The sequence below is a fragment of the Rhinoderma darwinii genome, chromosome 13, assembly GCF_050947455.1.
Source record: "Rhinoderma darwinii isolate aRhiDar2 chromosome 13, aRhiDar2.hap1, whole genome shotgun sequence".
NCBI classification, from domain to species: Eukaryota; Metazoa; Chordata; class Amphibia; order Anura; family Rhinodermatidae; genus Rhinoderma; species Rhinoderma darwinii.
This window is the reverse complement of record NC_134699.1, coordinates 21849344-22407196: the sequence shown is the minus strand read 5'-3', so window position 1 is coordinate 22407196 and position 557853 is coordinate 21849344. Positions and strand designations below refer to the sequence as shown.

Below are 557853 nucleotides of genomic sequence, written 5' to 3'. Positions count from 1 at the left end.
GTATGTGTATATATATATATATATATGGAAATTTTTATTATTATTATTTTGCAGTCAGATTGCACTATGAATAAAAGCATGTACGAATAGATATTTTCCGCCATATGTGTAAGTATCACGCCTTTGCATTGCCACACATGCACTTTCCTCAAACAGTAAATACATCGAATGTAGCATTTAATGGCCGATAAAATTGTTGTTCCGACCAACGGTGCAGATTTTCATTCGTATGAAACTATTGTTTTTAATACCATTGACAAAACACTGATGGTAAACATGAATGGCAGGGTTACCCACCTTCCATAAAGGGCCTTCCAGACAGGGCAATTGTCTAAAACATTGTGATATTGAGTAAAAGTTCGCAATCAGCGAGAGATTGTTCGTTTGTCGTGGATTGAATGTTATTGATGACCCATTATGGCTTTTTGGCGCTACATTCCCTTATATAAAACAGGCATCTGCTAATTGTTAGCAGATGAGACAGGAGGTATGGAATGTTTGGCCGGAAAGATGATTAATCGCAAAAGCCATCGAGTTAACTTAAAAATATAAGATTATTAGAGTAAGGCCACACGGAGCGGCCCTGACACAGTCGCGACACGGCCAACAACTGCACTGGCACCATGTTTGGCGTGGCTGTCAAATACAATTTTAAGGCTGCGCGTTATTGCGGGTAAAACGTCCCTTTATCTGCAAAATTGTGCGGCCATTAATACATCCTTTATGGCCGCACGATTTTGCAGGTAAAGTGCCGTTTTACCCGCAATTAACATGGTATTTGACAGCCGCACCGAACATGGTACTGGTGCGGTTGTTGGCCACGTCGCGACCGTTAAAGGGCTGCTCTGTGTGGGCTTACCCTACATATAAATGCATGTTTTTTCAATGGTAAACAGGTATTCCTATCTTATAAAGTGATGGCATACCCCTAGGATATGCCCTTTATGATTAGTGGGGGTCCAAGCTCTGGGACCCCCACTGATCCTGAGAGCGAGGAGTCCCTTTCTAACTTTTCCCTACACAGCGGCGCACCCGGCCACCTGGCTGTGCAGGGAACTGCAGCACATCTCCATTCAATTAAATGCGGCACTTTCCTGCACAGAGAGCTGCTGTGCAGGGAAAAACAGTGATGGGGACACAGCACTAAATCAGCACTATGGTCCCTTCATTCTCAGGAGCAGTGGGGGTCCCAGAGGTTGGCCCCCCACTGATTTATAGATGATGGAAAAATCCTTTAACGACTCGCCATATTGTCGATCAGCACTCATTTTTTATAAATGTATATTCACGTGCAAAAGGACCCTAAATTCGCAAACAGTTTTACATAAATACCAGCCAGCGACATGAGGCGACTGACAAATGTACCAACCAATCAATGATTGAGGGGTTTCACTGGGGATACTTGGATTATTGCTTTGGTTATTCGTTATCAGTGAGATAAATAGAATAGATCAAAGTCTAGATGCACATCCTGACCGTAACTGACTAATCATATCACTTCTGCCCACCGCTAGTGTCACCTTAAAGACCAGGATCACAGGGATTTATAGGGAGTCTGCATCTTCAAGTGCTATCATCTTGGGGCACAGGTAAGAGATTACAAAATAGTTTCTCTACTAAAGCCCTAAAAGGTCTTTTGTGATAACATTTTAGAGGTCTTCTATCAGGACAGAACACCACTCCAGTACACAGCACACAACACAACTCCAGTACACAGCACAAAACACAACTCCAGTACGCAGCACACTACTCTAGTACGCAGCACAGAACAGTATTCTAGTATGCAGCACACTACTCTAGTACGCAGCACAGAACAGTATTCTAGTATGCAGCACACTACTCTAGTACGCAGCACAGAACACTACTCTAGTACACAGCACAGAACACTACTCTAGTACGCAGCACAGAACACTACTCTAGTACGCAGCACAGAACACTACTCTAGTACGCAGCACAGAACACTACTCTAGTACACAGCACAGAACACTACTCTAGTACACAGCACAGAACACTACTCTAGTACACAGCACAGAACACTACTCTAGTACGCAGCACAGAACACTACTCTAGTACGCAGCACAGAACACTACTCTAGTACGCAGCACAGAACACTACTCTAGTACACAGCACAGAACACTACTCTAGTACACAGCACAGAACAGTACTCTGGTGCACATGATAGAACAGTACTGTAGTACACAGCACAGGATAGAACAGTACTCTAGTACACAGCACAATACTCAAGTACACAGGACAGAACATTACCCTAATACACAGGACAGAATACTCTAGTATACAGGACAGAACCATACTCTAGTACACAGGAAGAATAGCAGCACAGAACACTACTCTAGTACACAGGACAGATCAATACCCTAGTACATAGGAAATTCTAGTACAAAGAACAAAATTGTACTCTAGTACACAGTACAGAACCATACTCCAGTACACAAGTGGGAAAAAAAAAGGTTATGTTGTTCTATGATTTAAGGACGAAAGTGATAAAGCTGGTCAGGAGGGGTGAGTTCGGGAGCAGGTGCATCATTACAGACAACCCTTTCGGAATAAGGACCCTCCCGCTTCTGGCACCAACTGCACACAGCTGATAGTTACGGAGGTACAAATTAATAAAAGCAGTAGTGGCAACCCCAACATATAATGGGGGCCTCAGATACAGCATTTGACTACATTAGATGCCACACATCATATTTGGGATAAGGTGCCACACATCACATTTGGGATACAGTGGAGTAATGCATACACCCACAGATGTTTATTTAGCTGTTTTTCTGGTCTGTCTTCTCTATATTTTTTTGTTTTATGTGTGTGCTGTTTTGTTTTTTTTTTGCCAAAAACAAGTTTGGACCCAACAGAGGGAAAAAGTACAAATTTCCCTACTTCCATCTGCTGAGTTCTGTTCATGTGTTTGGCAAAATACCAATAAAAACAATGTAGACAAACCCAGCTGTATATCCTCTGTAAACCCTTCTTGCAGCATTGCCTACATATGGCCATGTGATCTTGTTACGTGAACGCATCATCCAGTAGAGCTATTAGTCATTATGATCATGTGACAATCACTATAGATGACACATGACCAGAATTGTTTAGAAGTGGCTGCATGAATTTAACAAAGGGTACAGCTTTATTAACCCCTTGGCGCCGCAAACATTTTTCGTTTTTTCATTGTCGCTTTTTCCTCCCTGCCTTCCAAAAGCTATAACTTTTTAATTTTTCCGTGGACTAAAGGCCCTTTTACACCGGCCGATAATCGGCCGATGCAGCGAGCGCCGATCAACGTTTGCTCCTGTCACACGGAGCTATGAATGGGGACGAGCAGTCATTACTCCGATCGATCGTCCACTCCCCATACATTATTATCATGTTGGCAGCGCGTCGCCCTGTTTACACAGGAGATGTGCTGCCGACAACGATAATATTTTACTTTTTTAAAACGATACGACCAGCAGATGATCGAGCGTTTGCTCGTTCATCTGCTGATCGTTCCCCTGTTTACACGGGGCAACTATCGGCAACGAGCGTTCTATGAACATTTGTCTGCCCGATAATCACCCAGTGTAAAACACCCTTTAGCCATATGAGGGCTTGTTATTTGCGGGACAAGTCAAAGTTTTTTTTAAAGTCACCATTTAGATTACCATATAATGTACTGGGAGCTGAAAAATAAATTCTTTGTGGGTTGGAATTGGAAAAAAAGCGTCAATTTCTCCATTGTTTTTTGATGTTCTGGCATTCACTATGCAGCAAAAACGACATGTTAACCGGTTAAGGACTAGGCTGTTTTACAGCTAAATGACCAGAGAAAATGTCACAATTTTGCACTGCGCTTCTTTAGATGACTATAACTCAGCAGGTGAATAAAGTTCATGTTTGAATATTACACTCTTTTTAAAGGACAGATAGGGCTTTGTTTTAATGTCAGTATACATCATTTTTATTTTTTTCTCTAAAGTCGGCAAAATTGGAAAAAAATGCAAGAATTTAGCAAATGCGTCAGTTTATGCTAGTATTTTTCACACACAGTATAGAACACAGACAAAATTAATCTCCTTTCACATTCTTCCACTTCTCCCGTGCATGGGGATACCAAATATGTGTGCTATATTCACTGTGCGGGCATGTGCCAGGGCTTGGCATAAAAGGAGAATTTTTGGCTTTTTTGGTCCAGGAATTCTGCACTTGATTTTATAGCCGCATACTGTTTTCTGGGGGGTGTAATGCTGCTGAAACATTAAAATCACCCCATAAATTACTTCATTCACACAAGTAGACCCCACAAGGTTTTCTTCAAGGAGTTTATCATATTTTTAGAAAGTCCAGTCTTCTTCTGAAAGTTTCTTGAAGTACAGTAAGAAAACAGTGTAGTACCAGAGATAATATGAAATGTTAAATACTTTTGTGTCAAAAAAGACAAAAGTCTAATAGGTATGATACCTTTATTGGCTAACTATAAAAGTTCTATATGTGGCTTTCAGAGCACAGAGGCCCCTTCTTCAGGCGAGTTAAAGGAACAGTGTCACCACAATTTTTTTTTAATATGTTAAAGATGTTAGTGCTTTATTAAAAACGTTTGGATTAATTTGTGTGTTTGTGTGTTACTTTTTTTTATTTTTACACTTTTTCTTCCCTATGGGGGCTGCCATTCTTTTTTTCCATTTCTGTATGTGTCGATTAACGACACATACAGACATGGAATACGGCAGCTCCAGTCCCATAGGGACCCGTTCCATCCACTATCATGTACGCCGCTGTGTGGGAACGGCGCATGCGCCGCTCCCACACAGTTCAATTTGAAATGCGCGCCGTCCGGCGCCATTTTCCTGTGGACCGGAAGTCGCGGCCGGACAGTAAGATTACTACTTCCGGTTGCGGCTTCCGGACTTGTGCATATGGAGCAGCGGCAGCAGACGGAGCGGATGGACCGGAGGGAGCGGCGGCGACTGGAGCAGGTAAGTGATTTCTGTGTATGTAAGTGTTATACTGTGTGTTTACTACTGTATGTAAACCTACTACACTGTGTGTTAGCTCAAAAAATGGCGACACACAGTGTAGGAGGTTAGACCGTTCAAACCCCTCGTTTCTCCCGGCACTAGCCAGGATAAAGGAGGGGGGGATGCTGAGAGCTCACTAGAGCGAGGGATTTTTACCCAATTTTGCAGCATAAAGCAATGTGGTTGCTTTACCACATGCAATGCTGCAATTTTGGGAATGGCTCCATCTAGTGACCAGCAATGGAAAATATTATAAATTAGAATCCAATTGAATCCAATTTATAATATTTTCTGACTCGTGAAAAAAAAATTACAAATTAGAACAATGTTTAATCACCTACACACTAATTGTTTAACTAAAAAAAACAAAACATGTTTTGCTTGCAACACATTCCCTTTAATGACTTAGAAAAAAGCACAACATTTAGATGTTACACAAAGACAATTAGGACATGAAGTGATACATCATAAAGATAAGCCGGGGCAATAAAGCTGAGGTTATAGGGGTGATGACTTAGGAGTTAAGGCATCTGGAGTCAGTCTGATGGGGGATGTGACGTGTGTCCATGTAGTGGCTCATAAATCCAGGGGTTAGATTGAGGCCTTGTGTCAATGACTGGAATTTTATCATCATCTTGAATTCCCAAATTTTTCTCTCTCTGTTGTTTTTAAACTGACCCTTCAGAATTAGTACCTTTAAATCTGCCAAACTGTGATCAGGTCCAGAGAAATGGATTCCCACGGGTGTATCCACCTCCTGTTTTATTGTATGTCTGTGAAGATTCATCCTGGTTTGGAGTTTTTGTACAAAAACTAGTTGTTGACCAGTGAGACCTAATGGAGGGCTTTTTTACAATACCCATATTTAGGATGAGCCCCAATTTTTTTTTTAATTCCTGCAAATTGGTGGGCGTCCAATCTCTGGCATGGGTGGATGAAGGTTTCTGCCTTATATACTGAGAGGCATATAAATTTGTTTCGTCACCATGACACATAAGTCCTCCATGGCCAGTAGATTCCAAGAGGCAGGGTTTAAGATATTGTCCCGTTGGTACAGGGTGCCTTCCAGATTGCATGCTATGATCCCGGCGGTCTCGCCATTATGCTGGAGATGCGGGGACCATGTGGGTATGATCCTGCATATTTTCTGGGACTGCCCACTCCTGACTGGGTTCTGGTCTGAGGTGTGGCGCATTTCCTCAAAGTTTACGGATTACCTTCTGCCGAGATCCCCGGGCCTCTTCCTGCTTCATCTGTGTGAGGTCCCACTGCCATTGTATAGATGTTCGGTAGTCAGACACCTGGTAAACACGGCTAGGGCATGTGTTCCTGCACTGTGGAGACAGTCCTGTCCTCCGACGGTGGGCATGTGGTTCGGCAAGATCCAGGAAATCATGAGAATGGAGGACCTCACGCCATCAATGAAGGGGACTCATGCCTCCTTCCTAAAAACATGGCGTGAATGGATTCGTTTCCAAACGACCAAGGAATATAAAATCATCATGGCCTCGTGAATTCCCGTCTAGACACGGTATGTCAGGTCAGCTCCCCCCCCCCTCCCTTCTTGTTTTCTCACTCCCCATTTTCTATTCTTTCTTTCCTTACTTATTGGCCTCTCCTTTCTCTCTCTGTTGCTCTCTTTAATGCTCTTATGCACATTTAGGACATACCATGCACGGCTGCGGGTTCAGGGTGCATACCGGAGTTTTCTTACATCAGTGTTTTCAGCGACATGGTACTCTCAGGTGAACTCATGTGTTGATGTGAGGCTGATAACTGACCTGTGATCTGTTGCATGATTTTCAATGCCATTTTTGCACTATGTTGTGTATATTAATGACAAATAAAAGAATTTAAAAAATACATTTGTTTCGTGGACAATGATATTTAGGAGGTCGTCTGTAATAAATAAATGGAAGTAATCCATTTGGACAAAATTTGTATTATCAGTAAATGCGTGGATTCTAGGCCCAAAAGATGGTGCAGGTGCCCATACAAGAGCCTGAACTGGAGGGACCAGGCTGTCCCGTGCTACTAGGCCCTGCGCTTCCATGTTCTGCTGCGTTAGGGTTATTGTCCCCTGAAGATGAACCTGAAGTGACGCTATCATCGTCACTGCCTAAAACAGGTTCCATCTCTGACGCCATCTCTGATACGGTCTCAGACTCAGACCACAGCATGGCGTATGTCTCTTCAGCGCTAAATAACTTCCTCGCCATAAAGTCACTAACACTAACTAAACAAACAATTGTAATTTTTTTATATATTTTTTCTAACAGATTATATATATATATATATATATACATATATATAGGTATCTAAATATATATATGTACACACATACTAACTGGTATGTGTATATATATATATATATATATATATATATATATATATATATATATCTACACTACTGCTAACAAAAAAATAAACCACTATTGATATATATATTATATATATGTGGGTATATATATATAATTATATATTCCCTACCTGCCTATTCTAATATTCTAGTAAAGATAGAAAGGTGGATAGATAGAACAAAAGATAGATTGTATAGATAGATAGAAATCTATCTATACAAAGAGTGTATTGATGTGTAACACTGTATCCCCCCCCAGTAATCTTCTGGCAGCAATTCCCTCTAAGTCTCTTCTTCTCCTCACACTGAAACAATGTGTGAGGAGTTTAAAAGAGTCATAGATAGGTTTTCACAGCGATCACATGTTCAGGGACCATCAGATTGGTCCCTGATACTCTGCCCAGTGCCCAGAGCTGTTGGTAACAGCGTGCACACTATATTTATTTTACATTGAAATGCATGTGATCGCTGTGATTGGTTGTCATAGCGATCACATGTTTAGGGACCAAAAGATTGGCCCCTGACACTCTACAACAGCCAGGGCACAGGGCTGTGTGCACGTGATCGCGCGTACACACTCTCTGAAGTACTGCTGTAATTAGTCTATACGGAGGACTTCAGAGACACTGACCGCTGGCCGTAAAAATACAATTTGTTAAAAAAAAGAATCTTATGCGACGCCATATTCTGAGAGCAATAACTTTTTTTCTTTTCTGGTCAATAGAGCGGTCAGGGCTTTTTATTACGGGGCGACCCATAGTTTTTATTAGTACCTTTTAAGGGTATATGTGACTTTTTGATACATTTTTCTAAATATTTTTTTGGAAGAATGGTGACAAAAAAATTTGCATTTCTGGCATTGTTCATTTTTCTTTCCTACGGTGGATAAATAATGTAATATTTTAACAGTTTGGACTTTTACGGACGTGGCGATACCAGTTATGTTTAGGCTTTTTTTTTTTTTTTACGATACTTTAGTGGGAAAATGGGAAAAAGGTGTTTTTTTTTTTACTTTTAATATTTTTTTTATACATTATTAAACATTTTATTTAATTTTTGTTTTACTTTTTACTGATTGTTTGATGGCTGATACAACACACGGCAATTCCAGTGTATTGTGCTAATAACGTCTACTATTAAGCGCTGCCAGAAAGCAGACAGATGGCAGCCGTCAGCAGAATTGCGGGGTGCCGAAGGGCTGACAGAGGGGGCCGCCCCTTCTTTCTAACGGTGAGGTTGCCGCGGCTGCTATTGACCACGACATTGAAGTGGTTAATAGGTCGGGATCATAGTTATCTACGCTCTCGGCCATTGTGGTGAGGTGTTTCATACAACCGACACTCGCTGGGTATGGACCGCGCTCAGCCCATGAGCCTGCTCCAAATTTCCTTTTGGTGGCTGTGACGTACCGTTATGTAACATTTTGCTAAGAGGTTAAAGACACTTCACATATGCGTTGGAGTTTCTGTCAAAATTGACCAGAAAAATAGTGTTGCATACAATGGACGGCTTGGCGGAGCCCTGACAGACCCCAATGTAAGTCAATGGGGTCCGACGGGCACCAATGGTGTGTTTTGCGACGGATCCAGCTATGCATCATAGTTTCCGTTATATACGGAAACCACTATGGAAGTGTAAACAGAGCCTTAGGCTCCATTCACATCACGTTTTTGCCAAGTCTAGCGTGTACGTCGTGAAAGCTATTCCATATAATGGAATCCCATTAAAAAAACAAAGTATACCACGCGGCGGTATACTTTTTTTTTTTTTTCAAATAAGAGACTATGGGGGACGTATGCCATTGTATTGCATGAGTCACAGACGTCCGTTTAACAAATATATCCTGGACTTTTTAATAGCTTTTCATAACGATTCCGTTAAACACATCCGTCACTCATAGGCTATAATGGTTCCTGTTCAACGGATACGTTATGAACTCTGATAACCCCTTTACATGACGTATCCATTAAAGCCTATAGGTGACTAATGCCACTATTTGGCCAGTCACAGTTTACATTTAATGTATATGTCAAACATGGGCAAATAACGTGATGTGAATGGGGTCTTAAACAGACAACCCCATTAAATGAGTTGTCTCATGAAGACAACCCCTGGCTATATTGACGTCACAGAGGGGGGTCCCACGCTCGTGACCCTTCTCTATTAGCCAGCAGACCTGCCTCATCCATACATTATATGGGAGGTGAATGGCCCGGCATGTAATGCTATATTTCCCTGGCAGCTTTTTGGAGAATATGTGAGAATTGCTGATTCTGCATTTATTTTGTGGTAAATTAAATTCCATGTGTTGCATTTTTCTTCTCCACCAAATCATTATACTGGGTGTACATTGGTCTTGCTGGTCCTTGAAGCTCAAAATACCCTATTCATTACAGGGTTAATCTTCTAGACGGCGCACTGGTTTATCACGTCCACTCATTTGTGATATGACCTGCTCAGCCCATAGTGATTAATACTCTGAAACCAACTGACAGTACAGCCGCCATGCAGGAAGAGCACAGGCCCAGTACAACATACTGCAGGTAATAATCACTGGAAACAGATCCCAGCACTCAGCACAAAGCGAAGCCCGAGCTTCACCTCACAACAAACGACTGTCAGTAACCTGCAGGTCGGCGGGAAACACGCTGATAGGCTGCGCGGCTGTAAGCACGCTGATAGGCTGCGCGGCAGTATGCACGCTGATAGGCTGCGCGGCGGTGTCACGTGATGGGGGCTGCAGACTGCTCTTGAGAGTGACGGTTTGGTAGTTGCCGTCTCCCGGCGATGTCCGGGCCCGGGCAGGTTCAGTGATGGGGCGTCGATGTCCTCTCCTGTCTGCACTATGTCACCTTTTTGCTCTAGTGTTCGTAGGTGAGAAGTCAGACGTCAATTTTCTTACGTGCTGACTACTATAGTGTACTCCAACCTGTGTGGAACTCCTGTCTGTCTATCACTAGATCAAACTGACTCTCAAGACTATCAATATTCATGTTTTGTATGAGGCCCCATACGCACAACCGTAAAAATCGTCAGTAATTGTGGACCGCATTCACTTCTATTGACCACGGACACTTTCACGTTTATTTTATGTCCGGCGGCTTTCTACGGCGTCCGGGCAGTAGAAAGCCTCCGCAAAAGATCAGATATGTCCTCTATCTTCTGCTTTTTACGGCCCGTGCTCCCATACTTTATATGGAAGCATGGGCTGAAAATGCGGGCGGCCAACTGTGCCCGCAGTCGCGGCCTGTGATTATGGGCACGGCCGTGTGCGCGAGGCCTTGATATCAATTATAATTATTTACTTTCAACATACCTGACTGTATGACAACACTACTGTGTGTATATATATAATCAAAAGGATAATAAGACAACATGGAACAATACACAACAAAAACAAGTACACAAAATAACAGTGGTTTGAAGTTATTAGTAAATAAATATAATTGCTATTGATACAAAACCTGAACTAACCTTGATTTAGGGTCAGTTCACACAGTTTTTTGATGCGGAAACTATCGGAATCAGCGTCAAAAAACGACTGAAATCTCCCCCCATTGATTTCAATGGGAGGCAGAAGCAGAAGAAAACAGCGGTGTGGTTACTGTGGTTTCTGCTCTGCTCTCCCATTGAAATTAATAGGAGGCTCATTTCCAAACGTTTTTTGTCCACGGTCCTTGCATTACTTCACTGGCCACGGACGAAAATAAACGCAGAATAAATACACGGAGGCAGTTCAAAATCTGCCTCAAAATTCCTGAAGGAATTCTGAGGCAGACTTTCCGCCTGCAGAACACTCTGAACAGGGCCTTTGTCTTGAGTACTTCAACATTATCATGGACCTGTTTTTTCTATATTTATTTAGTGCCGTGCACCATTTTCCTAAATTTGTTGCAACTACCGAAACTAGACAATGACATCTGCCAGACTTCTATCCATTGTGCGCGGCTCTGTATATGTGACACTTCCGCTGGTAAAACTTGCACTTATAATTGTGACATTCACACTCCATAGATGTGAAAGGAAGTTAATTCCGTCATACAAAAGTAGTGTTACATTTCCATCACATTTTTATGAGGATGAAAGAAAACAAAAACGCTGATCACATCAGATTGTCCCACGGCTGTATATTTCCAAAAAGACGATTGAAATTGGACAGGGGTGGTCCGAAGACAGACTCGGAGATCCACAGCCCCTTAATACCCAACCAGTATGTGCAAATGGACTCCCTTCACATTTTGTCACATTGCCAAATACATGATAATGATTGTAAAGCATCCAATACATTTTTTTAAATTAAGTTTTAATCCAATCCAATTATTATTTTTTGGGGTACCAACTAATTCAATTAGATTTGTTTAAAAAAGCCTATCATTCCTTCCTTCTATGACCACGTTCACACGCTGAGGAATTTGTAAGGATCTGCAATACTTGTATTATCTACATCACTCCATTTAAGAGCAAGAACGATTCTGGTCATACATGAGAGCGGCTTATATTCTGTCACTGAATACAGCAGAGGGGCTGTGGCAATGTGCTAACAGCGCCAGGAAAGGGGGAATCTGCTTTCTTTATTGAGGGAGGGATTCAGGTAATACAAGTATATTGAGTATATGTGGAGAGATATAATAGAATTTTTTTTAGCTCTTCCGCGTTTTGCACCCACACCGTGTGAAAGTGGCCTTACAATGTTGTTTTCTGCAGTCTGTACTACTGGTTGTTCTTTATCTATAAGGCTGGGTTCACACGACCTATTTTCAGGCGTAAACGAGGCGTATTATGCCTCGATTTACGCCTGAAAATAGGGCTACAATACGTCGGCAAACATCTGCCCATTCATTTGAATGGATTTGCCGACGTACTGTGCAGACGACCTGTCATTTACGCGTCGTCGTTTGACAGCTGTCAAACGACGACGCGTAAATTGACTGCCTCGGCAAAGAAGTGCAGGACACTTCTTTGCAACGTAATTTGAGCCGTTCTTCATTGAAGTCAATGAAGCACAGCTCAAGATTTACGAGCGTCACAGACGCCTCGCATAATACGAGGAGGAGCTTTTACGTCTGAAACGACGCAGCTGTTTTCTCCTGAAAACAGTCTGTCTTTTCAGACGTAAAAGCCACTCATCGTGTGCACATACCCTTATACTATTGCAGTAATTGTTTTGGGGTTTCATTTTTATTCTTTTACAGTTCAAGTAAAAAGCACTGAAATTCATATACCACCCTTGGTTACAAAGCATTTTATTTATGGCGATTTAAACCACAAAGGTAAGTTCCTTGACTTCGTATTTTTTTATGTAGTAGAAAAGAAGATCACAATAATATGCTGCGTCCCCAGAGAATGATGGAATTTAAAGAAAAAATAAATATTAATGTAGTGTGCTGCAATTTTGGAACAAAATACTGGTCTGAAGTAAGTCGACCAAGAAGTGGCGTATGCTAGACGAAAGCGTCTTAGGCTCTGTTCACATCTGCACTATGAATTCAATTTTTCTGTTGCGTCATAGGCACAGAAAACAGAATTCAATGCTGTGATTGATCCATCACATGACGGATAAGCGACCAACCCCATTGACTTTAAAGCGTCTCTGTCACAAGTTTAATACTTCTCTATCTCCTACCTAATCTAATAAACGCTTTGCTGATAACTACTGTGTTGTTTTTTTTTTCAAAACGTTTTTTATTGACAAAGTTCTGATCATTTTTAGATTTATGCAAATTTTTTCAAAATGCTCAACTGGGCATTTTTTTTTTTGTTTAACCAAGTGGGCGTCGTAAAGAAAAGTGTACGACAATGACCAATCAGCGTCATACACTTCTCTTCATTCATGCCCATCTTTACTCACAGCAAATCAGCGAGATCACGCTGTGACGTGACTTGCTCCTGCAGGTCCTTCACCAGAGCGACGGGAGAATAACTAGACATCGCCTCCAGCCGTGCCAGGACGATTAACCTCTGCAGCAGTCCTGGCACGCCTGGAGGCGATGTCTAGTTATTCTCCCATCGCCCCGGAGAAGGAGCTGCAGGAGTAAGTGACGTCACAGCGAGATCACGCTGTGCTGTGAGTAAAGCTGGGCATGAATGAAGAGAAGTGTATGACGCTGATTGGTCAGCGTCATACACTTTTCTTTACAACGCCCACTTGCTTAAACGAAAAAAAAAACGCCCAGTTGGGCATTTAGAAAAAATTTGCATAAATCTAAAAATGATCAGAACTTTGTCAAGAATAAACATTTTTTAATAAACAACAACACAGTAGTTATCAGAATCAAAGCGTTTATTAGATTAGGTAGGAGATAGAGAAGTATTAAACTGGTGACAGAGACGCTTTAATGGGTCTGTCGGTTTTCGGTCAAGGTATCTGTCATTTTACTGCAAAAACTGAGTTTTTTTTCTCAGGCATTTTTGGCTGCGTCTGTGACGGAGACTCGTAAAGTGTGAATCCAGCTTTTGAGCGCTGATGTCCTTTTGTGGCATAGCCCTAATGTGTCCAAAACATGAAGACACTCCAAGGATGCAGTGTCTGTCTGTCATAAGAATGACATTTCCTTATTATACCTGTCACTGGCAGCTTCATTATTGTTTTCTATGCAGAACTGATGATTCATGTGTTACAGAGTATCAAGCTTACCACCGCAATTAGACTTTATCGGCAGTTTTACTTTGTGATATTCTCACACTCTATCTCCCTCATTTTTTAGTTGTGTTCCCGTTCACAGTCACACAAGGGCTGCTTATGCACTCTACATCATTGATGTACTTTACCATAAGATTAAGGGCATGACCACACGTGGCGGATTTCCTCCGCAACTGTCCGCATCAATGCCGCACAGAATCTGCGTTGCAGATTCTGCTGCGGATCTGCACAAAATGTGCAGTAAATTGATGCGGACTAGCTGCTGCGGACTGCGGTAAAAGTGCTTCCCTTCTCTCTATCAGTGCAGGATAGAGAGAAGGGACAGCACTTTCCCTTGTGAAAGTCAAAGAAATTCATACTTACCGGCCGTTGTCTTGGTGACGCGTCCCTCCTTCGGCATCCAGCCCGACCTCCCTGGATGACGCGGCAGTCCATGTGACCGCTGCAGCCTGTTATTGGCCTGTGATTGGCTGCAGCCGTCACTTAGACTGAAACGTCATCCTGGGAGGCCGGACTGGAGACAGAAGCAGGGAGTTCTCGGTAAGTATGAACTTCATTTTTTTTTACAGGTTGCTGTATATTGAGATCGTAGTCACTGTCCAGGGTGCAGAAACAGTTACTGCCGATCGCTTAACTCTTTCAGCACCCTGGACAGTGACTATTTACTGACGTCTCCTAGCAACGCTCCCGTAATTACGAGAGCCCCATTGACTTCCTCAGTCTGGCTGTAGACCTAGAAATACATAGGTCCAGCCAGAATGAAGAAATGTCATGGCAAAAAAGCAAGACGCATCCGCAGCACACATAACATGTGCATGACAGCTGCGGACTTCATTGCGGAATTTAGAATCTCCATTGAAGTCAATGGAGAAATTCCGCCATGAGTCCGCCACTGCTCCGCAACAGACAGAGCATGCTGCGGACACCAAATTCCGCTCCGCAGCCTATGTTCCGCAGCGGAATTTTACGCCTCGTCTAAACGAACACTTCTAAATAGAAGTGGAAGGCAATGGAGAAACGGCTCCGCTGCGGATTAACGCTGCGGAGTGTCCGCAGCGGAATTTAAGTGAAATTCCGCCACGTGTGAACCCAGCCTAAAGGGTTTTTCTGGGAATACACATTGACGACACAAGAAGAAACGTCCACAAACAGCGCCTGTTATTGCAGCTCACCCCTATTCACTTGAATTGGGCAGGGCTACAGTACCAAGCACAGCTGCTCGTATGGACGTGCTGCAGCGCGCTAGTTAGGGCTTGTCCACACGTAACGGTTTTGCTTCAGAAACTATTTGCAGCATTTCCGCTTAAACTAGCAGACAATCCGTTGCGGAAAAAAATGCACCATTTCCTGCGTTTTTTACTGCAGAAAATATTGCGGATTTTTCTGTTTTTTTTTCAAGCCTGAGATAATTGACATGCTGCGGAACAAAATATACGCTGCAGGTGATTTTCTGGACTAAAAGTTTCTGCAGCGTGTGGGTGACATTTGTTCATTCACTTTGCTGCTACTGTATTCCAATGCATATTTTCCGTACGCAAGTGCGGACGGAAAATGCTCAGCAATTCCGTTACATGTGGACAAGCCCTTTTACCATTACCGATTTTCACATTGATAATGCATTTTTTCATGGACGTGAAATGTATATAATCTTCAGACAAATTCGAACTTTAAGAAGGATGCAAAACTTAAGGCCCTTTTACACTGGCCGACATTTGGCCGGTGCAGCGAGCGCCGATCAACGAGACATCGTTGATCGGCGCTCGCTTACTCCCGTCACACAGAGCTTTGGATGGGGACGAGCGGTCGTTACTCCGATCGCTCGTCCCCATACATTATTATCATGTCGGCAGCGCGTCTCCCTGTTTATACAGGAGATGTGATGCCTACAACGATAATATTTCACCTTTTTTTTTTAAAACGATACGACCAGCAGATGATTGAGCGTTTTCTCGTTCATCTACTGATCGCTGCCCTTTTTACACAGGGAAATTATCGGCAACGAGCATTATATGGACGCTCGTCTGCCCGATAATCGTCGTGTGTAAAACCCCTTTTATTCACTAAAACTACACCGCGTTCCAAATTATTATGCAAATGTTATTTTTCGCTGATTTTCCTAAATAGTCGATGCAAATGACAGTCAGTATAATCTTCAAGCCATCAACCGTTGGAGTATAATGCTAATTTTATTGAACAAATCTCCTAATGATAACAGATTTTTTTTTAGAAGTAAAAAACTCAAAATGCACTGTTTCACATTATTATGCACAACAGAGATCAAAACATTTTAAAGGTCGTAAAGAGAACTAAAATGGTAATTTGTTGAATTTGCAGCATCAGGAGGTCATATTTACAGAAATCAAAAGCTCTTTCAATCAAAAAAAAACTTAACAGGCCAAGTTACATGTTAACATAGGACCCCTTCTTTGATATCACCTTCACAATTATTGCATCCATTGAATTTGTGAGTATTTGGACAGTTTCTGCTTGAATATCTTTGTAGGATGTCAGAATAGCCTCCCAGAGCTTCTCTTTTGATGTGAACTGCCTCTCACCCACATAGATATTTTTCTTGAGGATTCTCCAAAGGTTCTCAATAGGGTTGAGATCAGGGGAACATAGGGGCACACCATGAGTTTTTCTCTCCTTTTATGCCCATAGCAGCCAATGACACAGAGGTATTCTTTGCAGCATGAGATGGTGCATTGTCATGCATGAAGATAATTTTGCTACGGAAGGCACGGTTCTTCTTTTTGTACCACGGAAGAAAGTGGTCAGTCATAAACTCTACGTACTTTGCAGAGGTCATTTTCACACCGTCAGGGACCCTAAAGGGGCCTACCTGCTCTCTCCCCATGATTCCAGCCCAAAACATGACTCCGCCACCTCCTTGCTGACGTCGCAGCCTTGTTGGGACATGGTGGCCATTCACCAACCATCCACTACTCCATCCATCTGGACCATCCAGGGTTGCACGGCACTCATCAGTAAACAACACGGTTTGAAAATTAGTCTTCATGTATTTCTGAGCCCACTGCAACCGTTTCTGCTTGTGAGCATTGTTTAGGGGTGGCCGAATAATAGCTTTATGCACACTTGCAAACCTCTGGAGGATCCTACACCTTGAGGTTCGCGGGACTCCAGAGGCACCAGCGGCTTCAAATACCTGTTTGCTGCTTTGCAATGGCATTTTAGCAGCTGCTCTCCTAATCCTATTAATTTGTCTGGCTGAAACCTTCCTCATTATGCCTTTATCTGAACGAACCCGTCTGTGCTCTGAATCAGCCACAAGTCTTTTCACAGTACGATGATCACGGTTAAGTTTTCTTGAAATATCAAATGTTTTCATACCTTGTCCAAGGTATTGCACTATTTCACGCTTTTCGGCAGCAGAGAGATCCTTTTTCTTTCCCATATTGCTTGAGACCTGTGGCCTGCTTAATAATGTGGAACGTCCTTCTTAAGTAGTTTTCCTTTGATTGGGCACACCTGGCAAACTAATTATCACAGGTGTCTGAGATTGATCCAAAGAGCCCTAAGACACAATACCATCCATGAGTTTAATTGAAAAACTAATAATTAAATGTTTGACACTTAAATCCAATGTGCATAATAATTTGGAACACGGTGTAAGGTGCTGGTTGTGATTACACTCACTAATCAGATATTCTAATTATAGTCCTAAAAAAGAAGTCTTTCTCTGACAGACGCTCATATCCTTTTCCCCCTAAATCTTAAAGGGATTGTTTAGTTTACAAAACCCAATTTCATATATCCTATTACGGAATTAATAAAAAGGAGTTTTGTTTTTTGTAGGTTTTGTTTTTACGGCATCTATCAGGCGGTAAAAACTACATATTCACCTTATTCTACAGGTTGATACGATTACAGCAATACCATATTTATATGTTTTGTTTTATGTTTTACCACTTTTTAAAAAAAAATACGTTTTGTGTCGGCATATTCTGAGAGCCATAACTTTTTTTATTTTTCCATCAATTTAGAGGTTTGAGGGCCTAAATTTTGCCGGGCGAGCTGTATTTTTTACTGATATGTTGGGGTACATGCGACTTTTTGAGCACTTTTTATTCCTTTTTTTTGGAGAGCTAAGGTGACCAAAAACAGCAATTTGCATGTTTTATATATATTTTTTTTCATTGTTCACCGTGTGGGTTAAACAACGCTATATTGTGAAAGTTCGAACTTTTATGGACGCGGCGATACCAGTTATGTTAACTTCAATACGACGGCGTGCTTGAGGGGGCGCCCCCCCCCCCCCCCCGATTCTAACAATTTTTATGCCGCGGACGTGATTGACCGTGGCATTTAAGGTGTTAAACAGACTGAATCAAAGTAATCTTTGATTCCGCCCATTGCAGTGAGGTGTTGGCTGTGTAACACAGCCGTCACCCGCTGTGTATGGAGCGAGCTGCTCCATACTTCCCCTTAACGGTTGCCGCGTACCAATACGTGACATTTCGTTAAGGGGTTAATGGAGGTTTTAAATAACTGGAAAAGAGAGCAGCTACAAAGAGGACCTCTCTTTCTCTGAAGTACCCAGAATGTCTGTGCAATGCATTGGCAGCCGATTGATTCTAAAATGTGTAATTCTTCATTTTTCCTGTAGCGGTGCTGCCGGGGTAACAAAGACTTGTTACCCTGCAGATTACAACTGATCGCTGTAAACCCTGTGATCATCTTATTTTATTTTATTTTTTTTACTGTTTTCTAACAAAAAGGGATTGTGCAAAGTGGATTGTCCTTGTTCAAGAATATCCTTTATACTCTACATAGACTGCACAATAGTTCACTTTTACAGCAGTCTAATGGGAAGAGTCCCCCTATAGAGTACTCCATGGAAAGTTGGATTCACCACATATAGTTGTACACCATCAAAAAGTATTATCAAAGATGTGGAGAAAGGGGAAAAGGAGTGTTGGGGTAGCTATGTGGTGAAAATAAGATTTAACTTTTAGTAATACAATTAATGTTATAGCCTAAATAAAGCATTGAAACTTCTCCCATCAGCATCCTATTGGGACATGGCAGTCAGGATTACTCATAGGGCCTACTTCTCACCAATGGGGAATTACATTATGGATAGATTTCCTTCCTCCACAAGCCCCAAATGTATAGAATTATATGCCGATTGTTACTACTGCTTTTGGGGACGTTCCCGTATACAACAATTTTGTAAAATAGTTCAATCTTTCGTCCTTGCACACCTTGTCAATTATGTACCATTGCCGCCTACCTAGGCACCGATACACATCAGTGCGCCCCCAAATGCAAACAATTTATTAATAATTTCCAGCGCGGCCCATAAAACTTTCTTACATGGGTGTCTCTCACTGTAACCACAAATCCAAAGCTTTCTTATGAATTTAGGATAGATTGGATAAGGGCTACCCTACATAAGGAAACCAAAAATTATTTTCAGTATTGGAATCCTTTAATGACACATTACCACCAAAGATTAAGCACAAACTATTCACATGATTTCATTATACAACCTAGTACCTAAAAACAAACCGTAGCGGGTAACCCACCTATTACATAAATAGTTTTTGGTTGCGTTGACAACGCAGACACCCAACTGCCTAAGCTTTCTCGTTCACCAAATGTGACTCGCATATCCTTCTCCCCAATCCACCCGACTTTACCAACCTTACTTCCCTCAATCCACCCCCCCCCCCTTTTTCTTTTCTTTTGCTCAGTTGATACTGAATACATCTTAATGCGCCTTCCCTGATGGTTCCTAAAACTGCTTAAATTTCGCAACTGACGGACACCATCACAACAAGCTGAGACAATTTGCACCAACCTTTTGTATGTTGTCTTGCAGGATACCCTAGCCAACACTTGATTATCACAATTGCCCTCTTTCCTACATTTCTACTTTGTCTTAGAAAATATAATAGACCTGATTAATCTGCCGGAAATCAGGATTACATGCTACCTATTCACCCTCTACCTCTCACACCCCTCATCCCCTTTTTTTCTCCTGAACCGTGTTCAAAATTTCAGCAAAAATTGAGAGAATACAATTAATATGTCTATTGCTCCTGATAATTAGTGTTATTGTGGTGCAAAAGGTAGTTAAAAAAAAAACCATAAGTGACCTCAGTACCTGTAAACTTCTTGAGGTCCCCTATTGTCAGCCTCCATATAAGGTAGCAATGTCTTCCGTAGTGACTCCACTCTCTGTACTGGTATGGGGTGGGGGAGATAGCTGGTCCTATATCTGGGGTCCCATGAATCGTAGAAGGGATCTCCAAAGTTGTGTAATGAACCACACTGGACACAATTGTTGGTCTTGCATATATTTCTGTGCCGACTTATGAACCCCCACATGACACCTGAGAGCTAAAAAAAAAAACACTCTCCTGCTCTTAGATTTTCCTTTAGAGGTTACATCCTATGAAAAAAAAAATCTATAATAGCCACCAAACTAAGTTTGCATTGTGTTTCTGCCAGTGGCATTCAGACTCTTTATGCCAAAATAATTTTTAAAAATGTTTACGAATTGTGAAGAAAAATAAAAAAAGAATCAACGATAACTCCTAAATTTCCCTTGTGGCTTTGATCAAAGACATGAGGTATGATAATTTGTGCCAAATTTGCAGCATGCCTACGTTAGGGACAGCACCTGCTGATGGTGTTATTCAGGTTTTCCCACAGAGAAAAACCATTTCAATAACACTTGCAGATCCATGTAGTGGATGAAATCTCTACTCACACGGAAAATCATCATTCTCAGATAAGCGTGATCTCATAATGGCTAAATGTAAGATGCTGTTGCTGTACGAACTTTAAAGACATATTCCTTACACTAATATTTTAAGTAATATTACGTTTTATATGCAATTATTTTATATGCATCATTATTTCATTTTATTTTTCTTTTAATGGACATCGTGTTTTTTGTTTTGTTTTTAAGAATCTTAAAAAAAAAGGCAAAACCCTAGATACTTACGCAGAAAATGTAATCAATAGTCTTCTACTTTGTATATTCGTCACCATTCACCTGCTGCCGATGTTTGGGTTTGTTCACTGCTGCAGTGACTGTTTGACCGTAGTGATGTCACTACTGCAGCTCATCACTGGCTCGCCCATTCCCATGACATGTCTTCCCCATGGACGACATGTCATCACGCAGGAGTTTAACCCAAGAGGCAGGGGAGCCAAACATCGGCAGCAAGGGAACGGTGAAGAATTTTAATGGTAAGTATTTAAAGAATCTTATTATATAAACCACTTAGGTGATTTTTTATTCATTTTTTTATCCTTGAAAAACTCCTTCAAAAATCACAAGGAGCTACAGTATAGGTCCATAACTGTAACCTATAACATGTCCCCATATTATGGGACTTACTGCATTTTTATAAAACTTTTGACATGTCATAGTGACATGTTAGAAGTTTTGATCAGTGGGGGTCCGGGGGGGGGGGGCTGACTGCTGAGTCCGTCTTCAGATAATCCCTTGTCTCTGTGGAGAGCCAATCCCAGCTGGAGGAGCACAGCACTCAATTGAGCGCTTCTGCGCCTTCGTTTTAGCGATTGGTGGGGGTCTCTGCACCAATCTTCTGACATGTCACTATGACATGATGAAAGTTTCATGAAATGGCAGTCTCTTTGAATAGGAATGTGTTTGGTATTACAGCACAGTCATACTCCGAGACACATCCCATGGTTAGAGTGTCATTATTTCTGGAAGATGGCAACCAGGTTTTCTAATGTAATTTTACCCCAAAAAAGTGTAAAAGAAATTATAATGAAACTAAGCTGTAAAATAATTTGAATTGCCTTGCAGTGAATGTTTATGTGAAGATGTTAAAAGAGAGCCCATTCCTTGCATGTATGGATTTAGGTATTGCAAACGAAGTGACTGTAGATCCTTTCTTCCTCTGGGTAGGACCTGATGGAAGGAACCTTAAAGGTGAGTACAGTTTATAGACCAGCATGTTAAATAAATAATTTAAACATTGGTTAATGAAAACTGACACTAATATGCTGGAAAGTATTCAATTTTGACTAGACTGTACACGACAACCTGTTTAGGCATGCAATATTCTTAGGTATGAGTCTGCTGTATTCATGAGAATACAATTGTGTACTTTTTAGGATGAATTTGTCATATGTATCTTTCAACAAAACATATTGCTGGTACACTAATAATATACAGTTGGTATTAATGGATCAATTTATTTATTTTTCTTCTGCCTTATGTTTGGAACTCTGCTGTCGTCCTACAGTATAAAAATAACCAAAAACAAAATAAATATATATTTTATTACAGACAAGATTAGAGCGGACAGATGATTTTGCCAGGGAAGCCACAGCTAGCCAGACATGTCCTCTGCAGTGGTCTTTGTAGGTGAAATGCAGTATTACATGGCGGGCATTCAGATGAATGGCTGTCCAGGTAATACATGAATGGCTGGTGTGTACAGGGCTTGTCTTCATGAGACCACCCTTTCATGTGTTTGAACATTATGTGGGGACTTTTGGATAACAGGCAGAAATGGAAGGATTTGCCTGATCTGTTTAACTCTGGTTATAAAACCAAAGTAAATTCATGTTTTTAGTGGTACATTTATTGGGGATATGACCTGGAGAACTCGAACGGGTGGTTTCCAGAGATTTGCTTTACATATGCAAATTTTGTTCCCATCCTTCAATAAGACCAGTCAACCAAAAACTGCTGATGTTCAGGTATTGTAGTTTTGATCGGGTTAATACCTCCTCTTATGACCCAATACACACACATTTGGTGTCTTTGAAATGTATGTGTATAATATTGTAGGTTTCTGAAATAAATAGATACATATTGCCGTGTAGGATAAGCTGTTATAGTAGGTTGCAAACTCTGCGCCCTATTACCAGCCTGAACCTGGTTAGATGTTATGGCCCCATGGCAATGATTTTAATTGTTGATTTGCTGTGGTTATTGAAAGTGTGACAGCCCTGGGCACCAAGCAAGCAAAGGGCATCCTTCTCCAAATACTTATTTCCTGCTTGATCACGCAGCAAGCCTAATCCTTCGTATACCCTAGGGGAGTTTCATTAAAGCAAAGCTATTTGCTTCAGCACATAAATTAATACAAACAGCAAGCTTTATATGCCAAAGCATTTGGCAATAAACTGAGTGAACATGCCTAGTGTTCCTCAGAGTGTATAGAAAAGAGTAAAAACAATATAAATATTGCTCATATAACTAGTATTCTAATGAGATCATATGTGGGATGCTTCATTACTAGTCCTGTATTGACAATGACAACTAGAAGTAACCACCCAGCGATCAAAATATGCTGCTCTGAACCCTTCGTCCACTCTACAATACACTCATTGGAATGTGTTGTAGACATTGATCAATATCATGCAATATGTCAGAACAGCACTTTCATGCCTTGGATTGAGATTTCTTAATACAAGTTCCTGAGAGTCTGGAACACTGTTTTTTAGAAGGAGAGGCTATTTTTTATTCATGTGGATCTAAAAAAAACAATTTGCCCGATCTGCAGTGGGTGCACAGCAGAATATTCATTCTTGGGCACCATTTACAGTAGTGCCGACGAGCTCTAACAACGTTACCTAGCACGCGGTCACTGTAGCCTATGAACACAGGGAAGTCGTAGTGACTTTTTCCATAGTCATTGCCTAGGTTTTGCTTAAAGGGGTTTGTTTTCCAGCCCCTAAAAATTCTCAGGCTATCCTCAGGATAGGCCATCAATAGCTGATGGGTCGGGGTCCAACTGTTAGGAGACCTGCCCCTCTGTTTTGAAGAGGCCGCAGTGCTTGTACGAGCGCTGCTTCCCCTTCATTTCCCTTACTTGCTCACACTGAATCACCGACACAGCAGCAGCGGCGGTTCACAGTATTGCATTCTCCCATTGAAGTCAATGGAAGAAAAAGCTGCAATACCTGTGAATATCCGCCACTTCCATATCAACGATTCACAGTGAGCAACTAGAAATGAAGCGTGCGAGCGCTGCGGCCCCTTCAAAACAGCTGATCGGCAGGGTCCCGACAGTCGGACCCCCGACCCATCAGCTATTGATGGCCTATCCTGAGAATAGGCCATCAATTTTTAGGGGCTGGAAAACTCCTTTAATGACAACTCTGGGTGGCCTCGTCTTTAGGATGTTGCTGTCCATTAAATGGAGACCGGTATGTAATCTTTTAGCTATATTGAACTTTAGCAGAAATAAGCCTGTAGACCAACAGGACCGAACCTGCTAGTAAGTCATGGTTAACACCTACAGATATCAAAGGACCTTCATAAGTAGGTTACTCAACTTGTTGGTGTCTGGGACTCATCTGACATGCCACTTCACCTCTATCAGCTATTATAACTTGCAGCTTTTAACTCCACAAGCATAAAGTGACCTTTCATGGTTGACTAGTCAAGACATATTGCAAATTGTGTGACTTTACTGGAAGTGTTTGCATAGCCTCCTCTACATATCATGCATCAGTATATTCCAGCTGTCAGCGACAACTCATTTCCTGTTTTTGTTTCAGGGCACAGTAACGTGAATCTAACCGAAACAGGAAAGCTCATGCTTAAGGCTTTTGAAAAATCCATGTCTGGGTCGTACAGCTGCACTTTGTCTTATAAACGCATCAAGAATGATGTTACACAGGAAAGGGAGAAATATAAAAGTTACGAATTTGCTGTCTTCGGTAAGAATGCAAATAAGATTATTCGTTCCAAAAAAAGCCATCTCTTTTCTGGTCAACTTTGGGATGAAGACTTATCAAAGACTGTAGCTGGTAAAAAGCACACAGCAATTTCAGTTTAGTCCCTCTGGGAATTATTTTTCTCAGTGGGTGATTGGCTCTTATGTATAAAAGCAGACGTTCAAAAATGAAGTTCACTTAAGATCAATTACAGTATATTCTATGCCCGAGAACTTTCAAGGGATCCAGTAGCTCCGCCATCCAGTAGATCACTGGTTAGTTTCCTATAACTTTAACCAGTACAACCTTGCAGAACCAGAAGTTCTACTGACCGTATCCTCCAATATTACCTGTCCTCAAATAAAGTTGAGACGTCATTCATGGGGTGTTATGTTATACGATTTTACGTTATACTTGTTTACACCCATTGAGCCGTCCTTTCTCCTGTTCGTAGATGTTACCAGTATTATTGGGTACTAATGTTTTGAATGGTAAGTTGGGCTCACATGCTAAGTTGGTGTGGGAGTTGCGATATTTTGCAAGACTTTGCACTTGACATCCTAAAAGCTTATTCCCTACTTCATAGATGCATCACAATTCGGAACTCATATAATACAGTCTCAGTTACTTAGGCTGGCCAAGACTGGAAATAATTAAAGTCATCTTCACAGTCTAGATGAAGCTTCATCCATCTTGCTTTGACCATAATCATGACATCACTATATAATTGCTTGGTATTCTTCATTGTTTTTGTATCTTCATACATATTAAAGGGTCTGTTAGCTGGGGCTACTTTGTATTCCACATTATTTTGTGCCCAAATGTTTTAACTCTAAATTGGATATTGCAAGTAATAGAAACCTTCAATCAGCACTAAAGAGGTTAGAGGCCTCCCCTTCAACAGTGGATAAAATGAATCCCAGAAAAAGAGGTCCCCGCTGTATAGACAAATGGTTCATACTGTTATCACTTGAATAAAATATCTGTTCTCTTTGTAGCTTACCTTCATCCAGACTACATGTACCAGATAAATGTGCGCTACATGGCCAAGCCCTGCAGTGAACTAGCCAATGGCAGGTTTGTTCTGACTCTTCTCAGGATCATCAGGGAAGTCATCTCAGACCTGAACTGTCATCTGAAGAACACGTATCATAAATGCCATGTCATCAAAGCCCCGAAGCACTCCTTGCAGAACGAGCTCTTTATAGCTTTTAAAGGTAAATGTCAAGTGAGAGATGGAAAATGAAATGCTGCTTGTTTACTTGAAACATGGCAATCATAAACAAGTGTCCTATATATAACCCGCTCTGCAATGATCATTGGGATCGGCGGTGAATTATAGCAGTGTGAGTCGTGCCATAATAAATTTAGTTTTAAAATAAGATGCTACGTGGAGCCAATGTTTTCTTTAAGAGAATATAATTCACCACAAGGCCGGAGTTGACTTAAATGGCAGTAAAGATTTATGGATGTGCGTTACGGAGCTGACAACAGTCCGACACACTCGCCTCATTGCTGTAAGCAAATCCATTTCCTGAATATCTATACATGAGTGTATTTTCTCAAGATTCGCCATCTTTTCATACATTGTGCCATGCCATCACTGCTTGATTGGCATAATATCAATGGACTTTATTCTTAAAAAATTATTTCAAATGCAGGTTTAACTTGCGTAGCAATTTATGTGTAATATCTGCATATTTGGTCAATGTATTCCTGCGTATGGCCTCGTGGACGCGACTGTAAGGGTTTTTACTGCCCAAAAATACGGATCTGATGGCTACGGATACACATCTGTAGCCGTCCACAATTGCGGAAGCATCCATAGATTTCTATGGGCAAGTCCGTGCCGCAATTGCGGACAAGAATAGGACATGTTCTATCTTTTGCGGATCATTTAAAGCGTCAGGGACACACATCCGTAAATATACGGAAAGGTGTCTGTCCGTGGCCAATAGAAATGAACTGGTCCGCAATTTCATCTGTAATTACTGATGAAAACTATGGTCGTGTGCATGGGGCCTTTTTTTTTTTTAGGTTTTTAGGGGAAAATGTGTAGAAGAACAAAAATTGCTTTAGAGTTTTTCGGATTCTGTATGAAAAAATTGTTGCATTGCTGATTTACAGAACTTTTCTATTCAAGAAGTAAAATGGCACCATACAGAGCACCATATGGCGGTACACAGACTTTCTATGGTTTCATAGTACCCCCTTTAAAAAAAACATATATCCCTAGAATCAATCAACCACAAGTGAACTAAAGTTCTTGAGATGTCTTCTTCTGTCATTTCAGCTATTTCTTATTTGTTTTTGGAAAGGGTGGGTGTGACCCTTCCCACAGGAATTGTTATTCAACTTTCCCAGGCGCCTGAATAGCAGATCAGCCCATTTATGGGATGTATTCCTCACTGACAACACCTGACGGAGCTGTAACAGCGACCATATGGATTGGCATCCAGCTTAACCAGTAATAGAAATAACTAGGAATTGGCTGGATAGAAGTTTTAATGACTTGACAGAGGACAACTCAGGGAGTGACATTTTCTAGCGGTTTTATGATTGTAGGCGAAATAATACACATTGACACACCAAGTAAAACAGATGTGGAGTGCTTTGTTTAGGGGAATGTACCATTTAGCTTAGTTTATAAAAGTAAAAATGTGTGTGTGTATACATATATATGTATATAGTTAGATATATAGTAAATCCTTGCCCTTTTTATCTGTTGCAATTTTCACCCACAGATGGCGCTCATTCACTAAATATTGGTCATTTGTACTTCACACAGCGCCTATCCCTCTTATGTAATTTACTAACACAGTTTTTTTGCTTTATTTATTTCTTTTTTTTGTGTAAAAGGAACACGGTGCCATACACCAGGGTTATTCTTCCCTAGAATCAATGCTCAATATATCGAAAATGCAGCATCTGATTTTTTCTGTTTGGATTTCATTAGGAACCCGACATAAGAAACCTCCGTATGAAAGTGGTGGCGTGAGGAAGTACAGTGGGGTCCCTTAGAAGTCTATGTGTGCCTTATAACAGCTGGTGGTTATATGGAGCCATATTATGGTCATTTGCATGAGCTCTTACATGACTTTCGGACATTGGGGGGGTTATTAAGACTTGTTTCATACGACAATCTTATAAAGAAAGCTGGAGTAAAATGCGCCTAATTGATTAAGAGGCACACGCCTCTTAATTAATTGGACGCATCTCTGGCCGTATGTGCTGGTGTAGATTTGCGCCATAATTTACTCCAGCTTCTGGCATAAATTTCAGGCACTACCCCTTCTCCTTTTACAAAAGTGCCTTGAGTGGGTAAATTGACACAAAAGTGGACATTTGTACCACATATTGCATCTTCTGTGTCGCTAGAAAACTGGCATAGAAAAGTTAATGAATTGCCCCCAATGTCTTCAGCTTGGGGCATCTCCATAATATACAGTCGGCCAACCTCATTGCTATGTATGTTTGAGGAAACTGGGAATTTCCTGCCTCTTTAATTGGGTACCCTTCAATATACAGTGTAATGGATTAGATATGCGAGCATGCCTCTGACTAAAATAAAAGTGAAATATATTTTCCTGTTTCCTTTATCAGCATACATTACTGTCCGTGGCAGACTCTGGCATATGAGTTCTGTTTTTAGTTACTATAGTCTGGGGTTCATTTACTGTGATGTAACGTGTAAGCGCGTTTAATAGCTAAAACTTCTGATGTGAGATCCCAATTAAATGTCATAATAATTAGCTTCTCTGGAGATGCATTAGGCCAATATAGATTAACACGTGTAATATTTGCAAATGAGACCACACAAATCCCTGAATCACACATGCAGCATACTACACAACGTTGCTGAACCTTTAGGCTTGTTTGCCCTCACTTCCATTTCATTACTGTTCATTCAAACAGTGGCATTATGTTTTCTAACTGGGATGTTACATTTGCAAAGGAAAACTTACCACTTTAGTAAGTTTAGAGTTAACAGCGCACAAGGGGTTTTATCAGAAAAATACTAACTAGAGAGTTTGTATGTAACAGTGGTCTCACTTTTTCAAAAATAAAGTGGCCCTGGTGACCAAAAGGAAAGCCTTAGACCTAGGGTACTTATACATGGCCCGATGTGGGCCGTGTAAACTAGCGCCGATGAATAAGACAGCTCGTTGATCGGCTCTCGTTTGCTACATTCACAAGGAGCTAGTATGGGGACGAGCACTCGTTCCCACGATCGCTCGCCCCCATACATTTCTATCATGTCGGCAGCACGTTTCCCTGTTTACAAATGGACATGTGCTGTCGACAACGATAATATTTGAGGCATTTAAAACTATACAATCAGCCGATGAACGAGCGTTTGCTTGTTCATTGGCTGATCGTTGCCTTGTTTACACAGGGCAATTATCAAGAACGAGCATTCTGTGAACGCTTGATTGGCCGGTGTAAAAGGGCCTTTAGTCCGTACCTCCTCACGCCCAATGACACCAGAACACACACAAAGCATGTACGGTAAACAAGTTTCGTTTTCCTACTTCAAAACTACTTTATATTAGGAAGTTGTATAACTAGTAATTAGTCCCACAACAGCACATCACTTGAATAGGGATGAGCTGCAATGACAAATCCAGCCTATGGACCAGAGTGGCTGTTACGATTAGCAGCAGGACCGCTGCTAATCAATGATTTTTATTATCTCTGTGTTTTGGCGTTGCTAGGCAATGCCTTTGGTATGAGCCTGGATTTGGTCATCAGTTAGCTTTGCCTGGTTAATTAGGGAGGATTACTTTTCTCGGACCTATATATACTTCAGGCCTGGATTACTCAGGTGCTGGTTATACTGTTTGTGGCATGTGCTAAACTGTTTTCCATATTCTAGTTGGTGTCTTTGTTCTTATCTATGTGTTTGTTTGTACTGTGGGACCTGTTGGTCCTCTGAGAGATCTCGTTTATGTACAGTGGTTTTATGTCTATCCAGGAGTCAGAAGTTCTACTGGTTTGTTTGCCTTTCCTGTGCGTTTGGTCTGCTGCCAAGCTGTTGTCTTACCCTTCTGTGGGATAGTATTCCGATAGGGTCAGTGAGTGCTGTTAATTCTTGTCCACTGTCTATTTATCTGTTAACCTCTTGCATGCTATTCATGAGCTATCCACTCCATTTATGCATCGTCTCTATCCCTTCTACTACCGTCAGTATTCGGTTACGCTCATCCACTGGTGAGTGCTTGTGCCTTTTTGTTTTCTGTCGGTGTTGATGCGTGCGTCACCCATGTGATAGCAATTGTCTGGTGTTGCGGTCTTAAGCATCACCAGCGGTGTAACCGTGTCGCTGTTTCAGGAAGAAAGCTAAAATAATCTCATTCAAACTCTATAAACGTAGAGTAAATGTTATTCACATTTACTGTGCAGTCAAATTCGATCTGTTGTTTCATGTAAGCCGCCATATGAGAGGAGAGGCAGACTTTAAGGTTCAATAAGATTACTGCCAAGAAGTCCAGAAATGTTTTGCCTTCTTAAACACTGCTTTCTCCATATTTCCAGTGAACCTTGGGAAACATTTACAAATGCATTTGTGTGAATAAGTTAGTAGCTCTCCATATATATTCTGCTTATCCCCGGCACTAATCATATCTTTACGGTATCGTCAACCACTCAAATGCATCCCAGGATGCCTAGTATGAATCTCTTATAGCGCCTTGGCCCCAGGGTGCTCACAAATAATGGTTGTTAATTCTACTGCTATTATAAAAATAGAAGTGTCGTATATCAATGCTACCAGTGACTTTAAACTTTTAGTTTCTTCATTCTCTGTGCTATAGGTAGAAGGACCTCTGACCTATTCCCCAACTCTAAGAGCCACTACTATTCTAGAAAAACAGAAGAAGTGAGTGCTACATTTCCCCTGGAAAAATATGTCTACCATACACACATAATGGCAAATGTGTAATAAAACGTTATCCGGGTCGTATTGCGCCTTATATTTTCTCTCCTTAAAAAATGTAATAGCAAAGCAATGGTGAAGATTTGACGTTCATACACTGTGAATGTGTATATCATATCAACAAATCCTTCACTACACTTACAGAAGAATGCCAGACCCTTTTCATATTAACAACATCAACAGAGCAGTAAACATTACTATGCTTAATGGGAAATACATTTTAAATTAGACACTGTCAGATATATTTTATATTTTTATTCAGGGAGGTCCTTTCTCCTGTGCCCAGTGTAACCCCCTGCTGTGTTATGCACTTTGTATGATTGCATACCTACCATAGAGGTAGATCATGACCACTGGTATGGTGCCCATAGTGAGAGGGGGCCCAGCGATGAACAGCTCCAGCTGCTTCCTTTTACACTGTGAAATGATACAATTCTGTTTAACTGCAGCTGCCACTAGGGGGAGCTCATTGCATGCAGATTTATACAGATCCTAATGCGTTCAAAGGGAGTTGTATAAACCTATAATCAATGAGACGCACTTGGCAGTGACTGCAGGATGCCAGAAATGTACTATTTAACTGTGTCAGGAAGAGGGAGGTGCAATTTTTTTTAATAAGTACACATAATCATATATAAGTATATCCAGTTTTAGTTGCTATAGCATGTTTTTCTATTTACCGTTTCTTTTCCTTTTTGGGTGTGTGGCCCATTCTGTGTTTTGCTACTTGGCCTTATGATTTTGGCGGATGCCTCATGTTGCTCCTTGTGAAGCATATGGACCTGAACATGTAGAGGTAAAATATGGGGTCCTCTTGTGAGAATTGCTTTGTTGATTTCTGAAAATGTTCTCGAAAAAACACTTCCCAGACTTAGATATATCTATTGAACCCCAAAGTTTGTAAGCAGATATTTGTATTTGTTCATTCAGACTGGGCGTTTTTCACACCGCTGTTGTAAAAAATGGTGCGTAAAAAGGAGCATGTCACTTTTTGAGCCGTTTTTGGAGCTGTTTTTCATTGTGTCAATAGAAAAACGTCTAGAAAAAAAGCCTAAAAAAAAGTTTTCAGCTTCAAAAACAGCTGAAAATCAGAGGCTATTTTCTCTGAAAACCGCTCTAATTTTCTGCTGTTTTTGATTCAGCCTGAGAACATACCCTTACTAAGGATACCCTATGATTTCTGTGTACACACCTTATGGATTATATGGACCTGAACATGTAGAGGAAATTGTCATATCCAACCAGAATTCATCTGCAGTTGCGAAGAGAAACATAAAATTAAATTCTGTGTCCATATTTCAGGCTGTAACCAAGAAGCCGCAGTATTGTAGAGGTTTTCGGATGAGTGTTGTGGTTGTTTTTTTGTGCTTGCTATATACATGTGATGGTTGCTGCGGAAGCAGTGTTCGGGTATGTGCACACACACTAATTACGTCCGTATTATACGGACGTATTTCGGCCGCAAGTACTGGACCGAACACAGTGCAGGGAGCCGGGCTCCTAGCATCATACTTATGTACGACGCTAGGAGTCCCTGCCTCGCTGCCGGACAACTGTCCCATACTGTAATCATGTTTTCAGTACGTGACAGTTGTCCTGCAGCGAGGCAGGGACTCCTAGCATCGTACATAAGTATGATGCTAGGAGCCCGGCTCCCTGCACTGTGTTCGGTCCGGTACTTGCGGCCGAAATACGTCCGTATAATACGGACGTAATTAGTGTGTGTGCACATACCCTTCTTGTTAGGCACACATCATGCCCCACACAAGTCATTTTTTATTCCGTGTCGGTTGGTTTATTATTTATTCCTGGATGTCGATAGAGCATCCTAATCACATTTTGAATGATTACAGCTGAATCCTGCGTCTTGGAGATGAAGGTGGAGACCGCTTCATGGTAACATCTAAGGAGAATTAGCTGTCTCTACATATCCTTATATATCGGGTCTTGTGTCCTCGAGCTCTTTTTATTCCTTCTCGTATACATGAAACATTTCCAATTCAAAATTCCGCTAATAGAATTTTACTCTTGATCAGTCTCTGTAGTTCTCTCTTGCTGGGAGCTCCTGCTGTTTATAAAGTAAAGGAAAATTAGAGGCAAAATATGGGGTTCTCTGGTGAGAAGAATTGCTTTGTTGATTTCTCCAACTGACCTCGAAAAAAAACTTCCCAGACTTATAGATATTTGGCCTTAAGGTTTTTTTAAAGGGCTTGTCCAGGATTAGAAAAACATGGCTGCTATCTTTGAAAAACAGTGCCATTTCTGTCCACAGGTTGCATGTGGTATTGCAGCTAGGCCACATTAATTTTAATGGGGCGGAGCTTCAAATCTATACACCACCTATGGACCCTTGTTACCGGAAAAAAGCTGCCATGTTTTTCTAATCCTAGACTTAGCCTTTAAAAAGCTGGCCATACACATATGATAACAGTCAGCCAACCCCCCGACTATCTACAGCTGGGTTCACATCTGTGTACGTTTTTCTATCCCGTCATAGAATCCTAAAAGCAACAAAATAATGGGTGTCGGATCTGACGCATTATGGACACCAACGATGCTTGATGGAATCCATTGACTCTAATGGGTTCCATCAGGTTTCTGTCATGGTGTCTGTCGTTTTACAAGAAAAAATTGTGTACAATGTTGTGCTATTTCTTCTGGCACCTGCGATTGGAGGCTCCTAACGAAAACCCAAACGCTTATGTAAACAAAGCTTAATGTGTATGGAGGCCTACCGACTCCTCCAACAGGAGCTATGCTGTGCTTAACATTAGAAATGTATACATTTCGTTTTGGGAAATAGTCACCAAATATGATGCACATAACTATTGTCCCTACAACCGCAGTACAACCAAAGAAACATCTTCATTAAAACTCAAACTTGGTAAACAAGTGACACCAGAGTCATCAGTCAGACCTCACCAGTTCCTAGTGAATTGAATAGCGGTTTACTTGCTGAGTTTTTTTATGTTGATAGTCCACATGCCCTTCCCAGCAACCTCTAGACATCTGTGCTTGGAGCTGCATTCAGAGGGCTCGAAGATGTAACTTTAGAAATATTGCAAGGTACAATATGACCGTGTCACGATAAAGATCTCCCGAGTGTTCAGGATGGTAGACATGAAAAATAGAAGGAAGAATATTTTGACTTTTTCTCCTTCTCCAGTACGAGGAGTAGGAGTCTAGGTGAATTTTAAGTCAAGTAAACATTTTATACCGGATGATTGGCGTTAAAACTGTTCTGGCATGAGGTTTCGATAAACTTGTCTCCCTACAATCACATGTATCAACTGCTTAGTGGAGCATTCAGGTTTTCTTGGACGTCTGTCTAATCTATACAATCACTGAACACCCCAGGATTCTTTTCCACAGCTTTTACACCTGTATGCAGCTTACACATACTGTATAGACTCCACTTTTTTGGTGAATGCACATCGGTAATATTCCCAGGTCACAAGGCAGAGTGTTAATTCCTGCTTGTGTGAAAACCGTCCATGTGCTAATTGTATGAACGCAGTATCATGATTTACATACTCGGTAAGTAACACCATCTTGAGCATAAGAGCGTTGACAAGTCTTGCTACTTATAGTGGAGCGTTACATTAATGCTACATTCTGAAAGGATATGCTTGGAATATTTCCAAATGTTTCCATATATCAATCACGGAGTAGAAGAAAATGTTATGATTTGGATCTGTGACCGTCTTTTAGACTGTGTGTAGTTTGTTCTCCAGTGTCAGGTGACTGACACTACTTGGGTTTATTTACCTGGCTTGCCAATTTCCGGTTCTCTCTCTACTGGTTATTTGACCTATAAACTTTATTGTAACTGCAGTGTCCTTATCTCTAGTTCTCTGGTCTTCAATGGCTATTAATGTGTATACACCAAAGTGTTTCTCCATGACTTCTGTGCTCAAATTGAAATTTGAAGTGGTCTCTTCTAGTTATGGAGAGACGATGATTCTTGTATTAATGCATTTTAACGTTAAAGGGGTATTACAGTTTTAGCAAATAATGGTTCTTTATTGTGTAATGAAGAGTTAGATCATTTTCCAATATATTTTCTGTATAAGTTAATCACGGTTTTCCGACTGTCATTCAATAGGAAACTTCATTGTTTAATTCCAGGGAATAAAACTCTGTCCGGGTCATGTGATAGACACACAGGTGCAGGACTCATTACAGAAACAGTAGAATTAACAGAGACGTGTCTTGTAACGAGCTGTGCACCTGTGTGTCATCACATGACCGTGGACAGAATTTTATCCGCTAAGTAAGCAAGTGAAGGTTCCTACTGAATGACAGCAAGCGGGGATCTTGAAAACTGTGAGGAATTAGTACAGGAAAATTGTAAGTTATTATTATGCAATGAATGTCCTTTATTTACCGAAATGTATTGCATCCCATAACATGAAGCAACTTTGCAAATAGTATTGAAAAATGTCCTACTCTTCTGAAACTACAGCACCGATGTGTGTCTATGGTAACAGGCTAAAGAAAAAACCTGTGTACTCTGATCCTCCAGTCGCACTCCCTTCCATCTGTCCCCTACTGTATTTTATCTTACATTAGGTAGGTAGTGTGACTTCTGAGTCAGACTACACAGAGCTTATTTGTAGTCTGTTACCATGGAAACTCTGCCTGGAGGTCTGCATAGAAGCTGTAGACACAAAATGGTAGGCAAATTGTAATAAAGTCTATTTTTAAAGATGCTTTTTTATTTTAGATGAATTGATTCAATACAAAATGGTTGCACGCTCCAAGGTGGTATATAATAATGCAGCTCTGTAATCACACCCCGGATGTGGATAAAATAGATACCACCAGATGTCCACTTTAATGTCTTAACCTTTCATAATGTTCCTATACTGTTACTGGCTTTCAAGGCAATCCATTGACATGGTTCCAGTAAAGCAAATGTGTGTCCAGTTTTAATCTTCACATATGTTGTTGATACGGAATTATTATTATACAACCCTAATGTTTTGTCTACAGTCAACCCCTTTTCCCGTGTGTGGGATAAAGAATGTTCCAGCAAGGCTTATGGCTGTCAAAAGGAGACCACTATACACATGGAAAAGGTATGACTGATTTCTTATTCCACCTTTCCCATAGCAAAAAGTCATGAACATGATTACTTGGACATTGAGAGGATTTAGATATACATTTTAAAATTTTTCATTCCATATGTGCTGTATATTTGGATAATATAATGAATTTTGAATTATAAAGAATTTAAAAAAGTGACTCCGTTGAAAAAAAGCCCCTTTGACGGGTATGGGTCAGTGTGCTTAGAACGGACAGCACACCGACGAGAAATACATTCGTGTGAATAAGGCTTTAGGTCACATTTATTAATGTACCATCATTTTTAACAGCTTTATAAACACAATCACTATGGAAATATTTTTATAACTTTAAGGCCTCATTCACACGACCGTGCCTTTGCGGCCACAATTTATACGCATTTTTGCGGATAAATTGCGGCCCTGTTCTTTTCTATGACCCCATGCACATGACCATGGTTTACACGGATCGGTGCGGGGGCCGCAAATCCAGACTGCAAAATTTCAGAACGTGTGATTCTTACGGTCAGGATTTGCAGATTCACCAATACTGGTGAATTATTGTGGATCCGTGAGTCCTGATGACACACTGATGCACAACAAGGTTGTTTTTGCGTCTGATGGACTGCAAAGGACCCGTGGTTTTGCGGTCCTCAAAACCAATGCGGTTGTGTGCATGAGACCTATCAGCAAAGTAAAATCTGCAGCCTGGGAAAAGTATTGAAACAGGAGTGTACAGGATGTTAATATGTAAATAGTAGTTGCTGATACACTATTTCCGTGAGTTAAATTATTCTGTAGTAAAACACTTAAAACTGACAACTCTAAAGACTGTATGGCATAAAGTTTCTTGGAATGGTTTGCGCGCTGGGCAGAAGTTCGGTGACGTTTCCACGGTATTGACATTTATGACGTGTCCCTGTCAATCATATTAATGTGGTATGCCCATCTCACACATTTATGGCATAGCCTTAGGATGTAAAAAACCTATATTCAACCTCCAGAAATAAAGGGCGTGGAATTCGCAGAACCTATACAATACCCACCAAAAATGGAGCAGGAATAACAACAAAAACAGTATGTATACGAAAATACAAAAATTTACTTTATTAATATATAATAAATGAATTAAATATAATATAACATTTGGGAGGAAAAGACTACTGATGGGGCCAAAGGGATGGACAAAGGGCCCAAAGCTACAGAGAACAGACAGAACCAATCAGAATAATGCATAAATGTGAATAAGAACCCAGACAATACCAGTTATAACATGTCTGTGGCTCATACCTAATAAAATATAATCAGTAGGTAACCCGAATTTGAATATAAATAGTAAAGATGTACAAAAAAGGCCACTTGAATCAAGATCAGCCACAGTATCTGGCAATCCGACATGAAACGCAACAAATAGATGATCTATATAACACACTAAAGCGGTGAACCTATAAGGTGCATAGGTGTGTAAACAAGCAGCAAGTTTGAAGGACCTTACGCTAGGTATATCTAGTCATAGAAAAATACAAAAAGCATAATAGCTACATAAGAGGAAACCTATACAAAATAAGGAGAACAGTAAATAGGTCTGAGAAACAGTGGCTAGAAGCTGAAGTTAGAACAATAGATTACCTCTAGACCTACTGAGAGGTCCTGTACAAGAAATACCTTGACGCCTGTTTCGTTGACCTGCAACTTTGTCCATCCTTGTGGCCCCATCAGTAGTCTTTCTCTCCCAAATTTTATATAATATTTGATTCATATGTATTAATAAAGATAATTTTTTTATTTTCGTAAACCTACTGTTTTTATGGTTTTAGTCTTAAATTACACCATAAATGTGTGATAGGTGTGGGTCTCACCTGTGGGATCGATACAGTAACTCTGGAGAACGGTGGTCTCCTGATGGCTACCGCATCCAGATGGAAAATGAATGGACATGTTCGCGGCTCTCTCCACTCCGTTCTGTGGGAGTTTTAGAAACAGCCGAGCACGCTTTCATGGTCATGTGCAGCCGGAACCCAGTTCACTCAACATGTGTGCGTCCTATGCATTTATGGCATATTCTGTGCATATGCAATAAATGTAAGTTAGAAATACCCCTATTATAGGGATCAGAGATTCACTTTAACCAGCCAATGTGTCATGTGGCACCAGTGAAGCTTAAAGGGGTTGTCTGCTTTGGACAATCACTTTTAGTTGAGTCCTCCCAAGAATAAACTGTTTACAGGGTGTCCCTCTGCTGAGAACCACAACGATCAGCTGTAAACTGTGGAGGTGAATTCCAGCAAGTGTTCAATTTCTCTACAGCGCCACCACAGGAAATATAAAGTTTTCCTGAACCAGGCAACTATTTAAGAAACTTTGTATTGTGATTAGTTTCGAATTAATTTAATTGTTTTATACCAGAAAATGAATTTACAGCACAGAGACTTTACATCTGTTACAATAAGAAGAGAGCCTGTCATATTTTACCCCTAATCCTTTTGATCATTTCCCCATTCTGCAGGCCAAAAACTTGATTGTGGAATTCTTCAGGATGCAGTCTCGCGTGCTGGAAGAGGAGTTTGTGAATATCCCGGAGATAAATTACATAGAGCACAGTTTGGATATCATACGTGTTGACAGCTGCCGCCCGGGCTTTGGGAAAAATGAGGTCACACACAGTGACTGTCCCGGCTGCTGTGGTAAGAACAGCTTTTTCCCCCTCACAAAAGCATAGAAATATACTGTAACTAAGTGGGCTATTTGATTGTATGTAATACAAAGTGTAATATTACAGTACATGTATAAGTAGTGTATAGGTCATATGCTATAAACTATACATAAACAATTATACACATGCACTGAGTAAAAAACAAAGACAACCAAAAAAAACTAATGTCTGATTGGTGGACAAATCAAATTGTACTTATACCTGTCTTTAGATTAGGGAGCACCATCCGCAAGTTAAGGTGACAACGTTGCCTCAGGCCACATCTTTTCCAGACTACAGGGGGCAGCATTTTGTCAAATGTGCCGTCCATTCTTGCACTACTCCATCACCAATTTAAGGAGGGGGACGGTCAGTTAGCCATATCACTTTTCGCCTTAGGCAGCAAAAACGTTAAGCACCCCTGCCAAAGGTGCCCCTGATACTCTGAGCCGGCAGACCACTCACGACCATGTAGATCATTTTAAAGCGCTCATATGATAATATGGACAAAAGTAACATTTGTTTCCAACTGATGGAGCATATCCGCCACATGATTGCATTAATCAAATGTCATTCTCTTCTGACAGATATCACCCCGCCCCTGTATTAATATCTGATCCTGATAATTTGTAATAAGAAGGCACATTTTATCCATCCCTCATGTGATTAGATTCTAGATCATCCTTATATATTTGCCAGTTGTATTTGAAGCTGCCACGTCTAGTCATACACTTTATATTGTATAAGGTTTCAGTATAATCGATGAAGTCTTAAAGGATCCAGCAGTCCACACCCCGAAAAATAAAGACTTTAATTTTCCCTAACACAGCTTTATGTAAACCATATTCAGAAGGTGTTTACATTACTGATGATCATTCATGAAGTCGTCTGGGAATGGTGGAAGGCGACTTCTCTCTTGCTATGAAGGCACAATATTATGTTGCTGCATCTCTTCTTCATAATCCAGTTGAGAATTTCTTTCTGTCCTTCCATTAAGCGTTTTCTATTCTACATAAAACCCTCCAGCTTTCTCCCGCAACTCTCCTTACTTCTGAAGACCAGATATCAAGAGCCGCTGGAAAGATCAGAAATAACTTTCATATCTTATTGTCGCCTCTGCCACGCGCGCAGTGTGAATTGATTATACAGCCATGAAGGAATAATGTAATCTCCTCGTTGTCAGGCATATTGACTTTGCCCAGCAATTAAAATAATTTGTTGCCTAGACTAAGGCAGAAAAGCAGTGACTAGCACTGTCTAATTTCACCGTCGCAATTACTCTTGCTGGGGGTGGAAATCGGCCCCCCTCCATACAGGCAAATATTAAAATTTGGAAAAGTAATCATTTTGTTCTTGGCTGCTTTGCAGAGTACAGTCGCATTTCTTCATGGAAATCATTTTGAATGGATTTTACACCTTCGGATTTCTTTAACATATAGACTGCCCAGTGGCGTACCTTCCATAGAGGCAGACCATGTGACGTCTATGGGGTCTGTGGGGAGATGGGGGCCCAGCACTGAACTACTTCTGCTTTCCGACTAATAGTCATAGCATGTTCCTGCAGCCACCACTAAGGGGAGTTAACTGCATATTTTTACAGCTCACATTGAGTTTACTAGTGGCAGTATAGATTTGTGCTCCCCCTAGTGGTGGCTGCAGCCAGTCCGAGTTCTATCGTTTACTGAGTGAAAGATCTATAGCCAAGTTTTTTAGTGCATTTACATCAGTTTTCTGGTGTAAATACATTGAAAAATATGGTTAATTGCCATATTTCTAAATCTTCTGCACCACTTTTTCTGACAATAAGAATGCTGAGTTCTTCTCATTTGTGAAAAATTTTCACCAGAAAAAGTGACGGAAAACAACATCAGATCAGAGCTGGCATTGTTTTAAGGCTAAGTTCACACTACCGTTAATATACGATTACCTCTCATCCGTCAGAGGAAAAGAGGATCAAAATATTAAATGGAAAGCAACGGTTCCGCTAGAATTGCCATTGCTTTCAATGGTAATTCTTTTGGTTTAGTTGCTTTCCGTTTGTCTACGTTCACTAGGTTTCCGTTTTTTTGACGGAAGCAAAAGTGCAGTCTGCAGAACTTTGGTTTCTGTGGAAAAAAAAACGGATACCTAGCAAACGGAAAGCAACTGAAACAAAAATAATTACCATGGAAATCAATGGTAATTGTAACGGAACCGTTGCTTTCCGTTTAATCTTTCGATACTCTTTTCCTCTGACGGAAGAGAGGTAAACGTATACTAACGCTAGTGTGAAAGAAGTCTTGGCCTGTGCCTGGTTCATCAACAGGGTGTACACCCGCTGCACAGGGGAGAGATGCTGGCACACCACACTTACGGTGCACCAGTATTAACAAAAACATACCAATAGTGAATTTAGATTGTGAGCCCCAATGGGGACAGTAAAAAAGAGGACCTCTGTACAGCGCTGCGAAATATGTTGGCGCTATATAAGTAACTGAAATAAATAAATAAATCTCCCCTATGTCTGAGAACTGAGGTCAAACCCCAACAAAAATAGGTTATGAAATTACTGTAGACGCTAACTCAACAAAAAAACAAAAACTTGTAAATGTTTTCATATGTTCTTATATCACTAGGGAGAATTTGTAGCCTTGAGATTAGATATTAGCTCCTTGATGAATGAAGCACAATAAGATACTTGTAAAAATGATCCATTAATGTTCTAAGATGGTTTTGGGGAATTAAAATTTGCCTCCTCTGCACTGTGAATTTTTTAGCAAAATATAGACTGTTGTTCATAGCAGCTGCACAGGTTGTCATAAAACAGCTTATGTCTGCTGACAGGTAGTCACAGGGATTTTGATTTCCCTGTCTCTCTCTTTTTCTTAGTGGATCAATTCTAAAAATAGCTGAATAGTAGAATATTGCTGATTATGCAATTCCCAAATATATAGTTATACATTAGGATCACTCAACGTGTGCCCTACATGTAGCAACATAATAACAAGCCAAAAACACACAGAGGTTAATTGACTTTGTATAAAATTGGACCTAGTGTGTGCGAGGAAGGGAAATTAGATCGCAAGCCACACTGGGAACAGGGACCGTTGTAAGTGATTACAGTCATAAAGTGCTGCAGTATATGTTGGAGCTATATAGATAATGAGAAATAAATGACATCCATAGCACAGATCTATGAACGCTCATTGATTCTGAGTCTTGGAGCTGCAATTGCCAGCTTAGCCTTACAACCCAAAATGCATTCATTGGAGAGTTCTTCAGGAAAGACAACAAAGTGTTATCTTCAAGGAGACAATTAACTTCCTGAGCTTGATATGCCTTTAAGTGGTTTATGGCCGAACATAACTAACCAAACCATTACACCACTGTACAATCTACTCCAAAGTGTAATGATGCTGAATCGATTATAGATGTGTTCTGCTCTGAGTTGTCCGCAAGACCTGGCATTTTTAATCTCTAGTTCCAGATTTCACACTAGTAAAACGGGATTATGTTTTTAGAAACAATTTGACATATCTAAAGTTTACCCTAGAACACTGAAATGGAAGAAGCCATCGCCGAGATAGCCGACAGTACTTACTGAATCGCTTGTCTCGTTTATAAAATGTTGTCATTCAGTTGCTGCAATGAAACGGTTGAGGCAATGTGAAGTTCATCCAAATAATTAAACCACCAGACAGTGTCTAGCCACATTTGGATTGAAAAGTATTGACAAGGATTTGGAGCAAAGTGTAGGAATAAGGCACATTTGGGAATGAGCACATTTTCTGGACAGTAACATATGCATCCTTAAACTGAATCTTGTCCGAATGGTAATCAGGTCCCTGGATGGTTCTTGGAAAGAACAGCCAGGGGCGAGGCTCAGCTGTGATACTCATCAACATCAAGCTGTGTTATCCTTGAAATATATCTCTCCGACAGCTAAGTATCACTGGACAACATCAGCCATGGCAGGGAAAATGGGGGCATGTGCCTGGTGACTGAGAACCAGTCGTATGATTTCACCACTCCACGGGATCTCAAGTCAAATAAGGCTTTGAGATGCTTAGTCCTATTTCCCATGTGTAAGTGTCAAGTGCCAGAATGGACATTATATCATGCAGGCTTCATTAATTTCATGATAGGCTTTAGCCAAAGAGCCTGTCAACCCCATAATGCTAGTAACGGTTTTGCGTATTGCACTGCTGAATTGCTACAGGATTCAATTATTTTTCAAGATGTTATACAGAAGCAGTTATATATAGTGAAATGTCTTTGAGAAGACCACCCAAAATTTCATTGAAAATGGGTCTTCTGGAAGGGTTCTCGAAAAGAAGACTAATATACATAGGAGATGATAGAACTATAAATCTGTCATAGGGAATATGGACTAGATGGTCTAGTCTAAAGGTGGCCATACATATAAATGAACTGTTAGACATCTATGGCAGTGGTTTTATATTCCTTAAAAACAAACGATCGAACATCATAAAATCTATCAGCCATTGGTGGGTATTCGGGTGATACCCATAAACATAAGATTTTTGGCTTATCTCGCCAAAATGGGCAGGTCCACCGAGCTTTGTATAATGTGCATGGGGGCTTTTAGTGTCAGTAAAGGCCCTATTACACCCGCCAATTTTCTCGGTGCAATGAGCATCGATCAACGAGACAGCTCGTTGATCGGCGCTCACTTTGCTCCTGTCACAAGGAGTTATGGATGGGGATGAGCGGTCGTTGCTCCGATCGTTCGTCCCCATACATTATCATGTCGGCAGCGCGTCTCCCTGTTTACACACCAAGATGTGCTGCCGACAACGATAATATTTCAGTTTTTTAAAACAATACGATCAGCAGATGATCGAGTGTTTGCTTGTTCACCTGCTGATCGCTGCCCTGTTTACACGGGGCAATTATCGGCAACGGGTGTTATATGAAGTCTATGTCCAAGTATAAAGCATGGTCTGGTATCCGTGACAAAATATTTATGTATGCATGAGGGGTATGTCAGACTGAACAGAGGCTTCACTAGTCCATAGCCTAAAAGGTTATAAATTGTTTGCTTTCAGTGAGAGCGGAAATATCTCCCCCTCCTATCTGACAACTAGGGCCCCCTTCACATGTTTAGCTTGTACGTCGAGAAAGCTCCCAGTGTACATGCTAAAGGTGTATATAGTGTTTAATTAGCCAGACAGAGGCCAAAAGCGTGACCATTTGGCCTTCGTCGGGCTAGTATATGTCATATGTTGTTTGTTTTTTTAAGGTATGGAATAGCGTAGTAGACTACACTATTACATACAATAAAATAACAGGAACAAGACAACCTATAGAAATAGGCATACTGGTGTCAATAGATAAACACATCCTATGGAACCAATAGAAAATAGAAACCCGATAAATCCCCAGGACCAACTTGTTTATGAAAATAAGTATATAACTTTATTATGCATACATATGCTTAAAAATTTGTACACATTAAAGAGAGAAGGAAAACCAACAAGAACAAGTGGTGAGGCTGAGGTGGTAATGTATATGCAAGATACAGATGTAATAGGAAAGTTACTTTTTTCCCATGTGTCCAAATGCTATAACCTCCCTATATATAACCAGAGTAATGGCTGTAACAATATATAGCCAAGATACAAGATGATGAGAGGTAAATTGCTATAACAGGAGGACCAATAGCTAATACATACTAAACTAGCCCTTTTTTTATTTATTTTTTTAATAACACCGGAGCCTATGGGTGATGTATTCCACTTTATGGCATCGGTCACGGGTATACGTTTAACATAAAAGGTCATGGGATTTTTAATATCTTTTCATGATGTATACGTTAATCGGATGCCTAATAGTGGCATCCATCACCTATAGACTATAATGGTATCCGTTTAACAGATATGTCATGTACTCTCATGACCCTAGTTCATGACATATCCTTTTATTGGATACTATTACAGTCTATGGTGACTAATGTCACTGGTATCCATCACATCCTATGTTTAGCGTTTACATAGGGAGCTTTTCCAAGGCGTATATGTCAAACTTAGGCCATTTATGGGATATTGTCGCCTCAGCAAGGTCACTTGTCATACTCTGTCAGGGGTTCCAAACCGTCCATTTCTGGCACGCATGTCATGGGTTAACCTTCCATGCGCTTTGCATTGTCCCGGCATGTTAAGCTATGATTCCCCAGGTACTGACCCAATGGCAAATGTGATACACTAGTTGTTAATGCCGCATATTCATCTTTGGTTTTCCAGCTCTTTTATATATATATATATATATATATATATATATATATATATATGTATGTATGCAATTCTGTCAGGAAATGTATTAGTTCTAATGTCTTATTTTATGTATTTCTTGGCAGTGGTTTGTAGTCCAGGAACGTATAGCACAGGCAACAGCATTCAGTGTGAGATCTGCAAAGACATCAAGATTACCTACTATGGAGCCACAGAATGCTGATGGGTAACATTATACATCATGACACTTCTAATCTTTTATGCCGTTACAACAGAACAAGCCCTCACCGTTCATTTACTCACTGTCTTTTGTCATAGTAGAGCTGCCCTCGGATACACTTTACCAGCCATAAAGAAAGATATATCTCGTGCACTTATTTTGTTATATCCTTCAGATTTCTACATCAGCTTCCCACACAATAATATCGATTAAAGCTTTTTTAAACAGAAGTTCATATACCCCAATTTACTTAGTGATGACGCAGTGATTTAGATTACTTTGTATTGGTTGATCATTTACATATAAAACAATTATTTGCATTGATAACATAACAATATATTTTTGATACCGGTTCTCCAAGCCATTTATGGGCTCATGTACTATTGCATTATATACGTTCTCTACTTCACTGTCATTTGCTCCATTATTTTTAAAGAACAGGATTATAGAGAAGGATAAAATATTGACCTTCTAGACTTTTTCCTTTAGCACTAAATATTAATGCAGCAAGAGGGTTAAAATGGCGCCCACAACATATGCTACAGGCAACCCTGCTCCCATTTGCGAGAGATCTTGGTGTATACATAGAAAAGGGTTATAGACACACAAAGGTCTGAGCGGTGGAGGCTGACCCTGTTACCCCAACCGATCCCGAGAATACGAGTTCCCGTTCTTCAGTAAAGTCTATGGGAGATACGTAAATAAGTTGCCTGGCTATTTCTATACTACCCCCTAGTCTTTTATGAAGATTAACAATTCATGTGCTGCCACGTCTCCACTGTGAACTGGATCTGGGCATCCTTATACAGTGGATATGCCATAAAAGTACTTAGCTGGAAAACTTATGTTGTTTAATTGTACCACCTCGGTCTGTTCGTTGGTGTCTACTAAGTACAATAGGGCCTACATATACTGAAACCACAGTGGTTTTTGAGCATCGCAACTACCAATGTGGCTCCTTTTTTTCTATATTCCACTTCTTTTTAAAACTACCTATAGCTTATTAGTCATTTTCTAAAGAAACATATCGTTTGAGATATTTATCTAATTTCGTGCCTCTGTTTCACTTCCTCTATGATAAATACTTTCGGTCACAAAGACCGTGCTACATCCCTTGACAATTCCTAATATGTTCATGTTATAAAACACATGCGCCTTCTTCTAACCATGTAGCTGCAGACATGCTGATTCTGATTGTAATCAGCAAGAAGTAGGGGACAGATGGAACAGAGTATGACTGCAGGATCAGGCTACGTAGGGTTTGTATGTTGTGTGTTACCATGGAGACGCATAAATCTGCATAGCAGCTATAGCCACAAAACGACAGGACATTTATCATGAAGACCATTTGCAAAGTTGCTGCATCTTTAATTTTAGAGGCATCGGAGCAAAAGTCAAAATAATTGAAGCTGGACAAAGCCTTGAAAGCGTAGCGCTACCTTGGAGCTAGACCTTTCACTAAATATTTAGGAAATGCCATTTTTAGCAGTACATTAGTAGATATGCTTAATTGTCCACCGTGTCCCATGTTCGGTCAAAGCAGCCTAATTCATTTATATTGCCCTAAAATAAGAAGTCTCTGTAGTCAGAGGGGGATAGTCACATAGAGCTTACTATATAAGTCCTACAAAACTGCCATATGAAAAATTATTATTTAGCCCACTAGAAATTTGCAGTTCTATTTTACCAATTTGGTAACACGAAAAGAAAGAATTAAATAAAATAATTTGTCATATTCTAAATAAAATAGCTGAAAAGCTGAGGGACTATACACCAAATAGTCATTTGTTTTACCTGTATATGGAGCATGTGTTGATTGTGTCAAATATTAGGCTGAGTTCACACGTAACAGATTTGTTGTGGATTTGACACAGAACTCACCCTTTTGCATTGCAAAGGGTAAAATCTGCTATGAAAATCTGCGACGTGTGAACTCAGTGTTCACTTTTCACAATCCCATTTAATCAGGGGGATCCCCCTACGATAAGCTAATCACATGTCCCGCTTCTGGGACCCACAGTGGCCAGCTGTAATCTGTAGAGGAACCCCGCAGCAAGTGTTCAATTCTATGTGTAAATTTGCCCTTATATTAACCCCTTCACGACCACCCAACGTAGATTAACGGGTTGCAAAGCTGGTCGTTGTGCCTGCAGCCCGTTAATCCACGTGTGCTCCTAACAGAGCACACAGGCGCTCCCCGCAGCCCGGCATCTCCCAGTACAGGCTGCTACTAGCAGCCTTAGTACTGGGGGAAAACATCGGGTCGGATCACAGCGGTGATCCGAACCGATTAACCCCTTAATTGCGGCAGTCAATAGTGACCGCCGCATTTAAGTTCTTATAGCAACATCGGCACCCCGCTACGCGATTGCGGGGGCCGATTGTTGCGGGGGGGCGATTGCTATGGCAAATGGAAGCCTAACAAAGGCTTCCTATCTGCCATTACGTTAGCCGATTAGGCCCCGCCCGGAGGCGGAGCCTGATCGGCTTGCTGTCAGTGAACAACTGACAGTTCTAATACATTGCACTACATGGGTAGTGCAATGTATTAGAACATCAAACAAACAGTTGGACCTTCAAGTCCCCTAGTGGGACTAAAGAAAAGTGTAAAAAAAAGTGTAAAAAAAGTAAAAATAAAAGTTCTAAAAATACAATAAAAGTTTCAAATAATAACACAAAACACAATCGCCCTTTTTCCTTTATCAAGTCATTTATTATTGAAAAAAATAATAAAGCCATACATATTTGGTATCGCTGCGACCGTAACGACCGTAACTATAAAAATATTATGTTATTTATTCCGCAAAGTGAACGCCGTAAAAAAAAACTAAAAAATACTGACATAATTGCTATTTTTTGGTCACTTTGTCTTCCAAAAATTGAAATAAAAAGTGATCAAAAAGTCGCATGTACCCAAAAATGGTACCTATAAAAACTATAACTCGTCTCGCTAAAAATAAGCCCTCATACAGCTCCGTCCACGAAAAAATTAAAACCGTTATGGCTCTCACAACTTGGCGACAGAAAAAATCCATTCTCTTTCCAAAGGTTATTTTATTGTGCAAAAAGTTGTAAAACATAAAAAAGTTCTATAAATTAGGTATCACCGGAATCGGACTGACCTGCAGAATAAAGGTAACGTGTAATTTATAACGCGTGGTGAACGCTGTATAAAAAGAATTAAAAAAATAATGTCAGAATTGCTGTTTTTTGGTCACCTTGCCTCCCAAAAAAAAAAGGATAACATGTGATCAAAAAGTCACATGTACCCCAAAATGGTACCAATAATAACTACAGCTCGTCCCGCAAAAAAAAACAGCCGTCATACCACTACGTCTATGAAAAAATAAAATTAGTTAAGGCTCCAATAAGCCAGGAAATAAAAATATGCAGTTGTGCCGGCCCGAGGGAAACATTTCTTCTGTTTCAAGTGGCGAATTATCAAGGCCCCTAAAATTAGGGAACCAGGAAGGGGAGGGCCCAAACATATCTGCTGAAAGCGAGGGTGCCCGTATTATACCAGGACAACACTTCTCAGCAAAATTCCTCAAACTGCAAAGGTGCGGAGTGTGGACCAAAAGGGGGATAAGAAAGGACACAGTTTATCAGTGCGACACCGGCCTGTGCAGAAAGGATTGTGTCACAGCGTAACACACATCTATGGATCATTTTATTGTTTTCGTTTACCCCATTATTATACCACCTGACTATGCCCCTTATATACTCCGCCCGGCTTACATGTACCCCCACATTATAAACGGAAACACCAGTAAGACTCAATACAAGACTACTACAAGCAAAATCCACACTCCAAAAGCCAAATGGCGCTACCTCCCTTCTGAACCCTACAGTGTGCCAAAACAGCAATTTACTTCCACATATATGGCATCGCCATACCCGGGAGAACCCTTTTAACAATTTTTGGGGTGTGTGTCTCCAGTGGCACAAGCTGGGCGCCACATATTGGCATATCTATAGAAAAAAATCCCATTTTCACTCTGCAACATCGAGTGCACACCAATTTCTGCCAATCACCTGTGGTGTTAATATGCTCACTACACCCCTAAGTGAATACCTTGAGGGGTGTAGTTTCCAAAATGGGGTCACTTCTGGGGGGGATCCACTGTTTTGGTCCCACAGGGACTTTGCAAATGCGACATAGCGCCCAGAAACCAATCCAGCAAAATCTGTACTCCAAAAGCCAAATGGCGCTCTTCCCTTCTGAGCCCTACTGTGTGCCCAAACAGCAGTTTATGACCACATATGTGGTATTGCCGTACACAGGAGAAGTTGCTTTACAAGTGTTGTGGTGCTTTTTTTCATTTATTTGTTGAGAAAATGAAACATTTTCAACTAAAACTACGTCTTATTGAAGAAAAAGGATTTTTTTTAATTTTCACTGCCCAATTCTAATAAAATCTATGAAACACCTGTGGGGTCAAAATGCTCACTACACCCCTAGATGAATTCCTCAAGGGGTGTAGTTTTGTGAATGGAATCACTTTTGTGGAGTTTCCACTGTACTGACACCTTAGGAGCTTTGCAATAGTGACATGGTGTCAAGAAACCAATCCAGCAAAAGCTGTGCTCCAAAAGCCAAATGGCGCTCCTTCTCTTCAGATCCTTGCCGTGTGCCCAAACAGCAGTTTATGACCACAAATGGGGTATTGCCGTACTCCAGAGAAGTAGCTTCACAAATGTTGTTTTTTTTTTATTCCTTTATTTGTTGAGAAAATGAAAAATTTTGATCTAAAGCTACGTCTTATTGGAAAAAAAGTATTTTTTTTATCTTCACTGCCCAATACTAATAAAATCTATGAAACCCCTGTGGGTTCAAAATGCTCACTACACCCCTAGATGGATTCTTCAAGGGGTGTAGTTTCCTAAATGGAGTCACTTTTTTGGTGTTTTCACTGTTTTGGTCCCTTAGGGGCTTTGCAAATGCGACGTGGTCTCCGCAAACCATTCCTGCTAAATTTGAGCTGCAAAAACCAAATGTCGCTCTTTCCCTTCTAAGCCCTGCCGTGTGTCCAAACAACCGTTTATCACCACATGTGGGGTACTGTTTTGCTCGGGAGAAATTGCTTTACAAATGTAGTGGTGCATTTTCTCCTTTTAGCCCCTGTGGAAATTAGAAAAAATTAGCTAAACCTACATTTTCTTTGAAAGAATGTAGATTTTCATTTTCACGGCCTACTTCCAATAATTTCTCCAAAAAACCTGCGGGGTCAAAATGCTCACTATACCCCTAGATAATTTCCTCAAGGGGTATAGTTTCCGAAATGGGGTCACTTTTGGGGGATTTCCACTGTTTTGGCGCCGCAAGAGCCTTTCAGACCCGACATGGTGCCTAAAATATTTTCTAATAAAAAAGGAGGCCCCAAAATCCTCTAGGTGCTCCTTTGCTTCTGAGGCTGGTGCTGCAGTCAATAAGTGCACTAGGGCCACATGTGGGGTATTTTTAAAAACTGCAGAATCTGGGAAATAGATATTGAGTTGTGTTTCTCTGGTAAAACTTTCTGTGTTACAAAAAAAATAGATGAAAAATTAATTTCTGCAAAAAAAAAAAGAAATTTGAAAATTTCACATCTACTTTGCCTTAATTCCTGTGAAGCATCTAAAGGGTTAAGAAACTTTCTAAATGCTGTTTTGAATACTTTGAGGGGTGAAGTTTTTAAAATGGGGTGACTTATCGAGGGTTTCTAATATATAAGGCCCTAAAATCCACTTCACAACTGAACTGGCCCCTGTAAAAATAGCCTTTTGAAATTTTCTTGAAAATGTGAGAAATTGCTGCTAAAGTTCTAAGCCTTGTGATGTCATAGAAAAATAAAAGGATGTTCAAAAAACAATGCCAATCTAAAGTAGACATATGGGGGATGTTAATTAGCAACAATTTTGTGTGGTATTACCATCTGTCTTACAAGCAGATACATATAAATTTAGAAAAATGCTAATTTTTGCAATTTTTCGCTAAATTTTGGTGTTTTTCACAATTAAATACTTAATGTATCGGGCAAATTTTGCCAGTAACATAAAGTCCAATGTCTCACGAGAAAACAATCTCAGAATTGCTTGGATAGGTAAAAGTATTCCGAAGTTATTACCACATAAAGTGAAACATATCAGATTTGAAAAAATTGGCTGCGTCCTGAAGGCCAAAACAGGCTGTGTCCTGAAGGGGTTAATAAGCCTGTAGATGCTTCTAGCAATTGTTAACTCTTTACTTGTTTTGGATGTATTCAATTTGAATAACGTCCTGTATTGACCAGTACACTTGTGGGGACAGCAATGGATTTTTCTGTCACTAAGATGAACTGAGGAAGTCACTTGGTTGAGAGGTGAAGTGCCTACGATTTCCAAACACGTTCAAGAATTCCAAACACGTCGAGTTGATATTGACTCGCCACTGCTGGATAAACCATGAGCTGGATGAATAAAAACTCTCCTATAAATATTTGTTTCTTGACAGTGAAAACATCCTTAGGCTCTGCTCACACTTGCGTCATGATTTCCGTTTTTACGGGAGCCATGATGTATCTGTTATGATTTGTCATGATCAATTATGATTGATTTTTTTCTCCATTGACTTTTATAATGGATCAGTCCTGTTTCTGACAGGTATCAGGTTTCTTTTTTCTGAATACACTACTGCAGCATGCTGCACTATTTTGACTGTTAAAAATAGTTAACTGTTAAAAAGTCCATGTAGCTACTTACCTGCAAATGCTGATGCTGCTGCAGAATCAACTGTAGCCTCTGGTGCCGACACGATGCAGGACCTGTGAGTGACGTCACAGATCTGCACTGCCAGAAGCTGGGCGTTCTGAAGAGAAGTGGATGATACTTCTCATCAGAAAGCCCAGCTAGTAAAAGTAGTAAACACGCCCCGATGTACGCACATAATACACGCCCAGTTGTACTTTTACTTTTCAACACGCCCAGTTGTACTTTTGCAAGCCTCATTTGCATAAATACGAAAATGGTCATAACTTGGCCAAAAATGCTCGTTTTTTTTAAAATAAAAACGTTACTGTAATCTACATTGCAGCGCCTATCTGCTGCAATAGCAGATAGGGGTTGCAAAATCTGGTGACAGAGCCTCTTTAAGTATTGTTCTAGAGATTGATTAGTCCTCTCCGTTTGGCCATTGGTTTCAGGATGGAAGGCAGAGGAGAAGGACTGATCAATCCCCAACTTCATACAGAAGGCTCTCCAAAACAATGAAACAAATTGTACCCCTCTGTCCGAAACAATATTGACAGGGACCCCATGGAGACGCAGGATGTGTTTGACAAACAAGGTAGCCAACGTTTTGGCATTTTTTGTAGTTTCTTGAGGGGCACAAAGTGGCACATCTTACTGAAGCGGTCCACCACCACCCACACCACCGACTTACCTTGGGATGGAGGCAAATCGGTGATAAAATCCATGGAGATATGTGTCCAAGGTCTCTGGGGAATGGGCAACGAACGCAGTAAGCCCGCTGGTCGGGACCTGGGAGTCTTGGACCTAGCACAAACCTCACAAGCGGCGACGTAGGCCTTAACGTCTTTAGGCAACCCAGGCCACCAATAATTTCTGGTAATGAGGTGTTTGGTACCCAGGATGCCTGGATGGCCAGATAGTGCGGAGTCATGATTTTCCCTAAGTACCCTTAGCCGGAATTGCAGGGGAACAAACAGCTTGTTCTCAGGAAGGTTCCCGGGAGCTGCACCTTGATCAGCAGCAATATCAGAGACTAAATCAGAATCGATCGAGGAAATGATTATACCTGGAGGCAAAATACAAGCAGGATCTTCCTCCGAAGGAGGGCTGGCCATGAAGCTACGCGACAGTGCATCAGCCTTAATATTTTTAGACCCAGCCCTATAGGTAACCAAAAAATGGAATCTGGTAAAAAAATAACGCCCATCGAGCTTGTCTCGGGTTTAGCCTCCGGGCAGATTCTAGGAAAACCAGATTCTTGTGGTCGGTAAGGACCGTTACCTGGTGCCTAGCCCCCTCCAGGAAGTGGCGCCACTCTTCAAATGCCCATTTAATGGCTAAGAGTTCGCGGTTGCCAATATCATAGTTACTTTCAGTTGGCGAAAACTTCCTGGAGAAGTAGGCACAGGGGCGGAGATGGGTGAGGGACCTGGTACCCTGGTACAAGACAGCCCCCACTCCCACCTCAGATGCGTCAACTTCCACGATAAATTGCTCCATTTGGTTGGGCTGAACCAGCACCGGGGCCGAGACAAAGCACTTCTTAAGGACCTCAAAAGCCTGGACAGCCTCAGGAGGCCAGTGGAGGAGATCAGCACCTTTGCGAGTGAGGTCCGTAAGGGGCTTAGCGATGACCGAGAAGTTAGCAATAAATCTCCTGTAATAATTAGCGAACCCCAAAAAACACTGTAACGCCTTCAGGGAGGCAGGTTGGACCCATTCCGCCACAGCCTGAACCTTGGCGGGGTCCATGCGGAATTCATGAGGAGTGAGGATTTGACCCAAAAATGGAATCTCCTGTACCCCAAACACACATTTTTCGGTTTTGGCAAACAGTTTATTTTCCCGAAGGACCTGGAGCACCTTCCTGACATGCTCAATGTGGGAGGACCAGTCCTTGGAAAACACCAGTATGTCATCAAGGTACACTACCAGAAAAATCCCCAGGTAATTTCTCAAAATCTCATTTATGAAATTCTGGAAGACCGCAGGGGCATTACACAACCCAAAGGGCATGACGAGGTATTCGAAATGGCCTTCGGGCGTGTTAAACGCAGTCTTCCACTCATCCCCCTCTTTGATGCGAATAAGGTTATATGCCCCCCGTAGATCCAATTTAGAAAACCATTGGGCCCCCTGAACCTGATTAAAGAGATCAGGAATCAAAGGAAGGGGATACTGGTTCCTTACCGTGACCTTATTCAGGCTACGGTAGTCAATGCATGGCCTAAGACCACCATCCTTCTTCCCCACGAAGAAGAAGCCAGCACCTACCGGAGAAGAAGAGGGACGAATGTAACCCTTGGCCAGGGATTCCTGGATATACACTCTCATAGCTTCACGTTCGGGACAAGAAAGATTAAATATCCTACCGTTAGGAAGCTTAGCTCCTGGTACCAATTCGATAGCGCAATCGTATTCTCTATGAGGAGGTAACACTTCGGAGGCCTCCCTAGAGAAAACATCAGCGAAGTCCTGAACAAACTCGAGTAGCGTATTCGCCTCCTTAGGGGGAGAAATAGAATTAACAGAAAAACATGACGTACAACATTCATTACCCCATTTGGTTAGCTCCCCAGTATTCCAGTCAAACGTAGGATTATGCAACTGCAACCAGGGAAGACCTAGAACCAAATCGTACGATAATCCCTGCATCAACAGTACAGAGCATTGCTCCAAATGCATGGAGCCAACAAGGAGTTCAAAAACAGGGGTATGCTGTGTAAAATAACCATTAGCAAGAGGAGTGGAGTCGATACCCACTACCGGGACAGGTTTAGGCAAATCAATCAGAGGCATAGCAAGGGACATAGCAAATTCCACAGACATGATATTAGTAGAGGACCCTGAATCCACGAAGGCACTGCCGGTAGCAGACCTACCACCAAAAGAGACCTGAAAGGGAAGCAAGATCTTAGTACGTTTCATATTTACGGGAAATACCTGTGCGCCCAAGTGACCTCCCCGATGATCACTTAGACGCGGAAGTTCTCTGGCTGCAATCTTACGCTTAGGACAGTTGTTCACTTGATGCTTGTCGTCCCCACAGTAGAAGCAGAGACCATTCTTCCTGCGGAAATCTCTACGTTGTTGGGGGGACACGGAGGCCCCGAGTTGCATAGATATCTCTGAATCTTTCGGGGAGGAACGAAGCAACGGAGCTTCGGGAGGCATCATGGGGGAGTCAGAGGAGAAAACACATAAACGTTCACGTTGTCGTTCCCTGAGACGTCGGTCAAGTCGTACCGCTAAAGCCATAACCTGGTCTAGGCAGTCAGAAGAGGGATAGCTAACTAGCAGGTCTTTCAGGGCATTCGACAGACCCAACCTAAACTGGCACCTTAAGGCAGGGTCATTCCACCGAGAAGCTACGCACCACTTCCGAAAGTCAGAGCAATACTCCTCAACAGGTCTCTTACCCTGACTTAAGGTCACCAGCTGACTCTCGGCAAAGGCAGTCCTGTCAGTCTCGTCATAAATAAGTCCGAGAGCAGAAAAGAAACAATCAACGGAGGAAAGTTCAGGGGCGTCAGGAGCCAAGGAGAAGGCCCACTCTTGGGGCCCTTCCTGGAGCCGGGACATAATTATACCCACCCGCTGGCTCTCAGAACCTGAGGAATGAGGCTTTAAACGAAAGTAAAGCCTACAACTCTCCCGAAAGGAGAGAAAAGCCCTCCGGTCCCCTGAGAACCGGTCGGGCAACTTGAGGTGGGGTTCAAGAGGTGCGGTGAGGGGAACTACCAGGGTAGCATCAGGCTGGTTGACCCTCTGAGCCAGGGCCTGGACCTGTAGGGAGAGACCCTGCATTTGCTGAGCCAGGGTCTCACGGGGATCCATAGTGGTGTCAGGGACCAGGGGTAGACTAGGTATAGGCTTGTGATTATGTAATGGCAGGGGGTAGGGAGACGGACAAGTGAGCCCTAATCTACCCGCCACTCTGTCCCTGCCTACTTGCAACGACCCGCCCTAGGCGACGGGGTACAACTGGGCGGCGGTCCCTGCGCTCAGTAAGTGCACGACAAACATACAAAGGAACACAAGCAAGGAAAAGGGGCCGTTGCCCATGGCAACACCGTGAGCAACCAGAGTGGTGAACGAGCCGAGTCAAGCCAGGAGTGTGCGAGGTACAAAACGAAAAGCAGAAGAGTAGTCGGTAAGCCAGGGTCTGTATGGAGCAGGATCAAAAATAGCAGGAGCTGTAGCTGGGCCAGGAAACCACACGAAAAGAATCACAAGCACCGAGGGACAGGAAGTGCAGGCTTAAATAGACCGAGGGCGGGAGCTAGCGGAGTCTGGCCAGGTTAAGATAGGCTCTCGAACTCCTAAGCCTGCCAGCCTGAATGGTGGAAGCAGGAGTCAGTCTCAGGGATGTATTCTCAGGTGCTGACTGATTAGTTCTGGGAGTTAACCCCGAAGCTGTGCCTGGCAGATCCTTTACAATCTGGTTTAGAAACCAATTTTCTAATACTTTTTTGGAGTATTCTAAGGTAATCGAGGCAATTCTCTCATTCTTGACGACCCTATATTCATATTCACTATTAGATTAGAGATCGACTACAAAAGAGCTTTTCTGTCTCTGGAGGACCAAGTCTGCATTACATGGACAACCTATTTATTTCAATGTGCAGGGCCGTCATCAGGAATTTCTGGGACCTATCTAACAAAAGATTCAGGACCCTCCCTTGCATTACTCAGATACACATAGATTACTCGATCATGTACCCCGGCACTCCTTATAACGACAACCTTTCCATTTTTTTTTGTGCGTCTATTGGGCCCTTTGCCTCAGGGAGCCCAATCTAACGGGTTAGCACTCCGAGCATCAACTGTGTTGGGAAAGGGTGAGGATGAGAAAAAGAACTTGTGAAAAAAAAGTAGGAAAATGGAATAAGGGAAGGTATTAAAAGATGCAGACTTCAAAATTAATCCAGAATCCAAGACCAGACCCCTAAATAAATTCAGACCCCAGACCGGAATCTTAAATAAATTTAGGCCCCCAGTCTCCTACATTTTCTTACTGCCCCTCATGGGTCTTCTTAATTTCCAGGAGCCACTGCACAGAAGGAAGATGCAAAGTCTCGGAGGTGAAGAGGACCCAAGAAGGGTAAGAAAATAGAGGACAACACAGCACCAGAGTTACTGTAGTAACTGGGGCCCGTGTAGTCTCACCAAATACACAAGTCCAACTTACTATGGTAAATCTGCTGCTCACTAAAAACCTGCACTACCCTGCTGGTGTCTCCGTCAATGGGCAACATGTAAAGCTTAATTTCCCCTGTGGTGGTGCTGTAGGGGAATTGAACACTTGCTGCCAGATTCTACTGCAGATTAAAGCTGATCGTTGGGGGACACCCTGTGAGCATCTTTTTTTGGGGGGGTCTCTTCACAAAACGAGATTGTCAAAAGCAGAGAACCCCTTTAAACATAACAATTGCTTAAGATACAGTAATATATTTTAGAAATTCCCTAATGCCATAAAATTGTCCTGTATGGTGATTAAATCTGGAAGCATTTCAAGAGATGGAAGTCTGGTCATATCATTAAATTGGTTATTTTGGGATTGGAGTGATACCACGGGCAGTAGCTCTGGGTATAGAATCTGGTTTACAATGCATCTTATCAGCTAAAGGGCATCTTCACTCAAAAACCATATATTTGAGGGGTAATGAAGCCAGAAGATTTAACATGGGCTGCTGTCTATTGCTGATAATGCAGTGCAGTGACCTCTGATACGCTGGTCTGTATATGTTGCCTTTTCAGTAGATTACAGTTCCAGTCTTAAATGCATATTTCAAATTTCGTTTTTGGATTCCAGTTTATGGGCATTTTACTCTGTTTTTCATTCTGACAAATACAGGTCTGTACAACAAACTCATTTAGTAATACTCAAAGCTGTTCTTGTAATTATAAAAATAGACTCTATCATGAGACAATTACTGTTATTTCTGCAGTTAGCGTGGACAAGTAATTACGACCTTATAATGAGCATTGTTTTATGAAATAACTTTTATATTCAGTGGTAGTGCTCTGAGGATTGCTGGGGGATAATCTACTGATATAAAGAGTTTATTAACATCGTTACATTACGGACTGTGGAGTAGCCTAATCCATCCATTTGGGGGGCATACTTTGGTTAGCCTTTTCATCATTGTTGGTCCCAGCTCAGAGCTCTTCAACAGTGTTATATTCTGACATTTATTTACAATGTCCTCTGATATGTCTTTATCTGGATACAAGAAAGAACATGTGGTATCTTGTTGTGTCAATCCTTCTATAGGAAGCACAGATCCTCTGGGATCATGGCTGCATCCTTGTCAAGTCAATGATCTCCTCTATTTTTTCAGTAAGTGGAAGTGATCATTGATTTCCAGTAAACAGTTGACATGAATAGGATGCCTGCTGCAAACTTAAAGGGAATGTGTCGCGAATTAAACCTTTTTTTTTTTTTCATTTTTAAGTAAGTTACTTATTTCTATTATATTTTTTTACGGTTTTTGCTGTATTGTTTTTTTCTTCCACATGGTGGAAAGTATTAAAAATTAAATAATAATTTGACATGTTTTCCTATGTTGGCCACCAGAGCAAGCACTTCCCAGAATTACAGCAAGGTGAATAAGGCAAAGCAACCTGACTCACAGCTGCCGTAAATGTGGGAGGGAATCTCACCCCCCCCCCCCTCCTACAAGCCAGGAAAAGGTGTCTTCAAATTGCTAAGCAGTGTCCGGCTGCCATTTTGGGTGTGATTGTTGAAATGGCAGCTGGCAGAAGCTATAGGACACACCAAAAAGTTAAGGGTATTTTCACATGCTTACTAAACAAAGGAAAAACAGCTCCTGATTTTCAGCCATTTTTTAATCAAACTCGCGTTTTTGGAGCTGTTTTTCTATAGAGTCAATTGAAAACAGCTCCAAAAACGTCCCAAGAAGTGACATACACTTCTTTTTGGCGGGCGTCTTTTTACGTGCCGTTTTTGGAAAATTGCTGCGTAAAAAAATGGCCCGTCGGAAGAGAACGCTGTATTTCCCATTGAAACCAATGGGCAGATGTTTGGAAGCATTCTGCTTCCGATTTTTCAGCCGTTTTTCGGGACGTTTACGGCCCGAAAAACGGCTGAAAAGACTGCGTGTGAACATACCCTTAGAATGATGAAAGTGTAGTGAATGACTTTTCAGTTGACCGGTTCACACGGCGTGTATTTGACACATTTTTTTTGTTGCACATTTTAAATGCCTCTCCTGTTAAATGTCTTTATCCCTCCATCCTGCTGTCCTCCATCGTCACCATACAGTCCTGCTGACAGTCTCCTCCAGCATCACTGTCAGCAAGATTGTATGGTGACGCTGGAGGAGACTGTCAGCAGTATTGTATGATAACACTGGAGGAGACGGTCAGCAAGATTGGGTGGTGATCTTGGAGGAGACTGTCAGCAAGATTGGGTGGGGACGCATCACCATACAATCTTGCTGACAGTCTCCTCCAAAGTATGAATACATTAAAAAGTAGAAAGTGACAACACAAATAAATAAAAAAATTTGTTTACATTATATTAAAAGCAGTATAATAGAACCAGCACAGTGATGCGGAAGTGAGTTCCGGCGTCTCTCAGGAGGGAGATGCCGCCCAGCACTCACTCGTCCATGGCTGCGGTAGTCGATGGGTAAGTTAGAACGACGGTCCGCAGCTGTGGACGTTACACATTGTTCTAGATAAGTTCTGCTTGATTTTACAATTTGTGACGTTCATCGACTCCGTTTCTTAAACACATTAAAACCTATGATGTGGGATTTGAGCCACCTTAAACGGAATGCGCCATCAGAAAATGACCTATTGTTGAGATCATTTTTATGTTAAAGATTTTTTTAAATTAATTTTTTATTTTCTATGGCCTTATCTATATTTAAAAAAAAAATAATATTTATCGTTTTCACTCTAACCACTGAACCACACAATAGACTGACACTTCCTGTTCTTTAGAGATCACTTCTGAGTAGTCATCTAATCATCACAGGCAGGATTACAAGGAAAGGTAACACATATATATATATATATATATATATATATAACACAGGATCCACCATGGGCAATAGGTGATGGTCATAGCTCCCCTCCTCGCCCTCCCTGCACAATGACCTTTACACAGTTGACAAAGGAAGCCTAGACAACTCTCCCAAATAATCCAGACTATTGTTTTCTGTTGTCCATGTGGCTGCTGTAAAGCATCTCTCTAAGCAGCTCAGGTATTTACAGAACATAGAATTAAACACATCTACAATCAAAAATTAAAACAGATTAGAAAAAATGATTGTTTCACTTTCTGGTTTTAATGAGTAAAAATAATAAAAGGTAATATAGTCCCTTTATGCTGTCCATACACTTTAGTTAGCTGCGGGCCAAATTCTCAATTGTCCGACAGCTATTTCTCCCGAACCCCATATACACATCTATGCTCGGCACATGCATGTTTTCTCTAATAGGGAGAAGGGGGAAAAACGCTACCAGAGATCTTACGAATGAAAAGACATCTGCCGTTGGGGGGAGAGTCGAAACACCACCTCATACATTAGATGGAAGGCCGGTACCGATGAAATCAGCCACCTTTAGCTTATGTAATACTGGAGTAGTGTCTGAATACAATTTTTTTTGTATCTTTATTGTGGTCAGAGCTCTGTTTTTCTAAATCCAAATCCCTTGCACAGACAAAATGTTGAATAATACAATTCTAGCTGCCTGCAATGACAACTAGAGGGAGTTTTGGAGTTTAGTGCATACTTCACAATAATAAAACCGTATACAGTAACCTCCTTATCTCCCCCTAGTGGTGGCTATCTGCAGCCATAATTTTATTATTTACTATATGTCTATGCAGGGGATTTAGAGCTCGGTTGAGTGCTATAAAGATATATTGAGAAGTTAATCAACTCAAAATGTTGGACCTTAAAAGGACATGATGTTAAAAGGTGGACTTAAGAACATGGTCTGCATGACTCCGCTGCTTTATACTTGTATAAGTTACCTTCATTTCCCCAATACACATATAGATGCTATTGATAAATCATTCAGTTTATGCGTGGGTAGAATATTCTAAAAAGGTACTTTAGGAACAAAAAAAGCTTGTGTTGTTTCACACGACATAAATAAGTCCCTTTGATGATCATTCAGTGTAGCAATTTACTAAAGGGTTAAGGGACCTGCACTAGAATATTACCCCGTTTATTGCTTCTTTACACTGTGGAAATGTGTATAATGAAAGCTCAGATGTGTCAACACAAATCACACATGATTTACCAAAGTAGACGCAATGAATTGCTAAATCCCGAGGGCTCCAGTCTGGGCTGTGCTGTGCAGAAAGGCTTCAACTAATGCCAAATTGACCTTTTCCCAGAATATTTGAGTGAAAGCTGTGGAGCTTCTACAGGGAAAACCTTTTCTCTACAGAGTACTCAGCAGGAGTTTCCTTCAGGTTCTGCTTTTTATAGGAGAAATCACAAGCCACAAAGGCTTGAGGTGTCACTGTGTTGACCTTGGTAGTATATCTCTAAGCAAGTTGCCACAGCAGGAGTTCTGCTACAAAGACATTGTAAAAGAAATTGGTTTACGTCTCATTTTTAATGTATTCAAGTTCATATCATGTTGGTTTTATTGTGCCTTTAATATTACGTAAACGTCTTGAGAGCATAATGGCTGCATGAGACCATAAACCCAGCAGCTTCAGAATTTGACTAATGCCCCAACTGTATTGAAGCACAAAGTGAAATTCTTAGAAGGTTTAAAGGGTAACTGAACTTTCAGAAAACTTCTGACATATCATAGTGACATGTCAGAGTTTTGATCAGTGAAGGTCCGAGCACTGAGATCCCCACCGATCTCTAAAACAAAGCAGTAGAAGCCGAGCAATTGGTGCACGGGCTCAATAGAAAGTCTATGACATGTCAGAAGTTTTTCAAAAGTTTAGTTACCCTTTAAGGGTATGTTCACACGGCGGGGGTCCGTAACGGCTGAAATTACGGGGATGTTTCAGCCTGAAAACATCCCCGTAATTTCAGCCGTACCGGCATGTGCAGGCGCTTGAACGCCGCGTCAATTACGGCCGTAATTAGCGCTGCTATTCATTGGAGTCAATGAATAGCGGCTCCAATTACGGCCAAAGAAGTGACAGGTCACTTCTTCTACGCGGGCGTCTATTTACGCGCCGTCATTTGACAGCGGCGCGTAAATATACGCCTCGTGTGAACAGACAAACGTCTGCCCATTGCTTTCAATGGGCAGATGTTTGTCAGCGCTATTGAGGCGCTATTTTCGGGCGTAATTCGGGGCAAAAACGCCCGATTTACGTCCGTAAATAGGCCGTGTGAACATACCCTAAGAGCTTCCACACTAGCCTTATACAATATGTAGTGCAGGTGGGCAGTGAATTTCCATTAAGGCTGAGTTCCCACACTGCAGATTTGCTGCAGATTTTGCATATATTTTGTAAGCCAAACCAGAATTGGATCCAGGAGAGGAGACCTATAAGGCCTTTCTTTATATATTTCTGCTGCTTAAGTTCCTGGTTTTGGCTTAAAAAATACATGCAAAATCTGCCCTCTGGGAACCCAGCCTACAGGGCATGTCTTTAGCTAATTCTCACATTATACCAAAAAGTATCTCGCACTACAAAAGTGGTGACATAATGGGGAGAATTTTTGTTATAGAAAACGGCACAAAATGTGCAACTTGCAGGAAAATTTTTAACTTTTATGCCGTTTCCGCACTTAATTTTTTTTAAAAAATAGCGATAATCTACCAACTCCTACCTGAGATGCCAGCGCAGGAAGGAAAACAAGGACTTCTGTCTAGCAGCGGCGGCAACACTAGAGAAGTTTGCACAGAATTCTACGGACACCCCAGCTATGCCACATAAACAGCTCCCAGACACTCAAGATTCTCCACGGACCACCACACAGCTTTTAGGCTTTGAGCAGAGATATGGAGGAAGATGGTGATGAATCGGAGGTGAACTGCTCCTGATCCCCGAAAGCTAAAGGGGACTACTCTGCATGTAAGGTGAGAAAACCAGAACCAACTCTGGCAGATGTATTTATGGCAGTAAACCAGTGTAATGTTTCTCTTGATAAATTCATCTGCCAATTTGGAGGGTTTGAAGAGGACAATTCCATTATAAGGCATGACCTACAGAAGGTGGCAGAAAGAACAACTGCGGTTGAATGCCGCATCAATGAGGTGGAGGCAGCTATGCCACCTATGCAGAGAGCTATACAGGCTGACACCCAGGCTGTGACTGCCTTATTAGCAAAGACAGATGATCTGGAAAATCGTCTATGCCAAACTAATCTTTGCCATGGAAAGGGCCCACAGCGTTTCTACTCATCTTGGCCACCAAGGCAGACCACAGTTGCCAGTGCTTATTAAATTACTTCACTATAAAGACCAAGGCTTGATCTTCCACAAGGCAAGAGACTGTCAGGACATCACCATTAATGGGGAACTAATTGCTTTCTTACCAGATTACTCCAGGGAGCTTTAACATAAACTATCTCAATTACTGGTCATTAAAAAGAAGCTTTGTGCAATACTCCATGATCTACCTGGCTAAACTCCGGCTAGCAGCATTGAGAACAACTTTCTTCTTTGATCACCTGAGAGACGCGCTGCAATGGCTGTATTGCCATTGGAATCCGCTACACCAACCGAATGACGCAGAAGAAAAGATCGACAGAGGGGCCTCGGTGAGAAAAATACAGTCCTGCTTTTAAAGAATGGGTACAAATTGCTCTATTCTGTATCATCGAATTGTGTATTTGCAACATAAAGGCTGGCCTGGAGTAATGGGCTGTGACTTTGATCATTTCTTATAGTTATAAAGGACCAAAATCTGTGACAGCGGGTGTAGCGGGGGCTCCTGTTACTTGCTCAGGTGCAGGAAAGGATGACACATGCGAGTAATGGCGGAGTATCAAAAAAATATGAACATTATCAAGGTGAGGATCACAGTTTGTTACATTTATTTGGGAAGCACTGGTTGAGGAGGGAGCAGAGAAGTGAAAAGGAAACGAGTGATAGAGGTTTGTCCTTGCATTCCCTACTTTTAAAGTAAATAAACTTTGAGCAACCTATAAAAAAAACAACTTACCACCAATGTTTATAGCAGAACGTGCACATGTATTGGACAGGGTTAATCTATCTCCTATAGTGCAGACAGTAATGAAATGTAAATTAGCAATTGATACCAATAATAATAAAATATAAAATCTCATCCACTTTGTTGCTACTTTAACACGCTGAAGATTTTCTGCCCGCAAATCTGGACAGAAAATAAGAAGCATATGCGCTAAGTGTGAACATACCCTTATAGGACAGACCTCCAGATTCCCTGCTTCCATTTATACAGTTGTGTTTAAAGGGATTATCACACTAATCACTTTCATACCAAAAGTCCAAAAATGCTGTAAATTGGTGGTTTCAAATAATTTTCAATGTATCTAGCATATAAAAAAAATCATTTTTCATCTTTGTTTCCTTCCTTGTATCACCCTTGGTGCTGCTGCTAATCTGTGGAGCTTGTGGAGGGGTTTTTGAGCAGAATCATTCCCCCCCCCCCCGGCAGCTTGCCATATAGTCCCTTACTTCCCCTCCATATAGGTAACATGGAATCCAAAGTAGTGAAGGTGTATACTGTGTGACATCCTCAGTATGCACTCATTTAACAAAGGCTAAGTGGACATATGCAGGGTTCACATCTGCTGTCAGGATGTAGAGCTTTACTATCCTAACAAGTTTAGAAGAAGTCGTCTCCTCAGCTATAGTGCCATGCTACTCCAGAGTCTCTGATCCTTCCCTGACAAGCAGGACAGAAAGCTATTTCTATTGGCTGCTCTGCAGTGCACATAGGATCACTATGTGAATGTGATATTTAATGGTGGGACAACCCCTTTAAATGATAACATTCTGGCTGCCTGCATCTACCACTAGCGGAAGCTTACAGCGTATTGATTTATACAGCTCTCCTTGAACTTTTTGGGATGTGTATGCAGTGAGCTTCTCCTAGTGGCGGCTGCAGGTAAACAATGTTATCATTTAACTCTGACTGTTTGATGGAGCTGGAGTAATTCAGTGCTGAGCCCTATCTCACCACAGCCCCATAGCAATGGCATGGCCTACCTTTGCATAACTCATTCAAGTAAACTATGCTGTTTTAATTGGACTTAATTTTAGCAAAATAAAAATATATCTATATCTTATAGATTCTCTCAGCTTTTTTTTTTTTTTTTTCAAGTGTACTTCTGTGAATCTCAAGAAAACCCATGCCGTGCATCAAACCAGTAATTGCTTTAGGAGATTTAAAAACTTGACAATTACGAGTTTGTCTCCCAGCCAAGCTGGAGCCAGCGGGACAGCAAACACTCTACAACATGTGGGGAGATGTGACCGTGCCTGGCAGCTCACAAACAAATGGATATAAGCAGGGCCTGAAGAGCGAGATAGCGTTTGGTCTTGCAGTGCCTCTCAATTATAGGAAGACTTCATAGCCGGTCTGATAGTGCAGGCTCCCTTCACTATGATCCAGACCACTGACTGGTAAATCTGCACTATCCTTTCCTGTCGGTAAATGATTTTTTTTTCTCTCCAGAACCTTATTAATCGACAACTTGAAGAACTGTATGAAGTCATCTATCTGCAGCATTTTTTTTTTACCTAATCCTATGAAAGCTCTTAAGGGGCAGCGAATGGAGGATTAGTATGTAGTCAGATTTTATGCAGATCATTAAATCCCTAATGCAAGCAGTGACATAACTAATGGTTAAACTGGTAATACGAGGCCAGAGCCTATGCTGGATTTTAGGCTTGTACAGCTGCATAATTAATAATTTGGCCATATATTAGGATAGTCAAATGGGACAAGCCAGTGACATTGCAAGACAGGTTGCATAGCTTAAAATTACCCCCATTCCTCTACACAGAACAGAGAGGCTATAATTGAGAATTGTACGGGTGTAATGGCTTATCATGCTTATTACACAGTGATGTTTCCATTTCAGCTGGAACCAAATATATACGTCATTATTGTAGTGCACATAGATCTTTGATTGTATGACATCGTTATCAGGGTCAGCCTTAAGATAGATGGCCCTCCGTGCGAAATTATCTTTCAGTGCCCCACCCTCAAAAAAAAATGCCCCATAAAAAAAGTATAATGCCCCCCCCCCACAGTATCATGCCCTATATAGTGCCCCCACACAGTATAATGCCCCTTTAGTGCCCCCACACAGTATAATGCTTCTTTGGTGCCCCCATACAGTATAATAATAATATTTAATAATATAATATATTATAACCCCCAGCACCAACAATCTGCTTCTTTTAATCCCCCTAGTGTCCTCGTCAAATACTGCATTTGTGTGTTAGATTTTTATTTTTCCCACGGGTTGGGATATATTAGCAAGTTAACAGTCAGTTCTAGAAGTTTATGTGTTGGAAGCAGGAAAAATGGGCAAGTGTAAGAGTCTGAGCGACTAGAACAAGAGTCAAATTGTGATGTCTAGACGACTGGGTCAGAGGATCCCCAAAACGGACGGTCTTGTGTGGTGTTCCTGGTATGCCGTGATTAGTACCTACCAAACGTAGTCCAAGGAACAACAACCAGTGAACCAGCGCCTAAGGCTCATTGATGCACATGGCGAGGGAAGGCTACCTCGTCTGTTCCGATCCCATAGAAGAGCTACTTTATCACAAATTGCTGAAAAAGTTACTGCTGGCCATGATAGAAAGGGTCAGAACACGCATTGCAGCGTGCAGCATTTGGGGCTGTGTAGCCACAGATCGGTCAGAGTGCACCACACTCGACAAGTTGAGCTTAGCGGGGACAGGCGTGGTCTAGTAAAAGGGGCTTGGCATGACATTTTGGCGCAATAAACAAACTGGCATAGACTAAGCTAACCAACCGGTTGTTTAAGGAAGAAGAAAGTGTCTAACAAGATGCGCCAAGTACACCATGCACCACTTTGATCAATTTGGCACATTATGCTTAGACAGTATTACTAAGTCTGCCCCATTATTCCTACAAACAGGTTCCTCAACCTCAAGTGGTTTGGGGTTAAAAGTTTGAGAACCGCTGAGTTAGGATCCTCTTACACTTGTTGATCGGCGCTCATTTGCTTCTTTTACAAGGAGCTATGTATGGGGATGAGCGATCAATACTACGATCGTCCGTCTCCATACATTTCTTTCATGTCGGCAGCGCATCTCCCAGTTTACACAGGGAGATGTGCTGCCGGCAACGATAATATTTTTAGCTGCATAAACGATACAGGGCAATGATCGGGAACGAGCCTTCTCTGAACGCTCATTTGCCGTTATTTGGCCCGTGTAATCTGACCTTAAATCTATAGATTTAGGAAGGAATTTTTTTCTCTAAGAAGGAGAATTGGCTACTGCCTCATGGGGATTTTTGCCTGTCTCTGGATAAACATTGTAGGGGAATAGGCAGAACTACAGCATTATATACTATGTTACTAGTCCCCGAGAACACCTTTAATGAATCTGCAATATGCATCATCCGGTCACTCGATTGTTAAGTGCTGGCTTAGCCAAAATGTAATTCTGCGGATTAGTGTAATTCCTTGTCGATTTACTGGATGCTGCGTATGAAATTTGGTGATCTTACAAATCTCCATACTGGGGAGACGTGTGCTTCATAATAATGAGATCAATTCCCATTTCAACTACTCTGCAATATGTCAGCAGCACTCATAACTTAGAGAAGCACATATTGTGTTGTTTGTCAGGACATAGAACAATTTTTATGGCCTTTTATTGTTTTTTCAAATGTCTAATGACTTCTTACAAGCAAAAAGTCACAATGCAAGAAATTAATATTAACTGTAATTAACTAATAAATTGTCAAAGAGGCTGTCTGCTTTGGAAAATTCCTTTTTGTTGTAAAGGTCTCCTGAAAATAAACTGATCACAGGTTAACCTACTGCTGGGACCCTCAGCGATCAGCTGTAACCTGTGGGAGAACCTGCCAATAAGTGTTCACTAGCCCTGCAGTGCCACCACAGTGGAAATTAAGTATTACACCGTTTTCATTGGAATCAATGGGCTGTTTATGTAATACACAGACTTTCTAAGTCCTCCAGAGTCTTTGTAGTCACTCTCCGCTCTGGCTGATAGATGAAGGTACTGAACAGGTGTTCTCTTACATGTTATCACATAAAATATGTCAGAAATGACAGTAATGGGGGTTCTAATGTTGAGTCCTTGCCAAAGTCCCTGATACCTCCACAACTACATTATTAAAAGTCCATAATCCATTGCAGGGTCCCAGCCGCTATCTTTCTTTTCCTGACCACGGTCCCAGTCGCCGTCTTTCTCTCCCTGACCACAGTGCTGTTGGTAGTATTAATATGCTCTACCATAATTGCTATTCTGTTCTCCACAAGAGCATGGAATTCCAGTGTTGTCACCTGCGGGTCATGTTAGGACACATATTCACTTGCAGTTCTTAGTTCATGTACAAAATGTCAAAATCACTCTCAGATTATAAAAGAATAGCACATTAAAATGTTATTTTCTGCCAGGACTGTGGTTGATATTGCACTAGAGCTGTTTTTGTCATAATCATCACTTTCTGCTGTTGTAAAACATGAGAGAGCCTTTCATTAACCATCAGAGATCCTATAACTGCCCATATATCCGCAAGTCCATTAATCTTTTATCTGGCGCCCATAATAATGGGCGCCAGATGCTGAGGAGGGAGGTCAATGTAGAAAAAAAAGGGGTAGCCAGGTTAGAGAGGGGTCAGACTATATTGGTGGGGGGAGAAACAGAATGTGGGGAGAGGACTAGACAACAGGATAAGGAGATCCTTTCGTTACAAAACATCAGTGTAAATAAAAAGGACCGATTAATGTCAAATCACATTTCTGATAATAAAAGTGAAAAACTGACAGGCAAGTTAAAGTGTATGTTCACAAATGCCAGAAGTCTAGCAAGTAAAATGGGGGAGCTGGAGGCCTTGATACTGGAAGAAAATATAGATATAGTTGGTGTTGCTGAAACATGGCTGGACTCTTCACATGACTGGGCTGTAAATCTACAGGGTTTTACACTTTTTCGTAAAGACAGGACAAATAGGAAAGGTGGTGGTGTATGTCTGTATGTGAGAAGTGATATGAAGGCGAGTGTGAAAGAGACAATAGTGGGTGAAGACTGTGAGGAGGTTGAAACCTTGTGGGTGGAACTAGAAAGGGAGGTAAACACTGAAAAAATTACTTTTGGTGTAATCTATAGACCCCCCAATATAACTGAGGAGATGGAAGTTCAGCTATATAAACAGATGGAGCGGGCTGCACAGGTGGGTACTGTAGTGATAATGGGAGATTTTAATTTCCGGGATATTAATTGGTGTCATGGTTCGGCTTCAACTGCAAAGGGGAGACATTTCCTCAACCTGTTGCAGGAAAATTTTATGGGCCAGTTTGTGGAAGACCCGACTAGAGGTGAAGCTCTGTTGGATCTGGTCATTTCTAATAATGCAGATCTTGTTGGGAATGTCAATGTTCGTGAAAACCTCGGTAACAGTGATCACAATATAGTTACATTTTACCTATACTGTAAAAAACAAACGCAGGCTGGGAGGGCAAAAACATTTAATTTTAAGAAAGCCAATTTCCCCAGGATGAGGGCTGCAATTCAGGATATGGACTGGGAAGAACTAATGTCAAATAATGGAACAAATGATAAATGGGAGATTTTCAAATCTACTTTGAGTTATTATAGTGCAAAATTTATTCCTACAGGTAATAAGTATAAACGACTCAAATTAAACCCCACATGGCTTACACCTTCTGTGAAAGGGGCAATACATGACAAAAAAAGGGCATTTAAAAAATACAAATCTGAGGGTACAGCTGTAGCCTTTGTAAAATATAAAGAGCTTAATAAAATCTGTAAAAATGTAATAAAATTAGCAAAAATACAAAATGAAAGGCAGGTGGCCAAGGATAGTAAAACAAATCCTAAAAAATTCTTCAAGCATATAAATGCAAAAAAGCCAAGGTCTGAACATGTAGGACCCCTAGATAATGGTAATGGGGAGTTGATCACAGGGGATCAAGAGAAGGCAGAGTTACTAAATGGGTTCTTTAGCTCTGTATATACAACTGAAGAAGGAGCAGCTGATGTAGCCGGTGCCAGTGCTGTTAATATATCAGTTGATATACTGAATTGGATGAATGTAGATATGGTGCAAGCTAAATTAAATAAAATAAATGTGCACAAGGCTCCGGGACCAGATGGGTTACACCCTAGAATTCTTAAAGAGCTTAGTTCAGTTATTTCTGTCCCCCTTTTCATAATATTCAGAGAATCTCTAGTGACTGGTATAGTGCCAAGGGACTGGCGCAGGGCAAATGTGGTGCCTATTTTCAAAAAGGGCTCTAGGTCTTCCCCGGGTAATTATAGACCAGTAAGCTTAACATCCATCGTGGGGAAAATGTTTGAGGGGCTATTGAGGGACTATATACAGGATTATGTGACAATAAATAGCATTATAAGTGACAGCCAGCATGGTTTTACTAAGGACAGAAGTTGTCAAACTAACCTAATCTGTTTTTATGAAGAGGTAAGCAGAAGTCTAGACAGAGGGGCCGCTGTGGATTTAGTGTTTTTGGACTTTGCAAAGGCATTTGACACTGTCCCCCATAGACGCCTAATGGGTAAATTACGGACTATAGGTTTAGAAAATATAGTTTGTAATTGGATTGAGAATTGGCTCAAGGACCGTATCCAGAGAGTTGTGGTCAATGATTCCTTCTCTGAATGGTCACCGGTTATAAGTGGTGTACCCCAGGGTTCAGTGCTGGGACCACTATTATTCAACTTATTTATTAATGATATAGAGGATGGGATTAATAGCACTATTTCTATTTTTGCAGATGACACCAAGCTATGTAATATAGTTCAGACTAAGGAAAATGTTCATGAATTACAGGCAGATTTAAACAAACTAAGTGTTTGGGCGTCCACTTGGCAGATGAAGTTTAATGTAGATAAATGTAAAGTTATGCATCTGGGTACCAACAACCTGCATGCATCATATGTCCTAGGGGGAGCTACACTGGCGGATTCACTTGTTGAGAAGGATCTGGGTGTTCTTGTAAATCATAAACTCAATAACAGCATGCAGTGTCAATCAGCTGCTTCAAAGGCCAGCAAGATATTGTCGTGTATTAAAAGAGGCATGGACTCGCGGGACAGAGATGTAATATTGCCACTTTACAAAGCATTAGTGAGGCCCCATCTAGAATATGCAGTTCAGTTCTGGGCTCCAGTTCATAGAAAGGATGCCCTGGAGTTGGAAAAAATACAAAGAAGAGCAACGAAGCTAATAAGGGGCATGGAGAATTTAAGTTATGAGGAAAGATTGAAAGAATTAAACCTATTTAGCCTTGAAAAAAGACGACTAAGGGGGGACATGATTAACTTATATAAATATATTAATGGCACATACAAAAAATATGGTGATATCCTGTTCCTTGTAAAACCCCCTCAAAAAACAAGGGGGCACTCCCTCCGTCTGGAGAAAAAAAGGTTCAAGCTGCAGAGGCGACAAGGCTTCTTTACAGTAAGAACGGTGAATTTATGGAATAGCCTACCGCAGGAGCTGGTCACAGCAGGGACAGTAGATGGCTTTAAAAAAGGGTTAGATAATTTCCTAGAACAAAAAAATATTAGCTCCTATGTGTAGAAATTTTTCCTTCCCTTTTCCCTCCCCTTGGTTGGACTTGATGGACATGTGTCTTTTTTCAGCCGTATTAACTATGTAACTATGTAACTATGTAACTATGTAACAATAAAATATGTGTGTATTCCATTAACACACACAATGACAGCGTGATTCATGTGTGAACCTCTGGCCCCAGGTCAAGTTAACGATTTTATTTGTGTAATACAATGTAGCACAAGCCACCTATCCTCCAAATATCTATTTCTATCAATCTTTATCTAATCTATCTATTTATCTATTAACCGATTATATCTATCCACCTCCCAATATCTATCCATCCCTCAAATCTATCTCCATAGTTATCTATATATCAACTTTTTTTTATAGATCATATTTTCCCCTAGAAAGGTCCACATGGAAGTATAATACCCTACAAAGACATTTGCTATAATCTATATATTTCACTCCGGCCAGCGAGTACAGCTGCTGTATTGTGAATGGCTATTGGGATAAATGGCTGATAATCTTTCATCTTTGTGGCTACACAAAGCAGACCCGGCCATCTCTAATTTATGTTTCGAGGTGCAGGTCCAAACACAAGGAAAATAATAGTCCTCTGCTTGTTTACTAGCAATAAAAGGGTCCATCAGGTCAGAACAGTATGATATACAGAGAGTGAATTCTTCAGCATTTCATCCATTAATTTCTCTCCCTCTAATAGTCATTTATCTGTCAGCGGCACTCGGCTAATGCAGTATATAGATAACCCTCCCTCACATCAGTGAAGAGGTTAATGGACAGGAGAAAGTGCCAAATGATGCGCTGCAGACAATTAAAACCACGGCTAAATGAGATTTCTCTGTCACTCTCAGCTGCATTTTTTTTACAAAATAACACTTCTGTAGAATCTATGGAAAAACTCACTTATCATCCCTGATGAGACAAATACACGTCCTTTTCCTATAAAGACACATAAAAGTCTTATTCCCTATAGAGACACATAAAAGTCCTATTACCTGTAGAAACAAATACAAGTCATAATTCCTATAGCGACAAATACACATTCTCATCCCTGTAGAGACACATAAAAGTCCTATTCCCTATAAAAACACATAGGTCATATTCCCTATAGAGACAAATACACCTACTAATTCTTATAGGGACACACTAAAGTCCTATTCCCCCATAGAGACAAATGCAAGTCCTTATCCCCACAGAGACAAATACACGTCCTAATTCCTATAGAGACTTATAAGTCTTATTCCCTATAGAGAAAAATACAAGTTCTCATCCCTAGAGAAAAATACACGTACTCATCCCTGTAGACAGATAAAAGTCCTCATCCCTATAGAAACACATGTCATAGTCCCTATAAAGACAAATACACGTCCTCATCCCTATAGAGACAAACACAAGTCCTTATCCCCACAGAGACAGTTGCACGTCCTAATTCCTAGAGAGACACATAAGTCTTATTCCCTATAGAGACAAATACAAGTTCTCATCCCTATAGAGACAAATAAAAGCCCTGTTCCCTAAAGAGACGATTACGAGTCCTTATCCCTATAGAGAAACATAAAAAGTCCTCAGATTTAATGAGACAAATACAAGTTACTATCCCTATAAACACAAATACAAGTCATCATTCCCATAAAAACAAAGGAAATGTTTGCGAAATGCACACCTATCTCCAGAACAGGGGTCACCCGACCTGGCAAGGCAACCACTGCCCGTCATATCCAGGCGGAGAATGAATATAGAGCTGGCAGCACATGCCACCTGCCATTCACTCATCACCTGGATGCGACCGGCGTCAATGCAGATATGGCAAACTAAAGTTGCTTGGCACTGTCCATGGTACTGTAGTTCCAGCAGCATACTGGTAATGACAGAAAATAAATGGAGGCACTCATAAAACACCATTATACCATTGCACTGCCCCCATTATCATATTTCCATTCTTTTACATGGCGCGGAGGACCAGAGAGTACCTACACTCCATATACTTACACCTCCGGGTGGGGGGGGGGCTGTGACACCTCATTCATTTTTATGAGGAAAGGAGAGGTAATAACAAGGATAAACATAGTTATAATGGTGGTTGACTGGAAGATAGAGAAGTCTGATCATTTGTAGACATGGTGTGATGTTCCAATATGACACATTCAGTATAGGGTAACACTTTTGCATTGATTTGTGAAAAAAATGTGACAAGTACAATTTTTGAAATGTCCCATGGGGACTGTAAACGTCAAAGAAACAGGTCCAAACAACAACAACAACAGGATAGAAAGAGCATCCCTCACCATCCCGGACTGTTACAGTAAAGATATCCTATTGAGAACTGGGATTCCCAAATGTGTGTCATAGATATATCTGGCTGCACAGCAACCGTGACCTCACAGAGCAGGGACGGCTGGAGCGCAACAATACATCTGAGATTTAGTTACCTGGAGGTTTTGTGTGCTTGGAGATATGCCACCTTATCTCTCAGCCCGACGTTGTCCACATTTATTATTTATACCCGCAGGAATCTCGTCAGCTTCCTGCTGTGGACCAACTGTGCCAAGGTTATTAACTCCCTGCAGCCCATGCGAAAGATGGTTTTACATGAGCATATGATCACTGATAGATACATAGATACAAGGGCGGACATTCCACTGGTGCAACCTGTGCAGCCCCCCACTGTCACCATAAAGCAGCCTTCTTCTATCTGTTACATTGCATGTAAATGCCTAAGATAATGAATTTTATGGCTGCCAATGCCAATTACTGACGGATTGTTAGAGAGACACAAGGGGGTGATTTATGATGAAATATTGGAGATCAAGGGGCCCATATGCTGTTCTTGCACAAGGGCTCTCAGCTGTTTGTATCTGCCACAGGATAGATAGATAGATAGATAGATAGATAGATAGATAGATAGATAGATAGATAGATAGATAGATAGATAGATAGATAGATAGATAGATAGATAGATAGATAGATATTCAGGTTGACTGTAGTAATACATAGTGGCCATTCAATAGATGGATGGGCCAGGTCTGCAAGAGCTACTCTTTGTTAACAACTCTCCACTCTGGCTCATAGAGAGGGCTCCTTAGCGGGGAACCCCTTTTAAAGGGGTTTTCCACTTTCTGACAACGGATGATCTATCCACCGGATAGGTAATTAGTATAGGATCGGTGTGTGTCTGACACCCAGACCCTGCACCGATTCGCCACTACGGCTGCCTCCGTGCAACGGGTGTTTGGAGCGGTATGCAGTAGTTGGAGCCAGAAGCAGATGGTTCCGACCACTACATAGCAGCCTTTCAGCAGAACTGCTGCTCCTCTCCTATTCACTTGAATAGGAGCAGCACTGCAGCTCGACCACTATTATTTGACCGGAGCCATCTGCTTCCGGCAATATTGTCGGGTGCACGGAGGCAACCGGAATGACGGATTGGTGCAGGGTCTGGGTGTCGGACACGCACCGATCATATACTGATGATATCCGGTGGATAGGTCATCAGTTGTCAGAACGTGAAAAACCCCTTTAAGCAATGTAAAAGTAATGTGATCACAGTAGATGCAGCAGGAGACCGCTGATGGGGGATCGTAGAGGAATCAGTAAGGCAAGTATAATAAAACAAAATATTTTTGGCCCCAATATAATATTTTTTAATTTCTGAAAAGCCTCTTTAAAGGAATACTAAACATAAAAATGAAGAAGAAAAAATAAAAACATAAAGCAAACACTTGACTATTTCTTAGCCTGCAGGGACTTCCTTAAACAAGCTTGTAAAAATCTGGTGGAAAAACCGGGCCTTTCGCAATTTAGCTTCCTCAATGTTTTGCTGAATTTCTAAAAGGGGTGGGGCTTAGTTAAAGAGGCAGTGCTTAGTTTTGCTTGGTGTCTATAGCAGTCAGAGCAGTAGAAGAAGTTTCGACTACCTCCCAGCATAAGCCCTGCCCCTTTCCCCCCTCAAACCTATTGTTTTACAATCTATGATCAGGAGGTGGGGGGAGAAGGAAGGGGAGATAAAATAAATGGAAAATATAAAAAGGATAATATAGAAAATGTTAATTCTATTTTTATATTTTTACCTTTTGGATTGCCATTTGAAAGAATAGGATCAAGAAAGAGCAGGATAATCATTGCTAGAAGTTTTTTGTCTTTTTGTTACATTAAAGACTAGGTAGTAATACTGCTCGGAGCACCGCTTGCAAGCTTAACAGCAGTCCCGATAATTAAATTGATTACAATTGAATTAGAGGAAGCCAATACAAGGCGTAGCATCCTGTCAGACAATCCCCTCTATAATGTAACAGGGACTGGGTTCATTTAATTAAAGCTGATGATACATGAAGCAACCTTTATAAAATGTTTCAAGAGAGCTGTCACCTAGTTTTTATATTGATCACTTACCTAGAGCAGCCTTTTACCTTTAAATAATATACACCACAAAATTTTCAATGCCTGCCTGTATGGAATACCACTACCCACTTAGAATATATTAAAGCTTGGCAGCCATAACAGGAGCACCAGTTACCCTGCCCAGCTTCTTCTCTAGGATACTCTTAGGCCCAGTTCACACTGAGGTTTTTTTGGCGCTAATTTTTACGCAGAAACCATTTTCGAAACTTCATCCCCTTAATTTTAATGGGTGACGGAGGCGTTTTTTATTTCCAGGGCAACTTTTAGCCACTGGCTGGGAAAAAAAAATATCGGCATGTCCTTTCTTGCCACAGTTCCTCCTCTGACCTCCCATTGAAATCAATGGGAGGCAGAAAAAACGTATTTTTCATTGCGTTTTTTGCCCGCGGTGCTCACGGAACAAAAACGCTGCAAAGAGCTTGGTAAGAAAGTGCTGGCAGGTCAAAATTTGCCTCCAAATTCCTGAAGGAATTTGGAGCCAGATTTTTTTCTGCCTGCAAAATAGTCCGTGTAAACATGGCCTAAAGGCCCTTTTACACCAGCCAATTATTGGTTAAACGAGTGTTCACAAAATGCTTGTTCCCGATAATTGCCCTGTATAAACAGGGCAACGATTAGCCGTTCATCAGCTAATTGTATAATTTTAAATACTGAAACTATTATCTTTGTTGGCAACACATGTGCTGCTGACATGATACAAATGTATGGGGATGTGCGATCGGAGTAACAAGCGTTCGTCCCCATATTAGCTTCTTGTGAAATGAGCGCAGATCAACGAGCTGTCCCGTTGATCAGCGCTCGTTTACATGGCCTACATCGGCCGTGTAATACCAGTTTTAAGGGCCTTTTACGCAAGCCGACAATCGGTGGGTGCAGCAAACGCTGATCAACGAGACATCGTTGATCGGCGCTTGTTTGCTCCTGTCACACGGAGCTATGGATGGGGACGAGCGGTCATTACTCAGATCACTCGTCCCCATATGTGATCATCATGTCGGCAGCGCTTCCCCCTGTGTACACAGGGAGATGTGCTGCTGACAACGATAATATTTAACTTTTTTAAAACTATACGATCAGAAGATGAGCAAGCATTTGCTCGTTCACCTGCTGATGGCTGCCCTGTTAAACAGAGCAATTATAGGAAACGACTATTCAATGAATGCTCGTCTGCCCGATAATCGCCCAGTGTAAAAGGGCCTTTAGTCACTACAGACAGTAAAATAACATCAGATAGCAGTCTCACACAATTTGACAGGTCTACCCTATCATGCGTGTACACGAGTTTTGCGCGGTAAATAAATTATGTAAACTCATTTACAGCTGTTGGAAGGGGGGAGGGGGAAGTACAATGATAAATAAAAAATATACCAAGGACCATATACTGCATACATCATAAAAAGATTTATACAATATGTCTATACGATTCTGCTTCTTTTTCTAACTTCTCTTCTTTCCAAACTTAGGGACCTGGTCAATAGATAAATAACATGTAAACAAAACCCATGGATATTTTTTTTTGTTAACTATACACTTTAATATGTAAAAAATATAAAATTGAGAGCGGTTAGAAGAATTGTTTCACAAAATTAAACTATCAGATGAACTCTCAAACATAGGCCTATTATTGGTAAGAGAATGCTATTGGAGAGTGGTTATAGAGCACAATGCAGTGTTTGTTTAAACTAAATGTCCATACCATTTAGGTTTTTATCTAAGTATGTTCAAAATTCTGCGTTGATCCATTTCTTAATATCAATTTATAGCGATGGAAACTCCATTTTTCTTATACAGAGCTCCATATTCCCTGCATAAACAGATTAAAAAGACAAACTGACTTCCTGCAACTGCCACTAGAGGGAGCTTAGGAGCTAACTGTATACTTTTATACATTGAATTCAATAATAACACAGTATGCAATAAGCTTCTAAGCTCCCCCTAGTGGTGGCTAAAGGTAAACAGCATCTTTTATTTTAAATTTATGTCTGTTTATACAGGGAAAATGGAGTTCCGTAGAAAACCGAAAATTAAATTAACCAGTACTGAATTTTGAACCTAGTAGCAACATAATGTTAAAAGGAGATTCACTTTAAGGTAGCAGCATCGAAAGCATAATGGAGGATCAGACAACTGTTTGCATGCAGGTGGGAAGCTGACATATTGGACATATTAGAAGAAAAGCTTTTTATTGCAGCCTCAATTTGTCCCTGCGTGACTTTCATAATTTTGTGTTAAAAAATAGAGTGTTTAACCATATGCAATGAATATGCAGATACCTAATAATATGGGTTGGTGCATCACAGTTTTCCCACCTACAAGTTAACACTTCCATCTGTAAAGTACGTGTTACCTTGGTGACTGGTTTAGGCGACGGAATTACCTACCAGAGTATAAATGCTGGAGAAATCTTTCCACCTCTCAATTGAAGTGAAGAAGGTCTTCAGCTGAGTGGTGAACATCTTCAAGATTATTAAACAAGTCACCGTCATCAAAATCGGTGATCTCCAACCTGTGGCTCTCCAGAAGTTCTGACACTATTACTCTTATCATGAGCTTACACTCTGTGACTGTCATAACATGCTGGGAGTTTTAGTTTTTTTAGTAGTTGAAAGCCACAGTTGGTGACCACTGATCCAGATGAATGCCCAGATACATTAGTTTACATCCACCAACAATGTCATGTGTATAGGGGCTTACAGACTGTCTCCCAACTGCAGAGGAAAACAAAGAACGGGCATGTTGGATTTCAATATGCCCAATTCCTTGTTCTACCTAGAAATAACAACTGCTGTAAGTGTCCCATTAAAAAAAAACAAAAAAACAACATTCACACTTGGCCAAGCTGTGTGTGGATGTATATGGGAAGATTGGGGGAGGGGGTAACTATTGGCTGATTGCCCTCATGTGTATGGTTAGCTTTACACTATTACACGGCCTGATATGGGCTGTGTAAATGAGTGCCGATCAACGAGGCAGCTCGTTGATCGGCGCTCCTTTACTCCTATCACACGGAGCAATGATTGGATATGTATCGGGATGAGCGCTTGTTACTACGATCGCTCGTTCCTATACATCTTCATCATGTCGGCAGCGCATCTCCCTGAGTATACAACGATTACGACAATGATTTTTTTAAATTCTGCATAAAAGAGCACATCAGCCGATGAACGAGCGTTTATATGAGCGATCGTTTTCCCGATCATTGGCCCGTGTAATAGGGCCTTAAGATTACACTGTTTAACAAAACATGTTCCATTAGTATTTAGATTAGATACGGTCTAATGTATGGGACATCAGACCACTGGGAAATCATATAAAAGTGAACGTTTCGTCTTTTATATTAAAATTAATACACAAAGCTTTACAATATTTTTAAGTAAAAACCTATATTTATTGATACAGTATCTAATAATTAAGGCAAGAATCTTTCAGAATCATCTCTTTTCATACAACTACACAGGAAGTACGGCCGCACCTCATCACACGAAGAGGTCTGGTAACTAGTACCACAATAAATGTACATTATATTTCACCATGGCCAGACATTGCTTCTTCTCTATAGAATGTACAGTGATCGGATTACTTATCTCATCGGGATCACTCAGCGCTGGGTTTCTACAGAATGTCCAATGATTCTGATTTGACATAATCTATCAGGATCAGTGCAGTTTCTATAGAACGTCCATTATTCTGATTTTAGATTTCCTGATCAAGATAAGTTCTGGGTAAGTATAGAATGTACAGATATCTCCTTATTCTATATTATCAGGCCAAGATAAGTGCTGGGTAACTAGAATGTCCAGATATCTCCTTATTCTATATTATCAGGCCAAGATAAGTTCTGGGTAACTAGAATGTCCAGATATCTCCTTATTCTATATTATCAGGCCAAGATAAGTTCTGGGTAAGTATAGAATGTCCAGATATCTCCTTATTCTATATTATCAGGCCAAGATAAGTGCTGGGCATCTATTGAATATCCATTGGTTAGATCTGGATCTCTAAAGAATGCCCAATGACTTTCTGGGTATAGCTAATCTGGTAAGGATCATTCTGGGCTTCTACACAAGGTTTATTGTTCTCTTGATTCCCAAATATTAGGTCACGGTCGGGGGCCTTCTATACAATGTTCACTGGTTTCCCAATTCTAAATTATCTGGACATGAACGTTTCTGGGCTTCTATAGAAGGTCTATCAATCTACTTTTAGATTATCTGGTCAGGATCAGTGATGGACCTTTATAGAATTCTATAGGGACTTCTACAACCAGCCACTGCCATTCTTGTATCCCTAATACAACGGTCTTCTTAATTTTCAGTCTCACAGTTTTTGGTCAACATCAGTTTTCCCTTGATCAGTAAAAAAACAAAATAGCAGTTTTTGTTCAAAATACTTTAAACAAAGGGCTAAGAAAGTTCCGTGACTATAGTAAATTTCCATTCCATTTAGTGTTATAGGCTTAGGTTTTGTATCTCCATCCACAATGTGCAGTTCATCTCCTCTGATGTAAATATTATGGAAATGGAATGTAAATCTATTGGTTTCGCTTAGGGTATCAAATCTGATCGGTTTGAAAAAGGAATTATTTACAAAAAAGTAAATGTCAGCGGCAATGTTGACCCCTGGTGTCTGAGTGTATTACCTAGCTAAATATATCAATAATGTCAATGTTTTGAGTTACTGAGGATTTTTTGTGTTTGTGGCATTATTAGGCATTCTCTTATGTAAGAATAGAAGGCACACATATAGCTTGTCTGTATAATAAGAGGATGGCAAAGACATCATTGCTCTATATGGTGTCAAGCCTTTAGGTGTAAAGTGGAAGTTGTCTGGTTTAGACCTCTATTTAGGAGGAAGTACAGGATTTTTCATACATCACACAGGCCTGATGACGATTTAACTCTGGGAGGTCATTGGTATCTGGGGATAACAAAGCTTTAAAATATCAGAACAGATACAAGAAGGACATATAGGGCAGCATCAATAAAAAGTTAGGGCAGCATTAAACCAAAGTTACACTCACTAGTCTACATAATGGTATGAAATATAGCATCTTAGATATATTTAGGTTCTTGACTTTTGACTCATTATGTAGTTTATAACAAACGTTTAAGCGTACCTATTGCTATAATCTTTGCCTAAATCAGAAGTATATGATAATATATAAAGCTTTGTAATATTTTAAGAGGAATGTGGCATCAGCCTCACCTTTCTGTAGCCTGTCCCCTTTCCCTGTCTTAATGTTCACAAACCTCATCAGTCCCCCTAAACATCCATCTAGTGACAAATAGGCAGGGAGGAGGGAGATGCAGCTGCAGCTTCTCACTTAGTGTTTCAGTGAAATAGTATATGAGGGGGGAGACATCTGATTGGCTCAGAGCACGCAGCAGAGTACTTATATCAAGCACTTTGAGGACAGGTACACATTAGGGAACCTGTGACATGATACCTTCAGTCTGATATGAAGGCAGAATGTTATAGAGCAGGAGGAACCGAGTAGATTGATATATAGCTTTTTGGGGAAAGATTTAGGATAACCTGTATTTTATTGACATAAATCCCAGCTCACTCTGGGATTAAGAGTTCAGTGGGCGGTCCTACTCAGTGATTGACAACTATTTCTGTATGCACACTCATACAGGGAAGGATGTCACTCAATGATTGAGACCGCCCACTGGACTATTAAACGCAGAAGGAGCCGGGATTTATATCAATTAGAATACGGTTTGTCCGAAATCTTTCCCCACAAAGCTATATATCAATCTGTTCAGCTCCTCCTGCTTTATAACATGCTGCCTGTAGATCGGACAGCGCGTACCACGTGACAGGATCCCTTTAAAAGGGTTTTCTCACCAATATTAGTTATAGAATATCACTGTGTTTAAGGGAAACTACTGTAAATACAAGAGTTTCCAATTGCAATTATTCATTATGGGAATACTTCAGGCTCGCTAATATAATTCTCATTGTTGGAGTCTGAATTATTGAGAGTCATTGGGTTAGGAACTGACAGAAGACATTGTCTCCCAGGCAGAGGTTTACTTACAAAGCATAATCTAGTATATAACGCATTTGAAATCTGGAGGATGTCATGTTGGACAAAAGGTGTGACCTATTTCCTTTCATTTAAAAAAAGACTAAATGTTTTACATATACAAATGAACAGCCAGAAGTATCTTCAGAGCAGAGGGGTTATTTTTGTGCCTTTAAAAAATATACCTCCAATCAACCCATTCCAGATACAGAAGGCTCCATTTTACGGGACTAACTTGGTTCTGCAGACTATACCAGGCTTATAGATATTTTTTTTATTTTTTACTTACAGCTTTAATAGCTCAATTATATAATTATTGACCCAAACTCTTATTTTCATACACCAGATAGCACCTTATTCCACTGTCGATGGGGTGGCCAAAATTAGAACTGACTTGTCTTATATGGGAAGATCTCTCCAGATCTGCTCAATATGCAGGATAGCTGTCCTACATGGCCTTCAGTTATATGGCCTTGGTTTAGATCCATTTATTCAATGACCTTATGATTGCATGTTTGATTTTGCATTCAAAAGATGACCACTTATATTGGCGAGAGTTAATTCTGGTGATCGCTGTTATGATCCTCTTGAGAAGACTTTTTAATGGACATGGATGCCATATTAAGGCTGCTTAAATATTGGGCAATTGGATATGTAGAAATGTTTTTTCTATCTATTGATGTCTTGGAGTTGGGGGTCCATGAACCAAGGTAAAAGTCCACCTAAATATTAGGTGGTGTCACAAATAAGTAGTTTGTTTTCTTTAACTGTGTATATTCTGTCTATACTGAATTTGGTCATTTGTCTATGTGTATATCTATCAACAGAATATTTTTTTTGTACAAGTATTAGAAAATGTGAGAACAGTACATCTTGTTTCTTAATATTATGAAATGGCAGCATTAAGATTACTTTCCAGCTTAAATGTTAAGTCATAGGGTGAGCAAATAGTAAAAATAAAATTTCCACCCATAACTGAGTTGTCCAAGGTCTCTTAAAAAGTCAAACCACAGTGCTTAATGTAGAGGGCTCCTCGTTGAGTCTCTGCTTGCTTGGCAGGGACTTGAGGTACTCAAGGTGGCGTCGGGCATCCTCCTGGTTCTGGCGTACATAATACACCAAGTATGAGATGACCATGGCAAACCATCCAAACATTGTAACCAGCATGGCCACATCTGTGGTCCTCTTATAGGCATTGCAAAGGTCCACATCTTTAACTACCTGCAGGAAGGGTTTTCCAGCATGTTCCTCTAACACAGAACTAGCACAGACAATCCCGTTGGAGGAACTGGCGTCCAATTCAACCATTCGGATCAATTCCTGAAGATCACAGTCACACATCCAAGGGTTTCCAGAAAGGTTTGTTCTGGCCTTTAAGTTAGCAAAGACCTCCTTGTTGACTGACACTAGCTTGTTGGAAGACAGGTCTAGTGAGAGTAAGTGATCGCTCAAACTCCTGAGAGTAGTTACATCCAAGTGACCCAAGGAATTGTGTGAAAGATCTAGATCCATAAGAACTGGGAGGTTGCGGAAAGCATCTGAAGGGAGGTAGGTTATCTGGTTGAAGTCTAAATACAGGCGATTAGTGTCATTGGGAATGTCTTTGGGCACTTCTGTGAGCTGGGCATTGCTGCACCTCAGAGTCTTGTACCCATCCTCCTGGGAGGAATGGCAACCTTTGGGAAATGTTGTGGCTGGTTGAAAGCAGAGAGACATGAGGACCAGACTGTGTAGAAGCAGCCATGTTGCCAGTGAGCGTCGAAGGTACCAGTCCAAGAAAGGCATGGCCGGCCAGCAGCATACTCAGGAGGGTAGGATTATAAGGATGAGGCTCTGGACTGCGGGAACAGTGAGTATTTACATTTTGTCTAGAAGAAAAGAAACCAAGAGTAAGTATGATAGTTCATAATTGTATTTACAAGTTTAAATGCCGAGAAATATATCAGTATGGACTTCTCTCCTGGTATCTCATCATCTCCTAGCACGTTGCCAACAGGACATGTACCTTTCACTTCCTATACAAAACTCATCTCCTGCTAACACATAGACATAAGAACATGTATATCCAGCCAGACTCCAATAACACTATCCATCTCTCCATTTCTCCTAATACACCAACATCAGCTATCAGGACATGCACTCTCACCTCCACCTAATACACTGAGACGAGAGCACAAGCCACTACACCCCATTTACACAAAACACCTCCTGAGGTAGACCTGTACCTCTCACCTTCACAAAGTACAATGCTATCAGCACAGATACTACTTGACTCCCCTGAAAACATGGACAACTGGAGTCCCATTCTTCTTCAGATATACAAACATGAGGGAACTTAAAGAGGCTCTGTCACCAGATTTTGCAACCCCTATCTGCTATTGCAGCAGATAGGCGCTGCAATGTAGATTACATTAACGTTTTTATTTTTAAAAAACGAGCATTTTTGGCCAAGTTATGACCATTTTCGTATTTATGCAAATGAGGCTTGCAAAAGTACAACTGGGCGTGTTGAAAAGTAAAGGTACAACTGGGCGTGTATTATGTGCGTACATCGGGGCGTGTTTACTACTTTTACTAGCTGGGCATTCTGATGAGAAGTATCATCCACTTCTCTTCACAACGCCCAGCTTCTGGCAGTGCAGATCTGTGACGTCACCCACAGGTCCTGCATCGTGTCGGCACCAGAGGCTACAGTTGATTCTGCAGCAGCATCAGCATTTCCAGGTAAGTAGCTACATCGACTTACCTGCAAACGCCGATGCTGCTGCAGAATCATCTGTAGCCTCTGGTGCCGATGTGTCCTCGCTCGTCTGACACGATGCAGGACCTGTGAGTGACGACACAGCGTGATCTCTCGAGAACACGGCTGTGTCTGCACTGCCAGAAGCTGGGCGTTCTGAAGAGAAGTGGATGATACTTCTCGTCAGAACGCCCAGCTAGTAAAAGTAGTAAACACGCCCCGATGTACGCACATAATACACGCCCAGTTGTACTTTTACTTTTCAATACGCCCAGTTGTACTTTTGCAAGCCTCATTTGCATAAATACGAAAATGGTCATAACTTGGCCAAAAATGCTCGTTTTTTAAAAATAAAAACGTTACTGTAATCTACATTGCAGCGCCTATCTGCTGCAATAGCAGATAGGGGTTGCAAAATCTGGTGACAGAGCCTCTTTAATCTCTCCTATACAGATAAGAGGATATTGTCTTCTCACTCTCTCCGATTACATAATACAATCTCTCTCCTTCTACGTGCCATAAATCCAGACGAGACATATGCAGAAGAAGGTTTCTCTATCTTGATTTGACTAGACACGTTTTTGGCTAGGGACAGCAGAAGCTACGTAGTTTTGACACCAGCAGCAAAATGCAAACATGATTATACAGAGGTTGGATTTGTATTACACCTTTCCAACAAAATCAGTTTTATGACAAATTAGGATATAGCCGAGGCTTATGCAATATGGTGTATGTTTTTGGAAGACCTTGAGGTATGTTCTGAATCAGCAGCACATCACAAGTCATTATGTGTCACGATCCGTGGGTATGTGGACCCAGTGGACCGCACCGCCATAGCGGAGTAGCAGCTGGCCAAACAACAGTCCTAGTACAAGAGTACCTTTAATAGTCCAGACAGTAATGGAGGCTCGGCACAGATGAACTTGTAGACACCAGACGTGTATATCAGCAGGCGTGACCAGTGGCACAACATGACTCCAACAGGTTAAGGTACAGGAACAGATATAGCACGGGATATAGGGTACAGGTAGCAGGGCACGGGAACATCGGGACCAGGATAACACTAAGGGACCATTTGCTAAGACTAACATGGGTAAACACAACAACGCTCAAGCAATGAATTAAAGGGCAGAGGCCCTATAGTCCAGGGTGATCATGGGCTAATTACAGATTTTCCTCGTATGTGTGCACTGGCCCTTTAAGGCCGGGTGCGAGCGCGCACCCTATGGGAACTAGTGCAGTGATGCGGAAGTGAGTGCCGGCGTCTCTCAGGAGGGAGATGTCGTCCGGCACCCACTTGTCCGCGGCCGTCAGGTAGGATACACGACGGTCCGCGGCTGTGGATCTTACATTATGTATACTAATATCTCAATGTCAGCACTAGACACCAGTCACAATTCAGACGTAAAACCAAAAAATGTATCCGCTCCAAAAATCCATATACCATACAGACCAAATAACCCAAACATTACAATCCTTAATCCATGCATTTGGACGAACTACCCCGTACAAATATATGCAAAAAGTTAAAAAACATAATTAAAAACAACCTTAGGTGAAGACCACCACAGTCCCAATCACATAAATAGTTGTCACAATATGCGTAATAGTAGTTGATCAAACTAGGTTCATAGTTTAGAATAAGATCCTTGGTGTAAAGAGACCAAAGGGTATATATGATCAATACAAGGATAAATCAATTACCTGTTGCTGGCATGATGGCAGATGGAAAAGTCCACCCAAGGAGACACTTCGACGCGCGTTTCGCAACATTCGTCAGGAGGGTGAGTATGCTAGTCCCACACGGGGTTTAAACACTGAACCGAACAAGCAGTGTCCAATGATGCATCAGGACCCCCCACGTAAGTGCCGTCAATCCGCGCGAGCAGGGTTTGCCCATACACATATTTCCGACAGTACATTGACAACTTCTGGTACGACGCCGGAAAAGTCCATATAAGTAAGTTAATGAAGGATATATACTCCTTCTAAAGGTATATCTAATGGGAAAATATATAAAACTAATATAAAAGTAAGGGAACTTTCCACCTGCCATCATGTACATAAGAAAAAGTTATATAGAGAGACTACCAATCAGCGTCCGTGGCACAACAATCAAGAGGTGGTCTTACTTGTGAAAATAGTTTTATGCCTTGCTTTTCAAGTGATGCTCAGGATATATATAGGTGTACCAGTCACAATTCGGTTTAAAGGGGTTTTCCAGAACTTAAACATTGACTTAAGGGTTATTCACACGAGCGGAATACTCGTCCGTGTGCTGTGCGTTGAAATAACTCGGCACACGGACTCATTCATTTCAATGGGGCTATTCGCACGTGAGTGAGTTTTCATGCAGCGAGTGTCCGTTGCGTGAAATTCACTGCATGTCCTATATTGGTGCGTTTTTGCGTCCATTGAAGTATATATGGATCCGTGAATACCACGGACAGCACACGGACGACATCCGTGTGCTGTCCGTGTTTCACGCATCAGTTACATATAAAAGCAGAGAATTAAATAAAACTTAAAATGAAATACTTGCACGAATGTGAAAAACGCAAGCCACACGCAAAGCACACTGTTGCCAACTCACACGGACATTAAATGTAGGAAAAATGCTGCGTTTTTTACGTTCGCAAATCGGACACGCTCGTCTGAATGTAGCCTAATTCATAGGATAGGCCATCAATGTTAGACTGTGGGGACCCAACCCTGGCTAGCAGAATGGTGACTAGGACTGAGCTGCAGTACCAGGCACAGTCGGACAAGCTGCTACACCTGTGTGTATAATGAAGCAGATGCCAGTGCTCTCTGGAGCCATCGACCAGGAGACGGGCCCCTGCAATCAAACTTTGATGGCCTATCCTAAGGACAGGTCATCAATGTTTAAGGGGGTTGTACAAGTTTAGAAAAACATGGCTGTTTTTCTCTAAAAACAGCACTACACCTGTCCAAAGGTTGTCTCTATTATTGAATCTAAGCACCATTGAAGTGAACAAGGCTGTACTGCAATACCATATACAACCTGTAGACTGGTGTGGCAATGTTCTTGGAAGAAAGAGGTCATGTTTTTCTAATCCTAGAAAACCCCTTTTATGCGACTCAGCCCTTATATTGGACAGGACACATCACTGCCACCAATAAATTATAATCTCCCCATGTAATGCAAAGATCAGAACAGTTGATTCCCTAGCAAGCTTATGCCATGAGAGAAATCTTTAATAAACAGATACTTCATTTTGTTTCTTACCTACAAGACCAAAATAAAAATTCCCAATTCCCAATTTTGTATCTTAATCAATATTTGCAAAATTAAGGAACATAACATGAACTTATATATCATATGTATTAATATTAAATCCCAATATGTAGGTCAAGAAGTCTGTAGCCCTATCCTCTCATAATAAAACAAGTCGCTTCACACTTATTAGAACTGCTGATTTGCCAATTACTCTACACAGCATGTCCTCATCATTATCAACTGCAGGTTTTTTGACAGTTTTATAGCCCGTAGGGGGCACTATTAGTGTCCACTATTTTTATACTACAGTTTAAACGTACATAAAATTTAATATCTGTAAAAAAACAACCTTGCTTTACTTCTATTGCACTGCTGATGTTTTATCTGCTAAAACAGAAAGCTGAATAAAAATTCTTGATTCCTGTTTCCAGCGAAAAAATGCATTGTGGCAGCTCAGATGACAGTCACAATGACTGTATGATGTAAATTCACATGACTGCCTGCAGAGGGCAGATAAACTGCATAAAGATTCTAAGAAGGAAGCAGTAGAATGTTTTTTTTATATCACTTTGGATGTGAATGGAGAAGAAAACATCATAAGGCTCAAAATCCGTACAAGACAATTACAGAAAAGTATTTACATAGCTACTCAACTTTTTATGTAGATTATAACTGTAGACTGTTGTTGAATATGCGAGTTTCCCTTTAAGACTATCTGAGCAATCTTCTCAAAAAGACCAAATTATTAGGACAGATTACATGGATGTCTATTAAAAGTGAAATTATAGGGGATTTTCAGAATAAGAAAAAAATGGCTACTTTCTTCCAGAAACAGAGCCACAATTTTCCATTGGTTGTGTCTGGTATTGCAGCTTAGCTCCATTGAAATGGGGCTGAGTTGCAATACCAGACACAACCTGTGGACAGGTGTGGTGCTGTTTCTGGGTAAAGCAGCCATGTGTTTCTAATCCCGCACATCCCCTTTGAAGCACCAGCATTAGAAACCTACTAAAAAGGTGTGGCTAATGGAAAGACCGGGCTTAAGGCATTAAAAGTTGCATTATGGCAAAGTTTACAACATTGGTTAAAAGGCAATGAAAAAAATAGACCGGGCTACATGTCGCTAGATGTTCTGTGTAGCAAATACAAAGGGCATGAGGGTCATCACAGAAGGGAAATTGTTAGGCAGGCGGTTCCCTGACAACTGGCCCATCTCAAATGACGTCATCTCTCTAAAAGAATTGGCAATGAGTGAGAAGAGGGAGCAGGTTGACAGTTCTATAATGGTATGTTCACACACTTACTAAAAAACGTATGAAAATACGGAGCTGATTTTCAGATGTTTTTTAAGCAAACTCGCATTTTTCGCAGCGTTTTTTTTACGGCCGTTTTTGGAGCTGTTTTTCTATCGAGTCAATAAAAAACGGCTCCAAAAACTGCTCAAGTGAAATGCACTTCTCTTTCGCGGCCGTTTTTCAAAACAGCTGCGAAGAAAAACTCCCCGTCGGAACAGAACGCCATTTTTCCAATTGAAATCAATGGGCAGATGTTTGGAGGCATTCTGCTTCCGATTTTTCGCCTGTTTACGGCCTGAAAAACGTCAGTTTACGGCTCTTCCCCATGTCAGCTGATGACGCATTATTACATTATTATAAGGTTTGAGCATTACATGTACTGTATGTGCTGTATTTACATACATACGTGCATAGTTCTGTGAGTTCACAACATTTGCAGTAAAGAAATCCCATTATAAACTCTCATAATTTAACAACTCCTAGAAAAAAAGGAAAATGGTTTCCTAAGGTAGAGCTCCACTTGTCTGAGATGAGATAAAACTGTGTTTTTTTTCTAGAAACAGCGTCACTTTTGTGCATAGGATGTGTCTGGTATTGCAACTCATCAGTTTTTACTTAAATGGGGCTGTAATTTACCAGACACAACTCTTGGACAAGTGTGGCATCGTTTCTAAATAACGAAAAATGGACTGTCAGACAATTCCTTTAAGGAAGAGTAATAAGGTGAGAGGAACTGATACTATATTCATATTAACCCCTTCCCACCCTATGATGTACATTTGTGTCATGAGAACTGGTAACATCCTGCAAAATGACGTAAATTGACATCAGTGATGGCCGGACACATCCGACACCGCACTCTAAGGCGAGATTCATACGAACGTGTCCGTTTTGGGTTCACATAAAAAGTACCGTTTTCTCTGCAATATAGTTCCACGTGCCATCAGTGTTTGGCATTCGTTTTTTATGTCAGTGTTGGTACACATTTTTTTTTTTTTTTTCTCTGCATTTCTTTAGCAACTGAAGACGTCCATGTGCTGTCCGTGATTTTCACGCACATATTGACTTCAAAGGGTGCGTGATCCGCAAAAACGCACCAAAATAAGACATGCAGTGAGTTTCACGCAACGGAAAGAAATACGCTGTGTGAAAAATTCTGCATGTCTGAATATCCCCATTGAGTTGCATAGGTCCGTGTGCTGTCCGTTGTTTCCACGCACAGCACACGGACGTATACAACGTTCGTCTGAATGAAGCCTAACAAACGGGATCGAAGATAAACCACCTGGATCTGAGTTAACTCCTTAGATGCCGCGTTCAATACTGACTGTGGCATCTTACTGGTTTACAGAGGGGGGGACGACTCCCTCTGTCAGCCCATCGCCCCCTTCTCGCGACACAATCACTGGGTGCCAATGGGTTGTTATGGCTTCCTATTCCAGAACTCTAAATTAAATTATTTACGTTCTGTTGGAAATGACCTTTTCTCATCAATTAATCAATCTGTCACAGTTACTGTAATTACAAAAGAAAAATTCATTGGCAGTTCTAGAAACAAACATTAATAGTGTGGTATGTCTGTCATGTTGGAGGGTATAGCATTTTAAGGAAAGACCCCATTCCTAAATTTGGCAAAAAAAAAACAAACAAAAAGGCACATGCACCCAGTGAACGAGGCCTAAAGTTGGGCAAACGTAAGATAGCTGTAGGCCAAATGCAAGTCCATTCATCCGCTATCTCCCCTGACTTCCCCATAGACATGCCATAAAGAAGGATATGCCGCTGGCAAAGACCCCTCCTGGGGCCTGGAAAGGATCGGACACAATGAAATCCAACATGCTCGATCCTTGATTGCCCAATACAAATTAAATTGTTGGCAGATCCTCACATTTTGTTAATGGCCAACTTTAGGCTTCAACTCCTGTTTGTATAAATGTGTCTTACTACGAAGCAGGAGTGGTTTGAATATGGTGTAGCTTGATCAGGATTAGAATGTGTACAACAACGGTAGAGGAGTGTGTTGATTTTGTGGGAAGAAGTGACCGATTCATATATGGTTTAAATATCATATTAATATGGAGATCATCTTGGTGATTGCAGCTTGACTGCAAGATCGTAGCTGGGACAACCCAAATCAACAGGTTGGATACTGTGCCGCATGACAACACTACCTGCTGTTATATGGGTAGCATTGTGCGGCTGTATGTGCAACAGCCAATGAAGCATAATTCTAATTCAATTTGCTAAAGGGTATGAAAATTAGGCAGAATTTACCAGCAGTTGCAGGGAACCTTTACAATTTAGATATTCTATAATAATAAATTCAACACGTGGAATAAATCAGATGGCATGTGATGCTCTAAGATAACATATCGTATCAATGTCAGATGGGGGCCGTACAATTTGGTAGATGCAGTAAAAAGATGAGTGCTGGGGGCCTGTGCGTCTGTCTTTCTAAACTTAGTATCCGGGAAGAAATATGTCAAGCAGTGGCATCTCATACAACATGACCACCAGTTAGGGTTTAGCATTGTTACCTTATAACACTAGAATCATGGGCTCGATTCTAACCGGGGCCACATCAGCATGAAGATTGTATATCCTACAGACACTTGAGAGGGCTCTCAAACTTCAGTCCCAAAACATATACATAGGTGAAATGGACCCTAGCGTGGTGTCTGAGGAAGTATATTTCAGTGACTACGTTATGTGTATGGCGCTGCAGAATACGCCAGAGCTATATAAACTGGTAAAATACACATGCTCGCACAATGATTTTTCTATTGACAGTCACAAGAAGATAGTATTGGAATTATTTCATTTTTGGGTGGAATTTTATAAACCTGCTAGGGGGGTGTTTATATTCAGGTCTCTGAGGACAAATTGTGCAAATCATTGGTTTTAGCAAACAGTTTTTGGAGGAATAACTGTTCCAAAGTATTAACTTGATGGTACTGAATTTTTTTTTCCTATTACACAAGGGAATATCCTCATGCCGTGGTTCATCACTGTGATTTGTAATAGTCAGGAACCAATGACAGGTTGATGGATTCATTAATGCATAATTGGATATTTAGTGGTGCAATGGATGCTTTAATGTTTTTCTGACTAGCTGGCGGAATTAACCCTTTTATCCCTTTAAAAGACTAAGCCAGTACTACATACTATTAAATTATACATCAGCAGGAGGAAGCCTCCTTAATGTTCTTGTATCTCTTCTAGAAAGGCTAGGCGATCTGACTAAGGTTGCAGGCTTGAAGGGCACACCCTGACTTGTTGGGAAAATAGTTTGTGTTACGACAAAGGCGAAGAATTATTATCTCATGCAATTACGGTACTGGGACTCCTTTTAACCTCTTAAAGACAAGTCACATCTTAGAAGCACTGGAGCAATCCCGAAGGGAGTTTCCTCTTGCAGGAGCACTTCTAGGGAGAGCCCATCAAGTGTTCAGCAGAGCAAGTAGATGTATTATATGAACGATGAGAATTGCCCATGACAATAATTCATATCTTTTTAATTCCAATATACCAAGAGTAACCCCGGCTATGCAATTAATTTCTTAGTATATTAATATTTAGGAAAACAAGCATTACCTGCATCTCCTCTGGTGGATCTGACCCCTCTTTGATATGTTAGGACAGGGTCTGGTGGTTGTATTCAGCGGAGGGTCCACAGAACAGGTCACCTAGACACTAGATTCATTCATTCATAAGCAACAGGCTTCTTGTAATCTACAAGCCTTCAACAGACAGAAAGTTGCTGTGATGATACAGGAACCTCCGTCAGGCATAGTCATGGAGATGGTACGAGGAGAGAAGCGCGCCTGTTATTCCCTGGTCCTGCTGGGATTATTAGAGCGGTGAAGGGAAGTCACACATATCTCAGCTGTGGCCCATCCTCACCTCTTCCTAACAAGCTCTCTGTGTGTTTTCCTGCACGAGAATGAGGTCTCTCAGCTGGGGATTGGAAACTCCGCCTGATGTGAAAGAAGGAAGGAGGGAGGGAGAGAGAGAGGTGGATAAAGAGAGAAGACAGTAGATGCTGGATGGGAGTATGGAGGGGAAGGAGAATAGAAAGGTGGAAAGGAAAAAAAAATGTTCCAGAAGAGGGAATGGAACTATCTATAAAGGAGATGGAGACATCCAAGGACGTGCAAGGCAACTGTCCATCTCAAGCAACAACCCTTGACTTATTTGCCAGTATAATGCTCGTGTCCTGTGATTCAGGGTGTGGGGAGTTTTGCGCGAGCAACAGAAGTCACGAGTCAAGTATTAGGGCTCATTCAGACGAGCGTAATACTCGTCCATGTGCTGTGCGTTGAAATCACTCACAGCACGCGGACCCATGAAATTCAATGGGGCCATTCTCTCATGCGATGTTTTTCACGCAGCGAGTGTGCGATGCGTGAAACTCGCTGCATGTCCTATATTGGTGCGTTGTCACGCACCTAGTCGCCTATTGAAATTTGTGTGCTGTCTGTGTTTCATGCATCAAATACATTGAAAAGCAGGGAAATCAAAAATTGTAGAAAATGAAGTGCTCGCACTGGCGTGAAAAACGCAGGCCACACGCAAAGCACTGTAATGTGCGAAAAACACAGCGTTTTTTACGTGCGCAAATCTTACACGCTAATCTGAATGTAGCCTAACACAGTATAAATGCCGGGACCACCACTGCAGACACTGCAAAACTACATCTCCCATTATGTTTACAAAGTCAAGGATTGATCTTATTTGCATAGGCTGACCATGATGGGAGATGTAGTTCAGAAAATTGAGGTATGTTTTTAGACTGGCATTTTGGAACATTATTTACTTCCCCAGGCATCAGAATCCACCGGCCACATTTCCGCTTAGATGAGAAATTTTAGAGAAAGTGCCCGGTACATGTGTCACACTTTAGGCCTCATTCGCACATTAACATTTTTCTGAAAATTTTAAACTTCATAAAAAAAGGCTAGCGTTATTAAAATAAAGGCGTTTTTCATTTGGTATCATTTTGCACATGCTTTTTTTTCCTGGTGTTTTTGAAGTCCTATAGAGAAGCCTGTGGGAAAAACACCTGAAAAACAAAGCACCATACTTAAAATGCCGCTGACCACAAAATTGCCTCAAAAATGCCACAAACCAAAACGCAATTGTGTGCAGTGCATTTGATATTTTACTATAGACTTTAATGTAACATCTGGCTGCATTAAAATACATCATTAAAGCGCCACGAAAAACTCACAAAATGCATCAAAACACTGTGTGTGAACTCCGTCTTATTGCTGGTGCAGATATACTACTCTAGAGAAAGGAGCTATCATTATTAGTGAGGCTGTATGTGGAATATTGCATCATTCGGTGTCAAATTAGCGTAGCGTTAGGGAAGGTAAAAAGGACTGCATGGGGTCCTTATGGAAGCAGTAATATGTATTGATCCTATAAGGAAAGGGGGGTGGGCTGAGACTGCCCTTGGTCCCTGTGTTGGGACTAGTAACTTCATCTGACCCAACCAATTGAGGACACGGCTTATGCACACAGATCTATTGTAGGGATGCGTAATATGGAACCATCGGGGAGAACACAGTGCCGTATAGAAGAATCATGCAGCGGCACATGGAGTGCAATTCCTACAGGTCCATAATACAGGCTCAATGTGCCACCAAACAGGCGACACGCACACGCTTTGCCCTTCTCAATATCATCTCAGTTTCCTAAAGAAAATGGCTCCATAGGGTTCCACCTTGTTTAATCTTTGCAGACAGATGATTGGCTTATTAAAATGACCTCATAATTACTGATGAGCAACAGCGTATGTGATTGGTCAAAACCAGGTCCACAAGCTCCACCCTATAGAATTTTTCACAGATACAAACCTCAGACTTGTTTGCCATTTAAATTCTACTGGAAAATTGAGCAATGGGACACTAAAAACTTGAAAGACCTAATATTCCACTCCCTTTGTTGCAACCCCAGGAAGCTGAGGTATGGGGAGCTGTATGGCTGGGCCCTAACACTGTATAGAGCCAGCTCACTCGATGGTCACCAATGATTTTTTTCCTCCTGACTAACAAAAAAGTAGTATTTTCTTAGTCAGATAAAAAAAAACATTGGTGACCACACTGCTCCTTTTACATTTAAAGCATCTCTATAGAGTGAGGACCCCAACAAACACCTCCCCATAGCTCAGCTTCCTATACCCCTGTGAGTGTGATATTAGTGGAGGGGAATATGGGGATAACTGTAGTCACTGGCATCTGGAGCCTTTGCGTGGAGTTAGCTTTTTATGAAATACTCCCAAGAGACATTGATTAAAACTCCTAAATGGTGACAGATGCACTTTAATGTCATTTCTTTATGCCATCTTGGTACTGAATTTGTGCAATCAAGTGGCAATAAATATAACATTATACTACATATTCTGTTCCCAGTTGTATTAATGCCACCGACGTCTGGGTAATTGTGCACAGAAGTGACATTCTGTATAGGAAAAAAAATGTAGGTCACTTCCACATAAATGCATCTGGTAAAATGGTACTTATGTGAGTGTTTATGTGTGTGTGCAGGATAATCAAGGTCGATATAGATCACTAGCTGCAGTCTCAGGTACGTATGATCACAGAAGCCTCCAGATTGAGAGTGAGGTCATAGACAGGCACTTCATTTAAAGTACATCTTGTGTGACCTATGCTCTCCATTGGAATAATTCAGCCCTCATCTACAGCTACAGGGCTACATGGTCAAGTCATTAGTATTCATCGTAAATATCGTGATATGTCATGTGAATACTATAATATAAAGCCTGTTACACATATCACCGCAGGACACACTGGTTCTAGCTGTCTATGGGTAGGAAGCATTCATCAGCTGAGTCATAAAGGAACATTGCATTTGAATTACTTCAAATATGTTTTTTAAAAGTTTTACAGAATGTACAGTGATACAGAATAAATGATGAAAATAAAATCCATTACCCGATAAAGCTGTGTCCGAACTGGGCAGCCCCTGTCTATTTTTCTTATTAAGGTGTATAGATGTATTAGGGGGGTCTCCTGCTTAGGACCTCCCTATATTAGCCAGATCAGAGAGCTGCTGGAAAGAGCAGCTGCAGATCTAGAAGACTTGGCACAACTCATTGGTATTGGCGCCATGTAGTAATACATTTCCCATGATCGTCAAGGAGCCTTCCTTTTTGAGTTGTGGACAACCCCTTTAAAGTGAATCTCCACCTTTTAACAACAGTCCAAAATTCTGTGCTGATTATTTATGTAATATATCTAGAAAATGTCCAGAGCTACATCTTTCTGATACAGAGCTCCAAATCCCCTTCTTATAAATAGATTTAAAAACCTGCCTACAGCCACCACTAGGGGGAGCTTAAGAGCTTATTGAATACTGTGTTAGTATTGAGCTTAATGTATAACAGTATGCATTAAGCTCCCTCTAGTAGTGGCTTTGAAATCGACATCTCTACGTGGGATTTGGAGCTCTGTAGCAGAAAAATGGAGATCGCACCGCTATAAAGATATATTAAGAAATTAATCCGTGCAGGATTTTCAACCAATAGATTTAAAAAAGTGATATATAAAGATGGACATTCTTACTTATATAAGACTGAACATCCTCTTTAAGATATTTGTCAATCCTGAGTAAGAGGATCGGATGCAAATGATTCCAGCTCTAAAACCATATCTTGACTAATTGTATTGATTATTGGAGAAGAATCTATCACATATTGTAATGCAGATAGAGTTCACTGCCATTATTAACTTGTATTGAGCAGGTTAGATGGATAGAGAGGGCTGATGACCTGCACATATCTTATGCACTAGATGTTCTAGTAACAAAACAGATGTTTAATCTCACTGGGGCTTCGTTCACATCTAAGTTGGGACTCCGTTCATGGGTTCCGTCAGAGCTTTCCATCAGGGGAACCCATGAACGGAATCCAAACTAAAACAGAAACTATAGGTTGTTTTGACGGAATCAATACCGTAGTCGACTACGCTATAGATTCCGTCAAAACAATGGAAACCTTACGCAACGGTGACAAACGGAAACCATTTGCAATGGATCCGTCACCATTGAAATTAATGGTGATGCAAACGGAAACCTATGGTGTTTGGTTTCCGTTCATGGGTTCCCCTGACGGAAAGCTCCGATTGAACCCATGAATGGAGCCCCGATTTGTCCAATGTAGTATATTCTCCAGTGCTGGCTAAGAGTGAATGTTCATCCTTGTGCTGATTCATTTCTTAATGATTTTAATAGCGGTTGGAGCTCTGTTTTTCTGATATAGAGGGCCCCTCTTAATAGATGTTTTGCTAAATAGTAAAATTCTGGCTGCCTGCAACCACCACTAGGGGGAGCTTAGGAGCTTACTGCATACTGTATGTACATTGATTTCAATAATAACATTCTATGCAGTAAGCTACGGCTGAGTGACGCCAAAATGCGGTAATTTTAATCTGTCAATGTAGGGAATTTGTAGCACTGTATCAGAAATATGAATCTGACCACTATAAAGATATATTAAAAAATTAAATCGTAGATTTCTGGACGTAAAACGACATAAAGATTAAAGTGGGAAATTTGCTTAAAGCTTTCTTCACTGAACATATAGAGAGAAATCTATTAACCCCTTATTTTCTGCAACCAGCACTCTAAATTAAAATAAGCATTTGTCTGTAAGTAGACTGTACAAAATAAATTATTGATGGGATTAAAATTGTGCCTGTTCTAGGTAGATTTGCGAGCGTGGAATACACTTTGTTCAGATTGTGGGTTTAATTAATTTAGCAGGTTGTTGGTTGGCTGGGCTGGATCAGGAACTTGCTGCATCTGCTGGCTGGGTCAGCTCGGAGCTGCCATTAGCAGGACTACCCCTGATTGCCATAACAAGAGCATCCGGACTGCAATTAGTATGTTAATTACCAAGCGCCGTTGTTATTTTAATTAAGGGTTACTGGAGAGAGGAGCAAAACTAAATAAATGAGTATTGAAGGGGGAAAATTGCAAGGCATGAATCTTGGCAGTTGCCCTCTTTTCAGAAAATTCTTGTCTGGTCGGCTGTAACAAACCTTTCTGCTAATGGAGCTTTTTATTTATTGAACACAAGTAACTTTGCTTTCGCTTATTTCAGTTCATAACATGGTTGTGTCAATGACTGCATTTGCTGAGATATTACAGCAGAGCTGAGTGCAGGAGGCCGTACTATGGAGCAGCAGGGACTCTGTGTCACTGTATGGTTTTTTATTCAGCGCAGTATGTCGGTAGTATTTTCTCCTGGATGCAATGCTTCTAGGGAAGAATAGCTCTGTAATATATCATCTGATGGAGCACGCTACCATTTTTTTATGCCAAAATCAGAGACATATGGAGGTTCAGTAAGGCACTATTCACTTTTATGGGTGCTTTATTACACCTCTGTGCAACCCAGAGGTGGTGCGGAGCCATAATAAGCCTGTGTGCATGATTACAACCTGCAATGTATTTTCCACAGATATATTTATCTTAAAGGGGTTAGCCACTACTGAACAACTGATGACCTATCTACCGGATAGGTCATCAGTATATCATCGGTGCAGGTCCGACACCCGGACCCCGCAACGTTAAGCTGCTCCAGGCTGTCGCCGGGCACCGGATGTTACAGCCCATTATGTGATGTACGGAGCCGGAAGCAGTTGGCTCCGTACATGGCATAGTGGCTGTGCTGCAGAACTGCAGCTTTGCTCTTATAAATTGAATAGTACTGCAGCTTGGACGCTATTCAGTGGCCGGAGTCAACTGTTTCCGGCATGTACGTCGGGCCCCACAGATCATGTACTGATGACCTATCCGATGGATAGGTCATCAGTTGTCCAGTAGTGGACAACCCCTTTAAATGTACAGCAAGGGGGACAAATACGCCAAAGTGCTGCTCCAGACCTAATGACCTCCCCACATCCAGTGTGACACACTCGGATAAGTATCAAAACTATATAGTCTTAGACCAGTAAGATAAATAAAAGATCTGCCCTATCTCGTTATGATAGTTCATGTCACAATACTCCCCATTACTCGCACTCCTACAACATGACCGTTGTAATGGTTCCTCTCTCCTTGTTTGCTAACACTATAGTGTCTGAGAAGAGGGGGAGGCCCGTACAGGGATACAAAACCCAAGAAAAAGGGGAATGGGAAAATAGTTAGGGTTCCAAAATTAATATGCCACAGAGGAGAGGAAGGGGTTGTTTTTATAGCATGCATTTCCAGATCGATATATGCCACACAACATAATGCACCACGTACTCATAAACCTATTCACAGCCGCCATCAGGGGACCTCAAATAATGTTCCTGGACTCATCTGATATATATTACTTATCTGATATATATTACTTATAGCCATATAATTTGAATTGGATAAATGGATGGATAGATATGATAGATAGATAGATAGATAGATAGATAGATAGATAGATAGATAGATAGATAGATAGATAGATAGATAGATAGATAGATAGATAGATAGATAGATAGATAGATAGATAGGATAAATAAGATAGATTAGATTAAGTTTAATGTGGACAAATGTAAGATTATGCACTTACTATTATGCATTACATGGTAAAACACTGGGTAAAACTGGTACTGAAAAAGTTTTGGGTATATTGGTGGATAGTTCGTTTACCTTTAGTAACCAGTGCCAGGCAGCTGCTGCCAAGCCAAATGAAATCATGAGATGCATCAAAAGTGGCATATATGCTCATGACAGTTTTGCCTCTATACAAATCACTACTCGCATATGGAATATTATGTACAATTTTGGGCACCTGAGTATAAGTAGGACATGGCTGAACTAGAACAGGTGGAAAGAAGGGCAGCCAAGGTAATTAAGGGAATGGGCAGATTGCAGTACCAAGAATGGTTATCAAACTTAGGTTTAGAAAAAAGACGACTTATTGGCGATCTAATTATAATGTACAAACATATAACTGGACAGTACAGAGATCTTTATAATGATCTTTTTACAACTAGGCCTGTAACAATGACAAGGGGGCATCCTCTAAGTCTAGAGGAGAATAGGTTTCACCATCATCACAGACGGGGATTCTTTACTGTAAGAGCAGTGAGACTCTGGAACTCTCTGCTGCAGGATGTTGTGATGATTGATTCTTTGAACATGTTCAAGAAGGGCCTTCATGCCTTTCTTGAAAAATATAATACTACAAGTTATGAGTTCTAGATGCTGGAGATGGGACGTTTATCCAGGGATTCATTCTGACTGACATATTTGGAGTCGGGGAGGAATTTTTTCCCTAATGAGCCAATTGGCATCAACCTGATGGGGGTTTTGCCTTCCTCTGGATTAACACGGTAGTATTATAGGTTGGACTTGATGGACCTGTGTCTTTTTTCAACCTTATCAACTATGTAACTATGTAAGGCCCCATGCACACAACCGTAGATTTTATCCGTAATTACTGTTCGCAAATACGGACCGTAATAATGGACCCATTTATTTCTATGGCCGACGGGCACCTTCCAGTATATTTACGGGAAGGTGTCCGGCCCGTAGAAAGCTTCTGTAAAAAATAGGACATGTCCTATTTTTTTTTTTCCACGGCCCGTGCTCCCATTCTTTATAATGGGAGCACAGCCCGCAAATGCGGATGACTGTCCGCGACCGTACGTGGTCGGCCGTGCCCTTAATCACGGACCCTGATTACGGGCATGGTTATGGTCATATGCATGGGGCCTTGCTATGTATGTATGAGATTGAGATGGATATGTATGAGTGATAGATATGTATGAGATAGATAAGTATGAGTGATATATAGATATAGAGAGAGAGAGCGATAGATTAGATGGATATGTATGAGATAGATGAGTTTGAATAAATTTATGACTTGGGGATGTCACTATCTTTCATCTCACCAAAATCTACATGGCTACAGATTGTGTGTATGACAGCATGATGAGCCATATACTGAAGCGCTGTATAGACACCCCCCCCCCCCCAGTCATACTTCAGAATACCTGCCCTTAACTGTCCTCCTGAAGGATACAGCTGCCAAATAATGAACAATAGACCTGGTTACTGTGCTGCTGTTTACCTATATGGTGTATATTCTATATTCTCAGTTTTTCATGGTGCTCTACTACAGATTGTTAAATGCTTTATCCATTATTTTTTCTTGTAATAATTACAATTATTTAGGAAATACAAGAAGTGACGTTGTAATATAAACCCTTTTTCTACTGCACTTTCAGTTATCTCAATGCAGCCGGCGCTGTAAACAATGGAGGCTTCCATTCTGGTTGTCATGGTTACGTCCCAGCACTTGTGTACATATCGCTACTATAAGTGTTTATATACATTCTGTAGATATCAAGAAAAAGTAACACTGGACAGAGCCAAGACCATTATTCTCCTTATCAGCTCTGACAAGTCAAATATCCAATGCCCTTTGTTTTTGGACAAAAGTTATAGAGTTACTGGACAAAAGTTAATATACATATATTTTCATAGATATATACATGTCCCTTGATGTAGTCATGGAAACCAGAATGAAAATCTCTATTGTCGTATTGCTGCCTGCAGTCAGAGAACTGGAAGACACTGCAGAATAGTTTTGTTTTTTTATTATTATTATTATTATTATTATTATTATTATTATTACTATTATTATGCACGAACTTTGTGTTTACTTTCTAAATATACTTTTATCTTGTGTTTTCAATTTGGGACCATGATGCTTTGTGGCAAAGGGCCACATTCAAACCTCTAGCCAACAATGGCTTACTAACAGTCTCTACTACAGAATGTCTGGGACTTGTATGACACATATTGGATATCTATGGATCATCAATGTTTTTAGTGGGCCTCACTATGAAAAGTCTACTGCTCCGAATTTCTACTTCAGGCACAGTTGTATGACAACACTGCAGGAGAAGGGGACAATTTGTCATCAGGATCTCTCAGTAGTGCAGACTCAGGCTTTGGGCCTGTAACGTCAAGTGATCATATCTCTGCCTAGAAGTTAGATATTAAAAAAATTATTTCACATTTTTTTATGTGCACTAAAGAGCTGTTTTATTTAATCTTCTGATAGGAATCTTTAAACCTTTGTAATGCAATTCATTGCTGTATACTGCTGTATACTGCTGGCATCTGATGGATGGTGACTGTTAAAGTTATACCAACAAATTAAACCAGAGACATTATATTGTAATACAAGATTATTTACAGGACTTATTACATGGGTCATGTAATAAGACTGATCCACAGAAATGGCACATGACACTATTTTGGGGTTTCAGTTTTCCACCTTGTAGATTCTGGGGTTGACTCAAGTATCCAAAAATGACAACAGAAAAAAAGAACCATTGCAGCTCCCATAAGGGTTGTCATCCATCTTTTCCAGACACCCTGAATGACAAATCGATCGTGTTATGCAACAGAATATAGTTGTATAACTAGGCAGATTTGCCATTCAGGTGACTGAGAAAGCTAGGTGACAACCCCTTTGGGAACATCTATAGTGGGAATACACTTAGATTTCCCATATAGTTAAGAAACAGATGGATTACTGTTAATATTGTATCCTCTCTAGGTCTATATACATTACCTTGTTTTCCTACAGCCAATATGCTCTTAGATTGTCCGTATCATTTATCATCGTATCGTATAATAGTCATCAATTCTGCATAATTCTACTAATTGGCCTGTCCTGACATCATTATAGTTAACGTTGTAACATAATAACGCTATTATTATAGGGCGATCTTTATATATGATAGAAATTACCATCTAACATTACCTTAGTTATTCTCTATAGTGCCCTGATATAAATCACAGTAACTGAGGCTATTTAGCAGTGTCACGGGATATGCTATTTATATCTGGATCCTGCATGTCTTGTCGTTTTTGTCCACAGACGGTGACAGGAGAGGTGTCGAGAGTGACATTCCCCTCTCCTAGTCACTATTGGTAGGAAATGAGACAGCAGGAGAAGGTGATCTTAATCCAAAGTCACTGCTCTCCCCAAACTTCGCCACTCTTGATCTCAGGAAAGTCAAATTTCCTTGATTAGAGACACATACAGATTACAGCGATCAACCTTGATTGGAATTGCTCTTTAAAGATTCCAAGTTCAAAAGAAAATGTTGCCCCCCAAGAGCACGGACAGCAGAGGGCGACTGTGCAAGAATAGTGTGTGGACTCAATGCATGTGATTTATTAAGGAGTGAGGTGTTCATGATAGAGCGCCTCCCTCTGGGCCCCTAGCAGAACTTTGCACAAATTGATATTCTGCTCTATGTCATAAGCGGATGTGGGTGCTGTGATATAATAAAATAGGGCAGGGTTTTGAGGCTGAAGGCACAACTATGTGATATTATGTAACAGGGTTATGTTATATTACAGTTATGTAATAAGATAATATTGCAGGGATGTGAGGGCTGCTGAGCTGAGAGTCTGTATCCTTCCATGTGGCACCAGTATGAATATGCCCCCTTCCTAGTGTTGGTATATGTCACCATATCCCAGCATAAGTGGGTGCTTACAGCTCCCCATAACTATCCCTTGTTGACCAAAAGACTAGACTGGAGGCTGGTGAAGGACTATAAGAGTCGTTTTCGGGTAGCAGGGGAGAGGGTGAGGTTGACTGCTACTTGTAAGAAACCTCAGTCAAAAGCAAAGTTTCGGATTGTTTACCTCTATGGAAAATTGCATTCAAGTAAAAGAATGTTAAAGTCTTTACTCCTTTGGTCCTATTCCAACATAAAGTACGACTTTGATGATGCCCCAGTCTGAGGTCACGTGTATTTGAAGGAGCTGCCACTCTCTCTACTCTAGTGTTGTGCCGCTTACAACCATAAAGCCTTGTTCACACAGTGCAGATTTGATGCAGATTTTGCCTGTATTTTTAAGCTAAAAACAGAATGTGAACAGAAGTAATTTATAAATGAATGCCTTAAAGTGTCTTTGTTGTAGGATCCAATACTGGTTTTGGCTTGAAAAATGCATTCAAACTCTGCAGCAAATCTGCACTGTGTGAACAGGGTGTAAAAGCGGTTTTTTCTGCCTCCAACTTTTTCTTGTAAGACAGATGGCTAGTGTCACCTCTGAGTCTAATTCCTCTTTTCTTGATTGATAAAATGATGCCTGTGGTAAGGAGGATCCATGAGCAGGTTAACATTGCCTGTGAGGAGGGGGGATGGCGCAGAGTTGGGGTCCCTTCTCCACCAGGTGCATAGCAGTTGCCTGGGCTGCCTATATAACATGTATGCCCTCGCCTGTAATTCCTTTGACTTTGTTTAAAGGGTTAAGGCTTCGTTCACATCTGCGTCAGGGCTCCGTTCCGTCTGAGCTTTCCGTCGGAACGGAGCCCTGACTCACACAAACTGAAACCGTAGGTTTCCGTTTCCATCACCATTGATTTCAATGGTGACGGATCAGGTGCCAATGGTTTCAGTTTGTCTCTGTTGAGCAAGGGTTCCGTCGTTTTGACCGGATGAATACCGTAGTCGACTGTACTGTATACCGTATGAATATCGTAGTCGTATTGGCTGCAGCAGTCACATGGGATGAAACTGGAGGAAGAAGCAGAGCGTTCTGGGTAAGTATAATTTTTTGTTCTTTGAGATGCGATTTTTGCTGCGGAATCGTTGCGATTCTGCCACAAAAGACTCAACACTTGGCTATTTGTTACGGGTTTTGAACCCCCATTGAATTCGATGGAGAAAACACGCAGCAGAAAAGCAAAAAAACGCAGCATAAATTAACATGCTGCAGAATTAAATTCTGCACCGCAGGTCATTTTATTAACATTTTCGCTGCGTGTTTTTCTCATCCACTTTGCTGCTACTGTAAATGCTGTGGAATTTCCGCACAGAATTCCATTTCGGAAATTTTGCAGCGTTCACGCTACGTTTTAAATGAAGCCCTTTATACAGTCTCCCGTCTAAGCTTCCCATATTATTTACTGTTTTATATAAATCAATACAAGCCTGTAATATGACAGTGTGCAGAGATATATATCCGATAATTAATGTACATAACGCCATTAATCTCCTCTCATACACGGAGCTATTGGTGGAGACCGGTCTCAGTTCTTCTAGCTATACAGCCAAGCAGCAGAGCTGAGCATAGCAACGTGAGAGCAGGCGGCATCAATCCTATACATTACGCAGCCCCTCCACAGCCAATGACGCTCCACATGTTTCCTGCTTAACTAGCAACTCCCTAATACATTATATTGTTGGAGAAGCTTTGATCAGCTGCAGATCCAATGAAGATCTATCACGGGGGGATTAAAATCCTTTCTACCCGCTAGTAGGACATAAAGTACAATTTTGTAAGTCTGTAAATGGGGAATTAAATTTCTCTGGCAGTAAAGAAACAGCTGATAGTATCGAATTTGAAACAGCGACTTATTACGTAATCGCTATTTAACAAACATGTTATTGATTATTATATCTATTTCTGGAAATACTGGGTGACATCAGCCATTGCAGCTTTATCAAAGTCCTTGTGCCGTGGGCAAATTCTCCACCTTCTTGTTTGCTAACAATGCAGTTCCTATAGAGAGATGGGTCCTGCACAGGTTCTCGCTACCCAATACCAAAGTGGATGGAACCAACCATGGCTGTGCCGCTACTATCCAAGGCACGTATAGCAGCCACACGGTCTGCCTCTATAGTATGGAACATAACTAGCTAGATTTGCCATTTGGTCAGCGGGGGGGGGGGGGGGGGGGTCCCGATCTGATATTGATAGCCTATCCTAAGCATAGGCCATGAATTTTAATATCCCGGATAACCCCTTTATTGGCTGACCTATTGGGTGTTATCCAGTATTCCCAGAGACAGATCTAACTAAGAAACAGCTGAATATAATATTTAATAACTAAAAGAAGAAAGTGAATTTCTACCAAGAAATAAAAATTGGCAACATTTTATTAAAATTAGAAGTTGGATTAGTGACCAAAGTTTGGAAATGGTGTCTTCATTATAAAGATGACAATCCATCACTGTAAAAATAGCTATACCATACCATACCATACCATTTCAACAAGCTTTGTAATATTTGGTTGGCAAGGCTCTTTTTGTTCTCCTCGTACTAGTGTATTTTATTTTGCCGACTTTTGCATTTGCCGTTTACTGTAACTATGAGCCAAAACAATCAAAACAGGATTGGTTAACTGAGAACTTTAGTCAATTCCCCTCCTCCGATATGAAGTCAGGTGTCAAGAACAGCGTGGATTTATGTTTATGACAATAATGAGAAGACTGAAGCACAGTCCAGCACCGCGCAGGTTAATAGTACATAAAACAGGATTACATCTGGATTGTAAAAATTGGATTTCTGTATTAACATACAATCTGTTCAGTGACCCCATTTGGCAGGGTTTACCTAAACTCAAATGCAGTGGTTGTGAAACTACTATTCCCAGCATATCCTGAGAGTTGTAGTGTCTCATTCTTTTTTAGAAGTGTATTATGCATACATTATCCACTGTGTCTGTCATTATACTGTGTATTCCCTAAGGGACTTGTGGAAAATGTTCTCGTTTTTTTAAGATTTCTGTTTGTTGTCAGTAAATAGAAACATTTGTTTACGTTCAAAAACCTAGTCCTGCTTATACAGCTGAGATTTTGCTTCAATATATCAGTGCAGGCATTTTAAGCTACACTGATACTTAAACTTTGTCTTCTATAAGTTACGCAGTGAAGAAGCGCTAATCCCTGTAATGTCCACCTCTTACCTACAATGATACTTTGTAACAAACTGCAGCTACGTGAGCTGGACTAGGTCAAGATAGGCTTTCAGACTCAATGTAACCATTCGAAGATTTCTTTCTTGAAAATGTGGAGGCGTTTAATTATATTACAAAGTGACATAACTTTTCATTATATAATGATTAAAGAGGTTTTCTTATCAAGACTGATCACCACAATCACCACAAAGTTATATGGTGCCCATTTAAATGAATGGGTGACCCTATAATATATGGTTAAGCCAAGTTCTCCAGAGTAGCAGTCTCTTTTACTGACCATGGAACACCCTCTATGACGTTCATATGAACCTTCATAAGACAACCAATGTAAGCTTTATTTAACATTGGACAACCTCTTTAACCAAAACCATGTAAGTTTGGCTATGGAGTCCTCCCCACCTGATATAGTTTGGACTTCTTATCTGACTTATGTGCTGGATCCCCCTAGCGAGGACTATTATATCCCAGTAGGGTTATTGCCCACTCTTTACTAATGTCACTTCCATCCACGTCCCCATCGATAGATAAAAAGAAACATTACTTTGGCCTCATGCACACGGGTCCGTTGCGGTCCATCGCAAAAAACCTTTGTTGTGCATCCGTGTGTCATCAGAATTCACAACAATTTCACCAGTAGTGAATCCGGATCGTAAAATGAAATATCCTAAATTTTTGCAGTTCGGATTTACGGTCATGTGTATGGGGCCATGGAATTGAATGGGGCCGCAATTTATTGCAAGCGCAAATGCACAGTCGTGTGCACGAGGCCTTAAACACTGAGGCCCTATGCACACGACTGTAAAATCACCCATAATTACGGACCCATTCATTTCTGTGGCCGATTGACACCTTCCCGTATATCTATGGGAAGGTGTCCGTGCCGTAGAAACCTGACGAAAAAAATAAGACGTCCTATTTTTTTTATTTTACAGACCATGCTCCTATACTTTATAATGGGAGCATGGCCCGTAAAAACGTCCGGCTGTCCGCAGAAGAAGCCATTGTGTGGCTGACCAATACTCCTATGGAGTCAATGTCTTAATGTTTTCTTCTGCATCAATCTCATCAACTTCCAGTGCCTCATGTCTCAATAGATACTGATAAACTTAAAGGAAGAATATTGGTTAGGCCCCCAACATGGCGGCTTCCACCATATGTTGGTGACACGTATTAGGTTAAATTAGATGTTAGATGGCAGCTAATAAATAGCTGAAGGTTACAAATGGTCCCATAAAACAGCGATGCCTGGAGAGATGCATTATTTACAGGTCATTCTATATCTTATTTGGGTCTTAGTTGCTATTAAATATTTTTACCACCCAGCTGCTGCCCATTAAATAATTCATTAGCGTCTGTTCTTGTATAGTGAGTGCTATTAGTCCAGCAGATGCCACACAAAGTGATTGCTCTCCACACTCCCTACGTTACCAGTAGCGGCTCATGCCAACAAATACTTCAATTCCTCTCAGGAATATATATTTTAACAGACTAGAATATGTGACTTATGTGAATATATGACTTAATGGCTATGTATCGCTTTGAAAATGTTTTTTTTTAAAATAAAAAATGTCTATCATTTTGATGGGGGAACTTTCTAATTACTTTTTATTCAAAATTTCAACTTTTTGAGATACAGCTGCTTTGTATCCTGTATACAGAGCAGCTATATCTAGCACTGAAACCTGTATCTGTCAGGTCAACGGGACTGATGGGTTCAGAGTCAGCGGGTCGGATCGAGCTCTTACCGATCACATCTAAATTCATAGGACCCGCTGTCACTGAACCCGTAAGTCCCGGTAGATACAGCTGCCCTGTATACAGGATACAAAGCAGCTGTATCTCAAAAAGTACAAAATAATTTTTAATAAAAAGTAACAAGAAAGTTGCATCAAACACACTGATAAACATATTGATTTTTTTAAAAAAAAGTTTACAAACATGTACATAGCCTTTAAGGCGCGGCCTAATTGATCAGTGGAGCCTAAGGTGCCTGACAATCTGTGCCTACTGGCTCTGGAGATGTCAATTTGGTGCTGGTGACAACACTCTGGACCAAAAGTCTAACTAGAATTTTTAACAATTTTATAGAAATCAACAAATCAGCTGATTTTTGTAATACTAAAGGGAAATATTCTTTAACTTGTAGTTCTGGTACCCCTGTACATGAATACCAAATTTGTCCAATCCCTTGTGATTGTAGCAATGTTAATGATGATATTAGAAAATGTTATAATGGGCAATAATAATCCAAAGTGTTCTTAATAATAACAGGAATGATTCTATAAGAACCCTGTGGGACCCCCCAAAAAGTAATTGTTCCTACTTTCAGGATCTACATTTAGACAAAGCAAAACATTCTGTAATGTCCTTCTGTTGTAAGAAATAATGATTATCAATTACGATTGCGGCCACAGAAGCCATTTTTGACTATAGTAGAAACAAGGCTGAATTATACAGAGGGCAAAAGAGACAATTGCCAGGGACACTCACCACCCACTTCCGTTCAGACACTGCCATAAGACTTGGGAGTTTGTAAAAACTTGGACTTAAACGTACCTCAAGCAATATAAATCTCCGCTCTCCTTCCATGTGGCTCGCCTCTAAAGCTCCATTTACTTGTACTATTAACTAGAAGAAACTGTGGTTGGGCAAAAAAAAATTATGCCATAGAGAGAGAATGATGAGCAGTTGCCAGATACACATGGTGCCGCTTATTTACCATTTGAACAGAGTATCAGGCATATTAAAATTCAACATGATGAATAAAGGGGGACAGTGGAATTTCCCCCGTACACATTAGATTGTTGTCAGATCCTTTTGAGATCAATGCGATCTGCCAACAATTAACTAATGTTTATGTCCAGCTTAAAGAGGCTCTGTCACCAGATTTTGCAGCCCCTATCTGCTATTGCAGCAGATAGGCGCTGCAATGTAGATTACAGTAACGTTGTTTTTATTTTTAAAAAACGAGCATTTTTGGCCAAGTTATGACCTTTTTTGTAGTTATGCAAATGAGGCTTGCAAAAGTCCAAGTGGGTGTGTTTAAAAGTAAAAGTCCAAGTGGGCGTGTATTATGTGCGTACATCGGGGCGTTTTTAATACTTTTACTAGCTGGCCGTTCTGATGAGAAGTATCATCCACTTCTCTTCAGAACGCCCAGCTTCTGGCAGTGCAGATCTGTGACGTCACTCACAGGTCCTGCATCTTGTCGGCCACATCGGCACCAGAGGTTTCAGTTGATTCTGCAGCAGCATCGGCGTTTGCAGGTAAGTCGATGTAGCTACTTACCTGCGAACGCCGATTCTGCTGCAGAATCATCTGTAGCCTCTGGTGCCGATGTGTCCCCGCTCGTCTGACACGATGCAGGACCTGTGAGTGACGACACAGCGTGATCTCTGGAGAACACGGCTGTGTCTGCACTGCCAGAAGCTGGGCGTTCTGAAGAGAAGTGGATGATACTTCTCATCAGAGCACCCAGCTAGTAAAAGTAGTAAAAACGCCCCGATGTACGCACATAATACACGCCCACTTGGACTTTTACTTTTAAACACACCCACTTGGACTTTTGCAAGCCTCATTTGCATAACTACAAAAAAGGTCATAACTTGGCCAAAAATGCTCGTTTTTTAAAAATAAAAACGTTACTGTAATCTACATTGCAGCGCCTATCTGCTGCAATAGCAGATAGGGGTTGCAAAATCTGGTGACAGAGCCTCTTTAAGTTGGCCACTCATCATAGGATACTGGGGTCCGGGGTCTTCACTAACCTTCATTCAGCTCTATGTAAAAGATTCAAGTGAGATTTATAATTCCTGATAGTAAATAACATTATATCGTGTCTTCAGCACCAAGGACAGCAACAAACCTGTGGACTCAATAGTAATACATTGCCCTGTCAAATAGAAGTCCTCATGCAAGTGTGATATCCCCAGTCTCCATAGATCAGTATAGATTTTACAGGATTTTATACTATATACAGTGTGTGTGTGTGTGTGTGTGTGTGTGTGTGTGTGTGTATATTACATAGTTAGATAGTTAGTACGGCTGAAAAAAGACACATGTCCATCAAGTTCAACCAAGGGACGGGAAAAGGGAAGGAAAAATTTCTACACATAGGAGCTAATATTTTTTTGTTCTAGGAAATTATCTAACCCTTTTTTAAAGCCATCTACTGTCCCTGCTGTGACCAGCTCCTGCGGTGACTATTCCATAGATTCACAGTTCTCACTGTAAAGAAGCCTTGTCGCCTCTGCAGCTTGAAGCTTTTTTTCTCCAGACGGAGGGAGTGCCCCCTTGTTTTTTGAGGGGGTTTTACAAGGAACAGGATTTCACCATATTTTTTGTATGTGCCATTAATATATTTATATAAGTTAATCATGTCCCCCCTTAGTCGTCTTTTTTCAAGGCTAAATAGGTTTAATTCTTTCAATCTTTCCTCATAACTTAAATTCTCCATGCCCCTTATTAGCTTCGTTGCTCTTCTTTGTATTTTTTCCAACTCCAGGGCATCCTTTCTATGAACTGGAGCCCAGATCTGAACTGCATATTCTAGATGAGGCCTCACTAATGCTTTGTAAAGTGGTAATATTACATCCCTGTCCCGTGAGTCCATGCCTCTTTTAATACACGACAATATCCTGCTGGCCTTTGAAGCAGCTGATTGACACTGGATGCTGTTATTGAGTCGATGATTTACAAGTACACCCAGATCCTTCTCAACAAGTGAATCCGCCAGTGTAGCTCCCCCTAGGACATATGATGCATGCAGGTTGTTGGTACCCAGATGCATAACTTTACATTTATCTACATTAAACTTCATCTGCCAAGTGGACGCCCAAACACTTAGTTTGTTTAAATCTGCCTGCAATTCATGAACATTTTCCTTAGTCTGAACTATATTACATATCTTGGTGTCATCTGCAAAAATAGAAATAGTGCTATTAATCCCATTCTCTATATCATTAATAAATAAGTTGAATAATAGTGGTCCCAGCACTGAACCCTGGGGTACACCACTTATAACCGGTGACCATTCAGAGTAGGAATCATTGACCACAACCCTCTGGATACGGTCCTTGAGCCAATTCTCAATCCAATTACAAACTATATTTTCTAAACCTATAGTCCTTAATTTACCCATTAGGCGTCTATGGGGGACAGTGTCAAATGCCTTTGCAAAGTCCAAAAACACTAAATCCACAGCGGCCCCTCTGTCTAGACTTCTGCTCACCTCTTCATAAAAACAGATTAGGTTAGTTTGACAACTTCTGTCCTTAGTAAAACCGTGCTGGCTGTCACTTATAATGCTATTTATTGTCACATAATCCTGTATATAGTCCCTCAATAGCCCCTCAAACATTTTCCCCACGATGGATGTTAAGCTTACTGGTCTATAATTACCCGGGGAAGACCTAGAGCCCTTTTTGAAAATAGGCACCACATTTGCGCTGCGCCAGTCCCTTGGCACTATACCAGTCACTAGAGATTCTCTGAATATTATGAAAAGGGGGACAGAAATAACTGAACTAAGCTCTTTAAGAATTCTAGGGTGTAACCCAGACATGGGCAAACTACGGCCCGCGGGCCACATACGGCCCGTTAGGCTTTTTAATCCGGCCCGCCGAACTTGTCCAAATAATAGTAAAAACCTCCTTTTTTTTCCCCTTTCCCTGCAATGCCCACGTTTTCCCAATAGATGGCGCACTCAAAACACATTGACCGTTGTTAACCCCTTAACGCCGAAGGACGGATATATCCGTCCTCAGCAGCTGCTAGTTCGCGCAGGAGGACGGATATATCCGTCCTGTGATCGCGCGGGTACTGACAGTTTACCCACGCGATCAGCGGCAGGAGCACGGCTGTTATACACAGCCTGGCTCCTGCTGCAACTGCCGGAATCGAAGCACGCGCCGATTCCGGCAGTTTAACCCATTAAATGCCGCTGTCAACAGTGACAGCGGCATTTAATGTGTTTGACAGAGGGGGGAACTCCCTCTGTCTCCCGATCGGCGCCCCCGCAAACAAATCGCGGGTCGCCGTCGGGTTTCCATGACAGCCGGGGGTCTAACAAAGACCCCCAGGTCTGTCTTCAGCATCTGCCTGTTAGGCGATGCCAGAGGCATGACCTAACAGGATGCCTGTCAGTTTTTACAGGCAATAATGCTTTGGTATACGAAGTATACCAAAGCATTATATATGCGATCGGCATATCGCATAGTGAAGTCCCCTGGTGGGACTAAAAAAAAAAAAGTAAAACCGTTAAATAAAGTTTGTGAAAAAAAAAATAAAAAAAATTACAGTCAAAGTCAAATAAAACTACTTTTTTGCCCCAAAAAGTGGTTTTATTTAATAAAACGGTCAAAACAAATCACACATACACATATATGGTATCCCCGCGATCGTAACAACTTGACCAATAAATTGAACACATTAATTAAACCGCCGGATGAACGGCGTCCAAAGAAAACGCAAAAAACAACGGCAAAATTCTCTCTTTTCTCCCATTCCCCCCATAAAAAATAAAATAAAAGTTCATCTATAAGTCCTATGTACCCCAAAATAGTACTAATGAAAACTACACATTGTCCCGCAAAAATCAATCCCACGTACGGCCACATCGACGGAAAAATAAAAAAATTACGCCTCTTGGAACGCGGCGATGCAAAAACAAGTAATTTTTTTCTAAAAGGGTTTTTATTGTGCAAACGTAGAAAAAACATATAAAACCTTTACACATTTGGTATCCCTGTAATCGTGCCGACCCATAGAATAAAGTTAACATGTTATTTACGCTGCATAGTAAATGGCGTAAATTTATAACGTGAAAATTAATGCTGGAATAGCTGCTTATTTTCAATTCTCTCCTAAAATAAAGTTAATAAAAGTTAATCAATATGTTATAAGCATCTAAAAATGGTACAATTACAAAATACAACTCGTCCCGGAAAAAACAAGCCCTTATACGGCTATGTCGACGGAATAAAAAAAGAGTTACGACTCTTGGAATGCGACCGTGGAAAAACAAAAAATAATCCTTGGTCATTAACGTGCAAAATGGCCCGGTCATTAAGGGGTTAATGTGGCGCGTATTTCTCTTTATTTCACTTTAATTTTCACTTCGTTTCACGTCACCATTAAGCCCTTCGGTTTTCAAAGAGTACAATATCAGCCGTCACTTTGCCACGAAGCATGCAAACTATGCTAGCAAGCAGTCAACACAAGAACGGGCGGCTACTGCTCAGAGGTTGGCAGCTAATTTACAGAGTCAACAGAACTTTTTTCTTGATAAATCACAGTGCGTATGTTATTTTAATCTATTTACATTTCCTCCTCCCAGTATCTGCGAAATAGTATGTAAATGCCATATCTTGCATATTCCTTGAGACAAATTTATTAACTGATATTTTTCACATTTGAAAGACCGTTAATAAATTGGGTTGTAGTGTTCTTACTGTGCTATGAGGTTTGCACACACTACATTTAATGCTTTAGTATATCCGGCCCAAACACTCCCTCCAAATGCTCCTGGCCCGGCCCCTCTGTCAAATTTTAGAACCCATTGTGGCCCGCGAGTCAAAAAGTTTGCCCACCCCTGGTGTAACCCATCTGGTCCCGGGGCCTTGTGCACATTTATTTTATTTAATTTAGCTTGGACCATATCTACATTCATCCAATTCAGTATATCAACTGATATATTAACAGCACTGCCACCGGCTACATCAGCTGCTCTTTCTTCTGTTGTATATACAGAGCTAAAGAACCCATTTAGTAACTCTGCCTTCTCTTGATCCCCTGTGATCAACTCCCCATTACCATTATCTAGGGGTCCTACATGTTCAGACCTTGGCTTTTTAGCATTTATATACTTGAAGAATTTTTTGGGATTTGTTTTACTATCCTTGGCCACCTGCCTTTCATTTTGTATTTTTGCTAATTTTATTACCTTTTTACAGATTTTATTAAGATCTTTATATTTTACAAAGGCTACAGCTGTACCCTCAGATTTGTATTTTTTAAATGCCCTTTTTTTGTCGTGTATTGCCCCTGTCACAGAAGGTGTAAGCCATGTGGGGTTTAATTTGAGTCGTTTATACTTGTTACCTATAGGAATAAATTTTGCACTATAATAACTCAAAGTAGATTTGAAAATCTCCCATTTATCATTTGTTCCATTATTTGACATTAGTTCTTGCCAGTCTATATCCTGAATTGCAGCCCTCATCCTGGGGAAATTGGCTTTCTTAAAATTAAATGTTTTTGCCCTCCCAGCCTGCGTTTGTTTTTTACAGTATAGGTAAAATGTAACTATATTATGATCACTGTTACCGAGGTTTTCACGAACATTGACATTCCCAACAAGATCTGCATTATTAGAAATGACCAGATCCAACAGAGCTTCACCTCTAGTCGGGTCTTCCACAAACTGGCCCATAAAATTTTCCTGCAACAGGTTGAGGAAATGTCTCCCCTTTGCAGTTGAAGCCGAACCATGACACCAATTAATATCCCGGAAATTAAAATCTCCCATTATCACTACAGTACCCGCCTGTGCAGCCCGCTCCATCTGTTTATATAGCTGAACTTCCATCTCCTCAGTTATATTGGGGGGTCTATAGATTACACCAAAAGTAATTTTTTCAGTGTTTACCTCCCTTTCTAGTTCCACCCACAAGGTTTCAACCTCCTCACAGTCTTCACCCACTATTGTCTCTTTCACACTCGCCTTCATATCATTTCTCACATACAGACATACACCACCAATGATGATATTATATATATATATATATATATATATTTTATATGACTTGTATAGTATTGAAGATTGTAAATTAGAGAGCACTTTCCCTTACAATAAATAAAAACAGTAAATGTAGAGGATGAAAAATACATAATGAACCAACTTTGCAATAAGTCTTCATTAAAAATATCCAAACATTTTGTATGTACAGCTCTTATGCAGTCCTATTTTATGGTTACATACTATTACTGTGTAGTTCGATCCTGCAGTCATACTCCTTTCTTTTTGTCCTCTACTTCTCTCTTCCTTCTGTCCCCTATTTCTCCTACATACATTTGGTAGGTTAGCAAAAAGTAGGGGACAGATGAAAGGGAGTGTGACTGCAGGATCAGACTACACAGGGTTGGTTTGTAGCCTGTAACCATGGGGACACGTAGGTCTGCATAGGCGCTGCAAACACAAAACGGTAGGCTCTTTTAAATCAAGGATATTTAAAACATTGTGAGCTGCATTAGAGTAATACAAGATAGTTTATAAAAGTGGATATATCCTTTAATATAAATGTAGACTGGTAAACACCACCATAGGGTTTATCTGATGAACAGTGCAAGCAGATTTGTTGCACGCACTGAGCTGTAATTTAATCCAGAACCCAGGCAGCTCTGTGCATTTTTATTCAACGTTAGCTTGGCTTATTAATATGCAAACAGTCCATGCTTCCGTGCTTGTGTTACTCTGCAGGTTTTACACAGATCTCTCTAACCTGCCATGTTCCATCTGTTTTCACACACTGAATCAGTCTTAGGCTATGCCAAGGGCAGAATCGGGCATCACGACCCTGGTCACATTTACCAGAAAGTCCAGAACTTGTGAACTACCTGGATGTAAGTGCTGGTATAAGACTATATGTAGCAACCTCAGAATTATGTTTTTCATAAATGGATCATACCGGTAATAAACATTGCTTCATTTTAATTAAAAACTTTGACAGGGAGACAAGCAGAGGCGTAATGTGAAGCTCCTAGACCCCAATGCACACTCCGTAACAGAGCCCTCACCTACTATGTTCTATTTATAATACTGGTGTGTTCTTATGCGGCAGAGGGGCCTTTGGGCCTTCTCAGGCACCAGGGCCCAGGTGCGTCTTCTACCTCTGTACTCATGATAGCTTCACCCATGGAGACAAGTTTGCTCCTGCCATCCAGTGCGCAAGTGTAAATAATAGAATAAAAAACCCTAACATTACCCTCTACAGTTATCATCTCCCCCAGAAGCAATAGTGACTGATCATTACACCATATACTCCTGCAGTACATCGGGTGACTACACTGGTCTCCACAGGAATGTGTTGATCCAGTGTAGTCACCTACTGGCTAAGTCACCTGTTGCTAGGCGACAACCAACAGTTGTGTAAACTGCAAACAGGTCAAACTAAAATATGTATTCTCCATTATTTTAATGACCTTTCCTCTATATAGTTGTGCTCGAGTCTCAAAGAAATGTGTTATCGCTATGTGGCCTTCATACATCCATGCTAGCGCGTTGGCTGAATGCCCAGACATAAAAATGCAACTATTTGTCATTATCACAACAAATCCTTCATGGGAAAGAACAGTTAACACCACTCCATTGTATGCTTGTTTCCAGGTGTTACATGATTTCACCATTTTAATGCAGAATTATAATTATGTACTTGAAATATTCTTATGGTCTGCTATTGGCTGAATAAGAATTATTGTCACATTGCCTCTGATTGGTTAACCTCAAGCCTACACCCCTTTTGAATGATATTATTGGAATTGAGTTTGGCAATAAACCTCAGAGGAGTATTTTGAGCATACCAGCAGCGTCTGTGTGTTATTTCTCCTCTCTCTATATATATCGGTATGAAATATCTTGATTAGGATGCTGGATAAAGTTCCTGGCGTGAGTGTCTGTTGGAAAACTCGTCTAAATTTCAGTCTAATATATATTTTGAGCCATTGACTTTCACGACACTAGTAAAAATGATCTGTAAGGAAGTAAAAGGGAATCCCTAATTAATATTTACAATAGAAATGTAAAGGATCTGCCAGGCACAGCTTCGGGGTTAACTTCCATAGGTAATCAGTTTTCATCTGAGTCTATCTCTCTGAGACTGACTCCAGCTTCCACCACTCAGGCTGGCAGGCTTAGGAGTGGGAGAGCCTATCGCAGCCTGGCCAGACTCAGCTAGCTCCCGCCCTCTGTCTATTTATACCTGCCTTTCCTGTTCCTCCTTGCTTGTGATTCTTTCCGTGTGGTTTCCTGGCCCAGCTACAGCTCCTAACAATTTGATCCTGCTCCATTCTGACCCTGGCTTTCTGACTACTCTTCTGCTCTGTGTTTGGTACCTCGTGCTCTCCTGGTTTGACTTGGCTCGTTCACCACTCTGTTGCTCACGGTGTTGCCGTGGGCAACTGCCCCTTTCCCTTTGCTTTATATTCCCTTTTATGTTTGTTTCGTGCACTTACTGTGCGTAGGGACCGCCGCCCAGTTGTACCCCGTCGCCTAGGGCGGGTCGTTGCAAGTAGGCAGGGACAGAGTGGCGGGTAGATTAGGGCTCACTTGTCCGTTTCCCTACCCCTATCATTACATAATCACAAGCCCATATACCTAGTCTACCCTGGTCCCTGACACTACTATGGACCCCCTTGAGACCCTGGCTCAGCAAATGCAGGGTCTCTCCCTACAGGTCCAGGCCCTGGCTCAGAAGGTCAACCAGCCTGATGCTACCTTGGTAGTTCCCCTCACCTCAACTCCTGAACCCCACCTCAAGTTGCCCGACCGGTTCTCAGGGGACCGGAGGGCTTTTCTCTCCTTTCGGGAGAGTTGCAGGCTTTACTTTCGCTTAAAGCCCCACTCCTCAGGTTCTGAGAGCCAGCGAGTGGGTATAATTATGTCCCGGCTCCAGGACGAGCCCCAAGAATTGGCCTTCTCCTTGGCTCCTGACGCCCCTGAACTTTCCTCCGTTGATCTTTTCTTTTCTGCTCTCGGACTCATTTATGACGAGACTGACAAGACTGCCTTTGCCGAGAGTCAGCTGGTGACCTTACGTCAGGGTAAGAGACCTGTTGAGGAGTATTGTTCTGACTTTAGGAAGTGGTGCGTAGCTTCTCGGTGGAATGACCCTGCCTTAAGGTGCCAGTTTAGGTTGGGTCTGTCGAATGCCCTGAAAGACCTGCTAGTTAGCTATCCCTCTTCTGACTCCCTAGACCAGGTTATGGCTTTAGCGGTACGACTTGACCGACGTCTCAGGGAACGACAACGCAAACGTTTATGTGTTTTCTCCTCCGACTCCCCCATGATGCCTCCCGAGGTTCCGTTGCTTCATTCTTCCCCGGAAGACTCAGAGGTACCTATGCAACTCGGGGCCTTCGTGTCCCCCCAACAACGTAGAGATTTCCGCAGCAAGAATGGTCTCTGCTCCTACTGTGGGGATGACAAGCATCAAGTGAACAACTGTCCTAAGCGTAAGAATGCAGCCGGAGAACTTCCGCGCCTAAGTGATCATCGGGGAGGTCACTTGGGCGCACAGGTATTTCCCGTAAATATGAAACGTAATAAGATCTTGCTTCCCTTTCAGGTCTCTTTTGGTGGTAGGTCTGCTACCGGCAGCGCCTTCGTGGATTCAGGGTCCTCTGCTAATATCATGTCTGTGGAATTTGCTATGTCTCTTGCTATGCCTTTGATTGATTTGCCTAAACCTAGGTGAGGTAGAAAAAAGAAACACGGCGCCGCAAATCAGATTCTGATAAATGGTAATAAAATTAGGTCAATGAGACAATTACGCTCACCTCGGGTGATGGACACCAAAGGGGTGTCGACAAAACTTAGGAAGCTGCAGCCAGGTCCGCAACACAGCTAAACGAGGTTTGCTGTCGGTATGCAGTAGTTTAGAGGTAGGAAAAACGGGACCACTGGCGCTGCTTCGATCTTTGGTCAATATAGATACACAACCAGCGTGATGGGTTAAGTGTATAGAGTATTTATTGTTGATAGGCTACGCGTTTCGACGTCGAACTGACGTCTTCCTCAGGCCAATACAGACTGTGCGGTTCCTGCCTTATTTAAGCATCTGGGCCAGGAAAAAGACCGCCAGTTGTTAAAGGTCAAAGGTCACATGGGGTACAGAAAAAAACAACACAGAAAAAAGAAGCAGCATTAAAAGCAATTTACAAGTATCATAATATAATACGAATAAACGGGATTAATAACATGTTTGGAAACTGTTTTAAAAAACTCTCAGTTATGCTGACAGATCGGTACCGTATTTTCAAAGTGAAATTTCTATAACAGCAAAAACCTTTATTTATGTATAGGACTGTGGGTGAATAAACAATAATATATTAAATATTTACTTGTGTCTGAGTTTTTATGTGTTTTAACTAATGTTTAACGGAAGGACCAAATGAGGCCCAAAAGATGCTGAGTCATAGCGTCCTTGGTTACTAGGAGTAAGAGAAGACTACGGGGAGCTGAAGGGGAACAAAAAGGTTTCAATGGACCGCATATTTGGACCGCACGGGTATACAATAATGGTTGGGAGCGTCCTTGGTTACCGGTTGTCATGAATACAAGGATGTCAAGGGGGAAAGAAAGGGATTACGCTGGATCGCACAGTAAGCTACATAGGGTTGCGGGACTCCGCGCTGGAGAACCTTGAAAGAGGCACCCGCAACGGAGCTGGTGAGTGACAGGACGTCATGTTAATGGGATATTGGTTATTAGTAATTCCTATGGATCTCTTCCATTAATATCCGATTAGGTAGATGGTTATTATTTAAGAACCATCTACAAGGTTAAGACGGTGGCAATTATGTCTGAATTGGTAACGATTAAATTGATTTTGTATGTCGATAACATATATTTTCTTTAAAAGAAGTTTGCAGATAAGCCGACAATTTCTTTTATAAAATAAAATAAAATAGAACAAAATAACCTTTTAAGAGAGTTTGTACATACAATGAGGAACGGGGATCAATCTCATTAATATTATGGACTAAAGTTACTCTAATCATAGATGTCAAAGGTAGATAGTTAAAAAACCTCTTAAAATTGCGGTAATGTTTGCTGATTGGTTTTTTATTTATTTTTATTATAATTTTATTTTTATTCTAAAGATGACTCAGTAAGGTCATTCAGACCATTTGGATGTAGGGTTTCCAATTTAAAAATCCAATAATTCTCCCTTTGCTTAAGCTTAACAAATCTATTTGGTAGGTCCACTGATATCTGTTCGATTGGGGTGACCTTAATCTCGGAGAAATTGCACTTATGTTTATACAGACAGTGACGGGACACACTTTGTTTTAAAAAGCCCCTCGTGACATTAAACCTGTGGTTATTTATTCGTTTCCTTAGGGTTTGCGTGGTTCGGCCCACATATTGCAGATTGCAAGTGCACTGCAGTAGATAGATGACATAGGAGCTACCGCAATTTAAAAACTCTTTGATCATAAATTTTTCCCCTGTTTTTATGGAGTGATAATCCCTGCAATTGTTTGAGATGTTATTACAACATAGGCATCTATTTTGGCCGCATCTAAAGGAACCTTTAGGATTTGGGAGTAAACCGTGATTTATTATTTTGACATTCCGTAGTTTGCTCGGGGCTATTAGATTTTTTATTGTTTTAGCCCGTCTATATGTAATAATAGGTTTCTCTGGTATTAGGGGTTTTAGAAGAGGGTCGTTTGTTAAAATATGCCAATGTTTTTTAAAAAAGGTGGCTATTGTCTTACTCTCTTTATTGAATGTGGTTATAAAATTGGTTTTAGCCCTCTCACTACTCGATTTTGGCTTAGTATTTGTGAGTTTCGATTCGATACAATCTTTCTGTGTTAGGCTTTGGGCTTTTATTTCAGCACCTTTGATGAGGCTTTTTGGAAAACCTTTTTCATGGAATCTCTGCTTTAAAATCCTACATTCCTGGTTAAAGGTTGAATTGTCTGAGCAGTTCTTTCTGATTCTTCTATATTGTCCGAACGGGATATTTTTGAGCCACGGGGGGTAGTGGGCACTTTTAAAATCTAGATAACTGTTCACGTCCACCATTTTAAAATGTGTTTTGGTTGTAAAAAGGCCATTTTTCTTACCAATTGTCAGATCTAAAAAGTCAATATTTGTGTCTGAGAATTTATGAGTGAATGAGAGGTCAAAAACGTTATTATTTAAAACCTCCATAAAATCATTGGCTGTACTGACGTCGCCGTTCCATATAAAAAACAGGTCATCAATGAATCGCTTATAAAATAAAATTCTGTCTCTAAAAGCATGCTTACTTAAAATGAGGGCTTCCTCGAAAGCCCCCATATACAAGTTTGCATAAGAGGGTGCGAATCTTGTCCCCATTGCACATCCCTTTATTTGTTTGTAAAATTTCCCATCAGAAATAAACGTATTATGGGTTAATATAAAATCTACGCATTCTATGATAAAATTAATTTGTGTATTTGGATACCGTAAATCGGTTGCAAGGTAGTCAAGGGTAACTTGTGTACCCTGTGTGTGTGGGATATTGGTGTATAAAGACGATACGTCCGCCGTAAGAAAGTTGATATTAGAAATATCGCAGGTTGACTGTAATTGGAAGAGATCTCTTATGAGGTGTGTTGAATCTTTTAGAAAGGATGGCAATTTGGAAACTAGGGGTTGGAGGTGGATGTCTACGAAATGTGATAGGTTACTTGTCAAAGAACCTATTCCTGAAATTATTGGTCGGCCGGGCGGATTGTGAAGAGATTTATGGATTTTGGGGAGATGATACATGAATGGGATGGATGGAAACGGAACGGTCAGAAACATTTTTTCTTTTTTACATATCAAGTTTTCGGTGAATGCAGTTTCGATCAAGGCTTTGTATTCTATTTCAAATTCAGGGATTGGGTTATGTTTAAGTTCCTCGTAATATAAAGTATCTGATATTAATCTCTGTGCTTCCTTCAAATAATCGGATCGGTCTTGTATGACAATGCCTCCCCCTTTGTCTGCGGACCTAATTACTATGTCTTGGTTGGCCTAAACCTGTCCCGGTAGTGGGTATCGACTCCACTCCTCTTGCTAATGGTTATTTTACACAGCATACCCCTGTTTTTGAACTCCTTGTTGGCTCCATGCATTTGGAGCAGTGCTCTGTACTGTTGATGCAGGGATTATCGTCCGATTTGGTTTTAGGCCTTCCCTGGTTGCAGTTGCATAATCCCACGTTTGACTGGAATACTGGGGAGCTTACCAAATGGGGTAATGAATGTTTGACGTCATGTTTTTTCTGTTAATTCTATTTCTCCCCCTGAGGAGGTGAACACGCTACCTGAGTTTGTTTGGGACTTCGCTGATGTTTTCTCTAAGGAGGCCTCCGAAGTGTTACCTCCTCATAGAGAATACGATTGCGCTATCGAATTGGTACCAGGAGCTAAGCTTCCTAAGGGTAGGATATTTAATCTTTCTTGTCCCGAACGTGAAGCCATGAGAGAGTATATCCAGGAATGCCTGGCCAAGGGTTACATTCGCCCCTCTACTTCTCCGGTAGGTGCTGGCTTCTTCTTCGTAGGGAAGAAGGATGGTGGTCTTAGGCCATGCATTGACTACCGTAACCTGAATAAGGTCACTGTAAGGAACCAGTATCCCCTTCCTTTGATTCCTGATCTCTTTAATCAGGTTCAGGGGGCCCAATGGTTCTCTAAGTTTGATCTACGGGGGGCGTATAACCTTATCCGCATCAAAGAGGGGGATGAGTGGAAGACTGCGTTTAACACGCCCGAAGGTCATTTCGAATACCTCGTCATGCCCTTTGGGTTGTGTAATGCGCCGGCGGTCTTCCAGAATTTCATAAATGAGATTTTGAGAGATTACCTGGGGATATTTCTTGTAGTGTACCTTGATGACATACTGGTGTTTTCCAAGGACTGGCCCTCCCACATTGAGCATGTCAGGAAGGTGCTCCAGGTCCTTCGGGAAAACAAACTGTTTGCAAAAACCGAAAAATGTGTGTTTGGGGTACAGGAGATACCATTTTTGGGTCAAATCCTCACTCCTCATGAATTCCGCATGGGCCCCGCCAAGGTTCAGGCTGTGGCGGAATGGGTCCAACCTTCCTCCCTGAAGGCGTTACAGTGTTTTTTGGGGTTCGCTAATTATTACATGAGATTCATCGCTAACCCTCTTACGGACCTCACTCGCAAAGGTGCTGATCTCCTCCACTGGTCTCCAGAGGCTGTCCAGGCTTTTGAGGTCCTTAAGAAGTGCTTTATCTCGGCCCCGGTGCTGGTTCAGCCCAACCAAATGGAGCCATTTATCGTGGAAGTTGACGCATTCCGAGGTGGGAGTGGGGGCTGTCTTGTCCCAGGGTACCAGGTCCCTCACCCATCTCCGCCCCTGTGCCTACTTCTCCAGGAAGTTTTCGCCCACTGAGAGTAACTATGATATTGGCAACCGCGAACTCTTAGCCATTAAATGGGCATTTGAAGAGTGGCGCCACTTCCTGGAGGGGGCTAGGCACCAGGTAACGGTCCTTACCGACCACAAGAATCTGGTTTTCCTAGAATCTGCCCGGAGGCTAAACCCGAGACAAGCTCGATGGGCGCTATTTTTGACCAGATTCAACTTTTCGGTTACCTATAGGGCTGGGTCTAAAAATATTAAGGCCAATGCACTGTCGCGTAGCTTCATGGCCAGCCCTCCTTCGGAGGAAGATCCTGCTTGTATTTTGCCTCCCGGTATAATCATTTCTTCTATTGATTCTGATTTAGTCTCTGAAATTGCAGCTGATCAAGTTTCAGCTCCCGGGAACCTTCCTGAGGACAAGCTGTTTGTTCCCCTGCAATACCGGCTAAGGGTACTTAGGGAAAATCATGACTCCGCACTATCTGGTCATCCAGGCATCCTGGGTACCAAACACCTCATTGCCAGAAACTATTGGTGGCCTGGGTTGCCTAAAGACGTTAAGGCCTACGTTGCCGCTTGTGAGGTTTGTGCTAGGTCCAAGACTCCCAGGTCCCGACCAGCGGGCTTACTACGTTCGTTGCCCATTCCCCAGAGACCTTGGACACATATCTCCATGGATTTTATCACCGATTTGCCTCCATCCCAAGGCAAGTCGGTAGTAGACCGCTTCAGTAAGATGTGCCACTTTGTGCCCCTCAAGAAACTACCCAACGCCAAGACGTTAGCTACCTTGTTTGTCAAACACATCCTGCGTCTCCATGGGGTCCCTGTCAATATTGTTTCGGACAGAGGGGTACAATTTGTTTCTTTGTTTTGGAGAGCCTTCTGTAAGAAGTTGGAGATTGATCTGTCCTTCTCCTCTGCTTTCCATCCTGAAACCAATGGCCAAACTGAGAGGACTAATCAATCTCTAGAACAATATTTAAGGTGTTTTATCTCTGACTGTCAATATGATTGGGTCTCATTCATTCCCCTCGCTGAATTTTCCCTTAATAACCGGGTCAGTAACTCGTCAGGGGTCTCCCCCTTTTTCTGTAATTTTGGGTTTAATCCACGGTTCTCCTCCGTTTCACCTGGTAGTTCCAACAATCCCGAGGTAGAGGTCGTTCATCGGGAACTGTGCACAGTCTGGGCCCAGGTTCGGAAGAACCTAGAGGCGTCTCAGAGCGTACAAAAAACTCAGGCTGATAGAAAACGTTCTGCTAACCCCTTGTTTATGGTCGGGGATCTGGTGTGGTTATCATCTAGGAACTTGCGTCTTAAGGTCCCGTCCAAGAAGTTTGCTCCCCGGTTTATTGGGCCGTATAAGGTCATTGAAGTCCTCAATCCTGTCTCCTTCCGGCTGGAGTTACCCCCATCTTTTCGTATACACGACGTGTTTCATGCCTCCCTCCTTAAACGCTGCTCCCTGTCCTTGGCTCCCTCGAGGAAACCTCCTGTTCCCATTCTCACCCCTGAGGGGGTGGAATTCGAGGTGGCCAAGATTGTGGACAGCAAGATGGTCCAAGGCTCCCTCCAGTACCTGGTCCATTGGAGAGGTTACGGGCCTGAGGAGAGGACTTGGGTACCCGCCCGGGATGTTCACACTGGGGTATTGGTCAGGAAGTTCCACCTTCGTTTCCCCAGTAAACCAGGTCCACTTAGAAAGGGTCCGGTGGCCCCTCATAAAAGGGGGGTACTGTAAAGGATCTGCCAGGCACAGCTTCGGGGTTAACTTCCATAGGTAATCAGTCTTCACCTGAGTCTATCTCTCTGAGACTGACTCCAGCTTCCACCACTCAGGCTGGCAGGCTTAGGAGTGGGAGAGCCTATCGCAGCCTGGCCAGACTCAGCTAGCTCCCGCCCTCTGTCTATTTATACCTGCCTTTCCTGTTCCTCCTTGCTTGTGATTCTTTCCGTGTGGTTTCCTGGCCCAGCTACAGCTCCTAACAATTTGATCCTGCTCCATTCTGACCTTGGCTTTCTGACTACTCTTCTGCTCTGCGTTTGGTACCTCGTGCTCTCCTGGTTTGACTTGGCTCGTTCACCACTCTGTTGCTCACGGTGTTGCCGTGGGCAACTGCCCCTTTCCCTTTGCTTTATATTCCCTTTTATGTTTGTTTCGTGCACTTACTGAGCGTAGGGACCGCCGCCCAGTTGTACCCCGTCGCCTAGGGCGGGTCGTTGCAAGTAGGCAGGGACAGAGTGGCGGGTAGATTAGGGCTCACTTGTCCGTTTCCCTACCCCTATCATTACAAGAAAATCTCTTGTTGTTATCCAGAGTTCCCTTTTAAACGTGATTTCCCACCAAATACATTTATCACCTATCCAGAAGTCTTCCATCAATCTCACTGCAGTTGTGTGGGTAAGGAGAAATGGGGGACTTAGGACCCCTGTTCTAGTGATCGGTGAGACCCCCAGGGATCAAATATTTCCTACCTATCTTGTGGATAGGTAATAACTTTATTTGGTTGGAAAACCCCTTTTAGCCGATCTCACTTCAATGCTGAAGCTCCCTTCAAATTTTGAGAATAATTTCCTCAGAGAACCTAATATAGGTCATAAAATCTAAAAGTGATCATTTCCTACAGTATGTGTATGGATGCCAAAAATATTTCTCCAAAGTAATTCACTCAAACTATTCTTGCTTTAGCAGGAAGGCAGCAATTCTTCACAGTGTAGCCTGTCCAGTGACAGATGCCATGAAGGACATCAGGCAGCGGGTGGACATGATCCTTAGGCAGTTAGTGAAAGAGTTCCCCACCCCGGACCACCTCTCAGACCTGCGTACTTCTCCTTCAGATGCAGCTCTTCTTTGGTAACTATTTGGTGCCTCTCTGTTGCTGGGACTCTATGTAGAATGAATTCCAGACCTTCAGATGCCAGATTAAAGGAATTTTACTGTATTTGGTATAATTGTACTATTCTGCACACTCATATACACCCTGTTCATGCGAAATAGTGTCTGCATTTGATCTTTGAATCTCCACCAGCATTTCACATGACATCTCCACACCCTGATGTTATTTCGGGCCTCCCTTCCTCCCATTGGTGGTGTCCCCTGCTAAATATAAAGTGAGAAATGACTCACTGGTTTTCCCTTAAAAATAAGCATCAGGAGCTTGAGGTTGCTAAGGGACCACGTCGTTGCTAGGAAACCCTCGCTAACAAAGATTATCCTGGACCAGATGCCACCAGCCGTGTCACGTGATAGGGATACGGAATCCTTGCCCGTTATTTACATCCACAGGCACACAAATATATACAAAATAGTATGCAGCTCTATGATAACTGCTGCCAATCCAACAAGATGTCACTACGCAGCCTCTGCTATGTCTTATTCTACATTAAGATGTCACTACGCAGCCTCTGCTATGTCTTATTCTACATGGATTTATATTAAATAATGACAATTAAAGATATAGCCCAAAGGAAACACAGTGGAACTGGAAAACAAATGCCCCCCCCCCCCCCCAATTCAGCACCATTAAATTCATGACCTGCTTTGCAACATGTTGCAGATACCACATATTTTGGCACCATCCATCTCATTTAGGCAGCGCCCTGTACTGACTGCAGGGGGCAGCATTTTGTCAAATGTGCAATCTAACCCTCGGTTGTGATGCCATATTCAATAGTATCTGCGTAATTCGGACGCAGATACTATTGAACACTATAACAGAGCAGGGAGGTATCTTCCTGCTCTGCCATAGGCTACACAGACCTCCCAACCGTCTGGCCACTGTCCCGGGTGGCTGGGGGTATGACCCACTGTCTAACTCAATTCTGAAGCAGGGAACCTTCAGCTCCCTGCTTCAGAATTAGTTCAGAGCAGAGGAGCATATGGAGCTCCTCCGCTCGCCGAGGACTCCCCATGCACAGCGCTACCTTAAGCGCTGTGCTCGGGGAAGCCCTGATGTCACTGTTCATGTATGGACAGTGACGTCTGTGGCTACTCCTGGAGTGGAATCCCTGTTGCCGATGATCTGGCCGGGGATTCTACTCCTAGAGGAAACAGCTGAGGTCACTGTCCGTATATGGACATTGACATCAGGGGCTCCTCCTGGAGTGTAATCCTCGGCCAGAGTTGGCAATGGGGATTCCGTACAAGGAGTAGCCACTGATGTCACTGTCCATATATGAACAGTGAAATCAGGGTTTCCCTCTAGGAGCGGAATCCCCGGCCTATGCTCTGGCTGGGGATTCCCGCTCCTAGAGGAAGTCCCAATGGTGCTATCTACAGGGGGGATGGCGCTATCCTGAAGTGGGGTGGCACTATCTACATAGACACTGTGGCACTATATAGGGGCACTATCTATATGGGTACTGTGTCACTATCTACAAGGGCACTGGCACTAGGGGCCGGTAAGGGGTATTATGCTGTATGGGAGCTTCTTTGGGGGCATTAAGCTGTATAGGGAAACTGTGAGGCATTATACTGTATGGGGCAGCTATGGGGGCATTATGCTGCATGGGACAACTATGGGGCATTATGCTGTGTTGGCATTATACTGTATGGGTCATCTATGGGTCTGTATACTGTATAGTGGCAGTTATGGGGGCATTATACTGTACGGTGGCCACTAGAGGGCATTATACTGTGTCGGGGCAGCTATTTGGTATTATATGGTGTGGAAGGCACTATGGGACCATGATACTGTGTGGTCTGAACCAGGTGTGTATGGGCGGGGATTGGGTGGGATTAGAGGCATGGCTTAAAAGAAAAATTTGCCGCAACGCGCTGTGCGTCGCATCGGTTGTTCCTTTTTGTGATACTTTAAAGCATAGCACTATCTACAGGGTGGGCTGTATAACACTGTATAGGGAGACTGTATAGCCCTGTCTACGGGGGCGCTGTATAGCACTGTCTACAGTGGGGGCTGTATAGCACTGTCTACAGGTGGGGGCTGTATAGCACTGTCTACAGGGGGGCTGTATGGCACAATCTACAGGAGTGGGCTGGATGGCACTATCTACAGGGGGGAACTTTCTGCAAGGGCAGGCTGTGTGTGGCACCCAGGGGGGGCCCAATCAAAAGTTTGCTATGGGGCCCAGTGTTTCCTAGTTACAGGAAGAGGTTAAGGTTAAGTTCACATCACGTTTCTGCCTACATTTGACATATACGTTGGGAAAAGCTCCCAATGTATACGTTAAACATAAAATGTGACAGACCTACCATTGGCATCCGTCACCCTATAATGGTATCCATCTAACGGATACGTCATGAACTCGTATGACTCTTTTCTTGACATATTCGCTAAATGGATACCGTTTTAACTTATAGGTGATCAGTGCCAATGTTAGGCATCCGTTTAACACCTCCATCACCCATAGTCGATAATGGCATCTGTTTAACGTAAACGTCATGAAAAGCTATTTAAAAAGCTAATGACGCATTTGTTTAACGGATTCCTGTGACAAACGCCATATAGTGGCATTCGTCACCCATAGGTTACCATGTTAAAAAAGTATACGTTTTTGAATTGGACTTTGTGGGAATGAATAAGGTACCCTTTGTATGTGGTATACTGACGTATACTGGGCAAAGGACACTCTTTTGGCCTTCGTCTGACAATGGATCCCTATGGACACATTAAGTAAACACGTCGGGAGCCTTCCCAACGTAAACAAAAAAGGTTATGTGAACAGGGCCTTACCTGCAAGAGCTGCTGATAAGCTGGTCACGTGTTATTGCCGACTGTCAAGGAGATAGCCATGTGATAATGTGGTGCAGGTAAATGTGTTGGGCATTACTATGAGACTGGCATTATGGTTATTACTATGATACTTGCACTATGGGTGCTACTATCAGTACGGTCTTGAGGATATGACCATAAGTAGTTCAGGCGATGTGACTAGAGTATTCAAGTATAACATGCTGTGAGTGCCACATATACCCATCCTATCCCAGTTTTGAGCAGGCACCATTAGCAGAATGCAGGTGTCGCTTACATTAGCCTGTATTCTGTTAATGGACTGCAATCCCAGTCAGTAGAGTAATTCCAGTAATAGCGTAACATTAGGTAATTGCACATAATGCAGTTCCCTAATATAATATTTAAAGTGGCCCCAAGCCAAAAGTTAACGTTAAGCTGCCTCTGATTTATTACAATGTCCCACTGTCTAATTCTACACTAGATGGACTGTAAGCTCTTTGGGCAGCCATATGTCTCCACTGTCTATCTACAGCACACGGAAGATTTACTAGTAGATAGTGATGGTAGCGGATAAGAATACACTGCAAATAAGCCGGAGTCGGAAGTAATGTTTATAAATGCAATGATCACTCTCCACTCAACAAAGAATGAAAAAGTATTGATTTTTTTGGTTTCAAAATAACTGCAAGACTCAACTCCCCTCCCCCACCCCTGGGAAATTAGAGGCTAAAAATAAACTTATATTGGTAGTAATAGACATAAAGGGGGTCCCAGGGGTGAGAGATGGGGAGATGGGAAATGAAAGGAGACAGGAGGAATCAGATATAAGACCAGAAATGTATGTTTTATACTGATAACCGTTTTATTCCACATGTAGAGAACAAGGCGAAGGACATGGTACAAAACAAGAAATATGATGCCTATCTGCACACTGCCTATGTGTGGTGTGGCATAGGGGTGAATGAATAACCAGGGTATGCAGACAAAAAAAGTCAAATCATTTAGGATGGAATTTATACATGTAGCAGAGTTAGATTCTCTGTTAAATCTTTGCCACTATATCCTGATCACAATCAAAGTGACAGACTCACCTCTGCTACATATGACAACCCCAGCTCTGCTACTTTGTAAGTAAGGTATTCACGCCAACTTAAAATGATATACAGATAGTTCCACAAAAGGATATTACTGCATGCCTCTGACATTTCCATTCCAGAACCTACCTGAGTTCAGAGATTCAGGCTGAGGGCATCCCAAAATCTTGTATGTGCCTGCTGCTGCTTTCTCACTCCCACACATTCTCACTGGCATTGTAGCTGCTGGACAACAGCCTGACTGCTTGGCGGGAGTGAGGAGAGTCCTATAAATATTTGCTTGGCAGATGCCAAGTCTTTTTTTTTTTTTTTTTATATGCCAAGCTGTACTCCGCTGGCATTTTCAGTAAATGTATGAGGTTGAGAAGCTGGCAGCAGTGAACTTATTTGACTTATAACTAAATTTAGAGGAATAGCACACAGTTTTCAGTATGTCTGTTAAAACATTAGAGGGGAAGATGTACGAAGTCAAACTATTTATTCAGAATTCTCACTCTGGTTGCATTGAAAAAGGCTAATACGCGGCATGTGCCATGTGGCTAAGAGAATTTGTAAAATGTGCCAGATTTACTAAAGACGTGCACCATTTTCTGGTGGAAATGTCCGCCAGCCACGAGGTTGCATAAGGATTAGAAATGTATCTAACAAGCTATTCACTGGGTTATACACTTATTTATCTCAAGATCAAGGATCATTGATCCCTATATATATATAGTCGGTTGGTGTCCGCCGGCTATAACGACTCTTTTTCTTCTAAGGGTGTCCGGACTTATTTCCATCCTTTGCTCCAATTTAAAGTAACAGGTCACAAATCCCATTGTACCTTGTACTGCTAATTCTTAGTTATATCCATATCTAAGAGAGCTGGATGACATCCAGTATGATGTCCTAGTTATAAAGCAATACAGGGGTAGGAAACTGCATGAAAAAGCAGATTTTCAATTTAAAGCGGTTATCCGGAATGTACAAATATTTTATATGGGGCTGGAAATTTAATAAATAAACCAAAAAAGAGATACGTACCTATCCTTATCACCAGCGATCCATCGCTGATGCCCCGGCGGCACTCCAAGTGGTTGTTTACATGCCAATCAGAGGACTCAGCTGAATAATGTTGTATTTCTGGCATTATGCCAGAAATACGATTCGTCACCAGTGAACCCCGCTGAGCTCTCCGATTGGCTGCAGCGGTTACATGCTACATCCATGTAAACAACCGCCGGGAGTGCCGCCAAAGCGACAGCGCTGGATCACCAAGGGCAAGTATGGGTAAGTGTTTCTTTTTTGGTTTATTTATTTAATTTCCCACCCTTAATACAAAAAAATCACATCCCGGATAACCCCTTTAAGAGTCAGGAGCTGGAATTGCAACCATATTGGTTGCAGCAAGCATAACAGTAGATAGATAGATAGATAGATAGATAGATAGATAGATAGATAGATAGATAGATAGATAGATAGATAGATAGATAGATAGATAGATAGATAGATAGATAGATAGATAGATAGATAGATAGACAATGGTGGTGTAGCTATAGGAGGTGCAGAAGTAGCAGTCACACCCGGGCCCCGGAGCCTGAAGAAGCCCAAAAGCCCCTCAGCCGCATAAGGAGACACCAGTATTATAAATGATATATGGTATGGGGGGGGGGCACTGTTATAGATTTTGCATTGGGGCCCAGGAGCTCCAAGTTACGCGATAGATAGATAGATAGATAGATAGATAGATAGATAGATAGATAGATAGATAGATAGATAGATAGATAGATAGATAGATAGATAGATAGATAGATAGATAGATAGATAGATAGATAGATAGATGTTATGATATTTTATGCGTTTTGACAGAAAAATAATGGGAGAGAGCTGAATAAAGCTGTAAGTGGGGGAGGTACATGGAGGGAGACCGGCTGAAGTAGTCACGGTGAAGATCTCTGAGCAGAGAGAGAAATAATGAGTGTCAGACATTGTGATGGCAGCACTCAGACACAACACAATTTAATCCATTATAGCATCGCATTTTTCTATAGGACCAAGTAGAAGGGAATCAATAAGAGGACCGTGTAAAGGTCAAGAAAAACAATGGGGGTCGTCGCTGGCAAGCACCACAAAGATGGAATAATTCACAAGAATAAATGATGTTATGTTTTCACACATAGCCCTGGGGAGCTGCCTGCCCCTAGTCACGCTGCAGCCGCGATGACTTCGTATTCGCACATGTATCGGCTGGCTGTCTCTCTCACCCCCGCAAAACGCTCGCCTGCCTATTTTTAGCTTAGCAAGCGACTGCGTTGAATTATTCAGCAAGTTTTACATTGGTGGAGGATTATAAATAGAACAAAGCTGATTATTCCTTCTTCATTTCCCCAGGAATGGGTGACCCTTTGTTCCATTATATTTATCACAAATAAATTAGATTTCCGTAGGGACAGTTTAATAATTTCTAGCCAGGAATGTAATCAGTTAAAAGCCTGACAGTCGAGTAGGTAATAAACAGCAATGAATCATGGGAGGGGGATTCCGGCTTGGAGCTGTTTTGTTTTTTTTAGAAAATATGAGATAATTTATTAAATAGCAATTCCTTAATATAATATTACCAGAATCGCTCCCATTAGCAGCAGAAGCAATCCCTAAATGCTATATGGCTGCAGGGTGGGTTGTTTGGTAATGTTGAGTAATCCATCATAACATCCATATTATCCTAGATTATAATAATAGGTTATAAGGGAAAACACAGCTCACACACAATGTGTTCATTCAGCTAATGGTAATGGTTCTCATAATAACAATATATTAGGGAATTCCTATTTAAAAGTGTTGGCTCAGTAGGAAAAACCTTAGTCCATATTCCGTTTGGGGGTAGCTCCCACTCTGGAGGACTCAACATATCCATGTTGTTTACTCATTTGAATGAGTGCCATGTAATACCACACTTCTCCTGCAGTGGCCACTGCAGGAGAAATCTGCAGCCTCCTGCAGCTTCATACTGCTTACATGGATTTAGCTGTCAGATCCACGCCAATCAACTGATCGCCAGTGGGTCTTCATTAAAAGAAGAGTTGTCCAGATGGGAAAAATCCCTTTAATCAACTTGCCAAATATTATCCAAAGGATGTGGTACATCTAATAGCATTATATTCTCGTATATTAGGGTATAATGGGCATACGTACCGATGGGGCAGACCAGAGGGGGCATCCCTTATTCTAAAAAGGGTGACAATCTGTGCAGCGATTCCCTCTCCACAGGTCCTATGACATCAGCAACCCAAGGATCATGGAAAGAAGATGGCACCAGGTGGTTAGGTGGTCGGTAGTGTTAACCAGCACCAGTATGGGGCTCTTCACCTGTATAATTAGGGAATTGCCTACCCAGAAATTAACCAACATCACTCTTTATGAGCAGGAGCGATCTAATCTAAGAGCCGGGCAATGGTGAGTCCTCCTCGCTGCTATGCAAGTCCATCAGCAGAACAAGCCTGTGCACATCACAAAGGCAGTCATAAAATAGTCTGTCACAGCAATCTTTCTAGGTTAACAGGGATCTATTCTAATAATAGAGGTATATAAGGGAATTGCTGTGTAAACTGCGCCCTTATAGACACATGAGTTCACCTTTGGTTCAATATACCTCATTTCCATAATTGCCAATATAGCCATATCATTTCCAGGGAGACTTATCTTCTGAGGATGTGCTTTTGGGCACGTCACATACAATACTGTTTAGCTGCAAATGTATGCGCTGGAAGCCCATGTTTATTGAATCCATCATAATTGCATCTTATATATTCTCGAATAATACACTCAGTATGTCCATAGACTTGGAGGAGAGGGTTAGAATCTCATCCAATACTCAGGATCAGGAGACGTGCGCTGTACAGATGGTCAATACTGAAAAATTGGGTCATTACCAGGTCATATATTTCTAAGCAGGCGCCTGGGGGCTCCGAGGAGATCAGGATAGCTGGCAATGCTAATATAATATATAATATACAGTGAAGGAAATAAGTATTTGATCCCTTGCTGATTTTGTAAGTTTGCCCACTGTCAAAGACATGAACAGTCTAGAATTTTTAGGCTAGGTTAATTTTACCAGTGAGAGAGAGATTATATTAAAAAAAACAACTGAAAATCACATTGTCAAAATTATATATATTTATTTGCATTGTGCACAGCGAAATAGGTATTTGATCCCTTTGGCAAACAAGACTTAATACTTGGTGGCAAAACCCTTGTTGGCAAGCACAGCAGTCAGACTTTTTTTGTGGTTGATGATGAGGTTTGCACACATTTTGAGATGGAATTTTGGCCCACTCCTCTTTGCAGATCATCTGTAAATCATTAAGATTTCGAGGCTGTCGCTTGGCAACTCGGATCTTCAGCTCCCTCCATAAGTTTTCGATGGGATTAAGGTCTGGAGACTGGCTAGGCCACTCCATGACCTTAATGTGCTTCTTTTTGAGCCACTCCTTTGTTGCCTTGGCTGTATGTTTCGGGTCATTGTCGTGCTGGAAGACCCAGCCACGAGACATTTTTAATGTCCTGGTGGAGGGAAGGAGGTTGTCACTCAGGATTTGACGGTACATGGCTCCATCCATTCTCCCATTGATGCGGTGAAGTAGTCCTGTGCTCTTAGCAGAGAAACACCCCCAAAACATAATGTTTCCACCTCCATGCTTGACAGTGGGGACGGTGTTCTTTGGGTCATAAGCAGCATTTCTCTTCCTCCAAACACGGCGAGTTGAGTTAATGCCAAAGAGCTCAATTTTAGTCTCATCTGACCACAGCACCTTCTCCCAATCACTCTCAGAATCATCCAGATGTTCATTTGCAAACTTCAGACGGGCCTGTACATGTGCCTTCTTGAGCAGGGGGACCTTGCGGGCACTGCAGGATTTTAATCAATTACGGCGTAATGTGTTACCAATGGTTTTCTTGGTGACTGTGGTCCCAGCTGCCTTGAGATCATTAACAAGTTCCCCCCGTGTAGTTTTCGGCTGAGCTCTCACCTTCCTCAGGATCAAGGATACCCCACGATGTGAGATTTTGCATGGAGCCCCAGATCGATGTCTATTGACAGTCATTTTGTATGTCTTCCATTTTCTTACTATTGCACCAACAGTTGTCTCCTTCTCACCCAGCGTCTTACTTATGGTTTTGTAGCCCATTCCAGCCTTGTGCAGGTCTATGATCTTGTCCCTGACATCCTTAGAAAGCTCTTTGGTCTTGCCCATGTTGTAGAGGTTAGAGTCAGACTGATTAATTGAATCTGTGGACAGGAGTCTTTTATACAGGTGACCATGTAAGACAGCTGTCTTTAATGCAGGCACCAAGTTGATTTGGAGCGTGTAACTGGTCTGGGGGAGGCTGAACTCTTAATGGTTGGTAGGGGATCAAATACTTATTTCTCTGTGCACAATGCAAATAAATATATATCATTTTGACAATGTGATTTTCTGTTTTTTTTTTTATATATAATCTATCTCTCACTGGTAAAATTAACCTAGCCTAAAAATTCTAGACTGTTCATGACTTTGACAGTGGGCAAACTTACAAAATCAGCAAGGGATCAAATACTTATTTCCTTCACTGTACATGCTATAGCATCATAAAGACATTGAAGTAACACTTTCATCTCCACCGTGTTAGTGTTTTTAAATAATCACATACGGTTTAACTTTGTTGAATGAACATTTGTGTAACACCCATTATTCCAACACAGTGTAACACCCATTACTCCATGTAGTGGCATCTAATAATGTATACATCTGCTATGATGCTGCAGTGCCCTTTGCCAAGGAACAATTTGTTTTCTCAAGATGATGATGAGTGAGTAGAGACTTCATTTATAACTGTGTATCCAGCTTAAACACTCTGTGTTCCTCCCAAGCCTTCTCTCATATAACAGAGTAAATGACTTTGCCGTCCAGCTTTGGGGACTGGTGACCATCTTCTTCCCTGGGCTACAGGGGCCCTGAAGTGCCATGTGCACATGTCAATGTATGCCAAGACGTGTGGGGGAAGCTGTATGGTGGCACACAGAGTTTGTGTGCCGCAGTATGGTGCTCCGTGCGGTGCCATATGCCTTCTAAGAGACAATACTTTTATAATACAGCAGATTTGTATGGAACCCAGCAAATAAAAACTCACGTAGGAAAAAAGCGGTACAATTGTAGTCTATGGGTACCCTAATTATGGCTCTACAACTCAGAGGTTGTACAGAACTGTAATATGGTCGTGTGCATAAGCCCTAATAAAGATTTAACAGGAAACATTTGTGCCAGGGGTTCCCTGGGCCCCTGCCACACCTTTGAATTCTCCCTTTCCCTGAGCATTGGCTCCCCGCACCACTCCTCGCTCCATTTGTCTTCAGAGCCTGGCACACAAGGCCCCCCGCCACATCATGCCCCGGCATCCAAAGTGTGTGCTACGGAACATAAAACGTTCTGCCACCAGACAGCTTTAGGATGTTGTATGCAATGCAGCAGGCCTTGTGTGCCGTGACTTGATGTGGGCACAGCAATAGACGCACAGAGGGACAGTAGAGAGTTTTTCACACGATTCACGCCCTGAGGACGCAGACCTGAAAGTGGTACTTGCCGGGTATCTGGGCATGTCCCCTTTCCTTCCGGGCCAAGTTGCTTTTGCACCCCCGCCTGCGCGATCGTTACACTACTGCATTTTACATTTGTAAAGGTGTTTTTATACTTTTAGCAAGAGTAAGAGAATGGCTAAACAATTACAATTTACTAGCTGTACCAATCTAATCCCTATTCTGAGCTCTTACATTGTTATTGTATGGATAGGGTGTGTTTCTTTACATAGGGGCACAATTTATGGAAGTGCTGCATTCATTGACTTCAATGTAGTCAGCGGTCAATACTGCAGTACTCCCTGGATCTCATCACAAGGACCCAATGTGGGTGCAGGCCCCTCTCCAGTCACTCGATAAACATTCATATGCTCCCACCGCGTCCTCATCTCGGCATTTCCATAGGTCAGCATTGCTCAGCATGGAAACCCATTCATTTAACATAGGCCTCACATGCAAATTCGAGCTATTGGCTGCCAATGGATGTCATTTTCTGCCATATGTGAATGACACATCAATTAAACCGTGAGAGCCCTTTAAATGATTTTCAGAGATCTTTCTTTTATTTAATCAGTTATTTTGAAAAGGTCAAACATATAAAACGCCTGAATGAATCTAATAAACACAAGCATGTCATATTAAAATAGATGTATGCCATACAAGATAAAGACAATACTGTGCCAACACTGTCTTACATTCACACGCTGTCATCTGCACCCGGTACATGTTATATTCATATGTATGAAGCTTGTCAATTCATAATGAATCACTGCCTCATGAATATAAGAAAGCCATGAATATTAAGTATGCTTCAGAGACGTTATTGGTCCCTTAATAATATCTGAGTGACCACTGTGGTGGTGAAATGGGTCACTTTCAATTTCCGAGACCACCTGAAAAGAGCTAATTTTGATGGGCGGCCGCTCAGATATCAGGGATCCCCTTATGACGTCCATATGTTATAATAAGGCATATGGGTAGGGGTTGTCCTGATGGGAAAATCCTTTAACAGAACATAGAGGCAGTTGTATCGGCAAGAGTGTGTAGGCATAATAGTACCGTACCCCGAGCCCACATCTCAGGGACTGGTGCTGTTGGGCAACGTGTATTTTGCCTTACACAAAGTTGCCCATACAGCTTCCTCTAAAGATGATGCACATACATTATTGTCTATGTTCACAGCCATGGATTGGAATTATTAAATCAAATACACTAAACATTAAAGAGGATTTCCAGTCTCACGTAAATATTAATTGTATAATGTTGCATTTTGCAACTTTTTGATATGCTGTGTTTCGCGTATTACCATATTCAAGATCTCTGTATGCTGTCAGTGAATGGGGAAATTGTTTACATCCAGATGTAGATACAGATCTAATACTTTTCAAAGCTGAGAATTTGCTAAAATTGTATCCACTCTAGGCAAAACAGACATTTTTACCTACCAGGAGAGAGATTTGAGCTACTGATGTATTTAGCTCACAGAGGATTGTCTAGACTGAATACCATTGTAGCAAACTCTGAGCTTTGAGAAGTACTTTATTGGGTATGTACAGGTTTTCAGACCATTATTTTGTGTGCCCCACTGGGGACAGGGACTGATGTGAATGTCATTCTCAGTGCAGTGCTGCAAATATATTGGCACTAATTTACTGCCTGAAGTAGAACGATTAAAATATTGTTTAATTGATAAATCTTTAAAAATGAGCTATCCTAGCCCTCATTACAATAGAACAGGCTTCAGATACGGTGGTCAGTCATGAAGAGAGGAATACTCGTGTGATGATGTTATTCCAACCACCAAGCAAAAACTCTCCTCTTATAGTATATTGCACTGACACACCTCACTGAAATAGGGGATAATCCAACGCGTTTCCGTGCCACTAGTACAGGTGACACATCATCAGGGATTATCAATTCGGATTATTTATTGTTTCATCTATTACTGCCGTTAAGCACAGTTGTGTGCTAAATTGAACCTCACGGCGCGTGTACGACTCTAATGCATTGGCCGCACACGCGCCGGCGAAGTTCCGGTCTATTTGACAGGCCAAAGCCCACCCACTCAGCTGACGTAGCTGAGGCCAGGCACCAACCCGCAGTAGCCACGTCAGAATATGACGTTGCAGGAAGAATGCCGAGCCTCCTATCCAGCAGCCAATCAGCTATTCATTTCAACGCTACAGCGTCCCACGTTGCCTAGGAGATCTCCAGGCGGATCATATTCACTGCCGTATGAATTCAAAACCTATACACAGATGCAGCTCAGACGAGAGACACAGAAAGAACACACAACGCAACAAAATCGCCACACATAGACATAGGGAAGAAACTTAAAGACCTCTGATAGGAAGATGGGCACGTTCCCACAATGGGAGACATGCCCACATATCGCTGAAAAACCGCATATCACGCCGCATGTTGAACACTTGTCACAAGATTACCTGTATTCAATATACTTGGCAAAAAACGCCACCAACATAATAGCTGGTTGGAATGTGTGATCTTATGCTAGATGAGATTAGTTGTTTAATGTGATCCATGTTTTACCGTATAGTTACATACAAAAAACAACAAACAAAAAACCAATGAGCACCCAAAAGGTTATGGACACATATTAGAGTGACATTGGTGGCCTTAATGACAGAATATTGTGTCAGATATCAAAGGAGTATTCTGCAAGATTTATATTAATCCTTATGATAATATATAGCTCTAAAGACCGTGAAAAAAGCTTAGGGATATACAACAAGTGGTAGGATTTTACATATGAATTTGAACGAGTATTATAAACATACTAGAGAAATACTATAGGAAGCAGGCAAAGGAGATCTGTTCATTTAAACCTTGGGGACAAATGGTTTGAAGACGATGGATCCATTGCGCTTCTTTTTGCATAATCCTTTTATCCACGTCACCACCTCTTATTGTCTGTCTGATGCATTCCACCCCTTGAAATTTAAGGTTTGAGGAGAAACCCCCATGACACTCCCAGACATGATGGGACACTGAAGTATCCTCTTGTCGCCTAACATCCCCAATATGCTCTCTAATCCTCCTTCTGAATTCCCTTTTAGTCTTCCCTACATATTGCTTTTTACAGTCGCAGGTAATTAGATACACCAACCCCTTGGTTTTGCAATTTATGTAGGACCTGTTCTCAAAACTTTTCCCCGTAATGGTACTTCTAAACTTGCTGCTGCATAGTATTGACTCACAGGCTTTGCAGGACCCACATCTAAAGCTTCCTTTTAAGCCACGATTCAACCAGGTGCCAACAGGGTCCTGGATATTTAAATGGCTATGAACTAACCGATCCTTGACATTACATCCACGTCTATAAGTAATCATGGGAGATTTCCCTACCAAACCCCCAATGTCTGGGTCGGCTTGCAGAATGCCCCAAAAGCGTTGTAGGATGGACCGAACCTCCACACTAGAGGAGTCAAAGGTACCGATGACCCTAACCATTTCCTCCTCCACTTCCTTCGGTTTAGGGTTCAATAGATCATCCCGATTTCTACCTAGTGCATTCTGATATGCATCTTTAAGTACTTGTCTCGGATACCCTCTCCGCCAAAATCTGTTTTCTAATTCATGAGCCGAAATCTTGTAGTCGGATATGGTCGAGCAGTTCCGGCGTGCCCTCAGGTATTGGCCCTTTGGGCCTATCAGAGGTCTTTAAGTTTCTCCCCTATGTCTATGTGTGGCGATTTTGTTGCGTTGTGTGTTCTTTCTGTGTCTCTCGTCTGAGCTGCATCTGTGTATAGGTTTTGAATTCATACGGCAGTGAATATGATCCGCCTGGAGATCTCCTAGGCAACGTGGGACGCTGTAGCGTTGAAATGAATAGCTGATTGGCTGCTGGATAGGAGGCTCGGCATTCTTCCTGCAACGTCATATTCTGACGTGGCTACTGCGGGTTAGTGCCTGGCCTCAGCTACGTCAGCTGAGTGGGTGGGCTTTGGCCTGTCAAATAGACCGGAACTTCGCCGGCGCGTGTGCGGCCAATGCATTAGAGTCGTACACGCGCCGTGAGGTTCAATTTAGCACACAACTGTGCTTAACGGCAGTAATAGATGAAACAATAAATAATCCGAATTGATAATCCCTGATGATGTGTCACCTGTACTAGTGGCACGGAAACGCGTTGGATTATCCCCTATTTCAGTGAGGTGTGTCAGTGCAATATACTATAAGAGGAGAGTTTTTGCTTGGTGGTTGGAATAACATCATCACACGAGTATTCCTCTCTTCATGACTGACCACCGTATCTGAAGCCTGTTCTATTGTAATGAGGGCTAGGATAGCTCATTTTTAAAGATTTATCAATTAAACAATATTTTAATCGTTCTACTTCAGGCAGTAAATTTGAATCATTAACGGAACGTAACAACCTTATCATTGTGCATATTTTGCAAATATATTGGCACTATATAAGCGAAAAGGAAATAGAATAACTAATCTTAGAGAACCACTTGAATGGTAACCTAGGTAAAGGTACCATGGGTTAAGTGCCAACTAATGTGGACACCCTGTTGAGGACCCAATAGGGCTGGCCTCCTCCCTTCCCCCATACAAAAATTATGTGCTTACATTTTGCGCTTTGCCAACCTACATCATAGTCTCAGGTCGGAACATAATGGGAGTGCTTTATTTTTATTTTTTTAGGGAACTGCTATTTATGCTATTCTCCAAAGCCTTACTATAGGTTCACCAATGGTGAACCCACATTCTACATGTCGCTGTGGTTGATGTCTGGGCTACAAATATGAGATGCAGTGAACTGCTGTAATTCATACAATCTCAGGATCTCCGAGAGATCAGCAATAGATGAAGCATTAGACAAGACTAAAGATTACATAATGGGGATTTATGCTCACGTCTATTGCGTGACGAGAACCATAAAGAACCTTATACATCACTGGAGTAGTTTCACAGTGTCTATAGTCTCTGTAATTTCATGTTATATTATGGCAATAAATCTTTACGGGTCGTTGTTTCGTGATCTGCGGAACTCTCTGCATAACAAGATATATATATATCTATGTTTATGTGACAGGAATGAAATGAGGACTGGTGTTCGGGATTACAGGTGTAAATCCCCACTGCTCTCGTACAGGGGTGTTTGTCTTCTTGTACACACAATCTTTATGATGGGAATCTTGTTGAGGTTTATCTAAACATACTAGAAGAACCCCTTTATATTGAACAAGAAAGCCACACGTGCAGAATGTAAGAGCCCCGGGGACAGGGAGAGATCTGGCAAGCATCACAGCCCAAGATATTATGAAGACATTAGTTCCCTGAGATTGTCTCTGTGATTAAATTACAAGAGATGCCATGGTAATGTTTATGTCAGAGATATTATATAAACCCATATTTGCACATCTTGTAGAACTGAATTCATAGACAAGAGATCTCAGATCCTTTTTGCAAAACAAAAACAGTTATTTGGAAAACCATTTTGTCTTTGATGAACTTGTCTTGGTTGAACTTGATGGACATGTGTCTTTTTTCAGCCGTACTAACTATGTAACTATGTAACTATGTAACTATGTAACTATGTAACCTATGATTGTAAATAAGGGAATTCCCTAATATAGATCTTTAGTCGGAATTGCTACCTTCAGGGGTGTAGCTATAGGGGGTGCAGAGAAAGTAGTCACACTATGGCCCTGGTGCCTGAGAGGGGGCAAAAGGCCCTTCTACCACATAAGTAGACACCAGTATTATAAATGGCACATGGCAGTTTGGGGGCCCTGTTCATCAACAGAACCAGACTTCTGTTCATGGGTAATCAATTGGAAATGCTTGATATTGGGTTACCTTGGACCCATCGGAGAAATGATGTAGAGGATCCATTCTCCAGCTATGTAGAGATAAATGGATGCCTACTTTGAATCGCTTAACAAACTCTTCTAGGGAATAGTAGGATGCTTGTGGAATAATCCACTCAAAACCCCAGCAGTAAATAATCTACACGCCTGTCTGTTTCAGATGGGGTTGACTGCTGCTATTGTGGCTAAACTTCATTATCATGTTGCAATCTGGGTCAACCATAGGATCCTGTGTGCAGCTACTATATAGTAAGAGGGGAAGGGTTGCCAACTGTCCATGTGCTATCTTATCTGGGCACTGTATGTACTGTCTTAGGCTTCGTTCACATCTGCGCCATCTGGTCCTGTTCCGACCTTCCGTCAGAGCTTTCAGTCAGAACGGAACCCTGACCGACCACAGGTTTCCGTTTCTGGTGACGGATGCGGTGCCTATGGTTTCCGTTTGTGTCTATCAGGGCTTCGTGCTAACAGAAAGCTCAGACAGAACGCCAGAACGGAGCCCAAGCACAGGTGTGAACTAAGCCTTATTTGGGCACTGTATGTGCAGTCTTATCTGGGCACTGCATGTACTATCTTATTTGGGCACTGTATCTGCTGTCTTATATGGGCAGTGTGTTCTATTTTATCTGGGCACTGTATGTGCTATCTTATCTGGGCACTGTATGTGCTATCTTATCTGGGCACTGTATGTGCTATCTTATCTGGGCACTGTATGTGCTATATTATCTGGGCACTGTATGTGCTATATTATCTGGGCACTGCATGTGCTATCTTATCTGGGCACTACATGTGCTATCTTATCTGGGCACTGTATGTGCTATATTATCTGGGCACTGTATGTTCTATATTATCTGGGCACTGCATGTGCTCTCTTATCTGGGCACTGCATGTGCTGTCTTATCTGGGCACTACATGTGCTGTCTTATCTGGGCACAGTATATACTGTTTTATCTGGGCATGGTATATACTGTTTTATTTGGGCACTGTATGTGCTGTTTTATTTGCATAGAATATCTGTATATGTGCATACCTCGTCAGATCTTGAGAAAGAAGGATAGAGGGAAGAAGAACAGACTGCCCCATCACACAGCCTCACCCAGATAAAGTCATACAGACTGAAGCTTCTCATAAACCACCACTAAAACCATACACCAGATTGCAATTTATACATTTTTGTTCCAGTATTATTATGTGAGATCAAAAAAGATCTAATATAATGTATGGTATTTTTTTTTTCTGGTTTAGCAACGTGTCCAAAAAAAATGCTGTCTCTAAATTTTGACCCTGATGAGGTGTCATGCCATTGGGTCAGAATATCTCAGGTTTCCCCAGTTCTTTGCTTTAGTTTGTGGCAGCTGTTGTTCGCGGAGTCAGCAATACTGATGGATCTATAGTAAACAAACCATAAAGCTTTTTATGCGAGAGCAATCAATATAAATACATAATAAATAATATATAAGAAATCCTCAAACCAGTGCATAAGCAAATAAATCTGGCATGGTACATAAATATAAAATGTAACTTGTGTACTGCTGAAATATACAAATTACCTAACTTTTCTGTACATAACTTGCTATATTTTTTGATAAACTGAAATTACTCTTTGGCCTTATTCCCACAGTGCAGTTTTGCTGCAGATTTTGCATGTATTTTTTTAAGCCTAAACCAGGAACGGAACCTAAACAGAAGAATCATATAAAGAAGGGCGTTATAGGTCTACTCTCCTGGAATGCAAAATCTGCGTAAAAAATGCATGCAAAATCTGCACTGTGTGAACAAGGCCTAAGAAAGCCACAGCAAAAACCTACATTTAACAATGGTTGAGGGGGTTTATAGGCAATTGTGGTGATGTTTTTATTGCTTTGCATATTCTCTATAGATTGGACATATAGAGAGTTGTCTGACATAAATTAATTTAAAAATATGGCATTCGGGCCAAATGTCATATTTATGAAGCCCCCGCGCCACTGGAAAAGTAGGGCAGGGCTTTAGTGTCTGCACCGTTCATGAGCCTAGTGCACGCCGCTCTCATGAGAGAACGGTGCGGTGCGCCAATAGTAGTAAATCTCCCCCATTGTACAGTAAAGTGTTTAGTGACATTAAATTACAAGTAACGGGGGAGGGAGGAAGCATAGCTATTATTCAGAACTTAAGAGGTTAATATTCAAATAAGGCTAATTCTTCAAGACTAGTATCCAGGACAATATATACTTAGGGTATGTGCAAACGCAAAATACGTCTGAAATGACGGAGCTGTTTTCGGGCGAAAACAGCTTACTGATTTTCAGACCTTTTTGTAAGTACTCGCGTTTTTCGTGGCGTCTTTTACGGACGTATTTGGACCAGTTTTGCATTGGAGTCAATGAAAAACGGCTCCAAAAACGTCCCAAGAAGTGTCTTGCACTTCTTTGACGCAGGCGTATTTTTACGCGCCGTCTTTTGACAGCGACGCGTAAAATTACACCTCGTCTGCACAGAACATCGTAAAACCCATTGCAAGCAATGGGCAGATGTTTGCAGACGTTATGGAGCCGTCTTTTTAGGCGTAATTCGAGGTGTAAAACGCCTGAATTACGTCTGAAAATAGGTCGTGTGCACATACCCTTATAGTTACTGACCCTTGAAGTTACTGACTGCATACTTCAATTATTCATATGCTGTGATTCAACTCTGAATTTGACATCATGTGGTTTTTGCAGAAGAACATTCTAGCCAATCCGACAACAAATATTTTAATAATGCTCTACACACGATTGCTGGGTCACCTGACTACATCGTGGTTTTTTTCAGTGTCATTGAGCTATTTGCTACCTGCTGCAGCTGTGGACCAATGGCAGATTTTATATTTATGCCTCTAGCGCACTCTACTGGGCTCTGCTCTGTAACTACAATTGTAAGGAGTCATCCACTTAGGGTATCTGCTGTTTGTTTTTTCTTATTAGTCAAGTTTTGTATGGAGGTGATTTTCAGTCTGCAACAAATCTGCCGTGTGTGAAATTACTCCAAGTCCTTGTTCACACAGTGTAGATTTGCTGCAGATTTTGGATGTATTTTTTAAGCCAAAACTAGGAACAGAACCTAAACAGAAGAAATATATAAAGGAAGGCCTTATAGGTCTGCTCTCCTGGATTAAAATCCCGTTTTGGCTTAAAAAATGCATGCAAAATCTGCAGAAAATCTGCACGGTGCGAACAAGGCCTAAGAAAGCCGCAGCAAAAACCTATGTTTACCAATGGTGGAGGGGATTTATTATTAAAAGAAACAGTTCTAAATGCTCCTATAACTGTCAGGGTATGTTCACACGCACTGTTTCCAGACGTAATTCAAGCATTTTACGCCTCGAATTACACCTGAAAAAACGGCTCCGTTACGCCTACAAACATCTGCCCATTGCTTTCAATGGGTTTTACGGTGTTCTGTTCCTACGAGGTGTAATTTTACATGTCGCTGTCAAAATATGGCACGTAAAAAGATGCCCGCGAAAAAGAAGTGCAGGACACTTCTTGGGACGTTTTTGAATCCGTTTTTCATTGACTCTATTGAAAAACAGCTCCAATAACGTCCGTAAAATACGCCGCGAAAAACGTGAGTGGCTACAAAAACGTCTGAAAATCAAGAGCTGTTTTCGCCTGAAAACAGCTCCGAATTTTCAGACGTATTTTGCTAAGCCGTGTGAACATACCCTTACTATAGAAATCTGCTTCTGTGGAATTTTTTTTTTTACATTGTACGTTTTCCCCTTTGTTAGAATCACCACAAACATGTCGCACACTTAAAATTGCAACCTTGAGTGATTTTAAAGGGATTTTCTCACCACTGGGACCTCTACCTACTGGAGGAACTGCTGTCCCATGACTACTGTTCTGCCGGGTGACGTGGCCGGGTTGAGGTGCCAGTCCATGGCTCTCTCTATTCAAGTCCATGGGAGTGGATGGTGGCCACTTCACGTGGAGGTGCATGGGTCACAGGACCCCTGTTCTGCCAATAGGTGGTGTTCCCAGAGGCGGATATGGCGTAAATGTCTATGGTGGGAATCTCTGCACCGTGCTAGATCAGGAGCGGCACTATTCCCGAGAAAAGCTGTAAGTGCTGCAGCCTCTGTTCTAGACATCAGTGGGGCTCCCAGCAGTAGGACCCCCTCATATCAGACATGATGGCATAAGTAATCGATATACCTCCCATCAAAACAATCACACACTTTTTCTTCTAATCACAAATAATCCCTTTATTGCTTCTTGACTTTTCCTTTTCTGTCAAGTTGTTTAAAATGTGTTCCAGGGATTTCTGGGTAAAAGGGAAATTGTAATGACGGACAACCAATATTGCCACCATTATAGCTCTGACAAGCAGTTGGCTAGAGCTTCACGACGACATGGACTACAACACCGGTTGCTCAGCCAAAGATCGCCGTGTTGCGCCAGCTGTGTGCATTGCAAGTAAGGAAAGTAAAAGTTGCCATAGCATAGTTGCCAACAGTCCCGAATTTGCCAAGACTGTCCCGATTTTACAGAGACAGTCCAGCAAATTACTGTCCCAGGACGTATCCTGGCAACTGCTACATTCAATTGTATCTGCGTCCTCAGAATGCAGATACAATTGAATACTATGCAGAGCAGGAAACTATCCGCTTCCTGCACTGCCATTCACTCCACCTGGAGCGGAATCCCCAGCCAGAACGTTAACGACACCCTGGCCGGGGATTCCACTCATATAGGGAGCCACTGACGCCGTCACTGTCCATATATGGGCAGGGGAGTCAGGGACACCTCCTGGAGCACCGTAATCCCCGGCCAGAGCTATGCCGATGCTCTGGCCGGGGATTCTGCTACTGGAGGAGCCCTTGGCGTCCCTGTACCTATATGGACAGTGACATCAAAGGCTCCTCCAGGAGAGGAATCCCCGACCAGAGCGTCGGCAACGCTCTGGCTGGAGATTCCCCTCCTAGAGGGGGCCACAATGGCTCTATCTACAGGAAAGGGGGGTGGCGCTATCTACAGGGGTGTGTGTGGGGCACTATTTACAGGGGATGTCGCATCATCTACAAGGGGGTGAATGTCGCATCATCTACAGGGGGACTGTGTGGCATTATCTACAGGGAGGCGTGTGCAACACTATATACAGGGAGGTGTGTGCAACACTATCTACAGGAAGGCGTGTGCAACACTATCTACAGGGAGGCGTGTGCAACACTATATACAGGGAGGCGTGTGCAACACTATCTACAGGGAGGCGTGTGCAACACTATCTACAGGAAGGCGTGTGCAACACTATCTACAGGGAGGCGTGTGCAACACTATCTCCAGAGAGGTGTGTGTGGCATCATCTACAGGGTGGCTGTATGGCATCATCTACAGGGGTCTTTGTGGCTCTAACTACAGAGGGCACTGGCATTATCTACAGGTAGCAGTGCGTGGCAATGTCTACAGGGAACAGCGTGTGGCACTATCTACTGGGGCAGTGTGGAGCACCATCTACAGGGGGCTGTGTGGCAATATCTTCAGGCAGCAGTGTGTGGTAATATCTACAGGGAGCAGTGTGTGACATTATCTAAAGGGAGCAGTGTGTGGCAATATCTACAGGGAGCAGTGTGTGGTAATATCTACAGGGAGCAATGTGTGGCATCATCTACAGGGGGGCTGTGTGGTAATATCTACAGGGAGCAGTGTGTGACAATATCTACAGGGAGCAGTGTGTGGTAATATCTACAGGGAGCAATGTGGCAATATCTTCTGGGAGCAGTGTGTGGCAATATCTACAGGGAGCAGTGAGTGGCATCATCTACAGGGAGCAGTGTGTGGCAATGTCTACAGGGAGCAGTGTGTGGCAATATCTACAGGGAGCAGTGTGTGGCAATATCTACAGGGAGCAGTGTGTGGCAATATCTACAGGGAGCAGTGTGTGGCAATATCTACAGGGAGCAGTGTGTGGCAATATCTACAGGGAGCAGTGTGTGGTAATTTCTACAGGGAGCAGTGTGTGGCAATATCTACAGGGAGCAGTGTGTGGCAATATCTACAGGGAGCAGTGAGTGGCAATATCTACAGGGAGCAGTGTGTGGCAATATCTACAGGAAACAGTGTGGCAATATCTACAGGGAGCAGTGTGTGGCAATATCTACAGGGAGCAGTGTGTGGCAATATCTACAGGGAGCAGTGTGTGGCAATATCTACAGGGAGCAGTGTGTGGTAATATCTACTGGGGCATTGTGGAGCACCATCTACAAGGGGCACTGGGTGCGGCAATATCTACACTGTTTTTTATGTGCTAGGCAATAATAGCAGGTATCGCCTAGCCCTAGTGATACATCACCTGCCTGTAAACAACTGGATAACCAGAGTACTGGCCACCATAATAGTTGTCAGCCAAACCAGTGCAGAAATTTTTGTTCCGCCCATTTCCACCAGATAAGCCATGCCCCCATAAGACACTCCTAACAAAGACGCCACACCCGTAATCACGGCCCAACGGCCGCGGTTGTGCTCCCATATAAAGTATGGTAGCACGGTCCGTGAAAAGCAAAAGATAGGACATGTCCTATATTTTGTGGTGGCTTTCTACGAGCCGGACACCTTCCCGTAAATAAACGGAAAGGTGTCCGTGGACAATAGAAGTTTTTGGGTCCGTAATTGCGGTCTGCAATTACGGACGATTTTTTTCGGGTGTGTGCATGGGGCCTAAGTGTCCCTGGAAATTTTTTTCAAATGTTGGCATTAGGCCCTGTTCACATTGAGTTTTTTTGCAGGAACTTTGAGGCAGATTTTGATTTGCCTGCAAATGCTTGCCACGATTTTCGTGGCTTTTTTTGCGTGTGGCCATTGAGCGCCGCAAGCAAAAAACGCAACAAAAAAACGCTTTCTCTGCCTCCCGTTGATTTCAATGAGAGGTCAGAGGTGGAAAACCCCTGTGTGAACAGGGCCTTACATCCCAGCTTTCCTAGACTCCTGAATGGCAAATCTGTTTAGTGATGCGGACACAACCCATTACTGTATCCTTGCATAAGTATGCAGATTGTCATTCCGGGCTTTGGGCAGCTGGGTGTGAGTTGTAATTGCAGCCAGCTTTTTCAGTGACATATAATTTGACAGAAGACGAGAATTTATTACTGATTAATAGTGATTTGTAATCCCAGAATGTATTTGTTTGCATTATCACACTGCATACGGAACTGTCTGTCGCTACACTGTCACGACATTAGTCGCACATTAGCATGGCTCAGTGACTCAGCGGACAGTTCGATGCGCTCGACAATCTACTAACAAGCCTGCGCTTCCCTTCCCAGCATCCTTTGCGCTACGGCTTAGCCTGAGACTTGCTAGTCATTCCCGGACCGGAAGCGGAAACCAACCTTAGCAGGCACCGGGTTCTCACCATGAAGGAGGCCACGGTTAAACGGCGAGAACCGGAGGATGTGGAGATGAAGGAGGAGGAACCAGCGGCAGCAACCGGGGAGGGAGGGAAGAAGGAGCTGGATAGTGTTACCCTGGAAGGTATAAATAATATTGCATTGTCCCCTGTGCATAGTATCCCCCGTGTTATGGGATCTGTGTTAGCATAGCCAGGGGCACTTAGGTATATATATATATATATATATATATATATATATATATATTCCCTCATACACGGGGCCCCTATGTCCTGTGCTGCTCTGGGTTTGTACAATTAACCTCTTAATGACTGGCTATTGTTTAGCTTTATGGCCAGACACTGTGATGTGATTTTACGCATTCGCTGGTTTCGATGTTTTCGTTTTATTGATAATATTAAAGTGTTTTTAGGATTATTTTTATGACATCATTTTTATACACTAGGGCTCTGGTCACATCACATTTGAGCATTCAACATGTACTTCCCGTACATACTCCTAATGAATCCATAAGGCCCATTTAACATATACGTAAAGTGTAGTTTTGGTATATATGTTTTCACTGTATGGAATAGCGAACTACATAATTCAATACAGCGGCATCCAGTAAAAAATCCTGCGCAGTATTCGTTTTTTTTAACAGTGGGAGCTTATGGGCGACGTATATGCCTAAACCGGGGCATACGTCCGAGGTATATGCCATGAGATAACTCCAACAGAAGCTTCTGACGTGATGTGAATAGAAACTAAAGTCCCATTTACATGGATCAATGATCGAACGAGTATGAATGCTTGATCCTGATCATTGCCCTATGTAAACGGTGATCAGCGTTTTTATCTCTTATGCTGCCCTGAAAATCATCGTGCTCTGCAGCCCATCTCGCCATGTAAACAGGATGTGCTGCCGACATTATGGGGCCTGAACGATCATATTAACATTGTCCCCCACAGTTTACATTGGCACTTGTAAAGGGCCTTTAAACTAGTGGCAATCAACCTGTGATTATCGCCAATCGGTGCTCGTTATGGGCACACATCTGCCTGTGTAAACCCACCTTAAAGAGGCTCTGTCACCACATTATAAGTGCCCTGTCTCCTACATAAGGAGATCGGCGCTGTAATGTAGGTGACAGCAGTGTTTTTTTATTTAGAAAAACGATCTATTTTTACCACGTTATTAGCGATTTTTATATTTATGCTAATTAGTTTCTTAATGCCCAACTGGGCGTGTTTTTAATTTAGACCAAGTGGGCGTTGTACAGAGGAGTGTAGGACAGTGACCAATCAGCATCATGCACTCCTCTCCATTCATTTAGTCAGCACATAGTGACACTGCGCTATTCACTATGTGCTGTCCAGCCAGGACGGGATGTCTATTCACAATTTCTGCTCTTCGTTATCGTTTCTATGGTAATTACAGCAGAGCAAAGCGTAATCTCACGAGATCTCGCTGTAAATGACAGGTTACAGGGAGATTACGATTTGCTCTGCTGTAATTACCATACAAACATTAGCGAAGTGCCGTGATTGTGAATAGACATCCCGTCCTGGCTGGAAGGAATGTCTATTCACTATCTAAACACTTCTGTAACGTTAATATGTCAGTATAAGACAGCACATAGTGAACAATCCAGTGTCACTATGTGCTTACTAACTGAATGGAGAGGAGTGCATGACGCTGATTGGTCAGCGTCATACACTCCTCTGTACAACGCCCACTTGGTCTAAAGTAAAAACACGCCCACTTGGGCATTAAGAAACGAATTAGCATAAAGCTAAAATCGCTCCTAACGTGGTAAAAATAGATAGGAGATAGGACACTTATAATGTGGTGATAGTCTCTTTAAAGGGGATATCCGGGTGATCAAAATTGATGGCCTATCCTTAGGATAGGCCATCAATATTAGATCAGTGGGGGTCCGATGTCGGCACCCAGTTTGAAGGGGCCGCAGTGCTTGTATGAGCCCCCCCTGCCTCTTCAATGTTTACATGGTTCTCCTCTCCGTTCATACATGCACAGCCGCTACAAATGTAACGCGGCGGCCCCTTCAAACAGCTGATTGGCCGGGGTGCCGACAGTCAGGCCCCCACCGATCTAATATTGACGGCCTGTCCTAAGGATAGGCCATCAAATTTATCCAACAGGACTGATTGTCTGCGGCAGTTAGGTGACATGATGTCATATCCAATATTTATATTTTTATAGCGACCTAAACTTCCGGGACGGTATACATATGACCTACAGAGGGGTTTACAAACCTAACACATGTACAATAAACTTGAGCATACTGACTGAGAGACTGGAACAGAAGGACGCTGCCCACAAGAAGTTACTATCTATGAGGCAGGTGGGAGAACACAGTAGGTGAGGGTAGAAGCTGCTCATACACTTAGGTAGTGGGGACAGGGTTATTGCGTTTTGTAAGCTTTTCTAGAGCGTTGGGTTTTCAGGTTGCACTTGAAAGTGTATAGTGAGAGGATGGGGGACGCACTAGTGAAATCTTGGAGAAGAGAAAAAGAACTTGGGAGGACCGGAGATTACATGTGAGGGGTTAAAGCAGAGATATATGGAGGGGACAGGTCATGGACATTGTATGCCATTGTCAGTATCTTGAAATGAATTACTTGGGCACTAGGGAGCCAGTGAAGTGACTGACAGACGAGCAGCAGAAGACGAACGGGGAAAAGGTAGAATCATTGGGCAATGGAGTTGAGGATGGGTTGCAGGTATGCAAGAAGTGAATGGAAGGGCACAGAGAAGGATGTTGTAGTAGTCTAGGCGGAAATGATGAAGCATGTATAAACATTTCGAGGTTGAAGAGCAGATTCGAGAAATGGTTTTAGCTTTAGGTGGTAAGGGCTTGAATTTGTGGTCTGAAGGACAAGGTGGAAATAAAGGTAATAAAGATCTGTCATAAATGGACAGGCATTGAAGAATAAATGTAGCGGTCCCTGCGTTTTAACAATTACACCCGTGATGATCAGACATTTACTGCATTTCCTATTGAAACACCTTAAACGGATGTGGTGGGAGATCCCTTCTAAACAGTGTGGGATTATTCTAGATAAAAGGGGATACTCTAATTGTAGTCATTTCTGATAAATGAGCAAAATTACAACTGATGCCCTGAATGTATGCCCCGAGACATTGATTACAATGGGTCAGGGGAGATGTATCTGTATATATGTTTTATATTTCTACTATGATATCCACCTTAATCATTTCTTCTTCTCTAGACATAAAGGAGCATGTAAAGCAGATTGAGAAAGCCGTTTCTGGGAAGGAGCCTCGCTTTGTCCTACGTGCCCTCAGAGCATTGCCCTCCACATCACGACGCCTGAACCCCAATGTTCTGCATAAAGCAATCAACGGCTTCTTCACATCCAACCCTACGACCCGTGACATGCTGCTGAGCTTCCTGGAGGAGGTGAGAGCGCTAGGACACACATTTTGTGTTGGCCTATTAGAAGTTGTTGGTATCACATGGTTGTGATCTGTATACCTTTTAGCTGTTAACCTTATCTTCTTTTACTTTCGTCGTCTCAGCTGATGGACACTGAGGGTGACTTGCAGTTCAGACCGCGAACTGGCAAAGCTGCCTCAGCACCTCTTCTCCCTGAGGTGGAAGCTTACCTACAGCTACTACTGGTGATATATCTGATGAACAGCAAACGCTACACTGAGGTAAGAGCGCCACATCTCGGAGGGCCTGGAATGGCCATGCAGTCCTTGGCTCAGACTCCATAATATGTCCTTTCGACAGGAAAGAGTGCTCATAAGCTTTAGGATAGAATCACACATGTAATGTTTTGAACCAAACCTAGAAGTGGATCCAACAGGAAGGAAATCTATTTTAACCCCTTCCCGTCGTAAACAAATTTCAGATTTTAATTTTAGTTTTTTCCTGCCCACCTTCCAAAAGCCATAACGTCTTTATTTTTCCATCGATATAGTCCTATGAGGGCTTGATTATTTGCGGGACGAGTGGGGTAGAAAATGAAAAAAACAGCGATTCCTCCATGGTTTTCTGCGCACCGTTTTTACGAAATTCACTGTGCAATTAAAACAACATGTTAACTTTATTCTGTGGGTCAATCAGATTACGGTGATACCAAATATATATAGTTTTTTCTATATTTTACTACTTTTACAAGTAAAAACCTAAGTGTAAAAAAGAAAAATGTATTTTGTGTCGCCAAATTCCGAGAGCCGTAACTTTTTTATTTTTCCGTCTAAGTGGTATGAGGGCTCATTGTTTGCGGGATAAGCTGTAGTTTTTAATAATACCATTTTGGTGCACATGCGACGGTTTGATCACTTTTTATTTCATTTTTTGTGGGAGACGAGGTGACCAAAAAATAGAGATTCTGGCGTTTACAATTTTTATTTTTTTGACGGTGTTCACCGTACAGGTTAAATAATGATATATTGTTCACTCCGGGAGCCCGCTCCATACTTCCCCCTACCCGGCTATGACGTAACAGTATGTCATATGTCGGGAAGGGGTTAATCTCAAGAACTGCATGTGTAATTCCGGCCTTCTTCACGCAAACTATTTTAACGCGTTTTTGGTACCTCACATTTTGGACATGCATTTTATTTATTTTTAAACGTTTTTGAAGTCCTATGGGAAAACGGCAGATAAAACACCCTTCCCAGAGCATATGCAAAAAAACACCACTCACTGCAAAAAGGCCATAAACCAAAATTCATTGTATGTAATTCTTCCTATTTTTCACTATAGACTTTAAAGTAACATCTGGCCGAAGTGTTTTTGACAACAAAACACCACGAAAAACGCAGCAAACTGCTGTGTGCGATTCCAGCCTAAAAGAAGCAACGTATTAGATGTTGATTTAGGTCTCCAGATTATGAAGTAAAGCTGTTCAATTCCACAATTATTACAATTTTACAACACTTTTCTACACGTGTCTAGTCTACTGGAGTCCGCAGGAACTTGATTGGATTCTGGCCCCTGCATAAGAGCAGATTCCTTCTGCCGTTCTTACATTACACATGCCTTTAATTCGCTTTTCACTCATTTTCCATTAGGTTTCAAATCTATTTGCATTGTTTGAGATCGTGGCCATTTTAAGAGAATAATAGGCAAATAGTTTCTCCCAATTTATCTTGGCCAGCAAATTGTGAAATGTTTTGCAAAAACAGCAGAAAATGTGAATATTTTATTTCTTTCACACTGATTGTTTTTGTGCGTTAGCAGCACAAGCCGTCACATTTCCCTTCTGTTTCTCTCACTTTCAGGCACAGAAGGTGTCAGATGATTTGATGCAGAAGATCAACCCCCAGAACCGGCGAGCTCTTGACATAATAGTGGCCAAATGCTATTACTATCACTCTCGTATCTATGAATTCCTCAACAAGCTGGATGTTGTCAGGAGGTAAGTTCTTATTGTACCCCTAATAAATCTCTCTCTAATATGTTGTTGTTGTCCGTCAGCTGCTCTCAGCCAAACATTATTGATGAGAACACTCAATGTTACTCGTAGTGTACTGGCAATTCTGTTTGGTTAAAGGGGTTTTCCCACAAAACACCTGTATCCTCTATTCACAGGATAAAGGATACATGTGTGATCGCATTGGGGTCCGACCGCTGGGACCCCTAGCAATGAGGAGAATGGGGGGACCTAAAGTCCCCCAACGAGCTTTATGAGAATGTAACGTTGGTCCGCATGCTCTATCAGCGCTATATTCATTTCTATGGAGGTACCGGAAGTCCCATAAAAATGAATGGAGCGCTGGCCGAGCATGTGCTCCCCCGTTCTCCTTATTGCTGGGGGTCCCAGCAGACAAACCCCCCAGCATTCACACACTGTTGATAGGGGATGTGTGTGTTAAGTGGGAAAACACCTTAAAGGGAATGTGTTGCCAGAAAAACATGTTTTTTTTTAAAAAATTAAACATTTAGTGTGTGGGTGATTAAACATTGTTCAAATTTTTTTTATTTTTTTCACGAGTCAGGAAATAGTCAGGAAATATTATAAATTAATTCTAATTTATAATACTACCCATTTTTGGTCACTAGATGGAGCTATTCCCAAAATTGCAGCATTGCAACATTGGGTTAAAAGCCCTCGCTCTAGTGAGCTCTCAGCATCCCCCCCTCCTTTATCCTGGCTAGTGCCGGGATAAACGAGGGGTTTGAACGGTGTAACCTGCTACACTGTGTGTCGCCATTTTTTGAGCTAACACACAGTGTAGTAGGTTTACATACAGTAGTAAACACACACAAACACGAACATACATTGAAATCTCTTACCTGCTCCTGCCGCCGCGGCTCCCTCCGGCCCGTCCGCTCCGTTTGCTGCCGCTGGTCCAAGTGCACAAATTTGGAAGCCGCGACCGGAAGTAGTAATATTACTGTCCGGCCGCGACTTCCGGTCCACAGGAAAATGGCACCGGACGGCGCCAATTTCGAATTGGACTGTGTGGGAGCGGCGCATGCGCAGTTCCCACACAGACGCCGTACACTGAAGTCAATGGGACGGGAGCCGTTCGCAGTCCCTATGGGACTGTGGCTGCCGTATTCCATGTCTGTATGTGTCGTTAATCGACACAGACAGAAATGGAACAAAAAATGGCAGCCCCCATAGGGAAGAAAAAGTGTAAAAATAAGAAAAAGTAAAACACAAACACACAAATAAATATAAACGTTTTTAATAAAGCACTAACATCTTGAACATATGAAAAATTTTTTGGGTGATGACACTGTTCCTTTAAGGACAGCTGATAGTCCTTACAATGCTCCTCCCAAATATCCTTGTCTTCAGGATTCTAGGCACAGTATGCCGGCTCCCCAAACTCTGGTTGTGGGAGCTTTAGTGTTGAAGTTATTCGCATCCACTGTGTCTAGCCTTTCCCTTTATGGGTATCCTTATTCATAGTACACATGTCTTATGCCAGAGGCACTTTAAAGATGTAGAGAACAATCATCTGCTACTTCTCAGTGCACCAGACCTCTTCATCTGGCATACGACTGGAATATTGAAAGGAATTCTTCAGTTATTTCCCATTTAACTGAGCACAAAATATCGTCTACGTTTTGATTGAATTTAGGACGGTATTAATAAATCTGCCCATTCTGACTGGCAGGAACTGCGCTAAATTTATGACTAAACACGTAGTGTATGATAATTTAGGAGCCAGACATGTTGGATACTTTTCGCTTTCTTACTCTACTTCATGGCTGGCGTACTTTACACCAGTATTATGCAGAAAAAATTGTGGCTGTACTTTCAAAACTGTCAAGGAAGGTGTAAAAATTATCTAAAACACATCATGTATACCACTTTTTTGGCACAATTTGTGCCGGAATTCTGGAACATTTTGCAACGTAGATCTCCCTTAATAAGTGTTAATTTTATTCCCCAAGTCTAGCTTCTAGAGATCACGGCTGCCGGGGTGATCACAGTGCTCAGTATGGATGTGGTGCATGCATAGATATCCGTGTGTACACCTTGTCCATAAAAGCTTCTATATGAATTTATTTAAGTTGATAAACACGGTCTACGTCCTCCGTGCCTAAGATCCGCACTGTTGGGAAGAATTTTAGCTTGTATATTAGAAACATAGAAGTTATTTAATGCTTCGTTAAGTGAGACTTCTTTGTCAGGCAGTCGCTAACCCCGTGCAATCCCACATATACACACTTTCAGCAATTCTGCTCTGTATAATATGATCTGTGTGTCTGCTCCAACGACTTTCAGAGTTGACCTTTTTCAGTTAATGCTGAGGTTCTGAGCATTTATAGTGTTCTAGCCCGGTATAGGGGAATAAGGGGTCTGATAAGTGGAGAAAGAGACATTTTTCTTAAAAAGATATAGCCTAATATCTTTGCATACACAATTTATAGGAGAAAAATAAAAATACGTTTTCAGGATTGTTAGAAAACAAAATATTGTTAACTTGGTTATTATAAATGATACCATATTACAGCTTCCTGCATGCAAGACTGCGCACAGCCACGCTCCGGCATGATGCAGACGGACAGGCCACGCTGCTGAACCTGCTACTAAGAAACTACTTACATTACAATCTGTACGATCAGGCTGAAAAACTGGTGTCTAAGTCTGTGTTCCCTGAGCAAGCGAACAACAACGAATGGGCCAGATACTTGTATTATACGGGTAAGTAAGACCATGAATATTAGGACAAGAAGGTACCAAGGCTTGGTTTATATTGAGTGACACTAGTAGGGCCACCATAAAGATCTCTGGGCCTCTTATAGTCAAGTAGTCTGCCCCCCCATTGTTGCGGGTGACAATGAAAAGTGGCAGTAGTGGGTTAGTGGTATGATTCAAATTGCCAGTGGCTCTATTGTGGGCCAGGGCGGAGACAGGTGGGCATGGGCTTTGTCAGGGGACAAGGGGGAGAAATTAGGTGGCATGGTCTGTTGAGAGTGCTAAGAGAGTGGGAAGTGGCAGGAATGGGGCCAGGGGGGAGATGCAGTGGCTCTGTGGGGGCGGCAGTGCTCTGTGGGGGACCAAGGGGAAGACAGTAGGTGTGCAGGGGGACAACATCAAAAAGAATAATTGCACTGAAGCGGCTGCTTTTACACAGCAGATTCACTCGCCAAGTGGCAGTGCTGGCAGCTGCTTCTGGCTCCTGCAGGCTCGAAGATCTTCCACTGCTGTAGCACGCCCGGATGCTCTTCGCCTCCTCCTCACACATGGCACCCACGTCACCTGCACAGACCCCAGACCACATGGCAAAATTAATTCCGACCCCTGACCAGATGGCAAAATTAATTCACAACCCCGACCAGACCCTTAAATAAATTCAGACTCCCAAACAAACCCCTAAATTAATTCAGACACTCCTGTTCCGCAGTGAGGATAACATTGACAGTCAAGCATGTGCGCTGCCGCTCCATTCAAAGTCTCTGGGGATGACGGAGGCAGCAGAGCACATTGTGCGGCTGTTTCCTATAGTCCCATAAATGTTGAATGGACTGACAAGTTCATGCTCAACGGCTTCTCCATTCTCCTCCCTCCGGGCGGGGGGATTTGCAGTGTGGAGGAATGGCAGGCTCGGACCCCCATACTCATGTTTTTTTGGGGTCCTAGCCATGAGACCATTATCTCCTATCCTGGGGATAGGAAATAAATGTTGTTTCTTGTACTATCCCTTTAAAACACACACACACCAGACTTACCTCTGTGTTGTTACCACTCACGGGCCCTCTTGCCCCTTCACTTATGAGCTGTCCAGTGTCAGGACCTTCTACAGCAGGGCCCCAGCGGTAGTTACTTTGGAGAAAGGAACAGGCCCCATTATATTGCAGGGCCAGTTCTCTTCTCCAAACTAATTACCGCTGGGCCCTGCTTATAAAGTTTACAATTTTATATGGGTGTGCGGCGGGCAGGCCCCTTTCTTTTATTTCTGTGGCTGGGCCCCTGATAGGAGTACCAGCCATACTGCCTTGATGGCGGCCCTGCTTCTAGACTGGAGTCGATTTTGCCCATGGCATTAACTACATAAAGACTATCCAAAATGTTTTCTTTTAGTTGTCTTCCTGTAAAATCGGCTACATCATGTGACCTGAGGAAACCAAATAAATCGTAAGCCCCAATGGAGCAGTCTGAGGTGAATGAATACATTCGCTGTTCAGTGTTGCATAAAATAAATGCATGGAAATAGGAATCGTTCTTTGGATGTTTTATTTGTCTAACGTGCAATATTCTTTAATGAAAGTTAGTCCAATCTACATAGGTCTATATGTAATGTTACATGTATTGTCTCTTACACAATATCTCCTCCCAGGTCGCATTAAAGCCATTCAGTTGGAGTATTCTGAAGCGAGAAGGACCCTGACCAATGCTCTAAGGAAGGCCCCCCAGCATACAGCGGTGGGCTTCAAACAGACGGTGAGTCGTTCTTTTCTATTCACGTCTTATTTGAAGTACTTTTAGATGCTGCAGTGTAAATATGTGCGATCTGATGTATTTTCCTGTTTCTCAGGTTCACAAACTTCTGATTGTGGTGGAGCTGTTGTTGGGGGAAATTCCAGATCGTCTTCAGTTCAGACAGCACTCCCTGAAAAGGTCTTTAATGCCTTATTTTCTACTCACTCAAGGTAAGTGATTCATTTACTGTCATTTCTAGGAATAAGCTGTGAAAGCATTGAATAGATCTTAATTGCAAAAAAGAATATGTGCGCATTGGAAACCTCTGAGGTGCCGCGCTGGTGCTCATTCGTTATCCACCCACACACATCATTATGCAATTCTTTTTCTGCGGTCTGTGATTATTCATTGAAAGAAAAAATGATAATAAAATTGTGAATAAAGAGCCCTTATTACCGTGAAGATCTCTCGCAAGAATAGGGGGGAAAAAAACCTGATTTATTCTCAATGACTGCTTGTAGGTGCCTGACTAACTATCTGTTTATGCAGCACTTTCACATCTGCTACATGTCATCTTTCATAAGACTATGATGAGAATTCCCTAAAATACCTGTTTTCTTTCACAGCTGTGCGCACGGGAAACCTATCAAAATTCAACCAGGAGCTGGAGCAGTTCTGTGAGAAGTTCCAGGCTGATGGTACATACACCCTCATCATCCGGCTGAGACATAATGTCATCAAGACAGGTAGAAGGACTATTTATTTAGGTGTCAATAGGTTTTTTTTGTTTTTTTTTTAAATAAATAAAACGGTTTGATATTAGGAGATATTTCTGAAGATAAGCTGGCCGTACTCATTAGATTAAATTTGGCCGATTCCAGCAGGATCTGCGGACAACCTGACATTTATGGGGACATAGTTGAATTTTGACACATGCAATCATTTTTACTCGGGAGAAGTGTCTGTCAAACACCTTTTACATCCCCTACCCTTAGTCAAGAGACAGAGAAGTCGACCAAACCAGCATCTAGCCATTCCCTACGTGCCGTGTGTGTGGTCGGCATAAATAAATTTTTCTTAGATATCCAGGTCTCTCTTTGTATTAAGGCTATGGTTACACAGGCAACCGTGTGAGCCTATAAAACTTTACAGCGGTCAAGTTAATGGGGTTTTCCAATGACATTTATCACCCATCCACTGAATACGTGATAAATATTAGATTGGTTTGCATCCAACATCTCGGTCCCTCATCAATCACTAGAACGGGGGACCCGCCTGTAAAGACGTTGTATAAATCGGTGGTCAAGCATGCTCAGTGCTTCTGCCATTCTCTCAGGATGCCTGGGCACCATGGTGGGCAGTTCTATTACTGGCTGCATCACCTGCCTCCAGTGCTTCTTGAGTAATACTGCTGCTAGACTTCTCGCCAGAAAGTCTGCAATCTAGAATACTCCTTATAGACGCACTGTCTTCATATCTGCCGGTTGTCTGAGCTTTTTATCTTGTTGTTGTTTTTTCTGTTTTAGGCGTGCGTATGATCAGTTTGTCCTACTCCCGGATTTCATTGCCTGACATTGCTCAGAAATTACAGCTGGATAGTCCAGAGGACGCAGAGTTCATAGTGGCTAAAGTGAGTGTGTGCACAGGGACATGGCTGGATAGCTACGGACATACAAATAGGACACATTCTGTTCCATGTTTATAGATGTAAAGTCAGTCACCTAGTTATGTAGTCTGATGTGAACGTAATAATCTGGGGTATACAGACAAACAACCGCAATGATGAACAGCTCTGAATCCCCTCACCATGCTGTTCACACACTGGCATCACCGTTCACAAGCCTACTTACATTCCTTTTGTCATATATGGAACCTTCTTTACTGCAGGCAATCCGTGATGGAGTCATTGAGGCCAGTATTAATCACGAGAAGGGATGCGTCCAGTCCAAAGAGATGACCGATATCTATTCTACCAGGGAGCCTCAGCTGGCCTTTCACCAACGCATTTCATTCTGTCTAGACATACACAATATGTCTGTCAAGGTAAACATTGAGGAAGGAACATACACATATATATATGTGTGTATGTGTGTTTTATACTCTACCTGATGTACTCTATGCCATATTAAAGTATGTGTGCCGCTGTATTTGCTAGAATTACAGTATTAGAAAAACATGACTGCTTTCTGTCATAAACAGCAGCAAACCTGTCCACGAGTTGTCTGGTATTGCACCTCAGTTTCATTGGCATGAATACCCCACACGACCTGTTGACAGGTGTGGCACAGTTTTAGGAAGAAAGCCGCCGTGTTTATCCTATTTTGTACAACCCCCTTTAATGTTATACTCTTCAATATTCAATAAATACATCTGTAGGTGAAATTTTGTGCCTGAATTATATGTTCTACAAATGCTTCTCTCCATTCTCACCCAATAGGCTATGAGATTCCCTCCCAAATCCTACAACAAAGACTTGGAGTCAGCTGAGGTGAGCGTCACAGGATGGACACATTGATACAGGAGAACTGTCATAGGAAAGGGTGATACTGTGGTTTGTGTAAAGTGAAAACTTCGCTAGAAGACCACCACTTTAAGTAGACCACCCCTAACCTAGACTAGAGTATTCTCTGACAGATTTTATAATTCTCTTATATCTTAGAGGCCATTTCTTTGAGAGGACCACCCCTATATTTCACTGCAAATTTGAGTGGTGCTCTTGAGTTCTCGCTGTATATGGCACTGATGGGAAAGTGATTTATCTCCTATTGCTGAATAGCAAACTATTGTAAGAGTATTGTTCAGAGCAATATGTGCTTCTCTTTATCTAGTAGTGAAATATACCACACTATATATATATATATATATATATATATATATATATATATATATATCCATACCTCATCAGTGTTAAAGGGGTGTTCCCATCTAAAGCATGTATGGCATATCCACAGGATATACCTTTTAAATACTTAAAATGAGAATACACCTTTAAAAGTGTTGTCTCATAAAGCCAACCCCTCTCCATATGCCCTGAGATCAGCTCCCGTTTTAGGGACTTGAGCCATTCATGTATTACATTCATCTAAATGTCCACCATGTTATCGTGTTACTACATCTTCACTGCAGCGGCTATTGCAGAATAAAAATATACTGGCCATAGAAAGTTCCCCCAGGCAAAATCAACTGTTTACCGGGGAGTGACAGAAACCGGACCCACGGCGGCATCAATATAAAAGGGGTGGTCTCTAATGAGACATCCCCCTTAAGGACTATTGCCAGGGATATTTCTTATACATTTGATTTGAGTTTCCCTCTCGTTCCCACCAGGTATGGCCTCATTGGATGTATTATTATAAACAGGTATTCCATCGCTGGTCAGTAAGACTCCAGCATACGTCCTGAGGTTTATATATTCCCTTTAGTATTTCCTCTTTAAAGCCCAGATACCAATTGGAAGCACCAGATGCTTATAGGTAGTTAGGAAGTGTCCGGCTTCTGACTATATACATTCAGGTGTTATTACAGTCCGTGTGTCCAAGCCCTCCACTCCTGATTTTCCTGCGGTTCTTTTGCAACTTTACAATCCTTAGTGATTTAGACTGGAAAAGCAACTGTGATGTCCAGACAGGAGAATGCGCTATGCAATGTACAGCATCTAGAGAGCAACACTCGTATAAGCCCATGCCCAATATACCAGCGATCTATTCTGAGTCACTAGGGTTTTTGCTGAGATCTACTTCTCTTAGGTAATGTTCACATCTGCGTTCAGTATTCTGTTGTGCTGCTCAGAGGAGCAGAACAAGGGAATAACCAGAAGCGCCAGTTCCGTTGCACCATAGACCACGCCAGCGGAACCCATTCTATTTAATGGGTTCTGTCGCTTTTCCGTCGATGTGTCCGTGGTTTTACCAGAAAGAATGGCGCGGCGGAATCTGCTACGGAGGCCCCTAATGAAGCCTCCAACGCAGATCTGAACTAGGCCGTATGTGTCCTATTGCTTTGTATTCCTTTCTACTGCGCTTCCAGCACTGACCTGTTCTCTATATTCCCACAGGAGCGACGTGAAAGAGAACAGCAGGATTTAGAGTTTGCTAAAGAGATGGCAGAAGATGATGATGATGGATTCCCATGACCCCCACTTTTAGCTATGCTTATGTTATGTTTATAATCGGGGGTTTTGGTTTTGGTTTCAAGCCTCTTCGTGTGCGGCCATCACTCCCCTTTCCTCTGTATTGGTCATTGTATAAACTAACATAACTGCATGTCCGTTCTGTGGAGAGTTGTCAGGCTATTCAGGTCCACTGTAACTGGACCGCCGACAGCTTCTCTTATTAGGCTGGCTTGTCACAATGCAGTTATAGTGGAGGGGGGGGTTAACAAATTGCATCTGGTAAAGAGAATTGTATTCCTTTCCTTCACCTCTCCTAAGGATCCACTCATCGTTTCCAACTGCTCCAAACTGCACTGTATGAAGCTGGTCCTATATGGTGTGCTAATAAGATCATCCTGGCTAGCCCTAAACTTTGGGTTTATTTTCATCATTGCCCTTCATGTAGTCGACACCTGATATCATCATTCTCCTTAGTTTTTGCCCATTTACATGACCCGTTACACAAATTGTACTGATTATGTTACTGTACTTCAGTAAAGGGTTAACTTGGCCAGGTGACCGGGAGTCCTTAATTACAAAGCGAATATTACATCCAATATTTTTTTTATTTTAATGATAAGGACAGCGAGTCAAAGAGACGCATCATGTTTTCATTTTCCTTTTTAGTAATTCATTAAAAGCTGTTTGTATCCAAATTTGTTTATCGTTTATTTGCATGGTATGATGAAGTAAGATCACTTGTGTATGGCTGTCGCCTGCCAGCAGGGGGCGATATATACACACCAGTTGGCATTCTGCGCTTCTTTTACGGATGTGTCTAGATATTTAATCTTCAGGGAGTTTCGCAATCTCTGCAGGAAATATGGAAAATATGATGTAGACAATTTAATACTCTTATCAGAAACTTGATATTTTGTGATGGAATACCGTACAAAAATCAGGGTGTTGGGGATATTCTGCCTGCTGTATCTTACTCATGTGATCTATCTCTATATATATATATATATATAGTGTGTGTATATTTACATTTTTCCCCTTGGTGAGTGCTGCTTTTTTCCGCTAGTTTAGATCTGTGTGTTATGGTTTGTTTGTTTTTTTTATACTTAATCACTATTACAGATTTTCTCAACATCTTGCAGGTTAAGTAAAATCAAAACATTTTAGCACACTATTTCTACTATATTAATATACAATAATTACTAGTGCTGGACCTATAGATATGGTATGCTGAAATTGGACACAATTTGTTTATCTATTCCATCTGGTGGAAAAAGCTTTTGTTATTGAAGGGTAACTAAACTTTCAAAACACTTCTGACGTGACCGTGAGATGTCAGAAGTTTTGATCAGGGGGTGTCTGAGCACTGAAACCCCCACCAATCGCTAAAACAAAGCAGCAGACGTGCTCACGTGAGCGCTTCGCTTCTGATTGGCTTTTCTCGGATAGCCGATTGTAACGGTGTATGGGCTCAATAGAAAGTCTATGGCCCTGTACACCAATTGCTCGGCTTTCCGAGAAGAGCCGATCAAAAACTAAGCGGCCCAGCGCTCACCCGAGAGGTTCTTCCGCTTCATTTTATCATTCGGTGCGGGTCTGAGTGCTCGGACCTCCACTGATCAAAATTACAGACATGTCACTGACATGTGAGAAGTTTTTTGAAAGTTTAGTGAGACTGGCAGATTTCTCAGGGTTACAATCTGGCGGTGAGACATTGTCCTGCCCAAAAACTCCTTTTTTGTCTCTGGAGCCAGAAAAGCAGCAGGGTGGCAGTCCTTACCTTTCTGAACAAAAAAATAACAAAGCAGAAGGATTGTTTAGAGATTTATTACATATTGTAAATTGCCTCCACCCCGGGAGATGACATGCACTTGTTTTAAGGTGTAGTGCTGTGACAAACGAGTACTTAGTCGTGTAGTCTTGGAATTTCCATGCTTTGTTCCACTAATGGTCTTACATCGAGTGCCTGAAGGCTTCTTGGCATAAAGGTATATTCCGATTTTCCTCAAAGCTCATTGATGAAAAGTTATGCACTTTGTCTATCAAGTCTTCATCATTGCCAAGATATCTGCATGTAAACCGTGAAGTTTCTTATTCAATCATTACAAGCCGAGGATGAAAACCTGTGCTGGTCATGTGGCGATCTTACAGGTGCATGGTTTGTTACAGTAGCATTATCAGAGCTCTCCCTTGTAATGAGCCATGTGATCATTATATGACCAGCACAGATTTTCATATTCTGAAGTAAACTGATTTTCACAGTATATTACAAAGTTGCAAAACTATTCACAACACATAAGATGTATTTGCTGAAAATGAAAAATCTCTTTAGGATACCCACACAGGAATTGTTGCATCATTTTCTGTAGTAAATCTGCACATGTTGGGGTCCCGTTATGACGTTCCGGCGGAGCTTCCTGTCAGAACGGGACCCCGAACAGACACAAACGGAAGCCAGAGGTTTCTGTTTCCATCACCATTGATTTCAATGGTGACGGATCCGGTGCCCATGGTTTCCGTTTGTCTCTGCTGTGCACCGGACCCGGCGGATCCGATCGAAGCTCCGACAGTACGTCAGAACGGGACCCCAGCGCAGATGTAAACGAAGCCTTACGTTTAGATCTTGCTGCAGATTCACAGTGGATTTTGCCCCTTTTACATTGAAAAGGGTGATAATCTGCACTAGAATAAGAATGCTGCGGATTTGAAAATCTGATGCCGTATGGAAAAGGTCCTGCTGGATGAGATTTGTTTAATGTCATCTAAATGGCTGGAACTGGTTTCCACTGCAGATTTGACGCATAGAAAATCTGCAGCATTTCTGTCCCGTGTGCAGGTTTGATATGTACAGAAAGAGCCCTGAGTAAGGCCTCATGCACACGACCGTGTTTTTGCGTCCGCAAATCCACGGGAGAATTGCGGACCCATTCATTTCTATGGGCCCATACACACTATCCGTGTTTTCACAGGTCTCCGCATGTCCGCAAATCCGTGCCGCAGAAACTCAGGACATGTCTTATTACGGGCCGCAAATTCGATGCGGACATGCCAATAGAAGTCAATGGGCCCGTGGAAATTGCGGATACACCTCCGTGTGTCATCCGCAGTTTTGCGGATTTGCGGAAGTGTTGCTAGGCGACGACCGGGAATGAGTTCTGTCGTCATCCTGTTTTACCTAGGCTTTTTTTTTTTCATCCGCATTTTGCGGATTACATACGGATGAACTGCGGATTACATACGGATGAACTGCGGATGACATTTCACGGAACACGGTCCTGGAATTTGCGGACCAGAAAAACACTACGGTCGTGTGCATGAGGCCTAAGGCTTTATTGAGATGGATAGCAGGAAAGTCTTTCCCTACGAAACCTTTTGGAAAATGTTTTCCTGCCTTTAACAGAATCTGTGTTTTTCTTCTGTTAAATTATACATAATAAGGGGTTGACACATTACGATTCTCTAAAGATCCTACTTGAATTCCAATTCTGCATAAATTGTCAAAATCTTAAACGTGACCAACTCTTTCTAATCACCACAACATTTATTTTCAGCAATCATTAGGGGGGGATTTTCCAGGAATTTACATTAATGCTCTGGCCTTAGGATAGGCCATTAATGTGTGACCGCTGGGGTCACTGCAGTCAAATCAGTACAACAAAGGCGATTGTTGATGCACCACAGCCTTCACTGTTGTACCAAACACCGGTGCTCCTGTACGTGTGGCAGTGCCCGGTAGTGCAGCTCATTCTCAGCTGCAATACCGGGGACAGCCACATGTGCAGAAACACTATTGTGCTTGGTACAACACTGATAAGGCACGGGGGTTGGATTTCACGTGTCACACTAGTTTTAGAATAGGCTATCAATGTAAATATGTGGAAAACCCTATTAAGAATTTTTATCAAACAGTGATTTGGGTTAGATGCAATTGAAATTAGATTATGGTGGAAAAATGTAGTGTGTAAATACAGCCATATTGTTAGAGCTACAAGTGGACAATTGTTAGTTCGTTCAGCATTGAAAGCTGCCACCAGAGATGTGCTTCTTCTATGTTGGACCAGGTATCGACCAACAATATGCAATGTTACCAGTGTGCCAAGGTTGTCATAAGCATGACTGCTGGATAAAGACTGCTGGATACATCAGGACAACAATCTCTTAGGCCTCATGCACACGGCCATGCCCGTAATCCTGGCATGCGATTGCAGGCACGGACGACCGCGGGCCTGCATTTTTGTGCCGTGGTCTCATACTAAGTAAGGGAGCACAGCCTTTAAAAAGCGAAAAGTAGGACATGCTCCATCATTCCTGGTACGGCGGCACCTGCGGCGCGGACACCTATCCATAGTGGTACGGAAAGGTGTCCACGGCCAATAGAACCGAGCGGGTCTGTAATAGCGGACCGAATTACGGTCTGCAATTACGGAGATTTTTTACAGTCGTGTGCATGGGGCCATACAGAAATCTAGTTCAAGATGAGGCAAAGTAAGCAAGGGATCCTGTTATATGTGACCTATCGGGTAATGTTGGGGTGTTTATCTTTTCTAGAGCCCTGAATGCTAAATCGGTACACTATTTATCACTGCATAACTAGACAGATTTCTGGGAAAGCTGAGGGGCAAGCCATCTGGCAGCAACATTGGTGGCCAGATTGGCTTTCACTCAGCTTTTCCAAAAACCGAAATCCAACAGAAAAAAATCCTGAAATTGAGAAATACTGAGGCAATTCTGGGCCCCATTGAAGTCTACGTGTGTCCTATTACATCTGCTATATTACATGTATGTCAGTGATGTCCTACAATGCCATGCCGGCTTCCTGTGTAATGTACCTGTATGACGCTTGTTTCCTATAGGCACACTTTGATGTGCCAGTCTAATGAGTCATTAGTATGTATTGTACATAGAATATCCAGTACTACCAGTCTGGAGTTTGAAGTAACTCTTTCTGACAAAATATGCCCTGCGGCCTTCCTGGGACAACTAGGTTGTATTTATTAAGCAGATTAGTAGTGACAGGCAGGTCTGGGTGTATTTCCTCGGTGTTATTTCCCATTGGAAGCATGCTTGTACACGCAACTAGACAGAATGACGCAGTCGTCACTCCGACATAATCTCACTGACGTGCACTGTATACGAAAGCAGCTCTTCATTTCTTTTCAGGAGGTTCTGCTAAAACCACAACCAATTTCTAGCATTTTGGCCATGTGTCATATCTTGTGTCAAGTTAAAACCGTATTCATACGAGCGAGTCTGATCTGTGTCTGCAAAAACGGAATGTTCTTCATCCATGATTGTCTGTGTTGCATCCGAGTGTCTCCTCTGCAAGCCCTTCCTGGTTTCACTTTGGTTTCTGCATTTCTTAAGCAGCTGATCCGTGGAAAACGGACAGCACATGAATGTAGTCAGTGTGCTGTCCGTTTTTGTTTTTTTTTTGTTTGTTCGGTTTTTTTTTCCCACGCACCCATAGACTTTAATGGGTGAGTCTGGTTCGTGAAAACAATCAATATGCTGTGAGTTTCTCACAGCGGACACATGATCCATGACAAAAACAAAGCGTATTTGTGAGTTGCATGGTTCAGTGTGCTGTTCTTTGTTTAAACGGACTGCACAAGGAGAAGAAATATGTTTGTGTGAATAAGTCCTAAAGCAGGACTCCAGCTCCTGGACTGGGGATCTGTTTTACATTACATCTACTATGTAGATCATAATAATGCATGGAAAATAAAATCATGGGGCGTGGCTTGGACATGGCGCTGACCGGACGTGCTTTCTGAGAGCTCCGCGCCTGCACTCCTTTCAACCCGATCATAAGCTAATTTAAAAGCAACAAAAGCGCATATATTTACTAACCTGATGGTTAGGAAGTCCAGGGCCTCTTCGGGGACTCATTATCATACTCGGCAGATGTCTGCAGCTGGGTCTATTCAGCGTTTTCTGACCGACGCCGGGGCAGGAGCAGTCTCCAAGATGGCGCCGACAGAGGAGAGACGCGATGGCACCGAGTCCTTGCTCCCTGAGGGGATTTCATCTGCGGCCAGCGTTGCTGCTTCAGGTACTGATGGTACCTTTCCTTCATTGTCCGGTGCATCGGGGATGGTTCCCTCCAGGCTAGATGGGGTCACACCGAGTTCTGCTGGGGATGTGATGGCGCTGCCTGCGCGGGATTGCGTGTCACGTGGTGCCTGTCATGGCGGCCGAGTCTCTCCATCTTCCCTCCCGCATGTGCTGGGTCCTGCATTGCTGCCTTCCACATCTCATATAGATATGGATCTTCACCCATCAACGTCAATGGGAGGTGCATCTGCCCTTGGGGATGATTTACAGGGCTTGAGACGTCAGTTATCAGCTTTACCCACTAAGCAGGACATGGAGCGTTATGTTAATCGTCTGGAAACGACATACAAGTCTGAGATACAATCTCTCACCACTAACCTATCCCAATTGTCAGATCAGGTGCAGCGTATGGAGAGCGATGTCTCAGTTATTTCACAGCAACAAGTTTCTCAGGACGCCCGTTTAGATCAGCACTCTCATCAGATTCATGCATTATTTAATTTGGCTGAGGATCATGAGAATCGGAATCGTCGCAACAACATTCGGCTGAGGGGCATTCCTGAGGATATCTCTCCGGGTCAACTTATCCCTACTTTACAATCTCTATTTAATACCTTACTGGGACGCCCTGCTGCAGATCCTATTGAGTTGGATAGAGCCCACAGGACCCTGGGTCCTCGGAACCCGGATCCAGATGTGCTATGTCGTGTCCATTTTTTCTCTCTCAAGGAGCAGATAATGAGAAAAGCCCGTGATAAAGGGGAAGTTTTATTGCAAGGGGTCAAGATTCAACTGCTATCGGATTTGTCCAAAATGACTCTGGATAAGCGCAGAGTGCTTCGTCCTCTGTTGGATGTATTGAGGGAGCATGAGATCTCTTATTCTTGGGGTCACCCCTTTCAGCTACAGGTCCGCAGAGATGGGTCATTATTGAGTGTTCGGGACCCAGGGGATGTTCCGGACTTCTGCGCTGCTCTCCGTGTACCTCGAGTCTCCATCCCTGATTGGCCTTATGTTCCCTTTCCGCCGCCGCGTCCACGGGCGCGTAGGCGAGGTCGTTCTCCTGCTTCTCCTGGTCGTAGGCATGAGGGTCGCCTAGCTGAACTGATCTGATATCCTTTTCTGTGTTCTGTTATCAGAGTTCAATGCAATAATTCTGGGGTTTCTCATTTAAAGCAAATATAGTCTGTGTTCTTATAGCCGCTCACATTGGTGTTACCGCTCGTTGCAACTGATTTTATTTTTGCTGGACACTGCGGGTCCATTGGTATGGTTCGATTAATGTCATTGTGCTTCAGACGTGAATGCTTAAGGTTTTCTAAAATCCCTTGTACCTCTTACAAGTATATGCACTTTTGATAACATAGAATGCATATAGGAATATGCTCCGTTGAGGTATTTCTAGGTGTATATTAATGCGGCATACTTTTGTCTCATTACTATTGGGTGTTATGCAAAGTGCCTTGGTTTTCCTAACTGTAATAATTTATTATTACTTGCTTGAATATAATTGCTGGGTTGGGGGGGTGCGGGGCACTGGCTAGTCTGTGTCCTGACACTTCTCCTCTTAGGGACTCACTGGTTGATTCCGGTGTCTGTTAGAGTGTTTCTCCTTGAGTAGCTCAAGGAGAGGGCGATTAGTTCGCCCGTTCGTTTGTCTTTGTTGTTGTATATCCCCTCCTCGTCTGTCTTGTCCTATTTACTTCTGCCTTAGTGCATTCTTTTGTTGAGCTCCTCGGGGTAAAGACTCTGATGGCGCAATTGAAGGTCTGTACCTTCAATGCTAGGGGGCTCAATGTCCCGGAAAAACGCTCACAAATTTTATATAACATGCATAAAGAACGAGTACACATCTTGTTCCTACAGGAGACTCACTTTCAGGTGGGCCATATGCCACAATTTACAAACAGATACTTCCCGTCTTGGTTTCACAGTGCCAACCCGGAATCCAAGTCCAAAGGGGCTAGCATAGGTATCCACAAGTCACTTTCCCATAAAATCATTGATGTTTTGGTTGACCCGGGAGGTCGATATGTCTTTTTAAAATTGTCTATGCGCAATAAGATTCTTACCCTGGCTAACTTGTACCTTCCCAATCAGGATCAGGCTAGAGTGGGGCGAGTGTTCTTGAAGAAATTGGAAGAGTTTACAGAGGGCGTCTTAATTGTAGGTGGAGATCTTAACTTGACCTTTGATCCTAGGCTTGATACCTCCTCGGGCAGGTCTGCTGTTCCTAAATCACAGTTGGGGGCACTAAAGGCTATGATGCATTCCATGCAATTGATTGACGTGTGGAGGATTCTACACCCTCAGGTGAGAGAGTATACGTACTTTTCCCCCTTGCATAACATGTACAGTCGGATAGATGCTTTTTTGATCAGTCACCATTTGCTTACCTGGCATCCTAGTACTAATGTGGGCCCCATGATCTGGTCAGATCATGCCCCAGTGTTCCTGACCCTTTCGTTTCCTGACTCGGTACCGAATTTTCGGTCTTGGAAACTTAATGATAATTTATTGAAGGATACAGTATGTGTGTCGGCTCTCAAGGACGCTCTTGATGGGTTTATTGCAGTACATGAACATGACCCTACCTCCTTACCACTCCAATGGAAGGCGCTGAAATGTGTCATTAGAGGAGTCCTAATACAGCACGGGACACGTTTGAAGCGAGAGAAAGGGATTTCTATTGCACGTCTCCTGACTCAGATAAGGGAGTTGGAATCATGTCATAAACAAATTCCATCTTCACAGGTTTTTGCGGATCTTACCACAGCAAGGGAGTCCTTGCAATCTCTTATAGACCAATCACACGCCCGGTTTAGAGATCGGATGAGAAAACACTCATATGAATTTGCGGACAAGTGCGGTAGATCTTTAGCGCGTATGTTACATCCCCGAACGCAAGCGTCCTACATCCCTAAAATACTATCTTCTTCGGGGGGCGAAGTTCATGACCCAGTGGGTATTACAGAGTGCTTTAAACAGTATTACTCGACTTTATATAACATCAAGGGGCAATTTCACGACATGCAGGCTGAGGCTTTGCGGGACAAAATAGATCATTATGTAAATAGTACGGCTTTACCGCCTTTAGAGGAGGGGGAGGCTTCGGGACTCGAGGAGGATTTTGTGGAATCAGAAGTGGAACATGTTATTAAGGAATCACCCTTGGGCAAGAGTCCAGGGCCTGATGGATTTAACAACAAATTTTATAAAACATTTAAGGCTCAACTGGTTCCCTTTTTGACGAAAGTCTTTAACTCCGTGTCTTCCTTGTGTCCCTTTGCACCCCAGTCCCTTGAGGCTCACATTACTCTGTTACCAAAGCCTGGCAAGGACCCAACCTCTTGCGCTAACTTCAGACCCATCTCATTAATTAATGTAGATGTAAAATTTTTCGCAAAGTTGCTTGCATCTCGCTTGTCACCGTTGTTACCTGGATTGATACGGGATGATCAGGTGGGGTTTGTATGTGGTCGGGAGGCACGGGATAACACCAACAAAACTCTCCTTTTAACTTCATTTTGCCAATCCCGTAAGATATCGATGTGCTTGCTGTCGGTTGATGCCGAGAAGGCTTTTGACAGAGTGCATTGGGTGTTCCTCCGCAGTGTCCTAAAACAGGTAGGCCTTGGCACTACTATGGTGGATAGGATAATGGCATTATACCATAGGCCTACGGCTCGGGTTCGTGTTAATGGACTCCTATCTGATTCCTTGTCTATTGCTAATGGCACGAGACAGGGGTGCCCACTATCGCCTCTATTATATGTTCTGGTTATGGAACACCTGGCAGTGGCACTGCGGGGCAACCCTGATGTTAATGGTGTACGGGTGGGATCACAGCATCATAAATTAGCGCTTTATGCAGACGATCTCCTGGTATTTATAACAACTCCCATGATCTCTTTGCCATCTCTGACTGAGGAATTTGAGCGTTTTGGTCATCTAAGCAATTTTAAAGTTAATTACTCCAAATCGGAGGCCTTGAATATATCTCTGGATGCTTCTATGGCTGCCCATCTCGCTCGGGTTTTCCCATTCAAATGGCAATCTACATCCTTAAAATACTTGGGGGTGCAGGTGCCCACGCAACAGGCAGATTTGTTCGCGTTGAACTACACACCTATTCTTCAACGTACTTTGAAGGAGTTGGCAGAATATGGAGGGAACCGCATGTCATGGTTTGGGCTAATTAATGCGGTCAAAATGGATATTTTGCCCAAATTCTTATACCTTTTCCAGACTGTCCCTATTGTAATACCAGCGGGTTTTTTCAAGACCTTACATAGGGCTATAACCAAATTTGTGTGGGGTTCCTCTAAGCCTCGCATTCGTTTTGCTGTCCTTAGTCGCCCAAAAATAGACGGGGGCGAGGGTCTTCCAGACTTTAAAAGATACCATCAAGCCGCACTGATTATGAGGGTAGTGGATTGGTTCCGCTGGGAAACAGGTAAGCAATGGGTGCGTATCGAAAGAGATATGTCTCCTCTTGCATTGTCCTCTTTGCCGTGGTTGACTGTCCTACAGCGCCATAGTCTATCTCTGCCTTTCCTCACACGTCAGTTTCTTGTGGTATGGGAGCGGATCATGGGTGCTGCGTGCCTGGTGAATCGGCCGGGTCCTATGACTCCTCTTTTCGACAACCCCTCGTTCCCTCCGGCGTTGGGTATGGATACATTCCTCTGCTGGGAGAGAAGAAAAGGTGGATATCTGTCTGAGACCCTTACTTCTGAAGGTGTCATGTTGTCAATGAATGCAGTCTCTGAGGTTTGCCCGGGGAGAAGATCAACCTGGTGGTCATACTTACAGCTGCGTTCTTATCTCTCTTCTTTGGGGGACTGTCTGGTGTTATTACAGGATAAGACTCCTTTAGAAAAGTATTTATCTTTACCAACGGCCCCTTCGCATGTATTGTCATATTTGCATGGAGTTCTTCTGCCCAGCTGTTCCTTTTCTCAACTGTCTTTCACCAATGCATGGGACGAAGAGTTGGGGGTTCAACATACTGAAGAGGAATGGGGTACTGCCTTCCTGTTAGCCCATAAATTGCCAATGTCTTGTTTTGCCCAGGAAAAAAACTACAAAATACTCACTAGGTGGTATCGTTGCCCTGCTTTGCTGCATAAGATATTTCCGGATGTGTCTGCTGATTGTTGGAGGTGTGGGGAAGCTCCTGGAACCATGTTGCATATTTGGTGGGACTGTCCCAGGATACGTACCTTTTGGGGGAAGATTTTTGATTTGGGCAAGAAGCTCTTGCACATTGAAGTTCCGACTTCGGCATCTATTGGGTTACTCTCCATGGTTCCTGGATCTCTCACACACCTCAAAAGGGGTATCTTTCGACATTTTCTGACTGCAGCGAGAACGGTGATACCTAGGCACTGGAAATCTCATACGGTTCCCTCTTTGACGGAATGGGTGACAGAGGTGAACGGGATAATGAGAATGGAGGAATTACTGTCAGCAGACAGGGGCAAGTCTGTGCTCTTTGTCCAAACTTGGGCAGTATGGTCTGGATTCCGGGGTGGTACTGATCTACCTCTATGGCTTGATGGTAGGTTCTGAGCAAATTATGTGATCTTTTTCTCTATGCGCTATGTGTGTTTGTGTTTCCCTTTGTGGTCTAGTGTCTTGGGTTGTTGTTATAATCTTTCGGTGGCACTTATATGTACCAATGTTTACTTTATTGAGGCCTGGTCCTCTTGGCTATGGTATTATATTACTGTATATGGGGTACAGTTAGTTCTACTGTACTTTAATTCATATGCTCTTTAGATGAGTGGGAGGTTACCACCTATTTGGGTTTATGCATCTTCATAATGTTTATAAACTGTTATCTGTATGTTATACATGATACAAATTTTTCTGCCAAAACTGTGCAATGTATAAATGCTGTAATTTTGTTGCTACAAAATAAAAATCTTGATAATGAAGAAAATAAAATCATGTCTACCTAGTAAAGCACCAGGTCTCTAACCCAGCGCTCCATTGCTCCCCAACACAGCAGCGTGGAGGGAGCGGGTAGATGTCGGTGAATGACGTCACCAGCCTTTACCCACCTTTTTAATAGAGGAGAATGACGTCTAATATTAGGCTTCACCCCAGTCTTTAAAGGCGGTTTCATGCTACCATTTTCATCCATGTCCTATGGGGTAAAAAAGTAGTAGTCGAAAGTTATGTCGCTTGCCATGACTACCGCCATAACCAGAAAGACGACTTCTTGCACTTTTGGTATTTTTTTTAGAATTACAATGTTGGATTGAATACGACTTTTCATGTCCAGAGGTTTTCGAGTCTTGAGATAGCATGCTTAATCCTAAAAAGTTATTTTTATGTAAATAGATGTGAAGGCAAATACAGTAGTGCCATGCTTGATAACCAATATAAAATTATCGGTGCCAGGTGTAATGTTGCTGATAAAACGTAATTGATCTGTATAATACCAAGTGTAATGCTAAAATAAAATAAAACCCCTGTATAAATGACTTATTTCATACAATCTGGAACGTATAACTTCTTAATCCTGGTCGTCCTATGGCAACAATTCTCTGTCCAATTAGGGCTGAAGTCAACTTAACCCATTACTGTGCTAAGTAGCAGTAATTACTAATCAATAACACCTGATCACACAGAAAACCAAGTGTGGTTCTTTTCTTCTGTTCTGTGGACAGGTAGGGTGTGCTGCTTCCTCCCTAGTAGAGGTGGCGCTATTGAGGGAGTCATATTTGGATGTTTCGGCATCACTGGAGCAGCGAGTGGCTTAGGCTTTCAGTCTCATCCTCCTGTTTAAATTTCTGTTTAAAATTCTGTCTTGCGCGGAGGCTAGGGTGGTTTTTGTTCTTTTTAGGTAAGTTGTTTCCCGAACGGACCCACGCCTGTGTCTCTTTAGAACGGGACACCCTAAACCCTGTTCTTCTGATCTGTGATGCGGCTAATGCGTGTGATTTTTCGATCATGAAGAAGAAAACAGCGTAGCTTGCTGAGCTACACGACTTCCATAACTCCCATAGTAGTGAATGGCAGTTATGTAAGCAGTGTATCATGCGAGCTAGGCTGTTTCCGTAACTACCATTCAGTTGTATGGTACTTACAGAAACAGCGTAGCTCAGAGAGGCTGTTTTTGTAACTCAAGACCATATAACCTTTTTTATGGTCAGAATTCACCTCATTCAGCCGCAACACAGAGCAGTAGAACAGAGTTTAGGGGGCCCCGTTCTAGAGATAGGTGCGGGTCCCTCATCTATCTGACATTTATGACATATAATGTGGAGATGTCATAAATGTCCCTGCTAGGAAAACCACTTTAACCATTTATCGGATCATCAATAACTTCAAGAAGAGAGGTTCGATTGCTGTGAAGAAAGCTTCAGGGAGCCCAAGATAGTCCAGCAAGTGCCAGGACCGTCTCCTAAACAGGATTAAGCTACGGGATTGGTTCTACACCAGTGCAGAGCGTGCTCAGGAATGGCAGCAGGCAGGTGTCAGTGTATCTGCACGCACAGTGAGGTGAAAGCTTATGGAGGCCGGCCTGGTGTCACAGAGGGCAGCAAAGAAGCCACTTCTCTCCAAGAAAAACATTGAGGACAGTCCTCTGCAGGAAGTACCGGGACTGGACTGCAGAGGACTGGGGTAAAGTTATTTTCTCTGATGAAGCCCTCTTCAGACTGTTAGGGACATTTGGAAGAATGATTGTCCAGAGAAGAAAGGGTGGGCGCTACCATGAGTTCTGCGTCATGCCAACAGTAAAGCCATTCATGTGGGGACTCGCTTTTCATCCAAGGGAGTGGGCTCAAAACTTTTGCCTAAGAACACTACCATGAATAAAGAATGGTATCTAAGCATCCTCTAAGAGCAACTTCTCCCAACCATCCAGGAGCAACTTCTCCCAACCATCCAGGAGCAACTTCTCCCAACCATCCAGGAGCAACTTCTCCCAACCACCCAGGAGCAACTTCTCCCAACCACCCAGGAGCAACTTCCCCCAACCACCCAGGAGCAACTTCCCCCAACCACCCTGACCCTGCACCGTTAAACCGCTCCAGTGGCCTGCGGGCACCGGATGTTATGGCACATAATGCGATGTACAGAGCCGGAAGCAGTTTGGCTCAATACATAGCATAGTGGCCGTGCTGTAGAAGCTCGGCCGCTATTCCGTGGCCGGAGACAACTGCTTCCGGCATGTAAGTCCAGTGGACCTGCTGATATGTGCGGGGTCGGGGGGTCGGACCCCCACAGATATTGTACTGATGACCTATCCGGTGGATAGGTCATCAGTTGTCAGAAGGTGGAAGACACCTTTAATGAACTACTCGGCTTCTCTAGATGTTACTGACACCGTTCTCTTGTATAATATTTGTGCAATATCTTTAGTAAGAATAAGAAAGTATAAAGTACTGTACAGTGTGGAGAAGAATGGTTAATAAATGAAGGTGATGGGGGGGGGGGGGAACAAGACCATCTGTCTGCACTTTAAATGAGCTTTACTGCTCGGAGTTGTGCCTAAAATGATGGCTTTCTTTCCATGTAAAAATAATAAAAATGTTCTTGCTTTATATTTGCTCTGTCAAGATAGTCTTTATAAAGAAAGAAAAAATATCATGTTTTTGTAATTTGATTGTGTCATTTATTTTTCTACTTGATTTATTTTGAGGTTCCTACGCCCCTTAAAGAAACGCTGTGGAGACATGATGTCCCCTTCTGCCATTCTTTAACAAGAAATATACATTTAAAAAAAAGCCCGTCAGTCCTGCGAATATCTTTCTCAGTGGCCGGCGAAAAAGCGTTTTACTAATAAGGTGTTAGTGGCATTTACTGTTGTGTTTCAACACATAAGCTGCAGGACGACGGCTCCACCAGATCATATTTTTCACCTCATAAAAAAAAAGCACGGTAATCTGACTTTCAACAGAAGTCACTTTTGACCACATCGTCTCGTGAGAGCGCTGTGACTGGGGGCTAAAGTGCGGAGTTCTGGAACACTACGGTGTTAGCCTATGTACCTGGGTTTGCCGCATGCTGCTTGTGTGGTAAATGGCAGTCTCCTTACTTATACGAGTGAGCTGCTTGTGTTTAAAAGTGACAGCCGTTTCCTGACAATTTTTGCAAGCGGCTGGCGCTCAACAGGGCAATGCATTTCTCTTTTAACCCCTTAGTGACCAGCCTATTTTAAACCTCAATGACCAAGCTATTTTTTATGTTTTTCCATCGTCCCATTCCAAGAGCTATAGCTTTTTTATTTTTGCGTCGACATAGCTGTATAAGGACTTCTTCTTTTGTATTTTTTAATAGCACCATTTTGGGGTACATATAATTTATTGATTACTTTTATTTACTGTTTGGGGAAATTAGAAAAAAAACTGACATTTTGCCACTCTTTTTTGCGTCCTAAATCTACGCCGTTTACCATGTGATATAAATAACAATAACTTTATTCAGCGGGTTGTTACGATTGCAACGATACCAAATTTGTATAGATTTTGTATGTTTTACTACGTTTACACAGTAAAAACGCTTTTTTTTCAAAATGATTTGTTTTTTTGTCTCCATATTTGAAGAGCCATAACTTTTTTATTGTTCCGCCGATGCAGTTGTATGAGGGCTTTTTTTTTGCGGGACGACTTGTAGTTTTTATTGGTACCATTTTGGAATAGATGCAACTTTTTGAACACTTAATCACATTTTTTGAAGGCAGGATTCCCAGAAAACAGCATTTTTTTTTCATCTTTTTTACGCCGTTCACCGTGCGGGTTAAATAATGTAATAGCTTTATAGCAAAGGGTAACAGAAAAATGGATCCAGCGCTGATTGGAATAAAACGGAAACTATTTCCAAGTTTTACTAGTCTTCTATTTAAAAAGGTCCAAAGGTATGGAATCCTAGTGTGCAGGAAGGAATATCGATCCAGTGATGGAGCCTACGCGTCTCAGACGTGTCAAACGTCCTTAATCATGGCTGTTGATGTTTGCCGACGTATTGTAGCCCTATTTTCAGACGTAAAACGAGGCATAATACGCCTCGTTTACGTCTGAAAATAGGTCGTGTGAACCCAGCCTTAAACAACTCAGATGCAGCGCTCGCTATTGAGCGCCGCATCTGAGGGGTTAAACGGGTGAGATCGATACTGATATCAATCTCACTCATTGGAGCAGGGATGCCCCCAGCCCTCCGCTACATCTGGCAGCTGAGAGCAGGGAGATTTAACGGCTCCCTGCTCTGTTTATTTATTCTGATGCAGCGCTGTGAAAAGGCGTATGCATCAGAATAAAGCCCATTAGTGGCCGCTGTGAAAAGGCGTATTGGCGGTCACTAATGGGTTAAATGAACGCCTCGCTTGCAAACTTGCACTGTGAGGGGCTTTCTAGGAGGAGACCCTGGGAATAGCACCTACATGTTCCTGACTCATGTAATTCATCAGCAGAGAATTTTACCAGTTTACTACCTCTGCTGTCAAGAGATGGCTGCAGGGAACTCTGCTTGGTGGTGTTTACAGTGGTGCGGAGGCAGCGCAGTACCATTGTTGCTGTATAAGAAAGTTACTTCTACAGCTGTCTCTTTTAAGACAGCTGTGTGTGTGTGTATGTATGTATATATATATATATATATATATATATATTAGTGCAGATTTCAGCAATATACTCATCACTCAAACAGGTATCATAATCCATCACTCAATAGATCATACTTTGGGAAAGGGGGAGCTGCCCAAGATCACCAGGAGGACAACATGGGGGTTAGAACCCACATTATACAGAAGCAATTTCTGCGCTCAAGTCACAGCAGCTCCATAGGAACATATTTTTCACCTCTTTAAAAAAAAAAAACCTTTAGATCTCATTGGGGCATGACCATGCAGTGGCATAGGGCTTAAGTGCTTAGGCCAGGTTTACTTTGGATTTCTCCCTTGTGCCTGGGTTCGAAACTTGTGTGGTAGGTGGCGTTCTAATTTATACGAGTTTGCTGCTTGTGCTTTAGGGTATGTTCACACGGCCAAATTTCAGACGTATACGAGGCGTATTATGCCTCGTTTTACGTCTGAAAATAGGGCTGCAATACGTCGGCAAACATCTGGCCATTCATTTGAATGGGTTTGCCGACGTACTGTGCAGACGACCTGTTATTTACGCGTCGTCGTTTGACAGCTGTCAAACGACGACTCGTAAAAATACAGCCTCGTCAAAAGAAGTGCAGGACACTTCTTTCAGACGTTTTTGGAGCTGTTTTCTCATAGACTCCAATGAAAACAGCTCCAAAAACGAGTTGGTAAAAAAATGAGTTGGTAAAAATGCGAGTTGGTAAAAAACGTCTGAAAAGCAGGGTCTGTTTTCCCTTGAAAACAGCTCTGGATTTTCAGACGTTTTGGTTGACTACGTGTGAACATACCCTAAGGGTATGTTCACACGGCCTATTTACGGACGTAAATCGGGCGTTTTTGCCCCGAATTACGCCCGAAAATAGCGCCTCAATAGCGCTGACAAACATCTGCCCATTGAAAGCAATGGGCAGACGTTTGTCTGTTCACACGAGGCGTATATTTACGCGCCGCTGTCAAATGACGGCGCGCAAATAGACGCCCGCGTCAAAGAAGTGACCTGTCACTTCTTTGGCCGTAATTGGAGCCGCTATTCATTGACTCCAATGAATAGCAGCGCTAATTACGGCCGTAATTGACGCGGCGTTCAAGCGCCTGCACATGCCGGTACGGCTGAAATTACGGGGATGTTTTCAGGCTGAAACATCCCCGTAATTTCAGCCGTTACGGATCCCCGCCGTGTGAACATACCCTAAGGGTGACAACTATTTTGGCAAGCGGCTGACACAGAAATGCATTGCCCTGTTCAATTTTAAAAGGATGCCTCGCATTGTGAACCTGCACTGGTGAAAGGATTTCAAGGAGGAGACCCCAGGGATAGAACCCACACATTTCTCACTCCTAGTTTGTTAGCAGAGAACTTCACCAGTGCACTACTTTTGGTGTCAAGAGCCAGCTGCTAATTCTTCCAAAGATGACATGTTCTTATTCCTGCTGGACATGACGATTACATTTGGTCTTATGGGAACAATAAGAAAGATCATAGATCAACCTGAGCTGGTGGTCTGGTGCTTAAGCTGCACCCTAAACAGTGAGTGTCTTCTGTGCAGACCCTGGTTCAAATCCTGATGGGTGGCCTTGTCTAAAAGGGAACTCTGCTGGGTGGAGTTTATAGTGGTGTGGTGGCAGCACAGTGAGAAAGTTACTTATGCATGTGTCTCTTTTGAGACAGATCTATTTATATTTTAGATTTCAGCACTCAAACAGGCATCATAATCCATCACTCCATGGATGGCACTTTGGGAAAGGGGGAACAGGCCAAGGTCACCACAAGGACAAGAACCCACATTGTACAACTTGAATCACGCGAGCTGTGAGCTAGCAGCACAGCAGCCTTACAAGAACACATTTTTCACCTCTTTTAAAAGGTAATCGGACCTTCAACAAGAAAAACTTTAGATCACATTGGGGAGCACAGCAGCATGACAGTGTGGTGGCTTGGGGCTTAAGTGCTTAAGCCTGGTTTGCTATGGAGTTAGCCCATGTCCCTAGGTTCAAAGCACTCTGCATGTGTGGTGGATGGTGGTCTCCTCACTTATATGTGTTTGTTGCTTGAAGGTGACAACATTTTTCCAACAATTATGGCAAGCGGCTGACGCTCAACAGGGCAATGCGTTTCTCCTTTAAAAGGATTCCTCGCCTTGTGAACCTGCACTGGTGAAAGACTTTCAAAACTGAAACACAAGGAGGAGATCCTGGGGATAGAACCAACATGTCCCTGGCACTTCTAGCTTATCAGCAGAGAAGATTACCAGTGTGCTACCTCTGCTGTCAAAAGCCAGTCCCAAACTCTTCCAAAGATGACATGTTCTTATTCCTGCTGGAAGTAATGATTACATTTGGTCTTATGGGGGACAATAAGAAAATACTGAGGTCAACCTGGTCTGTTGGTCTGGTGCTTAAGTGGCACCCTAAACAGTGAGTGTCTTTTGTGCAGACCCTGGTTCAAGTCCTGATGTGTGGCCTTGCCTAAAAGGGAACTTTGCTGGGTGGTGTTTATAGTGGTGTGGAGGCAGTGCAGTGAAATTGTTGCTGTATAAGAAAGTTACTTATATGAAGAAAGTTACTTTTGCAGCCATCTTTTTTGAGAGAGCTGCATTTATATAGTAGATTATTGCAGATTTCAGCAATATACTCATCACTCGTCACTCAAACAGGTATCATAATCCATAACTCCATAGACGGCACTTTGGGAAAAGGGAAGCAGCCCAATGAGGACAATAGAACCCACATTGTAAAGAAGTGATTCTTGCACTCAACTCGGATCATGCAAGCTGTGAGCTAGCTGCATGGCAGCCTTACAAGGATGCATTTTTCACATCTTTTAAAAATGGGTAATCAGACCTTTAACAAGAAAAACTTTAGATAACATTGGGGAGGGGCCAGGCAGTATGACAGCATGGTGGCTAGGGGCTTAAGTGCCTAGTCCTGGTTTGAAATGAAGTTAGCCCATGTCCCTAGGTTCAAAGCATCCTGCATCCTGCATCCTGCATCCTGCTTGTGTGGTAGGTGGTGGTCTCCTCACTTATACAAGTGAATGAAGTTTTTCCAACAATTTTGGCAAGCAGCTAATGCTCAACAGGGCAATGCATTTCTCCTTTAAAAGGATGCCTCGCCTTGTGAACCTAAACTGGTGAAAGACTTTCAAAATTGAGACACAAGGAGGAAAACCTGGGGATAGAACCAACACATCGCTGACACTTCTAATTTATCAGCAGAAAACATTACCAGTAGGCTACTTCTGCTGTCAAGAGCCAACCACAAACTCTTCCAAAGATGACATGTTCTAATTCCTGCTCTAATTAATGAATTAACTTGGTCTTATAGGAACAATAAGAAAGCCCAGAGGTATCAACCAGAGCTGGTGGCCTAGTGCTTAAGCTGCACCCTAAACAGTGTGTGTCTTCTCTGCAGACCCTGGTTCAAATTCTGATGTGTGGCCTTGTCTAAAAGGGTACCTGACTGTGTTCTGATAGTTGGGGGTCATTACTCCAAAAGTGTGACTTACTGGGTTGTCCTTATAGTGGGGTGGAGGCAGCACAGTAAGTATGTTGTGGCCTAAGAAAGTTACTTATATTAAGAAAGATAATTATGCAGCTTTCTCTTTTGAGACAGCTGCATTTATATAGTAGGTTATTGCATATTACGGCAATATACTCATCACTCAAACAGGTATCATAATCCATCTCTCCATATGTAACACTTTGGGAAAGGGGGAAGCAGCCCAAGGCTACCAGGAGAACAACATGGGTATTAGAACCCACATTGTATAGAAGTGATCCCTGCGCTCAACTCGGATCACGCAAGCTGTGAGCTAGCTGCACAGCAGCTTTACAAGGACACATTTTTTCCACATCTTTTAAAAATGGGTAATCGGACCTTCAACAAGAAAAACTTTAGATCACATTGGGGGAGGGTGGGGCAACATGACAGTTTGATGGCTTGGGGCTTAAGTGCCTCTGCCTGTTTTGCTATGGAGTTAGCCCATGTTCCTAGGTTCAAAGCATCCTGCATGCTGCTTGTGTGGTGGATGGTGGTCTCCTCGCTTATACAAGTTTGTTGCTTGGTGAAGTTTTTCCAACAATTTTGGCAAGCGGCTGACGCTCAACAGGGCAATGCATTTCTCCTTTAAAAGGATGCCTCGACTTGTGAACCTAAACTGGTGAAAGACTTTCAAAATTGAGACGCAAGGAGGAGATAGTGGGGATAGAGCCCACATGTCCCTGACTCCTCTAATTCATCAGCAGAGAACATTACCAGTGCACTACCTCTGCCGTTGAGTGCCACCACAAACTTTTCCAAAGATGACATGTTCTTATTCCTGCTGTTAGTAATGATTATATTTGGTCTTATGGGGGCAATAAGTAAAGCTGAGATGTCAATGTGAGCTGGTGGTGTGGTGATTTAGTGGTGTCTTCTGTACAGTCCTTGGTTCAAATCCTGGTGTGTGCATTGTCCAAAGTGGTACTTTGCTGTGTGGTGTTTATAGTAGTGTGGAGGCAGTGCAGTGAGATTGTTGCTGCATAATTATGTAAAGAAAGTTACTTATGCCGCTGTCTCTTTTGAGACAGCTGTATTTATATACTAGATTATTGGAGATTTCTGCAATATACTCATCACTCAAACAGGTATCATAATCCATTGCTCCATAGGTGGCACTTTGGGAAAGGGGGAAGCAGCCCTCAGTCCCCAGGGGGACAACATCAGGATTAGAACCCACATTGTACAGAAGTGATTCCTGCACTCAACTTGGATCACGCAAGCTGTGAGCTAGCTGCTCGGCAGCTTACTAGGAACTATTTTTCAACTCTTTTCAAAACGGGTAATCGGACCTTCAACAAGAAAAACCTTGAATGACATTGGGACGCGACAGCACAGTGGCTTGGGGGTTAACTGCTTTTAAGGCTGGAGATCCTGGAGATAGAACTCACATGGTCCTCACACCTCAAATTTATTAGCACAGATCTTCACCAGTGCGCTACCTCTGCTTTCAACTGTGGGCAACAAATTCTTTACAAGATGACATGTTCTTATTTCTGCTGGAAGTGACGTTTACATTTGGTCTTATGTGGACAATAAGAAAGCTCATAGATCAGCCTGAGCTGGTGTTCTGGTGCTTAAACAGTGTCGTCTGTGTGGACCCTGGTTCAACTCCTGAAGCGTGGCCTTGTCTGAGAGGATACCTCACTGGGTGGAGGTGGTGTAGTGAGGAGGTTGCTGCATAAGAAAGTTACTTATGCGGTTGAACCAGTTCTCTTTTACAGAACATTATTGCAGATTTCAGCAATATACTTATCACTCAATCAAGTATCACGTTCCGTCACCCCGTAGGTGTTGCTCTATGGGGAAGGGGGAAAGCTGAATGTTGACCACATAAGCTGTACGCTCGCTGCTCCACCGGAACGCATTTTCACCTCATAAAAAAAGTGCTGTAATCTGACAGAAATCACTTTGGACCGAATCGACTGACGTGTGCTGTGTGCTGTGACTGGGGGGCTTAGGGTCGGTTTTAGACAGAGTGTGTTGACTGCTGGGGCTTGTGTACCAGGGCTGCTTTTTTGTCTCAGTCCGGCCCTGGGTGTGTGTGAAATGAATTGAGCACACAGGAGGAAAGGTTATAACCGGGATGTGACCTGCCCCTGGGGAGGATCTGCTTCTGTAATAGTATATGGAATCAGTCCCAGTATGGGTTACTGAAATACAGAAATTGGATTTGTTACGTCAGTCGTTACTCTGCACATTCCATGTGAACAATCAGAAAACCGTAGTGTCAGTTCATAAGTGGAAATTCCAGTGCATGAAACACACTGCTGGAGGAACGGATAGAAGTGGATTGGGTATTGCTTCAGCGGAATGACAGATCCTCTTAAGCAACTCGTTGAGAAGACACGATGCAGGAAGTTGTCATTCAGCTCGGTAAAAACTTCAAAAACAACGTTATTGCAGGATATTTCTCATACCTGCTGAGATCATGCTTACCACAGATAAAAGGGTTAAAATGTTAAAGAAAAGATTAAATCAGGAAAATCAGGTCTCCAGGAACAAAACACTTATACAGGCTTATAAATATTGGAAAAAGAACTCTTAAAAAAAATAGAGCCACATAATAAAAAAAATACTATATTAAAAATAAGATTTTTACAAATATTAATAAATTAAAAATAGTTAAGCAATTGCAAATTGCAAAAATAGAAAAAACAAAGATCAAATTAATTCTTTATTTTTAAACATTGTTTTTTTTAAATTAATTTATCAAAGAAATCCACAGGTTACAAACAGTACAAAATCTTTTTTATCAAATTACTTTTTTCATGCGTTTCGGTCATTAAAAATAAAAAGTTACTACTTAATAATATGTATCCCAAAAATGATGCCTAAAGAAATCTACAAGACGTCAAATAGCTACATAGATGTAAAATTGAAATAATTGTGGCTGACAGAATAGGATTAGGTAAAAATTAAAATATTTATGAGGTCTTAAAGACCCTGTTCACACTGAGTTATTTGCAGGCAGAAAATTCTGCCTGGAAAAATCAGGTGCATTTTTTTTTTAGTGGTTTTGCACCACACGCGTGTTTTGTCGCGTTTTCTAACCGCTTTTTTTTTAGCTTTCTCTTTCTCTTCAACAGAAAGATGGAATTACCAGAAGCGTTTTTTGCCGAAAAACACGTAAAAAAAGCAGTAAAACAAGGCGTCAAAAAACACGTATATTTCCGTCTCCCATTGATTTCAATGGGGTTTTTGAGGCGGAAAACACCTCAAGATAGGGCATTTTGCTTCTTTTTACCGCGAGCATTTTTTTTGCTCATGGTAAAAAAACGCCTCCACCTCAATGGGAATCAATTTTGGCAAAAAACGTGGCAAAAAATTCAGTGTGAAGAGGGTCTAAGGGGTTAATGATAAGAGTTTCAGAAAAAGGGTCTACTACAGCACCACCCTTGTCAATCGGCTGTATCCGGTATTGCAGCTTATTTAGCCTTATTCATTTAAAGGCTATGTAAACCTTTAAAAGTTTAAAAAAAACAAAAGAAAAAACTTTTTATTAAAAATAATTTTTACTTTTATAGATACAGCTGCTCTGTATTCTCTATACAGAGCAGCTGTATCTAGCGCTTTTCACTAAATCCGTCAGTCCCGTGGACCTGACGGGTTTAGTGACAACGGAGACTTTGTTCACATCTGCATCTGGGTTCCGTCAGACCTTTCTGCCAGGGGAACTCATGAACGGAAACCATAATTATCTGTTTGTATTACCATTGATTTTAATGGTAAAGCTTCCGTTTCTAATGGTTTCCGTTTGTCTCCATTCCGTAAAGTTTCATATTTTTTTTATGGCGAATTCAATAGCAGAGTCAACTATGCTATCGATTCCACCAAAACAACAGAAACCTTACGGAACGGAGACAAACTGAAACCACTAGCAAAGCTATGATTTTCGTTTGGTTTCCATTCATGGGTTCCGCTGACGGAAAGGTCTGACGGAACCTCGACGCAGATGTGAATGAAGCCTAAGTTGCTGTCACTGAACCCGTCAGATCCGCGGGACTGACTGATTCAGTGAATAGTGAAGGATACTGCTGCTCTATAGAGAATACAAAGCCGCTGTCACTATAAAAGTAAAGAATTTTTAATAAAGTATTTACAAAGTTACACAAAACACACTCCTACACCTTTTTATTTGAAAAATATTTATGCCTTTCAAAGGTTCACATAGCCTTTAAATGAGGCTGAGCTGCAACACCAGCATTGGCCTATAGACAAAGATGGCGCTGTTTTGCAATAAAATAAAACTGGACAGCTCTAAATTACAGATGGTGTGTTTTTCAGATATGGAGGGGGGAGACATTTACACCTGTTGATATTAATGGGGTTATATACAAATGTCATTATTGTTGGCCCTATTCACTGCATAGTAGAAGCTTTTTAGCAGCTGTTCAACACAATATTGCATCTGTTGAGAGTGATTTTATTAATTATATATGAAAACTGTGTTCCAGGGAAGTTGACATAAAATATGCGGTTGATTTTTTATTTATTTTTTATTGTAGAGACGTAGACCCTATTATAAGGAGGAAGGATTTGTATACTACTATATTATTGCACAATTAATATGAAGTTATTATAAAGTAAGATTATTAGTATTCTGATATAAGACCTCTACATTGCCCATTAGTAATACTATAGTTAGTGTTGTCTTATATAACAAAAGGGCTCTGCACCCAGATGTGACAAACTTGTGCCACTCCACTGTATTCAGCTGGCACAGCTGCATTTTATTTTCTCTTCTACCTCCAAAACGTAATCCGTATAAATTACTCCTACTGGTCCCCATTCTACTTTTCCCCCAATACTTCTTGACCCTCACCATAGGATAGGCCATCAATGTGTGATCTGTTGGGTCTCCAACCTCTAGGACCACCACCATCATTGAGAACAAAGAGGCGTCCCTGACACAATGGCCTCAACTCTCTCAAAGTGCTGCTGATCGCTGGACACCCTCCAGTGTGGAACCGCCACCAATCAGAGTCATTTTATAGACTGAGACCCTCGTCAAATCGCGGTCAACTTCCCCTTCCACCCCTGCCCTTTTCTCTATTGTCAGGCCGGTCTCTATGTAAATGAGCGCTCCGCCCAACTACTTGGACAGTGGAGCGGAATGTTTTAAAAATTATTCACACTTTTTTAGATACAGCTGCTTTGTATCCTGTATACAGCACTGACGAGTTCAGTGTCAGCGGGTTCTGCGGGTTTCTGACCTGCAGGATCGAGCTGTCACCTATCACATCGAAGTTCATAACTTAGATGTGATCGATTACAGGTGGATCCACACGCAAGTCCCGCTGACACTGAACCCGCCAGTGCCGTTGACCTCAGCTCAAGATACAGCTGCTCTGTATACAGAATGCAAAGCAGCTGTATCTCAAAGTAAACATTTATTTTTAATAAAGTATTTGGAAAGTTGCATCAAACACAGACACTTTTATTACAAAAACAAATAAATAATTTTCAAAGGTGTACATAGCCTTTAAGTAATCTTTTATAGAACACTATATAAGCATTATAAATTCCTTAGCCAAAAAACTCCCAATAAATGGAATTTTAAGGGAAATTAAATTCTCTGGTCAATATCTGTGACTATATACAGTATACAGCACTGGGCAGATCATAAATAGAGATACATAGGGAGATGATGCAATCTCTATGCACATAATGCGTTAGCTGTGGCTGTGATCTGGGTCCCTAGGTATTAAAACTCATGGGCTCCTTACAAACCACTAGGGCTATAATACACTTGGGTTAGAGTAACAAATTGGATTTGAGTAGCACTTATCTAATTAATACCCAAATTTTGGAGCTGTGGGCTACCTCTGGCCATGGGCCTCAGGGTACCGCCCTAATGTCCCCAATCCGAATTATCCCCTGTTCTTTAAGTCCTGAATTGATACATGTGAATTGGTGTCCCTGCTATGGTGCCTAGGGGGGAGTAAACGGCTTCACAAGCAAGAAATATAAAGAGGCATCTTATTTCAAATGTACCCCCCATCTAAACACAAGGGGGACTGTCTGCTTGTTGGATTAGCTAGTTCTCAAGCAAAATTCACTACAACTGTCCCTTGTGAGGTGTCAGCCTCAAAAGAGTATTACTATCTCATAATGTTATAGCAGATCACTAGGATATGCCTTTAACATTATGATCAGTGAGGGATCAGCCCTGCCGATCACGAGAATGAAGAGACCGTGGTGCAGGGAAATTTACTCAAGTGACAGTGGGTGGCTATCACAGCAGGAGATGAAGGAGCAGTAGCACTTAAAGGGGTTCTCCACTTTGGACAATCCCTACTAGTTAGAAGGGACCCTTGAGGGTATGTTCACACGCTAGCAGGCTTTTACGGCTGAAATGACAGACTGTTTTCAGGAGAAAACAGCTGCCTCGTTTCAGCCGTAAAAGCTCCTCCTCGTATTATGCGAGGCGTCTGTGACGCTCGTAAATCTTGAGCTGCTCTTCATTGAGTTCAATGAAGAACGGCTCAAATTACGTTGCAAAGAAGTGCCCTGCATATAATGTATATAAGTGTCCTGCACTTCTTTGACGAGGCAGTCAATTTACGCGTCGTCGTTTGACAGCTGTCAAACGACGACGCGTAAATGACAGGTCGTCTGCACAGTACGTCGGCAAACCCATTCAAATGAATGGGCAGATGTTTGCCGACGTATTGTAGCCGTATTTTCAGACGTAAAACGAGGCATAAAACGCCTCGTTTACGTCTAAAAATAGGTTGTGTGAACCCAGCCTGACAATGAGCTGATCACAAGTTGTTCCCTTATTGGAACCTCAGTGATCAGCTATGATCTGAGGGGAAACCGGGTAGTAAGTGTTCTATTTCCCTGTAGCGCCACCACAGGGGTAATTAGTCATTACACAGTGTCCTTTCATGTTAATGTATTTTCTGTGTAACGCGGGACAAGTCCTCTAGAGCGATATACGCTTATTGAAATTACTCTCCACTCTGGACAAGAGTTGAGGATCAGTCGGGGTCACAGCAGTCAGGGCCCCCTTTCCCCACAAGCCGTAAGTGATGCCATATCCTAGCGATATGCCATCACTTACTATAGTGGGAAAATGGTAATTTCCCATGCTTATTGATTCATTTCCTCCGCTGTGATTTCATAGATGACATGTATATGATCGACAAAGAAAATTCATGACCTAAAAGTTTAAAAATACCCCAATACAGCGTGTTCTGCAGCCAGGCAGGAGACTATAATATAATAGGAATCCGGTGCATTGGCAGGAAGAGATGTTATTATTGATATCACGGGAATAGGAGGATGGAAAAGAGGAGGTAGTAGCCAGACGCAGAACGGGAAACTGAGATCCACTGGCCCCTCTTCCATGTGAATTTCTCTCTGACCAGTAAAATCAATGAGTCATTATATGGTAAGAAGAGAAAATAAGTTCCATCTAGACGTGTACGTTGCGTGGAAACTGGTCAACCTTTTTTGCCAAGTTTTTTAAGAGGTTGGCTGTACATGTGTTGAATAGATGCCCATGAAAAAACCTGACATAGACATGATTGTCAGCAAAAAAGATTTTTCAGCGAACAGTTAAAGTGATTGGATGAGATAAGAAATAAGGGTTTGCTTTCTTTTTCCCAGAAACGGCGCCACTCTAGTTCATAGGCTGTATCTGGTATTGCAGCTCAGCCCTATTCATTTGAAGCAGCAATACCGGACACAGGCCATAGATAGGAGTGGCACTGTTTCTGGGGAAAAAATAAGCTTTTTAAAGGGGCACTTAAAGGGGTATTCTGGTTAGAACAAGTTACTCCCTATCCTTAGGATAAAGGTGTAACTTGCTGATTGGTGGGGGTCCCAGCTGTTGGACACCCACCGATCGGCAAGTTACCCCTTATTCTACGGATAGGGGGTAACTTGTTCTAAGCGGAATACCCCTTTAAGGCAAAATGTATACACTATGCGGGGCCTGAGGGGTTCCGATTTGATAACCTATCTGTATTACAGAGCTCTGACTTGATAAATTATAAAATTCTGACTGCATCCAGCCACCACTAGCCGGGGGGTAACTGCATATGGATTTATACAGGTAGTATCGAAATTAATGGCAATGGATATATCTGTATGCAGTGAGCTCCCCCTAGTGGCGACAGCAAGTAGCTGCTATGACTGTCATAGGAATCAGTTCAGTGCTGGGCCCGCTCTTAAATCAGGCCCCATAGCAGTCATACAGTAGACATACCAATGGTTCTATAATAGCATTTACCCGTCTCTGTGCTTTCTACTATTTAAACATTGCCCTCCAGCCTGTGGCTCTAAAGCTGTTGAGAAACAACAAACGCCAGCATGGCAGGCTGTCGGGTCATGTTGGGAGTTGTAGTTTTGCAATCACTGGAGATCTACAGCTTGCAGAGCACTGATCTGTTACAATACGTTTTTCGGGTACTTTTGGCTATAATAGTTATTGCTAAGGACCAAGTAAATTCTGAAGGGGTTAACTTACAAATTGAAATTACAAAAAGTGGATCGCGAAGTCATCTGTATTTCATGTAACAATTTATTGTTTAATTATTCACTTAAAATAAAAGTTGGCCCCTAATAATGGATCTGGTTGGGATATGTGAGAAAGTATGGGGGCAGGGATGATGCGCCCTTATCTTATGCTAATTATTCATATTTTTTTGTCCTATGTATTTTTTTTTTACAGGAAATATTTAAGTTGTGCAATGTTACGTAGGAAATTTACTTTATCACCTTGAATGATCGTGAATTTGTTGCATAACCTTGTGCAAATCATTGTTTCTTATTTAGATTGATAAAAATTAGGTTTTTGAAATCCGTTTTTTTGAGTCCTATTACTCCGTGGCCTCTGGGTGGCAGCACTGTGCATTTACAAACAGTATATTGTTACCGGCAATTACTCACCGCACAGTGTTTAATAATGTACTGATTATGTCATGAGGGCAATTCCAACCAAAAGCATCATGGGGTAGATAAGTATATAAAAGCACCATGGGGTAGATAATGGAGCATTAACTACTAGACAAGACTACAGAAAACAGTCATTTCCCCTGATCTTAATACCATGTTTATCCTTCCAGGATTTCTTTCAATCAGAGGTGGGTATTTTATGGGTAAAACGCAAGACATTGTTTTATTTTGTTTTTTGTTCTTTTGTATTGTATTCCCTTGTATACACTGCAGTCTTTTTGGAAGTGTCACTGGCATAGATTGGTAGTGTATGGCATTGATTTCTAGAAGAGGAAATATATATTTAATTTTATTGAAATCTGCTAAATATTTGGTAAGAGGGAGGTAATTTTTTTTGCAACATATAAAGAAATTTAACTTCCAATAAATTATTTGCTTTCGCTGTTTTAGTACATCAATGAAAGTTACAGATATAGCAGAGCTAAATTGTGACTTTTGGGTGCTGCATGTGTTTAGATGCTTGTGTAAACTTATTGTGATAGCAAGCTAACTTATGCCAAATGACAAAACCAGCTCTGCTACATCTCACAAATGCAGCTCTGTTATATATGCTACAGCACTGGTTACTGTACATTAGAACTTCAGTGCTTTAACGGAGTTTAAAGAATAACTGAGGCCTAGGTCTGGTCTAATATAACCTGTGCATATAAGGGGTTAACAGTTTTAGAGGGAGGAATGTAAGGTATGATCATGTCCTGAGGGAAAAATCAAAAGAACGAGAGGGAGGAGACACAGGAAAGATCCAAGTTTTTGCAGGGCTTGTAGCAGAGTTAGCAGTGCGTAATGTCACTATGTTCTGACTGACACTGTATTCTGTACTTCCAGCGTTGGCCGTCGGTCTCGCCCTCATCGCCACAGTCCTGACCGCTCCTTTACCAAAGGACATTAATCAAGAACTTATTGGAAAAATCAAGCTGGGAGCAACGGAAATGAAGAATAAAATGGTGAGCACCAATAACTGTCGTCTTTATGTCTCTCAAATACCAGAAATCTGCCCATTCAGTGACAACTATAAGTAGTAGTGACCGTCCAATCCTATATACTGCATCAAATGTCGCAGTGCTTCCACTATGTCCTCGCTGTCACAGAGGCGACACTGGGCTACATAAGACTATGGGGAGATTCTAATAGTCGATAGTAAATGTATATTATTGCCATCACCGTATCTCCCTATAATCCTACATTCATGATTATCCTTAATGTGTAATCCTATATACACCAGTGTCCTCTGTTAGAACGTATATAATACCCCACTGTCCTTATATCAATGTTTTCTCCCTTTAAATGTCCTACGTACCCCATTGTCTTCAGTCACAGCCCCTATACATGGCTGTACTACGGATCAGCAACATGACACACATAGCCGGCTATTGACCCATACTGTACCTCTGTGTGCCTCCAAATTTGGCTCCATTGAATGCGGGATTATGGAGGTATTCTCTTCTAGAGGATAATACAGCGCCTCTCGGAGGCATATGAAAACACAACATAATACAGGTACTGCAGTATAGGTTCTGTGTACACGGATTTGCCATGTCCCACAGTGACCTCCTTAATAGTTCTTTATATCCCGATGTCCTCCCTGCTATACAGTTCATAATCTGTCTTTGGCCTCACATTGCCAATATAGAACGCGTCCCCAAATTTGCTTTCCAAAAGGCAATCTATGGTCAACTATGAGATTTATACACGAATGAGATGATAAAATTACTAATGTTAAATATTAACTCCTATAGGGGCTAAATGAGGAGATGTTGAAATATATACGACGACTACTAAATATCTTCCCAATCCCTCTGGAACAGTGCACAAGTGACGGCTTCAACAAGGTGAGTGTCAGCAGCCTCTGAACCTTCTGTACAATGATGCTAAGTGACCCCACAATAGTGTACTAGTTTTGAACTGCAGGCAATGAGGCGCAGATTGTGGGGTTGCGAGCCGTATACATTCTCTAACTTGATCTGCGCTGCTCAGTGTGAGCTTACAACAGTAATAGATGTATGTATATCACATGGCGTCTGCATCCCCTGGTAGCACCCTTACAGTGCATGCTGGAACTTACAGTTCTACAATCACACAAGGTTTTAATTTGCTCTACATAGTGAGGTCAGTGTCTATGAATTAGACGATGCTGATAATAGATTCAGGAAAACTGAAACGTAATGAACGTGCATGATGCATTGTATAGAAAACCCATTTTCAATTAACCTATTGGGGTATTTTGCGTTAATATAGGGGGTCCCATGTTCAGGACTTGCAGCTACAGAGCGTTTCACTCTCTGGAGGACCCTGCTTGTCAGTGCACAACACAATTGGCCCATTGATTTTAATGGACACCATATAATACTCAATCTCCCCTGTGGTGGCGCTGCAAGGGAATTGAGCACAGATTTTATCTGATCGCTGGGAGTCCCAGCAGCAACTCAAAAACAAAGATGTTGAACATGACATTTGTCCATGTATAGCTACTTTATAGAACACCAAGCATCTGATTGCACACTCCGTATAGGGTGGCATATATATATATATATATATATATATATATATATATATATAGCGGTTAGAAATATGGTGTCGAATATACATTATAAACCTCCTCCTGATCTGCTTATCTTTTTTGTCATATAGGATGCTTGCTACTCCCAGTTGTCAATTGGCTTGAAGTCTATGAACTCCTTACTTAGCGCCACTCGTCTATACACCAACACTGATCTGACGGATCTGCTGTATGACCTGCAAGAATTAATTTCCAACATGGAGGAAATGGTAAGCAGCAATCTCTTTTTATTTTTCTATCCATCTGGAGTGATCTGTTGTATGAAGAACAGGCAGCGAGTTAAAATCCATGATTAGTAATACATAAGTATCAATAAGTACTGCTTTATTTGCAGCTTTGTCTCCCTATTTTAGACCAGTAATACAAAAATACATATAAGTGACTGTGACTGCTAGCTCCATCTCATAAAGGTAGTAATTCTTATAATAAAGAATGTTACACTATTTTTGTACATGCCCAAAATACCAGCTTGGATTTACGTTTAGCTAACTTCTACAAAACAATAACGTTATTACAGCTGAGTTTACTATGTAAGCCATTATCCATTGAAGCTTGGTCACTATGTAGCATATAGTCTTATTATGGAGTACAATATATAAAATAGTATGCAAGTAAACTCCTAAGCTCCCCCTAGTGGTGGCAGGACTGTATAATTTTAAATCTATTTCTATGCAGGGGACAGAAAAATAATCCTCCAACCTCTTTAAAAACATATTAGAGTAACTAAACGTTTGACAAACTTCTGACATGTCATAGTGAGGTGTCAGAAGTTTTGATTGGTGGGGGTTAGAGCACTGAGACCCCCACCAATCGCTAGAACGAAGCGGCAGAACTTCCCGTGTGAACCGCTTCGTTTCTGTTCGGCTTTTTCCAGAAATTAATGTATTGGAGTACGGGCTTAATAGAAAGTCTATGATCCCGTACTCCGATAAAAATCCGGAAAAAGCCGAACAGAAACAAAGTGGCTCAGCTCGATTGGTAGGGGTCTCAGTGCTCGAACCCCCACCAATCAAAACTTCTGACATGTCACATGTCAGAAGTTTGTCGAATGTTTAGCTACACTTAACTTCTTAATTAGTTATTAAAAATTAGTTTTACATTTTTAGATACAGCTGTTCTGTATTCTGTATACACAGCAGCTGTATCTAGAACTAAATCCTGTACCCGTCAGGTGGACGGGACTTACGGGTTCAGCGTCAGCACCTCCTGGGTGTCTCCGACACGCAGGATCCACCTGTTGACCTAAGTTCATAACTTAGATGTGATAGATTACAGGTGGATTTTGCGTATCAGACACCCTGGCTCTGAACCCGAAAAAAAAGAAGGCCCTCAAAGTTGTACATAGCCGTTAAAGATGATATTCAATATAAGCAGTTCTGGTCCTGATCATCCCTTGTTCCCTCTCCTAGATGATAAAGGAAGGCATTCCTATTGCTAACCATGTCGTTCAGAAGTTGCCCAATGACATCACCGAATTCCAAGAGAAAGCCGGGATCTTCCTCATCTTGTATGACCTCTGCAATGCCTTAAGTGCATTCCAGGAAGGACTTGCTGCCCTGCGCCAATAATACGAAGTGGTTCAAGGGGATCTTCTGTTTAATATTTAAACATCATCTTCTAAACCAACATCTATGGCCAAAACCTGCGATTGCAATGTCTGCAATAGAAGAAACCGAAGTAGTGGATATTCCACTTTTTTTTAATGCAGCTTTTCTTGTGTCAGACTTTTCTCCTGGATATTTTTAGGATGATGGATTTTCTCAGCAAGTTGGGTCTGTGTGCCTATTCTTCGCCGTTCTTCTGGCCATCTGCATGAGTTGGTAGGACTATAACAAGTGGCATAGCGATCGCAGACCTGGAGACCCAGAGACCCCTGATGCTACTGCAAGCTGTTTGCAATCTGAGTCACAATGACATCATATTATTTGCACATGGGTGCAGCTTGGTTGTTATCCTCTTCCTGTAATCCCAAACTGTGACCGCAATATCAAGTTGTCTACAATAGAAAAAAACCGGAGTTGTTCATTTTTCCTATGACAGTCGGGCAATCATCTTAGGCGCACACGAACTTATTTTTTTCCGCCGCAATTCATTTCAATGGGCCCATGCACAAAGCCGTGGTTTCCACGGTCCGTGCATTGCCCAGGAGCCTGGACCGCATCAAGATAGGACATGTCTTATTACGGCCGCATTTTGCGGTCCAGGCTCATAGAAATGAATGCACACGGCCATGTGCACAGCCCGCGATTTGCGGGCGGCCCTGGGGTGACACTCCCCAGCTGCCCGAGCCGCAAATCACGGCCGTGCACACCACTATGGTCGTGTGCATGAGGCCTAAGTCTTTCTTTCCGAGTGTTGGTCGGCCAACACTACATTTGACTTTTTAATATTCCCAAGCAAACAATGTTCTTCAATTCCTAAACAAAATCTAGTGACCGATTGATATAGAAAAGATTGAATAATATGTGATCGCTGAGAAAAAAAAATATCTTTCCACTAGACAACTGTCATCCTTCTGTTTATTTAAAACGTGGGACTAAAGTCTCCATATATTTAATATTTGGTAATATTTTTATAATATTTATAGTAATTATTTATGTAATAAACGTCCTTGTTATAATTTAATATTTTATTATTTATATATTTAATAATTACATTGGATTTCTTGTGTTATGATAAAATTGGTTGTACTGGCGAATTAGATTGTGAGCCTCATTGGGGACAGGGAACATTAAATTATAAAAAATAATGACAATGTTGAAAAGGATTCATTTTATATAATAAATAAATTGTTTTACAATATTTTGTTGCATTTTTGTAGCACATTTACTTATACCCTGAACATTCTTCATTACATTCCTGCAGTACCAGGGGGTCCCTTCATTCAGCTGATCAGTGGGGAGTCAGGCCGCCATTGGTCAGATAATTACGCCCTATACTAAGGGTCTTACACATGGGCCGTCTAAACAAGCGCCGATCAACGGGACAGCTCATTGATCGGCGCTCGTTTGCTCCTTTCACAAAGAGCTGTGGATGGGGACGAGCGATCAATGCTACGATCTCTCGTCCCCAGACATTTCTAACATGTTGACAGCGCGTCCCCCTGTTTACACAGGGAGATAAACTGCCAACTATATTTTCGGCTGCATAAACGATACAATCAGCCGATGAACGAGCGCTTGTCGTGTAAAAGGGCCTTTAGGTCATCATTGTTACAATATCGGGAACCCCCTCTGAAGTACTTCAATTTGTTTCCTTTCCACTGTTTGATCTGTAACTATATAAACTCTAAAAACTTCCTGGTTTCACATCACTTCTTAAACAAAGGAATACATTATATCAACAGTTTCCGTATTGCTTTAGTATTTGTTTCTAAGTACATGACGTACACACTTTATTAGGATGTGACCAATAAATGTGCATCAGATCTGCACATTATTCACACAGTGCTGGGTTTCTATATAAAGCTCCGATCTCCTGACCGTAGATTATACACTTCTATATAATGTACGCTGATCTCCTGATTGTAGATTATCAGGACAGGATCGCACAGTGCAGGAAAGATCTGATTGTACCATGCAGTCAGGGCCGTGTCTCGGGCGGGTATAGGGGCCACAACCTGGGGTACCATCCCTTTGTATATTGACTCATCGAGCGCTCTGCCCGTCCGTAGAGAGAACTGTTCTACAGTGTAATCGCAGTTCTCTGTTTTGCTGCCTGCATTGACGTTTTTATCAGTTTCCATCATTGCAGGGAGTGAAGAGTAAGGTTCAGCTTCCTATTCCAGATGTGATAAGCAGATGTTGCTGGAGCCTGGGGAAGTGAGTAAACTACTGCTGGTCACTGGTTACAAACCCTTTCGCTACCCTAGACCACCAGGGAAATTGGCAATAAATCCATCATTACCCTAGACCGCCAAAGAAGCAGACTTATCTTCATCACTACTGTAGACCACCTAGTAAGCAGGCATTAATCCCTCCAATACCATATAATATTGACTATAATTGTGATGTATGGAGATTGAATGAGATGTACTGAATTAGAAAAATAAAAGGCTGCCTTTTTCTAAAAACAGCGCCACAATGGTCCATGGGTTGTGCCTGGTATTGCAGCTCCGATCTACTGAGGTGATTAGGAATGAGCTGAAATACCACACACAACCTGTGCACAGGTGTGGCTTTGTTTTTAGGAAAAAGCACCCAGGCAGGCAGCTGCTGCCCCTGGAGAGAGAGACAGGGAATCAAATGCCAGGGATCGGTTATTGTCTCTCGCTAGGTTCCTATTAATGATGAAAGACACTTATTATGCAAAACACATTGGGGCAGATGTGTTAAGATTACGTCCGTCTTAATAAAAAGCGATCTAAAGTAAGATATGACAATAAGTTTGTCGCATCTTCGGCTGTCCGAGCGACACAAAGGCCGGGTTCCTACGGGTTTGAAACGCTGCGTAAAAACTGTGCAGAGTATCCGACCTGGAACTCGCAGCACCTTCCATCCGAAATACCGCACCGTTTTTCAGATGGAATTTCCACTGTGGAAAGTAGTGCTTGGAAAAAAAACAACCAAAAACGTTCCTACTTATCCCCTCTGCGTGTAGTCCGGCCTCCTAAGATGACTTTGCTGGCCATGTGATGCCGCAGCCTGTGATTGGCTGCAGCGGTCACATGGGATGAAACGTCCTCCCAGAAGGCCGGACTGCAGGAAGGAGAGAGTTCTTGATGAGTATGATTGATTTATTTATTTTTCTCCCTGAGATGAGATGCAAGTCGCAACATTTGGCGTTGTTGGGGGTTTTGCATCCACATTGAATAAATGAGGAAAGCCCGCAACAGAAAAATCAACAAAAATGTTCACATGCTGCAATTTAAATTCTGCACCGCAGGTCAATTTATTTAACATTTACGCAGTTGTTTTTTTCCCGTAGCGTGGGCATGAGATTTTCTAAATCTCATCCGCTTTGCTGCTACTGTAAATGCTGCGGAATTTCCACACAGAATTCTGTTGCGGAAATTCTGCAGCGTTTTCCCAACGTGGGAACTTGGACTCATGAAGTCTTGGCTGGCGTAGATTTCAGTTATAATTTACGCAAGATTTTGGCATAAATTATAGTAAATGCATTGGCCACACCCTTCTGCCAAGCCCACCCACTTCTAAGCTCCGCCCATATTTTTGTGGAAACGACCCAAAAGTAAAATTTTTGTGACTTTTGGTCCGTTTGCGTCATTTTTACGCCAGAAAACTGGCATGGGAACAATAACTTTCCCCCTTATTGCTTTCTTTCAAAGTTCCTTGGGAACCATGTTTTTATGTTTTAAATTAGTCCTCTTCGCATTTCTGTGTGGCATAACAATACGGGCAGCAATGTGACCACTATGTTGGTCCCTCTGAGTTGCAGCAGGCAACTCAGACAAACTAAGTGATGTAATTGTTATCTATAGTGACCAATCAGGTCCCAGCTTTCATCATCAGATTTATATTAAAAATTAAAGGGGTGATTTATTTGGTTGCTATTGGCAGCAATGACTTTTTATAATGGCTATGACATGGAGTCCCTACAGGGCTGTATTACGGAGCCATTGGCGCTACGCACGCTGCCATGTTGGTTTTGTAAGGTGCCATGTTCTCCATATGCCATGCTTATGGGTGAAGATCCATAGCTGTGGGCACCGTATTACGGATCGTCGTTACATGGATACGTAATCATGTCAAGGTGACTAATACCTTAGAAGAGGTGCAAGAAGCCCAATGTAATATGTATTACCCCAGCAGCCCCACACTAGTTTATCATTCACTTGACTGGGTATCAGGTGTATACTTCTTATATAGGTTACAAGGCATAAGAGTGCTATATATTACTATTATAAAGCACTGGTTATGGTTACTACCCTCATCAGATCTCGGAAATATGATTTCTGACGGCCAGATTAGGTCCATATTTTGTGTGTTATGGCCCCAATACCCGGACCACCCGCAGCTCTACTTCACTGAACTTAGATACCCATGGCGTTCTGAATCCGACCTTAGAGAATGATAGGAATGATTTTGTATAAACTCACACCTCAATGGACGCATCCTCATTACCATATATAAAATGGCCTGCACTTTATTCATTGGCCTGACTCATTTAAAAAAAAAAATTTTTTTATATATGATCAAAAACACACGATGGTGCATATAGTTTAAAAAGGAAATTAAAAAAATTGGGATGGATATTAGTAATCTTGTAATTTCCCAAGGTTGAGTGGGTAGTTTAGTGATGACTTTGCGTTTGCCATTAACCTATTGTTAGGTGATTTTTGGAATTCCCAACCTTTCACAAGTGGCCTCCTCCTAGTTCTCCACAGTCTTGTATTTGTCCCTTGAGACCACAAGAAAACATGACTTATCTACCCTAAAGGCATTCGAGATAATCTTGATATTTGCTCTTAGTTCTGGGAAGTCAGGGGTTAGATGAGATCTTCTGCAGGATAAAATAGTAACCATTCCTCAAGGAAAAAGCTTCATAGCATTAATAAAATATGTTGAATGAAAATTTCATTCTTGAATTCTGAATGTGGCGCACGGCTTGTGGACTACTATATGGGCTCAATACAAGGGTATACATGCCATATGTGACTGCTATGAGGCCCTTGTAGAGTGGGGGCAAAGCCCCGATGGTCCCATCCTTTTTTACTATTTAATTAAAAAAACCTGTGCAGGACTCCCCTCTCAAGAGGAACTGCATTGTGAGCAAAATAGGGGGCAGGGAATTGACCCAAAATCATGGAAGGTAAAAAAAAACAAAAAAACCCTAAAAACCCCCAAACCAGACCCTTCTGTCCTGGGTGGCAAAAACTAGAACCATACTAATGGGCCCATTTTGATCTTTGCTATGGCGTCCCCTCCATTCTATATATGCCACTGATTCAATATGAACGTACATTGTAGGTCTCATCCATTAGGTTACATGTAGGGTATTACTCGTTTAGTGTTTGTATCTTGTTTCCACTTTGTCCCGGGTTTCCTTTGAAAACTCCAGATATGTCCTACTGATTTAATGGGAAAACATTGAACCCTTTGGTCCCTATGTTAATGGAAAGCTTAGCGGCCATAAGGACAACCTATAAACTCCTTGCAGATGTCAAGGCTGCCAAATGCAAGTATATGTCACCCTGTTTATGCGAAACAGCAGAAGCGTGCACTGTGTGAACAAGGTTTTATACTTTTTTGGAATGACTACCTTCACTTTGGAACCAGATCATTTGCCCGTAGGACCTCATTGAGGCATTGACCAGTATTAGTACTATACGGACGTTTGTTTTTATCACTTGAGTATTTTTAATGAATGAATTCAATAAAACATTCATCTTAGGCCTCATGCACACGACCGTAAAAACTTCCGCAATTATGGACCCATTCGCTTCTATTGTGCGTGGACACCTTCCCGTTTGTTTACGGGAAGGTGTCTGGGCTGTACAAATGTTCAGAGAATTATGGAACATGTCTGTTCTTTTGCATTTTACAGGCCGTGCACCCATACTTTGTATTGGAGCAAGGCCCAAAAATGCGGCCGACAGTGATTACAGGCACGGCCGCGTGCATGGGGCTTTACTCATAGAAAACACAGAAACAAACCAGGCATCGTACAATATCAATAAGGACCCATCCAACCAATACATCTCGTGTAACCAGCTAAAAAGGCAGAGCTACCTAAGACCCCATGCACACGACCGCAAATTTCGTCCGTAATTGTGGACCCATTTATTTCTATTGACCACGGACACCTTCCCGTATATTTGCGGGAAGGTGTCCAGGCCGTAGAACGCATCTGCAAGATAGGACACATCCTATCTTTTGCTTTTTACGGACCGTGCTCCCATCGCTTTTTATTGGAGCACGGGCCAAAAATCTGTGTGGCTGTCCGCGGCCGCTCATAATCATGAACCGTGATTACCAGTACGGCAGTGTGCATGAGGCCTAAGTCATGAAGCCTCTGTAAACCAAACCGACCATAGCAGCACCTATAATGTAGCGGTTTACTCAGCTAAAACTATCTATAACCTTGAATGGCCAGTGTCCGCAGCCATACCCGTCTGCATCAGAAAGTCACACCATGGACTAATTACCAACTGGTCTTTCTCCTCAACCTCCCAGTGCATGGCTCCTTTCTGCTATGGAACGCGCGCGCGCGCACACACCCCTCCCCGCCATCTACCGGTACAGTCTCTCAGATTCTTGCCCATATTGCTGTATAAGCAACCGGGGCCATGTTCATGAGAGATGTTGCCCTCAGATTGGCAGTGATCCCTCACGAAGAGGGGCTACTATACCAAAAAATTACTTCTTAAATATGTCCAGTCAGTAAATGGGCAATTAATACTTTCATCTTCCTTTTTTAACCTTAAGGGTATGTGCACACACACTAATTACGTCCGTAATTGACGGACGTATTTCGGCCGCAAGTCCCGGACCGAACACAGTGCAGGGAGCCGGGCTCCTAGCATCATAGTTATGTACGATGCTAGGAGTCTCTGCCTCGCTGCAGGACAACTGTCCCGTACCGTAATCATGTTTTCAGTACGGGACAGTTGTCCTGCAGCGAGGCAGGGACTCCTAGCATCGTACATAAGTATGATGCTAGGAGCCCGGCTCCCTGCACTGTGTTCGGTCCGGGACTTGCGGCCGAAATACGTCCGTCAATTACGGACGTTATTAGTGTGTGTGCACATACCCTTAGACTGAGAGGTCTTCTTTCTGTTCAGGGGATAGTATAGCTATCCCACTGCTTATTTACGGGAAGGCGTCCGGGCAATCGAGATGCTCTGCAAAAGATAGGACATGTCCTATTTTTTGCTTTTACGGACCCTGCTGCCATACTTTATATGGGAGCACAGCCCGGAAATGCGGGTGGCTGTCTGCACCCCTAGTCACGGACAGTGATTACGGGCAAGGTCATGTGCAGGGGGCTTTAGTTAGTGTTAGGGCAGATACAGACGGACGTTGCGTTTTTGCGCGCGCAATCAATGCAGCGTTTTGCGCACGCAAAAAACATTTGACAGCTGCGTGTGTCATCCGTGTATGATGCGCGGCTGCGTGATTTTCGCGCAGCCGCCATCATAGAGATGAGGCTAGTCGACGCCGGTCACTGTCCAAGGTGCTGAAAGAGCTAACTGATCGGCAGTAACTCTTTCAGCACCCTCGACAGTGAATGCCTAACACAATATACAGCAACCTGTTAAAAAAAAAGAGAAAAAGTTCGTACTTACCGAGAACTTCCCGGCCGTTGCCTTGGTGACGCGTCCTTGGTGACGCGTCCTTGGTGACGCGCCTCTCTTGACATCGGGCCCCACCTCCCTGGATGACGCGGCAGTCCATGTGACCGCTGCAGCCTGTGCTTGGCCTGTGATTGGCTGGAGCTGTCACTTGGACTGAATTGTCATCCCGGGAGGTCAGACTGGAGGAAGAAGCCGGGAGTTATCGGTAAGTGAGAACTTCGTTTTTTTTTACAGGTTCATGTTTATTGGGATCGGTAGTCACTGTCCATGGTGCTGAAACAGTTTAACTCTTTCAGCACCCTGGACAGTGACTATCTCCTGACGTCGCGTACCGGAAATTTTTTTGCTGGGTTCGGCCAAAATGAGTTCGGCCGAACCCGGTTAAGTTCGGTTCGAGGTTCGATTGTCCGGGTTCGCTCATCTCAAAGACACTCCATTTGGATGTTTGGAAACAGAAAAGCACGTGGTGCTTTTCTGTTTACATTCATCCTTTTGACAGCTGGTGCGCTGTTTCAGTCGGTTCGCACGGAAGTGCTTCCGTGCGACCTGCGTGGTTTTCACGCACCCATTGACTTCAATGGGTGCGTGATGCGCGAAATACGCGGAGATATTGAACCTGTCGCGTTTCTTGCGCAGCAGACAAACGCTGCGCAAAAAGCACGGACTGTCTGTACTGCCCCATAGACTTGTATTGGTCTTTGCGTGGCGCGTGAAAACCACGCGGCCCGCACGGACCGAATACACGTTCGTGTGAATCCCCCCTTAGATAAGTTCTTTCAAAAAGCATGACCCTATTCACCCTGTGGTGCCATTCACCTTCCCGTTGAGAATTCTTTGAGGTCTACTATTGAATAATAACCAACCTTGCAAGGAACAAAATCTTCCTGATTGATTCGCTACAACCACAATCTTTTATTGAATCAATTATTCCAAAAATAAATAAATCCGGATCCAAAGGTACTTCCTTTTGGATCATCTTAGAAATCGTTTCTGCCACCCCCCTCCAGTACGCGGAGTTTGGGGCATCGCCATAATAGGTGAATAAGGTCTGCTTGATGTGCTAGACATCTTTGACACTTATCATTGTTTTTTAGCCCCATCACTTCTAGACGCTTCGGAGTTTAATAAAGTCTGTGGTTCACAATAAAACAAATGTGAGTGATTCAGTGATACTTTCCCAATGTGTTTATATTATAAACTCACTCTGTCAATCCTAATTCCAAGATCCCTATCCCATTTGTCTTGTGCTTTTGTAATATTATTTCCTTCATCAAAGAGCAAAAATGTTTTATATAGTGAGGACAAAAGTCCTTTCTTGGCTTTTAAAGGGTAACTAAACGTTCGACAAACTTCTGACATATCATAGTGACATGCCAGAAGTTTTGATCGGTGGGGGTCGAAGCACTGAGACCCCCTACCAAGCGCTAAAACAAAGTGGCAGAAGAGCTCAGCCGTTTCGTTTCTGTTTGGCTTTTTCTGGAAATCAATGTAACGAAGTACAGGCTCAATAGAAAGTCTATGAGCCCGTACTCCGATACATCGGCTTTCCGGAAAAAGCAGAATAGAAACGAAGCAGCTGAGCTCTCACACAAGCGCTTCTGCCGCTTCGTTTTAGCGACTGGTGGAGGTCTCAGTGCTCAGACCCCAACCAATCGAAACTTCTGACATGTCACTATGACATGTTAGAATTTTGACGAACGTTTAGTTACTCTTTAAACATTCTAAAGACAAAAAAATGCGTAAGGGTATGTTCACACAGCCTATTTTCAGCCGTTTTTCGGCCCGTAAACCCCCCCGGAAAATGGCTGAAAATACAGAAGCTAAACGCCTCCAAACATCTGCCCATTGATTTCAATGGGAAGAACAGCATTTCATTTAGACGGGGCGTTTTTTTAGGCGGCCATTTGTAAAAACGCCCTGTAAAAAGAAGTGCATGTCACTTCTTGATCCGTTTTTCATTGTTTCAATAGAAAAACAGCTCCAAAAAACGCATCAAAAAACTCGATGCTTTAAAAACGTCTGAAAATCAGGGGCTGTTTTCCCTTGAAAACAGCTCCATGTTTTTAGTTTGCCGTGTGAACATAGCCTAAGGGTAAACCTTGATTTATAGTTAATGGCCGAGAAGGCGTTTTATTTGAAAATACCTGAAGAGCCCGTGATCAGGGACCTTATAAAGTCTCCGCAATTCCATGAAACTTCTTAATTGTGCATTATCAAATTGATGTGACACTCTTGTGATATGGTACTTTTGCCAAAATAGGGAGCCTGGAAGGCCCCCAAACTCGCCTATGTTCTTGTTGCCCCATAACGGGGTAACTTCCGTAAAAGTTTTTATGTTTACTGTAATATACTAATGTTTAGTTATGCCTTTGTACACCTTTTATTGGTTTTATGGGCAATTACTACACTCATTTGCCTGCCCCACTTTTTATGAAGCTTGAAGGAGGGGTTTTATGAAAACTAATGTAAAGGAAACTAAACGTGGAGTAGTTGCAACTAACCTGGACATGGCTTTAATTTTCCAAGGGCCTTAGAAAAATGAAACCTGGAATATCATGGGTTACTATGGCCAACTTCTCCACTTTGATATTAGTTTTACGGAAGCGCCACTAAGATGTCCGGGTGGACACTAAGAACGTCACAAAAAATATTAGATATTTTTCTTTGGGGGTAAAAAAAAAAATTTGGTAAGTCAAGTGTATGGCAGGTTTGCGTTTTTAACCTCAACAAAATCGACTCCAGATGACGGACATGAAGTAACTGCAGTGCCAGGAATGTTATCAGAAAGATGTCTGGATATAATTATGTACGTATCTATAAAGTCTACTCAGAATAATAATATAACATATACTTGCTAGGTCAGATTTCTGAATAGCTCCTACACATCCATTTGTTGAATGAATAACCTACTGTAGGCAGAATTTAATAATTAATGGAGCAACTAAATTAAACAAAGATGCCCATGAATCACCCCCGGATAGTGCCGAACATATGTCTGCTTTCTTGTCCATGGATTGCTGCTAAGCTTCGTTCACTTGAATGTGGTTGAGCTGAAATACCAGGCACAGTTAATGGACAGAAGTGGCGCTGTTTCTGGAAGAAAACACCCTTGTTTTTTTATTTAATCACATGCAACCGATTTGCGGGCTGTGACCAACATTCTCCATTCGTGACCTCTTAAGTAACTGTTTAACCCATCTAGCATCCACACCTTTCATTGGAATACCCAATTAAACATGCAAAAACCACTCTAAACTTCACGGTGAATACGCGGTCTTATATTGCCCCTATAGGCCTTATATAGCAGTGCACTGCTTCGTACTGCCCCAAGGCGTAGTTCAAACAGCGTTTTTTGGTGCTGGTTACTGTTTCTGCCCCTGAAACTCCATTTAAATCGAAGGGAGGCAGAAAAAACCTGCGGCACTCATTTGGAGCGTTTTATGCCGCGGTTTTCGTCTTAAAACGGTCTACGTTTTTTGCATTCTATTCATACGGCTAAAATAACCCGCTAGCATTTCAACATCTGCCTCAACATTTCTGAGGGAATTTTGAGGCAGATTTTTTCTGCCAGACATAAAACACTGTGTGAGCTATCCCTAACACTGCTCAGGTTTCTCTAATATTTACCAATGTTCTAAGAGTTGGGCCAGAAAATAGTTTTAGAACACGTCAATTAGCTTTAATCCCACTGATCCTTTTACGAAATTTTCTCAAGAAATGGTCTATACACGCAACACGAATGGCTAGCAAATGAGAATTTGCAAACAAATGGTCTCTGACAAATCATACACGTAAGAAATTTTACTTCAAGAATACAAAAAAATATATATTACAGCAACGGTAGAATATGAAAAATCTTACAATCCCTGAAAAAGGCTGTCCGAGAGAATAAGAAAATAAACTGACTGCAGGAAATGTTATAAAATAAAAAACTAAAACATTACTCACCAACTAAATCCCCCGCCACTCCAGCGCCAACGGTCCCCGCCAGTCATTCTTGACTTCCCAGCAGACATGATATGCCGTTCTTCCACGTGATTGCTGCACCAAATCACTGGACTCGGCGGGGACGCCAACAAAAGGGGCACAGTCACGTGGAAGAACGGCATATCATGGCTACAGGAAAGTCAAGAATGACTGGCGGGGACCACCGGCGCTGGACCGGCAAGGGATTTAATAGGTAAATAATGTTTTATTTATTATTTTATTACATTTCCTTCAGCCAGTTTCTCATTTTCTCAGACAACCCCTTAAATATCTGACTCAGAATTTCCTGTGAACAGCGGGGCGCAATAACATATGAGAAATCGAAACAAGTCTTTAGGCGAAACAAAGCAGCTGGTCTTACGCGCACCACCAGATGATGAGTGTAAACATAGGCGAGAATGTGGATCTTTGCTGTACATATACATATTTACAGTGATATAAAAACACAGGTAGGATTTTTTTATTTTGCTTTCAATTCCAGAATAAAATCACTTAGGGTTTGGGTCGGTGGGAGTCCGGCTGCCGAGACCCCCACTGTTGATTAATCGAAGAGGCAGAAGTGCTCCGCTAATCGCTTTGCTCCTTCGGGTGTGATCCGCGCTCATCAGGCTGATGACGGAGTACATAGACGTTTTATGTGAGCGGGCTTCAGCCTGACAATGAATGCTGATCACAGCCAAAAGAGCAAAGCAATCAGCTGAGCGCTTTTGTTTCAGCACGGGGATCCCCAACGATCCAAACTTTTGATAGGTCTCTGTCATATTAAAAAAGTTTGATGGAAGTGCAGTTCCTATTTAAAGGGGAAAGCCGGGCAAAGTGACCCTCAGATATGTCACAGATACGTGTGAGGAAATCACATTAGTGAAGTCTGCGATCTTGGGATCACCACCGATCTCCAGAATAAAAGGGCTCTACAGAGTGATCAAACCCCTTCGGCACAAATCGGACATACTATATGAAGCAAACTCCCATTAATTTGAATGGTCCTTTGCTTAGAATATTGTGTCAGAAATCTCTGAGCAGTGCCAAAGTTGTTTGAGCACACTGTCGAGCCCTTTTATTATGAAAATTAGTGGTAGTCCAAGATCACAGACTCAGGTAACGTGATATCCTTACTTGTAGCTACGAAATATAAGATCATCACTTTGACTTAGAGGTCCTGTCACTAGGTCCTACAAAAGTGAGTTGGTCAGCCAAGTGGGCCATTTGCATATTGGTTGCGAAATAAAGAGGGGTCCATAGCTCAGCAACGGGGCGGACGCACACGTACAGGACAAACACCGCTGGACTCAAAAGACACAGTGGCTATTAGGCGAGACTACTAATTCACTTTGTAGGACCTAGTGACGTGTCCTCTTTAAAGCTTTATATGGTGAGAAAAATAAGTAAATCATTTACCGTTATTACTGCTACCTGCAGTACCACATGTCACCACTGATGTCAGCAAACACAATTCAAGTAAACCCAATGGTGAAATACCATAATTGTGGAAAGAGGTTTTCCCCAGAAATGGAAGACCCTTCCCTTAGGCATCAATCTAGGTCTAAGCCATCTGACAGATCATAGATGTACACCCCTTTAATGTGTTCTTTCGAATGAAGCCTATCAACGTGATTGTGACCATGTAACACTGGCCCAACCAACATAACGTGGATTCGGTAAAAAAGTAATGTTTATAGATGGCAGAATCCAGCGATTACTGCAATTGAAACATGGTGGTATCAGGGTCTTCCATCAGGAGTGGGTTTAAGTGATCTATGAGTTTCATATTCCAGTCAGCAACAAATGGGTATTCTTTTGCCAGCAGCATAAAGCGGGGCAGGATAACCATGGTTATAAAACCCAATGTAAGATGTATTACTGCTGCAGATGTGTTGAGCTGGCAGAAAATGTGTCAGCTATAAGGAAAGGCAACCGATAAGGCAGTAGGAATGTTTCTAGACGCTCACAGCGCTGTCAATGCTTTGGCAGCTACTCTCCTCCCAAGAGGAAGGGTCAGATCAGTGATGGCCAACACAATTTTAGGGCTCGAAAGTGTGGAGACTTTAACAAATTCGGAAACCTGTGAAGAAAAAGGTAAAATTATATTAAAATGAAGCACAAGTCGTGACCCTTTTGGTATAGAGCATCAAAAGTATCATGAAGACAACTAAAAGTCCTACGGGTATGGTACCCCCTCTATTACCCAGAGCAGAGGGCTGCTCACTAAAAATGGCTCTTGCTCCGGAAGACCCAGCCTATGTATTACATGGTCGGCCATTCATTTGAATGGCTGGCATGTAATACTACATTTCACTTTTTGCGGCTATAATAAAACGCAATTACAATAGAGATCATGGCAGCGATAACATGGGACAACAAATCTGCAACACATTCATGGTTTAAATTTCCGTGGCGAATGTTACCGCTTTGGAAATATTTCCCATAGCATTTTCAAATATGCAGCAAATTCGCCACGAAATACTCAAAATTAATTACGCTGTGGAATTACTGTTGCCTATTTTATAGCGTATTTTTACACCACGCGTGACTGCACCCTTACCCAGTAACCAACCAGACTGAAGCTTATTTTTCAGAGGCTCTCTGGAAAGCATCAACCCGATTGGTGGGCAGCTGCTCCACTTTTCCTATGCATTAGCTTTGATAAACTTTACCCAATGTGTCTCATATTTCCGATTTGTAGGAAGTGAACTCAAGCGTGGGGACATCTCCATGAAATTGCTACGCATTGTGTACACAAATGGAGTGAAGGGTCCATTCAGACGTTGCGGTTGAGGTGCAATTAAAACTGCACGCATTTTTACTGGGATTTGGTGCGATTTTCAATGCAGTTGCATTAAAAATATGCAACTTCATAGAAAAACTCACCAAATCGCGGTAAAAACACATGCAGTTTCCGGATGCGGTTTTAATCACATCTCAATGTCTGAAAGGACCCTAAGTGCAGTTGCACACGACCGAGTGCCACTCTGGTAATTTTTCACGGCATCTGAGCGACACCCGATAGTTTTCACGGACCCATTCACTTTAGCAGGTGGATCGGGTCCGTGGAAAGATAGGACATGTCCTATCTTTACACAGATCACGGACGGTCCTGGTTGGCACACACTGTCGTGTGGATGAGGCATAAGGGTAGCTGGAGAATGATTGTGCAGGCCTGTCAGAGGAGACCTGAGTGGGGGAAGTGACATGACAACTGCTTTCAGGACATTTCACGTTAGAAAAAATAGTCATCGATTGTCTAGGGCAGTGGTGTCAAACCTGTGGCCCTCCAGCTGTTGCAAAACTACAACTCGTTGTAGTTTTGCAACAGCTGGAGGGCCACAGGTTTGACACGTGTACTCTAGGGTATTCGACAACAGGCCTACTAAAGGGAGCCTGTCACATTGAACATGTAGTCTGATCTATAGTCAGCATGTTATAGAGCAGGAGAAGCTGAGCAGATTGATATATAGGAAAATATTTAAAATAACTTGTAATTTATGAATTGAATCCCCTTATCTTGCTATGCTTGAGTCCAGTGGGCGGTGCTAATCAGTGACTGACATCAATCACTTAGTAGGACCGCCCACTGGACCCCTAAGCATAGAAAGAGAAGGGGATTCAATTCATAAATCACTAGTTATCCTAAATATTTTCCCATAATACTATATATCAAACTGTTCAGCTCCTCCTGCTCTATAACATGATGTCTACAGTTCAGACTGCATGTTTAACGTGACAGGGCCCCTTTAAATACAGCAAACAAACGCTTTTTGATACAGACAAAATGTGGAGTTATGACTTAAAGTACCACAGATTGGACACTAAGAAGGAATCTAATCTCTCCTACCTCTCATCTCTTAACAGGCAGAAGATTGTATGCCAAATCACTGACCCCCACAAATACAAGTACCACAGTCAGTCTTACTCACCATACTGAAAGGCATGAACTGAAGAATCCCCCCTTTTCCTCCCTGCTCCAGGCTCTCTACACACTCCTCCATAAACCACTGCACAAACTGTGTGTGGGCACCAGCCGTCCGGGCACCAAGAATGGATGAGATCAATAGGAAGAGGTTGGCTGTATGTAGAAATATGCAGGACGAATAGCAAAAAATAATGGACTGTATTCTATAGTTTCTAATGAAATTTCTCAGTTATTAAGGAAGAAAGTTTATTGCAGCTTAAAATCAGCACATCTTAGGCAAATATAGAAGTCATCTTGGAAGAAGTTCAATGCAGAAAAAAAATCATAATCATCAGAACATCCCATCTATAGGTCATGATATTCTGCATTAAAAGGATTTCCCAGTCCATTCATACTATTAGTGCACATGGAAGTCATCGAAAGGGGCCAGATGGGGTGAACGGACGGTCGGGGAGAGCCATTGCAAAAATGGCTCCTGCTCTGAATGACTCAGCTCGACCATTCGTTACGTGGCCGCCCATTCATTCAAATATGCACCATGTAATACCACATATTTCCTGCAGTGGCCGCCCACAGCTTCCCACACCGATGACATTGATTGCCAGAGATGCTAAAGGGATTGTCCAGATGGGTCATTTCCTTCAACTATTTCACGAAAGTACATCATGACTACCTCCACCACATCTTGACAATAATTGCACCTCAAGTAGAACTACTATATGTCCTTTCTGGAGAGAAAACATACGAGACATGAATAGTGGAAAAACCCATGTCAGTAGGATTATGGAGAATTTAAATATATAATGTATTACCCCATACAAGAGATCATGGAAGGTATATAGGACAGCGGAGAATGATAAACTATATGGAGAACGGATCTCTCTGATGTCTCAGCTACCACAATAAATATAACAACACATTGACTCGATTCAAATGTTAGTAACTTCCCACTGCCGGGTGCAAGTCGAAAAACATTTTTTAACCCGTCAATGTCACTATTTTATTTGTCTAGGACAGAAATAGGAGGACTGGGCAAAAGTAGTCAGTCTTGACTCCAACCATTGTCAGTTTATACATTGGGAAAGCCTCCCGACAAACGCTGACAGCACGTCATTGGCTTTAATAGGTAAATGTATGCCAAAAAGGATCCGTACTGAAAAGTTTTGTTCTATGTGCTTTCCAACATAGCTGTATATACCAAAAAATAAAACAGAAAAAAACATATATAGTCCGGTATTCTTTTTGCAAAAAATTCAGATGTATGTAACTGTATAGGCATACAGCTGCATACATAGGATAGGACCATTTCTGCGTGGACACCGAGCCCAATGTGAATTTAGGCTTACTTCAGGATTTGAGTGGAGTTAAAGGGGTTGTTCTGGTTTTGCGTAAATAAAGCTTAATCACTGTATAATTAAAAAAAATCCTAATTCTCAAGATCTCGGCTTGCTGTCAGTAAATGGAAAACATTCTTATTTAAATCCACTGGTTGAAAACCCATACAGACTCTGGATGGACTGGAATCGAGGCTGATACATATTGTAACAAACCCATCAGAACGGGAGAGAACTTTGTGCTGTTGATGTATTTAGCGCTCAGTGTATTTCATAGACCGGATAGAATTGTAGCAAACTCTCAGCTGTGAGAAATATTCCATCTGAACAGGTTTTAAGGCTATGGATGTAAACAGGAATTATTCCAATCACAGAGCCAGCAGGGATCAAGAAAACAGTGAGGAAATAAACTGTATAAGAAAGTTGCAAAACTTTTCTGTATAAAATGATTAAGCTTTAAAACTGGAAAACACCTTCACAGCCGGCGGATTGTCTCCGCTCCAATTCAAGCCGAATGACCGTTCAGAATATAAAATATTAGTCAATTTATCTGGAAAATGTAAAGTGAAAGTAAATATAAAGGAAAATGTCATTTGTCCAGATAATAAAATGACTAGAAATAGACATACTGGTCCATTTATCATTCTGCTAAGGAGTCTCGGAGACCAAGGTTCAGTTTGGCTGAACTTACCTAATACTCGGTTTAAGGGCTCTTTGGAGCTGATGTTGTGGATCTGTGAGGCGGAGAGAGAGTTGTTCATGGGGCGATCTACTGTTAGATGGAAAGACAAACAGATGTCAATTGTATGCCACCATACCAAACGTGAAGACAAGGCCAATCTAATAACTCTGAGAGCAGCCACCCCGGGGCATATGGCAGTACACATTACAGCTGGCTCTACGCATTAGCTGAACCAGTAAAGTTTAAGGCCATGTTCACACAGGGCGGATACACTGAGTAAAAGTACACAGCGTATCCACTCTAGGGCGCCAACAGGGAAGTCAGTCCGAAAAACCGCACCAAATTGTGGTGCAGTTTTTCGGCCGGAATGCCTGCTGATGAAAACTGCACATTAAAAAAAAACAAAAAACAAAAAAAAACACATACTTACCCTCTGACGTCCTGCAGACTGGCTTCCTGGGAGGACGTTTTATCCCATGTGACTGCTGAAACGTCATCCCAAGAGGCCGGCCTGGATGAAGAAGCACATAATACTGGGGAAGTATAAGATATATTTTTTTTTCCAGAGTTGCGTGTTTTTTTTTGTGTGGCATGTCCGCTGCAAAAAAAAACCTGCAGTATTTACGCAACGTGTTAACTTAAGGCCCTATTACACCGGCCAATTTTGTCAGGTGCAACGAGCGCCGGTCAACGAGACATTGTGTGACAGGAGAAAACGAGCGCCGATCATCGGAACTATGGATGGGGACAAGTGGTCGTTACTCCGATCGCTCATCCCCATACATTATCATCATGTCGGCAGCACGACTCCCTGTTTACACAGGAGATGTGCTGCCGACAACGATAATATTTCACTTTTTTTAAAACAATACGACCAGCAGATGATCGAGCGTTTGCTCGTTCATCTGCTGATCGCTGCCCTGTTTACACGGTAATTATCGGCAACGAGTGTTCTATGAACACTTGTCTGCCCAATAATTGCCCAGTGTAAAACCCCCTTCACCCTAAAGGTATATGTCTACAGCCCGGCAGAACAGAGAATCGGGCAAGTTGAAAATCCTGATCCTTCTTTCCCCTCCTTAACCTGACATCTACCTTTTTGAGTAAAATGGATTAGGTATGTTTAAAATTTAGACACGTCCAATCCTTTGTTCTGCCAGGAGAGAATTCGCTATCAGCAGTTTATTCCTTTTTCCCCACTGAAATAAACATGCACGCTCGGTCGAGCCGGCCAGGAGAGATTGGTGTCGGACAAATGAGTGTTCATCTGCCAGCTATATAATGTGTGCGACCAGCGTTAGATAGTTCACCAGCAATAAAAACTTTAGTAGACCTTAAGGCTGAGTTCACACATCGCGGATTTGTCAGTAATTTTTAGTGCAGATTTTACCATTTGCAATACAAATGGATGAAATCTGCGTTAAATCCTCGACGTCTCAACTCAGGCTAATAGTAAATAAGCCAAAAAGATTAGGTTTCAGTACCAAATTTCTTGCCGCACTGATCTGGGATTATTGACTACTGACATCAAGTTTCTGCATACAAGTGGATAAAGGGGCTGTTTGGTTTAGAAAACAAGGGCCGTTCCCATTCAGGACCCTTATAAACGGAGAGTGGCTACAATGTCCACAATGCATTACATAAACAATCCCAATGATTTCAATGAGAACTGTGTAATACCTAATTTCCTCTGTGGTGGCGCTGCAGATAAATTGAACACTTACTACAGAATTAACCCAAAGATTTACAGCTGATCGCTAGTGGTCCCAGCAGCGTAAAACCCAATGATCAGCTTATCATCAAGGGACCCTTCTAACAAAAATGGACTAATGATACACAGAACTACGTCTTATAATATCAGAGGAAATATTGATGAATACAAAAGACAAGGCTATCATTTCATGACCAAATCAAAATACTCCTTGAGGTTTAGGGACCTTGAAGGAACGCAGCCGTCCATGTTTTATCTAGACAGTATATTATTAGCCATATAGGGAAACATGGAAAAACATGATCATGACAAACGTTCAGTAATTGTGGTCCACGTCTCATCCAAAACATTCACATGGTAAAACATGAGCATCTCAATACACAGGAAGTCTCACACACCGAGATTCCAAGATTACAGCACTCGGCATCCATCAACGCCCTGAGGTTATCTGCCCAACGATTCGTTATACAGCCCCAGGATACAAAAAGGCAGAGTCATAGTAACTTCTGACAAAGCAATAATGACTTATCAAAAAGAGAGCGCACCTCCCTGACCACGAATCGAAGTTTAAAGAGAAAGGAGAAGAAAGACACAAAAGTTTCTTTCTCAGAATTAACTCATGGAAAGGGAGTTACCAAAATATTTTTGGAACAATACCAACTTTTTCCTGCTATTTCAGCGAATCATGCCCGTGGCTATAAGGTCACATCTGCAGGGCTCCTTGCAGTGATGCCAAGCTTTCATAATGTCTATACGCACTTGTTGTGGTTACCCCGTTTGTAATACTCAATGTACAAAACGACCGGAAAATTAGTAATAATAGACACACTGGGTGAGGGGGTGAAGAAATGTGTATAAGCGGATATCTGTGGATAACACCATCTCTATCAAAAGTGTGGGGCGAGGTATGAAGACCACTAATGGACTGGAAAAATGGTCCATTCTCTAAGTCACCACATAAAACTTAATGTGTAAATGAACAATTAGAAAGCAAGAGTCCCTATGCTGTTACGGGGCTGTCATTGTGCAACCGCAAATGATCTCTTTCATTAAAGAGGACCTTCACCTCTCCTGACATGCCTGTTTTGGTATACAATTTATTTCCCCGTAAAATAAAATGAATGAAGCATCTTTTATTAGTTCTCTGCGTTGTGAAGTTCCTCAGTTGTTCCTCCTGAAAATGTATGAATACAGTAACAACTGGGTGTTACCATTCCCTTTGTCAATGGGGCTTGTCCCTACACACTAGAACACTGTTCAAATAGTGTTCTCTGGCATCTGGCTCCTGATAGAATCATGGAGTTAGGAACAAGCCCCATTGACAAGTGGAACGGTAACACCCAATTGCCAGTATAGTCATACATTTCCAGGAGGAACAGCAGAGGAATGGCACATTGCAGAAAATGAATAAAAAATACATTATTCTCTTTTTACTAAAGTATTTACTAAAACAGTCGTGTCACGAGGCGTAAAGGGTCCTCTTTAAATAAAGAGCTTCATGTCCTGGTTGCACAATGACTGAGGAGGTCCCTGTAACAGCATAGAGCCGCTTACTTTCCAAATTTTAATTAGTTAAGAGTGAAACGCTTGTCTTGATTCTCCGGTGCGATAATTTCTCTGGTGGAGCCCAATCTAACAGCCATGACATTGTTAGCGGAGTATCTTGTGGTAGGGTAGACTAAGGGAAGCACTGTTATTTTACTTTTAAGATGGCAGCGGACCCCCTTAGCTATAGGAATCCTGTGCAGTCATACACGTGGCACCTGTGGCATGTTAACCCCTAGGGTCATGGTATTAAATAGAGACTATTCCATATATGCAGTACTTGATGGCATGGCATGAACCGTGATTACTGAGTCAGGTAACGGTATCCTATAGACCTGAAAGTATGCGACTTCATAAGAAACTTGTATTATAAAGACAAGTGACACTTTCAAATCCCAGAGTTTCCGGGTCACACTTGCCCGTGCACGTGTCAGAAACAATACGATACCGAAATCCTCCCAGGTGAGACGAGGGATTTGTACAATAAAAGAAAGCGGAAATTGAATATACTATCTATGGCGATGGATGAACCTGCCAGGTCACGGTGCCAAGTCTATTAACCAGGACTATTGTCTTTCCAGAGGGGAATTCTCAAGAGGCAGCGGCTGGGTGTGTCTCTAACTCCAGCAGCGTGTTATGCGAAAATATTTCAAAATGGGCAACGGGATTAAGATATTTAACACCTATTGCTGCACAACAGCATCACGAGCAACGTCAGCTGAAGTACCACCTGCTAGATTAACATTGCAAAGACAAACTGAATCACCGCGTGAGCTTGTTTATATAGGGGAGAGATGATTGACTTTTTTTTATAGCAGTTGAAGTCTTATAAGAATGTCTTCGTGTCCAAAACCTCAAACTCTGGGGAACCAAGGGTTAAGCTGTCCGTACACTTTAGATAGATGTCAGCTGATTGCTCGTTCGACAAACAGCTATTCTATTCCTCTCGACGTCGCCCCATATAAATTCCCACTTGGCTGTGTTCTCAATAGCGAGAACAGAGAAAGCCGCTGCCAAACTCCTCTGGTAGCCGCTTATCTTCTTACGAACAAAAAGGATTGTGCATGTTGAAATCTAACAAGTCCGATTTTTCTTTCCCCAACTTCTGCTGTTTATGAAAAGTCTGCCATACACATTAGATGGATGGTTGGTTGGTTTCCGCTTAAATCAGCGGGTTCGGCCGACATACATCTAATGTGTATGGCCACCTTTATAACATCAGACAGTAACACTAAGGCTATGTTCACACGGAGTATTTTGGGGGAGGAATATCTGCCTCAAAATTCCGTTTGGAACTTTGAGGCAGATATTCCTCTCCCTGCACGCCGATTTTCGCGGCAATTATCGCGCCGTTTTTCGCCCGCGGCCATTGAACGGCGCGGGCATAAAACAGCGAGATATACGCTTTCTCCTGCCTCCCATTGAAGTCAATGGGAGGTCGGAGGCGGAAGCGCCCGAAGATAGGGCATGTCGCTTCTTTTTCCCGCGAGGCAGTTTTACTGCTCGCGGGAAAAAGACGCCGACGCCTCCCATTGAAATCAATGGGAGGCGTTCTCGGGCCGTTTCTGCCGAGTTTTGCGACGCGGTTTCCGCGTAAAAAAACTCGGCAAAAGACCCCGTGTGAACATAGCCTAAGAGGGGTTCCCAAGGTTTTGTCCAAAAACAGCGCCACTCTTGTCCATGGGCTCTGTCTGGTATTGCAGGACATCCTCAATCAAGTAAATGAGGCTAAGATGCAAAACCAATACTAAGCCCATTGACCCACTGTATCAGCAAAAAGCAGACCTTTTTTTCTAATCTCCGACAACCCCTATAAAGAGGACCTGTCACCTGTCCCGACATATCTGTAAGTAAATAATTGTATTCCCAATGAAATAGCAATATTGGAGCACCTTTTCTAAAGGGGGATTTACACTGGGCAATTATCGGGCAAACGTGTAAACAGGGCAGTGATCAGCAGATGAACTAACAAACGCTCGATCATCTGCTGGTCGTACCGTTTAAAAAAAGTAAAATATTATCGTTGTCGGCAGCACATCTCCTGTGTAAACAGGAAGACGCGCTGCCGACATGATAATAATGTATGAGGACGAGCGATCAGAGTAACGACCACTCATCCCCATACTAGCTCCTTGTGACATGAGCAAATGATTGCCGATCAACAAGCTGTCTCGTTGATCGGCGCTTGCTGCACCGGCCAAATTCGTCCAGTGTAATAGGGCTTTTAGAGTTATTCATAGTCCCATTCCTCTGTGATTCCTCCTAAATATGTATAAATACATTGACAGCTGGGTGAAAGCATTTGGGGGGGGGGGGGCAGACTACACACCAACACTGTCCAATCAGTGCTGACGACAGAGTGAGACTGTGCAGGGACACGCCCCTTTGAAGGGGAACCCAGGTGTCGATTTTTTGATAAATATATAGGAAGAATAACAGAGGAACGGTAGAATGCCGAATTCCAAGAAAATATCTACCAGAATTATTATTTCATGGGGAATACAATTATTTACAATATAGACATGTCAAGAGAGGATCCAAATCATATCTAGATTCAGAGCTGAATTAGGCCCTTTTCATACTTTGTTTGCAGTCTACATTTACCGTATGTCAAGTGTATCCATATGCACCCATTCACCCAACGGACGACAAAAGAGTGTCCTTTTGTCCTCAAACAGGCTAGTACATGTCCCTATACCTTCTTTTCTGCTGTATGGAATAGCGAAGTCAAATATATGTATATACTGGACGGCAGGGATCAGCAGCCTTCGGCACTCCAGGTGTAGTGAAACTACAATTCCCTGCATGCCCTAACAACCTTTGGCTGGATTAATAAAGCCTTTGACAGGTCAGAGCATGCTGGGAGTTGTAGTTTCACAATAGCTGGAGTGCCGAAGGTTACTGACCCCTGCCGTACGGTATACTGTTTTTTTCCCACAATGGAAGCCTATAGGCGATGTATGCCCTTACTTTGGAGGGGTTTACGTCAGGAGTATCTCCCGGCCTATACCTCCAATAGACACTGCGAACGTAGTGAAAAGGGCCCGATTCCTTCCAATCTAGTAACTTCATCCAATTATCAAAGCTCAATGATGGTGATGCGTAAAGCTGTATAACTGGACCTGATGGGAATAGTAGTTCCAGATATCGAACCACATTTACCTTTAGTCATGTGATATCGCTATTTAAACTGACCCCCTTCATTTTACACAGAAAGACTGTCTGCTGTTACGAACACCATGGTAGAGAAGAACTGTTGTATTTACAGGAAGAACTTACTGGGGTTGGCTTGCACTGAATGTTCCTCCTCATTGGAGCTGAGCAGACGCATCAGTTTAGACTGCTGGTTGTCATCCAGTGGAAACAGACAGCTGTAATCCTACAAGGAAGAACATAACATGACGGACATGTGTCTTTTTTTCAACCGTACTAACTATGTAACATTTACAATCTTCAGCTTTCGTGGGCCTATAAAGACTCATCACTATAATACGGGCAACCATTTCTCATTCATGAAAATGAGTTATGAAATGGACAGAAGAATATTTTTGTCGGTAGTTTAAAGAAAAAGCAGTGCAAGAGGCAGATACAGTGTCCAGTGCAGACTACCGAGAAGTAATGCGAAGTACAGCAAAACTTGTATGAGATTAGAAAAACCTGTCTGCTTTGTCCCAGAAATAGCACCACCCTTGTCAATAGGCTGCATCTGGTATTGCAGTTCAGTACTCTTTCAAGGGAATGGGGTTGAGCTGCCGAGACACAACACATGAAGTGTCATTTTTACACTACTGTACAGTAGTATGATGTAGGAAACACTAAAGCTAGCGATACATTGCAGATAGCTGTTTGGCCAACCACTATCCCTCCCGACCCCCGTCAACTCCCAGGACCCCCGTCCACGCAATTGTTGGGGGTACCAGCGATTAGACACTTATCCCCATTCTTTGGATAAGGAATAAGTGTTGTTCATTGGGAAAACCCCTTTAAGTTAAACTTTCACTGCTCAATCTTGTGGGATTGTGAGAACTGATTAGAAGACAATATCCATTAGATTTCACTTTGTGCTGCACGCTAATATATATAATAAACTGAAAGCATGGATTTGCATTAATATGACAGTAGCTCTTTAAATAGCGGCTTCCATTGTGTGATGACAATTGACACACATAACTTGAAGTGAATTTCCATACTTGGATACAATTTTGTTGAGCTTAGAAGCTTACTGCATACTATTTTATTAAGTTCAATGAATAAGTAGTATGTAGTAAGGTCTGGCGGGGGTTGTCCTATGAATAATTTTCATATCAAGTCCAGAAATGCTGTTAATAGCAGTAATTTGCAGTGTTTCTAGCATTAAAAAAAATAAATAAATATATACCGGTTTCCATTATCTTATGCTTCCCTGTGTCCCCCTTGGTGCTGCTGCTAATCTGTGCTTCTGAGGGTGGATTCTGAACTGAATCAGTCTCTTAGGCTGTGTTCACATCACCGCCTGTGTTCCGTTGAGGGGTTCCGTCGGAGGTTTCCATTGAGTTAACCCCTCAGCGGAAGGCAAACGGAAACCTCAGCTTCAGTTTCCCTCACCATTGAACTCAATGGTGACGGAAACCTAGCTAATGGTTTCCGTCTGTCACCGTTGTGACAGGGTTCCGTTGTTCTTGGCGGAACCAATAGCGCAGTCGACTGCACTATTAATTCCGCCGGAACCCTGTCACAACGGTGACAGACGGAAACCATTAGCTAGGTTTCCGTCACCATTGAGTTCAATAGTGAGGGATTCGGAAGTTGAGGTTTCCGTTTGCTTTCCGCTGTGGGGTTAACCCGACGGAAACCTCTGACGGAACCCCTCAACGGAACACAAATGATGCCTGGCACCACTTCATTGGTATGAGTCTGAGATCTGTGTTGCATAACTTCCCTTTTTCTCCTCACTCGTCAATATAAATCTCACTACTGACTTCCTTAGGGTGACCTCGTTGCTGTGAACTTAATTGTGAAGTTGTAGAAAAAGTTGCGACATGAAACCCTCCATAGGTGTCCGTGGTGTCACTCACTACATCCCTTTATTTTGTGGTGTTGGCACAAGTAGGCGTCTAGCACTAGCACCGCACATTTCCTATTCTTCAATGATGATATTTTATAAGTTGACAATTGTTTGGTATTCACCTCAATGTCTTCTCTGTGTCTTTTCCTCTGTCGGGGGGATGGCTGTCCTTTATTATGGGTGGAGTAGGAGGTCATTGCACACCAGACAGATAGTCTGCAAGAAAAGATCATTACAACGATGCAGGGTGAGGGTCAGGGTAACACCACATAGTTATGGTGGCACACATTAATGCCGACGGAAGAAAAGTACTCACTTTGCCAGCGCTCGGCCTGGTGGGTCCATCAGTGTGTGCCATTTGGAAGAGTCAGTTAAAAGGGAAGGTAATACATGTCCTAGGAGAGTTAGTGTGAGCTGCTGCATGTCCAGGCAGAAGATGGCATACAGAAGCTCTACTGCCCGCAAAGCAAATTCCATCCGAGTTTCTTTAAGCAGCTCCTGCAGGGAAGAGAGGGATTACTCAAGTTTGAGGTCTTGAACTGCCCGCCCCTCAATTGTGAAGGCACACTGCCCACTGTCATCCCTCTAGGCTTACGAGTATCCTAACATTTATTATACAGTTATCCCTGCCAGGCTGTGCAAGAGACACGCAGCTGGAGAATCCTCGCAAGTAAGGAACAACGGGCCCTTGGCAAGCACCCTGAGGGGGAAGGGTGAGGTAGTAAAACCTAATAATAATTTTATATTTTAAAGCGGATCTGTCACCTGAATATGCTGCCCTTAAAAAAAAAAAAAAAAAAAAAAAAATCAGGTCTGCTGTACTATTAGTGCAAATCGCACATAAAAATTGTGCCATCTGGCTATCAGAGCCAAACCCAGAATACAGCAGACCCATAGTAACGAGTCTGCTGTGTTCATGAGGGGAGCGCATCCCCACCTCCTCCTGCCCCCTCATCGGTACCTGACGGCTGCCATGTATACATGCAGCTGTCAGTCACTGGTGAGAGGGGGATAAGGGGAGCGCCCCCTTAATTAATACGCTGTATCACTTTTGTAGGCTATATTAGCCATATATTTAATTGTATCGTTTGAACTAATAGTAAAGCCTACATGTTTTTGTAATATCTTGCCCTTAAATACAGCACCTTTTCTTAAAACTCTGCATTGGGTTGTTCCTCTGTTAATCCTCCTGGAAATGGGGGAACAAATTGACAACTGGTTGTTACCAACTTATCTCTATTGTGTATATAATGATGTTTCTACTATTATTGTAGTTATTAGCACATTTGTGTGTTGGATGCCACTTTGTTTACTTATTTTTTGCACTTGCACATTATCCTCCCTCTTGAAAGATTTAGTATGGACTATTTTGTTGTAATTTGTCTGATATATTTTAGACCATAATGGAGTTGGTTTTTACACATTTTGACACTATATCAGTACGGATTGGGCGAGATGAATGGTAGCACCCAGTTGTCAAAGTATTCATACATTTCCAGGAGGATTAACACTGGAACCTCACAATGCAGAGCGCTAAGAAAAGATGCTCCAGAATTGTGACTTCATGGGTCATACAAGTATTTACTACAACAGACATGTCAGCAGAGCTGCCAGGTCCCCTTGACGGTCCAAACATCTACTAGTCTTGGAGGGTCTACAACCTGGGCTTCCTTTCCCTTACCATTTGTGTGGGTAAAGGGAAGCGAAAAACCCTCTGGCTTATGAAGTAATGCCCATGGTGGTTATCATGGCTTAATAAAATGATTATAATAAACGGAGATATTTATACTCGGGCTGCAGTTCCTAATCTATTTTCGTTGCAGACCATGAATAGTGAATCCAGATCTCGGAATTCCCATTCGAGTATTTGTCCATTTTCATTATTCTTTGTCCATTAATCTGTCCTTTGTGAAACTTTGATTATTGCTCAATTTTCCAGAGCGGTGAATCACATTAATAGCTACAGCTATAGTTCTTTGCAAAAGGTGACAAATCTCTGCTGGCTTTACTACGACTATTTGCTGGATTGTGTAACTCGTTCATTATGGAAATCTTTCCTATGCAGGAAAATTAGCGTTTTGTTAAAGGGCCAGTATGCGCATAAAGTAGGCTCACCTAATATGAAAACACACTAAAATATATTTACACACTTCCCGGCTCATTGATGGTTAATGCAAATTAGCGTCAGCAATTAAGTGTTTTAAGTTCCTTTTTCTTTTTACAGAGAACTAAAGAAAGAATCCGTGTCATTTAGCGCCTCAAGTCCTGCACTAGACATAACGCAATGTATCGGTTTTGTTCCTTTAACCTCTTCCTGCCAGAGCAATTTTTCGGATTTACATTTTTTCCTCCGCACCATCCAAAAGCCATAACTTTTTTATTTTTCCGTTGCTATGGTCGTATGGGGGCTTGATTTTTGCACCATTTAGTGTACCATATAATGTTCTAGGAAATGGGGAAAAAAATTATTTGTGGGATGGAAAAAAACAGCGATTCCTGCACCGTTTTATTGCACTTAGTTTTTACGGCGTTTAAAGGTGTGCAATTAAAACATGTTCACTTTATTCTGCGGGTCAATACAATCACGGTAATACCAAATTGATATAGTTTTTTTGTTTTACTACTTTTCACAAGGAAAAAAACCTGATTGTAAAAAATAAAAATGTATTTTGTGTCGCCAAATTCTGAGAGCCGTAATTTTATTTTTCCGTTGATGGTGCGTTATGAGGGTTTATTTTTTTTTGTGGGATAAGTTGTAGTTTTTAATGGTACCATTTGGGGTACATTCAAGTTTTTAATGACTTTTTATTCCATTATTTGTCGGAGATGAGTTGACCAAAAAACAGCGAATCGGGTGTTTTACTTTTTTTTTTACAGCATTCACCGTGCGTGTTAAATAATGTTATATTGTAGTAGTTCAGACTTTCACGGACGCAGTGATGCCAATTACGTTTACTATTATTTTAATTTTTTATAATGCTTTAGGGGGAAAATGGGAATAGTTTTTTGTTTTTCTTTTTAAAGTTGTAATATTTTTTTGTACATAAAAAAAAAAAACGTCACTAGTCTTTGCCACTCTATACTGCAATGTTTTGCGGTATATCGTGTTTCTGACAGGCACCGGCAGGGCTTAATAGGAGTACAAAGATGGCAGACCTGGGGGCCTTTATTAGGCCCCCAAGGCTGCCATGCCAACCATTGGCAGCCCGCGGGCAGATGGGCTGTCAGAGGGGGTTGCCCCCTCTTTCTACTCTTTAGATGCAACAGTCGCTATCGACCACGGCAGCGTGATCCCGCTCATTACAGTGAAGTGTTGGCTGAGTCCACATCATACTTCCCTTACCCGGCTATGACGTATGTCTACATCATACGTCGGGTAGGGGTTAGTAACCCATACATAACACAATACAGGAGATTTATACGTCCAATTTCCGCAAATGTTGTAATTACAAACAGCGCATATGCAGATTTGTGAAGAACCACTGACATAATAATCAGTCGTTGCCTGGCCCAGTAATAAGTGGCGTGGCTTTCCAATTGAGCTGCATGCAGCGGATTTATGGAACTTTTCCTTATAGGGGTATTCTGGTTACTACAACTTATCCTATCCAGTAGATAGGTGATAACTAATAGATCGGTGTGGGCCAACAGCTGGGACCCCCACCCATCGCCAGAATGGAAATTCTGTGTCCCCTGTTCCCCCCAGCCATAGGCCTGATTGGAGCAGTGGTCGAAAATGTGCACGATATTCCCCCAATAAGTGAGCACCTTTAGATATGCCACAAACGACACCCTGCCAAATCCAACTGCTCTACCGCAAAGGAATATGCCACACTCTCCCCATTGTTGTTTTGAAGAAACTGAATTGTGATATTACTATAACCACATCAAGAATTTACCAGTAAAATCTGCAACCAGTACCATATAAAAGTGTCCGCACCTTTACCAAGTTGTTGCAGAACCAGTATACCCCTCCCATGTGGAGTAGGGTGTCAAAGATGTGGAGAGATCTGATGTCCACCCAGCCCTTCTCTAATGTGGTGCTGAAGACTCCATGTAAGACCTCTTTAATGGGCATTTTGGAAGGCAGGCGGTGAACATAAGGCACAGGCTCACTTCCCGTCACTGCAAATTTGATCGGAGTGGCTGTTTGCTGTAGAACCTCAGAACACATGTTCTCCAGGATGGAACTCATGATGATCACTCTGGAGAATAAAGGAAGTAAGTGATCAACATGGATGACAAGAGAATAACACATCGGCAAAGAATAGAAATAAATAGGGGCCAAGAAAGGATGAGAATATTGGCTGATACAGATGGATTAAATGCACCAGGCCTATCAAGAAGAACTTTTAGGCCAGGGTCACATAAACTTTTGATGCAGTTATTGGCTCCGTTTTTTTTTTGCCATTCACAGTAGTGGACACAAAAAAAGGAGACGTGTCAGTCTTTTCTTGATACCTTTCCTTCATTTTTGATACACTTCTGGCTTTGCCTAAAAAAACTGAGCGAAAAACTGCATTAAAACTGTGTGTGTGTGAGATCCTGTCCTTAAAGGGATATTGAATATGTAAGAAGATAGTGAAATACCCATATCAAAGTGAATCTATAGGGAATAAAAAAAGCTCACCGCTCGTTATAAAACTGTAGCATGTTGTCGCCATACATGGGAGTCCCCAGCTGCCGGATCATCTGTAGGGACTTATCCCTCTCGTCTAGACCCAGCATTCGAACATGAGCCACCAGCCAGGCAACTGCACACACGGCCAGGCTACAAACCTTGCCTTTAATGTTGTCTGTGATTTTCTGTAATAAATAACAATGCACACACAAAAAAAAAAAAAAAAAAAAAAGAGATAAGTGGCTTGAGATCTCTGCATTGGAAGGAAGGGTATTGATGTCTGCATGGTAGTAGGTGAGGGTTAAGGGCAGGCTTGATGTATGTGTTTTAGGGGTCTTGATATCTCTATATGAAGGAAGGAGTAGGATATTTTTGCATCTAATTAAGAGATGAAGGTATTAGGTAAGAGATTGGGGTCTTGGTGTCAGAGTATTAGGTGAAAGTCAATTCTGGCATAACGCAGGACTTAAAGGAGCAGTGCATGACTTCTCTAATTGAATCCCTGTGTCATGTCCGTGTCATGCACCGTCCCCACAGCATATCAGTTTTTCGAGGAGTGTTCTTTTAAAGTCTGCATATAAGTTGTCTGTATATTAGGACCGCTATAGATGTTGTGATGTCTGTTTTAGGAGGAATGGTAGATTTCCTAGAATCTGTATAATAAGAATAATATGAGACAACATTACCACCCACCGAGTATAAAGTTTTATCTGATGTCTACATGTTATAATGAAAACTAAGACGGAGAGTAAGAAATCCCGATGGCAAGTAAAAGGCCTTGATCGCTAATAAAAGAATGATTTTTTAACCTGAATGGCTTCAAAGGACAAGACTCCGTTCTCCCAGGCATTATGAACCTCAAGAATTGCTGCAGGAATACTGAGACAAACTTCATGCCATTTTGTCTGACTGCAAAAAAAAAAAAAGGAGGAAAAAAATTTGTCAATGTAAAGTTAAGGTAGTTCATGCAGCCCTTGTTTTCATTCTAAACATGTTCATGCAAATAAAGTTATTTCTGCAGGAGAAGGGCAAGTATTGGTAAGTGTAATGCTAGACTGGGCTACACCCAGAGTAAGTTTTCACATCACAAAAATACATACACTAGTTTCATCTCTGTGGATGTATTGAGCAGAGCTACTAAGGCTTCCACTTTGGGGATATCAGGATGGCGGAAGCAGGGGTGCTCTGGGTTTAGCACTTTGCCCTCTCCTGGCATACACGTCTGCATCCAGCTCTCAAAGAATGGTGTTTCTCCACCAGCGCTCCCGTCCGACAGGATCATCTGTAATACAAATTTTGTGTGTAAGATAAAAAAATAAAAACTTTTCTGCTTTATCTTCAAATTCTTAAAAGGTAACAAAACTTGAAAAAAACGTTTGACATGTCAGAAGTTGTGATCGGTGTGGGTCCAAGTACCGAGACCCCCACCGTTCACTAAAAGGAAGCAGTAGAAGGGCCCGGGTGAACGCCATGCCGCTTAGTTTCTGATCGGCTTTCATCGGAGAGGTGTACGGGCTCAAAAGAAAGTCTATGGGTCCGTACACCTCTCGTTCGGCTTTCCCGAGAAAAGCCAATCAGAAGCGAAGCGGCACATCGCTCATCCAAGTGCTTCTGCCGCTTCGTTTTAGCAATTGGTGGGGGTCTCCGTGCTCGGAACCCCACTGATACAAACTTCTCACATGTCAAAAGTTTTTTTAAAGTTTAGTTACCCTTTAAATGGCGTTCTCCACCCAAACCTCAAAAAGAAACAAAAAAGAACTCTAGGGTGGATGGCCTACTAACCAAATACTGCCCCAATAAGCCCTTGCAAAGACACCTTGAAAACTGAATAACAATAAGGGAAACATTTTAGGTGCAGATTCATTGCACACTGTTGCCAACAACATGCGGACAACAGGATAATTAAAGATCAACGGCTCCCCCTGGTGGACGGAATATAAAATTACTTATCATAATCACATTATAGCAAGTCCACATTGATAAACTTGTAATGCCATCATACTGGAAAGAAGTGGGCGGTTAATAAAGTACCTCTGAGCCATATGTCTGTGCCACATGACAAAGCATGAGAAAGGAGATATCAAACAGGAGTGCGCGGGTAGAGGCGGCTTTTGCTGCAAAAACCAACAAAAAAAAATGTATGTTTGTGTCCCCTCCTTTTAATCCTATCCCAGCTGAAGATATTGAGTGCAAAGAACTAAATCAATATTTAACTTCAGAAACTTACAGCTTTCAGCACTGATATGCCGGGTAAATTCATTCAGCCTGGAGGAACAGTAAAATGTAATGTATAGGTTAATCTACGAACACATTACAGCTGCCTGGTTTCTCTCATATATTATTACTCACTGGATGAATTTACGAGCAAAAGATTTCAATTTGCCGGTGGCAGCTGCTGCAGCCAATAAGAGATCCAGACTCTTCCCAGTCAACATATGTCCCAGGACTCCCAAAAGACCCTCTGGAGACTTAGAATGATCTGCATCCATTGTCTGTAATACAAAAAGCACATCTAAATGAGTAGATCCTCTGTAACGAAACACCAGGCCACAGATTGTTCCAAATATAATGCAATGGTAACACACGTGAATACAATATCATGATCTCACTGCCACTAGGGGCAGAATTTTAACTAAAGGGAACTTGTCAGCAGTTTTAAAGGTCTTAAAACAGCTGACAGGGTGATATAGGAGAGGAAAAGTGCATTAGAAACTTATCTTTATGAAAATTATGTTTAATTCCCCCACTGTGCCGTTGAGATGGGACTTGATGTGCACGCTGCATACCCCACCCCTCAACTGCTCTAGCGGTCTCCTGATTGGCTGCTAGAGCCGTCACTCAGAGCAGAGAGTGGTACTTGCGACAGCCACGCTGAAGGAACAAAACAACGGTTTTGCAGTCATGCATTGTGCATGACCAAGAAAAATATTAAGTTTAAAATGCCCTTCTCCTACCCTATATCACCCGGTCAGCAGTTTTGATGCCTCAAAACCGCTGATAGGTTCCCTTTAAATCAATAGATTTTGTGTTTTCTGAATTTGCAACGGACTTGTTTCAGGTGCTTGACATTACATTGCAGTTTCCAAAACTTTGGACATTGTTGCAAGCGGATGTTCAAGGTCTCGTGGCCTCATGCACATGGCATATTACAGCACCCATACAAGTTTTGAGTCGTATGTAGTAATAATATGGCACCCAAAGACATCTGTGGGCCCATACTGTACCCTCCATATACCTCCAATTTCATATGGAGACATATAGAGGTTTTTCTCTCAGATCCACATAGGAATCTGAGAGAAACATAATTGTGGCATGTTCCATTGGATGCCGTATTTTGTAGTTATTCTCACCAAGAAGCATGCTATGTGTCTACAGCTTCTTAGTATGGAACTGTATGGACTCCGCTCTGCTGTGTACAGAAGGCCTAACCCTGAGAAATAAGTCCCAATGGACCTACTATATAGGAGCTGTAGCCATTAAATTGCTTGATGCAATTATAACTAAGAATCGTTGACATGTAAACTGCACACATCATGTGGGTGCAGCAAACGCCATCTTTAAGTGAACACTTATGTGAATAATCAGTGCGTTATGGTGTCACTAAAGCATAGAAAGGGGCTCCCTACCAATGGGGTGCCATACAAATGGCTAAAGTGAACGATACGTTCTCCCTAGGATCCATCTATGCAAATTGACACTTATTGGATAGGGGTTTAGATTGCATTTGCAAAATTGCCACTCTACTCTCTATGCAAGCTTGGGTGCTCCTGCATAGGACATATCCTTAGGAGACCCAAATTTATATTTCAGTTACATGTCCGGCATAAAAGAAAACCTCATAAAAAATTACTCACCCAACAAAACAGTACAAAACCTGCATACACAAAAGGTACTAGAGGAAGCACCCTACATCAATGATACAGCACAAACTATTTTCCAACCTTTATCACATAAGTCTTGTCTGGGATGTCTCACCTTGAGTATATTAGTCACAGTGGGTTCAGCCCGGAGAATTAGGCCAGGATTGGGCTGAATGGCAGAGCTTTCAGATGACCGGGGAGCCTGCTCTCGATCTGCAGATCTATGTGCCAACAATAGATGTGAACTGATCATCATCATGGTAAAACGGGTGGAAAGATAAGCAAATAAAGATGACACGTGGGATGACAGATGTTACCTCTTAGCCACAAGGTGATCCAAGTGATGATCAGAGAGCAGACCGAGTTTATTACATTCCTGGAGTAACAAACTGACACAGTCACAGCTGAGGAGACACAGGTACAAGATTAAGATAACTTGCCCAAAATAGGGACTTAAAGGGAATGTGTTGCCAGCAAAACATGTTTTGTTTTTTTTTTATTAAACATTTAGTGTGTAGGTGATTAAACATTGTTCAAATTTTTTTTATTTTTTTTCACGAGTCAGGAAATATTATAAATTAGATTCTAATTTATAATATTTCCCATTGCTGGTCACTAGATGGAGCTATTCCCAAAATTGCAGCATTGCATGTGGTAAAGCAACCACATTGCTTTTTGCTGCAAAATTGGGAAAAAAGCACTCGCTCTAGTGAGCTCTGAGAATCCCCCCCTCCTTTATCCTGGCTTGTGCCGGGATAAACGAGGGGTTTGAACGGTCTAACCTCCTACACTGTGTGTCGCCATTTTTTGAGCTAACATACAGTGTAGTAGGTTTACATACAGTAGTAAACACACACAAACACGAACATACATAGAAATCTCTTACCTGCTCCTGCCGCCGCGGCTCCCTCCGGCCCGTCCGCTCCGTCTGCTGCCGCTGGTCCAAGTGCACAAGACCGGAAGCCGCGACCGGAAGTAGTAATCTTACTGTCCGGCCGCGACTTCCGGTCCACAGGAAAATGGCGCCGGACGGCGCCAATTTCAAATTGGACTGTGTGGGAGCGGCGCATGCGCAGTTCCCACACAGACGGCGTACACAGAAGTGGATGGGACGGGACCCGTTCGCAGTCCCTATGGGACTGTGGCTGCCGTATTCCATGTCTGTATGTGTCGTTAATCAACACATACAGAAATGGAAAAAAAAATGGCAGCCCCCATAGGGAAGAAAAAAGTGTAAAAATAAGAAAAAGTAAAACACAAACGCACAAATAAATATAAACGTTTTTAATAAAGCACTAACATCTTTAACATATTAAAAAAAAAATTGTGATGACACTGTTCCTTTAACTAGTCACAACAGGTTCGTATAGGTCAAGGTCACACCATGCATTTTGTATGGAGATGTTATTTATCCAATACCAGGAGCGGAGAACTAAAAAGAGTGAACTATAAAATGTAACCTACTTTTGGATCATGTCCTAGTGTTTATATCAAAATGCAAAGTGCGTGAGCTGAGCCATATAATACAAGCAACAAATCAAGAAAACATCTTCCCATATGAGGAGCGCAACAACCCCACAGATTTGAGGTGTCAGGGGCTTTCTTTATAACCAGCATCCTAAATAAATCAGATCTAATACTAAAAGAGTGCATATACTGATAGGACTAAATATAGCACGGTGGCTCAGGGGTAAGTACTTTTGCCTTGCAGTACTGGGGTCTTGGGTTTGAATCCAACCAAGGACAACATCTGCAATGAAATTTGTATGTTCTCCCAGTGTTTACGTGGGTTACCTCCTTGTTCCCCCCACACTCCAAATAGAACAGTGATTAATTGGCTTCTATGAAGTTGACCCTGTGTGTGTGACTGAGATTAGTTTGTGAGCCCCAAAACATGACAGAGACTGATTGAAATGATGACAATCTCTGTATAGTGCTGAAGAATTTGTTATCGGTACTTAAAGAGGATCGGTCACTAGTTTAGTAATGCCCTATCCCTTAGCTAATCTAATTGGCGCTGCCACACTGATAATACTAGTGAAAATTGTGTCCAAAAACGTTTATTATTTTAAAAGTGATGATTTTTTTTCCCGAGATATGCAAATGAGGTAATATTTCCCAAATGGGCGTCAACACCAGTGATTCTCCTGAGGTGGAGCTACAGCCTCTATCCTATAAGCATGAAGCTGCTTCACACAGTGTGAGAGACTGAGGCTGGAGGGAAGGGGGATCACTTCAAATAACCATATCTCCGGCTGTGTGGATTGCAGTTCTAGCGGTAAAACAACCACAGATATCACCAGTTAAAAACACAGTCAGGAATGGAAGCTGTATACTATATCCCTATACATTTCCCATTCCCGACTGTGTCTTTAACTGGTGATACCTCTGGTTGTCTTACAGCTAGAACTGCAATTAGAATCTCATCATTCAAATGCCACCAGAACTGTTCTAGATCGTCCACAGCCGGAGATATTTGAAGTGATCCCCCTTCCCTCCAGCCTCAGAATCTGACACTGTGTGAAGCAGCTTCATGTTGATAGGACAGCGTCAGAGGCTGTGAGGAGGCTCCACCTCCGGAGAATCGCTGGTGTTTCCTCCCACTTGTCTAGTATAGCCTCATTTACATATTTAGAAAAAAGCTCATAACTTTAAAAATAATAAACATTTTGGAACACAATTGTCACTAGCATTATCAGTGTAACTGCGCCTATTAGATTAGCGAGGAGATTGGGCATTACTAAACTAGTGACAGATCCTCTTGAAGCAACAGGAAGAGTATTGTGGAATATGACATCTCTAAAGGACTAACAAAGAATCAATAAATACAAGAAATATGGATTCATGTGGTTGACCCTTGTAGCTTGAAGAAATCTTACAAAAAAATGTTAAAAAGAGTTTTCTCCCAAAATCTGCTGGGACCCCCACCAATCCCGAGAACAGGCTTACCTGGCCGTCCCTGTGTGCCCCAGAAAAATGGAGCGGTACTGTGCATGCTCGACCACCACTCCATTCAATTCCTATGGGGCTGCTGGAGATAGAGCTCGGCAGCCCCATAGAATTGAGCAGTGGCTGAGCATGCGCACTACCGCTCCGTTCATATGTTGCACACAGGGATGACCAGGTAACCCTGTTCTCTGGATCGGTTCGCCACAAGGGGTGTGGGGGGTGCTGCAAGGATGGGGAAAGTATAGCGATCATTGTGACAGTTTTCACAATGATCACATGCCCAGAGACCTCAGTGATTGGTCTCTGGGCAGTGCTCCGTGATGTCAGTTGTCCAGAGACAGCTGTATCAGAGGTAAATGCCGCTACAGAGCGGCAAACAGGCTATTTCTGCAGGACGTTCTAGAACGGCCCTGCAGAGTCAATTAAGGACCGCCCGGATGTTTATATCCAATGGGCGGTCCAGAAGTGGTTAAGGTAAAAACTTAAATGTCTGCATACGACTTACTTGCATCTCTGGTCAGCTTTATCCAATAATGGGGTAAGTTTGAGCAGATACTCAAAAGCATTGTTCATATCCTCATTAAAATCCTGCCGGAGATTAGATGGTGATAGCACTTTGTAAAATCCATGTAACAATCTATGAATTATGGCAGAACTGGGAATCTTAGATGTCTTTCTTACCTGATCTGCTTGCCAGAATTTCTTTAATTTTGATAGCACTTGTGGAATCTGAGGAAGAAGACCGTATATAGAGTATACATATGCGTACGTGAGAATAGCAGCTCTTTTATAAATCGGACACTTAAGGTTTATTGCTCCTTTAGTAACTAATCCTCTTTCCTCATAATGGACATTGGCACTCATGCAGTTTCCAAAAAGTGAAGGACAGACACGATGGCAGCCCCTATGTTCTCTCCATTAACGGCGGGGGAGATCAGGTGCAATGATGTTTTTACAGCTGCTCCCCCTCCATTATTGAAATCATTCCTGCTTGCAAAAGGAGCAATAAGGGTAAAAGAAATGTAGTGGGGAATAGATAAGAACACAATACCCTAAAGATATGTCTGAGGATTGGTGATCGTGTATGTTCAGGGAGCCATTGAGAACCTGTTTAAAGAGGCTCTGTCACCAGATTATCAAATCCCTATCTCCTATTGCATGTGATCGGCGCTGCAATGTAGATAACAGTAAAGTTTTTTTGTTTTTTTTTTTAAAAACGATCATTTTTGGCTAAGTTATGAGCAATTTTATATTTATGCAAATGAGCCTTTCTAGTGGACAACTGGGCGTGTTTTCTCTTATTTCCAACTGGGCGTGTATTGTGTTTTTAGCAACTGGGCGTGTTTACTTCTTTCACTGCATAATCACACTGTGCTGTGGATCATGCTGGGCTGGAACAATGAGAAGTGTATGACGCTGATTGGTCACTGATTGGTCAGCGTCATACACTCCTCTGTACAACACCCAGTTGGTAAAAAGTAACAACACGCCCAGTTGTCTATTGAGAAACTCATTATCATAAATCTAAAATTGCTCATAACTTGCTCAAAACTGATCGTTTTTCAAAATAAAAACCACTGCTGTTATCTACATTACAGCGCCAATCAGATTATGTAGGAGATAGAGCATTTATAATCTGGTGACAGAGCCTCTTTAAGTGCAACATTTTACCAGTACATACCTTAAGGAACGTAAATGCAGTCCACTTCAACTCATCAGTCCCTGCCGGGGACTCTATTAACCCCACAATACAAGCTTTCCAGACTTCTAGTAGGAAGAGGTGACATGGTATTCGCTGTGGAGGGTAAGACATGATCAGACATGACATCCATGCACCGTTAAAGGAGAACATCATGAAGGCTAATAGTAACTACAGACAATGTGGGACAGTGGTCTCTAGCCTGTGGCTCTCCAGTCAGGGCATGCTTGGGGTTGTAGTTTTGCAACAGCTGGAGAGTCACTGGCTGGAGACCTTTTCCCTAGAAGATTCCTTTCTAACACCAGGCTGGCGTTCTGCGATAGAAAGTCTAGCTGTATGTCCAACTCTCACCTGCATCCTCTTTACCGTGTTCAGCTGTTCCACCAATGGCTGCGCCTCTCCTGTCAGATTCATTGTGCCTTCTAACATAACAACAGCATGGACTGTAGGGAATCCAGTCCGATGCAGCTGGTCCGAATGTGCACATAACATAGATGCGATGCTGTAAAGAAACACATATGCAACCTTATAATATAGTGTAGGAAGGCGGTACGCTGGATATGCTGGTATACTATAGACACCAAGTTACTATTTTATCAGGTACATTTAGTAATCACATATAGAGCTACTTTAAACATATATTCATGCAAGTTAGCGGAGTTTAAAACCAGTAATAGTCAAAATGTTCGGCTGTTTTTGACTTATCACTACTAGATATACTATAGACATTTAGATCCATGCAGAGGAGACATTAAAGGCACACCTTTGAAGTCGTTTTTATTATTTTTTTTTAAATATAAAAGGTCTATCAGTGTGTTTGGTGCAACTTTTAAAATACTTATTAAAAAAAATTTACTTTTTGATATACAGCTGCTTTGTATCCTGTATACAGAGCAGCTGTATCTAGCATTGAAACCTGAATCTGACACGAAGGATCAAGCGGTTACTGATCACATCTAAGTTCATAACTTAGATGTGGTAGATAACAGGTGGATGTTGCGTGTCAAAGACCTGCAGGACCCGCTGTCACTGAACCTGTCAGTCCCACTGACCTGACCGATTCAGGTCTTAGTGCACGATACTGCTGCTCTCTATACAGAATACAAAGCAGCTGTATTTCAAAAAGTAAAAATAATTTTTTAATAAAATGTATTTAGAATGTTGCACCAAACTAACTGAAAAAAAAAAGGTTTACGTAGCCTTTAATTCTGCAATACGCACCAATATCCATAATAATGAAGACTACGAATAGACTGGAAAACAAGCGCCTCCTAAATATGGACATAATTTGCTATATTGGATTTAGGAACCCATGGAATGTTACCTTCGAGAGGTCAACACTTCTCAGAAACATTTTATTCAGACTATAATATTAGTGCTTAGATTATATAAATATTAAATAAGGAAAAAAAGAAAAAAGGAGATCTATATATATATATATATATATATATATATATATATATATATATATATAGATCTCCTTTTTTTTTTCTTAAAGGACATATGGGTGAGGGTACAAGCCCAGGGCAGCCACGAACCGCATTCTCTCCTTCAGAGCGTCTCGTAAAGTGTAAACATATCTGCAGACTTCCTCTATACAAATATACAGTATATGTAAACACCGCGCAGCCAGCGATACTCCAACACGCAACACATGCACAGTGTCACATCGTACACACAAACAAGTCAACTTTTTTTTTTTCTCCCCATACGTTTAACACGCCTAAGGATTGCCTCATACCAACGTTAACCAGACTTCCGATCCACTTGGCTAATCTTCATTGTAAAAGGGAAGAAACTGCAGATCTATTTAACCCTTGGGAAAATACTCTGGGATACAGAATTTGGATTGGAGAGACTATCTATTGAGGCTAAATTAGTTAAGTTGGATATCAAAATGTGATTATTATTAATAATTTATATACACCGTGCCAAAATATTACTCTGCATTCATTGGTATTAGACCCTGTTCCAGTGGGGCTTACAAAAAAAGCCTTGGAGGTGTTCTTTAATGGAAAAGGAAAGATCTAGTTCAGGGAAGGAACTTATAACCGGCTTTGGAACAAACAAAAATTAACGCGCACCTCCAGCTAGGAACTGTGCAAACTCAGATTTTCAATCTCCTACTCATACCTTCAATTTTCAAAATCGGAAAGAAGCAGCATCCTGAGTTTCCATTGTCAGCCATACTAGCTTCTTGTGAATCTACTTTACTTGTCACTCGGTCACCCAGAGGTTCCTGCACCCTGACAGGTCTCACTGGACTGACAGAAATGAAAGGTGCACGAACACTTACTATCGCTTTCGGTCGAACGTTCATGTACGCTCGATCGAGTGTGCATGTGTTTTTAATAGTGAGAGTGGAATTCTCTGGCAGCAGCTTATCTCCCACGTGAACAAAGGAATGGCCATGTTGAAATGGAATATGCACCATCACACTTTCCCCCCATATCTGCCGTCGGGGAAGGGTCAGGACGACCCCATACACATTAGAAAGTCGACCACCCTGTTGGTGGGTTCAGACAACTTTCATCCTAGGTGTATGGGCACCCTAAGAGTCAGAGATCATACCCCCTAACATCGTCCTCAATGAGAAGACCCATGCTTTATTACTTTAGGAGATATCTATTGGGCTAAAAATAGACAACCTTTATTTTATTGTATCTTAAAAATGACTATACACGCATCAATAACGCGTATGATTCAGCGATTCAACCGCATATTCCACTACAGCTCCTGACTGTAAAGGTAGCCTACAACTAGTCTTTATATGTGACAATTATTAAATTATAAGAAGATTTTCCAAGCACAAATACTTATGGAAAGAGTGTGACAAGCTTTTTCTTAAACAGAGCTATATGAGAGATCTCCATCATGAGACATTGATCTACTCCTAATACCATGTTGTCAGTAAACTCATGTGAATAAGGGCAAGTATGTAAAATTTCTACACGCTTGTCAGTAGATAGCAAGTATTACTTGTACATAAGCCGAGCAGATCTAAAACGTCTGATCTTATCTGGTTAAAGTGAATATTATACAGACTCCGGGGATTACATATACAAGATGTTCACTATTTTTGTTTTAAAAAAAAAAAAAGAAGAGGAGAAATGTATAGTTCTTATCTGAAAGCACTATACATCCAGAACAATAATCTTCTAAGACAAGGACATACCTCTTGATTAGTGAGATGCAATCTTCGGCTTTGCTCCGCAGCTGAACACTGGGAAGGAGATTTACGCACTCGGCAAGTCGCAGCAATGATTGTTCCATGGATGCCCAGGAGGCTACAAGTAAAGAAGACACGATAACAAGGTCTGACATATCTGCCAGCTAGAGAGTATAGCCGGGTGCAAGAACCACGATGAAGAAGACATTGCTGATCTGATACAGAGATGAGGGACGGCAACTATTATGGTTTAACAAAAACTACTCGGCTTTAAAATTAAAAGCTTTCCTAGAGCGAATCTCAAAAGGACTTAAGAAACTTACAAAAGTCCTAAAGAAGAATTATAAACTCTCTCTTTCATGCCTTACAACACTGGTGTAACGCCAGTATGGAATTTTATTGTGGCGTGTGCCGTTTTTCTCAACAGGTATATGGTGCAGCTACTGAGCTATGATAGGTTGTAAATAAGCCAGGTGTGCGATTTGAAACTCATGCCCCCTTTCTCCCGTCACTTATAAAAAAATTGGTAGATGCCAGAAAACGTTGGGGAGGCCTAATATGTATGGTACTAGTATGAAAAAGTATTTTCATTGCAATTACACCATAAAACTGGGATAACAGTATTGAAAAAAATAGGTCCCATTTTTTTCTTAGAAGTTACTGGTTCTCCTTGCAGAGATCCAGCTGGTGTATGGAGTCTTACAGGCAATGCTCCCTGAGAAACGTATAGCTCTCCTCCAAAAGGAAGAAAATGGTCTCACTAGTGCCCAATTGGTGGCTACCCTGCAGTCAATGTCCGATTTATTAAAGAGCCTCTTACACATGACTAAGATATCAGCCAAACCAGACTCCCATCAGTGGACAGCACTTTTCTGAGTTTTTGCTCCTCGTCAATACAGAGTAGGGTTCTGGTTGACTAGGGGAGACGCCTTAGATGCAGCTCCAGAATGAAACAAAAACGTGTCTCTAGTGATAGGTGTCTACAGTGACAGGTGCATCACACAGCCAACCAGTACCCTACTTTGTACTGACAAGGAGCAAAAACGCCAAAACAGTGCTGTCTACAGATGGGTGTCTAGTTTGGCTGATATCCCTAGTCATGTTTAAGGGGCTCTTTAAGAAGTCGGACATTGACTTACGGTGTAGCCCCCTATAGGTGCTAATAGGGACAGGTTTTCTTCCTTGTGGAGAAGAGTTAATTTGCATCCCATTTTTGTCAACACTCATAGTTACTCCGATCAATGAAAGTATCACCGCCAACCGTTATCAAACTAGTCCTAAAGCCCTTTTACATGGGCCAATGATTAGGTGAACGAGCGATCATACGAATGCTTATTGTAAACAGGGCTTAAGATCAGCCGATGAACGAGCAAACACTCGTCCATCTGCTTTTCGCATCTTTTATACGGCAAAAAAAAAATGGTTGCTAGTCAGTAGCACATCTCCCTGTATAAAAAAGATGTGCTGCCGACACGATGCAAACGCATAAGGGCGATCATTGCTCTGTTTGAGGGAGCAAACAAGCGTCGATCAACTAGCTGTGTTGTCGATCGGCGCTCGTTTGCAGGTGGTGAACGCAGTTGAATATCTGCCCGTGTAAAAACTACCTTTAGCCTTGGTTTCTATCTTATGCTAGCCATGGTTAAAATTGGTCCCGATTAGTATGATGCAAAATAATTAAGTTAAGCCTGAAAAACCTATATACAGGCTGGAATAAGAGGCTCTGATATACTAGGCTGTATCTGACTTATACACCAGTAGTTTGTGGCACACACTGACAAAAATGAAACATTTACCTGGCTCCATTCACTGACCTTTAAAGAGTAAAAGTTTGTAGATTCGCATATGGAGCTATGGCAAAAATACAGGTGTACTTACCTGGTTCCTCAAGCTTGGCGATATGGATCAGAGCCCGGTTTTTGGTACTACTAAGTACAGCCTCAAGCCTCTTCAGACACATTGACAGGTTACTTTCTCCAGTCACAGGATCCAAAACTTCCTTTAACTTCTCCACGTAGAACGCTGAGCCTCGCAGAAGCCAGTTTACAGCGTTCATTAGGGCCCGACATAGGCTTAGACATTCCTCTGCTTTACCATGACAGCTGCGACCAAAAACATAAACATCTATGAAACTCAGCACTTAAAGAGTCTCTGTCACCACATTATAAGTGTCTCCTACATAAGGAGATGGGGGCTATAATGTAGGTGACAGCAATGCTTTTTATTTAAAAAAACGATCTATTTTCACCACTTTATTAGCGATTTTAGATTTATGCTAATGAGTTGCTTAATGCCCAAGTGGGCTTGTTTTTACTTTAGACCAAGTGGGTGTTGTACAGAGGAGTGTATGACGCTGACCAATCAGTGACCAATCAGCGTCATGCACTTCTCCCCATTCATTTACTCAGCGCATAGGGATCCTTTTAGATCACTATGTGCTGTCTTATACTAACACATTAACAATACTGAAGTGTTTAGACAGTGAATAGACATTCCACGGGATGTCTATTCACAATCCCTGCACTTCTTTACTGTTTCTGTGGTACTTACAGCAGAGCAAGCGTAATCTCGCGAGATTACGCTGTAGACAGGTTATAACGAGATTACGCTTGATCTGCTGTAACTACCACAGAAACAGTAACGAAGTGCAGGGATTGTGAATAGACATCCTGTGGAATGTCTATTCACTGTCTAAACACTTCAGTATTGTTAATGTGTTAGTATAAGACAGCACATAAGGATCTAAAAGGATCCCTATGCGCTGACTAAATGAATGGAGAGGAGTGCATGACGCGGATTGGTCACTGATTGGTCAGCGTCATACACTCCTCTGTACAACACCCACTTGGTCTAAAGTAAAAACAAGCCCACTTGGGCATTAAGCAACTCATTAGCATAAATCTAAAATCGCTAATAAAATAGTGAAAATAGATCGTTTTTTTAAATAAAAAGAACTGCTGTCATCTACATTATAGCGCCAATCTCCTTATGTAGGAGACAGGACACTTATAATGTGGTGACAGAGGCTCTTTAAGAAAAAGGTGCTGCAAAGTGTGGTCACAAACAAGATGTTATGTATCAGTATCTCATCATATAATAATAATCACTCGTAGCTATTATTCTTCGATTCCTCCTATTAGGCCTGATCTCAGTTAGATCTGTTTCTCGGGAACTGGGAGACAAACCATTTGGCCACCATTACAGACCCGACAGGGGCCCTCACTCAGCCTTCCCATGCCCGGGAAATGGCAAACCTGTCGCATCTGCATGAACACATTTCCAATTGTCATAACTATGCAGATTTGCCATTCTGGATTCTAGTAAAGGTCAATGACAGCTCTATTGGGAGTTTAATGATGGCCATAGTGGAGTCAACAAGCTTTCCTAAAGGCACATTTGAGAAACAGGTGACTACAATTGTCAACAACGTGATGCAGAAAGAAAACTGAAGGACTGCTAGTAACAGATAATTCTTTGACTTGAGAGAAAAATCCTTTAAAGGGGTTGTCCACTTGGGTCAATCTATTTTAGATTGAGGCCCCATGAACACGATCGTAGAATTCATCCGTAATTACGGACCCATTATTTTTTATTGCCCACAGACACCTTCCCGTATATTTACGGGAAGGTGTCCGTGTCGTAGAAAGGCTCCGCAAAAGATAGGACATGTCCTATTTTTTTCTTTTTACCTGCTCCCATACATTATATGGGAGCACGGATCGCAAACACGGATGGCTGTCCGCGGCTGTCAGTGCCCGTAATCACAGACCGTGATTACAGGCACGGTCGTGTGCATGGGGCCTTAAAAGCCCATCGACTACATTGATCACAGGGTATCCTGCTCTGGGTACCCCCAACGATCAGCTGTAATCTATTTGGGAACATAGCAGAATGCGTTCCATTTCCCTGTAGCGCCACTACAGGAGAAATTAAGCATAACACAGTTTCCATTAAATTCAATTGGCTATTATTGTAATGCCGGGTCCTCCAGAGTAAAAGACAATCTTTGTAGCCGCTCTCAGCTCTGGCTAAAAGACGAGGGTATCGAACGAGGGACCCCCTCTTTTAACTTCGTATTGGAAAATAGGTTATCTAAACTAGTCAACCCCTTTAAAGCCAGGTACTCATTGTTTGGATCTTTGCTTGATGTATGTTTTATATCTGTCCTCTTTGCTGATTATTTATGGTATTATTATGAAAACCCATTGTTTTGGGTGAAGTGTAAAGCGACAAGACTCACTCCAAGTCTATGACAAAACCAACAAACATTACCTCAGATTATCACAGAACATGTCCATGATCTCCAACAAAGACTGGATACACAGCTCTCTTGAGAAGTCATCAAACTAAAGAGAAAAAAAAAGAGAAGATTAAACCGTTATAAACACATCATTATAAGTATAAAACCCATAATTATCACATGTGTATTCCCTATTGGAAGAAATTACGCCCCTAGCTGCTTTCCAACAGCAAATGTCAGCTGCCTCAAGTGTCATCACCCAGCTTTCCCTTACCCCTGAACATAAAAAATGCTTAAGAAGGGACACCCTACACTCCCATATTGCTGCACTACTTAGCAGGTTTTCTGCTTAGGAGCCTGGTAAGTTGAGGTGGACACCCCTTAGAGGAGCTGCAAAGGTGGGCAGCCTTCCCCAGAGTACCCCATACGCCAAAACGTTATATCTACCTTATTATACAGTAATATTGGGATAAAGGGAGTATCACTGTATAACTAGGCAGAGTTGTCGTTCAGGTATCTGAAAAAGCTGGGTGACAAACACTGTGGGCGCTGTAATGGTGGCTATTTCCTGTTGTCACATTTGGAAAGCAGTCAATGAGGAAAGAGGTTATCAAGAAATAGCGGAGGATAACGCAAGTTTTCTGTGGAAACCAAGTTCGGATCTGTGGCCGGACCCCCGCTGATCGGACATTGGTGGCCTAGTGTCTATCCTAAAACAACCCCTTTATCGAACACTATATGGACAGATGTATTGGGACACACTTCTTAATCATTGAACTTAGGCCTATCTTTCAGTCCCACAGGTGTATAAAATCAAGCTCCTGTAGGATTAATGTGTCGGTGTCCCAATACTTTTTTTTTGCGTTTATTATACTCCCTCCATACTGTCTAGTTCGCAGGCCTAATTTCCAATTTACTTGCTAAACGTGTTCCCTTTCAAAGACTTCACTGTTTACCACATATTTATGTCATTTCTGGTGTGTATTCCCAACCACAAAAATGTATATTTCCCCACATTACTTCGGTCTATGAGAAACCCCACCTAACCTTCTGCTCGCTGCAGGCCGCAGACCCTATGGGGTTAAATTCCTGGTACATACATCTCCCTCGCTGATGACCATATTTCTTCCGCTAATGTAAATATTTGCGTTTCTCAGCTAGAGACTTGATTTTTTTTTTCCGCTCTGGAGGCGCGGTGACCAGAGAGCGATATTATGTACACGTAAACGTATACATAAAAGTGTAAACACGCAGTCCTCATTTGCCTCCGACCATCCAATGTTTCTTTGTAAAAGGGAAAAACAGTCTCCTTTCTGTAGTTCCTGCTCTATGACATATATATATATATAATATGGTCAGGCTGCTTATTTCATCTTCAATCTCGTCTGGTTTACTTGAGATGGAAAAATAGAGACCTTAACCAGTTATGGTATTTATTTAAGTACAGAAATTCTCAGACTATTTTTAGTTAATGCTCCAAACATTGTACTATTTGGAAACAGTTTGGTCCCTCAGGATAAAAACTTTTCTGTCCATGAAGGATTGCTCTTTATCTCCTCCGGTCCGATGGTTAAGGCCCCATGCACACGACCGTGCCCGCAATCACGGCCCGCGATTGCGGGCACGGCCGGCCGCCGACTGACAGCCGCATTTTCGGGCTGTGCTCCCATACAAAGTATGGGAGCACGGCCCGCAAAATGCAAAAGAATGGACATGTTCCATAATTCCCGGAACATTTCCACGGCCCGGCCCCCCTCCGTAGTGCTACGGAAAGGTGTCAGCGTTCAATGAAAGTGAATGGCTCCGTTATTGCGGACCGCAATTGCGGTCCTCAAAAATGGAGGTTTTTTACGGTCGTGTGCATGGGGCCTTAAGGGTTTGTTCAGTTTCCACAAATTAATGTTATTTTTTTTTATAATTAAAAGTGATACAATTTTCCAATATACTTTTTGTATTAATTCCTCACGGTTTTCAAGATCTCTGCTTGTTGTTATTCAGTAGGAACATATTGTTTACTTCTAGTGGATAGAATTCTGTCCATGGTCATGTGATGGACACACAGGTGCTGGGATCGTTACAGTTAGAGCTTGTCCACACGTAGCAAATTGCGAATGGAAAAAACGCAGCAGATTAAAGAAATCTCATCCACACGCTGCGTAATTATACTGAGATGAAAAAACGCTCAGAAATTGACCTGCGGTGCGGAAATTTATTCTGCAGCATGTCAACAGTATTTGCGGAAATGCTGCTTACTTGTTGCGGGAATTCCCCATTGACTTCAATGGGGACCTAAATCCTGCAAGAAATAGCAGTTGTTGCGTTTTTTGCAGCTGGTTCGCAACAATCTCGCCACAAAAAACGCAACTCAAAAAAAAAAAAGCCTGATACAACATGGTCTGCAATTCCGGAAACCGCCCAGTTCTATTGGCCACGGACACCTTTCCGTAGCGCTACGGAAAGGTGTCCGTGCCGTAGAACCGTATCAGGAAATATAGAGCATGTCCTACTTTTCGGCTTTTGCGGGCCGTGCACCCCTACAGTGTGCATAAGGCCTTAACCAGAAGTCTGTGTTCCTTCGTTCAGCCTGACCACCTGGGATGACGTTTCATCCCATGTGACCGCTGCAGACAATCACAGGCTGTAGCGGCGGGCGCATGGGATAAAACGTCATCGCAGGAGGCCGGCCTGCAGCCAATCACGAAGTCTCATCCCAGGAGGCTGGCTTGCGGCTGGTGCTGCAGTTTTCCGCAGTGGAAATTCCGGGCCAAAAACGGCACCAGTTTGGTGCGGATTTTCGCCCAGAATTCCCTGCGGTGCACAGCACAGGATACGCTGCATGCATTTACGCAGCGTATCCGCCCCGTGTCAACCCAGCCCTACAGTATGTGTATCAGAGCGGTGTCCTCTAGCCATTCCAGCACCTGTGTATCCATCACATCATGATGGACAGAATCTGAATGATGGATCAGTGCGAAAAAAAAGTAAATATTATATATATATATATTAGATGAAGTCAAAAAGCGCTACTCCATCCGTAGGTGGAAAGAAATTGAGTTAAGTATTTAAGGAGTATTTATTAAGGTCACGCGTTTCAACGCCAGACTGGCGCCTTCACGCGGTGGAACTTTTTTGGTCCCATTGGCTGGGAAGCAGCAGCAACTTCATCCATTGTATGTATGCCTTTCAACAGCGTTGTGCCTGGACACTGCACAACTTTCCCAGGTGAGGATAATTCTTACACCCGCATTTCTGTTCAGTATTGAGGCGCTTCTTCCTTTGATTTATTTCAGATATAAAGAATCTAAATGATAGCACGCAGGGACCTTTAAAACTTGATGTACAGCTCTGTGTATAATCATAGGCAATGAGGTAGTTTAATGCAATTTATTTAAGTAGGGGGTACTCTGAGCACTGAGCCCCCATCGGGGCAGAATCGCATCGTTTCTGTACGGACTCATACAATTTATATTCAGTCCGAGGAAAGCCGATCAGAAAAAAAGTGGCACAGCTTACCCAATCGCTTCTGCCGCTTCGTTTTAGTGATCGTTGGGGGTCTCAGTGCTCACTAGGACATGTCAAAAGTTTAGTTACCCTTTAAGAATGCTGAGAAACACTGTTTTAGGGATAGAGCTGCTCTTTACAGTGGCTCTCCGCACTGTTTAATAGAGGGGATCCTGTGTGTGGGGTTCCTGTCTATTACATCCATATGCCTTAAAGGGATTTTGCAGGACTTTTATATTGAAGGCCTATGATTAGGATAGGCCATTAATATCAGATCGGCAGGGGTCCAACTCCCGGCACTCCCACCGATCAGCTGATTGAAGGGGCCGTGGCTGTGCCTGGTTTTGCAGCTCAGTCCCATATAGTTAAATGGAATTGAGCTGCAGTAACAGACACAGCCACTACCAAATGTTCAGAGCTGTGCTTGTTAAACAAGAAAGGGGACACGGCAATCACCGATGTGCCACGGTCCCTTCAATCAGCTGATCAGCGAAGGATCCAGGAGTCGGACCCCCACCGATCAGATTTTGATGGCCTATCCAATCGAATAGGGCGTATGGATAGGATTTGTCTATAGTCTCTATCTTCTGTCTCCCGTTTGGTCCTGTTGCTTAGGCTACTGTACAATGCCGGAGGCCTCTCATGCAAAGGAGCCTTGAAAGAAAGGCTTTCGCTGTTGTACGGTTGCCTAGGTAACCATACTCGCAGATTCTCCCGTTGTTACTTTTTAACTGTTAGCGGGAGATGTGTCTGGCAACATGAGAAAACCAAAATACCCACCAAACCAGCGTTCTGATACTTTCATTATTGGGATGCTGGCTGTCAGAAGGGCATAAACTGACAACATACCAAACAAAAGTCACAGAAACCTCCTCCCTTTAGCAAAGCATTTTGATATAATTAAAGGGGTTTTCCACCTTCTGACAACAGATGACCCATCCCCGACACCTGGGCCCCGCACACATCAGCTGGTCCGGTGCCTCCGTGCACCGGACGTACATGCCGCAAGCAGTTAGCTCCGGCCTTGGAATAGCGGCCGAGCTGCAATACTGCAGCTCTGCTCTTATTTAAGTGAATAGGAGCGGACCTGCAGTTCTGAAGCACGGCCACTATGCTATGTATGGAGCCAACTGCTTCCGGGCTCCGTGCAATAACATCCGGGGCCCGCAGGCCACCGGGGCGGCTTATCGGTGGTCCGGGTGTCGGGACCCGCACCGATGATATACTGATGACCGATGCAGTGGATAGGTCATCAGTTGTCAGAAGGTGGACAACCTCTTTAAAATATAATTTATATGTATTCTCTTATAAGTCACATTAAATTCTCAAATTCTCCAATCGCAGCGGTTCAGTATTAGCACACAACCTAAACAAATATTCATCAGGAGGAACAGATCGATAAACATAATAATACACATTAAATCCCAGGAAGCTGTCCATAAAGGAGATGCTGTGCCCATCTTGCAGTCATTCTTCTTGGAAATAAGCTAGGCTCTGTTCATACTAGTGTTACGGCTTCTGTTTATAATGGAGCCATGATAGGTATGGCGTATACTTTGTCAAATGGATACCAGCAATTCCTGAGCGATCACAATGACTTGTAGTGCGGGCCATCAGCTTTCCCATATTTTTGACAGCAAGAATAGTGCTATTCTTGTTATCTAAAATACTGGAAACCCTGATGGAGCTTTATCTGTACTTAAAGTACTCCAACTTGTCGAGCTTCACATTCAAGTCTAATGTTTACTGGTACCTAGTTACCGTCGAGTAATACTCTCTGATCTTACTTTTACAGAGCCATTTTAATGTATAGCATCAGCAGCTACTACAGGAACATAGATGACAATTCTTATTTTGCCAGATTAGTACGTACAATGGTGTCAGGGAAACAAAAAAAACAAACCTCAAACACAAAAATCTGCCATTTTTTTTTTGTCCGTGAACGCAGACACCTAATAGAGATTCTTACGTGTAAATGCTTTTATTACATCTCCTGTAACATGGTAAATGCGCCTCAGCTACCGAGGGCCGTGACCATGAATTTCTTAATCTTAGGTCATCATGTCAGAAGCATGTCTAATGCTAGGGAAATCAGCCAACATTTTCCTAGTATCTTGAAGAATGGTAACAATTCTGATCATCATCCTTTGCAGTGGGTCAAAAAAATGAATGACTCTCGGCTGTGCATGGAGTTATTTACAGGTGGGTTTACACACAACAAATTGTAACTTTGCACCTTATACATGACCCACAAAAAAACACACCCGTGTCGCTGCTTTCAGTTGTTCTGCTCCGTCAGAGGAGCAGAACAAGGGAAAACCGGAAGCAACGGTTCCTGTGCACCATGGACACCTCCGGCGGCCGACGGAACTGCGCTATTGTTTCTGGTGATCTCTGCTGGATCTGCGACGGAGGTCCCTAGGGGAGCATCCAATGCAGATGTGAACAGAGCCTTAGTATCTTTCTGGACAAACTAAGCTGTACGGCATACCTTACTGATCGCTGTCAGGACTGTAGCGTATGACACCATCTAAAGAAAAGACAGTTAATTTTAGTCCACAGTTTCTGTAATATAACATTTATCTAGAAAGAGCACGTCCAGTTTTGAGGATCCTTTTACAGCTTCTACATTATATAACTCTATAAATACATTTCACGACTTCTTTTACACTGGTCCTAAGTTAAAGACCTCATTTACACTAGCGCATTTTGAATCTATATTTGCAAGCTAAAACCAGGAGTGGGTCCAAAACTTGAGGTGCAAATCATTCCATTTAAGGTTCCCTCTGTTGATGTTCCTGGTTTTAGCTTAGAAATACTGATGCTAAATAAGCAAGTGTGAATGAGGACAAAGCCTGTAGAAGGGTACCCACACATGTAGCAGATTTCCTGCAGCCCATTCGCAGTAAAATACGCACGCGTTACGTGTAGATTTTGCTACTGATTGCAAAGGGTGAAATTCGCAGGGGACATCCAGAAGAGAATGTGCATGCTGCTGATTTGAAAGTCTTCAGAATGCTCAGATTTCTGTGCGGAATACATTCAGCAGCAATGTGGATGAGATTATCCGCCCGCAAATCCAAACAGAACATCAGGGGGCTTTACAGTCCAGCGCAGCATTCACAATTCTGTTGGTCATCACTGTAAACAAGCTTACTCTAAAGGTGCTTTGACACGGGCAGATTTTCGCCCGGTAAACAGCACGTCGTTCGGCGCTCATTTTCTCCATTTAATCGAAACATATGGGGACAAACGATCGTTAGTTCCCATACATTTTGTGTCCTGTTGTCACCACATCCCCTGTTTACACAAGGAGATGTGCTGCCAACAAGCGACCATTTTTTTGGCTGCGTAAAAGATCCGATCAGCAGACGAACGAGCGTTTGTTTATCTATCGGGTGTTCACTGCCCTGTTTACGCAATGCAATGATCAGGGATGAGCGATCATGCGGAAGCTTGTTCGCCTGATCATTGGCTCATATAAAAGGGACTTTAGACACAGCTTTAACACAAAATCACCAGAGCAAATTCGGTACAGACATTGCGCCAGCAAGAATCACTGGACGAAAATTTTGAATGGAGCTCTGGACTGTAATACAGGCTGGAGATGTAATAATAAGTAATGAATTCTATATACAGTTGCTTTTATGTGGTATCATGGTCTATGGTTTTGGTTCACTTTATCTTTTAACTGGACTGAATATAATATTCTTGTAAGTAAAAAAAATTATTAATTTATGCGGATGCTATTTTCATAAACAGAAACAGCCTCATTTATCAAAACTGTATAACAGGAACACAGGCCTTGTTGCTCATAAATATCCAATTACAGCGCAGCTTTCATTTTTTCAGAGCAGTTTAAGAAATAGAAGCCGACCTCTGATTGGTTGCTATGGGTTACAAGGACAGTTTTACTTATAGGCAGTTTTGACAAATGAGGCAAGAAATATCTTACTCATCGCATTTACTAACAGTAAGGCCTCATGCACACGACCGTGTTTTTGCGGCCGCAATTCCCCCGAAAATCCACGGGAGAATTGCGGCCCCATTCTTTTCTATGGGGCCGTGCACACGACCGTAGTTTTTGCGGTCCTTGCATGGCCCGGGAGCCCGGACCGCAGAAAGAACGGGCATGTCTTATTACGGCCCGGTTCTGCGGTCCGGGCTCATTGAAAACAATGGCCGCGGCCATGTGCATGTCCCGCGATTTGCGGGCAGCCTGCGGCTGACAGTCCGCAGCCGGCTGACCCGAAAATCACGGCCGTGCACACGGCTACGGTCGTGTGCATGAGGCCTAATACAATTCACAAAACTCAACAATGGGCGACATGCAGCCGACAAGATGCAAACGCATGGAGATGAATGACAAAACTGTTTCATGTAATTACACATACACAATGGGGCTCTGGTGAATTTTTGGTAGTTCTGTAACAAACCAGCTAGAGATTTATTCATGGATAAAAAGAAATGGCGATTTTAAAATCTGACATTAAATAAGGCATCAATAAAGACTGGAAATGAACAGAATCAGACAAAGTGTGCAGTCTTTACTTCTCCATCACAGAGGAGCCCCAAAAACTACAACAATTACCTGGAGCACCCCAATCTGACCATGTTGTGTCTAAGGGTGGTCTTACATGGGCAGGTTTCCTGGCCGGCAACGAGCGCCGATCGTCAATAAAGTACGCTGATCGCGCTCAATGGAGACGAGCGCTCGTTAATATGATCATTCATCCCCATGCATTTGCATCTTGTTGGTTGCACATATGCCGGTTTACACAAGGTGTTGTGCTAACGACCATATTTTTGTCGGCATAAAAAACCGCGATCGGCCGACGACACGGCAATGATTGGGAATTAGTGTTCGTACGAGCAATTCTTCACCCGATCATTGGCCCGAGTAAAAGGGCCTCAAAACTTTTGTAGTTGTTCGTGAACTGTATTGACATACCTGAGAGTTGATAGCGTACTTCAGATAGGAGAGGATAAGAGGGTTTGGTGCCGGTCCGATCATGGCTTGATCTAAAAGTGCTTCTAAAGGGGGGTAAAAAAAAATAGACTTTAGCTAAAACATCTGCACACAAAAAAATCGTCAAGTGGACTGATAAATGTTAAACAATTTATAACATTGAGGTTTCTCTAAAGCAGGTGTGCACAACATGAAGGGTAACAATAAAATATTGACAATGTGTCAGTCATGTAAAGTAATCTGCTTTAAATACGCAATTTTCATGCTTCGGATCCCAAGGCCTTATGCCCACTTTAGTTATTTTCTTCAGGGTGCTATCCGTTTTTTTAACGGATAGCACACGGACACATTCATTTCTATGGGGCCATGCACACTTCCGTTGTTTTAACGGTTCCATGCATACATTCCGTCAAAAGTAGACCATGTCCTACTTCTGTCCGTTATTCAGTGTCCGTTTCACCCATTGAAGCCTATGGGTCCGTAAAAACAACGGACTGTACACGGAAGGCACCTGTGGGCCGTACGTTTTTCACGGATTCATTGGCAAGCAACGTCAAGGCGTGCCAAAGTTCCCTGCAGTCAACACACAATATGGATTTTAACGGACTGTTTAAAACGAGGACAAATGGAAGCACAACGTCCGTAAAACGGAACGGACGGGGAGTTACAATAGAATCCTCACGGATTTCACAACCGACACACGGATCCGTTTTAAACGGACAGGAAAACTGTGAAGGATGTGTGCATGAGGCCGTAGAGGACTAGCTAATTGAGGGAGGGGTCCAGCTACTGGGAACCCCCCAACAATCAAGGAATCTCACTGTAAATGCTCACGGTATTAAAAGTTCACCAGCAGCAGCTAATAGAGGGGGGTTCCTGATCATGAGACATCCCTCTAGAGCAGTGGTGCATACCTGCGGCTAACAGGCGGCTGCGATACCTTTCTGTGCGGCCCACAACCATCAGGACACAGACATATTTCTTGTGCCTGCTGCTTTTACCATAAATGTCTAATAGGTTCAGCACTCCAGAATGTAGAAGAGTTGGAGATGGTCGCACACGCATGCGCCTCTCTCCATAGCAAATAATAAGAGATATAAAAATGCTCAGCTTCTTTCCGTCACTCCTATAAACTGCAATGGGGGTAGTCTAATGCATGAGCGGCCACTTCCCTTGGAGCAGGAAAACTTCATCTGTCAGATATTTATACCATATACTGTGGATAAGCCATCCATTTTTCAGATACGAATACCCCTTTAAGTTTTATTGCGGCCCTTGGGAGTGAGACCATCTGACAATGTGGTCCTCAAACCAGAAAAGGTCTGTTCTAGAGGGACCTGTCAACTTAAAACGGCCTTTAATTATCATCCATATGAAAGAATTGAAACACATAGATGCAGATATATCTTCATCTGCAATTTTGTATGACATTTCATGGTGCAGAAATAGCAAAACTGAGGCTATTCAATGAAATAGCTGAAGAGTCACAGGCGAGGTGCAATGAACACCAGGCAGACATTTTGCTTTTAACTTTTTACTAAGAAGCGTAAGAGAAATTGATTTGACTAACCTGCTAAATTCAAGATATCCCAGGTAACTCCTTTGGGGAAGAATCTCTTCATGTTGATAGCCCATTGGTAATCGCTCCATCTCTCTTTCCAGGCCTGTAGAATGGCCTGTTTCAAGTTTACCAGCTTCATTTCGCAATTCTGTAAAAAAATATATATATATTTGTTTTTTTTAAACTTTTATTTTTGGAAAAGATGATATAATCACAGTGCACTATTCTTCTCTGCCGTCAACAGAAATCAAGAAGTTATACTGGTGATGCTTAACTTGCTATACTATAATGGACTCACACAGACGGGACAAGGGGTAGAGCTGGCAACATATTCTCCCAAGGCCCAATAATAAGACCCCCTTGGCTTTTAGCTATGTGATCTCAAAAGTAATGCTGCCATAGAAATGAACTGAACTAAACAGGACATGGCATCAGAGGCGATCCCACGCCTATAAGTGCCATAATCTGACAAATCTGTATGCTAGATTGAATAAAAGATGAAACTGACGGGGGTTACTTTAAAGAGTATAGAAATTAAATATAATCAATCCCCTAATATGTTTTATGGGAATAGCACCCTTTAGCTGTAGCGACACTTCAATAATAACCTGTAGGGCTGCATGAAAGTTTAAATTCCCCATCACTGCCTGCAGATTATCAATTCTGCTGACAGATCTGCTGAGCAATCATGAGAATTAAATTGCTATTTAATGTGTTATCTATTTATTAAGAGCTATAGAAGAACTGTATCTCATCCCATCATGAGTAATTAGAAAAGCCTTTTCAAGAAAAAGATTTCACAATTACCCGTCACAGAATCCAATCCTTGTTTTGGCTCCAAATATAAAGCTCCCACAATGGGGCCACATTTGGTGAAGGTAATAATCCGCAGAATGAAGGGGCCTCTTCAATATCTATTCAGACACAGCAGCTTGTCTCTATGTGCGGCTGTGCCAGGTACTGCAGCTCACCCACATTAACGTGAATGTAGCTGGGCTGCAGTATCCGGCACAGATACACATTTGGACAACTAATTAATTTAACCCCACTGATCACACCTTGATGGACTATCCTAAAGATAGATCATCAATAGATACCCCTATAAGTCTGGGGGTCCGGCATTCTACGCAGAAGTTATCTAAACAGAACAACTAATTTTCCTTTGAGCGGTCAAGGACAGATACAGTTTTGGGACATCATCCATAGTCAACATACTTATTGCTAAAGTACATTTGGTAAGTATCAAGGAGTAGGACTGCAGGATCAGACTACACAGGGTTTGCTTGTAGTCTGTAACCATGAACACACATAGGTCTGCAAAGGAGCTGTATACACAAAAAAGAATATTTTTCAATGAAGACTATTGGTAAAGTTGCTCTATTTCTTGTTTTTGATGGATTGAAGCAATAAAAAAAAAATTGGTTGCAAAGGTGGATAAACTACTGATTACTTATAGTGTCAACTGTTTTATCAACCCACATATGATGCATTACATAGGGAAGCTCGTAAGTAATCTGGATCCATGTATGGATGACTATATACACTGAATGAGAGATCATATATAGCAGCGCTATAATTTCCTAGTAACCACAAATAATAATTCTACGTCCTCATTCATTATAACATAAATCTTCACGATTATAACCCTCCTTACCGACGATCACAACACAATCAAGCCTCTAAATTAGCAGCCGCCATGACAGCTCCCAGCAATAGATTGGCTGAGTCGCAGAGGAATGACGTCATACCTGGCCGCGAAGCATCTTGGGAACTGTAGTTTCTTCCGCATGAGACGCGGCGGGAAAATGGAAGGTGTGTCGTAGTTACATTCTTGTGAGGGAAGATGATTTTCTTACAGAGGAATGAAGTGCTTCAAACAGGAAAAGGATTGTTGAGTTTGTTTCTTTATAGAATTTAATCTGTGAAAATAGTTGTCGTTTAGTAAGTCTATCGTGAGGTAAAAAGTACTTTAGGATTTCAGAGCATTGTATATGAAATAACAGCGTATTAATTATATATCGTGATTATCATGCTTATACGTTTTCTTTAGCTATGTTTTCCATTTCTTATCACCCAGCTTTACCATATTCCTGTCATAAATCCCTCACTGTCCTATAGCTAGGAAGATTTGATGTTCAGAAAGCTGGATGACGTTCCCTGTGGGACCTGTAATGGTGGACATGTTTGTTTTCTCCCAGCTCCCGATATAACCACTGAATAGAAGATGCTGGAGAACGTGTTTTTAGATGAAAATACTGTTTATATGCAGGTACTATTGTTGCAATGAATACCACAAAAAAAGTTGCAGCAAAATGTCAGCCATTTACAAAACTGATCAAATCACCTCAAAGATACTACATGTGGACTAGCCCTAAAGTGTATTTTCCAACAGACCGTATATGATGCAGATTTTCTGCCACAGGAAATCTGCAGTGGAATTTCATGAATCCGCAGGTAAACCAGTCACAGAAATCTGCAGCAAATTCTTTGCGTTTTTGATGCGGAAACGCGATGTAGCTGCAGAAATCATTGCAGATTTTCTGCATCGGTTTTACCTGCAGATTTAGTGTGAAGCATTAATTGTAGGAAAGTTAATATGGAGCTGTGCTTTTAACTACGGAATCGCAATAAAAACTACCACAAAACGAAATTATACTCGCCATTCAATTCTATTGCTCAAACGCGCAGCATCTTCGCGCAGAACCCGCAGCATAAATTGACATGCGTATTTGAAAGCCACATCACTGAACACTTTCTGCACGACTTCAGTATTTTTTCAGCAGCGTGTGACTGAGCTTTGCTAAGATCTCATCCACTTTGCTGCTAATGTAAGACCAAGTTCACGTGTTTTTTTGCCGAAGAAACCGCGTCGGAATAGGTACCAAAAGACATCCGAAACCGCCTCCCATTGATTTCAATGAGAGAGAGGCGGTTTTTTTCCACGTCGGCTTTTAGCCGCTCGCAGTAAAAAGAAAGAAGAGCAGTGTTCTGTTTCTTGCTGCGGTTCTGCCTCTGACCTCCTGTTGAAATCAATGGGAAGCAGAGAAAACATTTTTCGCTGCGTTTTTGGCATGCGGCACTCAATGGCTGCGGCAAAAAGGAAAGTGCAGGCAGGTCAAAATCTGCCTCAAAATTCCTTGCGGCAGATTTTTTCTGCCTGCAAAAAAAAACGTTGTGTGAACATGGCCTAAATGCTGCGGATTTTCCGCACAGTATTGTATTGCATATCTGGCCTGTGGGATCATACCCTATGGGCATTTTAAGGCGTGTGAGCAAATTGCAGTTAATTTCTGAAAAACCATGTCGTTTTGCCACAATATTGCGGTATTTTGTCCGCACCATCTGAATATACTCTGCACAGCAGAGACCTGTGTACGGAGGCTGTACATCTCCTTCGCGCAAAGCTGAATCGCCACCATGTGCTGCCGTACTGGACCGGTCAGAGACTATATGTACAGAAATATTCTGCTACATGCTGTAGCGGTTACATAGGCTGCAAGAAGACGAGGTGGTAGGGAGCCGGGATGTGTCGCTATGGCAACGCCAGTAAAGGTAAGTATTGACTTTGTGGTCTTTCATCCAGGATTCCCTGAGGGTTCTAGGTTTACGTTGCATACTTTTTCACAGAGTATCGTACCTGTTTGAAGTCTTAGGCATACTCGGGTACAATAGAGCCACCTCTGACAGCCCTATTGCGGCTCTTTATAAAACCGAGCCGTAATATGACCAAGTGCGTAAGCCCTTATGGTGATAAAAGTATGTAAAATTTAGGCTCCTGCCTTTGGCAGTTTCGTTCAGGTTTTCATAGCTTTTGACAGTAAGAAGAGCGAAACATGCAGAGCTATTCTTGCCATGAAAAGTATTATAAATCAATGGGGTCTGTCAGGCGACGATGAGATTCATCTTACGACCAATCCTGCACGACAATACAGCTTTTGTTAGGAAAAGAAGTCATAGTGCAGATGTAAACACGGCACGCGCTGACGTAGTAACTTCTATTCTTATAGGACTTGTGACTGCTCTTTTCCCCTTAGGCCTCATGCACACGACTGTAGTGTTTTTCTGGTCCGCAAATTCCAGGACCGTGTTCCGTGAAATGTCCTCCGCAGTTCATCCGTATGTAATCCGCAGTTCATCCGTATGTAATCCGCAAAATGCGGATAAAAAAAAAAAAACCTAGGTAAAACAGGATGACGACAGAACTCATTCCCGATTGTCGCCTAGCAACACTTCCGCAAACTGCGGTTGACACACGGAGGTGTACCCGCATTTTCCACGGACCCATTGACTTCTATGGGCATGTCCGCATCTAATTTGCGGGCCGTAATAAGACATGTCCTGAGTTTGTGCGGCACGGACATGCGGGGACCCGTGAAAACACGGATAGTGTGTATGGGTCCGCAATTCTCCCGTGGATTTTTGGGGGCATTGCGGACGCAAAAACACGTTCGTGTGCATGGGGCCTTAGACTTATAATATGTCTGCCAGATTAAAATTAGTTTTTTTGTAATTGTGTTTTGTTTTTTTTCTAGCACCATGTTTGCTAAAAAGTGGAGTAGTTGCCCATGGCTACTTTTTCCTTTTGCACTAGGTTTGATACATCTCTTCCACTGTTTGATTATATCTACTAGGGATGCATGATGCATCGAAACTTCGATACTGTTTCGATGCCGCACACCCTGAAACGGTCCGATACTGTTATTTCATGTATTTCGATACTAAGCTGTGCTGCCGCACAGCTTAGCATTGTAACACATGAATGTATGAGCGGGGCTGCGGCAGTGTAATGCAGCCATTACCCCGCTTCTGAGTACTCACAAGTGCGCGTGGTCAGCATGTGGTGCGACCAGCACTGCGCTAATGAGTGGCGGCACTGAAGACAGAACATGTTCTCTGTCTTCAGTGCCTGCGCCACCTCATTAGTGCAGCGCCGGCCGCATCACCTGATGCTGACCGCGTGTGCACAGGAGCGGGGCAATGGCTGTATTCCACAGCCGCTGCCCTGCTGTAACGGTGGAGATGAGAGAAATCTCTGATCTCTGCCGCTATTCCCCTGAATGCTGCGATCAAAGCTGACCGCAGCATTGAAGGGGAAAATGAGAAAGGGGGATGACCCTTGGATCGCGTCACAGGGAATCCACATGGGCAGACATTGAAGGACCCCAGGGCTGTCTTACCATATTTCCTGTTAGGTCATACTTCGGTGTGTCCTAACAACTGCCTGTGTACTATCCGTACACAAGCTAATGTACTGGCATATAGATATATGCCCATACATTAATTTATAAAAATACAAAAGTTAAAACATAATAATGTTAAATAAAAAAATATACATACACAATTGTGTCTCAATACATAAATACACATATTCGGTATTGGCGCGGCCGTAATAACATGCACAACAAATTTTTTACGTCACGTGTAGGCTATGAAAAAAACTTTGTACTTATTAATGTAAGGCACGATATGTGATGAATTTAACCTCCATGTGCCTCGCATTAATAGTAATTAACCCCATCATGTACCTCACACATTAACCCAATGCTGTCCATTATGACTGAGAAACATTATGGGGTTAATTACTATTAAAGTGAGGCACATTCAAAATTCATCACACCTCGCGTCTCACATCGGAAAATGGAAGAACTTATTATTTTTTTTTATTATTGGTGAAGTATCGTTTTGGTATATCAAATCGCAATACTACACAAAGTATTGGTATCGAAGTTCAAATTCTGGTATCTATGCAATATGTATGCCTTGTCTCAAAATGGCCTTGTTCACACATTGCAGATTTGCTTCATGTATGTCTTTAAACCCAAACCTTGATTGGAGCCTAAACAGAAGAAATACATAAAGGAAAGCCTTATACGTCTGCTCTCCTGGGTCCAATTCTGTTTTTGGCCTACTTGCATTTACAATTTGCAGCAAATCTGCGCTGTGTAAACAAGGTCTTACTGTGACTGCCCCTGCTGGAAAAGATGACGCTGGATGCGGTCTGTGATAGCCCAGCACCAAGCATTGGGTAGAAGCACCCATCTGCCAGATCCATGGAGCTGGAAGGGTTTCTATTGCCATTGCTACCAGTTTTATCCTTTCAACTATGACAGCACCCCTGGAGAGACATCCCATTCGCTTGACATGAAGCCTGAGGATGTATAAAAGGACACGCATCTCCACACACCCAGTCAGGTTTCCTGTCCTCCGGATGGGATTGTTCTGTTAGGAAAGCAGCACTTCTCCATGGGTTGCAGGCCCCCTAGCAAGGTCTTACATTTTTTCCCTAGGGGTGCCGTGGAAGGTGTAAGTCTCCTTCAGAGGGAGCAACCTAAAGCCTGGGGTTGGTTGCTCTCCCCCCCCCCCCCCCCTCTCCAGGTCCATCGCCTCCCTCCCTGGATGTGGGATTAGGTCCCACGTGGTGGGACCTTCCTCTGGCGGGAGAGCGGTTCTCCCGGGGTCATCTCTGTTCCCTCGTGTGGCCGGCACGCATGCCTAATGTTGGCGGCTTCCGGCGTACTCTGTGCGAAACTTCCCGACGCGTCACTTCCAGTGGGGTGACGCGTCGTACACTCAGGAGGCGGTGTTCCGTCGGCCGAAACGGGGAGGACAACTCCTGGCGTTCGGTGCAGAGGACCTCCCCAGCCAATCCAAGGCCAATTTAGGCCTGAACAAGATGGAGCCTCAGTCTCCAGCATCTCCTTCCATAATGGAAACGCCAGGAGCAGCAACCGGTACTTGAGGAGAAGGCAGGACCATAGGGTAACATAAAAAATAAACCTTCTTTCTTGCTAATACTGTTCTCTTCTCTTGTACATATGTTTAGGCCAGGGAAGGTCCTAGCAAAAAATTGGATAAAACCCGTAACAAAGGCTGCGCAGTTTGTAATAAGAAACTAGCAGCCGCTTATAATACAAGACTTTGCCAGAATTGTTTAGATAAAATCATCACGGAAGAATCTGCAAGTCTTGCCTCAAGCATTAAAGAGATTGTGAGGGCAGAAGTTAGGAACGCCTTAAAGTCCCTAAAGAAAAAGACGGATCTTCCATCTAGTCGGGTAGATTTATACGATTCCTCTGCTGAAGAGGATTCTCAGCTAGAGGGAGGGCTAAGCTTTTTGGATAATACCTCAGTCGAGGACGGGGGGAGTTTGTTCTTAGCAGAAGATGTAGACCAGCTTCTTAAAACTGTAAGAGCAACTATGAACATTCATGACCGCAAAAAACCTTGTTCCGTCCAGGACATAATGTTTGAAGGCCTAGGGCTTAGAAAACCGAAAACCTTCCCCATTCATAAGAAGTTATTAAGCCTCATTTAAAAGGGAATGGAAAAATCCGGATAGGAAAGTCGGTATTCCCAAAATTCTTAAGAGGAAATATCCATTTGAAGACTAAGTCTACAAGGACTGGGATAATAGCCCTAGACTTGACGCCCCAGAGGCAAAAATATCTAGGAAGAATGCTCTTCCATTTGAGGATCTAGGCTCTTTATCAGATCCCATGGATAGGAAATCCGATTACTACCTCAAGAGAACCTGGGAAGCTTCTACGGGGACCTTTAAGCCGGGCGTGTCAGCCACTTGCGTGGCTCGGTCTCTAAAGATATGGCTAGCGCAATTAGAGCTCTACCTTAGATAAAACTACTAGGGATCAGATCCTCTCCTCCCTTCCAATGTTATCAAAGGCAGCAGATTTTTTTGCCGACGCCTCGGTAGATTCTGTGCGCCTCTCTGCCAGATCAGCGGCTCTCTCAAACCCCGCCACGAGGGCTATCTGGCTAAAAACCTTGAAGGTGGACACTGGGTCCCAAGGAAAGCTATGTGCTATTCCCTGCTCCGGTGATTATCTGTCTGGGCCCCCGCTAGACGACCTGTTAGAAAAAGTGTCTGATAGGAAGAAGGGGTTCCCTACACGAGGGAAACTAACGGATTCCTTTCGTCCCAGGAGATTTAATAAAAGACCTAACCCTAGGGGACAGGAGTCTAGGCAAAACAAGGGCTTTCTTTTCAGACCTCCAAAACGACCCCAAAAACACAGACCACCAGCAATGACGCCAGAAGACCCATGGTGGGGGGTCATCTTTCCAGGTACTACAGAAATTGGGGAGAAATCACATAAAATCCATGGATCCTAGGAATTATAAAAACAGGGTACGTCCTGGAATTCAGATCTCTTCCCCCAAACAGATTCTTTGCCACAAAGACCCTAAAAATTTTAGACAAGCAACAAGTATTAGAGGCAGAAATTCTGTCACTTATAAGAAAAGGGGTCCTAATTCAAATCCCAAGTGCAGAGGCAGGCCAGGGCTTTTATTCCCCTCTCTTCCTGGTGAAGAAACCAGAAGGGAAATACAGGGTCATAATAAATCTAAAGGATTTGAACGCTTATCTAACATCCAAAAATTTTTGTATGGAGAGCATTCCTTCTACCATAAATCTCCTCTCCAAAGATTGTGTGATGGCATCACTAGACCTGGAGGATGCATACTATCATGTACCCATATGCAGTCCTCACCAGAAATATCTAAGGGTAGCCGTGACGCTCAACAAATTCTTGTTTTACCTGCAGTGCAGAGTCCTCCCCTTTTGCCATTTCACAAGCCCCAAGGGTGTTATCAACAATAATAATTGCAGAAATTACATCATACATCAGGACAAGGGACATCCTCCTGATTCCCTACCTGTACTATTTTCTGATCGTGGCAGAAACATCTCAGGCCCTGATCCAGCAGATAAAAATAATTTGCTCTATCCTAACGAATTTAGGATGGAAGATAAATTTAAAAAAATCTAATTTAATCCCATCAACCAGATGTGTCTTTCTAGGGATTCTGCTAGATTCCTCCAGGCAGATGTCCTTTGTCCCAGAAGGGAAGCTCAATCCCCTGATGGACAGGGTCTCGGCTATATTTAGACCATATGACCTTTCAGGAAAGCTATGTCGGTTCTCGTCCTCATAACGTCATGCATCCCAGCAGTATTATGTGCTCACTTCAGATCCAGTGCTCTACAATGGGACATTCTAAATCTGGGACAGGAACAATCTCTCCCTAGATCAATCCCTCCACATATCATCTGCAGCCAGGCTGTCTCTCAGATGGTGGTTGAACAAGGAAAACCTCAGGCGGGGCATTCCATGGATCACAACCCCTACCCTAAATTTAAGTTCCAAACAAACGTTACCGAAGTGACGGGATTGTGAATAGACCTCGCGTCCTGGCTGGAAGCTATGTCTTTTCACTCTCAAGACACTTGAGTAACGTTCATGTGTGAGTAAGTGACAGCACATCGTGATCTAGCAAGAGCACCATGTCCGGAGTACATGAATGGAAAGAAGTGTATGATGCTGATTGGTTAGCGTCATACACTTCTCTCCACAACGCCCACTTGGTCAAAAGCTAAAAAACGTCCAGTTGGGCATTAAGAAAGTCATTAGCATAAATCTAAATTAGGTCATAACTCCGTCAAAATTGATAGTTTTTCTAAATAAAAAACACTGCTGTAATCTACATTACAGCGCCGATCACATCATGTACAATATAGGCCACTTATAATGTGGTGACAGAGCCTCTTTAAACAGGCCATACATTTAGCCTATGTAAGTAAGAATCTCCAGCCTCCAAAGTTCTTCTGAGCCCACTCCACCAGGGCTGTGTCCAATTCTTGGGCTGAGAGAGCAGAGGCATCCTTAGATCAGATATGCAAGGCTGCTACATAGAGCTCTCCTCACTTTCCTCAAACATTACCGATTACAACTGCATACAGCCTCTGACTTGGCCTTTGGTAGAAAGGTACTACAAGCTGGCGGTCCCACCCTAAATTTTGACTTCTATTGTACATCTCCAGGGGTGCTGTCATAGTTGAAAGGGTAAAAGATTGATTACTTACCGGTAATTGGTTTTTCATGAATCTATGACAGCACCCCTCTGTTACCCTTCCTAATTCTAGCAGCGTATATAGTCCTCATAAAGCGAGTGCCAACATGAATACAAAAGGATTCCTTGTAAATACTGTATATATGAAGGTGTGAGGTAATTCCACTGGGTGGCATAAAAAAATTATTATATATATGTATGTGTGTAATTAATTCTCATCCGGAGTTCTTCCTAAGACTCGGTGTGTGGAGAGGTGTCCTTCTTTTTTTTTTTTTTTTTTTTATATCATTATCCTCAGGCTTCCTGTCCAGCGAATGGGATGTCTCTCCAGGGGTGCTGTCATGGGTTCATGAAAAAACGATTATCGGTAAGTAATCAATCTTTTTCCTTTTTTCTCCAGGCTTATTTTTCACTATATCCCAATTCAGTCCCAAAGTTGAGAGACATAATATTAATCATATTGTGTTCGAAAACATTATAAATTGCAAACGAGTTACAATTTTTGCTAACTTACATGAGCAGAATCTATAAAAAATAAAATAACATTAACCCTTTCTTTATGCGAATACAAAATACAGCACATCATTTTGCAACAAAACTGCTTTATCATTCCAATCAATATTTTATATTTAGTTTTTGAAGCAGAGGTGGAGAATGTCAGTTGTCATAGTAACTAATCATGTGCATCATGGTCAATGGAGTAGGAGATTGATGCTGGGACACAGGAATGTGCCTTCATGTAAATAGCTGGCTTTTTTTAAAATTCACCCTGTATATGGTGGAAGCTGAAGCTGGTATGAGAAGTCAGTGCAGTATATGTGGGCACCGCTGGCATTCTTGTGGGAGGTATGGAAAATAAAGGTGTTATGTGTTTGAATTAGTATTGGTTTAAGGTTTGATAATAGCAGAGTATGGCATGTGGTTCATTTCTTCACCATGATAAACTCACTTTATAGCGCTGTACTTATTCGTTCATGTACATAGTGTTCAGAACAGAGTGAATGTGGTGGGGGTAAATACCTGTCCCCATAGAAGCACTAATAAATGGAAGTCAGTGGGTGCATCTAAACCATCCCCTGATCCTCTGATCATGGGAGTCTGAAAAACTACACAGTGTCCCAACAGGACAACCCTGTTCAATGTGCCCTCTTTGCTCATACGGACGTCAAAGAAGGGGGGTTATCCACTCAGAACCCTATATTAGCCAGAGCGAAGAGACGCTAAAAGAGCGGCTCCCCCAGGTAACCATTGTTAGGCCTTGTTCACATGGTGCTAAAATAACCAACGTGTAAACGTGTCAAAACGCTTTATAAAACACAGGCTTTTTTTGCACTTTTTTTTTGGCGCGTAATCAGGACTCCCATTGACTATGGGAATTAGTTTTACGCCAAGAATTAACCGAACGCTTCTTATGTTTCACATGATGCGTTTTAAACACGCGCACGTAAAAAAAATCACATCGTATGCACTGCAATTAATTTTCCCATTGATGGCAATGGGAAGCTTAAAGCATGCGTTTTTGGGCTCGTAAAATTCGTCAAATACACGCCGTGTGAACACGGACTTACTGTTTCTGACATTTTTCACATTATTTTGCTCATAAGCATGGCTTTTTCACATGCAGCTTTTTCTTCACGAAGATAACTTCATAAGTGCACTGGCCACTGCTTCTAAAAAGATCAACACAGTCCTCTTCTGTCAACATTCTCATGTTCTGATTTACATTTCTTGGAAGGTCTTTCACTACCCACTTCAAAGCAGGCTGCACAAAGAAGATTGGATATCTCTGTCTAAGAGTTTTCTATGAAGCTAGTTACGTAGAGGGTATTATGCTGCAACCGATGGTGCATGCTGTTATTTAATTTTCTTTAAATGCGTACTCCACATATATAAAAAAAATCTTTTGTATACTGCTTAATCTTTATATAGCGGTATGCATGGCCCCTTTGAAATATTTGTGCACTGTATTTGGGATCCTTGTTATACAGATTTGAAATTCTGTACAGCGGTCTGAATGAGGCCCAAGTCTGTGTCCCACCGTAACTGTGCTTCTAGGAGAGAATAACTCCATACATACGGCCTCTAATAGACCATGCCAAGTTGGGAATCGGAGGCATGCCTAGGTACAGTAAGGCCCCATGCACCTTTTGTGGGAGCAGTGTCCGGGTTCTGTACAAAACTGAACCATAGTAGGATTATTTGCATGAGGTCTAATCGCAATTGCGAAGTTCATAACTTAGATGTGATAGTTTACAGGTGGATTCTGCATGTCCGAGACTAACACTGAAACCCTCAGGTCCACGAGACTGACAGATTAAGTGAATAGCGCTAGATACATCAGCTCTGTATAGAGAATACAGAGCAGCTGTATCTAGAAAAAAAAAAGTGAAACTAATTTTTAATAAAGTATTTAGAAAATTACACCAAACACACTGATACACCTTTTTATGCAATTAATTAATTTGCCTTTCAAAGGTTTATATAGCCTTTAACCCCTTCCCTCTGTGGCCAATTTTGACTTTCCTGACAGCACCTTATTTTTCAAACCTGACTTATCTCACTTTGTGGTAATAACTTTTGAATGCTTTTACCTATCCCAAAAATTCTGAGATTATTTTCTCGTGACACATTGGACTTTGTTACTGGTAAAATTGGGTCAATATATTCAGTATTTAATTGTGAAAACACCAAAATGTAATGAAAAATTAGCATTTTTATCAATTTAAATGTATCTGCTCGTAAGACAAATAGTTATAGTTGCTGGAAAGCGCAACGGATAGAAAAAAGGGGTTTCCAGAAGCCTAAAGAGAGACCCCCTCAGTTTCGTAAGTTTTGCCAACCGAGGGAAACCACTTTACAGAACTACAAATGTAAATGGAAGTCCGGCCGCTGGAGTTATCCTCGACCCCTTCCACCCTTAGGATATCTCCTCAACCCTAATAACCAATTTCAGCCCTCAAAGCAATGACGCCAGACGTGTAGGGGGACGGCTCCTACATTTTTATTCCAAATGGACCAGAATAACCCAGAACTTTTGGGTTCTATGAATTATAGAAGGAGGGTACAAAATAGAGTTCTCTTCCATTCCACCAGAGAAGTTTCTATTAACCAAGAGATTTTCATCTATTTCTCATCCTGGATGTCCAGAAACTGCTACAATTAAAAGCGATTACTCCAGTACCACACAACGAAAGATTCAAGGGCCACTACTCAAAAATCTTCTTGGTCAAGAAACCAAACGGTTCTTACATGACTATAATCCACCTGAAATTATTGAACAAATGGGTGAAATATTGAAATGGAGTCTATCTAATCGACTTCTCCTCTAATAAGTAAAGTAGCATCAATGTGTGCGATAGATTTAAAGGATGCGTACTTTAACGTCCCTATCCACCCAGCTTACCAAACATTCCTCAGATTCGCGATTCAGAACTATCCTTCCGTTTTTCACTTCCAATTTGTCTATCTCCTCTTCGGCATTTCCTCCGCCCCCAGAATTTTTACAAAAATGATGCCATTTTTAAGGAGTCTAAGCATAGTGATTATCCCATATCTAGACGGTTTCCTGCTGACAGCAGATACTCTTTCTATCCTAAACAGCCATCGGTTACAGGTTCTTTCCCTACTACAGGAATTAGGATGGATAATCAACTTCGAGAAGTCAAGTCTTCCTCTCCAAAAACACAAGATCTTCCTAGGAGTGCTGTTAGACTCCTCCCTCCAACATACCTTACTCCCAAGGGAGAAACAAATACTTCTACAGGCCGAAGTGAGGACATTTTGGGGAAGAAACACCTGTTCCATAAGGGAAGGAATGCGGATGTTGGGATTGATGACGTCTGGCATCTAATCCATTCCATGGAGTCAATTCCACTCCCGACCCTTACAGAATCTAATCCTGTCCCAGTGGGATCGAAAACCGGACTCTCTGAATTCAAGGATTCGGATTCACGAAACAATGAAGTAATCTCTCCACTGGTGGCTCTGCCCAAACAATATAAGCAAGGGGGTCCCATGGAAAACTTCTTATGTAGTAATTACCACAGATGCCAGCAAACATGGCTCGGGGTCGGTGGTCCAAGACATGCATTTTCAAGGCACATGGCCTTCTCAGATGAAGATTATGTCCTCAAACTTCAGAGAACTAAAGGCCGTATGGGAGACATTCATAAAAGCTACGCCCATCATAAAAGTGATGCACGTAAGAATTTTATCGGACAATCTAAGGGCAGTGTCCTTTCTTTACCATCAGGGGGGAACAAGACACGCTCTTCTTAAGGCCCTCTCTGTATAAATCTTCAGTTGGGCAGAAGAAAATGTCCTATCTGTTTCCGTGGTCCACCTAAAAGGCTCAGAGAACCTATCGGCAGACTTCCTATGTCGGAAGAAAATAGACCCCGGGGAATGGTCCCTGAACAAAGTAATTTTTCAGGCCATAACCCAAAGATGGGGTTATTCTCCAAATATAAAACTCCTAGGTAGAGACATTCTTCTCCCTAAATCTCAGACAACCCATTGGGGGTAGATTCATTATCCCAACTCTGGGACATGGATCTGGCCTATGCCTTTCCTCTAATTCTAGTGGTATTAAGAAAAATCCAGGAAGATTTGACAAAACTTATCATTCTTCCCTATTGGCCAAAAATAAGCTAGTTTCCAATCCTAAAGTACCTAGCATTGGAAGACCCTATCATGCTCTGTCAAGAACCTTCTCTCCCAGGGTCCCTTATTCATTCAAGGAGTAGAAACTCTGAAGTTGTCCGCTTGGATCCTGAAAGGCAGATGATGAGAAACCACGGTCTGTCAGATGAGGTAATTTCAACTATCTCTCTAAGCCATAAAAAAAATTACCTCCGAATCTATCAAAAAATTTGGAAGAAATTCTGTTCCTGGTATGGAGGTCCGGGACCAGACCCCTTTCTTCCCAACATCGCGAAGATCCTAGATTTCTTACAATCCGGAATTCAAAAAAGGGCTTAGCCCTAGTAACTTTTTAAAAGTGCAAATTTCAGCCCTAAGCAATATTTTCAATACTTCCTTAGCTGAAAATAAGTGGATCAGAAGATTCGCTCAAGCAGTTTTTAAATTGAAACCTTCCCTAAAGAAATCAGTACCTACCTGGGATTTAAATGTAGTTCTAACGGCTCTTTGCGATCCTCCCTTTGAGCCTCTCGACTCAATTAATATGCATTTTTTAACGCTAAAAGCTGTGTTTCTAGTCGCTATTACATCAGCGAGAAGGATTGGAGAAATCCAATCTCTTCCGGTCATAGAACCCTACCTAAAAATTTAAGAAAACAAGATCATTCTAAAACTAGACCCTTCCTTTATTCCGAAAGTGCCTACTGCTTTCCATAGAGATCAAGAAATAATTCTACCTTCCTTTTGTCCAGATCCTAAAGACCAACAAGAAGAAAAATTCCATTGCCTGAATGTCAGGCAAACCATTCTTCATTATCCATATAGAACCTCCTCTTGGAGACCAGATAAAAATCCATTTGTCCGGTGTGGTGTAAAGAATAGAGCAAACTAAAGCCTCAAAAGTCTCTCTAGCGAGATGGGTAAAAACTACCATACAAGAAGCCTACAAGTCCCAAGGACTCTGTGCCCCAAAAGGCATAACAGCTCATTCAACGAGGGCAGTTTCAACATCCTGGGCAAAAAGAAGAGAAGCCTCTATGGACCAGATCTGCAGAGCTGCCACTTGGTCAAGCCATCATACGCTTTGCAAGCATTATAGGTTAGATGTTTTGTTAGATACGGATTTAAGTTTTGGACGGAAAGTCCTCTAATCCATAGTCCCGCCCTGGGCATTATAATCTGGTATTGCTCCTGTGGTGCAGTCATGAGCGATGTACTGGAAAGTAGGAATTAGACCTACCGGTAATTGTATTTCCAGAAATCCATCATGACCGCATCCTTACATTCCCTCCCTTTTTATTGAAATTCTGATTTGTGCAAGTAACATGTCAGTTATTATCCCTATAAATAAAATAGGGTTGCATCCATCCTGGTGTAGTAATTGAAAAAAACTGGCAAGTGGGTGGTGAGAGGGACCTTATAACCTCTGTCTTCCTGTCCCTATAGAGGTCAATAGGGCAACCTCCTGTAGTGCTGTCATAATGGATTCCTGGAAATACAATAACCGGTAGGTCGAATTCCTACTTTTTGCTTCATTTCCGCATAACATCCTAATTCCTTTGCTCTTACCACAACAGTACATAATGGTACACCCAGTGGATTACACAAGCAATGGGTACTCCCTTTAATAGCCAATATTCTATTGCAACGGCTAGGATCGGAGGTAACACAATTTCCGGTCTCTTAAACTGATAGGAACCGCAGCCTCTAAGCGGCTACAGATGAAGCTCTGTTTTTAAACCTATCGGCGCCCAGCGACAAAAACACGAGAAACCGATGGGTTGCCAAGCAGCCGGGAGCCTAACAATTTCTCCCAAGCCTGCCCTGGCTATTTACCTATTAGGCAATGCCAAAGGCACGTCCTAATACAGTGCCTGTCATTTAAAGGCTGGGTTAACACATCACTTTTTTTTTCCCATTCCCCCCCAAATTTATTAAATGTTAATGAATAAGTTATATGTAACCAAAAATAGTGGCATTCAAAAATACGAATCGTTCTGTAATAAAACAAGCCCTCATACAGCTACATGGATGGGGACAAGGAAAAAGTTAAAGCTTTCAGAATGTAGTGACATAAAAACAATTATTTTTTTCTATGAATAGTGCTTTTTTTTTTTTTTTTTAATTTTGTACCAAGAACTGTTTCCATTTTTTGAAGAATTTTGCAGTTTTTTCCTCTTTGTGCAACAAGGCCTCATTCCTATCTGAATATAGGTATTTTTGTAGTTGTTGAATTAGTTGGTCTAGTGTCGGCGCATTAGTTTCCAGCCAATTTTTCAGAATACATCTTTTGGCTATAAGTATTATTATATGTACTAGCGGAGGTATGTGCTGCAAGGCCCCTTCCACTTCATTGTCTACTGACGCTGATGAATGAAATAACAGAAGTGTAGGATTCAGTGGTATAGATCCTTCCCAGAGCTTCCTAATGTATCTTAGTATTTCTAACCAATATCCCTGAGTGGCAGAACACAACCAAATGCCATGGTATAGATCCGTGTGTGGCTGGGCACACTTTGGACAGGAATGTAACCGATCTGATTCTCTGCTGCTTGGCGGTATGTTAAAAGCATAAATGGCTGCATGTATCAGCCTGAATTGCGTCTCTCTCCACACTTCATTTATAACATGCTTTCTCACTGTTTTCCACCCCTCTAGTATTTGCTCATTTATCTCTGGTGTTTTAAAGATACGTCTCCAGTATGGAAATTGATTTTTTTTTCTCTACTTGCACATAAATACCTTTCATTGTCTGATATAATACCGATAAAGATTTCCTATGTGGGTCTTCTCCTACTAGTGTGTCAAATGGATTATCAACAATTTCCTTTTCTAAGTTTCCCACCAGCTTTGTACAGAACGTTTTAACCTGCATATATTGCAGAAAATGCGTTTGCGGAATCCCATATTCACTGCCCAATTCTAGCAACGTCTTCAATCTCGGCTCCGTCTCATGCAGCAGCTGTTTCACTGCGGCTACCCCATTTTGCTTCCATGTCCTAAATAGGCTACTGGACATCCCTGCCGGGAATTGCATATGCGACCATAGAGGTAAGTATTTCGACAATTGAAATGAGAGACCCTGCTTTTTCCTCACCTCTTTCCAGCACATTATAGTATCACGTAATATAACTGACGATTTAACACTGTGCGGGAGATTTGCAAGTTTTGTGTGCAATAAAACTCGTAGATCCCATTTTCCTGCCAATGCTGATTCTAAGTCGTGATTGGAATAGTGGTTTGTCTTATGTATCCAGTCCAGGACATGTCGGAAAAGACTAGCGATGTTGTATCCCCTCAAGTGTGGTATGTTCACTCCCCCCTGCCAATGGTATCCCTGCAATTTTAGCAACGATATTCTGGGGCGCTTATTTAACCATATGAACTTTGTTACATCGGAATTAAAGGCATTGACATCCCTATGCTTCAGCAGAATTGGCAGTGTTTGCAATGGATACAACAGCCTCGCAAAGGATATCATTTTGACTAGATGGCATCTACCGAACATGGAAAGCGGCAATGTCTTCCATCTCTGTAATTCTAGCCTTATTTTGTGGAAGATGGGTTCATAATTAAGGCGATATAAGGTTCCCGGGGTCCTCCCTATCCGTATCCCCAAATATGTTATCTGTGATTTCGCAATTTTTATACCCAGTTGCTGGAGGTATCCGTCTGCTGCGTGATTATATTGCGTTAGACCTAGTAGCTCGCTCTTGAGTGGGTTAATTTTTAGGCCTGCATATTGCCCAAATTCCTGAATCACTTCAAAGACCTTAGGCAGATGACTGGACGGGTGAGACAGGAACAGCAGAACATCATCTGCAAAAACCGCAGTTTTAACCTCCACTCCTCCCACTCGAACACCAGTATATATATGCCCATGTTCCAAGAACTGTATCAATGGCTCTAATGCTAGATCAAATAGGAGCGGCGACAATGGGCACCCCTGTCTGGTGCCTTTATGTAATTTAAAAGTGGCTGATCTAATGCCCGGCGTACAGACCGCAGCCGTGGGATTGTCATATAGTGTTTTCAGGTAGACCCTAAAAGCCCCTTGTATGTTGAATTTATCTAAGACCATGTCTAGCCACCGCCATTCGACATTATCGAACGCTTTCTCAGCATCCAGCAGTACCAACGCTGATTGGCTGTGTGACTCTGGCTGTGCTACTATACTATCCATGACTCCCAGAACTTTTCTGATGTTCGTGACTGCCGATCTACCCTTAATAAACCCCACTTGTGATTTCCCCACCAAGAGAGGCATCAGCTGGGCTAGCCTGGCTGCCATTATTTTGGAGACCAGTTTGAGATCTTGATTTATTAAGGATATGGGTCTGTATGAGCCCGGTAGTAACAGATCTTTTCCCGCCTTGGGTAGTACTTTTATGTATGCTGTATTTGCTGCTGCTGGAATGGCCCCCCCCCTGTAATAGTGAATTGAAGTATGTTAACAGCGTCGGGGTTATTTGTTCTTGCAATATTTTATAAAATTCCGCCGGGTAACCATCCGGTCCTGGCGCCTTCCCCGTTGGTAGTGATTTTATAGTCTGTTGCAACTCTTCCAATGTTATTGGTGCATTCAATTCCGCTAATTGTTCCTGTTCTAAAGTAGGCATGGTGAGGTTGGTTAAGAACTGACTGCCCTGCGTGTCTCCAGGTACCTTTGTGGATGCATATAACTGTTGATAGAAAGCCTGTAACACAGCATTCATTTTTCCAGGATCAGTGTGAATTCCACCCTCGTGGTCCCTTAATTTGGTGATATGCGTGTGCGGTCTAAACCCCCTAGACAGTCCTGCCAGCATCCTTCCAGCCTTGTTTCCAAAACGAAAAAGTTTAGCTTCATAAAGTGATCTCCCAAACTTCTCCTTATTGCCCAACCATGTTTCAAAATGTCCCCTGGCCTCTATCCATTTAAGTTTTTTTTCCGTGACTGGGTTGGCTAGAAAGGCAGAATATGCCATTCTAAGGCTTTCACTACACTCCCTAAATTTCTGTTGTGTTTGCTTTTTCCTATACGTGACGTGTGAGATGAGTCTCCCTCTCAAGACAGCTTTAGCCGTTTCCCAAAATAGCGTCTGATCTTCAGTGTGCTCTGCATTGTCCGTCGCGTATTCTAACCACCACCCCCTGATCAGCTGTTGAAAGTCATCCTCTTCTGCTAGGTGAGCCGGGAATTTCCACTGAACAAATTCTCCCCTGGGATGTGCATCTGTCAGTACCAGTCGCACTGGTGCATGATCAGATATGATCGTGTCCGTGATATCTACCTGTTCTACACGTTGTAAGAGCTGTCGGCTTAAGTAAATGTAATCTAATCTAGACCAGGACTTATGATATGGGGAGTAATATGTGTATTCCCTATCGTCAGGATGCCTATACCTCCAGCTATCTGTTATTTGCGTGACTTGTGAGAATTCCGGTAGAATGCCATCTGTAGCGAGTGTCGACGTCTGCACACTTCTCTTCCTGTCTTCCTCTATACAACTTACTGAATTAAAGTCCCCCCCCCCCCCACTAACTTCAGTGCACATGTGTCCGCTAGTAGTGTAGTTTGTAAGTTCTGAAAGTAAGCGCGATTATTTGTTTTGGGTGCATAGATGCTATATACACTAAACTCCCCCAATTGCGTGTCTAGTAGGACTTGTATCCTGCGCCCCTCCGAGTCTGCATGTTTCGATCGCAATGTGGCAGCAAAGTTTTTATTTACTAAAATCAGCACCCCATTTTTTTTCTTAATTGCTGGAGAACCATAAACCTGTCCCACCCAGAATTTGCGCGTCCTACAAAAATCTCTTTCCTTTAGGTGCGTTTCCTGGAGTAAGGCCAGATCCGCCTTTAGTTTTCCAAGATGTCGTAGGACCATTGACCGCTTGTGTGGGGATAAGAGCCCCTTAACATTCCACGTCACTACTCTCATAAAGGACTTTTATGGTATGTATCTGTGATAGTGGGCAATATTCCCTTGTCCCATATGTGATGTTGTATTGTGATAGGACATAGCTGAGGGATCTAAGCTCCCCATATTGTGAACCAATTAGCTTAACACGACTACCACTCAACCTTAACACCCAACTGTTAACCAACAATTTAACTCCCCCCGTTACCCTTGGAGAAACCCATTTCTCCTTTTCAGTATTACTCAGGACTTCTCTTTTTTCTGCCATGTGCTTTCCTCTAACCTACTCTTGGGTTTGTCCTAAGCAGCATAACACGGTTAATAGAGATTACCATCACATCACCTGGCTACATGCTAGTACATATGTCTATTCTGCACTGGCAACCGCAGTTTATCTCAAAATAACATTTGGTATCCCATATATTCCCTGTCAGGCAAAATAAAACATTTGTAAAGTCCACCATCCGCAGTACTCACGACTCCCGTCTCTCGAGTACTCAACCAGCGTCTGGTTTTGGGTGGTTCCTATCCATGTCGTGGGGTCTGCGGCGGTCTTCGTTCTTTTGGCGGCTGGCCCTTCAGTTGCGATACATTCTGCTGTGCGCTCCCTCTTGTAGAAGTTTCATCCGCTTCAGTGGACCCTGGAACAATGAGCATGTCCCTGTATACGGCCTCTGCTTCCTGATGATCTGTGTAGACTTGTAGTGTGCCGCTTGGAGTCGTTACTCTCAAAATCGCCGGATATTGTAGTTGAAACTTCATGCCTTGCTTGTGAAACCCTGTGCAGATTCTACTAAATAACTTGCGTTTCTTTGATACCTCCGCTGAATAGTCGCCAAACAACATGATTGTGATTCCATTTAATTTCACCGGGCCCTTTCTGTTTTTGTATAGTCGCAGTAGCGTTTCTTTGTCGGAGTAGTCTAGGTAGCGGACTATGACTTGTCGGGCTCTCTGCGGCTGCCCTTGGAGCTGAGTCGACTTCTGTCTGTCAGGTCCCACTCTGTGTGCTCTTTCCACTTTGCATGGACTTTCCATGTTCAGTATCTTCGGTAGGTCATATTCACAGATGCGTTTCAACTGCGTGGCCGGCACTGACTCAGGTATCCCTACCACACGAACGTCGTTTCGTCTCGATCTGTTCTCCAGGTCATCTATTTTGGCAAGCATCTTTTGTTTTTCGGCTACCAGCTCCTGCAGTGTGCCATGTGTGTCTGCTGCATCGTCCTCTAACATCGAGATTCTCTGCTCTGCTTCATCCAGCCGCTTGCCGTGCTGTACAACATCGCTCTGCAACGCCTTCAGGGAGGCCGATATTGTAGCAGCCAGGGTGTCCTGTATGTCAGGGGTGATGCGCTTGGCTACTTCCCTGGCCAGCTTTCTGTAGTTTATTGTCGTCGAGGTCCCCCCCCCCCCCTTCCTCGTCCGACATTGAATCTTCTTGGCCTGAGGACGGACGACTCGCTGCCTGCTTGTCTTTCCGCGTGATCGGGGCCATGTTGCTCGGTAAGTAGTTAGTGCACAATGCCCTTTTTGTGTGCGCCTCTGCTGGACCAGCGTCTGTTTTTCCCTGTTGTCTGAGCTGCCGCCGCCGTGTGTGCTCTGGGCTGTATTCAGGCACAAGATGGCGCCGCCTCCCTCTCTCTCTGCGCTGCCTCGGGGTCTTTGGCGCCAAAACGCTTTGACCGCGGTTCCCTGATCCAGCTACCGTTCCCGGTCCTTATCCTGTCGGGCTTCCTTATTTTATCACCTCTGGTGCTGTGCGGGCAGTGTATCACTGCGTCTCCCCACCCGTTTACTGGATCGCTCCACGGGCTCTACGGTAAGCACCGGAAGGTTATTTTCAATATAGGGGTATTCGGTACTCGCCCTTTGTAGTCTGTACGGTTGCTGTCTGCACTTCCCGGTCTCAATGGTGTGTTTGCTGGCTATGGCAGTCGATTTATTGTCTCGTAGGTCTGGAGAGCTCCTTTCCACCCTCCTCACATGGCAGCGCCGGAACCGGAAGTCGTAATGTCTGAATAGTGCTTTTATTGTGAAAAAGGTAGTAAACAAGTTTTCATATTTTGAAATTGCCTTAATCGTACAAACCCATTAAATAAAGTGAATGCATTTATTTTTTTGCCACACAAGTGATAGACGTAAATAAAAAAAAAAAGAAACATAGTTGGAATTACTCCCCCCAAAATAAATTAATCTCGGCACGCAAAAACCAAGCCCTCGACTGAAAAATTAAGTTATGGCTCTGCGGCGGTGAAAATAGTGACACTTGTAATTAATAAGCGAATACATTTAACAGTAGACTGTCAAATATGAAAGACAATATGATCATATAAAGGACCAGGGTGTGTGCCAAATAATGCCTAGGTTAGAGGTCATCAAAAATGTTTACTCATATTGTTAAGAGTTTATGGTCAACAGAAATATCTCTTGGCATAAAAAGTTATTTTTTTTGCCTGATTGGTGGGTGTCCCCCTAGGCTGGTCACAACAAATCAATGTTGGAATTTTTACCGGGGGACCCCCCTAAATGTTGTCAATTGGCTAGAAAATTGGCAAAGTTTCAGCTCAAATTCATAACGATAACCTGTGCCTCATTGAGGTTAAAGTTTAGAAAAACTGCGATTTGTAGCAATAAAATCTCAGTTTTTCCTCATTTAAAATGGAAACCATTCGTCCTAGAAACCTGATTATTGTCATTTCATAAGAAATGTTGTTGCCTTGAAGTTTGATCATGACTTTGTTGCTAAAACGTATAGATTTCGTGGTGTTTAGCATTTTTCGGGTCAGGTCGTGGTGCTTATCCTCAAAAATGACTTTTCATGCAAATCCCTAAAAACATTATAACATTCAATTACATCTGCTTTCCAGATTTTGCTTTTTGTATTTTTCATTTTGTACATTAAACATGGTTTGTTGGAGGTGTTTTCAAAAGTAAATGCAACAAAATCCAAATTGAAAATGAAGGAATTATTGGAAAAGAAGAGCAAGGAAGGTGTAAAAATAAGTGTTGAAATGCATTTTATTATATTATACATATTACATTTATTATTTTAAATTTTCAGATTAAGGTGGTAATTGCTTAGATATGGTGGTAATTTTTTTAGCTTTTAAATAATCTAGATTTTCACACCATACATCGGGATCAGTATTTAAAAATTCAGTATCTATTTTAAATCTCTTAAAAAAATTTAGAGTTAGAGGAGAAACAAAAAAATCAACTTTTGTCCAATAAATGATCAACTTGTTTGAGACTGAGTGTTGCTTTAACATCCCTGTCATCACAATAATCTTCATCATTTTCTACTTTGGACCTTACATTTCCAACCATGCTTGTTTTGAAATTTTTTCCCAGTGTATCACCGAAAAATGATAATGCAACTTGCGCCGAGTTGAGATACCACAGATGGTTTATCATTTTAGACAGTGCTCTGTCTGCAACCTCTTTATCAATTTTCCTGTATTTAACTAAAGATTTCAATAATTGTAGGTCTTGGTTGGGGGCCAAAGTGGGTTTGGTGAGGCGTTGAACCATTCTTTTACATAAATATGGATTATAATGAAACCATACACTTTTTTTTTTCTCAATCAGTTAATGAAAATTGATCTCTGAAAATATATATTTTGAGAGAATAAATTACCTTTGCCATCCATCTGGCGTGATGAATAGCACCAGGTACTGTAAAAGAAATGTATTTTTGAGGAAGACCAGTAACAATGGTCGCCTTGTTGTGGCAAGTGGGCTCGCACATTTTGATCAAACTGAGCGCTAAGAACCTCACATTTATTAACATAACTGTAGCAGTAATGCAATAAAAATGCATAGTAAACAATAAGTGTGTGTGTGTGTGTGTGTGTGTGTGTGTGTGTGTGTGTGTGTGTGTGTGTGTGTATGTTTATTCAGGATTCTGAATACACATCACGTCCTGGCTGGAGGTAATGTATATTCATTGTCAGGTCACTGCAGTAACGTTATAGTGTGTGTATGTGGCTGCACATAGCGATATAGCTGTATCGCTTTCTGCAGTGTAAATGAATGGAACGAAGTGTATGACGCGGATTGGTCACTGATTGGTCAGCGTCATACACTCCTCTGTACAACGCCCATGTGGTCAAAAAGTAAAACGCCCAGTTGTCCATTGAGAAACTCATTAGCATAAAGCTAATATAGGTCATAACTCCGTCAAAAATGAAAAGCACTGCTGTTATCTACATTACAGCGCCGATCACATCATGTACAATATAGGCCACTTATAATGTGGTGACAGAGCCTCTTTAACCCCTTAATGAGCAGCCTATTTTAGACCTTAATGACCAAGCCATTTTTTACGTTTTTCCATCGTCGCATTCCAAGAGCTATAACTCTTTCATTTTTGCGTCGACATAGCTGTATAAGGTCTTGTTTTTTGAGGGACAAGTTGTATTTTTTAATAGTACCATTTTTGGGGACATACTATTTGTTGATTAACTATTATTAACTTTTTTTTTGGGGGGGGGAATAGAAAAAAACCTGAAATTTCGCCATGCTTTTTCGCGTCTTAAATCTACGCCGTTTACCGTGTGATATAAATAACACTAACTTTATTCAGCGGGTTGTTACGATTGCAACGATACCAAATTTGTATAGTTTTTGTATGTTTTCCTACTTTTACACAGTAAAAACGCTTTTTTTTCAAAATTATTTGTTTTTGTGTCTCCATGTTTGAAGAGCCGTAACGTTTTTATTGTTCCGCCGATGCAGTTGTATGAGGGCTTTTTTTTTTGCGGGAAGACTTGTCATTTTTATTGGTACCATTTTGGAGTAGATGCGACTTTTTGATCACTTTTTTTAAGTCAGGATTCACAGAAATTTTTCCATAGTTTTTTTTATTACATTTTTTACGGCGTTCACCGTGCGGGTTAAATAATGTAATAGATTTATAGTCGGGGTCGTTCTGGACGCGCCGATACCAAATATGTGTAACTTTTTTAATTTATTTTGGTTTTTTAATAGTAAAGGAGTTTGTAAGGGAAAAAGGTGGGTTTTTCATTTTTTTCAAATTTTTTTTAAAATTAACTTTATTAAACTTTTTTTTTACTTTTTTACTCCTCCCACTAGGGGACTTTAATATGCGATTCTCCGATCGCTATTATAATACACTGCAATACTTCTGTATTGCAGTGTATTACTGCCTGTCCGTTTAAAACGGACAGGCATCTGCTAGGTAATGCCAGAGGCATGATCTAGCAGGCATTCATGACAGGCAGGCCTGGGGGCCTTTATTAGGCCCCCGGCTGCCATAGAAGACACTGACACTCGGCGATCGTATCGCCGGGTGTCGGTGGGAGAGAGAGGGAGCTCTGTCTCTCCAAAACCACTCAGATGCGGTGCTCGCTATTGCCCACCGCATCTGAGGGGGTTAAACATGTGAGATCGATACTTATATCGATCTCACACGGCAGAGCAGGGACGCTCCCAGCCCTCAGCTGCCTCTGGCAGCTGAGAGCAGGGAGATTTGACGGCTCCCTGCTCTGTTTACTCATCCTGATGCAGTGCCGTAAAAAGGCATATGCATCAGAATAAAGCCCGTTAGTGGCCGCCGTTAAAAGGCGTATTGGCGGTCACTAACGGGTTAAGTAAAGTTGGATGAATTCTTTATAATCATCCCTGGGCTGTTTGTTTTTTAATTATTCGAAAAGAAAACATGAAATTTGGTCCTGATTAATTTTATGTCTAATATTTTCATCTTCTATTCCTGTTTTGTATTTAGTCTTGTCTAGCTGAGACCACCCAGTCTTGCATTTTCCAAAAATATCTGGCTGAGAACCAGTGGATATGCCCATTTTGCAATGAAAAACTGCTTTTAGAATAACTTCTAAAATATGGTGGCAACATGCTAAATACAGAAGGTTTTTCTCTAATAATTGCTCTAGCGAAACACAGGTTCCCTTAAAGAGGCTCTGTCACCAGATTTTGCAACCCCTATCTGCTATTGCAGCAGATCGGCGCTGCAATGTAGATTACAGTAACGGTTTTATTTTAAAAAAACTAGCATTTTTGGCCAAGTTATGACCATTTTTGTATTTATGCAAATGAGGCTCGCAAAAGTCCAAGTTCGTGTGTTTAAAGTAAAAGTCCAAGTGGGCGTGTATTAGGTGCGTACATCGGGGCGTTTTTACTACTTTTACTAGCTGGGCGTTCTGAAGAGAAGTATCATCCACTTCTCTTCAGAACGCCCAGCTTCTGGCAGTGCAGACACACAGCGTGTTCTCGAGAGATCACGCTGTGTCGTCACTCACAGGTCCTGCATCGTGTCAGACGAGCGAGGACACATCGGCACCAGAGGCTACAGTTGATTCTGCAGCAGCATCGGCATTTGCAGGTAAGTCGATGTAGCTACTTACCTGCAAACGCCGATGCTGCTGCAGAATCAACTGAAGCCTCTGGTGCCGATGTGGCCGACACGATGCAGGACCTGTGAGTGACGACACAGCGTGATCTCTCGAGAACACGCTGTGTGTCTGCACTGCCAGAAGCTGGGCGTTCTGAAGAGAAGTGGATGATACTTCTCTTCAGAACGCCCAGCTAGTAAAAGTAGTAAAAACGCCCCGATGTACGCACATAATACACGCCCACTTGGACTTTTACTTTAAACACACCCACTTGGACTTTTGCGAGCCTCATTTGCATAAATACAAAAATGGTCATAACTTGGCCAAAAATGCTAGTTTTTTTAAAATAAAAACGTTACTGTAATCTACATTGCAGCGCCGATCTGCTGCAATAGCAGATAGGGGTTGCAAAATCTGGTGACAGAGCCTCTTTAAGGCGACCAGTATTTACTGCCATGGTATCAAAACACATTGCCTGGATTTTCCCAACTGCCCCCCAATGTTCAACTGCTGATAATACATCTTTTGCCTGAGTAATCCCCATACAGCTCACTCTAAATCGGAATTCCTGACTCTGCTGTCGCTACTATTATTCGCACCACGTCTATCAGAAATACTACACCTATTTAACAATAAAGAAAATTTTTCGGTTATCTCTTCGGTACCTAGACAGTACCTCCTCTTTATTTCTGGTCCTGCTTCCTCTGGGTGTGGAAAATTATACTCCGTATCATCTTGCATCGGCTCCTCTTCCTCTGATGTGCTTGGTACAGATTCCAGTTCTACACCTTCTAAAAATAAAATATAAGTTTTAGTTCATGTCAATTGTCAAGCTATCTGCCTAAGTAGTACTAAATTTCATGAAAAAATTAGTGAAAAAGTCACTCACCTACATTTTTTTCTTATTTTTTTCTAATATTGCCATCTCCGCTGCTCGCCTCTTTTCTCTTCGTTCTTCTGTTACAAATTTCATGTCAACGCCTCCCATGCAGCCAGGATGTCCTTTTTCTCTCTGGAGTAACAAAAACTGCCTGTCTTCAGTGGCATCCTCATGAGCAACATCAAATAGGTTGCTACGGGTTGACTTAAAAGCTTAGACTCTTGGATTTTGAGCGGCACTTGCAGATCTGGTAGCGTTTTTTTGCAGTTTTCTCTACTCATACAGTTTTTCTTACTTTGCAACACAATCTTTCATATTTCTGGTTGGTATCTTTGCTTCTTCCCAAAATAGGAGAACTTCCTGTATTGCAGCTTCTGTTGTTCAATTTCACTCGGCGTGTATTATAAAATACACTGCGTAAGACTTTGCAATTAGAAGGTAACTTACTGCCACTGATTTGATGAGACGTGGCCAATTAAAAAAATCTTGTCCCTCTGCCTTGAACTCGTGCTCTTTGATGCTGTAGAAGTCGAAGGTCCTTTTAAATCTGACGGTAAAAAATGCACTAAACTAACTTCACTGCTTGAAAACCTGCAATGCAAATGAAAATGCAAATTATAATAAACATTTTAATGATTTAGTCTTTTAATGCAAATAATACATAAGGGAAAACCGATGGTCATCAAGTATTTCAATTTAGTTCTGTTGCGATTTTGATGATATGTACTACGACCTACCCTGAAAAATGCTAAATACCAGTAAATCTATAAGTTTTAGCAACAATCATGGGAATCAAAATTCAACACAACAAAACTTCCTATGAAATGAGACCAGAATCAGGTTTCTAGGATGAATGGTTTCCATTTTAACAGGTTCCCGACCGCTGGCTGTATATATACGGCCAGCGGTCAGGGTCTCTGAAGTCCGGCGTATAGACTAATTACGGCGGTACTTCAGAGACTCTGCACGCGCGATCGCCTGCACACAGCTCTATGCCCTGGCTGTTGCTAACAGCCATGGGGACTGGGCAGAATGTCAGGGGCCAATCTTTTGGCCCCTGAACATGTGATCGCTGTGACAACCAATCACAGCAATCGCATGCATTTCTGCGTATAAAACAGTGTGCACGCGATCGTGTGCACACAGCCCTGTGCCCACGCTGTTACCATCAGCTCTGGGCACTGGGCAGAGTATCAGGGACCAATCTGATGGTCCCTGAACATGTGGTCGCTGTGAAAACCTATCACAGCGACCACATTTGTTTTTTATTTTTACATTTCTGGCAGTAAATCTCCTGCCTCTTTTCTTCTCCTCAAACATTGTTTCAGTTTGAGGAGAAGAAGAGACTCGAGAGAATTGCTGCCAGAAGAATACAGTGAAAAAAAATACAGTTACACTATAAAACATTCTCTGTATAGATAGATTTCTATCTATACAATCTATCTATCTATCAACCTTTCTTTCTTTTATTCTATTAGAATAGGCAGGTAGGGAGTATATAATTATATATATATATATATATATATATATATATATATATAATTATATAATATAGCAATAGCGGTTTATTTTTTTGTTAGCGGTAGTGTAGATCTATATACCAGTTAGTTTTTGTGTGTTTTATAAAAAAATAAAAATAAAAATTGGTTTAGTTAGTGTTAGTGACGTTATGGCGAGGAAGTTGTTTAGCGCCGAGGAGGCATACGCCATGCTGTGGTCTGAAACGGAGACCGCATCAGAGATGGCGTCAGAGATGGAACCTGTTTTGGGCAGTGACGATGACCGCGTCACTTCAGGTTCATCTTCAGGGGACGTTGTCCCTGATGCAGTTGAAACTGCAGAACATGAAAGCGCAGGGCCAAGTAGCGCTGTAGCACGGGACAGCCTGGTCCCTCCAGTCCAGGCTCTTGTATGGGCACCTGCCCCTATCTTTTGGGCCTAGAATCCACGAATTTACTGCCACTCCTGGCATAACCGTGGACAATACAAATTTTGTCCAAATGGATTACTTCCATTTATTTATAACGGACGACATCCTAAATCAGATTGTCCACAAAACAAATTTATATGCCACTCAATATATAAGGCAGAAACCTTCATCCACCCATGCCAGAGATTGGACGCCCACCAATTTGCAGGAATTAAAAATTTTTTTGGGCTCACCCTAAATATGGGTATTGTCAAAAAGCCCTCCATTAGGTCTTACTGGTCAACAAGAGCCGCCCAAGCCACCCCAGTATATTCTGCAGTAATGCCCAGGTCTCGTTATGAGACAATAATGAGGTTCCTCCACTTCAACGACAACGCACAGGCCCCCCCAAGTACCGATGCAAACCGGGATCGGTTGTTCAAAATAAGACCGCTAATAAATTCCCTGAATAATTTATTTCTGCAACTCTACACCCCTGAGCAGAATGTAAATGTGGACGAATCCCTCCTCAACTTCCATGGCAGACTTAGCTTTCGCCAATATCTACCTTCCAAAAGGGCAAGATATGGCGTTAAGCTTTATAATCTGTGCGATAGCGGGTCAGGATATACCACCGCCTTCAGGATTTATGAAGGGCGGGACCGCTCAATAAATGTTCCTGGATGCCCCCCTGATCTTTCCACCAGCAGCAAAATTGTGTGGGAGATAATGCAGCCTCTGCTTCACAAGGGGTACCACCTGTACTGCGACAATTTTTATTCCAGTGTGCCCATGTTTAGGCATTTGCATGCTGCAAGGACTGGGGCATGTGGTACCATGAGCAAAAACCGAATTGGTTTTCCACAGCAATTAGTGGGGAAGCGCATGGTAAAGGGGGACTCCTGTGCTTATGCATCTGAGGAATTGCTGGCGGTCAAGTTCAGGGATCGCAAAGACGTGTATGTGCTAAGCACGATTCATACCGCAGGAACAGTGGCAGTGAGGGAAAGAGGGGCAACATTGGACAAGCACAAACCAGTGAGCGTGTCCGAATATAACAAGTACATGGGAGGGGGGGTGGATTTCAGCGACCAGGTTTTACAGCCCTATTTAGTAAAGCGAAAAACAAAAACCTGGTACAAAAAAGTGGCCATTTATTTGTTACAGGTGGCCATCCACAACTCATTTGTGCTCTACAAAAAAAACAGAGGCAGAGACACATACCTGGATTTCCAGGAGAAAATTATTGAAGGCCTCATTTTTGATCTTCAGGACACCAGAGAATGCCCCCAGTCTGAGGATGTCACGCGACTGACTGAAAGACACTTCATTAGTCGGATTCCCCCAACACCAACCAGAAGCAACCCCCAGAAAAAGTGCCGCGTCTGCTGAAAAGACGGGCACCGCAAAGATTCCCGATATTTCTGTCCCTCATGTCCCTCGCAACCAGGCCTGTGCATTGAGCCATGTTTTAAAAAATACCACACTGTTCTGCATTATTAGATTTTAGTTAATTTGTTGAAAATATATTTGCCCTACATTACTTTTTTATTTTCCCCCTGATTTTACTCCAAGTGTGAGGGAGGGAATGGGTGGGGGGTGGATGCCATGTTTGCATGTTTTCTAAAGTTCATCTGCTGGATAGCTTCATTTGCATAAACCTGCAATTTCTTATTTTAGAAAACCCCCCAAAATTCCCATTATACCCCTAGATGAATATTTTGAGATTTCTGCTTCAAGAGCAGATATTTTGGAAGTGTTATAGAAACTCTGAGTTTTGTAAAACCAGCTTTGAAAAAAAGCGATTTGTGAAATAAGCTTCTTCTATCGTCCGCCCTCCTACTTCTCTATGTGATAAATAAGGCCACATATTTGGTATCCCCATGCACAGGAGAAGTGGCAGAATGTGAAATGGGATGAATTTTGTCCGTGGTTCATTCTGTGTGTGAAAAAGCTAGCATAAACTGACGCATTTGTTAAAAAAAAGCTAATTTTATTTTGTTCCATCTTATTCAAGAAACTTTCAGAAGAAAACTGGACTTGCTAAAAATATGATAAACCCCTTGAAGGAAACCTTGTGGGGTCTACTTCTGTGAATGAAGTCATTTATGGGGTGTTTCCAATGTTTCAGCAGCATTAGGCCCCTAAGAAAACAGTATGCGGCTATAAAATCAAATGCAGAATTCCTTGACCGAAAAGGCCAAAAAGCCTCCTTTTATGCCAAGCCCTGGCACATGCCCGCACAGTGAATATAGCACACATATTTGGTATCCCCATGCACGGGAGAAGTGGAAGAATGTGAAAGGAGATTAATTTTGTCCGTGGTCCATACTGTGTGTGAAAAATACTAGCATAAACTGACGAAATTGCAAAATTCTTGCATTTTTTTCCAATTTTGCCCACTTTAGAGAAAAAAATAAAAATTATATATACTGACAAATGCCACTAAAATAAAGCCCTATCTGTCCTTTAAAAAGAGTGTAAAATTCAAATATGAACTTTATTCACCTACAGAGTTATAGTCATCTAAAGAAGCGCATAGCAAAATTTTTAAATTTGCTCTGGTCATTTAGCTGTAAAACAGCCTAGTCCTTAACCGGTTAAGGAGGAAAAACAGCGATTTTTATTTTGTTGATAAAAATAGCAGTTTTTCTAAACTCTTACCTCAATGAGGCACAGGTTAATGTTATGAAGTTGAGCTGAAACTTTGCCAATCAAATTTTCTAGCCAATTGACAACTTTTAGGGTTGTGCCCCGGAAGATAGATCGAAAATAAAATTCCCCCCTATACCTTGTGACCACCCTAGTGTCCCACCTCTGGGACTTCATTGGAAGAACGTGGTTACTCATCCATTTTCTGCAAGTCGAGGCTGCTACGTCCAGGAGGACACTATATAGGAGGTGGGAGCGCATTTGCGCTGCTTTCTTTTTAGAAGGCCATGGGCGTTACTGACACAGCCATGAAAGCTTACGCTCCCAAGTCCAAGAGGAGAAAAAAACGTGCTCAACTGTTTCAGGAATTCTGATAAAATTCAGTTGAGAAAGCCGCATCTGTGTGGCCTCTTCTGCATTTAGTCTCCTGGATGTAGACTTATTTTGTTGGAATATCCCTTTTAAGTAAATCTCGCGAGATTACGGAGCTAAACGAGATTTGGTTTCACTTGCCGGAATCTCACAAAAAAGAGTCTAGTAATGTTAGGGTTTGTGTATGAGGCTGCACATAGCGATATATCTATATCGCTAGTGTAAATGAATGGAGAGGAGTGCATGATGCCGATTGGTCAGCGTCATGCACTCCTCTGTACAACGCCCACTTGGTCGAAAGTAAAAGTACGCCCACTTGGGCATTAAGAAAGCTCATTAGCATAATACAAACTCCATGCAGATGTTGTCCTCGGTTGAACCCAGGACCCCAGCGTTGCAAGGCAATAGTGCTAACCACTGAGCCACCGTGCTGCCCATGGAAAGTCGGCCGTGTGACTGTTTTTTTAATGGACTGGACATGTTCTGTGTTTGCCAGTTTTTTCCCGGATCCCTCAAGTTTATTAGGGATCCGTGAAAACGGGTCCCGCCCAGGTGCAAATTGGCCATTTTTATGGCGTTCATAGTGCGGTAAAAACTACATGTTCACTTCAGTCTATGGGTGGATACGATTTCGGTGATACCAAATTTGTGTTTTTTATGTTTTACCACTTTTTAAAAAAATCTTATGATTAAAAAAATTGTGCCATCATCTTGAGAGCCACTTTTGTATTTTTCTGTCAATTTAGCGGTGTGATGGCTTATTTTTTGCAGGGTGAGCTATAGTTTTTGTTACCATTTCGTGGTAGATGCAATTTTTTATTTTTATTTTTGTAATTTTTTTTTGCTATGGTGAACAAAAACCAGCAAGTTGGGCAATTTTTTTTTATTTAATGGCATTTACTGACTTGGTTTAGTAATGTTATCCCCTTAGTGACCAGCCTATTTTAAACCTTAATGACCAAGGCATTTTTTAAGTTTTTCCGTCGTCTCATTCCAAGAGCTATAACTTTTTTATTTTTGCATTGACGTAGCTGTATAAGGTCTTGTTTTTTGCGGGACAAGTTGTATTTTTTTATTTTTTTTTCAAAACTTTTTTTTTTTCATTTTTTTCATTTTTTCCATCAAACATGTTATACATCACATACAGGGTGAATCGAACTTTAAGGGTATGTGCACACACACTAATTACGTCCGTAATTGACGGACGTATTTCGGCCGCAAGTACCGGACCGATCACAGTGCAGGGAGCCGGGCTCCTAGCATCATAGTGATGTACGATGCTAGGAGTCCCTGCCTCTCTGCAGGAAAACTGTCCCGTACTGTAATCATGTTTTCAGTACGTGACAGTGGTCCTGCAGCGAGGCAGGGACTCCTAGCATCGTACATAACTATGATGCTAGGAGCCCGGCTCCCTGCACAGTGTTCGGTCCGGGACTTGCGGCCGAAATACGTCCGTCAATTACGGACGTAATTAGTGTGTGTGCACATACCCTTACAGTTATACAGATACTAAAACAGAGAGGTGAAAACATGACATTGTGTCAAGACTCATAGATAAGCAGAATTGTGGGAAATACCTAGGACTACTCAACCAGTTTATCTATCTTCTCTCTAACATGTCTTAGGAAAAATGCTAATACTTGACGTTGGGTGTGCCGGAATTAGGAATTGGCTCCAATTCTCATAGTTCAGAAGGCATTACATTTGCAGTTAACATCAATCATCTAGATAGGCATTGTAACCCCCAGGATCTTTAAGAAAGTCCAGCCAAGGCTGCCATATTCTGTAATATTTGCCTATGTTTCTATGTGATCAGTAGCTCAGTTCTTCCAATCTGGACAACTGCCACTTTATTTAACCAGTGTGTGATAGATGGGGGAGTTGCCTTCCTCCAGTACAACGGGATCATAGCCTTTGCTGCTAGTAATAGGTGAGCGATAATGTTTGGGCTGACGGGCAAATAAGTTTCAGGATGCATTGCACTTCTCTCCAATAGGGCTGTATGAGTGCGCACGACCACCATATGTGTGTGTACGTACCCAGTTGTTGGTTGCACCTCCATCATAGGGGAGATATCTCAGGCTCTATGCGGTGAAGTAGTTCCGGAGTTTTGTACCACCTGCTCACCAATTTATATGAGGTCTCTTGCAGGTTAATGCATCTAGAATGGCCACAGCTAGACCTATAAATTTGTTGAATTTCAGATTGTGTAAACTTAACATTTAACTTTCTCCCAAGAAGCAATATGTGGTAGGGCATTATCCTCATCTATAGATACAATTTTTTAATATAGCAGGGAGATGGATTTTGGTATTGGTGTTGTCGAGGACAACAGTGACTCAAACCATGTTAATGGCCTAGTAATATAACCCTGCTTAAGAAGAAAATTGTAGTTCGTGAGCAGTTGCATATAATCTAAGTAATGTAGTCGTATGTGCGGAAACTTCGCTCTCAAAAACTCCAAAGACGGAAAGTCTCCGTTGTGCACAGTGTCACCCAAGGCCACATCCTTTAAGTCTGAACTTAATAAGGGATGAGCCCTACTGCTCACATCTTTAAGACCTATTAGATCGCCTAATGTTGTCAAGAGCGACGGAGTGGGGCAAATGTCCTCCTTCAAAGACAGTTTTTTCCAGACCGTCAATGTCGCTTTTGTAAGCAAATTAGTAGGAGCAACTTTTCGGCAGGGTAATACCGATCGTAGCAGCGTTTGAGTTAAAGATCCATCACACATATCTTCTTCTACAGATACGTAAAGTTTGGAGCGTGATAACCCATACCAGTCAAGGATTCTATTCAACTGAATAGCCTGATAAAAAACTTGTATGTCCGTGAAATTAAGACCTCCTAACATCTTAGAACTCTGACTAGGCCAATGTGCCAACCTATGCCCTTTCTTGTCCCAAACAAAACTCAGTAATTTAGAGTTGATACTATGGAGATAATGTTGCGGAAGAAAAATAGGCATGGTCTGTAACAAGTAGGTTATTTTGGGTATTATCAACATTTTTAGAAGGTTACATCTGCCCAGCCAGGAGATATATGGGACTTTCCAGTTTGTCAGCATACTGTCAATTTGAGAGACCAGAAGCTTATAATTAACAGGTTCCCGACCGCTGGCCGTATTTATACGGCCAGCGGTCAGGGTCTCTAAAGTCCGGCGTATAGTATATATACGGCCGCACTTCAGAGACTGTGCACGCGGGATCGCGTGCACACAGCTCTATGCCCTGGCTGTTGCTAACAGCCATGGGCACTGGGCAGAATGTCAGGGGTCAATCTTTTGGCCCCTGAACATGTGATCGCTGTGACAACCAATCACAGCGATCACATGCATTTCTGCATAGAAAACAGTGTGCACGCGATCGCGTGCACACAGCCCTGTGCCCTCGCTGTTATCAACAGCTCTGGGCACTGGGCAGAGTATCAGGGACCAATCTGATGGTCCCTGAACATGTGGGCGCTGTGACCACATTTGTTTTATTTTGACTTTTCTGGCAGTAAATCTCCTGCCTCTTTTCTTCTCCTCAAACATTGTTTCAGTTTGAGGAGAAGAAGAGACTCGGGAGAATTGCTGCCAGAAGATTACAGTTACAAAAAAATACAGTTACACTCTAAAACATTCTCTGTATAGATAGATTTCTATCTATCTATACAATCTATCTATCCATCTATCTTTTTTTCTATCTATCTACCTTTCTTTCTTTTATTCTATTAGAATAGGCAGGTAGGGAGTATATAATTATATATATATAATATATATAGCAATAGCGGTTTATTTTTTTGTTAGCGGTAGTGTAGATATATATATAGCAGTTAGTTTGTGTGTTTTATAAAAAAAAAAAAAAAAATTTGTTTAGTTAGTGTTAGTGTTAGTTACGTTATGGCGAGGAAGTTGTTTAGCGCCGAGGAGGCATACGCCATGCTGTGGTCTGAGTCGGAGACCGCATCGGAGATGGCGTCCGAGATGGAACCTGTTTTAGGTAGTGACGATGACAGCGTCACTTCAGGTTCATCTTCAGGGGACGTTGTCCCTGATGCAGTCGAAACTGCAGAACATGAAAGCGCAGGGCCAAGTAGCGCTGTAGCACGGGACAGCCTGGTCCCTCCAGTCCAGGCTCTTGTATGGGCACCTGCCCCATCTTTTGGGCCTAGAATCCACGGATTTACGGCCACTCCTGGCATAACCGTGGACAATACAAATTTTGTCCAAATGGATTACTTCCATTTATTTATAACGGACGACATCCTAAATCAGATTGTCCACGAAACAAATTTATATGCCACGCAATATATAAGGCAGAAACCTTCATCCACCCATGCCAGAGATTGGACGCCCACCAATTTGCAGGAATTAAAATTTTTTTTGGGGCTCACCCTAAATATGGGTATTGTCAAAAAGCCCTCCATTAGGTCTTACTGGTCAACAAGACCCGCCCAAGCCACCCCAGTATATTCTGCAGTAATGCCCAGGTCTCGTTATGAGACAATGAGGTTCCTCCACTTCAATGACAACGCACAGGCCCCCCCAAGTACCGATGCAAACCGGGATCGGTTGTTCAAAATAAGACCGCTAATAAATTCCCTGAATAATTTATTTCTGCAACTCTACACCCCTGAGCAGAATGTAAATGTGGACGAATCCCTCCTCAACTTTCATGGCAGACTTAGCTTTCGCCAATATCTACCTTCCAAAAGGGCAAGATATGGCGTTAAGCTCTACAAATTGTGTGAAAGCGGGTCAGGATATACCACCGCCTTCAGAATTTATGAAGGGCGGGACCGCACAATAAATGTTCCTGGATGCCCCCCTGATCTTTCCACCAGCAGTAAGATCGTGTGGGAGATAATGCAGCCTCTGCTTCACAAGGGGTACCACCTGTACTGTGATAATTTTTATTCGAGTGTGCCCCTGTTTAGGCATTTGCATGCTGCAAGGACTGGGGCATGTGGTACCATGCGCAAAAACAGAATTGGTTTTCCACAGCAATTAGTGGGGAAGCGCATGGTAAAGGGGGACTCCTGTGCTTATGCATCTGAAGAATTGCTGGCGGTCAAGTTCAGGGATCGCAAAGACGTGTATGTGCTAAGCACGATTCATACCGCAGGAACAGTGGCAGTGAGGGAAAGAGGGGCAACATCGGACAAGCACAAACCAGTGAGCGTGTCCGAATATAACAAGTACATGGGGGGGGGTGGATTTAAGCGACCAGGTTTTACAGCCCTATTTAGTAAAACGCAAAACTAAAACCTGGTACAAAAAGGTGGCCATTTATTTGTTACAGGTGGCCATCCACAACTCATTTGTGCTCTACAAAAAAAACAGAGGCAGAGACACATACCTGGATTTCCAGGAAAAAATTATTGAAGGCCTCATTTTTGATGTTCAGGACACCCGAGAATGCCCCCAGTCTGAGGATGTCACGCGACTGACTGAAAGACACTTCATCAGTCGGATTCCCCCAGAAGCAACCCCCAGAAAAAGTGCCGCGTCTGCAGAAAAGACGGGCACCGCAAAGATTCCCGATATTTCTGTCCCTCATGTCCCTCGCAACCAGGCCTGTGCATTGAGCCATGTTTTAAAAAATACCACACTGTTCTGAATTATTAGATTTTAGTTAATTTGTTGAAAATATATTTGCCCTACATTACGTTTTTATTTTTCCCATGATTTTACTCCAAGGGTGAGGGAGGGAATGGGTGGGGGGTGGATGTCCTGTTTGATGTTTTCTAAAGTTCATCTGCTGGAGAGCTCCATTTGCATTAACCTGCAATTTCTTATTTTAGAAAACCCCAAAAAATAAATTCCCATTATACCCCTAGATGAATATTTTGGGATTTCTGCTTCAAGAGCAGATATTTTGGAAGTGTTATAGCAACTCTGTTGAGTTTTGTAAAACCAGCTTTGAAAAAAAGCGATATGTGAAATAATCTTCTTCTATCCTCCGCCCTCCTACATCTCTATGTGATAAATAAGGCCACATATTTGGTATCCCCGTGCACGGGAGAAGTGGCAGAATGTGAAAGGAGATGAATTTTGACCGTGGTCTGTACCGTGTGTGAAAAATGCTGGTATAAACTGACGCATTTGCTAAAAAATTGCTAATTTTATTTTGATCCATCTTATTCAAGAAACTTTCAGAAGAAAACTGGACTGTCTAAAAATATGATAAACACCTTGAAGGAAACCTTGTGGGGTCTACTTGTGTGAATGAAGTCATTTATGGGGTGTTTCCAATGTTTCAGCAGCATTAGGCCCACCAGAAAACAGTATGCGGCTATAAAATCAAATGCAAAATTCCTGGACCGAAAAGGCCAAAAAGCCTCCTTTTATGCCAAGCCCTGGCACATGCCCGCACAGTGAATAAGGCACACATATTTGGTATCCCCATGCACGGGAGAAGTGGAAGAACGTGAAAGGAGATGAATTATGTCCGTGGTCTATACCGTGTGTGAAAAATACTAGCCTAAACTGACGCATTTGCTAAATTCTTGCATTTTTTTCCAATTTTGCCCACTTTAGAGAAAAAAATAAAAATGATATATACTGACAAATGCCACTAAAACAAAGCCCTATCTGTCCTTTAAAAAGAGTGTAAAATTCAAAGATGAACTTTATTCACCTACAGAGTTATAGTCCTCTAAAGAAGCGCATAGCAAAATTGTGAAATTTGCTCTGGTCATTTAGCTGTAAAACAGCCTAGTCCTTAACCGGTTAAGTAGAAACCAGGAGTCCGGGGAAGGAGCAATCTGTAGGCCTAAATATTTAAAAGAACGTGATTACCACTTAAATGGAGACGAGAGTTGGGCTGCTGCCACCACCTCTTCAGAGCATGTTATGTTGAGTGCTACAGATTTATCAGGGTTAATTTTACAAGTTATATTTTTTAATAGCACCATTTTGAGGTACATATTATTTATTGATTAACTTTTATTAACTTTTTTTTTTGGGGGGGAATAGAAAAAAACCTGAAATTTCGCCACTCTTTTTCGCGTCCTAAATCTACGCCGTTTACCGTGTGATGTAAATAACACTAACTTTATTCAGCGGGTTGTTACGATTGCAACGATACCAAATTTGTATAGTTTTTGTATGTTTTACTACTTTTACACAGTAAAAACCCTTTTTTTTTTTCAAAATTATTTGTTTTTGTGTCTCCATATTTGAAGAGCCATAACTTTTTTTTTATTCCGCCGATGCAGTTGTATGAGGGATTTTTTTTGCGGGAAGACGTAGTTTTTATTGGTACCATTTTTGAGTAGATGCGACTTTTTGATCACTTTTTATGAAATTTTTTTTAAGTCAGGATTCATAGAAAACAGTAATTTTTCCATAGTTTTTTATTTAATTTTTACGGCGTTCACCGTGCGGGTTAAATAATGTAATAGATTTATAGTCGGGGTCATTACGGACGCGGCGATACCAAATATGCGTAACTTTTTTACTTTTTATTTTGTTTTTTTAATAGTAAAGCAGTTTGTAAGGGGAAAAAGTTGTAATTTTTTTTTTCACTTTTTTTTTTTTTTTTTTACTAGTCCTACTATCGGACTTTAATATGCGATCATCCGATCACTATTATAATACACTTCAATACTTTTGTATTACTGCCTGTCTGTTTAAAACAGACAGGCATCTGCTAGGACATGCCTTCGGCATGACCTAGTAGGCATTCGCTACAGGCAGACCTGGGGGCCTTTATTAGGCCCCCGGCTGCCATCGGAGACACAGACACTCGGAGATCTTATCGCCGGGTGTCGGTGGGGGAGAGAGGGAGCTCCCTCCCTCTCCCAAAAACAACTCCGATGTGGCGCACGCTATTGAGCACCGCATCTGAGGGGTTAAAGGGTGAGAATCGATACTTATATCGATCTCACACGTTCGAGCAGGGACGCCCCCAGCTCTCTGCTACATCTGGCAGCTGAGAGCAGGGAGATTTGACAACTCCCTGCTCTGTTTATTTATCCGGATGCAGTGCCGTAAAAAGGCTTATGCTTCAGAATAAAGTCCATTAGTGGCCGACTTGAAAAGGCGGATTAGCGGTCACTAACAGGTTAAATTGTAATAGTTCTGACCTTTTTCGGATGCGGCGATGTCCTTTATGTTAATGATTGAGTCACGGGGTGGCCTATGGCACATCGTAGGGGCCACTCGCTAATTCTAAAGGCTTAGATGCCGTGGTCGTGATTGACTGCAACGTCTAAAGGGATAAACAGGCAGAATCAAAGTGATTTTTTTATTCTGCCTGTTGCAGTGAGGTTTCGGCTGTATTTACACAGCAGACACCCGCTAGGTATGGAGCACACTCTGCTTGTGAGCCTGCTCCATACATGCCCTTAGCAGCTGCCACGTATGTGTCAGTGGTATGTCGTTAAGGGGTTAAAACATTAAATGTTGCAAATATGGAATGGATACTCAAGCGGTTTAAGGTAATTTTTATTAATTTGCCATAATGTCTTATTAGCTTTTTAAGACTATATGCTCTGTTGGCTTCAATTCTTTATTGCCCCATTGCATCCAAAATAATAAATTAAGAAACTTTGCCAAAAGTTTGGCATAATTGTTTGCCAAAAGTTTGCCATAATTGTTCCTAAAATATCCTAGTGTTTTATGTTTACACCTATGTGTCTCCATGGTTACAGACAGACCCTGTGGGGTGGACATCTTGCTGTGCATCTAGTCCTGGACTTACCATGGGTATGTTTAACTATCGCAATTTGTTCCAATATTGTTCCACTTGTTAGCAAGGTTTATTTCCTGCCATCTTCATACATATTTGTTACTTTAACTACTCTATGTGGCATGTGTCCATTTGATGTTGCTTCAGACTGTTGTGGGCAGGACTTAGCGTGCTAACACTCATGGTGATAGTCTATACAACCAGGCATTCTTTACTTATTTATTCCTTTAACCCCTTCCCGACATTTGACGTAAATGTACGTCATGGAAAGCATTGACTTCCCGCAAAATGCCGTACATTTACGTCAAACGGAAAAACAGTTATAAAAAAAAAATGAGAAGGTTTTAAGTAAATATGGCTGCTGTTCATAACAGCAGGCCATCTGTACACGATGCCCAGGGGGGTGTCGCCTCCCCCCCGCATCGGCGATCGCCGCCATTGGCCGGTCAATTCAGACCCGCCAATTCCGTCCGTTTGCGGCTTTAGCCTATTACTGTGCCACAGGGCACAGTGATATGGTGGCGATTGGTGCTGTCTAGGACAGCACCAATCACTACTATCTTCCACGTAAAAAATGGCGGTGATGCCAGCCCCCCGATCGCTACGGTTGGTTGGTCTGCACCGACCGACCAATCGCAGCCATGGCGGGTGTTTGAAACACCCTTCACCAGCCCTGCCCACCTCATTCCGGTTAGGAATGGTGAGCAGAGCTGGTGTGACCGTCTGTGAGCCATACTTACCGAATCTGAGGCCTTCTGTGCTGCGATCCTGCTGTGACGTCTTCATCCGACGGCTTTACGTGGATAAGTTCTATACCAGCATCCCACTATTTAAATGCCTCTCCACCAGAAATACTTCAGCATGCGGCACCGTGCGCAAAAAACAGAGAGGCCTCTCTAAATATCTGATTGCGCAACCACTAAGAAAGGGAGAAAGCAGGGCACTGCACAGCGATAACTTGTTGCTGGTCAAGTATAAGGACAAGAGGGATGTCCTTATGTTGACCACAATACATGGTTGCGGCAGCACCTCTGTACCTGTCCGAGGTACCACCACAATGACCTCCAAGCCAGACTGCATCCTCAGCTACAATAAGTACATGGGAGGGGTTGATCTCTCTGATCAAGTACTAAAGCCATACAGTGCCATGCGGAAAACAAAGGTGTGGTATAAAAAACTGGCCGTGCACATGGTACAGATGGCATTTTATAACGCTTACGTGCTATACCAATGTGCAGGCCGGACAGGGACATTCCTTAATTTTCAAGAGGTGGTTATCAAGGCCCTTGTATTTGGGAACCAGGAAGGGGAGGGCCCCAGTACTTCTAGATGTGATGGTCCACGTATTGTACCAGGGCAACGCTTTCCCGGCGAAATCCCCTCCACTGGTAAAAAGGGAAGGAGCCAAAAAAGGTGCAAAGTCTGTTACAAAAGGGGGAGAAGACGAGACACCGTTTATCATTGTGAAACCTGCCCCGACAAACCTGCCCTGTGTATAAAGGAGTGCTTCAAAGTTTATCACACATCCATGGATTTTTAATTGGATCATTTATTTAAATGCTCACTATACCCCTAAATAATTTCCTTGAGCGGCATGATTTCCCAAAAGGGGTCAATTTTGGGGGGTTTCCACTGTTTTGTCCCCTCAGGGCTTTGCAAATGCGACATGGCCTCAGCAAACCATTCCTGCTAAATTTGAGCTCCAAATGGCGTTCTTTCCCTTCTCAGCCTTGCCGTGTGTAAAAACAGCTGTTTATGACCATGTGGGGTACTGTTTTACTTGGTAGAAATAGCTTTACAAATTTTGTAGAGCTTTTTCTCCTTTTGTCTTTGTGGAAATGAAAAAATATATAGCTAAGCCTACATTTTATTTTAAAAAATGTCGATTTTCATTTTCACGACCTACTTCCAATAATTTCTGCAAAAATCCTGTGGGGTCAAAATGCTCACTATACCCCTAGATAATTTCCTGAAGGGGTGTAGTTTCCAAAATGGGGTCACTTGTGGGGGGATTCCACTGTTTTGTCCCCTCAGGGGCTTTGCAAATGCGACATGGCCTCCGCAAACCATTCCTGCTAAATTTGAGCTCCAAAAGTCAAATGGCGTTCCTTCCCTTCTAAGCCCTGCCGTGTGTCCAAACAGCAGTCTGACCACATGTGGGGTACTGTTTTACTCGGGACAAACTGCTCTACAAATTTTGTGGTGCTTTTTTTCCTTAAGTCCTTGTGGGAATGAAAGAAAATTAGCTAAACCTACGTATTATTGGGAAAAATGTAGATTTTCATTTTCACGTCCTACTTCCAATAATTTCTGCAAAAATCCTGTGGGGTCAAAATGCTCACTATACCCCTAGATAATTTCCTCAAGGGGTTTAGTTTCCAAAATGGGGTCACTTGTGGGGGGTTTCTACTGTTTTGGCACCGCAAGAGTCCTTCAAACCTGATATGGTGCCTAAAATATATTGTAATGAAAACAAGGCCCCAAAATCCTCTAGGTGCTCCTTTGCTTCTGAGGCCGGTGCTTCAGTCCATAAGCACGCTACAGCCACATGTGGGATATTTCTAAAAATTGCAGAATCTTGGCAATAAATATTGAGTTGCATATTTCTGGTGAAACTTTGTGTTACAAAAAAAAATGGATTAAAAATGAATTTCTGCAAAAAAACCCGAAATTTGTAAATTTCACCCCTACTTTGCTTTAATTCCAGTGAAACGTCTAAAGGGTTAAGAAACTTTCTAAATGCTGTTTTGAATTCTTTGAGGGGTGCAGTTTTTTGTTTTTTTTAGAACATCATTTTTATTAACAGTTTTCACATTTTCTTACAAACATTTCACGCAAAGGTTACATCATGAGTGCGCAGCACTCAACTGTCATTGAATTAACCTTGAATTAAATTCAACATAACATAACATACAAACATGGCATAAGTTTCGATCTTCATATAGACCGAAAACATGACTTCCCCATCCCTGCCACGACTTAGGTCATCAATGAGTATCTACTTATCATTTATCCCCCGACTAGATCAAATTTGCAAACCCCCTAAAGTGCCTGCCAAGAGCTGCGTATAATACCACTTTGTGTGCCTGAAAGGCGTAACAATTTCCACTACCTCGGCTGCTGTGCATTGCGATTCTATGAATATTTGCCATTTATCGAATAGCTTCTTTGTTCCCGTTTCCTTTCGTCTTTCCACCTCCACCCTCTCCAGAACTAATAACTGTTTCAGACGAGACACAATCAGTTCTAACCCCGGCGTGTCTGTTTCCAGCCATTTACTCAGGAGGCATCTCAAGGCCACCAGTAAAATCGTGTGCACCAGCAGGGGAGGTGATCTCACCCCTTGAGCACCCTCTTCCTCCGGTGGCCGCGTCCGATGGAACAATAGCGCTTGAGGCGTCATTGGGAGGTTCGTTTTCCAATGATCCGCAATATATTTGTGTATCATCCCCCAAAATCGCTTCGTATGTACACACCCCCATACTCCATGCCATAAATTCGTTAGGGGTGTGTTGCATTTGGGACGGGGTGCAGTTTTTAAAATGGGGTGACTTATTGGGGGTTTCTAATATATAAGGCCCTCAAAGCCACTTCAGAACTGAACTGCCCCCTGTAAAAATAGCCTTTTGAAATTTTCTTGAAAATGTGAGAAATTGCTGCTAAAGTTCTAAGCCTTGTGAGGTCATAGAAAAATAAAAGGATGTTCAAAAAACGATGCCAAACTATAGTAGACATATGGGGGATGTTAGTTAGCAACAATTTTGTGTGTTATAACTGCCTGTCTTACAAGCAGATACATTTAAATTGATAAAAATGCTAATTTTTGCAATTTTTCACTATTTTGGTGTTTTTCACAATTAAATACTGAATGTATCGACCAAATTTTACCACTATCTTAAAGTCCAATGGGTGACGAGAAAACGGTCTCAGAATCGCTTGGATAGGTACAAGCATTCCGACGTTATTACCACATAAAGTGAAACATGTCAGATTTGAAAAATGAGGCTCTGTCAGGAAGGTCAAAAGTGGCTAAAGAGGGAAGGGGTTAACTTATACTACCTGTTTACTTCATGAGCTGCATGGCTTGTATGTCCTTTTAACCTGTTGGTTTATGGATTCGTTTTTTATCATAGTACGTCTGTCATTTTCAATAAAGTACTTTTTCAATTTCTTATACCTCTAGTCTATTGGCATCTTCTTTTTTAGGTTATGTATTCATGCTTTGGATGCTTTTGTGGGTACATGCCCCAGGATCTCGCTCACACCTGATTACTTGCTTGCTGACAGCCGCAGTGTACTTGTTTTTGGGCTGATCAGATCCATGCTGTGCTTTTCGGTCATATTAGACCCTGTGTGTAGACTGATCCCACAGTCATGTGGTACTCATTTGCCCCCTCTTCTTGCTAATCTGCAGACTTTAGGAGAGAGGACACAGGAATAAAGTAACACATGACTGTAGGACCAGACTACATACTGGGTTTCCTTGTAGTCTATTTCTTTAGTGACAAATAGGTCTTCAGAGGGGCTGGATGCACAAAGGGGTAATGGTTGTTGTCCGTCCATCCATCCTGGATGTTGAGCAGTTAGGAATTCCAGAACAGGATGAGGATCTATATTTTCATTGTGGATTTTTTTCCACCTAACCTCTTTCAACACCCCATAGCTCTGTTTCTAATATTTTATTGCTCCCAGTAGCATTTACCTTTATCTATCTTTATCCCATAATGCTTCATAGATCATCTCCTTCTGCTGCACGTGGGTACTTCCTTATAAATAATATTGCTCTGTCCTTTCTGGGTTACAGATTCCTTCAGGGTGCTCATGAGACGATCCTAGACATGTGAAGGAAATGGAGCATAACAAGAGAGGCGGGCAGGCTGCACACTCTGGGTATCATATATCTGTCTTGGTCAGATATCTTTTTTTCTTCGTAATATGGAGGGAAAATACCCAGGAGGCTGAATTGTAGCTCGTGCTTTAGTGGAGCAGTTTGTCATGCAATGCTTGTTAATTCCGCTAAATGATGTGGATGGGAAATGGTGACTTTTTTTTTTTTTTCAACCGCTAATATGCTCTCTAAAAAAAATGTTGCAAGTTACATATTCTGATTAAGATAAATTTTATTATCTGTGCATCAGTTACTAACAAAGAAAATAATAGCATTCACATACTGTCTTGTTTGTCTGCGTTTATATGTTCAAATTTCTGTACAGTATGTCAGTACCTGAACTAACATATTCTGCTGTTCATTTCTTCATAGCCCCTGGAAATTGCACAATGAAACATCTCATTGTCATTATTCTCATGTGCATCGGAAACCAGGCAAATCAGGTCACTAGGGGGCAAAATATATTAAGTACTGTTGTCAGTCTAAAACACTGGCATTAGGAAGTGTATCACCCCGGTTTTCTTACAGAGCACAGGCTCCCTACAGATCTATATTAGAAGGCTAAGGCGATGTTCGACTGCGCAATTTATTCCATCAAAACGGCGAAACCCTTGCACAACGGAGACAAACGGAAACTATTGGCACCGGATCCATTACCATTGAAATAAATGGTGATGGAAACCTATGGTTTCCGTTTGTGTCAGTCAGGGCTCCATTCTGACGGAAACTTCAGACGGAACGGAGCCCTGATGCAGATGTGAACGAAGCCTTAGGCTAAGTTCACACTTGCGTTGTATAATCCGTTACTCTGATCTGTTTTTAGATAAGGCTGCGTTCACATCAGCGTTGCCCTTCCGTTGAGGGGTTCCATCGGAGGTTTGTCAAATTAACCCTTCAATGGAAAGGCAAACTGAAACCTTTGCTTCCATTTCCCTCACCATTGTTCTCAATGGTGATGGAAACATTGCTAATGGTTTACGTTTGTCACCATTATGACAGGGTTCCGTTTTGACTAAATCAATAGCGCATTCGACTGCGCTACAGATTCCGTCAAAACAACGGAACCCGTTCACAACGGTGACAAACGGAAACCATTAGCAATGTTTCCATCACCACTGAGATTAATGGTGATGCAAACGAAAGCTAAGGTTTCCGTTGAGGGGTTAACCCGACGGAAACCTCAGACTGAACCCCTCAACATAAGGGCAACGCTGATGTGAACAGGCCCTTAGACATCCTTTTTTTGAACGTTGAAAGAAGTCCTGTATTCTGCACTTCTATATCCTTCAAAAAAATGGATGACTAACATAGCGGAAGCAAACGCTTGCAAGTCAAAATCCCATTGATTTCAATGGGATTTTTGACGTATCCGTTTTTATCAGTTATTTTAATATAAAAATGGATCTGAGTAATACAACGCATGTGTGAACTTTGCCTAAGGACTCCGTATTACAGATCTGTAAAACATGGATCTGTAATATGACCGTTTTCAAAAAGCCCGGAGAAACAATTTTTTCTACTAAACAATCCTCCCCTATGTGCCATATTTTGAGTTAAAAAAGAACGAACCACTTCTGACAGGCCATAAATAAATTTCGGCGGGTCACATCAGTTAAGTCTATGAACTAGGACCACCACTTGTTTTCAGAACGGTCGTCTGCAGAACTTCCTTGGCACGGTCTACCGGAAACCTCTGACACAACAATCTAACCAAAGCAGCATTAATTAATATCTAAATGGATCTAAAGGAGTTTGAGTTCTCTATAGTTTATCAAATCTGCAACGTTCAGAGCTCATGAAGTCCAACAAAGTTATTCTGTCACTCCTGAATGATTGGTCATCTAATATGTATAGCTGCCTTTAAGTTTTTAAAGAGGCTCTGTCACCACATTATAAGTGGCCTATCTTGTACATGATGTGATCGGCGCTGTAATGTAGATTACAGCGGTGTTTTTTTATTTAGAAAAACTATCATTTTTGCCTGAGTTATGACCTATATTAGCTTTATGCTAATGAGTTTCTCAATGGACAACTGGGCGTGTTTTACTATATGACCAAGTGGGCGTTTTAGAGAGAAGTGTATGACGCGGACCAATCGGCATCATACACTTCTCTCCATTCATTTACACTACAGATAGCGATATAGCTATATCGCTATCTGCAGCCTCATACACACACACACTAACATTACTGCAGTGTCCTGATAATGAATATACATTACCTCCAGCCAGGACGTGATGTGTATTCAGAATCCTGACCACTTCTGTACCGTCTTTGTGAGTTACAGCACAGCAGGCGTAGTCTTGCGAGATTAAGCTGTCACTCACAGCAAGATCTCGCTGTGCTGTGCTGTAGTCTCACAGAGACGTGCAGAGAAGTGGTCAGGATTCTGAATACACATCACGTCCTGGCTGGAGGTAATGTATATTCATTGTCATGAAACTGCAGTAATGTTAGTGTGTGTGTGTGTGTGTATGAGGCTGCAGATGGCGATATAGCTTTATCGCTATCTGCAGTGTAAATGAATGGAGATAAGTGTATGATGCTGATTGGTCAGCGTCATACACTTCTCTCCACAACGCCCACTTGGTCATATAGTAAAACACGCCCAGTTGTCCATTGAGAAACTCATTAGCATAAAGCTAATATAGGTCATAACCACGTAAAAAATTATCATTTTTCTAAATAAAAAACACTTCTGTAATCTACATTACAGCGCCGATTACATCATGTACAATATAGGCCACTTATAATGTGGTGACAGAGCCTCTTCAAATAGTTACACAGATCAGTAATCTCCATGGATTTCAGTCCTGTATTGTTCCTAGGTTGTACCTAAAGGACATGCCAGGAGACAAACTAATAAGACTAATAAGATTGTCAGTGGAAGTGATGCCCAACATCTGCTCTCTATATTATTAGGACAGGAAGAACAGTTAATATCGTACATTCAGGTTTTGTTTAAAATGTTCCATGCAAAAATGTAATCACAGGCACATTTACACAGCGCTTGTGTCATACCACTCCCAAATGAAGCCTGACTCTTTCATTGCAGCTAACAGATGTAAGCTGAAGTAATGTAGATTGTAGAGACCTATCCGATGTTAATATTTGCGGGGACTCACTTGTGTTACTTGGGTTCATAGAATATGATAACTTGATCATTGCCTATTTTGGATGTATGAACAATTTTATTTTAGAAGTTTTCTAAAATATTGTACCACTTGCAGTACAAGATGATCTTGTGAAAGAAATTAAGCCCTTAACGACATGTCACGTACATGTAAAGACTTGAAAAGGGGTATTGGCGGTCACTAACTGGTTAAATTGTAATAGTTCTGACCTTTTTCGGACGCGGGGATGTCAGCTATGTTAACTTCCTTTTTTTTTAACATTGTTTATAAAAGTTTGTTTTTTTAACTTTTAACCCCTTCCCCCTGCTTGCATTCTGGGCCCTAATGTCCAAGCCATTTTTTACATTTTTCCATTGTCACATTCGAAGAGCTGTAACTTTTTTATTTTTGCGTCGGCATAGCTGTATAAGGTCTTGTTTTTTGTGGGACGACTTGCAGTTTTTATTGGTACCATTTGAGAGTAGATGCGACTTTTTGATCACTTTTTATCACATTTTTTTTAAGTCAGGATTAACAGAAAACAGCAATTTTTCCATTGTTTTTTATTTTATTTTTTACGGCGTTCACAGTGCGGGTTAAATAATGTAACAGCTTTATAGTCGAGGTCGTTACGGACGCGGCGATACCAAATATGTGCAACTTTTTTGCTTTATTGTAGTTTTTTTTAATAGTAAAGCATTTTGTAAGGGGAAAAGCTGGGTTTTTCATTTTTTTTTTTGTTTCACTTTTTTTTTTTTTATTAACTTTATTAAACTTTTTTACTTTTTTACTAGTCCCACTAGGGGACTTCACTATCCTCCGATCGCTATTATAATACACTACAATACTTTTGTATTGCAGTGTATTACTGCCTGTCCGTTTAAAACGGACAGGCATCTGCTAGGTCATGCCTGCGGCATGATCTAGCAGGCATTCGCTCCAGGCAGACCTGGGGGTCTTTATTAGACCCCCGGCTGCCATAGAAGACACAGACACTCTGCGATTTTATCGCCGGGTGTCAGTGAGATGAGAGGGAGCTCCCTCCCTCTCTCCAAAACCACTCAGATGCGGTGCTCGCTATTGTGCACCGCATCTGATGGGTTAAACGGGTGAGATCGATACTAATATCGATCTCACCCGGCAGAGCATGGACGCCCCCAGCCCTCAGCTGCCTCTGGCAGCTGAGAGCAGGGAGATTTCACGGCTCCCTGCTCTGTTTACTTTATTCTACAGCAGCGACGTAGAATAGCGGCGCTCTAGAATAAAGCCCACTAATGACCGCCGTAAAAAGACGTATCGGCGGTCATTAAGGGGTTAATATATCTTCTCTTTGGCACATTAAAAAAAACGTTAACATTTTTTTTATAGAAGACCATCGGCATCCCGTGATTGAGTCACGGGGTGGCCTATGGCACATCGTAGGGGCCACTTGCTAATTCTAAAGGCTTAGATGCTGTGGTCGTGATTGACTGCAACGTCTAAAGGGATAAACAGGCAGAATCAAAGTGATTTTTTATTCTGCCTGTTGCAGTGAGGTTTCGGCTGTATTACACAACAGACACCCGCTAGGTATAACTCTGCTTGTGAGCCTGCTCCATACATCCCCTTAGCAGCTGCCACGTATGTGTCAGTGGTATGTCGTTAAGGGGTTAAAACATAAAATGTTGCAAATATGGAATGGATACTCAAGCGGTTTAAGGTAATTTTTATTAATTTGGCATAATGTCTTATTAGTGTACGTGACAGCCGTTAAGAGGAAGTATGGAGCGGGCTGAGCTTGCTCCATACTCCGCAAGTGACGCTGTGTTATACAGCCAGGGGCGGATTACAATGAGGGCAATATGGGCAAGTGCCCAGGGCCTGAGGCTGGAAGGGGGCCCAGTTCGCCCTGGTTCTCCCTTACCGGCTGTTAAAATTACAGCCGGTTCAGAGAACCGGAGTGAAGCGGGACCACTCACCCAACCAGTGGCTATACACTACACAATAAAAAAGTTACTATAGTAACGGGAGCCGTGGCCCGTTACTATAGTAACTACAGTACTTACCGTTCTGTTTCCGGTGCGCAGCGCATGACGTCACCACCATCCTGAGTCAGGACATCCGCCGTGGCTGAAGAGCAGGGTAAGTTTAATACCCCTTCTGCTTGAAGCTGATGGCTTGGGGTCCGACTCGCAGGACCCCCGCCAATCACCTTTTTTGAAGGGGACGCAGTGCTCGTACGGTCACTTGCCCACACTGAATCCGTGTGGGCGATTCACATTGTGAGCGAGTAAGTGAAATGAAGGGGAAGCAGCTCTCGTACGAGTGCTGCGGTCCCTTCAAAACGGGTGATTGGGGGGTCCTGGGAGACGGACCCCAAGCCATCAGCTATTGATGGCCCATCCTGAGGATAGGCCATCAATGTTTAGGGACTGGACAATCCCTTTAAGCCTACGATGTTGCAGGCTTAGAGGGCCCATGAGACAGGATCACAGATTGTGTGATGCTGTCTGCTGGGCACTGTATCTAAGCCAATCACATGGTAGGCTTAGATACAAGGCCCATGTGTGATCCTGTCTGCTGGGCCCTGTATCTAAGCATCTTACATAAGCACATGGTAGGCTTAGATACATGGCCCATGTGTGATCCTGTCTGATGGGCCCTGTATATAAGCCTACCACACGTGTTACTAATCGTTTTTGTTGTGTTTGTGTTTTTTTACAGGTTCGGTCGTTGGACTACATCGGATTCCAGGACTACTTCGATGATGGCGTTTTTATTATCAATAAAATGGTTAAAGAGGGTTGTCTGGGTGGTTTTTATTTCAATAAAATATTTTTTCTATGTCTTTGTTTTTTAAACTTTATTACTACCGCCTTAGTAATGGACGCCGGCTGATTGACAGCGTCCATTACTAAGGTGAGGCTTAGTGTTAGCCGGTACAGAGGCTAACACTAACCCTCATTATTACCCCGTTACCCACCGCCACCAGGGGTGTCGGGAAAAGCTGGGCATGATCCAGTACCTGACCATCTATAGTGATGGTCGGGCAATGGGGCGGCTGCAAGCTGGTATTATTAGGCTGGGAAAGGCCAAAAACTGTGGCCCTTCCCCCCCCTGGTAATGTTAACCTGCTGCTGCTGGCTATGAAAAATGGGGGGGACCCCGCCAGATAAATGCCCGGGGCCCATGGTACCCTTAATCCGCCCCTGTATACAGCCGACAACTCAACAGGTGGAATCAAAGATCACTTAACCCCTTAAGGACACAGCCAATTTGAGTTTTTTTCATTTTAGGCTGGGTTCACACGAGCACATTAACGTCCGTAATGGACGGACGTATTTCGGCCGGAAGTCCCGGACCGAACTCAGTGCAGGGAGCCGGGCTCCTAGCATCATAGTTATGTATGATGCTAGGAGTCCCTGCCTCTCTGCAGGACAACTATCCCGTACTGTAATCATGTTTTTACGGAGTCCATCAGGCGGTAAAAACTACATATTCACCTTATTCTACAGGTTGATTCAATTACGGCGATACCGAATTTATATGTTTTGTGTTATGTTTTACCGCTATAAAAAATCTAATAAAATTCACCATATTCTGAGAGCCATAACTTTATTTTTCCATTAATTTAGTGGTGTGGAGGCTTACATTCTGCAGCAGGGCGAGCAGTAGTTTTCACCGATACAATTTTGGGGTACATGCAACTTTTTTTATTCTATTTTTTTTGAGAGCTAAGGTGGCTCAAAAACTGCAATTTGTTTGATATATATATATATATGTTATAATTATTATTATTTTTTACGGCGTCCATATAGCAGGTTAAGCAATGCATTTTTTTTACTTTATTTTTTTTGGAACATAAAAAGAACTTTAACTTTTAATATTTGATTAGTCAACTACGCTATTGTTTCCGGCAAAACGACTGGTCTGGTGCACAACAGACACAAACGGAAACAATGGGCACTGGATCAGTCACCATTGAAATCAATGGTGATGGAAACCGAAACCTCTGGTTTCCGTTTGTGTCTGTTCAGGGGTCCCGTTCTGACGGAAACTTCAGATGGAACGTCAGAACGGGACCCCAACGCAGATGTGGACGAAGCCTTAAAGCTGTATTTAAACTCCCTCCTATTGTATGGAAGAAGCATTTTGCCAACACATGCAAAGTAACATCAATATGACACTTCTTCTGTAAAACCTTTTTCTTAAGAAAATAAATATGAATGCATCTGGAGCATCTGTTTGACGTTGAATTATTCCTGGCTGTTTAATCCCTCTAATGCTGCGGTCGATCGCGACCGCAGCATCTGAACATTTATGCTGTCAGAGGGGGCCGCCCCCCTCTTTTCATAGCAACCCCCCGCAGTGAGATCCCGGTATGACGACGGTGGTCATGGCAGCCCATGGGCCTAATGAAGGCCCCCCAGGACTGCATTCACTCTGCCTTTGCTGTAAAGATGCCTGTAAAAATGACGACAAGTCCTATAGAGGTTCTAATGAAATGTGTAAAAAAAAAAAGTTAACAAGATTGGTAAAAGTCTGAATTATTAAAGTATAGCTATATATATATATATATATATATATGTATGTATATATATATATATATATATATATATATATATATATATATATACACACGCCGTAGTAAAATAAAACATTTTAAACACCGAAATCGTATTTTTTTTTTATCAACTTTGCTCCCAAGAAACTACAGCTCGTCCTGGAAAAAATTGAACGGTGTGATGGCTAATCAATAAAAAAGTTATTGCTCTCAGAATGTGGCGACACAAATCTATTTTTTTTCTTTAAAGAGGCTCTGTCACCACATTATAAGTGTCCTATCTCTTACATAAGGAGATCGGCGCTATAATGTAGGTGACAGCAGTGCTTTTTATTTAGAAAAACAATCTATTTTCACCACATTAGGAGCGATTTTAGATTTATGCTAATTAGCTTCTTAATGCCCAAGTGGGCTTTTACTTTAGACCAAGTGGGCGTTGTACAGGGGAGTGTATGACGCTGACCAATCGGCGTCATGCACTTCCCTCCATTCATTTAGACAGCACATAGGGATCCTGCTAGATCAGTATGTGCTGTCTTAGGCCTTATTCAGACGAACGGGAAATACGTCCATGCAACGCGCGTGATTTTCACGCGTGTCGCACGGACTTATATTAGTCTATGGGGCCGTGCAGACATGTCCGTGATTTTTACTCGGCGTAAGTCCGCTGAAATAAAGTCACGAGATGTCCGTTCTTTGGGCGTTTTTCGCGCATCACGCACCCATTGAAGTCAATGAGTGCGTTAAAACCGCGTATGTCGCACGGAAGCACTTCAGTGCGAACAGCGTGATTCGCGCAACAGCTGTCAAAAGTATGAATGAAAACAGAAAAGCACCACGTGCTTTTCTGTATACAAACATCCAAATGGAGTGTCATAATGATGGCGGCTGCGCGAAAAGCACGCAGCCGCGCATCATATGCTGCTGCCACACGGAGCTGTTAAGTGGCTTTTGCGCAGGCAAAACGCCACATTTTTGCGTGCGCAAAAACGGCACGCTCGTGTGAATCCAGCCTTATACTGACACATTAACGTTACTGAAGTGTTTAGACGGTGACTAGACATTCCTTCCAGACAGGACAGGACGTCTATTCACAATCCCTGCACTTCGTTAACGTTTGTTTGATACTTACAGCAGAGCAAGCGTAATCTCGCTGTAACTTGTCATTTACAGCGTAATCTCACGAGATTACGCTTGCTCTGCTGTAAATACCAAACAAACGTTAACGAAGTGCAGGGATTGTGAATAGACGTCCTGTCCTGTCTGGAAGGAATGTCTAGTCACTGTCTAAACACTTCAGTAACGTTAATGTGTCAGTATAAGGCTGGATTCTCACGAGCATGTTACGTCCGTAATGGACGGAACGTATTTCGGCTGCTAATCCCGGACCGAAGACACTGCAGGGAGCCGGGCTCCTAGCATCATAGTTATGTACGACGCTAGGAGTCTCTGCCTCTCCGTGGAATTACTGTCCCGTACTGAAAACATGATTACAGTATGAGACAGTTGTCCCGCAGCGAGGCAGGGACTCCTAGCGTCGTACATAACTATGATGCCAGGAGCCCGGCTCCCTGCACGGTGTTGGGTCCGGGATTAGCGGCCGAAATACGTTCCGTCCATTACAGACGTAATGTCCTCGTGTGAACCAGGGGCATAACTAGGAAAGACTGGGCCCCATAGCAAACTTTTGACTGGGGCCCCCCTCCCCTTGGTGTCACACAACCCCCCCCCTTGTAGATAGTGTCTTTTTTACAGCCCCCCCTGTAGATAACGCCATACAGCCCCCCCTCTGTAGATAGCGCCATACATCCCCCTGTAGAGAACGCCATACAGCCCCCTGTAGATAACGCAATACAGCCCCCCTGCAGAGAACGCCATACAGCCCCCCCTGTAGGGAACGCCATACAGCCCCCCCTGTAGGGAACGCCATACAGCCCCCCCCTGTAGGGAACGCCATACAGCCCCCCCCTGTAGGGAACGCCATACAGCCACCCCCCCTGTAGGGAACGCCATACAGCCACCCCCCCTGTAGGGAACGCCATACAGCCACCCCCCCTGTAGGGAACGCCATACAGCGCTCCCCCCCCCCTGTAGGGAACGCCATACAGCGTCTCCCCTCCCAAAAAAATGCCACCTACAGTGTGTCCAACAAAATACATGTATCCCCTCTCCACAGGATCTCCACAGGATAGGGGATACATGAGTGATCGCTGGCATTGATAGGGAGAACGGGGGACTGAAAGTCCCCTGAACTTCTCCATGACAAACCTCTGACTTCCGGCGTCTGCGCAGCTCAATAAAAATGAAAGGAGCGCTGGTCACGCATGCGCACAAGCGCGACCAGCGCTCCATTCATTTCTACGGAGCTGCCGACATAGACCCCGGAAGTCCGAGGTTTGTGATGGAGAACTTCAGGGGACTTTCAGTCCCCCGTTCTCCCTATCAATGCCAGCGATCACACATGGATCCCCTGTCCTGTGGAGATCCTGTCCTGTGGAGAGGGGATACATGTCTTTTGCTCTATTTTGCGCCTTCAGGACCAGACACCGTTTAGCCATTTTTAGCACGTGTTAGTTAAATGGCTATAACTTTTTTATTTGTTGGGCTAACGACGTGATTTTTGCGACGGTTTTTCCGTAGACAATGCAGGTTTCATTTTTTATCATTTTTATACACACCTTTTTTGCTATTTTAGAATTTTTATTCATAAAGTTTGAAAATAATAGTAAAAAAATAAGCTTTTTTACATTTCAGCTATTTTTTTTTTTGGTAATAACATAGTTAATAGACCTTTTATTTGTGATCGTCATTGTCTACCGTAAATTTTAATATATTACATGTCCATATTAGGGTAATTCGGTCAGCGCTAGCTTTACAACAATGATTGGCGGGGGGGAACATTTTTTTTTTGGGGTGGGTATTTTATGTGTATTTATTATTTAAATTTTTTTGCACTTTACCTTATTATTTTTTTATTACTATGGTCTGTCCCTCAATGGTCAGAAAAGACCTTTGGGGAACTTTATATATTTTTTTTCTTTCTTTTACACCATGTTTTTCCACTGTAACTGGAGATGCACAGCAGCCCCAGTTACAGGGGAAATCAGCCCTCTCATAGTGACGATTGTCACTAATAGGGCTGTGCTGGGACTAGTAAGACCCAGCAGCAGTCTTTCACTAACGGCACCCGGCGATCATGTGACCAGTCACATGATCACCGGGAGGAATAGAGACAGCGCCGCTGCTGCTGTCTCTATTCCTGTACACAGCGCGCATTCAGCGCTGTGTACAAGTGATCGGAGAAGACAGAAGCAGCGAAAGCTGCTTCTATCCTCTCCTCAGGGTCCCCGGCAGTCACTGACAGCCGGAGACCCGACATTCAGCTGCCCGATCGGGCAGCAAGTTAAAACCCGAGCCGTAGAAAGTCTATGGCTCGGGTTTTAAGGACCCTGACCGCTGGCCGTAAAAATACAGCCAGCGGTCGGGAACCAGTTAATGGCAGAGCGGGGAGATACCTCCCTGCTCTGCCGTAGTGTTCAGTGGCGTCCCGCTGTAGCAGCAGTAGCGGCTGCTAGCGGAGCCTCCGGCCATGGTGGGGGCCCGTGCCGGCGGGCGACACGGGCCCCCTCATGCCGCGGGCCCCGTAGCAGCCGCTACTGCTGCTACGGCGGTAGTTACGCCACTGGTGTGAACCCAGCCTAAGACGGCACATCGTGAACAACCCAGTGTCACTATGCGCTATCTAAATGAATGAAGAGAAGTGCATGACGCTGATTGGTCAGCGTCATACACTCCTCTGTACTACGCCCACTTGGTCTAAACTAAAAACACGCCCAGTTGGGCATTAAGAAACTAATTAGCATAAAGCTAAAATCGCTCCTAATGTGGTGAAAATAGATAGTTTTTCTAAATAAAAAGCACTGCTGTCTTCTACATTACAGCGCCCATCTCCTTATGTAGGAGACAGGCCACTTATAATGTGGTGACAGAGCCTCTTTAACAAAGTTTTTTTTTTTCTTTAAACTTAGTAAAATATATAATAAAAACAATATAAATTTGGTACCACCGTTATCGTACTTAGCCACGGAATAAAGTTAAGTTGTCATTTATACCGCACGGTGAAAGCCGTAAAATTGAAACCCAAAGAAACAATGAAGGAATCAGTTTTTTCCAATTTCAGCCCGCGTATAATTTTTTTTTCAGTTTCCCAGTACATTATATGGTATTTTAAATGCTACCAATAGAAACTACAACTCCTCCTGCAAAAATTAAGCCCTCACACCAGTTTATTGACGGAAAAATAAAAAGTTATGGCTTTTGGAAGGCGGGGAGGAAAATATGAAAAATGTCTTCGGTGTGAAGGGGTTAAAGGCTTTGTACACCTTTTTGAACAATATTTTTTTTTTTAAATAACTCAATGGTAATTTACCTGTGTTTGGTTTTTTCTTGTTTTTTTATATACTTTTTAAGATAGAAGCTGTGAAGGATACATAGAAGAAATCTATGTGAAGCTTCTATGTTTACAGGTAAACATACAAGCTGTATGCTGCCGTCAAAGCCGATTGTTTCAGGTCAGCGACACTGACTGCTCCGGTGAAAGCTGGTCCTGCATGTCTAATCTAGCGAACGACGATCAAATCTAACAACTTCAATGTGATCATTATTAACTGGATCCTGTGTGTCAGACACGCAGGACCAGCTTTCACTGGAGCAGTCAGTCTAGCGGACCTGATGGAAATGGCTTTGATGGTGGGATACAGCTACTATGTATACAGAATACATAGAAGCTGTATCTTTTTATTTCAGAACACCCCGTAGATTGTTCTAACTGATGCAACATGCAAATGATGATCACAGTTTTACTATAATACAGTAATATTTGTATGTTTGTCTTTCCACAGCCGCACTCCCCTACCTGGAGAGTTCTGTTCATGACCATCTATCATTCACAGACAAAGAAGTAGGAGAGGGGGTGAGTTGGATAAACATGTTGATTTGTAGTAAGCTGGCTGAAAACCCCTATAGGCTCCGTTATGGTCAGCATTAATTGTCACTTTTGGAAATGCACTACCTATTAAACCAAGATGACTTGGATAATGAAATACAAATAGACTTTTTCCCAGTTAATTCATTCGACAGGAAATTGCTTCTCACTTTTTTTTTTTTCTTACTTGCATCTCATTTGCACATTTCTTTCCATGTCAGTCTATGTTAAAGAGCATCTGCCACTGTTTTAGGAGTTAGAATGAATGTTATGTTCTGATATAAATGCAGGGTTCAATCAAGTAATGCTGCCTGTTTTTTTGGTTTTTTTTTGTGTCCTGCTGCGCCTTTTCTCAGGAAATTTTAATTAGTAGTGAACAAGTCTAAGAGGTTTTCCGATCTCTGAACGAGTCTATCGGGTGGAGCTTGGAAACTTGGTCGGAAAGGACTTTAACCAATCACATTATCTGTGACTCAGGAGTAACAGCGAAGTTACATAAAAAGGTAATTTGTGTCAGCATGTAAAATCACAGTTTGGATCGCTGCCCTAATATTCATAATTTTGTCATTTTGTGTAAGACACCGTTGAAATTCACGGGGGGTGACTCTGTAAACTTTATGACGAAAATATCTCACATAGCCCTGAATATATTTTTAGTATAATTCTAAAATAATTTGTGCAGAAACAGAATGCTTGTGATTACAGATGCTCTTTGCTGACATCTCTTCCATTTCGCTCTTCTGTATCTGTCTACACTTTCTCACTTTTCTTTTAGTTTTTTTGTCTTGAATCTTTCTGAAGCTTCCTTATAACGTGTCACTATATTGCACCTTTATCCTATCACACGCCTTTCTGAGATTTAAATCTCAACTTACCAGGTTTTCATCCTCTCGTTTCTATCACCTCTCCCTATTTAACAAGCATGCATAGGATGTCATCTGACGAGTTTCTTGGTCTGCTCTATATCATTTTCTATTTCCCACATCTCTTATTTCTAAATCTCTTCCCTCCTCCTCTCATCACTTCTGGGTCACCCCTCATTCACATTTCTGCTTTTTAAAATTTCAGCCACCTGTCTTGCTGTGTTGTTGCCTCCTTCCAAATCATTTTCTTCATGCTTTTTGCACTGCCTTGCTGTTTTGCATGCAGCTTTGCCAAACTTGTCACTTTTCCTTAGGCCCCATGCACACGAACGTGCTTTTGCGGCCGCAATTCCCCCGAAAATCCACAGGAGAATTGCGGCCCCATTGATTTATATGGGGCCATGCACACGACCGTAGTTTTTACCGTCTGTGCATGGCCCGGGAGCCCGCACCGCAGAAAGAACGGACATGCCTTATTACGGCCGTCTTCTGCGGTCCAGGCTCATTGAAGATTATGGGCGCGGCCATGTGCATGGCCCGCGATTTGCGGGCGGCTCGCGGCTGACAGTCCGCAGCCGGCCGACCCGAAAATCACGGCCGTGCACATAGCTACAGTCGTGTGCGTGAGGCCTATCTCTCCACAACCTATGCAATAAATGCTCTAAAGTTCATATGTCTCTTAATAGCTATTCTGACCAGTCACATTTATGGCATATTCACAGGATGTGCTATAAACCTCTGGCACCCTCAACTACTGGGAGGCCAGGGGTCCCCTAACCCCAATTTTGCAATAAGAGGAGGAGAAGCAGGGATAACTGACAACTCTTCATTTTACTCTATGGGTATGTTCACACGGCAGCGTCCGTAACAGCTGGAATTACGTGGCTGTTTTCAGGAGAAAACAGCCCCAGTAATTTCAGCCGTAATGGCATGTTGAGGCGCTATTTTGCTGCGTAAATTACGGACGTAAATGGAGCTGTTTTTCTACGGAGTCAATGGAAAACGGCTCCATTTACGTCTGAAGAATTGACAGGCACTTCTTTGACGCAGGCGTCTTTTTTACGCCCCGCCTTTTGACAGCGGGGCGTAAAAAAAATGACCGTGTGCACAGAACATTGTATGACCCATTCTAATGAATGGGCAGATGTTAGCCAACGCTATCGAGGCGCATTTTCGGACGTAAATCGAGGTGTAAAACGCCCGAATTACGTCCGTAAATAAGCCGTGTGAACATACCCTGGCAGTTACAGATATCTCGAGTGCATTGATTTTAGATTGATCTGCTTGTTGCTTTGATTGCCTGGATTATTTGTTAGGGTATGTTCACACGCACTAATAACGGACGTAGTTCGGGCGTTTTTCCCCCGAATTACGTCCGAAAATAGCGCCTCAATAGCGCTGACAAACATCTGCCCATTGAAAGCAATGGGCAGACGTTTGTCTGTTCACACGAGGCGTAATTTACGCGCCGCTGTCAAATGACGGCGCGTAAATAGACGCCCGCGTCAAAGTGACCTGTCACTTCTTTGGCTGTAATTGGAGCCGTTATTCATTGACTCCAATGAATAGCAGCGCCAATTACGTCCGTAATGGACGCGGCGTTCAAGCGCCTGCACATGCCGTTACGGCTGAAATTACGGGGATGTTTTCAGGCTGAAACATCCCCGTAATTTCAGCCGTTACGGACGCCCTCGTGTGAACATACCCTTACTTTTTCACTGTGCTCTCTTTCTTTGAGGGCAAATAACTTCTGTTAAGGCCAGTTTTAAAACTGCTACAAAACCCAGACCCCCCTGAAAGTGTTCTGAACCTTACTTCAACCACCGTAGAGCCCTGCAGTAGAAACACTGGGATCCAAGTGTTATGTCCATAACACAGATGCAAAAATGCAACTGTATTTTGGCTATGTGATACCAGCCTTAGGCTATGTTCACACAGAGTATTTTGGGGGAGGAATATCTGCCTCAAAATTCCGTTTGGAACTTTGAGGCAGATATTCCTCTCCCTGCACGCCGATTTTCGCGGCGATTATCGCGCCGTTTTTCGCCCGCGGCCATTGAGCGCCGCGGGCATAAAACAGCGAGAAATACGCTTTCTCCTGCCTCCCATTGAAGTCAATGGGAGGTCAGAGGCGGAAGCGCCCGAAGATAGGGCATGTCGCTTCTTTTTCCCGCGAGGCAGTTTTACTGCTCGCGGGAAAAAGACGCCGACGCCTCCCATTGAAATCAATGGGAGGCGTTGTCGGGCCGTTTTTGCCGAGTTTTGCGACGCGGTTTCCGCGTCAAAAAACTCGGCAAAATACCCGGTGTGAACATAGCCTAACCTTATGTGTATATGTTATTTGCAAAAATGTGTTACTGTAGTGTTTATTTTGTCTTATTTGTTGCATTCTGAACTGAATAATATTGGGTTAACAGCTTAGTACTTTCTTCCTAGGAGCAGCCTCAGCAATGCACATGAATACCGTTTTTCTCTTCTTTAATTGCATAGAGAATAAAACCATTGAGTCAGGCTTGCAATGATTATAGCCACATCCTCTGTCCTCGAACCTGCCGTAAACTTTAAGAGGAAGACTAGGGCAATTAGTGTGTATTAACGTGGGCACCTCTGAGACTGCAGAACCACAGACCGAGCTGCTCTTTTTGGCCTGAGACGCAAATACTGGAGCATTTGGGGATTGCTTTGATATGATAGTTTGATATTGATTATGAACAGATACCTCATTAACATCACTTTCATGGAAGTGAACATGCTCTGAGCTCTTTTTTCTCCTTTAGCATCTCATTATACTTTATGTGATGCACGCATAATGCCTAAACATATGAGGGCCTGTGGGTGAACTGCAATATATTGGGGCAGGGGTGTCAGGTAATGTGTTCCATTCCCCACAATCATGCCTAACGGGTCACCAGAGTTTGTTTGTCTGCTTTGAGCTACTGACGGCAGCATTCACATCCTCCCACGCAGCATCCTTAGCGAGAGAGTTACCGTGACAACAGACAGCGAGGACCATACAAGTAAGGAGTTCTCTTACGTGTTGCAGCTAGGCGAACTAGATATCCTATAAAATGAGCTGCCATGTGCTCGCTTATCAGATTATTTTTGCTTTAGTAGGGAACTGACATCCTAAACATAGAATTTTAGAATTTGACAGTTAATTCAAGCTTGGCCCGCATAGCCTGCTCATTCGCTGGCAGCTGTGAAACCACATAATCTGTTTGATCCTAGAAACTTCTTTGTAGTCAGGATTTACCCTACAGCCCCAGTTGTGTGAATATACAGTTAAATATCCCTCAACTTTATACCAGTGATCTGCAAATTGTGGCTCTCTAGCTGTTGGGAAACTATAACTCCCAGCATGACCTGACTGCTGTCAGGGCATGCTGATTGTTATGGTTTCGGAACAGGTAGAGAGGCACAGTTTTCAGACTACTGGTTTATACAGTTCGATGGACAGAGACCAAATTATAATGTCGTTATTAGAAACTACTGTATTGTCCCCTACATGCTGCTCATTTCTATTTAAAATTTTGTTGTACGTAAAGTAAAATGAATAGCTACTAAGACTAAAGTTGTATCTCACCGACACTTGCAATTTTTCCCTTATCAAGCCTATTCAGGCTGGTAGTTGGCTTACGGTCATCTTCTACGAAATTGTTATTGACAAGAAGTCCAGGAAAATTCCTACTCTGCTCATGATCAATGCTTTACTTCCTGCATCTCCAGTTCTGAGAACCTCCAGTTACATTTCCATACATATGTGTGGTATTAACAGATCTTTGCTGTTGTAAGCTACTGACTTTAGGGTTAGTGCTGCTTTAAAACTAATTCAAGGTGAGACTGCAATTAGGTGATCATTAGGGTATGTTCAGAAATTACCTGCGGGGTAATCCATAGTCTTCATATCAATGATAGGAAAGCCTCGTGCCAGTTTCTCTCACTGACTTTGCTCAGCTTTTTCAGGATAGCCGCGTGGGTGGCCATTTACTATAATGGCTGTTCACCCGGAAAAAGCTGATGGGGATGATGTTACAAGTTGCTTTCCGATCGCCACTGCCACATTGTTCTAGCGATTGGTGGGGGTCATAGCTGTCAGAAATTGGAGGCATATCCAAGAGATGAGACAACAACTCTGTATTGTTTCTGTGTGAATGATGAGGGTGAGAACACACAGCGCGGCACAGTTTTAATGGCTAAAACGTGCGACCATTTGTCACCCATGTGGGCGTAGTTTCGACCACCTGCGGCTGCTGCGGTTTGTGTTTTCATCCTGAGCGTTTAGTCCATCTTCTTTTCTGCGCATGTAAAGATTGTTTTGCTTCTGAGGCTGATTTAATTGCATCTTTTTTTTCTTTTCTTTTTTTAAAATCTAATTTATATTAAATATTTCAACTGGTGGTTACATGGGGGTTTGCATAATTGCATAATAAAACAAGGCAGTGGTAACAGATGTTTTGTTTCTCCAAATTAACTCCTTTTTTCTTCTTATAACATATTAAGTGAGACACCTGTGCCTAAGCATGTAAATCTGTGCCCCATGAGACATGTGGGTGGGCATATTAATGCTACCAATTCTTTATAAGTAGAGTAAAATGTGCCAACTCATACATAAGGCATAAGTAAGACCGAAAGCTGCATTATTTAAAGCCGTTCATGGATAGGTTTCCTTTTAAATAACTCTTAAAGCTTCCGTACCCACAAGGTGACCCCATGTTGAAAGAGATATAACAGTGATGAGTGCTTTCTGTCTGCAGTACGTCCTCGACAAAATAGAGCACACTGTCCATTGGTCTGGGCTTCTTTGAAACTAGATGTGTAATAAATATATATTATGTATTTTTCGTTCTGCACACACTCCCTCCCTCAACCCCTCACGTCAGTCTTCATTCCCCAAGAGTCCTGATTAGCATGTTGGAACTCCGAGCAACTGGCGTCTGATTCTTCTCTCCCAGCCAAAAATTGATTAGACGCTTTCTGGAAATATGTGTAGCTAAACCGCTATGCTAATTGAGGGAAATGGAGTTGTGTTTTTGCATGCTTCTGCAGTGATATCACTCCTCCTGCACTGCTTTATGTTACAGACTGTAACTACTTCACTGCCAAGACGTGAGGTTTTACACTTTGGAGGCAGAGCGTTAACTTGTGATGAAAAAGTGCTGTCCGCTATCACTCTGTATTGAAACCATAAACCTGTGTTGGTAATCTGCATATAAGAGGCCTTCAGCATTGCATTGAAACCCAGTTCATACACTATTTTAGTCCTGGTTATTGTATGTTCTATAGAAATTCAGCACTGCCTGATCCTATCCTTTTAATAAGCAGCGTACATTTGGGTACCCATATATGTAGTGCGGGGACTGCAGCATAAATGAGATTCAGATGATACCCAGTCATGCCAGTTAACATCTGATCCCGATAATTCACATGAAGCTTAGGGTGTAATATAAACAAAAGTATAGAAGAACTGGAATTGTTGAACTATATAGTAAAATGCATTAAAGTAAAAAGATCACTATACATTGTATGAAAACTTTGTGTTCCTGTACTATAGTCAGGATCACATTATGGTGTGTGTATCCTATCTAATCCTATCTATCCTATCTATCTATCTATCCTATCTATCTATCTATCTATCTATCTATCTATCTATCTATCTATCTATCTATCTATCTATCTTATCTGTGTTATCCTGTCCTCATTGTAATAGGGTCAATCAGAGTTCATTATATATGGGTTCATAGATAAGAGTGCACATTCACTTAATTTATTTCATTTATTTAAATAGGCCCAAATTCTGTGCAGATTTATTTCTTAATATATCAGTATAGTGGTTGAACATCAGTTTTTCTTCTCCAAATCTGTTGCTTAGACTAAAGATTAAAATTCTGCTTGCCTTTAGCCACCACTAGAGGGTGCTTAGTTTACGGCATACTGTTGATTAGATTGAACTCCATAGGTATGCCGTACACTCCTAAGCTCCCTCTAGCAATTGCTGTAGTAGATAAAATTATTATTATTTTTTACTGACTCTATAAAAGGAATTTGGAGTTTCGCATTAAAAAAACCCCAAAAACTAAGCTTTGTTCTCTATAAAGATACTGTATGTTCAAAAATTAATCCGCACAGAATGTTGTACAAAAAAACACATGGTATTAAAATGTGGAAACGTACTTTAAAGTCAACCGGAATTTCCATTGTAATTATTTATTATAAATTCATAATGAATAATAACTTAGCAGCAGCCGTAATATGTTCAGGCTGATGCTTCGTAATGAGTGATGAGACCTTTGGGTGGATCTATGTGGTCTTTTGTGATGAAGGCCTTCTGCCAATGGATGAAAGATGGCACCGGAGACACTAACTATGAAGCAGAGTAGATGTGGCTATGGTGGGCGCTGGCTGGTGGCTTTGTATTCCCTAATGGAATTTTTCTTTAAGTCCTGTATATTCTAAAGCTATTTACTGTAACTGAAGGGATATGTGACCATATAAAGGCCTGACTTGTGTCATTACTAACATTATACTGGTTTTATACTTAAAGGGAACCGGTCACCAACGTTTCACATATTGAACTTTACTAATCCCTCACTGGCCGCTGCTATTAAAAGTTCATTGCCGTTATCCCCTCTCCTAAACTCCTCCTCCGACTGTAAATAACGGTCTGCAAACATTTTGCGCTATTTATCGTAATAATACGGTGGCCTTTTGTGTGCACACACCGGAACATCAATGCACAAGCGCGGGATTTTGTGTGCTGGGGGAAGGCCAGGAGCAGTCAATCAAAAGTAAGGAGGCGGGGTAACTCGGAAAGACTTGAGGAATGAAGATTAGCATATGGTGTGGGAACGCTAAAAAACCGAATACTAAAGCTACAGAGCCGACTAAAACGACAATTCTAGTTTATATAGAAATGATTTTTCACCCACTACCACCAGGTATTGCTGGTTTAATAGGTGAAATGCTGGTGACCGGTTCCCTTTAAGCTGGCATTGTTTAGATGGAAATCAACCTTTTTGACCCTGTGATGGTACTCGGAAGATCACTGTACATTGTATGGAAGCTCTACATTGTCCGATCTAATAATTTAAAGTCCAATCCAGTGACAGATATAAGACTTTCCTGACACTCCTTATAAATCAGGGTAAATCTTGACCACAGTTGCTACAGTAACATTCTGGGAACTCTGCCAAGTGGGATGTTGATATATTTTATATCCTTTTACTTCTTTATTAATGAAGGTGTGATTCTGTGGTATTTATCATGTGTTCATAAAGAAAAAATGCAGGTACAGACATGGTCACACTAGCATCATATGAGTACATTATAGACACACAACTGTGCTCCCTGTTACTGTTTTGGGTTTTGTGTGTTATGCCTTAGTCTTTGGGGATCTTACTAAATGCTATTTTGCTAAATGCTTTTTTTCTAGATCTGACATTATGCTGTTGGATGCAGATTTATGAAGTCAGGGTTTTCGGGAGCCGAAACTTCGTTGACCTAGAAGAGGCCCACCTAGGTCTGAGTGGCAGCAGACGAGAGGGGCTCCCTGCTTCGGGTTGGGGGAAGGTGGGTTATGCTATGAATGTAGGGTTATATATATGATTTTAACCCCTTGTGATGTGTCTACACACATTATATTAGCGAACTACATAACTAAACCTTTATATCTTATTGCCACTTTTTGGGTCACCTCACGTGGCAATATCTTGTAAGCAATCTCACACAATACCTGTAAACTTATAATGACTGACTTTTTTGACTAGAATTTGTGGATATTCCTCTCACTTAAAGAGGACCTGTCAACTCTCCTGACATGTCTGTTTTAGTAAAAACTTGTATTCCCCATAAAATAACCATTCTGGAGCATGTTTTTTTTTTAAACTCTATTTTGTGCCAATCCTCTATTATTCATCCTAGAAATGTATAAATAAATTAGCAACTGGGTGTTACCAGTTGGGGGGGGGGGGGTGTCCCTACAAAGACTGACATGTCCAATCATTGGTGACAGAGTGAAACTGTGTAGGGACACATCCTTTTAAAATAAAAAATGTTAACACCCAGTTAGCAATTTATTCATACATTTATAAGAGGAATAACGGGAATAGCACAACATAGTTGTAAGAAAAGATGCTCCAGCGTTGTAATTTCATGGTAAATAAAAGTATTTACTAAAACAGACATGTCAGGAGAGGTGACGCGTCCTCTTTAACCCCTCCCCGACATTTGCCGTATGGATATGTCATGGAAAGCTAAGTCGGTGCCATCATCGCCGGATGTCACCAGTGTATTATAGATGACATCCGGCTGTAATGGCAGGGACTGAAATTAGCTTAGATCCCCACCATTAACTCCTTAAATGCAGCGGTCAAAAGCGATCGATGCATTTTAGCCAGCAATGAAATTGCAGGGGTTCAGGTGGCTGCAATGCTAACCGTAGGCCTAATGCTGGCCTCCCGGTCTGCCTAGCACGGAAGTTTTCCAGGCCCTGCCCAGAGGCGGAGCCTGAAAGATTTCCGTAGCTGACGGCAAGATGGCGCCGGCCCAGGAGCTGAGCTGGCATCAGCGGTGGATGTCCGCTGTATGTTACAGCTGACATACACCTGTAACGGCAGGAACCGGAGCTAGCCCCGACTCCTGCCATTAACCCCTTAGATGCAGCGATCGCTGCATCTTAGAAGTTGCTAGCAGATCAGTAGCCCTGCCATGTAATCAGGGCTGCCGGTGCGCTATGGCAACAGGAATCCTAACAATGGCCTCCTGCTCTGCCATTACGGAAGCCGATTAGGCCCCGCCGGGAGGCAAAGCCTAATCGGCTTGCTGTCAGTGAATGACTGACAGATCTAATACATTGCACTACATAGGTAGTGCAATGTATTAGAAAAAAAAAAAACAGACAGTTGGACCTTCAAGTCCCCTAGCAGGACTTGAAAAAAGGTGTCAAAAAAGTGTAAAAAAAAACGAGTTTTAAGACCTATAATAAAAGTTTCAAATAATAAAATAAAACACAAATCCGGAAAAAACTATACCAGAATTTCTGTATTTTGGTCACTTTGCCCCACAAATGTTGGAATAAAAAGTGATCAAAAAGTTGCATGCATCCAAAAATGTTACCTATATAAACTATAGCTTATCTCTCAAAAAACAGAACCTCATACTGCTCCGTCAAAGAAAAAAATTAAAACGTTATGGTTCTTACAACATGGCTACAGAAAAAATACATTCTTTTTACAAAAGTAGTTTTATTGTGCAAAAAGTTGTAAAACACATAAAAAAGTGCTATAAATTGGGTATCGCCGGAATCCTACTGACCTTCAGAATAAAGTTAACATGTTAAAAGACAATATAAAATATAATCTACTAAGGGGGGAAGGGGGGGGTGGTTCCACGGAGGTCAGCGCAGCGCCCTCTTGGGGCAGATTTATGTACAACGTATTAATAGCGTAGTTTAGAACGTGTGGTGAACTCTGTATAAAAAAAAAACTAATAAAAATATGCCAGAATTGCAGTTTATTGGTCACCTTGCCTCCCCAAAAATAGGATAAAAAGTCGCATGTACTCCAAAATGGTACCAATAAAACTATAGCTCGTCCCGCAAAAAAACAGCCCTCATACCACTCAGTCTATGAAAGAATAAAATTAGTTAAGGCTCCATTAAGCCAGGAAAGAAAAAATATGTAGTTGTGCCGGCCTGAGGGGAACATTGCTTCTGTTTTCAAGAGGCGAATTATCAAGGCCCTAAAATTAGAGAACCAGGAAGGGGAGGGTCCAAACATATCTGTTGGAAGCGAGGGTGCCCGTGTTATACCAGGACAACACTTCCCAGCAAAATTCCCCAAACTGCAAAGGTGCGGAGTGTGGACATAGAGGGATAAGAAAGGACATTTATCAGTGCGACACCGGCCTGTGCAGACAGGATTGTGTCACAGCGTAAGGCTGGGTTCACACGAGCACATTAACGTCCGTAATGGACGGACGTATTTCGGCCGGAAGTCCCGGACCGAACTCAGTGCAGGGAGCCAGGCTCCTAGCATCATAGTTATGTACGATGCTAGGAGTCCCTGCCTCTCCGTGGAACTACTGTCCCGTACTGAAAACATGATTACAGTACGGGACAGTTGTCCTGCGGAGAGGCAGGGACTCCTAGCATCGTACATAACTATGATGCTAGGAGCCCGGCTCCCTGCACTGAGTTCGGTCCGGGACTTCCGGCCGAAATACGTCCGTCCATTACGGACGTTAATGTGCTCGTGTGAACCCAGCCTAACACACATCTATGGATTATTTTTTATTTTTTTTTAATTTTTAGTCCAATTATTATACCACCTGACTTTGCCCCTGATGTGCCCCGCTTACATGTGCCCCCACATTATAAAAGGAAACACCAGCAATACTCAAACAAAACTACTACCAAGCAAATCCACGCCACAAAAGCCAAATGGTGCTCCCTCCCGTCTGAACCCTACAGTGTGCCCAAACAGCTGTTAACTTCCACATATATATTGCATCGCCACCTGGGAGAACCCTTTGAACAATTTTTTGGCTGTGTGTCTCCAGTGGCATAAGCTGGGCATTACATATTTGCTACTGAAATAGCATTTGTAGGGAAATATTATCAATTTTACTTTGCACCATCCGCAGCGCAAAAATTTATGGAAAAGTCCTGTAGGGTGAAAATGCTCACTACACCCCTTAATAAATGCCTTAAGGGGTGCAGTTTCCAAAATGGGGTCACTTCTCGGGCGTTTCTTATTTCACATCAGAGCCTCTGCAATCGACTAATTAGGCCTCAATTTTACATGGTACTCTTTCACTCCTGAGCTCTGTCAAATGTCCAGGCAAAAGATTAAGGCCACATGTAGGGTGTTTCTAAAACCGGGAAACACAGCATAATAATTAGAGAGCTGTCTTGTTATGGTGGCACAAGCTGGGCACCACATTGGCATATCTATGGAAAAAAAAATCACATTTTCACTCTGCAACATCGAGTGCACACTAATTTCTGCAAACACCTGTGGAGTTAACATGCTCTCTACACCCCTAGGTGAATACCTTGAGGGGTGTAGTTTCCAAAATGTGGTCACTTCTGAGGGGTTTCCACTGTTTTGGTCCCACAGGCGCTTTGCAAATGCGACGTAGCGACCAGAAACCAATCCAGCAAAATCTACACGCCAAATGCCGCTCCTTCCTTCTGTGCTCTGCCGTGTGCCCAAACAGCAGTTTATGACCACATATGGGGTATTGCCGTACTTGGGAGAAATTGCCTTACAAATGTTGTGATTCTTTTTTTCCTTTATTTGCTGTGAAAATGAAAAATTTTTGAGCTAAAGCTACGTCTTCTTGAAGAAAAGGGATTGTTTTTATTTTCACTGCCTAATTCCAATAATTTCTGCAATAAACTGTATGGTCAAAATGCTCACTATACCTCTAGATAATTTCCACAATGTGTGTAGTTTCCAAAATGGGGTCACTTGTGGGGTGTTTCCACTGTTTTGTCCCCTCAGGGGCTTTTTCAAATGTGACATGGCCTCCGCAAACCATTCCTCATAAATTTGAGCTCCAACAGCCAAATGGCGCTCTTTCCCTTCTAAGCCATGCCGTGTGTCCAAACAGCCATCTATGACCACATGTGGGTTATTGTTTTACTCGGGAGAAATTGCTTTACAAATGTTGTGGTCCCTTTTCCCCTTTAGTCCTTGTGGAAATGAGAAAAAATTTGCTAAACCTACATTTTCTTTGAAAAGATTTTCATTTTTACGGCCGATTTCCAATAATTTCTGCAATAAGCATGTGGGTTCAAAATTCTCACTATACCCCTAGATAATTTCCTTGAGGTGTGTAGTTTCCCAAATGGGGTCACTTTTGGGGGATTTTCACTGTTTTGGCACCGCAAGAGCCCTTCAAACCTGACATGGTGCCTAAAATATATTCTAATAAAAAGAAACCCCCAAAATCCTCTAAATGCTCCCTTACTTGTCCCACTAGGGGACTTGAGAACTTGCAGCTTTGATCGCTGCTAGAATACATTATACTACCTACGTAGTGTAATGTATTCTAACTGTCATTGTCACGTGACAGTCACTCTGACAGGAAGCATAGGAGGACCAGCTTCTGGCTGCTCCTCCTAGGCTACCATACATGGCAACCCGGAGGCCATTGTCTGGCCTCCGTTTGCCATGACAAGCATTGGCAGCCCCCACAATCACTTGGTGGGGGCTGCCGATATATGCTTCAAACCCTTAAATTGCGGCGATCGCAATCGGTCGCCGTATTTTTGGGGTTAATTGCCGAAATCAGCGGCGATGGTCCGCTGAACAGCAAGACTGGAGTGTCAGCTGACCTCCCGGTTCCCGGACACTATCCGTGAGGACAGTGTGCGCCGGGAACCGGTCCGCAACTACGTCCTGGTGCGGCAAGCAAGCCCTCTCCAGGGCGTACAGTTGCGTCATAGCACGAGAAGAGTTTAATCAGTTGGAGGCCTTTTTCTCGTGGTGAGAATAGCATAGTTTCCATATGATGATTTAATCCACGCATAGGATCTTATACTTCCTGCAATCAGCGCTGGGTCTGGGACTTGGATTGTCTACACTTAAGGTTTAGGTTTATACTCTGTCTACACTTGAGAGCAGAGGGCTGCTAAAAAAGTAAAGATTTTCCTGTAAGGGGGGGCTCATTAGACAACCCCTCCAATTAGACACCCAACTGAACCATGGGATCTCAATTTGCTTCTGGGGGCTCATTAGGTTGCTTCTTTTGATCCCTTGAGGGATGTTTTGCTTTGTCTCCTTTTACTGGATGATTGCTTTACTGGTGGCCATGACTTCCATTAGACATTTTTCATAACGGGCTTCCCTGTCCTGCAAGTCTCCTTTTTGTTTTTTTGTTTTTTTTTAGTCCTCTATAATTAAAAGGTAGTTTTCCGGCTTGTCCCATCCTTCCTCCCGAAGGTAGTCTTTGCCTTCCATATAAATAAAGACATTGTCCTCCCTTTCTTCTGCCCCTCCCCATCCCATTCGTGGGAATGCCTTTGTATTGTCTTGACTTTGTGAGAGCAGTCTGCATCTATCTGGCTGCAATGGAGTAATTTCAGTGCTTCAATTGTCTTTTTTTTTGTTCCTTAACCCACGCAAGAGATTGGTTGCCTTAGACACAGCCAATCGAGCATTGGATCCAGTCTGTGATTTTGGAAGCCTATCAGTCCCAGGGTAAAGTTCCTCCACTTCGAGTCGCTGCCTCTTCTACTAGGGTTGTTGGTGCCTCCTGGGCTGTCCGGCATCAAGCTTCTGGTAAAATTCTAGAAATTTTACCAGATTCATTCTTTGGCCTCCACTGATGCCAGTTCTGGTCGCAAGGTGCTGCAGGCAGCTTGCAAGGCTGTGTTTTTCTTTTTACTTCTCACCCTCTGGGACTGCTTTAGGATGTCCCATGGTTCTGTCTGCCAATGATATGAATGAGAATTTCTTATTCTCGTATTTATCGAGCGACAACGATCCTTCCCTATTGTTTGATTTATTCCATGTCTGGGACCTGTTGTTTTGGCTGGTTGCTTTGTCCAGTCCATTGTGGGACACATCCAGCGGGTATATGCTGTTGCCTCCTCTTACAGGATATACCCCTCCTACAGACACTGATCTAATTTAGTCTGTACAGAAGCAGTTGGAGAAGCAGAACACAAGGTAAAGAACAAATATCAGAACCAGAGAAGAGAACCGTCCATCGGACAAGTGTCAAGTGTTAAAATAAATGAGTGGGAGCTGTGTCACCCACTGGACTGGACGAAAATAATGATTTCCCAGTGAGTACTCTCAAAAAATCCCCTTTTCTCATTCGTCTCATTGAAGAGCACAGACTGTGGGACGTCCTAAAGCAGTCTCCAGGGGTGGGAACAGAAGAACAAAAGGATGTTATCTGCACCACAGATGCTTGCAAAACCTTGCAAGAAAGGGAAACATCCACTAAAGAAAAAGTTTGTACCCTGTAGAACATGATAAATGTGTGCAGAGAAGACCAGGTAGCCATCTTGCACACTTGAGGAGCAGAAGCCTGATGGCGCACAGCCCAGGAGACACCAACCGCCATGGTGGAATGGCCCACAATCTGAAATGGGGGTTCCCTCCTCTTTACCCGGTAGACCTTGCAAATAGTCAAACTATTCTAGTGGGCGATAGTAGCCTTAGAAACTGTCAAACACCACCATAGAGCTTCTGGAACTGCAAACAACTAATCAGATCTACGGAAAGAGAATCTGGGGAATATGTAGACCTGAAAGCATGACGACATCCAAATTGTGAAGAGAGAGTTCCTTAGAATGTAACGGAGATGGGCAGAAGGATGGCAAAACAATATCCTCGTTAAGGTAGGGGGGAGATCACCTTTGGCAAAAAGGAAGGCACTGTTTATAGTAGTACCTTATCCTAATGAGTAGTTAAAGGGGTTTTCCCATCTTGGACGTTTATGGCATATCCACAGGATATGCCATAAAAGTCCGATAGATGCGGGTCCCACCTCTGGGACCCGCACCTATCTCTAGAACGGGTCCCCGTAAACCCCGTTCTAGCTTACTCGACTTCTCTGTCTCCCGGCCACTTCCTGGTTGGGCGTTACGGAAACAGCCAAGTGCTCGCTGATCTACGCTGTTTCCGTAACTCTCATAGAATGGGAATTACTGAAACAGTGTAGCTCGCCTTTCTACGCTGCTTCAGGAACTCCCATTCACTTCTATGGGAGTTACGGAAACAGCGTAGCTCTGAGAGCTCGGCTGTTTCCGTAACTCCCGACCACGTAACCAGGAAGTGGCTGGGAGGCAGCGAGAGCCGAGTAAGCTAGGACGGGGTTTAGGGCGCCCCGTTTTAGAGATAGATGTGGGTCCCAGAGTTGGGACCCGCATCTATCAGACTTGAATGGCATATCCTGTAGATATGCCATAATTGTCCAAGATGGGAAAACCCCTTTAAATACGGTAAACAAGAAAACAGGACTGTCCGTTCAGCAACCCTCCGAATAGAGGTCACCTCCACGAGGAACACTACCTTCCAGCTGAGGAGACAAAAGGAGATCTCCCACAGAGGTTCACACAGAGCCGACTGCAGAGCATTTAGAACAAAGTTCAAATCCTATGTACGAATGTGAGACCGATTTAGGTGACCCTTAGGTACACCACTCCTACATGGGAACAATAGGGAAAACTGTGAGCAACCCCTTGCAAGAAGGTCCGAACATCAGTTTTATACTCCAGAGACTTGTTGAAGAGTATTGAGAACGCAGACACTTGCCCCCTAAGTAAACTCATGGCAAGACCGAGAATCAAACCTTCTTGGAGGAATGACAGAACCCCGGACAGAGAGAGAATCCAAGGGAGGAAGATTCCGATTCTCGCACCAGCGTAAGCAGGTCTAAAAAGTATGGTGGTAAATGCGAGTCGAAGAAGGCTACCCATCCTTTAAAATAGTGTGGGAAGCATGTGATTTATATGTATACTATAGATTTACTTATGTTATGTAATGTATTCGGTACTGTTTTATGTGCTAATATTGTGTTTTCATGATCATACATACTCTGGAAGTTGGGGGAGGGGGTAGTTAGTTTTTATGTATCACAATTGTTTTATTTTTGCTGAGAATAAAAAATTACTTGATTTAAAAAAAAAAAAATTGTGTGGGCCACCTGCTCTGATAAACCCTGTGCACCCAGAATTGCGGCTTCAACAGCCTGAGGGAACAGATCGACCAGCCCAGGGTCTCGAGAATGGTAGGAGCTACCTCGAGCGTTGATCCTCCCGAGAAGCCTAGGAAAATAGGGTTATATATAAATCATATTGAATTGGTCCCATGGAGACACCAGAGCCTCCACTGCGAATTCTACAGGATCTCGAGCCTGTAATATGAATTGTGGAACCTTGCAGTTGAACCTAAACGCCATCAAGTCCACATCTGGCCTGCCCCACCTGGAGCAGATCTGGTTGAACGCCTCGTGATGGAATGACCACACCACTGGGTTCGCACCTGAGAAAATCTGCGACCCAATTGTCTACCCCTTGGCTATGCACTGTTAAGAAGGTAGGAATATGGAGCTCCGACCCACTCCAGAATCTTTGTGGCTTTCGCCATTGCTGCTGAACTCAGTGTCCCTTCTTGTTGAATCAGATAGGCTAATACCGTGACATTGTTCGTCTTGACTCTGACCGGGCGGTCATGTTGGAAGCACCGGAAGATTGCCCTCAATTCCAGGAGATGAATGGAAAGGCAGGATTCCTGTTTGGACCACAGGCCCTGTTTCATGAGATTACAGAACGTACCTTCCCAACCTCAGTAACTCTCATCAGTGGAATGGACCTGCCAGTGTAGCAAGAGAAAGGAGCGGTCCTGAGGGATAACTAGCGATGAGCGCCACCAACTGAGGGACCATCATGTGTTCAGGGGAGGGAGGATTTGTAGGTCCAAGGAATCCGGAGAGCTTTTTCACAGGGAGCGGCTCCCTGAAACGGATGAGTGTAAAACTGGGCAAAGGTCTTGATCTAAGCTACCATGTTACTCAGGAATCTCACGCAGAAGCGGAGAGAGGAGGGAGCACCCCTCCTCTGAGTCCTCAACCCCAGTTAGAGGACTGACCTAGCCGCCTTTGAAGGAAGTAACACCTGTGCAAACAGGGTGTCGAACATCATACCTAACAAGGTGATTCTCTGACTAGGAGACAGGCAGGATTGTGGTTGACTTTCCTACCAAATTAGGTTAGGGTATCCAGAGTGATCTGAAAACTGGCCAGTTTATCCTCCTTGAAAGGAGACTTTTTTAGGGTGTTGTCCATGAACGGGATCACTGAAATCCCCCTGGAGTGAAGAAGCGCCATCACCACCAAGGGGATTTTGTTCAAGACCACTGGACCTGCAGATTGCAAGAATAGAAGCCCAGGTGTGGGCCACAAGGATTTCTGAAACCAAAAAGGCCTCGCACAAATATATAGTCGCACTAGAGCGTTGATGAGAGTGGTTCACTAAGTGCTTAAGGGGTGCCCCATAGAGAATACTGTGACGGATTTGGCGTATTTATTCAGTGGCGGCTCTGCTGACCCAAGCGGTAGCAAAACTCTTCCGGAAAGGGATGCAAAAGATCCAACCAGGTGGTATGAGAGAACTTCATGTCAGGGTGTTTCCATTCATTGTAGACCAACTCGTCAAACTCTAAATGAGTGATAAACGACTTGTGAGGCTATTTAGGTCACCGAAAGATGACCAAGACTATCCATTCTAGATGACCTTTTGGAAGAGTGTTCCTCATCCAGTTTCAAGTTGGAATCTAAAATTTCTCCCTCAGACAAATCCTCCCTAGAAGGGGAGGAAGCGGTAGACTGCTCCCCCTGAGGGAGAGAGTGACGAGATAGCAGATACAGATGCCAATTGGGAAAGAGCAAATCTAACCTGTTTTTGGGGTTTACCACGTGAGCAGGACATGGATAGAGAGCCCAAAGAGGGCTGGTCGGAAAAGTGGACCAGGATGCCATTCATAAATTGGGTGACATTAGTGGGGTCACCAACTACCTGGGAAAGGAAATAAACCCATTCTGGTTTGGCCCTTTTAGCACTAGGCGTGGGCAATGCTGGGGTGGTGGGGCCTCAGCTGCTTGGTTTGGAGGCTCGTCTACATTGCACAAAGAAGTAGACTGGCCACGTGAAATCTTTTGGCCGCATGTGGAGCAAGCATAGTGAGTAACAATGATTGCCTGTTGGGAGGGTTCTCTTCTGGTGTCTGACATTGCAGTAGAGGGGTCCCCACATGCCACTGTAAAAACGGGGGAATATGGTGGTGACAATAAATGTCCATTTCGATACTGAAAAAGGCAAGATAGTTACTTCCCTTAAAGCGCCGCCCAGTGTTACCTACATTCTGCTATGTAAGTAGCTCCCTAACTGAAAATAAACCGACAGAGTCTAGAGAGGGGACCTGAGGGAAATACTGATGCTTCATTGCATCAGCTTCACACACAAATTTTCAATTCGAAAATAAGACGAGAAAAAAGTTTTAACCACTTACACTGTACAACACAAGGAGCGGGCAAGACGTGCGCCAGTCACGCTTTCTGGAACATCTTGTCCTGCACTGAATAGATGCACCGCCCTTAGCTTCTCCTTCCTGGCTGCCATTTTAGCCCTTCAAAAAATTATAGCTAATTAAAAACTTTGAATAGCAGGTGAATTAATTAAAAGGAACCTACCTAAACACACACTTTTTTTTTTTTTTTCCAACCTGTGGTTGTCCACTTGTAAGTCCAGTTGTCAGGGCTTGCTGAGGGTTGTCATTTGCAACTGCTGTAGAAGCCAGTCTGGAGACCACTGCTTGCTGTCATGCACAGAAATATATTTAGCCAACGTAAACACATACAGTAAGCAATAATATTTTTCATTATTACAGTTCAAATAAAGTGTGAGAAAAATAGATGATGTATCTTCTAATCTGGTAGTTAGAGGGACAATTTTAAATTTGGTAATCGTCAAAAAGTACCTCTCCGCTTTCCTGACGTGTCTGTTTTAGTTAATACTTGCATTCGCCATAAGATAACACAGCTGGTGCATCTTCCTACAACTGTGTTCTGCTATTCCTTTGTTACACCTCCTGTAAATGTATAAATAAATTGACGACAGTGTTACCACCCCCCTTGTAAATGGGGCGTGTCTATACAAATTCTGACACTGATCACCATCAAAAAATGTGAATAGCCAAATACAACCCCACCTCAAAAAATGTATGTAAATAATTATATATTATACACAAAAAGTAATGGACTTTAGTCCGTTACAGCACAGGATATACACTTGCGAGGCTCCTATGGCATCACTGTATTAAATGACAATACAACTGCATGTGAACCAACAGACATAGTTATTTAAACCAACTGGTCTATTGCAAAAAATGCTCTACATAATAAAGCAATAGTAAAAAATGGACGCGATCAGCGTAGTCCGCTACATTATTACCCTGTGGACTGAAGACTGGACGAGTCTTCATCGTATGTTTTGCATCTGGTTTTCCCAAGAGGAGACGGGACTGGACACTGTCCAATCCGTGTTGTTCATGTCCGACTATGTGTTGAGAAGGGGAATGGTAACGCACAGTTGTCCATTCACTAAAACATTTCCAGGAGGAATATCAGAGGAATGACACAATGCAGAGTTCTACAATACAATCCATTATCTTATAGGGAATGCAAGTGTTTACTAAAGCAGACATGTCAGGAGAGCTGACAGATCCTCTTTAAAGAGAAGCTTTTATATTTAAGGAGAACCTTTCACCTGCCCATACATGTACTGGAGCTCATCTTCGGCATGTGTGATATAGACCTATAGAGAAATAAAACCTCGTACTTCCGTAGATACATATGAGGACGATCCACCGAAAATATGTACACATTGTAAAGATAAAAGTGACGGTAGAGAGACCTTTTTCTTTTCTGTTGATATACATACTGGCGGTCCATTGTGAAACCGGGAGGAGCAACAACCTTCCTTGTACTTTGTCTGCACACGAAGGCAATCCTAGCTCTGTGTCCTCTTTTCTGCAGGTGACTGCAGTTCGGAAGCCCCTCTGCCTATTTCATTTCCCCAGTCCCTTTCTGCTGGCTTTCTGTTCCAGAATCTCTAAATATTTAACAGTTTTTCTAGGCTAAGAATGAATAATAAAACAGACATTTCACTTTGTCACTTGGGACCCTCTGTCTATCCATGGCTACAAGTTTATATGTTTGCATTTATCATATAGTTTTTGTGGCGTTCCCTGATGCTTCTGCTTTTAGTTGCATGTAATCTTATCTAACTGCATTTCCATCAGATAACACTTTTATGTGCATTTCTTTATTTGTGTGGTTCTATTTAAAGGGATATTCCCATTTTAGACATTTATGGCATATTTACATAAAATGACATAAATGTCTGATAGATGCGGGTTTAACCTCTGGGAACCGCACCAATCTCCCAAACGAGGGTCCCCCAACCCTGTTACACCAGGTGAGGCGGCTGCTGCCCACCACATCCATGCAGAGAATTAATGGAGAGGTTGCCAGGAATGACACACACAAACAGCGGAGCTTGCTGTCTTTTCTGTAACTCCTATAAAAGTAAATGGCGGGAGTGAAAGGGGACCCCTGTCCCAAAGGTTAGAACTGCATCTATAAATCATTTATGGTATATTCTGCGGCTATGCATTAAATGTCAAAGATGGGGATTCCCCTTTAAGGCCATTTAGCAATATTGTACCCTTCATGAAGGCTTCTGTTTTCACTTAACCAGTTTAATTATCTACTTCCATAAGTGCATGTAAATTGTTAACATTTTTATGTGTTCGTAATCAAAATAACAAATGAGAAGCAATCATTTTGTTTGTTTGGTAATTGACAAGTAGCTGGTATTGGCACATTTGGTTGTTTTTTTGTTCATATCTTACCAATAATAGCTGGCTGTGAATGTACCTTTACATACATGGATAGCTCTTTTATAGCTTTGAACTCTTATTTCTCTCCTCAGTTTATATTTCCAATGCTGTAGCTGTCTAGACTCCTGTTTTTATCACTTGTATAATATTTTACTATACATGCATTCCAGTTTATAGATTCTCTACTTTTTTTCCTCGTCTTTTCTACTCTGTGTTTCAACTTGTGTGCCTGTACATCCCCCCTCTCTGGGTACCCCTCTCCCACTCATTCTCTTAGAGATGTGACCCCATCCATAATAGGGTTGGGTTTTATAAAAGCAGTATGAAGTTATTTGGGGCCTGCTGACCTCTGACCCCATTTCTCTCTGCCTCAAAGCACCATCGTAAAGACGCCTTCCTTCCGCCTAGCGTTTTATAGAGACTCAGACCTCACGTGGGGAAAGTGTGCAGTTGCCCCCTCCAGTTAACCCATTTGTTCCTGCAGTGAAATATTTGGTACTAATATAAATAAATTAAATGTAAATTATATATATATATATATATATAAAATATATTTAGGTCTTTTTACTTTTTATAGTGAAATATAAAAATGTGGTGCAGTAGGTATAGAGTTACGGCACCCACATTTATGTTTGAGAGGATGAGGACCCTTTTATATTGTATAATGTAATTTGTGATGCCGGTTTGTTCTTGCAGATGCTGTACAATTCCAACAGAATGTGAGATTCTATAGAGGAATTGCGGGCTGGAACCAGGCAAGTGAATATATTAGAGCTATGAGGGCTATACTTTGCTGACACAGGACTTCAAAGATTACGGGGTTACAGTCACCAGGGAAGTCTGATGTTGTCTGTGACGTGAGACTTCGAGTATGCACAGCAACCATCCCAGTTGTGTTGTGGAGCTAAAAGTCTCTGTAGCCCAGCTTCTTAAGGTTTGATTTTCCTTGATTTCAGATGTGAATATTTTGGCTTTTGCTTAAAGTTTCATTCTTTCAAGTATTCATTCCTTGTCTGAGTGCTTGGAATGAACTAGGAACAATAATATTGTATACCCATGAATACACTTGACTGTGTGTGTGAAGAAGAAATTCCAGCAGTCACCCAAGGACTCCTCTCAGCCTTTTGTGATCTTAATAGAAATCTTTTGAGCAGTTTATTTACCATATCACGTCAGCGTTTTCTTTACAATCAGGGATTTTCTCTGCACTAAAGAGATGATGGAACCTCTTTGACTGTACACAGTCAGTGGCTAGTTAAAGGCCAGGAAATTTATTTTTAGAGAAATAAGATGAAAGAGAAAATTTACTTTGGCTTTCAAGTAATTGAAATAATTGCATGAATTGAACAGTCTAGGTTAGATATCCATTCTACTACTCTCGACGAAGCCTTAATACCAAATGATACCATGGATTGGCATCTTTTAAGGGCAAGTAATCATTTTAGTATCTATTGGTTTCAATCCTCTTTAGTTGAAATATCAAGATTGTATTTATAGAAACCAACTGTAGTCCCGTCCCCTAGGATATATGGAAAACCACAGATCTAAACTTTGTTGTATGAAAAGATTTGTTACCCTAATGCAAATAATCTACAGCCCCAGCTACTTTCTGAAGATCACTTTGGGCAAAAGTAAAGTCCTTTTGTTCTGCATTCACCATCCTATAATTTTCCTTCAGGACTTGCTCTTTATATTATGGCTTAGTCTGACTAGTGGTCTCCAAACAGTGGCTCTAAACACTATTTAAACGCTATGAAAGTTAAATTAAAATTTAAACGAACATTTAATTAAAGATGTTATTGTGTTTTCGTGCAGCAGCTGCTATGTTTCCACTACATATAACTGCAACTGCATAACACCGGCCCCTGTGTGCCTCGATCACCAAAACCGATCATTCTAATTCTATGGGCCGGTGAATTGTAACTTGCAAGTGGAATAACATTTAGATCCAAAATAAACAAAACCAACTGGGGGACCATTTATGCACGTGGGTAAAGAATTGGTTAAGGAACAGAAAACAAAGAGTCGTTACAAATTGTACTTACTCAAAATGGGCTGACGTCAGCAGTGGGGGTACCACAAGGATCAGTGTTATGCCTAATTATTTTTAATCTCTTTATTATTTATTATTTATTTATGTGGATGGGATTGATGGCAAGGTGTCAGTTTTTGCTGACAATACAAATCTTTGTAGGATACTTAGCTCAACTTGACTATAAAATATTACAGAAAGACCTAGATAAGCTGGCAGCATTGGCAAAAACATGGCAGATGAAATTTTAATGTTGATAAATGTAAAGTAATGCATCTAGGACGCAATAATAACATTAATTCATATACATTAAATGGAATAAAGCTGTGGAAAATGGAACAAGAGATGGACCTGGGTGTTCTGGTTACATATTTGCTAAGCAGCAGTACTCCATGTCAAGCAGCAGCTAAAAAAGCAAATAGGATTTTAGGCAGTGGCGTAACTATAGGGGTCACAGTTGTCGCAATTGCGACTGGGCCAGGGTGGCCCGTGGCCCCCCGCACCACATCAATGAAAAGTTACTATAGTAACTGGGGCCTATGTAATAAACTACACGGGCCCCTGATACTATAGTAACTGATAGTACTTACATTCCTCCTTCCGGAGCGCAGCGGAGTTCCTAATGTCACAGCGCTGTACGCAGCGCATGACATCTCAACGCTATGCGCTACGCACAACATCCCGACCCTGGATGGAGTCAGGACCTCCGCTGTGGCCGAAGACGAGGGTAAGGGTAATACCACTCTCTGCTGCAGCTGATTGGCCGGGATCCCGGAGTTGGACCCCGACCTATCAGCTGTTTTGAAGTGGGTGCAGCGCTCGTACGAGCACTACTTTCCCTTCATTCCGGTCACTTTCTCACGCTGTGAATGGCGGACGTGTCATCGATTCACAGTGTGAGCAAGTAAGGAAAATGAAGGGGAAGTAGCACTCGTATGAGCGCTGCACCCCCTTCAAAACAGCTGATTGTCGGGGGTCCCGGGAGTCGGACCCCGACCCATCAGCTTTTGATGTCCTATCCTGAGGATAGGCCTTCAATGTTTAGGGACTGGACAAACTCTTTTAAGCCTACCATGTGGTAGGCTTAGATACAGGGCTCCATTAGACCGTAATATTATACTGTATGCCTTAGGCTTAGATACAGGGTCCAACAAACCGTATCACACACGCACATGGGTCCTACCATATGTGTTTGGCTGTGTTCACATCACCGTTGCCCTTCCGTTGAGGGGTTCCGTCTGAGGTTTCTGTCGGATAGCCCCTCAACGGAACGGCAAACTGAAACTTCCGTTTCCCTCACCGTTGATCTCCATGGTGACGAAAGATCATTTACTGACATTTGGCATTGAGCGTTACAATAAATCAAGCAATGAATGACAAGTAATTTATTGAGAAAGGTTGAACTTGGTGGACCTGTGTGTTTTTTCAACCAGTTTAACTATGTAACATTTGGCATGCCCATTTGGCACAAGCCACTTTTGTATTCTTGAGCCTACTCTTTGTACCATCATGTTCTAAAATTATAATGTTGTGTTATATCAATATTCATTACTGTTACAATGACCCTCTAAAGGGGTTGTTCAATTTGTAAAACCCATTTTCATATATTTTATTAGGGGATTCTGAGTCAATAGAAAGGGATCCTCTGTTCAGAATAGTCATCTCTTGACCAGAGAAGAGAGAAGTTACAAGCTTGCAAGTAGTTATTTATTATCAGGTATTTGTGCACACAGTATTAGCATGGGTCCAAAATCGTTCCAAAATACTCTAATTTGCATTACCACAGGAATTTCTAGAGGATCATTATCAAAGTCTCTTTAGTAGTGGTGTTAGCATGTTATTATTATCATCCAAATCCTTTTGTTTAAGGCCCCATGCACACAACCGTAAAACCGCGCCGCGGTTATACGGACCCATTCAGTTCTATTGGTCGCGGACACCTTTCCGTATCGCTACGTATGGGTGTCCGTGCCGTAGAACTGTGCCGGGAATTATGGAGCATGTCAGTTTTTTCGTGTTTTACGGGCCGTGCTCTCATACTTTGAATGGGAGCACGGCACGAAAATGCGTGCTGCCGTCAGCAAACGGCCGTGCCTATAATTGTGGCCCGCCATTACGGGCATGGGGCCTTAGTGTTGTGGGGCTAATAGAACACAACTTTTTTGGGTTTTTGACTGAAAAAGATAGTTAATACAATGTACTTCCTTTATAATGGGGTAGAAAATTACTGATGGAGATCATATGAATGCATGAGCTATCAAAAGGTTTATTCATGAAGACAAGCCCTGTCCATATTGCCAATTAGGGCATATGTACATAATGGAACTGGGTTTTTGCTTTCCATCTGTGTTTTTGAGAGCAAGAATAGCAGTTGGCAATGATCTTCTTGCTGTCAAAAATACTGTAAACCTGAAGACCCCATTGACTTTTAATGGGGTCTGTTAGGTTTTCTGTATTTCTCGATCCGTTGGTATTACTGCAAACTGCTTAGACCTTAATGACCAAGCTATTTTTTACGTTTTTCCATCGTCTCATTCCAAGAGCTATAACTTTTTTATTTTTTGGGTCTACATAGCTGTATAAGGTCTTGTTTTTTCGGGACAAGTTGTATTTTTTAATAGCACCATTTTGAGGTACATATTATTTATTGATTAACTTTTATTAACTTTTTTTGGGGGGGAATAGAAAAAAATCTGAAATTTCGCCACACCTTTTTTGCGTCCTAAATCTACGCCGTTTACCGTGTGGTATAAATAACACAATAACTTTATTCAGCGGGTTGTTACGATTGCAACGATACCAAATTTGTATAGATTTTGTATGTTTTACTACTTTTACACAGTAAAAACTCTTTTTTTTTTCAAAATTATTTGTTTTTGTGTCTCCATATTTGAAGAGCCATAACTATTTTATTGTTTCGCCGATGCAGTTGTATGAGGGCTTTTTTTTTGCGGGAAGACGTAGTTTTTATTGGTACCATTTTGGAGTAGATGTGCCTTTTTTGATCACTTTTTAATCACATTTTTTTAAAGTCAGGATTCACAGAAAACAGCAATTTTTCCGTTGTTATTTAATATTTTCACCGTGCGGGTTAAATAATGTAATAGATTTATAGTCGGGGTCGTTACGGACGCGGCGATATGAAATATGTGTAACTTTTTTACTTTTGTTTTTTTAATACTAAAGCATTTTGTAAGGGGAAAAAGGTGGGTTTTTCATTTTTTTTTTACATTTTTTTTCATTAACTTTATTTAAACTTTTTTTTTTAAAACTTTTTTACTAGTCCCACTAGGGGACTTTAATATGCGATTCTCCGATCGCTATTATAATACACTGCAATACTTTTGTATTGCAGTGTATTACTGCCTGTCCGTTTAACACGGACAGGCATCTGCTAGGTCATGCCTGCGGCATGATCTAGCAGGCATTCGCTACAGGCAGACCTGGGGGCCTTTATTAGGCCCCCGGCTGCCATCGGAGACACAGACACTCGGCGATCTTATCGCCGGGTGTCAGTGGAATGAGAGGGAGCTCCCTCCCTCTCTCCAAAACCACTCAGATGCGGTGCACGCTATTGCGCACCGCATCTGAAGGGTTAAACGGGTGAGATAGATACTAATATCGAGCTCACCCGGTCGAGCAGGGACGCCCCCAGCTCTCATCTACCTCTGGCAGCTGAGAACAGGGAGATTTGACAGCTCCCTGCTCTGTTTACTTTATTCTGATGCAGTGCCGTAATAAGGCATCAGAATAAAGCCCGTTAGTGGCCGCCGTGAAAAGGCGTATTGGCGGTCACTAACGGGTTAAAGGTAGCCATGATATCAATGTAAATGCAGCCTAAACCAAGCAGAAAATAAAAATTATTATGTACATGGTAGCACAAAATGAAACCAGGGGTGTAAAGGGAGGTGGGGAATTTAGGGAGCAATTGATGTGGGAAAATAAGAGGGGAAATATGTATGGAAAAAAAAATGTCCGCCCAATCCCCTCAGCCACTTGTGAAATACAGGTCAAGGGAAAATGAAAGTCTATCCAAATCCCTGAACCCCATCCAAGGTTACCAGGGGAAAGTTAATTTGTCCTTGGAGTTCCTGTCTATAGACTCAATTTCAATGATCATGCTTTTGCGCGCACAAAACGCACACGCTCATGTGAATCCGGCCTTATAGTAATGATCATGAGAACCCATGATTTTCACTAGCCACCTTTGCCGTCTTTGTCTCCCTTCTATACCATATATGATTCCCTTCACTCTCCCTGCGCTGTCACCCATTCTCCCACTCTCCTCTCCTCCTCATGTGCACCCACCTTGCTCCTCCTTACTGGCGCCAACACTAATCTCATTATCTTTTCTCCAACTTCTGCATACTATATACAGTATTTAACTCCTTCCCTCACATTCACCTGGAGAGACACCTGAAACTTTTGCCAGCTCATGACCTCGGTAATATGACACACATGGCAGAAAGGACCCCTTCAGCATTTTTTATTAAACCAATGCTCTGATTCCACTTAAATCACATACTTTTTCCCTTTCTCGATTCCCTTTCTGGTTCCTCCTTAGATTCTTTTTATTCTTAATTTTTTTTTTCTTTATCCTGCCCTAGTGATCAGCCTGTCTCATTATGCTCCCCCTCCCTTGTCAGGCAGTCTCGCTTCCTCAGGTCTCTCTCTGCTGCAAGGGATTATTACACATTTTACATAGATGAGGGTTTTTTTGTAAACTATTTCTGGATTGTGTGCAAAAACCGTAACCGTAATGTTTTAATAACCCTTCAATGTGAGGGGACAGTTGAAAAAGGTGACCAAGAAAAGGAATATTTGAGAAGGACACCAAATAGTTCTATGAAAGTAAATGCTGTTATGTCAGTCTATGGGACTGGAAAGTGACATTAATACATTGAAGTTTTCAGAAAAATCCCCACACCCATTCGCACTCTTCTCTCTTTCCCTTTTACATTCTGGGCTTCTCCCTCCTCCCCCTCACATTTTCGTTTTCATTAGATTAAACATATATTAAAAGGCTTTTGAGTGTTGTATGAAACACACCCAGATAAGCAGGATAATATGCCTTAACCCTTTAACAGCCAGAATGTGTAGTAAAAAACGATCATATTATCCTATTAGTAAAAAACTATTATCTTATTATCTTCTCACTTTCCACCCTGTGGCTTAATGTATCTCTATACTAAGGGTCCTTTTACACGGCCCGACATGGGCCTTGTAAACGAGCGGCGATCAACGAGACAGCTCGTTGATCGGTGCCCGTTTGCTCCTTTCACAAGGAGCTATGTATGGTGACGAGTGCTTGTTACTCCGATCACGTGTCCTCATTCATTTCTATCGTGTCGGAATCACATCTCCCTGTTTACACGGAGATATGCTGCATGCAACGATAATTTCTGCTGCATAAATGATACAATCAGCTGATGAATCAGCATTTGCTCGTTCATCGGCTCATCGTTGCCCTGTGTACATAGGGCAATGATCAGGGATCGGGAATGAGCGTTCACATACACACTCATTTGCCAGGTAATTGGCCTTTGCATAAGGGCCTTAACTGGCCACACAGATTAATCTAAGGTGATCCCATCGGGCACGCGTTTAGTCACAGCCTTTGGGTCCATTCATGTGTTGCAGTCGAGGTGCGGTTAGAACCGGATCTAAATACCACATAAGAACTGCATGCGTTTTTACGGCAATTTGATTTATTTTTCGATGCGGTTGCATTACCACAACCACATCAAATCGCTGTAAAAACGCATGCGGTTTTGCGTATGCAGTCTACATGTTGTTCTAACCGTAACCGCATGCGCCGCTACCACACAGACCAAAACGAAGCTTGTTCCTAGAGCAAAATCCAGCGCCATTTTCATGTGGACCGGAAGCCGCGGTCGGACAGTAAAATGACGGCTTCCGGCCGCGGCTTCCGGCCATATGTTACACGAAGCGAAGGCGCAAGGAAGAGGAGCATAGACCAGCGGAGGTGGCACCGGCAGGAGTAGGTAATTTATGTTCGTGTATGTGATGTGTGTATTATGTTCGTGTTATACGGTCTGCTGAGCTCTGTATCTAATCCTCCTACACTGTGCAGTCGCTCAGAATATGGCGGCACACAGTGTAGGAGGTTTGAAGACATTCAAACCCTTCCTTCCTTCTTGCACTAGCCAGAAGAAGGGAGGGGGGATTGTGTGAGCACACTAGAGGAGAGTGTGTCCACCCCAAATTTGCAGCATAAATCAATGAGGTTTCTTTACCACAGTGACCATGCTGCAATTTTTGGAACTACTCCATCTAGTGCCCAGCACATGGAAATGTTCTAAATTAGAATCTAATTTATAGTATTTCCTGACTTGTAAAAAAATTAAAACAATGTATAATCACTTAAATACTAATTGTTTAACTGAAAAATAAAAAAAATAAAAATTCTAGCGACACATTCCCTTTAAATGCTCTCTACGTCTCTAACAGGATCTTACATGTGAACAATAGTAACTTGAATGTAGCCATCAGAAGTGATCAGTGATTGATCCTTTATCGTAGCAGATGAGGGATATTCACAGGCAGTGGCAGGAATTCAGAACTGCCCCTCTGAATCCTGGATCCTTGTTTGTCTACAGGTTGGGAGCCTTCAAGGGGTTGACCAAATAGGTCATCCGTCGGGGATCAAACACCTGGACCTGCACCGATCGGCTGCCTCCAGGCATCGGATATCCATGCCGGAAGCAGATGGCTCCGGTCACAGAATAGTGGCCGAGCTGCAGTACTGCAGCTCTGCTCTTATTCAAGTGAATAGGATCAGTGTTGCTGTTCTGCAGCACGGCCGCTATGCAGCCATCTGCTTCCGGCTGCGAATCCTGCATAACATCCGGCAGCTGGAGGAGCTGCTCGGTGCAGGGTCCGGTTGTCGGACCCCCACCGATCATATTCTAATGACCTATCCTGTGGATAGGTTATCAGTTGCCCATGCCTGGACAACCCCTTTAAGAAAGAGGCCTGCAAGCACATTTTATAATAATTTCACGCCACTCAATATTTTGCTGCTGACATTGTGTAAAAAGAGGTTTTATTCAGACAATACTCACAAGGTGAAAACGTTGAACACACTCACATAATTTGAACTTAACACCTTAATAATCTATACCGGACAATTTTGGTCCTCTTGCACCTTTCTCCACAAATCACGGTACCTTTTGTGTGGGGACTTTGGAATACACCAATTCCTTTTATTTTGATTTTTTAAACATTTTTTTTTATTGAAGAATTTTCAAACACATTTGTGTTTGTCGGCAAAATAGAAGGGAAGGTGAACAATATAATATAGTAAATACACTCGAAGATCTTGTTAATGTCTATCAAGAGGTAAGACCGTATCAAATAGGTGACCAATCCAGTCAAGCAATGGAAGTGGAGAGGGGGAGGAAGAAAGAACAAAATAACTTTCATTAGTAGCCCGCTGTGCTTGCGAAGTAAACAATACAGATGAAGTATTCACATATTATATTACAAACGGTCCTTCCCACCCCATCAGATTATAAAGAGCATAAGCGGGGACGGAGATGCCCGCATGAACCAAATAACCGCACATTACCACCCCCACCGTAACCGAGCCCACCACAGGAAGGCAGGGACAGTAGAGAATGAAAAAGAAATGGAGAGTGTGCATGGTTCTCACCCACAAAAACAGGATCCTGATCACATCTCAAGTGTGTGTTCCCCCAGGAGCAGGAACCAGACAGTTGATTCAAAGCAATTCTTTCTTTGCAATTTAATGTTTTGTGGAAGTAATGAAATTAAGGTTTCCCATGTATCAAAAAACAGTTGAACCTGAAGTTCCTTATGGAGAGAAGCCTCCACCCAGTCTATTTTTTACAGATCGAGTTTATCCAGGAACAACTTAAAGGGTGGGGCTTGGTCAGCAAGCCAGGTTTGTAATATGGCTTTCACCCCTGCTGCCGCCACGCAATGTAATAATTTGAGTGCTTCGGAGGAACATCTGTGGATCTCTGGGTCCATATATCCAAACACTGACCACAAAGCTGTGTCCGGTACAAAAGCTATGGGATGAGCATTCGTGAATGCGAGTATGTGGGACCAAAATGTACGAATGAGAGGATACGACCATAAACCATGATAGAGGTTGGCATCAGGCGTACGGCATTTTTAAAGCAGCGTGAGGTATCATAGATCCCTATTTTATAATCTACAAACTGAGTCAAGCAAGACCTGTTAGCAATTTTAAGCCATATTTCCATGAAGCGAACCGAAAGAAGAAATTTGTGTGCCTGTTCTAAAGCCGCTGATATGGTAGCGTGGGTTAGGGTCTGATTATCTTTCTGCCATATAGTTAGAGGAGTCGGAGTTTGGGAGTAGTCAAGGGAAATATGAATGAATTGGTAATTTCTAGATATTTGGCCATTTGGGGAGTTTTGGCTAGAGAATTTTAGTGGTAAATGAGGATTCCATTCCAGTTCTAGTAATTGTTTTAAAACCCTTTTTATATAGCTTTCGACTTGGAGATCGCTAAAATGGTCATTAAGGAGATCAGGAAATTTGGAACGGTGTTCCGAAAGGGAAAGAATCCTGCGTCGTTCTAGATGTATGAGTGGTTTTAGGGAGGTGATTCCTAATATGTGCCATCTATGGAAAATTACCCGTGGGTTTCCATCCTGAAAGTGGGGATTACAGATTAATAGTAGCTGAAGATGGCGTCTAACTTTCTGCCACGCTTTCCAAGAGTTAAAAAGCAGGGGATTTGCTCTCGTTTCTGCAGATAAACCCTCGTATGGGAGATGTATGAGACCCGACAAAGCATGTCCAGAAAAACATTCCGGAATCAAGAGAAATTGAGGTGTAGTTAGATGTGCTTCGAAGCTAGTCAGACATAGCGGAACAAGGCCGCCATGTTATGTCTAATGTTGGAGAAATTAATGCCCCCATTGGGTCTAGGTTGTTGTAATACCTGGTGTCATGTCCGTGGCTGCGGGCTGTCTGTGCCACTCTCCCAATGACAGCCGCAGCCACGAGTCGGTGAGTGCTGACCCCAGTCTCCTCCTCAGGAGATGCCAGCACTCGCTCCCACTCACCTCCGCCGGATCCCATAGGGTGCGCGTGCACGCTCATGCCCGCTCTTAAAGGGGCAGCGCGCACACTGGACTTTGATGAACCATCAGCCCATTAGTCCCTGGACTATAAGAGGGGTTCAGCCCCTTGCTTCTATGCCTGAGCGTTGTTGTTCCCTAAGTTTGTCTATGCAATGGTCTCCTAGTGTGTTCCTGTTCCCTGTATTCTGTACTATCCAGGTCGAGTACTATGCGGAGCCAAAGTCGGGCTGTGCTGTATACCACGCCCGACCTGCTTCACCACGCCTGACGTCTGCCTGCTGCCTAGTCCCAGCCGAGCCTCCCCTGCTACTGTCCGAGCTGCCACAGGTACCCTATACGAACTATAGACTTTGACCTGCACCCTGTTGGCCAGCTACCATACCGCCAAGGCGGTACGGCCCAGTGTGTCCACAAACCCTTTGTTACACCTGGTAGGCAATGCGGGATCCCCCCCCACACACACACACACACACACACACGAAGGCTCTATAGAGGTAATTAATGTTTTTCATTCTTTGGGGTGAGATATATTGGAAGGGTGAGGAAGATATAGAGAAGGCGAGGGAATTCTGCCATTTTAAGAAGGTTGGTCCTCCCTAAGTAAAGAGTGAAGTGTTTCCAAGTGGAAAGCGTCTCTTCTAGTTCTTCGATATAGTGTGACATGTTAATTCTGTAAAGTTTAACATGATGTCTGGAGATTTTGACTCCCAGGTATTTGATTGCATGAATATTCCAGCGGAACGGAAAGATTGATGCCCAGAGGTGTTTAGAGGGCCCTTTTAACAGTAACTTTTACGTTTTAACTACATTAAGAAAATATCCAGTTAGCCGGCCCACCGTTTCTAGTTCATTAAGGAGGGTAGAGAACCCCTTTCTAGGGTCGGAGATGATCAACAGTATGATAGAACTAAAAGGTAGCCACTTTTGCGGATAAGTCCCGCAGAGTAAGATCTTGGAATGATGATCTCTCGAGAACACGCTGTGTGTCTGTGCACTGCCAGAAGCTGGGCGTTGTGAAGAGAAGTGGATGATGCTGATTCGTCAGCATCATACACTTCTAGTCACAACGCCCAGCTAGTAAAAGAAGTAAAAACGCCCAGATGTACGCACATAATACACGCCCAGTTGGACATAACTTTAAACACGCCCAGTTGTACTTTAGAAAGCCTCATTTGCATAAATATAAAAATGGTCATAACTTGGCCAAAAATGCTCGATTAAAAAAAAACAAAAAACACGTTACTCTTATCTACATTGCAGCGCCGATCTGCTGCAATAGGAGATAGGGGTTGCAAAATCTGGTGACAGAGCCTCTTTAAATAAGGGGAGATAGGGGGCATCTCTGCTTGGTACCCTAAAAATATAGATAGGAGGGTAATTGTACCCATTGGCTGCCACACCGGTCGCTGCGCCACAACGAAGGGACTGAATGAATTGGGTGAAAATTGGACCCAACCTCGTGCGAGTCAGCACCTCATCAAGAAAAGGCCATGCCACCATATCAAACGCTATTTCAGCGTCGAGGCTCATTAATATGGTTACTGGTTGTGCTGGATCCTGTTCCAAGACAGTAGCAGCAACTGCAGATCTGACATTTTTTATAGATGTCCTACCTCGCGTAAAACCTGAGTATCAGACCGAAGACCAGGAAGGAAGCATTGCAGCCTATCCGCCAATATTCTTCCAAATGCTTATAGTCCTGGTTAAGCAACGAGATAGGGCGGTATGATTGAGTCAGAGAGAGATCTTTGTTCGGTTTAGGCAAAAGCACTGCGTGATTCTGTGAAGCGATCATTGGGAACAGAGAGCAAAAACGCTGCATTATATAAGTTGGTCAGAACGAGGATAACCTGGGGTGCCAGAATTTTATAATAATCCACAGAAAATCTGTCAGGACCCGGAGTTTTCCCATTAGAGGCTGTCGAGATAGCTTGTCTCACCTCTTCCGCCTGTATTTCTGAGTTCAACAGAGACAGTGTTCTACCGAGAGTAAGGGCAAATTAACAGTGTCCAGAAAGGAGTTAATATCTGGGAGAGAATTAATACCTATAATATAACAGGCCAAACGATAAACGTTATATAAAGCGTCCACACCTAACAAAAGAATAGACAAAGAATACCTATAACTGAATGTGAGGACATATCACACCTCCACTAAGGGAAGAATAACACCAAATACAAATTGTATCTGCAAAAATTTATGAATCCTTTATTACAAAAATGGTAAAAACACATTGGCCATCAGGACCTAAAATGTAACAAACAATTTAAAATACACTGATGTGGAAGACAGAAAGGCTATTCAAAAAATAATGACGTGTACATAGACATTGTTGCATAAATGGCAGCACAGCGGGTCAATGAGTAAACAAGCTATATGTATATAGTGGAGGTCTGCAGGCATAAAATGCGGTTCAACATACCATGTCATCACACAAAAGCAAAGAATAGACCCACAAGAATGTACAGCGGATTGGCAGCTAACATCAAAATACAATGTATAAAGCTACAAAGAGACCAGGAAGTAACCATGAATCCGAAATACGGTCCCAGAAACTATACCAACCCATGTATAACGAGAAAAGCCAAAAATGAATACCACACCAGGAGCCCCGACGCGCGTTTCGCGGTAGCTTTTTCAAGGGGTACTACCTCGCGTAAAACCTGAGTATCAGACTGAAGACCAGGAAGGAAGCATTGCAGCCTATCCGCCAATATTCTTCCAAATGCTTATAGTCCTGGTTAAGCAACGAGATAGAGCGGTATGATTGAGTCAGAGAGAGATCTTTGTTCGGTTTAGGCAAAAGCACTGCGTGATTCTGTGAAGCGATCATTGGGAACAGAGTGCAAAAACGCTGCATTATATAAGTTGGTCAGAACGAGGATAACCTGGGGGCCACATCGGCACCAGAGGCTACAGTTGATTCTGCAGCAGCATCAGCGTTTGCAGGTAAGTAGCTACATCGACTTACCTGCAAACGCCGATGCTGCTGCAGAATCAACTGTAGCCTCTGGTGCCGATGTGTCCTCGCTCGTCCGACACGATGCAGGACCTGGGACAGGAAGTGAGTGACGTCACAGCGTGATCTCTCGAGAACACGCTGTGTGTCTGCACTGCCAGAAGCTGGGCGTTCTGAAGAGAAGTGGATGATACTTCTCGTCAGAACGCCCAGCTAGTAAAAGAAGTAAAAACGCCCCGATGTAACACACATAATACACGCCCAGTTGGACTTTTACTTTAAACACGCCCACTTGGACTTTTGCAAGCCTCATTTGCATAAATACAAAAATGGTCATAACTTGGCCAAAAATGCTCGTTTTTTTAAAAATAAAAACGTTACTGTAATCTACATTGCAGCGCCGATCTGCTGCAATAGCAGATAGGGGTTGCAAAATCTGGTGACAGAGCCTCTTTAAGGGGTTCAGTGCTGCAGTTGTTTTTTGTTTTTTCTCATGAGCTATTCCGGATAAAGGAACTGCTGTAAACGAATCTTTATTTTACTGCTTGACACTCCACTTGTTCCACTGCTTTCTTTTCTTCAGTTGGGTGGATGAGAAATCATGGACGCCCTGAAACACTGCAGATTTGATCATCTACAAAATGGGAGGGTGGCAGTTGCCTGCACTTCACATAACGTGCGGAGAACAATTGAAAAGTTATGAGGGAACTCCTACACATAGCAATGTGGCCCTTAACTGCTTTTTCCTTCCTGCTTGAATAATATCCAGGCAAATGAAGCTTGGACAGGAATGCCAGTGACTGTTCATACGTGTTAAAAGAATATGACGAGAAGCTCAAAAACAACACTCGCAAACAAATTTGCCGCCTTAGTCATAAACAGTAATTTCCTACTACAGTCAAAGTAGTACCTGCATTGTTTTAACATCAGAGTACTAGTTATGTACAGCTATAAGAGGGGAGCTCGCACTGCATTTTATTGGCGCTGATTTTGATGTGGAAATTGCATCTGAATCGGCGCCAAAAATGTCTGACATTGGCTACCATTGATTTCAATTTGAGGCAGAGGCGTTTTTTGTTTTTTTTTCCTGGGCTGCTTTTAGCCGCTCGCGGGGGAAAAAAAAACGGCATGTCCCTTCTTGCCGCAGTTCCGCCTCTGACCTCCCATTGAAATCAACAGGAGGCAGATAAAACCCACGGTGCTAGTTTCCAAGCTTTTTTCGCAATATTTTTTTTGCCTACAGTCCTCTATTTACGTGGGCACAAAATAACACGAAAACCGCCGCGGAGAAGTGCAGGCAGGTCAAAATCTGCTTGCAAAATACTCGGTGAACTATAGTTTTGTGACACCTACTTCTTCGTTTGGAGCTGCCTGCATTATAGAGACATAGCACTGCACTAGTAGCAAATATTGACCCTTACTATATAGTTCCATTTGCCCTTATCTATGTATGGTTTTTAATCAAGATTGGCCTTGTAAACTCCGTTTTATATAATTGCAAGTGCAGGCCATAGAAAGAAAGCTTGTACGGTTATTAGAACAGCAGAGTTAAGGGGTTTTACACAGGATGATTGTCGGGCTGACGAGCGTTCATATAACGCTCGTTGCCGATAATTGTAAACGGGAACGATCAGCAGATGAACGAGCTCGATCAGCTTCTGGTCGTATCGTTTTAAAAAAGTGAAATATTATCGTTGTCGGCAGCACATCTCCTGTGTAAACAGGGAAAAGTGCTGTCAACGTGATAATAATGGATGGGGACGAGCGATCGGAGTAACGACCGCTCGTCCTCATCCATAGCTCTGTGTGACAGGAGCAAACGAGCGCCGATCAACGATGTCTCGTTGATCGGCACTCGCTGCACCGGCCGCGTATCGGCCGTTGTAAAAGGGCCTTTGGATTTATAAATACCCTGTACCTAAGTATAGTGTGATTTCCCTTTAGTGGTCTTTCCACACCGTTTTTGCATACTGAAATTCAAGGCTTACCATTTATAATGCATTATACAGAACCGTAGGTATTGGCCCTTGCCACTAGGAGACGAACTAACTAGGTAGGAAGAAGTCTTGGCTCCGTCAAGGCAGGCCAAACGCTTCCCATAGAGGATGGTTTAACCAGTTTTAGCCTCGTGTCCATAGAAGGCAGGCTTGATCTGATATTGAGGTATGCTATTTTTTATTTTTTGTTTTTATTGTCTCCTTAGGGCTCATTCAGACGAACGTGTATAACGTCCGTGTGCTGCGTATGGGAATCACGCGCAGCACACTGACTCATTGATTTTCAATGGGGCCTTTTACACATGCAGGAGTTTTCACACAGCGAGAATCAATTGCATTATCACGCACCTACGTGCCCATTGAAGTCAATAGGTGTGTGATAACCACACATGGCACACGGATGCACATCCGTGTGCGGTGCGTGATTTGCGCATCAATTCAATTGAAAAAACAAAAAAAAATCTGGTCCATTATGCATCAATGTTCTTTGCAAGGTCATGCGTTATTCACGCACTCACAAAGCACATCTTTTTTTTCAATTGAATTGATGCGTAAATGCCCCGATGTAACACACATAATACACGCCCAGTTGGACTTTTACTTTAAACACGCCCACTTGGACTTTTGCAAGCCTCATTTGCATAAATACAAAAATGGTCATAACTTGGCCAAAAATGCTCGTTTTTTTAAAAATAAAAACGTTACTGTAATCTACATTGCAGCGCCGATCTGCTGCAATAGCAGATAGGGGTTGCAAAATCTGGTGACAGAGCCTCTTTAAGGGGTTCAGTGCTGCAGTTGTTTTTTGTTTTTTCTCATGAGCTATTCCGGATAAAGGAACTGCTGTAAACGAATCTTTATTTTACTGCTTGACACTCCACTTGTTCCACTGCTTTCTTTTCTTCAGTTGGGTGGATGAGAAATCATGGACGCCCTGAAACACTGCAGATTTGATCATCTACAAAATGGGAGGGTGGCAGTTGCCTGCACTTCACATAACGTGCGGAGAACAATTGAAAAGTTATGAGGGAACTCCTACACATAGCAATGTGGCCCTTAACTGCTTTTTCCTTCCTGCTTGAATAATATCCAGGCAAATGAAGCTTGGACAGGAATGCCAGTGACTGTTCATACGTGTTAAAAGAATATGACGAGAAGCTCAAAAACAACACTCGCAAACAAATTTGCCGCCTTAGTCATAAACAGTAATTTCCTACTACAGTCAAAGTAGTACCTGCATTGTTTTAACATCAGAGTACTAGTTATGTACAGCTATAAGAGGGGAGCTCGCACTGCATTTTATTGGCGCTGATTTTGATGTGGAAATTGCATCTGAATCGGCGCCAAAAATGTCTGACATTGGCTACCATTGATTTCAATTTGAGGCAGAGGCGTTTTTTGTTTTTTTTTCCTGGGCTGCTTTTAGCCGCTCGCGGGGGAAAAAAAAACGGCATGTCCCTTCTTGCCGCAGTTCCGCCTCTGACCTCCCATTGAAATCAACAGGAGGCAGATAAAACCCACGGTGCTAGTTTCCAAGCTTTTTTCGCAATATTTTTTTTGCCTACAGTCCTCTATTTACGTGGGCACAAAATAACACGAAAACCGCCGCGGAGAAGTGCAGGCAGGTCAAAATCTGCTTGCAAAATACTCGGTGAACTATAGTTTTGTGACACCTACTTCTTCGTTTGGAGCTGCCTGCATTATAGAGACATAGCACTGCACTAGTAGCAAATATTGACCCTTACTATATAGTTCCATTTGCCCTTATCTATGTATGGTTTTTAATCAAGATTGGCCTTGTAAACTCCGTTTTATATAATTGCAAGTGCAGGCCATAGAAAGAAAGCTTGTACGGTTATTAGAACAGCAGAGTTAAGGGGTTTTACACAGGATGATTGTCGGGCTGACGAGCGTTCATATAACGCTCGTTGCCGATAATTGTAAACGGGAACGATCAGCAGATGAACGAGCTCGATCAGCTTCTGGTCGTATCGTTTTAAAAAAGTGAAATATTATCGTTGTCGGCAGCACATCTCCTGTGTAAACAGGGAAAAGTGCTGTCAACGTGATAATAATGGATGGGGACGAGCGATCGGAGTAACGACCGCTCGTCCTCATCCATAGCTCTGTGTGACAGGAGCAAACGAGCGCCGATCAACGATGTCTCGTTGATCGGCACTCGCTGCACCGGCCGCGTATCGGCCGTTGTAAAAGGGCCTTTGGATTTATAAATACCCTGTACCTAAGTATAGTGTGATTTCCCTTTAGTGGTCTTTCCACACCGTTTTTGCATACTGAAATTCAAGGCTTACCATTTATAATGCATTATACAGAACCGTAGGTATTGGCCCTTGCCACTAGGAGACGAACTAACTAGGTAGGAAGAAGTCTTGGCTCCGTCAAGGCAGGCCAAACGCTTCCCATAGAGGATGGTTTAACCAGTTTTAGCCTCGTGTCCATAGAAGGCAGGCTTGATCTGATATTGAGGTATGCTATTTTTTATTTTTTGTTTTTATTGTCTCCTTAGGGCTCATTCAGACGAACGTGTATAACGTCCGTGTGCTGCGTATGGGAATCACGCGCAGCACACTGACTCATTGATTTTCAATGGGGCCTTTTACACATGCAGGAGTTTTCACACAGCGAGAATCAATTGCATTATCACGCACCTACGTGCCCATTGAAGTCAATAGGTGTGTGATAACCACACATGGCACACGGATGCACATCCGTGTGCGGTGCGTGATTTGCGCATCAATTCAATTGAAAAAACAAAAAAAAATCTGGTCCATTATGCATCAATGTTCTTTGCAAGGTCATGCGTTATTCACGCACTCACAAAGCACATCTTTTTTTTCAATTGAATTGATGCGTAAATCACGCACAGCACACAGTAATTTTCACGCACCCATTGACTTCAATGGGCGATGGGTGTGTGAAAAACGTGCGTAAATGGGTGTGTTACGCACGTTAAAACAACGGACGTCACACGGAACTATACAATTCAATGGGGCCATTCAGACATTCTGTTTTTTATGCAGCGTGTGTCCGCTGCGTGAAACTCACTGCATGACCTATACTTGTGTGTTTTTTTGCGCGCTAAGCATTCTCTTCTGCCTCAAAACCGCCACCTATAGCCTCTCCTCTGATCTCAGAAGTTTTCGCTCCTTTTCTGACGACCTCTCAGAGGTCGTTCTCTTCCTAGAGGCAAGACAAGAGGGCTGCTTGTCCCACCAGTCCCAGGCGCTCTTTCTTCAAATCCGGACTTGCCTGGCAACGACGCCCTGAGGCCCAGAAGTCGTCCTCTACCGAAACATCTTACGGACAAAGGTGTCTTCCCCACTTGGATCGGATGTCCAAGTGGGGGGCGGGGTGCTGCTTTTTCTTCAGGAGACATAACACCTATGTTTGAGACGTGGTGACAACTCCTTGGTCAGAGTGAATTGGCTCTGTGGGAGTCCTCTCGGGTTCTCCTATGGGCAGAGAGTCATGTTCCTGCATTGTCAGCTGCCCACATACCAGGAATGGAAAACTGGGCTGCAGATTGCCTAAGGCTATGTTCACACAGAGTTTTTTGACAAGTTTTTTTTACGCGGAAACCGCGCTGCAAAACTCGTCAAAAACATCCCGAAAATGCCTCCCATTGATTTCAATGGGAGGCGGAGGCGTCTTTTTCATGCGAGCGGTAAAACCGTCTTGCGGGAGAAAGAAGGGACATGCCCTATCTTCGGGCGTTTATGCCTCTGACCTCCCATTGACATCAATGGGAGGCAGAGAAAGCGTATTTCATGAAAATCGGCGTGCAGGGAGAGGAAAATCTGCCTCAAACTTCCAAACGGAATTTTGAGGCAGAAATTCCGCCTGCAAAAAACTCAGTGTGAACATAGCCTAAGTCGGGAGAGACTGAACCCAGGAGTGTGGTCGCTTCATCTAGAAGTATTCGATCTCCTTTGCAAGACGTATGGCACACTAGTGGAATTCATCCTGTCATGTAACATGGTACCAACCTACGTGTCCAGAACAAGGGATTTAACGGCAATTGCGGTCAACGCCGTGGTCGCTCCTTGGGACGAGTTGTCCCTACTGCATCCTAGTGCTTAAAAGACTTGAGAGAAGACATATCCTAGCGCCGGACTGGCCTTGACTGGCAGCCATGTACTGCAATTATAAGTTCTAAATACGTAATAACTACTTAACGTTAACCAATGAGTGACAATATGCTCAAATTTGCATGTCTTTTGCTTCTTTATGCTGCCCTCATACAGGGCAGCATGAATATCAAACGGATCCGCTTACAAGTAACTGGGGAAAAATACACTGCAGCATGTCTCAAAATACCACAGGGTGTAAATTGAATTTCTAAATAAAATAAAAAAAATAGATAGAAGGGGATATCTGTGTTTTTAAAATTGATCCTTAGGATAGGCCATCAATATAAGATCGGTGGGGGTTGACTTTCGTCATCCCTGAAGATCAGCTGTTTGAAGGGGCTGCGAAGTTCATATGCGCACCGCAGCCTGTTCATTGTGTACATGGTTCTTCTGGTTCGTCCTACCATGCGCCGTTACATTTGGAGCCCCCGTGCAAGGTATTGTAATGGTACGTGCAAGTACGAACCAGGAAAAGAACCATGTAAACAATGAAGAGGCGGTGGCACTCATACAAGCAACGCAGCACCTTCAAGCAGCTGATTGGTGGGGGTGCTTAGAGCTGGACCCCCATCGATCTTATAGTGCTGGCCTATCCTAAGGATAGGCTATTCATTTTAAAAACCTTGAAACCTTGACAAGCCCTTTAAAGGCCTAAAGCACTTGTATGTCTTCAGGGCCGTAGCTAAAGGCTCATGGGCCCGGTGCAAAATAAATAAATATATACATATATATATATATATATATATATATATATACACACATATATACCGCATATCTATAGTACTACGACTCTATAGCTATGGAGAGGATTAGATACAGAGGCTCAGCAGACTTTCTCACACATGATTGTATTAGATATAGTGGCTCAGCAGACCGTATCACACATGATAGGATTAGATATAAGGCCCAGCTCACTGGCATTGCGGCTCCAGCGCTGAACCCAGGAAAGGTAAGTATTATAATTGTTTTGCTTTTTTATGTGTTTGTGTTTTTTTACAGCTTCGGATGTTGAACTACTTTGGATTCGAGGTCTACTACAATGACGGCGGTTTTTTCTTCTTCTCAATGACATGGTTAATGAGGGTTGTGTGGGTTTATTTTTTTTATTTCAATAAAATAATTTTTTCTATGTCCCCGTATTTTTTTAAACTTTATTACTACCGCCTTAGTAGTGGCTGATTGACAGTGTCCATTACTAAGGTGGGGCTTAATGTTATTCGGCAAAAAGGCGAATACTAACCCCCATTATTACCCTGGTATCCACCACCACCACGGGTTCGGGAAGAGTCGGGTATGATCCAGTACCCGACCATCTGTAGTGACGGTCGGCTACTGGGGCGACTGTAGGCTGGTATTATTAGACTAGGAAAGGCCAGAAATAGTGGGCCTTCCCACCCTGGGAATGCCGCCCTGCTGCTGCTATGTTGTATCTGGCTGGTTATGAAAAATTAGGAAACCCCACATAGTTGTTTTTTTCCCAAAAATTTTTCCCCCCTATTTTTCATAACCAGCCAGATACAACATTGCAGCAGCAGGCTAGCATTACCAGGGTGGGAAGGCCCACTGTTTTTGGGCTTTCCCAATCTAATATTACCAGTCTGCAGCCGCCCCAGTGCCCAACCATCACTACAGATGGTCGGGTACTGGATCGTACCCACCTCTTCCTGGCACCCCTGGTGGCGATGGGGAGCATATTAATAATGGGGCTTAGTGTTAGCATCGGCTAACACTAAGCCCCGCCTCAGTAATGCATGCTGTCAAGCAGCCAGCAGCCATTACTAAGGCGGTAGTAATAAAGTTTTAAAAAAATACAAATACACCGAAAAAATATTTTATTGACAAAGAAAAATACACAACCCTTGTTAACCATTTTATTGAGAATAAAAAAAGCAGTCATCGATCTAGTCCTCGAATCCGACGTAGTCCAACGACCAAATCTGTGAAAAAACGCAATAAAAAACAAACATTAGTAATACATGTGGTAGGCTTAGATACAAGGCCCATGTGTGATGCTGTCTGTTGGACCCTGTATCTAAGCCTACCACAAGTTAGGCTTAAATACAGGCTCCTGCAGACAGTTATCTTATACAGTATAAGATTACTGTCTGCTGAAGCCTTGTATCTAAGCCTACCATGTGGTAGTCTTAGATACAGGGTCCAACAGACAGGATCACACATGGGCCATGTATCTAAGCTTACCATGTGGTTATGGCAAGATGCTTAGATACAGGGCCCCAGCAGACAGTAATTTTATACAGTATAAGATTACTGTCTGCTGGGGCCCTGTATCTAAGCCTTCCATGTGGTAGGCTTAAAGGGGTTGTCCAGTCCCTAAAAGTTGATGGTCTGTTGGCCTATCCTGAGCATAGACCATCAATTTATAGGGACTGGACAACCCGGGCCCCAGCAGACAGTAATAGTATACTTACGCTCCGCTTCGGCACCCCTGCCTTCAGAGCCAGGTCGCAATTACGACTGCTACGACCCCTATAGTTAAGCCAGCGTATGTCAGCACACAGAGTTTCTACGTGTCTCTATTACAGACCTGTAGGCACTCCATATGCCATCATATGGTTTCTTCTTTAGGTGTCGTATTCTCCCCTAGCATAGGGAATACCTCTGTAATACGGTATGCAACGAAGCAATCAAAGATACAGCAGTCTTTTTCAATTGCGGCACTTCTGATGTACGGACGTTCATTTAAATCCATGAATATGATTAAACCAATGTGTGAATCTACCACAGATCATTTATTATAAATATAATAGTCCTTGGACGTTCTATGTTATAAAAGATACAATACACCGCTCCAAATAGAAAAATAAATTATTACCTAGCCGCCTTTGACTTGTGAACTGAAAATTGTAGCAGCCCAAAAAAAAATTTAAATCGACAAATTTAAATACATATATAGTTAATGTTCTCATAAAAAAAGCTTATTGTGTGCCGTGCCCAACATCTCTTTTTGATTCTTCCTTTTCTTCTATTTACAGTTGAACTTTAAATAAGAAATGTTAGCTCTCCCGACATATGTCTGTTTTAACAAATATTTGTATTCCCTATAATATAACAATTCTGAAGCATCTTTTCTTAGAACTCTGCATTGTGCTGTTCCTCGGTTATTCCAACTAGAAATTTATGAATAACAGGAACGGCACAATGCAGAGTTCTAAGAAAAGATGCTCCAGAATTGTTATATTATAGGGAATACAAATATTTTCTAAAACTGACTCGTCAGGATTGGTCACATGTCTTCTTTAAGATTTTGAACTTAAATACTATTTAAATTTCTGCGCTGCAAGGGGCTTCATACTTTCTATGCAGCCCAGGGCCCATGGTTCTGGTTGGTTCTGCTTCATCACTTTCCTTTCTGGAGATAATTGAAAAACTTAAGCCATGTTTATTAACCTTACTCTAAGGGTATATTCAGACATATCGGTCATGTCACGATTTATTGCTGCTGTAAAGGGAACATTACATCTGAATATACCCTAACTCGCATGGCATGTCTTATTGGAGAAACTTTCTGGCACCGTTTATAGGGGAGATTGTTTAGCACGGTTTATTAGGGGGGTGGTTGGCACATATAGGAAACACTGGTTGAAACTCTGTAATTCGAGGGGTAATCACTTGCACTATTAAATAGTGGGGACTGAGTAAGGCCTCACGTACACGAACGTAAAAACGCCCGTAATTAAGAGCCGTAATTACGGGCCCATAGACTTCTATTGGCCACGGGTATCTTCCCGTATGCTTACGTGAAGGTGCCCGTGCCGTTGAAAAATATGGAACATGTACTATTTCAGTCCGTAATAACGGCACGGGCAGGCCCATAGAAGTCTATGGGTCTCCCGTAATTACGGGAGCGTTGCTAGGTGACGTCAGGGGATAGTCATTGTCCAGGGTGTTGAAAGAATTAACTGATCGGCATTAACTCTTTCAGCACCTGGGACAGTGACTACCGCTGGAGTTCATACCGGTAGTATTAAAAGTTAAAGAGGCTCTGTCACCAGATTTTGCAACCCCTATCTGCTATTGCAGGAGATAGGCGCTACAATGTAGATTACAGTAACGTTTTTATTTTTTAAAAACGAGCATTTTTGGCCAAGTTATGACCATTTTTGTATTTATGCAAATGAGGCTTGCAAAAGTCCAAGTGGGTGTGTTTAAAAGTAAAAGTCCAAGTGGGCGTGTATTATGTGCGTACATCGGGGCGTTTTTACTACTTTTACTAGCTGGGCGTTCTGATGAGAAGTATCATCCACTTCTCTTCAGAACGCCCAGCTTCTGGCAGTGCAGACACAGCCGTGTTCTCGAGAGATCACGCTGTGTCGTCACTCACAGGTCCTGCATCGTGTCGGCCACATCGGCACCAGAGGCTACAGTTGATTCTGCAGCAGCATCAGCGTTTGCAGGTAAGTAGCTACATCGACTTACCTGCAAACGCTGATGCTGCTGCAGAATCAACTGTAGCCTCTGGTGCCGATGTGTCCTCGCTCGTCCGACACGATGCAGGACCTGTGAGTGACGTCACAGCGTGATCTCTCGAGAACACGGCTGTGTCTGCACTGCCAGAAGCTGGGCGTTCTGAAGAGAAGTGGATGATACTTCTCGTCAGAACGCCCAGCTAGTAAAAGTAGTAAAAACGCCCCGATGTAACACACATAATACACGCCCAGTTGGACTTTTACTTTAAACACGCCCACTTGGACTTTTGCAAGCCTCATTTGCATAAATAGAAAAATGGTCATAACTTGGCCAAAAATGCTCGTTTTTTAAAAATAAAAACGTTACTCTTATCTACATTGCAGCGCCGATCTGCTGCAATAGCAGATAGGGGTTGCAAAATCTGGTGACAGAGCCTCTTTAACTTACCTGCTTCTTCCTCGAGTCCGGCCTCCCGGGATGACGTTTCATCCCAAGTGACCGCTGCAGCCAATCACAGACTGCAGCGGTCACATGGACTGCCGTGTCATCCAGGGAGGTCGGACTGGATGTCAAAAGAGGGACGCGTCACCAAGACAACGGTACGTATGAACTTCTTTTACTTTAAATCGCTGCGGAAACTCTGCCCGAAAGGGCTGCCTCTTCTCTCTTTCCAGCACTGATAGAGAGAAGGGGCTGCCGATTAGTGCAGAGAAAACGGGTCCGTAAATTCTGGTGGAATACTGGTGACACCGGACCCATATTTACGGCACAGGTCCATAAATACTGGTGGAATACGGGTCGAATACGTGTGATAAAGGACCCGTATTTACGGGAGGAAAAAAATAAGTTCGTGTGCATGAGGCTTTAGACTGTTTACTGGGGGGGACTCTGGCAGGCACTGTTTATAAGAGGGGGGACTCACCAAAAGTTTTAGGGTAGTGGTCAGCAGCCCAGGGGGTGAGGATACTTACACAGAGAAATACTTGTCACAGCACATCTCCTTTCTTCTTGATATCCTCCTTGCACACTGATGGTCCTGCATAAGTAATAATTGCCTCCCATAACACACATATGTGTACAGTGCTCACAACGTTTACACTGCGATCTACCTTTGCCCTGACTAAACCATTGTACTTTCTCCCACCCTGATTTTATTAGGGCATATGGACAGGGGGTTGTCATCATGAAGCATAACCGTTAAAAAAATAAATGTAGCTAAATAGTTTTTAAACAAAACATAAAGACATTGAGTTGGGTCTATTCATGTTGGCAGCTTGGCATCTGTATTTACAGGAGCTGTGAAGTATATGATAGATCAGTCTTGCAAGTCCTGAAGTATCCCATTTACTTTTAAAGTCATTCATTCTTAAATCAGTTGCAGTGTGATCCCTGCTTAAGGCCTCATGCATACAGCCATACTAGTGCTTCATATAAATTCTGGGTTTTACAGAGCCGTTATCTGGCACCTAGAAATCTATGGGGCCATACTGTACCTCTAATTTACTACAGATGCTTTTTTGCAAAAGAAAAAAAATGATTCAACGTTTCATCAGGTGCAGTATTACAGATATATGAAAAACACAATATGCAGTCTGCAATGTGTCTACGCCTCTGTAGTATGGAACCCTAGGGACTATGTGTGACGCCATACAGGCCCTATACTAGCATGAAACCGAAGCCTCATAACTTTCATAATCAAGGAGATTTCACAGGAACATTTTTTTTTGTTTATTTTACATATTTATCTACTTATTTTATATATAGTGAGAACTTTGTTCTAATACCTGCTTGGTGTTCCTTTTTGCTGCAAAGATTTTTTTTTTACTCTGAGCCTTTGGCATTTTGGCAACCAAGAAATGGTCTCTTTGAGAGCATGAAACTCGATAACAATCTCTAAACAGAGAAACCAGAGAGAACCTCTATACCTCTACTGAACTATAGACTTCTGCATCTGTCACTTTGTGTACTTATCATGCATAGCTTATCATATTTTTTTTTTATTTTGTGCCTCCCGCCTAATCACGACTAGCACGCCCGCTAATGTTTTGAGACTTCTTAGAGTCTTTAAAGAGGCTCTGTCACCAGATTTTGCAACCCCTATCTGCTATTGCAGCAGATAGGCGCTGCAATGTAGATTACAGTAACGTTTTTATTTTTAAAAAACGAGCATTTTTGGCCAAGTTATGACCATTTTTGTAATTATGCAAATGAGGCTTGCAAAAGTCCAAGTGGGTGTGTTTAAAAGTACAAGTCCAAGTGGGCGTGTATTAGGTGCGTACATCGGGGCGTTTTTAATACTTTTACTAGCTGGGCGCTGTGAAGAGAAGTAACATCCTCTTCTCTTCAGAACGCCCAGCTTGTGACAGTGCAGATCTGTGACGTCACTCACAGGTCCTGCATCGTGACGGCCACATCGGCAGCAGAGGCTACAGTTGATTCTGCAGCAGCATCAGCGTTTGCAGGTAAGATCGACTTACCTGCAAACGCTGATGCTGCTGCAGAATCAGCTGTAGCCTCTGGTGCCGATGTGGCCGTCACGATGCAGGACCTGTGAGTGACGTCACAGATCTGCACTGTCACAAGCTGGGCGTTCTGAAGAGAAGAGGATGTTACTTCTCATCAGAGCGCCCAGCTAGTAAAAGTATTAAAAACGCCCCGATGTACGCACATAATACACACCCACTTGGACTTGTACTTTTAAACACACCCACTTGGACTTTTGCAAGCCTCATTTGCATAACTACAAAAATGGTCATAACTTGGCCAAAAATGCTCGTTTTTTTAAAATTAAAAACGTTACTGTAATCTACATTGCAGCGCCTATCTGCTGCAATAGCAGATAGGGGTTGCAAAATCTGGTGACAGAGCCTCTTTAAAGCAGTTCAGAGCTTGTATTGACCTGTAATTCTTTAACTGTAGACATTCTTTTCCAAAGTCTTTACTCCTGTTCCAATTTCCCTTCATTCTTCTAAGGTTTACAGAAATGTAATTCTCTAATGGTTTCCTATTCTACAAATTCAATCCGTCACAAACACTTGACAGGCACCACATTAAGACCATGTGCCCAAGTGTCTAAAAAAAAAAAAGAAAGGGCCTCTATCATATGCAGGCTGCTAAAACAAATGTATGTACAGTAAGAGCTTTTTTTTTCCCACCAGGATGGAGCAATTTTTCCAACCGTTCCAAAGATGTTGTCTTTCAATCCCTTGAACCAGAATATTATCATGCTGTTCTTGTAATCTTCCTTTTATCCCTAGGAACTCTTTTGTTCATTCGCCACAGTCCGTACTTTGTAGTAAGGTTTTCTTCTGTAAAATTGACAATTGTTATTTGAGTTTTCCAATAGGACTCTTATGCATAGTCATTGATGCCATCAGTTCGGCGTATTACATTTCTTATGTTTTATATATTTTCAAAAATGTGTTAGGTAGCAGGGGATCTGTATTTAGGGGGTATGTATTTAGGGAGTCTGTATTAGTTTAGTGGGTCTGGTCTGTCGTCTGTATTCAAGGGGGTCTGTATTTAGGGGATCTATTAGTTTAAGGGGGCTGTGTTTAGGGATTCTGGTCTGGGGTCTTAGTTTAAGGGGTCCATATTTAGGGGGTCTGGGGTTTTGTATTAGTTTAAGGGGTCTATTTAGGAGGTATGGGGTCTGTATATTTAGGGGGTCTGGTCTGGGGTCTGTATATTTAGGGGGTCTGCAGTTTGTATATTTAGGGGTCTGGGATCTCTATAGGGGTCTGTATTTAGGGGGTTAGGTTCTGTATTTGTTTAGAGAGTCAGGTATGGGGTCTGTATTTAGGGGGCCTGTCCTGGGGTCTGTATTAGTTTAGGTGGTCAGGTCTGGGGTCTGTATCTGGAGGTCTGGTCCGATGTCTGTATTTAGGATGCTAGTTCTGGGGTTTGTATTTGTTTAGGGGGTTTGGTCTGGGGACGGCAATAGTTTAGAAGTCTTGGGTCTCTATGCATTCTAATTTATTAGTCTGAGTAAAAGGGGTTGTCCGGGCACATCGATAGGTCATCAGTATGAAAAACCGGTCTGTGCCCGGACAACCCCTTTAATTTATGGTACTGGGCCTTGGTGTCTGAATTTTTGTGTTTCTATAGAGGCAGGAAATGGCTTCAGAAGCGAGGAGCAAAGATGTCTCATCAGGAAAAGTCGCCAAACCGGTCTGTGTCAGATGGAGAAGAAAAGAGAACGACTCCCATCAGAGAAGACGTCACTTGTGAGTCACTGGATCTATAGAGGATCTGTCCTCTCTCCTGACATGTCTGTTGTAGGAATTCCTTGTATTCCACATAAAGTCTTTGTGTACCCAGGACTAATAGACAAATGCGTGTTACCATTCCCATTGTCAGGGAGATGTGTCCCTACACAGTGTTATACTGTCAGCGATGGTTGGAGTCTGTCAGTATGTAGGGACACAGCCCTTTGACAAGAGGAATCGCAACACCCGTTAGTCAATGCCCGCACAAAAAGGTGGTGTTCACTATAGACCCAGCAGAGCGACGGTGGGGAAGGGGGCCCAAGTTTGTGGAACAGACCAGGGCCTATGGTCTACTTAATCTGCCACTGGGTATCCACTTCAATGCTGAGAGCAGGACTAGCAGCCTCTGAATGTAAACAAGAGTGGTCTCCTTCACTGACTGCAAACAAATTTTTGGGACATGGTGATGAATTGCTCCTCTCTTTTGATTTCAATAATTCAATATATTTTTTTTTGTTTTTTAAACCTGCTCACAATGCAACTCCCTAATACTATAGCCTCAAACAGTAACTTGACTTTAAAAGGGAAGCTGTTTTTGTTTTTATATACATTTGATGTGTATGCGTAAAATATATGTAGCGTTTTATCACTGGCTTTGTGACCTAAATGTTTTTATAGATCTGACTCCATTATTGCCTTTAACTGTTAATGTTTGTTCATTATATATAGGTGAACCCCAGCACTCAATTAATTTTTTTGCGTGCCCCCCCCCAAGCAGGTGTAGTTATCCTTGCATGTCTAGACTATCGCAAATATCATGTTTCTATAATCATAAGGAACATAGGATCCGAGTTACTGCATAAATACACAAGAATATAGGAAAACGTCAAATGGTTTGCATCATAGGCAGACAACACACATATCATATGGCATGGAAAGACCACAGCAATGAAATACATTAGCTTTATTAAATAACATAGTCCAAGGAGATCACATAATTAGTAATGAATCTGATTAATCGTCTGACTAGATTAAAGATCAGATCTGATCGTTGCTAGGAGTTACCATAACGCCTAACTCTTGTAGTTTATAAATCTCATATACTGAGAATAAAGGAAGCTGAGGATGTAAATGCAGCATATTCATTTGATGGGTTTACTACCTTCTCATAAGACATACCTAATTCGTATTAGCAGCCAGCGACTGCTTTGAAAGGCATATGATATTTGTTAGAGCAAAATGCACCCATTGTAGTTAAGCAATTAGTGGTGTATGGTTACTTGGTCTCTTCACCCTAAACACAGGGATTTTCTCCAATGCATCTGTGGTTTTGAGAGATTAAGGGCACTTTTACACGACCTTTAGTTGGCCGTTTAAACGCGCGCCGATCAATGAGACCGCTCGTTGATCGGCGCTCGTCTGCTCCTTTCATAATGAGCTAGTATGGGGACGAACGCTCGTCCCCATACATTTCTATCATGTCGGCAGCACATCTTCACACAGGGAGATGTGCTCTTGACAACTATAATATTTTAGCCATTTACGATAGTCAGGCGATGAAGTGTTTGCTCGTTCATCAGCTGATCGCTGCCCTGTTTACACAGGCCAATTATCGGGAACGAGCATGCTGTGAACGCTCGTTTGGCCGGTGTTAAAGGGCCCTAAGGCTTAATGCACATGACCGTAGTGATATTGTGGTCCGAAAACCACTGATTTGTTGTCTGTATTTGCGGTCCATTTGTCCGCAAAAAAAAACTCCTGTAGTTCATCCATGTTTCATCAGTATTCACGTATCCGCAAAAAAACCTCCTGTAGTTCATCCATGTTTCATCAGTATTCACGTATCCGCAAAAAAAAAAGGAAGTCTGGAATTGATGTCACCAGTTTGTCCCAACCCCCTGAGTAGGTCACATAATCTGAAAATACGGACAGTAAACTGACAAATACAGAGTTTTTGTGGTCCCCACACAGATCCATGAACATTATGGTCGTGTGCATGGGGCCATATAAATGAATGGGTCCGTGTGCTGTCCTCAAAATTACGGATAGCACACGGACATTAAAAACCACCATCGTGTACATAAGGCCTTAGTATTCGATCTTAAAGGCTATGTAAACCTTTGAAGGAAGTTTATTTTAACTTTTTAAAATACAGCTACTCTGTATTCTCCATACAGAGCAGCTGTATAGTTTGCTAAATCCTGTTCCCGTTAGGTCCCCGGGACTGACGTGTTCAGTGAAAGCGGGTTCTGCATGTAAGTGACACGCAGGATCCACCTGTTATCCATCACATCTAAGTTCATAACTTAGATGTGATATATTACAGGTGGATCCTAGTGTCAGAGATCCGCAAGACCCGCTGACACTTAACCCATCAGGTCCACAGGATTGACGTATTTAGATCTTAGTGAACGATACAGCTGCTCTGTATAGAGTATCTCAAAAAGTAAAAATAATTTTTCATAAAAACTGATTTTAAAGTTGCACCAATCACACTGAACTTTTTATTTAAAAAAATCCCTTTCAAAGGTTTACATAGCCTTTAAGTTGGAGGCCCAAAACAGAGCAAAGGTAATTTAAAGGATATGTCCACTTTTGTTACCTGTCTACCATTTTGTTTACACAGCTGCTATACAGACCTGTGTGTCTTCATGGTTAGAGAATACAAACTGTGTATAGTCTGATCCTGTTATCTGCCCTCTTTCTACTTTCTCTAGGTCTGCAAAAAGATAGGGCAGAGTAGAGTAACATGACTGCAGGATCAGACAACACAGAGGGTTGATTTGTAGTCTGTAACCATTGAAACACGCAGGTCTGCATAGGAGCTGCAGACACAAAACTGCCAAGGTGGATTAAGAGGGAGTGGGCGATGGGGGCAATTACACTCGCTACCCAAACTACCCCGCGGAGTATTTCTTTTTAAACCGTCCCTTAGATATTGGGTTTGATTTGCATCCATGATTATTATCCACCTTTTATGTTCAGGACTGGATTACCATTAAGTTCTGGATTAACAGACTATAACTAAAGAAAATTCTTATTACGGGATAACTCTTCACCATTCTTTAAATCTAATATGTCTCTATATGTTCATAGCGTTAAATAATCTTGCACCACGTTTTATGGTTCTTTCACAGATTAAAGCATTTCTGACTACCTTGATACAGCATAATTTTGCATATTGTGATATAAACCTTGTATTGCCAACTCAGTTTTCTACAAGCGCTAGTGTAATATTGTGCTATTTTATTCATGAGCTATATGCAACAGCTGGAAAATGATAGATCTGCTGAAAGGCAAATTACAGATCTATTTAAACTATTCGTGAACCATATTGCTCTTATCTGTGTTGATTTCGTTCTACCAGATTTATTTTAGGGTGCCAGAGGGGTTAATGCTGTACTAGCATGAAACGGTTAATGTGGAACATGCAATGTTAATAAAAGAAACATAGGCTTTCTAGAGAGTGTGCCAAGCTAGAGAAACTTGGAGTATTCACTACACAACCTCTGGAATTGTGACCTTAGCATCTGTTTTGACTTTCAATGAAGTGTGTCCTATTCCCCTTCCACTCCTGCCTGCAGCCTGTCTTCTAGAGATGTTCCATTATTCAAGAGTTCTTACACCAGCTGTAATAAAGCAATACCTGTTTATAATGTTATTAATATATAATATTGCTCCAATAGTCATATAGTGCGGTGAAGTCAGAATGGGAAAATATGGAGAGTAAAGCAAGTCATATTAAAGAGTAAGCAAAGTAAAAGTACACATTACTCTGGACAAAGACGTTTTAATTTAATCTCATTTGGTTTTGTTTTTTGAAGACTTTTTTCGGTATGTATATTGTATTTGCCTAGCTTCTAGAACCGATTTGCTGTATATATTCAGGACATGGACATAAGACATAGGGTTTTTACATCAGAGCTAAGCTAAAGGGTACGAAGGGTGAGCTAGCCGTGTAGGACCCAGCTTTCTCCCCTGTAAAATGGGAACGTGGCCATGCACTCAACAGTGATTGGCAGGAGTTCACAGTGGTCCTGCAGATCATAAAGTGTAAAACCGATACTCCTGTGATGAAATGTAGTTACTATCATATGACAACTACTCCATCCCATAACCGGGAATAAAAACAGTGCTATAGTATTTCCTTTGGCTATGTTAACGTGTGTCGGATATGCCATAGGCAAATCTAGAATTTTATAAGAATCCGTGGTTGAAACTTTGACTTCTGCCAAAAATGTGCCAGCGGATCTGCATGTGGGTTACCCTCAGGGTATGTTCACACGCTAGCTGTGATTTACGGCTGAAATGACAGCCTGTTTTCAGAAGAAAACAGCTGCGTTGCTTCAGCCGTAAATGCTCCTCCTCGTAATATACGAGGCGTCTGTGACGCTCGTATATCTTGAGCTGCTCTTCATTGAGTTCAATGAAGAACAGCTCAAATTACGTTGCAAAGAAGTGCCCTGCACGTCTTTGCCGAGGCAGTCAATTTACGCATCGTCGTTTGACAGCTGTCAAACGACGACGCGTAAATGACAGGTCGTCTGCACAGTACGTCGTCAAACCCATTCAAATGAATGGGCAGATGTTTGCCGACGTATTGCAGCCCTATTTTCAGACGTAAAACGAGGCATAATACGCCTCGTTGACGTCTGAAAATAGGTCGTGTGAACCCAGCCTCATAGTAATTCATTGGGGCTAATCCGCATCTTTTCCATGTGGAATGCACGCAAATAATGTACATGCTGTGTTTTAAAAAAGAAATGCATCTGGATTTTTTGTTGCATGTGAATGGGGTTGCAAAAACCTCATTTACTTGCATTGAATGCGGACTGTCAGCGGGATCTGCGCCTAAATCCTCATGAAATCCTTAAAGGGTGAAAATAGCCTTACTGCACTGATGAACAGGAAACTTCAGTAGGAGAGTGAGCAGGTAGCGAAGTGACCACTGGTGTTCTGGTATTGATGTTGGAAATCATTACCCACCAAGAACTAATTCACTAAACCACTTTACACCAGGAGCTGGGGCACTAAACCAGTGGGAATCAAGACATAAGGTGTTAATGCAATGGACCGAACACAAAACTACTGGAAATCGGAGACCAGGACACTAAAGAACTGGAAATCAGAGACCAGCACACTAGAACTGGGAATCGGAGACTAGGACACTAAATATCTAGGGATCAGAGACCAGGACAATATTAAAACTAGGTATCAGAGAACATGCTACTAAAGAACTTGGAATCAAAGACCAGGATATTAAAGAACTGGATATTAGAGACCAGTATACCTAAACCACTAAGAATCGGTCCAGGATAGTAAAGCTATGGACATCAGGGACCAGAGCACAAACCATTGTCAAGCTGCAGATATTTTTGCCGTCATCTTGTTGGAGTGTAGGACAAGACTGGAGTAAACCCAACATAGGGAGAACACCAAATATTATTTCAGGTACCGCCAGTAAAGTAATACACTTTTATGTTTAAACAGTGGTTAAAAAATAAAATAGTTTGCCCTTTACGTTTTTTCGTGTTAATGGTGCTTTTGCTCTGTGATCTTGTGAGCTTATGGTGTTCTTAGTGTCTGTTTTTGTACTTTTCAAATTAATTCATGAATACATTATCCATAGTCAATTTTCAGTGGTATGTATAGATCTGTACTTTCAGATGCCCTAGAGCACTATGCTTAGCTGCATGGTAACCATAGCTAGGATACTGCTAAAAATAGGGATCATTGATCCTTGTGAGAAGTGTATTTGGCATGCCCACAGGCTTTCTTTTAAACAGATGATATGCCACGAAGAGAATATCCATGAAAAATGCGGTCTGTTCTCAACAGATGAAAGGAACCATGTAGATTGTCAAGCTTGCGCACAAAGTGAAGATGTTAAAAAAAAAAAAAATATCAGAGGCGATATGATTCTCCTGTCAATTTAACCCCTTTAGGACGCAGCCTGTTTTGGCTTTGTGGCGCAGCCGTTTTGTTTTTGGTTTTTTTAATCTGACGTGTCACTTTATGTGGTAATAACTTGGGAATGTTTTTACCTATCCAAGCGATTCTGAGACTGTTTTCTCGTGACATATTTTACTTTGTTAGTGGAAAAATTTTGGCAATAAATTCAATATTTATTAGTGAAAACACCAAAATTTAGAGAAAATTTGAAAAAATTTGCATTTTTGTAAATGGATCTGCTAGTAAAACAGATAGTAATACAACACAAAATAGTCACTAGAAAAAGGGGCTCTGTCACCACATTATAAGTGGCCTATATTGTACATGATGTGATCGGTACTGTAATGTAGATTACTGCAGTGTTTTTTTATTTAGAAAAACGATCCTTTTTGAGGGAGTTATGACCTATTTTAGCTTTATGCTAATGAGTTTCTTAATGGACAACTGGGCGTGTTTAACATTTTGACCAAGTGGGCGTCGTGGAGAGAAGTGTATGACGCTGACCAATCAGTGACCAATCAGCGTCATACACTTCTCTCCATTCATTTACACTGCATATAGTGATCTTAATACATCGCTATGTGCAGCCACATAAACACACTATAACATTTCTCATATGTCTACTTTATGTTTGCATCGCTTTTTGGACGTCCTTTTATTTTCTAGGACGTTACAAGGTTTAGAACTTTATAAAGTACAGTGAAGTTTACCGCTCAGACGGCACTGGTAACAGTCCAATATCATTCAGTATAGACACTCTCTCCCAGAAAAATGCAGTGGACAGTCCGCAATCCAATGAGGGTGTGGATGGTAATTCTTATCCTTGTAGTTCCACCAAGCTCCTTATCGTCTCCCTCCACATTTAAAGAACTCCTGGTAGGAAAAGGATCTTATGTCTCTAATAGATGGAAAAAGGAAGACACATAGTGCAACACCCTCTGAAAAAGATTGCTCCACGCCAAGCAAAATAAAAGAAAATATGAGATCAAACATTTTACAACGTGTAATACTAAAGGGGTTATATACTTATTGCAGTGTCCCTGTGGGCAGTTATATGTAGGACGTACAGCCCGCAAATTGAAAACTCGAATAGCAGAACACTGTAATAACATCAGAAAAGGCAAGATGGACCATAGTGTATCAGCACACTATTGTAAATTCCACCATAAAGATCCCAAGGACACTAAATTCTTTGCTATTGAGACAATTGATAATCATTGGAGGGGGGAGGATATTATTAAAAAAATGAGCAAGCAAGAAAGTTTTTGGATCTATCAATTAAAAACGCTTCAGCCCTTAGGACTCAATTCAGACTTCGAATTGAAGTGTTTTTTATAACAATGTTTTTTTTTTGTTTTGTTTATACAAGTATTTATTAATATTGGTGAGATACCATCTGATAGATATTCTGGTCCATATTTGTAGTTCCATGTTATGAAAACAATTATGCCAAAAAATGCCCTATGTATAGTATTAGTAAGAGACTTGTTCACACATAGCATTATGACCAAGGGATCTTGTCTCAGCAGAACTTAATTGTTCTGATTAGCTGCAGCTCACTGAAGCTCTGGAAGCTTTAGAGATTGGCCACAGTTCAGACTAAGTGGAAAATTAGAGACAGAAAAAATATAAAACAACTGATAAAATATAAATAAAAATCAATATAATGGATATGGGATGATATGTGGAATCTAACCAACTATAAAGGTGGCAAATAGGCTTGTTTAGCATAATATATTATATATATTTTTTTACTTTTTAAAGAGATTAGGCATTTATATAAAAATAATAAAAGTGTATATATATGTATACGATTATGATGGTAAGATCAGATTATCTCTATATATTGCAGAGATCATTGTGGGTGTATATGTTTTTTTTTTAACCATTTTTTATGTATGTAAATTTATGTAAATTTAAATGATATGCGGCTATATAAACCTGTTAATTAGACACGTCACACATGCCCCAGAGGAAGCCGGAAGGGCGAAACCCAGGGTCGGGCGAGAGTGTTTGGCGTGCCGCCTAGAAATTTTAAAGATTTTTACTTACCTTGATGCTTTTATTTCTTGTTACTTCTGTGAGTATGGATTAAACTTGGCGTGGAGCAATCTTTTTCAGAGGGTGTTGCACTATGTGTCTTCCTTTTTCCATCTATTAGAGACATAAGATCCTTTTCCTACCAGGAGTTCTTTAAATGTGGAGGGAGACGATAAGGAGCTTGGTGGAACTACAAGGATAAGAATTACCATCCACACCCTCATTGGATTGCGGACTGTCCACTGCATTTTTCTGGGAGAGAGTGTCTATACTGAATGATATTGGACTGTTACCAGTGCCGTCTGAGCGGTAAACTTCACTGTACTTTATATATGCTATTTAGGGTATTTGTTGGATCATACCCAATTTAGTTTTGCCTGCTCCGGTCTGAGAGAGATTTTGTGGGTATTTGAGCCAAGAGAAACCACCATTATATTTGTTTAGAACTTTAGCAGCAATTTCTCACATTTTCAAGAAAATGTCAAAAGGCTATTTTTACAGTTACCAGTTTAGTTCTGAAGTGGTTTTGAGGGCCTTATATATTCAAATCCCCCATTAAATCACCCCATTTTAAAAACTGCACCCTCAAAGTATTCAAAACAGCATTGAGAAAGATTCTTAACCCCTTAGGCTTTTCACAGGAAATAAAGCAAAGTAGAGGGGAAATTTACAAATATTTTTTTTTTTTGCCGAAATTAATTTGTAATAAATTTTTTTCTGTAACAGAGAAGGTTTTACCAGAGAAACGCAAATCAATAATTATTGCCCAAATTCTGCAGTTTTTAAAAATATCCAACATGTGGCCCTAGTGTCCTAATGGACTGAAACGCCGGCCTCAGAAGCAAAAGAGCAACTACAGGATTTTAGGGCCTCCTTTTTTTTTTAGATGATATTTTAGGCACCATGTCAGGTTTGAAGAGGTCTTGTGGTGCCAAAACAGTATAAACCCCCCAAAAGTGACCCCATTTTGGAAACTACACCCCTCAAGGAATGCTATATTTATTGGAGTTAGTCTGTGAAAATGAAAATCTACATTTTTTTTTCTGAAAAAAACATAGAAATTTGTAAAATTTACAAGGAATAAAGAAGAAAATGCACCCCGTCATTTGTAAAGCATCTTCGATTACGGAAATACCCCATATGTGGTAATAAACTGCTGTTTGGACCTATGGCAGCGCTCAGAAGAGGAGTGACATTTGGATTTTGAAGCGCAGATTTTGCTGGATTGGTTTTCAGTGCCATGTCGCGTTTGCAATTCGCTGGAGGGACCAAAACAGTAGAAACACCCCAAAAGTGACCCCATTTGGAAACTATACCCCTCAGTGAATTTTTCTAGGGGTATAGTGAGCATTTTGACCCCACAGGTTTTTTGCAGAATTTAGTGGAATTCGGCCGTGAAAATGAATATCAACATTTTTGTCCACTAAAATTTTCATTTTCACAAGGGATAAAGGAGAAAAAACACCCAAACGTTTGTAACGCATTCTCTCCCGAGTACGACAATACCCCACATGTGGTCATAATTGTTTTTTAGATTAGAATTAATTAACCTTTGCAGGACTGATCCTTTTTTGCTTTTCCATTTTAGTTTTTCACTCCCTGCCTTCCAAACGCCATAACTGTTTTATTTTCCATCAATAGAGTTGTGGGAACGACACCGTGACTTCCTGTCACTCTCACAGGAAGCCTATCAGGAGGCTGGTCCTGATAGGCTTCCGCACATCGCAGACGCGGAGGCCATTGTTTGGCCTCCGGTTGCCATGCTAACCATCGGCAAACCTCGCGATCGGCAACAGTGCAGTGTCCGCTGTCGGGGACAGCTTGCCTCCTGGTTCCCGGTGAACATTGTCGCCAACAGTGTGCACCGGGAATCGCGCAGTAACTGTAAGTTCTTGTGCGCTAAGACACTGGCCGCCAGGACGTACAGTTGCGTCGTGGTGCGCCTAGAGGTTAAAGAGAATGCAACCAACTATATAAAATGTATGTGTATATATGTGTATGAGACCACGAGGAAACGGCACAAGGTTGCCAGTTTTTTAAAAATACTGGTCCCTGGCAATAAAGGCCATGCCTTGTTTGAAATTGCTCAGATCGCTCAATTGTCACATTCTAATGTGGATTCACACTGAAACTAATCCACGGAGAACTTGCTCACTTGATTTTATGCTGCATCCAGGGTCACATGTCTAATTTCCATACAGGGATGCTCCGGTCGTGATCGGACAGGTCTAATAAAGTGGCCATTCAGTGTACATATACAGCACCTCTTGCTCTAGCTATTTGAGGTATTGATGCATTACATGGACGATCATTCATCTGAATGGTCGCAATTCAATAGCGCTATTCCCCTACAGTGGCAAATGTTTGCCAGGGTCAGTCTATTGAGACGCTAAAAAGTGTAAATTCAGCTTCATTTGGACATTTTTAATTTTAAAGGACGATTATCTTCTCCCCTTTCTGTCAGCTTTGCTATTGCCTGCATGAAAAGGAAATGATTAATCGAATATTATTAAGAATGTGAGTGTGATTGCAAAAAACTGATGAAGAAAAGTTGCTTCCCTTTTTGATCTGTTAGAAAATATAAGTTGTAAATTGCTTATTTCATGGATAACGGTTAGTGGTATTCTCCTTTTTCCCATTGTGAAAGTTTCAGTAACTCAATGTTTCAGAAATTGAAATGTTGTAATCCCTAATGCTTGAGTACATAGTAAATTATTTCAAAAGACATCACAAAATCGTAATATTATTAAAAAAACGGAATTTTCAGTTCACAACTAACCTTCCTGCCGACATTTGCACTGAATGCTTTTTAATGTCCTTATCTGACAGAATTATTGCATCTAAAAAAACATTTCCAATTGGATTTAAAAGAAGGATCACCAGTAAACGGAGTTGGTTTTTTTTCCCCTTAAGTCTTAAAAAATGTTATACCTTTTTGTTAGTGACATGTTAGATCCTTGTTGTTACCTTGAAGTCTAAATCTACATATTCTCATGCAGCCCTTTTATACTTACGGGAAGCAACAAACATGTAACATGGCAAGTGAACATCTACAAAGAGCGAGATAAAGGAGAAAACCATAACCATAACCGCTTGCAATGTAAAGTTACAGTCTTAAAGTTTTATAGCGTAGATTAAGTTAAATTGGTGTGGGGTGTGTGTATATATATATAATTTTTTTATTTACTTTTTTTGAAGGTGTATATATTATTTGTATCTATAGTTTTATAGTTCGTTGTTTTTTTGGGGGGATGATATTGAATGATATTTCTAACTACACGTACTTTAGAAATTTTCTTTATTTTTGCAGAATGTGTCATATTTGCCCGTTAAACAGCACCTTGAACCCTACAGAATTATGACATTTAGCTTTAGCTGAATGATTGGAAACGTCTGACTTTTAAAGCGGATAATCCTATTAAGGGATCTAAGGACTTGACAATGACGGTAAGAAGAAAAATCCTATTCTATTGTACCAGGGGCAAATTTTATCTGAAAGAGGGGGGAAAAAAAAGTTTTTCCAAAGAGGCTTTCTAACTTCTCCAAGGATGTAAGATGTAGTGGGATGGGCCGTGAACTTTACAATCTGATCATACGTGTCAGAAGTTCTATCACTATTTAATGAGAAAATTTTGTCATGTCTGTCCTATCCTACTCTGTGGAGGAGACAGACATAACAAGGCTTAAAAGGTTTTTAGGAGAGTGAACGTATTATATTGCTTTGGGGCTGCTGTCCTTTGATATGTAAAATGTAATTCTTTCCACCTTATGGATTTGTGTGCCTCCATCCAGAATTAACTATTTTCAGAAATAGGTTACTACAAAATACACCTTAGTGGGTTAATGGAAATGCTTTTCTTTGATCTCCATGTGCTTATCCAAATTGTTATTGCAGCTTCAGTTTTCCAAATCTTCAGAAATAGGCCTAGTCCACAGATCGATAAAAAAGTTATTTGTAAGTGAATACTTTATGCAATTTAGCGAACACCAGATCTGGAATGGACATCATGCGCACACACTCTCTTTATAGAGCACGGTCACCTTTCTGCTTTTTGTAAACAAAGCAAAAACACGTCATTTTAAGAAACGTAATGGTTAAATAATTAAAATCTTTTTTTATACAGGAGTGGGCCTCTCAGTTTGATGAGACCTGGCCATTATTCCTACTACTCTCCTTAAAGAGAAGTGCTGATCACATCCGAATGTGCAAAGTGTTACAGCAACGGTGGGGGTCTCCGCACCTGGACCCCCACTAATCCAAACTGTTAATATGTCTCTATGACCTATCAAAGTTTAAAAGTGTAGTTACTCTTTAATGCCAGGGTCACACACACAGTTTTTGGCTCAGGTTTTTTTTTTAGCCAAACACCCGAGTAGAGATACATCAGTCTTTTCTTCTTCCTTTTGGATCCAATTCTGGTTTGGCTAAAAATAAGGAACCATGAACTGCATCAAAACTGGGTGTGTGATCCTGGCCTAAAAGGTTTTGAAATGAGTCTTTGTCTACCTTGTGTTATTCCCCTACTGTACGGAGAGGGCACTAGAGAAGAAGATGGACAGGCCAAGTGCTTTTTTTTCTGTAGAACATGTCCAATTTTAGGCTTGAGCTACACAGAGACTTTTTGTAGCGCAACTTATTTATTTTTAACTATTGAGTGACAGTTGCAGTCTGCAAGAGTGCAAGCAACTTAATAGGGGGAATCTCTCTTAAAAAGTTCACGCTACTTTGGTAGTTATAAAGAGGCACAGAAATTAGCATAAATTATAGCATAAATCTACGCCAACACGTAGTTGACAGAGATTTCACACTTTGGCACACAGGCAGCATAAGAGGTGACTGATTTATTAAGAGGCGTTCACCTCGAAAGAAATTTTTTGCATCTTACTGCTGCATGCTTCAGACTAAGACTGGCGTACAAAACACCAGCCTTAGTAAATCTGCCCCAATGTGTTCCTTTGGACAGGAGAGTACCAAGACGAGCTACACTCTTTACGTTGCTCCTGAGTTGTGGAAACCGCATAGCTCGCCGTGCTATGCAGTTTCCGTAACTCTTATTCACTACTATGGGACTTATGGAAACAGCGTAGCTCAGCGAGATGGTAGTACCCCTTTAAGATGAAAAAATAACATAAAACCTTTACCATATGAGCTAAACGACAATTCTCTGAACTATTATTTGTATGTAGTTAGAGGCTTCTTCAGTCTTCCTCTTTCTTGTACCACTTGAAAGTGTAGCATATTACCCTATAAAGTGAAGTATATTCTACTAAATATACAGTGACTTTCTGTATGTTGCTCAGTTGACTAGATGAGAAAGCTAAATAGTACTGTGGATCTTTTCCGAGTCTCATACTTGTGTTTAGAATCTCCTGAAAGGAATAGATGGATATATTAAGAGGTTAAACCCAATTATGTTTTATAAATAAATGTGCAGTGGTTTTACTAGTTAGCTATTAGATCACATCAAAGGAGTGTCTGATTGACTTTCATGTTGTGGAGTCAAAAGGAATGCGATTAATCCAAATAAAATATAATCGAGGTCTGTGAGTCATAGTTGTCTACCTGCAAATGTTCTGTAGAAACTCTTTTGTGTATTGGCGTACAGTACATATATTTGAAACCTTCTTTTTGCCCCTTTTGATTCTAAGGGACTTGACACTTGTATAGCAATTTTTATTATCTTTCAGGATCATTCACATTTTTTTAACATAAGAGGCTAAAAAATAGTTAACATGCCATTAAGCATTCTCAAGGGGTTAACCACATTCAAATGCAGTCCTGTATCTCCCTGTTTTTCCTTCCTATCTTCTCCATCCAAAACCCCATGTAAATGGGGAAAACAATGGCTTTGTCCTCAAAAAGCTTTCAGGCAAAAAACAAAGCTGACCATACCCATTACTTTTTTCTCAGCAGTTTCCACCAATATGGACGGCTCCTACAGACAATTTTTAATTTATTATGTATAAACACCGTCCAATAGGGATTTGTCATGGGGTGTTTTAGGCTTTGTTCACATCTGCGCCAGGGTCCCGTACCGTCTGAGCTTTCTGTTGGAACGGGACCCTGACTGACACAAATGTAAACCAAAGGTTTCCGTTTCCATCACCATTGATTTCAATAGTGATGGATCCAGTGCCAATGGTTTCTGTTTGTCTCCGTAGCGCAAGGGTTCCGCCGTGTTGACATAAATCAATAGCGTAGTCGACTACTTTTGTATTGCAGTATATTACTTTTTTATTGCAGTGTATTACTGCCTGTCCATGTAAAATGGACAGGCATCTGCTAGGCCATGCCTCTGGCATGGCCTAGCAGGCATAACTAGTGGCAGACCTTAGGGGGCCTTTATTAGGCCCCCCGGCTGCCATAGAAACCACCAACACCCTGTGATTACACGCAAGGTGCCGGTGGGGTAAGAGAGGGAGCTCCCTCCCTTTCTCCAAAACCACCCCGATTCAGCGCTTGCTATTGAGCGCCGCATCGGAGGGGTTAAACGGGTGAGATCGATACGATTATCAATCTCACCCATTAGAGCAGGGATGCTTCCAGCCCTAAGTTACCTCTGGTAGCCGAGAGCAGGGAGATTTAACGGCTCCCTGCTCTATTTATTTATTCTGATGCAGCGCCGTAAAAAGGCTATTGGATCGGAGTAAAGCCCGTTAGTGGCTGCCGTAAAACACTAATGGGCGGTCACTAACGGTTAAACACCGTTTTGTTTTGTTTTGTTTTTATTCTAAAAAGGTCCAAAATTCTGTACTAAATAATTTCTTAATCTCTCTTTTTCGCTATCAAAATTAGTTTTTCTGATACTGCGCTCCAAAGCCCTTCATAGACATAAGTTGATTAAAATAAGAACATTCTGGCTGCCTACAGTCACCAATAGGGGGAGCTTATTGTATAATGTTCAGATATTGAATGCCTTCATAAAACAGTATGCAGTAAGCTCCTAAGATCTAGTGGTGGTTGCAGACAACCATAATTTTATCATTTAAGTCTGTTCTAAGCAGAGGATTTGGAACTCTATTGCATTCTCAAGTTTCCTGTCCAAGGGGTTGTCTGGCCTTTTATGTCTTCATTTAGAAATCGAGGTAATCTGATGACAAAAAATAAATACATTTTGTAATATACTGCAGTCAATTTTCCTATATTCCCCACCGTCGGTCTCTTTTCTCCTGGGTGCTTTCACTGCCTTTGTGATGCTTTGTTCGTGTGAGTCTTCCAATAGCGACACAACAAGCCACAGCAACTCTTTCATTCATAGGCATTAGACATCATATGGATGAAGCATCTCAGAGGCACCATAGTGCTTATGGCCAATACAAACTGGTGGCAGGAGACAAAGGAAGGTTCCTGAAGTCCCTATTACCTTATCATTTACTCTCTTGGGAGTGTTCATTTAAAATGTTTTCACTAGTCACTTCAGTAAGTCATTTTAATTTGGTGCGAGTATATGGTTTATTTTTTTATTTTTATCCCCCTATTTCAGAAAGTCAACAGGGTTGATCCAGTTGAATTATTCAGTCAGGGCTTTGACCAATCATGTTTTTGTTGCTCAGCATTGAATGTGAGGCTAATTCGCTATCAGCATGTAGAGGAAGATGCAACATTATGTAATCTAAAAGCATTACTTCTACGAGACCTTACCTCCATAATACGTTGCTAAAGGATAAAACCTGCATTCAGCCGATGAATGGCTGGTTGCTGCCCTGTTTACACAGGGCGATGATCGGGAACGAGCATTTGTATGAGCGCTTGTTCGCCCAATTTTTGGCCCGTCTAAAAGGGCATTAAGCCTCCCCACTTTTCTTAAATGTATTCTTCTGGTACCCTAAGCTCAAGAGGGTGGGCAAAGTGGGGGAGATGAAATAGATTCCTCCAGGAAGATCTAGGAGAAAATGGGGAACATTGCTGTCAAATTTTCCATATGATTTAGAGGAATAGTGGTGAATAGTGGGGATTTCAGGAGGTTCCACTGACAGTCTAATGTTTAAAGGAGCAGCCCAACTTTTTTGAGGGGAACTAGGATACCAGACCTTGTGGTCATCTAGAAATTAATGTCAACTGGGTGTCTGGCAGCCGCTTATCCCCCTGCAGTATACATGTTTATGCAGAGGGGGGTAACAGCTATTTTTATCTTTAGATAAATGATTGAAAATTGAATTAATTTGTATATAAAAATAGTTTTCCTGTTAGTGTGTATGGATGTCATAGAGGGGCCTTCCCCTGTATTATTCAGAGCAGAAAGCTGCAAACAGTGGCTCTTGCCACACATTAACAGTATACAGAATAAAAAGAATTGTGCTGTGCAGTTGGTCTGAACTGAAAAACAGTAACATTTCCATCAATAAAACTTTTTTAGGTACAAATCTTTAAACTCTGTTTCTGTCCAAGGAAATTAGAGACATCAGGAAATCTAATAGGGGCCCCTGACCTCCTGATGCCCTTAGGTACGAAACTCAAGGTTACACTGGTTTTAAATGTGGCTGTGGATGAAGGCCTTGTGGAATAAGTTCACAGATAGGAAGCAGAGAATTCACTGGGCAAATAATTGAAAACACCTAACGGGAAGAAAGAGAGCTAAAATCTCAAAGCAGTTCCTATGAACATACAATGATGACTGAGTAAAGGAGAATAGACACTCAGCCGTTATCACAAGGGGAAAAAATGTAAGTTGAAAACAATAGCCGGCGGCTAGGAGCAGGATTTCAATAAGGCAAGATTTAGGGAGTGAGAGAAGAGGAGGTCATGTACAGAGGGGACTTTGTCGGAGAGCACATGTGAAGATCGCACAGAATGCTGGGTGACAGGGAACAGATGTCTGTATATGATCAACATGTGATTTATTCTTATTGTGGTAAGATTTGAGAGTTTCGTTCCAAATGTTGTGTGGTGTAAATGGATAAATGCATTTTCCTACCCAGACATAGTAAAACATGCTATCCAAAATCCTAACATTTTCTGACAGACTTGTCTCATCCAGACTTTGGTATTTAACCCCATATCTGTGTAATTTACATATGAACTGTTAAACTCTGCTTTCCTTAAAGCGACCCTCCAGTCCCGCGACAACATTTTAAATATGACAGGATATATGGAGTTGTATTACCTGGTGCTCTCCGGTTGCGCCCCTCTGGCATGAATCTACCACTCTGGGGACCCCTCTGTGTTTTCCCAACATGACTGCAGTTCTTAGACTACGAGTTTGAGACACTCCCACTGTTCTCGGATTGGCCAGAGCAGTTCATGTGAGCAGTTCTGACCAATCCGAGAACTAAGGGAGTGTCTTATTACTATTAGTTATTACTTATTAGTCTGTGAAGCGCTGTGGCCATTTTGGGACAACAAAGAGGGGACCCCAAAGCAGCGGATCCATGGCAGAGGGGCGCAACTGGAGGTAACCAGATAATATAACTCCATATACCCCATCACATTTCTAATTTTGTTCTGAGACTGGAAGGTCGCTTTAATGGGTTGAAAGCTGTTTCGCCTGTATTGACCTCTGGTACAGCTGTAGTGATGTCATTTTGGTAACTATGGGGATTTTGGCATAATAACGTGAAACTGGCTACTATCCGGGACAACCCCACAGGTTTAAATCACTAAACTGCCAATTTAGGTGGACTATTGTTGTTTTTAGCCTAACATCAGGGATGTTTTTATCTGGACTGCTGATACATATTGAAGATCTTATAGGTTTATTAGTAGGATATGCTTGACATGGAAGGATAATGAGCTGATACCTTTTAGGGTTATTTTTGTTATTGCAGCATGGGTTCCTATTTTTTCTTTGGCTGCTGTAGTTAGTCCTTTTGACCTTCACCTTATACACACTCACTACTTGTATTAGAAAGGCTAATCCTCGTGCTGTCCAGGGATCTCTGAAGTGGCACCAGCTCTTGCTCATGTCTGTCTGCCTGCTTCCACGGACTGGTCTAATGTGACTTGGTGATCCTATTAATGTCAATGGCAAGGTTGGTAAGAGAATGGCCCTGACATAATAAGTTGATCCTATTATGTTGTGTTGGGCAGTCGATGTCTATAAGAGAGTGATTTTTGACCTATAAGAGCATGATCCCATTAAAGTATTTAGTTGTCCGCATGCTTCTGTGTGTAAGAAGGTGATCTTATTGATGTCTCTGGTGGCCGCGGCAAACTTGGATGATTCTATAGACTTCTAGCTATACATTTAAGGTACAAACCTTGTATTCAGTGGCGTAACTACCGCGGTAGCAGCAGTAGCGGCTGCTACGGGGCCCGGGGCTTGAGGGGGCCCGTGCCGCCAGCCGACACGCCCTCCCAAATGCCCGGTGGCGCCGCTAGCAGCCGTTATGGCTGCTACAGGGGTAGCACCGCTACTGTGGGGCCCGCGCCAACGAGCCTTACACAGGCACTCTCATGCCTGTAGGTGTCGCTAGCACCGGAGGGGGCCCCGGTGCTAGCGGCAGCCAAATACATGTATTAGCACTGAATGGCCGGGCATGTTCCGTGCCTGACCATCCAGTGCCTTACAATGACACTGATTGGCTAGCGGCGCGATGACATCATCGCGCCGCTTCCATGCTTGGAAGGTGCTGATTGGCGGGGCAAGTCATTCTGTCCCGCCAATCAGCGTCATTGGAGGACGCTCGTTCAGCTCCTGCAGACATGCTCAGAAGAGAGCATGTCTGCATCGCCAGTGAACAGCGTGGGAACCAGAGAATGTGAGTATGTCAACTTTATATATTTTTTTCCTCATAAAAATGTGAATGGCATTATCTATAGTGGGGGGGGGGGGTCTATCTACAGGGGGGGTCGTCTTTATGTGGGCTATTATATATAGGGGGGTCTATATGTGGGGCAGTAGCTACAGGGGGGTCTATATGTGGGGGTGGGGGCCACTATATACAGGGGGGTCTATATGTGGGCCACTATATACAGGGGGGGGTCTATATGTGGGGCACTAGCTACAGGGGAGGTCTGTATGTGGGGATGTGGGCCACTATCTACAGGGGGGTCTATATGTGGGGCAGTATATGTGAGACACTATACAGGGGTGGGCTATATGTAGAGCACTATCTATAGGGGAGCTATTTTTTAGGGTACTTTCTATAGGGGTGGGCTATGTGTGGGACACTATATACAGGGGTGGGTTACCTGTGGGGCACTAGCAACAGGGTGGCTATATGTAGTGCGCAGTCTACAGGGGTGGGCTATATGTGGGACAATATCTACAGAGGTGGGCTATACGTGGAGCACTAACTATAGGGGAAGCTATATGTAGGGCAGCACGGTGGCTCAGTGGTTAGCACTATTGCCTTGCAGCTCTGGAGTCCATATGTGGGCACTATCTACAGGGGCTTCTATGTAGGTCACTATCTACAGGGGGCATGTTGTGTGTGTGAGACAGTTATATTTAGAGGTGTTGAGAATTTTAACTTTGTTTACAGGTGCAGAAATGTTTTAAAAGTGAGAAGCTGAAGACATCTAAACGGAAAACTGCAGAAATGGGTCATGGCCGGGAGAAATCCATCATAGATGTCTGAACCGGAGTGAGAAGAAAAGAACTAGAATCTGAGACGTCACCGGTGAGTCACTTAATGTAAATGTTTATTCTGCCTCTAATCAGTATTGTAGTCACTGTATGATCTGCAGCGAGATGATGGTGGTATGATTTTTTTTTGTGAAACCGCATCTCCCAGCATATCCTTATCATTGTTTCGGCCATGCTGGGAGCTGTAGTTTTACGCCGTACAAACCTATGCGCAGTGGCGTAACTACCGCTATAGCAGCCGTAGCGACTTCTACGGGGCCTGCAGCATGAGGGGGCCCGTGCCACCCGCCGGCACGGCCCCTCCCATGGCCGCAGGCTCCGCTAGCAGCCGCTATGGCTGCTACAGCGAGACGCCACTGAAGGGGTTGTTCCTACAAAAGACATGCATCCCCTAACCACAGGATAGGGATACATGTGGGATCGCTGGGACGCCCAGCGATGAGGAGAACGGGGGACCGAAAGTCCCCCCTAAGTTCTCCATGGCAAACCTCGGACTTCCGTAGTCTGTCTGCAGCTCCATGGAAATGACTTGCGCACCGGTCGTGCTTGTGCGCATGCGTGACCAGCGCTCCTTTCATTTTTATTGAACTGCGCAGACGCCAGAAGTCCGAGGTTAGTCATGGAGAACTTCGGGGAACTTTCGGTCTCCTTATCGCTGCCAGCGATCACACATGTATCCCCTATCCTGTGGATAGGGGATGCATGTCTTTTGTAGGACAAACTATAGGCCGCTTTTTTTTTTGGGGGGGGGGCTGTATGGCGTTATCTACAGAGGGGGCTGTATGGCGTTATCTACAGAGGGGGTCTGTATGGCGTTATCTACAGAGGGGGCTGTATGGCGTTATCTACAGGGGGCTGTGTATGGTGCTATCTATAGGGGGGCGCTGTGTGGTGGAATCTATAGGGAGGCACTATCTACAAGGGGGGGGGGGGTTGTGTGATACCCAGCAGAGGGGGGGGGGGGCCCAGTCAAAAGTTTGCTATGGGGCCCAGTCTTTCCTAGTTACGCCCCTGCTTGTATTCTATGGTCCGACAAGGAGAACATCTGTGAGTCGAGGACACCGCAATTTATTCTATAGTCTGTTGGTAAAATAAAATATAATCCATTGTAAAATAGTTAAATTGAACTCTATTAGGCTGTCCGATTCCAGACTCGCTGGATTACACCAAAATAGTTCATATTGACTTAGATATTTATAGTAATACTGTTTTCTTACATTCCCTTACTGTAACATAACAGCTCGACTCTGTTCTCTCATAGACATTAATTATATTTTTTGGGGGGAGAGTTAGGGGTATTGGGTACATCAGAAAAATTATAGCTGTAATCTGATTAATCACTATGCAGAATCACGTTTTATTTGCACTGGTATTCGTATGTGGACATATAAAACATAAAGAGAAAAGAAGAATGCTTTTTTGATGCAAACAGCTATTTACTCTGAGCTGAATATATATTTTTTTTAAGTCCTTCCATTTTCTTCCATTTTTAATGTCATCAAGCGAGAAGCAGAGCATACAGGGGTTTATATAAAAACAGAGTGAATAATCCTAAACTCAGCTGGCAACAATGATGGAATATAAATTAAATGCAAAAATCTGAAAAGAATACACAGGGCAAAATTAATAGAGTTTTGTGCCAAGTTCAGGTCCTGAGGGGTGGAAAAGGACACCGGGATTCCCTCTTTGGTGTTCCTTGAATTCCTGTAAAGCACCTCACCCCTTTTGCCCTACACTTGATATAAGGGCCCATTCAAACTATTGTATTACAGCTCTATACAATGTCTGAGTTGTACAGGGAAATAATACGCTTCCAATCTAAATTTATGGGGCCAATACTGAAAGTCTGTATACTTCAATATGCCTCTGATTTCATAACACCTCTGCAAAGTAGCTTGCAATCTAAAAAAAGGGTTAAAGAACCCAGCTCTGATTAATTCTTGTTCAGCTGCGCTATTAACTAAGCAGTATCCTCGATATGTTGCTTAGTAGCAATGGACATGATCTATGACAGACAATTCCATATATCTTCACCCTTGTAGAGATCCATCGTCGCATTCACCTTGAGCAGGGGTAGTGCCTATTCTCGTTGACCTCCGTTAATATTCTTAAAAGTTAGTAGGATTGATTTGTGGGATTTACACATTTACACAGATTTTGGAAGTCTGGAACCCATGGACATCACCAAATGCAGAGTTTCCAAATGCTTTCCAGGCCTTTACTGCCATTGCCTTCAGTTGCTGCTTGTTTGTGGCTATTTCTGCTTTCAGTTTTGTCTTCAGTAAGTGAAAAGCATGCTCAATCAGGTTGAGGTCATGTGACTGACTCGGCCTATGAAGAATATTCCATTACTTTGCCGTAAGAAGCTCTTGGGTTGCATTCTCTGTATGTTTTTGGTCATTATCCATCCGTACTGTGAAGCGCTGTCCTATCCATTTTGAAGCATTTGACTTACTCTGAGGAGAAAGTCTCGTTCCATACATTTCAGATCTCCTCCTGCTACCTCTATCCGCAGTCACATCATCAAGAAACACCAGTGACCAAGTTCCAGTGGCAGCCATACATGCACATGCCAAAACACTGCCTCCACCATGTTTGACAGATGATGTGCTATGTTTTGGATCATGAGCACATCCTTTCATTCTCTAATATTGTTCTCTTTCCATCATTCCGGTACAAGTTCATCTTAATTTCATCTGTCCAGTGGCGTAACTACCGCCGTAGCAGCGGTAGCGACTGCTACGGGGCCCGCGGCATGAGGGGGCCCGTGTCACCCGCCGCGGGCCCCACAATGGCCGCAGGCTCAGCTAGCAGCCGCTAGGGCTGCTACAGCGGGACGCCACTGAACACTACGGCAGAGCAGGGAGGTATCTCCCCGCTCTGCCATTAAACAAAAGACATGTATCCCTTATCCACAGGATATCCACAGGATAGGGGTTACATGTGTGATCGCCTGCAGCGATAGGGAGAACGGGGGACTGAAAGTCCCCTGAAGTTCTCCATCACAAACCTCGGACTTCCGGGGTCTGTGTCGGCAGCTCCGTAGAAATGAATGGAGCGCCGGTCGCGCTTGTGCGCATGCGTGACCAGTGCTCCTTTCATTTTTATTGATCTGCCGACACAGACAGTGGCGGATTAAGTAGACCATGGGCCCTGGGCTGTTACCCAAACTTGGGCCCCCCTTCCTCACCGTAACTATTTTTAACACTACCTTTTTGGGCAAGCATTAACAGTGTTACGATTCCCCTTGTCACAGCGCGGTGTCCCCAGTGGCGGATTATCATTAGGGCGTTTCGGGCGGTCACCCGGGGCCCAAGACTGCCAGGGGGCCCAAGGAGCCTATGACCGCCCGAACCCCCTCATGCCCAGTGGCGTCGCTAGCACCGGAGGGAGCCCCGGTGCCAGGACCGCACCTGTCAGGCGAGGGGAGCTTTGCTTCTACTTAGCAGCCGTGGTCTGTGCTGCTTTAGAAGCTCCCCCTCCAGCCCCCCTTCCCTGCTCTAAACATCTCTGCTGCTAGCTGTCGGGACATGGGGGAGGGGAGACTGTCGGCGGGCTCTGTGCTGTGTGCAGGAGAAGAGCTGCAGTGAAGACATAAAAGGTAAGTGCATGTGTGTTTAATATCCATATTCATGTGTGTTTAATGTCCATATTCATGTATGTTTAATGTCCATATTCATGTATGTTTAATGTCCATATTCATGTATGTTTAATGTCCATATTCATGTGTTTACAAGGTGTACTTTGTGTATAATGTGCATACTCGTGTATAATGTGCCTACTTAGTGTATAATGTGCATACTCGTGTGTACTTTGTGTACTATGCATACTTTGTGTATAATGTGCCTACTTTGTGTACTTTGTGCATAATGTGTGTACTTTGTGTACTGTGCGTACTTTGTGCATAATGTGCGTACTTTGTACTGTGCGTACTTTGTGCATAATGTGCGTACTTTGTGCGTACTTTGTGCATAATGTGCGTACTTTGTGCGTACTTTGTGCATAATGTGCGTACTTTGTGCATAATGTGCGTACTTTGTGCATAATGTGGTACTTTGTGTACTGTGCATACTTTGTGCATAATGTGCCTACTTTGTGCATAATGTGCGTACTTTGTGCATAATGTGCGTACTTTGTGCATAATGTGCCTACTTTGTGCATAATGTGCCTACTTTGTGCATAATGTGGTACTTTGTGTACTGTGCATACTTTGTGCATAATGTGCATACTTTGTGCATAATGTGCGTACTTTGTGCATAATGTGCCTACTTTGTGCATAATGTGCGTACTTTGTGCATAATGTGGTACTTTGTGTACTGTGCATACTTTGTGCATAATGTGCATACTTTGTGCATAATGTGCGTACTTTGTGCATAATGTGCGTACTTTGTGCATAATGTGCCTACTTTGTGCATAATGTGCGTACTTTGTGCATAATGTGCCTACTTTGTGCATAATGTGCGTACTTTGTGTACTTTGTGCATAATGTGGGTACTTTGTGCATAATGTGCGTACTTTGTGTACTTTGTGCATAATGTGTGTACTTTGTGCATAATGTGCGTACTTTGTGCATAATGTGGTACTTTGTGTACTGTGCATACTTTGTGCATAATGTGCGTACTTTGTGTACTTTGTGCATAATGTGCGTACTTTGTGCATAATGTGCCTACTTTGTGCATAATGTGCATACTTTGTGTACTTTGTGCATGATGTGCGTACTTTGTGCATAATGTCCTTACTTTGTGCATAATGTGCGTACTTTGTGCATAATATGGTACTTTGTGTACTGTGCGTACTTTGTGCATAATGTGCCTACTTTGTGTACTTTGTGCATAATGTGGTACTTTGTGTACTTTGTGCATAATGTGCGTACTTTGTGCATAATGTGTGTACTTTGTGCATAATGTGCGTACTTTGTGCATAATGTGCATAATGTGCGTACTTTGTGCATAATGTGCGTACTTTGTGCATAATTTGCGTACTTTGTGCATAATGTGGTACTTTGTGTACTGTGCGTACTTTGTGCATAATGTGCCTACTTTGTGTACTTTGTGCATAATGTGGTACTTTGTGTACTGTGCGTACTTTGTGCATAATGTGCATAATGTGCGTACTTTGTGCATAATGTGCCTACTTTGTGTACTGTGTGTACTTTGTGCATAATGTGCGTACTTTGTGCATAATGTGCGTACTTTGTGCATAATGTGCGTACTGTGTGTACTTTGTGCATAATGTGCCTACTTTGTGTACTAGTGTTTAGGTAGTGTTAGCAATAGTTACGGCGCGGCAGGGTGGTGGTGGAGAAGGGGGGCCCAAGTTTGGGTAACAGCCCAGGGCCCATGGTCTTCTTAATCCGCCACTGGGTGTCCCTACATACTGACAGGATCACACTGTGCAGGGACACAACCTCCTGACAAGGGGAATTGTCTATCAGTCCTGGACTGCAGAAAGACTTTTTGTGAAATACAAGGATTTCCTATAATAAACATGTCAGGAAAGGTGACAGATTCTCTATAAATCTAGTGACTCACAGGTGACGACGTCTCAGATTCTAGTAGTTTTTTTCCTCTTTTCTTCTCCATCCGGTCCAGCACTCATGACGACTTCTCCCGGCCATGACTCATTTCTGCAGAATTTGCCACTTAGACGTCTCCTCGCTTTTCCAACATTTCCACACCTATAAACGAAAATAAAGTTATCATGGTGCCACATACTGTGCCCCTAAATATAATCGCACCAAACACTGCGTGCCTGAATATAATAATACCACACACTGTAAAACACCACCTGCACACAGCCCCCTGTACATAGTGCCACACACAGCCCCTGTAGATATTACACACCCCCATAGATATTACACACCCCCATAGATATCGCCATACACAGCCCCCTCTATATATCACACATCCCCCTCGTAGAGCGTTACATACAGCCCCCTATAGATAGTGCCATACAGCCCTCCCCCTCTTGTAAATAGCACCAAAAAGCCCCCCCTATAAGGAGCGCCACACACATACCACTGTGGATAGCACTACACAGCCCCCCCTTGTATATAGTGCCACACAGCGCTCCCCCTTGTATATAGTGCCACACAGCGCTCCCCCTTGTATATAGTGCCTCACAGCGCTCCCCCTTGTATATTGTGCCACACAGCGCTCCCCCTTGTATATAGTGCCACACAGCGCTCCCCCTTGTATATAGTACCTCACAGCGCTCCCCCTTGTATATTGTGCCACACAGCGCTCCCCCTTGTATATAGTGCCTCACATCGCTCCCCCTTGTATATAGTGCCACACAGCGCTCCCCCTTGTATATAGTGCCACACAGCGCTCCCCCTTGTATATAGTGCCACACAGCGCTCCCCCTTGTATATAGTGCCACACAGCGCTCACTCTTGTATATAGTGCCTCACAGCGCTCCCCCTTGTATATAGTGCCTCACAGCACTCCCCCTTGTATATAGTACCTCCAGCGCTCCCCCTTGTATATAGTGCCTCACAGCGCTCCCCCTTGTATATAGTGCCTCATAGCGCTCCCCCTTGTATATAGTGCCTCACAGCGCTCCCCCTTGTATATAGTACCTCACAGCGCTCCCCCTTGTATATAGTGCCTCACAGCGCTCCCCCTTGTATATAGTGCCTCACAGCGCTCCCCCTTGTATATAGTGCCACACAGCGCTCCCCCTTGTATATAGTGCCTCACAGCGCTCCCCCTTGTATATAGTGCCACAATGCTATGTACACATTTAAAAACGTTATATTATAATTTATATATATATATATATATATATATATATATATATATATATAGTATGTGTGTGTATCAGTGTGATTGATTGATTTTATTAAAAAATATTTTTACTTTTTGAGATACGGCTGCTTTGTATCCTGTATCCGTCAGGTCAGTAGGACTGACAGGATCAGTGACACGCAGGATCCACCTCAAATCTATCACATCTAAGATTATAATTTAGCGCAGGGCCCGTTTCACTGATCCCATCAGTCCTGCTGACCTGACTGATACAGGATACAAAGCAGCTGTATCTCAAAAAGTGAAAATATTTTTTAATAAAACGTAATTACAAAGTTGCACCAAACACACATTTTTATTAAAAAAAAATAAAACCGACGTGATTTTTGCGACGTTTTTTCCGTAGACAATGCAGGTTTCGTTTTTTTATCGTTTTTATACACACCTTTTTTGCTATTTTAGAATTTTTATTCATAAAGTTTGAAAATAATAGTAAAAAAATAAGCTTTTTTACGTTTCAGCTATTTTTTTTTGGTAATAACATAGTTTTACCCTAAAATAGACCTTTTATTTGTAATCGTCATTGTTTACCGTAAATTTTAATATATTACATGTCTATATTAGGGTAATTGGGTCAGCGCTAGCGTTACAACAATGATTGGCAGGGGGGAACGTTTTTTTGGGGGTGGGTATTTTATGTGTATTTATTATTAAAAAATTTTTTGCACTTTACTTTACTATTTTTTTATTACTATGGTCTGTCCCTTAAAGGTAAAAAAAGACCTTTGGGGAACTTTATATATTTTTTTTCTTTGTTTACACCATGTTTTTCCACTGTAACTGGGGCTGCACAGCAGCCCCAGTTACAGGGGAAATCAGCCCTCTCACAGTGACAGTGATTGTCACTAATAGGGCTGTGCTGGGTCTAGTAAGACCCAGCAACAGTCTGCCACTAACGGCACCCGGCGATCATGTGACCAGTCACATGATCACCGGGAGGAATAGAGACAGCCGTAAAAATACAGCCAGCGGTCGGGAACCAGTTGGGCAGGAGGATAAGCCTGTACTGACCTCAGCGCCGGTGACGGCCCGCCCGGCTCTTCTCTTGCTGCTTTGGAGTAACAGAACAGCGGCCCGCACTTGTCAGGGAGGCGTGTCCTACTTATTTCCCGGCCAATTCCTTGCTCCTCCTCATCTTAGGCCGTTAGCAGCGCTAGCGCGCTGAATAGATTTAGGAGATGATGTGCGTTTCGGGCTGCCATGGGCCCCCTAGGAGCCTCGGGCCCCGGGCGGCCGCCCGAAACGCCCATATGATAATCCGCCACTGGACACAGACGCCGGAAGTCAGAGGTTAGTGATGGAGAACTTCAGGGGACTTTCAGTCCCCCGTTCTCCCTATCAATGCCAGCGATCACACATGTATCCCCTATCCTGTGGATAGGGGATGCATGTTATTTGTAGGACACACTATAGGTCGCATTTTGTGGGGGGGGCTGTATGTCGTTCCCTACAGGGGGGGGGCGCTGTATGGCGTTCCCTAAAGGGGGGGGGCGCTGTATGGCGTTCCCTACAGGGGGGCGGGCGCTGTATGGCGTTCCCTGCAGGGGGGGGCGCTGTATGCCGTTTCCTGCAGGGGGGGCGCTGTATGGCGTTCCCTGCAGGGGGGGGGCTGTATGGCGTTCCCTGCAGGGGGGGGGGGCTGTATGGCGTTCCCTGCAGGGGGGGGGCTGTATGGCGTTCCCTGCAGGGGGAGGCGCTGTATGGCGTTCCCTGCAGGGGGGGGGGGGGCTGTATGGCGTTCCCTGCAGGGGGGGGCTGTATGGCGTTCCCTGCAGGGTGGGGGGGCGCTGTATGGCGTTCCCTGCAGGGGGGGCGCTGTATGGCGTTCCCTGCAGGGGGAGGCGCTGTATGGCGTTCCCTGCAGGGGAGGCGCTGTATGGCGTTCCCTGCAGTGGGGGGCGCTGTATGGCGTTCCCTGCCGGGGGGGGTGCTGTATGGCGTTCCCTGCCGGGGGGGGGGCGCTGTATGGCGTTCCCTGCCGGGGGGGGGGGGCGCTGTATGGCGTTCCCTACAGGGGGGGGGCTGTATGGTGTTCCCTACAGGGGGGGGGGGTTGTATGGCGTTATCTACAGGGCGTTAGCGCCATACAGCCCCCTCTGTAGATAACGCCATACAGTCCCCCTGTAGATAACGCCATACAGCCCCCCCTGCAGATAACGCCACACAGCCCCCCCCGTAGGGAACGCCATACAGACACCCCCCTGTAGATAACGCCATACAGCCCTCTCTGTAGATAGCGCCATACAGCCCCCGCTGTAGATAACGCCATACAGTGCCCCTCTGTAGATAACACCATACAGTCTACAGGGGGCGCTGTATGGCGTTATCTACAGGGGGGACTGTATGGCGTTATTATCTACAGGGGGGGCTGTAAAAAAGGCACTATCTACAAGGGGGGGGGGTTGTGTGACACCCAGGGGAGGGGGGGCCCCAGTCAAAAGTTTGCTATGGGGCCCAGTCTTTCCTAGTTACGCCCCTGCATCTGTCCAATGAATCTTGTTTCAGAAGTGGATGTCTTTTTTTAAATGTTTCCTAGCAAAGTCTAATCTGGCCTTTTCTGTTTTTTTTGTGTTAGCAGTGGTTTGCATCTTGAGATAAACCCACTGTATTTACATTTATGAAAGGGCCGTCTGTTGATTGCAGACTTTGAAATTTAGATCCCGACCTTCTCCTGACTTGAGTAGATGTTGTGATGGGGTTTTTCTTTTCCAAGGTAAGAAACCTGTGAACATCCACTTTAGTTGTCTTTGGTGGTCTTCTAGGCCTTTTGGTGACGCTGAGCTCACCAGTGCAATCCTTCTTTTTAAGGATGTACCAAATTATTGCACTGGCCACGCCTAAAGTTTCTGCTATCTCTCTGATAGGCTTAAAGGGAATGTGTCGCTAGAAATTATAATTTTTTTTTACAGTTAAACAATTAGTATTTAAGTGATTACACGTTGTTTTAATTTTATCACAAGTCAGGAAAAAATTATAAATTAGTTTCTAATTTATAACTTTCCATGTGCTGGCCACTAGAGGGAGCAGTTCCCAAAATTGCAGCATGGTCACTGTGGTAAAGCAACCTCATTGATTTATGCTGCAAATTTGGGGTGGACACACTCTCCTCTAGTGTCCTCACAGAATCCACCCTCCCTTCTTCTGGCTAGTGCCAGGAGAGGGAAGGGTTTGAATGTCTTCAAACCTCCTACACTGTGTGCCACCATTTTCTGAGCGACTGCACAGTGCTAGGAGGATTCGATACAGAGCTCAGCAGACCGTATCACACGAACATAATACACACAAATTTAATACACACAAACATAATACACACGAACATAAGGCTATGTTCACACTGAGTTTTTTGCAGGAGGAAAATTCCTCCTGCAAAAACTGCTCCAGACGGTTTTTGCACAATGGTTTGACAAAAACTCGTCAAAACACTCGTCGAGGCGTTTTTTCCTCTTTCTGACTAATTGAAATGGGGTTTTGGAGGCGGAAACCGCCTCAAGATGGGTCATGACGCTTCTTTTTACCGCGACGCGTTTTTTTTACTTGCGGTAAAAAAACTCGTCTAACTCCCATTGAAATCAATGGGAGGCATTTTCGGGCGGTTTTTGAGGAGTTTTGCAGCGCGGTTTCCGCGTCAAAAAAACTCTGTGTGAACAGGGCCTTATACACACGAACGTAATACCCACGAACATAAATTACCTGCTCCTTCCGCTGCCTCCGCTGGTCTACGCTCCTCTTCCTTGCGTCTTCGCTTCGTTGAACAGATGGCCGGAAGCCGTCATCTTACTGTCCGGCAGCGGCTTCCGGTCCACATGAAAATGACGCCGGATTTAAATCTACGAACAAGCTTCGTTTTGGTCTGTGTGGGAGCGGCGCATGCGCCGTTTCCACACAGATGGCGCACGCAACTGAGATCCATCTCTGTATGTGGCGTTAATCGACAGATACAGAGATGAAAAAAAAATGGCAGCTCCCATAGAGAAGTAAAAGTCAGAAAACATTAAAAAGTAAAACATGAGAACACCATTAAATAACATTTTTAAAAATATATTTAAAAGCAATTTGATAAAAAATAGAAATAAATTCATGACCCCTTCCCCTTAACAAAAAACAAAACCTAACCTATTTATAGCCTTTTTTACTTGCATCGACACATCTTTGGACTGCATATTGAGGAGGTCCATCAACAGTTACGAAATTCAACATTTGGAATCCACTTCAGACCTTTTGGGTATGTTCACACATGACAAATTTGTTGCAGAAATTTCTGCGACTGGAAATCTGTTTGAGTTTGTTTTTTCAGCTTGTGCATGAATTTCTGCAAAGCCAATTCAGATGTATGGAACATATTTTCATTCACAGAAATTTCTGCAACAAATTTGCGGTGTGTGAACATATTAATCTTCTTAGGGTCTCTTTCACATGGCAGTGTCTTGCCTCAGTATATGGAAACCATAACCAGGCGTGGGTCCAAAGCATGGAAGGGGTGCAAATCTTTCCAATACTTTTCTCTATTATGTTTCACTCCTGGTTTTGGCTTCAAAATACTGATGCAAAATACTGCCGTGTGAAAGCGGCCTAAGGCCTAGTTCACATCGTGTTTTTGACCTCCATGAGAGGTATACTTCCAAACCATGCCTGCAATGTATCTTACTGTATAGGCATACAGTGGGATATGTCACCAGTGCTACCTGAAGCGCTGTGTCCTGGGAAGCTAATGACATCCCTGTCCAATGATGGACAGTGATCTCAGAAACTACTGTGCTGGAGTTCCCGGCCAAAGCATCGCAAGCACTCTGGCTGGGGACTCTGGCCCTTGCTGTAACTGTCCATATGTGGGCAGTGATATCAAGATCTTAACGACCCTGAAGTCCCCAACCAGAATGTTGGCAATGCTCTGTGTCTGGGGATGACTTTTACTGCCATATAAAAGATGCGATCAGCCGACAAACTAGCGTGTAGGCTGATCGCTGTGCCCTTTTACATAGAATGATGATCGGGAAGCAGCGTTCCGCTTCCCCGATCATTGGCCCATATAAAGGGCCTTTCGACTCTGCTTTGTTGATTCTACACTTTTTCTCCTCCATTTTTTCCACTTGTCTGTGTCCCAGTCAGTTTAGGCCTATCAAGAGAACAATAGAGCTGTCATTCTGTCATTTCAATCCTCTACCTATTATTATAATAAGATTATCTTGCAGCAGGTTGTAAACGAATATTAGAGTGCCCTACCACTCAGGAGTTTTAACCCTTTGTGCTTACTGCTAGAGAAAGACTATATTTTGTATTCATATTTTTTTTTGTGTAGTAAAACTGGCAAAAATGTAAAAAATATTTTTTTTTCATGAATATTGAATTAAAAAAACCGAAAATCAGATGGATGTGTTGCACCTTTTGAAATCATCAAAGATAACACTCCTTACTGCACCTGTAATATATGTGTATTAAGTTTTTCCCACCATAGATTTATGTTATATAGATGATCTAGGCTATAAATGTCTGATTGCTGGGGGTCTTACCTCTCAGACACCACTGATCTTCAAAACCATTCCCACTTCCTGGTGGAGATATGGCCCACATATGCGATCCAGGCTATGTAAAACTTTGCATTTTATTTTGTCTTTGAACATTTTTATAATATACTTTTATTCAAAAATGTATTTTGTTTTAGCACTTTACAAAGCATTTGTACTAGGCTTAATGACGGAGCGATTTTTTTTTCCCGTGTTTAGATTTCAAAAGCCATAACTTTTTTATTTTCCCGTAGACATAGCCATGTGAGGGCTTGTTTTTTTTTTGTGGAACAAGCTGTTTTTTTAAGGCAACGTTTTAATGTACATATAATTGGATGAACTTTTATGAACTTGTTTTTTTTGGGGGGGGGGGGCTATTGGAGAGAGAGAAAAAACGCAAATCTGCCATTCTTTTTTGTATCGCCGTTTACCGCATGGTATAAATAATTGGATTCTGCACGTCGTTACGATTACGGCAATACTAAATTGATATAGTTCTATTACGCTTTACTACCTTTGCACAATAAAAACACTTTAGTATTTGTTTTGTGTTGCCACATTTTAAGAGCCATAACTTGATTTTTACACCGACGTAGCTGTATTAAAGGAGTTGTTTTTTTCCTGAGATGACTTGTTGATTTTATTGGTAACATTTTGGGGTACCTAGGACTCTCTGATCGCTTATTATTCTTTTTAAGGTAGGATGAACAGTAAACAGCCACTCTGGCTTTGTTGTTTTTAGTTTTTTTACGGTGTTCATGATGCGGGTTAAACAATGCAACCATTTTATACTTTGGGTTGTTACTGACAGGGCGATACCAATTATGTTAAGCTTGTTTTTTTCAGAATAACACTTTTTTTTCAGGGCTATAAAAGTTTTGTCCTTTTTTTTATTTTTTTACTTGGGATTCTTTTACTTATTAGTAATTTGATTAAACTATCTTTTGCTCTTTTTTTTTTTTTTTTTCTGTTCCACTATGGCACTTTACTTTCCAATCATTTGAACACTTTTTTTTATAATATACTACAAAACTTATGTATAATAGTGTATTATGTCTTTCAGTGTAAAACTGACAGGCATTTATTAGGCCTTAACTCTGGTAGGGCCTAATAGGCATACACTGATGGCAGACTTGGGGGCTGCCACAGGAACCAGCAGCACCCCGCAATCACGTCACAGAGGTGCCGATGAGGTGAGAGGGAGCCCCCTCCTTATGCAATCACTTAGACGCCACGGTCACATATGACTGCGGCATCTAAGGGGTAAACGGCTTGGTTTGGAGTTAACTCCAATCCCGACTGTTAAAGCAGGAGCTTGGCTGTCTTTAGACAGCCCGACACACGCTCTAGCCATCAAGGGACGCCTGTGCCGGACTTATGACACAGCGCCTTAAAAAAGTGTATGTACAGTCATTAAGGGGTTAAAGAAGGTTTTCAGTTTTACATAAATAAAGCTTCTTTACTTTATAAATTAGTTCTACAACCTCCGAATTTTGGCTGGATTCACACGAACGTGTGCGTTTTGCGCGCGTAAAAAACGCGTTTTGCGCGCCCAAATGGTCCATAACAGCTCCGTGTGTCAGCAGCATATGATGCCATCATTATGACACTCTGTAAACAGAAAAGCACGAGGTGCTTTTCTGTTTTCATTCATAGTCTTGACTAGTGTAGCGCGCAACACACGGAAATGCTTCCGTGTTTTGTGCATGGTTTTCACGCACCCATTGACTTCAATGGGTGCGTGCAGCGCGAACCACGGCTAAATATAGGACATGCCGTGATTTTACGTCGGTTTACGTTTGTCCGTTTTTAAAGTGAACACTGATAGAACAAAAATCTGATTTTCTGTATGTAAATTGATACAAACATATAGCATTATGTTTGCATACGTCGTTCATTGAAATCAATGTTACAAAAAACTTTACGTCGCGTATACCTTTTTTTGAAGTACAGAATAGCATAGCAGAATACGCTTTTCAGTACTTTTAAAAAAAACAGTATCCCAACGTAAACCATGACAAACCTAGACCAAACGGATGCTATTTTGGTCTACGTTTGACCCATTACAGTCTATGTATACGCCGAGCTATACGTTTCAATACTTTTTTAGTGTTTAAAAATGTAAACGCACGGCGGATAGAACAAACGCGATGTCAATGTGAAAGATTACAGGTGGATACTGCGTGTCAGAGACCAGCAGGACCCGCTGACACTGAACCCGTAAGGTCCGTCGGACTGACGGATTCAGGTCAAAACAAAACATACAGCTGCTCTGTATAGGGAATACAGAGCAGCTGTATCTAAACAAAAGTTAAATACATTTTTTTTTTAATAAAGACTAATTATAAAGTTACACCAAACATACTGACCTGTTTATTAAAACAAAATGCCCCTCAAAGGTTTACATAGGCTTTAATCATTAAATGGTAGGCCACCAAAGTGTGATCGGGATGTCCGACTCCGAGACCCCCCACAGACCATAATGGAGATGAGCTGCGGTACTGGACATTGAAGGGGCTGTGGCAATAGATTATTACTATGCTAAAAAGATCGAAATTGACCCTTCGTTGTGCTGAAGGTCTCAGAAAATCCCTTTAACCCATTCTCGCAAAATCACTAGTGTGTTAGCATATTCCCACGTAACTGTACGTGATGGGGATGGAGCTAGCTCAAGAGCTGAGCCAGTGACATCACCGACGGGTTACAGCTGGCATCCTGATGTAATGGCCAGGACCGGAGCTAGCCTCCGATCTGGCCGATTAAGCCCTCAAATGCTGCGTTCAATAGAAATCGCAACATGTGAGGGGTTTTTAGCCACCGACACCCCAGCGACGTGATCGCTGGGTTGCCGGTGGCTGCATTGGCAACCGGAGGCCTAATACCGGCCTCCCGATCTGCCAGCAATGGAAGCCTCCTATGCCCCACTCTAAGGCGAGGGCCTAAAAGGCTTCCGGTACCATCGGCAAGATGGCGCTGGCTCAGCTTCCGGCTCAGAAGCTGAGCCGGCGTCATCAGCAGTGGGTGTCCGCTGTATGTTACAGCGAACACCCCGCTGTAACGGCAGCAACCGGCGCTAGATCCGATTCCGGACGTTAACCCCTTAGATGCAGCGATCAAAAGCAATCGCTCCAGCTTAGTGGTTTGTAGCAAATCGGCAGCCATGCCATCCGATAGCAAGGCCACCGACCGCTACTATTGCAACAGGAGGCCAAACAATGGCCTCCTGTATGCCATTACCGACGCCGATTAGGCCCCGACCGGAGGTGGAGCCTGATCGGCTTGCTGTCAGTGAACTACTGACAGTTCTAATACATTGCACTATATAGGTAGTGCAATGTATTCGAACATCAATCAAACAGTTGGAGCTTCAAATCCCCTAGTGGGACTAAAGAAAAGTGTAAAAATAAAAGTTGTAAAAATTACAATAAAAGTTTCAAGTAATAAAATAAAACACTATCGCCCTTTTTCCCTTATCAAGTCATTTATTATTGAAAAGAATAATAAAACCATACATATTTTGTATCGCTGCGACCATAACGACTTGAACTATAAAAATGTTATTTATCCCGCGCAGTGAGCGCCATAAAAAAACACTAAAAAATAATGCCATAATTGCTGTTTTTTTGGTCCCTTTGTCTTCCAAAAATTGAAGTAAGAAGTGATCAAAAAGTCGCATGTATCCAAAAATGGTGCCTATAAAAACTATAACTCGTCCCGCAACAAACAAGCCCCCACACAGCTCCATAGACGAAAAAATTAAAAAGTTATGGTTCTCACAACTTGCCGACAGAAAAAATACATTCTTTTTACAAAAGTAATTTTATTGTGCAAAAAGTTGTAAAACATAAAAAAGTGCCATAAATTAGGTATCCCCGGAATCGTACTGACCCGCAGAATAAAGGTAACATGTAATTTATAAAGCATGGTGAACGCTGTATAAAAAAAAACTATGCCAGAATTGCTGTTTTTAGGTCATCTTGCCTCCCAAAAAAATAGAATAAAAAGTCGCATGTACCCCAAAATGGTACCTATAATAACTACAGCTCTTCCCGCAAAAAAAAAACAGCCCTCATACAACTACATCTATGAAAGAATAAAATAAGTTAAGGCTCCAATAAGTCAGGAAATAAAAAATATGCAGTTGTGCAGATCAGAGGGGAACATTTCTTCTGTTTCAAGAGGCGATTTATCAAGGCCCTAAAATTAGGGAACCAGGAAAGGGAGGGCCCAAACAGATCTGCTGGAAGTGAGGGCGCCCGCATTATACCAGGACAACACTTCCCAGAAAAATTCCCCAAACTGCAAAGGTGCGGAGTGTGGACCAAAAGGGGGATAAGGAAGGACATTTATCAGTGCGACACCGGCCTGTGCAGAAAGAATTGTGTAACAGCATAACAAATATCTATGGATTATTTTATTGTTTACCCCATTATTATACCACCTGACTATGCCCCTGATGTCCTCTGCGCAGCTTACATATGCCCCCATATTATAAACTGAAATACCAGTAATACTCAAACAGAACAACTATCAAGCAATATCCACGCTCCAAAAGCCAAATGGTGCTCCTTGTCTTCTGAGCCCTGCCGTGTGCCCAAACAGCCGATTATGACCACATATGGGGTATTTCCGTACTCCAGATAAGTTGCTTTACAAATGTTGGGGTTCTTTTTTTCCAAAACGGATTTCAAAGGGGTTTCATAGATTTCATTAGAATTTGGCAGTGAAGATAAAAACAAGCCTTTTTTGAAAATAAGTCGTAGCTTTAGCTTAAAATTTTTCATTCTCTCAACAAAACGTTGAGAGAATGAAAAATTTTAAGCTAAAGCTACAACTTATTTTCAAAAAAAGGCTTGTTTTTATCTTCACTGCCAAATTCTAATGAAATCTATGAAACCCCTGTGGGGTCAAAATGCTCACTACACCCCAAGATGGATTCCTCAAGGGGTGTAGTTCAGTAAATAGAGTCCCTTTTTGGTGTTTTCACTCTTTTGGTCCCTCAGAGGCTTTGTGACATGGCCTCCGCAAACCATTCCTGCTAAATTTGAGCTCCAAAAGCCAAATGGCGCTCTTTCCCGTCTAAGCCCTGTCGTGTGTACAAACAGCCGTTTATGACCACATGTGGGGGTATTGTTTTACTCTGGAGAAATAGCTATACAAATGTTGCGGTGCTTTTTCTCCTTTAGTCCTTGTGGAAATGAGAAAAAATTAGCTAAACCTATATTTTCTTTGAAAGAATGTAGATTTTCATTTTCACTGCCTACTTTCAATAATTTCTGCAAATAACCTGTGGGGTCAAAATGCTCACTATACCCCTAGATAATTTCCTTATGGGGATTTCCACTGTTTTGGCACCGCAAGTGCCCTTCAAACCGCTCATGGAGCCTAAAATATTTTCTAATAAAAAGGATGCCCCAAAATCCTCTAGGTGCTCCTTTGCTTCTGAGGCCTGTGTTTCAGTTCATTACCACAATAGGTCCACATGTGGGATATTTCTACAAACTGCAGTACCTGGGCAATAGATATTGAGTTGCATTTCTCTGGTAAAACTTTCTGTATTACAACAAAAAAGGGATTATAAATGAATTTCTGCAAACAAAAAATGAAATATGTAAATTTCACCTCTACTTTGCTTTATTTCCTGTGAAACGTCTAAACGGTTAAGAAACTTTCTAAATGCTGTTTTGAATACTTTGAGGGGTGAAGTTTTTAAAATGCGGTGACTTATTGGGGGTTTCTAATATATAAGGCCCTAAAAGCCACTTCAGAACTGAACTGCCCCCTGTAAAAATAGCCTTTTTCTGCTAAAGTTCTAAGTTTTGTAACGTCCTAGAAAAATAAAAGGATGTTCAAAAAAACCTATTTAAAGTAGACATATGGGGAATGTTAATTAGCAACAATTTTGTGTGGTATAACTGCCTGTCTTACAAGCAGATACATTTAAATTGAGAAAAATGCAAATTTTTCGCAAGATTTTGGTGTTTTTCACAATTAAATACTGCATGTATCGAGCAAATTTTGCCAGTAACATAAAGTCCAATGTATCACAAGAAAACAATCTCAGAATAACTTGGATAGGTAAAAGCATTCTGCAGCTATTACCACATAAAGTGAAACGTCAAATTTGAAAAATGAGGCTCTGTCAGGAAGGTCAAAAGTTGCCAAAGAGGGAAGGGGTTAATTACTGCAGTGAAATTTTAAATAATAAATTTAAAAATATAAATATTATTAGTTTAATATTTCTGTAAGCTATATTGCTTTTCATCTACTGCAGCCAATAACAAATAGTCTTCTCAAAAACTGGCCTGTGGAAATTATCATTGCTAATGGAAAAATGTTCATCAATCAGAAAATGTATTGTTCGTGTATAAACCGTTTTATAGGTCGCATCTCGTGCACTTCACAGTCTGAAGTAAATAAGAGGCGAAACATCTAAATATAAAGGCACATTTATTTAGACATTGCGTTGTGGTTATTGCTAATTGCTGCAATTTTGAACATAGTTATGTTGTGTGAGTGTCAATTTTGACCTTTCCGGGGTTTTAGCATAGTAATAATTGCAATAATCTTGAATGAACATTACAGATGTAGCTTTAGCAGTAGCGAAAGATGCTTCAAGTTTAATAGTATGTTCAAATGTAGCAGATGTGTTGCAGAAACTTTGTTGCTGAAAATCTGTTACATGCATCGGAATAGGGTTGTTTCTGAATCAATTGCGTGGATTTCTGCAAACACCATTCAGGTGAATAAGACAGTTGAAATCTGCCTCGTGTGAAAATACCCCAAGAGTCAAACCACTGTGGCACCAACTCATTCTTCCAAAGCTGTGGTCCCCAACTAGTGTCCCACATGTGCCCAATGCCCAACTGTCCTGGCAATATCTGTCACGGGGAGTAATTTACTGAGATGTAGCTTTCTGTAGAATGTTTTTGTGTATATTTATGAGGCTGGTTTACATATTTGTCGTCTGTGTTCCTGACTTAATTTTTACTGTAAAACATCAATGGCCCCATCAGAGAGAACTTTTTTCCAAAGTAAAGGTTTACCTGTTTCCTTTTGTGTGGATATTTTGGCAGAATATATACAGAATGAAAAAGGACTTGAAATATGGCACCATAAACAAGCACTTTATATATGTCTGTATAAACATATAATATATATATATATATATGTGTGTGTGTGTGTGTGTATATGTGTAATATATATATATATATATATATATATATATATATATATATCCACTCTCACGAACCTTTGAGATTACCTTTTGTGGTAAAAATGGTTCATATAGTGGGGCACCTTTTCAAAGGGTGGGATATACTTGGCAGCAAGTGAGCGGTCCGTTCTTGTAGTTGATGTTTTGGAAGCGGAAAAAATGGGCACATGTAAGGATCTGAGCGACTATAACAAAGGTCAAATTTTGATAGCTAGATGACTGGATCAGAGGTTCTCCAAAACAGCAGGTCTTGTGCTATGTTCCTTATATGCAGTGGTTGCTTAGTATCTACTTAAAGTGATCCAGGGAAGGACAACCGGTGAATCTGAGACCAGGTCATAGCCGGTTAAGGCTCATTGATGCGTGTGGGGAGTGAAGGCTAGCCTGTATTCTCAGATTTAAAAGAATCTGGTGCACAAATTGCTGAAAAAGTTACTGCTGGCTATGATAGAAGGGTGTCAACAAACAGGACAACTAGCCAAGAGTGGCCATGCTGAACCCTATCCACCACTGAAAGTGCCTACAATGGGCATGTGAGCATCAGAATTGGACCAGGGAGCAATGGAAGAAGGTGGCTTGGTCTGATGAATAACGTTTACTTTCACATCATACGGGCAGCCAGGTGCTTGTACGTCACTTACCTGAGGGCACCAGGATGCACTATGGGAGGAAGACAAGCCAGCGGAGGCCGTGTGATGCTCTGGGCAATGTTCTGCTGAGAAACTTTGAATCCTGCCATTCATGTGGATGTTACTATGACACGTACCACCTAGCTAAACATTGTTGCAGACCAAGCACACCCCTTCATGGTAACAGTATTATCTAATGGCAGTGGCCTCTTTAAGAAGAATAATGCCCCTGCCGTGCTGCAAAAATTGTTCAGGAATGGTTTGAGGAACATGACCAAGAATTGTCTGCAAATTCCCTAGAACTCAATCTGATCGATCATCTGTGGGATGTGCTGGGGGAAAAAAAGGTCCAATGTATGAAGGGCGCACCTCACAACTCCCAGACATCACAGGATACTGTCAGAGGTCTTGTGGAGTCCATAGCTTGACCGGTCAGAGCTATTTTGACACCTGGAGGGCACTAATATTTGGCCTGTAATTTTAATTCTATGTCTGATCTGTGTGTGTAGTTATAGGCACGCACGCACGCACGCACGCACATACATACATACATACATACATACATACACACACACACACACACACACACGCACATGCGCGCACACACACAAACCTTATGTATTATCAAGAAAACAATATTCCTACATATTCCTTATCTGACCATTGTGTATGTTTTTATTATACATCATGGTATAATTTAGTGTATAATTCATAGCTAAAGAGCTATTGTTCTAAAAAAAAAAAAATCTTCCCATACAAATGTCATCATTACATCTGTTTCTTCCATCTCTCTATCCCACAAATGACATTGGAATTAGGGTGTCACTATAACTGCTATAAGAGTTGTCCCCCAGCTATCTGTTATTCCTGAACGTCACATGCAGTGCGTTCACAACCCGAATTGTTGCGGTTTTTAGAGGTGAAACACTCGCCAATTGTACAAACATCCTAATTTCTTATACCAGTTATCTGGTTCAGGGCCGCCATCAGGGGGGTATTACTGGTACTCCCGTCAGGGGCCCGGCCACATGGATGAAGTAAAAGGGGCCCGCCGGGCTGCCGTCACCCCCCCCCCCCTCAGACTGTTGCCCCCCCTCCTCGCAACGCTCACGGGCCCCCCCTCGCAACGCCCGTGGCACCCCCCTAGCGACACCCCCCTAGCGACACTCCCCTAGCGACACTCGCGGCAGCCCCTGCATACCTGTTGTAGCTTCACTGGAGGGGAAGATGCGGCATGTGCTGAAGCTGCGTGTGGAGATCCCGCCCCCCAGCTCCTCTACACTGCCGACCGGACCTGCAGGCTGGTGAGTATGTTCCCCTATCCATTCTGATTCCCATCCCCCTGACCCCATTTGTAGATTGTATAAAGTTGGTTAAAAAGTTTTTTGGTATTTTTTCGTTTTCCTAGCGCTTTTTTGCCGCGATTTTCGTAATCGCGGCAAAAATGGCGCAGTTTTGCCGCGATTATATAAAAATCGCGTCAAAACCGCGTGATTTGTGCCGCAATTACGAAAATTGCATAAAAAAAAGATACAAAACATGAAAAGTGCTGTTAGGCTATATTCTCACAGTGCGGTCAAGTCACGTTTTTTTGCAAAAATTGTGGCAAAAAAATGGGATTTCACCGCACTGTGTAACTAGACTAAGGCCTTATTCAGACGGCCGCATTCGGTCCGTGACATACTGAGCGTGTATCGGCTGTATCTCACAGGCTGACCACAATTCATGGAGCCGGACTCCTAGCATCATAGTTATCAGTGTTGCTGGGAGTCCCTGCCTCTCTGCGGGAATACTGTCCCATACTGTAATGATGCTTTCAGTACGGGACCGGGGACAGTATTCCCACGGGAAGGGAGGGACTATGATCATAGATAACTGTGATGCTAGAAACCCGGCTCCCTGAACTGTGGTCGGTCCGGGAAATATAGCCGATACACGGTCCGTATATCACAGACCGAACATGGACATCTGAATAAGCCACTTACTTGCCTCCTATTTTTGGTGCGGATTGTGCACTGAAAATTCACTACAAATGACAATATAAGGCCTTATTCACACGAACGGGTTATACGTCCGTGATACTTATTACGTCGCACTGACTTATGTTAGTGAATGGGGCCGCTCAGACTGTCAGTGAATTTCACGCAGCGTGTGTGCGCTGTGTAAAACTCACGACATGTCCTATACTTGCCCGTGTTTCACGCAGCACACACCCATTGAAGTCATTGGGTGCGTGCAAATCGTGCACGGCCCACGGAAGCACTTCCGGGTGACGCGCGTGATTCCCGCTACACAGGGCCGTCATCAGGGGGGTATTAGGGGTACTAGTGTAGGGGGCACGGCCAAACTTAATTGAAAGGGGGGCCCGGCAACTGCCGCGACTTGCCTTTGGTAGAAAAAAACAGGCCCCTGCAATGGGGCCTGTTCTTTTCACCAAAACAATGTCGTGAGCTGCGGGCCCCCCTCTCGTCAAACACCGCCGTGAGCTGCGGGCCCCCCTCTCATCACCACCGCGAAACACCGCTTGCGCGCGCGAACGACCGCAAGCTCGCGCACGCGCTCGCATGACCGCGCGAACGACCAGGCGCGCCGCCGAGAGGGAGGCGGTGCGCCCGCAACACAAGTCCGATCTACGGGGAAGGACAGCCACACAGGGACAGCGGCGCACAGTTTACTTACCTGCTGCCCCGACTCCGCCTCCTCGTCCGACTCCGCCTCCTCCTTCTCCAGAGCGTAGCTGCGTAAGGAGAGGGGGAAGAGTCTAGTTGTTGCGCGGCGGCAGGAGTTCTACGATCCCCGCCATTTTCTGGAGCCTGGAGGTCAAGGACGACATCTGGACCGAAGACATCGCCTGAAGAGGACTGGAGTGGGAGCAGCTCTCCTGACACGGTGAGTAAAGTGTCTCAAAGTGCTGTTTATGTATGGCCCTGTTCACACAGAGTATTTTGCAGGCCGAAAAAATCTGCCTCAAAATTCCTTAAAGAATTTTGAGGCAGATTTTGACCTGCCCACAGTATCTTGCCGCGTTTTTTGCTGCGTTTTTTGCCTGCGGCGATTGAGGACAGCAGACAGAAAACGCAGCGAAAAATGCATTTTCTGCCTCCCATTGATTTCGATGGGAGGTCAGAGGCGGAACCGCGGCAAGAAAGGACGTGCTGCTTTTCCTTTTTTCCGCGACTGGCTCCCATTGATTTCAGATTACATCAATGGGAGGCGGTTTTGGAAGTTTTTTGGTGCTGATTCTGACGCAGCGTCCGAGTCAATATCAAGGCCCAAAAACTCTGTGAACTGAGCCTTATTGTTAGGGCTTATTCAGACGAACGTGTAATACATCCGTGCAACGCGCGTGATTTTCACGTGCCTCGCACGGACCTATGTTACTCTATGGGGCCGTTCAGACTGTCAGTGATTTTCACTCTGCTGCGACTGTGATACGCTGCGGATTTTCCACAATAAAATGTGTTGCATAAAATCCGCAGTGTTCATGCCTAGTGTGTTCCTACCCTAAGGCCGGATTTACACGAGCGTGTGCTTTTTGCGTGCGCAAAAACGTGGCGTTTTGCGCATGCAAAAGGTCCATAACAGCTCCGTGTGTCAGCAGCGTATGATGCGTCGCTGTGATTTTCGCGCAGCCGCCATCATTATGACACTCTGTTTGTATGTTTGTAGCACGTGGTGCTTTTCTGTTTTCATTCATAGTTTATACGGCTGCGGAAGTGCTGGGCGGGATTTTCACGCACCCATTGACTTCAATGGGTGCGTGATGTGCGAACAATGCACAAATATAGGACCTGTCGTGAGTTTTACGCAGCGGACACACGGACACACGCTGCGTGAAAATCACTGACAGTCTGCGCAGCCCCATAGAGTAACATAGGTCCGTGCGAGGCGCGTTGCACGGATGTATTACACGTTCGTCTGAATAAGCCCTAACAATAAGGCCCAGTTCACAGAGTTTTTGGCCCTTGATATTGACTCGGACACTGCGTCAGAATCAGCACCAAACAACTTCCAAAACCGCCTCCCATTGATTTAATCTGAAATCCATGGGAGCCAGTCGCGGAAAAAAGAAAAAGCAGCACGTCCTTTCTTGCCGCGGTTCCGCCTCTGACCTCCCATCGAAATCAATGGGAGGCAGAAAATGCATTTTTCCCTGCGTTTTTTGTCTACTGTCCTCAATCGCCGCGGGCAAAAAACGCGGCAAGATAGTGTGGGCAGGTCAAAATCTGCCTCAAAATTCGGTGCGCAGTTCGCGGGTGCGCATGCGCGGGAGTTTGCGGGTGCGCGCGATCAGTTGCACGGGCGGCAGTGTTTGACGGCCCCCATGACGACCCCCATGCTACCCAGGGCCGCTATCAGGGGGGGTATTAGGGGTACTGATGTGAGAGGCCCGGCCAAACCTAATTGAAAGGGGGGCCCGCAGCTCATGACATTCTTTTGGTGAAAAAAACAAGCCCCATTGCAGGGGCCTGTTTTTTTTTTCTACCAAAGGCAAGTCGCGCAAGTTGCCGGGCCCCCCTTTCAATTAGGTTTGGCCGGGCCTCTCACATCAGTACCCATAATACCCCCCCCCCCTGATGGCGGCCCTGGGTACCATGATATGGTGCTGGACGGAGTACCGTTAACAGGCGGTGCCACGGTAGGGGGGCCCAGAAAATTTAGCTGTAGGGGGCCCTGAAATTCCTGATGGCGGCCCTGATCTGGTTCACTGATGATTCTGGTGTCCGTGTATGTGGAAATTTATTAATTAGACTTTTTTGTGTTTAATAATTCTGATGAGTAGATCATTTTGTAGACTTGTTTTTACTTTGTTGAGATCTTTTGTGAAATTCCGAACTCATTGTGATTTTCTTGTCATTTCACGAAATGTCTAAGGGGGTTAATACTTATTCATATGTTTAGATTAAATGTGCAGATCGAGAAGAGGAAGGGGATCACATGTTTGTTGCGTCCTTCAGGCACTTCTGGTCAGCAAGGGAGAAACGTGACACTTAGTATGCGATGTAAGCTTTGCATAGCACATTTGGAGCACGCTGCTAGCACTCCTCAGTGTCTGGAAACCTCTCTATAGAGAAATGGTGGAAGGTTCTACAGACAGAGTCCTCAAGGGGGCGCTCCATGGCAGCCATACTGTATTTAAAGGATATGATACAAAGATAGAGAGGGAGGAGCTGAGTATAACTAGATTTTTTTTTCCCCTTTCCTCTCTGTCTGTATTCCTGACACACGGAGGGAAGAGAAGAAAGAGAGACACAGACAGGAATAACCCCCCCACCCCTTTTAAAAAGAAACTTAAGCTTCTAATACTGGGATTCTCAGACTCACTTGCAATCCACTCAAGATCTGCAGCTTGTCTAGGGGGAGAATTAGGGAAACAGGAACCCTGCACCCCTCTTCCTGATATTATTATTTGCACGCACATTATTTAACGTTTTTCTGGTTCCCAAGTGGCTTGCACTCCCTTCCAGTCCCACAGAAGAGGGGGATCTAAGTCTTCAGGCTTGCTTTGCAGAGAGGTGAGTGATCATGTAGACTTGCACATGGGGTCTGTGGCATTTTCTTGTATAGCTGTTGACTGTAATAAGGTCATGTCTTCAAAGCCCTACCTGTTTAACTCTTATGCTGCTGCAGAGGAAGGCCTGTATGTATTTCAAGAAGGGGCGTGAGGCATGGTGGATAGTACACTGTTAGAAACAGAAGGGGGTGTCTGTTGGCCTGTTTGCAGCTTCCCCAGTTTTTATGACCCTAATCATAAACAAGCCCTACCCCCCTGAGAATATTTCTAGACTGACTTTATGGGGGAACATGGGGGGGGCGGCTAGCTACAGCATTTCATAGGGCTCCCACCCCCTCCCACCAAATAGACTGATGTCCCATCTTTTTAAATATAATTACATACGTGTTTGGAGGTGGTTTTTATGAATTACTTTGGGGGTGTCACACCACATGCTTTGAGCAGTTACTTGGAGTGTAAACAGGCTTAGACTGGCTCTTGACTGCTTGTCTGCAGTATAGTTATATTTTTTTATTATATACATACAGTGGCGTAACTACCGCGGTAGCAGCAGTAGCGGCTGCTACGGGGCCCGGGGCTTGAGGGGGCCCGTGCCGCCAGCCGACACGCCCTCCCAAATGCCCGGTGGCGCCGCTAGCAGCCGTTATGGCTGCTACAGGGGTAGCACCGCTACTGTGGGGCCCGCGCCAACGAGCCTTACACAGGCACTCTCATGCCTGTAGGTGTCGCTAGCACCGGAGGGGGCCCCGGTGCTAGCGGCAGCCAAATACATGTATTAGCACTGAATGGCCGGGCATGTTCCGTGCCTGACCATCCAGTGCCTTACAATGACACTGATTGGCTAGCGGCGCGATGACATCATCGCGCCGCTTCCATGCTTGGAAGGTGCTGATTGGCGGGGCAAGTCATTCTGTCCCGCCAATCAGCGTCATTGGAGGACGCTCGTTCAGCTCCTGCAGACATGCTCAGAAGAGAGCATGTCTGCATCGCCAGTGAACAGCGTGGGAACCAGAGAATGTGAGTATGTCAACTTTATATATTTTTTTCCTCATAAAAATGTGAATGGCATTATCTATAGTGGGGGGGGGGGTCTATCTACAGGGGGGGTCGTCTTTATGTGGGCTATTATATATAGGGGGGTCTATATGTGGGGCAGTAGCTACAGGGGGGTCTATATGTGGGGGTGGGGGCCACTATATACAGGGGGGTCTATATGTGGGCCACTATATACAGGGGGGGGTCTATATGTGGGGCACTAGCTACAGGGGAGGTCTGTATGTGGGGATGTGGGCCACTATCTACAGGGGGGTCTATATGTGGGGCAGTATATGTGAGACACTATACAGGGGTGGGCTATATGTAGAGCACTATCTATAGGGGAGCTATTTTTTAGGGTACTTTCTATAGGGGTGGGCTATGTGTGGGACACTATATACAGGGGTGGGTTACCTGTGGGGCACTAGCAACAGGGTGGCTATATGTAGTGCGCAGTCTACAGGGGTGGGCTATATGTGGGACAATATCTACAGAGGTGGGCTATACGTGGAGCACTAACTATAGGGGAAGCTATATGTAGGGCAGCACGGTGGCTCAGTGGTTAGCACTATTGCCTTGCAGCTCTGGAGTCCATATGTGGGCACTATCTACAGGGGCTTCTATGTAGGTCACTATCTACAGGGGGCATGTTGTGTGTGTGAGACAGTTATATTTAGAGGTGTTGAGAATTTTAACTTTGTTTACAGGTGCAGAAATGTTTTAAAAGTGAGAAGCTGAAGACATCTAAACGGAAAACTGCAGAAATGGGTCATGGCCGGGAGAAATCCATCATAGATGTCTGAACCGGAGTGAGAAGAAAAGAACTAGAATCTGAGACGTCACCGGTGAGTCACTTAATGTAAATGTTTATTCTGCCTCTAATCAGTATTGTAGTCACTGTATGATCTGCAGCGAGATGATGGTGGTATGATTTTTTTTTGTGAAACCGCATCTCCCAGCATATCCTTATCATTGTTTCGGCCATGCTGGGAGCTGTAGTTTTACGCCGTACAAACCTATGCGCAGTGGCGTAACTACCGCTATAGCAGCCGTAGCGACTTCTACGGGGCCTGCAGCATGAGGGGGCCCGTGCCACCCGCCGGCACGGCCCCTCCCATGGCCGCAGGCTCCGCTAGCAGCCGCTATGGCTGCTACAGCGAGACGCCACTGAAGGGGTTGTTCCTACAAAAGACATGCATCCCCTAACCACAGGATAGGGATACATGTGGGATCGCTGGGACGCCCAGCGATGAGGAGAACGGGGGACCGAAAGTCCCCCCTAAGTTCTCCATGGCAAACCTCGGACTTCCGTAGTCTGTCTGCAGCTCCATGGAAATGACTTGCGCACCGGTCGTGCTTGTGCGCATGCGTGACCAGCGCTCCTTTCATTTTTATTGAACTGCGCAGACGCCAGAAGTCCGAGGTTAGTCATGGAGAACTTCGGGGAACTTTCGGTCTCCTTATCGCTGCCAGCGATCACACATGTATCCCCTATCCTGTGGATAGGGGATGCATGTCTTTTGTAGGACAAACTATAGGCCGCTTTTTTTTTTGGGGGGGGGGCTGTATGGCGTTATCTACAGAGGGGGCTGTATGGCGTTATCTACAGAGGGGGTCTGTATGGCGTTATCTACAGAGGGGGCTGTATGGCGTTATCTACAGGGGGCTGTGTATGGTGCTATCTATAGGGGGGCGCTGTGTGGTGGAATCTATAGGGAGGCACTATCTACAAGGGGGGGGGGGTTGTGTGATACCCAGCAGAGGGGGGGGGGGCCCAGTCAAAAGTTTGCTATGGGGCCCAGTCTTTCCTAGTTACGCCCCTGCATACATACATACATACATACATACATACATACATACATACATACACAAGGCCTCCCTCTGTATGTTGACTGTGATATCCTAGCAAGGTTGTTCAAGGCTGCCTGTAGTTGAGGTTGAGAAGTGGTTAACTCCCTGTGAATGCTGACAGTGCATAGGCCGTGTCCTCCTCTCCCCCTTGACTTGCAATAAGGCACTCCAGACTAGTGCATTATTTGTGTGCAGCAATGAGAAGAATAGAACGGCTGCAGATTCAACCTCTACCCCAATAACTATACTGATTTAGTGATTGCCACCCCCTGCATTTTTTTTATCTATTAGCTCTGTACACTTCCACTGCCTACGTTAATATAGTTTTAGCATTAGCGATAACTTCTGGAGAAGTCATTGATATTTGTATATGGTGTTTAAAGGGCACAGTGCACCTCCTGTTAAGGAAATACCAGATCCGATGATCTGATTAAATCAATCCAAAAATGCACATTTTTTTACTTTCTTTTTGTTCTTTTTTCCTTAATGCATGTCTCTTACAGCGATCAAGTGCATAAATCTGTCTACATAGGATTAAAAGACTGTTTTTTTCCTCCAGGATACCCCTATTTCCAAGTGTCAGAATGGGTTAGAATTGCCATATGTTCTTTTAACTATTATGCAAGCTTCAGGCCTCCATGCCAGAGCTTGGTTCTTTAGTGGCGTGTGTCAGACTTGATTTCTCCCAGTGACACCCCTTAACACCATCCCCATGTCATCTATTTTAAGCCAACCATGCCCTCCTACTTCTTGGAAATAATGTATCATGGTGTACTAGTGACACTTGCACATTTTTTATTTTTCACGTTTGCACATGCTTTTCTTTTGTTTTTTTACCATGTTTATGCTGCAGAGTTGAGCAGCATGATCTGGCATGTTCTCAAGTGTGACTAAGCACCTATAGATATATACATGCAGCGTTTGCTTTCTTTGTTTGTCGACTCTCGGGTAGGTCACTTTTTATATTTTATTGCGTGGCTAGTCTTCTTCACCCTGCGTGTTGGTGTGTCCTGCAGGTGGCCTTTGAAGTGATGTTGGCACCATGTCATTCAGGCAGCTGTTGTGATTTGTGTGTTATGTTCAGAGAAGGGGGTGTGGATCTTTCTGGCGCAGGGAGAAAGTGCCTCGAGGTTCCAGAGAGTCCCAAAAAGAGAGACTGAATCAGAAACTATATCTTTTGGTGTGTGACATTAGCAGTGCTGGGACGTTGTGTGTACGTGTGACACCGATTGCCTTACAGGACTGAGCATGCTGTCCTGGGGCCTTAAACACGTGGATTTTCTTCTCCTTGATCATTTCTTGTATATTGTGTTAAATTGCTATGGAGCTGATCATATCCTCTACATGCTGCTGACAGCTGAATGGACGCATGATTCTGTTACACTATAAGATCATGCATTCTTTGCCGGCCTATAGAAGACAGGACTGAGGCCTAGCTAGGCCTGTGTGTGCATCAGGGCTCGCAGGCCGTACAACGTCTATGTGTTACATTATAGACTGGATAAGTCTTGTGGTAGCAGCTCTGGTATAAGACTGGGTCAACGCAGAGATGTTCAGTGCAGTAAAAGAATGCACCAAAAGGGGCAGCAAAAAAGTTTACAGTTTAGGTCAAAAGTAGACACTTTTTTTTCTCGTTATTTTTTTTCTTAGCTTCGTTTTAAATGTTTCTATTATATCTACATTATTTTTCTGTATTGTTTTTTTTACAGAAAAAAATTCACCTTATTAGTACCTTTGATTTCAATAGGATTAACTGATTTATCTGATTTCAAAAAGGGCCCATTGACATCAGCATGGTCTTTCTGTTCATCTGTTCCCTTGAACCTTTCTGTCAGAGGGACAGATGAACGGAAAGCTAAACGGAAACTATCGCTTCCCTTTGCATTAACGTTGATTTCAATGTTGTAGCTTTTTTCTTTCAGTTGGTTTCATTCTGCCTCTGTTCCGCTAGGCTTCCGTTTTTTTCACAGAAACAATATCGTAGTCGTGGCACGACCACAACGTAAACACGTGTATTAACATGTATTTTCGCTGTGATTATTTTTATGTTTTAAAATAAAGTCACATTTCTAGGGAATGATTGTAGGGAGCAGAAAGATAATTGTGGTTTTTATGGGCATTTTTAAAAATTACACTTTTAATAAACTCATTTATTTGCATGTATCACCTGGCCACAGCATTTTTCATGCACCGAATTAATGCAATTGCTAAGTGTTCGCTTATACCTAGGGCAGCGCTAATAGAGCAGGTTGTGGGTGCAAAAACAATGGCAGCTGGGTTTAAAAAAACACACCGCTCACCACCACACTGTAACATCTGGCTGGTGAGGTATTTTATATGTAACATATTGCACGGTGCCAATGAAATGCCTGCCCCCTGTGAACCTGGCCAAAGAGTGCAAAACTCTTAAAACTACTAGTCCTAAAAGGTTATGAAATTCCTATGAGTGAAGAGTGGCTTGTGTGATGCTTATGGCTTTTGTCTCCATTTTAGGCAGGCCATAGACTACGTTGTAATTCGGAATATATAAACAAACTGCAATAAACATTTTAAAACACCATTTGCAAACTGCAGGTGATTTTAAGGGGTAACCTCTACCTATAAACGTTATGTTTGGAAATTTTTCAGTTCCATTATGTGTTATACTTTTTCAGATTATGATGCAAAAAAAATCTTGCTAAAAAGCGTATGCGTCTTTTAGTGCAGAGTCAGAGCCCCCATGACCGCTTTCACAGCGCTCATAAAGTGCTCTGCCCAATCAGAAAGAACTGTGCGGCCGTACTTTGATGCAATTTGCTCCCTTTCCCTGCCTGGCACTGATATGTTTCATCAGGTCAGGAGGGGAAGCAATATGCACAGCATAACCGGAAATATTTCTGGTGCCTGGTGAGGTAAGTAAACCAACCACACCACCAGGTAACTCTTCTACCCTTGACCAGCAAAAGAGGGGCATTACCCAAGACCACTAGGAATATGAACGCACTCTTGAACTTAAAGAAAGTGGGCATTACCCCTGACCACCAGGGAACCAAATATCAAGGGCCCAGCTAACCTAGATGACCAGAGATGGGGGCATTAACCTCTCCTCTACACTAGAGATCACCTGGCAAGTCTTTAATTTGTGTAACATTGTTTTTTTCTTCTGTCTACTAAACTTGAGTGTTTCTTATATTCCGAAAATATGGTAGATTTCCTCAGGAGTCGGAACTCCTGTCCTTCAGGCACAGGTAGCAGAATTTTGTGGTAGGGGATTGCTATATCTTAAGCTATCTAAATAATAAAATATAATACAAAATGCTGTGAAATGAAGAATGTATAACAAGTTTATAGCTGGTGCTACACAAATCTGCCCTATAGATGCTGATTTGTTATTTTAAAAATGTTGGTTTAAAAAAAAAAGCAAAGCAGAACAAACCTAAACTGACATTAAGATTAAATCCAAATATTGTGGAAATTCTGACCAGATTTTCTTTTGGAAATTCTGCAGTGCTTTCGCAAGAGAAGTTGACGTTCGTTAGATTGAGAATTCACAACGCAAGTCCATTTCTGCACATCTTTTCTGGGTATTTTTTTCCGTAATTGAAATCTGTTGCGGAAAGTCTGTTTTGGAAAGTCTGCATCTATTTCTGTCCTGTTTGCACATTCCCTAAATAGGCAGGTTAGATTGACCTTTTGTCTTTTTTTTTCTGATGTCACAATGTTAATTTGTGATTTTCATTTAGTGTTGATGTTCAATGTGTACAGGAACTTTATGTCCCAGCTTCCTACATTGCTCCGCTTTGGGTAACATGGCAGCAGTCACAATCTGCCCTCATCAAAATCTAGTTTTACACAGGCAGAATAAACGTAATTTTAAGGCATAGATCTTTCATGGCACGTAAAGGGGGTTTTACACAGGACGATTATCGGGCAAACGAGCGATCATATAACGCTCGTTGCCGATAATTGCCCCATATAAAAAGGGCAGCGATCAGCAGATGAACGAGCAAACGCTCAATCATCTACTGGTCGTATCGTTGTAAAAAAGTAAAGATCATCGTTGTCTGCAGCGCATCTCCTGTGTAAACAGGGAGACGCGCTGCCCACTTGATAATGTATGGGGACGAGCGATCAGAGTAACGACCGCTCGTTCCCATCCACAGCTCCATGTGACGGGAGCAAACGAGCACCGATCAACGATGTCTCGTTGATCGGTGCTCGCTGCACCAGCCGCTTACCGCTAAAGGGATACATGTGTTCATAGTGTGGTTTTACACTAATATATGCTTTATTGCAGCCAGCATATTAACTGGTGGGCAGTATTTAAATGCTATAATGGGCATATGCTTTGTCAGCACTGAACAGGAAGGATTTCTCTCCACCTTTATAAGATTATACCTAGTTAATAGAATATGCCTCCATGGCTGCCATCCTGCTCGCACAATGCATGGTATTACATAGGGAATATTGATCTGTATGTATATATGGAGGTAATGGCTTTTGGAGTACTGTTATGCTGGAAGGTGAATCAAACATTGGTCATATTCTGTGCCAGTGCTGCTATTGAGTTGCTACTGCTTATTGAAAAGTTACAGCTTGACAGACTGTTGTGAGTAACATAGGGGGGATTCACACGTGGCAGATTTCGTTGCAGAAATTTCTGCAATTGAAAACCTGTTCCTTATATCTGAATGTTTCTGTAGCAGGTACATGGATATCTGCAAGTTCCATTCAGATGAATGGATCCAATTGTCAATTAAATTTTTTGCAACAAAATCTGATGCATGTAAATCCACCCCCACTTCTAGTGTGTAGCCCGTAACAACCTATCAGATCACTTTTTACTTATACCTGCTTTAAAAAATAAAAGCTAGAATCTGTCTCCAACGACGTTGACTCTTTCTGTTTCTTGCACCAAGTTTTGCGTGGTAGTGGCCTTCGTGCCTTTCCAGGTCACTGGCAGGGGTGAGGCTACATAATTGCACACCCCCAGCAACTGCTAGGATTAGGGAAAATTGTGATTCCGCTAGTTAACACCTCCAGTGACGTGATCACGCCTGAACTGATCAAGGGAGGGACCCCTTTTAGGGAGGTGATTGTCAATTCTGTCGGAGTTTCCATTTTATGTGAAGACCTGACCAAGCTTCCTGGGCTGTCGGATGTGAAAGGAGCGTTGTCCGAGGATGTGTAGTCTTGCTCATTTCACATAGAGCACTCCGGGACCCCCCTTATCTGGATCGGTGGGGTTCCAAACGGTTGGACACCAACCAACCAATCAAACAAACAAACATCTATTCACCGGATTAGATGATCATAATGAGAAAACCCTTTTGAAGCAGTTACAGGATTGTAGATTTCTATGCTTTGCAAATACCAAGCAGCTCATCTGCACATGTCTTGTATAGGTCAAATAGGTGGTTTCAACTTGTTTCACCTGTAGAAGATGTGTGGCCAATAACCACATAGCAAAACCACTTAAAAAAATTGTGCGATACACCCGCAACAGGCTTGTTGGTGACTAAACGTGAAAAAGTATAATAAATGTATCTAATTATAGCGCTGTGGTTGCCGTAGCTGTAACTTTCTCTCATTATCTTCAGTAACTTATCAGTTTTCTCTTTTCAGCTAAACAATATATATGTGCTTTGATCTGTAGAAATTGTGACTTCCATTCAAAATAGAAAAATACTAAATGTTGACTTTTTAATGATACAACAAATTACAACCGAGCTTTATATTTAGAAACATAAATTATTAGTATTTCATTTTTTTTTTTAAACCTGACAATTCTGGTGCACAGACCGACAATGATAGTGACGCAGTTACCCAGAGAAACCAATTGGATTACAGCTCTAGTGTTTCAGAGGCCCTTTGGAAAAATGAAAGCCACAACTTGATTGGTTGTTATAAGAAACTGCTTTACTGTCGGTTGCATTATTGTTGATTGTGCCTCATGTATAAACACTAAAACAGACAAAAAGTGGTGTTGTCCATTTGAACCTCTTAGACTTTTAATCATGCAGGGGTTGCGTAAAAGTCATAGGTTGCAGTGACCTTGTCAGGACCAGAGTGTTTTTATGTGGGGGGAAATGTGTGTGTGACCATCACAAGAATTCTGAATTGGTTGGAATGATTGTCACCGGTGAAAGTTGCCCACAAATTTTTTCCTATAGGTTAACATTGATGATGCGGGACGTCTTTGCTATTTTACTGCAACTGTCATCTGACTTAAGGTCGATTCACATGAGCAGATGACCAGTGAGATTCCAACGCTAACCAGTGATCATGTACTTTAATGGCTTAACCCCTTAACGACCAGGCCTATTTTGGCCTTAATGACCAAGCATTCTTTTTGGCGTATGAGGGCGTGTTTTTTTCGGGACGAGTTTTTCAATGGCACCATTTTTTGGTGCATATATTATATTATATTGATTAACTTTTTTTGGGGGAAGGGAATTGAAAAAAAACCCCACTATTCCGTTCACTATGCGGCATAAATACCATGTTACCTTTTATTCTATGGGTCGGTACGATTATGACGATACCACATATGTTTAGGTTTTTTGAGTTTTACTACGTTTGCACAATAAGAAGCCTTTTAAACAAAAATACTAAATTTTTGCATGACTGCATTCAAAGAGCCATAGCTGTATTATTTTTTCGTTGATATTGCCATATGAGGGCTTGTTTTTTGCGGGACAAGGTGTAGTTTTCATCGTTACTATTTTGAGGTGCATGGGACTTATTGATTAACTTTTATTATTTTTTGGGTGGAATGCAGAAAAAAAGCGATTTTGCTGTTTTTAGTGGGGGTTTTTTTGTACGGCATTCACTATACAGTTGAGTTAATGTTTACTTTATTCTTTGTGTTGTTACAATCGCAGCGATACCATATTTGTATACTTTTCATGTTTGTTTTTACACTTTTATTAAATCTAACCACTTTTTATGGAAAAAAAATTGTTTTATTTTATTTTTACTGTTCACTTTTTTTTATCGTTTCAAAAACTTTATTTGACTATTTTTTATTAATTTTTTAAGCCCCACTAGGGAACTTCACCCTGTGATCTTCTGATCGCAGATATAATTCTTTGGTATACTCAGTATACCAAAGCATTCTTGCCTGTCAGTGTAAAACTGACAGGCAATCTATTAGACCGTGCCTCTGGGCATGCAGCCAGGCTAGGCCTTGGGGTCTTTGTTAGACACCAGGCTGCCATGGCAACCCGTTGGCGGCCAGAGATCGCATTCGCGGGCCGCCGATGGGTGACAGAGGGAGCTCCCTCCCTCTGTCAAAAGATTTAAATGCCGCGGTCGCGATTGACTGCGGCATTTAATGGTCTTCAATCCCGGCAGTTGCTGCGGGAGCCTGGCTGTCAGTCATAGCCGGGCTCACGTCGTGATCATGCGGGCACAGCTTCTGTGCCCGCACGATCTCCATCACGTACATGCACGTGTGCGCGAACAGGCCGCATTCCCCGACGTGCATGTACGTGAAAATGCGGGAAAGGGTTAATAGCGACTGAACGACTAGCAATAAAATGCTTGTTGATCGTACAAATGATCCTTTATGCGCATTGTGGTGTGTAAACATAGATCGTTTGATAGCCGACGTGACATTGTTAGAAAGGCGACCAAAGTATGAATTTTTAACAATTATTGAGATAACGTGTGTAAATACTTGTCTCTAATCGCTATTCGATCACCTATAGCAATCGTATCGAAGATTGCTAATATGAATATCTGCTCATGTAAATGGACCTTTTAAAGTGTAGAACTTGTTTTTAGAACCTATTGGAATATTTGAAGAAATGAAAAAGAGGCACCTAATTGGTTACTATGGAGAACTTCTCCATTTCTTTTTATACTTAAAGGGGTTGTCCGAGATTTAATGACTTTGTGTTGATGCTTGTAATTTATAAATGTAAATACATTTGTAATATAATTACATTTTCCAAAGTGGCCCTGTTTCCAGATCCTGCCGTGGGGTTCTTGACGGGTGATGTCACTCTCTGCACTGGCTCTGGCTGCTTTGTTGATCTTGAATTATTTTCCGGGTATACGACACGTCACTTGTCACGTGGTGTATATCTGCTTGTTCTGTTTCACAGCCTGTAACGCGCATGCGCTGTCACTGCCGTTCTCGCGGTCCCTGCTGTTCTCGAGATAACAGCAGGGTCCGCGCATGCGCGTTACAACAGAACAAGCCGATATACACCACGTCACAAGTGACGTGTCGTATACCCGGAAATGAATTCAAGATCAACAAAGCGGCCAGACCCAGTGCAGAGAGTGACGTCACACGTACCCCACGGCAGGATCTGGAAACGGGGCCACTTTGGAAAATGTAAGTATATTACAAATATATTTACATTTATAAATTATAAGCATTAACAGAAAGTCTCGGACAACCCCTTTAAGGCCTAATGTTTGCCAGTAAGAATGCATACTCACTCTGCTTGAGAGTCCGGCCAGAGAGACTTCTGGTGTGTATGTGAGTCGCACACATGCTATCTCTGTGAGTTTAGATGTCAGACACTGGCAGGCTAAACCCAATTACACCCAGGGGAAAGGTTCTCTTGTGTTTGTGTTGTCTGGTGTACTGAGCTACACCCTCCCTCTTAGACATGAGATGACACTCTCCTTCTGTCTTTATCAGTGACAGATTACTAGTTTGTTATTCTCTCAGACATGCGGGGGTTACTGTAGGAGATGAGAGCACCTCATGAACTAGACATAGCACTTGTCTATGCCCGTGTGTGTGTGGGGGGGGGGGGGGTGTTGTCACATGAGGTGAGGACCTTCATGTGTTTGTGTGTCAGTCATACTGAAATTGCAAATCAGCCTCACCGCATGAACGTAGAGTAGTGGTTTGAGCTGTCTTCTGCAGATTCAAAAAATGATTTGTCCCAAATAAATTACCTGCCCGTACAACAAGCAAGACCTGTCATACAGGCCTAATGCCCAGTTCACATGGCAAGAAATTTAATAAATGGGGCATATTATATACATTTATATTCGGTTTGACCACGAATCCGCTCATGTGACTGTCATTCTACAGTATCAAATAATTGTGAGCGCCAAAGTAAATCAAGTTTACACAGACAGCATATACCTGATAAACCTCGACTCTTTCATAGTTGTGCAGCAACACTGGGTCAGGTAATGTAAGCTTCTGCCTGTCTAAAAGAAAAAAAAGTTTGTCGTCTGTAACTATGGCTACAGACTACAAACAAACCCCCAGAATAAAGAGGGAAGAGACTAAGGGTCCTACACAGCCCAACGTGGGCCGTGTAAACTTTGATTGGTGCTCGTTTTCTCCTTTCACAAAGAGCTATGTATGGGGGATGAGTGCTGGTTTCTCCGATCGCTCATCCCCATACATTATTATCATGTGGGCAGCGCATCCCCCTGTTTGGGAGATATGCTGCAGACAACGATAATCTTTTCTGCTGCATAAATGATACAATCAGCCGCTCAATAAGCGTTTGCTCGTTCATCGGCTGATCGTTGTACTGTGTACATAGGGCAATGATCGGGAACGAGCGTTCATATGAACACTCATCTGCCCGATATTTGCCCTGTGTAAAAGGGCCTTAACTGGCCACACCGATTATTAAGGGAGATGTGCTGCCGAAAACGATAAGGCTTGATTCACACGAGCACATTACGTCTGTAAAATACGGAACGTATTTCGGCCGGAAGACCCGGACCGAACACAGTGCAGGGAGCCGGGCTCCTAGCATCATAGTTATGTACGACGCTAGGAGTCCCTGCCTCGCTGCCGGACAACTGTCCCGTACTGTAATCATGTTTGTAGTACGGGACAGTAGTTCCACGGAGAGGCAGGGACTCCTAGCGTCGTACATAACTATGATGCTAGGAGCCCGGCTCCCTGCAGTGTGTTCGTCCGGGACTTCCGGCCGAAATACGTTCCGTCCATTACGGACGTAATGTGCTCGTGTGAATCCAGCCTAATATTTTAGGCTGCATTAACGATACAATCAGCCAATGAATCAGCGTTTGCTCGTTCATCGGCTGATCGTTGCCTTGTTTATACATGGCAATCATTGGGAACGAGCGTTCTGTGAATGCTCATTTGCCCGATAATTGGCGCGTGTAAAAGGGCCTTAACACATGACTGCAGGTTAAGACAATACCCTAGGTTTGTTTTTAGTCTGTAACTATGGTGACATTGGTCTGCATAGGATCCGTATACACACATCAGTAGAAGTTTTGTAATCAAAACTTTTAACAAGGTTGTTTCATTGTTATTTTAGATGCATTTGCAAATTTAAAAAAAGCGTATATAGACTTTAAGGAGCCCTTTTTCAGACGGCTCCTCCTGTCCTCTGCATGCTCTTCTTTACCTTGATGTCTCTATTTGAGCTAAAATCTGGTACTGATTAATCTTTGTTTCTTGTGGAAAATGTACATTTATTCCGGTCTTGAAATCTATAAAAATATACAAAGAGGGCCTGTCAAATCTCACGGAATGAACTGTCTCATTCCCTGGCACACTGCTGCATTCTTTTGAAGGCCGTCTCTCATGTGCAGACGTTCGTGGCTTTTGCAGTCTTTGGTAGGGATGCTCTGTCTCAGTCGCGGGCTTGCAGTCTTTTTGGTGAGAAGACTGTCTCATTCATGGGTACATTGAGAACTTTGTGTTAAAAGGAAAGTAAAGATTAGACTGAAACACAGCCATCAACACACCCTGGAAGAGGAGTCAAGCTGATGGTGTAATTCTTAAAAATAGCAAAGCAAAATATTTAGACTCCAAATTTCATACAGAACTAACATTCAGTCTTACCTTTTCTGTCTAATGACCTCCTTTCTGAGAAACAATTCCTTAGATTAGTGTTCTCCAACTGTTGTGCAACTACAACTCCCAGCATACCTTGACAACTGAAGGCATTCTAGGCGTTCTAGTGTCCCAAAACTACTGAAGAGCCACAGGTTGGACACAAGCCTTAAGATGGCCATACACATTAGATAAATGTGATAAGGGCGTCTATCTAAATTGTTTGGTGATCTCCCGACTACTCTCCTCCCTGGCAGATGTCAAGGGAAGGAAGGACCAGGTATGTTGGATTTTAACATTCCCTATCATTTGTTCCTGCAGGAGATAAGCTTCTGCCAGAGAAGTCTAGCAGTGCCTTTTTCCCCTTTAGCCACTGAAAAAAAATGCACGTAACTTAGCATTGTCTCATTCTTGGAAGGTTTTATTTGGGAGCCAGATATGTTCAGGGCACAGATTTTTTGTTGGCATGGTTCCACTGAACCCAATGCTGTGCCAAAAGACTTTGATTCTTGTATATGGCACTGAAATATGAAATTAAATCCAGGCAGACACTGTTTTGTGCATCCATATCAACTCAAGATGTGCTACTCCACCGTCGTCCTCAATTATAAATGGAATTTGTGTGTGACTTTGCCTGAGCGTTGTTAGTATATCTCAAGTCTGTCTTGCAAATGGTCCCTTGGTGTTTCCCGTTCCAGTTGTTACCCGTGCCCTGTTCCTGTATCCCGTGCTGTGTTCTTGTTCCTGTGCCTACTAGTGTTGGAGTCGTGTCCTACTGCACCTGCTGTTGTTTGCCACGTCCAGTGTCTCCTGCCACATCTTGTACTGTCCGCTACGTCTGGCGCAACCTGCTGCACCGACCTCCGTCCGTGCTGAAGCCGCAGCCATTGTCAAACTGCTATAGACTTTTGTATAGACTTGAGACCTGGTCAGCTGCCTGTGGGGAGTCATAATTTGGGATGCATAGGCCATGCCTGGAACTTTCCTTGAATAACTATGGAATAATCATGCATTTGGTTCATTTACACAAGCCCTTACAGTACCTGCTGCATCTTAAGTTTCATTCGATTTTCTTAAGAAGTAATGTAATAAACCCCTATTTATTTATTTTTTCGTTCATTCAATTTTTTTCCATTCATTAAAGGGTTTATCTCATTAAGACAACCAATTTCTATATGCCCTATTGATTTTTATAGAGTGTGGCACCGATAAAGGGAACCCCCCCCCCCTGCAATGAGCCGGAGTGGAAAGTAATGTATGGCTGATCTTCGGGGGGTTACAGAAGCCAGACCCGTAGCGATCAGCTGATCACAGTGCTATCTTCATTTTAATAAAGGGTTCTCATGATGAGACAGTAGACATAGCCGGAAAGAACTCTACAAACAATGCAGATTTATATGCCATTCAAGATCTTCTAAAAAAACGGGGGGACTGCCTGAGCATGCACTGTAATAGCATTATTGGTTGTACCCATGTAGAAGACCATGATAATTCAGAGATGAAAGAATGAAGAGAATATACAAATTCCTATATTTACAGATATTATAAGGGGAAATATTCTCATTGTAGTTAATCCTCACGGTTTCTTCATAAGAGATTTACATTCTACCTCTTTTGAAGGCAGGTATTCATTTTTAGATTATTATAGCTGACAATTGTACTTTAATTGTACTTTATCTTTATTATAGCATAGTTTGAGTCTTTTTCATCTTCAGCTGTGACGCCCGCGAGCCCAGAGTGCAGAAAATCAATAAAACATGTCGTAAAATCCAAATGCATTTGCAGATGTAAACAGAACTAAAATGCAGCCTTTATTAGTTGTGTTAATTAGATTTATTGAATTTTGCTCAAGATTTGCACAATATAAATAAGAAATCTAAAAATTCCTCCACTATCAAGTGTATTTTATGGGGCTTCACATATCAGAACTGTCCCAAAAGAATAGGGTTTTTGGATCCCATAGCAACCAGAGTTAATTTTTGTAGTGTAGTTTAGAGAAAGAAAGCTGAACTGCGATTGGCTATCCTGGACTACAAGGACACTTTTTCTCTGAGACTCTTTGATACATGATTTTCATCGTTGTTTGGAAGCATCTAAGACTACTTGTGTCACTGCTTTTTGATGGTTGAAATAGCGTATTATGCTGTGCTATTCTATCCATAAAAAAAAAAAATAATTAAAAAAAAATGGATAGCTTATGGAACCATTACTGGCCAATTGGGGTAAAAAAAAAACAAAACAACTTTCTCCCCTTTTTCCAATTAAGTGATGTTAAAAACAAACAGAATTAATTTCACCGTGTCCGCAAAAGTTAAAAACTATTACAATATAACCGCACCGGGAACGCTGTAAAAACAAACAACAAAGATGCCATAATTGCTGTTTTTTTAATTTTACCTCAGTTCCCTCCCCCAAAAAACATAAGTTATCAAAAAGTCATATGCATCCCAGAATGTTACCAATAGAAGTAACCGCTAGTCCTGCAAAAAATAAGCCCTCACACAGCTCCATCGACGGAAAAATGAAGTTATGGGTCTCAGAATATGGCGACACAAAATATTTTTTGTTATTAACAAATGTTTTTTGATTTAGTAAAAGTGGTAAAATATCTTTTAAAAAAACCAAAACTATATAATCTTTATATTGCCGTTATCGTATCGACCTGCAGAGTAAAGTTAAGGTCTAATTTTTACCTTATGGTGAATGACGTAAAAGCAAAACCCAAAAAACAATGGAGGAATTGTTTGTTCTCTTTTTTTTTTTTTCATTCGACCCCACAATTAATTTTTTCTTCAGTGCATTATATGGTACAACTAGAATTTGTCACGCAAAAAACATGCCCTCATTCAGATATGTTGACGGAACAATATAATCGTTACAGCTCTTGAAATGCGGAGAAGGAACATTTTTAAAAGGAAAAAATGGCTGTAGCTGGGAAAGGGTTAAAGGAACTCTAGTGCAGGGTCTGAAGTGGTGGTGCATGACACAAGGATGCAAAGAACGCAAGAGAGTCCCTGTATCATCCCCTGTCCCATCATAGCATAACACTATATCCGTTTGCCCAGAATATTTCTTTTTTTTCAACGAATTTAAAAACTATTTGTCATAGACACATATAAGAAGCTTTGATTGTTCTGGTCTGGTGCAGAGAGCCCCATCGTTGCTGAAACGAAGATACAGAAGTGCTCAGCTGAGCGCCCTGCATCTTTGGTTGTGATCGGTGCTCCTTGTTAAGGGCCTTTTACACCTGCCGATATTCGGCTGGTGCAGCGAGCGCCGATCAACAAGACATCATTGATCGGCGCTCGTTTGCTCCTGTCACACGGAGCTATGTATGGGGACGAGCGGTCGTTATTCTGATCGCTTGTCCCCATACGTTATTATCATGTGGACAGCACGTCTCCCTTTTTACACAGGGAGACGTGCTGCCGACGACGATAATCTTTAACTTTTTTAAAACTATACGATCAGCAGATGATCGAGAGTTTGCTCGTTCATCGGCTGATCGTTGCCCTATTTACACAGGGCAATTATCGGCAACGAGCAATCTATGCGCACTTGTCTGCCTGATAATCGAGCAGTGTAAAAGAGCCTTTAGGCCTCATGCCCACTTCAGTTTTTCGTTCAGGGTGCTATCCGTTTTTGTCACTGATAGCACCCTGAACCCACTCATTTCAATCGACTGCTCGTCCCCATACATAGCTCCTTGTGACAGAAGCAAAGCAAACGAGCGCCGATCAACGAGATGTCTCGTTGATCGGTCCTCGTTGCACCTGCCAAAATGAGCCCGTGTTAGAGGGCCTTTAGTTTACTGCATTTTCAAATTGCAGAGACATGGTCAGTCATTCTCCTGCAAAGCAAGATAGAATAGGTTTATACCTGCTTCATATTTTTATTTTCCTTTTATTTGTTGCTTAATAAAGCAAGTCTAATAGCCTGGAGCTAATATTGTATTATGAATACTAAAAAATGCCTATTCTGATGTGCGAAGTTAGTACATACTTGTCATTCCAGCTATTACATTCCTTCACTGTCTTGTCTACGGTACCTCCCACCTAAACAAGTGTGACTTCGACAGAACTCCAGTCAGGACTCCTCTGTGAAGTACATATCCTTATGCAGAAACCTTTTGTTTGCAGGTGTAAACATTATGCAACACAAAATAATCCCAGAGGAGTGGGAGACAAGGAAAAAGGTGCCATAGACAGATGTTCTACAATACTTCTATTGTCCTGCTGGGGGCTGATTAGTTGAGTTGTGGCATTGAAGGCAATGGCAGGTGTTTTATATGAAACAAAAGGTATAGGATAGGTCCTATATACTAATAGGAGGAGACATATAGAGACAAAGCATGGAGCTTAATAGAAGGATTGCAGGGTGGGTGTAATTATCGCAGTTACGAATGCAGCAGGTGCTTCATATTACAATAAGAAAAACAATAACGGTAAATAGAGGTGTCTGTCTAACATGTATTCATATGGACGGTGACTGGCGAGCTGTAGAAGTCAGTGCATAACCCTAGCTATAATGTGCATACACATTATGGACAAAAGTATTGGGACACCTACAGGAGGTTATATTACATCCCATTCTAAATCTATGGACATTATTATGGAGTTGGTCTCCCTTTTTAGCTATAACAGCTTCCACTTTTCTGGGAAGGTTGACACTAATGTTGGACAAGATGGCCTGGCTCATAATCTCCATTCTAGTTCTTCCAAAAGGTGTTCGGTCCATATAGGGCTCTGTGCGGGCCAGACAAGTTATCCACACCAAACTCGCCTAACCATGTGTTTATGGACCTTGCTTTGTACGCTCCCGCACAGTTATGCTGGAACAGAAAAGGGCCTTCCCCAAACTGTTCCCACAAAGTTGGAAACTACAATTGTCGGAAATGTCTTGGTATGTTGAAGTACTAAAATTTTACCTTTACTTGAACTAAGAGGCCTAGGCCAACCCCTGAAAAAAACCTCAGATCTTTATCCCTCCTCCACCAAACGTAACAGTTGGCACAATGCAGTCAGGCAAGTAACGTTCTTCTGGCATTCACCAAACCCAGACTCGTCTATCAGACTGTCAGAACATGTTTCCATTACTCCAGAGTCCAGTGGCGGCGGCTTTACACCACTCTATCCGACACTTGGCATTGTGCTTGGTGATGTAAGGCTGGCATGCAGCTGCCCGGCCATGGAAACCCATGACATGAAGCTCCCGGCGCACAGTTTTTGTGCGAATGCTAATACCAGAGGAAGTTTGGTATTCTGCAGTTAAGTCAGCAGAGCGTTGGCAACTTTTCTGCACTTTGTGCCTCACCACTCGGCGACCCCGCCCTATAACTTGACGTGGTTTGATACTTCATGGCTGAGTTACTGTGGTTACTTATCGATTACACTTTACAATAATACCACTCACAGTTGATGTGCAATATCTAGAAGGGAAGAAATTTCATGAAATGTCTTGTTACAATGATGGCATCCTATTACAGGACCATGCTGGAATTCAGTGATATCTTTACGACGACCCAACTGCATGGCAAGGTGCTGGATTTTATACAGCTGTGGCAATGGGACTGAATGAAACACCTGAATTCAATGATTAAGAGATGTGTCCCAATACTTTTGTCCATATAGTGTATGTGTGTTGTTTTCATATGTCTAGATCAAGACATACATAACTCATTGATTGTTTTTCCACTTTTTTTCCATTTTGTAGTTCATTTTGTACATATCTTTTTGAGAAGTAGGAGTGAAAATCATTTTGACCGCCATTATAGCTTCCATTAGGCTTTCCAGAAATGTTTGCATGTCGAATCAGTAGGTCAGTAGTGTGGCATAAGGGAATGACAGATTTGCTATTTAGGAAATCTAGGTGACAATTCCTGTGTGATGTATAATAGTGGCTATATTCATTGTCACCCAGCATCCCCAGTAGTTGATATAACTAAGAAACTGCTTAAAGGGGTATTCCTAGATTTAATTGTGTGATCGCTGGGACCCCCACCGATAGCGAGAACGGGAGTCTTGAACCCCCTGTTTCTCCTCACTTCTCGACTTCAGTGAGCAGAATATTGAATGGAGCTGCGGTCGAGCATGTGTGGTGCTACTCAATTCAAAATCTATGGATATGATGAAAACAGCCAAGTACAACGCTTGGCTGTTTCTGTCATTCCCATAGACACTGAATGGAACAATGGGTGAATTTTCCAACTGCCAGTTCATTCAAGGTCCTCCGTGGGGTGTAGTGAGGAGGATCTGGGAGTTTGGGACCCCTGTTCTCGTGATCCGTGTTGCACCCAGTGATCAGGCAATTATCACCTATAGTGCGGCTAGGTAGTAATTGTCCATTCGGGGCTAACCCCTTTAAGCCTTATGCACCTGGCAGGGTCATTCTGCGCTGTATATTGAAGATATAACAAAGCTGCTAGGGGAGAAAACCTCTGTAATATTGTGCCGTGCAACGATTCTTGTCGGATTCATATGGAATTCAAACTGAAATCGGAGACATATGGAGGTACAGTAGGACTCCATAGAAGTCATGCTATGTGCATGAGGCCTTATAGAATTCATAAAAAACACGACAGAGGACGGCTCAAGGACTTGTAATCTTTAATGACTTTCCTACAGGCAGGGAACAGAGCTGTGAAACATTGCGTCCCAATGTGAGCTTCACAGCAGCACAAAGAGGAAACATTAAAAATAACTGTTCAGTTGCCGAGGCTCCTGTCTGCAAAATAGGGCTGAGAGGAAGGCTTGGCCTGGGAGACATGTGGGATTTTGGCTGACCGCAGGGAAGGCGAGGGGCCAGAATGGACTGGGCTGGGTTCCCACGCTCTCACGCGTGGCTTACAAGGTCTGATGTAAGATTTCATAATATCCCAGGCAGACAGCAGGAGGAGGAGAGTGGGCCTTGTGTTGTGTGTTAGCCTATGAAGTGGGAGGGACAGGTTACAGCGCTGTGCCCTTCTTAGTTTGGTCTTTTCTCCGGAGTTGAAAACTTTTTGTTGAGTTTGTTTTGGGGTGTGCAGCCTTTGTATTACAGAAAAAAGGGAGGACACAGTAGGGATTGAAAGATTTTATACAGGGACCGGAGATCTCGTACATTCGGGGATACCCCAAAGCAACTACTGACACACCCCTGAATTTTCTTGTTTGGACAGGAATTACATTTTCACTTTCTGAGCATAACAGAGGGGGAGGAGAAAGTGCGAGAGAGCGACTGGGAGGAAAACTGCTAGATTTCAGAGGGGACTGTAAATGCTTCAGAGATTTTGCAGATCTGAATTGAAAAAAAAACAACAAATTAAATAAAACGTCTCATGGCAGCAGCAATTGCAGAGGACAGATTGGCCACCGTGGCTTTATGCCACTGACCTTTCTAATGCTGCGACTGTTTTTCACAGATTTTGCTATATATCCTAGCTCAATGTGACCTACAGAGGGATGAAGCTGAGAGTGGAGTGAATGCTACAGGCTCATTTCCAGAAAACCAATATTAGATACTGCTTTGTGAAATTAACTGTTGTTAAACTCTCTAAGTGCGCCAATACACAGCATGGTGCTCCATGTGCCCAGCTAGACGCTCTACATCCTCATACACTGAACCCCACAGAACTTTTAGGCCCCCAGTCCTGGAACCCAGGGAGATCCATGTTTCAGCTTTTATAACACTGCACAATAGGCAGCATTTAGACTAAAATAAGAATTTAAAAAATCAATATACAGTAACTAATAAAACTCTTGTCTAGTTGTTAAATATTATCTTCTGGTGAACAGCCAATATGGCCACCTTTGCAGCTTTCCCAGACTCCAGAATGGCAAATCAGCATAGCGATGGACAGATAAAACCCCTTGACATTGTGGAGTCAGGAAAAGCTAAATGATAACCCATGCAGGAGTTATAATATAATATTGGCTGAATTGTTTGTCACTCAGCTATTACTTAAAATGATTGTCATCATCTTATAAAGAACATCTATAAGTTGCTCTATATAAAGTGATGTAGCAGGATCTGTCCAGAACACGCTCTATTCTAATTACGACCACGTTGTGCTTCGTGGTTGATCAGGCTGGTAGTCGCCATAATTATAATACAAAGTGCACTTATAAATGCCACCCTCCATGGAGCATTCTAGAATACATAGCACCCACTGAATCACATTATAAAGAGCATCTGTAGCAATTGCAATCTCAAGCATACCAGAAAATGGCAGCATCAAAAATATGTTGGTCACGTGTTTAAATAAGTAGATGGCAGCATTTCAATGACAAGCCAGGCTGAAGTGGGGCAATATTTTACAACAGGTAAGGGACCTACACCTATCAATGAATCAAGTACATTTATTGGTTTGCATGTGCCACCCATTATCGGAAAACAAGACTTTCTTTAAAGTATGGTACCAGTTATTTGTACACTCTTGACATCATGTTTTGGTCCTTGGTTTATCGACCCCACAGAACTTTATTTGCAACTGTTACTTCAACCACTTCTTTACCACGGCCCAGCATGAGTCCAGACATATGGTAATCCACCCGGTAAAAAGAGACAATTTGTTTAATGTATTTTGTTCCTTTTTTACTGGATCCTTTGCCTCTTATATATTGCACATATTGACGTTGTCTCAATGTGCTGGTTCTGCTAATGAAAAGAAGATAAATGCAAAAAAAAAATAACCCCGGATCAAACTACTAAAACATCTAGCTTTCTACTGTAAATTTCTGTTTTCCCTCATATGGTGCGGACAGTTCCAATTAATCTCCTGTTTGTCTTTTTCCTACATACATTTTAGAAATTGTGTGTAAATTTACTGTACATTTTGTATATGGGGGTATTATTTACTTCATGTGTGTATCATGAGTGTACCCCGGTAAAATTAGAGCACTTCTATGCATATTAAGTCAGGCAGCATGGCAGCAATGGCTTGTTGTCGTGCAGCCACATCTGCGTTTAGGCGGGTGGTGGGGTGGGATCACTAATGGATGTTTTCTTCAAAAGCTGCAGGACTTTAGTCACAACTGTGTTGGGTATTATCTCCTCATCTGGAGGTCCCATCAGTCGTTGTGCTAATGACTTTGTCAGTTTTATCTATGATCGGTGTAAGCTGGATTACGTTTTATGTCTGTAGACCAGTGTCATATTCTGTTTCTTAAAACTCCTTTGTGATCTTATTTCATTTTCAGAAAAATAAAGTAAGACAGGTTCACTGGGTTTTAGCTGTTGCTGCCATTACATGTTCTCATCAACTTTGTTATTTCTTTCCATTTCAGCTTCTTTTAAAGCATATTTCCAGTTATTGGTTTTAAAGGTACAGATAAAACAATGGGTGATTTTATAAAGATAAGTCATGTTAAACGGAGCTCATAGATTTCGCTATGAGGAAAAGGTCCTACTTTGTAGCTTTGATAGTTTTTTCCGGCTTTGTTTTTTTTTGTTTTTTTTTAAGCCATAGGCAGGAGTAGAACCTATGGAGTACAGAAGTATAAGACTGCATTCAAACCTCCATAAATAAGGTGCATTTTAGCATTCATATTACAGCTCCAATACCCTTACATTACCATAGAACCAGTTTGTTTTAAGTTCGGTTCAATAAAACTGAAGGAGGTTAAATTCTTGTGGCTATAATATGACTGCTAAAATGCACCCCCATTACATTAGTCTTGAAGTGGCATAATTAAAAGCTTCGTATGTCTCAATTCTTTTTTGGCATCCACAACCAGCTTTAAAATGCAAATAGTTAACCGGGCCTTAGATTGGGGCTCCTAAGCAGAGAAACACTTTCTTTTACATCTGCATTCCCAAACATGACATATGAAAGGAAAAGATCTAAACCAGTTAGAACTCCAGCATGGAGGATATAGCATTCAATTTTAAGCCTTCTGTATTCTGTTCAAGGTTCTGTAAAAAAAAAAAGAGAGCCAAATATAATACCCATACACTGCTATGTGCCCATACTTTGCCTCCAATTCCACACGTGGAATTGCCGTGTGTATGAGTTCTATCCTTTTAATGTTAATATGAGAGAAAATAGTTATAAATCATAGAAAGCATTTTAGATGATGAAATAGATTTTAATAATCCTGTTGTGTTTTAAACTACTCACAAAACATGGCCCCATTTATTTGAGTTTTTGTAAATTCTTTATTTATTAGCTTTTTCAAACAAGGAACATATCAATCGGGGGTACAAAAAGAAAAACGGGGAGAAGGGACAATGACATGCCCAAGATATTGCATCAAACAACGTACAAAATCTTATAGTCGACATTAGAGACAGAGGGAGAAGACCAAAAAAAAGGGGGGGGGCTGAAGGGGGGGGGGAAACACATAGGCACATGATCCACAAGACAATTCAAAAACGTCTAAAATTCACTGTTCAGCTGGCCATGATCGTACGATATTCTAGAGAATGCTGATAGACAATCCAATGGTACCAGGTCTTGGAGAAGCTGACAGGTCTGTTAGTCAACTGAGATTGCGCTTAAGTTCTTCTATTGCGCTTAAGTTCCTCTATTTTATGAAACCAGAGTCTGAGAGAAGGAGGTTCTGTACTCTTCCACAGGACAGGTATACAAGCTCGAGCAATGTTAATAAGTGTCGATGAATAGATTTTTTGCATATTGGAAAAGGAGCAGAAAAAAGGCCGGAGTAAAAGGTATGGTGTGGTAAGAGAGAGAGGAGGTTATTCTCCAGACTTCCTGCCAGAAATGAGACAACACTGAACAATCCCAGAAGGTATGGAGAAGGGTCCCTTCAGTAGACCCACAGCGCCAGCAAAGAGAAGAGACATTGGGAAACATAACATGGAGTCTAGACGGAATATAGTACCATCGAGATAAAAGTTTATATCCTGCCTCTTGGATACGACTAGAAATTGACAATCCATAAGTTAAATCATAAATTCTGGTCAATTGGGAGTCTGAAAGAGAGAAATTAAAATCTCGCTCACAATTGTCCACAAAAGGAGGTGGGGGCCGCGTCGAAGGGGAGCCTAACATGGCATAGATAGTGGAAAGGGCATGCCGCACCGGAACCGTTCCCGAACAGAGGGTTTCCAATGGGGTAACGGAGTGGGAAAGGGAGGCAGGGGGTGGAAGGGAGAATAGGAAATTATGTAGTTGGTTTGCCTTCCAGAATCCCAAAGGACAAGGGTCAAGAGTGGAAGCGAGAGATTCCAAAGTCGGCCATGTATCCACTATCAAAAAGTGGTTGGCCCGATATCGGCCAGAAGACACCCATCTCTGAAAAACTGGGTCAGACAGGCTCGGTGTAAAGGAAGGATGGCCCAATACTGGGAGTAACAGGGAAGGGCGGGGTAAAAGTTGGGACCCAGTAGAGTTTCCGATTTTTGTCAAGGTAGGGGAGACGGTAGGGTGAGATGGAGAGGGCAAAGTATAATTGGGAAGCCAGGGCAATATGTGAAGAGGCGAGGAGCAGAAATGTGATTCCAATGGAACCCAAAGTATGGTATCAGCATTACGGTGCCAATCCACTAGCCTAGTGAGGTGGGTAGCCTTATAGTATGCATAGATATCAGGTAATCCAATTCCCCCCTGTCTTTTGGGTCTATAGAGCAACAACTTTGAGATTCTGGCTGTTTTATTATTCCACACAAATTTGGAGAAGAGGGAGGCAAGTGCACTCAAGAAGGACCGAGGAATATAAATGGGCAGGGCCTGTAATAAATAAAGAATCCTAGGGAGAACATTCATCTTTAGTATTCAGCAGCGACCAAACCATGTGAAGGTGCCAAGAGACCATCTATCCAGATCTTTTTTTAACAGAGGATAATAGGCGAGGGAAGTTGGCCTGATAGAGTCCCGACGTATGTGGGGTGAGGTGAACTCCCAGATATGGTAGGGTAGACGTGGACCACTTGAACGGGAAGGAAGCTGCTAAGGAAACAAGAGCTGTCTGTGGCAAAGAAATATTGAGGGCTTCCTATTTCTGCAAATTGATTTTGTAATTTTATAGGGTCGCATATCGGGGGAGTTCGACGAGAAGATTGGGAAGTGAGATTAACGGTTGGGAAAGAAAAAATAAAAGGTCATCAGCATGAGCAGCAATTTTATGGGTATTGTCCCCAACTTGAACTCCTGTAATATCAACATTCTGATGAATGCATCGAAGGAGAGGTTCCAGTGTGAGAATGAAAATAAGAGGGGAGAGGGGACAGCCCTGACTGGTACCATTCAGAATAGGGAAATAGTCCGAGAGGACACCGTTAATATTGACTGCCGCAGAGGGCCTCGAGTACAAACTACCAATCCATCGGAGCATGTTGGATCCAAGTCCTATGTGTTTTAAGGTCTGGGTAAGAAATCCCCAATCCACTCGGTCAAAGGCCTTCTCCGCATTAGTGGAGAGAAGAACAGCTGGGATAGAGGAGTAGGAGAGATAGTGTAGGATACGAATAGTCCTGGTGATGTTATCTCTAGCTTCTCTGGTGGGCATGAATCCAACCTGGTCACGATGGATGATATGCTGCAACAAGGGAGTAAGACGGGTTGACAGGATTTTTGCAAACAATTTAAGGTCTACGTTCAATAGAGAGATGGGTCTATAATTCGAACACTGGGAGAGATCCTTACCCTCTTTGGGGATAACCGAAATGTGGGCCCGGAGCGTGTCTGATGGCAGAGTAGCATGTGTGGCACGCGAATTATAACTGTGAAAAGAGAAGTACACGTCGCACATGGTGCATCACCCAAAGTACTCGAATTGGATCGTAAAAATTAGAGCAGTGCTCACCTGTTGGGGTTGTGCTAGGAGTACAACATCCTGGTAGATGATGTAATGGAGAGGATCTGCAGCCCGGGATTGTTTCGGTGACCCGTAGGGTTCCGTTGTTTGAATTATAGATGTGCGATAAAGGAAAAAAATTCCCACTCTGCAGCGCTGATCCTCCTGAATGTAGAGTCAAAGAAAGGCAAGCTCCATGGATCTAAAGCCGCTGTTTGGGCATCGATAAATCCACGACTAATGCAAGAGAAATCTTGATTATTTATTGTGTTTAAACATTGTGTTTTCTTCCGAGCCTGATGAAGGGACCGATCCGGTTTAGAAACGCGTAGCAGTTACTTTTAAATGTATCATTTATTCTAAAAACACCATAAATAATCAAGATTTATCTTGCATTAGTCGTGGATTTATCGATGCCCAAACAGCGGCTTTAGATCCAAGGAGCTTGCCTTTCGTTGACTCAACATTCAGGAGAATCAGCGCCGCACAGTTGGAATCTTTTTCCTTTATCGTACATCTATAATGCAAGCGAATTATAAGCAGAGAGAAAATGCATCTGAAGGTCTGGCAAAAATGTTTTGTAGTAGTCGAATGTGAGGCCATCTGGGCCTGGGGCTCTACCCGTTCGAGAATCTTTAACGGCGAGTTTGAGCTCGGGCAGTGTGATCGGGTCTTCCAAAATCGCAATAGCGTCCTGGGGAAGGGTGGGCGGGCAGGCCGGCACGCTGCAGATGATTATCTATGGAAAGTTGGCGCTCTTCAAGGGCCTGTGGTTGCAGAGGCTGGTTAATCTTATAAAGCTTAACATAGTAAGCCTGAAATGTCTCTGCAATACGTGAGGAGAGGGCGTGTTTGTGAATGTTGAATGTCATTGTGAATGGCAGAAATGTCCCTGGCATGTCGCTCTTCAAGGCGGGAGAACTGGGTTTCCAGCTCTACACGTGTGGGGAGAGCTTGTAATGTCCCTCAGCTCAGAAAGCATGGGAGCATCTGCCGATTCACCACTCTCAGCGTGGGACTCCCGTGTCTGGGAGAGAAACATAGCCAGCACAGGCTGACTAAGAGCACAGGCACTAGGACTGGGCGGCCCTCTTAGGAGAGGCTGTCTGCATGCTGTTTGTGCGTGCGCCATGTTGGAGCGAGGAGAGGAGGAAGGGGAATCTCCTGTGGAGTGGCGGGAGAAACGCGCCAGCAAGGTACCTGGGGTGGCCAGAGGTTTAGGGGCCACTTTCTTCCCTTTTGGCATGCTGGCAATGAGGATCAGGTAAGTAAAAGTCTCTTGTTAAAAGCCGTGGTCTCGGAGCTCCAGATGAACGCAGCCTCACTCCGCCATGTCCAAGCCACGCCCCCTCCATTTATTTGATTTAGAGAGTTTTTGCTGCTTCTTTAATACATAGTTCTCCCAGTAAGATCAAGACAAAGGCACCTTGGCTATATATTCTGGATGCTGCCAAATAACCCCTTACATTGTGGACCATGTCTTTCTGTCCCTCTAGGGAAGACTTTTACACAGGGTAGTCGTTTGGTGCCAGTGTGTATTAGATTTCAGAGCACTGCACCCTCATAGCTATTGCAACCTGTCATGAACGCATCTTCTGTCTTTACATTTACGGAATACAAATAAGGGGTCAAATGTACATGTCTAGGTGACTGGTTTGTAACTTAACTGAATGATATTTTAGTGTATAATGATGCGCTTCTCGTTAATTTTAAGGTTGTGTTAATGCTTGCACTAAAAGTTTCATAAATAGTTTATATTGTGTACTTCTTTTATGCTTTTTGTCCATTATATATGTGAACCACTAGCCATTATACGCTTTCTCGTCTTTTAATGCAAGTGTAACTGGGGCCTTACCTATTTTTAAACCATAGTAGATAGTTCTGTGTATTAGGGATGCACGATGCATTGAAACGTCGATACTGTTTCGATACCGTGCACCCCCAAACGGTTCAATACCGTTATTTCATGTATTTAGATACTAAGCTGGGCGGCCGCACAGCTTAGTATAGTAACACATGAATGTATGAGAGCGGGGCTGCGGCTGTGTAATCACCTCATGCTGACTGTGCGCACGCACTTATTGTCAGGAGCGGGGCAATGGCTGTATTACAGAGCCACAGCCCCATTGTAACGGTGGAGATCAGAGAAACCTCTCATCTTCGCCGCTATTCCCTTGAATGCTGCGATCAAAGCTGACTGCAGGATTCAATGGGTAAATGAAAAGGGGGGATTCCCGAATCCCTGTGATGCGAGCGAGGGACATACCATATATGGCCAGACAGCCCAGGGTCTATTGAAGGACTCCAGGGCTGTCTTACCATATTTCCTGTTAGGGCACACTTAGGTATGTCCTAACAACTGCCTGTGTTCTTTCCGTATATAGATATATGGCAGTACATTATAAAGTAAAAACATAAAGTAATATTAAATAAAACAACACATACACTTTTTTTACAATAAAAATTAAAAAAATTCTCAATACATAAAATATACACATATTCGGTATTGGTGCGGCCGTAATAAACTGCACAACAATTTTTTTGCTTCATTTATGATGTGTAAGCTGTAAAAAAATAAAAACTGCTTTCACTTACTGTGAGGCACGAGGTGTGATGAATTTAACCTTCATGTGCCTCACATTAATAGTAATTAACCCCATCATGTACCTTACACATTAACCCACCCAACCTCATGACTGAGAAACATGATGGGGTTAACTACTATTAATGTGAGGCACATTCAAAATTCATCATCACACCTCGTGCCTCACATCAAAAAATGGAAGAACTTTTTTTTTTTTTAATACTGTTGGCAAAGTATCGTTTTGGCATCGAAATCGCAATACTACAAACCGTATTGGTATCGAAGTCCAAATTATGGTATGGTGACATCCATACTGTGTGTGTGTGTGTGTGGTGTGTGTATGTATATATATATATATATATATATCTCTTCTAAATCATAAGGATATTGTGTCCTCTGTATTGCGTTCTTACTTTGTTGTCTCTATATGTCCTATAGAGCTGTATGGAGCAGCAGCACACATGCACGACTGCTGCTCCATACAAACTCCTCCTCACTGCAGTCTTGCTGGTGAGAAGGAATGGGGGACTTAGATCTCATAGATCACTAGTATGGGATTCAAACATTTTTTATTTATCCTAAGGATATTTGTTAAATGTTCTTTTGGAGAAAACCCCTTTAAATTCTTTGTAGCCTTTTTTTTTTTTTTTTTCTTTAACCCCTTCCCCCTGCTTGCATTCTGGGCCCTAATGTCCAAGCCATTTTTTACATTTTTCCATTGTCACATTTGAAGAGCTGTAACTTTTTTATTTTTGCGTCGGCATAGCTGTATAAGGTCTTGTTTTTTGCGGGACGACTTGCAGTTTTTATTGGTACCATTTGAGAGTAGATGCGACTTTTAGATCACTTTTTCTCACATTTTTTTAAAGTCAGGATTAACAGAAAACAGCAATTTTTCCATTGTTTTTGATTTTATTTTTTACGGCGTTCACAGTGCGGGTTAAATAATTTAACAGCTTTATAGTCGGGGTCGTTACGGACGCGGCGATACCAAATATGTGTAACTTTTTTGCTTTATTGTAGTTTTTTTTAATAGTAAAGAATTTTGTAAGGGGAAAAAGTGGGTTTTTCATTTTTTTTTTCACTTTTTTTTTAAATTAACTTTATTAAACTTTTTTAACTTTTTTACTAGTCCCACTAGGGGACTTCACTATCCTCCGATCGCTATTATAATACACTGCAATACTTTTGTATTGCAGTGTATTACTGCCTGTCCGTTTAAAACGGACAGGCATCTGCTAGGTCATGCCTGCGGCATGATCTAGCAGGCATTCGCTCCAGGCAGACCTGGGGGCCTTTATTAGACCCCCGGCTGCCATAGAAGACACAGACACTCGGCGATTTTATCGCCGGGTGTCGGTGGGAGAGAGAGGGAGCTCCCTCCCTCTCTCCAAAACCACTCAGATGCGGTGCACGCTATTGTGCACCGCATCTGAAGGGTTAAACGGGTGAGATCGATACTAATATCGATCTCACCCGGCAGAGTAGGGACGCCCCCAGCCCTCAGCTGCCTCTGGCAACTGAGAGCAGGGAGATTTGACGGCTCCCTGCTCTGTTTACTTTATTCTACAGCAGCGCCGTAGAATGGCGGCGCTGTAGAATAAAGCCCATTAATGACCGCCGTGAAAAGGCTTATCGGCGGTCATTAAGGGGTTAAAGTCTTCTACAATGTTTATATGTAAAGCAGGGAGGCAAGCCCGCTGTTTCACCCAAGTTTTCTCAATGATGTAATCTTCACATTCTTCTGTAGTGCAGATGCTGTTTTCTGATGTTGAAGGAGGCTTGGGAGGCTTAAACACTGCTGTCCGAATGCAACAGATTCTTGATGAATGTCCCTCTATCATACTGCATGCCAGAAAGTCCTTAAAGCGTACCTAACCTTTCAGGTGACTTTTCAGAATAAGCTTTCATATGTGTGTGCATGAGGAATAACACTATTTCTGGCCATTATGTGACTTGTATCCTGCATTTTTATTATATAGCAGTTTTGACCTTTTGCGGGCTCTAACTAACTAATTCTCACATTTCTCTGAGCTAGTGGGTGGAGCCTAACTGCTATCATGTCTTCTATACACTGCACACACAGAAGAGAACAATCTTCTTGCCTATCTCTATCACATACTGTATGTAAAATCAGCAGCATGGATTATGTTGTACAGCAGTAAGGAGCAGTATAGCTGTACATCCAGCACTGGGGTAAGATATAATACTTACAAGGAAGCTGCAGCAGTGTCTCTGTGTCTCCCCTCTCCATAGACTTCTATGGGCAGCTGTAACCTGATCCTTTGCTGATGGTCTGTCTTGTCACATGACCGTAGAATCCGTAATTACGGTCCCGAAGTACGAACCGTAATTACGGACCCATTCATTTCTTATGCCCATGGACACCTTCCCGTATATTTACGGGAAGGTGTCCGTGCCGTAGAGAGCTCCGCAAAAGATAGGACATGTCCTATGTTTTTCTTTTTTACAGACCGCGCTCCCATACTTTATAAGGGAGCATGGTCCGCAAATGCAGGTGGCTGTCAGCGGCCGGCTGCGCCTGTAATCCTGGACTGTGCTTACAGCCACGGTCATGTGCATGGGGCCTGAATTGAGTGATCAGTTAGGCGGGAAAAGGGTGGTAAGGGAAAGACCCTGACAATTGGAGAAAGGCGTTTTTTTTTTCTTAAGATATATTGCAAAGTTTTTTTATATTTGCTTGTATTTTTTATTTATTCAAGTTCTTTTAGTGTTACACATGGTAGAAGACTTGGGGTCAGTTCACACGCTGCGTAAATACTGCAGAATTTTTGTAATGGAATTAGTTGCGGAAATTCCGCAGCATAACACCATAGCATCAGAGCGGATGAGATTTCAACAAATGTCATCCACACATTGCATATACTGAGTGGAAAAAGTGCTCAGAAATTGACAAGCGGTGCAGAATTTTTTTCCGCAGAAAGTCAATTGTATTTGCGTAAACACTGCTTATTTGTTGCGGGTTTTTCCCATTCCATTCAATGGAGGGCTAAATGCTGCAGTTTGCCACTTCGGCCATTTCAAGCGGCAAACTGCACCACAGTTTGTGCGGTTTTTTGCCCTGAGTTACCTGTGGCCACCGGGGCGGATACGCATTGTGACTTTACACAACATATCCGCCCCGTGTGAACTCCGCCTCAATATTCAAGTCTTCCATAATGGAATTAAAGATTTATTTGCTCAATTGTCCCTAGCTCAGAGGTTGAGATTGGTTTGGGTTAGGTATACTTTCTCTTAGACCCCATTCACACGGCTGTAATGCAGGCCACATTTTAGCAACAGTATTACAGCTGTAAGTCTCAGTCCAACCAATAGTCTAATAACCAGAACTAACAAAATCATGGGGATCAGATCTGAATGAGGCCTTAGGCTGGATTCACACATGCCGTATTTGTTGCAGATTTTTGAACCAGAAATGGATCCAGGAGGAAGGTGAAGAGGTATAAATTTTTCCTTTTATATTTCCCATTGCTTTTGAAACCACTTCTGGCCTTGGCTCAAAAGTCTGCATTAAAATCTGCAACAATTATGTAATGTGTGAATCCAGCCTTAGGCCTCATTCACACGAGCGTACCAGATTCACGCTCGTGAATCTGGTCCATGTGTGTTGCGTTATGCATAATTTTTTATTATTTTTAATTGAATTGATGCGCAAATCACGCGCCACACACGGATGTGCATCCATGCGCGGTGCATTGTTTTTACGCGCCCATTGACTTAAATGGGCGCGTAGGTACGTGATAATGCACCAATATAGGATATGCAGTGAGTTTCACACAACGGACTCTCGCTGCGTGAAAAATCACGCATGTGTGAATGGTCCCATTGAAATCAATGTTCGTGTGCATGAAGCATTACTTTCAGGTTATTTGCTGGATTTGAAATCTTTAGATCCGGTGCACCTCCTATTTTTTCTTTTCCTGTCAACTATGACCAACCTCTCTGCAGCCCCTCCCCCAAGTACACCGCTCTCCAGGTTGTTGTCCACCCCAATCCCTCCATTAACCACACACACTTTCAGCCGAATATTACATTATTTTCTATGTTGGAGGCTAGCTGTAAGAAACCTTTTGGTGCCCATCTGTTAGAAGGAATTGATCCTCCTCCCCAATCCCTAAGAGCCAGCAGATGTTCCCCATTAAATGGATTACCGAAAACAATAGGAAGTATATTTCCAAATCAATCAAATAGGGACTAATTGTTGTGTGGAACTATACAGCCATTGTAGGATGGGTGGGCTTGTATATTGGATAGTAACGTTCTACTTGTTCATTGTGGAGATCAAATTGGCTTGTGTGGTTAGAGGATATAACTGGTGTTTTAGTCCAATAGTTTCCCCTACAACTAAGTTTTATTGTAAAACGTTCAGTTGCTAACTTATTTTATTACCCCGGTATTTGCTCACCTGTGTTACAAGCCTGAGTAGGGAAAGGGTCAGTGTATCTTCTATACAAGATTTTTGGTATAGCTTCAGGCTTTCTAGCTGCTGGGAGAGGAAATAGGACCTCTAAGCAAATGGATTTTGACAGGTGTGGATTTGTGTCTCGGCAGGGAGCCTCAGGCAACTGATGTGGGTGTTTTCCAAAGATCTTGCTCCACTGACAACATATCCATTTGATTCTTATAATTTTGACAGTGAGAAAGACATAAAAACTAGTGCAAAGACAAACTTCAGAATACTATCAAAATATAGCTTCCATTTTTCTAATACAGATTGGAAAATTAAGGTTGCAGTCAGAATGATTGTAATGATCAACTGCTCCAGGTTCTGATCGGTTGCTACTGCTGTAATTTTTCTTTACAATAGTTTTATACATCTCACCAATTGTTTGGGTCGTCGTTGTCGATCACTGAACAGGACCGCCCACTGGACTCCCAAAGAGCAGAGATTTAGATCTTTAAAGAGGCTCTGTCACCAGATTTTGCAACCCCTATCTGCTATTGCAGCAGATAGGCGCTGCAATGTAGATTACAGTAACGTTTTTATTTTAAAAAAACGAGCATTTTTGGCCAAGTTATGACCATTTTTGTAGTTATGCAAATGAGGCTTGCAAAAGTCCAAGTGGGTGTGTTTAAAAGTACAAGTCCAAGTGGGTGTGTATTATGTGCGTACATCGGGGCGTTTTTAATACTTTCACTAGCTGGGCGCTCTGATGAGAAGTAACATCCTCTTCTCTTCAGAACGCCCAGCTTGTGACAGTGCAGATCTGTGACGTCACTCACAGGTCCTGCATCGTGACGGCCACATCGGCACCAGAGGCTACAGTTGATTCTGCAGCAGCATCAGCGTTTGCAGGTAAGATCGACTTACCTGCAAACGCTGATGCTGCTGCAGAATCAACTGTAGCCTCTGGTGCCGATGTGGCCGACACGATGCAGGACCTGTGAGTGACGTCACAGATCTGCACTGCCAGAAGCTGGGCGTTCTGAAGAGAAGTGGATGATACTTCTCGTCAGAACGCCCAGCTAGTAAAAGTAGTAAAAACGCCCCGATGTACGCACATAATACACGCCCACTTGGACTTTTGCAAGCCTCATTTGCATAAATACAAAAATGGTCATAACTTGGCCAAAAATGCTCGTTTTTAAAAAATAAAAACGTTACTGTAATCTACATTGCAGCGCCTATCTGCTGCAATAGCAGATAGGGGTTGCAAAATCTGGTGACAGAGCCTCTTTAAGTAGTATAGAAAGTTGGGTGAGGGCTCCTGCTGGAGCTCTACTGGTGGATTTATCGCACAGCATGCTGAATAGAAGCGAGGACATCTCAAGGGGTTAAAATCACTTATGATATAATTTTGTCCCTCTTTAACATAACTTTGCTTTACTGTTGGGTTGTCTTGGATACTGGTATGGATTGATATTTTTATTCCGAAGACTGTCATATATCCTTTGTTACATTTAGTCTTTTGTTTAGTTAGTTCTCCTGATACATGTATCTCATTTGATTCAAGTTTATTGTGAGCTGGAGGTGCAAGGCATAGAGATTGTGCAGTGCTTATAGGAGAATAGATACTTCGTATTGTCTTAGTTCAGCATTTTCTACATGGCTTTATGGAATGTACAATGCTCATCCCCCATAGCCTGAAAGCTTGTATGATTATGAAATTGTGGTTTTGTACAGTGACAATCTTACATCATTGTGGGAGCTGCAATGGCTGTCAGTAACATAATGTCATAAATGGTTAATGAGAGGGGTATTTTGTTCTGTGATATTACTAGGGTGGAGCAGATGCCTGTGCCAGGTTACATGACCTGGGTGCTGATCTTCTGCCAGCTGATCTGACAGCTGACCACGTGCGTTACGAACATGGGCCAGATCTGTGTAGAAGCCACTGTGCCAAGGCCCACACCCACTCTGAGGGAGGGACACTGGCGTCACCCTACATGTGCACAAAATGCTAGCTCATCGACCTTGCTGCCCACTTTTTTTTTAAGGCTGAATGTTAATGTAAACCTTGCCAAGTAAAATCAAAGAAATTTCAATTCATTACACTATTGACTTTCAAAGATATACCCATGCATTATTTATATATTATGACAACACACGATTTATAATCGGATTTAATATACTTTCAATTTTAAAATACTTCTACTTTGACAATGAGATTTTCTGTTTGCAGGCAGAGCATTGGTTTATGGGGAGCAGTTGTTTTATGTATATTTGCAAAATGCTCCTGTGGTGCAACTGTGTGGGCTGTCTGTAGGACAAGTGTGGACAATGAGGCCCTGTGTGTGTCACGGAAATGTACCGCTTGTCAACACATTGGGCGCTGTGAGGGGAGGAAAGCTGAGATATAACGGTGGGGGGGTCAAGAGGGTGGCTGGATGAAAGTGTTTGATGGAGAGATGGAGACTATAGGACTACAACTCCCAGCTTGATATGGAAATCCTTGGTCATATGTTGTAGCCATATTGCAGAATTTTATAGCTATATCTGTACTGTGGAAATTCGTTATTAGATTGCATGAATTTACACTTTCTGTGAGTCGTTCCCCACCGTCTCCCCATTCATTTCACAGGTGCATTTATCTTGTGCATTACCGGAAGTGTATCGCTGTCTATTGTGTCGTGTTTGTTTTATGAATGTCAAATACATAATATGTACAGGTGTCATATATTTAAGAACAATGACCAATGTACTCTTAAAGAGACTCTGTCACCACATTATAAGTGGCCTGTCTCCTACATAAGGAGATGGGCGCTATAATGTAGGTGACAGCAGTGTTTTTTATTTAGAAAAAAGATCTATTTTTACCACGTTGGGAGCGATTTTAGATTTATGCTAATGACCTTCTTAATGCTCAACTGGGCGTGTTTTTAGTTTAGACCAAGTGGGCGTTGTATAGAGGAGTGTATGACGCTGACCAATCAGCGACCAATCGGCATCATGCACTTCTCCCCATTCATTTAGTCAGCGCATAGTGACACTGCGTTGTTCACTATGTGCTGTCTTATACTGACATATTAACGTTACTGAAGTGTTTAGACAGTGAATAGACATTCCTTCCAGCCAGGACGGGATGTCTATTCACAGTCCCGACACTTCGCTAACATTTCTGTGGTACTTACAGCAGAGCAAATCGTAATCTCGCTGTAACCTGTCATTTACAGCATGATCTCGCGAGATTACACTTGCTCTGCTGTAATTACCATAGTCCCTGCCTCGCTGCCAGACAACTGTCCCGTACTGTAATCATGTTTTCAGTACGGGACAGTAGTTCCACGGAGAGGCAGGGACTCCTAGCATCGTACATAACTATGATGCTAGGAGCCCGGCTCCCTGCACTGTGTTCAGCCCGGGACTTGCGGACGAAATACGTTCGGTCCATTATGGACGTAATGTGCTCGTGTGAATCCAGCCTTACGACACATACACAGATGGAATACGGCAGCTACAGGGCATAGGGCACAATGAACGTGAGCCGTTCATTGCTTTTGCTATCTGGCTTTGTACTGCGCAGACGCAGGTCAGAGTCACACAGCAGAGTAGCCGGTTTGTAGGGAGATAGCAGGCGCCAATATGAAGACCGGCTGCACTGCAGGTAAGGTGTGTGTCTCTGTCCCTCTCTCTCACAGACCCCTGCTCTCGTTACCCCCCCCCCCCTGTCGCTAGATGTATTCTCCGTGTGGATGGTGTGCGGATGTAGTACAGCTGTGTGTGTGTGTGTGTGTGTGCGTGTCTGTGTAGTAGAGCTGTGTGTGTGTGTGTGTGTGTGTGTGTGTGTGTATGTATGTATGTAGCAGTGCTGTGTGAGATGTATTCTCAGTGTGGACGGTGTGCGGAGCTAAGCTTGTCAGATATAGTAGAGCTGAGTGTGTGTGTGTGTGTGTGTGTGTGTGTCTGTCTGTGTAGTAGAGCGGAGTATGTATGTAGCAGTGCTGAGTATGATATGTATTGTCAGTGTGGACGGTGTGCGGACTGTGATCGGGTGAGGAGGTGAGGTATCCGTCAGCAGGAGGTCGGGGAGGAGACTGTCAGCAGCAGATGGTTATTCCTATCACAGAGTGGTGTGACAGTCTCCTCTACTGCGGAGGAGACTGTCTGCAAGATTGTATAGGGACGCTGGAGGAGACTGTCCGCAGTATTGGGTGGTGATGCTGGAGGAGACTGTCAACAAGATTGTATGGTGATGCATCCCCACCCAATCTTGCTGACAGTCTCCTCCATCATCACCACCTAATCTTGCTGACCGTCTCCTCCAGCGTCACCATACAATCTTGCTGACAGTCTCCTCCATTGTAACCATACAATCTTGCTGACAGTGATGCTGGAGGAGACTGTCAGCAGGATTTCTCATAACTTGCTCAAAAATGATAGTTTTTCAAAATAAAAACCACTGCTGTTATCTACATTACAGCGCCGATCAGATTATGTGGGAGATAGGGCACTTATAATCTGGTGACAGAGCCTCTTTAAAGTTGATTCTGCAAATTACAATTATCTGAGACTTCAAGCGTCTCTTAATGTGAAGTGTAAAGGCAGGAACCAACATTCCCTGCTAAAATTTATAATTCTAGTTGAAATAAAAGTCGGTATCCGTGCATGTATGTGTCCCTCGCATATATTACTATTGTTGTTACAGGTAACAAAAAAAAAAAGCTATGGCTTACTTAGCACCAGTTTGACATTGTGCGCATATTCAGGGAAGGTTGTTAAAGGAACAGTGTCACGAAAAAAAATTTTTTTACATCAGTTTGATTTTAGTGTTTTATTAAAAACTTTTATATTTATTTGTGTGTTTGTGTTTTTTACTTTTTTTTATTTTTTCACTTTTTCTTCCCTATGGGGGCTGCCATTTTTTTTTCCATTTCTGTATGTGTCGATTAACGACACATACAGACATGGAATACGGCACATACAGTACCATAGTGAATGCGAACGGGGCCCGTTCCATCCACTATGCTGTACGCAGTCTGTGTGGGAACGGCGCATGTGCCGCACCCACACAGTCCAAGTTGCACTGTGCAACGTCCGGCGCCATTTTCCTGTGGACCGGAAGTCGCGGCCGGACAGTAAGATTACTACTTCCGGTCGCGGCTTCCGGACTTGTGCACATGGAGCAGCGGCAGCAGACGGAGCGGACGGACCGGAGGCAGCGGCAGGAGCAGGTAAGTTATTTCTATGTATGTTCGTGTTTCAGTGTGTGTTTACTACTGTATGTAAACCTACTACACTGTGTGTTAGCTCAAAAAATGGCGACACACAGTGTAGGAGGTTAGACCGTTCAATCCCCTCGTTTCTCCCGACACTAGCCAGGATAAAGGAGGGGGGGATTCTGAGAGCTCACTAGAGCGAGTGAGTTTTCTCAAATTTTGCAGCATAAAGCAATGTGGTTGCTTTACCACATGCAATGCTGCAATTTTGGGAATTGCTCCATATAGTGACCAGCGCTGGGAAATATTATAAATTAGAATCTAATTTATAATATTTCCTGACTCGTGAAAAAAATTAAAAAAATTAGAACAATGTTTAATCACCTACACACTAAATGTTTAACTAAAAAAAAAATACATTTTTTTCTAGCGTCACATTCCCTTTAAGAAAATGGCAACCTGAGCAGAGATGAGCTGAATGAATGAATGACTGAACAAACTAACACACGCAACACATACATTCACTAACTTCCAACTTATATTTAGTGCCCCAATACAGCACCCCAATAACAGAGCTATCCATATGTCCCCATTTAAGTATCATTGCAATTTCTGATCTACTCCCACGTCATATGGTGGTATGGTGGCCACGGACAGTTGCCCACTTTGCCCTGCCTTAAAACATGCCCAGCATTAATAAGAATCTTCTTTACAGATCTCGGCATGTGTGAAAAATGAATTGGATTATCTTGTCTGTCTTTTGCTGTTTCATTCTGAGATGAGCGGCACTGGAGGGTTGGGCAGCCATTCACCCCTCCTGCCTTTAAACTATATTAATGATCCACATTTAGCCGAGGAGACCATGCGTGTTAATGGCGGGATCGCAGTTGTCAGCTCTTGAGCAAAACATAGTTTTTATATTTTTATTTTTTATATTTTTATGACCAGCATTACTTTTCTGCAATGAATTACACTTTTTATGATGAACAGGAAAATCAGATATTGTATTTAATTGGGATCAGTATTTAAAAAACACCCTTTCCCAGATTATTTTTTTTTAGCTGTACCATGTCTATATACCAAGGTTAAGTGTAAGGCAGAGTTTTTTGCAGGCGGAATTTCTGCCTCAAAATTCCGTTTGGAAGTTTGAGCGAGATTTTCCTCTCCCTACACGCCGATTTTCGCTGCGTTTTCCGCCCGCGGCCATTGAGCTCCGCGGGCATTAAAATGCTGCAAAATACGCTTCCTCTGCCTCCCATTGAGGTCAATGAGAGGTCAGAGGTGTAAACGCCCGAAGATAGGGCATGTCCCTTCTTTCTTCCGCGAGACGGTTTTACCGCTTGCGGGAAAAAGACTCCTCCGCCTCCCATTGAAATCAATGGGAGGCATTTTTGGGCCGTTTTTGACGAGTTTTGCGGCGCGGTTTCCGCTTCATAAAACTCACCCAAAAACTCTGTGTGAACATAGCCTAATATCTGCATTTACTATATAATGAATGCGTTAAAATTCCTTTAATCCGGCATTAACAGGGATTTCATATGTCAAACTCCATCAAAACTGTGCTGATCTGGTCCTACTTTGTTTTTACAGGAGTGTCATATTTGGATAGCTCTGCTCAGTCGTCTTCTGGTTTTGTGAGATTCCAGATTATTTAGCAATTCTGTGCAAGAAATAAATGCTGCATTACCTGAATTTCTGAACCTCTGGATGCCTGATTAAAGGAATTTTGCTATAGTTTAAAATAGCAAAAATATAATTTTACTTTTTCTACCACAAAGGTTATCTGCAGAGTACATATTCTTCAGTTCTGTGCAAGCAAATATTTTGCTCAGAAATCAGCCACTGATTTAATAATGTAGTCATAAGATTACCCCCACCTCTAATATAATGAGCATATAAATTTTTTTTTTATATTTGGACACTCTGGAAAAGGGCATATGTTTTTGACATTTTATTTTTAGGAGCAAAGTTATTCCGCTAATTACATAAATCGCTTTTGTGCAATTCCCTCCATGTAGTTAGATTGGATTTTGCCTAGTGCAGGGTCTGAGGGGCATAGTTGCCCATGGCAACCAATCAGACTTCACCTCTCCTTTTTAAGAGGCTTTTTTAAAAATGAAAGCAACAACTACTCTACTTTTCTTTTGCACCAGATTTTGCACAGTATATCTCCATCAGTGTTTCAGTTTTACCCGGAGTGTTCCTTTTAACCTATTGAGGATCAGGCCAATTCCAGCCTTGAGCACCAGAACAATTTTATTTTCCTCTTTGCATTCCAGCGAGCATCACTTTAAAAAATAATATATATTATTTTTTCGACATAGCTGCAGGAGGGTTTCATTTTGCGGGACAAGTTGTGCGTTATGTGCCATTAACGTTTCATTTCTATACAGTTTTTTTTCTCAGTTTCTTCCTTCTGGTTTTTTTTTATCCCATAGGGGAATTTTAATTTTATATTTTTCACACTAAAGTGTACTGGCATATACTGTAATGCCAGTACGTTAGTCTGTGTACTAATAGTTAGGACATACCTAGGGTTTGGAATGCCTACCTGTGCCATTATATTGAATGGGAAATGTGAAACAACCAAGTGGACTCCGCTATTTCCAGATCTCCTAATGAATGCCGTAGAGGGTTTAGCAACCGCGGTTGCACCATTGCCCTGGTGTCTGAGAGAGGCCCAAGAGACCCTCTGCCACATAAGGAGACACCAGTATTCTAAATGGCACATAGTAAATGGGGGTCCTGTTAAAGATTTTACTTTGAGGCACAGTATCTTCAAGTTATCCCTATGGTCTTATCAATTAGACATTGATGGCAAACAGTGGAAAATCCCATTTAGGGTTAATTGTTATATCTTTGGGCAGCTTAAACTATAAACTGAATTTTGTGTCTTTGAAATATTCAAGGATACTGGTGCAATTTGGCAAAATTCTTCTTCGACCCAAGCAAGTCAATGGGACTCTTCACGGATCTGTTTTTTTTCCAACAGAGCTTGTGTAAGTTGCGAGAAACTTACTGTATGCCCTAATCTGGGCCATTTTTGTGGACTCGACTCGCTTGAAGTCGATAGGTGCGTGAAATAAACGGACAGCACACGGACGACTTCTGTGTGCTGTCCGTTTTTCATAGATCAGTTGCTAAAGAAATGCAGAATAATAGAAAAGTGAAACTATGAAGTGGTTGCAGAGGAGAAAAATGGATGACACACGGACATGCATATGGAGGAAAAATAGGGGGGGTTTCGGACGCAAATCGGACACGCTCATTTGAATAAGGCCTAAGGCCTCATTTACACGAGCGTGTGCGTTTTGCGCGCGCAAAAAACGCTGCGTTTTGCGCGCGCAAAAGGCACTTGGCAGCTCCGTGTGTCATCCGTGTATGATGCGCGGCTGCGTGATTTTCGCGCAGCCGCCATCATAGAGATGAGGCTAGTCGACGCCCGTCACTGTCCAAGGTGCTGAAAGAGCTAACTGATCGGCAGTAACTCTTTCAGCACCCTCGACAGTGAATGCCGAACACAATATACACCAACCTGTGAATAAAAAAAGACTTTCATACTTACCAAGAACTTCCTGCTTCCCCCAGTCCGGGCTCCCGGCCGTTGCCTTGGTGACGCGTCCCACTCTTGTCATCCGGCCCCACCTCCCAGGATGACGCCGCAGTCCATGAGACCGCTGCAGCCTGTGATTGGCTGCAGCCTGTGCTTGGCCTGTGATTGGCTGCAGCCTGTGCTTGGCCTGTGATTGGCTGCAGCTGTCACTTGGACTTAACTGTCATCCCGGGAGGTCGGACCGGAGTTATCGGTAAGTCAGAACTTTTTTTTTTTTTTACAGGTTCATGGATTTTCGGAGCGGAAGTCACTGTCCATGGTGCTGAACCAGTTTAACGCTTTCAGCACCGTGGACAGTGACTGTCTCCTGACGTCGCGTACCCGAACATTTTTTACCGGTTTCGGTCAAAACGAGTTTGGCCGAACCCGGTGAAGTTCGGTGCGCTCATCTCGAATTTGACACTCCGTTTGGATGTTTGTAACCAGAAAAGCACGTGGTGCTTTTCTGTTTACATTCAGGAGTTTGACAGCTCTTGCGTGATTTTCGCGCATGCAACGCAGGACCGTCAGTGTGGCATGCGTTGTTTTCACGCACCCATTGAAGTCAATGGGTGCGTGTTGCGTGAAAAACGCAAGAATATAGAACATGTCGTGAGTTTTACGCAACGCACTCACGCAGCGCAAAAATCACGCATCGTCTAAACAGCCCCATAGACTATTATAGGTGCGTACGACACGCGTGAAAAGCACGCGCGTCGCACGCGCGTATAATACGCTCGTGTAAATGAGGCCTAAAAGTCATGTATTTCTACTCCAGTATTATTATGTATCGTATATTTGGTGTACCGACATTCACCGGCTGTTCTGTGATGATGAGCACTGCGGATTGCATCTCAGGTTTTTCACAGTGAAGGGGTTAATTGGTTGGAAGTAGACATCAGAGGAAAGGTGGGGTGTTGCCATGCTGTGGAAGAAAGGGATTTTATGTGTGCTCTGTATGTGCATGTGGAGACCTGCTGCTTATGAGAGGGGGGGGGGGGGTGAATAATCCCAGAAGGGGTCATGAACTAGCAGGCAGATCTCTCAATGTGTTGTGTGTGGGACTAGTGAGCTCACGTTCTAGTGAAAAGGTGACTACAGTGACTGTGGTGAAAGTCAAAAGATGGTTGGGTCACCATTTTCCAGGATGATTTTGAAGGCTGATTTTCAAATGCAAGCTGTTTTGGACACTGTATTTTGCCTTTTCAGCGCCAAAAAACGGCGGCCAAACTATTTCCTTTTACATGTATGCGAACATTTTGGAAATTTCTTTACTATTTGGCAAGAGATTGTATTAAGATGTTGAATGTTAGAATTTTCCTTTTGTCAAATTATACTGCAGATACTGTACTGATTTTGCAATGTTCATTCTCATGTATTGTCTTTTCATTGTCTTTTACCAAATCTCAGTATTTTGGGACTTAAACAAATAAAAAGAGATTTTTTTAAAAACGGCACCTAAGCTAGTCAGTACCGTTTTGTTTTTTTTGTGAATTTGTGATGCGGAAAATTCGTGCCAAAATAGGCCGGGATGCTTTTTTTCTGTGTACTATGGTGCTGCTTTCCAGTAAAAGCAATGGGAGGCAAAAGCAGAGCATTTTCATCACTGGTTCCGACACTGAGTCAACGTGCAAAATATGCCGTGTGCACACAGCCTTAAAGAGGATGTGAATTGTTTTTTTAAGTTACTCTTACTAAATGTGCTGCAGCCGAGCTACCCACTCAAAGAGAACCTGTTATCACCATGACCACATCCGAGAGTCCAGTGGTCTCCAACCTATGGCTCGCCAACTGTGGCGGAACTACAACTTCTTGCTCATGGGCGGCTAAACATGCACAAAAATTGTACTTCGAATGATGATTTGAAAGCCTCTTTATGTGCTGGTCCCTCTTTATGTGGTGGTCCCTCTTTATGTGGTGGTCTAAGTTTACGCTGTCTAAATGTTCGACAGTATTAGACAATCTACCCCATTCTTTCTACCCATCCCATAGCCCTCACTTGACAGTGACTGTGGGTTACTCTTGCATTCATGTTGAACGTAGTGGACTGTAAAGAATATATTTTTAGGTCAGGTTGCAGGTGCTTGGTTTAGGTTGTTTGTTGTTGATGTTTGTACTTACACTAGCTGTTCCTGAGAGATTAGACTTGTTTTTGCTGGGCCTGGTTTGCAGTCGTACTCTGTTGCATGCTTCTGAGAAGTTAAGAACATGCTTACCTTCTAATATCTGTGTGTGGAACTATGTAAGGCTTAGTTTTAGTGGGATTTTAGTGCTCTTGTTGCACGGGTGTTTGGATCTGGAGAAGTTAAACTTGTACTATTTCTATGAATGTCTGTATTCCTTGAGGTTATACTTGATGTCATTGTTTTAGTGTCTAGTCCGAACTCTTACACTCTCATTTCCTGCATGAATAGAAGCTAACGTTTCTCTATATTTAGAACCACAGTTTCTATTTTTCTCGCTAACTTTAACTCTTCTGGAGAGGCCAAGAAATGTGATCCTTGATAGCAATAATTCAGAAAGGGGATAAGTTGGCAAAGAAGGCAGAATTTAGCTAAATTCCTCTTTTCCATATTCCCCGAGAGTCATGTGTTTGGACCCCCACATCCAGATATGTTCACTCCTAGTATATATTACATTGTTATCTCCTTTGTTCAATATCCTGATACAGTTTGATATACATTGCCTAGTGCTGTCCTTGTAGCTCTGGTTGGATGGCTGCAGTGCAGATTATTGATACATGGCACTAAGTGCTTTTACAGTTCTCCAGGGTGCCAAACCCTACAAACATGAATGTTTTTGTTATGGCAAGTAATTCTATATCTAGTGATTCCCACTCGGAATTCTGTTGCTTAGTGGGAGGAGGGGTGGGTGCTAATCAGAAAACGAACAATTATAACAATTATTTCATTAATATATTTTGACATTTGTACCAATCTCCAGATTTGTATTGATCTCCAAAGGACCTGGTTTTAGCTTAGGCTCTGTTCACATCTGCCTTTTATATATCTGTTGTTCAGCTCCGTCATTAGATCAGAACAACAAAAATAACAGTAGTAGCGCATCCGTCGTATGACTGACACCGACAGCCCTCAGGTTTCAATTATGGTGTCCGTCATTTTACAAACAAAATATCCCAGCATGCTGAGTTTTTTCTTTTTGTCAGGCATTTTTGACTGAGTATGAGACGAAGGCTCCTAACAGAGTCTTTGACACAGATGTAAATACCGCTTAGGGCCTATTCACATCTGCGTTTGGCTTTCCATTGTTCTGCTCTGTCAGGAGCAGAACAACGAAAATACCAAAAGCGTCAGTTCCGTTGAACGACTGACAAAACCGATGACCGACAGAACCCATTGACTTTAATGGGTTCCGTCGGGTTTCTGTCAGGGGTGGGTTGTTTTCCCTGGAAACCATAGCGCAACATGCTGCGCTACTATTTTCAGTCGGGGCCTCCAACGCAGATGTGAACAGGCCCTTAACACTCTATTTTCTCTTTGCACTACTGTACCGTAAAAAGAAAAATGTTATATCACATGGTAGCAGTACATCAAACATTGCTACATGTGACTGGACTGTAACAGCAGAGGCGAGGTTGTGGACTGGATATTGGTCATATTTAAACTTCTACTGTATATATCCTAAAATTATGTTTGCTACCTCACCCTAAACTTTTCCTCTATCTACTCCTTCTTTATGATACATCTAGGTAGGTGGTTTGCATGAAGTTTTTTTTTTTGTGTAATTCATAAAGCATAAACTGCTTTTCAGTTGCTCTCTTTCCTGTACAGTCCAATCAGCAATGTAGATCAAGCACAGTAAAAATGGACACTTAGACCACTGCTGATATATGACAACAGCTCAACTGCAGCCTGTCTGAATAGAATGGAACAAATGTTAAAGCGGAGTTCACACGTAGCAGCCACAGCTCGGACACGATGCAGTTTTACTGCAAATTGATGTGGTGTTCAAATTGCGCAGTTTTGTAACTGCTTTTTACCTGCAAAATGGTGTAGCCATTAACAATTTGTTTGAAAATAGGGCAAATTTGCACTAAAACCACTTGTTGGCATGTTTTTTGGCCATATCGTGTGTTCATGGGGCCGCCACGTTCTTAAAGAGGTTCTTTCACCACATAATAAGTGGCCTATCTTGTATATAATGTGATCGGCGCCGTAATGTAGATTACAGCAGTGTTTTTTATTTAGAAAAACGATCATTTTAGACGGAGTTATGACCTATGTTGGCTTTATGCTAATGACTTGCTTAATAAACAACTGGGCGTGTTTTTACTTTTGACCAAGTGGGCGTTGTAGAGAGAAGTGCATGACGCTGACCAATCAGTATCATACACTTCTCCCCATTCATTTACTCTGCACATAGTGATCTTGCGTTGTTCACTATGTGCAGCCACATACACACACATTAACGTTACTGAAGTGTCTTGACAGTAAATAGACATCGCGTCCAACCAGGACGGGATGTCTATTCACAATCCCGACACTTCGGTAATGTTTGTGTGTGATTTACTCACACAGCACATCGAGATCACGCTGTGCTGTCATTTACAGCATGATCTCGCGATATTACGCTTGTTGTGCTGTATGTCACACACATTACCGAAGTGTCAGGATTGTGAATAGACATCGCGTCCTGGCTGGAGGTGATGGCTATTTACTGTCAAGACACTTCAGTAACGTTAATGTGTGTGTTTGTGGCTGCACATAGTGAATAGCTGGATCACTATGTGCAGAGTAAATTAATGGAGAGAAGTATATGACGCTGATTGGTCAGCGTCATACACTCCTCTCCACAACGCCCACGTCTATTAAGAAAGTCATTAGCATAAATCTAAAATAGGTCATAACTTGGTGAAAATAAATCGTTTTTCTAAATAAAAACTACTTCTGTTACCTACATTACAGCGCCGATCACATTATGTAGAAGATAGGGCACTTATAATGTGGTGACAGTCTCTTTAAGTCAACTTGCCAAACCCCTTTTTCTGGAAACCAATATTAAGATATTTAGGAAATTGCTGCTGTGTGTTTTCCATTCAAATCTCCCTTCTGTGTATTCTGATGTCTCCTTCCTAGAGGTCATTGAATTCCTGTATTTGGGACCATCTAATCTGTACATGTAAGGTCTGGGCTTCACAACGATTTTACGTGAAATCCTTGTGTAGCACTTGCACAAGCTTGTATTTGGGTACTATTGGCCCTTAGAGAAACAAAATTAATTTCATGTTCTAATGTATTATTTATTACAGATGTCTTCTCCCTTAGGAGAACTCCTTCTAGGGGAGAATATAAGACACCCAGTGAGGGCAGTACATAGAGTGCCTATGATTTGTAGTATGGACCTGTAGTTCAGTCCATGCACCACCATACGGGTCAATGCACACAGCATTGCCATGTGCATGATACCTAACATCAAAACGAACATCACATAAAATATAGCCCCGAAATTTGCAACTGTTAATAGTGGTCAACAGGCTCAAGGTGCATGCATTTTGCAGTATTATGAGATTGGGTCCTATCCATGGCACTAAAAATACATCTCATACCTGGAACCTTAATACATCTATGTAACCGGAGATGGCCCTGTTCACACAGTTTTTTGCAGGCAGAAAATTCTGCCTGGAAAAATCAGCGCCGGTTTATTTACGCGGTTTTGCACCACACACATTTTTTGCTGCGATTTTTCCCGCGTTTTTTTTTGTCTTTTTTTTTTTAGCTATTTTTTCAACAGACAGAGGGAATAACCGTGAGCGTTTTTTTTTCCAAAAAACACGGCAAAACGCGCTTATTTCCGTCTCCCATTGATTTAAATGGGGTTTTTGAGGCGGAAAACGGCTCAAGATAGGGCAAGTCGCTTCTTTTTGAAGAAAAACGGTCGCGGGAAACACCGCCTCCACCTCCCATTGAAATAAATAGGAGGCAATTTCGGCCGGTTTTTGTCACAGTTTCCGCTGCAAAAACCGCAGCAAAAAACTGTGTGAACAGGGCCTAAGGGACATGAGGTGGCTAGAGAACTGGACTTTCAGATTTTTACATAGTAATGGCAGTACATGCAAACCTTATGAAAATGGTAAAAGGAGTCTGTATAGGTGAACCTTACACTATATTCCATATGGCTTATTTCCATGTATTTATCTCGGTGCTATGAGCATTCGAAACATTGTGAGGTTCAATATATGTCGTAATGATGTACGGACTAACGCTGAGAAGTTTTACATATAATGACATTTACATAGCATGTAAACTGTCCGGCATAACTACCTTATGACTACACAATTGTTTTAATCTAATTTGTTCCTTATTGATGTGTGTAAAGAAATATTCATATTGCTGCTTGTTGCTTTGTTGTGTTGCTGACTACCTGTCAGTCTGGGGATGTATATTCCTCTCTATCTGTTTAGCTAATGATCTGTGGATTTGCATATACTCGGGCTATTTAAATGTAAACTCCAACATAAGGCCGGATTTACACGAGCGTGTGCGGTTTGCGCACACAAAATGTACTTAACAGCTCCGTGTGTCAGCCGCGTATGATGCATGGCTGCGTGATTTTCGCGCAGCCGCCATCATTGACACTCTGTTTGTAAACAGAAAAGCACGTGGTGCTTTTCTGTTTTCATTCATACTTTTTACTGCTGTTGTGCGAATCACGCGCGTCACAACGGAAGTGCTTCCGTGTGCTGCGCCTGATTTTCACGCACCCATTGACTTCAATGGGTGCGTGATGCGCGAACAACGCACAAATATAGGACAAGTGAGTTTTACACAGCGGACACACGTTGTGTGAAACTCACGGACAGTCTGCATGGCCCCATAGACTAACATAGGTCCGTGCGAGGTGCGTGAAAATCACGCGTAATTGCCCCAAATCTGCACCAACATTTGCAGCGGAAAAACTCTGCAACGTGTGAACATGCCCTTATAGTTACGCCCTTAGTTGCAATGCTTTTAGATCGTATTTGGGGACAACAGTAGTTTTTATTGAGCGTGATGCATCTGAAGAAAATATGATCATTCGAAAAATATCCCCATACCTTGGTTTGGGTGGATCCACCAACCTTCTTTCTTCCTAACCACCGTGTTCTATGTGAAAGTCTCCACACATTGTGCTGCTAGATACCGGTCTGTGTATATCGTTTCTTTATCTGATTGTTCGTTTGCATGTTTTTACTGTTCCTAGTTTATCCTGGTTTTTCTGGTCTTTAATGCCTCCTCCAATATTTCGGTATTTACTACCTCTGTCAGGCCTTTCGCTCTCTTGCGTCCGTATACCAGTTCTACTTCTTAGACCTCTGCTTCCCTGACATGTTCATCCTTGGTTTTCTATTGCTAAAAATAATAGACCTACAAACTGTACCTAAATAATGCTCCCACCACTATCAGGATTGCGTTAGTAAGAAGATTAAGGCTGTGGATTTGCATGTGATTGAAGTGAGACGCTACGGTTCACTGATTCCCACGCTGAACCATGCAGCACCAGCAACCTCCTCACATACCACTACTGCCCTTATTCAACCTTGCAAATGCCAGGACAGCTTGGATGTACCTTAACACCTAATACATCTTCCCATATACTACTCTTGACTCCCTATAATCACATGTGCATGCTCTCATCCATTGCACATGCCATTGTTACTGGGCTCAGATATTATTTGTCATGTTAAGTTGGATGGTATCATATTCTTTTCCAGTGGTATTACCTAATGGACTCCTATGTCAATTTTACAAGTGATGGATACAGATTTGCATTTTAAAGGAGCACTAAACATAGAGAAAAAGAACAAGCCCAGCCATTACTCCCTTAAAGGGGTTGTCCTCACTTGACTGATATTCCGCTGCTCCCGTTATGTGCTGCCTGGTTCCACGCTGGTCTCTACTTCGTGCTGAAGTCCTGGCACATGAACCTCTGACCTCTGCACATGTTGCTTACAAAGAACAATAGATTGCATTCAACTGCACAGCCTATACATATAATATATCCTATAGTGTTCAGGAGTAAACTTCTTGCGTGCAGTGGAGGCGTTTGTTTTCGGCTGAAACCAAGTTAGTGAGAAAGTAGAAGAATGCTACCTTTCAGTGCAAGAACTCATGGGCTAGATAAAAGGCTGCTTCTTGACAACAGTTCAGCTGACTATACACATTAGATTTAAAGAGGCTCTGCCACCACATTATAAGTGCCCTATCTCTTACATAATATGATCGGCGCTGTAATGTAATGTAATTTTATTTAGAAAAACGATAATTTTTTACAAAGTTATGACCCATTTTAGCTTTATGCTAATGAGTTTCTTAATGCCCAACTGGGCGTGTTTTAGTTTTTGACCAAGTGGGCATTGTGGAGAGAAGTGTATGACGCTGACCAATCGGTGACCAATCAGCGTCATACACTTCTCCCCATTCATTTACACAGCAGATAGTGTTCTTACTAGAACACTATATGCAGCCACATACACACAAACTAACGCTACTCAAGTGTCCTAACAGTGAATAGGCATCACCTCCAGCCAGGACGGGATGTGTATTCAGAATCCTGATACTTCTGTAGCGTTTGTGGTTGATTTACAGCAGAGCAGGCGTAGTCTCACTGTAAATGACAGTTTGCAGCGTAATCTCGTGAGACTACGCCTGCTCTGCTGTAAATCTCAAACAAACGCTACAAAAGTATCAGGATTCTGAATACACATCCCGTCCTGGCTGGAGGTAATGTATATTCACTGTCAGGACACTTGAGTAGCGTTAGTTTGTGTGTATGTGGCTGCATATAGTGTTGTAGTAAGAACACTATGTGTTGTGTAAATGAATGGGGAGAAGTGTATGATGCTGATTGGTCGCTGATTGGTCAGCGTCATACACTTCTCTCCACAACGCCCACTTGGTCAAAAAGTAAAACACGCTCAGTTGGGCATTAAGAAAGTCATTAGCATAAATCTAAAATAGGTCATAACTCCGTCAAAAATGATCGTTTTTCTAAATAAATAACACTGCTGTAATCTACATTACAGCGCCGATCACATCATGTACAAGATAGGCCACTTATAATGTGGTGACAGAGCCTCTTTAAGTCAGCCATACCTGACGATTTTAGCATGATTGGCTGACTGTCTAATCTGTCTGGGGACAACCAAGTGTGTGTTTTAAAAGGGAGGGGAAGGGGGAGAGATAGCAGTGTCTAAGCTGGTCATACACATTAAATGAAAGTCAGCCTAATCCACACATTTCGTGATGTTTGGCACTGGTTTATAATCCTCTAAGGCTGTGTTCTCATCACCGTTGCCCTTCCGTTGAGGGGTTCCGTCTGAGGTTTCCATCTGGTTAACCCCTCAACGGAAAGGTAAACGGAAACCTAAGCTTCCGTTTGCATCAACATTGATATCAATGGTGACTGAAACGTTGCTAAAGGTTTCCGTTTGTCACCGTTGTGGCATGGTTCCGTAGTTTTTGACTGAATCAATAGCGCAGTCGACTAAACCCCTCAACGGAAGGGCAACGGTGATGTGAACAGGCCCTTATTGAAATGGTCGAGCCCGGTCAAATAGCTGCTGTTTGATAATGTGTGGCCATTTTTACACTTTTAGTGCCAACGAATATAAGATTATTTCTTTCTGTTCTGACCTGCTCATTAACAAAAATATTTGTTTAGTTTAGGGGTATATTCACACGGTGCAGTCAAATCGCATCTAATTACCGCAAAAATATAATCATGCTAATAAACCACACTGTGAATATGGCTTCTACCAGGTGAAACTGGCCAAAATCCTCCACACAGACCTGCGGAAATTCACGGTAAATAACACACAATTTTGCAGAGCCGCGCAACAAAAAGACGGTGCCATTCGGCTCGTGTGGCGTTGCTCTTACAAAAATAGTTAATGGATTGCAGTATAGCATGTGCCCCTGCAGATTGGGTTTTCTTGACCTGGGTACAAATGCCCCCCTAGAGACAGACTCTGTTAATCTGTACGTCTCTATGATCCTATACAAAAACATCAAAGTTAGCATTCACTGTATAACACTGAAATCAACGAGCATGTGGTGTTCTAGATCTCTCCAACCATCAGCCATCATTAGCCTATGTCTCCTGAAGAAAAAAAAAAATCTTAAATGTAATTCTTTATAAGTGAACGTCTTAAAGGTCCATTTCCAGAAAGTGCTCCTCAAAATGTCTTATTTCTTTCCGTACCCCATTTGGTCTATTATACTCGATCACAGTAAATCCCCTCTTTCATATGTCTTGACATGTCTCTGTTCTTCTTTCCTGTCTTGCATGTCTCCCAGGGCCACTGTCATTCTTCCCCGTCTTGTTATAATCGTATCTATCTCATGACCTTTCTCCATTCAATGTACCTTTGTCCATTACAGTTCTTACTCACCAGCTCCTTACCCATATCATTCTCTTGACTACCACTTCCCCAAACTTGTGTTGTTCAGCCAGTTACCCCCTATTCCATATAATCACCCATTTCTATATGTACCATTCATATACTGTAAAGTCTAATCTATTCATATCTATCAAGTGTGCACACAGCAGTGAGTTGCAGACTTGTCTCATTTTAACGCAGCAAACACAAAGCAGCTGTTGATTCCAAGAAGTCTCCATAATGAACCACGTGGAAGTTGGTGCTGGAAGGTAAGGCTCCAACTGTTAACCCTATCTAATCCGCAGAATATTGGCACGGCCCTCTCCGCCTTATCCACTCGTTCCCATGGTCTGCGGCAATGCCAGGGTTAACCCCGACTCTGCCAGCTCTGCAGCTGCTTCGTATCCCGCACATACTAATGTATTTATCAGTAGTGCAGAAAACAAGGAAGGGGAGGGGTTCGTCCTGCGGCTCTGTTACTGTGGGGGAGCAGGGAGGAGAGTAGGGGGAACATTGCCATATATCTTATCCTTCCTGGCTCGCTTTCACACTCCATCAATATGGATGTCTCTCTTTCTCCCATTATATCTGGTACCATCACTCTTGTTCACTAATCCAATCCTGTCTCCCCTCTTTTTTCCACATTTTTCTTTGTCCTCTCGCCACTTCCTTTTTTCCCTTCCCGGCATCTCCATTTCTCCTCTGTCATTTCTAGCTCCCCCTCCCCACCACCACCTTTTGCTCCTGTTCTACTCTCTTCTCTGGTCTACCTGTCTTTGTTTCCTCCTTTCATGACATTCTCATTTGTCTTATTTCCCCCCCACATTTGGCTTTGCCCTTTCATGCTGTTCATGGTTAATTCCATCCATCTTTCCTCCCTACCAACTCTGGCTGTACGGTCTCCCTCACTTTTTGTGGCCATTTCTCTCATCTTTTACTTCAATTCAATTCAATTCAATTCAAAGAAGCTTTATTGGCAGGACCAAATACATATTAGCATTGCCAAAGCAAGTAAGAAGTAAGGGAATGAGGGATAGGGACTGAGGGCTTGGGGATAGGGACACATCTAGGGTCGGGGTTATACAAGTCCATGGCATATCATGTCTCTCTCAGTTTATGGCATGCAGTGACCTATTGTGCCGCTGTGCCCACTGTGGTTTCCTCTTCACCCAGCAGGATGTAGAGTTTCTCTTGCTCTTCCATGGAGCTGAAGTCCGGTAAGAGATCAGAGAGTCTCCTGAAGTGAGTGTCCCTCACTGCTGAGTATTTGGAGCAGTGTAGCAGGAAGTGGGTCTCATCCTCCACGGCCTCCTGGTCGCACTGTTGGCACAGTCGGCTCTCCCTGGGCTTGTAGGTCTGTCTGTGGCGCCCGGATTCGATGAGCAGGTTGTGGGCGCTCAGTCTGTAGCGGCTCAGGATCTGTCTGTCTCTGGGGTTTGGCAGTTTCTCCAGATATGGCGCCAGTTTATATTCCCGCTGTAGACTCCGGTATATTGTCAGTTTCTGGGATGTCTTTATGTCGTTCCTCCAGTCACTGATATATTCCTCTTGGCCTTTGTTTATTGTCTTCTTGATTTCGGCTTTTGTGAGGCCGCGCTGGGTGACATTTTCTTCAGGCCGGGTCAGGGTGAGATGTTCTGGGGGGCCTGGTTTACCTGGGACCCCTTGGTGTAACAGGGCTTTATGGTGATAGGAACTTTGCCTGCTGCTGTGTAGATGGGCCCAGAATGATAGCGCCCTCTTCTGGATTGTGAGGTGTAGTGGGAATCTGCCCAGTTCTGCCCGACAGGCACTATTTGAGGTGCTCCGATGGACTTGGAGAAGGTGTTTGCAGAATTCTAGGTGGAAGATTTCTGTTGGGCTGGAATCCCACCTTGACCAGTCTGGGTATGTGTCCGGACCCCAGACTTCACTGGCATACAGGAGGATTGGGGAGATGATGGAGTCAAAGATTTTCAGCCAGACCGTCACTGGTGGTTTGAGATGATAGAGTTTTCGTCTGATGGCATAGAAGGTTTTGCACGCCTTGTCTTTCAGAATCTCTATGGCTTGTTTAAAGCTTCCTGATTGGTTGATTTCTAGGCCCAGGTAAGTGTACCTGTCGGTCGCTGTGATTGTGGTGTTATTTAGTGTGAAGGTCGGGTGCCTGGGGGATTTTGAGTTTCTCTTCTGGAACACCATGATGTTGGTTTTCTTTGCATTGATGGGTAGTGCCCACGTGGAGCTGAATTTTTCTAGGATTTGCAGGTTGTCTTGGAGACCTTTCTCGGTTGGTGATAGTAACAGAAGGTCATCTGCATACAACAGGAATTTCACCTGGGTGTCATGGAGGGCGAGACCTGGTGCTGAGGAGGATTCCAGAGCTGTGGCCAGTTCATTGATGTAGATGTTGAAGAGCGTTGGACTGAGGCTGCAGCCTTGTCTGACTCCTCGGCTCTGCTGGAAATCAGCCGTTCTTCTCCCGTTCACCTTCACGCTGCATCTGTTCTCTGTGTAGGAGCTTCTGATGACGTCATAGGTTTTACCTCCTATTCCGCTCTCCAGCAGTTTCAGGAATAGGCCCGGGTGCCACACTGAGTCAAAGGCCACTCTTTCCATTCCCATTTATGTTACTCTGTACTGTGTTACATCCCTTTGCCTTTACTGTCTGTATCCCTCCTTAATGATCAGCTATCCTGCGCCTTCTGGGTTATATTATAGACAGACATTACTGTAAACCAGATTGACACTTCCAGTGTCTGTGGATCCCATACTGTCTCATTCCTCAGAGACTGTCTTTTTTATTTCCTCCTTTGTTATATTTTCCCTTCTATTATTTATTATTGGACTAATAACGTTAAATCAAGCGTCCTTCATAATTCCCTCCTTTCTTCACGTGGACCTTGTTCTCCAGTCTCTCCTCAACATTTCCTGTGCTGTCTCTAGAGCTCCTCTCCTCCCCGCCATCCTAGCTTTATTTTCCCTCTTCAACCATCTTTTCCAGCTCATGCTATATTAGCCGTAGTTATGTAGTCCGTGGTAATGTCTGTGTAAACACACACTGTGCAGCTGCCAGCCTCAACCCTCAATACGCTTCCAGAGACGGAGTGTCACATTTCCAATATAAAACTAGTGCCAACCTCACCACGCTGATACACTATTACTTGTATTCAGAGCTCAGACATTGGCATTATCAGCTAGCCTGTCTCTGTACACCAGTACCTCACTACATCTATGCCAACCCCGCCTCACCACAGTATACAAGTATGCACCATTACCTTCATACATTGTGTATATACAGTGGTATGCTCCCCTAATATACAATCACACACCATTACAAGAGTTCACAGCATGGGCAGAGATGTTTACCTCCACACCATCCAAACGGAGCGAAACAACAATCCTAGCACAGAGATATGTCCAGCACAGTATTCATACATCATTACATGTATACATATTTTTCGTAGCATGCAATGCCACAAAGGCATTACATGCGATAACCCCCCCCCCCCAATATACAACATAATCATAGCAGAGAGGTCGTCCCTCCAATATATAATACACAACTACACATATTCATGATAAAGAAGGCAGAATGCACTCCAAAATATACTACACACATTTTAGTGGCACAGACTGTGGCTTGCCTACCACAAGATGTACAGTACACTATTTAACCTATTCATATCTTAGAGGTATGACCCTACCCCAAAATATGGCAATACGCTATTACAAGTATTCATAGCAGACAGAACTGTGCCCACCCCAGTATACAACACACCAGTATTAATAACATTAATAGATAGAGGCTTCACTGGCCTCGCATTCACTACACCAATACACAGTAATATTCACAGCATTTTATACACTGATCTACCATCACAATTTAACAAACACACACACACTTGTCAGCTTTACAGAACAGCAATAATGTCTCCTTCCTCACTTATGCACCATTACATGTCTTCATGGATCAGACAGATGTAGCGCCAGCCTCCCACTCTCACACACATACATGTATTTATAGCTCAGAGAGAAGGGTTGTCTCCCATACCACTCACTGATGCACCAGTATGTGCCCACAGCTCCGACAGGAGCCCTGCCAGCAAACATATTACACCCATTCTTGGATACACAGTTGACACAGGCATAGTTAGTTTTATACACAGTCGAGTCACATTATTATGACCACCAGCTAATATCCAGAGTAACCGCCGTGTGCAGCAGGGACAGCAGCTAGATGGGCTGGGAGTGACTCAATAATGTGCTGGTAGATTTTCTCGGGTATCTGGAGCCATGCTGACTGCAGTACATCCCACATTTGCTGGAGGATGCGTAGGGGAGGATCTATAGAGCGAACAGGACGATCGAGGTGGTCCGACAAATGCTCAACTGAGTTCAAGTCTGGCGAATTAGGTTGCCAGGGAAGCACCTAGAAGTGTTGGTCGTGCTCTTCCAGCCACTGTCGGACATTTCTAGCCGTGTGACATGTCGCATTGTCCAGCTGGATGATTACATCTGCCTCAGGGAAGACAAACAGCATGTATGGGTGGACATGATCTGCAACGATGGATTCATACCTAAATTGGCTCAGTGTGCCTTCCACATGGATGAGTGACCATGAAAAAATTCCCCAGACCATAACGCTGGCACCACCAGCTTGTGTTCTTCCAGTGATGGTTGCAGGGTGTTTGTTCTCTGATGTTTCTTGCCTGACTCGCCAGCGTCCATCCGTTCGATGAAGCAGAAAACGTGACTCATTGGAGAAGGCAACTCTTTGCCAATCATCCTGGTCCAAATCCGATACTGCCGTGCAAATTGAAGTCTATTTTTACGATGCACCTTTGTTTGCATAGGAGCAGTGACCATCCGTCTGATTCGGAGCCCCATACGCAGTAGGGTTCGCTGAACTGTTGTTTTAGAGACACCTCTGGTTGCCCCCTGGTTGCTTTTCACGGTGACCTGCTCCACTGTAGCATGTCGTTTGGTCCTCGCGCACCTTCGTAGCTGACGTTCACCTCTCAAATGAATGGCAGGTGGTGCTCCGCATTTTCCACGTCTGTTCTTCCCAACGGTGCCATTTGTCCACTCACAATACACTTTCACCACAGTAGCATGCGAACAGTGCACAAACTGCGCTCTTTGAGAAATACCGCCACCTTTGGCCCGAAAGCCAGTAATCATCCTTCTTTGCAACTCTGATAAATCGCACCTTTTACCTATGGCAACGACGAGTGATATGTGTTCAGACAGCCTATCGCACACCGTATACCCACCAACCCAGTCCACGACACATCACTTCCTTCATGGGCTACGTGCTGCCAACGTTGAAAGTAGGGGGTGGTCATAATAATGTGATTCGACTGTGTAGATACGTGGAAGATTAACGTCTCGCTAGGTACTGCCAGCCTCATGCCAAGATATGGCTGTGTATATATTGACATCAAATACCATGGCATTTATTTACAACCCAGACAGATGCTATGCTGGTCTCGCTCTCACATTATAGCACATGACTATACATATTCACAGGCTGGATACTATATTTCAATGCGAATTACATTGAATTATATATAATATAGATGAAGATTTTGCAAAGATTTTCCATATATTAGAACTACAGATTTAGATATTTAGAGACCATGAATCCCCTTGTTCTGCCCTATCTAGAAGCTTTTGCACGTTTACTCTCCAACATGTGTAGATGGGACAGGTACATCCTCCCTCATAGTCCCATAGTGAGGTATATGGAGAGGTAAACTTGTGATTAATGTCATGCCAGTGGGATTAGCATGTTTTTCCTTCAAGGTAATGACAGTCCTATGCATTCACTGAATTGCATGTTCTTATTCATGTATGTTCACAAATGAAGAGTACAAAAGTGGTCGCCAGCATGATCTAGCCTGCGCTTTCCATGATAATGAGGATTTAGTGTAGGAAAGAGGATAGGGAGAGCAGCTGCAGTCCTAAATCCAGCTGACCCCTTCTTGTCCTGTGGGAAGTTACTGCTACACCCTCTTACCAACGCTGCTGCCATCTTTATTGTGCCTTAGAACTGACACAGATGGCCAAAATACTACGCACTTTAGTAGCCACTTGGACCACGCTTGACATCGATTTGACCTTAATGATGGCCCAGGAATAAGAACTTTTATAGATATCCGTAGAAAGAAAACGTAAGAAATCTCATTCATTAACAAACTACTAATCCAATTTGCTTCTTCATGGATTTTACTCTTTTTAGCTTCCAGTGTGTGTCCTATACAGAGTGAGGAGCGGGCTAAGATGCCTGTAAGGGGGTTATGTGGCCCCCAAGAGCAATGGCATGGGTTTTAGAGAGGGGGTAAGGAAAGGAGGAAAATTGGCTATGGCAATATGGCTGGCGGCTCCATTGGGTCTAGGGGTGTGAAGATCGGTGGGTGAGTAGGGAAGGGGGTTCACTCTTCTCTCAGGCCCAAATCTTTGAAGGTGTTTGCAGCTCAGTTTATGTGCATAGATTTTCTTGCTTTCACTTAATCTCTCTTTTCATAGTTTGCTATAAGTTGACTGCCGCCAAGAGCTTTGCCATTGTACATCCATTTTACCCATAGGACAAAACACTAGACGGTCCCTCTGCCAGAAACCAAGTCTACCCCTGTTCGACTGGCCCTTTACTTTATTTTGTGTATTAAATGTCCTGTTCTTCTCTACCCTCTTCATTGCTGGGTTCAGCAAGAGGGGCCTCCTCCCCTATTATCTGCTGATTTTCTTCCTCCCTTCCTCGTGGGACTCTCATTGATCCCTTAATGTCCTGCAGTTCAGACTGCGCAATGAGTTATAGGCTGTAATGCACTTCGCCTCGTCTGTCTGAACAGAGAGCTTACATGGACCTTAACCCTTATGCTTCTTCTAAAATCCTTACTGCATATTAAGGGTAGACTAAAACTTATATCCATTATAAACAAGTCCTATTTTAAATGTTTAACTAGAAAAGTATTCGGTTTGCAAATACAACTAGTAAAGCCTTATCCACGTGGCCATATTATTGCTCCGTACAAGCGATAAGTTGTACAAAGCCATAGTTGGGCACAAATACAGTTTTATGGGTTACTACTTACCTCCATATGCCCATAATGAGCCATACGTAGATTTTTCTGTCAGTTTCCATAAAAATCCAAAACAAAAAGTAATTGTGGCACCCACCAATTCCAGTCTTGGTTGTTTGACTTGGCATGAAAATTTGGGCAAATAGAACGGCAAGATCTTCTTTTGTTTGACAAGTTTGGAAACAGGTTGCAGACAAAGGACCTCTCAGGAACGAGATCTGGAATTTGATTGGTTGGTATTAGCAACTACTCCACTTTTACCTAGTACTCGTTCTTATGAATCTCTTCTATTGTGTTCACTTTTTTGTGCGTCTGTGTGTTCCCCGACAACTGAGAATGTTGGATTGTAGCACTAATCGTCATATGTAAATAGTCATAGTTATCAGATCCACCATTATCTCGCCTTTATTCTAGTCTGATCACGTTGATGAGTGTGATAGACGCGTGTACACAGATATTTAATGGGAAACCCCATTATGGGGAATAGCAGTGCTTTATTTTGCCAGGAAGAGAGAAATCCTATTAGGATATTTGTCTGATTGAAGCGTTTATCGCTCTTTGTAAGCCTAGTATTTCTCTATTAGTACTGCACATTGTTTGTATAATTGTACTCTGAATGTACAAGGCTGAAAGCTACATATTTCATCATTAGCCGCTTAAATTTGCAATTTAACTTTTTTTTTCTTGACAAATTGCGTTCAGCCATTGTTTCAGTTAAAGTGTCAGATACTATTTCAGAACAAGATAGATATCTTTTACCCGAGTAATTTCTCCAATGACAGCTGTTCGAGCCGCCTTGTTGCGTGGTGGCTTATTTTTTCTACAAGGTTACAAAATCACATGGGACTGGGGAAAAGAATAATTTCAGAAATAACTTTGGCATTACAATCTTTACATAATGCGGTTTCTTGTACCACAGCTGTCTTCATGTGTGAAGCAGATGCAGGCAGGCAGTACTACAAGGAGTAGGGCATCCACTTGGCTTGCCTGAACTGTGTGTGGAGGGACTTTTTAAGTCATTTATTATGTTGAAGAATAGTTGGTAACATTCTTTATCATTTATAAGTGGTTTTTTTTTCAATTTTATCAAAAGCAGGTGATGATTTACAGCGGCTATTTATCAGTTTTGTTTATTACGAAAAAATGATATCCTTTTTGGTTTGTGTCGCCAATGAATCCTGACAGACCCCATTGACTGAAATGGGGTCCATCGGAGGTTCTGGTATGTTTGATGGCAGTCTGCTATTCTTGTCCGCAAAAATATTGAAAAGCCTGTCGGAAACACGAAGGACCCCATTAATGAAAGTGTGAACAATGCCTTGGCTGTTCCAGAAGGCAACTATAGATTACAGGCAGGATGACCACACAGCGGACAAGGGTTCTGATATTTTTTGCAATCAGAATGCTTATTGGAAAAGGGGCAAATACAGATAGAAATAAGGAAATTGATAACACATTGCTATGAAGATCACATACATGTAGAGTAGTTCATCAGAAATGGCTGCTGCTGTGTTGTTCATATTCCGGATCTACACACATACCTCTTTGTATAAAATTTGTCTCCAGCTTATTTGTTAACCCCATATCTGATTACAGCTATGTCTTTGCAGACCATATTTTGTCATCCATTTTCCTTCTGTTTACCCTCTGCTATCTTGTTTCTCCGCATCGTTCGAGCATTACTCACACTTATGATTTTGCATCCCCTCTCTCGAATGTCTCGACTTACATCAGTTTCTTGATACACCATCACATTTCTTAGCTCATTTCTCTTTTTCTGCCACTTATCACCTGTGTTCTGACTCACACTAACATGGCAAAACAAGGCAGTAACCATAGATACAGCCGGAAGAGCTCTGCGGGGGAGTATAGAGGGACACATCCAGAACTTGGGTACTCTTATTTGTTTAGCTGCACCCTACCTGAAAATACCTGTTCCTCTGCCTTACGGCTTATTAAAGGGACTCTATTCTCAAACCCTTTTTTTTACATGAGTAATGTATATTCTGTAACTCTTGCTGCTGAAGACCTGATCGGCCCATCTAGTTTGCCCCTTGTATTTTTTCTTTCTGGTATATTTTTGGGTTACTCAGAATAGAAAGGGTACATAATCAGTAAGAAGTTTTTTTGTTTTTTTTATGGAGGTAGTTATTTGCCTTATTGTGTTCTTGATCATGTGATTCTGACGGCATACGTTACCCTGAGATATCTTGTCCTAATACCCCAGCAACTGATTGTGAAGGAACGTATGGAGAACATATTCTATCATACTGAGTCATGACTGATTCTGAGAAGCACAATGGGCTGTATACGTGTCTGTCTTTCGTGGTGTGGACATCCTTCTCAAACTATGGTTCATGTTCGTCTCCGTTCTTTGTCTTTCTCTAGCTGAAGATTCTTGCCTTGACCTTTCTGCTTTGTAAGAAGCAGTCAGTTTTTACTCTGCCTCTTCATACTTTATAATCCACATCTTATGTGTTTCTCTAGGCATGTTGAATGTTCCAAGGCTTCCATAATCCACTTCTTTCTTCTCCACCTCCGCCTTCATTTCAGTGATTTCATTCATCTTTTCTCTTATCTGTACTGGAAAGTCCTTACATTACTTTTTGCCTACATATGATTTCAGAGCTGGACAAATGTCTGGGCCGAGGCTTGTTTTCTATTAGTGTTGATCATTACTGGGCAACTAAAAAAAAAATCAAAAAAATTGTTCTTGGAGTGGTCTGTATAACCACTTAGGCTACAGCATTGTGTCAATCCCTGCTTGATTGGCATCCAACTGAATAGGATATTTGGGAGGAATATTGTAAACTGCTGTCCGTCAACAGTATCGGGAGTGTTTTTAGTATTGCTGATTGGCTAAGAGCTGCTGACTGACAGCTCTCCTCACAGTGCTCCTGTAATGTAATATTCAGGTGAATAATAGCATAAAGATTACCAACCAAGTTTTGGCTTTGAGAGTTCTTAGCGCACGTTAGTTTACTTCTTTATGGGCATCTTAACGATGCTCTTGTTTATATTCCTTCGGTCGCAGAATTTTAGAAATTTGGGTATGTTTTTTGGGTTTTTTTGGGGTTTGTTCTATATATTTAGTACAAGAACGGAATTATACACAAGTGTCATTTTTGCATAAAGGGACAGGCACAAAAGACAAACTTTGCACGAGGGCTGCCTAGTGTCATGGCTTTTAGCCCTACAGCTACCACACATGGGGGATTATTTTCTCAGACAGGGGGTTTATGGGCTTCTTTAGAAGAAACCTTTTCATTAAACAACTAATTGTCCTTCATTAAGAACTTGCATGTGTGCCAGCCGGGCATCTTTGGCACAAATAACAGTAAATTTGGCAGCAAAAACAAAATTAATTCACGTTCACCTAGAAAGATGTTGTTGATACTTTTAAAAGAAAATTCAATGAGGGTAAAAATAGAAAAAAAAAGCAAACGGATATAATTAGGTTGCCATTTACCAGTGCTTGTTCCTGTTTCTCACTGGTAGGCTTGTTTAGAGCATTCTGAAGGGGCAACAGGGGAAATGATATGATGTTACATCATTCTTTTATTCTCTTGTTTTTTTTGTAAAGAATTAAAAGTAATTGAAAAACTTTTTTTTTTTTTGAAGGACACTAAACCAACAAATGATTGATTATAAAAAGACACATAAAGCACATACCTAGAAGTCTGCAAGACTTTCTGCAAATAGTCTTAAAGAAATCTGACCAAGACTACAAGGGTTATTCAGCTCCTGGACTCTTGAATCCTTTGCTCATGTAGTGCATGAGTCTAGGACTTATCTTAACAAATCTCCCTAGAGAAAGAGGAAAGAATCTGGCCACCGGAATGAGATAACAGTTGGCCAAATAATAGCCCTTATTACCCATTTAACATTCATATCCATCTTGACTTAAATATACAGTGAAGGAAATAAGTATTTGATCCCTTGCTGATTTTGTACGTTTGCCCACTGTCAAAGACATGAACAGTCTAGAATTTTTAGGCTAGGTTAATTTTACCAGTGAGAGAGAGATTATATAAAAAACAAAAAAGAAAATCACATCAAAATTATATATATTTATCTGCATTGTGCACAGAGAAATAAGTATTTGATCCCCTACCAACCATTAAGAGTTCAGCCTCCTCCAGACCAGTTACACGCTCCAAATCAACTTGGTGCCTGCAATAAAGACAGCTGTCTTAATTGGTCACCTGTATAAAAGACTCCTGTCCACAGACTCAATTAATCAGTCTGACTCTAACCTCTACAACATGGGCAAGACCAAAGAGCTTTCTAAGGATGTCAGGGACAAGATCATAGACCTGCACAAGGCTGGAATGGGCTACAAAACCATAAGTAAGACGCTGGGTGAGAAGGAGACAACTGTTGGTGCAATAGTAAGAAAATGGAAGACATACAAAATGACTGTCAATCGACATCGATCTGGGGCTCCATGCAAAATCTCACCTCGTGGGGTATCCTTGATCCTGAGGAAGGTGAGAGCTCAGCCGAAAACTACACAGGGGGAACTTGTTAATGATCTCAAGGCAGCTGGGACCACAGTCACCAAGAAAACCATTGGTAACACATTACGCCGTAATGGATTAAAATCCTGCAGTGCCCGCAAGGTCCCCCTGCTCAAGAAGGCACATGTACAGGCCCGTCTGAAGTTTGCAAATGAACATCTGGATGATTCTGAGAGTGATTGGGAGAAGGTGCTGTGGTCAGATGAGACTAAAATTGAGCTCTTTGGCATTAACTCAACTCGCCGTGTTTGGAGGAAGAGAAATGCTGGCTATGACCCAAAGAACACCGTCCCCACTGTCAAGCATGGAGGTGGAAACATTATGTTTTGGGGGTGTTTCTCTGATAAGGGCACAGGACTACTTCACCGCATCAATGGGAGAATGGATGGAGCCATGTACCGTCAAATCCTGAGTGACAAACTCCTTCCCTCCATCAGGACATTAAAAATGGCTCGTGGCTGGGTCTTCCAGCACGACAATGACTCGAAACATACAGCCAAGGCAACAAAGGAGTGGCTCAAAAAGAAGCACATTAAGGTTATGGAGTGGCCTAGCCAGTCTCCAGACCTAAATCCCATCGAAAACTTATGTAGGGAGCTGAAGATCCGAGTTGCCAAGCGACAGCCTTGAAATCTTAATGATTTACAGATGATCTGCAAAGAGGAGTGGGCCAAAATTCCATCTAACATGTGTGCAAACCTCATAATCAACTACAAAAAACGTCTGACTGCTGTGCTTGCCAACAAGGGTTTTGCCACCAAGTATTAAGTCTTGTTTGCCAAAGGGATCAAATACTTATTTCTCTGTGCACAATGCAAATAAATATATATAATTTTGACAATGTGATTTTCTTTTTTTTTTTTTTTTATATAATCTATCTCTCACTGGTAAAATTATCCTAGCCTAAAAAATCTAGACTGTTCATGTCTTTGACAGTGGGCAAACTTACAGAATCAGCAAGGGATCAAATACTTATTTCCTTCACTGTATGGGGATAAGCGGCTTTGTCACCTCCGACACCACTTGCCTCCAGAAAAGACAAAGGATCACACTGCTGAAAATCCAACCTTCTAGATTCGGGTTTACTGCAACACCTGCCATCAGAGAATTATATACCAGGCTCCATAAACATTAGGCTAAGTTTTCACTTGTGTTGTATATTCGTTACTCTGATCCGTTTTTAGATCAGAATAAGGATAAAAACTGTATGAAAATAATGGATGCAAACTGATTACAATCCGTTTGTATACGTTTTACACTGATGCCAATGATAAAAATAACACATCCGTTAGACATAATTTATTTTTTTGTTTTTTTTTTAATGGAGAATAAAAGTCCTGTTTTCTGCACTTGTATCTTTATAAAAACTGATATTGAACATAACGGACACGAATGGATGTAATTAAAAACCCCATTGATTTCAATGGGATTTTTTTAACGGATTTGTTTTTATTCTTATTCTGATCTAAAAAGAGTATCCGATTATATGACGCAAGTGTGAACTTAGCCTGAGGGCCCTTTTACATGGGCCAATTATCAGGCAAACGAGTGTTCACAGAACGCTCATTCACTATCATTGCCCCGCTCATTCATCGGCTAATTGTATAGTTTTAAATGCTGAAAATATTATCGCTGTCGGCAGCACGTCTCCCTGTGCTGCCGACCATAAGAAATGTTTGGGAACGAGCGCTCGTCGCCATACATAATTTCTTGTGAAAGGAGCAAACAGACACCGATCAATGAGTTGTCTTGTTGATTGGCACTCATTTACACAACCCACGACGGGCCGTATAAGACCACCTTAAGGTTGTTGGCTGATTTCTAATGTCTATGGCCAACTTTAGACAAAATGGATCTCATAACCTCAGGTGCCAGGCTGTTTTGCTGCCCCTTGCAGTAGTGTTGGCTGATGTGCCCTGTTCAACTGCACAGGTTGCACATCCCTATGGCCACTCCAGATTTGATTCACATGATTATTATGGTCTTATCCCACATCTGTATTTGGTCCAAAAGATGCAAAACCTCTGGCCCTGAAATCCACCTTCATGGACCAAGTGTTATTAGAGTTACATTACAAAGTGAGGACGTCTTGTGATCAGTCTTTTAACTTTGATTACCTAGTAAACAAATATATGAAATGTTAGGATTCAGAGATACATGATGACTAAAAGCATGTGTGTTATACAATTCACTATACGATGGTGGAAACGAATAGTCCATGTAGAGGCCTTTTTACACAGGCCAATAATCGGCCGGTGCAGCGAGTGCCGATCAACGAGACAGATCGAAAACCATTTGCAACGGAAGCATTGCCTTTGAAATCAATGGTAATGGTAGTGGAAAGCTATGGGTTCCCCTGATGGAAAGGTCTGACGGAACCCATGAACTGAACCCCGACGCAGATGTGAACGAAGCCTAAATGGAGGCTTTTTACATTTTATTATGATCAACAAAAACATGTAGAACACAGTATTTTATAGGGCACTACTTGCAGGCATTTGCTTTCCATCCTCACACTGTTTCATACAAAGTGCTGGCTCCAAGTTCTTACAGACAGGAGTCTTTATGTGGGGTTCTGTGTCTTTCATTCCTCTCCTCTATAATTCTGCAAATCCTCTATCCCACATGTGGGATTCCTACCCCCCTTTTCAAATGTCTTTACAAAGAGGCCAGATTGTTCATTGGCCCAGTGGGTCTGGCAGAGGGAAGCCGCTTGGCTCCTGCGCTGTCTGTACCTCCTCCTGCCCGTCTTTTACATTTCACATGGGTTCCTTCTGAAAAGTATTTGCCAAGTCTCTGAAGAGTTCAATAAGAAATAATTCACTGGATAGGGAAAATACAGGTCTATTTACTTAGGTGTAATCTATTCCTAGGCCAAAGAACAGCTCAATGATTTGTTATGAGCAACATCGTGTAGAGGTATTTTTGGCACGCTGCGGGCAATATCTGGGGGTCTACTGATCTAATGAGGGTTATGCAGAAAAACTACAATAATTTTATCAGCATTTATCTTCTCTCTCGATGATACTGGACAAGGCAAATCAATGTAAATGTCATTACAATGATCTTCTCATGCCAGTGCTCTTCTTTCTCACTGGCAGCATTTGAGTTAACTTCATTATGTTTGTGGTTTCTCAGGGCATGGAGGGCAGAGTGCCAGAGGTACAGAAAAGGTTCACGGAGATAGATCCCTCTGGTGGCGTCCAGGCTGCTCCGTTGCCAGGCAACAGGAGTAGGCCCTGGCAGCTGTGTGACATGGGCATAGAACCAGAGTTCTTTCCTCATGATTGAGGGAGTAAAGAAGGAATTTAATAAGCTTGTATCCTATATTGTAATAGAACGCGTAACACCATGAGGCCTTTTTTGCTCTCCGTTCACCATCCTAGGCCTAGATACATCTGATATTGCTGGTGTAGGCATATGCTCCAGTAATGTTTGTGAGAATTGGTGTATTTAAACTATATATGTATGCGTTACATGTCTGTAGCCACAAACAACCCAAATCATTAAAACAAACCTTACACAAAGTGATAATTCGATGCAGCCATAAATAACAGTAGTTACTGACAAGCGCTAGAAGTATTTGACCCGCTGTCATACCGGAAAATACATTAAAATAAACGATATTTGCAAGCAAAAGTTGGAACAGTTTTACAGATGGAAAGTCATTCTGATCATTGATGATCTTCCAATGTATGCTCCTTTAAATATTCAGCATTTTTACAGTGGAAAAACTTAAAGAGGCTCTGTCACCAGATTTTGCAACCCCTATCTGCTATTGCAGCAGATCGGCGCTGCAATGTAGATAAGAGTAACGTTTTTATTTTTAAAAAACGAGCATTTTTGGCCAAGTTACGACCATTTTTGTATTTATGCAAATGAGGCTTGCAAAAGTCCAACTGGGCGTGTTTACAGTAAAAGTCCAAGTGGGCGTGTATTATGTGCGTACATCTGGGCGTGTTTACTTCTTTTACTAGCTGGGCGTTCTGACGAGAAGTATCATCCACTTCTCTTCAGAACGCCCAGCTTCTGGCAGTGCACAGCATGTTCTCGAGAGATCACGCTGTGTCGTCACTCACAGGTCCTGCATCGTGTCAGACGAGCGAGGACACATCGGCACCAGAGGCTACAGTTGATTCTGCAGCAGCATCGGCGTTTGCAGGTAAGTCGATGTAGCTACTTACCTGCAAACGCTGATGCTGCTGCAGAATCAACTGTAGCCTCTGGTGCCGATGTGGCCGACACGATGCAGGACCTGGGGCAGGAAGTGAGTGACGTCACAGCGTGATCTCTCGAGAACACGCTGTGTGTCTGCACTGCCAGAAGCTGGGTGTTAACGAACAGAAGTGGATGATGCTGATTCGTCAGCATCATACGCTCCCATTCCTAACGCCCAGCTAGTAAAAGAAGTAAAAACGCCCCGATGTACGCACATAATACACGCCCAGTTGGACTTTTACTTTAAACACGCCCAGTTGGACTTTTGCAAGCCTCATTTGCATAAATACAAAAATGGTCATAACTTGGCCAAAAATGCTCGTTTTTTAAAAATAAAAACGTTACTGTAATTTACATTGCAGCGCCTATCTGCTGCAATAGCAGATAGGGGCTGCAAAATCTGGTGACAGAGCCTCTTTAAACAAAGACATCAGATCATGGGCAAATCTTTGTGTCTGTACCTTTTGAGAGATCTCATCATTACCATAACTCATTGTGAAGCTTCAGAAATGAACCTCTTACAGAGAGACCGGCTAAATAACAGCACCTGAGCTGTGACTATGTCAAAACGGTTATCCATTTTGGGCAACCCGTTTTATCCTGCTAGGTCCCAAAATAACTAGCTTTTCTGTTACTTATTGGGGGAATCTGGTGCTAAATGTTGAAGCATTCATATCAACAGACACACCAGATTTTCCTGAGCGAGAGCCGCTCTTTGCAAAGGTCATCTGCTACAGCTTACGAAGTGGGGTCTTAATGGGGTATTCGCCTCCATTACTTCAAAATGCCCGAACAGGGCTTTTTAAACAGTCTTGTCTGAAGCAGATAACCCTTTTAAGAGCTGATGTGGTCTTGTACATTTTGTGACCTTTCCCTAATTGCTGAGGCGAATGCATTGCATATTTTTCTGGCTACAGCAGAGGCTCTATGTTAAAAGCAGGCGCTGCGGTTAGACCAGACGCAGCCCCCCAAGTGCTCACGTCTTGAATGAAGGGGGTTGGCAGGATATGGCCTGAAGAAAATAATGCAGGGAGCAGTCACAGAAGCATCTAGTAGACATTACACGGAGATTTATGTTGTACTGGAAAGAGCCACTATTAAAGTGGACAATGAATGGAAGTGAAGAATGAGTCTGTAGGGTATGTTCATACAGTATTTTTTGCATGCTGATTCCAACGTTGACTTTTCTGCACGTGGAAAAAAAAAAATGGCGTCCTGACCGATCTAGGCAGGGAATCCGCCCCCAAAATTCCTATTGATCTATAAATGGAAGCCGAAAAAAACGATAACCTCCAGTGTGCTGTTTTTAAAAAAATAAAAATAAATGCAGCGCCTTAAAAAAAAAAACTTCTAAAGTTTGAAATCTGTGTCCAAAATCAAAATGGAAAACGCGCTAATTTTGGAGGCAGATTCAGAGTCTTATTTTTTAAGCCCCAACTTAATACCGTGTGAACATACACGAAGAGGCCAGAGTACATCATTTAACATATTATTCAGTGATAAATGATGTTCGCTGATGCATGTCTACCCCCCATACTGCTTAAAATTTTGATTGATGATGGATATATAGAGGGCAATACTTCCTTATATTAATGGGCTCTGATAAAGATATTGCACTGGGGCTCAGCAACTTTGGTTCTGTCTCTCCTCTTATTTATGGGAAGTCGAAATGGGTTGCGCTGCCAGTAAGAGGTTGGAGGTGCTAATGAGTCAGGGCCTGCGTCCTCGTATGAATCAACAAATTATAAATCTGCACTCTCAGATGACCAAATTAAAAATTACGTTTTAGTGGTACTACAAATAGAATATATCACATATCACATGGATCAAGATTTAAAAAAAAACCTATTAAAATATTGTATTCTGCGATTTCAAAAGGACGTTTGAGCCTGTCTCGGGCCTTTTTCATTGTCGCAGTCAGGGAAGAAGTCTATATAGAATGGCGCATTTAGCGCTGTGGATATATTGTGGGTATATCACCAGTTGCTGACACCGCTGTCCATAGGGTATCCTGTCAGTCCAATGTACATTGAGATGTCTCCTTGGTGCTGGCGTCCAGGGGTTAGGGTTGAGGATCTTTAAATTTGTTTTGAACGCTACCTATGTATAATAGCGATCTATTTGATATTTATCTCCCATCTATCTATATATCTTTCATTATGGTTTGTTGTACTGGTGCTTTTGTGCTTTCTTATTACTGGACATATTTGAGCCGCCATCATTTGCACTAGTTTTACCTTAAGCAGCGCTGGTAAAAAATTCTCTCTAATCCAATTTTGTCCTCCTAATTTTTGTTTTTCAGGGGCCCTTTTGGAGGCAAGTCCCCATCTCTGAGTCCCTCTCTCTGAGGTGGGAATGGTGTAGGATCTGCCTCCATGTGAACACAACGGTGTCCCATGAACCTCGGGCAACTGGGGGCGGAGCCCGCCTTGGTCTCTTCTGATTGGTTCTGGATGGAATTACGTTGAATGGACCAGAATCTTAGCGGGCTGGACTGCTTGTCAGAGCCAGATGAAAAGAGGTAAATGGCTCAGCTTTACTGTTAACACTGTTTTGCTTCCCAAACGCATACTCGGTGAAACAGAATTATCATGCCAGGAATGGGAATTACTTTGTTGCTAAGTCAGTGACTTAGACTGGAAGGGACTCTGTCTATGGGAAAATTCTTTACAGAAACCAGACTGAAATATTAATTTATCTTCATTTTTAAGCAAATTTTTCTTGAGTAGCCACATGTTCTCATCTGCCTAAACCTCTTGTATCTATTTACTGATAGAACTATAAGCTTTCTCCCCAATCCTTTTTCATAGTAGGGAATTGCATATATAACTATATATCTTTTCACATGCAGGAATGATTTTATAATTTAAAAAAAGGCAGCAACTTATTACAAGAAACACCTTTAATAGGACAGACGTCAAACTCACATTGCCGAGGAAAGTTGCTGTCGGCTGCTCATTTCTCTTGAAGCGACTACTAAAAGTGAAACGTAGTACCACATGCAGCCATTAAAATGACGGCTGTCCATGTAATACGTGGACGGACTGGATCAGCCAGAGCAAAACCCCTCTCCTATGAGATTCATATTCCCTAATAGACCATATGGAAAGGGGTTGTCAAGATGAGACCACATCTTTAAGTTCGCCAGTGTCCATCGTTGCAGTAGGGAACTTGAATACTCTGCTGCCCTCCTCTCAACCGTATCTTATCAGAGTGATTCTGATAATAGAAATATTTTGTGGAATGGCTGATTCCCTAATCATTTATATATTTATATCTAAGTGACCGAAACATTCTTTACTCACACCTTTTATCTCCTGTGTTTCTGTTTTGAAACTTTGCGTATTAGTTATTTATTATGTGCAGAAATATGGACATTCTCCAAATGAAAAATTCCATGTAAACAAGTCTAAAGTTTGGCTGCCCTACTTTAAAGCTGACCGTAATGCCATATTGCCTGCATTTGTTAGGTAGTTTTTTTTAGTGGGTGTTCATTTAGGTGTGCCAAGTACAGCAGATGTTGAGCTGCTATTTCATTTTCAGTGGTGGCAGGGTTTACTGCAGTACAGAGGAGGAGAATGTTATGTTTAATTAATTTTCCATGCATTAGTGGGGTACCGTCTTTCCATAACTTGTTCATTACTGCACTGTACTGCTAGTGGGGACCTCTACTGGGCAGATTCTCTAAAGTTACAGAAACAGATGAATCCATCACACAGGCATAAAACTCTATGATCATAGCATATATGCAGTCAATATCCCTCATTTCCTTCCCCTCTATAGGCCATTACCTCCTGCAGTTTTCGCTCTGTGATACAATTTATTTCCCGCAGAGGTCACAAGTTATAATGAACATGTTCGGTAAATGAAGCACTCAACAGGGGCCTAGGAGACGGACCCCCCAACACAGACCGAGTAGCTTACCTCTTAAGGACGCAGCCTAGTTTTGGCCTTAAAGAGGCTCTGTCACCAGATTCTCAAATCCCTATCTTCTATTGTATGTGATCGGCGCTGCAATGTAGATAACAGTAACGTTTATTTATTTTTAAAAACGTTCATTTTTTGGCCACGTTATGAGCTATTTTATATATATATATGCAAATGAGCTTTGAAATGGACAACTGGGCGTGTTTTTTTCGTATGTCCAACTGGGCGTGTATTGTGTTTTTAACTGGGCGTGTTTACTTGTTTTACTAACTGGGCGTTGTGAATAGAAGTGTATGATGCTGACAAATCAGTGACCAATCAGCATCATGCACTCCTCTCCATTCATTTACACAGCAGCATCACGTTCTTACTAGAACGATGTGCAGCCACATACACAGACATTAACGTTAATCAAGTGTCCTGATAATGAATACACATGACCTCCAGCCTGGACGTCATGTGTATTCAGAATCCTGACACTTCTGAATCTTTTCTGTGAGATTCCAGCAAGGGAAACAAAATCTCGTTTACCTCGTAATCTCGCGAGATTACGCGTGGCTTTCTGGAATCTCACAGAAAAGATTCAGAAGTGTCAGGATTCTGAATACACATGACGTCAAGGCTGGAGGTCATGTGTATTCATTATCAGGACACTTGTGTATGTGGCTGCACATCGTTCTAGTAAGAACGTGATGCTGCTGTGTAAATGAATGGAGAGGAGTGCATGATGCTGATTGGTCACTGATTGGTCAGCATCATACACAGCAGAGCTCAGAACGGCAGGAGTGCTATTTGGCATGTACATTTTGCTGGATTGGTTTCTGGGCGCAATGTCGCATTTGCATAACTTTTGAGGTACCAGTACAGGGGAAACCCCTTAAAAGTGACCTCATTTTTTAACCTAGACCCCTTGAGGAATTCATTGTAATTTTCATGGGGTGCATGCGATTTTTTTGATCAGTTTTTATTCTATTTTTTGAGATGCGTGGTGACTAAAAAACAGCAATTCTACTATTTATTTTTTATTCCTTTTTTTTTTTTTACAACATTCACTGTGCGCTATAAATTACAGATTCACTTCATTCTGCAGGGCGATACGATTATGGCGATACCATATGTTTATAGTTTTTTTGTCTTACGGCGTTTGCACAATAAAATACTTTTTTAGAAAAAATCATTTGTTTTTCCTTATTCTAAGAGCCATAACTTTTTTTATTGTTCCATCAAGAAAGCTGTGTGAGGGCTTGTTTTTTGCGTAACGAACTATAGTTTAGATCAGTACAATTTTTAGGTGCATGCGACTTTTTGATCTCTCTGTATTTCATTTTTGGGAGGTAAATTGTGATTCTGGTATCGTTTATTTTGTTTTATGGCGTCAGGACCCACTAGCGTTCCGTAGATGGCATAGCCGGAGGCCATTGTTAGGCCTCCAGTTGCCATAGCAACCATCGGTGCCCGCTATCATGTAGCGGGACGTTGATGGTGGTTTAACCCCTAAGAAGCCACGATCGCTATTGAACGCGGCTTCTAAGAGGTTAATCAGCGGGGACACCGCGATCGGTCCCCACTGAAGGAGATGCGGCAACTGCTGTATGAGAAAGCAGCTTTCAAAGCTCCTGTATGTGCCGGGAGGACGGCCGAAATGGTGTATATGGTGCAGCTCCGAAAGTGGGGAAGTAGTTTTAACAGAAGTGATCATTTGCTGCTCAGGCGTTTTGTTTTTGGGGAAGGGCGGTTTCACCAAGCTTGTTTAGCAGCATAATTAAAGAGGCTCTGTCACCAGATTTTGCAACCCCTATCTGCTATTGCCGCAGATAGGCGCTGCAATGTAGAGAACAGTAACGTTTTTATTTTTAAAAAACAAGCATTTTTGGCCAAGTTATGACCATTTTTGTATTTATGCAAATGAGGCTTGCAAAAGTCCAAGTGGGCGTGTTTAAAAGTAAAAGTCCAAGTGGGCGTGTATTATGTGCGTACATCGGGGCGTTTTTAATACTTTTACTAGCTGGGCGTTCTGATGAGAAGTATCATCCACTTCTCTTCAGAACGCCCAGCTTCTGCCAGATCACGCTGTGACGTCACTCACAGGTCCTGCATCGTGTCAGACGAGCGAGGACACATCGGCACCAGAGGCTACAGTTGATTCTGCAGCAGCATCAGCGTTAGCAGGTAAGTAGCTACATCGACTTACCTGCTAACGCCGATGCTGCTGCAGAATCAACTGAAGCCTCTGGTGCCGATGTGTCCTCGCTCGTCTGACACGATGCAGGACCTGTGAGTGACGTCACAGCGTGATCTGGCAGAAGCTGGGCGTTCTGAAGAGAAGTGGATGATACTTCTCATCAGAACGCCCAGCTAGTAAAAGTATTAAAAACACCCCGATGTACGCACATAATACACGCCCACTTGGACTTTTACTTTTAAACACACCCACTTGGACTTTTGCAAGCCTCATTTGCATAACTACAAAAATGGTCATAACTTGGCCAAAAATGCTCGTTTTTTAAAAATAAAAACGTTACTGTAATCTACATTGCAGCGCCGATCTGCTGCAATAGCAGATAGGGGTTGCAAAATCTGGTGACAGCCTCTTTAATATATTGGGTCCAGGAGACCAAGGATAAATTAAAATACATTTTTAAATTTGGCTTGGACTTCAACTATTCCTGCATTAAATAGTAAAACACTGGGCAAAACTGCTTATGAAAAAGACAGGAATATTGATGGACAGTAAATTTACTTCTAGCAACCAGTGCCAGGCAGCTGCTGCCAAGGCAAATAAAATCATAGGATGCATCAAAAGAGGTCTAGATGCTCATGACAAGAACATAGTTTTGCCTCTATATAAATCACTAGTCACATATGGAACATTGTGTACAATTTTGGGCACCTGTGTATAAGAACGACATGGCTGAACCAGGAACGGGTGTGAAGAAGAGTGACTGTGGTAATTAAGGGAATGGGTGGATTAAAGTACCAAGAAAGGTTATCAAACTTGGAACTATTCGGTTTAGAAAAAAGACGGTTTAGGGGCGATCTAATTAGAATGTACAAATATATAACTGGTCAGTAAAGAGATCTTTATAATGATCTTTTTACAACTAGGCCTGTAACAATGACAAGGGGGCATTCTCTAAGTCTAGAGGAGAATAGTTTTTACCATCACCACCGACGGGGATTCTTTACTGTAAGAGCAGTGAGACTCCGGAACTCTCTGCCACAGGATGTTGTGATGATTGATTCTTTGAACAAGTTCAAGAAGGGCCTTGATGCCTTTCTTGAAAAATAAAATATTACAAGTTATGAGGACTAGATTCTGGAGATGGGACGTTGATCCAGGGATTTATTCTGATTTCCATACTTGGTGTCGGGGGGGGGGGGGGAATTTGTGGTCCACCTAAATATTATGCATGCACTGATTTTAAAATGTAGTTTCAATATTTTTCCACCTAACCCATTCTCTTAGGGCTCTAGTCTGCTGAGATTTGAGCTGCTGTTTTCAAAGTCCTTGCACTATTGCTGTTTTAGCTGTCCTTGTGCCCGGAGAACTGATATGGAGGAAATCAGGTGATCAAAAGGGAATTTTATAACCTTGACAAAGCAGTCAGAAAATAAACTATTTTCAACTGAATACGGCTATTTATCTCACTACAAAATCACCTGTTGATTTTGCTGTGATAAATAGTTGTCCATAGGAATGCATTAAGTAGCTTGAAAATCTCTTCAAAATTGTGTATTCTGTAGCCCGGAAATCAATAAGCAAATCGTTTCATTGGAGCGATTTTCAAAAGATTTTCAAGCTACTCGATGCATTCCTATGGACCGCATTGTATCACAGCGATATCACAGCAATGTTTTGTAGTGAGATACATAGCCCTAGCCTGATGCGTTCCAATGAACAGCGATCTATCGCTCACTACCAAAAAAAGTATGGCTAGCCCCAGCCTTAGCTCTGCAAATCCATTACTTTGTTAGTAAAGTGATTCACCTGTGACGTCAGTGATCCCCCTATGTTCGCTCAGCAAGCAAAGGGACAACTAATGCAGCTGTTCAGTGCAAGATCCTGTGAAAATCATAGATCTCCGCTGATGACATAGAGAAAACGTGAGATTATGCTTGACTTCACTCCTAAATTTTCTTCCTCTTACGCCTCATGCACACGACAGTGTGTGCCGTCCAACTCCCGTCAGTGATCCCAGGAAAGATAGGACATGTTCTATCTTTCCTCGGATCAGAGACTCAGACCATTTTTCACGGACCCGATTAACCCGCTAAAGTGAATGGTTCCGCGAAGACTATCGGGTGCCACTCGGATGCCGTCAAAGACTGCCCGAGTGGCACAATGGTCGTGTGCAAGAGACCTTAATGCGCTAAAGTGACCAACAGGAATGCATTATGAAAAACAATATGAAGTTTAATGGCCATCAATATCAGCCATTAATATCAGATCGGCAGTTCTGCGTCCTCTTAATTGTTTACCAGGCACACTGTCGTACATTTAATAGTGTCTGTGCGCAGTATTACAACTCCGTCTCATTTACTTGAATGGCGGTATAATGACATAGAAAAAAACAAGAATGACGTGTAGACGCTACGTAGGGTTAGTACTAAGGATAGGGTATTAATAATAATGTCCTGTAAAACCCCTTCAATATATTCATCTAACCATTGTAATTGATGTGTCCCATAGCAATTTAGGTCATGTAGGGACAGTGTTGTAGGCCAGTCATTTACACACAAAATTAAATTAGCGTTTTACAATGTGAAGATTGTCTGTCTAGATGACTGTACATTTAACCACAGGAAGGAACTACTGCTATTACACTACTTTGTAAAGACTTGGTATAACCAGAGATGCTGAGGTGCTTCTCCTACCCACCAGCTTATAATACACAGCAGCAGTTAGAGCTTGTAACATGTTTAACCCCCTCCACCTCTCCTATTACCTTGACTAATTAATCTAACTTTGTCTTGTTCCGATCCTATGCACAAAATTCGGAAATTGGTTGACTTCAGTACCATTGAGTGAAACAACCGTATTCTGTGATCATTCAGTGTAATGTTCAGTATTCATACTCTGTGAGCGACTGATGTCAATTCATGCGGATTCATTTCACATCTGCATTTTCCTAGTACTCTTTATGCAAAAATATAAAAACAAAAAAGCTACGTTCCATATAGCTTAGGCCCTATTCACATCAGGTTAGGGGCTTCCGTCGGAGGTATACATCGGGAAGACCCCCGACGTATACCTCTGACAAAAGGCCCGAACGTATCTACTGTATAGCATACAGTGGGATACATTGCCCGGGGACCGGCCCTGGTAAAACTACTGAAGTCAGTGGCGTAACTACCGTTCTAGCAGCCGTAGCGGTTGCTACGGGGCCCGCAGCATGAGGGGGCCCGTGCCACCCGCCGGCACGGGCCCCCCCATGGCCGGAGGCTTCGCTAGCAGCCGCTATGGCTGCTACAGCGCGACGCCACTGAAGGGGTTGTTCCTACAAAAGACATGCATCCCCTATCCACAGGATAGGGGATGCATGTGTGATGGCTGGCAGCGATAGGGAGAACGGAGGACCGAAAGTCCCCCGAAGTTATCCATGACAAACCTCAGACTTCCGGAATCTGTCTGCAGCTCCATAGAAATGAATTGTGCACTGGTCGCGCTTGTGCGCATGCGTGACCAGCGCACCTTTCATTTTTATTGAACTGCGCAGACTCCGGAAGTCCGAGGTTAGTCATGGAGAACTTGGGGGGACTTTCGGTCCCCCGTTCTCCTTATCGCTGCCAGCGATCACACATGTATCCCCTATCCTGTGGATAGGGGATACATCTCTTTTGTAGGACAAACTATAGGCAGTTTTTTTTTTGGGGGGGGGTATATGGCGTTATCTACAGGGGGAGTCTGTATGGCGTTATCTACGGGGGGGGTCTGTATGGCACTATCTACAGGGGGGGTTCTGTATGGTGTTATCTACAGGGGGGTTCTGTATGGTGTTATCTACAGGGGGGGTTCTGTATGGTGTTATCTACAGGGGGGGTTCTGTATGGTGTTATCTACAGGGGGGGTTCTTTATGGTGTTATCTACTGGGGGGGTTCTGTATGGTGTTATCTACAGGGGGGTTCTGTATGGCGTAATCTACAGGTGGGCTGTATGGCGTTATCTACAGGGGGGACTCTGGTGTTATCTTCAGGGGGTCTGTATGGCGTTATCTACAGGGGGTCTGTATGGCGTTATCTACAGGGGGGTTTGTATGGCGTTATCTACAGGGGGGCTGTATGGCGTTATCTACAGGGGGGGTCTGTATGGCGTTATCTACGGGGGGCTCTGTATGGCGTTATCTACAGGGGGATTGGGGCTGTAAGACGTTTTCTACAGGGGGATATGTATGGTGCTATCTATAGGGGGGCACTATCTACAAGGAGGGGTTGTGTGATACCCAGCGGAGGGGGGGCCCCAGTCAAAAGTTTGCTATGGGGCCCAGTCTTTCCTAGTTACGCCCCTGACTGAAGTCATTTATGTGCAGTGACTTCAGGAGTTTTCAGGGGCCCAGAGTCCCGGAACAGAGCCATCTAATAGCGCTCCACACAGGGACTCAATACTGTGGAAGATCCTTGCTTCACTATCCTTATATGGACAGTGAAGTCGGGAGCTCCCCGAGGTATACGTTTAAAGTATACCTGTGGCGGATGCCATACAGTGGTATCTGTCAACCATAGGCTCCCATGTTAAAAAAAAAAAACCTTATACTGTGTGGTATACATTCCTTCTGCAGGATCCCTTAGGATGGAATATCGTAGTCTACTACGTTACTCCATCCTTTAAAAAAAAAAAAAAAAAAAAAAGGTATACCAACAGTTCCCAAAGAACACTATGGAGCTTTCCCGACGTACAAGATAAACGTAGTGCCTTAACGTAATGTGAACACGGCCTTATTTATTTTATTTGCATGTTCGAGATGGGGGGTTTTTTATTAGCCAATCTGTATTCTGTGTATTTCTTCACTCTAGTTTTTGTACATTTTCACAAGTATGTTTTCTGTTTTCTCTATAAGTGGATGTCTAGTTGTCTTTAGTTGGTTTTAAAATTATTGGAATGTCCGTACCTATGGTTAGTGCTTGCCTTCTTTTTATTCTTTAGTGTTGACCGCTTGGCTGCTCTTTTACTCTTCTCTACCAGAGTTTGAGATCACCTGTCTGATCTCAAGCCTTTTTTGCTCCATACTGAAGTTCAGATTGGCTGCTGTGTATAATCACAAGTAAGGCAGTTCCTGAATAGCGGTCGTCCATTACAACAGGGATAGAATTTGAATAAACGGCAATAAACGAAACCACCAGTGAGAAAAGGAATATTATCAGGTGACATCCTGTGCATCGCGGAGTTATACCTTAAGGCCCTTTTACACTGGCCAATTATCGGGCAAACGAGCGTACACAGAATGCTCGTTCCCGTTAATTTCCCTGATCGGCTGATCGTATAGTTTTAAAAAGCGAAACTATTGTTGTTGTCAGCAGCGCATCTCCTGTGTAAAGAGAAAGATGCGCTGCCGTCATGATAGAAATGTTTGGGGACGAGTGATCGGAGTAACGAGCGCTCGTCCCCATGCCAGCTCCTTGTGGAAGGAGAAACGAGCACTGTCGGGCCGTGTAATATCAGCCTTACTTTTACTTGTCTGTTCCGAAAAAAAAAAATCATGCAAAACAGTCATACAAATTATTAATGTACCCCAAAATGGGGGGGATTTATTAAGCAAAATGTGCCAAATTTATTATTCATATTAGACACTTTTTGCACCTTTTTGAAAAGTTTCTACCAAGGAATAAGTGATTAAGAGGAGTCCTAAAATGCTCCAGATATGTTGTGTGCTAAAAAAAAATGGTTGCAAAATATTGATGTAAAGTACGTCAGCAATGAGGTGACTTAGTGAAAAGTGTCTTATGTATAGAAAGATGTGCTAAATGTAACATACAGCGTGCGTCACGATGATAAATTAAGTGCAGTTTCCTCCTAGTCTAGTTTTATACTGTCTAACTTTAGGACAGAATTAATAAATCTTCTCCATTATCTTGTCTATGAAAAGGGGTTAAGCCTTTGGTCAGGAAGTGGTTAAGGGGTCTCTGTTCTGTCCGTACAGTATGACACTGCATTCTGTACTTTATTTTTTTTCCACCAGAAATGTTAAACAAGGATAAAGTCCATCAGGTTCAACCTCTTCTAGAGCTCAGGTTCAAACCTATCAGGGCTGTGGAGGAGTAAACTAAAAGAATTGCTGGGAGATCTTTATGCCTCAGTAAAGGGTTAACAGTTATCTCTGGACTCTGCACTGGAGCAGCACACTGAAGGGTGACCTTTAACAATTCATGCACTGGGTAACCAGAGGCCGCTGATCACTACCTGCCCGCTGCCATTTTGGTCACAGGCTATTAACCTCGTTACAGGAGGAAAATCTTCTGGGTGTTCCTGATAGGCACACTTGATTTCGTATACTTATGTAATGCATGGTAAAATGCCAGGGAAATGCAGGAACTCCGTCTGTGGCATGTGCTGTATGAGGGACAGATGTCACCACCCATCGCTGCAACAAATGAATGAGCTGTCCTTTATTTTGAGAAGTTTTCTTCATGGCCGGGAAGATTATATAGTACTTGTTACCTTGGGGGCAGAGTTCGAGCTAGACCAGGGGTGGGCAAACTTTTTGACTCGCGGGCCACAATGGGTTCTAAAATTTGACAGAGGGGCCGGGCCAGGAGCATTTGGAGGGAGTGTTTGGGCCGGATATACTAAAGCATTAAATGTAGTGTGTGCAAACCTCATAGCACAGTAAGAACACTACAACCCAATTTATTAACTGTCTTTCAAATGTGAAAAATAGCCCTTATCAGTTAATAAATTTGTCTCAAGGAATATGCAAGATATGGCATTTACATACTATTTCGCAGATACTGGGAGGAGGAAATGTAAATAGATTAAAATAACATACGCACTGTGATTTATCAAGAAAAAAGTTCTGTTGACTCTGTAAATGAGCTGCCAACCTCTGAGCAGTAGCCGCCCGTTCTTGTGTTGACTGCTTGCTAGCATAGTTTGCATGCTTCGTGGCAAAGTGACGGCTGATATTGTACTCTTTGAAAACCGAAGGGCTTAACGGTGACGTGAAACGAAGTGAAAATTAAAGTGAAATAAAGAGAAATACGCGCCACATTAACCCCTTAATGACCGGGCCATTTTGCACGTTAATGACCAAGGATTATTTTTTGTTTTTTCATGGTCGCATTCCAAGAGTCGTAACTTTTTTTTTATTACGTCGACATAGCCGTATAAGGGCTTGTTTTTTGCGGGACGAGTTGTATTTTGTAATTGTACCATTTTTAGAGGCTTATAACATATTGATTAACTTTTATTAACTTTATTTTAGGAGAGAATTGAAAATAAGCAGCTATTCCAGCATTAATTTTCACGTTATAAATTTATGCCCTTTACTATGCAGCATAAATAACATGTTAACTTTATTCTACGGGTCGGCACGATTACGAGGATACCAAATATGTAAAGGTTTTATATGTTTTCCTATGTTTGCACAATAAAAACCCTTTTAGAAAAAAATTACTTGTTTTTGCATCGCCGCGTTCCAAGAGCCGTCATTTTTTTATTTTTCCGTCGATGTGACCGTATGTGGGCTTGATTTTTGCGGGCCAATGCGTAGTTTTCATTAGTACTATTTTGGGGTACATAGGACTTATAGATTAACTTTTATTTTATTTTTTATGGGGGGAATGGGAGAAAAGAGAGAATTTTGCCGTTGTTTTTTGCGGGTTTTTTGGACGCCGTACATCCGGCGGTTTCATTAATGTGTTCATTTTATTGGTCAAGTTGTTACGATCGCGGGGATACCATATATGTGTATGTGTTATTTGTTTTGACACTTTTACTGAATAAAACCACTTTTTGGGCAAAAAAAGTAGTTTTATTTGATTTTGACTGTAATTATTTTATTTTTTTTCAACAAACTTTATTTAACTGATTGACATTTTTTTTTTTAAGTCCCACCAGGGGACTTCACTATGCGATGTGCCGATCGCATATATAATGCTTTGGTATACTTAGTATACCAAAGCATTATTGCCTGTCAGTGTAAAACTGACAGGCAACCTGTTAGGTCATGCCTCCGGCATCGCCAAACAGGCAGTTGCGGAAGACAGACCTGGGGGTCTTTGTTAGACCCCCGGCTGTCATGGAAACCCGACGACGACCCGCGATTTGTTTGCGGGGGCGCCGATCGGGTGACAGAGGGAGCTCCCTCCCTCTGTCAAACACATTAGATGCCGCTGTCACTATTGACAGCGGCATTTAATGGGTTAAACTGCCGGAATCGGAGCGCGCTTCGATTCCGGCAGTTGCAGCAGGAGCCAGGCTGTGTATAACAGCCGTGCTCCTGCCGCTGATCGCGTGGGTACACTGGCAGTACCCGCGCCATCACAGGACGGATATATCCGTCCTCCTGAGCGAACTAGCAGCTGCTGAGGACGGATATATCCGTCCTTCCGTTAAGGACAACGGTCAATGTGTTTTGAGTGCGCCATCTATTGGGAAAACGTGGGCATTGCAGGGAAAGGGGAAAAAAAAGGAGGTTTTTACTATGATTTGGACAAGTTCGGCGGGCCGGATTAAAAAGCCTAACGGGCCGTATGTGGCCCGCGGGCCGTAGTTTGCCCATGTCTGAGCTAGACTTTCCTTCACCCCAGGCAAAAATTCAGTTCAACTTAACCATGAATGTTTTCTGTGTTTCCTTTTCATAGTATAAACCACTGATCTCCAACCTGTGACTCCCCAGCTCTACTGTGACTGTCAGGGCATGCTGGGAGTAGTAGTTTTGTAACGGCTGGATAGCCACAAGTTAGAAATAAATGCTATAAACTATATCATAGTGAAATAAAAACCTCCAGTTCCCTATAATGTTTTTCAGATGACTTTGTACATCCTAAAGATGTAGTAATAATAGTGATGGTCAGAGCAAATTTTTTATTAGCAGATAAGAGATTTCACTCAGAAGAAGAGACTATTTGGATATGGATCAGAAATCTGCGTACCAAAGAGGACCTGGCAGCTCTTCTCACATGTATGCGTTCTCCAAAAAATAATGCCGGAGAACCTTTACTTAGAACTCTGCATTGTGCTATTCCCCTGTTACGCCTCTTTTTAATGTATGACTAAATTGACAGCTGCCGTTACCATTCTCCTTGTCAATGGGGCCTGTCCGTTCATACTTTGACACCGTCTTATCAGTGCTGACAATGTTAAGGCCCTATTACACGGGCCAATGATCATTCAAACGAGCGTTGGGCAATGATCGAGCAAACGCAAGCTCATCGGCTGATCTGCTCGTTTATGCATCATTAAATATTATCTTTGTCGGTAGCAGATCTCTCCGTGTAAACAGGGAGATGTGCAGCCGACCTGATGGAAATGTAAGGGGACCAGTGATCATAGAAAATATCACTCATCCCCTTACATTACTGATAATAGCCCCTGGTGAAAAGAGGAAACGAGCGCCAATCGCAGAGCTGTCGCATTGATTGGCGCTCATTTTCACGTCCCCATATAAGTCCATGTAAGACCCTCCAAGTGTGTCGGGAGCTGCCATATTGATAAGGAGACTGGCAAGACCCAGTTGTCGGTTTATTCATACATTTCCTAGAGGGATGGCACAAACTACAACAGACATGTCAAGGCGAACAGATCCCCTTTAAATGGATGCGAGCAATGCAGCATAATATTACCTTAAATATAACACCCTGGTATAGTAGTTTCCTCCTCCTCATAACTTTATATAATGTATGAAGAGTTTGTGGTCATACAGAACAAACCGCTAGTGTTAGAAAGTAGTCCAGGAATTATACATAGATCATATGACTCTCATAGACCATGTACATTCTCCTATGCAGTATAGAAATAGTCTCATATTGTAAGCTATGCTGGTGTTTTTTTTCCTGGACAGTAGTACCTAAGGCCACTGAGTTTGGCATGTTGTGTAACATGTATCCCGATGTATTTGCATGTAGACATGCCCTGGTGTGACCTGCCATACTGGGCTTATCAGCAGAAGACAGAAGTCCTTTTAGAACATGAAACTTAATAGACTGCACCTTTCTCTCTTTTTTTTTTTTTCTTGAATACTTTTAGCAAGGTGAGTCACCGTCCCGCACATGAAAGGCATGATAGACACTGCCCTTTAGCTCACAACTTGGAACCGGTCTCACGTAACACAAGTCAGTTTGTCACCAAGTCCTTGGCCCAAGGTTTCCTGTTGTCTGTCTTCTATATCATGACTTTGTGCATTGTGCGAAACACACATGTTGCACTGCCAGTAGTTTTCCTATATTCCCTTGACTTCCTTTATGGCGTTGCTTTCAGACCGCTGTTATTCCTCATAGTTCCCTTCTCTCTGCCTCCCTCTAGTGTAATGACTGGTGCGGTGTCTGTCACCCACATGATAGGATTGCTTTCTGGAATTCTGTTTTTTTGGTAACCACCACACTCATGGAATAAGGTAGATTTGGATGATGGCCTGAATCAGGCTGCAGTGTTGGCCATCTGTATTTTATAGATATACCATTTAAGTAGTTGTATGATGAGGAAGTAATTGTTAGATGATGTAGGTTGCGTAGATACACCAGACAGCCCTGGGATCTGCATGTTCTTTCAGGTTGCTGGAATGTTAGCTTTGGGGAGGCTGTTTTTCCGGTATAATTGTATGGCAAAAGCCTCTGTCTTTTATATATTATTTGTACAAAGAACGCACTCGCATGGTGCGGACAGACTGATTTCCATATTTCATGCGTTGGATGTCAGAACAGGTTTTCTCTTGGACTCATTAATTGTCCTCTTTGAAGGGGGCATGTAGGACCAATACGGGACATATTGTCACCCTCCTACGGTTCCTCTCCAAATTCTTTTTATTTTGTTCATTCTTCCATCTAGGCCAGACTTTATAGCGCTGTTCATCCTGGTGATCCTGATCTACAGTGAAGACTGACATGTAAACAGGCCATAGCAGAGAGGTAGTCAGGGGAAACAGAAGATTTACCTGCCATATAGGGTCTGTAGGAAGCTTGTGACAACCCCGAAGTACACTGTGTATAAGGGCTGCATGCAAAGAGGAAAACATGAAGCTTCAATGCTAGATCACAGGGCCCTCCACCTACCTGTGCCATTTATAATACTGATGTATTTTTATATTGGAAATTTGTCTTTTGGCCCCCTCTAGCACCGCATCCCGAGTAAGATTGCTTCCTAAGCACTCCTTATATTTTTGCCACTAGCTGCATCTATTAGAATATCTGATCATTTACATATTGCCCAAGACTGCGTTTTGACTTACTGTTCCATTACCGGCGGTACGGCAGTGACGCCGAACGCGTTATACACTCTTCTATAACGGTTTTAGTTGTTGAAATTCCTTTGTTCCGTTTTGCATTTCTTCTCGTGGTCCTCAGATGTGCGATTTAATATATGAATTTAACCGAAGCACGTAGATATATACACAAGTTTAAGCCCAAGTCCCACTGCACCTTTTCCATTAAAATCTTGCCTATGGAATATATGTCTTAAATACACAGATTTGCAAGCTTATTTTTGCTTGGTTGCGTATGTAGAAACCTATTTTACTCCACATGCTGATGCACACTCCCTAAATCCGGTATTTATCGGGTGTGCAACCTTTTTTATGCCAATGTCTGCTTGAGGGTGTTCCACCACTCAGCAGTGGCTAGCACTGTGGCTTATAACCCATTTTTCCTCTATAATGTGATATGCCCATCACTATACTCTACTCATCATATTACTAGGTAGGACACGGAGTGGTAATATGTGTCTCAGAAAATATAAGAGCTATTCCGTGTTAGCGGTTTCCTCAAAAAATAACAAAATTAACTGGAAATTTAATTTGCTCAGTTAATTTATTTCAGAGTTATGTCTTTTTGGTTAGGTCACCCACCAAAGTAACAGATGCTGGTTCATAACTACTATGACCACAATTGCTGCATCCATGTAAGTTGTTACTCAGCCTCTGAATGGCATATACATTTCTGTTGTTTGGCTGTTACATTCCTCCGCTGACACCCTTTCTCCTGTTGATACCCTGTGTATGTGTCACAGTAGTTGCGCATATGAAGAAGGAAGACCAGGATGAACAGTGCTTTAGGACCCTCCTAGATATGGGAGAGCCGCTGCATAGAATTGGAATAGGATGCAGAAAAGGTGAATTTAAATACCTTGTTATGCGGATACACCATTGTATGTTCCCGTTTAGATACATTTCCAGATTCCCCTGCGTTGATTCCCCCCTTTCCCCACTGGTCTCCTCAATTTGAGCTCACGCACACATGGCAGTGGAGCCCTGTATCAGAAATAGAGAACACTGCTTCCAATTAGACTGGTTCAGAACATAATATACATTACATATTAACCACTTTGCCCCTGGCGCAGTGTACAATGATGCTAAGTATACATTAATGTCTATGTGCAGTTCTACTGCCTCTATCGTACCTTCCGTATATTTACTTTGTGCAGTGTCTCAAGTGTTTAGGACTGGAATGAAGTTAAGCAACTCCGGAATAAGATTCCCTGAGATGACCTTTTCATGTTGTGCCTCACAACCCTGACTGGTATAGTTTGACAGTACATGTTCATCATTGTATGGACCCACAATACAATAGTGGAAATATTTTTACTATCTTTACTAAGATATTAGATTTGTTTCACATGCTTGCCAGTCATTTCCACATCTGACGCACACTTCCTAAATCTGGTATTTATCGGGTATGCAACCCTTCCAGTTTGCTTTCTGTATACTGCAGAGTGAAGCTCTGTTAATAAATAGCAGAAGCAGAGGTGTAGGTAAGGCAGGAAGGAGCAACATGTGCCCTGCGTCCCTGGGTTAGAATGCCAACAAGCCACTCTACTCTGCCTTGGCCAGGGTATTTAAATGCAAGGCTAGGGCAGCAAAGTTAATTTTTGCCTGGGGTGAAGGAAAGCCCAGCTATGACTCCGAGAAGAAGAATCCCTAAACCATTTAATGTTCTTGCCAGTTCACTTAAAAAAAAAAATATGCAAAAAATGTTCACAGGAGTGGTCTAACTTGCCCCAATAAGCTATATTATTAGTCCATCCCATTATTATGAATACACTAGTAAAAGGCTTGGGTTATCTTTATTGGATTGATTTTATTATTCTGTAGTATATATAATCCCACTAACAATATCAGAGGACAAACAAAGAAATTGAGAAGCCACCAATGATTTGATTTCCCTACTCTTTCTGTAAACAGCAGGAACATTGCTGCTAGAGAGAATATAATATAATGTAGAGATTTGGATAATGCAATTCCTTATTGCTTAAAGAGGCTCTGTCACCAGATTTTGCAACCCCTTTCTGCTATTGCAGCAGATAGGCGCTGCAATGTAGATTACAGTAACGTTTTTATTTTTAAAAAACGAGCATTTTTGGCCAAGTTATGACCATTTTCGTAGTTATTCAAATGAGGCTTGCAAAAGTCCAAGTGGGTGTGTTTAAAAGTAAAAGTCCAAGTGGGCGTGTATTATGTGCGTACATCGGGGCGTTTTTACTACTTTTACTAGCTGGGCGTTCTGACGAGAAGTATCATCCACTTCTCTTCAGAACGCCCAGCTTCTGGCAGCGCAGACACAGCGTGTTCTCGAGAGATCACGCTGTGACGTCACTCACAGGTCCTGCATCGTGTCAGACGAGCGAGGACACATCGGCACCAGAGGCTGCAGTTGATTCTGCAGCAGCATCAGCGTTTGCAGGTAAGTAGCTACATCGACTTACCTGCAAATGCCGATGCTGCTGCAGAATCAACTGTAGCCTCTGGTGCCGATGTGTCCTCGCTCGTCTGACACGATGCAGGACCTGTGAGTGACAACACAGCGTGATCTCTCGAGAACACGGCTGTGTCTGCACTGCCAGAAGCTGGGCGTTCTGAAGAGAAGTGGATGATACTTCTCGTCAGAACGCCCAGCTAGTAAAAGTAGTAAACACGCCCCGATGTACGCACATAATACACGCCCACTTGGACTTTTACTTTTAAACACACCCACTTGGACTTTTGCAAGCCTCATTTGCATAACTACAAAAATGGTCATAACGTGGCCAAAAATGCTCGTTTTTTTAAAATAAAAACGTTACTGTAATCTACATTGCAGCGCCAATAGCAGATAGGGGTTGCAAAATCTGGTGACAGAGCCTCTTTAACGTAGAAGCCTGTGAACCACCAAAGTGAAGAGTGTCTGGTTTAGTTTGTGTGGCACACTGAGACCTGTGGATCTCGGGTGGTTCTGCGGCTGGATTCCCCTGTTATCTGCTGCTATTGAGCATAGAAGAAGTGGTTATCTTATCTTAAGCCGCCTACACAGCTGTTTCTCCTACAGTTAATGACTGTTTCAAACTGCATATGAAAATGATGATCATTATCACCTTGGTACTTTGGTAAAATTTCTTAATCATACACCTGACTATAAGGCCTCAAGCACACTTCCATCACCCTTTTCTCTGCTGTTTTTGACGGGTCTGTTTTGATATCTTTGTGGTTTCCGCGTGTACTCCGTGTCCGTTCCCTGTTTCCATTTTAAACGGACGTTGTGCTTCTTTATTTGAACTTGTCACGTCCCAGTCTGTGAACTTTGTCATGCCCTGCCGGTGCTAGGACAACGGATCCGTCAAAAACGGACAGTACACAGAAGCCTTCCGTGTGCCGTCCGCTTTTTTGATTGACCCATTGACTTCTATGGGCCCCACGGTCACGGAATCACTGACCAAAGTAGGACATGCTCTACTTTTGATGGAACGGAACAACGGATCAGTCAAAATAACAGAAGTGTGCATGTGCCCATTGAAATGAATGGGTTCAGGGTGCTATCCGTGACAAAAACGGATAGTGCCCTGACGGAAAAAACTGACGTGGGCATGAGGCCTAATCCTACAAAATCCATGACTTTGTGCAAGTGTACCTAGAAAAATTGCTGTTTTGAAGGCAAAGGGTGGTCACACCAAATATTGATTTTGATTTAGATTTCCCTTCTGTTCATTCGCTTTTTATTTTGTTAATTGATCAAAAAAAAAAACTATTAACTCTTCTATTTTTGAAAGCATTCTTACTTTGCAGCATTTTTTCACAACTGGCTAAAAGTTTTGCATAGTGCTGTACGTTATCTGTAACTTTGGACAAATCGCAACTGAATTAAATACATAAGTCCACAATACAATGTATCCAGCACAGACATGCTATGGAATGAACCTATATGCATGTGAATTCATCCTATGATTTTGCTGAGAACTAAGGATAGTGGTTAAGTCAAGAGGCACAAGGAAGATTACAATACGGATTTCCCCATAAAATGGCCACCTCAGCTGTACATACTGTAGCACCAGATTTAGGTGACTAGATATTATGTAACACATGGGCTTAAAATGGCTCCTTTGAGAAAGGAGGGAAGGAACAGCAGAAAAATAATTATGCAAAATCCTGGTCATGCGCCAGCTCTTACATCATATTTGTCAATGTGCTGTATTCAGTAACTATTCAGTCTTTCCTAACTGGAGTTTTTAGAATGTTTTACAGCTGGAGTCGTGTGTCCGTCTCTATGTTGCAGAGAATATTTCAGTACAAAACTTGAAGGGAAAATGGTATTTACACCTAGACATTGGATAGAATTGTTGTTCCCTGTAGCATGACATTGCTCAAGCCTTTGCCCACTTTCTTCACAGACATCCCCAAAGCTCATCTTACAATCTTTCTTGTATCTGCTCATTTGGTCAATATTCCTGTATATTTTTTATCCTGAACCTACTTTATCTATAGCGCTATCTACATGTTTCTGGTTGCTCCATTGGGAGGAACGTAATACAAGCATGTGCGGCATGGAGAGGCAGTGTATTGTATAGCACACTGTTTAATTGTCAATATTGATGAACATCCTGCATTGTTTTGTAAAGTTGTGAGCCAATTGTATCAGTATATATTCCTTGCTCGTTACATTGTATCGCAATATTTAGTATGTTCCAGGGTCTGCTTTTTGTGTAAATAGAAAGAAGCCCTGCTACTGTTTGTTTGGGATTTAGGGTTACTGCAAAACATTATAGTGTTCTGATCTGAACCCCTCACTGTAGCTGCCACATTAATCTAAAATTAATGTTGTTCTCCGACTTTAGATTACCTTATGACATATCATCAGATCCTGCGAATGGGGGTTCCTGGTCCCCGTTCCGGGCATGTGTAGTTAATCCCATTAAGAGAATGACACAGTCAACAGACCACGCATGTGCGCATATCTCAAACGGGTACAAGCTCCTTTGTTCTTGTAATCAGATTTTGTTAACCTATATAGTCCATATTAGGGTTGTCACTATACCAGAATTTGGACTTCGATACGGAGACTTCATGTAGTATTGCGATACTCTATACCAAAACGATACATTGCCAACAATAATAATAATTTAAAAAAAAGTTCTTCCATATTCTGATGTGAGGCACGAGGTGCGATGAATTTTGAACCTATATGTGCCTCACATTAATAGTAATTAACCCCATCATGTTCCTCAGTCATAATGGACAACATTGGGTTAATGCATGAGGACCATGATTGTGTTAATTACTATTAATAAGAGGCACATGAAGGTTCATAATTAATAATACCTCGTGCCTCACATTAATAAGTGAAAGAAAGCCGTTTTTATTTTATAACAACGTAAACATCATAAATGACACTTTTTATTTTTATTCTTACGGTCGCGAAGATACCGAATATGTATATATTTTATGTATTGAGACTTATTTTAATGTTTATTGTAAAAAGTGTGTGTGTGTAATTTAACATTACTTTTAGTTATTTTTTTCATTTTTAAAAAAAACAAAAAACTTTAATGTACTGGCATATATCTATATACTGATAGTACACAGGCAGTTGTTAGGACATACCTAAGTATGCCTTAACAACAGGAAATATGGTCAGACAGCCCTGGGGTCCTTCAATGGACCCTGGGCTGTCTGTCCATGTATGGTATGTCCCTCGCTCGCATCACAGGGATTCGGGAATCCCCCCTTTTCATTTACCCATTGAATCCTGCAGTCAGCTTTGATCGCAGCATTCAAGGGAATAGCGGCGAAGATGAGAGGTTTCTCTGATCTCCACCGTTACAATGGGGCTGTGGCTCTGTAATACAGCCATTGCCCCGCTCCTGACAATAAGTGCGTGCGCACAGTCAGCATGAGGTGATGTGGCCGGTTATACACTAATGAGCGGCGGCGCAGGCGCTTGAGACAGAACATGGGGGTGTTTTGTAGTGCGCCCGCCATGTTCTGTCTTCAGTGCTGGCAATCATTAGTGCAGCGCTGGTCGCATCACATCCTGCTGACCGTGCACGCACACATTTGTCAGGACTCCGGAGCAGGGCAATGACTGCATTACATGCCCGCAGCCCCGCTCTAACCACATTCATGTATTACAATACTAAACTGTGCGGCCGCACAGCTTCGTATCTAAATACATGAAATAACGGTATTGAACCATTTGAGGGTGCACGATATCGAAACAGTATCGAAATTTTGATGCATCGTGCAACCCTAGTCCATATGCTGTCAAAGTATATGGTGGGAAATCCTCTAACATTGAGGGCTGGCTGGGGAACCACTTCTCATCAATCTACAGGCTGCTGTTTACAGGAGTCTCTATTGTATAAATGTGATCCAGAGCCTTTGTACAACTGATACAAACACTTTGAGCATTAGGCTGGAATCACGCTGTGCGTTTTTGTTGTGTTTTTAACATGCTTTTTTTCTGTTTTGGTTAATGACTTCCCATTGAGATACATGGAAGTTTATCTACCAAAACAAAAAAACCCACTCTTAAAAACTCAACAAAACGCACAGTGTGACACCATCCTTAGAGAACGAAGACCTCAAGCTTCATGCAGTGCAGTTGAGTCACAAGTGACCCCACTGATAATCCATAGACCGCTACGAATTGTACAATTTTAAACGTGTACATTGTATCTTATTGATAATTAAAGCCATTACTGATTATCTAATATACAAACTTCCAATAGTTTCCTAGCAAAAGACCATACAGACACTGAGTTCTAAAGGGGTTAGTGAGGGCCGCTATTTCCATCTCCCCCACCTGTCCAGGTGGCCTATACACTCTCTGCGCTGTATGCTATGATATCCGTCGATCCTTATATCACACCCTCAGGATATGAGCAGCAAATAGTTTCAGTTAAACAATTGACTATTTCTTTTGGCATCTGATTATGCTTTTAATAAAAATTGCCATACAGCACAACGATAAACAATATACAGTATATAAGTGTAGTACTGAAAATTAACCCCTGGTATACTGGTTATAGGGGTTACATCATAATATGGCTTTAAGGACATTTCTTCATGGCAAAACAATTATTTCTGACGGTAATCAAATTTGATCAGAGCGCAGGAAATTAAGTTACGGAATGGAAACACTAATTAAATATGCTTGTAAAGAAGGGGGCGAAAAGATCTAATTAGGTCCCACGTCTATGCCTGTTCTGTACCCGTGTTGTGCTCGCTATTCATGTGGCAGAAGGTCTGCGCCGCAACAAATGAGGTTTGTGTTATATTTGTAAATATCACCGAAGAGCAGCGAGCGTGTGTGAGAAGGTTGGCACCAGCCTGCCCTATAATCTGTATAAACGACAAACTTGGCAAAGTGTTTTGTTTGTGCGAGGGGAAATCCCTTGCTCGCATATAAATAGGGTTCCTTTGCCAACATAGATCCTCATCCTGTTCAGCCGGCACTATCACAAACGTCAGGGAGGGAGGGAGGCGGTATAAGTGTGCGGCGAACACAGAGCTTGAGCTTTCGCCGCCCACAACGTCAAAATAAATCGTCCAAATGAGTCAGACAAATTGAAAATGCTGCGTGATGTTCTGTTTATCAGCAGTGTGCCTAGACTACGACGCTGGGGACATACACGTGGCGTGTCTGAATTTTAGTACTCCAAGCGTACACTGAGGTATTACATGGTTTAATTCATGGGTGAGCGCTGAGTATAGTGATTTGTACTATTAAAAAGATCTCGGCCAACATCCATACTTTTTCATCTTTGTTCACTACTTCAGTGGTCTTCAACCATCGACTATGCATCGGTTGTGGAATTACAACTCCCAGCATGCCCACAACTCATACACTATTAGCTACTGGTGTTCTCACTCACTACAGATCCCTTCTTAAAATGCCTATTGTTATGCAGGCTATAGGCATAAATGTTATTGTACATATTCACTACTTGTAATCATTGCATTTATGATCAGTCAGATGCAATTCTGTTTCTGAGAAAGCGGAGTGATAACCAAAATACCTCCCAGAGACAGCCTTTTGTGTTGTCACCCAGCTTTTCCCACTAAAAAAATATTCAAAAGATATTTCCAGGTAATCTTTTTAGATTTTTTGGAGAAAGTGGTTTTTTTCTCGATCTGCTGGTCGTATCGTTGTAAAAAAAGTATAAAAGATTATCGTTGTTGGCTGCCCATCTCCCTGTGTAAACAGGGAGACGCGCTGTCGACATGATAACGTATGGGGACGAGCGATCGGAGTAACGACTGCTCGTCCCCATCCATAGCTCCATGTGACCGGCGCAAATGGCGCTCACTGCACCTGCCGCTTATCGGCCGTTGTAAAAGGGTCTTTAGTATCAATTCACATAAATCGGTCTTTATTGGACAAAGCATTCCTGATTTTTACACTGAATTGATCTCTGATTAAATCTGTTGTAAGGCTCTGTTCACATCTCGTTATGTGAACACGTTCGGTGTATGCGCCGGGAACACTCCCTAGCGTAGCCATAGGCCCCTATTCACTCTACGGATACCAAAAGTGTCCTTTTGGCCTCGATTAGGCTGATATGCGTCGGCATACCTTTTTATTTTTACTGTACATAAATACGCCGCAGATATAGATTGGGTCGCGCGCAAAAAAGTATACTGCAGTATACATCTTTTTAACATTGAGCGACATATATGTATACCTCCAAGAAAGGCTCTGACGAGATGTGAACTGATTGTTTCTGGCCCCAGACACATGAAGTTGTATACCAGTGTTTCGTAATGCCATGTCTCACGTACATGTAAGGAGTTTATCACCGTTTTATCTTGCAGCTACACATTTGCTTATTTTAGATAAGGAAACTTCTATGGTAGTGATAAGGAGGAAACAAACACGCCTTGTCATCTTTGGTTTTTTTGTGGGGATTTTCTGTTTTTTCTGTTTTTTATTCTTTTTTTTTTTTTTATCGGAGGGAGGAGGGGAATTACCTTTATTTAAAGAGCCCCTGAAAAATATTCACCTGTAGATTTGGACTCTGTGTAGGGTGCATTTTTGGCCCCGAATAAGAACTTTTGTGGCTGATTAGTTGATGTAGTTTGTTTAGTTTTATTACTGGTTTCCCTTTCAGATTAGTTAAAGGGGTTTTCTCATTGAAGAGGCTCTGTCACCACATTATAAGTGCCGTATCTCCTACATAATATGATCGGTGCTGTAATGTAGATAACTGCAGTGTTTTTTATTTAGAAAAACAATAATTTTTTACGGACTTATGACCTATTTTAGCTTTATGCTAATGAGTTTCTTAATGGACAACTGGTCTGGTCGTGTTTTTACTTTTTGACCAAGTGGGCGTTGTGGAGAGAAGTGTATGACGCTGACCAATCAGTGACCAATCCGCGTCATACACTTCTCCCCATTCATTTAAACAGCACATAGTGATCATAGAGATTACGCTTGCCTTGCTGTAAATATCACAGAGACGCTACAGAAGTGTCAGGATTCTGAATAGACATCACGTCCTGGCTGGAGGTAATGTATATTCATTGTCGGGACACTGCAGTAACGTTATAGTGTGTTTATGTGGCTGCACATAGCGATAAAGCTATATCGCTATGTGCTGTGCAAATGAATGGAGAGAAGTGTATGACGCTGATTGGTCACTGATTGGTCAGCGTCATACACTTCTCTCCACAACGCCCACTTGGTCAAAAAGTAAAAATACGCCAAGTTGTCCATTAAGAAACTCATTAGCATAAAGCCAATATAGGTAAAAAATGATTGTTTTTCTAAATAAAAAACACTGCTGTAATCTAGATTACAGCACCGACTGCATTATGTACAAGATAGGCCACTTATAATGTGGTGAGGGAGCCTCTTTAAATATGAATACAGACACAATGTACTAATAGTGTGAGTAGAAGGTAGATAGAGCAATCACTCTTAGTATAGATGAAACCCGCGTGATATGGCTATACATGCCAAGCCCGTACCCTATCACTGAATAAACATACGCAAATTGTACCAGGTTGTGCCGAGACAATAAGCACCTCAGAGTTTGTAGAGGAAGTGTGACTGATGTGTGATTGCATTTCTGTAGGATAAGGAAAGGTTGTGTAGACATTTGTGTGCGTGTTCATTTTTATATATAATATATATATTTATTTGTTCACACTTTCTTTTGTCCTATATGCACTTGCTGGTGCTAAAGTGTTGTCTGGGATTACGAAAGAAGCTTTTATTTTTTTTATCCAGGAAACAGCACTACCCTTGTCCATAGGTTTTGTTTGGTATTGCAGCTTACAATCCTTCACTTTAATTGGGCTTAGTTGCAATACCAGACGCAGCCTATGGACAAGAGCGGCACTGTTTCTAGGGGAAAATATTTGACCCTTTTTTTCTAATCTCGGACAACCGTTTTAACGTTTTGGGTTGTTTTCTTCTCATGGCTATAAAAGTTCTTATTGACTACATATTCAGACATATGGACATCATGAGGCAGAGTGGAAACTGGTCTGCAATAATATTATTTCTGCAGAGGAACATCATATACTGATAAATGCTGATCGTTGTGGTTTTCTAAAACCGGATCTGCAGTGATCTGCTGATCGCCAAGCCGGGGTCAGACTGAAAAGGGACTGTCTTGGTGTGACAACCCCTTCCTGGTGTGCCCTGGTATTCTCCAGTGACCGTGAACTAATTATTCCCATAAGTCTTCTAAGCAACGTGTGGTTCTCAGAACACCACTCTAAGATTTTCTAGTTCCGAAAATATCTGAGCAATTCCAAGGGGGATTCCCGGACCTTTTTTAAATAGCACTAATGTGATGTAAGATCCTGGGAAAAGGTAACCCCGGCAAAGTTCATTGCCATTCAATCAAGCAACAGTCTGCCATGTATGCTAAGATCTAGACCACTTCCATCAGTCAGAATATTTGTATATTTTACCCACCTTATAGAAACGGGATCAGACCTCCTTGGTGCTGGTCACGCATAGGACTCCCCTCACGGATGACTGATCCTACAAATATTGTATGTTTGTGACTTAATCAAATAAAGTTTTATTCCTTTGAAAAATACAAATGGATTGTGAACTTGGAATAACTTTGTCTCACTCACTGCTTCACTATAGGCTGACGCCGGCATATTGTGTAGTGGGCCTTGCTTATGGGAAGTATCGAAATGTAGCTTCCTACCCATTTAGTACCTTTGGTCACGTAATATTCAGGATGATTAATGACATTACACAAGACGCACTCTTGTCCTGTCCAGTACAGGAAATCCATATAGAAAGATTCTCGTTTGTCATACAATCGTATTATCAGCTGACAACACATGTCTTCAAAGGGAGGGGTGAAGCAGCAAGTCTTTTAGGACATAAGAAGTTTTGCATTAGCCCACACAAGTCTCCATTTTCAATTTTACTGTTACGTCATGTCCTCTGTGAGCTTGTTTACCTTTATTCTTTCTCCACCTACTTTTTTCTAGTTCTCTCCCCTGGACTTTGGGGCTAAGAGCTGACAATCTAGTAACCGTTGTTTGAGCCAAGGGAGAGTTAAGGTAACTGTTTGCCCTTTGAGGTCAATCAGGAGACGGATGTTTATCCACAGGCTCCCTGTCCCGTGACTGCCTCTCCTCTCATGCTCGTCCCCTCCCTGTCACCAGGGGGATATTTCAGGTGTCGGGATGCAGACTTTGGCCTGGAGCCATGAACTGGGAAGACCTCAGGAGTTGGCAATTTGCCCAGGCCCCTGTCTGGTACAGCATGTACTTTACCAGTGGGTGGGGGGGACCTAAGGAGAGGCGGACTAAAGGGGGAATTTTGCAAATATTCATCTTCAGTGAGGTGTCCACGTGTAAACGTAACCCCCGCAGTGCAGGCATAATTGCTATAAGTTTTCCTTCATACAGTATATTTACCTTAAGGAATTGTGGTAATATATACCATTGTTTAGGATACGGTAGCAGTCATGGGACAAGCTCCGCCAATAAATCTGACACACATCGATTAAATACTATAATCAACCTTGAAAGAGTTAAAGTGAACCGATCACCTAACCAAGATGCTGCCATTATTAAAACCGAACCTGTGCATTCAAGAGCAGGTGGTGAGATTGAGGAGATCCTCGTTTCAGAAGACAATATGGCTGCTTACATGTAGAAGGCTAATACTTTAATCACCACAGATGTGTGACCACCCCGAGGTGAATGGTATGACATGTCTGCAAATGTTCCCTTCATCTAAGGTAACCAGAGAAAACAAGTGGAATATTTTGTGACCTTCTTAAACAACCTCTGAAAGTTATGGAAAATATGATCTCCACCATCAGATAGTGTATCTCAACATCAAAAGCTTCTGAGTGCACGTGTTGATTGGAGGGAAATACGCAGATCTATCCGATTTTCTCACATTTAGCAACTTCTAAAAGAGCATTTCCCCTTTAAATTAACCTTGAGGAGGAGGAGTTTACTTGTTTCTGAATTTCATCTATTTTTTGGAAAGTTGGGTAAAGGCCAATATGATCATCCTTGGCTTCCACCGGGATTGTCACTCGGCTTTCCTAGATTTCTGCATAGCAAATCTTTCTAATTATGCAGTGATACATCTCCAACTCCTTGTATCGATGCATGACTAGGCAGATCACTTCTATATTATACCCCCTAACTGTGCTGTGACACATGGGCGGTATATGAGACTTGTCCTTGCTTCCACTTAGTGACACATTAGTTAAGTTTCAATAAGAACCTGCCCAAATGACACAGACAAAAGAACCTGTGATCCCACCAGCTTTATCTTTATGGGAACAATAAAAGAGCTTGTCTTACCCCATTCAACCTTTGATATATTATGTGTGAACGTGCGAATGTATATACTGTTTATTCTCGCACAAAACAAGGCAATTCCAGTGGGGGCCACTCCCTGCCATATAGCATGCGAGACCTAGTTAGTTCCGCATAGCTGCAAGCCTCTGCGCCCTGCCTTCACCTATGTGTAGCTCTTTCTACCTCTCTCCAGAATTCAATGTACACGAATAAAAGCCATAAATACATACACATGCAGTTTGATGTTTACAGGAGCAACGGCCCCTATAAAACACCTGTGTGGGTGTGCGCACCTGAACATCTAGAAATTTTTATATAATGGACCATGTTTCTGAAAAGTTCATTAGGTAATGAACATTTTATCATTTTGCAAGGCTCGGGAGCCAGACTAAATTGCACAAATAAAATGGAATACAGTAGTACATTTGTATGCAGAGAAGAAACAAAGAGCTCACGCTTCAGTATATACATAAAATGTTCATTCATTTTTGTAATGCCTATCTCTTCACAAAGTCGCCCTGAGGCCTCCTTCTCCGTACACAGCACATATACTTTTACATGTCAACCCTTGACTTTAATGTTTTCTATCCTGAAGCTGCATGATTTTTTTTGTAAAGTCTACTCATGCTTCCTAGGTGAGATTTAAAAAAAAGTTTGTGCATCATAGAATTACTATGTATTACAGAAAGAACTTCCTGTGATCACTTCTATACATGTGTAGGTAGTCACACAGAAAGGAAAGGCCGCCAAGTGGTTGCTAGGGGAACCTCAACTGACATACCCTGTAGGAATCATTAAGGGGGAGCTGTAAGAAGAGAAATAAACATAGAATCTGCAAAAGTATATTATATGAATTGTCTTGTTTATATGCAATTACTTCAGTGGCGTTGAATTTGAGGATAGAGCCCCAACCTGTAGGGGAAACATTAAAGTTGGCATAATTCCACAGTGACTTGTATATGATGCTGTGGAAGCCTAGCCTTAAAGGGGTTTTCCCATCCGAGACATTTATGACATGCACAGGATATGTTATAAATATCAGATAGATGCGGCACCCACACCTATCTTTAGAACGGGGCCCACTAAACTCTGTTCTACTGCTCTCTGTTGTGGCTGAAGCGTGTCGTTTCCGATCATGAATTACAGAAACAACGTAGCTCGCTGAGCTACGTTGTTTCCGTAACACCCATAGTAGTGAATGGCAGTTACCGAAGCAGCGTATCATGTGAGTTGCGCTGTTTCTGTAGCTACCATTCAGTTCAATGGGACTTACGGAAACAGCATAGCTGAGTGAGCTGTGCTGTTTCCGTAATTCATGGTCGGAAAGCACACGCTTCAGCCACAACACAGAGCGATAGAACAGGGTTTAGGGGTCTCCGTTCTAGAGATAGGTGCTGGTCCCAGAGGTGGGACCCACATCTATCTGACATTTATGACATATCCTGTGGATATGTCCTCATTGTCTCTGATGGGAACACACCTTTAAAGAGAATGTGTCTCTAGAAAATATCTTTTTTTTTTAGTTAAACAATTATTATTTAAGTGATTTACACGTTGTTTTAATTTTGTTACAAGTCAGGAAATATTATAAATTAGATTCTAATTTATAACATTTCCATGTGCTGAGCACTAGAGGGAGCAGTTCCCAAAATTGCAGCATGGTGAATGTGGTAAAGCAGCCTCATTGATTTATGTTGCAAATTTGGGATGGACACACTCTCCTCTAGTGTCCTCAGAAAATCCCCCCTCCCTTCTTCTGGCTAGTGCCAGGAGAAGGAAGGGTTTGAATCTTCAAACCTCCTACACTGTGTGCCGCCATTTTCTGAGCGACTGCACCGTGTAGGAGTATTAGATACAGTGCCAAGCAGATAGTATAACACGAACATACACGAACATAATACACGAACAAAAATTACCTTCTCCCGCTGCCTCAACTCCAATTCCTTGCGCCTTCGCTCCCTTGAACATATGGGCGGAAGTCGTCATCTTACTGTCCGGTAGCAACTTCCGATCCACATGAAAATGGCGCCGGATTTCGCTCTGCGAACGAGCTTCGTTTTGGTCTGTTTGGGAGTGGCGCATGCGCCGTTCCCGCACAGACGGCGTACGCTTCAGAGAATGGAACGGCTCCCGTTCGTATTCTCTATGGGGTTGTATGTGCCGTATTCCATCTCTGTATGTGTCGTTAATCGACACATACAGAGATGAAAAAAAATGGCAGCTCCCATAGAGAAATAAAAAGTAGAACATGAGAACACAAATACAATTTATGTTAATATCATATTAAAAGCAATATGATAAAAAAATAAAATAAAAAATCATGACACCTTCCCTTTAAGTCCTTCTTCACACAATGCAGATTTGATTCAGATTTTGCATGCTTTTTTTGTATCTACACATTCCTTGCTGTAGCTCCTGGCATAATGCGAAATAGCTGCTATGTCACTAATCTGAGAGGTCCTCTTCTAGTGTTACTATGGTTTGGTTGCTTTGGGCAGCACATGTGGATTGTGACAGCATGGCCCACGTGTGGACCAACATCTCATTTAGGGAACATAACACTGAGCAATGAGATCTCTGAGAATTGGGAGGTTTGTGACGATCCTGTGACCTGTCGTTGGCTTGTGCCCCAGTCACACCTTCTCTGGCACAGTCTGCTGCACGTGGTATTTGCAAGAGGTGCTAGGGATTTCTCTAGCAGAGATTCAGTAAATTCTTCATTGTAGGAGGAAACTAAATACACGATATTCCAGAGCAGATTTTTTCTAATCAGTCTTCCCTTTGTTTTAAAGAGGCTCTGTCACCAGATTTTGCAACCCCTATCTGCTATTGCAGCAGATAGGCGCTGCAATGTAGATTACAGTAACGTTTTTATTTTTAAAAAACGAGCATTTTTGGCCAAGTTATGACCATTTTTGTAATTATGCAAATGAGGCTTGCAAAAGTCCAAGTGGGTGTGTTTAAAAGTACAAGTCCAAGTGGGCGTGTATTAGGTGCGTACATCGCGGCGTTTTTAATACTTTTACTAGCTGGGCGCTCTGATGAGAAGTAACATCCTCTTCTCTTCAGAACGCCCAGCTTGTGACAGTGCAGATCTGTGACGTCACTCACAGGTCCTGCATCGTGTCGGCAGCAGAGGCTACAGTTGATTCTGCAGCAGCATCAGCGTTTGCAGGTAAGATCGACTTACCTGCAAACGCTGATGCTGCTGCAGAATCAACTGTAGCCTCTGGTGCCGATGTGGCCGTCACGATGCAGGACCTGTGAGTGACGTCACAGATCTGCACTGTCACAAGCTGGGCGTTCTGAAGAGAAGAGGATGTTACTTCTCATCAGAGCGCCCAGCTAGTAAAAGTATTAAAAACGCCCCGATGTACGCACATAATACACACCCACTTGGACTTGTACTTTTAAACACACCCACTTGGACTTTTGCAAGCCTCATTTGCATAACTACAAAAATGGTCATAACTTGGCCAAAAATGCTCGTTTTTTTAAAATAAAAACGTTACTGTAATCTACATTGCAGCGCCTATCTGCTGCAATAGCAGATAGGGGTTGCAAAATCTGGTGACAGAGCCTCTTTAAGCAATCTTTAGTTGTATTGTATACCTTTTATCTACTGACTTTTATTTATTTTCCGGCCTTATCACAGATTTCCTGTATGTCAAGTCTCTTTACCTGTCTTGCTCGCTTACTTATCTCTTGTCCTGTTCTATACCACTTGCTTGTGCTATACATTTTGATTTTCGCTTTTCCATTATATTTGTTATATTCCTATACTTCCTTTTGTAGGTTTTTTTTTTTTTTTGTGATTTTGCTCAGCACACCCTTCTGTTTTCATTTTAGCAGAAGCTAAGTTACTTGCTCTGTTGTCGGCCTTTTCTCCCTTCTTCTCATCTGTGCAAGTTTATCTCTGGTTTGATTTCCCCCGCATCTGGGGGGAATCAAAGTTGTTTATGGCAAACCTGGCATGGATCCTCGGCAATCAGTACCCTATGTCGAATTCCAAAAACAACATTCCTGCTTTGAAAATGCCGCAAAGCAGAACCAAACACACCAGGTTTGATTAACCATTACATTACTCCAAGGAAAGATGTAGAAAAACAGCAAATATATATTATGGTGCGTAGTATTGGTATAACTGGTAGTATTTTAAAATGTACATATTTACATACAAAATCTAGACTAGGAGATGTCTGTTACCCCCTAACCGAGAAATAGAAAAACAAACTAACCTTGTGTAGGTTTTTATATTTGCTGTCCCCAAAAGAAGGCCATCTTCTCAAGATAAATTTACGGGATGGAAATTCATGTGGTTTATTATCACTGTGTGTCCACAAGTCTTGCTGGTTGGCAACAAATGCATACTTGATTTGTCTCAAATTTCCTCTTTTGCACCTATCACTATACAATGGTCCAGACAGGTTTGAGCACTGCAAAGCAAACAATAGGAAACACTTATTTGCAATAGAATTTCCCTTTCAAGAGGACCGGTCAGCTGGTCTTTTAGCGCCGTAAAGAAGACCTCTCAGCTCTCCTGTTTAGTGCATTAAAGAGGCTCTGTCACCAGATTTTGCAACCCCTATTGCTATTGCAGCAGATAGGCGCTGCTATGTAGATTACAGTAACGTTTTTATTTTTAAAAAACGAGCATTTTTGGCCAAGTTATGACCATTTTTGTATTTATGCAAATGAGGCTTGCAAAAGTCCAAGTGGGCGTGTTTACAGTAAAAGTACAACTGGGCGTGTATTATGTGTGTACATCGGGGAGTGTATTATGTGTGTACATCGGAGCGTTTTTAATACTTTTACTAGCTGGGCGTTCTGACGAGAAGTATCATCCACTTCTCTTCAGAACGCCCAGCTTCTGGCAGTGCAGACACACAGCGTGTTCTCGAGAGATCACGCTGTGTCGTCACTCACAGGTCCTGCATCGTGTCGGACGAGCGAGGGCACATCGGCACCAGAGGCTACAGATGATTCTGCAGCAGCATCGGCGTTTGCAGGTAAGTAGCTACATCGACTTACCTGCTAACGCCGATGCTGCTGCAGAATCAACTGTAGCCTCTGGTGCCGATGTGTCCTCGCTCGTCCGACACGATGCAGGACCTGGGGAAGTGACGTCACAGCGTGATCTGCCAGAAGCTGGGCGTTCTGAAGAGAAGTGGATGATACTTCTCTTCAGGACGCCCAGCTAGTAAAAGAAGTAAAAACGCCCCGATGTACGTACATAATACACGCCCAGTTGTACTTTTACTTTTAAACACGCCCAGTTGTACTTTTGCAAGCCTCATTTGCATAAATACAAAAATGGTCATAACTTGGCCAAAAATGCTGTTTTTTTAAAAACAAAAACGTTACTGTAATCTACATTGCAGCGCCTATCTGCTGCAATAGCAGATAGGGGTTGCAAAATCTGGTGACAGAGCCTCTTTAAAGAGGATCCGTCCGCTCTCCTGTGGGGTGTAGTATAGAGGACCTGTCCGCTCTCCTGTGTGGTGTATTATAGAGGATCTGTCGGCTCTCCTGTGTGGTGTAGTATAGAGGATCTGTCAGCTCTCCTGTGTGGTGTAGTATAGAGGATCTGTCAGCTCTCCTGTGTGGTGTAGTATAGAGGATCTGTCAGCTCTCCTGTGTGGTGTAGTATAGAGGATCTGTCAGCTCTCCTGTGTGGTATAGTATAGAGGATCGGTCTGTTCTCCTGTGTGGTGTAGTATAGAGGATCTGTCAGCTCTCCTGTGTGGTATAGTATAGATAGAGGATCGGTCTGTTCTCCTGTGTGGTGTAGTATAGAGGATCTGTCAGCTCTCCTGTGTGGTGTAGTATAGAGGATCTGTCAGCTCTCCTGTGTGGTATAGTATAGAGGATCGGTCTGTTCTCCTGTGTGGTGTAGTATAGAGGATCTGTCAGCTCTTCTGTGTGGTATAGTATAGAGGATCGGTCTGTTCTCCTGTGTGGTGTACTACAGAGGATCTGTCAGCTCTCCTGACAAGTCCGTTGTAGTCACTACTTGTATTCACCATGAAATAACCTTTCTTAGCATATTTTTATAGAACTCTTCATTGTGCCATTCATCTGTTTCTCTTGGAAATGTATGCAGAAAAATAACAACTGGGCATTACATTCCCCATGTTAATAAGGGGTGTTCAGGCTCATTCTGACGCTGTACCATGAATGCTGACAGCGTCAGACTCTGTAGGGGACACACCCTATGAAATGTACCACCCATTCAGTTTATGCATTCGTTTCCAGGCGGAATAACAGAGGAACGGCACAACACAGACATGTCTGTAGAGCTGGTCCTTTATAAGGAAACAAGATACCCAATGGAGCTTTTCTATAGTGCAGCTGTTTTGTTTCTACATTTTATATAGGTGACATGAAAATTACAAATCAAGTAAACGTTACTAATAAGATTTGAATATTTTTTTTTAAATTATGAAACTCCTACAGTTGGATGACAGACATTGTATATGTGTTTTGTTTCTCCCACGGCAAACTTATATAGAAGTTTTATTGTATACCATGTGATACAGATAATGTTTCTCATCCCACTATTGGCTGCCAAAAACAGGACCATTATCTAATCTGTGTTATGCTCATGCCATGTTTCCTTTGATGCTGCCAATGAAACCATATCCCACATCCATTGCTCTTGTCGCTAAATGATGCTTTATTTGGGAGTCTCACATGTCCCATCTTTGACCTTGTAAGATGACAAAAGTATACATTATTAGTTCTGCCTCTTGTATTTGAGGGCATACACTGAAGTACGTGTCACATCTCTGCCTGGATAACAGACGGAGACAATACATTTTATACTGTGCTGGCCTTCCCCTCCCAATGACTAGTTACGCAGTCAGATTTATTGTCCATCGAAGCAAAATTGCCAAAGCTGAATAGATATATTGAAACTTTCTTCCTCCCTCTCTGCATTGAGTAGAGCAGACTGTAGAAGGAATCTATTGAACATGTAACCTGTTACTCCCACTGCATTATATGACACAGACAGAAGGAATGTATGGAGCTTATTATCTGCCCACCATTACTAATCCACAAGAGGAGCATATAGAACCAGCCGGGCTTTCTGCCATCTCCAGACGAGAGGTGAATCATTTGTCAAAATGATAATAAATAATCATGCTTACTTGTAAAGTAGGGATGCTATATTGTCCTACATATTGCCAACATTTAGGCTGTGTTCACATCAGCGTTGTCTTTCCGTTGAGGGATTCCGTCTTGGTACCCTTGAACGGAAAGGCAAACAGAAACCTTAGCTTCCGTTTGCATCGCCATTGATCTCAAAGGTGCCGGAAATGTTGCTAATGGTTTTCGTTTGTCACCGTTACGGCAGGGTTCCGTTGTTATTGATGGAATCAATAGCGCAGTTGACGGAACTTCTCAACGGAAAGCAACACTGATGTGAGTAGGCACTAAGGCAGCTTGTTATGGGTGCCATTATTGACTTTAACTGCCAATAGACAGAAGATAACCTCCATCTAGCAGTTGTCACAACGATCCTACCAATGCCGATTTTAAAGGGGTGAGAAAATTGGCAATTGCCCAGGGCCCTCATTTTCTAGGGGGACACTTAAGTTCCCCAGGAGCAACTTAAATGTGCTGACCCCTAGGAGCAACCTGCATTTGTCATGGACCCCTTCACTACCCCAGACCACCAGAGAATGTAAATTGAATCCCTTCACTGCCTTAGTCCACCAGGGAACGTACACATGACCTGTTTACTACCCTAGACCACCAGGGACTTTGAGATCACTAAAAAGCGGTTTAAAAATAGCCAGGGGCACTACTTTGCATGTTTCTCAGGGTCCCAGTTTCTGTAAAACTTTATCCTGGAACCCTCCCTTAATATGCCTGTTCTTTCTATCTAAGGAGAAAAGGTGAGCGGATATCAAACGCCTTTAGTGATGCTCCTTATGTGGTGAAAACAAGGAATCAAACTCTACTTACCAACTAGAACAAAGCAAATAGGGTGTTTTAGCATCTCAGATATTAGGTCTGTGTTGCATGACATCTTAGGGTTTTTTAATTTTTTTTATAATAAAGACAAAAAAAAATTATAGATGTAAATAGTCTTTATTTATACAAAAGTTCCAAGGCATGGCATGCATTTCCTTTCTGACTCATGCTTTTTAGATTTGCCACCGGGCATCTCCTCTCCCAACAACAGAGGTATAAGACTCAGCTCCTGCAGGTTGACACTTTCTCATGGACATATTAACTACTGACACAGTGACACAATATAGTAATCCAGGGCATTTAAGTTCAAGGTGCTGAGCGTTTTCAAACGTGGGTGTGTTAGGTGGCGTCCTGTTTATTAATGGTTTTAATACTTGGATATCAATGACATACAGGATTATAGGACTCTATTCCTGTTCTCTCTTCCTCAATTTGTGGGTACAATGCACATGTCTGGATTAGTGAACTATGTCTGACAACCTCTACATCTTCATTTTTGTGTCTTAATCATGTTATCTCTCTATCCATACAGGTGGCCGGATGGGAAGCGTAAAAGAAAGAATAGCCAATGTATGGGAAAAAGCGGTATGTCAGGTATGAGTTCCAAAAAGGGTGGTTGAGGGTGATTCTTCTTCTAAAACATAACCCTACTGTGTCACATAGACCCTCCTATATCTCTTGCCATCCCTCTTCTGTCTTAATTTTACTTGCTTCTCTTAAACGGATTCTCCAGGAGAACAATAAACCTCAATTATCGTGTGTGTGTGTGTGTGTGTGTGTGTGTGTGTGTGTGTGTGTGTGTATATGTATGTAGCTGTGTTTTTCTGAGGTGAATAAATCCACTTTGCTTGCATCTGCCTTGAAGTCCTGGTGCCGTCACTGCTTCCTACGCTGTCTTCTATCCATAAAATAGGGGAATTGATTCATCCCCTGGTGACGAGCACATGGCCTGATTTCCTGTTATTTTGGAGTGCTGTGTTTATCCATTGCTGGACTGTATATATATAATGTATGTACACTACCGGTCAAAGGCTTAGGGTCACTTAGAAATTTCCTTATTTTTGAAAGAAAAGCACAGTTTTTTTCAATGAAGATAACATTCAATTAATCAGAAATACACTCTATACATTGTTAATGTGCTAAATTACTATTCTAGCTGCAAACGTCCGGTTTTTAATGCAATATCTACATAGGTGTATAGAGGCCCATTTCCAGCAACCATCACTCCAGTGTTCTAATGGTACATTGTGTTTGCTAACTGTGTTAGAAGGCTAATGGATGATTAGAAAACACTTGAAAACCCTTGTGCAATTATGTTAGCACCGCTGTAAACAGTTTTGCCATTTAGAGGAGCTATAAAACTGACCTTCCTTTGAGCTAGTTGAGAATCTGGAGCATTACATTTGTGGGTTCGATTAAACTCTCAAAATGGCTAGAAAAAGAGAGCTTTCATGTGAAACTCGACAGTCTATTCTTGTTCTTAGAAATGAAGGCTATTCCATGCGAGAAATTGCCAAGAAACTGAATATTTCCTACAACGGTGTGTACTACTCCCTTCAGAGGACAGCACAAACAGGCTCTAACCAGAGTAGAAAGAGAAGTATGAGGCCCCGCTGCACAACTGAGCAGCAAGACAAGTACATTAGAGTCTCTAGTTTGAGAAATAGATGCCTCACAGGTCCTCAACTGGCAGCTTCATTAAATAGTACCCGCAAAACGCCAGTGTCAACGTCTACAGTGAAGAGGCGACTCCGGGATGCTGACCTTCAGGGCAGAGTGGCAAAGAAAAAGCCATATCTGAGACTGGCTAATAAAAGGAAAAGATTAATATGGGCAAAAGCACACAGACATTGGACAGAGGAAGATTGGAAAAAAGTGTTATGGACAGACGAATCGAAGTTTGAGGTGTTTGGATCACACAGAAGAACATTTGTGAGACGCAGAAGAACTGAAAAGATGCTGGAAGAGTGCCTGACGCCATCTGTCAAGCATGGTGAGGTAATGTGATGGTCTGGGATTGCTTTGGTGCTGGTAAAGTGGGAGATTTGTACAAGGTAAAAGGGATTTTGAATAAGGAAGGCTATCACTCCATTTTGCAACGCCATGCCATACCCTGTGGACAGCGCTTGATTGGAGACAATTTCATCCTACAACAGGACAATGACCCAAAGCACACCTCCAAAATATGCAAGAACTATTTAGGGAAGAAGCAGGCAGCTGGTATTCTATCTGTAATGGAGTGGCCAGCGCAGTCACCAGATCTCAACCCCATAGAGCTGTTGTGGGAGCAGCTTGACCGTATGGTACGCAAGAAGTGCCCATCAAGCCAATCCAACTTGTGGGAGGGGCTTCTGGAAGCATGGGGTGAAATTTCTCCCGATTACCTCAGCAAATTAATAGCTAGAATGCCAAAGGTCTGCAATGCTGTAATTGCTGCAAATGGAGCATTCCAAGACGAAAGCAAAGTTTGAAGGAGAAAATTATTATTTCAAATAAAAATCATTATTTCTAACTTTGTCAATGTCTTGACTATATTTTCTAGTCATTTTGCAACTCATTTGATAAATATAAGTGTGAGTTTTCATGGAAAACACAAAATTGTCTGGGTGACCCCAAACTTTTGAACGGTTGTGTATGTACATGTGTATGTGTGTGTGTGTATATATATATATATATAACACATACACACACACACACACACACACACACACACACGCATATACATACGCATAATATTCCTGGGCATACTTACCATAGGGGCAGTCTTTAAATTTGGATTGGTTAAGATTGGCCCCATTGCCCTTCCAGATAGGTGGTGTTGAAGCTTTGGAGGGCTATAATTTCCCACAGACACAGCTTGTTTTTAGTAAACAATAGTTTAGCGACCGCTATGTCACCCTTCTCCATTGCAAGGGATTATGAAAATAAAAAGCACAGGGACTACTGTTTTAGGATGCGAGGGTTTCATCAACCAGCACCAGTAGAGGACGCTATTTTTTTAAAATCTCTGCTATGGGGGGGACTATTCGTCTTTGTACACCCCAATATCTGCTATGACAATTAAAACATTAGTCGTGATGAATCTGAAATTACTATTTAGTCTCCTGAAAAAGCACAACAGTAAGGCCCCCTGAACACGACGTTTATGCCTAGCATTTAGCGTATATGCCGGGAAAGCTCCTGGTGTACACGTTAAATGTGTCTATAGGTCTCCATAAGACCATGCTATTCCATCCCGCAGGATCCGCAAAAAAGTGTCTACAGTGCGGTGAGTCTATGAGTGACATGCCACTATAAGGCATATGTATAATGTATAAGTCATGGGCTGTTTAATAGCTTTTAATTACGTATTCGTTAATTGGATACCATTATAGTCTATGGGTGATGGATACATTAAACGGATGCCTAACAGTGGCATCCGTCAATAATTGACTACAATGGTATTCGTTTAACGTATATGTCATGAACAGTGTCATGAGTGTTCATGGCGTATATGTTTAACGTATACTATTTTAGTCTATGGTGGCAGATGGATCCGTCACAGCCTACAATTAACGTATACGTCGTTAACCTTTCCCGGCATATATGTCAATCAGTGCAATAAACATGATGTGAAGGGGGCCTAAGGTGTTCCTTGACACTGTCCTATTCAATGGCACATTGCCTGTAGGGCTGTGTTTCCTCCTTTGAAATGTGACCATGATCTTCTATCTCATACCAATGTCAGCCTCCCCTCCCACGTTGTTACCCCTTCCATAGCAGAAGCCGCTGGTTCACCCCACACAGCAGACCCCCCCCCCTCTCACCCTGATGCCATCTCTGCACTGTCCAGACAGGATCTCAGAGTTATAAAACATAATTACTTCCGAAATGGCAAGAGAGAAATATTCAGAAGGGAGAGACACTCGATAATTACTTACAACACAATGAACAGGCCTTCTTGTGTTCCTGTGTCTTCATGCATTGGTCTATCTTTATTGACCTGGCTGTGTGTGTGTTCTCTATAGCTGTGCGTCTTGCCTGTTGCAGTTTCTGTATAAGATCCTTTGTGTTTCTTTTCTCATATTTTAACACTCTGCTTGTTTCCTTTATTGACCTGTTGTTCTGGCACACTGTGTCAGGAGTCTGTCTATACCCCCACAGCATGTACCCATGTTATTGACTTGATTAAGACTGTCCCTCTCCTTTCACCCGGTAACACAGGTGACAGCTCGGTATCTCTGCTCTCTGCAGGGTATATCCCTAGCTATTTGGACAAAGATGAGCCATGCGTGGTGTGCAGCGATAAGGCCACAGGTTACCACTACCGGTGCATCACCTGTGAGGGCTGCAAGGTGAGTAAGTTGCTATGGTTTCTGCAGCGATCTCTTGTGTCTGACTTATTGAAAGCAATGACAGCGTCTTCCCATGCCGTTGCTAAAGTGATAAAATACGTCATTAAAATAAGATGATTATGTGGTCAGAATAAGGCTATGTTCACACGCGGAAACCGCGTCGCAAAACTCGGCAAAAACGGCCCGAGAACGCCTCCCATTGATTTCAATGGGAGGCGTCGGCATCTTTTTCCCGCGAGCAGTAAAACTGCCTCGCGGGAAAAAGAAGCGACATGCCCTATCTTCGGGCGCTTCCGCCTCTGACCTCCCATTGACTTCAATGGGAGGCAGAGAAAGCGTATTTCGCGCTGTTTTATGCCCGCGGCGCTCAATGGCCGCGGGCGAAAATCGGCGTGCAGGGAGAGGAAAATCAGCCTCAAAGTTCCAAACGGAATTTTGAGGCAGATATTCCTCCCCCAAAATACCCCGTGTGGACATAGCCTAATACTTTTTATTTTCTGTCAAACTTAGTTATTTATCAATATCGTAATCGAGTGTATAATATGTAGGGTCCTGGTGCAAACAGAGAATTAAGATTTAAAGTGTAGCTAAACGTTTAACAAACTTCTGACATGTCATAGTGACATGTCAGAAGTTTTGATTGGTGGGGGTCCGAGCACTTTCCGGAAAAAGCCGAACAGAAACGAAGCGGCTGAGTGCCCACACGAGCGCTTCAGCTGCTTCATTTTAGCGATTGGTGGGGGTCTCAGTGCTCGGACCCCCACCGATCAAAACTTCTGACATGTCATTATGACATGTCAGAATTTTGTTAAATGTTTAGCTACACTTTCCTTCTCCCAGGCTGCAATAATAGAAACCATTTTTTTTTAACTTTTGGATTGTATGGCGTATAATGATGCTGTGTCTTCCTCTTCCAGTTGGCACACATTATTAGGCCGGAAATACCCACAGGAAATGGCCACAGTGGATTAAAAACAACCTAAATAATAAAAATAGTATTCTGCGAGCCAAGTAACACCTATAATGTGTCTGGATGGATAGAGAGATGTGTGAGAGAGAGAGCACAATGTGAGACAGCCGGTGTGTGTGTGTGTGTGTGTGTTTGTGTTTGTGTGTGTGTGTGTGTGTGTGTGTGTGTGCACATGCGCGCACGCCACTGTGTGAGAGAGATATGAGATGAATATTAGAGAGATAGATGTGAGAGAGAGATAGGTAGATATATACAGCTAAAAACAGCATTAGGGCCCATTCACACAAACGTGAATCTCGTCCATGTGCTGTGCGTTGAAACAACGCACAGCAACACTGCCCCATTGATTTCAATGGGGCAATTCAGACATGCAGGAGTTTTCACGCAGCGAGAGTCTGTTGCGTGAAACTCGCTGCATGTACTATATTGGTGCGTTTTCACGCACCTAGCCAACCATCGAAGTCAATGGGTGTGTGAAAACCACGGACAGCACGGATTCACATCAGTGGGCTGTCTGTGTTTTACGCATCAATTACATGAAAAAAAAGTGTGCTTGCCAGTTTGTGAAAAACGCATGCCACTCGCAAAGCACACTGGTGCATAACGCAACGCACACGGACAGATTTACACACTTTTTTTTACACGCGTAAATTTGTCACACTCGTTTGAATGTAGCCTTAGTCAAAATAACACACGAGTTTCCAATTCTCATACGTGAGGTGTCAGTACATCACCGACAGTCAGTCACGCCGTTCCCCATTCTGATAGCACAGTCACCACAGCAGGGGTCCAGTTTTTGTTTGTTTTTTGACAATGAGAAAATGGAAGGTTTGCTTAATTGCAAAGGGAGTTTTCAATTATTTCTCAAAACATCTGTCGCGTTGGACTGAAAAACATGTGCATTTATTAACAAAGCAAACATCTGATTTCTTTAGTGCCATAGGTGACAGCAGATGTAATTTTTGGGCACTGATCATTGCTATATAACTTTATAGTGTATTCCATTTGCGTGTTTTAGCTATTTAGCAGCATTCTGATAAGCTCTAAATACAGTATAAGGCCTTATTCACATGAGCGCATTTCTTGTCAGTGTGCGCTATGTTTAAGAGTCTCTGTCACCACATTATAAGCGCCCTATCTCCTATATAAGGAGATCGGCGCTATAATGTAGGTAACAGCAGTGCTTTTTATTTTGAAAAACGATCTATTTTAAACCACTTTATGAGCGATTTTTAGCTTTATGCTAATGAGTTTCTTAATGCCCAATTGGGCGTGTTTTACTTTAGACCAAGTGGGCGTTGTACAGAGGAGTGTATGACGCTGACCAATCAGTGACCAATCAGCGTCATGCACTTCTCTCCATTCATTTTCACTCCACTAGCGATATAGTTATATCGTTATGTGCAGCCACATACACAAACACTAACATTACTGCAGTGTCCTGATAATGAATATACATCACTACCAGCCTGGACGTGATGTTTATTCAATCCTGACACTTCTGAATCTTTTCTGTGAGATTCCAGCAAGGCAAGCGTAATCTCGTTTGAAATGACAGGTTACATCGTAATCTCTCGAGATTATGTAGGAGATAGGGCACTTATAATGTGGTGACAGAGTCTCTTTAACAACCGACGGCACACTGACCCCTGCAATTCACACATCTGCGTTTTTTCACGGAGCGTTTGTCCGTTGCAAGAAAGTCACTGCATATCTTATTCTGGTCCATTTTTGCGGACCAGACTCGCCCATTAAAGTATATGGGTGCGTAAAAAAAAAAGAAAAGTGTGCTGTTAATTTTTCATGCATCAGTTGATAAAGAAATGTGGGGAAAAAAAAGAAAATTGAAACCAGGAAGTGCTTGCAGAGAAACATGAACAAAAAAAACAAACCGATGACGCACGTAAACCACGCTAAGGTCCCATGCACACGAACGGATTTTTGCTGCCGCAATTCATCAGTAAATCTGCGGGTGAATTGCGGCCCCGTTCATTTCAATGGGCCCATGCACACTATCGTGGTTTCCACGGTCTATGCATTGCCCAGGAGCCTGCACCGAAAAAAGAATGGACATGTCCTATTACTGCCGTGTTTTGTGGTCCAGGCTCATAGAAATGAATGCACGCGGCCATGCAATTTTTTGGGGGGAGGCTCGCAGGTGACACTCCGCAGCCGTCCGAGCTGCAAATCACGGCCGTGCACACCACTACGGTCTTGTGCATGAGGCCTAACGCAACACTGACATTTTTTGCGAATGAAAATCGGACATGCTCGTGTGAATAAGGCCTAAAGCTACTTTTAGGGAAGTATCTCTCCATTAGATCAGGTATCAGACAATAGGAAGTGTTGGATGATATTTACTACAGACTTTGAAGGAGTTGAAATGTGTATATTTTTTTTTTTTTTATCCTGCAGGGCTTCTTTCGCCGCACCATCCAAAAGAATCTGCACCCTTCGTATTCTTGCAAGTACGATGGCTGCTGCATCATTGACAAGATCACCCGGAATCAGTGCCAGCTATGTCGCTTTAAGAAATGTATTGCTGTTGGCATGGCAATGGACCGTAAGTTTGATGACCATGACTATACTGTTTTTTTTATATTCAAAGTTACAGCTAAACTTAGTTAAACATACAGCTGCTCTGTATACAGGATATAAAGCCGCTGTATCTCAAAATGTAAAAATTATTTTTAATAAAAAGTATTTAGAAAGTTGCACAAAACACACTGACTGACATTTTTATATATGAAACAAAACTATTTAAAAGATATTCATAGCCTTTAACTCTATTAGGCTCTGTTCACATCTGCGTTGGGGTCCTCTTCTGACGGATCCGGTGCGCAAAAGAGACAAACAGAAACCACCGGCGTCGGCTACGTCACCATTGAAATCAATGGTGATGGAAACGGAAACCAGAGGTTTCAGTCGGTGTCAGATGTGTCTGCTCAGGGTCCCGTTCTGACAGAAACCTCAGACGGAACGTCAGAACGGGACCCCAACGCAGATGTGAACAGAGCCTTATGTGTGTAATATCACAGGCATAAGCTTTCACATAACATAACTAATTCAAGTTGTGTAGTAACAGCACATTATGCTTTTCTTATTCTGTTCATTATTCATTTGCCTCCTTCCTTTTCCACAGTTGTCCTGGATGATTCCAAGCGGGTAGCCAAGCGGAAGCTGATTGAAGAAAATCGGGAACGGCGTCGGAAGGAGGAGATGATCAAGACTCTGCAGCAGCGGCCTGAGCCAAGCAGTGAAGAATGGGAGCTGATCCGTATTGTGACAGAAGCTCATCGAAGTACCAACGCACAGGGCAGCCACTGGAAGCAGCGCAGGAAGTTCCTGGTGAGGCATATTACATGTTTACTGCCATCTCTCTCTACAGCCAGGAGATGTATCTCAATGGTGATCTCTGGAGTTAGGGGTCTTGCCTTTTAGGCCTCATTTACACAAACATAGTTACATAGTTTGTACGGTTGAAAAAAGACATGCCATCAAGTTCAAACAATGGCTGGGAAAAGGGAAGTAAAACATTTCTACACATAGGAGCTAATATTTTTTTTGTTCTAGGAAATTATCTAAGCCTTTTTTAAAGCCATCTACTGTCCCTGCTGTGAGCAGCTCCTGCGGTAGGCTATTCCATAGAGTCACAGTTCTCACTGTAAAGAAGCCTTGTCGCCTCTACAGGTTGAACCTTTTTTTCTCCAGACGGAGGGAGTGCCCACTTGTTTTTTGAGGGGGGTTTACATGGAACAGGATTTCACCATATTTTTTGTATGTGCCATTAATATATTTATAGAAGTTAATCATGTCCCCCCTTAGTTGTCTTTTTTCAAGGCTAAATAGGTTTAATTCTTTTAATCTTTCCTCATAACTTAAATTCTCCATGCCCCTTATTAGCTTCGTTGCTCTTCCTTGTATTTTTTCCAACTCCAGGGCATCCTTTCTCTGAACCGGGGCCCAGAACTGAACTGCATATTCTAGATGAGGCCTCACTAATGCTTTGTAAAGTGGTAATATTACATCCCTGTCCCGCGAGTCCATGCCTCTTTTAATACACGACAATATCCTGCTGGCCTTTGAAGCAGCTGATTGACACTGCATGCTGTTATTGAGTTTATGATTTACAAGCACACCCAGATCCTTCTCAACAAGTGAATCCCCCAGTGTAGCTCCCCCTAGGACATATGATGCATGCAGGTTGTTGGTACCCAGATTCATAACTTTACATTTATCTACATTAAACTACATTTGCCAAGTGGATGCCCAAAACACTTAGTTTGTTTACATCCGCTTGTAATTTACGAACATCTTCCATAGACTGAACTATATTACATAGCTTGGTGTCATCTGCAAAAATAGAAATAGTGCTATTAATCCCATCCTCTATATCATTAATAAATAAGTTGAATAATAGTGGTCCCAGCACAGAACCCTGGGGTACACCACTTATAACCGGGGACCATTCAGAGTAGGAATCATTGACCACAACTCTCTAGATACGGTCCTTACTCTCTGGATACGGTCCTTGATATACTGAAGTACATGGGTTCCATTCTATTCAGGAGACTCTTCAAATAAATGTGCAGGGATATCTTTCCATTCTTCTTGTAAACACCCCCAAAATTCAGTCATGTGTTTGGGGGGTCATTTTCTGCTTCTTACAATTTGAATAGTCCCAAACTCATTCAATGACGTTGAGGTCCGAGTTCGGGGGTGGCCATGTTCTGAGGACGTCCGCAAGCTTCTTTGTTTGAAAAGTGTGTCCTGATCTTCCACCATGCTTGACTGAATGTTGTAGACCTAGTTCAACAAGTCTTTCATTGCTTTGGTGGCATTCATATGGTGTTCTGTAATTTGCAAAGATCTTAAATTTAGACTCCGTTTGTAATACCTTCCTCCACATCTTAGATGTCCAGTTTCAGTGATCCTAGTGCAAATGTTCTTTTTTGTCTATTTCCTTTTTTTTTTTTTTTTTTCAGACCTATAGTATTGAGTTGTCTTCTCACAGTGGAAGTGTTTACTTATTTTTCTATGTTCCCTTTCCTTTTGCAGTTGGATTCTCAAATATAATTTCCTGAAAAATATTTATTTTAGGCCTCTTGCACATAATTGTATTACGGATCTGTGTTGTACGGATTGCTAATATGAATAATACTATATAATCTATAAGCCATAAGACGACCTGCTGAGTGCAGCTTCATAATAAGGAAAAATAGGGACCTCGTGAGCAACCATACAGACATTGTGCACAGCTTTTCCGCCATGTGCCTGAGGCCTTAACAATTTTAGATGCATATGACATAGACATTTGCCACAGTTGCTTGTGTGATTGTTGGGGTCTCTTTGATGGGTAACGTTATGTCAGTGTTACTGGTGGGAACATATACTGTTGGGAGGATGCTGATGTAACTTTGTTTTAAGGGTATGTACACACTGAGTTTTTACAGGGGTTGCCGTCAGTCTCCCTTATGAATGCTTTGCCGCTTGGTCTTATGTAACATCTTCCTTCTTATTTGTTGCAGCTTTGAAAACGGTTATGTGTGTAATCGGGATGGGAAACTTGCAGTTTTCGGGTGGATTTTTGCTGTGCATGGTACTCGGCGCCGATAAGAGCGGTCAGCCGCCATATACAATTGATAGCAGCGCTACTACCAACAAAAATTCACGCAGATCGAGTCCCCAGTACGGCTCAGTGCCCTACAAAGGTCTCACGACCGAAACGTTGACGTTGCACGCAAAGCCTCTGACATTTATCCTGAGATATAAACAAATAAAAATATTATTTTTGAACACAATCAAGGTGTGCAGATTACTATTCTTGACCGAAGATAGGGCATGTCGCTTCTTTTTCCCGCGAGACGGTTTCTCCACTCGCGGGAAAAAAACCGCCTCCGTCTCCCATTGGAGTCAATGGGAGGCATTTTCGGCCATTTTTTGGTGCATTTTCCAACTCGGTTTCTGCGTCCAAATCCTTGTAAAAAATCTCTGTGTGAACTGACCCTAAGATTTGATGGAAGGAAATTCAAAAGTAGCAGTAGGGTGCACATCAGTCATTATTTCAGATGACAACTTTAGGGAAAATACACTATGAATGCAGACAACAATAGAACATGCTGCATATTTGAAAAACTCAAAACTTATGGCCATATTCAAAACTGCCTTGACGAACTTAGATTTGTATTCAGGACTGCCAAATATGGAACTAATACATATATGATATACACTAGTGTGAATGAGGCCTTAGCCTGTAGCTTCTAGGTGAAGGAATTGGTTGTCTTGTGTAATGTCAAAACTTTATTGTCTGTAAGCATCCCTAACAATATATAAACATATATGTGTGAATTATGTATTAGGGCTCGTCCACACGTAACGGAATTGCCGTGTTTTTTCTGGCCGGAATAAACGCTGCAGAATACTGTAGCAGCATGGTGGGTGAGGTTTAACAAATCTCATCCACATGCTGCGTAAAATTTCCAAGCCAAAATTGACCTGCGGTGCGTATTTTTCGACCGCAGCTTGTCAATTCCTGCAACGGAATGTGTACATAATTGCTGCGTTTCTCAGAGGAGATGTCTCCATCTCTTAACATTGGGAAAAACGCCGCAATTTCCACGCAATTTTCTGCCGTAAAAACCGCAGGAAAAGGTGCGTTTTTGCCGCAGCGGAAAGCCTTTGACTTTCAACGGAATTGCTGCAGAAATTTTCTGCAGCAATTCCGTTGTGTGTGGACGAGCCCTTCTACTTATTGGAGAGATTCAGGGAGTGCTTTATATAAGCACATAGGTTTGGAACAGAACTTAGACTTGTGGCCATCTACTTAAACCATGCATTCTTCATTAACCCTATACTTCCATTGCCCAGTTTACAGGACGCACATAAGACGGGTAATATAACGAGGTACGGGGGGAAGCACAGATTTTGATATGTGTGCATGGCAGGATACAGCCGGGAATCTCTTGATTTCCTTAAGCAAACATCCTGCGCAGATGGAGAGGCTGTGACCTCTCAGAAAGAGCAAACGGCATCTGTTAAACCCCTCCATACTTTCACCCATTGGCAAAGCAGCACAGCCTGCTGGAAAGTGTGACAGTGGGCAACAAGGATGCACAGGTCATCACACCACTGACCTCCTGACCCTGTAGGGAATCCTGAGACTTGTAGTTCTTATATTTCTAGGGGAGAGTAAGCGTTTATAGTGCAGTTTTGAATAGAATAGGCTGTTGTCTATAGTATAACATGCCTTGTACAAAGCAGCCATGTTTAGCAATTAAGTAAAATCCGGACCTCTATGAGGTCTATGTGCATAGGTGCTTGTGTAACACACATAGTAACTTATCTTATAAACCTCTTTCCCCATGTTTTTTTTTCACCATGTTACCATTGGCACGGAGATATCGATTGTTGGTCTGGGTACGACCAGATTTAGAAATGGCTTTTACCCATCAGCCATACATTTTCTGAATTAATCTTTGGGAATGGTTGTTTTTTTTATGTCGATGTTGTCGTAAATACGTGTATTTTTTTATTTTCATTGTAAATTATTGCACTTGTTTCTTTTCTTAAGAATTTAGCATTATTCAATTTTCAGTATATTCTCTGAATTTATTTCATCGTATGCTTGATTCTGCATAGAGAAATACAGTCACTGACTTCCCCATTAGCTGCAGCCAGAATTATCTACTATATTAATACGGGCAGGTGTTGGGGAATTGTTATAGATTATTTAGTGCTTTGCAGGTAGGAGAATCCCTGTGTGCATATACAAATAATGGAATTCAATGTTTCACAAAAGTTTTTGAAAAACTTATGTGATTTAAACGGGAATCCAGTTGCTGATCTAATAGCAGGAAATGACAGGGAGTAGTTCTTCCATCTCAACCCAGTCTCTGTTACCAGCTGCTGACAAGTAACATCTAAGGCTTTGTTCACACCTGTGTTGTCCATTTCCGTTTTTCTGCTCAGTCAGAGGAGCAGAAGAATGGAAATAAAGGTTGATTTTAATGAGTTTTGTTTTAACAGCAGTTGTGCTTAGTTATGCTCCGTACAGTCAGGTTTCAGTTTATTTGATGGAAGCAATAGTGTAGTCCACTGAGCTATTTTTTCCATCCAAAATTACGGAAAGGAGTTTTTAACATTGAAGTCAATGGATGACAGATACAAATGGATATGCCTTTCATTTGTATCTGTACGGTTAGTGGATCTGTTTTTATTAATGCGTATGCGCAGAATGAAAATGACACACAAAATATTTGTTTTAAATAAAAACAGATCAGAACTGATGCCAAACTGATATAAACGGAAGGTAAGGGATCAGTCAAAAAAAGGAAGGTTCTACCTTCCATTTCTTTCAGGCTGGCATCCGGTATGGTGTACGTTTTTTTTTTTTTTGTTTTTTTTCAATTTGGACGGATCCGCTAAAACGGAAGGCACTACGCAAATGTGAACCAAGTAGATTCCTGCAAACTTTGCTGAACCTTACAGTATAGGTTCTTATTTGTTGGCAGGAAGCTCAGGTGTGACAAAGCCCATGTCTGTCACTGTTAGAAAACGTATTTTGTATAGTTTTGTGCACCTATAGAATACTAAAGCAAATTGCTGCATTTAGTTGACATACTAGGATAAAAATGTACATATAGTAATACATAGTAGCACAAGGGTCAGGATGTGCAGACACACCATAGTCGGAAATGGGTATTGGCAAACTCCCAGCTGTCAATTTTCAGTGTGCAAGATACACTGAAAAACGTTAGAAACCTGCTGCCTGGCATGTATAAATAGAAGCAGCCGTGCAGAGGTTGGTGGGAATGTATTTGTTGTGCGCAGATCTGTCACTGAGATACTTTTCTGTGCCAGTACGACCAGGTTTCATAAAATAGGTATTACATGCCATCCTTGCACACTGCTGATTGTACTACTATTTGGCAATACTTCTATGCCTGGAGTATGCCATCCCTCGCCTTGTTTTTCAACAGTTCACAAACTTTCCCCGCCACATGTGTATGGAGCAGTTCACGCTCCATTCTTCCCGCTGCAGTGTTAGGTTTCTGCCAGTAACGCCTCCTTTTACTTGCAGTGAAATTTCCTATATCTCACCATATGGCTGTGCTGCAGAACATTCTAGAAATTCACACAAGTGCATGCTCTGCCGTGTCATTTCTGGGCTGGACATTTTATCTATTTTGGTACAGGCCTTTCTTTTGTATAGTATATGCTTTTTTGTGGATACAGGTGTGCATTGAAATTCTTCCATTCATGAAACACTGCGTATTCGTGAATGATATTTGTACAGCGCGCAGCTGGTTACCCTATAATTTGGAATGGACTGCTTGATGCCTAGATGGTGTTAATTTGATCATGGATTCCTGCACATATAAGATTAGTATAGTTCTTGCAGGCCTCTGCATGACGCACGCATGTATATTTTGTCGGAGAAGGATAGAAGCAGCTGGGAGCTGCGGCTCCTTTACTCAATGCCTCCCTTCCTCCCATGCTGCCTGCCCACTCCCTCCTCTCTCCGTCACGTGGATCATACACGCTCTCTTTCCCTTACTGTTGTCCTGCCTGGATGAAGAGCTCCCTCTGCAGGATAAAACACAGGCAAACAAATAATCTGCAGCTCTAGATTTATTTTTGTTACTTTTTATATATCATTTTCATATATAGAATACAACATTTTGCTTCATTTTTTTATAAACCTAATTTTGCTCTTCATTCTCCATTTACTGTTGATTTATTCTATTCTATTTACAAACACATTCATGACATCTTCGTCTCTCTCTTCTTCTCCCACCTGACATGAAAGCCTGAAGACATAGGGCAGTCTCCCATGGCGTCAATGCCAGATGGCGATAAAGTTGATCTGGAAGCTTTCAGCGAGTTCACCAAAATAATCACCCCTGCGATTACTCGAGTGGTGGACTTTGCCAAGAAACTGCCTATGTTCTCTGAGGTAATTGACTGTTGTGGAAAATAATTGGTTATTGAGGCTGGAACGGCCAAAGGGGCATAAACATATTGGTCTGTACAGCTCTATACGAACATGGATTTTACAAATTGGCATAACCAAAAATGTGGATCCTCTTTAACACCTCTGGGTGGCACTGTAATATACCCCAGAAGTATTGCTCCATAATATGGTATTCTACTTTTTTTTTCTCAAGGCTTTCGTATGAATCCATGAGAAAAATACCTCAGTGTGACTCCTTAAAACTAAGGTAACAGAGGTACTTTATGGACCTTTAGTGTATTGGGCACCACATTGCGGATCTGTATAACACATATCTATAATACAGCCATGTGCATGAGCCCTTAAAGCAGTGGTCTCCAACCTGTGGCTCTTCAGCTGCTGAGAAACTACAATTCCCAGAATACCCTGACAGCCTCCAGTTGTCAGGGGATGCTGGGAATTGTAGTTTCTCAACAGCTGAAGAGCCACAAGTTAGTGACCACTGCCTTAGACTAATGATATTGTAAAAGCAGATAACAGCTGATATATATAAAAAAATAATTCCATAGGCTAATTGTATAACACATTTTCTGTGTTAACGGTTTTAACCTTTGCCTTTATTTGCAGCTACCTTGCGAAGACCAGATCATCCTGTTGAAAGGATGCTGTATGGAGATCATGTCTCTCCGGGCTGCTGTGCGTTATGATCCAGACAGCGAGACCCTAACACTGAGTGGTGAGATGGCAGTGAAGCGAGAACAGCTAAAGAACGGAGGACTAGGGGTGGTCTCTGATGCCATATTTGACTTGGGACGATCTTTGTCTGCATTCAATCTTGATGACACAGAAGTGGCTCTGCTGCAAGCTGTCTTACTCATGTCCTCAGGTGATTACGATTCCCTTTAATAAATGCAATTGGAGCACTCAGCCTGGCATAAATGAGAACCTGCCCTGGGATGAATATGCAAGGGAGTCCCTTTCTTAAAAAAAAAAATCCACTAAATCCTGTTTCAGTAAATAAAGTGAGAGAAGTTAGCGTGTATTCACACGTGCCAGTTTTGTGGATCTTTTTGTTGCAATTTGCACAACATTTTTCATAAACTGCACCTTTCTTCAGAGGAGTAGAAAAAAAAAATGGTGGACGTGAGCCAAGTATGATGCTTACAAAATGTCATCTGCATAATGAAGCTCAGTCATATACATGGCCTTCTATATGTGTAGTATAAGTAAAGAGCAAGTAAAACCATCTAAAAAAAAATATACACTTTGCTTCACAGTTATAATATAAACCTGTTAGAACATTGCACAGCCTATTATAGAAAAAGAACTCCTGACCGGAAACCAGACTGAATTCTAAGTCCTTTCTCTCCTTTCCTAGATCGAACAGGTTTGATCTGCACAGACAAGATAGAAAAATGTCAGGAGACGTATCTCCTCGCCTTTGAACACTACATCAACCACCGCAAACACAACATTCCCCACTTCTGGCCTAAGCTCCTGATGAAAGTGACTGACTTGCGCATGATCGGAGCTTGCCATGCCAGTCGCTTCCTGCATATGAAAGTTGAGTGCCCCACGGAGCTCTTTCCACCCCTCTTTCTTGAGGTGTTCGAGGACCAGGAAGTCTAAGGGGCAATGGAGCAGGGTAGAGAGGAAAGGAAATCGCTCGGCTCTATTTCAACCTGCCACCCCCAAAGGCTCTCATGCCCTGAGAAGGATAAAGATGAGTGGCTTTTTATTGAAAACTGCCATCGAAATCCAGCACTAAACAGGAACGGAAGCTACCAAGTTGAAATCATTCTGCAGCAGATCTTCAGTCACCATATTGGCATACACAAAGGAACAAGGATTTAAGGCTTCTTCTTTTCTGTCATCCAGCTATCTTAAGATGCAAGCAGTCACCTTTTTCATTGATGCGTCTGAAAATATTTTGGTACACTAAAACCCAAGAATTCATCATTATCATCATCCTCATCAATGTTCACCCAGTGAATGTTGTCTGGGTGACATAAAGTTGAATATGGGAAGGGTAAAAGTTATAAGCAATGCTAAATGTTCTATTTGCCCCCCCACCATATATAATGTTTGTCTGTGTGTGTATATATGTGTGTGTGTGTGTGTGTGTGTGTGTATGTATGTATATATATATATATAAGATTTGAGACAAAGACTTCAACTTAGGTAGTGCTTGGCCGTATTATGATGAGACATTTGCAGACTCCGGACCACCGAATGACTATAAAGTCAGCTCCTTCCTTGGCTAGATCTGCCTTGTACACATTGTGTGTGTCCACCACGAGGAAGTGGGTCGTCCCCTCTCCGGTCTCCGGCCTGTAAAATGCAAATTGTCCACTTGTCCCATTTCTGTGAGCCGAGGATTTGTTACAGAACAGAGCACTTACACGCTGATCCTTAGGTGTAGAATATCTAAAAATATATATCTGATTATGCTGTACATCTATATATGTATACATTATATATTAACTCAAAAGCCATGTGCTCACCTTCCATATAAAGTGGGATATAATCTAGACCAAGGTGAAGCCCTGCAGTGGTCAAGACCTCAAAACCGAAGCTGGTCTCAAAAGGATTCTTCATGGTCCAGTGTCTAAGGATATATCTTTGGTAGCAGGCAGCATAGCCGGCAGAACCTTAGTGTGTTGAATTGATGAAGTCTAGTGATATTTGATGTAGGTAGCAGAATTCAGAATGTTGCATCTTTGCAAATCGGTACTTTATATAGATATATCGCTTAATCAGATATATATCTTCCCCAGCCTCTGAATTAACCTATACAAAGTGAGTTGGGTTAAATGTTAGGCCTTCCTTATTAACACTGAGGAAGCCAGGGGATTTAGAGATTTCTACACCAACACACAGAATTCCCTCTATGGCAACCTCGGTTTATAAAAATCACCCCACACATGCCCGCTTGGGTTAAATAATTGCACCAAAGTCTCCCCTTTATCTCCTCACTGTCCTTATTACACTGCCATGCGGAAAACCAGGAACCCACTGCAGCTATACAAACCAAAAATGTTTCTAAGAAGCACTTTTAAATGCCATTATTGCAGATATTAACCCTTCTTTGCTGCTCTTGCACCCTACAATGATGGATCTTTTCATGATCTGATCCTACATGGCTTTATGAAGTTTCAGGCCTTACTGTATAGCCAGCATTGTCTATTTACAAACCCTTTTTTTGGAGTTGCTTTGCCAATATTTCTAACAGATGGGGAAATCCTGTTTTCATTGTAGACCTAAACTATGCCCAATCCCCATCTTCTTGCACTTTGCAGAAAGCACTTCTTACCAATGATCGTTTCCAATTAATGTTTGAATGTTTTAGTTCCCTAATAAGTTCAATGAAAATCAGCACTTAATTTTCTTTTAGTTTTATTTAAACCCATATCTATTGTAGACTTGGTCGTTTCCATTTTTGGGACACCTTTTTGAGAGTATGATGCATTCTCCAATTAGCACTAAAATAAAAAAACATTTCTAGTGTACCTTACCCAATGAGGCAAAACTAGCGAGTCCTCCTTAGCTGTGGAGTCAGCCGTTCTGTGCACTTAGACAGTATTCTTGGACTATAGCCCTTGACTTCCTCATTGTATGGAGTCATTTGACACGGTAACCATACACCCTTGATTTTTAGTGTACTGTGGCAATCTATAGACTATATATTAATACTCAGCACAAAGTGTCTCCCTCCCTCCATTAGATTGTGTCAGTATAGTGCAGCCTGTATGCCTCATTCAAACTTTTTTTTTATTTATTTTTTAAGGGATCCTTCCAGGTTGAACATGGAGTCTGATCTGCAGACAGCACGTTATAGACCAGGAGGAGCTGAGCAGATTGATGTTGTCATTTGTATTTAGCTGATGCTCATGGCTCAGAAATAGGTGTCAATCACTAAGTAGGACTGCCCTCTGGACTCGTACCATTAAAGCGACCAGGGATTTCAATTAATAAAACGCAAGTTATCCTGAGTGTATTTCTACAAATCTATATTTAAATCTGCTCAGCTCCTCCTGCTCTATAAGGCCTAGTTCACACAGAGTTTTTTTTGCAGGCAGGAAAAATCTGCCTCAAAATTCCTTTAGGAATTTTGAGACCGATTTTGACCTGCCTGCACTTTTTTTGTGGCCATTCCAGCTAATGCAAAGACTGTGGGCAAAAAACGCCACGGAAAATGAGCGACGCATGTTTTTCTGTCTCCCTTTGATTTCAGTGTGAGGTCAGAGACGGAACCGCGTCAAGAAAGGACGTGCCGCTTTTTTTTCCCGTGAGCGACCGGGGAAAAAACCCACGATCATAGATTAAATTCAATGGGGGACAATTTCGGCCATTTTTTGGTGCTGATTCCGACGTGAACAGGGCCTAACGTGTTGACCACAGTTTGGATGCCAGGTTCTGCCTGGCAGGTTTCTTTTAACTATAAAGGACAGATATTACATGTGTGTAAATGGGACTTTAAAAAATCTCATTCACATTTTGTGGTATTGATACATAACTATTTTAGAGCCTCCTGCATTCCCTGATCCCTGGCATTTTGGTGCCATTTGTTCCCTATTACGTCTAACAGGGAAAATGCACAAGGTAAAAACTGACGTGATATATTTTTTATGCCACTACCACAAGTCCTAGCATAGTTTAGACTTTAAATCCTATACCCTTAGGAGTTCAAATGACTGATACTGAATCCTGCACCCAAATAAATACATTTTGGCTATTAAAAATATAGCACTTATCCCCCCCCCCCTCCCCCCCCTCCCAACTATTACCATGACCTATTTTTTTAATTTTTTTTATAATTGAGTGTTTTTGGGTTCAACATTTTCCGCAGGCAGATTTTCCCTTTTCTCTTCCAAAAGCCGAATAATTGAAGCACTTAATTAATGATACATTTGCATGTTTAGAGACATTTTTCCTTTTATAAATCCCTAATATTCATACATTTTGTTTTGGATTTGTAATATTTGAACGTGAGGATGGTTCTACAAAGGGAATTCTGTGCCATAAAGCTGGGGAGAACAATGTTGCATTTGAATCTATGATGTCACAGAGATGAAAACTAAGCACAGGTAATAATTTGGGATTGTTTTATCATTGTACCAACTGAGTCGCAATAGACGAACCTGCTAGGGGGGAGGGGTGTGATTGTAGTAACCTATGCTTAGTTCACATCTTCTGTTGTACGGGGAATAGGTCTTGAAGTCATTCCAATACCAGAGAGAATCATGAGCATTGATCTGTGGATAAATTCGTTACTTTTACGATAAAGCTTGATTGTTAATACGCTAAGCTATGGGGAAGTCAATTGTATGGTGCAGATTTCTTCTTATAGGGGATAGCGGGAGGGGGTGATCAATGATTTTTCGTACCTAGTAATGGCTACGGCCTGGGGTGCATTTTATAAGCTTTGCATTTGAAAAGCTGCTTTCTTCTCTCTGGTTCTGGGTGGTGCTAAATTTCCTCTCAACATGAAAAAGAAAAACGCTCTGCGTCTGTTTTACCTCCGCTGTTGAGTGGATGAAGAGGGTTGGTTTTATTGTTTCGTTTTTTTTAAATAGTGTTTTTCTTGGTTCTGGGCTGTGTTGACGGTCAGCCTTTTGCACTGCCGACTGCCAAAGTGGCCCCGAGCACACAGCTATGTCTCTTGGCTCAACGTCTGCGGACTGACGTTAAAAAGAAATATGGTCCGGTCCACTCAGTGGACATTAAAAAATTTCCAGGCCTTCGAGGCCTGGCTAAATTTACCCAAAATCCCTTTCGCCTCTACCCCCCTTCTGTCTGTCTCTTTGTCTTTGCAAACCTGTGTGCTTAGCACACTCTAAATAAGAAAACAAAATCTGTATATATTTGTATATATGTGCTTCTGTGTATATGCCTTTAAGGTGACTACAAGTGTATGTTTGTCTCCCTCAACCCCCTTTAATGTTTTAACTCAGTTTATTGTCGCTTTGCTGCCCACATGCCCTCTCTACCAATCAAGGAGGGCAGGGTCAGGCTCTTCTGCGATGTGGCTTGAGAGGAAGTCATTGGTCATATGGAGGATAGCTCAACAGTAGGCCGGTTGAGGCTAATTTTTGCATCAGGTAGCAATATGGAGTATTTTCGGAAGCCATGCATCCTTTACATCTGCTTAGGAGGTTTACAAGAACATATCTTGACAGAAGGATTGGGAGATGATTTGGCTAATTAATAGAACATTGTGCTCCCCTGTTCACCTGAGAGTCACTGCACCCCTCTTCTTTTCACCCATTTGCTGCCAGATGGTTTTATAAATTTGGTTGATGAGGGAGCTACAGGTGAAGAGCTATTGCTTGTTTTTTCCTGTTAGGATTTTTTTTAGACCATCAAGGCTACGTGATTGATACTTATTTCATTACAAGAGACCTCGAATTTACAGACCCACCAGCTTCTCATTGGGGCATATCCTCACTGTTTTAATACAGTGTACTCCCAACTCCACAGCTTGGACTGATACAGATGTTTTTCCCTGAGGAGGTGGCAATGCCCACTACTAACCACCTGTATTTTCTTTCTGTCCTACCCGGATCACTGGTCACACTGGAACGGATTGCAACACAGGTGACATGTTCCTTCCGTGACCATGACATCCCAAGAGCTTAGCCTGCTTCCTCTCTTCTAGCTCCATATGTACTCTGAAGATTGTATGCCATCAACTTTCAAGATTGAAATAGGAAAATGGTCCTCTCCTTGCCCAACTTCTTGACACTACATGTAATTCTCTCTGGGATATTTCTTTTTCCGTTCATTCAGTATGTTAAGCAGAGGAATACCTTTTAACTGACAGTAATAGGGCGGCGTGATGGGTCCGCCAAGAAGGGAGAAGTGAGTATGAAAGCCAAACTCACTCTCACCTCGCACATATACACTTTACTCACTCGACCGAGATTAAACCAGGAAGATGTTTATTTTTTTTTCCTTCATACACTCATACCTCAACCACCGCAACCCTTCTCCGTCTCTCCTGCCGACCTCACTGTCCCGACTCGGTGAGAAATATGGACTTGGAACTGTAAATGGATTGTCATTTCTCACCAGCTGGAAAACTTAAAGGATCTACACGGACAAGAGCCGTGCTTCAGAGTGGACAGACGGGAGAGTCTCTGAACTTAGAAATAAAAATATGAATTTGGGGGACAACCAAATGCTCCTTCATATCTCTGTCTACAGCATTAAGAGAAACCCACTGACTGTCTCAGCCACAGACGATCATACAGACCTCAACAGTGTGCCTCCTCCATCCCTACGTGACTCACAAACAAAAGCAAGGACTTAACCCAACCTTTGTTTCAGCGTTTTTTGGAAAGTAATTTGATTATATTTTCGTTCCGGTTTGTTTTTGTTTTTTCTATTAACCCCAAATGTGTGTCGGAGGGTTACATGAGGGGTTAAACAGATGTTGGCCATAATTTACAAGACGTCACATTTTACAAGAGTGGAAGATATTTTTTTGTATTTGTTTTCATTTTTTTTGTTACATAGGACAGGGGTGAAGGGGTTAGGGGTATATGAGGCACCCCCTTACCACCACCTCTTCATAGTCTTAGTATTTGTAATGTATAATGGTGGGTACCATGGGGAAGGGGATATTCTGACTTTCTTTAACCTATCTGCTTTCAGGAGACTTCTGGCAGTTTGGTGGTTAAATGTTCCTCCCCCTTACACATTTTTCCTGCTGGAGATGGTTCGACATATAAAATGAAAAACTGCATGGTATTACTATGACTGGTAATGCGGGGGTGGGTCAATACTCATCTCTTAGAGCGCTTTATACATCCTGGATCTCTGGCCTGCAGATATGGTTTATTCAAGATATATATTGAAATATAGCTATATATAGATTTCTTTTGTTTTATCCTCGTTTAGCTGTTTTGTTTTTTTTTGTTTTTTTTTTAAATGTGAGATTAACTTCTTCACTGCTAGAAAATTCTGTTGTGGCACTGAAGAGGTTAACGGACACTGCACACGCTCTTTGTCTCTCTCCGGGTCAGAATCCACTCCTCTGTCTCGAACGCTCCCAGGTCCTATATGCTTCAAGGCGCTGGACCTTTATCATTACACAATATAAGACACAGCTCCCGTGTTGAAACATATAGGAGTCGCAAGTTAAGACCCCTCCTCCTTCACCCCTGTTGCTGTTTATCATCCTATAGATATGAAGGGTCTCGTGACGTATGAAAACACAAAGCGAACGGTTTTTGCTTAAACTCCCCTGACTCACTTTGTGTACAAGTTGTTATTCTCATCAGTGAAGAAGCGTGCGTACGTACATATATATGTGTGTGTGTGTGTATATATATATATATATATATATATATATATATATATATACACATACACACAGATGCGTATTCTGTCCATGGGGTCATTGTGTTGCTATATTTTGACCTTTTCCTATCATTTTGTGTCACGTTCGGAATGTAGAAAAGTAACCATTCCAAGGTTTCTAAAAGTGTGATCTGCAGCCATGGAATGGTTAAGGCGCAGAGACTATAAAACAAAAAATAAGCTGCGTCATCAATCACAGGGTTAAAACTTTTAAGCTCAATCTCAGCCTTGTTTTTTGGTTTAGTTTCTTGTGGGAGGATCTGTATATTTAAGTATATATGAAACACAAAGCAGAAGAAGAAGAAAAAAAAAAAAAGCTTTTTTTACGGGTTTTCAAGCAGGTCTATTCATCCCTTCAAGTTAACCCATTCATTGCTGCAGTGAGCCACAAAAGGCGGTACAGATCGTTCTTATGATAGAAAATGTGTGTATTAAGATTTTATCTTTCCTTGTGAAACATGGAGCTATGTTCAGTGTCTATTCAGCACATCACATTTAGTGTAACTCCCTCTAGCTGATAGATTTTATTTATATATATATATATACATATAATTATAATCAAGAGCCTGAAATCCATATTTTACCAGCCTGACCGCCCTTATCACAGGTGACAGCCTGAATGTTTTACACAACTACCCCTATCCGCCCTCACTCAGGTTAGAGACTGTTCAGTATTAGGGATTCATGGTCCAGGGCCTAACATCAAAAAGTTGCTGCACCAGCAATGTTTTTAGGATTCCCTCACATAATCATTGCGGTTGCTGCTGGCTTTTAAAATGCATATGTACCTGCCATCCAATTGATGAGATATGCTTCCATATGGCTTTAAGGTTATGCCTAGAAGACAATGTCTTGCTTTATATCATATAGACAGATTATATTTTCTAGTAAAAGTATTGACCCCCTTTGGCAGGAGTACACCTCTAGGAGCCTTATCCGCCTATGCTAATGTGACGAGATCATAGAATGAATCATTGAAGAAATGATCATGAGTAGGCCTTAAAGGTGAACTCCATATATACCACATGCTTTACAAATGCAACATTTGAATACCTTGTTTGGGAGCCAAGCGTTCAATGTATGAAATTATGGGTCACCTAAAAAAAATATTTATTTGGACTGCGTACCCATGACAACACTTCTTTCTTTGTGCTATGATTGTATTATCATAGTGACACTAAGGCCTAATGAATGCCAAATTCAGATTGGTTGCTATAAAGCCCAGTGCCCCTATGATAACGCTGGTCTGTGCTATCCTATCCTGAGTGGCAGAATTTGCTGTCGGCATAGGCACAGAGGTTTGTCTCGGTAATACCGGTCACTTCGCCTACTAAGAACTTGGCCCAAGAAAAAAACACATTTTTAAACCCATAAAAGAGACTTTTATAAGCAGTGGACTTCTTCTTTAGGCCAAGTGCAGCAAAGTTATGCTACAAGAGGCAATTAGGCACGATAAACATTACTCTCCACTGTCTACTAGAACCCATCTGAGAATAGGGTCACTGCTCCAACCCACTTTTCTTACCCAACGCATGTAGAGGGTAACCAAGCAGCGCTTAGTGCTACAGCTATGCAAGTGGTGTTCACCTACACTGGGTTAAAAAAGGCGATGTCTACATTCCCCTCATATAGTGTGACCCGTTCACAAGGAAAATGCTGCCCAAAGCACTTGAGCAGTAAAAATGCAGCATTTTTTTTTTTGTTTGTTTGTTTTAGTTATTGGTACATAAACTATGCACACGTTACAGATGTAAAGGCACATTACACATAAAATACAAGTCACCTTGCACAAAACAGCTGCTAATCACAACTGTAGTGGTGAAGCTGCCCATAGATCTGCTGTACCGCTCATTCATTTGACTGGTATGCGCTACTTCATACATTGCAATGAGCAGTCATTCAGACAAACTTAGGAACATCAATCACGTTCTCTGTGGGCAGCTTTTATGTCCCTAATCCGTAATGGAACCTTTATAATATGCATGCAAGCTATTTTTTTTCTTTTATCAGCCATTCTCACTTGAATACCCCCCATATTGACACATTTCATCTATATAATTTCTATACGACCTATTGAATGTTTTTGTAATTCCTTCCTTTTAAGGCAATTTAGATAATGGATATTTTAATGTAGTTCTAGAAATATAAAATGTTATTTGAGGTCCAGTGATGAATTTTAAGATGGCTCGATTCTTATGACTATTGGGCCTGCTCATAAAATGATGAGAAGTGCATTTGAAGCTCAGTGACTCTCTAATGAAAACAATTGATATTAGTTAATGCAATTGTCGATGTATTTATCTTTTAGGGTTGTTTAACGGCACGTAGAGGTCTGTCGACAGGAACACGATCCATAGATTTACCTTCGTCCCCTGGTACATATGTATCTTTTCATATAGATGAGGATGACGGCAGATATGATGTGGCTTTGTGTTTCATTTAAAGTACATATATAAATATATTAAAGGACTTATGCCAGTTTTCTGGCGTTCAAAAGTCGCAAATTTTGTCGCAAGCCATATTTGCGCTAAGATTTGTGCCGGTTTACGTCTCTCGCCACTTTCCAAACGTGGTGAGAAAAGTGGGAGGGGCAGGGCCTCCCGCGGACAAACAGATTGAGAATAACTTACACCAGAAATTGGCGTAAGTTATGCGGAAAATCCGCCCCTGGTCACTACAGGTATAGATTAGCATTTGTGTCGCTTGGACAGCCAAAGATGCGTCAAATGTGCACCGGTTAATAAATTTGGCGCATTTCACACCGATGTAGTTTAGTTTAAGACTGACGTTAGAAATACAGCGGGGGGAATATATAAAGAATGGCGTTTTAGTGCCACATCTACTTTAAAGGGGTTGTCTGCTTCATATGGTGAGATGTACCTAGTAGTAGAATATTTTTTATTGCCTTCTTTTCTCTCCTGACATGTCTGTTTTAGTAAATAATTGTATTCCCCGTTAAATAACAATGCTGGAGTATCTTTTCTTAGCGCTCTGTGTTGTGCCGTCGTTCTGTTATTCCTCCTGGAAATGTATGAAAAAATGGAAAACTGGGTGTTGCCATTCTCCCTGTCAAGGGGGTGCGTCTATACACACACTCTGAAACTGTCCAATCAGTGCTGTCCCTGTTTACAATGGGAATGATCACCTCAAGTTCTTAATTTATTCATACATTTCCAGGTGGAATAACTGAGGAACGACGCAATGCAAAGTTCTAAGGCAACTTGCTCCAACTTTGTTTGTTAATGAGGAATACAGGTTTTGCTAGAAGAGACGTGTCAGGAGAGCCAGGTCCACTTTAATAATAAATGAAGTGGAGACATATTAGAATTAAATGTAGTTTTATAGAGCGCTATCGTCCGTTTGATGACATTAAACAGTGCCCTCCAGTGGCCAAATTGAGAAACCCCATACAAATTGTGCACTGCTGACTTGTTTTACCAAGCCAGTGACATGCAGAACGTTGATTTACGAGTTACTATTGAGATTTCCCTGAGTACAGGTCTTTTTTTTTTTAACCCACTGTAGTGTAAACCGTGTCAGTCGTTTCACACACCAGCATTTACCTGCACCTCAGTTCCTACAGAACGCATTAGTGGTGTTTCTATTCTCGCAGTTGAGCTTGTTATGTCTGCACCATCTGCTGATCGGTCTGCAGGTTTATTATTAGTCACCTGTGACGCCGCAGTGCCACTTTCATCTCTATGCCGTTAAACACCCCCCGGCACTCGGGGATGCTTTATTCAAGTTTTTGTTGGGGTTGTGAGTTTTCATAATGCCTTTTATTCCATCAATGAAGTGGGTGCTGTTATGTCTTGTTCTACATGCAGGGGGTCATGTTTACTCCCACTTGGGGTTCTTCTTCATCAAACGTTCTGAATAAGCAAGCAACATATTTACTTTCCCTCCACCTACCTCTGCATGGTTCAGTTTGCTTACAATATTCCATAGTTAATATCGAAAAAAAATCATTTTGCAGGTATCTCTGTCGCCCTCAGGAGTGGCAAGGTGTAATCCTCTAGGTCCTATATTAGGATTCCCGGTGGTCTCATGTTTGTGTTTTGCTTTGTTTTTCCTTTTTATTTTATTATTTTGACTTGTTTGTTCCACCAGCAGACGTCCTCTGCTGTAAACTCACTGCCCTTAACCAAAGGGATTCTTGTGTTGTGTTCATCAGCACCATTTAGGTGATAGACCCCCCCCCAATCCCATCCCCACCCACATATTTTAGATCCCCTCTTTGATTCCATATGTTTGCCTCAAAGAAACCTCTGCTTGTTCAGGAAGTGTGATTTCAGGAAAGTAAAGACCAAATTAACTAAACACTTAGTTTCTATAGGTCATTAGAAGTAGGTTAATCTTTATAAATTCAAAAAGTATTGAATGGTTGGTGACTGGCTGTGCAGGTTCTAAGGGGTTAATACGAATCCCCTTTTATGCGGCACTTTTTACTTCTCCCAAATACCAGGTTGATGCCCCAACCACTGACCTGCACAACCCATCTATATTGCCTTATCTGTCCTCAGCCCAATCCTTTACTTAACCCCTTCTCCCTAGACTCAGGCACGGTTGCTTACACTAAAGAACTTTATATATTAGGATTGAGATATATATATATATATATACTAGGACTGAACAGGCCTGACACCCCCATCTCCTACAGCCCGAAGGCTTCACATGCCATATGCTCAGCCTGTGCCATATGTATAGTATAAGGGGATTACTGCTGATCATCAGGACAGACTCATACAGCGCTGAGCTCCTATCTAGTATAGGGTGACCTCAGGACTGTAGGATATCAGAACAGGCTTAGATAGTTAATAATGATGTTGTAGAGTGGCCTGTAGATAACTTTCTTAATTCTCTTTTCACATAAAGCCCCTATAGAGAAATAAATATATAGAGGGTATGGCAATACTGGGTTTATACCTAAAGGAGTAGCTGATGAGGACACTGTCAGGGTCATTTGACTATGTCGTCCTATGCGTTTCTCTTTAGTCTAATACTCCTAAGGCCACCATCTTTTGTATTTTTAATAGCACCATATAATATAGTTGGACATCACTGCCTTATAGAAATAAAAGGATGGAAATATACTTCCTAAACTTGATATCCCATACATGTATGGTGTGCCGGCATTCCCCAGTCTCTCTCCAGGTGCTGCTTACCGCCTCAGTGAACACTATTGGACTCCTTACAGGAAAAAAACAAACCCTCTGGGTCGATAATATACATCTAATCCTATGTATGGCTCTGCCAGCTGAGAACATGAGGATCCCCGTTGACGCACCATTGATTCAATTCTTTTCCAGAAGTCAGAAAATGTTTTGGAACTTCTTAAATTAAGTTCTCACTACAAAGTGGCCACCTCCCTGAGACTATGGCTAAAAAATTCTCATTTAGGGCAAATATTAAAGAATTTGGCTGTTATTGAAGAGTGTGCTTTTTTTGTCCCAGAAATAGCGCTACTTTTGCCCATGTGGTTGTGTCTGGTGTTGCAGTCCAGCCCCATGCACTTGAATGGAGATAAGACTCTACACCACAGACAGCCCATGGACAGGAGTGGTGCGGTTTCCAGAAAAAAAGCAGACCCTTTCTTCTCGTCTTTACCACCCCTCTGCCCTTCTGGCATCAGATATCACCTTGGAGAGAGACTGAGCAATAAGGGCACTTTCTACGATGCTTTATATGCAGTTTATATGAAGTTTAGTGGCTGTATATTCTTCTCTTATTGACTTTGCCTTTGTTTTTTGTTTTGCTTGTTTCAATTTGGGAATATGCATAAACCCACGGCATTGTTTACCCCAAATGCGAGATATTTTTCCCTCTTCATGCCATTAGGGGTGACTTCGGCCTCTTCTACAATCTTATCTATGCGTTGATGTTATAAAAAGGGGTTAACTGTCGTCTAGTTATGTCTGTGTCTATGTATCTTTTCAGGGACTCCCCCCAAACCCTTTTCTTCCCCAGTTTCTCTCCGTTCCCCTCCCCCCCCCCCCCCATCCTACAAAGAAATAATGCCTGTCTATTTTTTTACTGTAATCTTTATATGCAGAGAGCCTATAAATGCTGTATTAAAAAAAGAAAAAAAATGAAAATGCCATGCTAACATTTAGGATTTTTTAATGTCTTCTTTCTCCCTTTCCTTCTCTACTTCTCTATAGTGTTACGCTCCTGAAATTTCTTGAAATGAATTGCTCTATGATTGGGGGGGAGTCAGCCTGGACCTAAGGGTAACAGAGTTTGTTAACACTTAAGTGACCACGCCACTGCTGTGCTCTTCTGTCTGGTAGTGGAATGGTTCATTGGGGGGAGTGTAAGCTCAGGGTTTTAGGTAATGTGGTAACATTTTCTGTGCGGACAAGGCTGGTTGCCCCCTGTCTTTTGACGTTTTTTGTTTTTATAAGCTTTGTTCCTTCAGTAAAATAGGCTAAGTTATTAATATTAAACATCATATACACACACAACTTACCTCAGATCAATGGCAGGAGGGTGGTGAGAATAGAGGTAGGGGGATGAGTAATCTACCCACCCACCTCCACGCCCCCTCTGTCAATTACCCTCCGAAATCTCCCCCTCCCTTAAACCATGTTGTACCCTGTTTTCTAGGTATTCCTCCCAACATGCTTTTTTGTTTATTTTTTTTTATGGTCCCGTTTTTCGAGGCCCGAATGTCCTTTCCACCAATAAATTGTAAGCTTTGTAATTACGTGTTGCAATGCATTCTGTGTCATGTCTTTCTTTTGCATCGGGTAGGGCGCGACAATATGGGCATGAATGTCTTATGAACATATTGAAGGATTGTGGTTGAGCTCTGATTAATTGCTGTCGAAAACAAGGCCAGTCCGTTTTGATAAATAAAGCCATATGTTCTCTCAATATGTCAAACACTCCACGTTTAACATTCTGCGAGCAGTATGGTATAGAACAGGAGGAGCTGACAGCTTGGTATATCGTTTTGTGGGAAAAGATTCAGCATAACTTGTAATTTAGTGATCTAAACGTCTTCTCGTTCTGACCTTAGGAGTCTAGTGGGCGGTCCTACACAGTGATTGACAGCGATCTCTATGCACACTCATACAGGAAAGGCTGTAAATCACTGAGAACGACCACCCACCGGACTACTAAGTCCAGAATGACGAAGCCTACAAAACTATATATCAATCTGCTCAGCTCCTCCTGCTCTATAACATGTTTCCCGCAGATCAGACACCATGTTCAATGTGAATGGTTCCCTTTAAAGGGAGTTTGACATACATTGAGAGAACATAGTATTTCATTTATCAAAACTGTCTGGTTGCTGTGGGCAAAAAAAACCCAATCCAAGTTCAACTTTCATGAAAGCTGCACTGTGATTGGTTGCTATGCGCAGCAAGGTCGGACTTTATATATATATATATATATATATATATATATATTTATATTTAGAAATAAATGAGGCCTATATAATTTAAAGGGGTCTTCACAAAATCAATATTTATTACCTATCCACAGGATATCTGATAAATATCTGATCTGACTACTGATAGGTGTCTGACTACTGGGACGACCACCGATCACGAGAACCTGCTTACTTTGCCGTTCATGGGAGCCCCATAGGAATGGCGCGGTAGTGCTCATGCTCGTCCACCGCTCCATTAATTTCTATGGGGCTGCCGAGCACTATATTCGGTAGCCCTATAGAAATTAATGGAGCGGTGGTCGAGCATGTGCACTACCACTCCATTCCTATGGGGCTCCCAGGAAAGACACGGTAAGCCTGTTCTGAACATACGGTATGTTTGCTGGATTTGGGGGATTACAGACTTTACTGCAGTCAAGTAAGTATGGTTTCTTAGTACCTAAATCTCCATCCAGCATGGTATGAAAAGGGTCATCCCGGTAGTATTAATAATTACTTTAACTGAACCAAATAAAACCCCTTCCAGGACGAACGTTACTGACATCAGAGAGACTTTAGATATCCCCCACTACAGATATACTTCATTTACAAGCATGAGCAGTGCAAAGTACCTTCATCCAATGCCACAAAAGGAATAAACAACGGTCTACTGAGATCTGTTATGAAATGCATGGCCAACTTTTATCAGGGCCGGCCTTACGCTGCCCTGTGCGGTAACAACTATTGGCGGCTCCCCATATAATGTACGTTCATACAGTGTGCAAATAACGATATCCTACATTTCCTAATTATAAACGGTGCCAGACGTTATACACTACATCTTACCCTACACAGTGCCTATGTAAATACAACCATACACTGCCCAAGTAATGCCACATAACACTAAAATATAGCACCTTTAATATTTTTAAAGTATCTTGCTTACAACTTTCTGGTGACCGCTACAATGAAGACATGCCATATTATTAAAATATTGTATACGCTGCTTTCTATTAAATTCTAGTGGAAACTACAGTCACATCAGTACTGGGAAGACAGGCTAGGAATACAGGTCTGCTATGCCTACACATGTGATCTCCCACCTGTGACTCTCCCAGATGTCACAGCTGCTCCGCCAATGAGCTACATTTATTACAACTTTCCATTCTTAAAGGGGGTTATCCATGATTTAATAAAGATAATGTCTAGGAAAATGTATATCTCTCATAAACACAGATTTATCTCAAGTATCTTGTGCTCTTACAGATTCCTCTTATATTCATATGTCTGGATATGCTCAGTAGCTGACTTTTTTTTTATGAGCCAGTATATAGCAGGTAAAGCAGAAGCCATTGTAGAATGGTGAGTTTACAGATTCTGACAAAAATAGGCAGAGATCTCAGCTTGACCCTGACCTATGATTAGTAATCGATGAGATAAGGCTCCATTACACTTTCCATGGTTTGTATAGTTCATGAACCCATAGACCAACCTAAAAGATTCATGAAACCAGAGGCATAGCTAGGTTCTCCATCACCCGGGGCAAAGATTCAGTTTGGCGCCCCCCCCCCCCCCCCCAGCCAACCTCTTTCCCGACATCTCCTTCCCCCTCGCCGTGTTTGTTTTCTCTACCAATCAATGACGTGTCATTTCTTTTCCACATTTCATTTTATGTAAATCTAGCATAAAAACATTTGGACATTTTATAAGCGATATAGTTCTATACACAACACCAGAACCAAGCTCAGTACATATATACAGCACCAGAACAAAGCTTAGTACATAAATACAACACCAGCACAAATGCAGCTCAATTTAGTGCAACCCCTGCCGTATATATATGTACGGCGTAAAACTACAGCTCCCAGCATGGCCCGAACAATGGTAAGGATATGCTGGGAGTTGCTGTTTCACAAAAAATAAATCATATCATATAATCATATCACCCATCATCTCACTGCAGATCATAGTGACTATAGTGCTGATTAGAGGCAGAATAAACATTTACATTAAGTGACTCACCGGTGACGTCTCAGATTCTAGTTCTTTTTCTCCATCCGGTTCAGACCCGTATGATGACTTCTCCCGGTCACAGCCCATTTCTGCAGTTTGCCGCTCAGATGTTTTCAGCTTCTCGCTTTTCCAACATTTCTACACCTACAAATAAAGATAAAGTTCTCATTATATCACACACTACGCCCCTAAATATAATAGCGCCATACACTGCACTTCTAATTATAATAGCACCATACACTGTGTCCCACACCCCTGTATATAGCCCACCCCTGTATATAGTGCTCCACATATAGTCCACCCCTGTATATAGTGCTCCACAGATAGCCCACCCCTGTATATAGCCCCCCTGTAGATATAGCCCACCCTGTATATAGTGCTCCATAGATAGCCCACCCTGTATATAGCTCCCTTGTAGATATAGCCCACCCCTGTATATAGTGCTCCATAGATAGACCACCCCTGTATATAGCCCCCCTCTAGATATAGCCCACCCCTGTATATAGTGCTCCATAGATAGCCCATCCCTGTATATAGCCCCCCTGTAGATATAACCCACTCCTGTATATGGTGCTTCATAGCCCACCCCAGTATATAGCCCCCCCCCTGTAGATAGACACCCCCCCTGTAGATAGACACCCCCCCTGTAGATAAAGCCCCCTTGTAGATAAAGCCACACACTTTTTTTTATTACAATAAAATAACAAACTATTCAAACTCACCTTAATCCCGCTCCCACGCCGGCCAGCAGCAATGGAGACCTACTCTCTTCTGCGCAGGTCTCCTGGGGGTTGAATGAAGCATCTATGAAAGGCGCGGATTGGCTGGGCATAATGACTTTGAGTCAGCGACTTTCCTTCGACGGAAGCGCGATACCGCTTCACTCATGGAAAAGAGCTGAATGGCCGGGCATTGTCCTATAGACCCAGGTACAATTCTAGTGCAGGAGGGGGTGGCGCTGGCGCCCCCCTCTAAGTTGTGCCCTTAGCACATACCCCGCCTGCCCCCCCCCCCCTAGCTACGCCCCTGATGAAACACATAAGCAACTCATTCAGCAGGTGGCAGGTAAGTGCAACTGGTGCAAACACCATCAGCTAACTACAGTAAGTAACCTATTTTTATTTTCTTGGGGTCTGGGATGTTGGAGGTTATTTGTATGTTTGATCGATAGCAGATGCTGGGTGAAAGCACTAATGGCAGCTTTCAGCAGTTACATTTCTCACCCTCTATCCATCTTCTCCTGCACTGCCTGTGTAAGTGTGCCAGTAGTTTTGGCATTCTATCCAGGAATCCATTACTCAGAGCGGTGCTATAGGTTCTTTTCTAACTGCTGCAGTATGTTGAATTAGGGGGAGACCGATACAAAGGCATATGTACCATAGAGGTCGGCTATGCCGTTGCTATGGGGCTCCTGGAGAAGGGAGCCAAGCCCAAGTTGTTTTCATCCATTATTTGAATGGGAGCAGCAATAAAAAAAGAAAAACGTTCCAGAATGCACTCTAGTCTTAATGCAAGAAGGTTAACATTTCGGCTATCCGCTTTTCTCAGATTGAGAGCTGAAATGTTGCACAACCGGTTTAAAAAGTTTACCTTTTTGTATGAAGACGCACGTGCCTGTCCAGAACTTTTGGTTTTTTATTGTTGCTATAAAGTTAGGTCCAGAATTATTTGGACACTGACAAGTTTTTGCATTTTAGCTGTTTACCAAAACATATTGAATATACAGTTATCTAATAAATATGGGCTTAAAGTGCAGACTCTCAGCTTTAATTTGAGGGTATTCACATCCTAATTTGAGGAGGGGTTTAGGAATTACAACTCTTTAATATGTAGCTGCCTCTTTTTCCAGGGACCAAAGGTAATTGGACAATTATCTCAAAAGCTAATTAATGGGTTGCATGGGCTATTCCCTCGTTATTCCAACATCAATTAAGCAGGTAAAAGGTCTGGAGTTGATTCCAGGTGCGGCATTTGCATTTGGAAACTGTTGCTGTGAACCCACAACATGAGGTCAGAGGAGCTCTCAATGCAAGTGGAACAGACCATCGTTGGGCTGAAAAAAATGAAGAAATCCATCAGAGAGATCGCACAAATGTTAGTAGTGGCCAAATCAACAGTTTAGTACATTCTTGAAAAAAAAAAAAAGCGCACTGGTGGTCTCGTGAGCTCCAAAAGGCCTGGACGTCCACAGAAGACAACAGTGGTGGATGATTGCAGAATCCTTTCCATGGCGAAGAAAAACCCCTTCACAACATCTACCCAAGTGAAGAAAACTCACCTGGAAGTAGGTGTATCAGTATCGAAGTCTACCATAAAGAGAAGACTTCATGAGAGCAAATACAGACGGTTCACCACAAGGTGCAAACCATTAATCAGCCTCAAAAATAGAAAGGCCAGATTAGACTTTGCCAAACAACATGTAAAGAAGCCGCCCAGTTCTGGAACAGCATGAAACTAAGATCAACCTGTACCAGAATGATGGGAGGAAGAAAGTATGGAGAAGACTGAGAACGGCTCATGATCCAAAGCACACCACATCCTCTGTAAAACATGGTGGGGGGCAGTGTGATGGCATGGTGGAGGCAGTGTGATGGCATGGTGGAGGCAGTGTGATGGCATGGTGGAGGCAGTGTGATGGCATGGTGGAGGCAGTGTGATGGCATGGTGGGGGCAGTGTGATGACATGGTGGAGGCAGTGTGATGGCATGGTGGAGGCAGGGTGATGGCATGGTGGAGGCAGGGTGATGACATGGGCATGCATGGCTGCCACTGGCACTGGGTCACTAGTGTTTATTGATGATGTGACTGAAGACAGAAGCAGCCGGATGAATTCTGAAGTGTTCAGGGATTTACTTTCTGCTCAGAATCAACCAAATGCAGCAAGGTTGATCGGACGTCACTTCACAGGACAGATGGACAATTACCCAAAACATACTGCGAAAGCAACTGAGGAGCTTAAGACAAAGAAGTGGAATATTCTGCAATGGACGAGTCAATCACCAGATCTCAACCCGATCGAGCTGCATTTCACTTGCTTAAGACAAAACTTAAGGCAGAAAGACCCACAAACAAGCAACAACTGAAGAAGCTGCAGTAAATGCCGGGCAAAGCATCGCAAAGGAGGAAACCCAGCGTTTGCCTGAAGTCTGGTACCCATGGACATCACCAGTCATTGTCTGCAAAGGATTCTCTACAAAGTATTAAAAAAAACCATTTTTTTTTATGGCAATGTTAATTTGTCCAATTACTTTTGCGCCCCTGAAATGAGGCGGCTGTGTAGAAAAATAGTTGCAATTCCTTAAAGTTTCACAGGATATTTTTGTTCAACCCCTTGAAGTAAACCTGAAAGTCTACACTTCAATTGCATCTCAGTTGTTTCATTTCAAATCCAATGTGGTGGCAGCAGAGCCCAAATCATGACGATTGTGTCACTGTCCAAATAATTCATGGGCCTAACTGTATTTGGGCCAGTTGGACAGAGACCCTTTTTGAACCTGCACCACACATGCCATTGCCTTGGTTTTGGATGGTGTCCATTCCTCCCTTTTGTACCTTATTTTAATGGGTGGTGAGAATTTTTTGCAGGGATCCCCTCTCCACAGGCCCTACAATGTTAACAAATAGGGGTGTGGGGAATGAACCCACACCAAGTCCTCCTGTCTTCGGTAGTTAGGAATGTGGTGGTGTTAACCCTTTCCTTTATATACACACCTGGACAGATCTAAAACAGCAGATATAAGCTGATAATCACATTTAATAATAATAATCTGTAAGTAATGCTGTATTTTTGGCTGAACTCTATGGAGCCTCCTGGGATCTACACTGGAAGGTTTATACAAAACGCACTGGTGCCTGGTGCTGGCAGCTAGTGCAGGGAAATGACTCCAAGCACCTGCAATGCAGTCATTCAGCCAGTACATTAGGTCATATAGATCCAGCGTTACCTGCCAGCCTTATGTGGCTGCTCCTAGGGGAAACGTTTCCATCCGGTTTGATTACCTTTTGTTAATTTTTATGTGTATTTTAGCTCATATACAAAGTCACTTAACATTAAGGCTTAGTTCAGACCTTGCAGTAGTATGAAACGTGTTTCACCTGTAAAAACCACACAATTTTGTGTAAAACACTACCTCAATGTGTGAATCCAGCTGTAATGTAACATACATAGATGTAGGTTGGAAAGTGCTGATCAGAAGCAGACGACACCTTTCATGGGCGGAATGCATTCCTATTTGTTGGAGTATTTCATAGATCTAGTGCCAGCATATGACAACTATACAAATCCTCTCCTCTCTTACTTCTGAGGTTGCTGTAAAAACAGTGAAGACGTCTGGATCTGCCGATAATCCAATGTCTATGGTGCCGTGGAGTATTTTGGGCAGGTACGTTTTTTTTAAATTCTGCAGGATCCCATTGTTCCTCAGGAAAAGTGGTGCCAGAAGTGTCAGGCAACTGTTTATCTCCTCTTTACAAGTTGAACATGCATGTTACTATAGGACAACTAAGATGACCTGTATCCTAATGACTTCCTCACTATGAGCTATTTTAGATCTATGGCCAGCTTTAGGGTATGTTCACATGGTCAGAATCTCCCCTGGGTTAATCCGCTGCAGAAATCCACGTTTGAAGCCTGATGTCTGTGGTGGGTTGGCATGTGGATCTGCACATGGATTCGCTCCCTTTGTAATTCAATGGAGTTAATCTTGGGCTTTTCAGATTATTTTTTTTCTGGAGCGTGTGGCATAAAACTTCCCATTCACATGCATTGCCAGAAAAATGTTAGCGGATTCTTTTAGGATGTAGGAGTGAAATCTGCCCCTAAATCCTGACAGAATCCACAAAATGTGAACTTGGCCTTATGGTTTGTCAAGGCAATGTGTCGTACAGTTGTGTGCCAGTGATTTTATGAAGTAATCTTCACCAACAGTTATCATGTAGTAAAATATTAGTCCTATGTAATCTGGTCATATACCTCTTAATAGCTCATTCGGCCGACATCGATGCCTCCTGACCACCGCATACACATTCACACTTGGTTCAGCAGAGGGTGCCTGTGTTTTTATCAGTGGGGAGAGGGGAATAAGTAGCTGCCAGAAACCTCCTGGAGGCAGTTTATCTCCCTTGACTCCAAAGTATTCCACATGTTGAAATTCAATTTGCTCCAGGGGACATTTACATTATTTCTCCTCCACTCCACCTACATTACAAAATTCCCCTATTTTAATGAAGTGTTCATGATATTCAAACCTTAAACTGCCCATACACAGAGCCAAGTGTGCATGTTTATGGGGAGAGCGCCAGAGACCGCTGTCTTATACGTACACGTGTCTAGCCAAAAGCATAGCCACACTTCTGGTGTGTAGTACAATACATCATCACTAGGTGTCACTGTAGTAGTGTGCAGAATGGTTCTGATCTACATATGTAGCACTACTGCACTGCTATTAGTTCAGTTGTGATCCTAGTCTCCTACTGAATTACCATCCTTTGACCTTTTGCACCCAACTTCGGTGCAATCCAACTCTTTTCCACCAATGAATTTTTCATTTGTACCATCAGTCTCTGTCAGTGTTTTAAACTATGTGTGAAAGGATCTGGATAATAGCTCGAGTTACTTTCAGGTTAGTTTATATACAATATTAGGCAATGTCATGAACAGCGCTTATGATGTTCCCATTACATAAAAAATAATTGCTTTTCTATTTGTGTATCTGCTTAAATAAATAGGCTTCCCTTACTGAGTAGCTGTAGTCCCCTTAAATGAATGACTGACCTCCAGGCACTACCCCCTCTCTTCCGAAATGGCCCTGACGCTGCCTTTTTTGCTTAATGGGGCCAGGCTGCTCGATCTATTCCTACTTTTCTTAATTTGGTTTGTGTTCGGAGATGTAGTTTTGTGTATTTCATGAGGGTAAGTTCACACACTGACAATTTTGTTTCAGAAACTTCTGCAACTTAAAATCAGTTCCATTTATCTGATTGGAACTTTTAGAAATCCATGTACCTGCTCCAGTAACAACCTCATTCAGATGAATGGAACAGATAAATCTGCCACGTGTAGACCGACGTGAAGGCTGGATTCACACTGCGTTTGTGGTGTGTATTTATTATGCTTTTTTTGTTTTGGTTGATGAACCCCCATTGAGAGACATGGAAGTTTAGGGTTCCGCAATCTTTGGCACTTCAACTTTTGTGAAACTACAACTCCCAGCATCCCTTGACAGCCATAGGCTTTAGTATTTCAACCAAAGGCTGTCAGGGCATGCTGGGAATTGTATTTTTCCACCACTGGAATTCAGGAGGTTGCCAACCCCTAATCTAACAGAATAAAAAAAAGCATGTTAAAAACTTAACGCACATGTCATTTCCGCCTTAAGGCTGTATTCATACGGGACAGAAATGCTGCAGACTTTTGACAGCAAAATCCGCACGTCACGTTTTTAAAAAACTAAAAGGGTGATATCTGCAGTGAAGATCCAGAACAGAACGAGCATGCTCTGGATTTGAAAAAAGCAGCATGTGGATGAGATTTTTGTTAAAATCTCATCCACTTGCCCGCAACAATCTTACCTTGCAGGCTTTCCACCCGCAAAACAGGGCAGAAATGCCAAAAGGATAAGGGTATATTCACATGCTGTGTCTTCAGGCATATTTTGGGCCGTAACCGCCTGAAAATATGTGTGAAAAAACGGCAGCTCATGCCTACAAACATCTGCCCATTGAATTCAATTGTAAAAACTGCGTTTCCTTTCAGACGGAGTGTCTTTACGCCGCAGTTTCAAAAACGCTGCGTGAAAAACCCCCACAATGTTTCTATTGACACATTGTGTCAATAGAAAAACAGCTTCGTAAAACGCATCGAAAAACGTGTTCAGCTTCAAAACGGCTGAAAATCATAGGCCGTTTTCTCTGAAAACAACTCTGTAATTCAGCCGTTTTTCATGCCATAAATGTCCAACAGATACGGGTCCCAACTCTAGGACCTGCAACCATAGGGCAGAGCCCCCTGACCCCCGTCCTACATTCTGTCGCTGGTCTGCTTACACAGTAACAAGGTGGCTGGGAACAGCTGTGCTATTCTGTTTCCAGAACTTCTACAGGAGTTTTGGAGACCGCGTAGCTCAGCTGTTTCTGTACCTCTAGCCAACTCAACTCATAACGCGCGACACAAGGTAGAACAGGGGTCCTATTCTAGAGATTGCTATGGGTTCCAGAGTTGGCATCTGAGATTTATGGCATGTCCGTGGATATGCTATAAATGTCAGAGATGGGAAAACTCCTTTTAAAGACCTATTTCATATAGCTGCAACTTGCAGACCTGTGATTCTACTTAACCTAAAACACAAAGTTATATAGTGTTCAAAGTTTAAGTTCTGTAGAATTGCAGGTATCCAGCTGTAGTGGCCGTAACGTGGATACTAAAATTTGGCCATGTTAGACTTCGTTCTCATCTGCGTCGGGGTTCCATCTGACCTTTCCATCAGGGGAACCCATGGCTTTCCGTTTGCATTACCATTTATTTAAATGGTAACTTTTCCATTGCTAATGGTTTCCGTTTGTCTCCGTTCCCTAAGATTTCAGTTCTTTTGGGTGGGATTAATAGCATGGTACATAGAACCATTAGCAACGGAAGCGTTACCAAGAAAATCAATGGCAATGCAAACGGAAAGCTATGGCTTCGCCTGACGGAAAGGTCAGATGGAACCCTTGAATGTAATCCCGTCGCAGATGTGAACGCTTCGTTCAGATGTATGACATTGTTTATAAATATGGAATGAAAATTAGGTTCAGTTCGGTGCGCTCGGCTGTTTTGGTAACTCCTGTAGAATTTAATGTAGCTGGTTGTGCATCTCTGCTGTTTCACCCCACTGGAGGCCATTTTCTGTAGCATAACAGGGGTTGCTAGGGTCCTAGAGACGGGAGACCCACTGATCATACATTTATATTTGTCAATCTTAAAGAGGCTCTGTCACCAGATTTTGCAACCCCTATCTGCTATTGCAGCAGATCGGCGCTGCAATGTAGATTACAGTAACGTTTTTATTTTTAAAAAACGAGCATTTTTGGCCAAGTTATGACCATTTTTGTAGTTATGCAAATGAGGCTTGCAAAAGTCCAAGTGGGCGTGTTTAAAAGTAAAAGTCCAAGTGGGCGTGTATTATGTGTGTTACATCGGGGCGTTTTTAATACTTTTACTTGCTGGGCGCTCTGAAGAGAAGTAACATCCTCTTCTCTTCAGAACGCCCAGCTTCTGACAGTGCAGATCTGTGACGTCACTCACAGGTCCTGAACGCTGATGCTGCTGCAGAATCAACTGTAGCCTCTGGTGCCGATGTGTCCGTCACGATGCAGGACCTGTGAGTGACGTCACAGATCTGCACTGTCACAAGCTGGGCGTTCTGAAGAGAAGAGGATGTTACTTCTCTTCAGAACGCCCAGCTAGTAAAAGTATTAAAAACGCCCCGATGTACGCACATAATACACGCCCACTTGGACTTTTACTTTTAAACACACCCACTTGGACTTTGGCAAGCCTCATTTGCATAACTACAAAAATGGTCATAACTTGGCCAAAAATGCTCGTTTTTTAAAAATAAAAACGTTACTGTAATCTACATTGCAGCGCCTATCTGCTGCAATAGCAGATAGGGGTTGCAAAATCTGGTGACAGAGCCTCTTTAATGACTATTTTCATGAATATTTTCTGCCTGTATGCAGGCATAACGCAAGGGGACAAATGCTACAGACAGTGGTTTATCATATCATTAATGGCTGCTGGTCAATTAATTTACGGTATCAATGGGATCCAATAGGTGTTAATACCAAATATCCAGGATTATCAGAAGGTAATAGTAAAGTATATATTATAACTCGTAAGTGTAGGGAACCTTTAGAATAAAAGGTTTTTTTTTTCCTTTTTGTAAGGCAATTTGTCCACAACGACTGACAAATCTACTGATCGTGGCACGACCTTAAGGGTATGTTCACACATAGTCAACCAAAACGTCTGAAAATCCAGAACTGTTTTCAAGGGAAAACAGACCCTGCTTTTCAGACGTTTTTTTTACCAACTCGCAATTTTCGCTGCGTTTTTCGCGCCGTTTTCGCTGCGTTTTTTACGGCCGTTTTTGGAGCTGTTTTCATTGGAGTCTGAGAAAACAGCTCCAAAAACGTCTGAAAGAAGTGTCCTGCATATAATGTATATAAGTGTCCTGCACTTCTTTTGACGAGGCTGTATTTTTACGAGTCGTCGTTTGACAGCTGTCAAACGACGACGCGTAAATAACAGGTCGTCTGCACAGTACGTCGGCAAACCCATTCAAATGAATGGGCAGATGTTTGCCGACGTATTGGAGCCCTATTTTCAGACGTAAAACGAGGCATAATACGCCTCGTATACGTCTGAAATTTGGCCGTGTGAACATACCCTAACTGTTTCCGTATGAGGTAAAGGGCCGGGGGTGTTCACAGGCACATGCGACAGAGAAACACTGATGTGCGATTGTCACAGTAAGGGTATGTTCACACGAGGGCGTCAGTTACGGCTGAAATTACGGGGATGTTTCAGCCTGAAAACATCCCCGTAATTTCAGCCGTACCGGCATGTGCAGGCGCTTGAACGCCGCGTCAATTACTGGCGTAATTAGCGCTGCTATTCATTGGAGTCAATGAATAACGGCTCTAATTACGCCCCAAGAAGTGACAGGTCACTTCTTTGACGCGGGCGTCTATTTACGCGCCGTCTTTTGACAGCGGCGCCTAAATATACGCCTCGTGTGAACAGACAAACGTCTGCCCATTGCTTTCAATGGGCAGATGTTTGTCAGCGCTATTGATGCGCTATTTTCGGGCGTAATTCGGGGCAAAAACGCCCGATTTACGTCCGTAAATAGGCCGTGTGAACATACCCTAACTCCCAATTTTACAAAAAGTCAATCTTAGAGCCAAAGGGTGGGAATTTATTAAGACTGGTATTTCATACGCCAGTCTTTATATAAAGAAAGTTAGAGTAAAATGTGCCTTAG

At 42.3% G+C, this 557853-nt stretch overlaps 5 protein-coding genes and 1 long non-coding RNA gene across 19 annotated transcripts; 4 read left to right on the top strand and 2 right to left on the bottom strand.

Annotated features, from left to right (window-relative positions):
• The first annotated feature begins 10085 nt into the window (after window positions 1-10085).
• On the top strand, window positions 10086-62339 carry ZPBP2 (zona pellucida binding protein 2). 6 transcript variants are annotated; one of them, XM_075845680.1, is made up of 9 exons: window positions 10087-10245; window positions 12564-12641; window positions 21825-21950; window positions 24536-24697; window positions 25693-25911; window positions 35625-35710; window positions 38202-38379; window positions 44743-44843; window positions 62318-62339. In XM_075845680.1, exons 1-8 carry the CDS (start codon window positions 10185-10187, stop codon window positions 44838-44840), a joined length of 1008 nt encoding a protein of 335 aa, XP_075701795.1. In that variant the 5' UTR covers window positions 10087-10184; the 3' UTR covers window positions 44841-44843; window positions 62318-62339. The 6 variants fall into 6 exon arrangements, with proteins under 6 accessions (XP_075701798.1, XP_075701797.1, XP_075701799.1 ...); XM_075845683.1 differs by lacking the exons at window positions 44743-44843; window positions 62318-62339 and adding an exon at window positions 30508-30572 and having other exon boundaries at window positions 10086-10245; window positions 38202-38310; XM_075845681.1 differs by lacking the exon at window positions 62318-62339 and having other exon boundaries at window positions 21882-21950; window positions 44743-45067.
• Window positions 62340-81273: 18934 nt separating this feature from the next.
• LRRC3C (leucine rich repeat containing 3C) lies at window positions 81274-130894 on the bottom strand. 2 transcript variants are annotated; one of them, XM_075845686.1, is made up of 2 exons: window positions 130806-130894; window positions 81274-83589 (listed from the first exon to the last, which is right to left on the bottom strand). In XM_075845686.1, the coding sequence occupies exon 2, from the start codon at window positions 83504-83506 to the stop codon at window positions 82724-82726; it is 783 nt and encodes a 260-aa protein (XP_075701801.1). In that variant the 5' UTR covers window positions 83507-83589; window positions 130806-130894; the 3' UTR covers window positions 81274-82723. The 2 variants fall into 2 exon arrangements, with proteins under 2 accessions (XP_075701801.1, XP_075701800.1); XM_075845685.1 differs by lacking the exon at window positions 130806-130894 and adding an exon at window positions 92592-92925.
• Window positions 130895-150401: 19507 nt separating this feature from the next.
• On the top strand, window positions 150402-165138 carry PSMD3 (proteasome 26S subunit, non-ATPase 3). The gene is made up of 12 exons (XM_075845678.1): window positions 150402-150592; window positions 153706-153896; window positions 154016-154153; window positions 155732-155868; window positions 158423-158613; window positions 160250-160353; window positions 160448-160562; window positions 160959-161078; window positions 161859-161962; window positions 162220-162375; window positions 162770-162820; window positions 164387-165138. The coding sequence occupies exons 1-12, from the start codon at window positions 150475-150477 to the stop codon at window positions 164462-164464; spliced, it is 1503 nt and encodes a 500-aa protein (XP_075701793.1). The 5' UTR covers window positions 150402-150474; the 3' UTR covers window positions 164465-165138.
• A 44059-nt stretch (window positions 165139-209197) lies between these two features.
• MED24 (mediator complex subunit 24) lies at window positions 209198-256074 on the bottom strand. Of its 4 annotated transcripts, none has more exons than XM_075846757.1 (26): window positions 255942-256071; window positions 254203-254341; window positions 252615-252697; window positions 250155-250193; window positions 244195-244268; window positions 241801-242024; window positions 239929-240040; window positions 237105-237255; window positions 236736-236849; window positions 235736-235783; window positions 235560-235642; window positions 232423-232509; window positions 232221-232350; window positions 230595-230737; window positions 230473-230510; window positions 230277-230359; window positions 229346-229527; window positions 229055-229154; window positions 228255-228430; window positions 227565-227829; window positions 223941-224122; window positions 223747-223840; window positions 221860-221959; window positions 215334-215414; window positions 213313-213461; window positions 209198-211460 (listed from the first exon to the last, which is right to left on the bottom strand). In XM_075846757.1, the coding sequence occupies exons 1-26, from the start codon at window positions 255954-255956 to the stop codon at window positions 211344-211346; spliced, it is 3009 nt and encodes a 1002-aa protein (XP_075702872.1). In that variant the 5' UTR covers window positions 255957-256071; the 3' UTR covers window positions 209198-211343. The 4 variants fall into 4 exon arrangements, with proteins under 4 accessions (XP_075702872.1, XP_075702873.1, XP_075702874.1 ...); XM_075846758.1 differs by having other exon boundaries at window positions 232221-232326; window positions 255942-256070; XM_075846759.1 differs by lacking the exon at window positions 255942-256071 and adding an exon at window positions 255848-255920.
• On the top strand, window positions 255992-335201 carry LOC142666626 (uncharacterized). Of its 2 annotated transcripts, none has more exons than XR_012851711.1 (5): window positions 255992-256150; window positions 312914-312984; window positions 313353-313499; window positions 321289-321425; window positions 334970-335201. It is a non-coding gene; the product is annotated as an uncharacterized LOC142666626 (long non-coding RNA). The 2 variants fall into 2 exon arrangements; XR_012851710.1 differs by lacking the exon at window positions 255992-256150 and adding an exon at window positions 256316-256462.
• Window positions 335202-337926: 2725 nt separating this feature from the next.
• Window positions 337927-545157, top strand: THRA (thyroid hormone receptor alpha). 4 transcript variants are annotated; one of them, XM_075845669.1, is made up of 10 exons: window positions 337927-338022; window positions 374456-374592; window positions 479020-479238; window positions 515350-515411; window positions 519021-519151; window positions 522537-522684; window positions 523264-523469; window positions 529930-530076; window positions 530701-530959; window positions 531452-545157. In XM_075845669.1, exons 3-10 carry the CDS (start codon window positions 479186-479188, stop codon window positions 531700-531702), a joined length of 1257 nt encoding a protein of 418 aa, XP_075701784.1. In that variant the 5' UTR covers window positions 337927-338022; window positions 374456-374592; window positions 479020-479185; the 3' UTR covers window positions 531703-545157. The 4 variants fall into 4 exon arrangements, with proteins under 4 accessions (XP_075701784.1, XP_075701785.1, XP_075701786.1 ...); XM_075845670.1 differs by lacking the exons at window positions 337927-338022; window positions 374456-374592 and adding exons at window positions 408048-408344; window positions 410086-410223; XM_075845671.1 differs by lacking the exons at window positions 337927-338022; window positions 374456-374592 and adding an exon at window positions 408048-408344.
• The last annotated feature ends 12696 nt before the right edge of the window (window positions 545158-557853 follow it).

Bases quoted from the DNA above. Each gene is read 5' to 3' on its own strand.
- ZPBP2 (XM_075845680.1), top strand. From the start codon at position 10,185: ATGGGGCGTCGATGTCCTCTCCTGTCTGCACTATGTCACCTTTTTGCT. The intron at 24,698-25,692 runs GTAAGAATGCAA...TTCTCTTTGTAG, and splicing joins TTACGAATTTGCTGTCTTCG to CTTACCTTCATCCAGACTAC. The intron at 38,380-44,742 runs GTAAGAACAGCT...ATTTCTTGGCAG, and splicing joins TGACTGTCCCGGCTGCTGTG to TGGTTTGTAGTCCAGGAACG.
- LRRC3C (XM_075845686.1), bottom strand. From the start codon at position 83,506: ATGCCTTTCTTGGACTGGTACCTTCGACGCTCACTGGCAACATGGCTG.
- PSMD3 (XM_075845678.1), top strand. From the start codon at position 150,475: ATGAAGGAGGCCACGGTTAAACGGCGAGAACCGGAGGATGTGGAGATG. The intron at 158,614-160,249 runs GTAAGTAAGACC...ATCTCCTCCCAG, and splicing joins CAGATACTTGTATTATACGG to GTCGCATTAAAGCCATTCAG. The intron at 160,354-160,447 runs GTGAGTCGTTCT...CCTGTTTCTCAG, and splicing joins CGGTGGGCTTCAAACAGACG to GTTCACAAACTTCTGATTGT.
- MED24 (XM_075846757.1), bottom strand. The intron at 230,738-232,220 runs GTGAGACATCCC...TTTGTATTACAG, and splicing joins CTGTGACTAATATACTCAAG to ACAATGGATGCAGATCATTC. The intron at 230,360-230,472 runs GTAAGTTTCTGA...TGGTTTTTGCAG, and splicing joins GCATATCAGTGCTGAAAGCT to CAAAAGCCGCCTCTACCCGC.
- THRA (XM_075845669.1), top strand. From the start codon at position 479,186: ATGGACCAGAATCTTAGCGGGCTGGACTGCTTGTCAGAGCCAGATGAA. The intron at 479,239-515,349 runs GTAAATGGCTCA...CTATCCATACAG, and splicing joins TCAGAGCCAGATGAAAAGAG to GTGGCCGGATGGGAAGCGTA. The intron at 530,960-531,451 runs GTGATTACGATT...CTCCTTTCCTAG, and splicing joins TGTCTTACTCATGTCCTCAG to ATCGAACAGGTTTGATCTGC.